This window comes from Symphalangus syndactylus, chromosome 24 (assembly GCF_028878055.3).
Source record: "Symphalangus syndactylus isolate Jambi chromosome 24, NHGRI_mSymSyn1-v2.1_pri, whole genome shotgun sequence".
Classification (NCBI taxonomy): domain Eukaryota; kingdom Metazoa; phylum Chordata; class Mammalia; order Primates; family Hylobatidae; genus Symphalangus; species Symphalangus syndactylus.
This window is the reverse complement of record NC_072446.2, coordinates 62,281,854-62,813,397: the sequence shown is the minus strand read 5'-3', so window position 1 is coordinate 62,813,397 and position 531,544 is coordinate 62,281,854. Positions and strand designations below refer to the sequence as shown.

The following is a 531,544-nucleotide window of genomic DNA, read 5'->3' as shown; positions in this document are numbered from 1 at the left end:
TCACCGCAACTTCTGCCTCCTGAGTTCAAGCGATTCTTGTGCCTCAAGCCTCCCGAGTAGCTGGGATTACAGGCATGTGCCACCATGCCCAGCTAACTCTTGTATTTTTAGGAGAGAGAAGGTTTCACCATGTTGGCCAGGCTGGTCTTGAACTCCTGGCCTCAAGTGATCTGCCTGCCTTGGCCTCCCAAAGCACTGGGATTACAAGCATGAGTCGCCATGCCCGGCTATTTACACCTTACAATGAATTATTTACACCTTGGAAGGTATTGCCCACTCTCAGAATATTTATATTTAAGATCTGTGTCTAATCATGGAATGAGAAGACATTCACATCCGAAGCAATTTTTTGCTACAGATGAACTGTACTAGTAAGAAGAGAATCAATGGGTCCATGTATCAGGCAAATAGATTTGGTTTATAATAATGAGGAAATTTTTTTGCAAAGAGAATTGGCTGGCAATGGAATGCATTGCCTTTGAGGTGGCAAGTATCCTGTCAGGACAGGTATTCAAGCAGAGGCTGGAGATTAGTCACATGAACAGCTCAACTGGATGACCAGGAGAGACAAAAATGTACAGGACAAAACCCTCTGATGTGTTCTGTTAAGGGTAAGCACAAAGTACTATGAAGAAACAGAGGTAGAAATCAGGGAAATATCTGTTGGTTCTAATGAAGGAGTGGGATTTTACAAAGCATAAAAGAGCAAGGGGAAGTGGGTGTATTTGTAATAAGAAAATAGTATGGAGAAAAGCAAGGAAACAGGTAAGTACTTGGTGTTTTCTGAAAACCGGGAGTTTAAGGTGATGAGCAGAGGAACAAGAGTGGCAAGTTATGGAGCCATGTCTAAGGTGTTTTTGTTAAGGATTTAGAGTGAAATCTCAAAAAGAACAGAGAGCTTTCATACTACGGTGAAAATGACTAATGTGAGCCATGCTTTCCATGAGCTATTTGCCTTTTAATATCAGACCTTGCTGACCTAATGAACTGAGAGTTGGAAGGGGGGGTGAACTGGAGGGGAGGGCTCCAGGACTCTGCCTACTGAGAACACCCTGGTCTCCCATGCGTCATCAGATGGTTCCAAACCTCTGGAAATTTGCTGAACTATAATCCACCTCTAATAGGATGAGCTAATTTTCAGTCCCAATGCTTTAGTGGGCCAATGAGTGATCTTCAGAAATTAAGACCTCACTGCCTAGGTTGTCTGATAGGACTAGGAGACTCTTATCTCATTCAACACAGGGCCCCAAGCTGGTGCCAGGGCAACCCCAGGCAGTTCCCTCAGTGGGCAGTAGATCATCTGCTCAAGGGCCAGCTTTGCCTGCAGCAGAGTAAGGAATGAGCAGGGCCACTTCCACAGAAAATTCTGTGGAATCCTAAGGAATGTCTGCAGTCTCATTGCAGTCCTTGTAAATATGACCCCTCAGTAGCTGCTCAAATTTTTCTCTTTGAGTGCACTGCTCTTTTGCCTTCGCCTGGAAAGAGAGCCCTAGTAATTCAGTGGGCATCCTGGGTGCCACATCTGAACACAACAGTGTAAACAGAGATGCCCAAGGCCCTCTAGTGGCTGCACATGGGAAGGGTAAAGGAGAGGCCAGGGCAGCCTATAGCTTTCTCTTCGGACCCAGTTCATGTAACCGCCATGATTATAGTCTTCCAAGCACCTCAGTCTTTATATCTTAGTGGCCAAGAGGGTAGAGTTCTCTGTCTTAACACCGGGGATTAAAGAACAGCTACTATACAAGCCACCATCTTCTAAGCCCACACTTTGTGTCTCTGTGTTAATCATTTTACCACAGGAGACTGGCATTATTACATCCAGTTTATAGATAAGGAAAAGAAGCCCAACAAGGTTAGCTAACTTGCCCAAGGTCAGACCACTTGGTAAATGACAGAGCTCCTTGAAGCCAGCGGTGCCTGATCACCAAAGCCCAGGCTCTTAAACCTAACGCCTGTGCTCTCCTCTCCTCCTAACTCATCCCAAGGTCTGCTGGATCCATTCTTTTCTGTGACTCACTGCCTTTGCTTAGATTGTTCAAAGAGGATCTGGCTTTATCTCTATGTATTTTGCTCAGTTATCTCATAGTCCATAAAAGGATTTTGTGGTTCTATAGCTGAGCCCTTGCTCAGGTTGGGTAAGTCACAAAGCTCAACATTTCTAAAAGATAGCCTGATCCATGGATGAGAACAAAGACGGGTCTGCTTTTCCCACCACACATAAGCCCTGTGCTAACTGCTGCCTGTTAGGTAGAGCTCACGGGCAACATTAACAGGCACGTAACCTTCCTACATGCCCAGGTTCCAGCATTGCCCCTGGCATGCATAGTCAGGCAATGTGCAGAGGGCTTAAGAGTTTGAAGGTTCAGTGGGCCTGGACTCCAATCCTGACTCTCTCACTTGCCTGCTGGGAGTTGTCAGACAAGTTAATACATTGGCATTTAGTCATTTGCCAAATATTTATTGAGCGTATTCATATGCCAGATACCAGGGATACAGCGGTGTACAAATCAAAGTCCCTCCTCTTGGAGGGGAGATAGTGGGTAAGTAAATAAGTGCAGAATCTGAGATTATGGTAAGTGATATAAAGTCAAGTTTTTGATCACACATGTATGATATTACATTATTTAAGTTGATGCTGGTTACTGTAACAAATAATCCTCAAAATCACAGTGGCTTAACCCAAAAAAAACTCTACAGAGTATGTTGCTAGCCAAGTGGCCCACCTCTAAGTGACAACCCAAGGACCCAGACTCCTTCCATCTTGTGGCTCTGCCACCATCAAGGCATGACTCTCTAGGATGCCCTGGGGTCATTTCAATCCCAGTCTGTTCAAAAGGTAGAAAGCAGGGAGAAAACTTGTAAAGTTTTTTGTAGGTTCAGCAGTGAAGTACTGTCCATCACTTCTAGTCACTCTCCTCAGCTCTGCTACATGACACATCCTTCTGCAAGGGAGACTGGGAAATGAAGTCCAGATGAGGGGTCCAGGAAGCAGAGATGGGCTGTATGAGCACCCAGTCAGTCTCTGCCAACTACCCATTCAACAAGACAGGAAAGAAAGGCAGCAGAAGAGGCTCTGGGTGGACCCAAAGTGGGTGGTCAAGGGGAGAGATCCTTCTCACTCCCCCACTGTCTTCCACATTGTACTATAGTGCTAAGCTGGACCCCATTTTCCTTATCTATAAATTGGGGTAAGTCCACCTGTCCAAACTACCTGTTGTCCAGTGCTTTTGCTGTCCCAAGCATCCCCTCAGCACTTTCCATATCTGTTCAAACCAGCCCAACTTTCAAGCAGCAGCTCCCGCATGTCTTTGCCTGATGGCTTTTTCCATCATCATGGAACCCACTGGGCTTGCACAGAAGACTGGAAGTGCTGGGAGTCAACAGACTGAGTGCCTGTCAGTCAACTGTTTGGTGATCTTGGGGGAATCAGTAAACCACTAAGACTGTACTCATTGGTCAATGAATACCCCAACTCCCTCACCCCTCGAGTGGGGCCATTGTGAAGTGTGTTTTATATCAGTCCACGAGCTCCCAGTGGGATTGAGTTCCAGTTGCCTATAGCAGTAACCTACTTGAAAACACACATTTTATTAGCTTCCTTGCCTTCCCCATCTCTCTTCCCCACTTCCCTACTAGTACTCGCTGGAATCTTCTACCAAATAAGCAGCTTGCTCAGCTCCATCTCTCAAGAGTGTGCTTCCAGGGGACCCCAAACCAACACATCACTTCACGCTTAAATACTTATTAAGTGCTATTCAAATATTATTGTTAATATTTGATATTTACTATTTGATAATAATAAAATAGCATTATTTGAATAGCACCTATTTCATTGTGCACATCTGAAGATAGTTTTGCTGTAGGTGATAAATCTACCCAAGAAGAAGAGTCAATCTCATTCTGGCCAGAGACAGGAGCTCTACTAGATTTTAATACCGTTGAGTTGTTGAAAAAAAAAAAAAAAAAAAAAAAAACCCTTAGTTTTTATGATTAGATTCAACAGACAGAAAATTAATCTGCCAAATGCCGCTAACACTTTTAAGTACTTTTCCATAATTTTAGAATTAATTTCCTTGCTGACTACAGACCCGTACTACTCTGAGGACCACACTTGGAGTGGGACTGCTCAAATCAACTGAGCAATAGTGATCAAAACCCCTGTGAGTGTCAATTCCATCCCGACGCACAAAGAGCTTTGAATAAGCTTCCCAGGAAGTGTTGTGGGGCGGGGATTAGGGAGGAGTTCTCTGTTTGTCATTCATTTACAATTTCCAATGGAAAAATGTGTGGATCGTCCCATTATGCCTGCACAATTTCGGACAAATTAAAGGCTTGCCTCAGTAATTACTGGGTGGGTATACACAGAAACATACATCCATGTCTACAGGTCCTGCATACAGTAGTGTAAATTAAGGCAAAAAGTTTACAGCCAGTTGTTTTTCTGAGGCTTAGTATTGGTTTACCGTATAAGATTAGAAGGAGAGGGACATATTCCAGGATCAGAAGGTAAGATTTTTAAGGAACGAATTTATGAAACTAGCAATTCCTTGTTGAATCCCACCAAAAGAACAAAGTTTAAATGCATACGTTTTTTCTTTTTAATCTCTGCATAGAGATTTAAAAAACCAAGCTATAAAGACCAGTGCCTTGCCTGTAATGGCAAAAATAACATCATCCTCAACCATTTTAGTGGCAGGGGAACGAGTGGGGGACTGGATTGAGACACAGCTGCAATAGCAAAGCTGGGTAAGAATTTTATGACTTTGCTAATTTTCTATCTGTTCTGGGAGTAATAAATGTGCCCTTATAGATATTCACGATTGCCCTCAAAATGAAAAAAACCTTTTAAATGGCACAGAAAAGCCTTTCATTCTTGAGGCATGTAATTCATGGATGATTTTCAAAATGTCATGTTTGAATTGGGAAAGTAACATTTCTTGAATTAATCAGCCAATTGCTTCAACAATATGACTCAAAGGATATAAAAATTTCAAGCCTGACTTTTAAAAAAGAAAGAGGAATTTTTTTTCTGTGTCGTTTAGTTTATTTTTCACAAAGGTCATAGCTAAATCAGGTTTATTTGCCATGGAAGAGAACAGTCTAAATGAAGTACACTTTTAGTTCTTTAGTAAAAGGGATTGTTAGCAAATTTTAATAAGCACCGCTTTAAATTTTTACACCATTAGACATGCGGTTTCACTTTGTCTAGTTATACCCTTCTTTATTTCCCTCTCTACCAGATTTTGGTGGTGTTTTTTGTTTGCTTGTTTGTCTGTTTTCACTTTTGGAGAGCTCTACAAATGCAGAAGGAGAAAGGACAAAAAAAAAAAAAAAAAAAGGCAAAGAAAATAAAACAGACTTCCACGACGAAATTCTCCAAGGGGCCTCTAAAGTCACTCACTCCCTGTGTTATCAACATAAGTAAAGGGAGGTCTTTGCAAAGGGAAGACAACAGAGACTTATGCCACTGACTTGACTTTTCCCAAAGAGCCTTCAAAAATCCTCCCTTAGGGCTGCCAGGGCCCAGCAAAGACCAGGAAGAGATTCCTAAAGGTTTGAAGTCTCAGAGCCAAGGGATGGGGACTCTGGTCAAGAAAGAATGAGGTGTTCTGTGCTGGTGGCTGCAGAGGACAGAATTTCTTGTCAAGAACATGTCAGGATCCTCACCTGGGGTTCCTAGAGAGTGGAGCCCAAGGCCACCTGCTCTGTGTTTCAGGAAAAAGACCACATTTGAGTCCCTCTTGAGGGCTCCCTCCTGCTATTACAGGATATTGGAGGGAGAGAGAAAGAACAAAAGCAGTTGATCCAGTGCAAGGAAGATAGAGGCTGGTTCACACTACTCACCAGCAGCAAATGTAGAAAGCTGAAGCTTAACATCAAACTCACTTTCTGTTCCACTCTTCACTATGTCTACATAGCACCGTTGCAGTCACCCTCCCCACAGCTCTCCTCCCACCCACTCGGCTGCACACTTGACCCTCTTATAGCCAATTGGCCATCCTTTGGGCCAGTCTTTTTCAAAAGTACTTTTGGAACTTTTTATGGAAGTAGAACATACATTCAGAAAAGCACACACATATCATAAGTTCACGGCTCAATGAATTTTCACAAAGTGAACACACCCATGTCACCAACATCCATACCAACACCAAGAAACAGAATATAAGGCTCATGAAGGAGCCCTCTGGGGCTACAGAAATGTTCTGTATATTGTGTGGTTTGATTGTCAAAACTCACTGAAGTGTACACTTTTTAAAAACCGAATTTCTTCATATGTAAATTTTACCACAACACAAAATAAATAAGGCAAAACCAGCACTCCCATGCCCCCTGTCCAGTAACAGGCACTCACTCCTCACCAAGAATAATCAGTATCGTGAATTTTACACCAGATTAGTTTTGTCTGATTTTGACCTTCGGGTAAATGGAATCGTACAGCACCTGCTCTGTGAGGTCTGGCATATTTTGCTCAACATTGGATTGTGAAATTCTTCCATATCGCTGCTTGCAGCTAAAGGTCATTCATGCTTATAACATTTCCAGTGTGTGAATATACCACAATTTTATTTAACAGTTCTACCATGGAGGAACATTTGGATTGTTTCTAGATTGGGGCTTTCACAAAGATTGCTGCTATGGACAGTCCAGTGTGTGCTTTTGGGTGTGTATATTCACACGTTTCCATGGGGAGTAGAATTAGAAGGTCATAGGGCATGCACAGCTTTAGTTGATACTGCCCAGTAGTTTTCCAAAGTGGTTGTCCTGGTGGACACTCTGCTTAGGAGTGTTTGAAAGTTCCCTTTCTTTAGCCAATCTCAATTTCACCCCCTTCACTGTCTTTCCTGACTACTCTACTCTGTGATCTCTTAATTATTTACGTTTAAGTCAATACGTGCATACTGAGCCCCATTCACTATGCTGCATGCTGGGGACACAAAAAGGAACAGACAGGAATCCACCATCAATGAATGCATGGCCCCGTGGGGGTGTCTGTAACACAAAGTGAATCTGATGTAATTCAGATGCTTTTAATACAATGTAAATGGTACCATGGGACCAAATGAGGGTGTGATTAATTATGGCAGTAATAACTAGTGAGCCAGAGTTTATACATTATTATTTAGGAAAATAAACCCAGTGATTCCAAGTCTTGGCAAGGTGATGAGGAAACAGAAACTCTTACCATCACCACTTATGGCGTTATGAATTGAAGAGTACTTTGCCTATATCTAGTAAGTTGAAGCTGCCACATAGCTGGATGCATCAGTTTCACTCCTGAGGGCCTGTTTTTGTACTGTCAAAAAGTGGAAACAGTTTAAATTGTCCACCAACAGAGGAACGGACAAATCAACCATGCTAAGTTCATAATAGAGAATACAATCCAGCTGTTAAATGATCTAGACTATTCGTATTGTCAAAAATGTGTCTATACTGTCTGAAAAAGAAAATTGCAGATGTGTGCATGTTAGGTACAGAACATTTGTGTTCCCCCAAAATTTAAATGTTGAAATCCTAACTCCCAAAGTTATGATATTCGGAAGTGCGGCTTATGGGAGGTCATGAGGGTGGAACCCACATGAATGAGATTACATCCTTACAAGAGGGACCCCGAGAGAGTTCTCTTGCCCTCTTTCTACCATGTAAGCACAAAATGAGAGGTCAGCAGTCTAGAAACCAGAAGAGGACTCTCAGCAAAATCTGGACATGCTAGCACCTTGATCTCAGACTTCCAGCCTCCAGATATGTGACAAATACATTTCTGTTGTTTATAGGCCACTCAATCTATGGTAGTTTGTTATATCAGCTTGAACTGACAAAGACAGTATATAAAAGTAGTATAAAATTTTAATAATTTTAAAGCTCACAATGCAAGGCTATATTCTATCTGGACACCAACATATATAATAAAAATACTAAACTATGCATGGGAAGACTAAGCACCAACTTCAAGACAATAGTTACCTCTGAGATGAATGACAGTGAGTGGGTGGAGGAGGGGATACTTTAGAGGTAACATCTTATTTCTTTTAAAAAAAAAAAAAAGCCTAACAGAATAAAGGACAAAACATTTTATGCTCATCTCAAGAGATGAAGAAAGTATTTGACAGAATTGAATATTATTTCATAATAAAAACTCTCAACGAATTAGGTGTAGAAGAAATGCACCTCAACACAATCAAGACCATATAGCACAAGCCCACAGCTAACATCATACTCATCAGTGAAAAGTTCATTAAAGCTTTTAACCATCAGTGAAAAGCTTTTCCTCCAAGATCAGGAACAAGACAAGCATGCTCACTCTTACTGCTTATATTCAGCCCAGTTCTGGAAATCTTAGCCAGAACAAGTAGGCAAGAAAAAGAAATAAAAGGCATCTAAATCAGAAGACAGGAAGTTAATTTATCTCTGTTTGCAGATGGTATTATCTTATATTCAGAAAATCCTAAAGGCTCCACCAAAAAGCTGATAGAATTAATAAACAAATTCAGTAAAGTCGTAGGATACAGAATTAACATACAAAAATCAGCAATGTTTCTATACGCAAAAAACTATCCAAAAAAGAAATCAAGAAAACATTCTCATTTACAACAGCATCAAAAAAACTAAGTATGAATACTTTTAACCAAATGGATGAAAGATCTGTACACTGAAAAGTATAAAACAACAATGAAAGAAATTGAGTTAAAAATAAATACATGAAAGAATACTCTGTGTTTATGGATTGGAAGAATTTATATCATAAAAATGTCCACATTACCCAAAGCAATCTACAAATTCAATGCAATCCCTAACAAAATTCTAATGATATTTTTCATAGAAACAGAAAAAACAGTTCTAAAATTCATATGGAACCACGAAAAATACTAAATAGCCAAAGCAATCTTGAGCAAAAGGAACAAAGCTGGAAGTATAACACTATATGTCAAAATATACTACAAAGGTATAGTAATCAAAACAACATGATACTAACATATAAATCAACGGAGCAGAATAGAGAGCTCCAAAGTAAATCTACAAATTTGTGGTCAACTGATCTTTGACACATTTGCCAAGAACACACAATGGGGAAAGGGTGGTCTCTTCAATAAATGGTGCTGAGAAAACTGGACGTCCACCTGCAGAAGAATGAAATTGGACTCTTATCTCACCCCACATATAATAGTCAACTCAAAATGGATTAAAGACTTAAATATAAGACCTAAAACTGTAAAACTACTGGAAGGAAACAGGAAAAAAACGTATTGACATTGGTCTTGGCAAAGATTTGTCTCCTGCCCAAATATGTAGGCAACAAAAGCAAAAATAGGCAAATGGGTTTGCATCAAAGGAAAAACGTTCTGCACAGCTAAGGAAACAATCAACAGAGTAAAGAGAAAAATTATGGGCTGAGAGAAAATACTTGCAAACCATACATTTGATATGAGGTTAATCCAAAATACATAAAAAACTCAAACAACTTAACAGCAAGAAAACAACTTAATTAAAAAGTGGGCAAACGACCTGAATAGACATTTCTCAAAAGGAGACGTACAAAAGGCCAACGGATATATGTAAAGTTGCTCAATGTCACTAATCAGCAGGAAAATGCAAATTAAAACCACAATGGGATATTACCTCACACCTGTAAGGACGATGTTTATCAAAAAATATAAAGAGGCCAGGCACGGTGGCTCACGCCTGTAATCCCAGCACTTTGGGAGGCTGAGGCGAGTGGATCACCCGAGGTCAGGAGTTTGAGACCAACCTGGCCATCATGGTGAAACCCCATCTCTACTGAAAATACAAAAATTAGCTGGGCATGGTGGCGGGCGCCTGTAATCCCAGCTACTCTGGAGGCTGAGGTGGGAGAATCACTTGAACCCAGGAAGCGGAGGTTGCAGTGAGCCGAGATCATGCCATTGCACTCCAGCGTGGGCAACACGAGTGAAACTCCATCTCAAAAAAATAGATATAGATAGATAGATAGAGATAGATAGATATATAGATAGATATAGATAGATAGAGATAGATAGATATAGATAGATCGATAGATAGATAGATAGATGATAGATAGATAATAAAATATTTGTAAGAATGTGGAAAGGGAGAACCTCTTGTACACTGCTGGTGGGAATGTAAATTGCTACAGCCATTATGGGAAACAGCATGAAAGCACCTCAAAAAATTAAATATAGAACTAACATGTAATCTAGCAATCCCACTCCTGGGTATATATCCAAAGAAAATTAAATCAGTATGTGAAAGAGATATCTGCATCCTCATGTTCATTGCATGATTATACTCAATAGCTGAGATATGAAATCAACACAAGTGTTCATATCCAGATAAACAAGTAAGGAAAATGTGGTATGTACACATTATGAGATGCTAGTCAGCTTTTAAAAAGGAAGAAATTCTTTCATTTGTGAGAACATGGATGAACTTGGAGGACCTTATGTTTAGTGATAGAAGTCAGGCACAGAAAGACAAATTCTGCGTGATCTCACTTATATGTGGAATCTAAAAAAATCAGACTCATACCAGCAGAGAGTAGAATGGTAGTAACCAGGGGCTTGGGAGGGGTAAAGGGGTGTGGAAAGGGGAAATGTTGGTTAAAGTGTACAAAGTTTCAGTTAGGAGAAACAGGTTCTGGAGATTTATTGTACAGCATGATGACTGTAGTTAATAATCTATTACATACTTGAAAATTGCTGAGAGTCTATTTTAAATATTCTCAAAAAAATAGGAATGTGGTGATTGATATGTTAACTAGCTTAATTTAATTTTCCCACAATGTATACACATATCAAAACATCACATTGTACACCATAAATATAGACAATTAATCATTTGTCAATTAAGAATCAATTAACTTTTTTAAAAGAACATATATATACTATCTCAAAGTGTTAATACGAGTTAAATCTGAGTATTGGGTAGTGTACAACTGTTACATTATCTTCTGTATATGTGATATATCTTAAACCAAGTACCAAAAGTAAGCAAAACTAAAAGGGAAAATGCAATTATGCCGTGAGTTTAGATGGGATCATACAAGGTCATGGCACATGTGAGTTCATAGCCGGCATATGTGAGTTCACAGTCGGCGCGTGTGGCCAGTGTATGTGGCCATGATGGGTTGAATGTGGAAATGCTGTGGGTGAGACATCCTTACTCACTCACTCACAGGTAATGAAGCCACTCCTACCAGCCTTGCTGGTTCCTCCAAGAGATGCAGAGAGGCACATCCGGCACACCGCCCCGCGACTTCTCCCTTCCTCTCCCTCATGCGCAGTCTGAGATAAACAGAGCACTAGACTCGCAACCATGTTCTAAATTCAGCATTTACTGGACAGGAGGCCTCAAACAAGTTCCACAGCCCTAATGAGTCGCAGCCTGCTGAATCACACTTTCCACTCTCTCCTGCTCTCCTGCCTCTGGGGCCATGACAGTGGACTGAAGGGAGCCAAGGAGACATAATAAGAAAGCAAACTCTGGGGCCCCTGGCTCCCACCTCCAGCTGAAACACCTACTTTGTGCTACTCTGGGAAATCATCACACTTAGCCATCTTTAAAACTTTTACAGATGAGGACCCTGCAGCTCAGGGAGTGGGCTTGCCGTGATCACAACAGTGGATTGGTATTTAAACCTGGGTATGTCTGACTCCAAATCCATTTCTTCTTTTCCCCATTTTTTATTCAAATGTGGAAATATTATCTTTGATTTCTTTTGTTCCCTCTGCTTCACCTTACCTACACCAAAGGAGCAACTGGGTGGGGTGTGGAGGAAGTAAACTTTGAGCCTCATCTGCACATCTTCCAAATTCTAGCAGGTCCCCCTCTAGCTAAAAGGCATTTCTTCTTTGGGCTAGTCAGTTCTTCTTTGGGCCCCATCCCACCACCTTAACCAATGACTCCGCACCCAGGTCTGCCCACAGATCCCTTCTACAGCCTCCCGCCGAAAACTAATTGCAGATTATTAGAACTTTGGCTTCCATTCCAGTGTGGAAGAAGCCAGAATTTAACACTCCATCCTAACAATTTCCCCCCACACGCACCTGTTAAGTTTAGCCTAAGGCTGCCTCCTGACACATTTTAAGTTCAACCTAAAGGTTTCTCTGTAAATAGTAACGGGTAACCTAACTGGATGTGTAAACAGACTGTAGCTCACTCGTGTGTCAATCACAGAATTTCGGCCAATCACAGGCAGCCAACTATTCAAACCCTGTTCAAATAAGGTAAACATGGAGCCGTAGTCAATCGGGCTGTTTCTGCACCTCACTTGCATTTTCTGTACAACACTTTCCTTTTTCTTCCACCACACAGCAGGGCTGGAGTGTTGCTGGAGTGTCTCTGAGCCTATTCTGGCTCGGGAGGCTGCCTGATTTTGCAAATCATTCTTTGCTCAATTAAACTCTGCTAAATTTAATTTGTCTACATCTCTTCTTTTAACACACCTTACCACATCACTAAAGTCCTATTTTAAACAGCTCCTTTTACCAATATATCATGTTCAGCTATCAAGAAAAAATTATAAGACATAGTAAAAGGCAAAAACTACAGTTTAAAGAAACAGAGCAAGCCAGCAGAGCCAGACTCAGATATGGCAGGGATGCTGGAATTGTCAGACCAGGAATTTAAAACAACTAGGATTAGGGTGCTAAGGGCTCTAACGAATAAAGTTGGCAACATGCAAAAATAGATGGGCAATGTAAGCAAAGAGATAAAAAATTCTAAGAAAGAAACAGAAAATGAGATGCTAAAGATCAAAAACATAACAGAAATGAAGGATGCTTTTGATGGGCTTTTTGGCAGACTGGACTTGACTGAAGAAAGAATCTCTGAACTTGAGGACATCTCAATAGAAACCACCAAAACTGAAAAGCAAAGAGAAAAAAAGACTGAAAGAAACAAAACAGAAGAGTCAAGACATATGAGACAACTATAAAAATTGTAACATACACATAATGGGAATACAAGAAGGAGAAGAAAGAGCAGAAGAAATATTTGAAATAATAATAACAGAATTTCCCTCAAATTAATGGCAAACATAAAACTATAAATCCAGGAAGTTCAGAGAATAATGAGTGGGATAATGCCAAAAAGAAAAACCCCTACACCTAGGCATATGATTTTTAAACTACAGAAAAACAAAGAAAAAAATGCCAAAAGAAGCCAAAGGGAAAAATCACCTTATCTATAAAGGAGCAAAGATAAGAATTACATCCACCTTCTCCTCAGAAACCACATAAGCAATAAAAGAGTGGAGTGAAATATTTAAAGTATTGAGAGAGAGAAAAAAAAAAAACACCTAGATCCTGTACCCAGTAAAATTAGACTTCAAAAGCAAAGGAGAAATAAACGTTTTCTCAGACAAACAAAAATGGATGGAATTTGTTACCAGTAGACGTGCATTGCAAGAAATGCTAAAAGAAATTCTTTAAGAGAAAAGGAAAATGATAACAGTCAGAAACTCAGATCTTCACAAAAAAGGAGGAGAATCAGAAAAGGAATAGTGAAGGTAAAACAACCTCTGGTTTTTTTCTTCTTCTTGATTGATCTAACAGATAACAGTGTGTTCAAAACAATAACAGCAATAATTTATTCAGTTATGCACATATCTATATCTATCTATATATTTATGTATGCATGTATGCTTATGTATAAGTGAAATGAATTCCAGAAATAATACAAGAGATGGAAGAATTAGAATTACTATAAGGTTTTCTTTTTTTTATTATTATTATTATTATTATACTTTAGGTTTTAGGGTACATGTGCACAATGTGCAGGTTTCTTACATATGTATCCATGTGCCATGTTGATTTTCTGCACCCATTAACTCGTCATTTAGCATTAGGTATATCTCCTAATGCTGTCCCTCCCCCCTCCCCCAACCCCACAACAGTCCCTGGAGTGTGATGTTCCCCTTCATGTGTCCATGAGTTCTCATTGTTCAATTCCCACCTATGAGTGAGAACATGCAGTGTTTGGTTTTTTGTCCTTGCGATAGCTTACTGAGAATGATGTTTTCCAGTTTCATCCATGTCCCTACAACGGACATGAACTCATCATTTGTTATGGCTGCATAGTATTCCACGGTGTATATGTGCCACATTTTCTTAATCCAGTCTATCGTTGTTGGACATTTGGGTTGGTTCCAACTCTTTGCTATTGTGAATAGTGCCGCAATAAACATACGTGTGCATGTGTCTTTATAGCAGCATGATTTATAGTCCTTTGGGTATATACCCAGTAATGGGATGACTGGGTCAAATGGTATTTCTAGTTCTAGATCCCTGAGGAATTGCCACACTGACTTCCACAATGGTTGAACTAGTTTACAGTCCCACCAACAGTGTAAAAGTGTTCCTATTTCTCCACATCCTATCCAGCACCTGTTGTTTCCTGATTTTTTAATGATGGCCATTCTAACTGGTGTGAGATGGTATCTCACTGTGGTTTTGATTTGCATTTCTCTGATGGTCAGTGATGATGAGCATTTCTTCATGTGTTTTTTGGCTGCATAAATGTCTTCTTTTGAGAAGTGTCTGTTCATGTCCTTTGCCCACTTTTTGATGGGGTTGTTTGTTTTTTTCTTGTAAATTTGTTTGAGTTCATTGTAGATTCTGGATATTAGCCCTTTGTCAGATGAGTAGGTTGCAAAAATTGTCTCCCATTCTGTAGGTTGCCTGTTCACTCTGATGGTAGTTTCTTTTGCTGTGCAGAAGCTATTTAGTTTAATTAGATCCCATTTGTCAATTTTGGCTTTCCTTGCCATTGCTTTTGGTGTTTTAAACATGAAGTCCTTGCCCATGCCTATGTCCTGAATGGTATTGCCTAGGTTTTCTTCTAGGGTTTTTATGGTCTTAGGTCTAACATTTAAGTCTTTAATCCATCTTGAATTAATTTTTGTATAAGGTGTAAGGAAGGGATCCAGTTGCAGCTTTCTACATATGGCTAGCCAGTTTTCCCAGCACCATTTATTAAATAGGGAATCCTTTCCCCATTTCTTGTTTTTGTCAGGTTTGTCAAAGATCAGATAGTTGTAGATACGTGGCATCATTTCTGAGGGCTCTGTTCTGTTCCATTGATCTATGTCTCTGTTGTGGTACCAGTACCATGCTGTTTTGGTTACTGTAGCCTTGTAGTATAGTTTGAAGTCAGGTAGCGTGATGCCTCCAGCTTTGTTCTTTTGGCTTAGGACTGACTTTGCGATGCGGGCTCTTTTTTGGTTCCATATGAACTTTAAAGTAGTTTTTTCCAATTCTGTGAAGGAAGTCATTAGTAGCTTGATGGGGATGGCATTGAATCTATAAATTACCTTGGGCAGTATGGCCATTTTCATGATATTGATTCTTCCAACCCATGAGCATGGAATGTTCTTCCATTTGTTTGTATCCTCTTTTATTTCATTGAGCAGTGGTTTGTAGTTCTCCTTGAAGAGGTCCTTCACATCCCTTGTAAGTTGGATTCCTAGGTATTTTATTCTCTTTGAAGCAATTGTGAATGGGAGTTCACTCATGATTTGGCTCTCTGTTTGTCTGTTATTGGTGTACAAGAATGCTTGTGATTTTTGTACATTGATTTTGTATCCTGAGACTTTGCTGAAGTTGCTAATCAGCTTAAGGAGATTTTGGGCTGAGACGATGGGGTTTTCTAGATATACAATCATGTCATCTGCAAACAGGGACAATTTGACTTCCTCTTTTCCTAATTGAATACCCTTTATTTCCTTCTCCTGCCTGATTGCTCTGGCCAGAACTTCCAGGACTATGTTGAATAGGAGCGGTGAGAGAGGGCATCCCTGTCTTGTGCCAGTTTTCAGAGGGAATGCTTCCAGTTTTTGCCCATTCAGTATGATATTGGCTGTGGGTTTGTCATAGATAGCTCTTATTATTTTGAGATACGTCCCATCAATACCTAATTTATTGAGAGTTTTTAGCATGAAGGGTTGTTGAATTTTGTCAAAGGCCTTTTCTGCATCTATTGAGATAATCATGTGGTTTTTGTCTTTGGTTCTGTTTATATGCTGGATTACATTTATTGATTTGTGTATGTTGAACCAGCCTTGCATCCCAGGGATGAAGCCCACTTAATCATGGTGGATAAGCTTTTTGATGTGCTGCTGGATTCGGTTTGCCAGTATTTTATTGAGGATTTTTGCATCAATGTTCATCAAGGATATTGGCCTGAAATTCTCTTTTTTGGTTATGTCTCTGCCAGGCTTTGATATCAGGACGATGCTGGCTTCATAAAATGTGTTAGGGAGGATTCCCTCTTTTTCTATTGATTGGAATAGTTTCAGAAGGAATGGTACCAGTTCCTCCTTGTACCTCTGGTAGAATTCGGCTGTGAATCCATCAGGTCCTGGACTCTTTTTGGTTGGTAAGCTATTGATTATTGCCACAATTTGAGGTTTTCACACTACCCATGAAGTGGTACAGTGTTATTTGAAAGTGGACTTGGATTAGTTGTAAATGTACATTGCAAAATCTAGAGCAACTGCTAAAAAAAAGTTTAAAAGGAAGTATAACTAATATGCTAATAAAGGAGAGAAAATAGAATCATATAAAGTGCTCAGTTAAAACCACAAAAGGCAGAAAAAGAGCGGAAGGCAAAAACAGAAACAACAAGGACAACAAATAAAAAACAGTAATAAATATGGTAGGTATTGATCTAACAATATCAATAATCATTCGAACATCAATGACCTAAATATACCGATTGAAAAACAGAGGTTATCAGAGTGGATCAGGAAACAAGACTCAACTATATGTTGTCTACAAGGAATCCACTTTAAATATAAGGCCACATAGAAAGGTAAGTATATGCAGAAAGATGTCATGCCTGCACCAATCAAAGGAAAGTAGCAGTAGCTATCTCAAACAGAGTAGACTTAAGACCAAGGAAAGTTATCAGGGATAAAACGAGTTGTTACATGATGATAAAAGGATCAAGTCTCCAAGAAGACATAACAATCCTTAATATGTATTCGCCTAATAACAGACCATGAAAATACATGAGAAAGAAACTAATAGACCACAAAAAGACATAGATGAATCCATTATCGTAGTTGGGGATTTCAACACCCCAACATCCCTCATAGTTGAACTCAACAACACAATCAACTGGACATAATGGACGTCTATAGCCTACTTCATCCAACAACAGCAGAATACACTTTCTTCTCAAGCTTCTATGAAATATTCACCAGGACAGACCACATACTGGACCATAAAACACACACTAAGAAATTTAAAAGAATAGAAATCATACAATGTCCACTCTTAGACCACAATGGAATTGAACTAGAAAACAATAACAGAAAGATGAAAAATCCCAAAAGCTTACAGATTAAACAACATACTTCTAAATAACACATGGATCAAAGAAAACATCTCAAGACAAACTTTTAAATACTTTGAACTAAATGAAAATGAAAATACAACTTACCAAAATTTGTAGGATGCGGCAGAAGTAGTGCTTAAAGGGAAACTCCGAAAAGGTAAATAAATTCAATAAGCTTCCGCCATGGCCAACTGTGAATAAAAGAGAAAGGGTACAAATTACTAATATCAGAAATGAAAGAGTGGATGTCACTACAGATATCATGGATATTAAAAGGATAATAAAGGAATACCATGAATAACTCTATGCCCACCAACTGATAACCTAAATGAAATGGATCAATCCCTGGAAAAACACAATCTGCCAAAATTCACACAAGAAGGAACAGATAATCTGAGAAAGTCTATATCTATTAAAGAAATTGAACTGATAATTAATAACTTTCCTTCCAAAACAGAAAGCACTAGCCCAGGTAGGTTCAATGTTGAATTATACCAAATATTTGAAAAAGAAATTATTTCAATTCTCTACAATATCTTTTAGAGAATAGAAGTAGAGGGAATTATTACTAACTCATCCTATGAGAGCAGCAGTATCCTATTACCAAAACCAGACAAAGCTATTACAAAAAAAGTACTGACCAATATATCTCATGAATATTAGTGCAAAAATCCTCAACCCAATATTAGCAAATCGAATCCAGTAATGGACAAAAATAATTATGCACCATGACCAAGTGGGATTTATCCCAGATATGCAAAGGAGGCTCAACTTGTGAAAATCATTTAATGTAACATATCAACTGCTAAAAAAGAAAGATCACATGATCATATAAACAGATGCAGAAAAAGCATCTGACAAAATTCAACACCCATTCATTATAAAAAAAAAAAACTCTCAATAAACTAGGAAAAATGGGAACTTCCTCAACTTGATAAAGAAAACCTACAAAACACCCCACAGTTAATACTTAGTGGTGAGGAACTCAAAGCTTTCCCACTAAGATTAGGTGCAAAGAAAAAACATCCCTTCTCACCATTCCTTTTCAACATCATACTACAAGTCCTATCTAATGCAATAAGATGAGAAAAAGAAATAAAAGGCATATAGATTGAGAAGGAAGAAAAGGAAGAAATAAAGCTTTCTTTGCTCATGGATGACATGATTTTCTATGTAAAAAATCCAAAACAATCAACAAAAAATCTGGACTTAATAAGCAATTATAGCAGCATTGCAGGATACAAAGTTAATACACAAATGTTCACTGCTGTATACCACCAATGAACAAGTGGAATTTGAAATTCAAAACACAATACCATTTATATTAACACCTCAAAATTGAAATCCTTAGGTATAAACCTAATAAAATACATACAAGATCCACACCAAAAAAAAAAAAACTACAAATCTCTGATCAAAGAAGATAAAATCAAAGAAGTAAATAAATTGAGAGATATTCCATGTTAGCGAGGCTCAATTTTGTCAAGATGTCAGTTCTTCCCTACTTGATCTATAGATTCAAGGCAGTCTTAATCAAAATCCCAACAAGTTATTTCATAGATATCAATAAATTGGTTCTAAAGTGTATAGGGAGAGATAAAGGACCCAGAATAGCCAACAAAATATTGAAGGAGAAGAACAAAGGTAAACGACTCATACTACCTGACTCTAAGACATAATAAAAAGCTACAGTAATAAAGACAGTGTAGTATTGACAAAAGAATAGGCAAATAGATCAATGGAACAGTCTAGAGAGTCAGAGAATAGACCTACACAAATAGAGTCAGTTGATCTTTGACAAGGGATGAAAGACAACACAATGAAGAAAGGAGTTTCTTTAACAAGTGTTATCGGAAAAAGTGAGAATTCACATGCAAAACAAATGAATCTAGTCACAGACTTTATACCCTTCACAAAAATTAACTCAAAATGAATCATAGACCTAAACGTGAAACACAAGATTATCTAAAAGTACTAGAAGATAACATAGGAGAAAATCTAGATGACCTTGTGTTAGGCAATGACTTTTTAGGTGCAATACCAAAGGCACTATCCATGAAAAAAAAAAGTGTTGGTAAGATGGACTTCATTAAAATTAAATTTTTTTGTTCTGTGAAAGACAGTGTCTGCATGAAAAAACAAGCCAAAGACTGGGAGAAAATATTTTCAAAGGACCTAACAGATAAATATCCAAATATACAGAGAACCCTAAAACTCAACAATAAGAACACAAACATCCTGATTTTTTAAATGTTTCTGAGGACACCTGAAAAAAAAATAAATAAATAAAAATGAGCCAAAAACTCTAACAGACACTTCACCAAAGAAGATATACAGATGGCAAATAAGCATATAAAAAGATATTTCATATCATACGTCATCAGGGAGATGCAAATTAACACGACAACAAGATACCATTAGAATGGCCAAAATCCGAAACACTGACAACATCAGATGCTGGCAAGGATGTGGAGCAACAGGAATTCTTATTCATTGAGAATAGTGAGAATTCAAAATGGCGTGACCACTTTGGAAGACAGTTTGATGTTTTCTTACAAAATTAAACGTATTCTTACCATAGGATCCAACAATTGTGCTGCTTGGTATTTACCCAAAAAACTTGAAAAATTGTGTCCACAAAAAAAAAAAAAAAAAAAAAAAAAAAAAAAAAAACCTGCACACAGGTGTTTATAGCAGCTTTATTCATAATTGACAAAACTGGGAATCAGCCAAGATGTCCTTCAGTAGGTTAAGGGATAAACTATACCTTATTAGCACTGAATAATATTCCATTGTCTGGCTATCCAGTGCTAAGAAGTGCTGGCTATCCAGTACTATTCAGTGCTAATAAGAAATGAGCCGTCAAGCCATGAGAAAATATTTTTGGAAACTCAGTGAAAAAAGTTAAACAAGCCAATCTAAAGAGGCTACCTATAGTATGATTCCAACTACATAGCCTTCTAGAAAAGGCAAAACTATGGAGACAGGAAAAACATCAATGGTTGCCAGGGGTTGAGGAGAGGAAGGGATAAATAGGCAGAGCACAGAACACTTTCAGGACAGTGAAACTATGCTGTGTGTTACTATAATTGTTAATACAGGTCATTATACATTTGTCCAAACTCATATAACTGTACAACAGCAAGAGTGAACCCCAATGAACTCTGGGTGATAATGATGTGTCAATGTAGGTTCATCGGTTGTGACAAATGCATGACTCTAGTGGAAGATGTTGATAGTCAGAGAGAGTATGTCTCTATGGGGGCAGGGGATATTTGGGAAATCTCTGTTCCTTCTGTTCAATTTCGTTATGAAACTAAAACTGCTCTAAAAAAATAGTCTATTTTTTAAGTGACTATTAGGTAGAAAAAAAAAAAAAAAAAACACTAATTGCAGAAAACCAAACAGGGCAAGCCCAACTAGACTACGAGCAACTGCTGGCTCCTGCTGCATGAACTAGACACATATCTGGTCACATGTGCCTGGCAGCCCAGGTATTTCTACTGCTAATCAGAAACTGGAAGTTATTGAAAACAGAGCTCAGAGACACAGGACCCACTGAGTCACTTGCATCTGAGTTTCACACAGGTCAAGGGTTGAGGAATGATCCTGACTTAATCCTAACAGGTAACAGTCACTCGGAGAGTGAGGGAAGAGAGCTAGATAGGATATAGATTAGAGAAAAGAGAGAATGAAAGGAAAAAAAGACAGGCAAAATGGCAGCTCGTAAAAGTATATCCCACATTCTATCTCCTTTATTTGTCAAAACAAACAACAAAAAGGATTGGTTTCCAGAGTTCTAAGGTTGCTATAATGCCTAAAGATACAAGGATTAAGTTTTGGCTACAGGAAAATGTTTGTATCTATTTGAAGATTAACCCCCTCTCCCCTGCACACACATACTCTAGAGAGTGAGAGAGACCCAGGGACATCCAGCCAACCTTCTTGTCCCTGGGCCTGCAGCAGCATCAGGGCGCCTGGTGCGGGGCAGTGGCTGGAGGCTGATTAGAGGAAGGAGGCTCTCTAACCAGCTCAGATCCTGCAGAGATTGTGTGGGCTCTTCTGGAAAACAGGGACGGGGCAGTACCACCAGGATGACACAGAAGGAAGAAAGCACAGGCAGTTCTGAAAACTCCACCGAAGGGTTGGGGGCTGGAGAGTCTGCACTGCTTGCTTTCAGGAAGTGACCCAACACCCCAAAGTCAGAAACTGGGGTACACCAGGTGAAGTTGTAGAGAAAGGGATATCAGGGTCCCCTCCTGTGAGAAGCAACCTATACCTCTGCTGGTTATAAATAGGCAATAACCCTGCTGAGGGGCTCATGGGCCCTGGAAGAGCACGGGATGTTGTCTTTTTCCCTGGAACTAAGACTTGTATTCATGGAATAGGTGGTAGAGTGTGAGTTGAGCAAAAATACTTCCTAAATTCCCAAATGAGTTCAGACCTCATTAGCAGAGTTCTGTGTGATACATTAGCTTTGTGTTAGAGAAGGGATGTTAACCCTAAAAGCATTGACTTCACACTGTGCTTGCCAACCAAAGGACAGAACTTAGAGACAAATGGCAGCAAAGGGCTCAAAGCTGAAAACAAGAGAACCGAACTCTGGTTAATTTAAAGAGAAAAGAAGTATAGGACAGATATTAGGTGGCTTTAGAAAGACCCAAATACATAAAACCATATCAAATATTAAGGGAGGATGCTATGTCAATTAGGATAAGGCTTGACAGAAGGTGAGAGAAAAACAAAGTAACCATGGCTTAAATAAGGTAGAAGCTTATTGCTCTCTCATTAAAAAACAGAAGTTGATAGTCCCGGGTAAGTACAAGATCTGGGTTTCCTCAGTCTCACTGCTCCGTATTTCTCTTGAAGCAATTTCCATTTCATGGTCTAAGATGACTGTCCAAGCTCTAGCCATCACATCGTTATTTCAGCTAGCAAAAAAGGAGGGAGTGGGAAAGGGCTTCCCAGAAGTTAAAGATACCATTTCTCTTTACATCCCATTGACCAGAATGTAGTCATATGGCCACAATTAATTGCATGAAGTGATGGTGGAAATCATCTTTATTGGCAGAGCACAGTGGCTCATGCCTGTAATCCCAGTACTTGGGGAGGCCGAGGCTGGTGGATCAGTTGGGGTCCGGATTTCGAGACCAGCCTGTCCAACATGGTGAAACCCTGTCTCTACTGAAAACACAAAAATTAGCCAGGCATGGTGGTACGTGCCTGTAATCCCAGCTACTCAGGAGGCTGAGGCATGAGAATTGTTTGAACCCAGGAGGAGGTGAAGGTTTCTGTGAGCTGAGATCATGCCCCTACACTGCAGGCTGGGTGACAGAATGAGACCCTGTCTCCAAAACAATAAAAAGAGATCGTCTTTATCTAGAATAGTCATGTGCCCCACATAAAAAAAAAAAAAAAGGATTTTATGACAAATAAAGAAGATGCTGAAAAGAAAATTAGCCGTTTCATTCACAGGGGCCTAAACCACATGAATCCTGATGGCAATTGTCGAAATTCTTACAGCTAGTGGGGTAGACCAGAAACCCTCTGAAGCCTACTGACTTTCTAGGTAAGAGGTGATTGTTGCTTGGATCCAAGGGGAGAAACGCTCTAGGACGTTCCAGAATTCTGGCCCCAGAAGTATCTAAAACCCTCATTAGCACTGCAAGGTAAACATAATCCTTCCTCTGTCTGCCTAGGCCTGGTGCCTTGAAGCCTCAGCCTGAGCGCAGGGACTTGGTGTGTTTTCTTCACCACTTGATCCTCGGCTTCTAGCCCAGGGCCTGGCACACACAGTGAGCTCTCAAAGACATGCTTGTGAAGCTGATGAATGACTGCTGCATTCAACTCCCTCCCATATAAATGCATAACTATTTTTCACATGTATGTAAATATTGAAAAGTAGTGTTGAATTCACATCTTTTCTTTTCATGTGTATTTTACTAGGGAATGTCGAAGTGTGTGTAGAGACGGGAGAGGCAGCAGTCAGATTCTTGGGCTAGACTGCTCAGGTTTGACTCCCTAATTGGCTGCATGCTAGCTATGTGACCTTGAGCAAGGTACTTAACTTCCCCATGCCTTCGTTTCTTCATTGTAAAATATGATCATAATGGTACTGTTGCTCATAGGGTTGCCATGAAGAATTAATGAGTCGACATTTATATTATGGAAATTGTGCATGTGTATCACTTAAAATAGTGATTGGCACAGAGTGTTGAATAAAACAAAATATTAAAAGTACAAGTACCCTTTTGCAAAGTCATTTTTTAATGTCGTAAAGAGATTCTCCTCCTGAACAGAGCTGAAAAGCTGCAACCTAGCCTAGATGACTTCCAATGTGACAGCTTTTTAGGTCCAAGCATTTCTTAAAAGTGCTGTACTCCCAAGAGTGAGTCAGTTCCTCATCTTCAAAGGCCGTTTGTGCTGCATCTCCTGGGTGTCCAGACCTAGCTTAAAGAGATACGGGTTGTTCTAAGAGAAAGGACACACCCCCACCCTCTTTTCTTGGCTAAGGAACCCAGTGCAGGCACTGACTGTATTTCTCTCTCCAACTCTTCCACCTGCCAACTCGCTTGCTTCACAGCATCTCAGCAGCTGACCATATTGCAAACAGATCAGTTTCCTTTGATGCCCTGGACCAGACGAGGTCCATATGAGGTTCTCAAACAAAGCTTTTGCTTTGTCTCTAAACAACTTAAGAAGATTTCAAAGAGGAGGACATGCTCTATTTTCTCAGGCTCCCTTTTCCTGTTCAAACAGAAAGAAAAGCCCAAGACTCAGGGAGGGACCCAGTGATACAGACAGACAGACTTTGAGAAGGAGACAGGACAAGGAATAGCTGCAAAGCTTAGATTACTTCCTAAAGGATGGGGGTGGGAGATGTGATCTTTATCTAATCAGACAGTCTACTCAGGAAGTCCCCGAGATCAAAGCAAGGGGCTTTTTATTTAGCACTGTGTCAACTTGAAAACAGTCCTGGCAAAGCCACAGATCTGGATAAGCTCACACCTCTCCCCACCCCCGCTGCCCTGACCTGTCTCTCAGCATCTGAACTCTCTTAACATTCCATTTAGAATAAAATCCTGCATTAAAAAGAGTCCCTGGGATTACTGTAGGAAGAGACAACATTTGACAGAGCAAGGCAGAAAATGCCACAGTCCTTCCTGACTTCCCAGAACGATTGGGGGCATGCTCTGGGGGAAGACACCACCCAGGCATTGTGTCACAGCATCTTGGAGGAAAAATAGGAACTAAGAGCAATCAGACCACAACATGGAATAGGGAGGGCAAGAGAACAGAGCTACAGTCCCCAAATATTACTTGGTGCAAAGAATAAGAGAGTAGGTAGGGTTAGGGTGGGGTGTGTGCTTGTAGAGCAGGAGAAACACATTGAAGATGTGTTGAAGAAAAGACAGGGGCTTCAGAAGACTCGGGACGGGTCCAAAGGAAGGGAATTCACTTACTGGAAACACAATGACTCAAGTGGAGCAAGGCAAGAAAGTTGGAATCACACTGCAAAGGTAGAAAGAGCTCATCTTCCTGGATAAAAGACTATTGAACCGCGGTTCCCACAAGCCAGTGTGTTACCAAAGAGAAAGAACTCAGCACTATTCCTTTCCCAATGTAACTTATATCCTACCAAATCCAGTATCCACCAAAAAACAGACAAATGCTTCACTATGATACTATTCATATGAAACTATGTTTTCTTGGCCATTTACTTTGTTAGGCAATTTATGGTATCTCATTTAATCTTTATAACTACCATACGACTACAATTCTCATTTGATAAGCTGCATTTATTCCTTTAGACCTGATTTTTCTTTTACATGCCATGGACTACTCCCAGAGTTAATTACTAAAAGAATTTTCTTAAACGAGAGTATTTAGCATTTATCTTGGAAAAAAAGCCTTCTTCTTCAGCCCCAGAATTTTGAAATGAAGGCTTCTTTATGGAAGAATAAACTAACCAATAGAAAATCATTGGTTTATTCTTTCATAAATAAATGGGCCAAAATATTTTTGGTCTCCTCTGACCAAAAAAATTGTTAATAGCCTGAATGATAAGAAATGCATTCTTTCTTGTGAGTCTGAGTTTCTATTTAGTTAGTTGCTTTTAGGGTGTGTGCTTCTCTAAGAAATATTATCTGTCTCCCTTCCTATAAGGACAACAACTTGCAGTGGTGTGAAATTATTATAAGTCAAGAAGTATTTGCAGTAATTGCTTGGTGCCCTATAAAAACACATTGTAACTTTCAGGTAGTATCCCTGGGACCGAGCTGTCAAATCAGCTTTCATAGCCCTCACGAATACTTGTGTACCTGTTTACAACAAGTGGCTGTTTACAAAGCATGTCCCCATGGGTTGTCTCTGACTTTCACAGCCCCACCTCACAGGTAAGGGAACAGAAGATGACAGCAAGGAATCAATTAGCTTAAAAATTCACAGAGAGTTGTAGGGAACAATTGCCTTGCTAGCTGCAAGATATAACTAAATGTGAGGTGTGTTTTTAAAATATGACTTCTAGCTCCAGAACTTGGGCAGCTTAAAAGTGATAGGCAGTACCCAAAGATGCAGAAAAGAGGAGCTTGTCCACATTTTAGGCAGGGGTGTAGAATTTAAATTTACATCCTTGCTTCTCACTGAAAACTAACAGGTCTTAATTGTGATTAGATGAGAGACTTTTGGAAGAAACTAAGTTTCAGTTAGCTTTAATTATGCCTTAATCATGCTCGTCTATTTCAAATATTAAGGAAGCTTGCACTGGAATGGGTAGAAAGGACTAGCAGATGAAAAACAAAATGATGCCTACAAAGTGTCTTCACATTGCCTTCAATTTTCCAGGCATAATCGCCTCTCGAGGTTGGTGTCAAGCCAGGTGTCAGGAACAGCACCTAGCACCACTACAGAAAGCACCTACTAAACAAATTATTAGATGTTATATACATTTGAAGCTGGAAGCACCCTTAGAAATAACCTAGTTTAAGTTTCTTATTTTCTGGATGAGAAAATTTAACCCCAGGAAGGCAAAGAGACTTGCTCATGCAGCTGAAGAAAAATACAAGGATCCCTAGCTTTGATGACCACATTTTAACACCATCTGATCAGAAAATAATTTGTTTCTTTTCTGCTTCTTATCCTGTTAGTGGAGCTATTTCTCTATTGCTATCTCAAAGAAACAAATCAGAATGTTTCTCTTTGTTTTGTAGGTAGTGTTCCAACCAGGGAGCTCCTGGATGCAAGGAACAGAGAGCCACTCAACCTAAGTGACCACAAGAGGGTGCCCACAGGACAGCCCGACAAATGGGGTGACGTGGGGGGATGGCCCTGGAGTGTCTCCCTTCTCACGGGAAACGCATGTGGTATCACAACTGAGACTGTTATCTTTTGTTCCCATCAAGAAGTTAGAGGTCTCAGGTCTCTTCTGAAACGCGAGGTTGCACATCTGTATTGGGGAAGAAAATCTGCAACCGTGCCAACCTCGTGCTTAAGATGTATTTGTTTCGAAGTCTTACATGCTTGCTCTTCTGGTATCTGTCTCCATAATTAAAATGGGAAGAAATATGTCACTTTGATTTCCACACAGGCAGAAGAGAGTTGTGATTAGATGTCATGAGAGGGTCTACAGTTTCTGCTACAGGAAAGGTGATAGGGGGATTATAATATTCACCTTTCCCCAACTTGTTTCCTGGAACAGTTACCTAGTTGTCCCCAGAGACTCGATAATGGGTTTAGACAAAAACCCTGTGTTCCCTTCTGAAGACGAAACTCCTTTCGGAAGAAAGCCAGATCCAGAATAATCAATTAATTCCACCTGTATCAAAACTGTGATATGTGGGTAATATCCATTCATTCCTTCCCTTTGATAAACTAGGTTCATCCATTTGAACCTGATTTTTCTTACATGCCACTAATTACTCCGAGAACTGACTCTTAACAGAAAATTTTTCAAGTAGAGTGTTTGACATACACTTTAAAAGAAAACATTGTTCTTTAATCCCAGCATTTCAAAATGGAGGCTTCCTTATGAATATAGAACACCAATACACACGTCGACCATCAAAAAAGTGGTACCTACAAAGAAGTAGTCCTATCTTACTACCTCTTTATAGTCACATCTTCCACCCAACCCTCCCAACTCCTGGTAACCACTGATCTGTTTTCCATCACTACAGTTTTTGAAATGTCATGTAACGAGAAACATGCAGTGTGTTACCCTTTTGTGAGTGGTTTCTTTGGCTCAGCATAAGGCCTTTGAGATTCATCGAAGTTATCATATGTGTCAGCAGTTTATTCTTTTTTATTGCTGAGTAGCATTCCATGTATGGATGCACCAGAGCTTGTTTATCCACTTGCCTACTAAAGGATATTTAAGTTGTTTGTAAGTTTTGGGAAATTATGAAAATAATTGCTATAAACATTTATGTACAGATTTTTATGTGCACCTAAGATTTCATTTCTCTAGGGTAAATACTTAGGGGTGGGACAGTTGGGTCATGTAGTAAGTATATGTATATATTTGATTTAAGAAACTACCAAATGACGGCCGGGCGCGGTGGCTCACGCCTGTAATCCCAGCACTTTGGGAGGCCGAGGCGGGTGGATCACAAGGTCAAGAGATTGAGACCATCCTGGCTAACACAGTGAAACCCCGTCTCTATTAAAATTACAAAAAATTAGCTGGGCGTAGTGGTGGGCGCCTGTAGTCCCAGCTACTCGGGAGGCTGAGGCAGGAGAATGGCATGAACCCGGGAGGCGGAGCTTGCAGTGAGCCGAGATCGTGCCACTGCACTCCAGCCTGGGCGACAGAGTGAGACTCCATCTCAAAAAAAAAAAAAAAAAAAAAGAAACTACCAAATGATTTTTCAGAGTGGCTGTACCATTTCCATCTCCAGCATCAATATGTGAGTATTCCATACATACACATAGTTGCTGCACATCCTCACCAACACTTAGTATGAATTTTTTTTTTATTTTAGCCATTCTAATAGGTATATAGTGGTATCTCAATATGCTGTTAGTTTGATTTCCTTAGTGTTTCATGATGTTGAGCATTTTTCATGTATTTCTTTGCCTTTCATAAATCCCTTTTGATGGTATGCCCAGTCAGGTCTTTTGTTCATTTTTCAAATTGGGTTGTTTTCACATGATTATCTCAATAAATGAAGAAAAGGCCTTCAATAAAATTCAACACCCCTTCATGTTAAAAACTCTCAATAAACTAGGTATTGCTGAAACATACCTCAAAATAATAAGAGCCGTGTATGGCAAACCCACAGCCAATATCATACTGAATGGGCAAAAGCTGGAAGCATTTCCCTTGAAAATTGGCACAAGACAAGGATGCCCTCTCTCACCACTCCTATTTAACACAGTATTGGAAGTTCTGGCCAGGACAATAAGGAAGAGAAAGAAATAAAGCATATTCGAATAGGAAGAGGGGAAGTCAAATTATCTTTGTTTGCAGATGACATGATCCTATATTTAGAAAACCCCATTATCTCAGCCCAAAAGCTTCTTAAGCTGATAAGAAACTTCAGCAAAGTCTCAGGATAGAAAATCAACGTGCAAAAATCACTAGCATTCCTATATACAAACAACGGGCAACCAGAGAGCCAAATCATGAATGAACTCCCATTGACAATTGCTACAAAAAGAATAAAATACCCAGGAATAGAGCTAATAAGGGAAGTGAACCTCTTCAAGGAGAACTACAAACCACTGCTCAAGAAAATCAGAGAAGACACAATGCAGCAACATTTCATGCATATGGATAGGAAGAATCAATATCATGAAAATGGCCATACTGCCCAAAGTAATTTGTAGATTCAATGCTATTCCCATTAAACTACCATTGACATTCTTCACAAATTAGAAAAGAAACTATTCTAAAATTCGTATGGAACCAAAAAGAGCCTGAATAACAAAGACAATCCTAGGCAAAAAGAACAAAGCTGGAGGCGTCACACTATTTGACTTCAAACTATACTACAAGGTCACGGTAACCAAAACAGCATGGTACTGCTACAAGAACAGACACATAGACCAGTGGAACAGAATAGAGAACTCAGAAATAAGACCACACACCTACAACTATCTGATCTTTGACAAACTTGACAAAAACAAGCAATGGGGAAATGACTCCCTATTTATAAATGGTGCTGGGAGTGCTGGCTAGCCATATGCAGAAAATTGAAACTGGACCGCTTCACTACGCCATATACAAAAATTAACTCAAGATGGATCAAAGACTTAAAGGTAAAACCCAAAACTACAAAAATCCTAGAAGAAAATCTAGTCAATCCCATTCAGGACATAGGCATGGGCATAGATTTCATGATGAAAACGTCAAAAGCAATCGCAACAAAAGCAAAAATTGACAAACAAGATCTAATTAAACTAAAGAGCTTCTGCACAGCAAAAGAAACTATCATTAGAGTGAACACTCAACCTACAGAATGGAAGAAAATTTTTGCAATCTATCCATCTGACAAACGTCTAATATTCAGAGTCTACAAGGAACTTAAACAAATTTACAAGAAAAAAAACCAAACAACCCCATTAAAAAGTGGGCAAAGGACATGAACAGACACTTCTCAACAGAAGACATACATGTGGCCAACAAACATGAAAAAAAGCTCAACATCCCTGATCATTAGAGAAATGCAAATTAAAACCACAACGAGATACCATCTCACGCCCGTCAGAATGGTGATTATTAAAAAGTCAAGAAACAACAGATGCTGGTGAGGTTGCAGAGAAAAAGGAACCCTGTTACACTGTTGGTGGGAGTGTAAATTAGTTCAACCATTGTGGAAGACAGTGTGGTGATTCCTCAAATACGTAGAGGCAGAAATATCATTTGACCAGCAATCCCATTACTGGGCATATACCTGCCAAAATGTAAATCATTTTATTATAAAGACACATGCACACATATGTTCACTGCAGCAGTATTCACAATAGCAAAGACATGGAATCAACCTGAATGCCCATCAATGATAGACTGTATAAAGAAAATGTGGTACATATACACCATGGAATACTATGCTGCTATAAAAAGGAATGAGATCATGTCTTTGCAGGGACATGCATGGAGTGGGAAGCCATTATCCTCAGCAAACTAACACAGGAACAGAAAACCAAACACCATGTGTTCTCACTTATAAGTGGGAGCTGAATGATGAGAACACATGGTCACATTGTGGGGAACAACACACACTGGGACCTGTAGGAGGGTGGGGGGAGGGAGAGCATCAGGACGAATAGCTAATGAATGCTGGGCTTAATACCTGGGTGATGGGATAATATGTGCAGCAAACTACCACGGCAAACATTTACCTATGTAACAAATCTGCACATCCTGCACATGCACCTCTGAACTTAAAAATTGAATTTAAAAAGTTCAAAAAATTAAATAAAACCTAATTTTAAAAAGTAAAATAAAATAAAATTGGGTTGTTTTCTTACTGCTGATTTCTTTCTTCAGCATTTGTAGCCTTTGGCATAAGGATCCTGCATGTTATACTGGATTTGTAACTTAAACATTTCATTTTTTGAAGCTATTATTAATAATTGTGATAGAATGAATTGTGTCCCCGCCACCTCCCCGCCAAAAAAATTTATATGTTGAGATCCTAACTCCCAGTACTTCAGAATGTGACTGTATTTGGAGATAGGGTTTTTAAGGAGCTAAGTTAGGTAAAATGAGGTAATTAGAATGGTGTAAAGCAATATGACTGGTGTAAGAAGAGATTAGGACACAAACATGCACAGAGAAGACCAGGTGAAGACAAAGGGAGAAGACAGCCATCTACAAATCAAAGAAAAAGCCCTTGGAAGAAGTCAACACTACTAAAACGTTGATCTCACCTTTCTAGCTTCCTGAACTGTGAGAAAATAGATTTCTATTGGTCAAGCCACTCAGTCTGTGGCACTTTCTTACAGCCCCAGCAAATAAATACAGTAATATGCTTTTTTTAAATTTCAGTTTCAATTGTTCATTGCTTACAAATACAAACAACTTGTTTTTATGTGTTTACTTTGTATCCTTGCAACCTTGTTAAATTCACTATTAGTCCTAGGAGTTTATTCTTAAAGATTCCTGGGGATTTTCTACATAAACAATCATGTCATCTGCCAAATAGAGACAGTTTTTTTTTCTTCCAATTGACATGTCTTTTATTTCTTATGTTTGCAATTACAAGAGTTAGGACTTCCAGTATAATGGAGAATAAGAGGGATAAGAGTGGACATCCATTTTTCACCATTAAGTATAATTTTAGCTGTGGAGATTTTTGTAAATATCATTCTCAACTTGAGAATATTCATCTTGTTCCTTGTTCGTTGAGAGCTTCTATCATGAATGGATGTTATGTTTGTCAAATTCTTTTTTTTTAATCAAGTCATAGTCTTGCTCTGTCACCCAGACTGGAGTGCAGTGACACAGTCTCGACTCACTGCAACCTCTGCCTCCTAAGTTCAAGCAATTCTCCTGCCTCAGCCTCCCGAGTAGCTGAGATTACAGGTGCCTGCCACCACGCATGGCTTATTTTTGTATTTTTAATGGAGACGGAGTTTCATCATGTTGGCCAGGCTGGTCTCGAACCCCTGACCTCAAGTGATCCACCTGCCTCAGCCTCTCAAAGTGCTGGGATTATAGGCGTGACCCACCATGCCTGGCTGTGTTTGTCAAATTGTTTTTCTGTATCTATTGATGTAGTCATGTGGTTTTCTTCTTTCAGTTGTTAACATGTGGAATTATATTGATTGATTTTTGAATACTGAATCAGTCTTACACTTCCCAGCTAAGCCTCAGTTGATTTTCTACATTGCTATATTTAATTTTCTAATATTATGATGTGGACTTTTGCATCTCTATTTATGAGAGATATTAGTCTGTAGTTTTAATTTCTTGTAGTGGCTTTAATTTTGGTATCAGGAAAATACTGGCCTCATAAAAAATTGGAAAGTGTTGGCTCTTCCTTTATCTCCTAGAGGAGATCATGTAGAAATGTTATTATGTCTTCTTTAAATGTTTAGTAGAATATGTCAGTGAAACTACCTGAGATTGAGATTTCCTTTTGTGGAAGATTTTAAACTAGGGATTCAATGTATTTAATAGTTATAGAACTATTCAGATATCTATTTTATCTTGGGTGAGTTTAGATAGTTTGTGGCTTTTGAGAAATTGCTTTATTTCATCTGGGTTGTAGAATTTATATGCAGCAAGGTGTTCATAGTATTTCTTTTTTATCTTTCTAATGTTTGCAGAGTCTGTATCTTTTATTCCTGACATTAGTAATGTTTGTCTTCTCTCCCTTTTTTCTTTATCAGTCTTGCTAGAGTTCATAAATTTTACTGATCTTTTCAAAGAACCAGCTTTTGGTTTAATGGATTTGCTGTATTGTTTTTGTTTGTTCGTTTCCAACTTTACTAAGTTTTTATTATATCTGCATGATTTTCTTACTTCTGTCTGCTTTCAGTTTGTTTTGCTCTTTTTTTCTTGTTTTAAGGTTGGAGTTTAGATTGAGTTGAGCCCTTTCTTATTTTCTAGTATAAGCATTTAATGCTCTAAATTTCCTTCTAAACACTGCTTTATCTGCACCCCACAATTTCGATATGTTGTATTTTCATTTATGTTTGTTCCCTCTGTTTTCTCAATCCTCTCATTCCACTTTCCTGCCATTTGGAGAGGTTACTAAACATATTTTAGTGTTCTAAGACATTTTATGTAAGTCTCAGACAGACATTCCCAACAAACTATAGATGGTGTCCTCCAGATTTAAGACACAGCTCAAATTAATGAGAAAATTCAGGAGTTTCCTGCTTTAAGAAAAGTTATTACACCAAAAATTTTAAGTGCATTTCCAATAGAATAGAGGTGATTCTTCACATCATCAAAAGATTTATTAAACAATTCTATACTGAAGCACCACTCAGTTCCCCCTTTCTGATAAAAAAAAAAAAAGTCTCAGCTTTGCCTTGGAGAAGGAGAATCACCTCTGTTCCATGCATAATTCCTGTGATTTGTGTTATATAAACTTGTACTTCATTTTTGCTGAAGCTAGTTAGAGGTGTTGCTGTGTGTGTTTTGGAGGTGTTTTTTTGTGGCTTTTTTTTTTTTTTTTTTTTTTTGTCACTTGCATTGAAAGAGTCCTGGTGACTAACACAAATTCCTCTAACAGGAAACTCTACAGTGCTTTTTTAAGTATTTTTTTACTTTACTCCCTTCTTTATTTTCCATGGCACTGGTCAGCAAATTCCACAAAGACAAGAACTGTGACCATCTTGCTCACCATGCAATATTCTGTGACCAATACCTATTTTTGAATAAATGACAGGTCTCTGGTTTTCAGTTGGGATTTGTTTGGGTCAGGATGCAAATGGATTAATTGACCCATTTAATATAATGATGCTGGAGCATGTTTTAATGTTCTGGTCTCATTGAGGAAATGACCATAAGTGGTCTGATCCTCAAGTAATTTCCAATATGACTTCTTTCCTTGGGCCATGGCATGCATTTACTGTGTCCCTGTAGACCACAAAAAGATTTTCCTCTCATGAACAATTTCTGACAATGTTCTTTGTGGTTTTTGGAAATAGAGATTACTGACTTCAAAATTGTATTAACATGAATTTTATCTATTAATATCCGTCATGTGTGTCGGGCCAACTATGTACGTTGTGGAGCCCAGTGCAAAATGAAAATGTGGGGCCCCCGTCAGAAAGCAGGGGGGAAATGCCATTAAAGGTACTGAAATATAAAGCTGTTTTCTCTCTTCCACAGTCTCCCTCTTGACTTGTCATCATGTTTTTTATTTGCTATTTAATGTTGTTCTAAGTAAAGAAAACTTAAATTACAATTTAAGTTCTTAGCATGAATTTTATCATTCATCTTTATATTGTGCAATGCCAGTTTTAAATGCAAATAAAGAGCTTTTAATGTGTGTGAAGAATCACCAAAGTTAAAAACTTTGGATCTATAGCTCATACATGCATATGTATTTAATTCTTACCAGACCAATGAAAATGCTGCACAAAACTAACTTGACTGTTTTTGTTTTACTTATTCATATACTCACCTTCTACCAACATTCCCTAACTGGAGATTAGTGATGAATAAGGAAGGACTGAAGAGAAAAGAAAATATAGATTATCCTGCCTTTTCCATTCTGTGTCATTTTCAGCATATGTGTGGTTGGCTAACATAGGCTATGATAAGGTTTTTTGATCTTTCATGATTCATTCAATGCCATTTTCTTCTTTCTGCATTCAAAGAAAATTCTGGTGTGAATGGAAAGTTTGGCCTTTGAGGCTGTCAGGGCTGTTGCTTGATTTGTATATTGTGGGTATAACATGCTTCGAGTCTTCCTGAACTCCTGTGCATTGCCAGAATTCGGTGCTCATGGGCCATCATAACACTATACGCAAATGTGCAGCAAACAAGAGCAGACACACAAATTCACATTTTGTACACAACGCTTCTGCTTATGTACGTGCTCCGTGGCTACATCAGACTCCACTTACACAACACAACTTAAAAGTATTAACAGCAGAACATCCCACCAAGTGTGGGGCCCTTCTGAGCACGGGCCCTGTGCCACTGCCCATAGATCACATGCCCATGCAGCCAGCCTGGCATGTACGTGGAGAAAGTACCAATAGAGTGATTCTGCACGTTTCATTTGTTTTGTTATGCTACCCACACTTGACTCCCTGGGAAATCTGTGGAATCAAGTGTGACATTTTGAGATCATTAACTACTTGACAGGGGAGGAGAGAGAAATTTAAAGCAAATGTGTCAGAAGTCACACCCGATTAAAGATCAATCCAGAACAAAGATAAAGGCACCTTAGAAATTGCAACATCAGTCAAGAGCAAGATGAGATTTGAGCCCAAATATTTTGGGAACAGGTCAGTTATGTCAAGGAACACAGAGCTGCTCTCTCCAAAGCATATTTAAATAAAAATATTCACATTTTTTCCACCTGCCACACACTCTTTACACTGCCTTCTTTTAAAATGATATAGTTGATGTTTCATACCTAAGTTATGATGTTCAAACTTAAACAGCTTGGTGCCATAATGGGGTTGTTGTTCATGTGAAAAATGATGGCTCATTGTTCTATCCACAAAAAATACATATTATAATGAGTTAAATGTAATATGCCCTTTACACAACATAAAATGTACTTCTTGCTTTGCTTTGATTACTTTTTTATTTTTGAATATTTTAAAATGCATCACACACTTACTTTCCTCCTCAACAGTATCCAATTTAACCTTTCGTTGAAGACTAAAGATTGTCAGGTTAAACAGCAATTATGATACTTCCAACTGGATTCAACATGTATTTACTCAGGGAGCACTCACAGGGGGGCGTTATGCCAAGAGAAATGGCAATGCTACTCAGTGTTTACGATCCCAACTGGAGAGGAAAGGCAGATGCATAATTTCAAAATTCCTGGCAGAACACAGCAAGTTCCATTATATAAATCTAAACAAGTACCATGGGAACACGTAAGGATGGGGGAGGGAGAGTACATCATGGGAATTTGAATGGGTCTTGAAGGATAACCTGTGATGGTAAGAAACGGTGTGCCAAGCTATGGAATTCACGGGTCTGAAGCAGAAATCCATGGGTGTGAAATAGAGCACGGTGTTTGACTAGAACCACAGGTCATATATTTGGCAATATATAGAACAGTGAGAGAGAGTGGAACTAATATCTACAAAGCACAGGGAGCTGTAGAAGGCTTGGTAATGGAAGATGGCACCTGAATTACACTTTAATGCAATAATGCATTTTGAAATGTGTAGGACTGTTTGAAACTGTCTTAGTATAGAAACTGTTGTACTATTTAATGTGTTGTTTTAACTGGTTATTCTGTCACCTGTCTCTTTTGGTCTGCCAACTATCTCTTCTTAATGCCATCAGGGTATATGACTCTAGTAGCATCTACATCTAACTTTCTACTAAAATTATGCTTCTAGTCTACCAAAAGCTTGGATACTAAATTACCAAGATTATTAGTATTATATTTAAATAAGTATACATAGGCTATGAGAAATAGACTGAAATTTACTGTTTTTCTAGACTGCTTACTATTTCACTTAGTGAAAAACAAGGATTTGCCTAAGACTAGAGCACATGGATCTAGTATCCAAAAAAGATTAAAATTTCTAAAGGAAACTTCTGGTTAAAAATAGAATTGACTGTGACTGTTTCTTCTTCCTACCCAAATCTCATTAAAATGAGAGTCAAATAATTTTAAGAAACAAATTCATAGACAAGGTCGAAAAGAATAAGAGACCATTTGTCACAAATGTTTTCAACACATTTTTGGAAGGTGAGAAATGGATGAAAGAATAGTAATTACCTTGGCAGAATAAAGCAAAGGGAAAACCAAATGCTTTCAGACAAGCAAGAACAGAGCAGCTTCACTCTGCAGGAGCTCTAAATTGCTCAGTGCTTACAAGCAGTGAGTATTACAAGAGGAAGGTGAGAGCAAAGCTCACTGTGGAAAAAGACATTTGTTGAAAGTCTACCACAGCGCAGCTGACCCCATCAAGTCTCCTCTCTCACTGTGTGCATCCACACAACTCTTTACCAGCTTCCTGGAAGAAAGTTGAACGTTTATTCTTTGGAGTAAATGTATTTGGGGAGCATGACCAGAGAACAGCATAGATGAAGCAAGGATGAAGTAAAAGTCTACTATGGACCCCCCCATTCCCTTCCCTACACTCCTTCCAGAACTCTCCCCTCACCTATGCACACACACGCACACACAAACACACACCCTGGCAGGAGATTTAGATATCTCTCCAAATAGTACAAAGAAAAGGCCTATAGATAATGACATTTGGAAGTTCTTCAATGAACCAATTATTCACTTCCTGATAACCCTATGATGAAGTTTGGAGAAAAGCCCCATCCTTGATTTTAGAGTATCCAATCATAGTGTCTTACTCTTGAATATAAACATATCACCAGCCATCTGCAGAGTCTCCAACATGAATGAATGAAATCAAAAAGAAAAAAAGAGTAAATATAGGAATTAATAAAAAATATTAAAAATAGTATTCATGTTCTCAGATAAGATATTGCATCATGCTGTTGTGAGTAATGAACACAGAGGAAGAAAAGAGCTCTTGAAAATAAAAAAATATAATTACTGAAATATTTTTAAATGTAATACAAAGTTGACAAGGTTGAAAAAAAGTCCAGAGAGAAGAGGCAAAGAGCAAAAGCAAAAAGAAACTAAGAGAGGAAAACAAATTAGAGGATCAATCCAACCACCACCAAGAGAAGTTGGAGGCAGACAGAACAGGGAGACAAAGAGAGAGGAGAGAAAATTGTCAAAGAAATCATGCAAGAAAATTTTCCCAGAACTGAAAGAATAAATTTCCAAATTGAAAGGGTTCTCTGAGAGTCTAAGACAATAAAAGATGAAAAATTTACACCAAGGTGCACAACTGAGAAATTTCAGAACACGGTTGAAAAGAAGATCTTAAACGCTTCCAGGAAGAAAAAAAAAACAGATTACATAGAAAAGAATACGAATCCAAAAGGCTTTTCAATAACAATAAGATTCCAGGGGGCCCAAAGGAGAATGAGTTTCAACCAGGGCTGCTTCCTGGGTGTGCTACCACTGACGTCACAAAGGGCCCCGCATTCAGAAGGGGGCCTCACACTTGGCTTTAATGGTGTGGCTGCCATTTTGAAATTCTTAATACTTTTATCTTTGTTTTGTAAGTGAAGTCCAATAGCACAGTAGTACATGCCCTAAGCAGTCTTGGCTCATGCCCCGTCCTGCCCCCTGCCTCCTCTTATCTCCCAGGCATGGGTTCTTGGCTACCTCCTCCCCTAACGCCACCCAGAGATCACTGCTGCCCTGTGCCTGCTGTGGAAGAATTGAGGTTGGGCCAGCACATCCTACACACTTAGCTGCAAGTCAGGACTCTGATGCCTATGAAGGTCTACACTCACCCCTCAAGTATGCCACAGACTGAGGCAGTGTAACATTAACTAGCAAATTAGAAACATCATGAAAGGTTGAGAGAGACCATCCTAGAAAGGAAAAAGCTTTTTTCCTGTTCTTTGTAAAAAAGACTTTTAAGTATTTGTTTTGCACTGGGCTCTACAAATTATGCACCCAGCCCTGATGTCAATGTTTTCTGCCTAAAAAGTAAGATTTTTTTTTTTTTTTTGTATCTCAAAAATCTCAACTACGAGTATCACTAAAGATAAAAAGAGCAGGTGCTCCTAACATTGGTTGATGTATAACTACACCAGAATGGTTCCAGTGTGAACCCTGGGCCTCCCGGTTGGGGGATTCCCAGTTTCAGTGAGTCTCTTCTGAGCCACACCCTGTCTACTGGATTCGAATGCTGGCATCAGGCATCCAGCCAGCAATGATTTCTGATGAAATAAAAGTTTCAGATAGAACTAGATGTTTCCAAGGGAATCCATGAGTAGATTTCCAGGTTCGGTGTTTTTGATGTATGAATAGAGGCACCAGAATTCAGAGGGATTCTGGGGTTTTGTAACCTCAAGTTAAAGCAAAACCATCTCAAGTGGGGTTTGAGACCCTGAAAATGGCTTCCAGGAATGAGGAGGATTTCCTTCTCTGGGGAATTTTAAGAGGAATATTCTGGCTCACCTGGAAGGACACAGTTTTGACCAGAGGCAACAAGGTGGGGAGACCCAGACAGACTCTCTAAGCCCCTCCCAGCTTGTGAGTCTCTGATTTTCATTTTCTTAGATGCCAAGGTCATTGCCAGCCATGAGAAGAGCCAAGTCTAGACCTTGCTCTTTGAAGTAAGCACTGCTACTTGCTTCACACAGCTCCTCATTCCCAAAGCATTTTATTCTACCCCGACATCTTCCCCCTCACTGCCACCCCCAAATCTCAGACCTCACTGGATATGGTGACCTGACAACTGCCCTTTACATGGGGATTTGTATGGTAAATTGCCACTAAGAGGCCCCCTGATCCACACCTTCCTCACCAATTTATGCTGTCGTGGCTTTCAGACAGAAACCGGGGAATTCACACGTGGCAGGCTTGGCGGTTCATCAGACAGGTTCTATTAACTTGGTCACCAGGTGGTAACCATATTATTTCACGCTTCTTGGTAACTTTTGTGCAACACAATTACCTTTGACAGTTCTTGAGTGGGACAGCAATTTTCAGCAAATGTTTTCAGTAACCAGAGGCCAGAAGGAAAGGAAATGTGAGTGCTTCAGTTAAGCTTTGAGTGTGGCTCTGACAGCTCTTCAGCACCTCTGTCGTGTTATAAATAGGAATTTGGTGGAAATTTAGTACACATGGAACTTACAAAAGGGAGTTGAGCAAGGCTGATGGCTTCTACTGCATTTAAGAAAGCATTTGTCCTTACGTTACCAGAAAAGGGTCCTGATCCAGACCCCAAGAGAAGGTTCTTGGATCTTGTGCAAAGAAGAATTCGAGGCAAGAAGATAAAGTGAGAGCGAGTTTATTAAGAAAGTAAAGGAATAAAAGAATGGCTACCCTGTAAGCAGAGCAGCCCCGAGGCCTGCAGGTTGGCTATTTTTATAGTTATTTCTTGATTATACATGAAACAAGGGTGGATTATTTGTGAGTTTTCTGAGAAAGAGACAGGCAATTCCTGGAACTCAGGGTTTCTCCCCTTTTTAGACCACATAGGGTAATTTTCTGACCTTGCCATGGCATTTGTAAACTGTCGTGGTGCTGATGGGAGTGTCTTTTAGAATGCTAATGCATTGTAATTAGCATATAATGAGCAGTGAGGAAGACCAGATGTCACTTTCATCGCCATCTTGGTTTTGGTGAGTTTTGGCCAGCTTCTTCACCACATCCTTTTATCAGCAAAGTCTTTATGACCTGTAACTTTTGCCGACCTCCTAGCCCATCCTGTGACTTAGAATGCCTGACCTCCTGGAAATGCAGCCCAGTAAGTCTCAGTCTTATTTTACCAGCCCCTGTTCAAGATGGACTTGCTCTTGTTCAACTGCCTCTGACATACAGGATACTAAGTCCTACCATGATGAAGTTCTTCTGAGCTCCAAAATACAGTAGTTTGCAAGGATTTTCTTTCAGTAGGGTTTCATGCTAAAGACGTTTTGACATCCTTCACACCAATTCCTCATTGCAAAGAATGTGACAATCACTTCTTGGACTTGCTTGAATTTACAGTGTCTTCAGCATTCCTTGAAGATATCCAAGAAAGATGCAGTCCGCCCTCCAAGTATTGATTTCTAATCTCAGGAAAAAAGTAAGCAGTCGTCACAGATGGGCTGTTCCAAATATGGTCTTACAGAGTAAGAATTCGAAATTCAATTGCTTCTCCACACTCCTCACCATCACCAGCATCACCAGTACACCTACACACAAACACACATGCACACACAAATGCACACACCCATGCACACACACATATACATGCAATAGCCACTTTCTAAGCACAAAACAAAATACCTGCAGTCTCTAATCATACATCATAGGAAAGGAAAAGACCCATTTGCCCACCAAATCATCAGGTATTAAAGGGATTAATCACACACAATTGGTAAATCTGCAGAGTTTAGGACTGGCAGAGTTGAACACGAGGTCACATGGCCACAGCTACATCCTGGAGCATATGCTGTGACTTGAATCCCATTGGCCTGGTACACAGCAAAACTTCCCTTTGACACACCCAAGAGAAGAGTCTGGCCTTTGCTCCCATTTCATAAGCAATGTTTTACAGGCAAGCTTTCTTTTGATCTCCAGTGACTAGACACATGATATCATCAGCTCTAAATCAAGCCACATTTTTACCCTCTCCCTGAAATGGTGAGGACAACACCAGCTAATCTGTAACATGTTGCAGATAGCAACATCTCCTGAGACCATCATTTTTCACCTTCTTTATTCGCTTAGCAAACACTTTGTCAATTAAAGCTGGTGATATTTTCCCCAGACTCAAAGAACAGAATTTCGATTATAAACTTTTCCTTCATACCTCATCCTTACCAAAGTTTGACATTTAGCCATTACTGATTTTGAATGAATTTTCTACATGTCTGGGGGCTTTGTTCTTGCCTTATATGTGATTTTTTTTTTGTAGACACCAATAATCCAAAAAGTAATCTGCATAGGATAAGATACAGTAATCTGCATAGGATAAGATACAGAATAACTCAAGTAGACATGGCCTTTCTTCCCCCAAACGAAACAAGTGACAGTGTGTCAACCTTTCATAAGTGTTGAACATTCATCTTCTCCTTGGTTTAGATGATGAGAGGGGGGACGCAAAAGCCAGGGATTATGTATGTAACCAAGTAGTCCCAGCTCATGCTCAATATGAAAACAGTAGGTTGAAGTCTTTTGCTTGATTCCTTTAAAAATATTAATAGCAGTCTGGAGTCCTTTTTTTTCTTATTATAGAAACACAAAGTATGTCTGTTACACAAACATGTCAGGAAGCACAAGCAAGCACAAAGTAAAACAAGAACAAACAACCCATAAATACTCCAATTTTCTCACCTGGCTGTCTCTACTATAGAGTCTGAAAAAGGCCAATACTATCCAGCCTCCTTGCAGCTTAGGTGGGCATATGACACATTTCTAGCTAATGAGACCTCAACAGGGAAAAACAGGAAAAAACACAAAAAAAAACATCTGGGGAGATTCCAGATTCTCCCATCTTCCTTCCTTGATATAAGCTTCAGCTGCTGTCTTGGGACCATGAGACAGTTAGCCAGCCTAGCATGAGGAAGACAGCCAATATGTTAAGGATGACAGAGTGGGCCTGCAGGCATCATTGTAACACGGAACCAATGCCAGCAACCTCCTACCTCCAGATGTTTTATCAAGTAAGACAATCACTGCCTACTTATTTCAACCACTACTGATTGGATTTTCTGTTATATGCAGCATTCTAACTGATACTCCCAATTACCTAATGAAAACTCCATCATACCAGTATACATTATTCAAGTGCTTTTGCTTTTCTTTTTTTTTTGCTTAGATTTACCTTTTGGTTATTTTTTTATTTTTATGGATATATAATAGATGTGCATATCTGTGAGGAGTAGTTGATATTTTGCCACAAGCATATAATGTATAACTATCGAATCAGGGTAATTAGGTTAACCATCACCTTAAATATTTATCATGTTTTAGGGGTTATAAGCCTTCCAATTCCACTCTCTTAGTGATTTTGAAATATACAATAAATTATTGCGAAGCCTTTTGCTTTTGCAGAAGGTCAAATATATGTCTTTTTGCTTAATGTGAAACATTACAAATTTACCATTGAAATCAACTTCAGTAATGATTTTACTCTTATAATGATAATAATACATTATATTCTCATGGCACTTTAGCTTTCATTATTTCATTAATTGAATTCTCATTTTGGAAGTAAGAAAAACGTGGCACAGAGAGATTAAGTTGACCGAGAAGTAGTTGGGGATTAAACTCAAGTATTGTGACTACAAATACTTTCCTCTTTCAGTAATATTATGTGCTGAGTCTTCTTCAGTGAGTTCTAGCAAATATGCAAACCTACAGCTTGGGGAATGAGTAAACAGGAGCTCTCAGTTCTAAAGTCAGCCTAGCTATCAACCACACTGAGGCCAAAATTCATTTCTCAAGCAGGTCACCCAGACTGAGCATAGAGAGTTCTGCTAGAGGTAGGACTTAAATAATCACGTCATCAAATGTCACCGTGGTACCAGAGAATAAGCATGCTAACTTTTCCTAGTCCTCCAGAAAAAGGATACTTTTGTCTTTCCTTTTCCAATTTCTTTTACCCATTTGGGAGAGTATGCCACAAATGTGGTTTTTAAATATATGAACCGATGCTTTTATCCTAATAGGTAAGAACATGGCCTTTAGAATCACACAGAGCTGAATTCACATCTAGCTTCACCGCTTACTAGGCATGACCCTTGGCAAGTTAACTTCTTGGGAGTCAGCCCCCTTTTCCGTAACATGAGGGTAACGTAGTCACAGTATTTCAAGGAAGTTTTGGGGACTAAATGAGAAAACGTGAGCTTGAAAAAGTGGGGCAAATTTCTTAAGTTCTCTGTGGTCTCTTCCAATTCTGTAACTCTGTAATAGGATTCAACTAACATTTCTTGTGGACTTGTAATGTGGCCTTATCTTGTATGATCCTCGGAGTAACCCTATGGAGTTAAACCATCCCAAACCTTAGCAACTTGAAATAACAAACTTTTATCATTTTTCAAAAATTCTGCCGATGAGTTGGTTGGTTCTTCTCATCTAAGCTGGCTTGGCCAGGCTCTCTCATGCATCTGTGATGAAACAGAGGAACAGCTGTTGTCTGGCCGTTCTAGGATGGCCACAATCACACATCTGGTAGTTGGATGGCTATCAGTGCTGCAGGATGACTAGCAAGTGTTCTCCTCCTCCCGCAGGCTAGCCTGGGCTGGTGGTTCACTTCGTGGTCACAAGAGAGTGAGAGAAAGTGTGCAACACCCCTTGAAGCCTAAGTTCAGAACTGATACATGTTCATTTCTGCCACATTTGATTAGTCAAAGCAAGTCCCAGGCCAGCCCAGGTATAGCAGGCAAGGAACTAGACTCCACCCCTTGATGAGAGGAGCTGTAAAGTCACGTGCAAGCCTAGGAAGACTCCGTGGCCATTTTAGCAGTCGATTACGCTACTCAGCCAGTTTTCTGGAGCCACACATGTGGGCTGGCCTTCCCAAGGCTTCTCTGCCCAAAAAGCCGGACAGAGTTTGTTTTTCCAGCAGGGCGCATATTGCAGGCCTGGGTGAGTTGTTTGTTACTGTGTTTGTTTTGACTTTTAGCTATTTCCAGGATGTTTCCTTCATGGAGGAGAACGACTCAGTTCTGTCTGCCATGTGTATTAAGACGAGCTACAAGACAGCATTGCTTTCTTGTAATGCAAGAAATGCAACGCAGTCAGAGACTCTGAAATCTGGTGGGGACAGTGGCGGCAGAGACTGTGACAGCCTCGGGGCACAGGAGGCCACCCTGGTCTTCAGTCTTAGGTGCCTGGAGCTACCCAACAGCCAACGTTGCACAAGGGACAGGCATGACCTGCCAGGTCGCCCAGCTGGGCCAGGGATGACAAAGCACGTTCACCTCACCAGCTAATCAGAGACAATTCCCGCCTGAGGAATGAGCGGAACTCCCAGCCCTCAGATGACATTGGGTTCAAGTTTTCTCTGCTGGCACATTTAGAGATTTCACAAGAGACACAAAAGGTTGCAAAGGGCCTCGGAATGCCTCATTCAATGAAATCACACCCTCCCTTCTGGACTGGGTCAGGAGGGGTCACACACACCCGACAGGGGGCCTCCAGATGGGGGTGTGTAGAGGATGGTTCCTTATCCAGCTCCGGTCACTTCTCACCCCTTCCAAAAACCCACTGTGGGCCAGGACAAGGAGAAACAAGAGATCGTGACTGGCAGAGATATAGGAAGGAATGTCCCCAAAAGAGCAAAAAACTTGCTCTCATGTACTTTGCTGACTGAGCCTCTGGGAACGGAGCCTTCTCCTGAGGAAATACCACAACATGGCTCAGATGCGGAAGGCTCCGAGGAGGGTCCTGGTGAGTGGGGGAAAATGGCCCTTCAGCGGCCTCTCTGACCTCAGGCAGAGCCCTGCTCAGTGGCATTCCTGGGTGAGTGGGCAAAATGAGAAATTCCTCCTACAATTCTCTCTGCCCACAGAAGGTATTAAATGAGGTCCGGCAAGAGGCCAGTATCAGATGAGTCTGGAGGCCAGAAACCTCAGCCAGGCTTACCCAGCACTCAGGAAGAGCAGAGGCTCAGCAGCCCCTGAGGGAGGCACAGCTTGGCTCTTGGAAAATGGCCCTACTGGGCCTCATTCTCCAGGTACTTGGTTTTTGGCTCTAGAGACAATGCTGAGTTCAGTTCTCACCCATGTGAAAGTTTTCAAATCCAAAAGCCAGGGAGACGCCTCACACCATACCCAGAGAGAGGGACAAGGAATAAAACCCACCCACTTCCTTTCTATGCGTTTCTCCCTGCAGGCTGTGGTTCCACCGCTTCCAGGCGGCTGGATGGGGCCGCCCCACTCCCCGCCCCCACTGTGGTTCCTGCTTTCCTCAGTAGGAAGGTGCTTCAGATGCGAAGATGGCCCACCCATGTCCTATGATGTGCAGCATCCCCCTCGGGACTCAGGGAATTGCGCATCCACCTCCTTACAGCATTACACCCCTTTCTTTCACCTGCAATTCCCATTCGCCAAGCATTGGCTGCGGGTCTCCCAGCAGACGGTTGCAGCCTGACTATAGAAAGACATTGGGGATCCCAACAAGTGGAATCTATTCCTGCAGAATCCAGGACTCGGGAGGATTCCCAAGCCTGACTGGGCAGCCCCATTTCCAAGGTCATCACTAGGGCCAGGCAAGCCCCTCCGTGGGTCCTCCCAGCCCACTGGGCTTCTGCGCACTTCCTGTCACTCCCCACTGAGGAATGCTCTCACTGGTAGTCCCTCTGCTTGTGGATGTCCCACCTTCTCCCTTTTCTCAATTGCTCTACCCAGACCAATTCCATCGTTCCTTCATTTTTTTAGAGAGCATTCTCTTTTCTAGTATTTAATTGACTTTTTGATTGTGTGACACCAATAGGACTCTCATCCTGGTATGGGGAGAAGCATGACCTCTAGACGGCCAGGAAGTACCCTTGATCTTGACCTGCAAGCTCTAGAGGACAGTCTTAGGGATGACCTCAAGATTACAGAATATCTATATTCACACACACACACACACACACACACATACACCCTCCTGCCTGGATTGGATTCCCAAGCCCAGGTTTTCCTTCAACACAACATTTAGAATTAGACTTTTCAGATCCTGGTAAAAGCATGCAATTAATTTAAGTAAATAGAGGCAAAGGGGAGGGAGGGTGTCTACATAATGGGATGGAAAGTTGGTAGGGAAGAGGTGGGAGAGAGAATCTTCAATTTCATGGGAAAGAGAGGCTAAAATCAGAGATTCTCAGGAGTTAACAGAAAGATCTGCCTGTGAAGACATCTGTACCAGGAGAGGTTTTCTGGAATGCTTTCTTTATTCTCTCAAAGATCTCCTAGCCTCATTTGATAACATCCTATCTCCTGGGAAGAAAATGTGAGATTAGCCCATGGGGTCAATATGAAGCGTGAGGCAGAAATTCCCTGAAGCCAAGTTCTCCAGCATCCTTTGCCTTCCTCATGTCCCCCAAGGGCTTTGTATTCCCAACGTGCCTTTCCCCTTGCCCACAGTGCTAGCGCCTCTCCATCTGTGTGGGCCGCGTGTTCACTCCACACTGAGCACACTCAGCAGCTGACATGATTCATGGCCACAGCAGGCCCAGAAATTGGTCCCAGTGGTCTCCAAGGTTTCTCTGGCTTGAAGCACATTGAAGGCCCTCAGGCTGCCCAGATTCTGCTGAGCTCAGATCCCTGGTGAGCATGTCCAGTTAAACTGCTCCCTCCCCCACCTCCCCAGCCTCATGCACATTCACTAGGCTGGATGCCTAGAAACAACAACCTGCCTGATTCTACCTCTTAAAACTGCTGTTTATTTTCCTTTAAAAAAAATTGGAAGGACAGTGTAACCACATTGTAGGTAATGAAGAAAACAGAGTTAAAAATCATCATTCTCGGTCCATCTACCCTGACCCAATTGTTTTTACTTCTGTTTAGTCCTGATTTGTATGCATATTGATTTTTAAAAATAGCAGTCATCAGAAGGTGGGGAATTTTGTTGGCTGACTTTTTTCTCCAAGTCAGTTGCATTTTCTGACCTGTAAGGCCTTTGGGTGCTGGAGTTCACCAATGGCTGGCTGGCAGTACCACATCCAAATGCCAGGCCCCTGGAACCAGCTCACAAGGCAATGGAGAAGGGCAAATACTATCGTGCCTCCATCCCTCCTGGAGCCAATCTAAGCATCCTGGACCTCCATGGGGGACTGGGGGCAAATCGAGTTGTCTCCCTGAGTTGAACACCTTTGGGTGTATCCAATGCCATGGCTCCAGCCCTGTTCCCTGGCATGTCTACACTGGGGGAGGGAGGGAAGTCTAGCACACACCTTTTCCCAGCTGAGTGATGCAAGGCTGGTACCCTGTAGAACAGAGCCATCAGTGTCTCTGGAGAATGGCCCCTGGCACTGGAATCAGAGTGAGTGAAACACTAGATGCTTGTTCGCTGAGCCAACCCCATCAGTTCCACTGATTCCCCAAACCTACTGGGTTTTCCTAACTCAGCTTGAGGTTGCAGGGGGGCAGCTGAGGATGGTGAGCAGGACCCAGTGGACTGACCCCGCTGCTGTCCCAGCCTCCTCACATACAGTTGGTCTCTTTGGTGATAACACTCAGCTTCCTCTCAGTAGGTTAAAAAAAGAAAAAAAGAATGAAGAACAGGACTATTTGGCCGACGTACTAGCTAAGAGAAACCTTGGAGGCAGCTGGAGGGCTACTGCCCATTTGACAGGGGCCATGCTTCCAAACACAAATATTAACCTTGGCAATCTGACTGTCTCCTGCTTCATGACTTACACAGTGCTTTTTGGGGTCATGTTTAAGTTGGGAAAGAGAGAGGTGAAGGGAAAAACATACAAAGTCTCCTGGAACAACTGAGCTTTTGATTTCTAGAGAGTGTTTAACTGGTACCAGTGTTCAAAACCCACCCTGGTTAAAGGCCACTACTTTTCTGCTTTTCTTGGACAGAATGGATTGTGTAGATAAATCCAAGTAGCTCCTCCTCCTGGGGTCCTGAGGCTGGAGATAACAAAAAATAAAAATGTCAACACCTGGATTTTTGGTAAAGATGGCAAAAGCACTCAAGTGATGACTAATCCCCATGACTTGTGACTGGGAACCTTGGGAATCAGCTTCACAAAGCAGGAAGGTGTTTTTCTACACCATAGTCTTCCCCAGCTGAGCCCACAGCCAATGAGCCTGCATCTAACCTCATTAGCGAAGCCAAATCCGGAAGATGGCAGAGATTCCGCCCACAGCACTACGCTAGCAGCAGTGCCTATAGGGTGCATCAGTTCAGTGCATCCAGCGATGGAAGGGGAGAGTCCTCCTGACAACCTCAAGGTTGTCAAGGGCAGCAAAACTCAACATTAGTGCTGGAGCCTTTGAAACTGGGGGCTCCAGACCTCAGCAGTCATCAGGGCTTCAGAGAAGCCAGAAAAATATATGGTGCATCTGTTAAGTCATTGTTTAGTGGTTTATGACACAGTTATCTTAGTTCCTCAAGATACCTATAATTTGGGGCCCCTTTCCAGGAGGGAATTTCAATACACCATTTGAACCAATGATTCCACTTTTATTAATTTGCCCTTAGGCAATAATCAGGGCTGCCTGTGCAATCTTAACCACTTAGAAGTTTGAGTGTGTTCATAAGAGTGAAACATGAATTGGCTAAATACATTATGTACTGACAAGCAATATGTAGTCATTTAAAATTATGTCCTAAATAATTTAATGTGAAAAGTGTTGATATGGTAACTGAAAAGGCATTATGAAACAGTATGCATAGCATGATCCTGAAATGACTGCAAAACACGGTGTATAGTACGATGCTGTTTTTGTTTAAAATGCCTATATGTGTTTATACAGTCACAGAAAAGAACTCTGTGAGGGGAGTCCTTCTTTGCTTCCCACATTCCTGCCTCAACTCACAAAACAGGAGCTTCCTCCAACTGTTTGGCTTTTTCAGGTACTACGGGGGAAGTGCCCACCGGGGAGCAGACCCGCCAATTTAGACAGAATGACCTGTTGGTCACATTAACACACGAGTAGATGGGAGTCATTGTGCCTGAAAACCTAAAACAGGAAACTCCTCCTTCCTGTGCTCTCCAACCCACTCCCTGGAGCCCATAGGTCCTTTTCCTGCCCAACCACGTCTCTTCTTTCTGGTTCTAGAGTCTCAGATTGTCTTGGGTAAGTGAAAACACTCACGCTCTCCCTGAGCCCCAGTTGCCTCAATTTGAGCAATTAGCAAAGCTTATTGGCCAGGCGCGGTGACTCACACCTGTAATCCCAGCACTTTGGGAGGCCGAGGCAGGTGGATCACTTGAGGTCAGGAGTTCGAGACCAGCCTGGCCAACAGGGTGAAACCCCGTCTTTACTAAAAATACAAAAGATTAGCTGGGTGTTTTGTGGCACTTGCCTGTAATCCCAGCTACTCGAGAGGCTGAGGCAGGAAAATTGCTTGAATCCGGGAGGCGGAGGTTGTAGTGAGCCAAGATCTTGCCACTGCACTCCAGCCTGGGCGACAGAGCAAGACTTTGTCTCAAAAAAAAAAAACCAAAAAAAAAAAACCCTGATAATTTTTATTCCATTTGCCTCAATTCCTCATAAGTGCCAGTTAGACTCCTGGAGGGGAAAAGAAATGAGTGGTAGAATTCAGTCAACAATTCAGTCACCTGAATTCAGAATGGCATAAGGCAGTGGTTTCAAGAGATATTTGCCCCCCCAGGAGACATTTGGCAATATCTAGAGGCATTTTTTATTGTACCAACAGGATTAGGGATTGAGGAGGGTGTTGTTAACAGCATCTAGTGGGAAAAGACCAGAAAGGCTACAAAATACCCTACAATGCGTCATCCAACCCAAAATGTTGAGGTAATGACAATGTTGGGAAACCCTAGTTTTAAAGATCTACGCCAAAGTGTTAACAGCAGCTTGTCTTCTATTTTCTGTATTTATAATTTTTCTACAATATTTGTACGTTGCTTTACTAAAAAGGAAAACAATAAAAGCTACTTTTACATGTTAAGATAAAGTGGCTATAGCATGTCAAAAGTTCAGATGTGGCCAAATGTTGGTGACTGATGATAAAGAAAATAATAAACCTGGTTCTTACCAACGGCCCTTGGCACTCTTTGGAACCCCCCGTGGAATGAAAATAGTGACTAAGAGGAAGACAGATTGGATTTGATAGAGTCTACTCACAGACATGCATTATTAAAAAAGAAACTTAGCAAGGCAACCCGTGCCTAGAGACCTAGCCTAGTGGATTTCACGTTGGCTGACTTTTTTTCTGTTCACTCAAATGGTATGAATTTTTAGCTGCTGACACCACTGTATGGGTGGTATGGGGCATGCCAGGGAGTATCTAGTTCTGGCTCCATAGGTTTATTATGGCTGGCCAGTCCTAATTAAAAGACTCCCTTTGTCTTGTCTTCAGGACTTCCAGACATGGAACGGGGGCTTTATTTTTGGCTCTGAGCATCTATGCTGCTTCCTGTTATGTTGCCAGATTGACATGTAAGCTAAGGCAGCCCTAGAGGAATATTTCCCTCCCTTTATTCTTATTCCCTAGTACAGTTCTGGACCCACACCCAATCAAGTGTATCATAGAAGAGCCAGCAACTCTGACGTGCAAAACACCCATGTCCTGCCACCCCCAACATGCTGGTATTTTTGACAGTCCTCAATTAGAGCAGTACGGTTAACTTCAGCCTGTCATTTGTGTGGGTTAAGCTGTTTGAAAAATCCTTGAGGGATCAGCCAGTGGTGGGAGGACCATTTTCCTATAAACAAATGATGGAACCTCAATGTCTGGAAGACACTAGCTGTGGTTTGGTTCCTGGGGCCTTTTGAGGGGACAGAAATGTCAGCTTCCTTCTTCCTTGGCTCTCCGGGCTGTCTCACAGTGGGGACTGATGCTCTCCGTTGCAGCATTGGAAGACCCTCAGGAGGCCTCCGGACCACAGAGATGTCTGGTTCCAGTTTCATTTTATCATTGCGAGTGCTAAAGGTGTAACATTTATCCCCAAGTGACTATATAAAAATAACTTCTTCAAGGGAGTTCCTGGGTATGAAGTTAATATAAACACTTCAGAATAGCTAGAAAAGTTTATTTTGATTTTAGAATAATGTTTCACAAGGACTGAGTCACCAAAACCACTCTTCCCATAAGTCCATTTCACTGGGAGAATATTTATACAAAAATCTTTAATATTGGGGGCATGGGAGGGAGAGTGTGCAGATAATCTAAAAGGAGTTTAATTCAGGAAAAAACAAATAAAAAAAGAAGAGGACCAGCATATCCAGTTTTGTTTTACATGATCTGAAATTTTATCTGATCTCTCAGTAGATTGTTACCAAAATCCTGATATTAGAAAGAAGGCTCTATCCATTCACATATAACATGATAGTCTATGTAGAAATTTGCAAGAAATCTACAAAAAAGCACCAGAATTAATACACGAGTTTATCAAGGTCATGAGATACAAGATCAACATTTAAAAATCAATCACGCCTGTAATCCCAGCACTTTGGGAGGCTGAGGCGGGCGGATCACGAGGTCAGGAGATCGAGACCATCCTGGCTAACACGGTGAAACCCCGTCTCTACTAAAAATACAAAAAAATAGCCGGGCGAGGTGGCAGGCGCCTGTAGTCCCAGCTACTCAGGAGACTGAGGCAGGAGAATCGCTTGAACCAGGGAGGTGGAGGTTGCAGTGAGCTGAGATGGCACCACTGCACTCTAGCCTGGGCGACAGAGCAAGACTCCATCTCAAAAAAAAAAAAAAAAAAATCAATCATATGTCTATACATTAGCAATCAACAACTGGAAATCAAAATTTTAAAAAATAATATAGTTTAAAAATTACATAGTCTGGACGTGGTGGCTCACACCTGTAATCCTAGTACTTTCAGAGGCAAAGGCAGGAAGATCTCTTGAGCCCAGGAATTTGAGACCTGACTGGGCAACATAGGGAGACCCTGTCTCTATAAGAAATTTAAACATTAGCCAGGTATGGTGGCATGCATCTATAGTTCCAGCTACTCAGGAGGCAGAGCCCAGGAGGCTGAGGCTGCAGTGAGCTGTAATGGTGCCTCTGCACTTCAACCTGGGTGACAGAGCAAAGTACTGTCTCAAACAAAAACAAAAACAAGACGTAATTATATATACGTTTTAAAATATATGAAGAATCTGTACAATAAAAATTACAAAAGACTAATGAAAGCAAAGAAGATCTAAATAAATGGAGAGACAGACTGCATCCATGGACTGGAAGACTCAACAATATTAAGGTGTTAATTTTCCCACAAGATGATTTAAGGATTTAACTAAATTTCAATCGCCATCCCGGTTAACAATCTTTTGTATACATAGTAACACTGACTCTGACTCTAAAATTTACATGGAAAAGCAAAGAAACTTTAGAGGCAAAAAATGTTGAAAAAAAATAAACTTGAAGAAATCACATTATACAATTTTAAGACTTACTTTAAAGCAATAATAATGAGAACCATCACAGTTTAAAACTTATGCTCTATGAAAAAGAATGAAAGGAAAGCTACAGACTGAGATAAATATTTGCAAATCACATATCTGACAACTTATCCTCATAATATATAAAGAATTTTCAAAAACTTCAATAGTACATAAACAAAAAGACTAACTTTTAGATTTGTATTTATACATATATACTTTTTTAGAGACAGAGTCTCACTCTGTTTGTTACCCACAATGAGTGCAGTGGTGTGATCATAGCTCACTACAGCCTTGAAATGCTAGGTACATGAGATTCTCCTGCCTTGGCCTCCCAAGTAGCTGAGACTATAGGACTATAGGCGCATACCACCATATCCAGCTAATTTTTTTTTTTTTTGTAGAGATGAGGTCTCACTATGTTACCCAGGCTGATCTTGAGCTCCTGGGCTCAAGTAATCCTTGCACCTTGGCCTCCAAAAGTGAAAAAAAAAAAAAAAACCAACTAATTTTTAAATTTTTAAAACGTACATTTTAAAAGAGTTGAACAGGCATCTCTTCAAAGAAGATACAAGGATGGCAAATAAACATACGAAAAGAAGCTAAACATCATTACCTATTAAGGAATAGCAAACTAAGTCCACAATAAGATACCACTAGACACACATTAGAATGGCTTAAAAAAATTGACAACACCAAGTTTTAACAAGCATGCAGAGCTACTGGAACTCGCATGCATTGCCAGTGGGGATGCAAAATAGTATAGCCAGTCTGGAAAACTACTTGGAACTTTCTTAATTAATTAAACATATACTTACCATATGACCCAAAAACCCCATCCCTGGATATTTATCCTAGAGAAATGAAAGCCTATCCTCACACAGACACCTGGTCACGAATGTTTTAGCATCTTTATTAATAAATTTCCGAAACTGGGAAAAACCAACACATCCTTCAGTGAGTGAATTTGGAATACTATTCAGCAATAAAGATGGTCCAAGAAACAAATCAGACAGATCTTAAAGGCATTCGCTGCATAAAAGAAGCCATTCTCAAATAGTTACATATTATATGATTCTATTTATACAACGTTCTTGAAAAGGTAAAACTATAGGAACTTGGGAATAGATTAGTGGTTGCTTGGGGTGAGGAGAGAATTTGCCTCTAAAGGAGTAGCACTGTGGAATTTGGGGGGGCTGTTGGAACTGTCTGTACTATAATTGTGGTGGTGGTGGTGGTTACTTATACCTATACTTGTAGCATACTGTATACACATGAAAATGTCAATTTTGCTCTATACAAATTGAAATTTTTTTTTTTTTTTTTTTTTTTTTTTTTTTTTTTTGAGACGGAGTCTTGCTCTCTCACCCAGGCTGGAGTGCAGTGGCGCAATCTCGGCTCACTGCAAGCTCCGCCTCCCGGGTTCACGCCATTCTCCTGCCTCAGCCTCTCCGAGTAGTTGGGACTACAGGCGCCCGCCACCACGCCCGGCTAATTTTTTGTATTTTTAGTAGAGACAGGGTTTCACCGTGGTCTCGATCTCCTGACCTCATGATCCGCCCGTCTCGGCCTCCCAAAGTGCTGGGATTACAAGCGTGAGCCACCACGCCCAGCTACAAATTGAAATTTTTTCAAATTTAAAAGTAAGCTTTGTGTCACCATAGAACAGTGCTATTTAATAGAACATTTGATGATGGAAATGTTCCATATTTTGTATCCAATTCTGTAGCCACTAGTCTCATATAACTAGTAAGCACTTGAAATCTGGCAAGCATGACAGTAGAACTGAATTTTTCATTTTATTTAATTTTACTGAATTTAACTGTAAGTAGCCACATATAGCTACTAGCTACTGTATTGGGCAGTGCACCCACAGAAGACTGAAATTTCTATACTGTGTTCCAGAGCTTATCCAACTTGTGCTGATGCAGAAAACAGGAATATCTAGAATAATGAGAAATCAAAAATTCATTACACGTATGCTCATTAAGAATGCACTATGGCCGCCCCATCTGGGAAGGGAGGAGGGCCTCTGCCGGGCCGCCCCGTCTGGGAAGTGAGGAGCGCCTCTGCCCGGCTGCCCCGTCTGGGAAGGGAGGAGCACCTCTGCCCGGCCACCCCGTCTGGGATGTAGGGAGTGCCTCTGCCTGGCCACCCCGTCTGGGAGGTCTACCACGGAGGCCAGACGCAATGTGGGGGCTGGACGTGGTGACTCACGCCTGTAGTCCAGCACTCTGGGAGGCCGAGGTGGGTTGATCACTTGAGGCTAGGAGTTTGAGACCAGCCTGGCCAACATGGCAAAACATATGAAAAATACAACAGACAAACCAACCAACCAACCCCGCAACAACAAAACAGGTCTACCCTGGAGTCATACTCTAATTTTTTCTATTTTCCTCCCTTTCTGATCCTTTATCCCACTTTCTTTTTCTTCCTCTTCCTTCTCCTTCTTCTTTGTCAAATAGAGGATTGAGTTATTATCATTGATCCGTACAAAGTCCCTCTCTCATTTATTTTCTTTAATTCCCACCCCCCATTTCTATTCCCCATCTTCCCATGTGCAACCTTCCTAATATGTTTGATATGCATCTTTTTGTTTGTATGTATTTTTAGAAAATGTTTATTGTTTTGTGTGCAAAAAAAATTAATAAAAAAATGAAAATAAAAAACAAAAATAAGCTTCATCCAATACCAAGTTTTACCACAAGTCAAACTGCACTGAAATGTAGACACGTTAAATATTGTATTGAACATGATAATCTCTATGTACCATTGGTTTTTCCTCTTCAGTTATTCTGATGGGTTTTGTGTGTGTGTGTGCATTTGCCCTCCCTTCTCAATTTCCTCTCATGCTAATACCACCTTCCAATGCATTTCTCTCCTCAATAGAACATGGCCTTTAAGCCAGCTCATTATCTCTCCCTCCCCAAAGACTCAACTCATGGGTTACTAGCTCTTAAAGCCTGACCAGTAGCTTCTACTTGCCTGTGTGCATGCAAAAAATATCTGATTTTCAATGTGTACCTAGATGGATTTTATTTGTAGAGTATACTTCTATTAAAGGAGAAAACCAGGCAAAAAAAAAAGAATGCACTAACTTTTAGGCCAGGTGTGGTGGTTCAAGCCTGTAATCTCAGCACTTTGGGAGGCCAAGGCGGGTGGATCACTTGAAGTCAGGAGTTCAACACCAGCCTGGATAACATGGCGAAACCCCATCTTTACAAAAAATACAAAAATTAGCCAGGCGTGGTGGAGCACGCCTGTAATCCTAGATACTTGGGAGGCTGCGGCATAAGAATCGCTTGAACCCCAGAGGCAGAGGTAGCAGTGAGCCGAGAATGCACCACTGAACTCCAGCCTGGGTGACAGAGCATGACTGTCTCAAAAAAAAAAAAAATGCATTAACTTTTAGATTTTATAACAGATGTTGCTTGCAGGTTAAAGTTTTCTGAAATTTGGGCTCAAGTAAATTTATATTCCTTCAGCATATTACATTCAATGAAGTGATGGGCCTGTGTGCTGGAGCAGTCAGAAGACATACCACTAGCCTGTTGTGTTGGGTGGCAGTCGAAGCCAGTCTGTGGCCTTTTTAAATTGTCATAAGTAATTCAAAAGCAAACCGTGGCATGTTGACTAGGTTGGGTCAACCATAACAAGTAACGATGCTGTCTCTCAGACATTGCAGAACCATTGAACCAGTGTTTTAAGATAATACACAAGGAAATACAGGATTCTTTACAATCCAGTCCTGATCACATCTCACCACTCTCTATATCTACAGAGGAATTTGTAATTTCTCCATCATGCACCTCTGTTGTTTGCTTTAGCTGTCAATTCCACATGGAGTTCCTTTTCTACTCTCTTTTAGTGTGATAAAAGATGCCTTCCCTGGGGCGGGCAAGGTAGTTCACATCTGTAATCCCAGTGCCTTGGGAGGCAAGGATGGGAGGATTGCTTGAGGCCAGGAGTTGAAGACCAATCTGAGCAACATAGCAAGATGCTGTCTATACAAAAGAAATTAAAATATTAGCCAGGCACACTGGGCACCTGTAGTCCCAATTACTCAGGAGGCTGAGGCAGGAGGATCTCTTGAGCCCATGAGCTCAAGGCTGCAGTGAGCTATGATGGCAGTACTATACTTCAGCCTAAGTTACATATTAGGTGACAGAGCAAGGTTTTGTCTCAAAAAAAAAAAAAAATGCCTTTCCTATCTCTGTTGTAGTGTTCCCAAACATTTGAGTATCTCCCAGTCATTTGAGTATCTTCATGATCTTGTGCCTTGTCTCCATCCTTCCTATACTATTACTCACCTTCATACTTTTAATTTGGCTCACCTTCATTTACTTAAGTTTGTCTTAAGCAATACTGTCTGTGACATCATGGGTTTCACATGCTAGTTATATTTTTGCTAACACACATTAAGTAAATAAATGTATGTATAAGGAAAGCTATTTAGCAATTCATGCCCTAACATAAACTCACATGCCAGTGTGGGCCACATTCATCAGCTTGGTAATAACTTCCATAGTTAGCTCGAGTATCTACACCTCCAGGAAGTGGGTGATTTGCCCCCTACTGCTGCAGCAATAAGGCATAAGTCCTGTTCAGGGGATTGGAAGACTGTTTGTTGGGTAAATCAACTGCCCAGGCTCTGACATTTGAAAGTCCTCCCACAGAGCATCTGGCCCACTGCCTGATTCTACTGGGAAGCTCCCTTACATATAAAGCTTTCAATCCTATTTTAAGTACTTTATTATAAATAGTAACAGAGAGCCAAAGACCACCAGACATTTGAGGAATGCCTCCCACATAAAAGACAGAAACTAAAATAAAGAAAGAGGAAAAAAAGAAATATGAAAGACACAGAAATCATGTGGGGTTCAGAAGAAAACTTCAAAAAGTCTCACAAAACTTAATATTCTTAGATTTAAATGAGAATGTGTTGCATCTAGGAGACAAGAACAAAGTACTGTCAAAATAATGAATTAGGTAATAAGAAAAAAAACTCATCAGTTTTTAAAAGGATAGCTAATTTTTTTGAAATCAATAGAAAGCTTGGAAAATAAAGTAGATGAAAGCTCCCAGAAAGCAGAACAAATAGACAGCAATTTTTTAAAAGAGTGATAAGATGAGAGTCTTGGAGAAATATTCTAAAAGATTCAAGAGCCAAATAACAGTTATTCCAGAGATGTAGAGAAAAGAAACAGAAGGAAATTATCAAATAAATAACTAAAGAAAAATTCCATGTTGAAGAACATGTCTTGAGATCAAAACAGTCCACCAATTGACCCCCACTCTGAGATGCACTGAAGTAAAGAGAAGATCCTAAACACTACCCCACAGAAAGAGAAATGTCACTTACAAAGGAAATGAGACTTGCATTGCACTAGTCACAGCAACCTGTGCTAGAAGACAATGAAACAATGGAATTTTAACCAGAAATCTACAAACAGACAAAATGCAAATAATCGTGAGGGAAAGAATAAAGACATTTCCAGACACATTCCTAAACTAAAAAATAATTGCCTCTCATGTGATCTTTCTTAGGAAACCATTAAAGAACATAATCCTACGAAAGGAAAAAGTGTGCCAAGAAAAGTGAAGGATGTGGATATCCGGAAATGGAGCTCACAAGGTGATGGTGAAGAAATATTTCAGGATGTCAACGGCACAGCAGCCCTAAAGACTGCATCAAAACAGGATGATGGAGGGGTCTGGCAGGGAGGTCTTCAGAGAAAAAAAAACGGAACAAAAATATTATATGTTTGAGCTTTTGGAAAAGCTGTCAGTGGGCATTGGCAGATCTAATGGATAAAATTAAGGTGAGACTCAAAAACTGCAGCTGAAAAACAACAACAAAATAAAACATGTATGAGAAAGAGAATCACAGTTCCCTACTTGGTTCTAAAGTAAACCATGTCTATCAATCATAATAATATGAAGAGTGACAATTAATTTAGCTCAAAATTGTGATGTTATAATGTTAGGAGAATAGAGGGAAAGGAAAAGGGGAGCAGGCATATGGCGGTATTATGGTCTTAACACAGCAGGAAGTTAGCACATAGGGTCTAAAATGGATAAATCCAGAAAGAATATAAGCAAATAATTTTGAGCAGTAAGACTTGAGCATAGGAAGGGGTAAGGCCCTTGCTACTATGGGGCATTTATTTAATGTTTAAGTTTTATCCACGTGTTATTTAAAAAAAACTTCTAAAATTAGAGAGAGAAATTATGGTTCCTGGGATATAGATCAGAGAGCAAAGATTTAGTTGCTGAGAGGACTCATAAATTGCAGCAAAACCATCATTCTAAAGGCTCCTTTCTGCAACACTACCTCCAGATGATAGGACAATATTACACAAGGGAAGAGAGGGAAAACCGTGCCCAAGCTCCACCCTCTCCTTTGGGAAATTCTTGGCTCAGCTCGCAATACTAAATCTTTGTTCCATGGTGTTTTAGGACTGCACCCTTTGAAGGTGAGATGTTTATTTTCCATGGCTAGAAAGTTTCCTACATCCCTACCCACTATACATGTGACTGAGGAATTGCACAAGCCTCAGCGTGCTTTCTCCAACACTGGTATGTCAAGCCCTGGCTGCAAATTATGTGTAATGTGATGGCAACGGTGCCTTTGGAGTGCTCCATGGACTGGCTTTGTCTTTCATTTCAGCCAGGTGAATGGTTCACCATATAGCTAGGGATCTGATGGTGGGGGAATGACAACTTAATTTAACTGCACTTAACTGCCACTGTGTAATTCTTTCTGCTCTCCCAAGCCCCTAGTCCTGTAATATCTCGGTCAAGGAGATCCCCCAGTTCCAAAGAGTCCTATGGAGATTTCACAGGACTCCTCATATTGGCCAAAAAATAGCTATGTTGAAGTCATGTGCAAACTGTCTTGTAACTCAACCACTGTTGCTTCCTAAATGGTGACAGCTCATTACAGTCATCTGCTATTACACTAAAATGCTGTTGGGATTTCATCTCACTCTTTATTCCCACTCGATATTTGGCAGGAGAGCTAAGGTTTTGTCTAGTAAAGCAACCTTAATTAAAAAATAGAGAAAGGACAAAAAGAGAGAAGCATCACAATTCCATATCTTGATTTGAGGATGTGCAGTTGAGATGTTAATATCTTACATAATAAGAGGTTTTACGGCTTAAATTCAAGAGTTGGGAATGCAGCAGCTGGTATCCCAGTCAAGTCTACAGTTTTCCCAGATTTCACAATGAACAATAGGAGCAATTGTTGTAAAGCACAGTCTCTTCATTCAGCATGGAAATGTCAGAGAAGTAATCTACCTTTCTATACTCAGTTTTAGGGAACTGGGTTTTGGAATTGAGGAGCTGCCTGCAGCCCAGCCTCGTAACTTACCTATCAAAACTAAGCCTAGCTCAACATCAGTTTACTGTTTGTTCCAGAAAATTCTTGCCCAGTAAATAACTTGAATGTTGGCCCCAAGAGCTTCCAGAAAATCTATTTTTTCAAACAGTGAGCTACCAATCAGCCTCCTTTCTCAGGCCAACAGATTGCTCCATGGAGCAGACCTTCTTGCTTATCAAAGCATGAGATGCTCTAGAACACTTAGCTTTTCTGTGTCCTTCAGGCCCAAGCTATTAAATCATGAACTTTGCCCAGATGAAATCCCCACATTGAAAGGCCTGCGTTAAACTACTCAAAACCAGATCTGAAACTCTATCCATATCTGCCCTTGACCTCTTCCTTCCACAATACCACCAAGAGTCTGTCAAGGTGGTGCTCTCCCTCATGGCAGTAAGTAATAAACCCAGCTTGTACTGATCAATGGGGTACTTCTGTGATCTTTTTGTAGAGTTGGCAGTTGACAAACACATGCAGATTTTCACCCTTGTTTGTAGAGTCACAACTGTTAGCTTGGCAGTCTTGCTCTGTTAGCCCCTTTTCCAGTCCTTTCAATTATTTACTCTTTCATTCAAATGTTTATTGAATTCTACTGTGAGCCAAAGGATATAAGAAGCTTGGTTCCTCATTCCATGGAGTAGGGAAGGAAGACACAAATCAACAAATCATATAAATATAGATGATACTAAATTGTGCTAAATGCTATAAAGGAAGAGTGTGGGATGGCAGAAAAATATTTAATAGGCTTACAAAGATCTGCAAAGGATTAGACCATTGGGGCTGAGATAGGAAGAATTAGTAATCTCCAGATAAGTCTCTGAAAAGGAAGAAAGAAGACCTAGTCCAACCCAAAGGAACAACCCCCCCACCCCACTCCAATTAGGCTACAAATTCATTAGCATGCTCTTCAATTCCTTTATCTTCAGGATCAGATAACTATTTTGTTGCTTCTGGCTACTTGTTTTTCACAACAATGAAAAAGAAAGATAAATGTGCTTCAAATAACTGAAGAGAAAAGACAACAAATCCATGTTTTCTCACTGTTAAATTCCCTTTTCTCTGAGATTCTTTAAACCCCTGGTAAGGAGTCATGATGAAAATGGAAGATCAATTACTCTGCAAAAAAGTCTGGAGATTGCTTATAGTCTTATATACACCTAAAATACCAAATAGCCCAGAATTTTCATTCCTAGGTATTTACCCAAGAGAAATGAAAATATATACCCACACAAAGACTTAACACATGAATATCTATAGCCCTGCTATTCTTAATAGCCCCAATATGAAAACAACCCAATGCTCAACAGTAGAATGGATTAACATTCAATGCAACACCATACAGCAAAGAAAATTAATGATCTACTACTACATGCAACAACATGGATGCATCTACAAACACAAGAAAAAAGTCAGACTAGAATGAATACATACTGCATGATTCTGTTTATATGAAATTTTAGAAGAAGCAAAAACATCAGTGGTTGCCTAGAATTAGAAGTAAAGGGAGATTGACTGCAAAGGGTGTGAAATAGCAAGAAATATATATATATTTGTCTCTCCCCCGTTTCTTGCACAGAGCTCCTAAAACCTTTATAACTTCCTGAGAGATAGTGGTAGGGTGCTAAGAGAATCTTTTGTTCTAATATCTGGTCTCTGTACTGGTTCATGAGACAGGGACCCTAATACCCTTGTAGATTGGGGTGATCTAGGGGAATCTTTTGTTCTAATATTTGGTCTTTGACCCCAGATCCTAACATACTGCTCTTTAGATTTTTGTGATCCTGAGTGATAGGAGTAGCTGGCACAGAGCTCCCAAATCTCTCGGAATTTCCTGGGTGATAGAAGCATCTTTTGTTCCAATGAGACAACTCTTTCTGGGCTCCTACAGTGGGGGTGGTCACCAGAAAGACCAAATCTTGATTACAAGCTTGGAACTTTCAGCTCCACCCACACTCTTTGGAGAAGAAAGAGAGACTGGAAATGGAATTAATAATCAATCATGCATACATGATGAAGTCACCATAAAATTCCCCAAACTATGGGGTTCAGAGAGATTCCAGTGGGGTCAATTTATTCATATGCTAGGAGTGTGGTGCACCCTAACTCCACAGGGACAGAAGCTCCTGTGCTCCAAAATCTTTGCCCTGTATATAGCTGTTCATCTGCAGTTTTTATTATACCCTTTATTAATAAACCAATAAACATAAGTAAATTGCTTTCCTGAGTTCTGTGACTCTAGCAAATTAATCAAAACAAAAGAAGGAGTCATGAAAACTCCCAATGTTTTCTGGCCAATTGGTCAGAAGTCTAAGTGACACCCTACTACTGGATTTGCAATTTTCAGTTAGCATTAGAAGTCAGGGTTGGGGAAGGCTTTGTGGAACTGAGACTTCAACCTGTGGGATCTGATCTAGCTCTAGGTAATAGTGTGAGAATTGAGTTAAATTACAGGACACCTAGTTAATGTCCAATGCAGAATTGCTTGTTAGTGGCAGTGCAGGGAGGGGGAACCCCCACATATCTGATGTCGGAAGTGTTGCATTGAGTAGTGTGTGTGAGTGCAAAGAAACAGTTTTGTTTTTTCCTCAGAAACGAGCATTAAAGAATTTTGGGGGTGATGAAAATGTCTCCAGCCCATCAGAATCCATCAGAAAACTACTTACGCAATTTATCAAGAATGCCAATTTCTTCCTATGAGATTTGTATATAATAACTCACAAAAAAGGTTTAATCGCAGATAAGGTTTGGGATATTTTTTCTTCCAAATATACATGCACTAAAAAAAGAGGAATTTAAAAAAAAAATTTTAAACGTTATCTGTTGTGATTATTTCTCAGTGATAGGGTTGTAAAGGAATTTTATTTTCTTCCTTGTCTGCAGATTAACATTTTTCTGGTATACGGATGCCCTGCTTTTGTAGTTCTAATAATAAGAAAGAAAAGTTTTTACCTTTATTTAAATAAAGAATTCCCATTTTGCATTATAAAATGTTTGATGATGAGAAATGAAGTAAGAAGTATGAATGTGCTGGTGTGGGAGCTTGTGGAAGAGAGGACCATGTCATCTCAACTGTCCGGAGCTGAGCAGTGAATTGCGGTCAGGAAGGGAAGGTAAGTCCTTAGGGAAGGAAGGGTATGGAGAGCCAGAGATTAATGGCCCCATGGCCATGGGAGGAGTGGCAGAGGCTGATTAGGTCTTGTCAGTTCTCCCCACATCTTTTGTCCCCATAGTGACCAAAGATAGACGGATAGTCAAGGTCCACCTGATATATAGCAGCCTGCCCTGTGTGCCTGCCCGTAGGCCTAAGATAGCTGGACTGAAGCTAAGTCTACATATCTGACCCCCGAGATGGGTCAACTTGGTATCTCCCCAAGTTGGTATCAACTTGGTCAATAGACACCTGTGTCCATTGAAAGAAAAGAGAACTTGAAGTGACCTGGGGTAGTTTGCTGTTCGTTAGATTGCTGTACCTACTGCATTTCCCAAGACCAAATTAGAATGCCCCTTTCTAAGTAAGTGTATTCCTCGTGTCTTGGCCCTACAGCAGGTATCTGTGCATGTGCACTAGAACTTTCTCCTGCTTGCCACTCTGGCTACAGCCACGAATATGCTCCATTGAACTATTTTTTTTTCTGAGCCAAGTTGAAATGGTTGCATGCCTAAATATTATGAGTGAGCAAGTGAAAAGATGGATTTTGACTGATAATTTTCAGAACAAACAGATCAATTTAACTTGAATAAATATAATTGATGATGGAAAATTCAGTTGGACCAAAGAATATCTTTGTCTCTTATTTTCATATTATGTTTGGCTATAAAGACCTTCCATTGGCTCTATCTGGCCAACAACCTACACGTGATTTCAAATTCAAGTTTCTTATTTTCGTAACTTTTCACATGCAACTTGGATCTTTTATACTTATCTATTTGTTCTTTACTCATTTGATAAATATTTGTTGATCACCTACTCTGTGCCAGGAATTATCCTAGACATTAGGAATTGAGTAATGAATGAGACAGGTTTGGTCTCTAGATTCATGGAGCATATACTCTAATGTAAAAGATGGACAGTGAGCACCAAAAAAAGATAATAATTTGAGAGAGTTGTGAGTATCATAATAAGAAGTGAAACAGGATAACAAAATAGAGAGTAATTGCAATGTACACTGAGTATATTTTAGCTTGATGTGTCATCAAAGGCCTGTCTGAGGTGGTGATAGTTGAGCACAGGCCTGAATGATTGAAAGAAAAGGAGAGCATCAGGACAGGCGGAGGGAGTGACAGGTGTGAAAACTCCAATGCAGGAACAAACTTGGTGTGTTGAGGGGGCCTAGGAAAGGCCGCAGTGGCGAGAGGAGAGTTGACAAAAAAGACAGGGGAGAGGTGGGTTTGAAGAGGCACAGGGCCCCAGGCCATGGAAGATCTTGTAGGGTAGGGTAAGAAGTTTGGGGTTTATTTCGACTGAATGGAAAACCATTGGAAAGTATTAAGTAGGGGAGAGACGTGATGATTTACGTGTCTTACAAAGTCTGGCTGTGGGGAGGAGAATGGCCTGGGGATAGGAAAGGAATGGAGGCAGGGAGTCTAGTTAGAAGGCAGAAGATGAGACAACACAAGATGGTAGCTTGAATTGGAATGGCAGTGGAGGGGATATTGTGAAAGACAGAGATTCAGGATTTGTTTGCAGAGATGAGGAAAAGACGGGATTCAAAGACAGCATTTAGATTTTTTTACCTGAGCAACTGGGCAAGCAAGAACATCAGCTGAAATGGTGAATTCTGGGGAGAGCACAGGTTGTAGACAGAAGGGAAATAGAAGCCTTGGAATATGTTTTGGACATATTTGGAAATGCTTTATTAGGTGTCATTGTAGAGATGTCAAGTAGGTAATCTGGAGTTTGGATGCAGCTCAGGCTGTATATTTGGGAGGCATGATATTTGATAAAGCTGTAAGATTTGATAAGATCATCTGTGAAGAAAAGAGGGCTGAGAACCAAGACCTGAGACCACCAATGTTCAGAGGTCAGGAAGAGAACAGAAACCATCAAAGGATACTGAGAAGGAGAAACCAGGGAGGGATGAGGAAACCCAGAAGAATGAAGTGTCTAAGAACCCAAGTGAAGAAAGCCTATAATTCTAAACCTTCTACTGCTTCCTACTTATTTCTAATTTCTACCTTTTATCTATAAACAATCCTGTAAGCAGTGTTTGCACTATTTCAGCCCAAAAACATACCACACCCAGACCTACTGAAAAGATATTTATTGTGATTAAGTCTTTGGACCATAGCCCAACATCTTCCTAGCCACCTATGTGGTTGATTTTTCTTTCGCCTGCCCAGGGAAAGGTCAGCCAAACACAAGTCCCTGCATAATGTGACACAGGTCTTCTTCATTTCACCCAGCATTGACTTCCCTGTACTAAGAAAATGTGCATTTAATAGATACACTCTCTCCGACAAAAGATGGGATCCAGAGAACATTCTTATAGTTGTATACCAAAAAGCATTTCCCCTTTCCTTGTAGAGTCTACGTTTCTCTTGGTACCAAGAGGGTTTTGCCTTATTTGACTACACACACACACACACACACACACACACTCCACACACTAACTCAGGTCAGGAATTAAAAACTTTGAGCAGCTCAGTAATTGGTTTTAGGAGTGGAAGTACCAAATGCTACCACCATTCAGCTCTTGCTAAGTCTTGGGCATCGTAGCTAATCATTTAGTAACATTGAAAGACTCCTTTTATGGAGGCTTCCCCATCATCAATGAACTCATTTTATATAAATATTTAGCCAGGCAATAAACTGGACAGCCTATATTACTCAACATCAGCCTCAAAAGACCCTCCCGATTTTATATACACAGCATCTTGGTAGAGTAATAGATTTTACACGCATGACATGGTTAGCGGTATATACACCAGGGTAGGTCAAACCCTGTTTGGTTCGCTGCTTTTAACTGTCTTGGGCTTTGTGTGTTTCTTTAATCAGTTGGATGATTTAGATAAACAATATGTATTAGTCTTTGTAAATATAACATGCCTTGAACTTTTTCCAGATATTCATTCCCATTCATCATCATAATAGTTGCTCCCCCTTGGCCATCATTAAGATTAGAAATGTCCTTGAACCATTTAATGATATTCCACAAGACTGGACAGACTTTTCATGCCTTGATGAATTGCGATCACTCAGCTTAGACCAATGAAATTGGATATCCTTTAATGTGCCTCATGACTTTAAGGAATTTAGGGAAAGCAGTGCTGCAGCATCAAAATGGCTTCACAGAATAACCATCCATTTGGGGAAAGATGCATGACTTATGTAAAAATTGATGAATGAGTTAGATCTAATCTAATAGCTAACTGCAATGAGTATTATTTATTTGTTCATGTTGCTAAACATGGTTTTATCTACAAGTGACTATTAGAGCACTCATTAGAATCCTTAATGAAGGTATGAACTGATTTTTTTAAAGCCCAAGTTAGAATGCTGAAGGAAGATTCCTCCAAGTAAATTGACTTTTAACTGTTCACACCACAGATGATGGGAAAAAATGAAAAACTTAAAAACAAGGCTGGGCCAGGATATGTTCCAACTACGCTGGAGCTAAGAAAAACTAGTTGCTTCTATTTTATGGGGTCCTGCGTCTCCAAATGGCCACTGATTGACTCCCAAAGTTCTGCAACACATAAGCAAGCAGACTTGACAATCTGTGCCACAAATATCTTTAATATTTTCACAAATATTTTGATTCCATAGGCTCTGAAACCATTGACATTCCCATGGTGTAGAGCTGCCTATTATATTGGCATATTTAAATCATCTTTAAGTTTCTTCCTAAACCATGGTTTGAGACCACAGGATTAAAAACAGAAACTCCCAGGTGTATAGTAGAGAGCCCTGTGCTTGGAGTCAAAAGATCAGCATTCAAGTCCTGGTGCTATCATAGGCAATTTAATTAAATTACTCACAGAAGCATCAGTTTCTTCCTTTATTCATCAATTATTTACTGAGCATCTATAATTTTCTGGGCAGTATACTTGGGATAGATGAGAGACCAAAAAAGAATACAGGGATTACACTCCACTGTTGGCCTTGTTTAATATAACTTCCTTCCTTCCAGAATTGTTGTATAGGTCAAATGAGACATCAAAAATAAAATCACTTTATAAAGAGCTTTGGGGCAATTTATACACTAACTCCTGGCAGCCATGAGTTGAGGGCTGCTCCAGGGAATGTCACTTCTGTCCTGCCACAGGCAGAGCAGTCTTCTGCATTTTGGAGAGAACTCTGAGGTAGGCACAGATGCAGATAGTGGTGGTTGGAAATTAGCTGATCCACACTGGAAACAGTAGGGACCAGGGGATATGGAAGGGAACTGTCAGTGAATGATGCAGACATGAAAAGATAAACCCATTTTTGTCATTACTCTGCTGGTTAGATGGTGCCTGCCTGTCCCCTTCCTCAACCCCTGTACCCTAATACATACCAGCCACCTGCAGGATGGCTTGCAATACATTAGTAACTCTTCTCATGAATCAGCTGGACCTGAAATACTCTAGACTTGAGTTTTGCACACTGGAGTTTGTAGCTCCTGTGGGTCTACGGATGTAGCCTCCAAAACCATGAATTCAATGACAATACTACAGTTTTTAAAATTTTCATTTTGATGACAAACTAAAATAAATTAATACAGATATACTCAGGGTGACCTTGTAACTAGTCATAATAGGCAATTTCATTTTCTGCATTTGTATTTGAGGTTGTAGTAATGGTGATGCCAAATGAAGATTTCAGGTAGCTGGAAAAGAAAAAAGTGGGAAAACTGAGTGATGATCAATGATGTATGTTTAAGGGCTAGGCGCGATGGCTCAAGCCTGTAATCCCAGCACTTTGGGAGGCTGAGGCAGGTGGATCACTTGAGGTCAGGAGTTCAAGATCAGCCTGGCCAACATGGTGGAACCTCGTCTCTACCAAATATACAAAAATTATCTGGGCGTGGTGGCACATGCCTATAATTCCAGCTACTCAGGAGGCTGAGGCAGAAGAATCGCTTGAACCCAAGAGGTGGAGGTTGCAGTGAGCCAAGATTGCATCATTGCACTCCAGCCCGTACAATAGAGCAAGACCCTGTCTCAAAAATAAATAAATAATGTATGTTTAAATGTATGTTGAACATTTTAAAAGCCTATGTGGGCTTATCTTTATGTTCATGTTCTGAGCACAGATGGTGCATGGGTCACATCTACATATATATCAAACTTGGTTGGCAATAAATGCAGTAGTCAACTCTCAATAATTTTTCATGAAATGGCTGTGTCACAATTTCCCAGGGTGTTTATTAAGTGGATTGGCTGAGAAAAAATAATGGATAGGTAAATAAAACAAATGTATTGTCCAAAAGGAAGTGCAATGCAAATCATAATGTTGACAACTCAGATGATGGCTATCAAGTTTAAAATCAACAGGATCAAGCCAACTAATGAAATATTGTTTCCAAATAAATGCTTCTATAATAAAAGCAGTACTTCTGCTTCTGGAAAGATGAAGTGCAGGTACTTTTCCCTATTCCCTCCATTAAGTGTAGCTAGAACACTGGGCATTATATATAAAACAAATATGAGTAGAGTTGGAAAGGTGGAGAAAAGAAGGTGGACTAATTAGGGACCCTGGGACCTGAGGAATAGTACGGTGGTGCGTTCTGTTTTTATTTTGCCTCATCTATCCCATCAAATACTACTCATACTGAGAACCAGGAGGATTGCAACATGAATGACAAAAGACAATCAACAGATGCCAACACAAAGATAAGAGAATTATTTGACAAGGATTTTAAAGCAGCCATTATAAAAATTCTTCAACAAGCAAGTTTGAACATGCTTGAAACAAACGGAATATATTAAATCTCAGCAAAGAAATATAAGATACAAAGAAAAAACACATGGAAATTATAGAGCTAAAAACACAATAACCCAAATTAAATTATATAATAATTTAAGGTAAAACAATAAAAACAAAACATAATGTAATGTAATTTATTATATCATTATTAACATGAACTTTATTGGTTTGGAATCTTATATTCACTTGGAAATCTACTTAGATGTATAATTGTACAAGAGCTATATACATAAAAAGCTTATACCTTTCTATGTTTGTACATTTTGAAGTGGCATTATTTTAAAATAATTTATGTTAATACTAAGGAAACTGAAAATTTTTTTCTTTTATAAGGGTTTCTCATTAAAACAAACATTTTAAAATGACATTTATAATGTATTATGAGCTAAATTATGTTCCCCCAAAATCCATGTTGATGTCCTAAGCCCTGGGGCCTCAGAATGTGACTTTATTTGAAGATACAGCCTTTACAAAAAAAGTAATTAAGGTAAAATGAGGTCATTAGAGTGGACCCTAATCCATTATGACTGATGTCCTTATAAGAAGAGGAGATTAGGACAGAATTCACCAGTGTAACCATCTAGTACTAGGCTTTCTTCCTGGGAGATTTTTTTATTACTACTTTAATAGGTCTATTTAGATTTTCTATTTCTTTTTAAGTCCGTTTTGGTAGTTGCTGTTTTCTCTAAGAATTTGTCAATTTCATCTAAGTTGTCTGATTAGTTAGTATACAGTTATCCATGCCATTTCCTTTACATTCTTTTCATTTCTGTAAGGTCAAGCAGTATCATCCCCTCTTCTATTTCTGATTTTAGACATTTGAGTCGTCTCTCTTTTTTCTTGGTCGCTCTAGCTAACAGTTTGTCAGTATTATTGATCTTTTTGACAAACCAACTTTTGGATTCATTTTCTCTATTGTTTTTCAATTCGTTATTTCATTAATTCCCTCTCTAATCCTTATTATTTCCTCCTTCTACTTGCTTTGAGCTTAGTTTGCCCTTCTTTCTCCATTGCCTTAAGGTAGAATGTTTGGTTGTTGATATGGGATCTTTCTTCTTTTTTAGCGTAGGCATTTAAACTTCCCTGTAAGCACTGCTTTCACCGCATCCCCTAAGTTTTGGTATGTTGTGTCTTTGTTTTCATTCATCTCAAAATATTTTCTTATTTTCCTCTGCTTTTATCTTAGACCTGTTGGTTATTTAGTAGTGTGCTGTTAAGTTTTCACATGTTCGTGAATTTTTCCAAATCTTTCTGTTACTAATTTTTAATTTTATTCTCTTGTGATCAGAGGATGTATATTGTATGATTTCAATCCTTTTAAATTTATTAAGGCTTGTCATATAGCCTAACATACAGTCTATTCTGGTGAATGTTCCATGTGCACTTGAGAAGAATGTTTATTCTGTTGTTATTGGGTACAGTGTTCTATTGATGTCTATTAGGTCTGCTTTGTGTATACTGTTGTTCAAGTCTTGTATTTCCTTGTTGATCTTATGCCTCATTATTCTATCCAATATTTAAAGTGGAATATTTAAGTCTCTGAATATTACTGTTGAATTGTCTGTTTTTCCCCTCAATCATGTCAGTCATGTATTTTGGGATTCTGCTGTTAGGTGCATATATGTTTATAATATTTATAAATTCTTAATGAATTGATCCTTTCATCATCATATTGTATGCCCTTTTTATCTCTAGTAATGTATTTTGTTTTAAAATCTATTTTGTCTGATATTAGTTTAGCCATTACAACTTCCATGTGATTACTGTTTGCATGATACATCTTCTCTCATCTTTTTACATTCAACTAACATACATTTGAATGTAAAGTGTAACTTCTGTAGAGAGCATATAATTGCATCTTGTTTTTCAGTCTCGTCTGATACCCTCTCAGCTTTTGACTGGATGGCTTAATCCACTCACATCTATGATGGTTAATTTTATGTGTCAACTTGGAGGGTGTTTTAATATGAAATTAGCATTTAAATCAGTGAACACTGAGTAAAGCAGATTGCCCTATTCTGTGGGTGCCTCATTCAATGAATTGACAGCCTGAATGAATAAAAAGACTGGCCTCCCTAAGCAAGAGGGAATTCTCCAGCAGATCACCTTCAGACATCATTGGCACTATCAGCTTTCCTGGGTCTCTGTCTGCTGATCTTCAGACTATAACTGTATCCTGGGTTCTCCTGAGTCTCAAGTCTGCTGGCTCACACTACAGATTTTTATTTGCTAGGTTTTATATTCACTTGAGCCAAATCCTTATTTTATATATATATGTAAAACTTATTTTATAAAACTATATCATGTTATATATGTATACACACATATAATTTTATATATATACATATGTATGTATGCATATGCTACTGCTTTTTTTCTGGAGAACACTAATACAATATCTAATGTTATTATTGATATAGTTAGATTTATATTGCCATTTAATTGTTTTCTATATGTCTCGTGTCTATTTTATTCGTCTATTCCTATTTTACTACTTTATTTTGCATTGTCAGTATCTCTAGTGTAACATTTTAATATCTTTGATGGTATTTTATAACTTAGTTTGTTTTCTCTCAGTGGTTGCTCTAGGGCTTACCATATACATCAGAATTCATCAGAATTTACTTCAGATTTATACTAACTTAATTCCATCAAGAAACAGAAATGTTCCTCCTGTATAGCTCTATTACCCATTCTTCCTTTCTGTGCTATCATTGTCACACCTATTACATCTATAGATGCCACAAGCCTAACAATACATCATTATAATGATTACTTAATGTAATTTTTGTCTATTAAAGAGAGATAACAAAGAAGAGTATTTATTTGTAGCATTCGTTATATGTGCTTTCTTATCATTTCTAGTTCTCTTTATTTGTTCACGTGTGTTCAAGTTATCATCTAGTATCATTTCCTCACTCCAGTACAACTCTGCCTCCACCCATCTCCTTTAAGTGGTTGTCGTCAAGTACATTGCACTTCCATCTATTATAGCCCCAACAATACAGTGATACATGTAGTGTTTTATACACTTGCTTTATAAAATTAATTAAGACAAGAAAGAAAAATATATATACTGTCTTTCATAATTGCAATTATCAGTGCTCTTTATTTTTTCCCTATGGACTCAATTTCCATCTGGGTTTACTTGCTTTCAGCCTAAAAATTTCCTTTGGTATTTATGATAAGGCAGGTCTGATAGCAGCAAATTCTTTCAGTTTTCTTTTTCTGGATATGTCTTGATTTTTTTTTTTTTCATTTTTGAAAGACAGTCTTTTAGGATATAAGATTCTTGGTTGATTGTTGTTGTTTATTTCAGCACTTTGAATGTGTTGCTCCATTGCCTTCCGACAGCCATGATTTCTTATAAAAAGTCAGTTGTTCATTTTATTGGGGTTCCCTTATAAATGACATTTTTCTCTTGCTGCTTTCAAAATTTTCTCATCTTTGAATTTCAGTATTTTTTCTATGATGTGTTAAACAGAAAATAATGGATCTCTCTGTGTTTCCTACTTGAGTTTATTGAGCTTCCTGAGTGTGTTTTCCAGCAAATTTGGGGCGTTTTCAGCTGCTATTTCTTCAAATACTTTTTCTTCTACTTTCTCTTTCTTTTCTTCTTCTAGTACTTCCATTATGCATATTTCAGTTTATTTACAGGTGTTCCACAGTTTCTCGAAGCTCTTTTTTCTTCATTTTATTTTCTCACTGTTCTCCAGATGGTATAACCCCTATCAATCTATCAAATTTGCTTATTCTTTATTCTGCCAGTAAAAAATCTCCTGTTGAACCCCTTTAATAAAGTTTTTTAGTTCAGTTGTACGTCCTGACACCAGAACTACCATTTGGTTCTATTTTTATGTCTATCTCTTTATTGATATTCTATACTTGATGAGATATCGTCTTCATACTGTACTTCTTTAGCATTTAAAAAAATTCTTTTAGCATATTTATAATGGCTACTTTAAAGTCTTTATAAAATCTGACATTTGGTCCCTCTCTGGGGAAGTTTCTGTTGACTGCTTTGTGTGTGTGAGCATCCGTGTGTGTGTGAGAGAAAAACAGAGAGAAATAACAAGTTGCTGTTCCTGTTTCTTTTGCTGTCTCGTAATTTTTATTTTTTTACACTCCGACCAACAGTGTAAAAGCATTCCTAATTCTCCATATTTTCTCCAGCATCTGTTGCTTCCTTTTTAATGATTGCCATTCTAACTGGTGTGAGATGGTATCTCATTGTGGTTTTGATTTGCATTTCTCTAGTAACTAGTGATGATGAGTTTTTCATGTTTGCTGGCTGCATAAATGTCTTCTTTTATGAAGTATCTGTTCATATCCTTTACCCACTTTTTGATGGGTAAAGCTCAAGCATCCCAGGTCGACTTCAGACTGCTGTGCTGGCAGTGAGAATTTCAAGCCAGTGGATCTCAGCTTGCTGGGCTCCGTGGGGGTGGGATCTGCCGAGCCAGACCACTTGGCTCCCTGGCTTCAACCCCCTTTCCAGGGGAGAGAGCGGTTCTGTCTCGCTGGCATTCCAGGCACCACTGGGGTGTGAAAAAAAACTCCTGCAGCTAGTTCGGCGTCTGCCCAAACAGCTGCCCAGTTTTGTGCTTGAAACTCAGGGCCCTGGTGGTGTAGGCACCCAAGGGAATCTCCTGGTCTGTGGGTTGTGAAGACTGTGGGAAAAGCATAGTATCTGGGCCAGAATGCACCATCCCTCACAGCACAGTTCCTCATGGCTACCCTTGGCTAGGGAAGGGAGTTCTCCAACTCTTTGCACTTCCCAGGTGAGGCAATGTGCCACCCCGCTTCTGCTAACCCTCCATGGGCCATGCCCACTGTCTAACCAGTCCCAATGAGATAAGCCAGGTATCTCAGATGGAAATGCAGAAATCACTTGCCTTCTGTGTTGATCTCACTGGGAGCTGCAGACTGGAGCTGTTCCTATTTGGCCATCTTGAGAAATCTGTTAAGGATAGTTTTAAGGTTTATTCTGATGCCACAGGACTCTTAGATTCCTCGTTTTCACTTCTTTCTGGTGAACTAGCTAGCGTATTGTTTAGCTTGTTGTTCTTAGTACCAGGAGCACCCTTATGCTTGCACTTCTCCACACTCTGTTTTAGATAAATTCAGTTTCTTTGGAGAGCGCATCAGTGCTCTTTTCTTATAGTCTGCCTCTCCCTCAGCAAACTCTCTAAGCCATTATTCTGGGTGCTGGGCAGGGCGGTAGCCTCTGGTCTTGTTTGCCCATCCCAGAATGAAATATCTGATTTATACATGATTTGGGGGGCAAGGGTGATTGGGAATTCAGTTTTCTTGGGAAAAGAAACTTCTTTCCTGGGGTAGGGTCTCTGTCAATGAATAAGTGATGGCTATAGGAAAGTAGCCTCCAACCTCTCAGATGCGCACCCCAGGATCCAGCCTCTTCAATTTGGAGGTGGAGGGGATGAGAAATTCCGGCAGCCTGCTCCTCCTGGTGAGATACAGTAGGACTCGGTTGGGAGCTGAAAGGAGAGACAGCCCCAGTCTTCTTGGCCACATGCAACCAGAGTGAATCTTCATTCAGTATGAGCTGGAAGTTTTGGGGCAGGGAGTGGGTCATGGCCCAAATGCCACAAACTACCTGTGTTTAGCCAGTTCCAGTAAATTTTTCTTGAATACATATTCTTAATTTGTTTTATGCTCTTAGAACATTTTCCAAATACTCTGGGAAGTGGGAGTCTGTGGAGCTTCTCGTGCTGTCATCCCAGAAGTAGAACATCCTCAAACTATCTTCTAAAAGTTTGTTTTGGCCAGGCGCGGTGGCTCACACCTGTAATCCTAGCACTTTGGGAGGCCAAGGTGGGAGGATTACTTGAGCCTAGGAGTTCAAGACCAAGCTGGGCAACATGGCAAGACCCTGTCTCTACAAAATATAAAAAATTATCTGGGTGTCGTGGTGTATGCCTGTAGTTCCAGCTAGTTGGGAGGCTGATGTGGGAGGATTGCTTGAGCCTGGGAAGTTGAGGCTGTGGTGAGCCATGATCGTGCCACTGTGCTCCAGCCTGGGCAACAGAGGGAGACCTTGTCTCAAAAATAATAAATAAATGTGTTTTGTCTTTTCTATTTAGATTTACAGTTTACCTGTAATTTATTTCTGTGTATGGAATGAGATGCAATTCACATTGTTTTCACTTGTTTATCTACTTGCTCCAGAAACATTTAAAAATACACTTTCCCTACTGCTTTGCTATGCCGTAATTGTTGAAAATTAAGTGTCCATATATTTGTGGAAAATTAAATGTGAAAGAAAAATAAAGCAAAAAAGGAATGTAAAGTGCTGGAGGGGGTGTGGTTAGGAGGGTGCTCAGTGACGACCTTGCCAAGAGGGTAACATTCCAGCAGAGCTGAAGGAGAGGAGGGAAGAGCAAGCCATGTGAAGCCATCTGGAAAGTGCTTTCCAAGCGGGGGGTACAAGCATGTGCAATGCTTCTGAGATGGGAGGGTGTGTGGGCTGCTCAAAGAACAGCAAGGAGGCCAGAGAAATAGTACGGGGTCAGAGAACAAGAATGAGCAGATCCCAGGGCCTTGTAGGAACTCTGGGACAAGGTGTACTGGAAGGTTTTGATCAGACAGGTGCCATGATCTTACTCCTTTTGGCTGCCAGTGCACAGGTGACTGTCAGGACAAGAGTGGAAGCAGGGAGACCAGTGCAGAACCTATTGTAATAACTCAGGTAAAAGACAATCTGATTGTAGCAGTGGAGGTGGTAAAGAGTGGTTAGATTCAGCCTACACTTTAAAGGAAAGCCAACAGGATTTGTGAATGGATTGGTTGTAGAATCAGAAGGAAAGTAAAAATTCAAGGACGTCAGGTGGTGGCCCTCAATGAATCTAGCCTCTGCTACAAATGCCCTTAGGCTGTCCCTCCCTCTTGAATCTGGGCTGAACCAAGTGATTTAATGTAAGCAATAAATGTGGCAAAAGTGATGCTGGGCCATTATGGACCTAAACCTGTAGAAGGCCTGGAAGTTTCTGCTTTTGTGCTCCTGGGAAGCTTGAGCTGCCGTGTCTTTTTGGCGCATGGTGTGGAAAGAGGCTCTGAGTCTGCATGGAGTAAGAAGGACACTCAGCCATCCAGCATCCCAGCTCGGCCTATCTCCTAGCTCACCTTCCAGCTAAATGCAGCACACTAGTGACTATCAGCAAGAGCAGCTGAAAAACCACTGAGTTACGTTAAGCTCAATTTACAGAATTGTGGGCAAATAAAACAGTTGTTGTTTAAGCCATTAAGGCTTGGGGTGATTTGTTATTCAGCCACAGAACATGAAACACATGACCCCTAGAGTTTTGGCCTGAGTGCGCAGAAGGATGGAGCTACCATTTACCAGACGGGAAAGACTGCTAGTTAACAGGTTTGGGGGAAGAACCTGGGTGGAAAGATTAAAATCTTACTACTTGGACATGGAAAAGAACACGTTTTTCTTAATATATTAGAAGATATCCTCTACCTCTTAAGCATTACTGGATTTTCCAAGGCCAGGAAAGATCATTTTATGAGTAACTCTTTGGATCTCCATCATAATAGCGACAGTAAAGCTTAAAGGAATTGTTTTGCATTTTTTTCTTTTAGGCTTCTGACACTCTGTTGACAAAGAAATCCCCATGGCAATTCAAGGCAAAGAAACTCCCACCCACAAAGTTTTTCTGCATTGCCACTGTGGTTTCAGGGCTTCAGTAACTGCACCATGTAAAGGAGAAACCACTGAACTCACTTTCTCTCCCAGCTTTCCACAACTGGTCATAATGAACCACCTTGGGCTTGGCTGATGGTCTTCTGGAAGCTGAGTGTGCCGCCTTGGAGGGAAGCCCTTGCCAGTTTTAGATTTAATCCTTCCTGTGGCCAAACACTTTAGAGACAGAAGCATGGGGGGAAAAAAGATTGCCTGGTCAACTTGGTCAGCCTGTGAGTTTCTGATCATAGACATCTGGCTAATACCTTGCGGACTTGAACGCAAATTAAGTGCTGGGGAGGGGTGGTGTGTTCCTTAAGAATTCTTAAGGCCCCAGAACAAATATTAATGTGATATTATTAACTTTATGTTTCCAACCTCCCATTCACTCCCCTAATAGCCCACTACATTTACCTACTCATACTTCCTTCCCCTGGTTAATCAGCTTCTGGGAAAGGTTTAGAATATAACTAAACGAAAACAAATTAATCATACACATTAATCATATACACAGGGATTCATTGCTGCTGGGCTCAGCCTTGTCTTGGGCCAGTGCTCCTGGGAGGCGGAGTGGCTTCCACCTCTGTTCCCTCTGAAGGTCACCAGCCACTGCAACCTTAAGGTGAACAGGAAGACTGGGCTTTGCAGCCAGAGGGGACTCGCAGTGTTGAGCGTTTATAGGATTTATGTCAGAACAATGCTGATGTGCCTCAAACATTTAGCTTTAAGAAAAATTTTGGAAGACATTAAGAAAAATTTACCATGAAATTATGTTATGAACAGCCAGACTTGAGAGATGCCCTTTTGGAAATGGGTGTTGTGTGAGGGTCCCACAGCATGCACGTCATGAAAATGTGTTCATGACACAGGACACAGTTCTGGCCTCTTCAAATTTCTTAGAGTCATGAAACGCCTTTAGCTAAAGCTTCTTCCAACTACTGTTAACACAATTCCAGGTCATTTCCTTGAAGGCATCCACCAGACCTTGATGAACTGTCGCTCTTCAGCTTCTGTTTACTTCACCGTATCCTTAAAAGTGTTTGTCTGTCTCCAGCAGTCTGCTGCCTGTTAACACTGACTTAGTTGCAAACTCTTCACAAACTTTTGTGGCATATCCAGCCTTTATCACTCGGAGAATGTTCCTCCGATGTTATGGATGAAAATGGCTGAGCAGGAGCAGATGTCAGGAGGAGAGCCCCAGTGAGGGGCATAAACAGACTGGTGAGTCCACCCTCAGTGGAGGGCCTAAAACCCTAGTGGGCCAAGAATCCATGTGGAGTGGAATGTGTTTCAGTGTGAAGTCCTCCAGAAGCAACCCTGAGATAAGGAGTTGACTCCAAGTAGCTCCTCTGGGAGATGATTTCAGTAAACACAGCTAGGAGAGTCAAGAAGGAACCAGAAAAGGGGAGAAGGCCAACACAAGGTGTACTAAGTCAACTACCAGAGGGGGAAACTGAAGCTTAATTCCTGTGGGAACTCTCTCAAAAACTGCAAAACACATATTCAGTATTATTGCACCCAAGTAGCGAAGGAGCTAGCCAATTTATACACCAACTTCTAGGGAGTGCTGATTCCCTGGCACTTGTGGCCTGCAGCACCCAGAGACAGAACAGCTTTCCATCGTTCTGGAAAAAGCCTGTCGAAGTTGTGTGGGGGATACTGAAACAGTGAGGTCCAAGAGCAATGACCATGGCCCGCTCTAGGATGCCTTCCGGGCTGGCTTTCATCGGCTGAGACCTTACCACAGTGCTTGTCGTATGCACCTGTAGCCTGAAAATATGGATATCAACTATTCTGCTCAGCATTGTCATAGATTTCCCCAAAAGTTTAAGGAACAAATATATGTACTGGGCATCATTAGGCTGAGCCAGCATTGTATGGGAAAGCAGTAAATGAGGGATTGTGTAAACCTATAGGTCTGGTCATCTTTTTGTGATATTATTAAATGAAAACTGCAGGCTATAGAACCCCATTTTGGGAGTTCAATATAGCGCCATTTTTTGTGTTAAAAACACATAGAAAATTCATGCATAAAAAGAGTCTGTAGGGTGTTATTAAGGGTTGCCTCTAGGGAAGTAGGATTATGAGCTAAATTTTTATTTAAAATTTAAATTTTTAAAATTTTCCTTATCTATTTTCTATTTTTTTCCTAATAAGCACAGACTACCTTTGTAATAAAAATGGCCAAGTCAAAAAATAAAAGATCCCACAATTATGAATACAATCTCAAGATTCAAGAATGATGCTCTTTTCTAAATCTTCTCTTCTTCATTCCCTCCCTTCCTTCTTCCCTCCTTCCATCCAGTGTCAAAACAGAGTGACCTCACTTGTCTGCAGGTCACTGGTATGCAATATTACCAATCTCAAATGTGGGAGAAAACTGGAAATTATGCAAAAAAGGCTTTTGAGTAGCCCCGAGAGACGTCCTCATATCCGTAAACCAAAATTCATTCACTCTGCTCACAGACAAGCCCCTCAGACTAGCATCTAGGACTTATTTATAGATACTTTGTAAAAAAATTCTAACAGATATTGATATCCAAATTCAATTTCACATTAATTTTCTGTCTTTCCAACTTCTATTTTAGGTTCAGAGGGTACATGTGCAGGTTTGTTACATGGGTAGAGTGTTGTGGGGGGTTGGTTTAGAGACAATTTTATCACCCAGTTAATCAGCATAGGACCCGATAGGTGGTTTTTCAATTCTTACCCTCCTCTCACCCTCCACTCTCAAGTAGGCCTTGGTATCGACTGTTCCCTTCTTTGTGTCCATGTGAACTCAGTGTTTCGCTCCCACTTATAAGTGAGAACATGCAGTATTTGATTTTCTGCTTAGGATAATGGCCTCCAGATCCATTCATGTTGCCACAGAGGACATGATTTCATTTTTTTTTTTTTTTTTTTTTGAGATGGGGTTTCACTCTTGTCACCTAGGCTGGAGTGCAATGGCATGATCTCGGCTCACTGCAACCTCCGCCTCCCAGGTTCAAGTGATTCTCTTGCCTCAGCCTCCCAATTAGTTGGGATTACAGGCACCCACCACCACACCCAGCTTAATTTTTGTATTTTTTAGTAGAGATGGGGTTTCACCATGTTGGCCAGGCTGGTCTCAAACTCCTGACCTCAGGTGATCCACCCACTTTGGCCTCCCAAATTGCTGGGATTACAGGTGTGAGCCAATGTGCCCAGCTGATTTCATTCTTTTTTATGGCTGCATAGTATTCCATGGTGTATATGTACCACATTTTCTTTATCTAGTTCACTGCTGATGGGCATCTAGGTTGATTCCATGTCTTTGCTATTGTGAATAGTGCTGCAGTGAACATATGCATGCCTGTGTCTTTACAGTAGAATGTCTTGTATTTCTTTAGATATATACCTAGTAATGGGATTATTGGGTTGAACGGTGGTTCCATTTTAAGTTCTTTGAGAAATCTCCAGGCTGCTTTCCACAGTGGCTGACATAATTTACATTGCCACCAGCAGAGTATGTGTTTTCCTTTCTCCACAAGTTCACGTTTAGAAGTGGTAATTAGAAGGTAAGAAAGGGCCTGCCATAGGCAGACATACTGAAGGCAGAGAAAACAGTGGCAGAGCTGACAAGACAGCCCAATCAGCACGGGCGCTCCAGGTGCCTTAAGCAAAATCACATGCTCTTGTCTCCTCACCAAGCCCTGAAGATGCCCCTGTTTCCAAATCCAGAGCTAGGTCACAGTGACCACCTTGAGGAATCCAGACCAGGCTTAATTCTACGCAAGAGAACCAGATATCCAACACTCAGACCTTACAAATAAATCAAATATAGGCACACAGTTAAAAGCACCCATGTTAAAAGTGGGCACCTTAAAATACAGCTTCAGATTCTTGGTGATATAAGCCAGATTAGGGAATGAGGTTATTTTCTCATCTTTTTTCTACTTTTTCTACTTTAGTGTGAAACGAAGTTGATTTTACATCTCTTAGTATTCTCTGGTTCCAGTAGCTGATCTTTAATATCTGATCTGATAAGGAAGGAACTTATATTACCTGTTACATTTTTGCCTCCATGATTCTGAATATCACTATGTCCCCCCGTCTTGGCTTCACAATATTCCTTAAAAAAAAATGTAGAAAATTGGAGAGTAAAGTCTTGACAAACTGTTCTTGGAGAGGCTGTGCTCTTTTACACTGGCCAGTTTTTGAACTCTTAATAAAAGGGGTCCTTAACAAGCTCAAATGTTTCAATATAAATGGAAAAAGAGCAAAAGGAGATGAAAGAAGTGGCATTCCTGGCGAAACTGGTCAGACGATTTTCAGACTCCAAAGTGTCCTGATAGTTTTATGTGATCCAATCCAGTTCCTGAAAAATCTCTGCCAACAGGTAACAGGTCTTCAAAAGCTTTTGAAGCCAAAGGCTCCCCACCAGCCAGCCCATCTCTCACTAAGTTCTCAGCCTCATTAAGAATGAGAAACAGATACCACGGCACCAACCTGTCTATGAGAGCACAGCAAGACAAATGTAATTGCCTGTACCAGGAATACAAATCAGCAACTCTCAATTATTCATATTTACACCCACTCCATTTTGGTTGTCTTTCCTTTATAATTTGGCCATACATTGATGTCAAGTGTATAATTTTATCTGGGATTTATCAGTTACCACCCAGAGCCATGATTACATGGTGCAGGGAACTTCCTCCCCCTGAGCAAGTCTATCTTTAGTATCTTCTTGATAACCACTTCTTACACTAAAAAAAAGAAAAAATCAAAAGGAAAATCTTGGTTTTCTTATGTGGCTCCAGAATCCCTGAATATAACATTTAGAAGTCATTTATCAACTGAAACTATCGAGCTTTTAGCTGCCACTACAATTTTTCAAAGCAAAGTGTTCTTATTCTTTCTCTTTGTTATTTTTATCAAATTGCAAGAGAAATTTTAGGGACTTCCATATTGACCATTCAATCATGTACTAAGTTCAACTTTCATCTTGCCAGTGTCTTCTTTAACTGCGTAAGACTGGCCTTGGAACAATCAGAACAACAGCAAGATGGATAATGGTATGATTTCTGGGAGAACATTTTATAAACAAATAACAGCTCTCTAATCAAGGATTCAAAAGATAATTTATTAGTCTGAGAAGAGGAATCACATACTATACCCAGTAATACGCTTCTTTTATTTTTGCGCCTTTATCTTAAAAATATATTTAAACAAAAACAAAGATAATATTGAATTTCCCCATAAACTTTGCTTTCTTATTTACAGTGTTATATTGTAAATAACATTCCATTATACACAAACTAAGGACTGTGCATTACTGTATGTTCTCTTTACATATTCTTTCATAATATAGTCCATACAGCTCGAAGCTATGCAATATTTAAGCTTAGAAAAGCTTGATGAAATAAGTACAAACTGTATCAATCAGAATATTATTTAAAAAGGTTCTGACATTAATTCTCTGCTAGATTGTTTCACTGAAACCATTCTTTGTTAAAGAAAAATGCCCCATATAAGGGATGAGAACAACAGTTTAAGTTACCACAGGATCCACTTAAACTGGTTAACAAATAAAAACACTTTATTACTTATTACTGTTATTAAATGGAGCACTACCACTGTCACGTCATCCAAACAAGTAGATTTACTCTTCAGTTCTGACATATTACATCAGCGACAGTTGGTACCTCTTTACGAAATAAAAAATGCTTCCTGCAACTTTAGGTTTTACTTGTAAACAGTTAAAGCACACATTTTGTAAAGATGATTTAACCATTCCTAGTCACACAATGAGGAGTTTCTATTTCATCCACGGAGAAGCAAACACACATACTCCACACATACACATATGTGCGCACATACGCTCACACACACACAGTCCCGCTCACCCGCCAAAGGCCCGCGTGTCACTAAGCGCTAACTACAGCAGCACTTGTGTCTCGAGCAGTGCACGAGGTTGCAATAGGAATTATAAAACAAGAAAGATAAAACAACCAACTTCAGTTAAAAACCCCAAAAGCTCAGGTTCTGAAATGCCTCTTAGACGCGCTTCATGCTCAGCCTGAAGGGTCAGTTCACTGGGCTCTCCAGGCGGCACACCCCACCTTCGATTGCCACAGACTGTCCTGCCACTGCACCAGGAGGAAGTCTTGAAATGTGAGTCTGCAGAGAGAGAGACAGGAGAGCATCAGAGGGGTCAGCGGTGTCCCTTGCCACACCCCTACCCATGTCCAAAAAAGGTAGAGGAAACACCAGAGCATTAGGCCTTCACTTTGCTTCTGAGCATCCACAGACTGTACCACTGGTAAACTTTAGTTACTGAAAGATCGTTTGTTCAAATCGCTCAGGAAATATTTACTGAGCATCTGCTACATGCCAAGCACAGCACTCGCAACTTCAGATACGACTTGAGTTACGCAACTTGAGAGGTGACCAAGTTAGCCAAGACCCCTGACCGCACAGAATGTATAGTTTAATTATATTCACAAGAGTAGCAGTTCTAATGCCAGCTCTATTGAGTACAGTCGTTATGTGAAAACTAGTAATTTGTATATGTTTTGTCTTCTAAACAGAGTACCTAAGGATACTTAATTCATGTTTATATCCCAAATTTATTCCTTAAAGAATTTCAGTAGCTTACAAAAACTCAGATAATCCAATAGCCTAAAGTAGGAGAGGAAATGAGAGGAAAAATAAGAGCTTACAAAATAAGGTAAAGACGGAAGTGGAGCCAACGAAGAAATCTAAGCTGAGGAGTTTGGTACTCGTTCCAGAGGCAAGCTGCCCTGTCTCTCAGTTTCCTAGCAGCAGAAATCAGGTAGGTGGTTCATGTAGCATAAAGATCACAGCAAACCCATTGCTTGGATAAGAACAACTGTTCCTAGCACCGAGACCAAGGAGCCATTTCTCCTATAGTCTTTGTAAAGAGGGCACTGTGTTTAGTGGCTGAGTGAAGGCGTCAGCTATACGACAGGGAGTTTTGTAGGGCTGAGTGTTACATCACTCGGAGGCTGGGGCTGGAGGCTCTGGTAGACAGTAAACACTTCACTCTGTTTCATGAGGGGTCAGGATGAGGTCAGCCAAGAATTCCTCTTTTTGGTGATCTGGCTTAATCCAAAGATAGATAAATGTCTGGAATTTCTAAGAAAGAGGGGCTGCATAAACTTCAGGCAATCCTCTCTACTTGTTTCTCTAAACGAGCTTTTCCTAAGTACTGAAACATGGTGAGTCTCATCAGAAGACAAGAAACCTTGGTCTGAAAAAGTGTGATCGAAGATGTGTTTGAAGCTTCCTGTGGAGATCTCAATGGGGCATCAAATCATATAAACAGTGCGAGCTGTTTAAGAAAATGTTTTATATGAGCTTATCTCCAGAGTTCTTTTTGAAAGAAGTGAGCTTAGGTCGGGCGTGGTGGCTCACGCCTGTAATCCCAGCACTTTGGGAGGCTGAGGCGGGTGGATCACGAGGTCAGGAGATCGAGACCATCCTGGCTAACATGGTGAAACCCCGACTCTATTAAAAGTACAAAAAAATTAGCCGGGCATGGTGGCAGGCGCCTGTAGTCCCAGCTACTCAGGAGGCTGAGGCAGGAGAATGGCATGAACCTGGGAGGTGGAGCTTGCAGTGAGCCGAGATCACACCACCGCACTCCAGCCTGAGCAACAGAGTGAGACTCTGTCTCAAAAAAAAAAAAAAAAAAGAAGTGAGCTTGAATTTCTCTTTAGCCTAAAAACAGACCACTTTCTACAACAAACCTGGATGCCGGCATAAAAAATGCAATAAACTGTTTTACACTGAGCAAGTGTCTAAGGACTGTGTAGAGTCTAGAGTATTCTACAAGCAGAAGAACTTAACAAGGTACCTTTACAATATTTAAATAGCAATGCACTTTTATTGGAATTTGGAACTAATGGGAAATAACACTTTAAAAGGATACATGAAAAAGCAGCAGACATCCATTTTGGGTCATCTCCCTCCACTCCTTGCTACATGCCCTGCTCATACATCTCTCTGTGATACCATGTCTCTAATACCCTTCTCTGGCTTTTTCTCAAGGGAAGCCTTGACCAGGCACCCAACTCAACTTAGAAGCTCTTCTTCTAGCTCCTATAGCACCCATATGAGCATTTCTCATCCAGTCTTGGTTTTGAGTCTTTAGGTTTCTGTAACTGAAAGTCGGTTTTGGGCAGAAGCTTGTGTCATATACATCTCAGTTTCCCTGTACCTGACCATGTGTTTCACACAGAAGCATACTACTCTGGAAATGCTGAGTGGGTAAATGACTGAAATAGACCATTCTAGGGCTATGTTTATGTAAACATGCAGAATCTTAAGGCACTCTGCTCCTGCCATTCAAGAGAGAGCCGCATCTTCTCATGCAGTGCTAGCCACATCCCTGGTGAAGGTGAAGGCCAAAGTAAAAGGATTTGGCAGTATCGGGCACTGGTCACCAGGGCTGCCTTCAACTCTGGTAAAGTAGATGTTCTCGCCATCAATGACCCCTCCCTTGACCTCAACTACATAGTCTACATGTTCCCGTATGATTCCACCCATGGCAAATCCCATGGCACCATCAAGGTTGAGAATGGGAAGCTTGTCATCAGTGGAAATCCCATCAGCATCTTTCAGGAGTGAGATCCCACCAAAATCAGATGGGGCCTTGCTGGTGCTGAGTACATTATGGAATCCACCAGTATCTTCACGACCATGGAGAAGGCTGGAGCTCACTTGCAGCATGGAGCCAAAAGGGTCATCATCTCTGCTCCCTCTGCTGAAGTCCCCATATTTATATAGGCATCAACCATGAGAAGTATGACAAAAGCCTCAAGATTGTCAGCAATGCCTCCTGTACCACCAACTGCTTAGCACCCCTGGCCAAAGCCATCTATGACAACTTTGGTATCATGGAAGGATTCATGACCACAGTCCACGCTATCACTGCCACCCAGAAGACTGTGGATGGCCCCTCCGGGAAACTGTGACATGATGGCTGTGTGGCTCTCCAGAACATCATCCCTGTATCTACTGGCACTGCCAAGGCTGTGGGCAAGGTCATCCCCGAGCTGAACAGGAAGCTCACTGGCATGGCTTTCCATGTCCCCATCGCCAACGTGTCAGTTGTGGACCTGACCTACCGTCTGGAGAAACCTGCCAAATATGATGATATCAAGAAGGTGGTGAAGCAGGCGTCAGAGGGCCCCCTCAAGGGCATCCTGGACTACACTGAGCACCAGATTGTCTCCTCCAGCTTTAACAGTGACACCTACTCTTCCATCTTCCATGCTGGGGTTGGCAATGCCCTCAACAACCACCTTGTCAAGCTCATTTCCTGGTGTGACAATGAATTTGGCTACAGCAATATGGTGGTGGACCTCAAGGCCCACATGGCCTCCAAGGAGAAAGACCCCTGGACACCAGCCCCAGCGACAGCATGAAAGGAAGAGAGAGGCCCTCAGCTGCTGGGAGTCCCTGCCCACACTCAGTCCCCTACCACACTGAGAATCTCCCGTCCTCACAATGTCCATGCAGACACCCTCAAGAGGGAGAGGCCTAGGGAGCCCCACCTTGTTGTAGACCATGAATAAAGTCCCCTTCACTCAGCCTAAAAAAAAAAAAAAAAAAAAAAAAAAAAGGAAAAAAGAATTTTAAGTGTTTTAACTGATATGACCAATCTGTTTGGCTGAAAAGTCAATCACTAGTCTGCCATAGTAAAGATTAATTTTAGATTTTTTTGGACGGGCGTGGTGGCTCACGCCTGTAATCCTAGCACTTTGGGAGGCTGAGGCAGGCAGATCCCTTGAGGTCAGGAGTTTGAGACCAGCCTGGCCAACAGGGCGAAATCCCATCTCTACTAAAAATACAAAAAAAATTAGCTGGGTGTGGTGGCGCATGCCTGTAATCCCAGCTACTCGGGAGGCTGAGGCAGGAGAATCGCTTGAACCCAGGAGGCTGAGGTTGCAGTGAGCCAAGATTGTGCCACTGCACTCCAGCACTCCCTCTCAAAAAAAAAAAAGGCCGGGTGCGGTAGCTCACACCTGTAATCCCAGCACTTTGGGAGGCCAAGGCAGGTGGATCACGAGGTCAGGAGTTTGAGACTATCCTGGCTAACACGGTGAAACCCCGTCTCTACTAAAAATACAAAAAAAAATTAGCCAGATATGGTGGCAGGCACCTGTAGTCCCAGCTACTCGGGAGGCTGAGGCTGGAGAATGGTGTGAACCACGGAGGCGGAGCTTGCAGTAAGCCAAGATCGCGCCACTGCATTCCAGCCTGGGCAACAGAGCAAGACTCCATCTCAAAAAAAAAAAAAAAAACTTAGTTTTTTTTTTAAAGTATAGACTAAATTAATTTTCCACCTTCCAATTGATGGCACTGTTAGAATAGAGATGGAGCTTTAGATTCTCAGATGCAAACAGCTCCACACCAATGGGATCCACTGGCCATGTAGTTATAATTTGCTGCTTTCTTGCTAATTCCCTGAGAAGCACAGACAGATTCTTGAGGTTAACACCCCTTGAAAAACTGTCAACTTATAAATTAAACTGACTGTTCAAAGCCAATATTATTAGGGCTGTATCTTTTTATAAAACCAAATACAATGGATTAACAAATTTAGCTCAAAGGTTTTAAAATAAGAAAATTAAGAGAAAAGTAACATAGAAAGTATATAATTACCATCTAATCACAATCTAAGTAGTAGCTGAAATTTCCTATCATTCATACTCAATGTTAAGATCTTCTAAGACCACCTTAGAAACTGCTCTTGCATGGTTTCTGGGAAAACTGCACACGACTTAATTTTAAAAGTTCTCTTCCAGAGATGGATCATTGGAGGCATGAGCAACTTAAACAGCAGTCAAATGGGGGTCCTTGAGTCTTGTACATTTGTTGTATAATGCTGCATTAATAACATTCTGACAAATCCAACACAAGGAGGAACATGAAAAACACTAGGGTAAACTTGTTTGCATGGGCATTTTCCTTCCTGGAAAGCAGGACTCTAGCCTCCTGAGACAAGTGTGTTCAGCTCAATTTTATGTTATCATGTGCTTTTGAAGAAACAGATATCCTTTTTTTCTACCACTTTCCCTTCCCCTGTTAATTCTTACTTTTCAAATTGCTGAGTCATAGAAAACAACTAATTTTTCATGCACTAACAATGTCACATGAACTTTAATATAATCTGGAATACTGTGTGTACTTTATAGAATAAAAATCCATTTAACAACAAGTTAAGCTTCTCTTCTGTATTTATCACTACTTGGGCAATGTAGACATGGTATATGGTACTGTGAGATTGTACTGTGAACTGGGTATTACCTTACATCCTTGCATTGTGAATTCTTGCCTGACATGATAATAGTCACCCTCAGCTTTTTTTTTTTTTTTCTTCTTCTTCTTGAGATGAAGTCTTGCTCTGTCGCCCAGGCTGGAGTGCAGTGGCGTGATCTCGGCTCACTGCAACCTCCGCCCACCAGGTTCAAGAGATTCTCCTGCCTCAGTCTCCTGGGTAGCTGGGACTACAGGTGTGTGCCACCACACCTGGCTAATTTTTTTTTTTTTTTTAAGTAGAGATGGGGTTTCACCATGTTAGCCAGGATGGTCTCGACCTCCTGACCTCATGATCCGCCTGCCTCGGCCTCCCAAAGTGCTGATTACAAGCATGAGCGACTGCACCCAGCCGCCCTCAGCTTTCTTTTAGTGCCACAAACGTGATACGCCTTAAATGACTAAGTCCAGAGACAAAGGCAAGACAAGGGCTGGGGAAGTGTGTCTGGTTGGTTTTTATTGCCTTGTTTCTATTGTGGGCTTTTACATTTTTTTCTCTCTTAATGAGTTGACTCAGGAGACACTGCCACCCACCCCCTATCCTTTTCCCAGAAGTTCCCTACCCATCGCTTTTTAAGAGCTATCTTTCAAAAAGACACAATTTGTGAATAAGTATATTGTAAGCATTCTTTGTGTGCAGCATTAAACCTTGGAATGTAGTTAACTGCTCTAAAAATAGAGTTTGGTCTTCAGATTTCATCCTGAAGGCAGATGTACTCAACTAGCTGACAGTTTCACATGAACCTTCTTAATATAGTCTAGAACGATGTGTATATTTTACAGAATAAAAATCCATTAACTATAGGTGAAAAGATCTGGGTGCCCACTTACTAAGCCTGTGTGATATTGGGCAATGGAAAATGAAGACTGGGTTAGATGGTCTCTAGAGCATCCTTTCAGAGTTTGGACAATCTCTGATGCTGACTTCATTTGGCTTGTATATACATTGTTAATGAATCAAAAAAAAAGTATTTACTTCTATTTTCTCATTGTCTTAAATTAAAAGTATTAAATTGGCCAGAGCAATTTGAAGATACAATTCCCGAGTTCAGCCAACCAATCAGAAATATCAACAGAATGAGAACGGAATGCCATATGTTATTTATCTTACTGTGTGTCGCTCATACCTCATTCTCCACATTGAAAACAAGGATGTCAGATGAAACACAAAGATGACATTCGGGTAAATTTCATTGTTAGCACTGAAACAGGGATATATACAGGGCAAAAAGTTCTATTGTTCTCACATACAAATATCATGTCTAAGGAGCCTTAAAATAAGATTAAAATGCTGTCTGATGAGAACAGCATGTTCTTCCAGCCTCAAGGCCACTTTGGTTCTTACTATCACCAGGCTCACTGACACCACACTTCAGTCAGAGGCAACATCAGACAAGAGTTCCCTCCTATTTTTAGGTTAAAAGCCCAGTGAAGATACTCGCATAAACATGGCAAGCACATGTACCTATTATTTCATCACTCACGTGAAGAATTATCATGAATATTCCCTCTTGCTACAGGTGATAAAAGGGCTCCATTATTTAACAAATATTTATTCTGCAAGTTATTATGGAGGAACAGAAGAATGAAGCACACGGATCTTGCTCTAAGTGCAATTATGTCTTTGCAGGATGCAGAAACTAGTTCTTTGTGAAATCTTAACAATAAGTCCCTATATTTGCATAATGCTTTAGTTTCCATAGCACTTTTGCATCAATGAGATCTCCTCAAAATACCATGTCAGACAGAAAGACATATACTATACCTACTTTTTTCAGATAAAAAAAGAAAAAAACAAATGAGACAGAATGGTAATGTGGTTTGCTTATGGTCAGAGACGAAGTGGAAAAATTGAGATGTGAATGAAAGCCTCTGAACTCCAAATTTAGGACTATCTTTACACCCCCCGAAGACTTACCATGAAGGAGGATTCTAAATCTGGCTCTGTTAAGAGACATGCTTTTAACTGCAGGAGGCTTTAGACAAAGCAGGTTTTCAGGGTGAAACAGAGCTTGCTCAGGAAAGCTACTGGCACAAATCTTACCAACAAATTTCAAGATGATTCTGGGACTCAGAGAAATCGGTTTGAGCCTCAACTCTGCTGCTGATAGATTGGATAGTTTCTGGATCGGGAAATCACTGGCTTTCTGGGTTTCAATGTCTTTGCAGGTATAAGTGAAAAACTTCAACTCAATTATATTCAGAGTTCCTTCTGATTTTCACATTCTACGGAGTTTTACTACTGAGGGTTTCCCTTCAGGTCTGTAAGGGGAGGCTCTGGGTCACCATTTCCTTGGTCAAGACAGCCTAGTTTCCTCTTCATAGGGAACCTGGCCTCACCATCCTGATGATTTGTACTAGGTGAAACCCAAAATTTCATTTATGGTCTTCTGGTTGGTAAGCTGCCAGATAACATGAATCTTACTATAGTTTGAAAATAGCATCTTCTATTTGAAAAGAAATGAAAGGCTAACACTTAAACTATCATTAAGAATGAGGCTACTCTCCATTTGTGTAATGGACAATTTCCTGAGAATCTCAGTTAATCTGTCAGTGAGGAATTTTGGAGGGGAAAAATACAAACCACCAACTTATTTGAAGAAAATTGTCTTTGTCAAAATCTTGTGCTTCCTGATTTACTGATCCGACCCGTGCCCCCAAAGAACTGTTAAGGCACGGAGACCCAGAAAGCAGCATTTCTCAAGCTGACTTCTGCTGGGTCCTGTGAGGTGCTCTCTCTTTAAAAAAAAGCGGGGGGCAGTGCGGGAGCATGGGCAAAAGCTGCAAATGTATTATTGTTCCACCTTGTTCTACCCTTCTTAGAGCTAGACAGACACATGAGCACAGAAAGGTTCAGACATCCTGCATTCAAAAGACCTGTGTGACTCTGTAAAAGTTAGTTCATCCCAAATGTCAAGGAATGCCTTCCTTTAATACTAGCTGTACCTGGAACTACTACAAATAATATGCTAAAACTTTCCTTTTATTTTACTCCAAAACGTAACCTCACTTTCTTTTGCTGATTCTTCCTCATCTCCCCAACGACTAAATGTTGGAGTGTCCAAAGACTCAACAGACCACTTTTCTTCCACTCATTTTAAAGAAAAATGTCTATGAAGTGTTTTGCATATAAAGTGAAGCATCTGGTTGCACTGGAAATTGAGGTAAGAATAATAACTCTATAGATCTACCTCCTCCTCCAGTTGCCACTCCATTTCTTTACTTCCATTTACAGCAAAGTTCTTTGAAAGAGTTCTCTACACCTATTACCTCAAATTCTTTCCTTCCATTTTCTCTTTAAGCCCTCTATAATCAGCTTTTTGCTTTCACCTCTCCACCAAAACCCCTCTTTATCAAAATAAGAAATGACTTCCGATGCCAAATCCAATAGCCTGTCCTCAGATCTAATTTCACAAGGCCCAGCAGCAGCATCTGATAAAGTTGATCACCTGCTTCTTCTTGAAACACCCTTTTCCCTTGTTTTTTAGGACACCATTCTCACCTGGTTCTCCTCTGACCGCTATGATTATAACTTTTCAGTCTCCCTGGCTGCTTCCCCAACTTATAAGTACAAAAGTTCCCCAGGAATCTTTTCTCCTGTCTGTGTTCACGTCCTTGGTGATCTCATCCAAATGCTTTTTAAAAAAATGTTTATATGCTGAGATTCCCTAATCTGTATCTCCATCTTAGTCCTTTCTCCTAAACTCCAGACACACATCCAGCTACCTTTTGGGCTTCCCCATTTGATGCCTAACAGGCATCTTGAAATTAACATGTCCAGAACTGAGTTTCTGCTACTTCCCCTCAAGTCTTTTCCCCCCACTTCACCTTCTTCCTCACCCTAGTAAATGGCAATTCCATTCTTCTGTTTAGGCCAAAATCTTAAGAGTCATCATTGCCTTTTCTATTTCCCTCATATCTTTATCCAACCCATCAGCAAATCCCATTGGCTCTATCTTAAAATACAAGCAGAAGCCAACTACTTCTCACCACCTGTGTGGATAATGCTCTAGTCCAAGTCATTATTATCACTTATCTCTATGGCAACAACCTTCTACTCGGCCTCCCTTTCAGCAGCTGGAGTCACCTCTTAAGATGTAAGTCAGTTCGTATCACTCCACTGCTCATTACTCCCCAATGGCTCCCATTTCAGAGGAAAAGCCCAAATATTGACCATGGATAAAAAAAACTGTGTAATCTATCTGGCCTTCCATTGCCTACTGTGACCCACTAAGACTGGCCTTCTCACTGTCCCTCCAACACACCAGGCACACTCCTACTTGAGAGTGTTTGCACTATTCCCTATGCCTGGAATGTTCTTGCCTTGCTCCCATAAATCCTCCAAGACTTTACTCGAATGACACCTTTGAAGTGAAACCTACCTAACATTGGAATCCCTGTACCTCCTAACCCCTTCCCTAGCTTCACATCTCTTTTTAGCACTTATCACAAACATAGTGTAGGCCTTACTTACCTTGTTCGTTATTTCCCCCACCAGTATGTAAGTCCTCAAGTACAGGGATTCTTGTCTGCTTTGTTCACTACGATGTCCCCAGAAAAGTACCTCAATATAGAAGGCACTCAATGGCATTTAATAAATAATTCATTCAAAAAATGAGATACTCTGTTTTATCAAACTTTTACTCCTAAGTAAACTGAGGTTTTTTTAATAGCTGAAATCTCAAGCCAAGTAATAAGGCTTCCTTCTTAGTCATTATTAGCTACTGTAATAACCCTAACTCTTAACTGTTCAAAATTTTACCATGATATTCACAAAAGCCATCAATGGAAGAAGTCAAAGAATTATTGGGGTTTTAATCTGTTTTAGGAAGCACATTTAAAATAACATTAATTTTCTATTTCAAATGAAGAAAGATCTATTTCCAAGTACTCTGAGCATCTCCTACTAGTGAATTGTTAATATAACCCTCATCCTGAATTAAGTTTCATTTTACCCCTTCAACATTGCAGCAGACAGTGCAGTCCAAACATGTACAGTACAGTGATGACAGCTCAAGAGCATAAAAGCAAACTGTCAGTACCTACCACTTACTGCATCCAGAAGTATTTGAAAGAAATGTAAATAGAGAGAACAGTGCAACCACAGCCAAATGTCTCAATTAGTGATACTAAAATGTTAAGTTTTCACAAATTTTCAGTATTGCTTTACTTACAGAACATAAAAGTCATACATTGTAACTATCACAAACAAATTCTAATCCTTAGGATTAAACAGAACAAGCACTCCAAGATGAAGACTTTTAAAAAAACATAAACTATATTATTTGAATGAATCATACTGGAATGAAAATGTATTCTAGCAGATAGACTTGGCTTAGGGTTCAAAATCTACAACACGGGTTAGTCTCAAATGCCTGTGAAGCAGGTCAGGTGTAGGACTACGGAAGTGAAGCGCCCAGGCTTCACCAAACAGGGCGGCTACCACCTGGCTCAATCACTGCCACATAGGAAATGGGTCCTAGTGTTGTCAAATCATCTGCTCTTATAGGAGAAAACAAACCAGAACTTAAAAATCATATTTTAACATAAAAATTTAAATGTTTAAATCTGTGTAAAATTTTTCCATATAATTTGTATTTTATATGTATTTAATTTTTTTCAAAGCTGTATGATGAATACAGCTTTTGATCTCAAATCTGGAGATTACTGGGAAGAAAGGACAGTGGGAACAAAATGTTGTATCTACACACCATCCTAAGTCAAAGTTCTACCCTAAAGCTCAACATGCAGTCACTCATTAAAGAGCTGTCCACCAAATGCCTACTATGTGTTGGGCCTTGTGTTGTCATTAGTACCTGCACATATAAGATATACCTAGTAGATTCCACATCTGTAACTCACCCATTTAATAAAATAATGTAATAAAAGTTGTTACAGCATAAAATCAATGGGGGATTCTCAATATTTACAATCATAGAAACCAGTATCTTTTCTCAAGTTAGTAAGTCAACATGAAATAACAATGACATGACCAAGATTATAGTTTTTGTCTCGAGATTGAAAAAAAGAAGAGAAAATTCCTTTCATCATTTGGCTACTGCTTCCCAACCAAAAAACAAAAACACCATAGGTAATCATTACTCATTTCCTGTTCATAATAAAGTCAATCATTTTTAAGTACATTTGTCTCATTTACATGTCATGGTTATACGTCCTGTGAGCAAACAGCAGGCATGAGTCTGGCTGGGAAGACACATATTTATCTAAAATGTTGGGTACTAGAAGGTAACAAGGTGATATTCTAAGTTAAGTTCACATTTGTGACTGATAACTACATATGTATGTGGAGATACAGAAATTAATGTGTTCATTACTTTTCATGTTGCTAAAATAAAGTTCATCCACTTCATTTCTACTAATATGGAGGGTCCACAAGTCAAGTAATAGATTAAAATAGACATTTATCTTTGCAAAGATCTTACCCTACACCATGATTAAAATGAGAATAATTTGAATACATATTATTCGCACCTCTGGGAAGACTTATACTCAACAACACAGTAAATTCCCTCTTTGTTTTTCTATTTATTGCTTTGGAGCAATGTTGAATGAATCAATTGGAAGAAATTAATGAAGTAAGACTAATTAGGCAAAAATAAAATTACCAACACTCTTAGAAATTAACTTGAGGCTGAGGAAACTGTTTTTCATACATTCAATCTTCCGCAGTATTTTCCTGTTTGTGTAAATGACTTTCTAAATAGACCCAATGGGATCATCCTGGCAGCCCTAAGAGCATGGAAAAGAAACACAAGTTTCTACATTTCAAATGCTGGGCAAACTTAAAAGGTACAAGTAAAATCAGCGATTAGCCACTTTTCCTGTGGTTTATAAGTGCACTTGCCAAAACTTAGCTGTCTGGGATGTTTTTTTAGTATATAGGTTTATTGGTGGCGCCTTAACTACCATCCCGAGGTAGTTGGCTTCCTGCCAGGGATCAGATGCCTTTAGTTGTTGGATAATACAAGAACTAGATTATCAAACTCAGTTAAAATTTGGTTAAGACTAAGGCCAATTTGTATGTAGGTGTTTCCTGTCAAATCTAAAATATGGTCCAATAAATCTATTTGGCTGGATACATGCATGTAGCCATTGGCTACTATTGTGAAATGGAAGTCTCTTTTAAGGGATTCATGGTCAATACATCCTGCAGGTGTTCCACTGCCCAGTGCTCACTGGAATACAAGAAGATTGCCTGTAATCAAGGTTCACACAAGAGAAATTTAACACAGCTAGTAAGCAATATTCTCCCTTCTTCTTTCAAAAGGAAAATTACTTGGATGGGTGAGCTTAAAAGAAATGCTGAAGGCACGCCTTAGATTTGATTTAAAAACGTAAGTTGTGGCGCTGTCAAAGTGGTAGACCTCTATCAGATAGTTTTTAGAAAGAGCTCCTTTGCCACCATTTTGGCTGGAATTGCAGGGTTCAGGGAGGAGTGTCTTTCCTTGTAGCTTCCAACAATTTTTTTTTCCTGTTCTGGGAACTCTGAATTCACTTGCCAGCTGGCTTATTAACTTATTAACATTAACTTATTAACATTAACTTGCAAGCTAGAGTTGCATTTTGTCAAAATATAATAACCATTACCATTTCCACCAAAGGAGCACGGTGAACATTCAGGTGGCATCACTCTTGTCATAGTCAATATAAATGGCACCTTTGGGAGCATAACTGCAGTATAAATGGGGCCTGTGGAGCTGTGGTGTGATGGTCCTGAGAGATTCCCTGCAACTTCCACCATCACCTCTTCCTCTACTACAACTACTGCTGCCACCAACACCCATCATAACAAATGCAGCATCTATTACATGCACTTCATTTTTATTATTCAACTAATTTTCAGAATTCTATCAAAGCATCAATAGATGAGGAAACCAAGGATCAAAGCTGTAACTTGCCCCAGGTTATAAAGCAGGGACTCCAGGATTGAAATCCAAGTCTGACTAATTCTTAAAGCCCGTGCTGCCAATCATTACATGCCTCTAATTTAAAGACAGTCTTACCTGGGGAATATAGCAAGACCCTGTCTTGACAAGTAATAAAATAAAAATTAGCCAGGTGAGGTGTGCCCCTGTAGTCCTAGTTACTAGGGAGGCTGAGGCTGGAGGATCTCTTGAACTCAGGAATTTGAGGTTACAGTGAGCCATAATTGGGTCACTGCACTCCAGCCTGGATGACAGAGCAAGATCCTATCTCATAAAAAACAAAAACAAAAACAAAAACAAACCCAGATAGTCTAGCTAATACCATTTTTAAGACTTTCAAAAACAGAGGTACGGTTTTACATACAATAAAGTGCATAGACGTTCAGTAAAGGATTTGATGATTTTTAATGATTTGTATCCCCATGAAACCAAATCCTAAGGAGAACATTTTCCACACAGGACATTTCTATTACTGCCCCCAAATTCCCTCATGCCCTTTTCTTGAAGCAATCACTTTCTGATTTCTATCATCATAGCTTAGTTGAGCCAGTTATTAAACCATATAAATAGAATAATTCACTTAGTACTCTTTTGTCTGGCTTTGTTCACTCAACATAACTTTGTGAACAAAGTAAAAGTTATGTAGGAAAATTATTTAGCTTTGTGAGGGTTTACCCTTGGCCCAAGAAGATCTTATTAAAGTTTTATAAACAGGCCAGGTGTGCAGTGGTTCACACTTGTAATCCCAGTGCTTTGCGAGGCTGAGGTGGGAGTATTGCTTGAGGCCAAGAGTTTGAGATTATGCCAGCCTGGGCAACACAGCAAGACCTCATCTCTACAAAACATTTAAAAATTAGCCAGGCCTCGTGGTGTACCTGTAGTCTTAGCTACCTGGGGAGCTGAGGCAAGAGGATCTTTTGAGCCCAGGAGTTTGAAGTTACAGTGAGCTATGATTGTGCCACTGCATTCCAAGTGGGTGATACAGTGAGATCCTGTCTCTAAAGTAAGTAAATAAATAAATAAATTGCATTATTTAGGTAAATAGGATGATTTTATGAGGTTTTCAGACATTAAAGCTGAGAAAAGTTAATAGTCATCACATCAAGATTTACACAATCACATTCAAAATAAAATAATAAAAGAAAAATATCTCAAATAAATTGCAATTTCTAGTCAAACATCTATTTCTGTATCAATTTTGATTTCTTAATTTATCTTTCATTTACATTTTTTTCTGAATCTCTGTTCAGAAATAATCTTTTGGTTACACATAAAAAAATATTTTTAGCACAAATAATCCTTTGTGTTATCACCCTAGTCTTAATACCACAAAGTCACCTGTTTTACCTTGGTTATATTTTTATCTTTAAGAGCAGGATGCACTTATTTAGTCAGTTATACCCCAATAACCTTGTGAATAACAAATTTGAGTATTAAAAACAAATAAGGGTGTTATTATTTCACTAATCCTCACCTAATTTTAGAAAAATCACTTCCCTAAAGCAGCAACTTCGCCTGAAAATTTTTCAGACTGAAAGAAAAGTGAAATTATGAGAAACCTATGACAGTTTACTAGATATTGTGTGCTTTTATTAGTTTAACACTGGTAATACCTGAAGGCCAAGAGTAAATTAATAGGATAACATTTTAAAATGTATACTTAAGTTTAAAGTCTTTTTTTTTTTTTTTTTTTTTTTTTTTTTTTTTTGAGACGGAGTCTCGCTCTGTCGCCCAGGCTAGAGTGCAGTGGCGCAATCTCGGCTCACTGCAAGCTCCGCCTCCCGGGTTCACACCATTCTCCTGCCTCAGCCTCTCCGAGTAGCTGGGACTACAGGCGCCCGCCACCGCGCCCGGCTAATTTTTTGTATTTTTAGTAGAGACGGGGTTTCACCGTGGTCTCGATCTCCTGACCTTGTGATCCGCCCGCCTCGGCCTCCCAAAGTGCTGGGATTACAAGCGTGAGCCACCGCGCCCGGCCAAGTTTAAAGTACGTAAGCAATTAGGTAAGCTTGTGAAGAAGCTGACCAAAATACATACATCAGGAGATACAAGTGTCCATTTAAACTTCCTCTTTCATTTTTTTAAAAGAATATTTTATTAAGGTTGTTGAATGTATAATTTCTCATTTTGGAAATCTTTATTTTAAAGACAATTCTTTCATCCGACGACAAACAGTATCCACACTGCTGGTGATTATTCTGTCCCTCCACATTGAATAAAATTTGGTTTATTTAATTTAATGAATTAATTAATTTATTTTTGAGATGGAGTCTCCCTCTGTTGCCCAGGCTGGAGTGCAGTGGCGCGATCTCGGCTCACTGCAACCTCCACCTCCTGGGTTCAAGCGATTCTCCTGCCTTAACCGCCTGAGCAGCTGGGACTACAGGTGTGTGCCACCATGCCCAGCTAATTTTTTTTTTTTTTTTGTATTTTTAGTAGAGACGGGATTCCACCATGTTAGCCAGGATGGTCTCGATCTCCTGACCTCGTGATCTGCCTGTCTCAGCCTCCCAAAGTGCTAAGATTACAGGCATGAGCCACCACGCCCAGCCAGTTTCCTCCTGAGATACAAATTTCCGTCTATAATTCTGAGACAATATTTAATAATTTCTGCAGTGTTTGGTGGACCCTGCTGCATCAACCAATCTGGCAATTCCCTTCCCTCAAAATGCTGTGAAACTGAAGAGTTGGACGGTATTCCTGCTGATTTCAAAGCTGATACACTGATTTTTAGGGTTGCCTCTTCTGTGGAGGAAAACTGCCTTGATTACAGCAGCTTTACAGTAGGTCTTAAAGTCTGGTACTGTAAGTCCTCTAACTCTGATCTTTTTTAAAGTTGATTTTTGCAGTTGTAGGTCCTTTAAATTCCCACACAAATTATAAAACCAACTTGTCAATTTTTTATTTAAAAATGTCTGCTGGAATTTTTATTGAGATTGCTTTGAATCTATAGCTGAATGTGGAAAGAATGGCTCTCTTACTGTGTTTTCCAATCCATGAATATGGCATGTTTCTCTATTTAGGTTGTCTCTTATTTCCCTCAGCAAGGTTTTATAGTCTTCAGGGAACAGGTCTTGCACATCATTCGTTAGATTCATTTCATGTCCTCTGAGAATAACTATGGTTTTTACTATTTCTTTTCCAAGTTTTATCTTTTATTTGCTTTATTGTACTAGTGGAGCATCCAATAAAATACTGAATAGAAGTGATGAGTGGATGGCCTCTTTGCCTGTTGTCAGTGTTAGAAAGAAAGTGTTCAGTGTTTCACCAATTAGTATGATTTTAGCTGTAGGTTTTTGATAAGATGATGCGCTTAATCACATTGAGGAATTTTCCTTGGATATCTCATATCTTGAAGTGTTTTTTTTTTTTTTTTTTTTTTTTGAGACAGAGTCTCACTCTGTCGCCCAGGGTGGAGTGCAGTCATGCGATCTCTGCTCACTGCAAGCTCCGCCTCCCGGGTTCATGCCATTCTCCTGCCTCAGCCTCCCGAGTAGCTGGGACTACAGGCGCCCGCCACCACGCCTGGCTAATTTTTTGTATTTTTAGTAGAGATGGGGTTTCACCGTGTTAGCCAGGATGGTCTCGATCTCCTGACCTGCTGATCCGCCTACCTCAGCCTCCCAAAGTGCTAGGATTACAGGCATGAGCCACCGCGCCTGGCTATTTTGAGGTTTTTATCATTCACGCAAGTTGAGATGATCATATGGAATCAAGAGGAACATACGGGTTTTCTCCTTTATTTTGGTAACACAGTAAATTATATCAATTAACATTTTTAACAGCTTTACTGAGATATAATTCATATATCATAAAATTCATCCACTTAAATAACTGTTCAATTCAGTAGTTTTTAATATATTTGCAAAATGTGCAATGTTCTAATTCCAGAACATTTTCATCACCTCTAAAAGAAACCCTGTGCCCATTAGCACTCACTCCCCATTCCCTTACCTCTACCACTAATCTACCTTATCTCTATGGAGTTTCCTATTCTGGACATTTCATATAAACAAAATCATACACTATGTGGCCGTTAGTGTCTGGCTTCTTTTACCTAGAATAATGTTTTCAAGGTTCATCCAAGCTACAGTATATATCTGCACTTCATTCCTTTTTACAGCTGAAAATATTCCATTGTATGAATATTTCACATTTTGCTGATCCATTCAGCAGTTGATGGGCATTTGGATTGTTTCCTCTTTTTTTGCTGTTATGAATAATGCTGCTATAAGTATCCATGCACAAGTTTTTATGTGGACATATCTTTTCATTTTCTTGGGTATGTACCTAGAAATGGAACTGCTGGGTCACATGGTAACTCTATGTTTAACTTTTTGAGGAACTGCCAAACTGCTGTCCAAAGAAGCAGCACCATTTTTACATTCCTATCAGCAATATATGAGGGTTCCAATTTCTCCACATCCTCACCAAGACTTGTTATTATTCACAATTTTTATCATAGCCATCTTGTTGGATGTGAAGTGGTATCTATTTGTGGTTGTGATCTGCATTTTGCTGGTGACTACTGATGTTAAGCATCTTTTCCTGTACTTACTGGCTATTTGTATATCTTCTTTAGAAAAATGTCTACTCAGATCTCATGCCCATTTTATGCCTTCTTATTGTTCAGTTGTAAGAGTTCTCTATATGTTCTGGTACAAGCTCCTTACCAATTACATGATTTGCAAATATGTTTTCCTATTTTGTGGGCTTTTTCTACTTTCTTGATGTTATCCTTTGAAGCATAAAAGTTTTAAACTTTTATGATGTCCTATTTATTTTTTCTTTTGTTGCTTGTGCTTTTGGGATCATATCTAAGAAATAACTGCATAATCCAAGGACAGAAAGATTTACTCCTAAGTCCTCCTAAGAAATTTATAGTTTTAGCTCTTAACATTTTGGTTCCTGATACATTTTGAGTTAGTTTTTATATATGGGATAAAGGGTCCAACTTCATTATTTTACATGTGGATATCCTTACGTTCCAGTATAATTTGTTGGCAATGACTGACTTTTGAAATGCTAAGTCAACTGTGCATTCCTTGGAAAAACCTTATTTGGTGTCCACGGGCAGTAATACTGCTGGATTTTTCATTCCAAAGTAATAACTTATTAAGCATCTCTGCATATATATTCGTGACAGCTATTGGTCTGTAGTTTTCCTTCCTTGTAACATCTTTGTCAAATACTGAGGTTACCCTTGTCTCATAAAATGGATTGGAAAACAATTCCTCTGCTTTGTTTTTCTGAAAGAAAGGGCATAAGATTAATGCTATTTCTTCCTGAAATGTCTGATATAAGATACCAGTGACACCATCTGGGCATAAAGTTTACTTTATGAGAATGTTTTGCTTATAGAAATTCAATTTCTTAAATATGTAAGTGATTATTTAAATTTTTTTGTGTTTAGTTTGTTAAGTCGGTTTTCTTCAACAAATTAATAAATTTCATCCAGTTGCTGCCTCTGTCGAATAAAGTTAGCCATTTAATGCCTACAGAATCGGTGATCCTGCATTACTATTTCCTTTTCATTCTTGCTATTGGTAATTTGTGGGTTTCTTTCTTTCTTTCCTAATCATTCTTTCTAAGGTTTTATCAATTTCACTAATTTTTTTTCAAAGAACCGCCTAGCTTTGCTTTTCTCCATTTTAAAATTTCTTTTCTACGTTACTGCTTGCATTCTTATTTTGATTATTTTCCATCTATTCTTCTTAAAGCTTCTTAAGATGATAGCTTAACTTATTTATTTTAAACTTTCTTTTCTACCATAAGTATTTAAGGACATACTTTTCCTTTTAATGTTTTAATCGCATCCTATAAATTCTGATATATTGTTTTAATTATCATTCAGCTGAAAATAATCACCAGTTTCTCTTGGTAAATATTCCTTATGAACTTGAAAATAATAACTTGTTGAATGTAATGTTCTATAAATACCACTTTGGTCAAGTTGGGTCTATTATTCATATCCTTACTAATTTTTATTCAAGTCATTTACTATTGTATGTCTTATTTCATACTGAGAGAAAGAAGGATGTTAAAGTTTCCAACTATGACTATAGATTTGTCTATTACTCCTTTTATTACTCTCAATTTTTGTTTCTTTTACCAGGCACATATACATTTAGAAGTTTTGTACCTTTTTAGTTAAATGGACCACATTTTCAATATGAAATGTCCTGTTTTATCTCATATATCCTAGGTCTGACACTAATATAGCCATACCAGCTTTCATTTTTGAAAATTATTTTATTTCTAATTTTTATCTCATTGAACTTTTTCTATTATTTTTCATCCTTCCTGGGTTTGAAATTATCTTTTAAATGATGTGAATATACTCAATATCAGTTATTTTATGTTTTTATTTTTTTCAACTGACATACTAATCATTTTATTTTATTGACATACTTTACATATGTATGGGATACATGTGATACTTTGTTTCATGCACAGAATGTGTTATGATCAAGTCAGGGTATTTGGGGTATCCATCACCTTGAGTATTTATCATTTCTATACATATTGGGAAAATTTCAAGTTCTATCTTCTAGCTACTGGAAATATATAATACATTGTTGTTAACTATAGTCAACTTACTCTATCAAAAATTAGAACTCATACTTTCTATCTAACTGTACCCATTGACCGACCTCTCTTCATTCCCTCCTCCCACTCACACACCTTCCCAACTCTCTGGTATTTATCATTGTACTCTCTGTCTCTATGAGATCAGCATTTTTGAGCTCTCACATGTAAGTGAGAACATGCTAAATTTGTCTTTCTGTGCCTGCCTTACTTCACTTAACATAATGATCTCCACTTCGATCCATGTTGTTGCAAATGACATGATTTCATTCTTTAATATGCCCAAATAGTATTCCACCGTGTATATAGACTACATTTTCTGGATCCATTCATCTGTTGATATATTTTTAGGTTGATTCTATATACTTGCTATTGGGAGTAGTGCTGCAATAAACATGCAAGTACAGCGCAGGTATCCCTTTGATGTACTGACGTCCTTTTCTTTGGATAAATACCCAGTAGCAGAAAGGCTGGATTGCATGGTAGTCCTATTTTAAGTTTTTTTGAGAAATCTCCAGACTCTTTCCCATAGTGGCTGTATGAATTTATATTTCTACCAACAGTATATGAGCTTCCTTTTTTCTGCATCCTCACCAGGACCTATTTATTATATTTTGTCTTTTTAATAACTGCTATTCCAAGTGGGGTAAGATAGTATCTCACTGTGTTTATGGTTTGCATTTCCCTGATGATTAGTGATGTTGAGCATTTTGTCACATGTCCGTTGGCCATTTGTATGTCTTCTTTTGAGAGATATCTACTCATGTCTTTTGGCTACTTTTTAATGGGATTTTTTTTTTAAACATTGAGTTGTTTGAGTTCCTTGTATATTCTGATTATTAGTCCTCTGTCAGAAGAAAAGTTTGCAAATATTTTCTCCCATTCAACTGGTTGTCTGCTCATTCTGCCAATTGTTTCCTTTCCTGTGAAGCAGGTTTTTAGTTTAGTAAGAGTCCTATTTGTCTCTTTTGGGATTTTTTGTCTGTGCTTTTGAGGTCTTGGCCACAAAAATCTTTGCCTAAACCAATGTCCTGAAGTATTTTCCCTATGTTTTCTTCTAGTAGTTTTATAGTTTGGGGCCTTACATTTAAGATTTTAATCAATCTTGAATGGATTTTTATATATGAAGAGAGTCAGGCATCCAGTTTCATTCTTCTGCATATGAATATCTAACTTTCCCAGCACCATTTATTGAAGAGGGTGTCCCTTCCCCAAAGTATGTTCTTAGAGCCTTTGTGAAAAATCAGTTGGCTATAAAGGTATGGATTTCTGGATTCTCTATTCTGTTCTATTGGTCTACATGCCTGTTTTTATCATAATGTTTTGGTTACTATAGGCTTACAAGGTATTCTGAAGTCAAGTAGTGTGAAGTATTCAGCTTTGTTCTTTTTGCCAAGGATTGCTTCGGCTATTTGGGCTGTTTTGGGGTTCCATATAAATTTTAGGATTGTCTTTTCTATTACTGTGGAAAATATCATTGGTATTTGTTAAATAGGGTTGTTTTAAAGATATTAATTCTTCTGATCCATGAGCATGGGATGTCTTTCCATTTGTCTGTGTCCTCTTCAATTACTTTCATCAGTGTTTTGTAGTTTTCCTAGTAGAGGTCTTTCATCTCCTTGGTTAAATTTATTACTAGGTATTTCTTTTCAACTATTGTAAATGGGGTTGCCTTCTTGATTTCTTTCTCCAGGCAGTTCATTATTGGTGTATAAAAATGCTACTAATTTTTACATGTTGATTTTGTATCCTGGATCAGGAATTTCCCTTAAGCAACGTTTGGGATCTGAGCCCAGGTGAGACTCCAGAGAATTCTCCATTCTTATAGTCCAGGCACCAGCATTCTAACTACGGGAGACTTTTCTTTGTTTATAGGCAAGCCATTAGCTTTCCATGTTGCTAAGGTGTTCATTTTGCTCTTTGTAACCTCCTCCAGATTTCTGTGTCATGGAATATTTCTTCACTCTCTTACCCTAGCACTAGGATTCTGTACAACACTGCCTGGCCTTTGATGAAGGCCCTGTACATGTTGGGAGCAGGAGAGGTTTTTTAAAATCTCTTTTGCTTTAATCCAGCCTTCTGTTGCAACTGTGTTGCACTTGATAAAGAACCACTATGCTTCCGAATTGTCTTGGGGCTCTCTTGCTATGCCTCTAGTCTTTCTTTGGCCACTGCCATGTATTTGGTGAAAATCTTATGCACCTTAATGAATCACTCACAATTCTTTGCTCTGCTCCAAGCTTTGGTGTGTTGCCACTTGATGAAGGCCTCATAAAGAAAAACTGGGGGTGGGTATAAGCTCTCTGTGAATGGAGTGTCTCAGGATTTTAATCTGTCACACCAGCTCACACACGGCCATAAAGAGTTCATTAAAAAATTTGGCTGATTTATCTTTATATACACCTCTATGTTGAGTTTGACTCCTCCTCCTGCTACTCTGCCAGGGAATAAAGCAATTGGAGGTTTTTGTCTCCTAGGAAGCGCTTGCCTCTTTCTGGAATTTAGTTTACTTAGGTTTTTCTCTACATATTAACTTCACTGGATACTTTTTAAAAATGTATGATTCTATAGATTATGCAGCTCATTTACATAGTTGGGAGTAGAAGCAACAGTCTCTTGTAACTTTCTTCATTCTAATTAGAAGTGGAGTTTCTTTTCATTTCTTTTGATAACCCCCTCTTGTGTACATCATGTTTTATATTTAAGTCTCCCTCCTATGGCTTTATGTGAGAGGTAAGTTTTAAGTCTAGCAAAAAGCACTCAGATATCTCATCTCTGCTATCCTTTGTAAATATACATTCACTAAGTTTTTTTTAAAAGTCCTGGAAACCATCTTCATGAAGATAAAACATGTTAGAACATAGTAGATACTACACTGGTATTGCAAAAATCCTACTGAAAATTGAGTGGCAACATATTTGTTTAAGTAATGTGGAATGTTGAATTTGGAATTCTGCAGATTGGAAGCAACAACAAGGACTTAATGGGGTCTAGTCATCTGTATTGAGACAGATAAGGTTTTGCTTGCTCGTTCTTATCATATCATATCATAGGAAAGGCTTAAGGCGAGGTAAGGATTTCTTATTCTCATATTACAGATGAGGCCTCTGGGATCCAGAGGCAGAGTGATCAAACCACAGCTCACAGTGTGCATGGAGTAGGAGGGCAACCCAGGCTCCAACTTCCTGGCACTGCACCCATCCCAATACTTATTTATTTTAACTGCATGGCCCAAAGAACTAGTCAGATGTGCCAAGAATAGAAATCCTGGCATGACCTCATGAGGTTTCGAAGACTTCATGGCATTAAAATAGAAAATGTTAAAAACAAAATGTAAATATCATTGAGTTACCACCCAGTGCCCTGTGCTTTCCCTAGGTGAGGGAAATATGGTATGGGCAACATCTGTCCTGTTTCATTACCATGTGTCAGAGTATTGCACAGAGTTTGTCACACAAGGCAGAGAAGCATCACAAATAAATATTTGTTGAGTAAATTTTTTTAAGAAAAGCTGAGTAATATAACAAAAAACATCCTAAGAGGACAGCGCCTTGATTATGAAAAAGCTTAATCTCTCTTAGATCCCACTGGAAAACAAGGAACTATTATAGAAATATTTTGCAAAATATTTGTAATGGGATGTGTTATCTGAATTTTGGTCATTCTAGTCAGGAATTCAAAATGAGAAAAAGGCAATAATTTGGGGGAATGTAATCATTCATCCAATGCAGACTTGGTTATAAACCAAGGGTGATTTATTTTTTGAACTGCATCATTTCAAGTACAAGCCCCAAAGAACTAATCAAATGTGCCACAAGACCCAAGAGTGACATTTTCAAAATTTTTAATTTGAAAATAATTTATGCAGCCAAAAAAAACATGAAAAAATGCTCATCATCACTGGCCAACAGAGAAATGCAAATCAAAACCACAATGAGATACCATCTCACACCAGTTAGAATGGCCATCATTCAAAAGTCAGGAAACAACAGGTGCTGGAGAGGATGTGGAGAAATAGGAACACTTTTACACTGTTGGTGGGACTGTAAACTAGTTCAACCATTGTGGAAGTCAGTGTGGCGATTCCTCAGGGATCTCGAACTAGAAATACCATTTGACCCAGCCATCCCATTACTGGGTATATACACAAAGGACTATAAATCATGCTGCTATAAAGACACACGCACACGTATGTTTATTGCAGCACTATTCACAATAACAAAGACTTGGAACCAACCCAAATGTCCAACAACGATAGACTGGATTAAGAAAATGTGGCACATATACACCATGGAATACTATGCAGCCATAAAAAATGATGAGTTCACGTCCTTTGTAGGGACATGGATGAAACTGGAAACCATCATTCTCAGTAAACTATCGCAAGGACAAAAAACCAAACACCGCATGTTCTCACTCATAGGTGGGAACTGAACAATGAGAACACATGGATACAGGAGGGGAACATCACACTCCGGGGACTGTTGTGGGGTAGGGGGAGGGGAGGGATAGCATTAGGAGATATATCTAATGCTAAATGAGGAGTTAATGGGTGCAGCACACCAACATGGCACAGGGATACATATGTAACAAACCTGCACATTGTGCACATGTACCCTAAAACTTAAAGTATAATAATAATAAAATTAAATTAAAAAAAAAAGAAAAGAATTTAAGAATTACACAATAGTTCCGGGAAGATCTATACATCCTTTACCAAGGTTCACCTACTGTTAACATTTTGCTCCATGTGCTTTGCAATTTGCTATTGCTCTATCCATCCATTCATCCACATAATATATTTTTCTGACCCACTGAGAAAATATTGTCTATATTATGGCCCTTTACCCCTAGACGCATTCGTGTATATTTCATAAGAATAAAAATATTATACACCACAGTACAGTAATCAACTTCAGTAAGTTTAACAATGATGAAACACTTTTTACTAACCATATTCCAATTCTGTAAATTGACCTAATAATGCATTTATAGCATTTTTCCAATGTAGGATCTGTTCTAGGACCAGTTACTGCATTTCGTTGTCACATCTCTTTAGTATTGTTTCCTCTGGAACATTTCTGCAGCCTCTGTCTTTTATGACATTGACATGATTGAAGAACACGTTTCTTTTTTTCTTTCTTCACAGAATGTTCCTCATTTTAAATGTGTCTGATGTTTCTTCACAGTTAGGTTCAGGTTATACATTTCCAGATGGAATACTACACAAGTGATATTGTATCCTCAAGTTATCATAGCCAGCGGCACATATTGTCCATCTGCCCCTCATTGGTGGTATTAATTCTGATCATATGGTCAAGGTGTTGCCTGGTTTCTCCATTATATAGTTATTATTTTTCCCTACAACTAATAAGAAGTCTGTGGAGAGACACTTAAAGACTATAAAATAGTCTGCTCCTCCTCAAGGAAATTTTTATAACAGTATTTTCACTGTGGTTATAAAAAGTGACCTCTACATAATAAAAGAAACCTAATTTCATGTATTATAGTTGAATAAGTTCCATGCCAGTTTTAACATCTGTTTCTATTACAGTAGACCATGCACACTGGGTGTTTATTAAAAACTCTTCCTTAACTGTCTGCTATCTGGGTAGGATATGGATAATCTGTTTTTAAAATCCAGCTGGTACTGATGCCCTAATTTTGGCTCCTTAAAAATAAATCTTTACCTTATGCTATCAAAACAGTTTAGAAATTAAATGATTTAACTGCAAGAACATTCTTTAAAAAAAGAGACTTGTAAAAGAACCTAGCTCTATTCAAATTATACATGCATTCTGGTTACAATGATATTGATTATTATCCAGCCTTTTCTAAGCAATATGATTTTTAGCTAAGCTTTAATTCAAGGCTTTAACTTGGATTAAACACAGCTAGCTCATATATGTTCAAATGGCCAGGTGGCCTCAGTTTCTGAGTTTGGTAACAAGCAGAAGGAAGACAATTTTTTAAAACAAGGGCACAAGTCTTTTAACTTTTAAAAATAGTTTTTACGTTTTAAATATTTTAAGATGCCTTCTTACTCATTTTGCTACCATGGCTCTCAACATTACGGAGCAACATGTTTAAGAAACCAGTCATGATGCTGAACGGGTATGCCACTAGTTAGTTCAACTATTCTTTTATAGAAAAGTCAGGAAACCAGAGGGAGAGGAAGGTCCAAAGCTTAAACAGAATACAAACATTGTTATAGCCCCTTTTCTCTTTTGAGCTCAGCCTCTCATCTATAACTTCGTCTTACTTGCAATACAAAAAAAATTCTAGCAGTTATAACAAAAGAGATAATTTTTCTTTTTGATCAACAGAATTCCGCAGCCAAATCATTAGTTTTTTGTTTTGGGGGTTTTTTTTGTTTTTTTTTTGTTTTTTTTTCTTGAAAGTATTTGTAGTCACAGGCTCAAAGGAGAAAGGAAGGAAGAGGGATTAACTCTCCTCAAGGAAGGTCAAAAACATAATTTACAAGAGAGGCAAGAGGACCAGCTGTATCTGCTGTGGCCCAATTGATTACCAGCCGGAGAATTTACCAACAATAAGAAAACCATGTCTACCAGACGTCAAGCAATATAACTAGAGGCCAAATATCCTCGGGCTCATAGCAGGACTCTACACTCTTTACTACCTATATTTCACATTAAATAGTAAGGTGTCCTTCATGGGCCACCAGCAAGGATAACAAAACATTTCCACACAAGGGACTTAATAACATAATCATACCCCACGAGACTGGCTTCAGTGCTGAAGTCCACCTCAAACATGCTCTTTTGTTAAAAAGCAATCTCAGTTCTGAATCAGTATTAAGGGGACAGAGAAACTGAAATGGCTGCAAGCTACTCTTATGCAAGGATTCTTGGGGTTTATCAGGCTTGTTTTATGTATGGGAACTGTTTTGTCAATGAGAAGAAATGAATCTGAAAATATGAATAACCATTTTCATCCTTATTCATTAAACCTGTGCTGTTCAATATGGTAGCCACGAGCCACATGTGGCTATTTGGATTTAAATTAAGTAAAGTTTAAAATTCAGCTTCTCAATCAAACTAGCCACATTTAAGTGCTCAATAACCACATGTGGCTAGTAGCTTCCCTGTTGGAAAACAGAGATACAAAATGTTAACATCACACAAAATTCTATTAGACAGTGCTGTTCTACACCCTTAAATCACCTTTAAAACGGGCAATTATATTTCCATTCTATATAAATTATGAAACAAAGCAATCTTTTATGTATTCTCTTAGGAAATAGGTCTACTAACACAACATGAATATTGCACCAGATGAAGGTGAAGCAAAGGGGGAGGGTGGATCTCAGCAATATTTTCACAATATTAAGTCAATCCTTGTCTGAATAAATGTTCTTTACACTACTCACAAAAGTTCTGTGGAGCTACAGGCTGGCTGGATAATATACAAAGGATAGTCAGGATGGGTATTACATGACAAATAAGCAATAAAGTGTTCTTTATTATATTTATCCTTTATGATTCAATCTGTATCAGACAGTTCATATCAGAAGTTTTCCTATTTTATATGTCAAAATGTGCAAAATAAATCATTTCCTTTAAAAACAATGCTGTGCAACTTCACAGCTTTATAACTGAGGTACTTTAATGCCAAGTAAACATCACAGGCCACAGCTGTTTCTAAAAACTTTATGAACAAGAAGAACATGAGGCCAATATAAAATAAAATCCACAAATCATGTTGCTTATTCCCAGGCTCAACCATCATGAGTCCAGGGAAGCTAAGCAACTCCGGAGATAGTATGTTGATGCCTATGTGATTATTGTAACTCACTGAGGGACGAGTGCCACAGGCATGTGGCACATGGACAAAGACCTTTGATTCTGCCCATGAAGACACCATGTCAGGGCATGACAGAACACACTGAAAGGTGAGACAGATAATACTTGCAAGCATGTCAGCCACCTGTGCCATCAAGCATGCAGGATGCTTTCTAGGGTCAAAGCTTGTTTGACTCAGTTTCCTTTATTCCATTCATTTATTCTTGCAGAATCATCCATCTATGTCAGCTCATCAGCTTCATTCCCATTTTCTCTTCCCAAATCCCAGTTTCCTCTTTTCTACTTATTCACAATAGGCAAAATTGTGCCTGTGGGAGAAAGTGGGCAGGCTCTTCCTAATGCTCCCTTGCTGTGTCACCAAAAGCAAAATAGATATGCTGGTTTTCTCTGGAGCTGTTAGCATTGTTAACTGTTCTTATTCAGATGCTTATAAAGACCACAGAGCTACTGCCCAAAAAAAGCTGAAAAAATTCATCCACATCAACTTAGCTGGTTAGAGGTTTATGCGATGGCTACAAGGTTTTCAGGTTATGACCCAGTTTTTTCCCACTTACCTTGGCTTTCCCATCCTGGGCTGACATATATCCGACACACATGCTCTCCGTCGTGTGGCTCCACAGAAATTCCACTGCCGTAAAAGAGAACACAAATAGGCATATTCAGATCACAGATGGAAAATAAATCTTTGCTTTTTAATAGAACAGTTAAAGATAGCTTTATATTTAACACACTCAGTTCCCCACTTTCCATTTGCTCGTTCATAAATGTCAAGATGATTTATCACTAAAACTGTGTAATGCCATTTACTGTGAAATGAAAAATGTATTTCTTTCCTGTCAAAACTTATGATTATTACATGTAAAATAAATGCTCTTCTGTTTGACTCTTGTAACATTAAATGCACACACACACTCATACATACGGTATACAGTGATTTAGTAAATGTAATATTCCATAGTGTGGTTTCTTTTAAAACACATGCGTGCGTGCACACACACACACACACACACACACACCAGGTCTTAATTTCTTTCTTTATTGAGATGGAGTTTCACTCTTGTTGTCCAGGCTGGAGTGCAATGGCACGATCCCAGCTCACTGAAGACTCTGCCTCGCAGGTTCAGGTGATTCTTCTGCCTCAGCCTCCTCAGTAGCTGGGATGACAGGCATGTGCCACTACACCCAGCTAATTTTGTATTTTTAGTAGAGACGGGGTTTCACCATGCTGGCCAGCCTGGTCTCGAACTCCTGACCTCAGGTGATCCACCCGCCTTGGCCTTCCAAAGTGCTGAGATTACAGGCGTGAGCCACCGCACCCAGCCCTTAATTTCTAAATACCATTCTCTACAAAAAAGAACCAGGATTCTTTGGAGAAATGTCCATTCCAGAGCTGGGACACAGAAAATATAAAATGAATCTAGAACATCTTGTTGTACCAGAAAAGTAAGGAAATGCTCAAAGAATAAAGAGGACTTATCCAAAAGACCCAGGGGTCAACTTGAAGGGCTCTTACTGGCAAAAATCTGTGCCTATCAAAATAAATAATGAGAGTAATAAGTTAAAACCACTGAACAAAGTCAGAATCAATGAGCCCATACTGATCCAAACAAATAAATGGGGAAGAAGACAAAGCTCTTCCTTCAGCAGAATGCCAACTAATAAGTATAGAAAAAATAACATTTTTAGAAAATAATGGTTGCTAAAACTAGTAGGTAGAAATTTGAAGAAGGATGGGCTATTTACATAGCTTCAAAGTATCTCTCCAAAAAATTCTTCTAACAGGAAAAACTGTTAGTTCACTGTGGAAACACCTGATGGACTCCAACTTAACTCAATGAACAAAGCTAACACCACCAATTAAGGCACAAATCAGCACCATGTGCCTTTTGATAAGATACCTTGAGACACAACACTTCTGTGGTATTTGGTATTCGTGACAAAAATGCATAACCAGAATTGAATGAGGAAACATCAAACAGACTTGAAATAGCAACACTCTACTAAATAACTGGTTTGAACTCTTCAAAAATGCCAAAGTCAGAAAACACAAAGTTGGGAAACTTCCTGTTTAAAGAAGACATGACAACTGAACACAATGTGTCATTCTGGATTGTACCCTGGACTTGGTGGTGGGGAGAGATGTTATAAAGGACATTATGGAAACAATTGATAAAGTTGGAAAAGGGACTCTGGGTTAGACAGTAGTGTTATATCAATACTAACAGCCATGACTTTGATAACTGTACTGCGATTATTTAGTAGAATGGCCTTGTTCTTAAGAAATACTCACCAAAGTATTAGGAATAAAGGAGCCTGATGTCTCCAATTCACTCTCAAATAGTTCAGGGAAAAAAAATGCACTTATTTGTTTGTGTGTATGTGCATGTACATGTGCATGCTCGTGTGCACATAGAGGGAGGAGGGTGTGAGGATGGGAAACAAATGGAAGGAAAGGAAAACACTGGTTGAATCTGAGAAAAGGAATCATGGTTGTCCCTTGCACTATTCTTGCAACTTTTCTGTATGTATAAAACTATATCTAAATAAAAAGTTACAAAAAGAAAACTGCAAACATCCAGGCATGCCCACAAAGCTCTGTCACATTCCAGTACATAGCATCAAAATTCTGAGTTTTTGAAGGCGTTTTTAAAGTTGTAATGTACTCCAATAAAAATTTCAAAAGTCCCTGATAATAAAACTGCATTGCTCAACACTAAACCCTGTCCTCCAGGCCATCCATCTGTTTATATCTCTAAGCTAGTTAAGCCTGGAGACAAGTGTTTGAGTTGAGACCCAACTGTGTGATCCATGATCTCTGAAGGCTTTGCCAGACAGGTAGGGAAGAAAGAGGCAGTAAGGGTCAAAATGGAGTTCCTCAGATACATGGCTCATTCCCTCATCATTAATTAGTTATCAAACCTGCCAACCTGCTCAACAGACGCTCCACTGAAGAGTGCAGGAAAAGTGTCATGCAATGAAGCAAGTTCTCTTTACCAGATGTTTTTTTTTTGTCCACACACATCTGCTTTAAACTTCAAAAATCTTGACAACCAGAGCAAGGTCTTGGATAGTCTAACTTGCCTAACAGAGGAAAGGCACTCAAGTCTTACTGAAGTGCCCTACAGTAGTGACAATAAATTTTATTCAAATACAAAGTTAAAGCATTTCTAAAATTGCACCTTTTCCTCATGCCCCAAATATTAAGGGGGCAACTGCTCAGGAATTAGCCAAGAAAAATCATAAAAATATAGCCAATATGACCATGAGAGCAAAGAATAAAGACGTTACCCTTTATTTTTAAAATATCATTTTAATCATTTTTAAATGTATTATTCTCCCTATAAATGTAGTCTGCTTTCAAAAAATGGAATAAACATAAAAATTTAGACTTACAAAAGATGATAAATTAGGATACACTGATGAACTTCATTAAATAACTATTTTTATATGAATGGTTTTCAATAAAATTGCTAGATCCAGTGTTTAGGAGTTTTTAAGGAAAATAACTCAATATCTAAAAATTCATTCTTCACTGTTTTCACAAACATTTATCCCATCCCACAGTAAAAGGCAAAGCATCGTACTGACACATTTTTTAATAATGACAATTCAAATCAGTTATCAGTTATTAATTCACGCTAGCTTGAAAATCTCAGAAGAAATTGTCTAGGATTTAAATTATAAAACACTTTTAAGAGAAATTATTTCATTACTTGTAGTACATGCATAATGCAAGTTAATTTAACAAATTATTTCTTAGTGGAAGACTTCAGGGAAGTAGGACAAGGAGGAGCTAACACTTAGAATCTATGATGGGCCAGGCATTGTCTTTCATAGCAGAACTCAGCAAAGCAGAAATGGGGAACCTGAGGCTCAGAGAAGGGAAGCAGTATGGTTTAAGTCATTTTACTAGGCGCACAGACTGGATTTCAAGCTGGACTCTGGGATCACAAAGCCTGTGGTATTTCATTGTTACATCACTCTGAAACCTACTCAGTATAGATAAGGATTTATACTTGTTACACATTAAGAAGACTAAATTCCTTACAAACACCAAAAGACATGAAACATCAAACACAAACAACTCTTAAAACATTTTAAATCTCTCTTAAGGAAAGTTTTTAAACCATAACGAAACCCAGAGACCATAAAAGATGGCCAAGATCAATATATTTGACTAGTTAAAAAATATTTATAGTGTTTTCCTTCTTTTTTTTTTTTTTTTTAAAGACAAGAGTTTTACTCTGTCACCCAGGCTGGAGTGCAGTGGCACAATCTCAGCTCACTACAACCTCCGCCTCCCAGGTTCAAGCGATTCTCGATTCTCCTGCCTGGCTAATTTTTGTATTTTTACGAGAGACGGGGCTTCACCATGTCAGCCAGGCTGGTTTCGAACTCTTGACCTCAGGTGATCAGCCTACCTCAGCTTTTCAAAGTGCTGGGATTACAGGAATGGGTCACCTCGCCTGGCCTGTTTAGAGTGTTTGTTTTTGCCATTTGGAGAAAAATGAAAGTCAAGAGATGAATGACAAATTTGGGGAAATATTTGCAATTCATACCATAAACAAAAGGCTAATTTTCTTAATATTTAAAGATCTCCTACAAATCAATGAGACAAATATCCAAAGAAAATGCAAAAAGGATATGAATAAAAGGGAATATGAATGGCTCTAAAACATATGAAAAGATAATTTACATTACTCATACTAAAAGAAATGCAAATTAAAATCACAAGGTACCATTATCAGGCTTCAGACTATTATCAGACTACCAGGTTTCAGATATCAAAAAGTTTGAAACAACATTGTGATAGCTGGGAGTGGAGAAAAGAGCAGATTCATACAGCAGTGGTGGGAGTATGGCCATCTGGAAGAACATTCTCTTAATCCATGGTAATTATGTTCTGTAATGTTGATGAACACTGAATTAGCCAATAATGAGCCACTACAGGTAGGGAAAATACAGGGCTAAGTTCCTGCAAATCTCTGGTCAAAACATTTTTAACAGCATATCAACAAATAACTTTATTTTATATGTGTTTCTGTTTAATCTTTTTTTTTGACAGAGTCTCGCTCTGTCACCCAGGCTGGAGTGCAGTGGTGCGATCTTGGCTCACTGCAAGCTCTGCCTCCCGGGTTCACATCATTCTCCTGCCTCAGCCTCCCTAGTAGCTGGGACTACAGGGGTCCGCCACCACGCCCGGCTAATTTTTTGTATTTTTAGTAGAGACAGGGTTTCACTGTGTTAGCCAGGATGGTCTCTCATTCTCCTGACCTCGTGATCCGCCCACCTCGGCCTCCCAATGTTTAATCTTTTAAAAATACTTACTTATTTATTTACAAATAATTATATGATGCACAAACACTAGCCAAGAAGGGTTTAACGTTTTCCTGATGCTGGGTAACATGCCCATAAATTCCTTTGGCTTTCTCAGTAAACTATGGCAAGGACAAAAAACCAAACACCGCATGTTCTCACTCATAGGTGGGAATTGAACAATGAGAACTCATGGACACAGGAAGGGGAACATCACACTCCGGGGACTGTTGTGGGGTGGGGGGAGGGGGGAGGGACAGCATTAGGAGATATACCTAATGCTAAATGACGAGTTAATGGGTGCAGGAAATCAACATGGCACATGGATACATATGTAACAAACCTGCACATTGTGCACATGTACCCTAAAACCTAAAGTATAATAATAATAAAAAAAAAAAATTTCTTTGGCTTTCAAGGTACAAAACAATGCTGTCCTCTATGCTTTTTTTATTGGTCATCATTCCATGAATCTACTAATTTAGCTGCTTTTCCATCTTTTCCATTGCTGCATATATAGATGTTACTTAAGCACCTTCTGGAGCAGCCTCACATACACATCAGTGAGTTTCCTCTTCTTTTATCTGGGTGTATCATATTGTTGATTCATTAACAATGAATTCACCACTAATAGCACTGTAATTTCTGCCTAAATGAAGCTTATCCAAAATGCACATTTTTCCCCACGAGACACTACCATCTTCTCGCACTTTGAAACACCAGACAGCACTTCAGCACTACGCTTGGCACAATTTTAAATGGCAAAATCATCATTAAAAAGTGCAAAAATGTGGAAAACATGGCACAAAATAGACCATGAAATGGATACATTCGTAGTACCAGAGCTGAGACAGGAAGGCAGAACATCATCCTGTTCACCTCAGCTGGGAATGTGCACATGAGGTGACTCAGAATGTTTACCACTTCACGCATGTCCACAAGTGACTATGAGAGTGCTGAAATGCTGATTCATGGATTACAAATAAATGTTAGCAAGTAGGCAAATTAACAAATACAGAATCCAGGAATAATGAGGATTGACTGTATATATCAAAATTACACACTCTTTGACCTAGCAATTCTAGATATTTATTCCACAGATACGCCCTTATATATATAAAATAACATATTTATAAGAATCTTCATCAAAGTAGCTTTAATCAGCAAGAAACTGGAAACCAATTAATTGCCTATTGGACATATGTAAAACTATGATACTGTGTACAATGAAATACTATGTAACAATTAAAAACAAACGAGGAAGCTCTACATGGATATGGAACCAACTACACTGTTTTTCAAACTTTTTGATCACAAACCACAATAAAATCCAAAACCAAATCAAAACAAACAACAACAAAAAAAACCCACACGTTGTCATTTACTACACACATCTATTTATAACTAAAATTTCACAAAGTAATAATTGCTCTTCTACTTAACAATGTATTGATCTCTTCTACTGGGTTCTTTATAGTCTACTTATTGCTTTTTAAAAATCCTGCTTGTGATTTACTAAATTGATGTAGAACTCATTAATGTGACATGCTGCGGTTTAAAAAAAAAACACTAATCTACAAGATAGCTTGGCTAAAAAAAAAAAGGTAAGGTGGAGAATAATGTATAGATATGGTGCTGCCATTTTTGTGAAATAAAATAAAAGACGATCATGTATGAACATGCTTGTAAGTCCACAGAGTCTCTCTGGAAGACTATCTTAGGAACTGGTAGCAATGGTTGCTCCTGTAGAGGGAACTAGTTGAGTAAGGAACTTGAGTGAAGGGCAACCTATTTTTCACCACCTTCTGAAACTTCTGAATTTGATTCTGTTTTCATATATTTCCTATTTTTTAATTTTAAGAATCTTGATTACCCTGTTAACCTACAATATATATGAAAAATTTCTTCCCTGTTTAGATGAAGACATTCTGATTTTAGCATATATTTTAATTGTCCCTCATTAGAATGTATTATCATGATGTGAAACTAGTCTAAAACTTCCAATTTGTTTCTTGTCTCACGATTATCTAAAACATAAGCAAATCTTGGGATGGGGCATGAAGAAGCCTCTACTTCCATTTACACCATACACATATACTTAAGGCAAAATCTGCTATGTTCAAAGAGCAATCAAAACAAACAGAACAAAACAAACACACACTGTACCTGACAACTTCCTCAAGCTGCTTTTCCATCACAAATTTTAAAAGGTCAAAATCATTATAAGTTTTTTTTTAAATAAATAGAGACATTTGTGAGTAAGGTTTATCTCACAAAAAAGCTTTCAAAATGTGTTATTAGTTAAGTCCTAATTTATAATTAAAACTCAGCAAAGAGTAGTACAAAGTTTGCTCAAATACGGTTACATGGAAAAATTTAAAATTTCAGTAAAAGAGTAGCATTTACCATCAGTGATATCTGGAAGTCTATAATGTGTCTCCTGATTTTGAGTACTTAATCTGAAATTCTTCCATATACTGAAAATTGAAGTTTATGGTAAGAGTATTAAAAGATAATTCTAATAACACAGCAAACCTGGGAAATGCTACTTCATAGCACTGGAATTTTTCCAGGTGTAATGATTACATGAGGGAGACCATGAACTCCGGCAACATGGGTAAATGAGTGGCCTGAAGTGACACATCTGAGCCTGTGAAAGCACTGGCTATAACGGCCTCGGTGTGGTCAAGCTCAAGCTTATTTCCATCTAGAGAAGCTTCTAGCCTTTCAGTAATGATCATTTTCTCTTGGTAGTGACTAGTAACTGTTTATAACCTCAACTACTGATTGAAAAATGCTTATGTTCTTTAGAAGGCCAAAGCCCAGGGCTTTGTGGGACTTCTAGAAATGCCCAGACCACGAAAAGATTCTCATCAGAAAACATTAACAACACACTAAAATAAGTTCCTGAGTAGGTTTAACATGAGAAACATGGACACAGAGATTTGGCAGAATTCTTCTCCATCAAGTGGCTTCTTAACACATCATGTCATACAAATGCAATGTGAGAAACAGTACACACCATTGATCCTGTTCCAACATTGGAGAATGGCTTAGATAGGGATGCGCTGCACGTGTGCGCTTCATAAATGATGGATTAATTGCATTCTAAGAACCTTCAGGATGTATTTGTACTTAATCTTAGAGGCTAGCCTTTCCAGGAAGTTGTATTTAAGAATTTGGAACAAGTAAATTTATATGCCCAACAGTGGTACTACTTCAGTCTTGGTGGAGCTCTGCTATATAAAGCAGCCTTTAATCCCCAGTGCAAGGCTTTCCCTCCTAGTGGCATTTAAATCACCAGCTTTATGGGTTAAAAGAGCTACAAGCTACCTCTCTCATGATGTTTTCCCTAGGATACTTCTCTTTCAAAATCATCCACATATCATCCTGTTTAAATTAAGTCAGACAAAACCGTTTCCTTACCAGGTTTCAAGTAAGTTTTTTCTATCCAAATGGATTCTTTTTTCTGACCAGAAAGAAGTCATCAGCCACTCTCCTCCTCTTTAAAAATATATATACATATATTGTCCTCCAATTGTTGTTAACAACCCCCAGCTGCACTGGCTCCCACACCCACTTAAAACCTCTCTGCTTGGCTTCACATCCCAGACTTGCTTGCAAGAAAAACAGAACTCCAAAATCAGAACCGTCTTGGGCTAGACAGTTGCCAAGTTAGCTGCCACTCCTGAGCCTTAGGTCAAATGGCATGCCCTGAGACATTTTGCACAGTATTTAAGTTACTCCTTACTGAATAAAGAGAAATTCATTTTTTAAATGGGAAGAATGAGGCGCTGTAAATAGAACAGCCTCCTCTTATCACTGTAGATTTTTGCCCCTGGTTGTTAAGGTCTTTATAACCAGTAGGGGGTTTATCTCTAGAAAAAAAAAAATGCAAAGACGCTTTACTGTCTTGACATGGAATCCTTAGACTCCTATAATGCATGTCCCATTACGGCCGTGAAGAAACTTTGACTTGGCATGCTTCCCTGAAAAACTTTCACCACTTAACTGTCTTGGGAGCAACAGGGATTGAGTTCTATAGAATCCTGGTTACACTAAGCCAAGAAAATAATCATTCCCTCTTTCCAAGGCTTGTTCAGATTTGTTAAAGACTAACCAACAAAGGATGCTGACTGAAAAGAGGAGGATGTGGGTCAAATAGTAACACGAGCCCTGGAGGACACTTCAATTATCTTCCTGTTTTATCCTTTTATTGTATTAGAAGCTGCTGGAAACAGGGCCACTTGGTTGGGACTTGGAAGTTCTCTGGTGAACAGAAAACCATTCAGTAAAACACGTTTTATTAAAACACAATTTTATTCATTCAACCAATATATTTTTAGGATTTATTTCACGGTAAACTCTATTAATCTTTGAGCAGATGAAACTGACTATAAAATTTCCTGAGTGTAGTAAGAATTACATAGTCACTAGAATTCTATTCATAAATTTTTGTATTCTATATTTCAGATGGAAAACTTTGTGAGCCAAAAAATAATAATTCTTGGCAAGATAATCACTAGAACTATACTTCTCTTGATGGAGAAGAAAATTACAGATGAAAATCTATTTCCAATATTCAGAGTATATTAGTGATACAATATATAGAGATATGTTCATGATTTAAAGGAAAGAAAGTCCTGGTATAAACAAAGCGGCAGATTATAGATACTTGCAATCAATATCTTTGTATTATAAAACCAAAACTAATTCTGAAAATATTAATCTCAGAGCACTACTTCATCAGATTAATGCTACTCTTCATTGTTGAAAAGTTTAAATATCATGTCTGCCTCATTCAGCTTGCATCTAAGTTACTTAATGTTCTTCTTTCCATCTGATCCTTAAATAAGAACTAAAATGTGGCTTATCTCTTAAGAGATATCTTCACTATAGTGAAGATGTAACAATTCCAAAACATTGCTGAGGCACTAAAGAAATGAGCTTCCAACCATGACAATGGACTGTCACATAGAACAAAGTTTTAATTCCATTTTTAAGATAAAGTTATTAACATCAGACAAACATCTATAAGTACCTCTTTTCCCACTACCAGCCTAAAAGCTAATTTGCCTTCTCTTTGACAGTTATTTTTATGATCATGTGAGCCCAGCAGAAATGCCTAGTCATGAGTGCTCACTGTGGCGTGTGCCATGTAATGGAAATAAGTGATATTGCTGGTGCCCTGAGAATGAAGCTCCTTTGAAGTACATGTGTTTATATGTGCTCGCCAAATTTTTAATACCAGTAAAACCAAAAGGCGGTTTGGAATTTTAACTAACAGTAAAATAACCTTTTATCTTTTTAATGTTCCAGGAAGCATCAATTCAATTTAACATTTTTTATTTTGAAACCACGGCATACTTTGGTAACAGCAACAAAACAAAGTACTTGATAAAGAACTTTGCCTATTCTGAAAAGAGGGAGGAAAATACTGCATTTGAGTTCTAATTGGCCACAGTTAGATTTGATAGAGCTATGTCTACAATGATAAAATAACTCATTATCCTTTCAGGTAATTATGTGAGAACCTGCGAAAATTTTCATATAATAAATCATATACCATTAATATAAAGTTTAAAATCAAGGAAAACTAAACAATGTATCATTTAGGGATACACAAAAGTGTGAAAAAGCTTTCAGGAAAAGTAGGGGGTAAACACAAAGTAAAGGATGGGGAGAAAGCACAGTAGTAAGATCAGAGAGGCCCACATGGGGGCTTCAAACATATGGGTAATGGGTAATTTCTTAGGCTCAGTGGCAGGTCCACAGGTGTTCCTTTTATTATTGTCCTTTATAACTTACAAATTTATTATGTCCTTCTTTTAAAAATATATGAAACATTTCATAGTAAAAGATGAAAAAAAGGATAAAAGGGTAGCTGGACAAATGGAAGCAGGATCATGTACAAAAGTTAATTATCAGCATTATGAACACATCTGTCGATAGGAAAGAACCTGAAGTTATTCTCTGGGTAAGGTGGGGTTAGCTCAATGGCAAGGTAACAATTACATGTGTGCTCATCACATAATCAGGCTCTGGATGAACTGTGGGCCTCAAATCTGTTTAGGATGAAGAACTCCAATACAAGCTTGGCACAAAGGCCACTGGCTAAACACACAGCCTCTTTTTACCTCTAAGAGCCCATATGGCTCCTATCCTAAATTGCTTAAGATTTTTCTTAAAGACATGGAATCTGTTTTTCACTGATCCCCATATTCACTGCTTCCTACTGACCACTCCCTGGCAGATACCCTTGAACTTCATAGGGTCTACCAGGCTCCCAACAACACATGTTTTGGTACAAGGTGCAAAACAAGAAATTAACCCATATACTAAGATTGGCTGTTTATGCTATATATTTGCATATATTCTAATTACCTGTATCTAATTACAAGTTTAAAATGGTAAAGAACTCATTTTTTCACCAGAAGACTTGATTTGATATGCCTTTGTTTATTCATTTATTAACCATACTATATACGGCAGCCTCAATAAAGCACTTCTGTAGAGGCCTGGAAAGCACATGTAATTGTACTTCAGCAGGTAAAAATATATTGGCTTATTTTTTCTCTAAAAGCAGAGAGAAAATTAATTCTTTTCAGCTGTTTCATTCCAGGGACAAGCATTTGCTTTGCGTTAAATCAGCCATTTGTAGGCTGGGCTTTGTCGGCATCTCATGATCTGGGGGTAGGAGGTGGCCGGATGCGTGTTGCAAACATGTTCACATCCAAATTGTCCCTTTACAAGGCTATTTGCAGAGACTTTCCTCTGTGATCCCTTTAAACTGCCTCAAAATTATCTAGTTCTTGGATGCTCCTCATTATTCAACATTTCCAACCAATATTGTTTGGTTTTTTATGAGCATGAGAATATTTTCTTTTGTATTTCATTTTTCTGGAACAAGAGTCAACTTCTTTAAAGTTTCTGCTAAATCATCAATAAAGAAACTCCATTTGGCACCTAAATCATCCATCCAATAATTATGGGGAGCCTATTAAGTTAAATATGACATAGCTTCTGCCCTCGAATAGTTCACAATCGGGTGGTATGATTCTTAGAAGCAGTGGAATTTTCCGGTGCCTGGAAACATATTTCAAACCTCTATAGCCCCTGTGTGTGTCACTGGAGCTCAAAGACCTATGATTTGTTCCTCTCAAATAACTGAGTTCAGAACAAAGATTAAGAAGTGCTGGCCTACGAGAAGGGACTAGGATGTGTCACAGTCATTGTTAGAAGGAATGTCAATTGCATGGTGCTAACAGAGCACAAGGAAGGAGCAAATTACCTGGGGGAAGGGCTTCCAGAGGATTCCAAGAAGATTCACATTTGATCAGGGTTTTAAAGACTTGTATTGGCCCAGAGCTTAGCACAGCAAGAGCATATGCAAGTTATTGGGGAAAAAAATAACTCTTTGGAAGACCAAGTGATGTGGGGTGGCCAGAGTTGAGACATTGAGAATGAATGAAGGAAGAGAAAAACTAGTTGAACTCCATGAACATAAACAATTATTACAATTATTTGTCATTTTTTTTTAAAAAAAACAGAACTAGCCAGAAATAACACTGAAAGCATATTCTGAGGTCAGATCAGGGGATGCCATTTCCCATCAAGTTAGGTAGCTCCCATTTGTGCTATAGGAAATTCACCAGCAGAGGGTGTGTGTGAGTGTGTGTGTGTGTCTGTCTGTCTGTGTGTGTGCTGCCTGCTGAAAAATTAAAGGTAGAGAGCATTGAAGTAACAGTAACATATACATGTTTGTTTTAGTTTAGCATAGATAGGAAGATTCAACATTTAGCTTAGACATAAACTAATTACATACACTTATGTCACTCTTGGGTTGAACAGTGTCCTTCTGATCTTGGGATTGGTGTGGCTCTCTAGGTCAGGTTTTCATTTTTGCCCTTTCTTCTTTGGGGAAGTCTTCTCTCCAGCCCCTGGTTTGGGACCCATGGCTATGTTCTCTGGGCCAGCTGCAGAATTGTTATATAGAAAGAACTCTGGGAGCAATCATGGAGATGGGACTGAGGGGACAAATAGAGGAAGAAAGGCTGGAGGTGAGGAGGCTAAGGAGGTGAGGGAAACTTGATTACAGACTGGAATGTAAGAGGACACACATCATATTTGTCTAGAGGGTCCCCAAAAAGAGAATCAGGATCTACTGATGAAAACCAAAACCCAACATCTGCCTAAAGATGGCAACAGAGCACCTTAATTTGTCATCACAGCTCATTAGATGAAAGGGCTTAAAAGGTTTATTAGTTATCTACTGCTACGTAATAAATTCTCTCAAAATGTGGTGGTTTAAGACAGCAAACACTTACTATCTCACAGTTTCTGTGGGTCAGAAATTCCATGGTGGCTTCATTGGGTGGTTCTTTTGCAGGGTCTCCAATGAGATTTCAGTCAAGATGTTGCCATAGACTGCTGTCATCTGAAGGCTCACTCAGGTCTCTGAGGCCGTTGGCAGGAAGCCCCGGTTCCTCAGAAGCAGCTGTTGGGAGGAAGTCGCAGTTTTTTGCGAAGTGGGCTTCCCCACAGTGCTGCTTGAGTGTCCTCATGACATGGCAGTTGGTCTCACCCAGAGGGAGTGATTCAACAGAGAGCCCAAGGAGGAAGCCACAATGCCTTTTTGACCTAGTCTCAGAAATCGGACATTGTCACTTCTGCCATAAATTTATTGGTTGGAAGTGAGTCTCTAGTGTTTGGCTCACAGTCAAGGGCAGGGAAATTGAGCTCCACCTCTTGAAGGGAGGAGTATTCAACAAACTATGGAAAAAGTACCGGTAACAAGGTCACACAAGTGGACTTTGAAAGTTCCTTCATACCTGAGGTTCTCCGATTCTATTCATGAATCAGTACACAAAGGGCAAACCTCAAAAGTGTCTGTTACTTGAGTCATATCACCTTGGAAGCAGCCCACTGGAGCTCTGATAACTAAGGTATTTGTCAAGAGGAAAGTCTACGTAACGGCTTCCAGGAAACTCCATCAAGTGGCAGTGAGGTTTGACTGAAACTGCTTGTGTGGTGTAATGAGAACATTATTTACAATTTTGAGAAAAGAAAGTGGACACAGAAAAGGCTACAGTAGGAGATTGTGTGATTCTATTATTCTTGGGACCAAAAAAGTGATTAACAATATACAGCAGTTAAGTATTTTTTTTTTAAATTTTGGAAATTGTTTTATTTGGATGTGTAGAAAAGAAAGACTTCTGAGCTTTCCTGGTTACTAGAAATTACTGAGCATCCAGGAGCCACGAGTTTATAGTTATGCTCTTATGACAGTGAAAAAGCAATAAATGGGAAGTCACGGTCCAAACATGAAGCAAATTAATTTATAGCCTGATTTGGAGCAACTGATAGAAAGGAGAATCCACTTGATCTTGATGACTGAAACCACGGCATACTTTGGTAACAGCAATCTTGAAACCACGGCATACTTTGGTACTTGATAAAGTACCTGATAAAGAACTTTGCCTATTCTGAAAAGAGGGAGGAAAATACTGCATTTGAGTTCTAATTGGCCACAGTAAAACAGTTTGATTTGATAGAGCTATGTCTACAATGATAAAATAACTCATTATCCTTTCAGGTAATTATGTGAGAACCTGCGAAAATTTTCATATAATAAATGCAGGCAGAGGTTTATGACAAACCCTGATCTTTATGGGTCTGATCTTCTGCTTCCAGGGTATGCAGTGAGCACTATTTACACTATAATCTTGATGCTGTTAATGCTGGTTACTGACATTATTTAGAATCAACCCCTGATCAAATTATAGAGACAAGTACAGATATAAGAAGGCAAATGTTAATAATAATAACAACAATGGTATTGTTGACAGAAGTTGAGGTGAGGTAGGAGAGTAAAAGAGGAAGAGAAAAGGAGAAAAGCGAATGCTATAAGGTCTGAATGTTTGTTTCCTCCAAAATCCATGTTGAAACCTATTCCCCAATACGGCAGTATTAAGATGTGGGACCCTGAAGAGGTGATTAGGTCATGAGGACTCTGCCCTCATGAATGGATTAATACCTTCACAGATTAATGGGTTATCATGGGAGTGGAACCGGTGGCTTTATAAGAAGATGAAGAGAGACCTGAGCTAGCACACTTAGCCCCCTCACCATGTGACATCCTGTGCCCCTGTGGGACTCTACAGATAGTCCCCGCCGGCAAGAAGGCCCTCAACACATGCTGCCCCTTGACCTTGGACTTCTGAGCCTCCATAACCGTAAGAAATAAATTAATTTTCTTTACAAATTACTCAGATATTCTGTTAGTTTTAGGTATTCTGTTATAAGCAATAGAAAACAGACTAACAGAAAACAGTGCATGAACTTTCCTTAACTTACATAGTTGAAGTGGTGAGGAATGTTTGATAGACATTAAAGTTAATGCATCAAGAAACAGTGTGTTAAAGTGCAATAAAATTAAACATATTATTTCAAGTTAGAGTAGAATTCCAACAAAAATCAGGAAGGAAGGGAAGTGGGACATGGTGTGAGCTAAGTTTTTAATTTTTTCACAGCAAGGGGTCACAAGTTACTGACTAATCAAGAAATAGATGTGTGAGCACATTCTATAGAGTGAGGGTGTTTCCCGTGAGAATAACCAGAACCAAAGACTGACTCGTGGCTCTGGAAATGGAGTGTAAAAGGTGACTTTCACATCTTTGATTCCTGTCCTTCTATACTGTTTGAATTTACTTTGTTTCCTATCCTTCTATACTGTTTGAATTTGTTTTCTTACCAAATACTTAACATTCATAACTTTTATAGAAAGTTCACATAATTGGTAGCATCTATAAGTTGACATTAGCCTATGTTCGCCAGGTTTTAGTAGATAAGCTTCACAAGCATCAACACCTCCAGTTAACGAACGGCAAGGTTTCACTTATTTCATAAACCAGCACTTCACACTTAATGCTTCCTCTTGAAATAAAGAGTAGGAACCAGTTTATAAATCACTACATTGGTAATAAAAACTATATAACGTGAGCTAAAATACTATGACTTATCCTTAAATATGCATTTCTGTACCACCAAAAATGAAAAGACAACCAAAAAGACATTACAGTTTTCAGGGTTAACACAAATGGGTAAGAGTCCAGGCTCAGCAAAGTACTGTGATACTCCTTTTTAGGAATAATCGATGAAACAATTTTAATGCCCGCCCCGCCCCCCGCAATCCACCGCTGCCCAAACACTAAGGGTTATTCTTCTGAGGTTTTTTGTTTGCTTGTTTTATTATACTTTAAGTTCTGGGATACATGTGCAGAACATGCAGGTTTGTTATATAGGTATACACGTGCCATGGAGGGCTTGCTGCACCCATCAACCTGTCATCTACATTAAGTATTCCTCCTAATGCTATCCATCACCTAGGCCCGCACCCCCTGACAAGCTCTGGTGTGTGATATTCCCCTCTCTGTGTCCATGTGTTCTCACTGTTCAACTCCCAGTTATGAGTGAGAAAATGTGGTGTTTGGTTTTCTGTTCCTGTGTTAAGTTTGCTGAGAATGATGGTTTCCAACTTCATCCATGTCCCTGCAAAGGTTTTATGGAAACCCCATGTCCATCCTCTGCATATGTTTAAAACCAACCAGGTTGGGTTTAACTATCTAACTGGAAGACTATTCAAAGGATTCAACAACGATTAAGATACCAAAGAAGAAAACTAGTATTTGTCTTGGTTTAACAAAACATGACTGTTAAAAAGCACATCTCCTTGGAATAACCTAGGTACTACGTACAGAGGGTAGAAGGAGACACTATGGCAAAAAAAAAAAAAAAAAAAAAAAAAAAAAATACAGCTGGTGGTTAGTGTCCAGGTGGAGAAAAAGGCCTTTTATATAAAGTGTACTTTTTCTCTGAGGAATGAACAAAGAGATTTTATGAAAATGTTTTGGGCTTCTATAGAAAAAATGTTTTTTATACCCATAAAAAACACTCAGTCTTCTATTTTATAAACTATGAAGGGACGTGTACTGTAGCAATTGACAACAATCACACAATATACATCAGGCACCACTCACGCTTTCTGTAAGGAAATTTATAGGACGGGTTAAACTACCACAACCCCCGTGGATGACCTATAGTGTTTGTATTAAAAAAAAAACAAAAAACAAAACAGAAGAATGGACTAATACACTGAGCTATCGCCATACAGTAGAATATAACACAGCAATGAAAATGTACAAACTCCTACAGCATGTAACATTGTTGAGTCTAACAAGCTTGAATGCTGACTGAAGATTAGACACAAGTGATACATATTCCTGATTCTATTTATATAATAAATAAAACCAGGCAGAACTAACCATGGTGTTAGAAGTGAGCATACTGTTTAAGGGGATAGAGACCAGAAGGCATCAAAAGGGAACTTCTGGGGTTGTGGTAAAGTTCTATTTTTTTTTAATCTGGATGCTGGTTACAGGCGGTGGGTTTACTTTGTGATAAATCATCAAGCAGTTGCAGTTATGATTTGTACACTTTTCTAAATGTATGTATGTTTCAGTTAAAAATAGTGCCCCTGCTAATGCATGTGTCACCTTTATGCAGATTTTTTTAATGTGTCCCCTCTGGAGAGATGGATTAGAAAAAGGCAACCCTGTGGTCAGCGGCAGCCCCACAACTCTGTGCCTTCACGGAGGGTGGGCTGAGTTTCATCCCCACTGGTGCTTGGCTAGAAACAAAACCACACATCTGGATGGACATCTGCAAATCTGCAAAAACGCTCATTTGACCCTCCCTCACCACAGCTTTATGAGGAGGCCAGGGCAGACGCCCTTGTTTTACAGATGAGGAAGTAGCATGGAACAGCAAGACCAATGCATGAAGGTGTCATGGCTAACGAGCCACGGAGCCAGGACTGACCTCTAGGCCAGTAGCTCTTCACACGCTTATTCCTTTTGGGGAAGGGGAGCAGGAAGAAGCTTCTCTCTCTATTACTGTGTGCCTTGTTATGGGTCACCTCAAATGCTTTGTGGAATAAGATAAGGCATGAATACAGGGTCCAACGTTCTTAATACTAGACTTTAGTAAAGGTCCTTGGTTCTAAGCTTATTTGAAATATATTCTCTAAGTGTATACTTAAAAATGAACACTCATCTTTTACATGCTTACCTATGGGAAAAGATCAGTAGAACAGGGAAGTTCAGATATCAATAAAGCATGCTGACCCTCCCCCAGTTTAAAATTATTGACTTAAGGGTATAAACATTTTCATTTTTTCTTGGAAAAAAAAATAGAAAGACACACACAATGCATATGTCTCACTTACCTAGAAGTGTCTGCTTATTTTGGGAGGAGTCAGGCTCAGCAGAACATCTGCACGAACGGAGAACAATCACTCCGCCAAGCACGCCATCTTCACTGGCGAGGAAAGGCGAACCTAGACAGAAAGGACTAGTAGTTATTTTTCAGTGAATTTTACTTTTTTAATTTTCAATTTTCATTTGATTATTAGAACAAAAATGTGGCATGAATAAGATCTTGAAAAATGCCCATTTTCAGATAATCACCATTGTTCATACCTCATTATATACTTGATGGCAAAGGCAGGTTTATGCCTGAACAGGGGCCATTTGGCAAAGAAAATGCCACATGCTGTCAAGGAGATGTAAGTGGGGGAGGGATGTGCATTACTGTATTCAGAATGGAATTGGAAACGTCACCAGATTAAAGGACCAAAACACAAATACAAGAAAAAACGCTCAACCACTCCCTTTGATCAACTCTTAGGGATCACTTACCACAGGCTCTCCCTGCTGTCAGGGACACACCACCAAAAGTTTCAGTTTACTACTTTAAATGCAATTTGAAACAATAAGCCACAAACTTTATTATAAACATTTTTAAATGCTTCTGATGGTTCTCACAAATAAGGGTGAAACTGCATTTCTATGATGAGAGTCTGGTGGTTAGAAAGAGTTGGGCCTCCTTGAGATCTCACACACTGAACCATTGTGAACATTGTATTTTAAAACTCCTCATTTTTCTTGCCCAAGGACATCTTCAAACATCTGGCATAGCAAGTGAGCACGTGGAGAATAAATGCAAAATTAACCCAAGAACTATCAAAGAGAGTAGTAAAAAATCAAACCCAACCAAATTGGATTTGGTGGGAGCTTCTGGTTAAACTTACTATATTAAATACATGTATTTTTCTCCCTCCCTCTCCAAATCCTAGTGAACTGATGGGAAAGGAAGAAGAAAGCCATAGCCCAATAAGGGCAGAGAAAGAAGCAGACAAGGAAAAAACTGACCTTTTGGAAAACAGTAAGAAGACAGATAAGTGGTTGCTCACCTAGCAAACCCATGAAAGCTGAAACCTAAGTTTTCATGAGGCAGGAGAAAACTGGAGTGGAGGATACCCACAGGAAACCAAACCAGTTTTACCATAAAATGCAAAAAGTTTCAGAAATTGTAGGCTTCAAGTTCCTCTGAAGGCAGGGGTACAGGGTAGAGATGATAAAAGATGGTAGGTTGACAGTGTCCAAAAGAATCCTCTAGACCAGAGGTTGTCCTGCTAAGAATGCCATTATTTTGTTTTGTTTTTAGTTTTTAAAGGGTTGTTTAAAAAAAAAAAAAAAAAAAAAGGAGGAGGAGTAAGAGAAGGAGGACAACATGGCACAGAGACCGTGATACAGGCTGCAAAGCCCATAATCTTTATTCTCTAGCTCTTTACAGAAAAACTTTGCCAACTCCTGATCTAGAACAGGAGATCAGAACTGCAATTCCTTTCCAAAAAGGAAGTGACTCCTCCCTAACCCTGAAGAAGCCAGGATATTTACTCTCTAGAGAAGGTGAACCAGAGAGTTGAGACTTGGGAGCATCAGGGTTAGCCCGGGCAGGAAAGAGGCTACACACTGAAAACAGGGAGCTGAGGTGTAAGTCTTTATGCTAAACAGTGAAATAACCAGCTCCCAGGATGCAAGAAATCAAGCTGATATCCCCTCCCAGCAACGCAGCCAACTCAAGACTAAAAACCTACTTGAGAGACACCCCCAAGAAAACGTGTCCTTGCCTTAGGGTAAGAGCTTCAAGATGACAAGTATGACTCGTACACAAAAGGTTTTTAGTTGGGCTTGCCGTTTAACTATTAAATAGTTAATACCAAACAGTTGATATTTAACTATTAAAGAGTACAGACAATCTAGGATTATTAGTTGTTTTACTTGGGCCTCTGTTTTAGGAAAGACGGAGACCAAAAGAAACAAAATAGTAGGGCATCATCCTGATACCAAAGCCTGGCAGAGACACAACAAAAAAAGAGAATTTTACACCAATATCCTTGATGAACATTGATGCAAAAATCCTCAATAAAATACTGGCAAACCGAATCCAGCAGCACATCAAAAAGCTTATCCACCATGATCAAGTGGGCTTCATCCCTGGGATGCAAAGCTGGTTCAACTTACGAAAATCAATAAATGTACTCCAGCATATAAACAGAACCAATGACAAAAACCACACGATTATCTCAATAGATGCAGAAAAGGCCTCTGACAAAATACAACAACCCTTCATGCTAAAAACTCTCAATAAATTAGGTATTGATGGGACGTATCTCAAAATAATAAGAGCTATCTATGGCAAACCCACAGCCAATATTATAATGAATGGGCAAAAACTGGAAGCACTCCCTTCGAAAACTGGCACAAGACAGGGATGCCCTCTCTCACCACTCCTATTCAACATAGTGTTGGAAGTTCTGGCCAGGGCAATCAGGCAGGAGAAGGAAATAAAGGGCATTCGATTAGGAAAAGAAGTCGTCAAATTGTCCCTGTTTGCAGATGACATGATTGTATATCTAGAAAACCCCATCATCTCAGCCCAAAATCTCCTTAAGCTGATAGACAACTTCAGCAAAGTCTCAGGATACAAAATCAATGTGCAAAAGTCACAAGCATTCTTATACACCAATAACAGACAACCAGAGAGCCAAATCGTAAGTGAACTCCCATTCACAAATTGCTTCAGAGAGAATAAAATACCTAGGAATCCAACTTACAAGGGACACGAAGGACCTCTTCAAGGAGAACTACAAACCGCTGCTCAATGAAATAAAAGAGGATACAAACAAATGGAAGAACATTCCATGCTCATGGGTTGGAAGAATCAATATCGTGAAAATGGCCATACTGCCCAAGGTAATTTATAGAGTCAATGCCATCCCCACCAAGCTACCAATGACTTTCTTCACAGAATTGGAAAGAACTACTTTAAAGTTCATATGGAATCAAAAAGGAGCCCGCATTGCCAAGTCAATCCTAATTTATAGATTCAATGCCCAAGGTAATTTATAGATTCAATGCCATCCCCATCAAGCTACCAATGACTTTCTTCACAGAATTGGAAAAAACTACTTTGAAGTTCATATGGAACCAAAAAGGAGCCCGCATTGCCAAGTCAATCCTAAGCCAAAAGAACAAAGCTGGAAGCATCACACTACCTGACTTCAAACTATACTACAAAACTACAGTAACCAAAACAGCATGGTACTGGTACCACAACAGAGACACAGACCAATGGAACAGAACAGAGCCCTCAGAAATAATGCCACATATCTACAACCATCTGATCTTTGACAAACCTGACAAAAACAAGCAATGGGGAAAGGATTCCCTATTTAATAAACGGTGCTGGGAAAACTGGCTAGCCATATGTAGAAAGCTGAAACTGGATCCCTTCCTTACACCTTATACAAAAATTAATTCAAGATGGATTAAAGACTTAAATGTTAGACCTAAAACCATAAAAACCCTAGAAGAAAACCTAGGCATTACCATTCAGGACATAGGCGTAGGCAAGGACTTCATGTCTAAAACACCAAAAGCAATGGCAACAAAAGCCAAAATTGACAAATGGGATCTAAGTAAACTAAAGAGCTTCTGCACAGCAAAAGAAACCACCATCAGAGTGAACAGGCAACCTACAGAATGGGAGAAAATTTTTGCAATCTACTCATCTGACAAAGGGCTAATATCCAGAATCTACAATGAACTCAAACAAATTTACAAGAAAAAAACAAACAACCCCATCAAAAAGTGGGCGAAGGATATGAACAGACACTTCTCAAAAGAAGACATTTATGCAGCTAAAAGACACATGAAAAAATGCTCATCATCACTGGCCATCAGAGAAATGCAAATCAAAACCACAATGAGATACCATCTCACATCAGTTAGAATGGCCATCATTAAAAAGTCAGGAAACAACAGGTGCTGGAGGGGATGTGGAGAAATAGGAACACTTTTACACTGTTGGTGGGACTGTAAACTATTTCAACCATTGTGGAAGTCAGTCTGGCGATTCCTCAGGGATCTAGAACTAGAAATAACATTTGACCCAGCAATCCCATTACTGGGTATATACCCAAAGGACTATAAATCATGCTGCTATAAAGACACATGCACACATATGTTTATTGCGGCACTATTCACAATAGCAAAGACTTGGAACCAACCCAAATGTCCAACAATGACAGATTGGATTAAGAAAATGTGGCTCATATACACCATGGAATACTATGCAGCCATAAAAAAGGATGAGTTCATGTCCTTTGTAGGGACATGGATGAAGCTGGAAACCATCATTCTCAGTAAACTATTGCAAGGACAAAAAACCAAACACCGCATGTTCTCACTCATAGGTGGGAATTGAACAATGAGAACACATGGACACAGGAAGGGGAACATCACACACCGGGGCCTGTTGTGGGGTGGGGGGAGAGGGGAGGGATAGCATTAGGAGATATACCTAATGTTAAATGACGAGTTACTGAGTGTAGCACACCAACATGGCACATGTATACATATGTAACTAACCTGCACGTTGTGCACATGTACCCTAAAACTTAAAGTATAACTTAAAAAAAAAAAAAGAAACAAAATAGTAATACAGGGAAAATTTGGGCAGGTGTACTGAGCAGAAGAAAAGTAAAACAAAACAACAACAAAAAAATTAAAAAGACGAAAAATGAGCCAAAAATATAAGAAAATCATAAGGCTACGCCAGAACTATCCAATACGTGAATAACAGGAGTTTTAGAAAGAGAGACTAGAAAAAATAAAAGGAGTAAAATTTCAAAGAAATAATTCAAAAACATTTCCAAGAATTGAAGATGAGTGTTCAAACTGAAAAGGTCCATCAACCTCCCAATACAACTCATGAAAAAGGGGCCCCATGAAGATTTAACACTATGAAAATTAAAATACTAGGGAAGGAGAGAAGGGTCTAAAAACTTTCAAATGGGAAGAAAAGATCACATGGAAAGCAATAGTATTATAGTGGCATCAGATTTCTCAACAACAGCAACACCTGAAGCTAAAAGATGATGCACTATCTTCAAAATGCTGAGGAAAAATTATTTCCAACCTAGAATTCTATATTCAGCCAAAAGGTCAATAAAGTATGAAAGTGGAATAAAGCTCTACAAAGTCTCAAAGAGATTACCTCCCATGCATTCTTTCTCAGAAAGCTACAGGATGAATGTTCCTTGACAGAATGAAGAAGTGAGGTAAATAATGAGGAAGAAAATAAGATCTGGATACAGAGGATCCAAAACAAGAGAAGATAATGGGATTCCAGATGACACAGCTATGCATCAAGCTGAGAGAGCAAACTGTCCAAATTGGAGCATGAAGCCAGAGGAGGCCAGGAAAGGTAGTTCTAAGGGGAGGGAAAAATAAACTGACTGAATACATGTTGGTTTGAAATTACCGAGAGAAAATGTTTCAGATTTTGAGGAAAGTTTGGAGATGAAAGAGTGACTGGTACCAAAAAAATAATAAGACTTGTACAAGAAATGAAATGGAATCACAGTACACTATGTAGTTAGGATGTGAATAGCTAGAGTAAACAAATATAAACTCTCACACTGATAAGCTAAAAAAAAAAAAAAGAGGGAGAAATATAATACATTGAGAGAAGTTTAATTTTCAGAACCACCCTGCCATGAGACATTTTGAGTTTAATTTTCAGAACCACCCTGCCATGAGACATTTTATTATCATTTACAGATGAAGAACCTGAGCTTCAGAGAGGTTCAATGACTTGCTACGCCATGCTATAGTTGAGTAGGAAATATGGCTTCCCGCAGCATCTTCTGAGCCATGACCCTTGCTTCATCTCTAGCAATGCCTCTCAGGTAACACAAAAATCTGTGAATAACCTCAAAATGCAACTGTGTGCTGGAAACCTCCATCTCAGCAGTACTCAAACATTGCACCTCTACAACTGTTCCTTTTACCACCAAATCCAGAAACTTCTCCTGGGCTCCTATAGCTCATCTAAGCTCAAAATCCTTTACCTCTTCCCTCTCCAACAAGTCAACACTTCAAACCATGCCAAATCTGTTAGTTCTCCCTATGACCTCATTTTTGCCTGCCCCCTCCCTTCATTCCCACTGACAAGACCCTCAATGTATTCTCATTGTCCAAGAAACCCTGCAACTAGCTCCAATATGGCCTCGTGCTCTAGTCATTCAAATCTCTAAATTAATTAATTCAATAAAAATGCACTAAGTGCCAGGACTCTTCCAGGCACTGCGGATATAGAAGTGAACAAAGCCCCTGCATACATCTAGTTGAGCAGCTTGGGGGACAAGTATTAAACTCACAAACCAATATGGAAATCCACCCAATAGCAGTAAGTGCTATGAAGAAAATGAACCAGGTAAATGATGGAAAGTGTCACTGGGCTGAGCCTTGTCTGCATCAAAGTGCAAGAAGGCCTCTTTTGGTAAGGAGCTAACCATGAGATAATCTGAGGAAAGACCATTCCAGGCAGATCAATCCGCAAATGCAGAGACTCTGAGGTGAGGGAGGGTCAGGGAAGAGAGGATAGAACATGCTTTCAAGAGAGAGGCAGGTCCAGGTCACAGACAGTGATAACACTTATTTGGACTTGTAAAAGTTACTTAGCTGTGCAGAATGTAGTGGCAAGGCAAGCATAAAAGCAACAAGCCACTAAAGAAGCTGCTGTGGCAGCTCAGTTGAGAGATGACAGTGGCTTGGGTGAGCCTTGTGATAGTGGAAGCTGTCTACCGAAGCTGGGTCTGCAATATATTCTGCTAGTGTTCCACCTTCCTATTACAATATATAGCTGCTAGTGTTCCACCTTCCTATTACATTTAATAAAGAATTTCTGTCCTTTCAATGCATTTCTGTGCATTGCTTTTTTCTTTTTAATTCCTATGTGCCAAATCACCTGAATGCCATTCTCTCTTGGAGGAATTACATATCTATTGAGAAAAATAAATATATTGACACATAGAGACAGTTTGGAGGTCAGGTGAGCGAGAAAATAAAGAACTGGGGAAATGATGAATATTCTCTACTGAAAACACATACATGAACTCCAGAACAAAAGATTATAAATATATTATTTAAATACCAAAGTAGGATAACAATTTATACTTCCTGGAAGATCAAGGACTTTTTCTCTTAAGATGCACTTAAGTCTACAAGATTGTCTCCATCATCCTATAAGATGTATATTAAGTTAACTGCATTCTACCATTTGCTGCTCCTACAAAGATCCCAATGGAATGATGTTCACTACATTCACTTTATAGAAGAGAAACCAAAGGAGACAAAGAAAGAACCTCAGGCATATGGAGGTAAATGAGCCTACAGAAATACAAGGAAGAAGTGGGAGCTGGGCATTAAACCACTGGTCCAGGTCTCTGTCTATAAACCCTGAGGACTACCTGTTCCTGAAGAATCCACCTCCAGCCCAGCTTATGGGTATCATCACTGTGTGCCATTTTCTGGTGATATGCATAATATTAAGGTCTCCAACTTAACTTTTAAAGAGGAGAGGACAGTTGAATTGAAAACAGAGTTAAGTTTGGCCAACTACCATTCTGAAATCCCTTATCTAACAAAATTTAAAAGATAGGAAGAGTCAACTTATTTCAGAACAGAAAATTCCAAACTTCCAAACTATAATCAAAACTATAATCCCATATACATATGGGAGAGATATTCAATCTTTGGATAAATTTACTGACTCTGCCACAACAATTAGCAGTAATAAACCAAACAAAACTGAGAATTCAATGAAAGCCTCAGCTTCTTGATTTAATCAATCATATATGTACCTAATACTGTACTAGAAATGAGACAAGAGATTTCTTTGTTGTTTTTAAAAAGTTTAACACGGGGTCTCTGTCCTCAAGGAAATAATTCAGTTGAGAAGAAAAAACAACATATTTTGAAATTCGTAAAGCAGTCTAAGAAGAATCAGAAGGCATCTTCTTTTTCTGAATATTCCATCCCAGCATTCTATCTGCAAGTGGAGGGACCTGGGATCCCACAAACCCACCATCCAGCAACAATGATGGGTTGAGACAGGTGAACTGCTGACCAAGGGAGCAAGCGGGAATGTCCTACAGAGAACTGAAGACTCAGTGGAGGGGAAGCCAAATGGCCTAGGTTTTTAGCCCTAGTTCCAGCATTCTCCATGATTAACTTTTAGGTAAGAAGAAGTTCTTTGCCTTCAGAATCTACTACCCTGCCAACCCCTAGATGCAGGAGAATGTAGTGAACACCTTCCTCCCCCTGTTTCCAGCTGCTAGACCTCCATCTCCAGGAGTATCACAAAGTAGAAGAGGGCAAAATAAAGCCAGATAGTGGCAGAAGGCAAACTGTCCTTTGTGGGAGCAGGTAGGGTGGTATAGATGCATATTTGCATATTAATACTAAACTAGAAACCATGCATTTGAGAAGTACAACATTCATTCAACAAATATTTCATATTTTATAAAAGTTCACTTCACAATATTTAAGAATCAGTTCTGTACCAACCACTGTGTACATACTGAATAAGGTAAAATTGGTGGTCTCAAGTCATCTATGATATGACAATCAATAAACAATCAATGCTAGAAGGGAAAATCAAACAGGATAAGAGAGACACAGTTGTACGACAGGTATGGAGGGAGACAGTATTTTAATCAGGATGGTCAAGAATGGCCTCTCTGAGAAAGGTAAAATTTAGAGAAAAACTCCAGCAAGTAAGAGAACAAAGAACATAGGTATCAGAGGCTTGAGACAAAAATGCTTCCAGTGTAGTAAAGAAATATATCTCCATAGACAATTTATATAACACAGATACTAGGCCCAATGACCAGGTATGTTCGTCATTTTACATCAAGACAAGGAGGGGCTGGTTGGTATTCAGTTGATTGTTAACAGTTGGTATCCTTAATGGTTGTTAACTATCTTGACTATCCCATGACAAAAAGTAAATTTTCAATAAATTACTCTTCTTCTAAGAAATGTACTATAAAAACCACCCCTGTAGGTTTTAAATAACAATAATAACAAAAAACCCACAAAATAATATAAAATGAAAGTATCTGTCTTACTCGAAGGCCTATTCTATAGATGTAAGTACCATCAAGAGTTCCTCGTAGGCAAAAGCCACACCAAGGCAATTTTCAATACACTATATTCACTGTCACTTAGCCCTAAAAAAACATTCTTCTTATCAATAAAGTCACACAAAAAAAGTTTTTATCAGGAAAAAAGGAGTTCTTTGTATATCCTTTCTGAAATTATCCATATGTAATCTGGGCATTTTTAAAACTTTTCATTCAATAGATCATGTTATATAAACTATTCTCAATCTGACTTTTTAAATTCAACAGTATAACTCAGAGATCCTCCATCTCAGCACACACAAATTTAGCTTAGACTTTTCAACAATGAATATGCTCTTGGACATAGATGTTATCACTTCTTTATTTAGTATCCTATTGATGGACATTTAGATTGTTACCAATTTTGGTTTTTTGCCATTGCAAGTAATGCCACGGTGAACATCTGGACATATTTACCTTTCACACGTGTATGAATGTACCTATAGGACATATTTCTAAACACAGAGTGGATGAATCAATCAGCATACTCATTTATTTGCTACAGATTCCTAAACTTTCCTCTAAAAATATTTACACCCACAAGAAACAGTGTTTGAGAGTACCTATTTTCCCTATGGGGAAATGCCAGCCTTACAAAAACTGGGTATTAGCAAACTTTATGATTATTACTAATCTGATACATGAAAAATAGTAGTATCACACTACTGTCCTGATTTGCATTTATTTATGAATAAGGTAATTACCTATACGTTTACAAGCCGTTTGTGTTTCTTTATCTGTGAGTTGCTTTCACATCTGCGGCATACGCAACTGTTTGCCTACATATTATCCATTCTCCCTATCTTCCTTACAGTAAGGCAATCCCCAATTTTGTTTGGGGCAGAAAAGTGCCTAGCTTCCCAAACTCTTTTGTGGCTGGTTAGCTAAGTGGCAAAGTTTTCTAGCAGAGCTTATTAAAGGGCAGACTTGACTAGCACAAATTTTATTGGCTGCTGCCATCCGCTTCAGACTTTGTGCCTGGAAGTGGAACAGCTATCTTGTTCTCATGAAGAATAAAGCCACCTACTAAAGACAGCCAAACAGAAAGAGGCTAAGCCCCAGATGCACTATGAAGCCTGTGTGCCAGGCTGAAAGGCTGGATTGCTTTCAGATGTTTTATGTGAGAAAATAAAAGCCCTCATTTTGTTAAGCCCTTCTGTCTGGATTTGTCATATCAACATAATCCCAAACTGAAAATTTCCTTCATCCAGATCTTTATTGGGTAGTTGTATTTTTTTCTTACTAATTTGCTATACTCTTTACTTATGAAGGCAGTAAGCCCTTGGCTATTATGTGTTGCAAATATTTTTTCCCAGTTGGTCATATATTTGTTAATTTTGTCTATGATCCTTTTTGTAATACAGAAGTTTTTAATGCTTATGTAATCAAAATATGTAGTCTCTTCTAAGGCTTCTGTGTTGGCAGTTTTACAAGAAAGGTCTTCCCTAATCAAAAATTATGAAAATAACTTATCCATGTTTTCTATTAGTGCTTTTACAATTACAATTTTTAACTTTAGAACTTCAGTTCTTCTGGACTTAATTTTGGTATAAAGACTGCAGTGAAGATCTTGTTGTTGTTTTATATTCCTAAAATGGTCAGCCAATTGCCCAACATAAATTTCTTGAAAAAGGCCTCTTTTATCCATTGACTTGAAATACATTTTTAATCACATAGCAAATTCCCATATGTATTTGCATCTGTACCTAGATTATCCTGTTCCATTGATGAAATTATTCCTATATAAATTTTGAGTGGCTTTATTTTCACAATATTCTTTGCTGCTTTCATATCAGTTTTCCACGTTACCTTAAACATCGGCTTGACAAATATTCTTGCCTTCACTTTAATTAGAATTTTCATATGGTCATAATTTAATTAACTGTGATTTTGCTTTAGGGTCAGAATGTCCTGATAATATTTTCCCAGGAAAGCCTAAAGACAGCGTCAATTATAGCCTTGTCACTCCAAAATTCTGGGATCATGTGTATTCTTACACAAAGAAATGTGGCGTGGTACCCTAAAATAAAATACACAAGTAGACTTGTACATAATTTAAAAGGATCGCTTATGCCTTTGATCAAATAAGTATCTTTGTAGAATGTCTTCTGAAATGTACATAGTAGGAAATGCAATATTTTTTTCATGGTCAGTTCTTACTCTGCTTATCTATTTGCCACAGGCTATAATCACCATCCATAATACTCCAAGAAAATAATTCTCAGCAACCCTCAGCCTACTCCCAAAAAACAGGACAAAAAGAACACAAAACAAACAAACAAAAAAACCCTTAGTTCTAAGAGGGGTTAGATGGCAAGTTGTCTTCGAGTGAGGTAAAAACACCCAGGATTGGCATATTTTTAGGTCAATTAATCATGTGTATATGGAAGAATTCACTGATACAGTGTATAAAACATGTATAGCATTAAAACATTTTTTTTCTGGGTGAATAGTTTGCTCATTAAATTCTAGATTCTATGTGTGCTAACAATCTTATGGTATCTACACCATAGTCCAAAGGCACCAGTGCACCTGAGCAATGCCTTTTGCTTCAGGAGGACTATGCTGGTATCTTTTATGTGGACCTGGTAAACAAAGTTGATATGGCCAAATAATGCAGGTGAGCAACTTGGGGTACATGGGACTGTCTCCACCAATCACTGCCTGAAGACCTTCAAAGGACATCGGACCTTAAAGAACATTATACATTTAGTTGTTGTTGCTCATTGTGTTTCCTTCTCTGAGTTATTTCCTTACATACCCAATTTTACCATGAGAGCAACTATATTCACTTTTACTTTGTATGGTCAGATCCCACTTACTGTGCAGAAGCACATAACATAGAAGCCTTCTAGCACGCTTTTAATTCCTATGTAAAATCAGTTTAATGTAGCTTTGTGTGCTCTCATGAACTTTGTTTTTAAGTAAGTAAATAAATAAATCTATTTTGTTGTGACAACAATGGCTTTGCACAGCTGCTGTGTGGGAAGCTTGACAAAATGGTGATTGCTAATATTCCAGTTTCTATTAAGTTTCTGGATACTTCAATATTTTTCACTTTGATGATTGTACTGAGAGGTTATACAGTTATATAATTATAAATGCATATTGTTATACTTGAACTTACAACTCTAGGTCTAGAAATACTGCAATGTTTACATTGTGAACTTTAAATGAAACTGTCACATATCCCTATATAGTGAATCACTGTATCCTGAACCCTATAATAGGGAGTCACCCATTAGTGCAGGAGGACATTTACATAGAAAGCTATAATTGTACAATGTATCAGTGCAACGATACACAGGGTTTTGCATCTCACTTGAATGTACTTCTCTATATAAAGGCATACCTTGAAGATACTGAAGGTCCATTTCCAAACAACCGCAATAGAGCAAATAACACAATAAACGGCAAATCACAATAAAGTGAGTCATACAAGTTTTTTGGTTTCCCAGTGCATATGAAAGTTATGTTTACACTACTATACTATAATTTACTAACTGTATAACAGTGCTATGTCTAAAAAACGTAAATAACTTAATTTAAAAATATCTTTATTGCAAAAATGCTAATGATTATCCGAGACTTAGATGAGTCATATCATTTTGCTGGTGGGCGGTCTTGCCTCGATGTTGAAGGCTGCTGTTGGATCAGAGTGATGGCTCATGAAGACCGAGGTGGCTGTGACAATTCCTTAAAATAAGACGGCAATGAAGTCTGCCACATCAATTGACTCTTCCTTTCATGAAAGATTTCTTTGTAGCATGCAATGCTGTACTCACCGCAGAACTTTCAAAATTAAAGTCAGTCCTCTCAAACCTTGAAGTTGCTTTATCAAATAATTTATGCAATAGCCTAATTCTTTGTCCTTATTTCAACAATGTTCACAGCTTCTTCACCAGAAGATTTCACCTCAAGAAATCACTTTCTTTGCTCATCCACAGAAGCAACTCCTCATCCGTTAAAGTTTTATCATAAAATTGCAGCAATTCAGTCACATCTTCAGGCACCATTCTAATTCTAGTTTCTTGATATTTCTACCACATCTACAGTGACTTCCTCCAATGAAGTCTTAAACTCCTCAAAGTCATCCATGAGGGTTAGAATATACTTCTTCCAAACTCTTGTGAATGTTATTTTGACCTCTTCCCATGAATCCCAAATGTTCCCAATGGCGTCTAGAAGGTTTTTAATTTACTTGACACAGATTTCAAAAGCAACAAGTCCTGATGGAGAAGGTTTTCTAAAGGTTTTTAATTTACTTGTCCCAGGTTCATCAGAAGAATCACTATCTATGGCAGCTATAGCCTTATAAAATGTATTCCTTAAATAATAAAGAGTTTCAGTATGGATATTATGTTAGCAGGCATGAAAACATTAATCTCCTTGTACATCTCCATCAGAACCCTTGGACGACCAGGTGCATTGTCATAGAGCAAAACTATTTTGAAAGGAATATTTTTTCCTGAGAGGTAGCTCTCAACAGTGGGATTAAAGTATTCAGTAAACTGTGCTGTAAACAGATGTGCTGTCATCTAGACTTTGTTGTCCCATTTATAAGGCACAAGAAGAGTAGATTTAGCATAATTCTTAAGGGCCATAGGATTTTTTGAATGATAAATAAGCACTGGCTTCAACTGAAAATCACCAGCTGCATTAGTCTCTAACAAGAGAGTCAGCATGTTCTCAGAAGCTGAGGCACTGACTTCTCCTGGCCAGCTATGAAAGTCCTAGGTGGCATCATCTTCCAACAGAAGGCCATTTTTGTCTGCCTTCAAAACCTGTTGTTTAGTGTAGTCACCTTCTTCAGGGTTCTTAGCTAGATCTTCTGGATAACTCGTGGCAGCTTCTCCATAAGGAAACCTGTTGTTTAGTGTGGTCACCTTCTTCAGGGTTCTTAGCTAGATCTTCTGGATAACCCGTGGCAGCTTCTCCATAAGGAAACCTGTTGTTTAGTGTGGTCACCTTCTTCAGGGTTCTTAGCTAGATCTTCTGGATAACTCGTGGCAGCTTCTCCATAAGGACTTGTTGCTTCTCCTTGCACTTTTATATTATGGAGGCAGCTTCTTTCCTTACACCTCATGAATGAATCTCTGCTAGATTCTAACTTTTCTTCTGCAGCTTCCTCACCTCTCTCAGCCTTAATAGAATTATAGAGAGTTAGGATCTTGCTCTGGATTGGGATCCTTAACACTGAGTGTTACATCAGATGTTCTATCCCCACACCAAGCTGTTTCATTTCCTTATCATCTGTGTGTTCACTGGAGGAGCACTTTTTAATTTCCTTCAAGAACTTTTCCTTTGCATTCACAACTTGGCTAACTGGTGTAGGAGGCTTATGTTTTGACCCATCTCAGCTTTTGACATGCCTTCCTCACTAACCTTAATCATTTCTAGCTTTTGACTTAAAGTGAGAGATTTGCAACTCTTCAATTCACCTGAACATGCAGAGTCATTAATTGGCCTAATTTCAATATTTTTGTGTCTCAGTGAATAAGGAGGCCAAGGACAGCAAGAGAAACAGGGGAACAATTGGTTAGTGGAGCAATCAGAACATACACATTTATCACACACAGTTAGGTTTACAGTCTTTTATGACCACAGTTTGTGGCACCCCAAAACATTACCATAGTAACATCAAAGATCACTGATGACAGACTATCAGCACTGATACAGTAACAATAAAAAAGCTTGAGATATTGCAAGAATTACCAAAATGTGACATAGAAATACAAAGTGAGCATACACTGTTGGAAAAATGGCGTCAGCAGATTTGTTCAATGCAGAGTTGCCATAGATCTTCAATTTGTTTTGAAAAATGCAGTATCTGCTAAGCATAACAAAATGAGGTATGCCTCTATTCCATTCTTAGTGAACTTGCTGAACATACTAAATACCTGCTCTGTACTCAATGCTCTCCCAGGCAGTGTGATACACAAACATTAAAAACAACAACAACAACAAAAAACATCTTCCTGAAAAACCTACAACTCTGTTGGCCAGACACAATTTACTTATATAAAGCTAGAAAACAGCATATAGTAATAAATTTTAAATTTTTATATATACAAATTCAGATATATACACATATTCCACACATACTATAAATATGTACATGTCTCACTAGAATCTACAGGCAACCAGACTATCTGTTCACCACTGACCACCCAGAACAGTGTCTGACACATAGTAGGTGATCAACAAACACTTCTTAAGTAAATAAATGAGAAGCTATTGAGCTATTGGAATCTGAGAAGGGCATACTCACTGTATTAGGGAAAGGCCTCAGGATGGAGAAAAGAAGGAAAATCTGCCCTTGGATAATGGGTTGAACTTGGTTCAACATCATGGTGCTGAGCAAACACTAGATAATCCGTCACAGCTCTTGACTATTTGGACAATGTGAACCTTGATAAAGGTCACAAAGAAGAGTGCTCAGAATATGGCAGACACTTAGTATCCGCTACATGATCTGGACCTAGAGAAAGGCTGAAGGCTGCGTGACCAGGACATGTGGAAAGATGATGTCCCTAACAGGCAGTGCTGGGAAAAGAGCCAACTGTGTTTAGACATGGAATAGTTTTGTCAAATCAAGGAACTAATGATTAATGAAAGGAGCCAAGAAGAGAAGGGACAGGAACAAAGTCTGGAAGTCCAAGGGACAATAATGTAGAGACCACTGAGATCTATGGAGGAGGAGAAACAACATGAAAAGAAAATCAAATGGACTAAAATGGAAACATCAGAGAGGAATGGCAAGGAACTGATGGTGCAGACAGGGGAACTCACTGAAATGGGAACAGCAGAGGAAGAAACAGACCTGAGGGATCTTGTGGCAAAAGAGAAGAATGGATGAGGGAATTGCTATAAAAGACAGCAACTGGTGGCCAAGACGTTCAAGAGAGTGGTGCTGTCTTCAGGATCTACTTAGCATGTTGATGACACAATGGTCACATTAATCAGGGACTTAACTTTTTAATGAAATTCCAATATGATTTTTAGGTGTTTCAAAAAGTCAAGCAAGCACTGCTAGACCTAGAGTTCTCATGGTGGACGACTCGCATTGTAAACATTCTCTTCCCACTTGGGAATGGCACATACTTACATTGGGATTTAAGAGCCTAAACTGAAAGGGGGGAGATCGTAAAAAGGTGACTCATCACCTAGAAGAGTGCATGGATAGCATCATTAATTTTCCTTCATTTATTCTTTAGCTAGTTATTATGTACTATTCATTACATACTAAACCCTGGATGTAATCTAGATGATGGGATTACATCAGTAAACAACATATCGATGGTCCCAGCTCACAGGAAGGTTACATTCTGATGGCAGAAATGGCCAAGCAAGTAAATACACACATACACATCATTTACAACAGTAATAGTCCCATGGAGGAAACAAACAAGGGGCTGAGAGGAAGGCCGATAGGGCCAAGAGGAACCCACCACTGCATGGTCTTTCAGAGCAGGTGGTATTTCAATTTTGACTAAAAGATGAGGAAGAAGGAAGATTGGAAAAGATGAGGAAGATGAAGGTTGGAAAGAAGGACATTCCAGATGAAGAAAATAGCAAATGCCAAGGTCCTGAGAAGTAAAGAACCTAGGAATCGAGGGGAAAAAAAAAACAAGGAGACCTGTGTCCTGAGCAAGAGAGTGACCTGAGATGATGTTGAGGAGACAGACAGTAATCACACTGGAAACCATGAGGTAGTGTCTGCATGTCATCCTCTTTTCAGTGGAGGGCTATCAAAGGGATAAGACAGTGAATTTATATCTTCAGAAATAAAATCTTTAGAGAATGAATTGAAACATGTTGCTCTGTGGAGAATGACGGGGTGGGGATAGTTGTCAAGAGAAGAGGCAGGAAGACTGCTTAGGAAACGTCTGTGGTAGTTTCAGGAAGAGTTCCTTAGTGAGTCTGGAGAGACCTCCATGTCCCCTGGATGGCCTCCCTTCCCTGTCCCAGGGAGGTATCCTAGCATGGCTGAATGAGCAAACCCTCACCACAGTACTTAGTATATGCCATAGCATATGCTGCTTAGAGTAGAAGTGGGACAAGAAGAAAAGTGACTGAGGACTGAAGCCAGGTGCTCTACCGAAGACAGCATGCGTTACTGCTCCCCATCAGGGGGCCCACATACCACAGCCAAATGTGCGCAAGTGGTTACTAACCTCGACCTGTCATTTCAACCATTTATATGTCCCCTTGTCGTTACATAATATCAAGTGCAGTGCCCTAAGTGCAGTGCCCTAAGTTGTCAGAGAATTCTGGGCATAGCACGCCCATTTCCTGTGACATTCCTTCCCAGGTCTGAGGCTCTGAATTCCTTCCTTGTGTCAGTCCCTGGAGGCCTTGTTTATCCCTGGAAGCCCCCGTCATCCTAATTCAGCAGAGCTCTAAATTGTTAACCTTAGGACACTGGGCAGGATCTACTTTATAGCTTGTCATTTTTTACTAAACAAAGCCCTGAAAATGCCTAGGAAGACTTCACCAGAAGTCTTCACTTTGTGGTGGAATTTTAGCTGCCCTGTTTGATTTAATTGCATATTTTTACATTCTACACTTGTCTAGGAGCCTTGGGCTGTGGAGAATCTTTTACTGTGTCTAATAAGTAAAACGAATATAAGGAACTGCAGGATCAAACAATAAATGCCTTCTTAAAAAAAATAGGGAAAAATGAGAGCCATTAACTTTTAAAGTTTTTAAAAACATTTTTGGAGAGTAAATCTTATCATTTATCACTGACAAAATAGCTAATAAGATAGCAAGCGTAACTGAAAATTATTAACTCCTTTCCTTCATTTGTATTGGTAAAAATATCTCTGCCAGAATTAATACAGGGGGTCTTCAAAAAATTCATAGAAACTGTGCATTATGAAACTATGCATGGATTTCAAAAAATGTATGCACGAAAATAAACTCACACTAACTTGTTATAACATGTCTGAAAGAGATCTAGTTTGAAGCACTAAGAAATATAAGACATCAGTTTGAAAAGAGCCCCTCTCATAGTGACATCAATTCTATTAAAGTTGAAGAAAGAACAGACATCAAACTTATGGTGAAGCTTGGGTGGAAGAATGGTGAAATCACTGATGCTTTATGAAAAGTTCATGGGGACAATGTCCCAAATAAATCAGCAGTTTACAAATGCATTACTCATTCTAAGAAGAGATGAGACAATGTTGAAGATGAAGCCTGCAGCAGCAGACCATCCGCATCAATTTGCAAGGAAAAAGATTTGTCTTGTTCATGCCCTGATTACAGAGGACTGAAAATTAACAGCAGAAACCATAACCAACACCCTGGTCTGCTGCTGTGCATTTCATCTTCAACACTGTCTCATCCCTTCTTAAAACGAGTTATCCATTTGTAAACTGCTGATTTACGTGGGGCATTGCCCCATAAACTTTTCACAAGGCAATAGATATCTCGATTGCTTCAGCTTACACAATACTGACTGAAAAATTTAAGTTTAACAAACTCTCCATTTGCCGGGTGCCAAAACTGTTGCAACCAGATCAGCTGCAGACAAGAGCAGAGCTTTCAATGGGAATTTTAAACAAGCAGGATCAAGATCCTCAAGCACTTCTTCAAAGAACTATAACAGCAGATGAAACATGGCTTTACTAATAGGATCCGGAAGACAAAGCACAATCAAAGCAATGGCTACAAAGAGATGGAAGTAAACCCATCAGAGCAAAAACATACCAGTCAAGAGAAACGGTCATGGCAACAGTTTTTTGGGGATGCTAAAGACATTTTGCTTGCTGACTTTCTGGAGGGCCAAAGAATGATAAATCTGCTTATTATGAGAGTGTTCTGAGACCATCAGCCAAAGCTTTAGCAGAAAAATGCCTGGGAAGACTTCACCAGAGAGTCCTTCTCTACCACAACAACATCCTGCTCACTCCTCTCATCAAACAAGGGCAATTTTGTGAAAGTTTTGATGGAAAATCATTAGCCCTCCACCATATAGTCCTGATTTGGCTCCTTCTTTTTGTTTGCTAACCTAAAGAAAAAAAAAACCTGTAAAGGGTGCCCATTATTCTTCAATTAATGATGTAAAAAAGACTGCATTGACACTGTTTTATACTCAGGACCCTCAGATCTTTCGGAATGGACTAAATGGCTGGTATCACTGCTTACAAAAGTGTCTTTAACTGGCTGAAGCTTATGTTGAGAAATAAAGTCTATATTTTTAATTCCACTTTTCATGAACCTTTTGAAGTCCCTTCACATGACATCAGTGGCATTGAAAGACCAAATTGATTTGTCAGTCACCTTTGTCTTAATTTATAGAGGAGCAAGCACATGACAGCCAAACTTGTCAATCTAAGGAAAAATAAAATAATAAAATAAAATAAAAAGCTTGTAATGAGAAAAGAACTAAATACAAAAGCAAGTACCTACTAGGAAAAAAATGGTCAGAATAACCCACAAGCCAGACTTATCTTTTTGTTCACAACATACAAGAAGGAAAAATGTTTTAAAATGGGATCCTATGAGTTCATGTCCTTTGCAGGGACATGGATGAAGCTGGAAACCATCATTCTCAGCAAACTATCACAAGGACAGAAAACCAAACACCGCAAGTTCTCACTCATAGGTGGGAACTGAACAATGAGATCACTTGGACACAGGGCAGTGAACATCACACACAGGGGCCTGTTGGGAGTGGGGGACTGGGGGAGGGATAGCATTAGGAGAAATACCTAACGTAAATGATGAGTTGATGGGTGCAGCAAACCAACATGGCACATGTATACCTGTGTATCAAACCTGCACGTTATGCACATGTACCCTAGAAATTAAAGGATAATAAAAAAATAAAATGGGATCTTATAAATTATATACATTATTTTAAAACCCAAACATTCAGGTAAATAAAATGTAAAAAGCAGGATGGTATATATACGATAGGATGGCTTTAGGGAAGTCTAAATCAATAAATAATGCTTTATGCTCAAAAACAACTTTTATAGAATTTTTGTAAGAAAGAAATAAAACCACAAAACTTTATTGTAGTATACTTAAAGGATTTAAATTAACCTAAATTTACATGAAGAAAAATATTGTATAGATGTTTTTCTGTATATACACATATAAACTCACAACTTTTTAATGCTTTTTTCTTAATTTTATTTTATTTTTCAACTTTTATTTTAGATTCAGGAAGTATATGATTTCTTGAATAGTCATTAACCATCTGTGATAAGGCTGCAATGTCACTTAAGAATTTTGGGAACTCTACCTACAGAAGAACAAGTTTATCCAAATACACAGAAACACAGACATTCACAATCTAATAGAGCTATGTTAATAAGCTGGAGTAAACACTGAATTATCACACTAATTTTAGTGATTGCACATAAGCAGGGTCTGTTATGGATCTATATCCCAGAAGGGGCTAATAACTAAAGGACAAAAAGACCTTACACCCACAGAATTGCCTGACGGTGTAAAAATCAAGTGAAGCATCACTGTGAAATTCATTTTTTTTTAAATCTAAATTTCAAGAAAGATGTTTTCATTTTAAGTTTTCAATTATTGCATTGTCACCAAAAGAGTACTAAATATAGCCTAGTCAGTGGTGGTACACAAAACCTCAATCTAGTGTGTAAACAAAAAGGTCAACATTAGAAGTAATGGTCAATCTGAAATATTTCAAAACAGCATACTTATTTTAGAGCCATTTTTAACAAGAGCAAGTTCTACACACTCAATTGAGTGAACAGTATTGTTTTGATGGTGAACACCCTAAAGGAAGAAGAGTGTCAGTAATTCAAATTTTTAATTTCCACAGTTTTTGTTGTTGTTTTTGTTTGTTTGTTTGTTTTAGACGGGGTTTCGCTCTTGTTGCCCAGGCTGGAATGCAATGGCACGATCTCGGCTCACTGCAGCCTCTGCCTTCTGGGTTCAAACGATTCTCCTGCCTCAGCCTCCCGAGTAGCTGGGATTACAGGTGCCCGCGACCATGCCCAGCTAATTTTTAGTAGAGAGGGGTTTTACAATGTTGGCCAGGCTGGTCTCAAACTCCTGACCCTCAGGTGATCCACCTGCATCAGCCTCCCAAAGTGCTAGGATTACAGGCATGAGCCACCACTCCCGCCCATAGTTAAGCTTAATTATCAATTTCTGGGGCAAATAAAAAAAAAGAATCATTCACTTTCTTGACCCATCCAGCTGGGCTCCATCCCAGGACTCCTAAGCCCTGTGGTTGTTGCATGTTCATGTTAGTTAAAGCCACAGCTCAGCGAAAAAACAACTGATCTGGGGACAAGCAGGTCAACTTGCCAAAATACAACATTAGTACATGTGGGTTCAGAGCACTCTGCATTTTTCTTTCATATTCTAATTGTGACAAACAATTAGAATATGAAAAGGCTATACAAGGTTTGAAAGAAGGCTATACAAGGTTTGAAATTTTGGCAAATGTAAATGAGGTTGATGGTAACAACATTCATGTCATGCCTGAAGAAGGACAGTGTCTTCTACTAAAACCAGATAGGGATTTTATGTCATGAGACAAGTTTGTGTGGCAGTTCATCTACTGGCCCCTAGAGGCCACTCTCCATCACCTCTCAAAGATTCATGCCCCTGGCTGATATCCATCCTGTCATAATTCCTAGTTGACTTCACGGTGCATGGAGACTATCCTTCCAACTCCACAACTTCTCAATTTTTGATCTCTTACTTTATTTATGTTAGCCACTCACTCCCTTTATTGTCCCCTAGTCCTTGTGATTTCCCAGTAACATCATCTCTTCCGTAAACCTCACTTGTAAGAATCTCACTAACCACCCCTAACTGCACAGTGCATACCTTCTGGTTCCCAGACTCCAACAACCTCCCTCCCAAGTCCTCATTTTGGTCCTAAGTGGCCAAAGTCCATAGTCCATCATTACGATTAATTCCCTGCAGAAACCATCAGCTAAATTGGTCTGCTCTTGCCCCATTATACTCACCTGAAAAAATTCCAACCATAATTAAATCTTACTCCATGCCTGCACCCATAAACCAAACTTTGCTGAAGATAATTACACTACCATGCTGACCATGCCTTCTTTAAATTCATGGTCACTAACTTCAGTCTGGACCCTTAATGCTGCCTGGCAATACATTTCCCAAGTACTGACCTATACTTTCTTGATTTTCCTCAAATTTCCAATATTTCCTCCTCCATGGGAACTCTGCTGCTGTCTTTCCCTGGGAGAGACAGAAGCAGAAAGAACTTTCATAAGCCCCCACCACATCTTGATTCAAGACTTGCCTCCTGTTACTACAGATGAATTGCTCATGCTTCTCCAAGGTCAATAGCGTCACCTGTTGACTAGGTCTACTGCTTCTTGCCTCCTCAAGGACCTTCACCTCTGCCCGAACACACACATCATTAATTTGTCTCTTTCATGAATCATTGTCCTGGATTATTTGCTCTAACTTCTCATCTACAGAAAAACATACACATTTGTCTTCTATATAGACAAGAAAAAAAACGCTTTCCTCTCCAGCTACCACCCCATTATCTTCTTCAAGAAAGGAAAAATTCCTTAAAAGATGTGTCTGTACTATCTCCTATTTATCTCCTCAGTCTCTTCCCTTACCCACTCAAATTGGGATTTGTATCCCCTCCACTCCATCCAAACCTACTGTGAAAGGTCATCTATCACCACCACAGGGTGCTAGTCAGTGATCAGTTCCCCAGTCCTCCTCTTACTGCTCGTCGGAAGAGTTTGACCCGCTGATCGTGCTTTGCTGCTTTCTAGCACTTACTTCACTTGACTTTCAGGACTTCACAAACTCCTGGATTTTCTCCAGGAGGAGCACCAGCCACTCCTCCTCAATCTCATTGCTGGTTCCTCTTTATCTCTTGACCTTACCTTTGGAATGTTCCAGAGCTCTTTGAGGTCTTCTTTTATCTGCATCGATTTTCCTGATCTCATATCATGTATCACTTTAAAGTATCATCTGCACACCACTGATTCTCAAATTTATTTTAGCTCAGGCCTTATCCCTGAACTTGACACTTACATATGCAATTGCCTAATTAACATTTCCACTTGTTCATTTTATAAGCATCTTTTGGAACTGCTGATCTTTCCCCACAAGACTTATTCTTCCTGGAGGCTTTCCTAGATCAGTAAACAGAAACTTCATTTCTCTTCTTTGCCCAGGCCCAAAATTCTTAAGTCATCTTGACTCCTCTCTTTATCTTTCACCCTATATTAATTAATTAGCAAATCCTGTTAGCTTTACCTTCAAAACCTATCCGGAATCCAATCACTTTCCCATCTACCTCCATTACTCTGGTCCAAGCCACTACCATCTCTTAACTGAATTAGCCTAATAGCGTCCTATCTAGTCCGTCAGGTTCTACTCTTGCCTCCCAAAATCTGTTGTCAGCACCCAAGCCAGAATGGCTTCAATAAAACGTAATTCAGGCCATGTTATTTATCTTCTCAAAATTCTTCAAGGCTCCCATCTTATGATGGCTTACAAGGCCTTGCACTGGCCCTTACTACCTCTTCCAGCTCATCCGTAACCATCCTTCCCCTTGCTCACACTGCTCCAGCCACACGGGCCTCCCTGCCATCCCTCAGCCACTCTAGACACATTGCTAACTCCTTTGCACATGCTGTTCCCTCTGTCTGGTACGTTCTTCCCTCCAATGGCCACATGGCTCTCTCCATCACCTTTGGATTTCTGCTCAAATGTCACCATCTAAGGGAAACTTACCCTGACCATGCTCAAAAACTGCAAGCTTCTCTCCTGCATTTTCTATCCACCTTTTGTACTTCATTTTTCTCTGTAGCTTTTATTACTGTATGATAGACTAAGTTTTACCTATTTATTTATTGTCTGCCTGACTTGATAAAATGTAACTTCCATAACAATATAGACTTTGTTTTATTATTCACTGTTGTATTTCTAGTGCCTGGCCTGAAACACAGTGTATGCACGAATCCTTATTGAATAATAAGAAAATGGATGTTTTGGAGCCACCCCAATGGAAGGGCTCTCCAGGATTATCTAGGCCAGGAATTGGCAAGCTTTTTCCATAAAGGGCCAGGCAGTAAAATTTTCAGCTTTGTAGGCCATATGGTCTATGTCACAACTACTCAACTCTGCCATTGTAGCACGAAAGCAGTTATGGACTGTATGTAAACAAGTAAGTGTAGCTATGTTTTAATAAAATTTTGTTTACAAAATCAGTTGATAGGTGGGATTTAACCTGCAGGCCATAGTCTGCCAACCCCCAGTGTAGGTTATTCCACTACATGAGCATTAAAGCCTTAATCACCAACTCTCCCAGAGTTTATTAAACAAAGTTCACAACTTCCAGAGCTAGGAAGAGTCGTCCAGATCAAGGATCATCTAGTCCAACCCCTGTGGCAGACAGCAGATGTTTACACAATATTCATTCTCTCTTTCTTTCCATCGAAAAGAAGCCCCATTTTGTGGAGGAGACAATCACGTGTCCGGCTAAGAAATTGTTTCTCAGTCTCTCTGTAACTAGAGGGGATCATGGGACACAGTTCTAGCCAATAAGACACAAGGAGGCAGGACCATCAGAGACACTGTGGAGCTGGCACATAGGACCTCTGGACATCTTATTATGAGAAAAAAAAATAAATCTCTCTGGTTAATCCATGATATGTGGCTTCCAAAGAGAGGTTTTTAAAGAGTGAAATTAAGTCTTTGATTAAGCCACATAAGTAGCTTTTAAAGAGAGAAATGAATCATTCAAGATTTTAAAAGCCACTGCACTTGTCCATTTCATTATCCTGTAGTCACATGCAGCTATTTAGCATTTGAAATGTGGCTAGTACAACAGAGAAACTGAACTTCTAATTGTATTTAATTTTAGTTAATTTAAATTTAAATAGCCAGATGTTGACTACTGACTGTTATATGGGACAGCATGGCTTTTGACTGTTAAAGAAAAGCAAAGTATAATAAGGCATGGACACTGATTTTGATAGTAGTTTGAAGGGCATGAATCCTATTTTCCTAAGCATGGTAAAAAGGAATAGCTGCCTTTCCCACAGATCTGCCAAGTTCTTGCCCCACACCCAGCAGTGAGCAGTATTTTTTGTTTAAAGATTTTCTAGGCACCACAGGAGATGTTGAGCTTATACATTCCTGTTCTCAAAACTTTAAATTGAATTTCTACATACCAACAATGAACAATCTGAAATGGAAATTAATGCATGCTTGTTCTTAAAACTTTGAACTCGATTTCTATATACTAATAATGAACAAGTTGAAAAGGAAGTTAAGGGGAAAAATCCATTTACAATAGCATTAAAAAGAATAAAATACTTGTAAATAAACTTAACCAAAAGGGCAAAAGACTTGAACACTGAAAACTATAAAATATTTTTAAAAATAAAGATACAAAAAATGGAAAGGCATCTTGTGTTTATGGAGTACAATTAATATTGTTAAGATGTCAATACTACCCAGAATGATCTAAGATTTAATGCCATCTCTGTCAAATTCCCAATGGCAATTTTGGCAGAAATAAAAACACCCATCCAAAAATGTACATGGAATCTCAGGAGACCCCAAATAACCAAAACAATCCTAAAAAAGAACAAAATTGGAGGCTTCACACTTCCTGATTTCAAAACTTAGTATGATGCTACAGTAATCAAAACAGTATAGTAATGGCATAAAGACAGACATATAGATCAATGGAATAGAATAGGGAACACAGAAATAAACACTCATATGTGTTTAATGATTTTTCAAGACGAGTGTCAAGACCATTCGATGGTGAAAGGATAATCTTTCTCAATAATGGTGCTAGGAAAACTGGATATCCACATGCAAAGGAATTAAGTTGGACCCTTGCTTTACAACATATGCAAAAATAAACTTATAATGAATCAAAGATCTAAACGTAAGAGTAAAAACTATAAAACTCCTATAAGAAAACACAGGGGGCAAGCTTCATGACATTGGATTTGGCAATGACTTTTTGTATATGACTCCAAAAGCACAGGCAACAAATATAAAAACAGGCAAATTAGACTACATCAAAATTAAAATTAAAAAGTTATTCTGTGCATCAAAGGACATGATCTATGGAATAACAGAAAATATCTGTAAATCACATATCTAATAAGAGGTTAATATCCAGAATATACAAAGAACTTTTACAACTCAATAACAAATCAAAGAACCAATCAAAAAATGGGCAAAGGACTTCATACGCATCTCTCCAAAGATATACAAATGGCCAATAAGCACATGAAAAGATGCTTAATGTCACTAATTAATAGCAAAAAGCAAACCAAAACCACAAAGAGAACCAACACACACCCATTAGGATGGCTACTATCAAAAAAAGAAAAAACCCAGAAAATAACAAGTGTTGGTGAGGATGTAAAGAAATGGGAAGGCACTGTTGGGAATGTAAAATGTGCAGCTGCTAAGGAAAACAGTATAGCAGTTCCTCAAAAAACCAAAACCAGAATTACCATACAAGCCAGGAATTCCATTTCTGGATATTTACCCAAAAGAACTGAAAGCAAAGTCTCAAAGAGATATTTGTACACCCGTATTAATTGCAGCATTATTCACAATAGCCAAAGGTATTACTCACAACGGCCACAGGCTAAATTGTATCTCCTGCTCCCCAAATGCGTATTTTGAAGTCCTAATCCCCAGTATCTCAGAATATAGCTGTATTGGAGACAGGGTCTTTAAAGGCTTAATTAAGGTTAAATGAGGTCATTAGGATGGGCTCTAATCCAATATGGCTTGTGTCACTACAAGAGGAAATTAGGACACAGAAACTCACAGAGGAAAGACCATGAGAAGACTCTGGGATAAGATGGTCATCTACAAGCCAAGGAGAAAGAGATCTCATTAGAAACCAATCATGCTGACATCTTGAACTTGGACTTCTAGCCTCCTTAACTGTGAGGAAATAAATTTCTGTTGTTTGAGCCACCCAGTCTAGGGTACTTTGTTATGGTAGCCCCAGCACACTAATATAAGGAACAACCCAAATGTCCATTGACAGATGAATGGATAAACAAAATGTGGTACATACATGCAATAAGATATTTAGAAATAAAAAGGAATGAAATTCTGACACATGCTACGACTTGGATGAACCTTAAGGACATTATTCTAAGTGAAATAAGCCAGTTGCAAAAGGTCAAATACTACATGATACCACTTACAAGAGGTACCCAGAGTAGCCAAATTCATTAGGATAAAAAGTAGAATGATAGTTGCCAGGAGCTGCAGGGAGGAGGGAAAGGGGAGTTGTTTAACAGATACAGGGGTTCAGTTTCACAACATGAAAAGAGTCTGAAGATTGGCTGCACAAGAATGTGAACATGCTTAACCCTACAGAACTGTACACTTATGGTTAAAGCAAGGCACGCACAGTGACTCATGCCTGTAATCCCAACACTTGGGAAAGCCAAGACAGGAAGATTGCTTGAGGTCAGGAATTCAAGACCAGCCGGGGCAATATAGAGAGATTCCATCTCTAAAGAATAAATAATAATAATAAATAAAAAAGTAGCCAGGCATGGCTGCTCATGCCCATAGTCCAAGTTACTTGGGAGGCTGGGGTGGGAAGATCGTTTGAGCCCAGGAGGTCAAAGCTGTAGTGAGCCATGATGGTGCCACTGCATTCCAGCCTAGGTGACAAAGCAAGACCCTCTCTCTCTCTCTCAAAAAAAAAAAAAAAAAATGGTTAAAATGGTAAATTTCATGCCATGTGTATTTTACCACAATTTTTTTAAAAAGCAGATGATTAGGAACAAAAACAGTATCATTACAGATCTATCAGAATAGTTAAATAAGAAATAGTGACAAACCTAGCAAAGATGTGGAGAAACTGAATCACTCATACCTTGCTACTGGGAATGTGGTATGTTACAGCGACTCTGGAAAACAACTCTGTGGTACCTTAAATACCCAAAGACCCAGCAAACATACTTTTGGCCATTTATTCTGAAGAAATGAAAACTCATGCGAACACAAAAATCTGTACATTGGTACTCACAGTAATTAATTTATTTATAATATTCAAAATTAATTTATTTATAATACTAAAAAACTAGAAACAACCCAGATGTACTTCAGTGAGTAAAAGGTTCAACAAATTATGGTGTGTCCACACCAGGGAATACCACTCAGTAATAGGAAGAAATGAACTATTAATACACACCAAAACATGGATGAATCTCCAGGGAATTTTGCTGAGTATAAAGAGACAATCCTAAAAGGTCACATACTGAATGATTCCATCTATATAACATTTTTGAAATGACAAAATTATAGAGACAGGAGACTATTGGTTGCCAGGGATTAAAGTCAGGGTGGGTGGGTGAGTGATAGTGAGGTGATGTGGTTATAAAGGGGGAACATGAGGGATTCTTGTGATGATTAAGGGGTTCTGTATCATGACTTGTGGTGAATACATGAACTCACACATGATAAAATTGCATAGAACTAAATACACATACACACACGCACACACACAAACTAAAAGTAAGTAAAGCTGGGGAAAACTGAGTGACACTGGCAAGTTGTATCAATATCATATAGCCTAGTTGTGACATTCTATTATAATTCTGCAAGATATTAACATTAGGAGAAACTGGGTAACTGGTATATAGATTTCTCCATATTATTTCTTCCAACTGCATGTGAATCTACAATTAAGTCAAAATTAAAAGTTTAATAAAAAAAAACCTTCAAATTGGAAACCTGCGCTGAATATTCTTCAGGTTAATATAAAGAAGAAAAATAAGCTAATAAAATATATATTAAAAACGCATAAAAACCTGTGAAATCTTATTTTGAGCAGCTATATCACAAAATAAGACTTGTGCATCTTTATTTTGACTTTGATGACAACAAACATGCAAAGAATCAGTAAACTTCCGTTTTGATCACCTTACAGAAATCCAGTTATGTAAGTCCTCTTTAAAATCAAAAAGCCACTTTTGGCTGGGCACGGTGGCTTATGTCTGTAATCCCAGCACTTTGGGAGGCCAAGGCAGGAAGATCACAAGGTCACGAGTTCAAGACCAGGATGGCCAACACAGTGAAACCCCGTCACTACTAAAAATACATTAGCCAGGTGTGGTGGCATGCGCCTGTAATCTCAGCCACAGGGGAGGCTGAGGCAGAAGAACTGCTTGAACTCTAGAGGTGGAAGTTGCACTGAGCTAAGATGGTACCACTGCACTCCAGCCTGGGTGACAAAGCAAGACTCTATCTTAAATAATAATAATAATAATAATAATGCCACTTCCTTATTCTTCATCAGAGACTGAAATCAGGACATCATACTACTAAAATGTGGACATGACTATCTCATGAGGAACAGCAGTGACAGCTCACATGTGTACAGAATTTTCTCAGTTTTTATAAACCTAATCTCACTGTATCAATAGTAACTTTGTGAGGCAGGCAAAGCAGACTTGTCTGTGCTTTTTTAAGCCACAAAAACGACTTCAAAAGAAAACTAGAAAATGTTCAAGAAACATTAATACTACTTTTTCAAGTCAATTTTCCTATGGCTTTTTAAGGTTTCAAATCATCAGGGAAGCTGAAAAAGTAATACAATGAAGATTTATATACTCTTCACCTAGATTCTCATATTAACATTTTGCTACATTTTGAGTTTTCTCATGGAGATGGAAATTAACACACATACAATACACACACACATACACACACACACACACGACAAATACTTTTTTTTTCCGAGGCACTTGCAAGTAACTGTCAAACATTGTAACCCTTCATCCTAAATGAAGACATCACCTGAACAAGGACATTCTCCTACCTAAACCACAATAATATTATCATGCCTAAGACTACAAACAGTAATTCAAACTACCATCTATTAAAATTTCTTCAACCATCTTTAAAATGTCTTCCTAAAAAAAAAAAAAAAAAAAGCTAATTACTCCCAAATTATTTTGTTTAAAGTGTCATTGTTTCATAATTATTTGACCAAAGGAGCTAATTTTTACCTATAGCACTGGTTGTCAGTCAATTGGTACTTTGGTTGGATTCTTTAAATATTGGCTTCTATATTAATAACATAGTCATTTGTTTTGCATATTTGTCTCTAAATATTACAGAATATAAGAAGTTCTTTGGAACATTGTACATATTTTAAAAGAAAAAAAGAAAAAGAAGGGAAGGAAGACAAACAGGATTATACTTGACCTTTTAAAAAAAGGTGCCCTAAAAACACATACACACGGCCAGGTGCAGTGGCTCATGACTGTAATCCTAGTACTTTGGGAGACCAAGATTGGTGGACCACCTGAGGTCAGGAGTTCGAGACCAGTCTGGCCAACATGGTGAAACTTCATCTCTACTAAAAATACAAAGTTAGCCAGGCATGGTGGTGGGCACCTGTAATCCCAGCTACTCCAGAGGCTGAGGCAGAAGAATCGCTTGAACCCAGGAGGCGGAGGGTTCAGTGAGGCGAGGTTGCACCATTGCATTCCAGCCTGAGTAACAAAAGTAAAACTCCATCTCAAAAACAAACAAAAAAACAAACAAAAAACAAAAAACAAAACCACATACACACATTTACAGCAAACACATTGAAAATTTTCCTAACAAATACAATTACACAATTCCTAATCACAAATTCAAATGAGGCCTGCTACTTGATTTTAAGTGGTTTAAATGACTAGAAATCTTGCTACTTAAAACAAACAAATAAAGATACTCTGAGCTTACCCAATTTGAAACTAAAAATCAACCCAGAAGTGTGGTAAAATACCAGAAAATCACCAATGTCATTATGCCTCAGATAGACTATTTGAGAAGCACGCCACATAAGTTGCCCCCGTTGATGCTAATGAATGGACTGGGTTTTACCACATTCATAAAAGGTTAAGAATAACATTGTTTAATACACTTCATTCTTCTCTCATGAATGTGTGATTTTCACAGGCTCAAAAGTCATAGCTATTTTCAAATATCTGATAGGTTTTAAGAAGTGAGATTATAATGAGGGGAAGCAACTTCACAGCTATAAAAATCATCCTAAATTATGTTATGAGCATTATAATAATTATGGATTTATTTATTCACCTAATCCACCAAATGCAGCTTAGGCCCTATTCAGACTAATTAGTCAATATACTATGCAACTCAACCTTCAGCGTCATATGATTTAATTTCCCTTTGCTTCTTGCAACATTATAATTATGTGCTTTGAGTTTACTGTAAATAATATTAGTGGTTTTCCCCACATGCTCACAAACTAAAGGAACAGACAAAAAGCTTTTTGATCACCTAATAAGTACCCTTAGGAGAAAAAAAATTTGCTAATATGGAAACAAGAATTTTTGGTTTTTTTTGTGTGTGTGTTTTTTTTTTTTGCATGAGATGAAACAAATTCCTTGTATGATTTTAATTACATTCTAATACTTCATAAACATCTTTTAACATAAAACTCAACAAAGTACCAATTGTTAATAGTTCAGCAGCTCCCAGTGATGGGATGGCACCAACCTTTGTAATCAAGTCCATGGTCCCCCAAACTGGCCACTTTTTAAAATCAAATAAATCAGTAGCAAAACAATAGCTCTTTTTAACGTAACGCGAGACTGTTTACAGAGTTTGGGAGTTTGGTTTTTTGTTTTGCCTTTGTTAGTACTATGCTTATTATTTGCTTTCCAACCAAAAAATATTATCAAATTATTTCCAGTGATCAAAATTTAGTGGCTATTTTAAATGGCTTTTTGGTTTGGTTCCCCAAAGGCCTGGGTGAAGAACACATCTGTGGTAGATACAATCATCTCTGCTACTTAAAAAGCTCCAAATGTACAAAATGTATGAAACTTCCAGGCTCTAGAAGGCTTTCTTGCAAACAGGACACCTCAGCCACAGGGAGAAAACCAACTTCCATTTTGAGAGCCCAAAATCCAAGAAGTTATTCTCTTGCTGCCAGCTACCCATTTCCACTGATTCCAGTAAGTCCATCTTACTAGTCTGCTGCTGATCAATACTGTTAGTAATTTAATGCAGTAATAAATTTTTTTCTTTTTCCTATTTGTAAGAAGAAAGGAAGAAGAGAAAAATAATTGAACTTCCCACACACACTGACTCAGTATCATCCCAAGATAAAAATGCATCCACCATGTCAAAGAAGGTAACTTCTGAGTTCTTTGGAAATTGTGATGGTTGTTTCTCAGAATCAACATGTACTGAAAAAATCAAATTTACTGTTAACTCAATATAACATACAGATGAACTATTTATTTTCAAATGACAGTTGTCCAGGTCAATAAATGTCACTTTTTTTTTTTTTTTTTGAGACAGTGTCTTGCTCTGTTGCCCAGGCTAGAATGTAGCAGCATGATCTTGGCTCACTGCAACCTCTGCTTCCTGAGTTCAAGCTGTTCTCCTGCCTCAGCCTCCCGAGTAGCAGGGACTACAGGCACCTGACACCACGCCTGGCTAATTTTTGTATTTTTAGTAGAGACGGGGTTTTCCCATGTTGGCCAGGCTGGTCTCGAACTCCTGACCTCAAATGATCTGCCTGCTTTGTTTTCTAAATGTGATTTTTAATCATCCATTGTATCCAAAGGAAAAAAGTCTCAAATGTCTATTACCTTCAATAATGCCACTGAGTATTATCTCTCTAATCACTCTTCCTATTCTTCAACCTCCTGACATTCCGATACAAGCTTTCTGCCTCTTGTTTTAAATGAATTATTTCTTAAGCCTCAATTTAAAAAGGGGTGGGGGGGCGCTCTGAGAGGTATTTCAGAGCTCACCATGACAACACCCCAGAAAGGGGCAAGCAAAAGGCATTCAATTCTACCATGAGCTTCCTAATGAATATTCTTGAAGGCTCTTATAAAACCACATTCATTTTCTAAGTGACTGATATCCTTACAGAAATTTCCCATCTTTTCTTTTCCCTGTTATTCCCAATCCACCTACTCACTTAAGTACATTCTATACATTTTATAAAACTTCTATACACTTAAAAATGTTCTGGAATTATACATATGTATCTTATATCACAAGGAAAGAAAAATGATTTATTTTGCAGCTTTGTGACCCTCTGTAAGATGTACTCTAGTTAAACAAAAAAGAAGATATAATGCAAGGTATACATTTGTGTACTAACTTGTACACATTTTAGAAGCAAAGTTGATGGATGTCAGTCACCTATTGACAAGATGATTTGGAATCTAAACCATCTAACTTGTCCCTTTCTTCATCATTTCTGATCCTCTCTCTCTCCCAGCTGCTCAGCAGAGTTCTTTTCTTACCCTGCCACTACACAAACTTCAGAGTTGACCTGTACCCTCTTAATGCCTAACCCCAAAAGCTTTTTCTGCATTTTATTTACATCTCTAAATACATTGCAATCCTTTCAGTAATGAAAAAAAAATCCCTTCTATCTCTGGCTTCCAAATCACAAGTGTCCTTTTCTCTTCCCTCATTCTTTCTCTCTTTTCTATCCCCTTCAAAGGATACTCTTTTTCTAGCAATGGGGTTAAAAATGATAGTCAGAATCTCTGCTCTCCTAGAGTTTATGCCCTGCTTAAGGGAGAAAAACAATAATAGCAAGTAAATACAGAATAAATCAAGAAGGGTTAAATAGAAATATAAACCAGAGTAGGAGGGCAGGAAAAGGAGTAAAATTTTAGGTAGGGTGGACAGGAAAAGCTTCTTTGAGAAAATGACATGGAGCAGATCTGGCCTCTCAGCTGAATCCCGCATATGGAAGTACCATAAATCGTGGAAGACAACCCCAAAGTCTCAACTCCCCTCTCAAGGTCTAGTCCCACAGATGGCAACTGACTATCATGTCTACAAATACCTCTATACCAACATGGTCAAAACCAATGCCATTTTCTCTACATGTCCAATGTTTCAAATATGACATTCCTATAATTTCTTATTGGCAGGTAATTCCATGTCCTTCAGAATCTAAACTCCAGCTATATCAATGCCTCTTTCCCCACACCTGTCACTTTCTATCAGCTATAAAGCCCCAGAGATTCTCTTTGAGAGTCTTTAGTACATGACCCTCCTTTCTGTCCAATCTAGTTCTATTTCTCTAATTGCCACTGCCTACAAATTAGTACCTCATCTCCAAGGTCTCCTTCCTCCACAATCCATCCCACATCTTAGAATAAAACTCTTAGAATAAAACTCTATTGCTGAGTATAGGTCCATTCCAAGATGGCCGAACAGGAACGGCTCTGGTCTGCAGCTCCCAGCGTGATGGATGCAAAGACGGGTGATTTCTGCATTTCCAACTGAGGAACCTGGTTCATCTCATTGGGACTACTCAGAAAATGGATGCAGACCACAGAGGGAGAGCCAAAGCAGGATGGGGCATCGCCTCACCCAGGAAGCACAAGGGGTCAGAGGATTTCCCTTTCCTAGCCAAGGGAAGCCATGACAGATGCCATCCCCATCAAGCTACCAATGACTTTCTTCACAGATTTGGAAAAAACTACTTTAAAGTTCATATGGAACCAAAAAAGAGCCTGCGTTGCCAAGACAATCCTAAGCAAAAAGAACAAAACTGTAGACATCACACTACCTGACTTCAAACTATACTACAGTAACCAAAACAGCACGGTACTGGTGCCAAAACAGATATACCAACCAATGGAACAGAACAGGGGACTCAGAAATAACACCACGCATCTACAACCATCTCATCTTTGACAAACCTGACAAAAACAAGAAATGGGGAAAGGATTCCCTATTTAATAAATGGTGCTGGGAAAACTGGCTAGCCTTATGTAGAAAGCTGAAACTGGATCCCCTCTTTACACCTTATACAAAAATTAATTCGAGATGGATTAAAGACTTAAATGTTAGACCTAAAACCATAAAAACCCTAGAAGAAAACCTAGGCAATACCATTCAGGACATAGGCGTGGGCAAAGACTTCATGATTAAAACACCAAAAGCAATCACAACAAAAGCCAAAATTGACAAATGGGATCTAATTAAACTAAAGAGCTTCTGCACAGCAAAAGAAACTATCATCAGAGTGAACAGGCAACCTACAGAATGGGAGAAAATTTTTGCAATCTACCCATCATCTGACAATGCTAATATCTGACAAAGGGCTAATATCCAGAATCTACAAAGAACTTAGAAACAAATTTACAAGAAAAAATCAAACAACCCCATCAAAAAGTGGGCAAAGAATATGAACAGACACTTTTCAAAAGAAGATACTTATGCAGCCAACAGACACATGAAAAAATGCTCATCATCACTGCTCATCAGATAAATACAAATCAAAACCACAATGAGATGCCATCTCACACCAGTTAGAATGGCAATCATTAAAAAGTCAGGAAACAACAGTTGTTGGAGAGGATGTGGAGAAATAGGAACGCTTTTACACTGTTGGTGGGAGTGTAAATTAGTTCAACCATTGTGGAAGACAGTGTGGCGATTCCTTAAGGATCTAAGAACTAGAAAGACCATTTGACCCAGCAATCCCATTACTGGATATATAAACCAAAGGATTATATATCATGCTACAATAAAGACACATGTATGTTTACTGCAGCACTATTCACAATAGCAAAGACTTGGAACCAACCCAAATGTCCATCAATGATAGACTGGATTAAGAAAATGTGGCACATATACACCATGGAATACTATGCAGCCATAAAAAAGGATGAGTTCATGCCCTTTGTAGCGACATGGATGAAGCTGGAAACCATCATTCTCAGCAAACTATCGCAAGGACAAAAAACCAAACACGGCATGTTCTCACTCATAGGTGGGAATTGAACAATGAGAACACATGGACACAGGAAGGGGAACATCACACACCGGGGCCTGTAGTGGGGTGGGGGGATGGGGGAGGGATAGCATTAGGAGAATCACCTCATGTAAATGATGAGTTAATGGGTGCAGCACACCAACATGGCACATGTATACATATTTAACAAACCTGCACATTGTGCACATGTACCCTAGAACTTAAAGTATAATAATAATAATATATCTTAAAAAAACTCTATTGCCAAAAGCCTTATGTGGCTGTCCACTATATTAAGAACAATTGCTTGCTTGTTTGTTTTTCCACTTGTAGTTATACCATTCTCTTGACTATATTCTGTCTACCTGTTAAATTAGACAACTTGCTGATCATACAACAAACCCCAAGATTTTCCCTCCTGAAGACACTTCATTCACGACTCTTTCCTTAATCTACCAGATATGACACCTTCCTCTGCTTCTTTTGAACTCTTCAGCCCTTTCCTACTTCACCACATTAAGAGTTTAACTATGGGCCAGGCGTGGTGGCTCACGACTGTAATCCCAGCACTTTGGGAGGTAAAAGCAGGAGGATTACTGGAGCCCAGGAGTTCAAGATCAGCCTGAGCAACATAGTGAGACCCTGTCTCCACAGAAAAATTAAAAATTCAGCTGGATGTGGTGGTAAGTGCCTGTAGTCCTAGCTATTTAGGAGGCTAAGGCGCAAGGACGGCTAGAGCCCAGGGGGGTTGTAAGTTACAGGGAGCTATGATCGTGCTACTGCACTCCAGCCTGCATGACAGAGGGAGACCCAGTCTTGAAAAGAAATAAAAATGAAAAAGGAGTTCAACTGTTAAGGTTTTGATATTTTTATTTCAATAGTTTCGAGGTTTGGAATGGTTTTGGGTTTCAATGGTTTTGAGTTACATGAATACATTCTTTAAGTGGTTATTTCTGATATTTTAGTAAACCTGTCACCTAAGCGGTATATACTGTGCCCAATATGTAGTCTTTTATCCCTCACTCCCCTTCCAACCTTCTCCTATGAGTCCTCAAAGTCCATTATATCACTCTTATGCCTTTGTGTCCTCACAGCTTAACTCCCACTTATAAGTGAGAACATACGATATTTGGTTTTCTATTCTTGAGTGACTTCACTTAGAATAATGGCCTCCAGCCCCATCCAAGTTTCTGTAAAAGACATTATTTCATTCCTTTTTATGGTTAAGTGGTATTCCATGGTGTGTATATACCATATTTTCTTTATCCACTCATTAGTCAGTGGGTACTAAGGTTGGTTCCATATGTTTGCAATGATAAATTGTGCTCCTATAAACTTATATGTGCATGTGTCTTTTTCTTATAATGACTTCTTTTCCTTTGGGTAGCTACTCAGTAGTGGGACTGCTGGATCAAATGGTAGATCTATTTTCAGATCTTTAAGGAATCTTCACACTGTTTTCCATAATGACTGCACAAATTTACATTTCCACCAGCAGCGTAAAAGTGTTCTCTTTACATTACATCCATGCCAACATGTATTGTTTTTTGACTTTTAAATTATGGTCATTCTTGCAGGCATAAGGTGGTATCTCACTGTGGTTTTAATTTGCATTTCTCTAATGATTAGTGATATTGAGCATTTTTTTCATGTTTGTTGGCAGTATATCTTCTTTGGAGAAATGTCTATTCATGTTCTTGGTCTACTTTTTGATAGGATTATTTTTTTCTTGATTTGTTTGAAAAAGAATATATGTAACACATAATTTGTCAAACACATAAATAGAACAAACATCTATTAATCCACTAAACAACTTGGAAAAGTAAACCCTAACAACATTGTTGAGACTTCCCAAATCCTCCCTTCCAGAGAAAACTACTACCCTGAATTACTTCTTAATAACTTCTTTCTCTCCTTTCTAGTTTTAATATATATGTATGTATAATTAATGTTTGATTTTGCTAAGATATCTTAATGGTGGCATACTGACTGCATTCCTTTGCAAACTGCATTTTCTAACTTAAGTATCATGATTTAAGGTTCATTCATGCTGATGGGTACAGTTGTAAGGCATCCATTTTTACTACCATATGGTATTCTGTTGGTGGACATTACAGTTCTTTCCATCATTTAAAATAAGTGCTATAGACATTCTTGTGCATGTCATCTGGTACATATATAGAAACACAGGACCAGAGTTTCTGGGTTGTGGGCAGGCACATGTTCCACTTTTCATGAAAATTGAAATGAATGAATATTTTTCCAAAATGATTGTCCCTATTTAAAAACATCAATATTTAAAACACACTTATTTCATATTTTCTATCTAGTAATTCTAATATCTAAAGTCTTTGGTAGTCTGGGCATGGTGGCTCATGCCTGTAATCCCAGCACTTTGGGAGGCCGAGGTTGGGGGATCACCTGAGGTCAGGAGTTTGAAACCAGCCTGGCCAACATGGTGAAACCCTATCTCTACCAAAAATATAAAAAATTAGCTGGGCATGGTGGCGGACGCTTGTAAAACCAGCTACTTGGGAGGCTGAGGCAGGAGAATCACTTGAACCCTGGAGGCAGCAATTGCAGTGTGCCGAGATCATGCCATTGCACTCCAGCCTGGGTGACAGAGCAAGACTTCGTCTCAAAAAAACAAAACAAAACAAAAAAAACCATCTTGACTAACACAGTGAAACCCTGTCTCTACTAAAAATACAAAAAATTAGCTGGGCATGGTGGCGGACACTTGTAATCCCAGCTACTTGGGAGGCTGAGGGAGGAGAATCACTTGAACCTGGGAGGCAGAGACTGCAGTGTGCCGAGATCACGCCACTGTACTCCAGCCTGGGCAACAAGAGTGAAACTCCATCTCAAATAAATAAGTAAACACACAAATAAATAAATAAAGTCTTTGGTAGTCTGGTTAAAGTTTCTGTTGACCTACATGCTGTCTCTCATGGTAACTCTCTTTTACGTGTTTTACTTTATTTTAGCCTTCTATTTTGGATTCATATATGAGATTTCTTTGAGATCTGAGCTGACAGTGTATTCCTTCAGAAAGGATCTTCACTTATTTCTCCCAAACTCCTGGGAGTTTCATACATCTAGGACTACCTTACACAAAAATTTTCATCCATTCACTTGAAAGTGTGATTTTTGCCTTTTTTAATATTTTGTCTAGCATTTTTAGATTATTTGTAGTCGGAAGATTCCAGGATCTCCATTTCACAAAATTGCCCAGAATGCAAGTTCCTATATTTCCTGAACTTTAGTACAGTGTTTATTCACCTTATATTTTATTTACTGTGCATTTGTTTTTTTCTCTTCCCCTGGAATGCAAGGTTTTTTGATAGCAAGGCTGTTTTATTTATCTGTGAATCTCTCATAGTAACCAGCAAAGTATCTTGTACATGCATAGCTGTCAATGAATAATTGTTAAATAAAAAGATAAATAAAATTCTGAAAATATAAAGCCTAGAGCCCAAGAATTAGTGGCAAATAATGCCCAAAGAGGGATGCTTAATTTATATTTTCCTTATTTTGCAGTTTGAACATGTGAGTATAACCAGCTAAATATCACAGCATTTATAACAGTGAAGGAGAAACATCTTTGATTTTTCTAATAGACAAAAAAGAATATATTTTCTTAGGAGTCCCTCAAGCTCCAGATAGCTACAAAGAAAAAAGATTTTAGTGTTTGAAAAAGAGATATATGCTTATCAAATATGAGGCAAAGTCTTATAAAAACACAATGCCCTGGAAAAGAGAACATTATATTTTTTAAATATTCTAAATTATTAAGAAATTCATGAAATGATGATCTCAGAGGCTAAAAGTGTAATTACAGTGTACTTTTGTTCTTCCTATGAGAGCTAATGTTCACATAAAAGAAAATATGAATTGAATATAACTTCTCTATTTGGCAGAAAAGCATAAGAGGGGACTCCATCTCAATTGTCGACAGCACTCTACAATTGACAGTGAACCTCTAATGTCAATGACAGTGTAAGAACATCTCCCCAAAAGAATGAAGTGAAATATAGAGCAAAAATCACTTTTTAAAATCGTAATACTATATTCCACGTGTAATTTTCCAACAATAGTCACAAAGACTGTAGGTTTATAAGACTAGTAGCTTAGTTCAGAAATTCAAAGAAAAAAAAAAGAAGTTATTTTCACAGATAACATTTTATCAATCATTATATTTAGTAATAAACAGAAACCAGCTAAAAAAAAATGTACTGTGATATTAGTCATTAAGTAGTGAGCAGGAATCTATAATGCTGCCCCATAGTTCACATACCACACATGCAGCCAAGGTTTGCATCAAAAAGAATAATTCACAAAACCAAGTTGGTTTAAAAATAACCATGAAGAGGAAAAGTCACATCTGAATCATTGAAAGAGGTTGTATATGTGTATATGTGTGTAATCTTTTAGAAAGAACAACTAAAAAGGAAACTACTTATTTCTTCCCCCACTTAACTAAGCATTCAGTCTATAATCGGCTGGTTAGCATGAAGTATTATTAAGGCACTATTTTTACAGTACCCATTTTTATGAGTTTTGTATGTTACATGAAGAGTGGTTTTTAAAGAAATGTGCAGACTGGTTATTCTCTTTTATGCTTCCAATATTAAGTCAAACCAAAGCCCTGATCTTGGCATAAGGTAATGCAAGTGGAAACAAAAACATTTCAATCTCTGAAATGCCTTTCAATTTTCCTCCATTCGGTCTATCACATTAAAGTCTTGTTTATCAAAAATAGATTTTAACAAACCCTACATTTAAGATGGTGGCAGAGTTTGTTTCAAATTGCAGTAAGAGAAAAAAATATTTTAGTAAGTTACTGGCTACTTTAGAAAAAATACATAAAGACAAATTATTAGACCCATAAGTAATAATGGTTGAGCCTAGTTATAATGATTTAAAATTCAGAGTCTGGAACCGCAATTATTTTTGCACCAACCTAATAGGTGTCCACTCAAGGAAAATCATTATACAAAAAACTGCACTCATATGTTTACCACAGCACTATTCACAATAGCAAAGATATGGAATCAACTGAAGTGTCCATCAACAGATGACTAAAGAAAATATGATACACACACACACACACACACACACATACACACACAAATACTATTCAGCCACAAAAAAAGAATGAAATCATGTCTTCTGAAGCAACATGGATGGAGCTGCAGGCCATTATCTTAACTGAAATAACTCACAAACAGGAAGTCAAATACCAAATATTCTCACTTATAGATGGGAGCTAAATAATGTGTACACATGGACTTAGAGTCTACAATAGTAGACAATGGAGACTCAAAAGGGTGGGAGAGTCAGGGAATGAGGGATGAGAAATTACGTAATGGGTACAATGTACATTATTCAGGTGATGGTTACACTGAAAGCCCAGACTTCACCACTACACAATACATCCATGTAGCAAAACTGCACTTGAACCCCTTAAATTTTTACCAAAAAAAAGTGAACTTAGGTTAATTGTAAATGTATATTCCAAACTCTAGAGCAACCAACAAAAAAAAATAACTGATATGCTAAAAAAGAGAGAGGAAATGAAATCATATAAAATGTTTAGTTAAAAGAATATAGAGAAGTCAGCATTTATATGCAGTAAAATGATAGACAAAAATTACAGACAAATCTCTTTCAGTAGAGGAATGAATAAATTATGGAACCATGAAATATTTGGCTATAAAACTATATATACCGATATATTAAGAGCATTAAGCTATGTTAAGTGGAAAGCATATTGCAAAACAATACATTAAAAATCTCTTCTATATAATTGTTTAAAATGATGGAAGAAAGAAAGAAAAGGGAGGATGGCAGGAAAGGAGTGAGGGAAAGCCATAAGTATACATACCAATCTGTTAGCAGTGGTTCTTTCTGGCAGGAGAAATGAGACTCAGAATGAATGAAAAGGGGTTACTGAACTTAATTATCATATACAATTTTTCTATATATGCATTGTAATGAGAATCGCTAGATATATTATTTATACAAATCTTAAAAAAAAAAAAAAGGAAGCAAAAAGGGAAGAATATTATGGTTTCCACAAAACCAAGAAAGTGGTTGCTAGCTTACCTCCATCATTGGCTGAAAGGATTTCAACCAAATCATTTCAAATAGAAACTTGAGATACACCATTAATAGTTTTAATTTATAATTTCATTTAATGTCTAATTTGATTTACAACTTTTTTTTTTTTTTTTGAGACAGAGTTTTTGCTCTGTTGTCCAGGCTAGAGTGCAGTGGCACAATATTGGCTCACTGCAATCTCCGCCTCTCAGGTTCAAGCGATTCTCCTGCCTCAGCTTCCCAAGTTCAAGAGATTCTCCTGCCTTAGCCTCCCAAGTAGCTGGGATTACAGGCGCTGGCCACCATGCCCAGCTAATATTTGTATTTTTAGTAGAGACAAGGTTTCACCATGTTGGCCAGGCTGATCTCAAACTCCTTGACCTCACGTGATCCACCTGCCTCAGCCTCCCAAAGTGCTAGGATTATAGGCCACGGCACTCAGCCTACAACTATTCTTCATATAAGTAGTTTAGTTCGGCTTGTGAACTAAACTAAGGATGAAATACAATTTTGGAGCTGGAAGGAATTTTAGGAACCATCCGTATTTGCCCGCTCCTTTTACATATGAGGAAATTAAGAATAAAGAGATTTGTCCTAAAACAGACAACTAATTACACCACCAGTGTGTTAAAAGAGAAAAAAACTCAACCTCCTTGCTTCTAGTCTAGTCCTCTGGTAAATTCAATTTCTTTCCTTCCATTTACCTTGTAAATATCATCTGTGCTTCCTAAGTAGTTCCTGAAAATTTTCCTTTTTCAATCCCATTTCCAAATTATCTGTCTGAAAAGAACTTCACATTTATATGCTGAATCCAGAAGACACGACATAGAGCTTAGCATGGCAAAAGCATTTAGAAACTGCCTCTTATCTAACATTTTTGCTTTTATTCTTAATAAAACTGCTGAAGCAGCTTGTTTAACCAATGAGATGGACACAAAGTTGAGAGTGAAACAACTTGTCTTGACTCCCAGAACATTGTTCTTCTGTATTTCATATCACTTTACATTTTTTATTTTTTAAATAAAAGGCAGTGTTTTCTTGCACAACAAACACCCCCTGGCTAACAAGATGACTTTGGAAAGTCACTGAACTCTTGCAAACTAAGTTTCAGCTATTAAAGGAACAGGGTCAATTAGGTGAGCTCAGACATTTCTCGCTCCTTTCCACGAGTCTGGAATTTCTAAGATGGGGCTCAATATGTATTAGGTAATGGATCCCAGTGGCAAGATGAAATACTGCAGGTCAACTCCGCGAACAGTTTTATAGAGTTATACAAAGCAACAGAAAAGAGCAGAGTTCAGGAACTCCTTAGCATAAACCCAAACAAAGGGAAGTAGAACTAGCTAATCTGTAGTTTTAGACTCAGTAAAGTACTTGGGATCATTCTCAACAACCATAAAGTTACCATGTGCCATAATTACACATCTACCACAGTTTCTAGAAAGTGAATTTTTTTTTAATTTTTAATTTTTGTGGGTACATAGTAGGTATATATATTTATGAGGTACATGAAATGTTTTGATACAGGAATGCAATGTGAAATAATCACACCATCAACCATAGGGTATCCATCCCCTCAAGCATTTGTCCTTTGTGTTTCAGATGATCCAATTACACTCTTTTAGTTATTTTAAAATGTATAATTAAATTATTATTGGCTATGGTCACCTTGTTGTGCCATCAAATAGTAGGTCTTATTCATTCTTTCTTGTTTTTTTTTTTACCTGTTAGGCATCCCCACCTCCCGCCAAGTCCTCCACTACCTTCCATGAGTTCAATTGTTTTGATTTTTAGATCCTACAAATAAATAAGTGAGAACATGTTTGTCTTTCTGTGCCTGGCTTATTTCACTTAACATAATGATCTCCCCCAGTTCCATCCACGTTGTTGCAAATGACAAGATCTCATTCTTTTTTATGTCTGCATAGTACTCCATTGTGTGTATGTGCTGCATTTTCTTTATTCCTTCATCTGCTGGACACTTAGGTTGCTTCCAAATCTTGGCTATTGTGAACGCTGCTGCAACAAACATGGGAGTGCAAATATCTCTTCAATATACTGCTTCCCTTCTTTTGGGGATATATATAGCAGTGGGATTGCTGGATCACGTGGTGGCTCTATTTTTAGTTTTTTGAGGAACCACCAAACTGTTCTCCATAGTGGTTGTACTAATTTGCATTCCCACCAACAGTGTTCCAGCATTCTCTTTTCTCTGCATCTTCACCAGAGTTTGTTATTGCCTGTCTTTTGGATATAAGGCATTTTAACTGGGGTGAGATAACATCTCATTGTAGTTTTGATTTGCATTTCTCTGATGAGCAATAATTTGAGCACTTTTTCATATGCCTGTTTGCAATTAACATCTCATTGTAGTTTTGATTTGCATTTCTCTGATGAGCAATAATGTTGAGCACTTTTTCATATGCCTGTTTGCAATTTTTATGTCTTCATTTGAGAAAAGTCTATTCAAATCTTTTGCCCATTTTTTGATCAGATTAAGTAGATTTTTTTCCTGTAGGGTTGTTTGGGCTCCTTATATATTCTGGTTATTAATCCCTTGTCAGATGGATAGTTTGCAAATATCTTCTCCCATTCTTCGGGTTGTCTCTTCACTTTGTTGTTTCCTTTGCTATGGAGAAGCTTTTTAACTTGATATAATCTCTTCTGTCCATTTTTGCTTTGGTTGCCTGCGCTTGCAGGGTATTAGTCAAGAAATTTTGCCCAGACCAATGTCCTAGAGATTTTCTCCAATGTTTTCGTGTAGTAGTTTCATAGATTGGGGTCTTAGATTTAAGTCTTCAGTCCGTTTTGATTTGATTTTTGTATATGGTGAGAGACAGGAGTCTAGTTTCATTCTTATGCATATGGATATCCAGTTTTCCCAGCACCATTTGTTGAAGAGAGGTTTCCAGAGTGTATGTTCTTGACAACTTTGTGGAACATGAGTTCATTGTAGGTGTGTGGATTTGTTTCTGGGTTCTATACTCTGTTCCACTGGTCTATGTGACTGTTTTTATGCCAGTTCCATGCCATTTTGGTTACTATAATAGAATCTGAAGTTATATAATGTGATTCCTCCATTTTTGTTCTTTTTGCTTAGGATAGCTTTGGCTATTCCAGATCTTCTGCGAGTCCACATAAATTTTAGGGTTGTTTTTTCTATTTCAGAAGAATGTCATTTGTATTTTGATAGGGATTGCATTGAATCTTTAGACTGCTTTGGGTGGTATGGACATTTTAACAATATTGATTCTTCCAATCCATAAACATGAAGTATTTTTCCATTTTTTGGTGTCCTCTTCAATTTCGTTTCATCAGTGTTTTATAGTTTTAGTTATAGAGATTTGTCTACGTAGTGAACTTTTGATGAACATCTAATTTTCTACTCTTACTATTCCTTCTCATTAACATTCTGAGAATGCATCTAATAACTCATAACAATTATGTAAATCACATATGCTATTAAGCCGATGAATTTGGTTTTCTTTTAAAACAGCATTCAACAACAGTAATTGTTAAAACAAAATAACAATAAAACGTAAGTGTGATTCTAATACATTTGAGGAAATAGTACATGAATATAATCAACCTTTTTCTGAAAAATCACTAGAGAGAGACCTTAAATGCCTATTCATGACTCATCTCTCAGCTCACATTTTGCCACTGGTCAATTCTTATTAACATATTAACATATGGTTACGTATTCATTCTACTATATGAGAGCCTTGTCAGTGTCTTACAGCTTAGGGATTAGCTTAGTTATATGGAAAATTTCATGTGGTACTATCTACTGTGGTGGAATTTCTTTTCACAATCAGTATTAACTGTGGGTCTTTCCCTCTGCTAGACCCTAGAGGTAGCTCTAGAAATACAAATGGAGTGCCTGACTCATAGTGCTTATAGCAGTGAAATAATCTGTATTTAGAAGATGTAATCTTCTTAATGTTATACTTACTGATAAACTTGTTTTGCATAGTCTCCAACAGGGCTTGGTGAGCATCTTCAGCTTGTAAAGCATGTGAACATTCTCTAGCCAGTATAGTGCGCACAAGATGCTCTCCACATCCTAGAAATCCAAACAAACCAACAGTTGAGGAAAAGCAGCACTGAACACCCTGCTTATTTCAATAGCATTAGAACACCCTTATGCATCATTTAAGAGAGTAGTTAGCTGGGAAAATAATTCAGTGAGGGATGAAATGACTTCCATGAGCAATCTGGTAATTTTAGTAAAGAGATTCAGCAGAAACTAAACACAAAGTTTATCAATCAAAAGCAAACCAATACCAATTAATATGATACATAGTTCTCTGTTTAACTATTATGTGTTGACTGGTGTTAGGCACTAACAAAAAAAATCCCCCTAAAAAATATTATGTGTAATTGTTAAACCACATTGGTACTTTTCAATATACACTCATTGCCACAAATACTATCAGCTCATAAAAGTGTGAATTTTTCAGGACACAGGCATGGGCAAAGACTTCATGTCTAAAACACCAAAAGCAATGGCAACAGAAGCCAAAATTGACAAATGGAATCTAATTAAACTAAAGAGCTTCTGCACAGCAAAAGAAACTACCATCAGAGTGAACAGGCAACCTACAGAATGGGAGAAAATCTTTGCAACCTACTCATCTGACAAAGGGCTAATATCCAGAATCTACAATGAACTCAAACAAATTTACAAGAAAAAAACAACCCCATCAAAAAGCGGGCAAAGGATATGCAAGGACACTTCTCAAAAGAAGACATTTATACAGCCAACAAACATGAAAAAATGCTTACCATCACTGGTCATCAGAGAAATGCAAATCAAAACCACAATGAGATACTATCTCACACCAGTTAGAAATGCGATCATTAAAAAGTCAGGAAACAACAGATGCTGGAGAGGATGTGGAGAAATAGGAACACTTGTACACTGTTGGTGGGAGTGGAAATTAGTTCAACCATTATGGAAGATAGTCTGGTGATTCCTCAAGGATCTAGAACTGATCCTTGACCCAGCAATCCCATTACTAGGTATATATTCCACGGATTATAAATCATGCTACTATAAAGATACATGCACCCGTATGTTTATTGCAGCACTCTTCACAATAGCAAAGACTTGGAACCAACCCAAATGTCCATCAATGACAGACTGGATAAAGAAAATGTGGCACATAGGCCGGGCACAGTGGCTCACGTCTGTAATACCAACACTTTGGGAGGCTGAGGTGGGTGGATGCACCTGAGGTCAGGAGTTTGAGACCAGCCTGGCCAACATGGTGAAACCCCATCCCTACTAAAAAATACAAAAATTAGCCAGGCGTAGTGGCAGGCGCCTTCATCTCAGCTACTTGGGAGGGAGAGGCAAGAGAATCATTTGAACCAGGTAGGCGGAGTTTGCAGTGAGCCGAGATGGAGCCATTGCACTCAGGCCTGGGGGACAAGAACAAGACTTCTCAAAAAAAAAGAAAATGTGGCACATATACACCATGGAATACTATGCAGCCATAAAAAAGGATGAGTTCATGTCCTTTGCAGGGACGTGGATGAAGCTGGAAACCATCATTCTCAGCAAACTAACACAGGAACAGAAAACTAAGCACTGCATGTTCTCACTCGTAAGTGGGAGTTGAACAATGAGAACACATGGACACAGGGAGGGGAACATCACACACCAGGGCCAGTCAGGAGGTGGGGGGCAAAGGGAGGGATAGCATTAGGAGAAATACCTAATGTAGGTGACAGGTTGATGGGTGGAGCAAACCACCATGGTACATGTATACCTATGTAACAAAACTGCACGTTCTGCACATGTACCCCAAAACTTAAAGTATAATTAAAAATAATAAAATAATAAAATAAAAGAACAGGAGCCATTAGGACCTTCAAGGAAAAAAATGCCCTCTTCAACCAGAAACAAATGTGCTGAATAGGTAAAACACTGCCTTTGACTATTACATTAGTCATAGTAGACTAGAAATATGTCCTATTATAAATAGTCAATTAGAAATAAGATTACATTGGAAGTGGATGTTTTAAGAAAATTATTCAACAAGACTGGAAAATGAGAGGAAAGAAAAAGAATCAATAGAAGAATGGAAATTCTGGAGTAGTTGTTCACCTATTCAGTAAAAAAAAATAAAGGCCTTCTAAAAGAGAAAAAAAAGTATGAATTTTTTTTAGAAATTGCCAGGTATTTGCCAGAAATGGCTTCCCTGTATTTTTGGTAAAGTGTAAATGCAAACATCCTTCCAGATCTAAATATCTCTTTGTGAATGAATACCTACACTTCAAGGAAGATCTAGATACATAATTCAATATGTAACTTTGTGGCATTCCCTATTCAGTAAATTTTTGCAATATTGTTTTTATAATCGGGAAAAAGATGACAATAAAGCTAACATAAAGAAACCACGTTGGACACTTACTATGCACAACCATTGTGCTTCGCTCATGAAACGCCATAAAGTTCAATTCCCTTTATGCACATACTTGATGTTGAACAGTGAAATGTTACACTTTAGGACAATAATAACTGCTAGGATATTGGCATATTATAAACTAAATGAACGTTCAGAAGGTTATATACACATGCCTGAAGTCAAAAAGCTAAACCACAAGAAGTTAACATTACATCAAAAATACACAATGTATGTCAGAAAGACTTTGCTCTGTTGTTATACAGGAATATACATACAGAGCTTTCCAATGATTGATCTTCTTACCAAGAAACTTTTAAAATTATGACTTATATTCTCTGACATTGATCATCTTTAACAAAGAGCCATGAAACCAAAGCTTATTTTCCTGTAGGTTCCAATCAAAGAAAGTTTGACTTCTGTGCTTTTACCTATAAAATTCCAAGGTTTCTTAGAATATGCTGCCATAGAGCTAAAGTGTGATTCAAAGGCAAACAGTTCCACTCTTTATTCACCAATATTAGAAATAAGACTTTCACTATACCCTCTTTTTGTCCTTACTTTTCCAAGTAAGAGTATGTGTATGTTCTCAAATCTTAACAGAAAACATGGCCTTTTCTTCCTTCCTTCCTTTTCTTTCTTTCTTTCTCTCTCTCTTTCCTTCCTTTCTCTCTTTCTCTCTCTCTTTCGTTCGTTCGTTCCTTCTTTTCCCTCTGTGGCCCGGGCTGCAATCTACTCGGCTCGCTGCTGCCCCGCACCGCGGACTGCCTGGGACTGCCGGCGTGCGCCACCACCGCTGCCTGCTTTTTCTCCTTTGGCTGCAGGCGCGGTTTCGCCATGTTGGCCACGCTGGTCTCCAGCTCTTGACGCCGAGTGCTCTGCCCGCCTCGGCCTCCCGAGGTGCTGGGACTGCAGACGGAGTCTCGCTCACTCGGTGCTCGGTGTTGCCCGGGCTGGAGTGCGGTGGTGTGGTCTTGGCTCGCGGCAGCCTCCGCCTCCCAGCCGCCTGCCTTGGCCTACCAGGGTGCTGGGATTGCAGCCCCTGCCCAGCCACCGCCCCGTCTGGGAGGTGGGGAGCGTCTCTGCTCGGCCGCCCCTCTGCCCGGCCTCCCCATCTGGGAAGTGAGGAGCGCCTCTGCCCGGCCACCCATCGTCTGGGAGGTGAGGAGCGCCTCTGCCCGGCCACCCATCGTCTGGGAAGTGAGGAGCGCCTCTGCCCGGCCACCCATCGTCTGGGAAGTGAGGAGCGCCTCTGCCCGGCCGCCCCGTCTGGGAAGAAGTTAGGAGCGCCTCTGCCCCGCCGCCCCGTCTGGGAAGAAGTGAGGAGCGTCTCTGCCCGGCCGCCCCGTCTGGGAAGAAATGAGCAACGAGTCTACCCGGTCGCCCCGTCTGGGAAGTGAGGAGCGCCTCTGCCCGGCCGCCCCGTCTGGGAAGAAATGAGGAGCACCTCTGCCCGGCCGCCCCGTCTGGGAAGAAGTGAGGAGCGTCTCTGCCTGGCCGCCCCGTCTGGGAAGTGAGGAGCGCCTCTGCCCGGCCGCCCCGTCTGGGATGTGGGGAGCGCCTCTGCCCGACCGCCCCGTCTGGGAGGTCTACCACGGAGGCCAGAAGCAATGTGGGGGCTGGACGTGGTGGCTCACGCCTGTGGTCCCGGCACTCTGGGGGGCCAAGGCGGGTTGATCACTTCAGGCTAGGAGTTCAAGACCAGTCTGGCCAACATGGCGAAATATATGAAAAATACAACAGACAAACCAACCAACCAACTCAGTGACAACAAAACAGGTCTACCCTGGAGTCATACTCTAATTTTTTCTATTTTCCTCCCTTTCTGATCCTTTATCCCACTTTCTTTTTCTTCCTCTTCTTTCTCCTTCTTCTTTGTCAAATAGAGGATTTATTATCACTGATCCATATAAAGTCCCTCTCTCATTTATTTTAATTCCCACCCCCCATTTCTATTCCCCAACTTCCCATGTGCAACCTTCCTAATATGTTTGATACGCATCTTTTTGTTTGTATTTTTAGAAAATGTTTTTGTGTGCAAAAAAAATTAATAAAAAAAAAAACATGGATTATAAAAGACCTGACAAGATGCCTAGAAGTAAAAAATACCAAGTTCTAAAAAAAGAAAAATTTTAGCATCAATAAGTATGACAAATGAATGGATTAAAACACATAATAAATTCATAACTTATGTTTTTAAAAGCACTGATCATCTTTGGAGGATGCTATGAAACCAACTCACTATTCTGAAAACTGATAAAACAAGCAAGCATGTTTCTGTCCTTCCAATAGGAACTATATACCAGTGTAACCAATTTATGAAGGAATATTTTCTCTATAGAAGTATCCTAGATAATAAATGAAAAAGAAATTAATAGAATTGGAATATAACCATTTGTAACCCACAATGTAATAACTGATAGAGGCAATCATCAGTGGCTGCTAATACCACAGAAAGATACCAGACAGTATGTATCTCTTGACAAAATCATACCTAGTCTTGTCCACTGCCCAAAAAAAAAAAAAAACTATACTTGAATCTGCTTAGGCCTCTAAATTCAGTTATCAATTTCCAGAATTAAAAAACATCTGCAAAAAGACCTACAGTTGCATCATACTTAATGATGAAACGCTGAATTGTTTCTCCCTAGGATCAGAAACAGGGCAATGATGTCTGCTTTCATCACTTCTCTTCAACAATGTACTGGAGATTACAGCCATTGTAATAAGGCAAGGGGAAAAAAGGCATAAAGAACAGAAAGGAAGAAGTAAAACTGCCTCTATTCACAGATGATATAATTTTCTATGTAGAAAATCCCAAAGGATCTACAAAACAACTATTAGAGGTATCTCTCCATATTCTTCCTGTCTGGTTAGTCTAGGACAAACGCTGGCAGAAGATACCTGCCTGGTACTTACCAGTCCTCAAAATATGGACCTGACCTTCATTTCTTTCCTCATTCATTCATTTGCCAGGCTGTTTTTGAGTCCCTACTCTGTGGTAGGCCCAGAGTACACAGCAGCTGGCAGGGGTGCTACTACATATTGTCAGACCTCCCCAAAAGTGTCAGGCCCCTGCTTGATGACTCAGGATTCACTTAACTGTCATTCTGGCCAGTCCAGATGTCAATGCCCTGATTATGTATTCTACACACCAACCTAAAGGATTCATATAAAAACTCTGGATTCAGCAGGAATCCTGGACATTCCCACGGCCCTAGGAGTGCCAGTCTCTATGGCCAGGTCATCTCACATTAATCTTAACCCTTACTCCAGCCCCAGCTTACTCTTTCCCAGTATGTTTCCTGTTGCTGAGAATTCAGCATGTCCCATGCTCAAAGATAATACATGTCTTCTACTTGTGGGTATCCCTAAACTTTCAAAACCCACAATGAAGATGAACTCCCAATAAAAAATTCCAACCCCCAACTTTAACACACATATACACACAACCAAAAGGAAGAATGAGCAACAGCAAAAAACGAAAAAGTTATTTCAAGAAGTGAAAATAATTGGACAGTGGTTGAAAACAAATTTGTAAAAGGCCAAATAGTAAATATCTTAGGTTTTGAATGCTACATGTAATTTCTTTCTATCAAATCTTCTTAATTTTTTTTGCAACAAGTCTTAAAAACTAAAAAACCATTCTTCGCTTATGAGCTATATAAAAACAGGCCATGAACCAGATTTGGCCCACAGGTCATTGTTTGCCTATGCCTGAAATAGAGCAAACTGTAGTATAATAAGAAAAAGAAACGGAGCCTAGAATGATAGAGAAAGAAAATGAGGAGTTAAGAGTCCCAAAGTGTAAATTGATAACGTCCAATGCATTAATAGGCATTCTGAAAGAGAGAAAAGAAAGAAGAAAGCACTAATATTTGTATAAGGAATAAGAATTTTCTAGAATTTAAGTTATTAAACTGAAGATCCACACAGAGTTCCAAAAAAGAGGAATAAAAATAGAAATCCATCCTTAATTGTATCAGTTTGAAGCTCTGGACCAAAGACAACAAGAAAACATTAAAAACTAACCAAAAAGAAAAGGGAAAAAATTCACCTATAAAAAAATCCAAAAAATTTTTAAATTAAACTGATAACTAAATATCTCCAAGCAACAAAAGAAGCCACAAGACTAACATCTTAAAGATGCTATGGCAAAAAAACAAGCAAACAGAAAAAAACACTGCCAACCTGGAATCAGTTAAACTACCATTCTAGAGTGAGAGTGAAGACAGACTGTTTCAGACATGTAACGACAAATTCATTTCTCAGAGATTTTAACTCCCAGCTCACTTTTACTCTGCCCAACACTACTCCTTGTCGTCATTCTTGCTGAATTTAATATTTATCTAGATGATTCTCCCAATGTCTTGGCTTTTGGTATTCTGATATCCTCTCCTCCAGTTATCCGCACTACCTGATAAACTCACACCCATCTTCAGCAGTAACGTGAACTCCTCAGTCATATCAACTGGAATCATCTCACTCCTATCTTTCCAGCTCCCTCCCTTGGGCACTCCAGCTCCAACATTCCCTCCATCTCACCAAAAACTGCCATCCATTAATTCAGCTGCCTTTTAACTATTCCTCACCCCACTCAGGTCCTCACCTCTATTCTTAACTAAAATTCCATGCTTCATCAACTTACATCCATCCCCTTACTCCCAAAAACCTCCCTGTTTCTCTCATTTCATCAAACGTGTCTGGCAAAAGCCCACCCTGGAGTAACTATAGAATAGCTATACTGGGCTGCAAAAACAACGCCCAAATCTCAGTGACTTAAAATATAATTCTCTCTAATGTTATAGGTCATACCTGGATCACCTGAAGATCTGCTTCACACTCTCACTCAAACCTAGGTGAAAGAAACAAACCTAGGCAGATGGAGACTCCATCATCTGTAAATGCACTACCTGAATCACATACCTCCCCTCCACAAGAACGAGGCCACCCTGCTGTTCCAGAAGGCTGTTTTACCACCTTAGCCTGAAAGTGACAAATATCATTACCATTGCAGTCTCTGGGCAGAAAGAGCAACATGTTCTTAGGCAACTACAAGGGGCCTGTGAAATATAGGGGAATATACGGATCTTCGGAGAGCATTAAGTTGAATGTCTCTGCCATATCTGACTAACTCCAACTTCCCATGCCTGCACTTGCATAGCTAAGCCTGAGGCACAGCAGCATGACTGAGGGGTGACATGCATGAGCATCAAGGCCCATCCATGGCCACTGAGTGGGATAAATTAAAAAAAAAAAAAAAGAAAGAAAAGAAAAAAGAAAGAAAACACCATCTGCTGAGGATGGCAGGAGGGAAAGGACAGACCTGAAAACCAAAGGGTACTGCTAGGTAGCCTGACTAGACCCAGTCTCTTCCCAGGCATCTGTTACATGAGGTTTTTAAATTTAAGTTTAACTTGCTGCTTTAGCAACTGCAATTCAGTTCTCTTTTTAAAGGCTACATCCATTCCTATCATAAATAATATAAAATTACCATTTAACCATTTTTAAAGTATGCAATTCAGTGGCATTAAGTACATTCACACTGTTGTACAACCATCAGCACCATCTAGCTCCAGAACTTTTTCATATTCCCAAATGGAAACTCCATGTATGTATATACCATATGTTCTTTATTCATTCATCTGTCAATGAATATATGGGACCAAATGCATTCTTAATCTATATACGTGGCTCTTTGCTGGTGATTGAAAATGGCTCAGAAAACTTTACACTGAAAGAAGACAACTTCTAGCTACTTTTTCCAATTCAAACATGCAACTCTGTGTTGATTCAAATATAATTTCTGATAAGCTCATATACATATATTTATCAGATGCCATTAGCAGCGATACACGAAAAAGATCATTTGATCTGAGAATATTTATTTTAACTGACTTTTTTAGGGGGAAAACCCAGGATATAGTTAATTGCTTCCAACTACAGAATTTCTTTTTAGTTAATTTGAATAAAAAAAAAGAATCCTTTGATTAAATACTTTATATTGTCTGAAAAATGGAGTCCTGCATATTTTAAAACCACCTTTTATCCATCTAAAGAATGACCACTTCCCTCAATCATGTGACACCACTTCAGTGAAGCCACCTTTAAATCATGTTTTTGGATTTGTCTGGAATCCAGAAAAAGTTAGCAAAACCCCAACGAAACTAGAAGAGTTAATTAATAAAGTATCTTTATTTTCTTGTCATCTAAATCCTTCCAACAATGCCATTATTTCTCTAGTGGATACGTTAGCTTACATTACAAAAAGCTTCTGTATCTTTACCCATAGGAGAAATCTGAGATTTCTGTGTCAAGAAGCAGGGTCTTTTTTAAGAACAGGACAGCCTGCACATTTTATTTACTCTATTCATTCATTCTCATTTTCTCTCCTCCTTCCCTCCCTCACCGTCCCACCCTCTTACACACACACCCCTACCTTAAGGCCTATAGGGTAAGGGTTAATATCTGTTCTGCAGTCAGACTCACGTTTGAATCCAGCAGGCTGACTTTGGGTTATTTAGGGCTCAGTTTCCATAGCTGTAAAATGGGGAATGGGATACCAACTACCTCACAGCGTTGTTTTGAGGACAAAATGAGAAAAATCACATAAAGCATTTAGCATGGAGTTGACCATAGAGTAAGCACTTAATTAATACTACTATGAGGAAAATAACCGTCTTAAGAAAAATTTTCTACTACTTTCCTGCCTCTCATCCTATTCTCTGTATGTTCCTTCTATTAAAGTGATTCCCAGCTAGCTTGACAATCATCACTGAGAAAGCCTAAAATAGAATTTAAAAGTTTATCCTTTGCCTTGTAATTCTAAATGAAGGCTACTGCTTCAAATCAAGCTAAGCCACATAGGGTAAAAACAACCACCTAGGTAAACCTACCATTATCAAAACAAAACAAATAGTATGATAAAGATTTCTCTTAGTCTGGAAGGAAACATTTTAACTGTGGTTATCTAGAGACTGTGGATCATGCTTGACTTTTCTTATTTATTCCTTTTATTTTCCCCAGTATCTAAAATAAATACCTATTTTTTTCTCCAACAGGTTTATTGCCCGACTTAAGATTACACTCCTGCATTCATGATACTTTCTCTTAAGGCAAGTTAGTAAAGGGGAAAGCAAAGTTTCCCATGATGGGATTTGGCCCCATTCACTTCACTTCCCTGTATCTTGAGTACATGAGTTGATCAGAGTGAACATGAACAGACGTCATGGGTGTTTTATGTTGCCTGACCTTCATCACACATTTATAATTTTTTTTAACTTCGGCTCTAGTGATAGATGCAGCCTTCAAAACAAGATAATTAAATATAGGGATTGTGACAGCCCAACAAAATCATATTTTCAAATTAAGTTTTAGTTCCAAAAGGTAAAAGTAACAAACTAAAAAGCTTTTGCAATAAGAATAGAGAAACATCAAAATTTACCAACTCTTGGCTAAAATATATCTTCATCGCATTTCTAGGTTATTTTCAATCTTTTTTGTCTTCATCTAGTGTAGCAGTAGCAGCAGGGGTGGGATGAGCCCCATTATTACAAAATGAAAATTAAAAGACCTTTATGTGTCCAGTTATTAATGTAGAGTTCTAATGGTTGAGGACAATAATATAATTGCTCCACAGGACCTCAAAATAAGATTAGGATTTTAAAATACAACTCACAGTCTCACAGATCTTTCTTATCTGTACAGACTTTTTGTCTTCCAAACCACTCCCACCTCAATCCTAATACAAAGAGCCCCAGAGGGGGAAAAATGAAGTTGCATTCATAGGAGAGACACAACCCACATTCCTAGGCAGCCTCCTACAAAAGCACAGGCTTGACAGCAACAAAAGCTCACATTCAGTACCCCTGGCACACCATACGTCTCCAAGGATTACTGATGATTTTGAAGTGTTTATGTCATCTTATAAATGCTGCCATTCACTGTCACTGTGGCTAGTGGGCATCTGAAAAATCTTTCAACACATCCCCTCTTAGAAGTCCACAGGGACAGATAAGTAATAAGAAAGGGCCTTTCCAAATTTAAAAGGAAACATTTGGTACTTCAGTTTCCAGTATTGCAACATCTCTTTTTCGACAAAGGAATTTATTACATAGTACATCACCTTTTCCCTGTCAAAGGATTTACTGCCAATTTTGGAGTTGGGTTACTTCTGGTTTTCAAGCCTATCTCGTGAAATTAAAGAAAGGCTACCTTAAAAGTGATAGGACACACATGATTTCAGTCTTCACAGGGTCCCCATGGTTATCAAACCTGCAACCTATTATATACAAGGGGAAAACATAAGGAGCTTCATAAAGAGATGGAATAAGTGGTGAAGATGTCTAATCCAGTCACATCTTAAGGTTATAGCTCACCAAAACATATTTAGCGTTTCCCAAATATTCAGAGTTCTCTGTAATCCATAACTTGTCTCATACTTTGGATATTTATTGTAATGTATCAAAAACAACTCAGGCTTTTCAATTTTTTCTGTGATAAATAATAACCAAAAGAAAAACCAATTTTATAATTATCTCCTAGAGATATCATCTCTTACAAAGTAGGGTGTGATTGATATATGCGTTAGCATTTCATAATTATTTTTAATATAGAGAAATATTATCACAGTTATGATTAAACACAGATATCTAGAGCACGGTGCTAGACATATAGTACATATACTAAGTGCTTTATACATATATTAGTTTTTATCACTATTGCCAATTTTATTGAGAGGATATAACCAAATCACACACTCATACAAAAAATCCCAACTGTCTAAATAAGTAGCTCCATAAATAGGAAAGGTTCCAGTTTTATGAATGCAAATACTTTCATAGATTAAAACCTTTTTGAAAAAAACTAAAACCAAAAAAACAAACAAAAAAACCTTCAACAAACATCAGTAGTGAAAACCCTTCATCCAATCTACCATGCCAGAGGAAGTGTGTAATTGACAAAGCTTCAGCCACTCTCCTTTCCTTGCTCTTCTGGGTGTGTCTGTGAGGGTGCTGCCAGAAGAGACTGACATTTGAGTCAGTGGATTAGGAGAGGAAGACCCACCCTCAATATGGGTAGGTGCTATCCAATTGGCTGCCAGCACAGCAAAAACAAAGCGGGTGGAAGAAGGTGGGATAACTTTGTTTGCTGGGTCTTCCGGCTTTTCCCTTTCCTATACTGGATGCTTCCTCCTGCTCCTCCTGCCCTTGGACATCATACTCCAGGTTCTTCAGCCTTTGGATTCCTGCACTTACACCATTGGTTTGCTGGGGGCTCTTGGGCCTTTGGCCACAGACTGAAGGCTGCACTGTCAGCTTCCCTGGTTTTGAGGCTTTCGGACTCAGACTGAGCCACTACTGGATTCTTTCTTCCCCAGCTTGCAGATGGTCTATTGTGGGATTTCACCTTGTAATCATGTGAGCCAGTTCTCCCTAATAAACTCCCTTTCATATACATAAATATCCTATACGTTCTGTCCCTCTGGAGAACCCTGACTAATACACATCTCAATGTAGAAATTTACCCAATATTCATTTTGAGTGTTAATACAGATGATAAAGCAGAACCTTGCTTTCTGTCCTAAATTATTTAAATTTAGTTACCTAAATTATAACACTCTAATTAGAGCATCAGGGACAAATGAACCCAGGGAAGGAGGAAAAAAAATCAGAGGCAACCATCACCAGTAAAAGTGGTATTCTTATCCATGGTGGTGCCCCTAAGATTGTATCACTATATTGTATTTATCTGAGAAACAGAGTATATGTATAAGCATTAGACTTATCCACACCTGAGAACTTCATTAGGAAAGTAGCCATAAAAGAAGCAACACTGTTTGTAATGTTCAGTTGATGCTCTTGCCAATCTTCTATCCGGATTCCTGTTCCATCAGAGAGAAGGATCACATATGAGGAGAACCAGCTCTGGCTGTAGAACCTGAAATGAGTCACTTACGACATCTATGCTTCAGCTTCCTCATTGGAAAAACTAAATGGCTTAGCTTTAATAGTTTTATATCCCTCACAAGACAAAATATTTACAACTGAATGTAGTTTTAGAACTTTAATAACTTGCTGGTTAAAATTTAGTTAAGAGGCTTGCAATAGGCTGTTGACTTGAGAAAACCCTTTTTAAAAGCTGTTAATTAATGAAAAAATATACTTAAATTAAATTCAACTATAGAAAACTTAATTTTTTTTAGGGAGAAAGGGTCACTGACTCACTGATTCCCTATTAAACAATGTATATCTGGGGCTTTAGAATTATCTTGCAAGAAAAGTACTATCATCTCCCCATCTGACAAACAAGAGAAGCGATTTGGAAGAACTAAGATTCTAAGATCAAGTACTGTGACTCCTAGTAACATGCTCATTCCATAACAGTCACTGCAGAAACCAGGCTAATATCATCACATGAATAAAGGAGATATAAACAAAGAAAATCCAAAGCCCCAAAAATCTGAGAACATGGACAAGATCATAGTAATAATTACCTGCAAATAAGAAGCACAACAGGTTCTGATACTAACACTTAGGACTGTAGATAGCCCCCAGTTTTAACCAGAAAGTCCTATAAATAGTAAGTCACCAAGCACATTCCAACAAAATAAAATTAAAGATTTTATTTTGCCTCTAAGCCATGGTGTGCATGGTGTGCATTTCATGAGCCAAAAAAAAAAAAAAACCAAAGCCAAAATGCAGTTATAAACATCTACAAATATGTAGATGTCATGTAAAATATTTCACTATACATATTGATTATATATGTGGTATAAAGCCCACAAACAGAAAGAACATAAGCAAGACAGTTATACTACACCATAAATCTAACCTATAACTACCGAGCCAGCCATATATATTAAATATTTAATTAATAATTTTCTCAATGACTTAAAACTTAGAAGTAATTTATTGGGGTCATTTTGATCTCTTTAAAAGCTGAAAAGGAAGTTTGAGCCGATGTTATTTCTCAATAAATTCCTCTGTACAAAGGAGAGGCAATATAAATCATTTCATCAGCTTTAAAGCTGTACCCAAAGTTTAAAAACAACATTCAGTATTTAGAGGCCAAATAAAGTACCGCAGAAAAAAGTCTTAAATCTGCTCACCAGTCATTGCTTATCCCTTTCTCTATTCAATACAGTATCAAGGGAAGTTTTGAGGGTAGGGAAAGACACACTGTTCTGAAGGAGGAAGGATAAAATGGTATTCATATTTTATTCTCTACATCTGGGTAGAATTTAAGGAATATCAATACAGAAATTGTCCAAAAGCTGTCTTATCACCAACTAGAAAAATTATCAGATGAAAGAAGCAGATAAAAGAAGAAAGGGGCAAAAGACAGGAAGGCCACCTCAAATGAGTTAGGTAACAAAAGACAAATAGACAATAGAAAATCTGGGACTCTTCAAGATTTTCATTTGACACTATTACTAAGAAATAATACCAGGAAAAGAAAGAACTACATCAACTTGTATTACTTGTTAAATTTATTTATTTAATTTATTTTAGCCAGCAAGTTAATTTAGCTTTATTCAAAATTACCTAAGATTGTGCTTCCTAATCTCTCTCAGGTCATGAGAAAAAGATATATCTTGGACTAAAATTTTTCATATAGTCTCAGGAAATTCACAGAGTGCTCCATAAAAACCCACGTGTAGATTCCATAGGGTCTACAAATCCCAAATTAAGAAACCACATGGCTATAATTTTATTTAAAAATCTATAAGCATATGGTTTGAAACCTGTAGGCTATGTTTCAATTTGATTTTGATTTTTTTTTTTTCCTTGAAACAGAGTATTGCTCTGTCGCCCAGGCTGGAGTGCCCTGGTGCAATCTCAGCTCACTGCAACCTCTGCCTCCTGGGTTCAAGCCATTCTCCTGCCTCAGCCTCCTGAGTAGCTGGGATTACAGGTGCCTGCCACCACACCTGGTTAATTTTTGTATTTTTTAGTAGAGACAGGGTTTTGCCATGTTGGCCAGGCTGGTCTCAAACTCCTGACCTCAGGTGATCCACCCGCCTTGGCCTCCCAAAGTGCTGGGATTACAGGAGTGAGCCACCACACCCGTTCTGATTTTGATTCTTGATACTGCTGCTGGACCCATGAACTACAGTGACACTATCATTGCCTAGAGGCTAACATGAAAATTGCAGTAAAAATTTGGAAACTAGATTATTATGTAAAAATCACATTTCCTATTTAAAAAAAAAAGGAGGAGGATCATTGGAGAAATGACTGGTTCTGGGTCCCTGGGGCTCATGAAAGATGTATTCAAGAGGAGTCTGAGGCATCCTGTTCTACCCAAAAACAAGGAAATTACCAAAGATAGTAAAGTCAAAGATCACAAAACCAACATAAAGGGGCTCCAGTGCCAAAAGATGGACAATTTTACCAGCTAAAGTAATGCTTCTAAATCCTCTAATATGTCTCACAAGCCTCCAAAACAGATCCCTGAAATTTCCACTTCTAGTTAGGATGAAGAAACTTCCAAGAGTCCATCACTCCCACTGTAATAACAATAGCAAGCCAGATAAGCTACAAAGCCATGGTTTTTTTTTTTTTTTTTTACAAAAACGCACAAATATCTCAATAAACATAATTCCCAAAAGAGATAAGCCTTTCCTATGAGAAAACAGAGCCATGGTCTCTTTTATTCCTAAGGAAGCAGTGGAAAAAGAATCAATGCTGTAGATGAGGATAAGAAATTAGTTGAACTTTAATAAACTTCAAATGACTACATGTGAGCTACCATGATGAACCAGAATCAGAAGAAACCCCATTCACTAAACAAGGCTGAATCCATTCATCAATTCTTTCCTACAGGTCTTCACTAATAGTTCCAAAAGTGTGGGGCAGAGGAGGAGAGCTGAAAGATATCCACACCCTGAGGTGCACAAGTTCTTTGGCAAGTGAAAAACAGCAGCATTCTGAAGTCTGGGGACACAACAAGAGAACTGAAGGAGAAGACCCAACCTGGATGCAGAGAGCCATCACTTACTACAAGGCAGCAGCCACCAAGCAATGGGAAAAGTAAAAAAGAGCTGAAAGAAATCCTTCAGAAGCACACTGGATCTTCCCTAAGAGCACTGTAACTGTCCACCAAAGCGTGAGACCAGAGTGGTAAGACAAAGGAAGATCTCATAGGTGGGTGAAAGTAAAAATATCCCCAGTGACCCAATAAGCTGAAAGCTAGGCTGTAAAAGACAGAAGGCAAGAGAAAGAGAGAAATTCCCCCATGATTCCTAAAGCTGACAGCCGGTCTATAAATAGATAAATAGATAAAGAGATATCTGGAGTTTTGCTGGTGCACAGATCCCAGCCTTTGCTACCATCAAAATATCCTAAGCCAGCATATGGAAACAAAAAAGAGCCCAAAGAGCCAGGGCAATCCTAAGCAAAAAGAAGAAAGCTGGAGGCATCACACTATCTGACTTCAAATTATACTACAAGGCTACAATAACCAAAACAGCATGGTACTGGTACAAAAACAGACACATAGACCAGTGGAACAGAATAGAAAACTCAGAAATAAAGCCATACACCTACAACCATCTGACCTTCAACAAAGCTGACAAAAATTAGCAATGAGGAAAGGACTCCATATTTAATAAATGGTGCTGGGATAACTGGTTAGCCATACACAGAAGAATGAAATTGGACCCCTACCTTTCACCATATACAAAAATTAACTCAAGGTGGATCTCAAACTATAAAAATCCTAGAAGAAAACCTAGGAAATACCATCCTGGACATCAGCCTTGGCAAAGAATATATAACTAAGACCTCAAAAGCAACTGCAATAAAAACAAAAATTGACAAGTGGGATCCAATTAAACTAAAGTGCTTTTTCACAGCAAAAGAACCCATCAACAGAGTAGACAGACAATCCACACAGTGGGAGAAAATATTTGCAAACTATGTTTCTGACAAATGTCTAATACCCTGAATCTATAAGGAACTTAATAAACTAAAAACAAATAATCCCATTAAAAAGTAGGCAAAGGACATGAACAAACACTTTTCTTTTTCTTTTCTTTGTGTGGGTGCGTGCGTGTGTGTGTGTGTGTGTGTGTGTGTGTTAGAGTCTCGTTTTGTCACACAGGCTGGAGAGCAGTGGTGCAATGTTAGTTCACTGCAGCCTCTGCCTCCCAGGTTCAAGTGATTCTAGTGCCTCAGCCTCCCCAGTAGCTGGTACTACAGGCACCCACCACCACGCCCAGCTAATTTTTGTATTTTTAATAGAGATAGGGTTTCACCATGTTGGCCAAGCTGGTCTTGAACTCATGACCTCAAGTGATCCACCCGCCTCGGCCTCTCAAAGTGCTAGGATTACAGGCGTGGGCCACCATGCCCAGCCTGAACAAACACTTTTCAAAAGAAGACATAAAAATGGCCAACAAACATACCAAAAAAAAAAGTTCAACATCACTATTGATCAGAGAAATGCAAATCAAATTCACAATGAGATACCATCTCACACCAGTTAGAATGGCTATTATAAAAAAGGCAAAAAAAAAAAAAAATAGGTGTTGGCAAAGCTGTGGAGAAAAGAGAACACTTATACACCGTTGGTGGGAATATAAATTAGTTCAACCACTGTGGAAAGCAGTTTGGAGATTTCTTCTCAAAGAACTAAAAACAAAACTACCATATGACCCAGCAATCCCATTACCAAGTATATACCCAAAGGAAAATAAAGTGTCCTACAAAAAAGGCACATGCACTCATATGTTCATCACAGGACTATTCACAATAGCAGACATGGAATCAGCCGAGGTGCCTATTAATGGCGGATTAAAGAAAATGTGGTATATATACGCCCTGGAAAATACATAGATATAAAAAAGAACGAAAATATGTCCTTTGCAGCAACATAAATGTAGGTGGAAGTCATCATCCTAAGCAAACTAACACAAAAACAGAAAACCAAATACCACATGTTCACACCTATAAATGGGAGCCAAACATTGGGTACATATGGTCATAAATATGAAAACAATAAACACCAGGGACTACTACAGGGGAGATTAATGGAGGAGTGCAAGGGTTGAAAAATTACCTATTGGGTACTATGCTCACTACCTGGGTGATGGGATCAGTGTCACACAATATACTCATGTAACAAACCTGCACATATACCCCCCGAATCTAAAATAAAAGCTGAAATCTCTTTAAAAAAAAAAAAAAGGTGACACAAGGCAAAGCTGTTACTTCACCCAGTTTTTGAATTTTGTTGAACAGACTGTGATACTTGGAGCATCTGCAGCCACCTTATGACCATAAAGGGGCAAGCCTGAGTACCAAAGTCAAGAGTTGAGGATGGTGGAACAGAAAGATGGAAAGGAATGGAGTCTTTGATGCTGAATAAACCAACCACCAACCACCGAAGCACCTTTCTTTAGAATTTATCCTGTGAAATAATAATGCTTGTTATTTAAGCCAAAAAAATGTAGTATATATAAACCATGGAATACTATGCAGCCATAAAAATTAATAAAAATCACACCTTTTACAGCAACATGGATGGAGCTCAAGGCCATTATCCTAAATGAAATAACTCAAAAACAGAAAATCAAATACTATATGTTCTCTCTCCTAAATGAGAGCTATACAATAAGTACACATGAACATACAGAAGGAAATAATAGACACTGAGGATTTCACATGAGTGGAGGGTGAAAGGAGGATGAGGGTTAAAAAATTACCTACTGGGGTACAGTGTTCACAATTTGAGTGATGGATACACTAGAAGCCCAAACCTCACTATTATGTGACATATCCATGTAACAAACCTGCACACACACACCCTGGACCTATAAAAACAAAAACACATATATAAATGTTTTATATGTATAAAGGGCTGAAATGTTTTATATGTATAAAACATTTATATATGTTTATATGTATAAAGCATCTATGTGTGTGTGTGTGTGTGTGTGTGTGTGTGTATACACTCAATTTGTCATACTAGATGTGTGGAATAAGAAAGAGTGTACCCTTTTTTAGAGGCAAATATCTTCTGCAGTCTCTTCTGTTTTCAAATATAATGTTTAGTATACAATCAATAATTATAAGACATATGAAAAAGTAAGAAATAATGTGACTGGGAAACAAGAGAAGGAACAGGCAACAGAAGTAGACTACCAATAGCCCAGATGTTGGAATTATCAGATAAGGTTTTTAAATGAAAAATAATTTATGTAAGTGAAAAATATTCATAAAAGATGGGAAACTCCAACATAGAAAACCTATTAAAATAAATCAAAAAGAAATACACAAAATGAAAAAGTATCACGAGTGAAAATGCATTCAGTGGGCTCTAGAGCAAGCAAAAGACAGCAAACAAAAGGATCATTGAACTTGATATAGTCATGAGAAATTATCCAAACTGAAATACAAAGAGGAAAAGAATGAATAAATAGGAATGTGGTACCCAATGTCTGTAGAACAATATCGAATGCATGTAACAGCAGCCCTAGAAGTAAAAGAGAGAACACGCCAGAATACCTGAAAATATAATAGCTAAGAGTTTTCCATACCTAACAACCCAATAGCCTCAGAAAACTCCAAAATGGATAATGCAAATACTATCACATTTAAGGATACCATAGTAAAACTGCTGGAAAGCAAATATGAAATATTAAAAACACATGGGAAAAAAAAGATACATTACATACAAAGAGACCACTACAGATACTTCTCACCAGAAACAATGGATGCAAAAGATAGTAGGATGACATTTTTTAATTATTACAAGAAAAAAGCCAACACAGAATTCTCTATGCAGAGAAAACATCCTTAAAAAGCAAAGGGGAAGTAAAGACATTTCTGATAGACAAAGCTGGGAAGACTCATCATCAGGAAACATGAAATATAAAAATACTAAAGGGCATTTGTTTAGGTTAAGGAAAACAATACCAGAGAGAACCCTGAGCTCTTTCTTTAAAAAGAAAGCACCAGAAAGTGGAATTCATTCAGTAAGTTTAAAAGTAAGTTTAAAAGTATATATATTTAATGTGTGTAAGTACATGTGTAAATTTTTTAAAAGACAACTGAATATCTAACACAATAATATATTTTAGAATTTATAACATAATATGCCAAGAGCTCAAAGAATGGGAAAGAAATAATGAACTTAACTTTTTAAGTTTCTTGCATTGTCATAAAGTAATATTATCCTAAGTGGACCATGGTAAATTAATGGTGTATATTATAATTCCCTACGGCAACTACAGAAAACATAAAACATAGAATAATAGCAAAATATTTATGGAGAAGAAAAGAACAATAAAACGAAAGAATAGAAAACAAAAAGCAACATGGAATATTTAGCCCAATTACATCAATACTTACATTAAACATAAATGGACTAAATACTCCATATAAAAGGCACAGGTTATCAATCTAGAATAATCTTTTTATTAATAAATGGGAGCCCCAACTGTTGTTTGTTTATAAGAAATATACTTTACTACACAGACAAAATAGGCTAAAAGTAAAACAGATAAGAAAATATAGCAGACAAGTACTAAGGATAAGAACGTTGCTCTGACTATATTAATATTAAACAAAGTTACATAAAAACAAAGCAAATTATCCAAATATAAAGAGAATATTTTGGCCGGGCGCGGTGGCTCACGCTTGTAATCCCAGCACTTTGGGAGGCCGAGGCAGGCGGATCACAAGGTCAGGGGATCGAGACCACGGTGAAACCCCGTCTCTACTAAAAATACAAAAAAAAAATTAGCCGGGCGTGGTGGCGGGCGCCTGTAGTCCCAGCTACTTGGAGAGGCTGAGGCAGGAGAATGGCATGAACCTGGGAGGCGGAGCTTGCACTGAGCGGAGATTGCGCCACTGCACTCCAGCCTGGGCGACAGAGCGAGACTCCGTCTCAAAAAAATAAATAAATAAATAAATAGAGAATATTTTATGATAAAAGTGTCAATTATGAGTGTCAATTAGTAGAAGACATAACAATCTAAATGTGTGTACACTTAGTAACAAAGCATCTAAATAATGGGAAAAATATAATGGATGTAATAGATTAAAATATGTCAAATACATAAAAATCATAAATTAGCAATTTTACAAATGAGCAAATAAATAAATAGGAAATTTTTTAATACATAAAATGAAACCTAATTGGATGTCTTAGGAGATTATCTGTGCATCATCTCTTTATTTTGAAAACTAGTATATTAAAAAAAGATGTGAACATCTTTTCTGCCTTTACTTTATGAACTATTCCTCTGGGTAGCCAAATAGATGATAAGCAAAAGGTCATCTTTTTAGAAGAATTACAGTTAATAAATGCAGGAGAATGTATAAAACTCTGGCCTATAGTCACACAATGGAGTATTAAACAACAACTAAAATAAATGCACTAGAGTGACATGGCAACTATATGGACAATTATAAAAGTATATTTAGTAAAAGAAGTAAAACACAGAGGACTATACAACATATGATACCATAAACCTATAGGTCAATAAAAACCATAAAACTAACAATATATTATTTGGGGATGCATACATATATGATTAAACATTCTGTTTAAAGCAAGGGAATGATACACAAATTTCAAAATAGTGGTTACCTATGGAGAAGAATTTGTGACGAGGTAGGAGAGGGTGCAACAGTATTATTAATCAGAGAATTTGTGACAAGGTAGGAGAGGCTGCAACAGTGTTATTAATCAGAGTGACATAAGCAAGATGGTGGAACAGAAGTTTTCTATCATCAATCCCCTACAGGAGCATCAATTTGACCACTACCTACAAAGGAAAATACATCTGTGGGAGTCCAGAGTCCAACAGAGAAGTTTTAGCACACAGTTGGAGCACAAGATCCAGAATAAATGCATTGAAGAGGCTAAGAAGAGGATGGGTAAGAGGGATGACCCTCATCGCCCCTCCCCCAAGGTGGCACAGCTCAGTGCCAAAAGAGATACCCTCACCCACAACTTCTCTCACAATGGAAAGTGAGAGTGCAGTGAGTAAGCTCCTGGGTACCCCAGCTGTGCAGGATGCTGTCCAGGAAGCCCACTTCTTTCTTGCCCCACCCAAAATACTGAAGTGACTGGCATAATTAAGTAGTTGAGGAGGTTAGGAGAAGGAAGGGGAGGGGGGCCGTGATGCTACTAACCACTCCATGACTCCTTCAGAAAGCCTGCACACAAGCCACGTGGGATGGCTTGCCTGTGTAATACCCCTAAACAGCCCCACGGGCACCCCAAATTCTCTACTCACAACACCTTCCCCCAGGCCAAATCCCCAAGCATGACACCATGGATGGCAAACAGAAGTGTCTTGTGCAGATAGCCAGCTCAACTCTGCAGGATTGAGAAAAGGCATAAAATATTAAGAATACCTCCCCAAAACAAAAGGGAATAAAAGATATGGAATAGGCATTAAAAAAAAAGGTTTAAGAGGGTCTCAGAATCCCTAGCTGGGCTGACTGGTGAAGATGCTTCTCTCTTGAAACTAGTCAGTAGAGACTGGAGGACATAACTGCTTCAGCTGCAAAGCCAGTAATGCAACATGTCAAAGAACAAAAAGTTGAGGAAACACGACACTATCAAAGAAACATAATAATATCCCATTAATTGATAAAAAAATGGAGATCTACAAATTGTCTGAAAAAGAATTCAAAATAATTGTTTTTGGGAAGCTCAGCAAGCTACAAAAAATATATAGACAACACAATAAAATCAGAAAAACATACATGAACAAAATAAGAAATTTAATAAAAAGATTAAAATCATGCAAAATAATCACAGATTCTGAAAAATACAATCAATGAAATGAAAAAATTTAATAGAGAACATTAACAGCAGACTTGATAAAGAATCAATTTGATAAAGACTTGAAAGAATCTGTGAACTAAAAGACAGGTCATTTAAAAATATTCCATCAGAGGAGAAAAAAGAATGAAAAGAAATAAAGCCTACAGGATTTATGGAGTACCATCTAGCATTATGGAAGTTCAAACAGGAGAAGAGGAAGAGAAAGAAAGACACATAGCTTTTTTTTTTTTAAGAGCTAAAAACTACTCAAATCTGGGGAGAGTTATAGGCATCCAAACAGCTTCCACCGAAAACATACTTCATCAAGATACATTATTATCAAATCATCAAAAACCAAACACAAAGGGAGAAAATTTTAAAGCAGCAAGAGAGGCTCATCACATACAAGAAAATTCCCAAAGGTATCAACGGATTTCTCAATAGAAACCTTGCAGGCCAGGAAAGAGTAGGATAATGTATTTGAAGTGCCAGAATTAAAAACAAAAACAAACAAACAAAATCCTGCCAACCAAGAATATTTTACCTGGCAAAGCTGTCCTTCAGAAAAGGAAAAATAAAGGCTTTCCCAGAAAAGCAAACTTGAAGGAGCTCACCACCATTAAACTTGTTTTACAAGAAATGCTAAAGGGCGTTCCACTAGCTGAAATGAAAGGATGCTATTTAGTAACACGAAAACATATCAAGGTATGAAACTCGTTGGTGAAGGAAAGGACATAGTCAAGTTTAGAATACTTTAATACTGAATTGAGGGTATATAAAAGACATAACTCTAGTATAATGGTTAAAAGACAAAAATATTTAAAAATACCTGTAGCTACTATAATTTGTTAACACAACATAAAAAGATGTAAATTGTGGTATCAAAAACATAAAATGGATAGGGAGATAAAACTGTAGAGTTTTTATATCTAATCAAAGTTAGTTGTTACCTTAAAATAGATTTTCATAACTGTAAGATTTTTATGTATGTTTCATAGTAACTACAAAGCAAAAGAGCACAACGTTACAGAAAATCATCAAATCACAAAGACAGCAAGAAAAGAACAAAGGATCTACAAAACACCCAGAAAATAACAAAACGGCAATAGTACATCCCTACTATCAATAATTACATTGAATATAAATATATTAAATTCTACAATAAAAAGGCAAACAGTGGCATACAGACCCAACTATATGCTATATACACTCACTAAAGCTTTAAGGACACACATAGATTAAAAATCAAGGAATGAAAAAAGATATAAATGAAAACCAAAAGACAGCAGGGGGAGCTATATTTATTATAAGACAAAATAGACTTCAAGTCAAAAAGTGTAACAACAGATAGAGCAGGTCATTATAGAATGATAAAGTCATTAATTCACCAAAAGGATGTAACAATTGTAAATACACACATACCCATTGTCAGAATACCTAAACAAATATTAACAGATCTGAAGAGGACAGATAGCAATAAAATAACAGTAGAGAACTTCAATATCCCACTTTCAACAATGGATAGATTATGCAAATAGAAGATTAATGAGGAAACATTAAATTTGAACTATATGTTAGATCTAATGGACCTAACAGACATACACAACATTCCACCCAACATCAGCCAAATATACAGATAGCCAGCTCAACTTTGCAGGATTTTCTCAAGTGCACACAGGATACTTTCCAGGATGTGCTAGGCCACAAAAAAACTCTTAACAAATTTAAGAACATTGAAATCATACCAAGTTTTTCCCAACCACAACAGAATTAAATAGAAACAGGAGGAAAACTAGAAAATTTGCAAATATATGGAAATTAAATAACACACTCTGAAAGAAACAATGGGTCAAGGAAGAAATTAAAAGGGAAATTTTAAAATAACTGAGACAAACAAAAATGGAAACACAACATAACAAAATGCATGGGTGCAGAAAAAGCAGTTCTAAAACAGAAGTTAACAGCAATATACACCTACATGAAAACAGAGAGACCTTAAACAAACAACCTAATTTTATACTTCAATAAACTAGAAAAGGAAAAACAAATGAAGGCCAAAGTTAGCAGAAGGAAGGAAATAACAAAGATCAGAGCAGAAATAAATAAAATCAAGACTAGATAACCAATAAAAAAGATCAACAAAACTAAGAGCTGTTTTTAGAAAAGAGAAACAAAATTGACAAACCTCTAGCTAGACTAAGAATAAAAGAAAAAAGACTACAATAAAATCATAAATGAAAAAAGACACATTACAACTGATACCACAGAAATCCAAAAGATTACAAGACACTACCATGAACAATCACATGCCAACAAATTAGATAACCTAGTAGAAATGTGTAAATTCCTAGAAACATACAATCTACCAACATTGAATCATGAAGAAAAAGAAAATCTTAACAGACCAATAAGAAGTAAGGAAATTGAATCAGTAATCAAGAATCTCTCATCCAAGAAAAGCCCAGAACCTGGTAGCTTTGCTACTGAGTTCTACCAAACATTTAAAGAACTAATAACAATCCTTCTCAACTCTTTCAAAAAATCAAGTAAGAGGGAATATTTCCAAACTCATTTTACAAGAGCAACATTGCCTTCATACCAAAGCTAGGCAAAGGCATTGTAAGAAAAGAAAATTACTGCCCAATATCCCTGATGACACAGATGCAAAAATTCTCAATAAAATACTAGCAAACTGAATTCAATAGCACATTAAAATGTTCATTCACCATGACCAAGTGAGATTTGTCTCCAGAATTGAAGGATGGCTCCCATATGCAAATTTATAAATGGGATACACCACATTAATAGAATGAAGGACAAAAACCATATGATCATCTCAAGAGAGACAGAAGAAGCACTTGAGAAAATTCAACATGCTTTCATAATTAAAAAAAGAAACTCTCAACAAATTAGGTACAGAATGCACCTCAACACAATAAAGACCTCAACTTCAAGGGTCAAAAGTTGAAAGCTTTTCCTCTAACATCAGGAACAAGATAAGGATACCCACTCTCATCACTTCTTTTCAACACAGTACTGTAAGTCTTAGCCAGAGAAATTAGGCCAAAAAAAAAAAAAAGAGAATTTTGGTACATTGTGTTTCCATTTTTGTTTGCCTAAACAAAAAGGCATCCAAATCAGAAAGGGAGAAGTAAAACTGTTACTATTGGCAGATGACAAAATCTTATATATAGAAAACTGTAAATACTTCATCAAAAAATTATTAAACAAATTCCATACAATTGCAGGACACAAAATCAACATAAAAAAATCAGTTGCATTTCTATATACTAACAATAAAATATCCAAAAAGATATTAAGAAAATAATCCCATTTATAATAGCATCAAAAAGAATAAAATATTCAGATATAAATATAACTAAGGAGATAAAAGACCTGTACACTCAAAACTATAAAACATTGGGCTGGGAACAGTGGCTCATTCCTATAATCCCAGCATTTTGGGAGGCCAAAGCATGAGGATTGCTTGAGTCCAGGAGTTCGAGACCAGCCTGGCAACATAGCAAGACCTCATCTCTACAAAAAATAAAAAAAATATAAGGGCATGGTGGCACGTGTCTGTAGTCCCACCTATTCAGGAGGCTGAGGTGGGAGGGTCACTTGAGCCCAGGAGGTGATTCCAATGAGCCATGATTCTGCAAAGTACTCCAGCCGGGGTGACACAGTGAGACCCTGTCTCAAAAGAAAAAATAAAATAAAATAAAAGCTATAAAATAATGATGAAGAAACTGAAGAAAAAAATAAGTGCAGATACCTGTGTTCTGTGTTCATGGACTGAAAGAATACTGTCAAAACGTCCATGCTACCCAAAGTGATCCACAGATTGAATGTAATCCTTATCAAAATTTCAATGATGTTTTTCACAGAAATAGAAAGAACAATCCTAAAATTCATATAGAATCACAAAACACCCTAATTAGCTAATGCAGTCTTGTGCAAGAAAAACAAGAGTGGAAGCATCATGTGTCCTAACTTCAAATTATATTACAAAGCTATAGTAACCAAAATAGTGTGGCACTGGCATAAAAACAGAAACACAGATCAATGGAACAGAATAGAAAGCCTAGAAATAAACCCACACATATGCAGTCAACTAATCTTTGACAAAGGCAATAAAACACACAATGGAGAAGGGATGTTCTCTTCAAAAATCGGGTTGAAAAAACTGAACATCTACATGCAAAAAATAAAATTGGATCCTTATACCATACACAAAAACCAACTCAAAATAGATTAAAGATTTAAACATAATACCTAGACTCCTGGAAGAGTAAAACTAAAGGAGTAAAACTTCTAGAAGAAAACATAGGGAACAAGCTCCATGACAAAGGCGTTGGAAATGATTTTTTGTTTTATATGACAACAAAAGCAAAAATAAGCAAGCAGGACTACATCAAACTGAAAGGTTTCTGCACAGCAAAGGAGACAATTAACAAAAATGAAAGCAATCCATTGAATGGGAAAAAATATTTGCAAACAAAATATGAGTTGAGCATACCTAACCCAAAAATCTAAAAGCTGAAATGCTCCAAAATTTGAAACTTTTTGAGTGCCAACATGATACTCAAAGGAAATGCTCATTGGGGCATTTCAGATTTCCAATTTTCAGATTACGGATGCTCAACTGGTATGTATTCTGCAATTATTCCAAAATCTGAAAAACTCCAAAATTCAAAAAACTTCTAGTCCTCAGCATTTCAGACAAAGGACACTCAATCTGTAGCCAATAAGAGATTAAAATCCAAAATATATAAGGACCTCATTAGCAAAACAAACAAACAAACAAAAAAACTTTATTTTTTATAATGGACAAAGGACATGAATAGGACATTCTCCCAAAGAAGATACACAAATAGCCAATAGGTAGTTATATGAAAAGTTGTTCAACATCACTATCAGGGAAGTGCAAATCAAAACCACAATGAGGTATTCCCTCACACCTCTTAGGATGGCTACTACCAAAACATCAAAAAATAGTAAGTGTTGACAAGCATGTGGAGAAAAGGGAACCCTTGTACACTGTTGGTGGAATTATAAATTAGTGTAGCCATTCTGGAAAACAACATGGAGGTTCCTCAAAAAGTTAAAAACAGAACTACCATATAATCAAACAATCCCACTTCTGGTTGTATATGCAAAGGATATGAAATCAGTACCTCAAACAGACAATTGCACTCCCATGTTCACTGCAGCATTATTCACAATAGCCAAGATATGGAAACTACCTAAGTGTCTATCAATGAATGAATGAATGAAGAAAGTGTGTGTGTGTGTGTGTGTGTGTGTGTGTGATTTAGCCTTTAAAACCAAGAAAATCCTGTCACTTGTGACAACATGGATGAACTTACAGGATATCAGGCTAACTGAAATAAGCCAAACAAAAAAAGACAACTACTGCATCATCTCACTTATATATAAAAATCTAAAGTTAAGCTTATGGAAACAGAGAAGAGTGGTTACCAGGGTGAGGAAATGAGGAGATAGTGTCACAGGGTACGAACTTACAGTTGTAAGATGAATAAATTCTGGAGGATTAATATATTAGCATTGTGACTACAGTTAATAATAATGTATTGTAGAATTGAACTTTGCTAAGAGAGTAGATCTTTATTCTCACCACACCAAAAAAGGTAATCATATGAGTTGATGGATTATGTTAATTAGTTTGATTGTGGCAATCATCTCACGTTTTTCCATTTGTTTGTGTCATCTCTGATTTCTTTAAGCAGTGTTTTGTCATTCTTTGTTTTTTGTTTGTTTGTTTTTCTTGAGAAGGAGTCTCACTTTGTCACCCAGGCTGGAGTGTAATGGCGTAATCTCGGCTAACCGCAACTTCCACCTTCCTGGGTTCAAGCGATTCTCCTGCCTCAGCCTCCTGAGTAGCTGAGACTACAGGCGCGCGCCATCACACTCAGCTAATTTTTGTATTTTTTAGTAGAGACAGGGTTTCACCATATTGGACAGGCTGGTCTCGAACTCCTGACCTTGTGATCCACCCACCTTGGCCTCCCAAAGTGCTGGGATTACAGGCGTGAGCCACCACGCCTGGCCTTGTAATTCTTGTAGAGATCTTTCACCTTCCTGGTCAAAAAACTACCTACTGGGTACTATGCTTATTACCTGGATGATGAAATAATCTGTACACCAAACCCCTGCAATTTACCTATATAACAAACCTGTACGTGTACCCCTGAACCTAAAATGAAAGTTAATAAATAAAGATTATATTGGTTACTTACGCAAATCACCTTCCTTCTTTTCTAGACTTAAAAAAAAAAATAGAATGAGGCTAAATGAGCACATATTGAACTGTATTATGCTAATGAAACAGCATTATACTATGTCATATTAGGACAATTACAACACTTATTGAACAGAAAGAGTTTATTAATTTCCACACTAATTTTGCAAATGATACTTGAAAGGAAAACAAATTCAAACACAACTAGGAATCTTGCCCCAGAACCAAGAAGCAAAGCAGAACATAAACAATATGAAAAAGGCCAGATTCCATTTCTTCTACTCAATTTAAGTGAAATGAAGATATAAACAAACTTTGTGGTGGCATTTTTTTATCTACTATATTTGATTTTTCAAAACAAAAACATCCATTTTCTATGGCCAGCTCTCTGTTAGCCAAAAATAAAAGATGCAGGCTTTGGTAAGAACAGATTTAAATGAAAATTACATGATTTTTTTAACTCTCTAAATACCTAATCTATAACTTTTCTAGTAAAAATAAAAATAGCTAATTAAATTTAAATTTAGCCTTTCTTCTTCCTTCTCACATTATTCCACCTTCGTTGAGTGAAGACATATTATATTCCTCGGGCATTCAGACACTGTTTGACCTCTCTGAACTACAGATTTATTTGAAAATGAGAATCATTATGTAAAAAGTACTCAGCACAGTACCTGACCATGGCACATGCTCAACAAATGCTAACGACTGTTATCATCCTTATTATTATCTTTTTTAGTTTTTGGTTCATCCTTATTCCTGATCACAAAATGATGGCAAGTGTCAAGTTTAGTAGGATACCGGTGGCTACCACCTACACATCTACTCCCTTCTCCTTTCCAGAATGAAATTTGATTTCCTTCTGCTTTCCACCCACCCACAGTCATGTACATAACCCATAGGCATGTCCTGTACCCATCACTGGTTCCTGGGTAATCCCATTTTCCTCTGTCAGTGATTGATCTAGAAATAAACATATGACATTAGCCAATCAACAAAACATTGACTGAGAAGTCTGCTGGGGAGCTTCTAAAGAAAGTGTTCCTCATTCCTAGGGAAAAAAAACTAAAGATTGTTTTTTAAAATTCCTCTGGAGATCTTTTTGTGATGAGTTTTCTGGCAATGCAGTAGCCACTGGGCTATCAGCCCAAGAAAGAAGCCAACAATGATGGCAACGGAGCAAGCAAGAGAAGTGGAGAACCAGGTCCTTGATGTCGTCAGTGCAGCCTGTGAACCAATTAACCCTGGAGTCTTCCTACCTCTGAACTTCCTCTTACATAAAATCATGTATTTTCTTATTATTGAAGCCAGTTTGTATTGTAATTTCCGTTAACTGCAACCCAAAGCACCCTGATCACTACAATAAGGCAAAAGGGTAATAGATTTTATCAAAACTACACCAATCCAAACTTAAACTACCCTTCACTTCATAAAACAAAGCCTCTACCATGAATACCTGAAGTTGTTTTTATTATTATTATTATTATTATTATTATACTTTAAGTTCTAGGGTGCATGTGCACAATGTGCACGTTTGTTACATATGTATCCGTGTGCCATGTTGGTGTGCTACACCCAGTAACTCGTCATTTAACATTACGTATATCTCCTAATGCTGTCCCTCCCCCATCCCCCCACCCCACAACAGGCCCCAGTGTGTGATGTTCCCCTTCCTGTGTCCAAGTGTTCTCATTGTTCAATTCTCACCTATGAGTGAGAACATGAGGTGTTTGGTTTTTTGTCCTTGCGATAGTTTGCTGAGAATGATGGTTTCCAGCTTCATCCATGTCCCTACAAAGGACATGAACCCATCCTTTTTTATGGCTGCATAGTATTCCATGGTGTATATGTGCCACACTTTCTTAATCCAGTCTATCATTGAGGGACACTTGGGTTGGTTCCAAGTCTTTGCAATTGCAAATAGTGCCGCAATATACATACATGTGCATGTGTCTTTATAGCAGCATGATTTATAATCCTTTGGGTATATACCCAGTAATGGGATTGCTGGGTCAAATGGTATTTCTAGTTCTAGATCCTTGAGGAATCGCCACACTGTCTTCCACAATGGTTGAACTAGTTTACAGTCCCACCAACAGTGTAAAAGTGTTCCTATTTCTCCACATCCTCTCCAGCACCTGTTGTTTCCTGACTTCTTAATGATGGCCATTCTAACTGGTGTGAGATGGTATCTCATTGTGGTTTTGATTTGCATTTCTCTGATGAGCAGTGATGATGAGCATTTTTTCACATGTCTGTTGGCTGCATAAATGTCTTCTTTTGAGAAGTGTCTGTTCATCTTCTTTGCCCACTTTTTGATGGGGTTGTTTTTTTTTTCTTGTATATTTGTTTGAGTTCTTTGTAGATTCTGGATATTAGCCCTTTGTCAGACGAGTAGATGGCAAAAATTTTCTCCCACTCTGTAGGTTGCCTGTTCACTCTGATGATAGTTTCTTTTGCTGTGCAGAAGCTCTTTAGTTTAATTAGATCCCATTTGTCTATTTTGGCTTTTGTTGCCATTGCTTTTGGTGTTTTAGTCATGAAGTCTTTGCCCATGCCTATGTCCTGAATGGTATTGCCTAGGTTTTCTTCTAGGGTTTTTATGGTTTTAGGTCTAACATTTAAGTCTTTAATCCATCTTGAATTAATTTTTGTATAAGGTGTAAGGAAGGGATCCAGTTTCAGCTTTCTACATATGGCTACATTCAGTTTTCCCAGCACCATTTATTAAATAGGAAATCCTTTCCCCATTGCTTGTTTTTGTCAGGTTTGTCAAAGATCAGATGGTTGTAGATGTGTGGTATTATTTCTGAGGGCTCTGTTCTGTTCCATTGGTCTATACTCTGTTTTGGTACCAGTACCATGCTGTCTTGGTTACTGTAGCCTTGTAGTATAGTTTGAAGTCAGGTAGTGAGATGCCTCCAGCTTTGTTCTTTTGGCTTAGGATTGTCTTGGCAATGTGGGCTCTTTTTTGCTTCCATATGAACTTTAAAGTAGCAAACAGGAACACTAGTTCCAGTTTACCAATGCGGAACAAGTCGGTCGTTTTGCCAATCAGAATCTGACAGTGCTTCAAAAAAGTAATGGGTTCCTGAATTCAATTCAACTGATGTTTACTGAGTACCTACTATATCTTGAAGCCAATAGTCTCATCCTCAAGGAGCTCCTAGGCTTTGTGGAGAAGAATAACCATACGAGTAGTGTAAGTTCCACATCATGGCACCACTGACCTTGGAGGGAGTAAATCTTTGAAGTTGGGCATGGGAAGAAACAAAAGAGGGAGGGAGGGAGGGAGGGAGAGAGACAGAAGGCAGAGCAAGAAGTGTGGAGAGAGAGAGGGAGAATGGCTGCAGAAAAGAGAAGATATTTAAGCTCATCTCAGGCTTCACCACATGGATAAGGAGGGAAGGGATTCTAAACAAGAGCAAAAAGAGAAACATGCACTCCTCAAGAAATTGTGCTAAGTTGTTTATATTGCAATTACAGCAGAAAGAAAAAATAAAGTGAATGACAGTAGCTAGGACTTTCTATTAAATAATAAGAGTTGCCCAGACTTGTAGATGAATAAGACAAACCTGTGCAATTCCCGTAGTGAGTTGCTGAAAACTGTCTATGAACTTCATGGCACAGGTAGGGTTTAACTTGCAAAGGTGGTTCTGAGGAAAGTCCAGGACTACATTGCTTATGTTTATTCCAGATACAAATGTTATAATTCTGATATGAAAAGCTACAAAGAAAGACCTGCTACTAAGATGAAGAATAAAATCAAAACAGGTAAGATGAGTCAGACAAAGGAAGGTATGTAAAACAAAGATAAAAAATCTTTAACTTGAGAATATTTTATTTCTATATCCCACAAAATTTACTTTTGCATGAGAAGGAAAGCATAACAGGTAGAGCAGAGGCAAATCTAAATTTTAAGGACAAGAAAGAACTCAGGTGAAACAAACGTGCAGCAAATCTTCAAATCCTTATTATCCTCTGACATGAATTTTACTAGCTATCTTAGCTACACTGCAGTAAATACTCGTTTATATTTCTGAGAACACATTACTACATCATCTCAGCAGATTTCAATTGGGAGCCTATTAATTATTCTACCATCAATATTAGTAAACTGATAATTATGATAGATTACAACATATACAATTTACTAGGAAATTTTGAAGAACCAGTAAAACATTCTAGGGCTGGGATAGAGAGAGAGAAATGGAGAAACAAGAACTCCTCAGCACTATTAAACACAGCCATAACAGAGTCCCAACTAACAGGAAATTCAATGGTGCAAAGTGAGAACATCCATGATAATTAGCATAGCTGTGTGTTTCTCCTCCATAAGGAAAGGTGTCCCAATCCTGGGATGGATGGGCACAATCCTTCCAATCTGCTCCCTCCGTTAGGATTCAAGCTGAAGTCTGATTCCAAAGCCCATAAATCCCTCACCTCAATGTGCCCCTAAGTGTACTTGTTCTTCATTTCAATGTAGGTACAGGCAGACCTAAAATACCATTGTAGAATTTTAGTTGAAGTCTCTATTTCTTCAATATCCAACTCAGATTTTTTTAAACAACTATTCATGTTTTCTACTAGTCAGTATTTATTTCAATTCTTTTTCATCAAAGCTAAACGAAAAACACAACATACAAATAAGTGTACTTTTCATGATATGAACAAAACATCCTGAAAATAAAAATGTAAGGTACCTTTAATCATGGCATTTTATACTGTGGGCTGAATCATGCTGCAATTCACTAATGAGAACCATGACATATATTCAATAACAAGTTAATAAAAATGCAAACTGTTTCTACATTTTACATTTACATGTTCCCACTTTTTCTCCATGATTCATCAATAAATCTTTTTGCCCAAATTAACCAGCCATCGTGAACACAGATAGTTAAAATAAATACATTTGATTCAGCACTATGCCTTTCTAACCCCTCTATCAGCACCTTTTCAAGTTAGCAGTTTGTTGTACTCACTTCTGTTTGCAGCAAGAACCTTGGCTAACATACAGGAATTGGTATATTCCATAAGACTCTGAAAACATAAGCATCACTTCTTCCAACACAATAAGGCTGTCTTGGTAGTCTCCATCCATGCTAGCCCAAATGGTCAGTTGTTAAACTATTCATTAATGCTCACAGGGATACCCAAGAGTCAAGAATATACACCAGATCATCTTAGCTTTAGATGCACCAAAACACAATGAGGAAAGCAACTGGTAATTTGTATGTGATGGGTGTTGCACGGCACCACTTTGCCCATCAAAGTGTTGTCTTGCTGCTTAAACTACTGTCTCTGGACCAGCAGCACTGGCATTATCTGGGAGCTTGGGAAAATGCAGAATCCCAGGACTCATCCCAGACCCACTGGATCATAGCCTGCCTTTTAACAAGATCCCCAAGGTGATTCATACACTTAAAAAAAAAAAACAAAAAAAAAAACTTGAGAATACACCATTCAGATTATTATCCCAAAGAATGCTGAGAAACAGGAGCCCAAACTAAAGTTTGTGTTTAAAGGTCAATATACCTTATACTGACAATGTCCAGGGAAATCTTAAGAAGAATTAAATATCTACATGTCAAGCATCTGAAAGCAAAAGCCCGGAATTCCCTGGGCATCAATTTTTTCATGACAGCTTGCCAGTATCAGACATACTAAGTACCTTCAAAAAGTGATGAGTTATACCATGTACAACTTTCATAGCAACAAATTATCAATTTACAAAACTCAAAGTCAACATATTGTACCTCACAGTCATTTAAGCTGGCATGACTTTAAAGTACACACAAATATGAAGCAACCCATTGGAACTATTTGATTTATGTTAAACAGCACTATGGAATTTAAACATTCGTATGCTCAACCAAACCCTATTCCTAGCCAGTCAGCTCACTGATCAGTTTACAGATATCCTTCCAACATATACTGCTCAGCTAAATTTAATATATTTTTTAAAATAAATCTTATTTCAAGTAAATTTCCTGAGTTGAAAAGAACTACAACAAAATAATACCAAAAACAGCCCTGTGCCATAAAAGGCACTAGTTGTATTTAGTGAATTCTGCCTCTCACAAGAACTTTCTACAGAGGGAACCAAGGCGGCAAACCCATGAAGGCCTTGAGTCCAGCAAGGGCCACAAAGCAGCATGTCACAAAGAAATTGTTTTTCTCCTCTTTTTGATGAGTTATGCTTTCAAGTCAGGAAATTAGAAACAGGTGTGCCAGAGGGCACACACATCCTCGCTCCACACTGAAAAACACGCGTTTCCAATTTTCAAACATGAAAGAGACTCCTGTTGAATGAAAGAAGAAATGAAAATCCAGCCCTGTTTCTGTGAACCATATGAAGGGAGCTTAGAAAGTCTTTGACAAGTTGCTCAACTTACCCCCTCTCCAACTGACAGCAGGTAGTACTCCACAATAGGAAGGAAAAGGCATTCTTTCAAGTGAGAACAATCAAAGGGAGAACTACACCAAGGATCACAGGATTGGCATTTTAACTCATCACTTGATCTTACGCCTCTGTTTTTTTTTTTTGTTTGTTTGTTTTTTTTTTTTTTTTTTTACCATTTCTTCACCTTGTGTTTTAAAATTAGAAGTCTGCTCTTTCACAAAACAACAACAAAGCAATGCAAAGTAAGGTATCTAGCAAAAAAAATCTGAGAAATTAAAACATCAAAAGTGCATCTTGGGGATTACTTTATCCATGATATCCCACATCTACAATCTCTTTCAGAGAAAGACTTACCTTCCCTCCATGATGTCCTCAGCTCTTCTTGAGGATAGGGGCTGAAGACATTTCAGTGAGTATAGGAGGGTGATGGGTAGTGTTAAGATTAAAAACACTGGTTTTGTTGAGATTTGGGGAGAGAAAGGTGGCAAGAAGGGAGATGTACTAACGGCTGCAACAACAGTCAAGCCATCAGGTACACTGAGGTACCTGCAAGTGATCCTTTGGGGAGCACCACAGTGCACATTCCCTAGGTGAATGGATGCAGCAGAGCCTCATTCGGTGCTAATAAGCCTTTTGCTATAGCTAATATGTCAACATATTTCTACATTGGCAAGAAGGTTTCCCATATTACCAAGGCCCCAGGTTTCATGTCTTTTGAGGACAAGGACTATGTTTTTAATTCTCTCTTATCATAACCAGGCTAGAATATAGAATAAGAGCCTCTAAAACAGCTGCTGCTTTATTGCATGAGGCCAATTACAAGTCATCTTGCTGAGGAGCAAAATACCTGAACTCATGATGCATGGAAAGATATCCTTCATATCCTTTAAAATTACGTTTGGAAGAATAATAATATATAAAAATGTTCATTACAAAATATTAAATGAACAAAGCTCAATACAAGCTAAGCAGTATTTCCACTTTTGTTTAATGGCAAAAATCCACCGAAAATATTAATAGTGACTACCACAGAATGGCAAAAATTATCAGTTTCATTTTCCAAATTCTATCAACGAGCATGCATTATTTCACAATCAGGAAAAAAATCTACTCATTTAAAATCTCTAAGATACATGTAACATGTCGCACTGAATGAAAGGAAGAAATCCACTCATTTAAAATCTCTAAGATATATCAATTGCTGTCACATTGAACTGGTTTCTTAGAAAATGATCTGGCATAATTCAGAATTCCACATAATTTTGTACCATCAGTGACTTTACTTATATAAAAAGCAAGAAGCAATATATTAAAAGTTAATCAGATATGAAGTGACCTAATTAGAGTATGCAATAAACTCAGAATAGAATTCCCACCCCAGATAATTACTTCAGTTCTTAGAAATGTGCTGGTAGTTTATATACCCTGTTATCTGTAAATGAATATTATTTTTCCCACCCCCAACAACCAAACAGTCCAAAGAGTTAAGTGCTTTTAAGATGATAATGTTTACAAACGTTAGGGTTTTATCTAGACTCACATCTAGAAGTTATAATTCACAAAAAGATTTCCCATGGCATTATTCCTAACCCCACATATTATGTCTCAAATTATTTCAGCTCCAGTGGCAGCTCCTCAGCATTCTAAGAATCCTGTTGAGCGTGACAAAAATTATGAAGGTTTATTCTTTCATAAGGACAAGAAACTTCTGAGAAGCCAGTGTCAGCCTGCTCAACAAGGCAGATTAAGGAATCAAAGTGGACTAAAGAGTCTAGATGTCACCAGCAGGACCAAGAGCAATGTATTTAACTCCTTGACTAGTTTTGCCTCTCAGTGTCTGGATCATTGCTCATCATGCCAAAACATTCTCAGAGAAGAAAGAGCTATCTTCATGTATCTTCTAAAAGTATGATCATCTCCCTACTCAAGAGTCCCCCTTTCATACAAAAGAAAATTTCTAAACACCACCACCTAAGTCCCCAAATTAAGCCCCAAACACCTCAGACTCTATCATCTTCTTGAGGCATCCATCCTCTGCTCTTATCAAGAATATACCACTCTTAGCCCCTCATTTGCCTTCCTCTCAGCCTTCACTCATCTGGGCTTCACTGGCTCACCCCACCAAAATGTATTTGTTTGTCATTCATATTCATTCATACTCATTCAGCAGTTGTAGGTAATAAGCAACATTCACACATCAATGAACAAAGCTGATGAAAATCCCAACCCCTAAGGAGTTTAGAACAGGGTAGAAAATAAAAAGAAAATAGCCAAGAACTAAAAATAGAACTACCATTTGACCCAGCAATCCCATTACTGGGTATGTACTCAAAGGAAAATAAACTGTTCTACCAAAAAGACAAGGCACTCACATGTTCATCATAGTATTATTCACTATAGCAAAGACCTGGAATAAACCTAGATACCCATCAGTGGTGAATTAATAAATAAAATGTGGTATATATACACCATAGAATACTAAGCAGCCACAGAAAAGAACAAAAAAAATATCCTCTGCAGCAACATGGATGTAGCTGGAGGCCATTATCCTAAGCAAATTAATGCAGAACCAGAAAACCAAATACCCCATGTTCTCACTTATATGTGGCAGCTGCACATTGGGTACACATGGACATAAAGATGGGAACAATAGATAATGAGGACTACTAGAGTGCAGAGGCAAGAAGAGGCACAAGGGTTGAAAAACTATCTATTGGGTACCACACTCACGACCTGGGTGATGGGATCAATCATACCACAACCTCAGTATCACGCGATATACTCATGTAACAAACTGCATATGTACCCACGAATCTACAGTAAAAGTTGAAATTAAAAGAAACAAAAAGAAATAAAGGACAACTCAAATTAGAAAATAAAACCGATCCAGCAGCACATCAAAAAGCTTATCCACCATGATCAAGTGGGCTTCATCCCTGGGATGCAAGGCTGGTTCAACATACGCAAATCAATAAACGTAATCCAGCATATAAACAGAACCAAAGACAAAAACCACATGATTATCCCAATAGATGCAGAAAAGGCCTTTGACAAAATTCAACAACCTTCATGCTAAAAACTCTCAATAAATTACGTATTGATGGGACATATCTCAAAATAATAAGACCTATCTATGACAAACCCACGGCCAATATCATACCGAATGGGCAAAAACCGGAAGCATTCTCTTTGAAAACTGGCACAAGACAGGGATGCCCTCTCTCACCACTCCTATTCAACATAGTGCTGGAAGTTCTGGCCAGGGCAATCAGGCAGGAAAAGGAAATAAAGGGCATTCAATTAGGAAAAGAGGAAGTCAAATTGTCCCTGTTTGCAGATGACATGATTGTATATCTAGAAAACCCCATTGTCTCAGCCCAAAATCTCCTTAAGCTGATAGACAATGTCAGCAAAGTCTCAGGATACAAAATCAATGTGCAAAAATCACAAGCATTCCTATACACCAATAACAGACAAACAGAGAGCCAAATCATGAGTGAACTCTCATTCACAATTGCTTCAAAGAGAATAAAATACTTAGGAATCCAACTTACAAGGTACGTGAAGGACCTCTTCAAGGAGAACTACAAACCACTGCTCAATGAAATAAAAGAGGATACAAACAAATGGAAGAACATTCCATGCTCATGGGTTGGAAGAATCAATATCGTGAAAATGGCCATACTGCCCAAGGTAATTTATAGATTCAATGCCATCCCTATCAAGCTACCAATGACTTTCTTCACAGAATTGGAAAAAACTACTTTAAAGTTCGTATGGAACCAAAAAAGAGCCCTCATCGCCAATTCAATCCTAAGCCAAAAGAACAAAGCTGGAGGCATCATGCTACCTGACTTCAAACTATACTACAAGGCTACAGTAACCAAAACAGCATGGTACTGGTACCAAAACAGAGATATAGACCAATGGAAGAGAACAGAGCCCTCAGAAATAATGCCACATATCTACAACCATCTGATCTTTGACAAACCTGACAAAAACAAGAAATGGGGAAAGGATTCCCTATTTAATAAACGGTGCTGGGAAAACTGGCTAGCCATATGTAGAAAGCTGAAACTGGATCCCTTCCTTACACCTTATACAAAAATTAATTCAAGATGGATTAAAGACTTAAATGTTAGACCTAAAACCATAAAAACCCTAGAAGAAAACCTAGGCATTACCATTCAGGACATAGGCATGGGCAAGGACTTCATGACTAAAACACCAAAAGCAATGGCAACAAAAGCCAAAATTGACAAATGGGATCTAATTAAACTAAAGAGCTTCTGCACAGCAAAAGAAACTATCATCAGAGTGAACAGGCAACCTACAGAACGGGAGAAAATTTTTGCCATCTACTCATCTGACAAAGTGCTAATATCCAGAATCTACAATGAACTCAAACAAATTTACAAGGAAAAAACAACCCCATCAAAAAGTGGGCAAAGAAGATGAACAGACACATCTCAAAAGAAGATATTTATGCAGCCAAAACACACATGAAAAAATGCTCATCATCACTGGCCATCAGAGAAATGCAAATCAAAACCACAATGAGATACCATCTCACACCAGTTAGAATGGCCATCATTAACAAGTCAGGAAACAACAGGTGCTGGAGAGGATGTGGAGAAATAGTAACACTTTTACACTGTTGGTGGGACTGTAAAGTAGTTCAACCATTGTGGAAGTCAGTGTGGAGATTCCTCAGGGATCTAGAACTAGAAATACCATTTGACCCAGCCATCCCATTACTGGGTATATACCCAAAGGATTATAAATCATGCTGCTATAAAGACACATGCACACGTATGTTTCCTGCAGCACTATTCACAATAGCAAAGACTTGGAACCAACCCAAATGTCCATCAATGATAGACTGGATTAAGAAAATGTGGCACATATACACCATGGAATACTATGCAGCCATAAAAAAGGACGAGTTCATGTCCTTTGTAGGGACATGGATGAAGCTGGAAACCATCATTCTCAGCAAACTATCACAAGGACAAGAAAAACAAACATATGTTCTCACTCATAGGTGGGAATTGAACAATGAGAACACATGGACACAGGAAGCGGAACATCACACACCGGGGCCTGTTGTGGGGTTGGGGGAGGGCGGGGGGATAGCATTAGGAGATACACCTAATGTTAAATGACGAGTTAATGGGTGCAGCACACCAACATGGCATATGTATACACATATGTAACTAACCTGCACGTTGTGCACATGATGTACCCTAAAACTTAAAGTATAATAATAAAATAAAATAAAACCAATTTTTTAAAAAGAAAATTGTGTAAAGATATAAAATATTAGATGATGGTACTTGCTATGGGAAAAAATAAAACATGAAAGGGAGACAGCAAATGTTGGCTGAAGGAAGAACTCCATGTTTATATAGGATGGCTGGGGAAGAGCTCATCAAGGTGACTCATTTGAATAAAGGCCTGATGAGGTGAGGGTGGGGGCTTGAGACACTGAGGGTGGAGGAGAAGCCGCAGCTTGACAAAGGCCCTAAGGCAGGAGTGTGCATGGCCTGTGTGAAGTACTGCAAGGGAGCCAACGTAGCTGGAATTGTGTGAGCAAGGGAAGAAAAGCAAGAGCTTCTGAGGGGAAGCTGGGAAGTATCTCCAACAAGGCCTTATAGGCCTTTCTTTAGGACTTTGGCTTTCCCATTTATTAAGATGGGAAGTCGCTTAACAGTTCAAAATAGAAGTATATCATTTGAGTTCGGTTTGAACACCAACTCCAGGGTTGAGAAACAGATAAAGGGGGAAAGGGGCAAAAAGCAAGAGACCAGCTAGGAGACTAGCAATGATCCAGATTAGAGGTGATGGCACCATAGAACTGTTGGTGGCCATTAATGTGCTGAGAAGTGGTCAGCTTTTAAATATATTCAGAGAGGAGGGTAGACAAAGTTTGCTGGTGAATTGGATGTGAGTGAGATAGAAAAGAGGGTCAAGGATGAACCCAAAATTTTGACTTGAGCCACTGGAATTGACACTTACTGTGGGGAAAATATTTCAAGAGAACACATTTAGGGTTAGGCAAGAGCTCATATTTGGACATGCTAAATAGGTGTCTGTTATATATACAAGTGGAGATTTTAACAAGTGCTTGAATTATAACTCATTTATGGAGAGAGGCCCAGGTTGGAGATCAAATTGTAGGAATCATCAGCACATAGATGGTACTTAGCCATCAGACTGGATGAGACATGAAGGGAGCAGGTATACACAGAAAGAGAGAAGAGGTTCAAGGACTAAGCACTGAGGCACTCCAACACTAAGAGGTCAAAGAGATGAGGAATATTAACAACGGAGACTAAGAAGGAGCAGCCAGTGAGGTGGCAGGACAAACAGGGGAGTGTGGTCCCTGGAAGTCTATTAAGGACAGTATTTACAGGAGGAGCAAGTTATTTGAGCAACCATGTCAAATGCTGCTTATAGGACTAAAGGATAATCACATGACTTTAGAGGTAATTGTTAATCTTGACAAGAACAGATTGGTGGAGTGGTAGAGGAGAAGCCCTGACTGAAGTAGAATAAAAGTGAGTGAGAGGAGAGAACTAAGAAAAATAATAAACCTTGAGTATAAAAAATTCCTTGAGGTTTCACATTGAAGGGTTGCTAAGAAACGGGGAGAGAGCTGGAAGGAAGACTGGAACTCTAGGTGATTTGCACTGAGTACTCAGCAGAATAGGGCTTGTATTCACCAAGAGTGCCTGTGACACACAGAGTACAAGAATGACTGCTGCTAAATAGAAGCTGAAGCATGGATTCCTACCTGCCTTCCACATACCCTTAAAGAGCAATGACCACATGGCATTTGTAAATATCTCAGCAGTAGTCTCCCATTGGCTCCTGCTGTCACATAACTCCCCTCTCACAGAGAAGGCTGTCTCGTGCCCTCCTGACAAAGGTCTCTGGGCATGAGTTTTCTAACACAGTCCCATAGACAATCTCCCACAGAGGGGCAGAGGAAGACCTCTCGTTGTTCATTAAGTTGAGAAATCAAAAAGGAATGGCATATTCTTCTAGCCCTTGAGGAAGAAACCAATCACTAGCTGAGAAATATTGAGGCATGAGGCTGTTCTCAATTTTGGTATGTTTTAAATCCCGTCTACCTTTGAAGCTACTCGTGGCAAGTGCTGACCACAACCCTCTCGGCCCTCACATTTCTAGAAATGCCCAGAGCCAAGACCTTGTAAAGCAAAGAACTGAGAAAATCAGAAATCCTTTGGCCTCACAGCAGAAACAAGGGAGTACGTCTTTCTTCATGCCAGAATACTTTAAGGAGGGGAAATGAAGCCTACATCTTCTGATCTTAGTCAATTGCCATCAGTACCCCTGTACTCACTGTTTCCAGCACTTTTTGAGGCCATGGTAGGAGGATCACTTGAGCCCAGGAGTTCAAGACCAGCCCGGGCAACACAGCAAGATCCTATCTCTACAAAAAAATTAAAAATTAGCCAGGTGTGATGGTGTGCACCTGTAGTCCTACCTACTTGGGAGGCTGAGGCAGGAGGATCACTTGAGCCCAGGAGTCCAAGGTTGCAATGAGCCATGATCATACCACTGCATTCACTCCAGCCTAGGCGACAGAGTGAGACTTTGTCTTTTTTTTTTTTTTTAAAGGAAAGAAAAAAGAACTGTATAGACAAGTAACAGAAAAGCAATGTTAAGGTAAACCAAAGCATAAACTTAACCTCTTGCTTTTTTCCCCTCCTTCTGATCTTCTAATCTTCAATCTTCTCTTCCTTTCCACAGCCAGAGACAGATCCCAGATATTTCTAACATTATGCATTTGCTGTGTTACTGAAAAATTATGTGTGAATTCAAATGTGGCAAATTGAATCATATTTTAAAATCCTATTTAAAGAAAGTCCATGGTGAATAATCTGTTTGCAAAAGTAAGCATTCTTCTCAAAGAGAGAGGACCCACACATACATTTCTTAATTTTTATTTGAATACTGGGCACTTACCCTCTACAAGGCTGTTTGCCAGGCACTCAGGAGACACAAATATACCCACAGCCCTCCTTCTCTCAAGAGTTTATCTTACTGCCTCAAGACAGTCTGAAACAAATTATTAATTTTCTAGAAAAAGGTGAGAATAAGAAAAGCTTTTACTATAATTTATCAATTCTAAAATATACTTTTTTCACATTTTTAAACTTCTGGATTCAGGAGGTGTGTTATAACTGATGCATCCTCCCATGTCATCCTCCAGGCTGCAGTAGTGACAGAGCTGCCACTGCCTCTAGATGCAAGCGGTTCGCATGTGTTGACCCCTCAGTTATGTGCCGTGTTGGAACTACATGTGTTGAGTTAAACTGTTGTTTAAAATGTGTTCAGAAGGATTATGGTGTGATATAGAATTCAAATTAAAAATAACTGTACACATAGAAAGGTATGGAAATGGCAATGAGGCATGACTTTGCTATCAGTGAAGCAAATACTTCTCACTCGTGGGACATCCCTAATTCTATATTTTCCTGTAAAGCAATCACCATGCATTAAGTGATGAGAAGGCAATGTGTTCTACTTTAATTGACAGTCTTTTGTTTCCTTAGTGGTATAAAAATAATGGTGTATCTGATAAAGGATGATGACTTAGATTCTATGAAATACAGTAAGTATTGAGCCCCTACTCTGGGACAAGAAATGCACTAAAAGCTTTGTATATGTCAACTTACTTACCCCTTGCAGTAATGGTAGATATTATTCTGGTTTTACAAATAACCCCTTGCCCAGGCTCCACAGCTAGTGGGTCTGGAAGAGTCTGGACAGGAACCCATGTGCCTGCTCTACTCTATCCCTAGCTAGGCAAATTCCTATGATGCCAGAACATTAGTCAGAGTTTGAAAGGTCAGCTCCTGCTACTCCACCCCCTCTCCCCAAGCCCTTACTCATTTCTCCTCACCGAGTGATGAGAACAAGATGCTAGAGTTTATCCCTCAGGCTAATGACCAAATCACCCATCTGGCCTTGGGAAAGCCCTATCCTAACCATAACTAACTATCTTTTCTCCACCTTTCAATTATCACCTTCTAAGATATATAATCCTAAAATGCAGGCCAGGTCTGTGGATTTTCTGCAGCAGCCTAAGGCACAAGTCTTCTTTATTTTGGCCAAACAGTTGCAAAATTCAGTGCTCCACCTTTCTTCTGACTTGATCACCCAACTCGGCCATGTGAGTCCAACGGACAAGAGGGACTGGAGATTTACTCTATCATCCCCAGGTTCTGTGGGCTGATGATGGTTAGTCTTTCGGCTTGGGAAGAGTATAACATGACAAGCTGGATATCTAAGTTAAAAAGCTACACTGGATGTCATGAACTGGAAAGCTAAAGGTATCTTTAGTCATATGAAACTATCTTCAACTGACACAGGATAGGCAAAGGAGGAAATATTCAAAAGGAATGGAGAAAAACCTCAATTTTACAATTTTAACTTTACCTACCCATTCCTTGCATTCTACTTAATAGAATCAAATCCATGGAGTATGTTCTTATTCCAACTTGCACATCACCAATTTTAAAATAAGGGTAGGGGAGTGGTGGACAATCTCCTTGGACTTGGAAATCTCTTTTCCAAATTGACACAATCAGGCAGGCTCTCAAGATTTCAGTTTAGAATAGAATCCAATTCTCCTAACATCTAGATATGAAAGCAATGTCTAAACAACAACCTATCTCACTGAACAACATATTGACCACAAAGAAAACTCTTATAATACATGATTCCAACTGCTATTTCTTTGAGAAAATCAAAATGAAACTATGGATTAGTCTTTGGTCTGTTCAAATACTACAATTTTCCATAGACACAGGGCCATACTAAATTATGTTCACAGCCTAATTTGTAAACATTATGCATCAAGGTTTTCATGTGCCACCAATATTAAATTAAAATTTAAAATTAACTCATATTATTACATTATCCTCATTTCTTCAAAAATGACTAAAAACAATTTTTTGACAATTATAGTAGTATGGATTCGATTTAACATTAATTCATCTTTAGACTTCTCCTGATAGCCAATGGCTCAAAACCATGTTTTTCCACTGATGCAAGAAATGGAGCTAGGTCAGGAGGCTGCTAAGATAGGCAGGCATGGGAAGATGAGTCTAAAGAACAGAGTCGGGGACATGGATGAAACTGGAAAACATCATTCTCAGTAAACTATCGCAAGGACAAAAAACCAAACACCGCATGTTCTCACTCATAGGTGGGAATTGAACAATGAGAACTCATGGACACAGGAAGGGGAACATCACACTCCGGGGACTGTTGTGGGGTGGGGGGAGGGGGGAGGGACAGCATTAGGAGATACACCTAATGCTAAATGACGAGTTAATGGGTGCAGGAAATCAACATGGCACATGGATACATATGTAACAAAACTGCACATTGTGCACATGTACCCTAAAACCCTAAAGTATAATAAAAAAAAAAAGAAAAAAAAAAAAAAAGAAACAAGGAAGAAGAAAGGAATAAGAGAAGGAAAAAAAAAAATAAATAAAAAAAATAAATAAATAAATTACTAGCAAAAAAAAAAAAAAAAAATAGCTTTCAGTATGGTTACAAAAATAAGACTATTTCGTTATAAAAAACTGAGAACACACAAATAAAAATTGTAAACACTCATTTAGAAATAAAAAAAATAAAAAAAAAAAAAAAAAAAAAAAAAGAACAGAGTCAGGAAAGAAGAAACAGAAAGAAACAACAAATATGAGAATGGTGCCAAGATTTCAAGTCTGAGCAACGGATAGGAGAATAAGAGCAATGAAAGAGATAGAGGACACAGGAGAAAGGCGGCACAGGGTGGGGATGAAGATTGAAATGTTCTGTTGAACCTGATGAGTCTGATATGTATACATAGCGCCCATAGGAACATGTCCATCAGGAGGTCAGAAAGGACTCACATGCACCTCAAAAGTCCAAAGTAGATACAGACATGGAAGCCAATCCCGAGAGAGAACAGCAGAAATCATGAGAACAGCAGAAATAACAAGAAATCAGCAGGAGAAAGCACAGAATTCACCAAAGGCCCGACCCTGGGGCTGTGGGCAATGGGAGGACAGAGGAATAAGAATCTGTGAAGAAGGCCAAGATGGAACAGGTCAGAGGGGCAGACAAACCAAGAGGGTTCCAGGATCTATGCTACATGCAAAAGGAAGCCACCTGCATCAGAGATCGCAGAAGGAGCAGGCAGAACGCAGCAGAAGAGGGCTACTGGACTGGGTGCTTTGTTAGTGTGGTGGGGCAGAAACCAATGTGATAAGAAATTGGAGAGAGAAAAGTAGGAAAGGAAGCCATATTTGTCCACTCTCCCTATAAAGCCTGAGGCTGTTGGAGAGAAAGGGATAGGACTGTAACTGGAGGGATAACATGAAAAAGGAATGAATCAATATTATTCTGTCAACCAGAGTTATCATCACATAATGAGAAAAGGCTTCACGTACATCTGGCACAGGCATGATTAAAGTATGGAAATAGACAACAACCATTCTGCCTATTAAAACTCTCCATGTCCACCATTCCTCATCTCCTGCACACACGCATGTGCACACACACACACACGCACGCACACACACACACTTTGTACTAAATGATAATGCCTTTACAATATACATATAAAAAGAGGACCTGTATCACATTAAAAGTGTCGTTCAAGAATTGAATGTCATAAACTATATATGTGGAAATGTACCTTACAAGTTTTATGTCAACATTTTACTCAAGAGATTATCTGTTAATTTTTGAAGTGACCTGCTACTTTTATGTCTTTTGTTATCTAAACTTGGCAGCATCATGGGTCATCAGAAAAAATATATATCTATAAAAATATAATTAACCATAATTAACTCCAGAGTTGTATTGAAAATGTTAGTGGGTCGGATGCAGTGGCTTACGCCTGTAATCCCAGCACTTTGGGAGGCCGAGAAGGGCAGATCACGTGAGGCCAAGAGTTTAAGACCAGCCTGGCCAATATGGCAAAACTCTGTCTCTACTAAAAATACAAAAAATCAGCCAGGCGTGGTGGTGCACGCCTGTAATCCCAGCTACTCGGAAGGCTGAAGTATGAAAATCACTTTAACCCGGGAGGCAGAAGTTGCAGTGAGCCAAGATTGCACCACTGCTCCAGCATGGGGACAGAGTGAGACTCTGACTCAAAAAAAAAAAAAAAAAAGAAAAAGAAAAAGAAAATGTTAGCAAAGTATTTACACTGATACTAAACAACTCTTAAAACCTCACAAATACTGAAGATCTTTCCCACATCCATACACTGTCATAGCACATGCTCTATGTTTACCTACAAATATTGCTTTTAATCATTTAATGATTGACAAGGTTGAAGATATGAGAAATGGTTATGAAAGCAGCAAATACCTGAGGTACTCACAGCTGTGGAGTAGGGGTTATGAGCTCCAGTATTTTCAGCCCAGCAGCCACATCCATAAAGAGCAGCCTGGGGAAAAAAGAACATAGATATAATATTTCAGAAATATCATATGTAATTATTAGTTTTCAATAGAAATTATACCCATCTAATAAAGCCTGGTTTAATAATGATATAAAACAACTAGGTGATAATACTAGATGTTATATAAGACCTACCCATGATGCTTTTAATACTATCACAACTATGTTTTCAGATATTCCATTAATCTTAAAACTTTCAGAAAATAGCAAAAGCAAGTTTCTTAGTGTCATCAGCAGTAATTTTTTCCTTCCCCGAAAAACTTCTCCCTTTTCTAATTTGTCAGCTAGTTGTTCTTCTGGCCCCTTAAAACCAATGTGATTGGCTTAAAATAGTTTTCAAACCAGATGTGTGTCAGATTACTTGGGGAGCTTGCTGATAAGAACGCTGATTCCTGGAAATTCTGACTTAGTGTCTGGGGCAGACCTGGGAATCAGTACTGTTAACCAGGGCCATGGGGTGCTGGGATGCAGCTGGTCCTCCTGCCATGCTCCAGAAAACCCTGCTTCAGGAGGGCCTTTTCCATGTCTGTGTTGACGTGGCACAAGAGGAAGTGCAAATAGTTCTGTACCAAAGGGCCCAATATACGCTCACCACTGTGCTAGATTCAGCCAGATGAAAAGAAAGGAGGCAAAAAGGCCTATTCAAGCTCATCACTTTGTTAGGTGGTGGAGCAGATTTACACATCCGAAACCATCAGGAACACAATAAGCTACTACGGTTTTATAAAAGATTATGACAATCATTCCTATTTTGTTTTTAATAACGCTACTTCTCTTCAATATCCACAATGACTTTTCTGACTTTGGGAGGCAAATCACAACTAATAACTTTTCCACTCCATAGTAAGAAGTAGAGATTAAAATTTAAAAAAAACCTAGCTAGCTAGCTATCATAGAAAAATACAAGGAGGCATGCTCAAGAGTTCATTACTAAATGGTTGATAAGAATGAGAAACTTGAAACAACCTAAATGTCAATCAGTGAGGAAATGGCTAAATAAACTTTGGCGTGGCATTATGTGGAATTCATTGCAAAGGTTAAAATAAAAGAATTAAGCTTTTTAAAAAGTCTTTAAGAACAAATACAGAAAGATCTCCCAAACATATTGTTGAACTGAAAAAAACAGCAAGCTACAATACATTCAGTATTCCCTGCCACTGATGGAGTAAAAAGATGCTCCCGTAAAGCAGTACTGATATTCTCTAGGAGTTCATTCTGAGGACTGGGGAATAGGCTAAGACTGGGGATGGGGACCAGACTTCAGCTTTCTATGATATTCTGTTATTTTTTACAAGGATCTTAGAAATCATTAGCTCCAATATTCTACCAAGAGCAGGAATCTCCATGAAAAACCCAGGCACTTCTGACACTGAGAACCTCACTGCCTCATGTGGGAACACATTCCATTTACGGACACTTTCCATTGGTAGCAAATATCTGCTGTATCATAATTTCCAACCACTAGTCCTGGCTCTGCTATTCTGGAAGTACTGTAACCTCCCCCAGAAAGTCCTCCAATTTTTTAAAAACAGCTATTCTAGTTCTCTTTTCTAACCCAAAGAAACCCAAATTTGTGAGCTGTTCCCCAAGACTCTGCGATGCACAAACCCACCACTCTCTCATAATTACCCTCCTAGAGAAATAAGTCAGTGTCCAGGATAACCAGAGACGAAGTCTCCCGTGTTCATGTGACCCATAGTTGCTATCTCCAGATGTTACTGACAATATCCCTCTTAAAAGTAGAAGCAAGAACTGAGCGGGATACTCTCAATATGGTAGACAGTGGGAAATCTGTTTACTGTTTCTGACAACACCATGCTTCTAAAATACATGCTGGCTCAGGGTCAGTGTGGCAACTGAAAGCCCTTCAGAAGTGATTTAGAATATGAATTTATAAATAAACTGGCAGACTTGTGGGATAACTATTCAACTGGTACTCCCTGAAGCAAGTGCTGGGTCAGCCAAAGTCTCAGAGAACACAAGAAATCAATGGAAGGACCCATTCTTCCTTCATTGGAAACTATCAGCTTTTACACTCCCCACAATTAACATGACCAGGAGCCTGCACTCAAAAAACAGTAAATAAGGTCCCAAGGACACCTCTTAGAAAGCCAGGGGAGGTCATCTTTATAGAAAAGAACATTTACATGTACCCTTTGTTCCTTCCCTTTAAGAAAATTCCCTTTATGATACCCTTCCTTAGTTTCAAGACCTAAAATTGTCTTCCTTCTTAACCTTCTGAAATTCACTGGGCTGAGACAGTGATAGGTAAGATAAAAGAATTAGAGGTTGTCCATCTCTTATCCACTTCTTTGGATAAAATATGGCAACCTTAAGCAAGCCTTTAAAAACAAATTTTTTAAATCTTACTTCTGTTTGGTAGTAAAACTGTATTAAAATTTTATTAAAGCTATTATCATGCAGTAAAACTAGGTCATATAAATGATACTATTATTAATCTTCTCTGGGTCATAGTTTCCTCTTCTATACAATAAGGATAATGAAAATATCTACCTCATATTGTTGTCACAGGATCACGTGAATTAACGTACTCGCTGAAAATAGCAAGTGCTTAATTAACAGTAGCTATAGCTGTTATTACTAGGGGCTATAATATGTAATTTAAATACATTTTGACATTGAATCTTCTACAAGTTTGTAAGGTAGCTGGCTATCCCCATTTTACAGAGGTGAAAAGTGGAGCTGAAAGATGTTAAGTAACTTGTTCAAAGTAAGGGGCATGGTAAGTGGGGAGGTGGGATTAGAATAGAGGTTTATCTAGATCAGAAGTCCACACTTAACCAGTAAACTCAACCGCCTATTTGTGTGGGGGTGGGGTGGGGTGAGGTTTAGGAGGACAAGTGAAATATAATAATTCCTTTCTCATGTCCAAACTGTAAATTCAAATTATTACAGTAAGCTAAAGAAGCAAATTAAGTTCTAATTCAAATTGCCATTTCTTATCTTTTTTTTTTTCTTTTTTTTGAGACAGAATCTTGCTCTGTCTCCCAGGCTAGAGTGCAGTGGCATGTTTGGCTCACTGCAGCCTCAGCCTCCCAGGTTCAAGCAATTCTCCTGCCTCAGCCTCCCCAAGTAGCTGGGATTACAGGTGTCAGCCAACATGCTCAGATAATTTTTGTTCTGTTTTGTTTTGTTTTGACACAGAGTCTCACTCTCACCCACGCTGGAGTGCAGTAGTGAGATCTCAGCTCACTGCAACCTCTGCCTCCCAGGTTCAAGCGATTCTCTTGCCTCAGCACCCCCCCAACTAGCTGGGATTACAGGCTTATAACACCACGCCCAGCTATTTTTTGTATTTTTAGTAGAGACAGGTGTCACCATGTTGGCCAGGCTGGTCTTGAACTCCTGACTTCAAGTGATCTACCTGCACTGGCCTCCCAAAGTGCTGGGAATTACAGGCGTGAGCCACTGCACCTGGCCTAATTTTTGTATTGTTAGTAGAGATCGTGTGAGCCAAAGTGCTGGGATTACAGAAAACAGTGAGAAAGTCACGGGGACTATAATGCATTGAAGGTGAGTCTGCTGGCTTTTCTCTCACCTTCTCTACTTCTCTATGGGGTTTCACCATGTTGGCCCGGCTGGTCTTGAACTCCTGACCTCAACTGATCTGCCCACCTTGGCCTTCCAAAGTGCTGGGATTACAGGAGTGAGCCACTGTGCCCGGCCTCAAATTACCATTCACCATCTGCACTGCTATCACATATCTAGAGCATGGTAATATGCTAAAATTTTTAAGTAGTTAATTGTGCATTTAAAATACATTAAAAGTATCTAGCTTCAGCACACTTTAAAAAATAATTAGCCTTTGATATAACTTGCTTTTGTATTTTGTTTCATTTGGGCTTGTCAAATAGAACTGTTCTTTACCTCTCATCTGATACTTACATAGTTTCAAGTTTATTACATCTCCTCTATCCAAGCATTATAATCCAATTAAGCAACTGCATTTTCGTATAAGCCCTTTTACTCCATTCTTCCACACTCTTTCCTGATTTTCTGACTCTCAGAAGCTGTGTATTCACAAACTAGCCAAGTGTGGCAAACCAACACATAAATTTTACAGAAGTATTTCTTTTGCTCAGGACAGTTCTAAGTGCAGGGGCAGAATAGCTTCGAGATCGTTAGACATAATATCCTGCTAACATAGTCCAGAACTATCCTTAGTTCTCTTGTTGCTATTTTGCTAACCAAAACAAACAGAAAACAGTGAGAAAGTCATGGGGACTATAACGCATCAAAGGTGACTCTGCTGGCTTTTCTCTCACCGTCTCTACTAGCGTATCCAAATCTGATATGCCAAGCTTGATTTTCCTGTTGCAAACTTGACAAATACACAGGACTTTACAATGTAGAAAAATACCATGACCAGACAAAGGCTTTTACAATGAGTTCAAAGCATTGTACATATGTTGAGTAATCATTCCCTATACGGCCCCTTGCACACTAGGCAGAGTAGCACAAAACTAGTTATTCTTCCCTTCCCCTTTTTCCTAGTCTAGGAATGTAAGCAGCTTAGAGCAGATCAAGCAACACCACTTTGGGGTGTGCAGCGATATTCTCCATGAATTGGATCTCTCTGCTTCAAATAGTCACTAACCATCATGAAAAAAGTAACTGTGACACTGACTCTTCTTCAAATGTGACAAAGTACACAAAGCATAACAAGACACATTCCATCTATAAGATGCCACCCAAATACTGAGTTTAAATGAACCCTTGCAACTACTCCGTGAGAGTATCCAATTCATTTGTTCACTCAACAAATATTTATTAAGCCCACAAGTAATGTGCCAAAATTGATTTATCCTCAGAAAGCTTCCTAGATCAAATGGATTGTTAAATTTCATTCTCAGTATAAAACTAAAGATGAGAGATGGGGGGAAGGGGCAAAGTGAAGAGGATGTGCAAGTGAACTGGGGACAAGAAAATTTTACATAAATTAGACCATCTCCATTTCTAGATTTTTTAAGTGGTATCATGTGTTGGTGACCTGAAATACTGGTTGTTTCCTAAAATGGCTGAAATGCTGGATCAGAGGAGGGACGTAAAGGGCCAAATGTCACAATACATGGAACAGAGGAAATAAAAAATGTAACTCTAAAATCATTTCTCCAACCAAAAAGCAAGCAGTATAGTCAAGTATAGCTTGTTCCTAAAGAGAGTGACATTTACAGAGAGAAAATGGAAACTGGCACACATTTACTAAATGTCTACTAAATACCCAGGCCCAGTGCCCAGCCTGCTGAAAGCAGCAAAACTAGGATCAATGATTGTAAAGATGAGAAACAAACCAATTACTATGAGACAGGTTTTCTTAAAAAGAATTTTAAAAAGGTATTTGGTTGATGATTTATACTACATGTTAAAAAACAATGATATTCATTTTTTTCTAAAGAAAAAATGTTCCCACTGGTTAAAAAATTGTGAGCTAAAGCTTCCATGCTTTACTTTGAAAGGCTAGTTTAAAAAACCCATAATTACTTACCTGCCCAACTCTCCCCGGATGTTTCAAGGCCAAGCCTCCACTGGAGACAGCAGCAGCAACATTCCCTTCGTGGTCCACAACCACAGCGCCTACCGTGTCCAAAGTGCCTGAGTCATTTTCCTGCAGAGCAAAAGTGGCACAAGTATTCACTAGGCATGGCGTGGGACAATCTGATATGACTACATAGCACTTTTCCATACAATCATGACAGAACAAAATCTAAACTAATTCCTAAGTGGAACATTGAGCAATCTCCTAAAATTACCTATTATCAAGTTGCCATTTAAATCCTATTTAAGTCAAAATGTATTTTCTACCGAGAAATCCCAAACAAAAGGTATCCTGTTGCTTTTCTCTAATAATAAGGCTATAGTGTCTTTTTAATGGAGGAAATGTCACAATTTAATGTAAATTACAGTATACAGCAGTATCTCTTCATTCTCAAGAATTAAGTTCATGTTTGAGAATGTGTAGAGGAAAACATCTGTGGCATAAATGAGCTAATAATAAATACTCTTGTTAGTATTTAAGTATTATATACAAACATCTAATAGAAATACATTCCACACAATAAATTAAGAAAATGGCATTTTCAATCTTAAAGTATACCACACTATCATTTTTCTCTTAGAGTTCCTTGTTTGTGAGAAACTTTATGGCAAGCTCCCTTCTCTCCTATAACAGTAACATGCTTGCCAATTGTATGGCAGAAAAGTGTATGTTCTTGGAAGGTATCTTTGTGTTTTGATATTTTGTCCCAGGTCCCACATGTTTAAGGCACATAGTGACATTTAGTGACTGTAAGCAGCTGTCTCCTACCTCCAAAGTTTCTGGGTCACCTGTGCAAGAGAGACAAACACTATACTACTGGATAGAAACGATGATTAAGGGAGGCAAGAAAAAAATTCATGGAAACAGAAGTCTCATATATTAAAAAGGGGGGTTAAGGTAGGTTTTTAGGTTAATAGTAGTCATGGTAGTGTTCTTACGCTAGGGCATTGGTTTTCAAACCTTGCCCCACAACCCTAGACCCCACCCTTACCCCCACCACCAGTACGCATGTAAGAGCCAGGCCCAACGCAGGTTTCAACATGAACAGCTCCCCATCCTGTGTGATTTATTGCTCACATTACTGAGCAGGACTTGGTTGGTACTGAGAGATCCCTAAGAAGCAAAACCACACACTAAAGCAATCACCAGAAAAGTCAATGAGCTCCCGGGCCCATCTCCGAAGTTCAGCAACATTGAAGAGTTTCTAAATAGTGGAAGCAGAATTCAAACAAGAGATTTTTCCCTAAAGCAAACTGGAAAAATCAGAAGTAGAGTGTGCCACAACAAAATTTTACATTAAGTCTGTTAGGAAAAGGTACTTACATCTAGAATTTATATTTCTTGCTCTAAATTCTAACTTCCCTTAAATATACTGATATACTATGACAGTACTTAGTTTGATAGGAAATGTTGAACTGGCTAAAATGAATGCTATATTCCTAATCCCTCTTTTAACCACAGCTGGGGAAAGTCTAGCCAATGGATCCACATGGTCATATCTCAGAATGACATAGTTCTGCTCAAGGCATGTGCCCTTCAAGAATACTTCCTAGCCTGAATTCCCTGAGGAAAGGTTTGATCCACTCCATATCACACTGAATGCAACAGACACTCAGGACATATTTATTTTTTAATTAGGATGCAGGATGTCTGTATCCCTGGTGTTACAAAACATGCCCAATAGTGAGTAACGTGCAATGCCATCCCAATGTCAGGGCCAGTTTTCTACCTCCGTTTAGCAAGATTTGACTTCATGCAAATCCAGATGCTGCCGCTATCTTTGGGAAGACTTAACAATAACCAGACTTGCTCATTCAGGTTGGACAACGCAAAGTCTATGTTCTCTGGTAGGTAAGATTAAGAACAGCAGTACAGAAATGCATTAAAACATTTTATTCCAGAAAAGATGGATAATCTTAAAAGAGAAACATACTTTTAAGAGGAACATTTGTTTTATAATGCTAATAAATAATTTCTAAATCTTTACATCCTTGCAATCTCAGGTAGAGAGGTGTTAGTTCCCCAGATGCCAAGTTTGATGCCTCCTTTAGGAAGGCTTCTCAAATTTCAATGTGCACACAAATCATCAGGAGAATTTGTTTAAATGCAGATTCTGATGGAGCAATCTGGGAACTATCCAAGACTGTACATCTAACAATATTCCACATTATGCTGATGGTCTAACAGCATCCCACCACAGGTGATCATTATCCACCAAATACCTGCCCCGTTCATTCTGAAGCAAACTATTTATAGGCACAAATCTGCTGAAGGAGAAACTTAAACTACCTAAGGCTAACATTATGCCAGTATAAAAGATTTAAGTTCTATCTTGATCAACTGTCAACTGACAGCATATCACCACTATTATACTACATGGATTTGGTATGTATATTTTAAAATACTGATCTTACACTTTGAATAGCAAACAAATCTCATACAAATAAACAAACTGTAAAATAACTTTCCTCAACAATAACAATAGAAAAGTCAAGAAAGGGTATTCTTTTAAGATTATTTTTGGAAATATTGAGTTCTTATTGAGAGACATATCCCAGTACTTTTTGCCCTTATTCTTTGTTATAAAATTCTGGAAATTTTTACACACTTTTTTCCCTAGCCCAAGTAAGGCATAATGTAAAGTGACTGTCTTCATCAGTCCTACCAGATAAGGATGATTGCTTCTGGTAAATAATCAAATTGTGACTTTCATCCTATTTCACTGTCTAACTTTTGAGGGGGGGTTATGTCTCTTTTTTACATGTTAGTTATTTTAATTAATAAAGATTATATATATTTATGGTATATAGCATGATGTTTTGATATAGGCATAGATTGTAGAATGGCAGAAATCAAGCTAATTAACATATACATTACCTCACATAATCATTTATTTCTGGCGAGAATGCTTACAATCTACTCTCTTAAGGGTATTTTTCATTAGCTCTTTTTTATAAACTGCAACTGCTGATACTACCCATGCATTCTGTAAAACAGAATTTTATAGAGCGGATAAGTAATGTATATACAATGCTATGCATTATCTGTAAAGCAATTTTCCTAGCATTTCAATCAGGATATTGTGAACCATGAGAACTGTTATGCCTAACCAAACTCCTGTAGAAAGATACAAAAACTGATGTCAGTATAACTGGATTATACATACATGGATTTACTGTAACTTGGTTTTCAAAAATGAAAAATCATGCAAATAATAAAGAATCCTGTTCCAAATTAAGCTAAATATTCCTAAGAGCCTGTAACACCTAAAAAAAAATCAGAATTACTTCATAAATATTCAAGAATTAGTTCATAGGCTTCACATACTGCAAAGCAAATTTAAGGATGATGAAGTAATATTTAAGCATTTTTATGAAGTGCAGATAAATTAGGTGAAAGACAAACATTGGTATTTTGGCCATAATAATTTCACAGAGCTCGTTTGTACAGGAATGAAATCTTAGAAAGGTTAAAAAACATACAATGACTCTTACTATATAGAGCTACTATTACACTCTTACACTCTATAAATACTTAAAAATATATGCACTACACGGATACACATATACCTATTGTCCTTGACTAAAACATGCTATTTGTATTACTTTTTTGATAAAACTGTAACTAAAAAGCAACTGTATAAAACTATAGTCCTCTTCAAAATAAGCATGTATATAAAGTTAGCATAGAGGTTACATGTGTTAAAGAAAACACTGAAATAAAACTTTCTTGAAGTAACCAATAAATAAGCAGTCCCTGTTTTCTCTGCTCCAAATTAGAGATGGTTATTATACAGTTATTATGAGAATTAAAGTAACACATGTAAACTACTTTAAAATGAATAAATCCCTTAATACAAAGTTAAGGCACTTCCCACCAGAAAATTAAGCTTCTAATCTGCACTCTCTGAAATCTGCCAAGAGACACCATCTACCAGTCTTTTTTTTTTTTTTTTTTTTTTTTTTTGAGACAGAATTTTGCTCTTGTTGCCCAGGCTGGAGTGCAATGGCATGATCTTGGCTCACGGCAACCTCCACCTCCTAGGTTCGAGCGATTCTCCTGCCTCAGCTTCCCGAGTAGGGGGATTACAGGCACCCACCACCACACCCAGCTAATTTTTTTGTATTTTTAGTATAGACAGAGTTTCACTATGTTAGCCAGGCTGGTCTTGAACTCCTGACCTCAGGCTATCCACCTGCCTTGGCCTCCCAAAGTGCTGGGATTACAGGCGTGAGCCACCAGGCCCAGCCCCATCTACCAGTCTTTTATCTTATTAACTCAGTCTTTCTTCTGTCCAGAATTACTCAAATATCAAGTAGCTAAAATATAAGAATAAATCTTAAATGTATAAGTGCATTCTAAAATAGGTCTATTATGGTATTATCTTAATATAATGATAAAGACAGAAATGCATTCTTTGAAAACATACCAAGCCCTCCTCATATACCTCTGTCAGGTTTGAGAGCAGCATTATAACTGGCATGAGCTTCCACTTGAGAAATGCAGATGACTTATACCCTAACATGACAGTACAACAATGCCATCATAAAGCTTTCACATCTCTGAGTATCCTAAACATAGAGAGATGGCTCCAGCTACAGGACATCTAGACCTAGCTCTGTATCTCTCATAAATCAGCCATCCAACAGCAGGGCCACTGTGGGCTACGGTTTATCAACTATATGTAAACAAAGTATAATTTAGCTAGGCCAGGCTGGGTGGCTCACGCCTGTAATCCCAGCACTTTGGGACGCCAAGGTGGGTGGATCTCCTGAGGTCAGGAGTTCAAGACTAGCCTGGCCAACATGGTGAAACCCTGTCTCTACTACAAATACAAAAAAAAAAAAAAAATAGCTGGGCATGGTGGTGTGCACCTGTAGTCCCAGCTACTCAGAGGCTGGGATGGGAGAATCACTTGAACCCAGGAGGTGGAGGTTGCAGTGAGCCGAGATCACGCCACTGCACTCCAGCCTGGGTGACACAGTGAGACTCTGTCTCAAAAATAATAATAATTTAGCTCGAATTATCTATTCTCACCTATGTGGACTGCATGAAACCAGCAAAAATCTGAACATAGGAACACTCAATGATATTATCTTCCCTCTTTAGAAAATCATCTTCTGATGCCCAATACTATTAATGATGTTTCTTATAAACTATAGTCAACACGTCTATTCTTAATCTTTTATTTTCTTTAATAGGTATGAATTAAATGGCTTTGCAACACTATACAAATTGGTACCAAATATACTTATAGAGCAAGAGGAAAAAAATATATACCCCATAAAAATCTTCAACAGAGTGGTCAACATAGCAGACCCTGTCTCTACAAAAAATAAAAAAACCAGCCAGGCATGGTGGCACACACCTGTAGTCTGTGCTACTCAGGAGGCTGAGGCTGGAAGATCCCCTGTGCCCAGGAATGCAAGGCTACAGTGAGCAATCGTCACACCATGCACTCCAGCAAGGGAAACAGAGTAAGACACTATCTCTAAACAAGCAAAAAAAACAATAAAATCTTTATACTATTTATTTCCTAAATCACTTGACAAAAATTAACAGAAGCATTTTCAGGTTAAAATAAAAATAAAGTGTTTGAACCATGCTTTTAAGGGGATTTAACATATCTGGGTTAGAGCAATTAAATTCATACTATAAAAAAGATTACTTAAAAATTCCAAACCCTCAAAGATAGCAAAGGATGATGTTTTCTAACTGGTAGAATTCCTACACAATGTTCTGGGGTTTGCAACATTAAAGGTGGAAAAGGCAACAGTTTTCATCTTAGTTTTTAAGATACTCTTTTAAATAATGAACTGCAAGCTTTTCTCTTTAAAATGGAACAGCTTGAAGGGCCTCAGAGTGCATGTTGAATGAGTGTGTGTAACTGATGGTAGAGATCACACGAACATACTCATGGCTTAAATTATCACAGCTAAACAGTAAATACCATCACAAAAGTAGTTTTATGCAGCTTTAAATCATTTCTATTCTCACTCATATGCAGTTTAATTAATATCATTTAACTTATACCCATAGCGAACCACTGGTTAAAGATTGAGAACCTAGGATATACTGAACTTGAAATAAAAATTACAGCAAGTTCCTTAAGATGACATTAAGTAGGTCGTTAAACTGCATTCATCCTATCAAAATACTTACAGAACACATCTCAAGGACTTCAAATATTAAATATCGGGGGGTGGAGCCAAGATGGCCGAATAGGAACAGCTCCGGTCTACAGCTCCCAGTGTGAGCGACGCAGAAGACAGGTGATTTCTGCATTTCGATCTGAGGTACCGGGTTCATCTCACTAGGGCGTGACAGACAGTAGGCGCAGGACAGCAGGTGCAGCGCACCGTGTGCAACCCGAAGCAGGGCGAGGCATTGCCTCACTGGGGAAGCGCAAGGGGTCAGGGAGTTCCCTTTCCAAGTCAAAGAAAGGGGTGACAGATGGCACCTGGAAAATCAGGTCACTCCCACCCTAATACTGCGCTTTTCCGACGGGCTTAAAAAATGGCACACCAGGAGATTATATCCCGCATCTGGCTCAGAGGGTCCTACACCCACGGAGTCTCAGTGATCGCTAGCACAGCAGTCTCAGATTAAACTGCAAGGCAGCAGCGAGGCTGGGGGAGGCGCACCCGCCATTGCCCAGGCTTGATTAGGTAAACAAAGCAGCCAGGAAGCTTGAACTGGGTGGAGCCCACCACAGCTCAAGGAGGCCTGCCGGCCTCTGTAGGCTCCACCTCTGGGGGCAGGGCACAGACAAATAAAAAGACAGCAGTAACCTCTACATACTTAAACGTCCCTGTCTGACAGCTTTGAAGAGAGTAGTGGTTCTCCCAGCACGCAGCTGGAGATCTAAAAACGGACAGACTGCCTCCTAAAGTGGGTCCCTGACTGCCGAGCAGCCTAACTGGCAGGCACCCCCCAGTAGGGACAGACTGACACCTCACTCAGCCGGGTACTCCTCTGAGACAAAACTTCCAGAGGAACAATCAGGCAGCAGCATTTGCAGTTCACGAAAATCCGGTGTTCTGCAGCCACCACTGCTGACACCCAGCCAAACAGGGTCTGGAGTAGACCTCTAGCAAACTCCAACAGAACTGCAGCTGAGGGTCCTGTCTGTTAGAAGGAAAACTAACAAACAGAAAGGACATCCACACCAAAAACCCATCTGTACATCACCATCATCAAAGACCAAAAGTAGATAAAACCACAAAGATGGGGAGAAAACAGAGCAGAAAAACTGGAAACTCTAAAAAGCAGAGCGCCTCTCCTCCTCCAAAGGAAAGCAGTTCCTCACCAGCAACAGAACAAAGCTGGATGGAGAATGACTTTGACGAGTTGAGAGAAGAAGGCTTCAGACGATCAAACTACTCCGAGCTACAGGAGGAAATTCAAGCGAAAGACAAAGAAGTTAAAAACTTTGAAAAAGAATTAGACGACTGTGTAACTAGAATAACAAATACAGAGAAGTGCTTAAAGGAGCTGATGGAGCTGAAAGCCAAGGCTTGAGAACTACGCGAAGAATGCAGAAGCCTCAGGAGCCGATGCGATCAACTGGAAGAAAGGGTATCAGTGATGGAAGATGAAATGAATGAAATGAAGCGAGAAGGGAAGTCTAGAGAAAAAAGAATAAAAAGAAACGAACAAAGCCTCCAAGAAATATGGGACTATGTGAAAAGACCAAATCTACGTCTGATTGGTGTACCTGAAAGTGACAGGGAGAATGGAACCAAGTTGGAAAGCACTCTGCAGGATATTACCCAGGAGAACTTCCCCAATCTAGCAAGGCAGGCCAACATTCAGATTCAGGAAATACAGAGAATGCCACAAAGATACTCCTCAAGAAGAGCAACTCCAAGACACATAATTGTCAGATTCAACCAAAGTTGAAATGAAGGAAAAAACATTGAGAGCAGCCAGACAGAAAGATCGGGTTACCCACAAAGGGAAGCCCATCAGACTAACAGCGGATCTCTCGGCAGAAACTCTACAAGCCAGAAGAGAGTAGGGGCCAATACTCAACATACTTAAAGAATTTTCAACCGAGAATTTCATATCCAGCCAAACTAAGCTTCACAAGCGAAGGAGAAATAAAATACTTTACAGATAAGCAAATGCTGAGAGATTTTGTCACCACCAGGCCTGCCCTAAAAGAGCTCCTGAAGGAAGCACTAAACATGGAAAGGAACAACCGATACCAGCCACTGCAAAATCATGCCAAATTGTAAAGACCATTGAGGCTAGGAAGAAACTGCATCAACTAACAAGCAAAATAACCAGCTAACATCATAATGACAGGATCAAATTCACACATAACAATATTAACTTTAAATGTAAATGGGCTAAATGCTCCAACTAAAAGACACAGACTGGCAAACTGGATAAAGAGTCAAGACCCATCAGTGTGCTGTATTCAGGAAACCCATCTCATATGCAGAGACACACAAAGACTCAAAATAAAAGGATGGAGGAAGATCTACCAAGCAAATGGAAAAAAAAAAAAGGCAGGGGTTGCAATTCTAGTCTCTGATAAAACAGACTTTAAACCAACAAAGATCAAAAGAGACAAAGAAGGCCATTACATAATGGTAAAGGGATCAATTCAACAAGAAGAGCTAACTATCCTAAATATATATGCACCCAATACTGGAGCACCCAGATTCATAAAGCAAGTCCTGAGTGACCTACAAAGAGACTTAGACTCCCACACAATAATAATGGGAGACTTTAACATCCCACTGTCAACATTAGACAGATCAATGAGACAGAAAGTTAACAAGGATACCCAGGAATTGAACTCAGCTCTGCACAAAGTGGACCTAATAGACATCTACAGAACTCTGCACCCCAGATCAACAGAATATACATTTTTTTCAGCACCACACCACACCTATTCCAAAATTGACCACATAGTTGGAAGTAAAGCTCTCCTCAGCAAATGGAAAAGAACAGAAATTATAACAAACTATCTCTCAGACCACAGTGCAATCAAACTAGAACTCAGGATTAAGAAACTCACTCAAAACCACTCAACTACATGGAAACTGAACAACCTGCTCCTGAATGACTGCTGGGTACATAACGAAATGAAGGCAGAAATAAAAATGTTCTTTGAAACCAACGAGAACAAAGACACAACATACCAGAATCTCTGGGACACATTCAAAGCAGTGTGTAGAGGGAAATTTATAGCACTAAATGCCCACAGGAGAAAGCAGGAAAGACCCAAAATTGACACCTTAACATCACAATTAAAAGAACTAGAAAAGCAAGAGCAAACACATTCAAAAGCTAGCAGAAGGCAAGAAATAACTAAAATCAGAGCAGAACTGAAGGAAATAGAGACACAAAAAACCCTTCAAAAAATTAACGAATCCAGGAGCTGGTTTTTTGAAAGATCAACAAAATTGATAGACCCCTAGCAAGACTAATAAAGAAGAAAAGAGAAAAGAATCAAATAGATGCAATAAAAAATGATAAAGGGGATATCACCACCAATCCCACAGAAATACAAACTACCATCTGAGAATACTACAAACACCTCTAAGCAAATAAACTAGAAAATCTAGAAGAAATGGATAAATTCCTTGACACGTATACCCTCTCAAGACTAAACCAGGAAGAAGTTGAATCTCTGAATAGACCAGTAACAGACTCCGAAATTGTGGCAATAATCAATAGCTTACCAACCAAAAAGAGTCCAGGACCAGATGGATTCATAGCCGAATTCTACCAGAGGTACAAGGAGGAACTGATACCATTCCTTCTGAAACTATTCCAATCAATAGAAAAAGAGGGAATCCTCCCTAACTCATTTTATGAGGCCAGCATCATCCTGATACCAAAGCCGGGCAGAGACACAACCAAAAAAGAGAATTTTAGACCAATATCCTTGATGAACATTGATGCAAAAATCCTCAATAAAATACTGGCAAACCAAATCCAGCAGTGTATCAAAAAGCTTATCCACCATGATCAAGTGGGCTTCATCCCTGGGATGCAAGACTGGTTCAACATATGCAAATCAATAAATGTAATCCAGCATATAAACAGAACCAAAGACAAAAACCACATGATTATCTCAATAGATGCAGAAAAGGCCTTTGACAAAATTCAACGACCTTCATGCTAAAAACTCTCAATAAATTAGGTATTGAAGGGACGTATCTCAAAATAATAAGAGCTATCTATGACGAACCCACAGCCAATATCATACTGAAAGGGCAAAAACTGGAAGCATTCCCTTTGAAAACTGGCATAATACAGGGATGCCCTCTCCCACCACTCCTATTCAACATAGTGTTGGAAGTTCTGGCCAGGGCAATTAGGCAGGAGAAGGAAATAAAGGGTATTCAATTAGGAAAAGAGGAAGTCAAATTGTCCCTGTTTGCAGATGACATGATTGTATACCTAGAAAACCCCATTGTCTCAGCCCAAAATCTCCTTAAGCTGATAAGCAACTTCAGCAAAGTCTCAGGATACAAAATCAATGTATAAAAATTACAAGCATTCTTATACACCAATAACAGACCAACAGAGAGCCAAATCATGAGTGAACTATCATTCACAATTGCTTCAAAGAGAATAAAATACTTAGGAATCCAACTTACAAGGGATGTGAAGGACCTCTTCAAGGAGAACTACAAACCACTGCTCAATGAAATAAAAGAGGATACAAACAAATGGAAGAACATTCCATGCTCACGGGTTGGAAGAATCAGTATCGTGAAAATGGCCATACTGCCCAAGGTAATTTACAGATTCAATGCCATCCCCATCAAGCTACCAATGACTTTCTTCACAGAATTGGAAAAAACTACTTTAAAGTTCATATGGAACCAAAAAAGAGCCCGCATCGCCAAGTCCATCCTAAGCCAAAAGAACAAAGCTGGAGACATCACGCTACCTGACTTCAAACTATACTACAAGGCTACAGTAACCAAAACAGCATGGTACTAGTACCACAACAGAGACATAGATCAATGGAAGAGAACAGAGCCCTCAGAAATAATGCCGCATATCTACAACTATCTGATCTTTGACACACCTGACAAAAACAAGCAATGGGGAAAGGATTCCCTATTTAATAAATGGTGCTGGGAAAACTGGCTAGCCATATTTAGAATGCTGAAACTGGATCCCTTCCTTACACCTTACACAAAAATTAATTCAAGATGGATTAAAGACTTAAATGTTAGACCTAAAACCATAAAAACCCTAGAAGAAAACCTAGGCAATACCATTCAGGACATAGGCATGGGTAAGGACTTCATGTCTAAAATACCAAAAGCAATGGCAACAAAAGCCAAAATTGACAAATGGGATCTAATTATACTAAAGAGCTTCTGCACAGCAAAAGAAACTACCATCGGAGTGAACAGGCAACCTACAGAATGGGAGAAAATTTTCGCAACCTACTCATCTGACAAAGGGCTAATATCCAGAATCTACAATGAACTCAAACAAATTTACAAGAAAAAAACAAACAACCCCATCAAAAAGTGGGCAAAGGACATGAACAGACACTTCTCAAAAGAAGACATTTATGCAGCCAAAACACACATGAAAAAATGCTCATCATCACTGGCCATCAGAGAAATGCAAATCAAAACCACAGTGAGATACCATCTCACACCAGTTAGAATGGCCATCATTAAAAAGTCAGGAAACAACAGGTGCTGGAGAGGATGTGGAGAAATAGGAACACTTTTACACTGTTGGTGGGACTGTAAACTAGTTCAACCATTGTGGAAGTCACTGTGGCGATTCCTCAGGGATCTAGAACTAGAAATCCCATTTGACCCAGCCATCCCATTACTGGGTATATACCCAAAGGATTATAAATCATGCTGCTATAAAGATACATGCACACGTATGTTTACTGCAGCACTATTCACAATAGTAAAGACTTGGAACCAACCCAAATGTCCAACAACGATAGACTGGATTAAGAAAATGTGGCACATATACACCATGGAATACTATGCAGCCATAAAAAAGGATGAGTTCATGTCCCTTGTAGGGACATGGATGAAACTGGAAATCATCATTCTCAGTAAACTATCGCAAGGACAAAAAACCAAACACCGCATGTTCTCACTCATAGGTGGGAATTGAACAATGAGAACACATGGACACAGGAAGGGGAACATTACACTCTGGGGATTGTTGTGGGGTTGGGGGTGGGGGGAGGGATAGCATTAGGAGATACACCTAATGCTAATTAACGAGTTAATAGGTGCAGCACACCAACATGGCACATGGATACATATGTAACAAACCTGCACACGTGATCCAAACTCAGCTTATCTAAAGCAGTTTTCTATTACCTCACATTTCTATTTCATATTTAGATCTTCCCTAATGTACCATTTTGCACATCACTCTTAAATGAGTTTGTTCCCAAAAGCACATCCTTTAACAACTGCCATGAAATATTTGGCTGGTCCCCATAATAACCAAACCGAAATCCACACCCATTTCTCATAATATGGGAGTAATCCTTATTTCTGGAAGTTTTGCGTGCCCTTTAGTCTATTGTTCAAAACAAACTTCTAAGACTAAAACCATCGAACATTAAGCCTCTCACTTTATCTGTAAAAAAATTATATTTCTTGATATTCGTCCCATATTCCTATATTCAGTGTTTCCTTTTTGAAAAAATTCTTTACTGCCCTCCCATCCTATGAGGTCATTTGGTACTGGCTCACACTTTTCTCATTTTTTACTAATTCAGTTCTGTTTTACTCCAAACTTTCCTGATTTCCTGAAAGTGAGAACAAGCAATGCCCATACTACACTTTAGATCTAACTTTGTTTTTCCCACTGGAGAGCTGGTCATCCTTCACTGTAATCAGTCACCACTCTCTCAGAAATATATTCAAGAGAGAAGAAGAGAACCAAGATTATTTCGTAGTTTTACTTCATAGAGGCATGTGTACCACATAGTATTAATACTTAAAAGACAAAAACAACTCAACATGCTACTAACATGCTGACTAATAGGATATGAATTCATTACTGGGCAGATTTAAAAATACAAAGCTAGACAAGCTAAGACCTTGCTAATTATTAATAAATAGCAAGGAAATCTCCTTTATAAATGCAAGCAACCTTTTCCAATTTAGTTGTCCAATTTGGCTCTTTCCAAAAACACCTGGCTATGGTCTGGACCTCTAGTCTTTCTTTCATTTTAGGGCACATATTTATCTTCTCTGGATAAAATTACACTTTCCCTTTTAAATAGGAGAGCTCTGCCAGCCTTTAAACTGAGTCTTAAAGCAGTGGGGAATAACAGATAAAGGACTGGAAGGTAACATGGACAATCTGGATTCTATTCCTGTCAATGAAACACCGTAACAATTGGGATGGGCCACTTAACTTGGATTTAAATTCAACCCTTTCCAGACTGTAGAACCATATTTAACACTGACTTAATACAGTAATAAGTTACTTTACTTAACATGAGATTTTTTAAGTACAGCATATCTACGCATATCACCAAATGGCCATATAATTATGAATATACCCACAAAAATAGAAACTGTTATTCAAAATCACAAATACATAACAATTAAAGATAAGCATATTGAAAAGCAAAAAGAAAGAAATAGTACCTATATACTCTTTATCCTTTTGTTCCTCAATAGATCTTATTAGAAAGTAAAGATAAAGAATTGAGTAGGAAAGGAGTTAAGTATATTCTAGGATATAAAATATAACCTAAATTATGATAGTGCCATATCCTAGAAAATCGAATGTCATTCAAGTTAATCTCAGTCATGTTTTCAGAGACTCTAAATACCCAAAGCCTGTGTTTAGTTCAAATAGCCACAAGGATGGGCCATTCATACATATTTCAAAATATCCCCCTCATTTGATCAGAAGTACGATTATACAAATAAAAGTAGCATGACATCCGGGGGGACTCTAGCTATGGTCATAATTCCTCTATGGCCTATTTTACTTTGCTAAATTCTGCAGAGAGTTTAACTTTATCAACTGACATTCCCCCACCAGGAATTACAAGCTGCCAAAACCAGCGTTTGGTTTGACTAGCAAAGTGTAGTTTGGTGTTACACATTTTTTTTTAAATACCTTACAACGGAACACGCATGGCCAGTCAGCCCCACTCTCTTCTACTTGTCTACCTCTCTAGACCTGTCTCACACATTTAGGCTGCCTACCTGCCTGGCACCCTTGGCATCTGAGTTTGAAACCACTGTCCTGCAGAAAACCTGCGGTGCAACCAAACTCATCCATTTGCAGGCCTCTGAACCCAGGACTTTTATCTTTCTTTCTACCCAGACATATAAGTCTGACCCTTTATCCAACATCCAGCTTAAATTCCTCCAATTCCATTAAGGCTGCCATGTGAAACTTAGCAGAGCTTAGAGTGATTTCTCCATCCAGTTAATTCCTGTGGCTCTCACTGACGATTTTGTTCTTCTAACACATACCAAATGGCATGATTTCTTTTTATTGTTTAATTCCTTCGGATCAAATACATAATGGGCAGGGACTAGGTGCCATATCCTCTATTCATTCTCTAAGATCTATTTAAAAGCCTGTACATAAATAGTATTCAATAAATGTTTGTTGGTGATAACGTTGAGGCCATAGGTTAAAAAAAAAAAAGGACTGGAAAAGAAAAATTAAAGACTGCAAGAAGGCATGACTTCTGGTGGAAAAAAACACCAATCAAAGCCCATGCACTTCTCCAAATGACTAGCTGGTAGTTCCTCAAGCTACACAAACTGATGAAGCAGTGAAAATAGAGTACTGCCTGTTTCTTGGGCTAATAATCCAAAAAGGATATTTTACAAACCTCAACACTTCTTCACAGAAAAGACGACAATGCTTACAAAATAAAAATGCTCTTAGCACAGCCAAAAAAAGGCACAATCACAAGCTTCATAAACTCGCCTGAGCTCACGAGGTAATCCTTATTTCCATTCTGTAAGTCCCCTAGCCCCCCTGGAAAATCACACATCCAAAATAAACATGTGCTACCAAATGGATAGGAATTCTTGCTGTGATGAGGCTCCATTCTTTTTCTTGGCGGTGTGGGGAAGACATGGTCTAGAAGTTCATTTGTAAACAGGCAGTTTTACCTGCGTTAACAGGAAAGGCACTTGGTCAAGTTTCTCTAGATGAGCACGCCCCCTTGTGGGCACTTCCTGACTCACCTCTTTGGAATGGCCAGTGGAGATTGTGGGCTGTTTCAAGCTATTATTTTTCAACATTCCATTTCCCTCCCTTACTTACATATTATCTTACATCTCTATAATGTTGAGTGAGCATAATAATATTATTTGGCAATACTTCAGATAACCTATCCCTTTTCTTTATTTCCCCAAATACAAGCTTATTGTTAAAACAAGCATAGTTTTTAGACTAATGCATGTTTGAAGCCCTTAAATAATAGATTTTAAACCTACTGAAAGACTGCAAAATTTAATATTAAGAGGAAATACCATTATATGGGTTTTCTCTTTCAAAATTAATATTCAAATCATCAGCTGTAGATGCTTAAATTAGTAATGTCAACTGAGTAAAGGCACTATTTCTAGGGACTGTGATAAGGATAAAGTAACAAAATGCTCATGCTTTTATGGACACACACAAACAAAATAACCAAATACACCAACCTCAAAATGGCAAATGTGTAAAGCAGATAATTCAATTCAATTAACATTTGTTAAGTACCTATCATCTGTGCCAACTAGAAGAAAGAAATTTGATCTGCATGGTATTGGAGCTAGCTCATAAAGGAAGAGTTGAATTAGAATTTTCAGGAAGCAAAGTAGCTAATATTCCATTATGAATTATTGCTTATCCCATTAAGGGAAGGAATATGAACAAAAACTTAGATTTGAGAACTCTCAGCAAATAAAACTGAAAAGAGAAATATATTTGGTGAGAAAAAAGGATAATTCCAGAAGGAAGATAATGGAAAAGTAGCTTGTAGCTAGGTTTCAAGAGGGTTTATAAAATTCAGCTTAAAAGTTTGGGTTTTAACCCACAGAGAGTAAAGATTCTATTAAAGTTTCTTCCAGGAGAGAGACAAAACCAATGCAGGTGTTTTTAAGGAAATGTATCTTCCCAAAGCACACAGAATTAAAACGGAATGGAGCAGGACTAGAGGCAAAGAAGCCAGGCATGAAGATACTGCAACAGTCCAGCCACTGAGGGTGAAAAGACAAAGGCTTACTGCTAGTAAATCTACTAAAAAGAAACAAGAAAAAAAAAAAAGTAGTGCATGTATTCATTAAATGTTTATTGAGCATTTATTATATGTCAAGCTGAGAAACCATGGTAAATAAGACATACAATAACTGTCCTCCTGGAACCTCATTCTACTGGAAGATAAAGACATCAAATAACCACACTAATAAGGACAGAGAGACAATTGGAGTAGAACAATAGCTTAAAGAGAGAGAAGAAGGAAGGAGACAGGCAACATTCCCTGGATCTGGAATCACAGGTGTGAAGACCTTGGCACAGGAAGAATCTTGACAATGTGACCCAGAGTGACATGGCTAAAGATTGGAAAGACAGCCAGCCATGTCTGCTCCCATAGGGTCCTGGGGGCTCTGGTGGGGAGCCTATACTTTATTCTTAAGAGCAGCTGGAAGTGAATTAAGGGTTCAAGCAAGAGCATGACAAAATCAAACTGTACTTTTAGAAAACTCCAAGAATGCTGGGCAGAGAAATGACTGAAAGGGCAAGGCAGTTGTGGGCAGATAGGCAGGAAGCTAGTGCAATCATCCAGGAGAGTGAGTGGAGCATGATTCTAAACATGCTGAGTTAGACTGTGATGGGTCAAACAAGTGAAAATGTGTAACAGGCAGGAGAAAACAGGCAACTGGAACAGGTTGGGACATAAAAAAGGAAATGGAAAAATACATAGAGATTCATCCATTCAAACAAACCTTCATTAAATAGCTGCTAATGTGTCAGGTGCTCTGCTGGGCAGGGGAACATAAAGAGCAAGGAGCCTGACTTGAGAGAATTGGCTGCCTGGTGAAGGCTTGACTGTGAACAATGAAAGTGACCCTGAGGCAAACCCTGGAAGCAAAGAGGAAGAGCTGCAACTCCAAGAAGGGAGTTCTAGACTACCTGGAGGAAAGCTAAATGAGTGATGCTGGGCATGAAGTCATTAACTGAATTCAATCATATGATCCCAGTTCATCTAAAATGTTCCATGTTTGTTTAAGCAATGGGTGCTTTTCTAAGCCCACTGTGACATATTAGGAAGAACAAGCAATGATCTCAAATACCGGCCCAATAGCTTACCCATTCCTGCAGATTATGATTCGGTATGTTTAGAGCAGAGCCTAAGAATCTGCAGTTTTAAAAGTCCCCAGATGAATCTAATGATCAGCCAGGTTTAGGATCCACTAGAATAAAGAATTCCTTAATAAGAGAATCAAGGAAGTTTGGACATACTCCATGTTGACAATGAATATGTAATAAGAGTATTACCAAGCTAAAAAAGACCATGGTAATTACCTAGTTCAACGAGACTTTACTGCTGAGGAAACTAAAGTCTAGAGAGGTTCCATGTTTGCCCCAAGTCTCTGGACTGGCTTATGGTAGACCTAGACACAACTCTTAACCCTTTATACACCGTCTCTCACCTTACCCTATTCCCTCCACTCCTCAAGTAATTCCAGCCTCAAGTCTTGCATTTCAAATAGTTCCTGGGACCTGACTATGCATTTAAAATATTCTAAGCTGATTAGAGAAGAGACAGCTGAACCAAGCCTTTAAAAAGTTACAGATAGTTTTCCATCAACCTAATTAAGCACTGGTTCTTTCTTGTCTTGTGATCTTAAAATACCCTTGTAATGGGTGTGTGTGTGTGTGTGTGTGTATGGGTGTGTGTGTGTGTACACACACATTTGGTTTTTTTAATGCACTCATTTATTCTGCTGTCTTATTAGCTATACATGTGTCAGCATCACCATGTCTATGATAGGGCAAATCAGGTCACTGGTGTATGGTGATATCATATGATATCACATGGAGAGATATTTAAACTTGGAATCTGATGTTCTTAACACCAGCATCTAAGCCAATTCCCAGATATGAAGGCTTCTATCTGTAGTCCCAGTGAGATTCCATTCACTGGAGATATTTCCTATTAGGAAAGCTACAAGGTGGTGACTTGATATTATACACAAGATCAGCTGGGACTATTCCAATGATAACGTTAAGAAATGTTCCTTTTTTCCCTCTCCATTGATTCCGTTAAATACTAGATATTTTAAGTCTCTACAGAGCTATTAAATACTCAAAATTTAGGAAGAATTTACAAGGCTGACAATATCTGATGTCAACTTATAACAAATATTCTGACAAATCACAGGTTACTTCCATTACAAAATAAAAACAGTAGTTAAGATTTCTTAACATTGCCTTCTTGCCTCAATTTCATCTTACTTATAACAACATAGATTTAAGGTATAGCTTGGTGTGGATTTAAGGAAGACTGGGAAGAAACTCAATCTACTAGGTATTGAATCTTTATATGCTAAGTTAGAAGCTTTTCCTAAATCAGGAATACACACACACACACACACACACACACACACACTGCAATTGTCCAGTCATCAAAGGTCGAAAGTTTTAGACTCAAATATTGATGATTGGCATAAAGTACTATAAGCCATAAACATTTAGAAAATCCTCATTAAGTTATACTGAAAACAAATGCCAATCATCAGGCTTTATAACCTAAATAAATGTATGGGATGGGGGTGATCCAATAAGACATTAATTAAGTTACTGACCTATCTAATGATTTACATGTAAAATCCGTAGGCTCATCCAGTAATCAAGATAGTCTTATGTGAGGCAAATGTAATTTTCGTATACTACCTACAACTAAAAAATAATAATTTCAAATACAAGACAATCATTTCACAGAATGAGTTTTCGGTTTTATTTTTAAAAAATACATGAAGTGTATCTCTTTATGTAAAAGATAAGTCAAAGAAGTTTCCTACTTCAGTTTACTCATATATTCATAAACTAATCAACTTCTTGAGCAATATGACAAAACTCCAGACCATGCAAAGTCAATTTCTAGAGAAGACTAATTACTCCTTTCCCTGCACTCTTAATACTCTAAGAGTCCCTTCCAGTCATATCCAGGGCTGGCTGTTTGAAACTTATATTTATGGAATCTAGATTATGCCATGCATTCACTCAGTTTGTTTTTCTAATGTGAGGGTCTCCTCTTCTGGCAAGCACAGACAAGTACAAATGGAACGATCTGAGGAAAACATGTTGTTTTTTGTGCATCTATTTTCTTTGATCTTAGCCTACCTCTCACCCAAAAACTACAATGATTTAGTATGATACAGTTAAGCGTTTACATAATAATTTCAAGATGGTGGATAAAAGGGAAAAATGTTACCCACAATATACTTCAAAAGAATAGAATATATTTATATGAAGGGTACAAAGCAAGGCCCAACATTTCCTTTCTGAAACATGTGGCCAATTTGATGTCCCTATGTGGTGGCTAAAGAACACAAAATTAAAAGTTGTAGCATCTCTTTAGAGTGGTTTTGAACATACAACATTGTATGAAAGCACCAAAAGCATTGCAAAATTATCTGAACTTCTTTATTAAAAATCAAAGAATGAAAGATATTCATTCACACAATGGAAAATGTCTGATTAACTTTCATTTCACTATCCCATGTAAGTACTGTTTTACCTAAACACCAATGAAATTAATTAAAACCTTAAATTACTTTGTAAAAGTCATGGGAGGAGGCAAATAATTATGTACATTCAACTGTAAAATCTGTTATTAAAGAAAAAGAGATGGAAACTATTTCAACAATATGCTTGTGAAAAATGAAGAGAAAGGAAAAAAAAGGCTTGAAACATCAAAAATGTTGAGATCAAACAATACCCCCAACCTCTTTTAATACTCTAAGAGTCCCTTCCAGTCATATCCAGGGCTGGCTGTTTGAAACTGATATTTATGAAATCTAGATTATGCCATGCATTCAGTCAGTTTGTTTTCCCAATATGAGGGTCTCCTCTTTTAGCAAGTAACTCTCAGTCATGTAGCAACCCAGTCAGTTCTGTAGCATAAGCCAAGTACAGCAATTGGCCAATGAGTTAATGAGTTAAACACTTCATTCCAAAAGTAAGGTTTCCTCTTCCAAATAGGATAAAGATTAGTAAACAATACAACTAACTACTTTTTTGTGTGTCAAAACAAAGCAAACAATACATTTAAAACAGGTAATCACTTCATCACATACACCACACGAACTTACTGATAAGTATTCCAACAATGAGAGGCCATGGCAATTTTCTAAGGGGAGATCCAGATGTCCATTTGCAGAAATTATGGAAGATACAGGAACATGCTGAACTGTACTGTGTGTATACAATGAGCAAAACTCAGATTGAAGGAAACATCACAGGACAAACAGTCCAGGTTATTTGACAGAAAAATAGTCCTTGCTTTGCCTAATAAATATAAATTTCAATTACCAGAGTTTATTTAAATCACAACAGTCCCTCGACAACATGGTTCAAATTTCAGTTACCATGGTATATTAACTCTGAGTAACTGCATGAAATATAAACTCCCCCGCCACCTCCTTGGTTCACAAACCACTGCAAACATCAGTGATGCACATCATGATCAGTGACCAATCATGACATTCTTTGAAAGTCTGTCAGTGATGTGTCACTGTGCATAGACAGCAGGTGGAAACGTTGCCTCTTTGTCTCTAAGTGATGAATTTGCAGAACAAAGTGAAGGAAAAACAAAAACAAAAACAAAAAAAGTGATAATGCTGGAAATGAAATTCAAATGAAAGATAAATGAAGCTATACGAGAAATAAGTGACCACGGGCATGTCTGACACTGCTGCCATTAAGGCTCTAGATATACAGACAGAGGAACTTAGTAAAGAGGATCTTATCAAGGAGTGGAGTTGGGACAAAAAGGATGAAGATGTCCCAGAGGAAGTGACATTGGCAAAAATTTCACACTAAAGGAAGACTGGCAGCTATGTGGTGACACTGAAAGAGCAAAGGGTAGAATGTTGAAAGCTGATCCAAAATTAGAAAGGAGTATGAAAATTCACCAACACATAGAAAAGATGTTCGTGTGATATCATAAGTTACATGCTGAGGAGGCAAGCACTGTTCAAATTACAAATTTTTATCCTAAATAAAACACTGTTAATGCTTCTAAATGCTTTAGTGTACTAAGTAAATATTGGTTTTACTTTTTTCTGTTTCCATACACATTTATAACCAACAGTGAAAGAGTTTTCTGGGTTTTTCTTTCTGTTTTTCTTTTTTCCTCTTTTTGAGACAGAGTCTCACTCTGTTGCCCAGACTGGAGTGCAGTAGCATGATCATGGCTCACTGTAACCTCAAACTCCTGAGCTCAAGCTATCCTCCCACCTCAGCATCCTGAGTAATGGGGACTACAGGTGCATGCCACCATGCCCAGCTAGTTTTTCTTTTGTATTTACATATAGAGAGACAGGGTCTTGCTATGTTATCCAGGCTGGTCTCAAAACTCCTAGCCTCAAGTGATCCTCTTGCCTCAGCCTCCCAAAGCACTGGGATGACAGCTGTGAGCCACTGTTCTCCACCAAGAGTTTTTAACGCTTTGACAAAAATATTTAAAGGTCATGGAACAAGCTAAATGTACGCCATTAAGATCACTCTGCATGGTTTCACCTTCCGTGGTCACTTTCTGGTCCAGCCCTACCATGCAAAGTACGGACTGTCTGTATACCATAAAAATAAGAGATAAAAGAAAAATCCAGAAGAGACAGGTCTACCCAGAGAGTGAAGTAGAACAGAACTTAAGGACTACTATTTTTATTTCACAATATAACACTATATTATAGTATTTTTATTTCACAATATAATACTATATTTTTATATATATATATATATATATATATATATATATATATATATAATACTATAGGTAAATAGTCATCTTTTCCTTCCCCATCATGTCTTCCCTCTAAATAACAAAAAAAATAAGCAAGGATGAAACAAAGATGCCAATTACCAAGAATGGATAATTACTAGGAATTTATGTTCCTCATTTTAAAGTATTTTATCTTAAAATCTATACATCCTAAAAGCAGAGATAAAATATGTTTTATTCAATTTATGTATAGACTAGCTATTTAGCTCAATATTACTTTGTATTAACAAGGGATGTGTTAATTATGGGGAAGGAGATTATAAAAACCTATCTCCATTAATGCTATATACTGTAAATGACCTACCAAATAGCCACTACCATTGACAATAAAACTGCTATTTTGTTTGGGAAGACAATGTGTCTATCCTCAAGCCATGAACTATGAGATGGTAATTATGACAACTCACCCAATTTCCTAGGCTCCTTTGCAGCTGGAAATAGCCATGTGACTGAATTGTACCCTTTCTCAACTACTAAGGAGAAGTTTATTGAGGGGGATTCCAGAAACATTTTGTATCCCAGATAAAAAAGGAACATACATCTGGCACTTCTCCCTCTTTGCCATCCTGCCTTACTCTCACCTTGAATGCAGATGTGACATCTAAAATTTCAGGAGCCATATCACATCCATGAGGCAAAAGGTATAAGAAAAAGGCCCAAGAGAATACCAGATATGTTAGCCCTAGCATCGTCAGAAACCTAAACTAATGCCAGCAACCAACCACCTCCAAACTTATTACTATGTGGCTAAGGGCCAGAGAACAAGGGGACAAATACGCATTTCTTAAACCACAGTCAGGTTTTCCACTGTTTGCAGCCAAAAGCATTCCATGGATTAATAATTCTTATTTTAAACTAATCAAATGTAAGTATAAATGGTCAAAGACTAAAGAAAACAGGAGCGCTCTAATTTATAGAGGTAGAATACCAAGCAGAATAAATTCTTCTGGCTTTAATTTGTATTTCTACTTGTACTGTGATAATGTTTGTATAATTGATTACTTTAAAAGAAAAAAAATCAATGCAATAAAAAAAATTCTAAATTTATCTAGTTTTTTTTCACACTTTAAATTACAGGCATAACTTGGAAATATTGCAGGTTTGGTTCCAGACCACCACAATAGAGCAAATATTACAATAAAGTGAGTCAAACAAATATTTTGGTTTCCGAGTGCACATAAAAGTTATGTTTACACTTTACTGTAGTCTATTAAGTGTAAAATAGCATTATGTTTAAAAAAATGTGCATACCTTAACTTTAAAATAATGTATTGCTAAAAAGTGTTACTCATCTGACCCTTTAGCAAGCAAGTCATCACCTTGTGGCTGGTGGAGGGCCTTGACCCAATGTTGATGGCTGCTGACTAATCAGGGTGGCAGTTGCTCATACATGAGATGGCTGTGGCAACTTCTTACAACAAACTAATAATGAAGTTTATCACATCGAACGACCCTTCCTTTCACCAAAGATTTCTCGGTAGTACATGATGTTACTTGACAGCATTTTACCCACAGAACTTCTTTCAAAACTGGATTCAACTCTCAAACCCTGCTGTTGCTTTATTAATAAGCTTACCTAATATTTTAAATCCTGGCTGGGCACAGTGGCTCATGCCTGTAATCCCAGCACTTTAGGAGACCAAGGTGGGTGGATCACCTGAGGTCAGGAGTTCCAGATCAGCCTGGCCAACATGATGAAACCCCATCTCTACTAAAATTACAAAAATTAGCCAGGCGTGGTGGCGGGTGCCTGTAGTCTCAGCTGCTCAGGAGGCTGAGGCAGGAGAATCGCTTGAACCTGTGAGGCGGAAGTTGCAGTGAGCCAAGATCGTGCCACTGCACTCCAGCCTGAGCAACAGAGCAAGACTCTCTCTAAAAAAAAAAAAAAAAAAAATTCTAAATCGTTTCTCATTTCAACAATACTTTCAGCATCTTCATCAAGAGTAGATTCTATCTCAATAAATCACTTTATTTATCCACAAGAAGCAACTCTTCACCTGTAAAGTTCTATCATGAGATTGTAGCAATTCAAGCCACATCTTCAGGCCCTACTTCTAATTCTAGTTCTCTTGCTATTTCCACCACATCCACAGCGACTTCCTCCACTGAAGTCCTGAATCCCTCAAAGTCATCCATGAGGCTTGGAATCCATTTCTTCCAAACGCCTATGAATGTTGACATTTTGACTTTCTCCCATGAATCACGAATATACATAATGGCATCTAGAATAGTGAGTCCTTTCCAGAAGGTTTTCAATTTACCTTGCCTAGATCCATCAGAGGAATCACTATCTATGGCAGCCTTAGCCTTACAAAATGTCTTTCTTAAGTAATAAAGACTTGAAAATCGAAATTACCCCTTGATTCACAGCAAGCATAATGAGGATCTTGGTGGCATATAATTCAAATGAAAGGAACAGAGGCAGATGGTACACCAAAAGGTATTCTATTAGCTTTGGGTATTTAAGATGCCATTGGCGTCAAGTAATAGGTTTTATGGTGAAAATGGAAAGCATTGGTCAATCTGAGCCCATTAAGTTGGAGATGGGTTAAGAAAGTTACTGATTTCCACTGCCTACTTCTACCACCAGAAAGCCCTATTTCCCCAGCTCTACTCTTTTAGTAAATGGAAATATCCAACTGCTCAGCTAAAACCCTTAAATCCTCTGCTCAGCTAAAACCCTTAATTCCTCTCTCTTTCTTGCCAATAACTATTGGCATCAATATTGTCTTTCTAGAAATCCTCAAAATATTTTCTGGATATATTCACTTATCGTCATCTCCATCCCTATCACCCACAGTCCAAAGTGCCATAATCTCCAAACTGTAATGACTTTGTAACTAGTCTCCCAACTTCTATTCTTACCTCCCCCTTGGACTGATTATTCAGTAGTAGCCCATGGAGAACTTTGCAAAATGTGAATGAGAAAGCACTGTTTCCCTACTTTAAACTCTTCAATGGCTAGCCATTATTCTTGAATAAAATTCAAGAATAAAATAAATAAAATTCTTGAATAAAATTCAAACTCCTTGCCATGATCTACCAGGTCCTAAAGGAGCTAGCCCATACCAACTTCTCCAGCTTCATCTCATACATTCACCCCTTGCTCACTGATTTGGGCACACTGACTCTCTCTCTCCATTCCTGTAATACGCCAAACTCCCACAGGGCCTCTGCACATGCAGCTCATTCTGCCTGGAACACTCTTCCACTGAGTCTTCATAAAAGGCACTCATTTTTTAGATGTCACCTCAAATGTTATCTCCTCATAGGGGTCTCCGTTGATCATTCTATTTAATAAAGGCTTCATTCAGACTCTCACATCCAAGTTACTCTACATCACGTCATTTTGTTCTTCTTTTTTTCCTTCATAACAGTTACCAGAATAACTATCTTAATTATATGCTAATATGTCTCTTTCTGCTAAAATGTAAGGTGGCATTAGAGCATGAGCTTCCTCCATCTTGTTCACCATTATTTTCTTACTGCCCAGTTCAGTACCATTTCCTGAATGGAAAACTGAACTACTTGAATAATTCCGGCTGAAGATACTCTCTATGAGATGCAGTGAAACTTCTATACATACAAATCCTAACCTGATCTCCACAAAAAGAACGGTATGAGAATTTCACAGCAGCTTTATTTGTAATAGTAAAAAAAACTGGAAAAAAAATCAAATGTCCATCAACAGGAAAACGGATAAACAAATTAATGTGTACTTATATTAGGAAATATTAAACAGTAATAAAAAAGAATAAATCAGTGATACAACGTCTAATAAAAGCTTTTTGTGAAAGAAGCCAAACAGAAAAGAGTACATTCTGTATGATTCCATTTATATAACGTTCAGAGCAAGAAAAAGCATTTACTATAATAAAAATCAGAACAGTGGCTGCCTATAAGTTGGAGACTAACTGGAAAGCAGCATGAAAGAACTGGAAGTATTCTATATCTTGATAGGTGTGTGGTTTACATGGGCATATATGTTTATAAAAACTGATTAAATCATTTACTCTACGCAAATTTTATTACAATGTTTTTGTTTTTGTTTCTGTTTTGAGACGGGGTCTCACTCCATCACCCAGGCTACAGCACAGTGACATGATGACGGCTCACTGCAGCCTTGACACCCCAGACTCGGGTGATTCTCCTGCCTCAGCCTCCTGAGTAGCTGGGAGTACAGGTGTGCACCACCACATCCAGCTACATTTTTGTACAGATGGGGTTTTCCTTGTTGCCCATGATGGTCTCAACTCCTGGGCTCTAGTAATCCACCCACCTCGGCCTCCCAAAGTACTGTGATTACAGGCATCAGCCACTGCACCTGGCCTATCATGAATTTTTAAAAAGGCAAAAAAGTCCTAAATTCATTCACCCACACATCACATCCGATGCAGAAACCCAAGAAATAGGCTATCCACCATCATATCAAGATCTACTTATTAATTTGTTCATCTGCCTTCTAAATTCTTACTCTTTGCGGGCAGAAAATTAAAAAGGTTTGTACCAAACTGATTGTCTCGTGGCAACACACCAAGAAAATATCTATCACTACAAAGGATGATGTATTATGCATTTATACAGAGGTAAACCATATAAAACTATGACGCAAAAGACAAAACAGTATATAAGCCATTACAGAAGAACTAAACAATAAAGAATATTGATGAATGCTAAGGTACATCACATGACCATGTGACCTGGGACACCCATCATGAGCTGTATGCTAAGAAATCCCTAAGCCACAGGCTGAGCAAGAATGTTGTAGTTTTCAACTTCTTTCTATCCCTAAACATCTGAATACAATATGTATATTTTCTTATACTTACACTCTACTCCCTAAACAGTCATGTTAAGAATCACTATCTGGAGCTGTAAGAACCAAAACAGTAGCCACAAGCCAAATGTAGCTATTCAGAAATCAAAATGAGGCAAGGACAAATGGAAAGCTGAATTTTTAATTTTATAAAATTTTAATTAATTTCTGATATATTAAACTATTAGAAAGATTTAAGTATACCTGTAATAACTTGGTATGTAAATTTGCTATTTCACAGTAAATTTTTATGAAATATAAATACAGATCAAATATATCTAATAAAAATTTAGTGTTATAATTGAGATGTGGAAAATTCAAACTGGTTCTGAAGACTTAATACTAAAAATGATAATGTAAAATAGCTCATTAATATTTTTTCCCTGATCATATTTCAAAGTTATATTTTAGATCCACTGGTTTAAATAAAATATATTAAAATTAATTTCCCTTGTTTCTTTCTACTTTCTTTTTCTCTTTTATGAGCCTAATATTATGAACACATTTTTTAATGTAGCTACTAAAAAACTTTAAAGTACATATGTGACACACATTCTATTTCTACTGAATTGTACTGTCCTAAAGCTTGTATCTAAATGCAGAAGATATATCATTATGATACATTAATTTGAATATTTCAAACACCACCTGACCTTTTCACTTGATTGTCTTCTTTTCTTTAGTTGAATAAAATCTGTTTCCACCCTTTCTGCCAGCTCTAGTTTCCTCTTGTTTCTTTTAAATGCAGCTAAACTGAATCCTATAAAATAAAAATAAAAAACATTAAATATAACATTTAAGAAATATTAGGGCAATAGGTCAAATGAGATATCTGAAGAGCCTTCCCAGAAGAAAATCCTTCAGTATGTTACATTAAGGGTTTAAAAAGTCTTTTCAGTGTATACAGGGATTGCAGGAGAATAAGAGAAATAAACTAAGATTTTAAAATTAAGAAAAAGGTCAAACCCAAAGAAACAAAGGAGTCCTGAAGGTAGACACTACTCTCAGGGCATCTGTTGATGCAAGCCTCCTCCAACTGTGGTTTTAAAGCTCTCTGCGCAAAGGAGGTAAGAGCTGAAACTTGGGCACAATGCAGTATGAGAAAACACACTGGAGATTATCCACAAAGAAAGGAGAAAGTCTCAATGGTTGATATGCCCAGTGAACGGGAGAATGAGAAAAAAGCCACCAGGGACCAAAAAACAATAAAAAGTAAATAAAACATTTTTTAGTTGGACATTTGGGTTGGTTCCAACTCTTTGCTATTGGGAATAGTGCCGCAATAAACATACGTGTGCATGTGTCTTTATAGCAGCATGATTTATAGTCCTTTGGGTATATACCCAGTAATGGGATGGCTGGGTCAAATGGGATTTCTAGTTCTAGATCCCTGAGGAATTGCCACACTGACTTCCACAATGGTTGAACTGGTTTACAGTCCCACCAACAGTGTAAAAGTGTTCCTATTTCTCCACATCCTCTCCAGCACCTGTTGTTTCCTGACTTTTTAATGATGGCCATTCTAACTGGTGTGAGATGGTATCTCACTGTGGTTTTGATTTGCATTTCTCTGATGGCCAGTGATGATGAGCATTTTTTCATGTGTTTTTTGGCTGCATAAATGTCTTCTTTTGAGAAGTGTCTGTTCATGTCCTTTGCCCACTTTTTGATGGGGTTGTTTTTTTCTTGTAAATTTGTTTGAGTTCATTGTAGATTCTGGATATTAGCCCTTTGGAAACTGAAAAACATCATTCTCAGTAAACTATCACAAGGACAAAAAACCAAACACCGCATGTTCTCACTCATAGGTGGGAATTGAACAATGAGAACTCATGGACACAGCAAGGGGAACATCACACTCCAGGGACTGTTGTGGGGTGGGGGGAGGGGGGAGGGACAGCATTAGGAGATATACCTAATGCTAAATGATGAGTTAATGGGTGCAGCCAAACAACATGGCACATTGATACAGATGTAACAAACCTGCACATTGTGCACATGTACCCTAAAACCTAAAGTATAATAATAAAAAAATTAAAAAAATTAAAAAATAAAAAATAAAACATTTTTTAAACCAGAAAACTTGCAAATCTCAGCTTTGGTTCTAGATGTAAAGAGGAAACATCTCCCTAGAAATTTCATGACTAATGAGGGCATTTAGATAGGCCTTGAGTAGAATTCTTATTACCTGTGAGACCCCAGGGTAAAAAAGTGATCAACAGTGCTTCAAAGGGCCTCCAAACACAAATGCAAATACTCCCCGGAAAAACAAACTGGCCTTAACTTACCCAGACCTCAAAGAACTCCCATGTTTCAATCAACATGTGCTCATAGTTTTAAAAGGAAAATTCATAAAACACATAAGAGATAAACTACCAAGAATAAAAGCCAGCCAAATATCAGAAAGCATAACCTGACCTGCAAAAATTTCAGATACTTGAATAATCAGATACAGAATATAACACACGTTTATGTTCAGAGAAAGAAAAGAAAGATATCAAAAATAGGATTAAGCAGCAAGATGATAAACTGACCAGGCTGAATTGAAGAACAAATAGAGCTTCAATCCATAAATAAATAATCAAAATTTTAAAACTTGATATACAAATTTTAACAGCCAATTAGATCCAGCTGATAAGAGAAATTACAAACTGGAACATAACACTGACGAAGTTACTGAAATTTTCTGATAATGGCAGACTAAGTTATTCAGAGTAATTATCCACAGAATATTCCTAAAAGTGTTGGGTAAAATATTTAAAATACCACCTTAAAAGCATTCAAAACCTTACAAGTACTAAGCTAAATTCTTGGGTAAACTGAGGACTAAAGGTATTATTGCACTGTGAACATTTGCCAACACGAGCACACTTGCCTTTGACTAAATGGCATCAAGGAGAGGGATATGTCAAGCCCAGAGCCCATTAAGAGTAGAGAGTTTTATAGGAGACATTCCCCACAATAAACTGGGAATTTAAAGGGCTAATTCTCTTAGAGTAATGCTAATCCATAACTAAGTCCATTAATCCCTCTATCTCAAAAGCAAATGCATGCAGGCAATATTGTCCTGGATTATAGCAGAGCATGAGACCAAGAGAAGGTGGGGGGAGAAAACAGGGAAAAGGTAGAGAAAAAGAAAGAACAAAGTATTCGAAAGAGGTGGGGAAAGAAAACTATCTTTGAGAAACTTTTGGTCTCATGGGGCCCTTGCATAGATTTACAAATATACACACTGTACAGTCCCAGAAGGAAAAGAAAGAGAGAAAGCGAAGATGGTTAACTTGAAGAAATAATAGCTGAAAACTTGCCAAATTTGATGAAAGATATGAACACCCAAGATATAAACACCCAAGAAGCTCAAGGAACTCCAAGTAGGAAAACTGAGAGATCCATACCAAGGCACATTATAATCAAATTGTCAAAGGCCAAAGACAAAGAGAGAATCTTGAAAAGCAGATTATCACCTACTAGGGATCCTCAATAAAATTATAAGCAGATTTCTCATCAGAAACTTTGGAAGCCAGAAACAGTGGGTTGATATATTCAAAGTGCTGAAACAACAAAAGCATCAACCAAGAACCCTGGATGTGGCCAAACGGTCCTTCAAATATGAGGGGCAAATTAAAATACTCTCAAGTAAACAAAAACTGAGATAGTTCATTTTTGCTGGACCTACCCTGCAAGAAATGCTGAAGGAAATCCTTCCGGTTAAAATGAAAGAACCTTAGGCAGAACTCAAACCTGTAAATAAATAATGATCTCTGATAAAGATAAATACATGGACAACTATAAAAGCTAGTCTTATTGTAATTTTGGTTTCTAACTATGTTTTTTGTTTTCCACGTGATTTTATTTTATTTATTTATTTATTTTATTTATTTTTTTTTTTTTGAGACAGAGTCTGGCTCTGTCCCCCAGGCTGGAGTGCAGTGGCACCATCTCGGCTCATGGCAAGCTCCACCTCCCAGGTTCACGCCATTCTCCTGCCTCAGCCTCCCGAGTAGCTGGGACTACAGGCGCCTGCCACCACGCTCTGCTAATTTTTTTGTATTTTTAGTAGAGACAGGGTTTCACTATGTTGGCCAGGATGGTCTCGGACTCCTGACCTCGTGATCTGCCCACCTCGGCCTCCCAAAGTGCTAGGATTACAGGCTTAAGCCACCGCGCCAGACCCTTATTTATTTATTTTTGAGACAGAGTCTCGCTCTGCCACCCAAGCTGGCGTGCAGTGGCACAATCTGGGCTCACTACAACCCCTGCCTCCCAGGTTCAAGCGATTCACTTGCCTCGGCCTCCCAAGTAGCAGGGATTACAGGCATGTGCCACCACACCTGGCTAATTTTTTGTATTTTTAGTGGAGACGGGGTTTCACCATGTTGGCCAGACTCGTCTCAAACTCCTGAGCTCAGGTGATTCACCTGCATCAGCCTCCCAAAGTGCTGGAATTACAGGCATGAGCCACCATGCCTAGCTTATTTTCTACATGATTTAAGAAATTAAAGCATTAAAACACTATCAGTCTGTTTTGAGACAGACAATGGGAAAAGATACAATTTTGCAAAAGAGGGTTGAGATAGAGCTGTATAAGAACAGAATTTTTATTTGTTATTGAAGTTAAGCTGGTCTAAATTCAAATTAGAGTGTTATAATTTTAGAATGTTAAATGTAATCCCCATCGTAACCACAAAAAAAATAGCAAGACAATATACACAAAAGAAAATGAAAAGAGAATACAATAAACCAAATAGATCTAAAAGATAGAAACAGAACACTCTATTCAACAACAGAATTCACATTCTTCTCAAGTTCACTTGGGATATTTTTCCAAAATGTCCCATTTGTGTGTGAGCACAAATCAAATCTCAATAGATTGTAAAAGATAGGTATTGTACAATGTATCTTCTCCAACTACAATAGGATGGAGTTAGAAATCAAGGTAGAAGAAAACTGCAAAATGCACAAATTGTGAAAACTAAAATACAGAAAGAAATCACAAAGGAATTAGAAAATCCTTGGATGAGAAGAAAAATTAATACACTGAAACTTACGAAGTGCATCAAAAGCCTCATGAAGGGAAAATTTTATGGCTATAAACACATTAAAAAAGATGGAAGATTTCAAACAACAACCTAGCTTTAAAACTTAAGGAACTAGTAAAAGAAGAATTAAACCCAAAGCTAGCAGAACAAAGGAAATAAAGATCAGAGTGGAGATAAATAAAATAGATAATACCAAAAAAATAGAGAAAAACAAATAAAACCAAAAGTTCGTTCATGGAAAACATCAACAAAATTTAAGATCTTTAGCTAGATTAACTAAGAAAACAAAAGACAAATTACTATAATCAGAAATCAAAGTGGGGACATTACTACTAATTCTTCAAAAATAAAAAGTATTATAGGCCAGGCACAGTGGCTCATGCCTGTAATCCCAGCACTTTGGGAAACCAATGTGGGTGAATCACTTGAATACAGGAGTTCAAGACCAGCCTGGGCAACATGGTGAAACCCTGTCTCTATAAAAAATACAAAAATTAGCCAAGCATGGTGGCATGGATCGTCTTAGTCTGGGAAGTCAAGGTTGCAGTGAGCCATGTTTGCGCCACTACACTCCAGCCTGGTCAAGAGCAAGACCTTGCTTCAAAAAAAAAAAAAAAATTATATCTCTATATACATATATATGTGTGTGTGTGTGTGTGTGTTGTGTATGTGTATACGTGTGTATGTATGTGTGTGTATATATACACCTATGTATTAAAGCATTAAAACACTATCAGTCTGTTTTGAGACAGACAATGGGAAAAGATACAATTTTGCAAAAGAGGGTTGAGATAGAGCTGTATCACATGTGTATGTGTATACACATATATACACACACACATAGGTGTATATACACATATATACACACAAATAGGTGTATATACACATATATACACACACATACATGCACACGTATACACATACACAACACACACACACATATATATGTATATAGAGATATAATTTTTTTTGAGACAAGGTATATATGCATATATATGTACACACACATATAAATAGAGTTCTATGAAAAATTGTGTACCCAAATATTGAATGACCTAAATGAAATTAACGAAGTCCAATAACACAAAACCTACAAGACTGCATCATGAAGAAATAGAAAATTTAAATTAACCCATAACTAGTAAGGAGATTGAATCAATGATCCAAACTCTCCTGGCGAAAAAAAAATTCCCAGACTTCATGACTTCACTGGAGCATTCTACCAAACATTTAAACAATACCAAAAACATTAACAAAGAGGAAACACTTCCAAAGTCATTCTATGAGGCCAGCATTATCCTAATACCAAAACCATACAAAGACACCATAAGAAAGCTATCAACCAATACCCCTTATGAACGTTGATGCAAAATTCCTCAACAAAATACTGCCAAACCAAATGCAGCAGCATATTAAAAGGATAATACACTATGACAAAGTGCAGTTTATTCCTAAGAAGCAAAGGTCGTTCAACATATGAAAATCGGCCGGGCACGGTGGCTCAAGCCTGTAATCCCAGCACTTTGGGAGGCCGAGGCGGGTGGATCATGAGGTCAGGAGATCGAGACCATCCTGGCTAACACGGTGAAACCCCGTCTCTACTAAAAAAAAAATACAAAAAAATTAGCCGGGCGTGTTGGCAGGCGCCTGTGATCCCACCTACTCGGGAGGCTGAGGCAGGAGAATGGCGTGAACCCAGGAGGTGGAGGTTGCGGTGAGCCAAGATCGCACCACCGCACTCCAGCCTGGGGGACAGAGAAAGACTCCGTCTCAAAAAAAAAAAAACAAAAAACAAAAAACATATGAAAATCAATGTTACACACCAACATTAACAGGATGAAGGGAAAAAGCCATATGATCTTTTTTTTTTTTTTTACAGAGACAGGGCCTCACTATGTTGCCCAGGCTGGTCTTGAACTTCTGGCCTCAAGTGATCCTCCCGCCTCAGCCTCCCAAAGTGCTGGGATTATAGGCATGAGCCACCCCACCCAGCATGATCATAAATTGATGCACAAATACTCATGTTACAAAATTAAAAATTCTTTCATAGTAAAAACACCAAACTAGAAATAGAAAGAAACTACATAAAAAGGCAAAATGTGAAAAGCCCACAGCTAACATCATATCTATGGTGAAAGACTGAAAGCTTTTCCCCTAAAATCAGAAACATGACAAGGATATGTACTTTCACCACTTCTAGTACTAGAAGTCCAAACCTAATATTAGAAGTACTAGAACTAGAAGTCCTAGAAGTACTGGAAGTCCTAGCCAAGGCAATTAGGTAAGGAAAAGAGGTAAAAGGCATTCAAACTGGAAAGGAGGAAATAAAATTATGACTTGATCTTATACTTGGAACATCCTAAAGATCTCCAACCCGCCCCGTGACACAAACACACAAACCCACCAGAACTAATAAATTCAGCAAAGTTGTAGGATACAAAATCAACACTCAAAAATCAGTTGCATTTCTATAAATTAACAATGAACAATTTAAAAAGAAATTAAGAAAGCAATCCCATTTACAATAGCATCGAAAAGTATAAAATGCTTAGAAAAAAACTAAAATCAAGGAGGCAAAAGACTTGTATGCTGAAAACTACAAAACATTGCTGAAAGAAATTAAAGACGTTAATAATGAAAAGACACCCATGTTCATGAATTGGAAGCTTTAATATTGTTAAGATGTCAGTACTACTTAAAGCAATCTACAGATTCAGTGTAATCCCTAACAAAATCCCAATAGTGTTTTGTTGTTTTTTTTTAAGAAATAGAAATATCAATCCTACAATTCATATACAATCTAAAGGGACACTAAATAATCAAAACAATCTTGGAAACAAAAAAACAGTAGGAAGTCTCACTTCCTAATTTCAAAACTTACTGCAAAGCTACAGCAATCAAAACAGTATGGAGGCCGGGCGTGTTGGCTCACACCTGTAATCCCAGCACTTTGGAGGCCAAAGCAGGTGAATCATTTGAAGTCAGGAGTTCAAAACCAGCCTGGCCAACATGGTGAAACCTCATCTCTACTAAAAATACAAAAAAAAATTAGCCAGGTGTAGTGGTGGGCACCTGTAATCCCAGCTACACAGGAGGCTGTGGCAAGAGAATTGTTTGAGCCCGGGAAGCAGAGGTTGCAGTGAGCAGAGGATCGCACCGTTGCACTCCAGCCTGGGCAACAGAGTAAGACTCCACCTCAAAAAAAAAAAAAAAAAAAACCCAATATGGAAATGGCATAAAGGCCATTACACGGAAAAATACAATACATTAAAGAGTTCAGAAATAAACTCTCACATGTATGGTCAATGATTTGACGAGGGTACTAGCACCATTCAATAGGGAAACAACAGTCTTCAACAAACTGTGTTTGAAAGATTAGATAACCACATGCAAAAGAATGTAGTTAGACCCCCACTTTATACCATATACAAAAATTAATTCAAAATGGATCAAAGACCTAAGTGTAAGAGCTAAAACTATAAATCTCTTAGAAAACAACATAGCGGAAAGGTTGGACGTAACACCAAAACACAGACAATAAAAGAAAAAAATTAGATGAAAATTTAAAAGACACAATGGAGTGAAAGACATAAAGGAGTGAAAAGGCAACTCGTGGAATGGGATAAGATATTTGCAAGTCATATCTGATAAGTGTTAATATCCAGAACACATGAAGAATTCCTATATCTCAACAAGAAAAACCCTGATTGAAAAACAGGCAAAGGACTAGGATATATATTTCTCTAAGAAAGATATAAAAATGGCCAATAAGCACATGAAAAGACATTTTAACAGCATAATCATTATGGAAATGCAAATCAAAATCACAATGAAATACCAACTCACAGCCATTAGGATGCCAACTATTTTTTAAAAAGTAAAGGAAAGAACAAGTATTGGTAAGGGTATGGAGAAACTGGAACCCTGGTGCACTGTTGATAGAACATGAAATGGTGCAGCCACTATGGAAAACAGACAATATGGTGGCTTCTCAAAAAATAAAAATAGAATAACCCATGTGATCCAGCAATTCCATTTCGGGGTACCCAAAAAAAATGGACAGCAGGGACTCAAACAGATATTTGTATAGCCATGTTCACAGTAGCATTATGCATGACAGCCAAAAGGTAGTGTAACCCATGTATTCATCAGCGGATGAGTAGATAAACAAAATGTGGTATATACATACAATGAAATATTATTCGGCCTTAAAAAGAAATTCTGACACATGCTACAACATGGATGAACCTTGAAGAAGTCATGCTAAGTGAAATAAGCCAATTACAAAAGGACAAGTACACAGAATTCATAGAGACAAAAATGAACTAGCCAGGGACTAAATGGAAGGGACATGGGGAGTTACTGTTTAATGGGTACAGTTTTGGTGTTACGAGATGAAGAGGGTTCTATGTAGTGTTAGTTCCGTAACAATAAGGAAATATTTAAAGCTACTGAACTATACCATTAAAAATATTTAAGATAGTAAATTTTATGTTATGTGTATTTTACCATAATTTTAAAAAGAACTACAAAAAAAGTACAAGAATGTTTACAGAAGCTTTATTCATAATAGCCAAAAATTGGAAACAACCCAGACATAAATGGGTAAATGGCTAAACAGTGGTAGTACCTCCATACCATGAATACTCAGGAATGAAAATAAAACAAGCTATTGATAAACACAACCTGGATGTTATCTCCAGAGAGTTATAGTGAGGAGGGGAAAAAAAAAGCAAATACCCAAAGGTTACAGCCTATATGATACTATTTATATTACATTCTTGAAATGACAAAATTATACAAATGTAAAATATATTAGTGGCTATCAGGGGTTAAGGTGGGAAAGAAGATAGCATCACTGATTATTAGAGAACTGCAAATCAAAACCACAATGAGATACTATCTCACACCAGTCAGAATGGCTATTATTAAAAAGTCAAAAGATAACAGATACTGGTGAGGTTTTGGGGAAAAAGTGCTTATACACTGCTGGTGGAAGTGTAAATTAGTTCAGCCATTGTGGAAAGCAGTGTGGTAATTCATCAAAGAGCTAAAAACAGAACTACCATTTGACCTAGCAACCCCATTACTGAGTATATACCCAAAGGAATACAAGTTGTTCTGTCATAAAGACACAGGCATGCATCTGTTCACTGCAGCACTATTCACAACAGCAAAAACATGGAATCAACCTAAATGCTCATCAATGGTAGACCGAATAAAGAAAATATGGTACATATATACCATGGAATACTATGCAGCCATAAAAAAGAGTGAGATCGTGTCTTTAGCAGGAGCATGGATGGAGATGGAGGCCATTAACCTTAGCAAACTAACACAGGAACAAAAAACCAAATACCGCATGTTCTCACTTATAAGTGGGAGCCAAATGATGGAAACACATGGACACACAGAGAGGAACAAAAGACAGTGGAGCCTAACTGAGGGTGAAGGGTGGGAGAGGGGAAGAGGATCAGGAAAAGTAACTAAAGGGTACTTAGCTTAATACCTGGGTGACCAAATAGTCCATACAACAAACCCCTGTGACATGAGTTTACCTATATAACAAACCTGTACATGTGCCCCTAAAATTAAAAGTGTTTAAAAAATAGGTATTAGGAAAATAAAATACAGAAAATGTGAAGGAAGAAATTATCCCAAAATTTTCTTTTAATTTCTCCAAATCTGAAGCTATAAATGTCCAGACTTAATGTGCAAAATGAGCACTCAACATAAAGAATTTAAAAAAAAATGCCCCAAGATGCTTCATTGTGATCATCAAAACATGGGAATTAAGAGCTTCCTTCCAAAGAGAAAAAATACACCACAATATTTGTGAGTCTTGCATAATAATAGCAAGACTGGAAACCAGACAGTAACAGAACAATTTCTTCAAAAACCTAAGGGAAACTGATTTTCAGTCTCGTATGTACTGAATAAGGAATAAAACAAGGAAGAAAAACACATGAGATCCAGGAAACAGAGAACCTGATACTGGAGAGAGGCGAAGGAGATCACAAGGTGAAGCAAGGCACAGTCCAGGATGGCAGCCACACAGCAGGCCTAGTAAGACTCGAGACTGGAAGGGGCCGGGTGGCCTGTCTCCAAGGGAAAAAAAGGGAACTGACAGATGACCTAATTCGTTTGCCTGATATAAGGACTGTAAAATAAGTTCCACTGGAAAGACTGTAAGACATAATTAGTGACAGGGATCATGGGAATTTAAAACTCTCATATTCCAGCCCTACTGCTACACACACATTTCTCTTCCCTCTAGCCTCCCTATATTACAACTTTCAGCACTACATGAATATTCATTCTAATTTTTTTTTAGACACAAGGTCTCGCTCTGTCACACAAACTGGAATACAGTGGTGCAATCATAGCCCACCGCAGCCTCAAACTCCTAAGCTCAAAGGATTCTCCTGCCTCAACCTCCCAAGTAGCTGAGAGTATAGGAGTGCACGACCACACCTGGCTAATTATACCCTATTTAACTAACTTGGTTTCCTTGGAGTTAATCCTCACTTTTTCATTTGATTATTTAAATTATATTCACAGATTTCAGTGATAAAAATAAAATTTTTATTTAAAAAATAGTGTATGTTTTTAATATTTCTTTCTCATTTTATGCAAATATTTTTAAATAGACATATACACAAACATATACATATTTATAACTTCATTTTTCACTTTTTTTAAAGTCATTAGATTTAATCATTATCAGAGATTAGTCTTCACAACAATTTCTAGTTACTTCATAACATTTTATTGTAAGAATATATGATCATTTATTTACTCATATTCCTCTGTGTTGGGTATAAGATGTTTTTCAAAATTTTGTATATTCTTAATAATGCTCACTTGAGCACCCTTCTATATAAATTTTTGTCTATCTCCAGTGACAGTTTCCTAGAAGCAGAACAAGGCTTTTAACGCTTTTTATCTGCACTACTTAGTTGTCCTCTAAAATCTCTGCCAATTTATATTTATACTTACAATGTAAGTGCAAACACTTACCAGGAGTAATATGTTTTAAATCTTTCAAAAGTTAAAAGGGAACAAATTTAACATGTACTCATTTTAATTTGAATTTGCCTGTCAGTTACGTTATATTATCTACTTAGGACTTTTGATCATTTTTATATTAGGCGATTACTTGTATTTGTGCTGTTTTTAATTTGGTAAATTTCTTCACAGATTAAGGATATTTATCCCTTTGTCATATTTGTGATAACTGTTTTTCAGTTTAACTCTTATGTAGTCACACCTTTGTTTTTCCTTCCCTTGCATTTGTATCTAAAAAGTCCTTCCCTCAGCTCAAGGACTGTTAAATATTGACCTATATTTTCTTCTCCTTCTCTCTCTCCATGTCTCTCTCTCATTGAAGGGTGGTATTATTGTTTTATTAGTAGTAATTATTTTAAGCAATCTCTAAAAGGGATCTTTTAGTAATACTTTTATAAAAGCATAAAGAAGCAGTGAGAAGACCTCAGGAATACAAAAGTGGTTTAAAATGAAATAACTTTCTATGTATCTTTTAACTACAAATCTTTCAACATATAAGTATTCTTCCATAAATATCTGTACTACATGGGTCATAACAGAAGCAATATTATACTTTTAGGTATATATGCTCATATAGCTTAATTTTTTTTAAGTTTTTACTCACTTGTGGTCATGATGTTAGGAGGGCAAGAGGGTATTCCATGATCTACTGCCCATCTGTAGGCTCCTTCTCCAACTAAAAAGCTAACAACAGAAAAATTATTTTTAAAATTCACAGTGTCATCTTCTCCTACATATGCAATAAATATAGGTAATATGGTAAGGCAGTTGAGAAAAAGTCTTGCATATGGACATAATTCCAGATTTACCTCAAAGTAATAAGATGACTGCATGCTAAAAAGTTCCTGAAAATTTCTCCCCAAATTAGAAATTTTACAATTGGAATGTTACAATACCATTTGCAATAACTAGTAAAACTTGGCAAACTCAACATAATAAGATGTAAAAATAGTTGACTTCTCAGTAGAAAACATTAAGATTTATCTTGGACCAACAGGGTTCTCAGTTAATGTCACAAGATTGGTTACTCAAATTAACAGTTTACAATTAAGTGAATGCCTTCAGAGTTGGCATTATTACCTAGTAGAATATCTGGATCCATCCAAAATTAGTGGGTACATCTAGAGATGCCCAAATATGTATGCTTACATTTCTAAGCCTTGATGCAATGAAAATACATACATAACCTTCAGAATCACTTTTACTGTGGTAAGTAAAGTACTATGGTATGTCCCAAAAGTAACTTTTAAGTCCTAAATAGCAAGTTTTAACATAATGAAGTGGATAAAAGGATACTGCTAACTAAATATAAAAGACTTGCTTTCAAAGATTTCAAATAGCTAGGATAATTACCCCATTCCCTAAGTAATTTGACTAAGCAAATAGTAATAACAAGCAGTTACCATAATAATTAATCACTCCATCTTCTTCCATAGCCAACTTCTTAAAGATCTCAGCCAGCTAGTAATGGATTCCTTGAACTTGTGCCTACTTGCTAGTTTTCCACTCCCTATTTTTTTGTTTCTGTTATTTTAATCATTCCAACATTAAAAACTCGAAGTAATACATATTACAGTCTTAAGATTTGACTGCTAATAAGACCAGTGACAGACTGGCAAAACAAAATCTAAGTAGACCCTCAGAAACATATCCAAATGGCTCCAATGGGAAACCAAATGGTTAACCTCAATAACTGCTTTCTAATATACACAAAGATGGGGATGGAGGGACTATTTTAAATAGAGAGGAGAGAAGGCCAATGAAAATAAACAACTTTACCTCTTCAAAATTCTACTTTAGAAAAAAAATTCTAAAGCATTCTAAGAATAGAAAAGTTTTTCCTATTCTTGTACGAAATGAAATCCACTCCAAAGAAAAGCTGTCACATAAAGTTCAAATGTTAAGATGACTGAAATAGGAGCTTGGATGCAAATTTGAACTGTCCTGATGGCATTTTTAGCATTTCCTTCTTCTAGGAAAAAAACAACTGATAAAAGAAATAATGTAAAAGAGAAGCTGAAGTAGTAAACTACATGACCAAGACAAAAGTTTGGAGTTGAATCTAATATTCTCAGCACTCCCATTGGTCATTTTGGGTTCAATTCCAGTATCTGGAATCAGTGAGGGGCATTTTACAAAATATTCTTAGCTTTATTTTATATATTTTTTAATCATTCAAAGGTTTGATTCTAAGTAAAATCAATTTGCTATTGTCAACTATTTAAGTTTTTAAATACTTCGGGCACTGTAAAATATTCATAGGAAGGCAAATAGTTGAATGTCATCTTATGGATAAGCATACTAACTATCTACCTTTTCCTTAACATAAAAAAGTACTGTATAGTAGGTCATCATCACACAAAATATCATATAATTGTTTTTGAAATCATTTTAGCAGAAGCTTTTACTAAAAACTATACTGACATGTCAAAAAAAATCACATTTCTAAACATAAAATGCAGCACCGATTCAAATTTCTCTCAAGCATTCTTCTGATTCTCCGAGGAGGAAACTTTTAGAAAAGGTTCACGCCAATCTACTTCAAAGTCCCACTGACTCTACCTTTATAACACATATCTGGAATCTGACCACTTCTCACCACCTCCACTGCTACCACCTTGGTCTGAGCCACCATGATCTGATACCTACAATGTTGCAGTGGCCTCACTATTTTTATGCTCGCCTTGCCCTGTACTCCCTGACCCTAGTCAATTCTCAATACACCAGCCACTAAAATCCTTGTAAAATACAAGTCAGGTAATGGCACTCCTCTTTCAAAATCCTGTAAAACCTCTTGTGAGGACCAGTGTAAAAACTAGAGTCTTTTTAAAACTCTACAAGCTCCCATGGAATCTGACCCTCCCCGCTCCTCAATTCCTCTCCTATTCTTCTTACCTCCTTGTGTACTCTACTCAAAGTCTTGTAAAGCCACAAACATACCAAGGAGGCGCCAGCCTCAGGGTCTTCACCCTGAGAGCTCCCCCTGTCTGGCTCTTTCCCTATTTCCCAAATGGGAAACTCCTTCACATGCTCAAATATCCCTCCTTCATGAGGCCTCCTTAAAAATGCATCCCACTACCCTGCACTCCTCTACCCAGTACTCACAATCTCCTTATCCTGCTCCTTTTACCTTTTTCCACCTTCTAACATATTATATAATTGATAATTTACACACTGTATCTGTTAGTTTATTTCTGTGTAAATTCCTTAAAAGCTTTGAGCTTCATAAGGGTGGAGATCTTTGTTTCTTTATCAACATATCTCAAGCATTTAGAACAGTGCCTGAAGCATACTAAATATTAAATAAAAATTGTCAAGATATTAAACAAAATAATAGAGTGTCAAACTTCCCTAGATTAAAGGACAGCATTTTCCTTGTGTTATACCCATCTTCGTTTACATTAAAGCAGATCTAAATGGTTATAAAACAAAAAGCAACACTCTATTGAAACCACCACGGAGGTGAGGTAATTAAAACTCTCGGCTGGACGCAGTGGCTCACACCTGTAATCCCAACACTTTGGGAGGCCGAGGCAAGTGGATCACTTGAGGTCAGGAGTTTGAGAGAAGCCTGGCCAACATGGTGAAACCCTGTCTTTACCAAAACTATAAAAAAAATTTGCCAGGTGTGGTGGCATGCACCTGTAATCCCAGCTACTTGGGAGGCTGAGGCAGGAGAACCGCTTGAACTCGGGAGGTGGAGGTTGCAGTGAGCCAAGATCGTGCCACTGCACTCCAGTCTAGGCGACAGAGTGAGACTCCATCTCAAAAAAAAAAAAAAACTCTCAAGAACTGAGCTGCAAGTGCTGACAGAGAAAACACCCTGAAACGGACTATCTGGGCAAATACGGTGATAGGAATTACAATCTCATGGATGTACTCATGTGAATTACAATCTCGTGGTTGTTCTCATGGATGGGAACCTCCCATTTTCAAAGAACCATGACTATAATCAGTCTAAGATGTGTAATTTAGTGGTTCAGAAAGCGCTCAAGGATCTTCAGGAACCCCGATAATCAAAATACATTGTTTTCAAAGAGAAAGATATGGGAGAACATAACTAATTCTCTGGACTCAAGAACTGATTTCCATTTTATCTATGACTTCTTTGCTCATCATAAATACAAAAAACTGAAGAAAGATAACTTCGGTTATTGATTATTTAAAGCTTATCAACACACAAAATGCAAATAAAGAAAAATTTGCTGTATTTGGAAATAACATATAACAACCAAATTTATAACTGTTCTCTTTTGCACTCTGTTTTAATTTTTTTATTATCGAAATGTTCTAACATATACCACTGTGTTCCCCCAAAATTCATAGTTTGAAACCTCACCCCCAAGGTATTGGGATGGCATTAGGAGGTGGGGCCTTTGGGGAGGTGATTAGGTCATGAGGGTGAAGCCCTCTTGAATGGGATGAGCCCTCTTGAATGACCCCTTTAATGGGACACTGAATCCCCCAGCTCCTTGATCTTGCACTTCCCAGCCTTCAGGACTGTGAGAAACTTGTATTGTTTACAAGCTAACTAGTTTATGGTATTAAGGTGTTTTGTTACAGTAGAAACTCTCTAGAGTTCACTGTCTAAATGTAATATAGTTTTAAAAAATTGCCTGAGTACCCTAAATCAACATAACCAAATTTATCATGTTTTTACTTTTAGCTTATTTACATGTGAGCCAAATATTTCTAGTCATCTAATTTCTATTATAATTTAGAAAGTGAACTTCCAGGTATGTGAGAGATTTTTCACTTCTGGACAAGAGGGAGTAACAGGGAATAAAGTTACCCTCTTATTTGACGCAGTGAAAAAAACGAAAGACGAAATATAGAAAATAACAGTTTTCAGACGTAAGACATTAGGCAACATAGGACAGTAATCCTTGAGAGAAAGGAAAACAAGGTAAACCTCGTGACTGCCTTACTGCAATCACAGGGTTCACCTTCATTACTGCCTAGACAGTTTCTAAACCACAGCACAGCAGCTCCAGCAGTATCTCTGAGTTGAAGTGACATAGTTGGGCATCCAGAGAGGCCACGTAGCCAGAGTTCACAAGACCAGAGAGGAGAAAGCTGCATATAGAGAGTACGTAGCCAGAGTTCACAAGACCAGAGAGAAGAAAGCTGCATATAGAGAGTACGCTAGAGATCTGCAGAGAGCAGCCCTCTAAGCTTCAGCTAAGTAGAGATCAGTGAATGTGTAAGAAGAAATTACCCAAAGCATTGGAACAAATGAAAATTTAAAAAAAAAAAAAAAAAAGAAGAAGAAACAAAGTCCCCAAGTTCAGACAGCCAGGAACAACAGCTCCTGCTCCCACCAGCCAAAGTAAAAGCCTCATTCTAGGTGCATCTGTTACAATACTTTGAAAGATTCTACCTCAATAGCAAGGCAAAATTAGCTCAAGGCCAAATGCTTCTCGTCTCATTTAAGTTTAAAGTGAGACTGAAAGGCTCAAGCTGTTTTTAAGTAACTTAGCCACATCCTAGAATAAAATGTAAGAATAGTTTTTAAAAACAAAAATACACAGCACCCAAAAAGGTAAAACTCACAATGTCTGAAACCTAATAAAAATTACCAAGCATGCAAAATACGAAGAAAGGTAACCTATTATGAGGTGAAAAATCATTCAATTGAAAACAATCCATAAATAACAAAGATGATAGAATTAGCAAAGATATTTAAATAGTTGTTATAACACTATTCATATGTTCATGAAGCTAGAGGAAAGTTTAACCATGTTAAGTAGATATATGGAAGACATTTTTTTAAAGACGCAAATCAAACTTGTAGAGATAAAAATAACAATAAACAAAGAAATAAAACACAAGCTGAATGGGATTAGCAGGTAATTAGACAATAAGTGATCAGACAGAAAAATAATTAGTAAACTTGAAGACAGCAATGGAAACTATTCAAAATGAAACAAAGAGAGAAAAAACAATGAAAAAAGTAAACAAATCATGAGTGATCTGTAAACTACTACAAGAGGCTGAAATTATGTGTAATCAGAATTCTGAATAGAAGAGACAGGGATTCAGAAAAAAGTATCTGAAGAGATAATGAGGAATTTTTTTCCGAAAGTTGATGAAATATATATCCCCACACATCCAAAAAGCAAAAGGAACCCAAACCAAAGTTATTACAAGAAAACTACAAACCAGTATCACTCATAAACATAGATGTAAAAATTCTTTACCAAATATTAACAAACTGAAGCCAACAATATATAAAAAGGATAATACATTATGACCAAGTAGAATTTATCCCAGGAATGCAAGTGCTGCTTTATCAGTCAAAAATCAACCAATCACTAAATTAGCTAACTAAATTTTTTAAATTATAAGATCATCTCAATAGATGCAGAAAAGCAATTTGACAAAGTACAATACCTATTCCTACTAAAGTTCTCAGCACACTAAGTGATATGGTTTGGCTGTGTCCCAACCCAAATCTCATATTGAATTGTAGCTCCCACAATACCCATGTGTCATGGGAGGGACCCAGTGGGATATAACTGAATCATGGGAGCAGGTTTTTCCCATGCTGTTCTTGTGAGTAAATCTCATGAGCTTTGACAGTTTTATAAAGGGCAGCTCCTCTGCACACGTTCTGTTGCCTGCCATCATGTAACATAAGATGTACTTTTGCTCCTCCTTCGCCTTTTGCCAGGATTGTGAGGCTTCGCCAGCCATGTCGAACTATGAGTCCATTAAACCTCTTTTTTTTAATAAATTACCCAGTCCTGGGTATCTGTTCATAGCAGTATAAAAATGAGGTAATACATTAGGAAAAGAAGGGAACTTTCTCAACATGATCAAGAGCATCTGTGATTAACCTACAGCAATCATGATACTTAATGGTGAAAGACCAAATGCTTCTTCCCTAAGATCACAAACAAGGGAATGATGTCCACTCTCACACTTCTCTACTGTATATTGCATTAGAGGTTCCAGCCAATGCAATAAAGCATGAAAAAAATTAGTTAAAAGAATTTGGGTTAGAAATAGAAATAAAACTATATTCATTCCCAGGTGACATAATATTTATGTAAAAAATCTTGTCTGGGCACAGTGGCTCACGTCTGTAATCCCAGCACCGTGGGAGGCTGAGGTGGGCAGATCACCTGTGGTCAGGTGTTCGAGATCAGGCTGGCCAACATGGCGAAACCCCTCCTCTACTAAAAATACAAAAATTAGCAGGGCATGGTGGTGCATGCCTGTAATCCTAGCTACTCAGGAGGCTGAGGCAGGAGAATCGCTTGAACCTAGGAGGCAGAGACTGCAGCGAGCCGAGATCATGCCATTGCACTCCAGCCTGGGCAACAGAGCAAGATTCCGAGACAGAAGAGGAGAGGGGAGGGGAGGGGAGGGGAGGGGAGGGGAGGGGAGAGGAGAGGAAGAGAAAGGGAGAGAGAGAGGGAGAAAGAAAAAAAGAAAAGAAAGGAGAGAGAGAGAGAGAGAAAGAAAGAGAGAGAGAGAGAGAGAGAGAGAGACAGACAGAAAGAAAGAAAGAAAGAAAGAAAGAAAGAAAGAAAGAAAGAAAGAAAGAAAGAAAGAAAGGGAGAGAGAAAGAAAGGAGAGAAAGGAGAGAAAGTCTTATGGAATCTATAAAAATGGGACTAAAACAAATAGATTTACCAAATTCCCATGATAGAATGTCAATATGTTAAAATCAATCACATTTCTACATACTGACAATGAACAGTTGGAAATTAACATGCTTAATTTCCATTTACCACAGCATCAAAAAAAAATGAAGTACGAGGTATAAATATAATAAAAGCTATGCAAGATCTATACACTGGAAACTATAAAACCATTGAGAGGGTTTAAAAATCTTAATAAATGCATATATTAGAATCACAATCAAAATTCTGGCAGGCTATTTACAGAAATGGAAAAACAAATTCTAAAATTCATATGAAAATGTTAAATATCTAAAATATCAGAACACTCAAACATAAAGTTGAAAACTATGTTTGTAAGAAAACCAGCTAGTTCCAGACAAGTGTAGCATTATTATATAATTTTAATAAAGAGGTAGCTATCACTTTCTCCCATATGTTTTCTTTGTAAAATATTAAAATATTGCATATGTCCCCTTTGACAATTGCCTCATCTTACTCCTTCTTCCCCTGAGGTAATCACAGTGGGTTTAGTAACCTACTTTACAAGTCTTTTTTGTACATCTATGCACATATTTATGTAGCCAAAGAAAATTAGAGTATATGCTGTAATAATATGAAAGAATACACGGCAATGAGAAAATCAGGGTTTTTGTTACCTAGGGGTAGGGCAGAGATGGGGGTCAGGGTGAGCATGGGGGACAGTAGAAGGAACAAGGAGTACATGTTAAATCTCTTCCCTTTTAACTTTGGAAAGAATTTTTAGATGTTGTATCACTCCTGGTAAGTGTCTCATTGAATGACCGTAAGACATCGTAGGTAGAAATGTAAATTGGCAGAGTTTAGTCTAGGCAGCTCCAAATCTTTCAGTGGTGTTTTATTTCCTATCCTAGATGGCACAAAACAGGTATGCATCATAGTTTTTTGTAACGTTTTTAAGAAAACAGAAGTTAAAATGAACACATCATCAGAAACTTGATTTATTTACTCTACAATGTGAGACCTATTTCTGTGCACTGAATTGTGTCCACCCAAAAATTCATTTGTTGAAGCCCTAGCCCTCAATGTGATAATATTTGGAGATGGGGCTTCTGGGAAATAATCAGAGTTGGATAAAATGAGGGTAGGGCCCTCATGATATTATTAGTGTCTTTATAAGGAAGAAATGTTTCTCTCAACAACCCCTTCCCTACACCCCTATCTCTAGTGTAAGGACACAGTGAGAAGGCAAGCCAGAAAAGGAACCCTCACCAGAAACCAAACAAGCTGGAACCTAGATCTTGGACCTCTTAACTTCCAGAACTGTGAGGAAGACTTTTCTACTGTTTGAGCCACTGAATTTAAGGTATTTTGTTAAGGCAGCCCAAGTAAACTAATTCTAACAGTAAGCCATGTTACTATACACACGTTTCTCTCCTTTTTTCTAATGCCACAGGGTATCTAATAACATAACTAGAAAACAGTCTATTTAGCCATTGATGGATATTTAGGTAGCTTACATTTTTATAGTCTAGAAGCAACAATGCTATAGCCTTCATGTGCTGTACAAGCCTTCTTATGAAGGCATTTTGTCTCAGGATAGAAATGCTGGAGCATACAGCGTGCATTTTCAATTTGTACTTAATAAATAATACCAAAATGTCTCTCAACTGGCTGTTTACATTTCCATCAACAGCAGAAGAACCTATTTTTCTGCACCCTGAATAATACTGTACATTGTTGGTTTTTGTTAATTTTGCTACTTGAAAACGGTGAAAATATCATCTTTTTTTTTTTTTTTACTAACAATTCCTTGATTAATATTATTGGGCACCTTTTAATGTATTTATATCTCATTAATATTTTCTTTCCCATAAATTGCCTATTTGTATCCTTTACTGATTTTTAAAATTTGGGTTGTCCTTTTCTTATTGATATTTTATAGTTCATAAACACTCTGGATAATCTTTTGTTTGCTACATATCCCGCACATAATTTTTCTCAGTTCCAAAGGGCATAGTCTTTTAATTCTGATCATAGTATCTTCACTTGTATAATAGGTACACATCTTCACTTGTCGTATGTTTCAATACTTAGCTTTATTTTTTAACTTAATAAATTTTTTGCTGCCTCATAGTCATAAGAATACTCTCCCATATTTTTTCCTAATATTTTTATACTACACTTTTTTACTTATGGGTTTGGGCTTTTTCTTAGTGATATGACATCCGAATTTAATGTTCTTGCACTAGGTAGTCAATTGCCCCAACACAATTTATTTAATACACCATTCTTTTTCCCCACAATGATTTGAGATGACACTGTTATCATAGACCAAATTCCCTCATGCACTGAGTCAGCTTCTAGACTTGCAGTTCTTGCTGATCTTTTTATCCATATCTATATCAACCTGTGTTAATTACTATAGTATTATATAAAAGTATCATGCTATCCATTAAGTACGTCCAACTCTTTCATCTGTTTTACAGCTGTCTTGACTACTCTTGTACACTTGTTCCTCCATATAAATTTGAGAATCTGCTTGGTAAACGCCATGAGGAGTGGGGGCAATGGGATTATGGTAGATTTGTAGGTGAACTTCAAAATACTTTTTACATGGTTTATGCTATTTTTCTTGCCAACCAAACAACTACATCTTTTTCTCCCTACTGGGTACATGTCTTCTAAATTGTTTAGTTCATGTTAATTAGGTTTTATACACAATAGGAAATATTGGGTGAAAGAACACAGTCATGTTTAAATGCACATTACAGAGAATATAAATCCAGAGACAATGTCTTTGCACTTATTGCTCCCTTAAAAAGGTATGGATAGAAGGACTCCACATGCACCTACTGAACAAACACTTAGTAAATTATGGATTGGTAATCTCATGCCAGCTAAACAAAATAGCATGGGTTTAATATAAATCATTAGAAAAGCACGTGTAAGTTTTTTTTTTTTTGTTTTGTTTTTTTTTTGAGATGGAGTCTCGCTCTGTCGCCCAGGCTGGAGTGAAGTGGTGCGATCTCGGCTCACTGAAAGCTCCGCCTCCTGGGTTCACACCATTCTCCTGCCTCAGCCTCTAGGAGTAGCTGGGACTACAGGTGCCCGCCACCATGCCCGGCTAATTTTTTGTACTTTTAGTAGAGACGAGGTTTCACCGTGGTCTCGATCTCCTGATCTCATGATCCGCCCACCTCGGCCTCCCAAAGTGCTGGGGTTACAAGGGTGAGCCACCACGCCTGGCTTTTCTCACTTTCAGAGTTATCAGGAAACTTACTGAAATCAATCCAACACATAGTAGAAAGGATCTCAATAAATCAGATTTGCTTTCCCTTACCACTGCTTTATCAAAAACATGTAATATTAAAAATTAATATTTGAGATTTTTTTCATAATTGACTCTCTAGTGCCATAATTAAACTGGGACATATATAATTAAAATTTGAAATCTATCTGGGTAAAGGATTTAAGATTTTTCTAAACTATATTAATTTATTTTCTGTGACTTCAAAACACAGTAGAATCAAAGTGATTCCTACAGCACTGTCACCACAACTTTGAATACAGAACATTAATGTAACCTCCACAACCAGGCATGCTGAGCATAGACTAAGTGTGACAAGGTATTAAAGCATAAGTTTTAATATTATTAGGCATGCTAACAGCATGGTGGCTATGTTTTGCAAACACAGAATTACTTATAAAACTATTTAAGGGTAAACTACAATGTCGGGGATTTGCTTTAAAATACTGTAGGGGCCAGGCACAGTGGCTCATGCCTATAATGCCAGCTCTCTAGGAGGCCAAGGCAGGAGGATTGCTTGAGTCCAGGAGTTTGAGATGAGCCTGGGCAGCATAGCAAGACCCCATCTCAACAAAAAATAAAAATAATGTCCAAGAACGGTGGCACATGCATATAGTCCCAGCTACTCAGGAGGCTGAGGCAGGAGGATCTCTTGAGCCCAGGAGGTCAAGGCTGCAGTGAGCCATGACTATGCCACTGCACTCCAGCCTGGGTGACAGAGTGAGACCCTGTCTCAAAAATAAAATAAAACAAAATAAAAATAAAAACAAAAAACCCTATAGGAAAAAAACTGAGATGCATGAAACAGATGAAGAACAGAACACTGGTAATTACTGAAGCTGTATCATAGGTTCATAAGGGCTATTTACTATATTCCATGTACTTTTATTCTAAGAACTTCTCAAAATTAAAAATTACTTTAGACTCTGGACTAAAATGTCAAAGTTTTTTTTAAGTTTCATAATAAAATGAGCCCAACTGAACACTGATCCCCTTTCTGCTTTAATCCATAATATTCTTTTCCATCCAAAACTTTATCAGCTGTACAAAATGTTCCAAGATCACGGAACAAAGTTTGTCTTCTTCTCAAAGGCATGCTACCTGGTATGTAACCAACAGCATCAGCCTTCTGTGGATAAAAATGCACTAAAGACAGGGAAAGTCGGGAAGAACAAAGTGGTTACCAGGGAGGAATTCTGCCAGCCGAGAGCTTGCCCTTCTGCCCTTCACATAAGAGTCTGTTGGCAACTGAGACTGGGTTCTTGATTCCTATAAAAAAAATTGGCAAAAAAGATGTCAGAAATGTCTTCCAGTTTCCCACTCAGTTTTGCAGTTGTTTCAATAAAACAACTTGAATATATCTTGGAAATTCTTTTTCGATATATCAAGTAATACTAATGAAACCCCTTAATAACCATGAGCAATAAGAGTTAAATCAAAAAATGTATGAAAACCTAGAAAAAAAGAACGAATATAAAATACATATTCTCATGTTTTGTCATGTGCTATAGAAGCAAAGGCTGAATTGAAATACTACATATTTAAATTAGGTTCCTTTTTAATAGATTTCAGAATAGAGTTTTTAAAATGAACTGAAAATGTGATACTAGCTTACTATCAAAACTATATACATGCTCCAGGCATTTAATGACCACAAAACCATAAATTCCTTTTAAAGAATAAACATGATTATAAACAGCTTCAAATTGACCTTGGAGAGAAAAATTAACGGGGGAAAAATAAGCCAAAAATTTTAAATGTCACCTACAAAAGAGACAGAACGGGGAAACGTCCTTCAAATTGGGTAATGGTGGGAGAAGAGGCCAACTGTGTAAAAGATTGTAACCTAAAATGTGGTTCAGATTCCTTCCAAGAGGCTAACCAGTATGTACAAGTGAGGTAATAGTGCGTATCCGGGAGAACTGACAGGATAGTTTGAGTGTGATAAACATTGTCAGGATGACAACGACAAAGACAATGACAGTGATGACGACAATGATGATGATGGTGGAAGGCAATGAAAGTAACTATTTCCTAATGTGCTCCAGGCCCAGTGCCAAATTCTTAAATCTATCAGATGAGTTAGCTGATCCTTCAATTCTGTCATATAACCACACTTATTAATCCTATCTGATTAACGAGAAAACATTTATACACAGGGTTAAGTTGCCTGCCCATGATCACAGCGCTGAGTTTTAACATGGAGGCAGCTAACATCGGAGACCATACCCTTCATCACTAATATATTCCTGCCTTTCAGGAAATTATTAATACAAACAAATCATCAGTGGGATATATAAAGAGACTACAAAAATTTAAATTAAGGCCAACAGATTGACTCCAAGCAAAACCAATTGTAGAAATGTAGCTCAATACCAAATCTTCCACAAAAAAAGTATGAAATAACAAAAAAAAAAAAAAAAAAAAAGAAAAGCCCAAATCTGATCTCTTTACTCGTTCTTAAAACAATATAGTTCTGGATGTGATGACTCAATATTGTAAAGACATTTCTCTTTTCCAAGTTAACTTATAAGTCCAAATCTTTAATCCAACTTATAAATCCAATTTATAACTTTATATTGTTTATAAATTAACAATTTATGTTATAAATTGGATTTATAAGTTATAAGTTATTAATTCATAAGTTATAACCTATAAGTTAATAACTTATAAGTTATAATTTATAAGTTATAAGTTATAACCTATAAGTTATAATTTATAAGTTATAAGTTATAACCTATAAGTTATAATTTATGTTATAACTTATACATTTATAACATTTATAACACAACTCATAAATCCAATTTAACACTTATAAATCCAATTCTCCATCAAAACTTCAAAAGGATTTCCATGATACATGAGAAGCTGACTATTAATCAGGAAAATAAAACTTTGAAAAAGAAAAATGAAGAGTTATTTACCCTGCAAGATATGTTTTTTATTTGAAGCTATTCTAATTAAAAAACAGTGGTTTGAGTACAAAATAAACAAATGTCAATGAAATAGAATAAAGCTAAAGTTCAGAAACAAACACTTTTGAATTTAGGTGTTTAATATTTCAAATCAGTAGGAAAAGGATAAACTACATATAAGAGGGAGAAAGAACACAGAGGTAAAAGCCTAGGAGTCAGACTACTTTGTAACTGTTCCAGTTAATCAGTTCATTGCTTCTCAGCTACAAATTCACCCTTTGTTGCCTGATGTGTGAAATGGATATGGGCCAAGTATGTTTCCTTTGCCAGCTAGCACAATAGGTAAGCTTTGTCAGTAGAGGATACCAAAGAAACACTGTAGGAGGAAAGTGTATCTTGCTCTCCAGGCTTCACTTCTGGCCAATGTGGTACTCTCCTGTGCTAAGCGCCCACAGGGAGCAGCTTTCTCCAGCATTTGAACACCAGGTTTTCTCCAGCTCCTGATTTGTGCCACAGCAGCATAGCTGAGAGCTCCAGAAAGAATGAGACCATACTCCAGTTCAGGTCACTGATCCCCACACCCACTCCTCAGCCCCATAGGCACACACAGCAAGTGTTCCACGGGGTGCCTGCATAGTGAGCCAAAGCCCAATCTTTATCCTGCCCAAAGGAGGTTTAATTCTCACAGCATCTTGACCTCTGTGTGCCCACCTACCAGCCTGAGCTTGCCTCTGCCTCACAGGATTGATCCTACTCACACAATGACTGTAGACCAGCTATGGCCTGGGTAACCCAGCAACTTCTCTGCCATACAGTGAATGATAGCCACGCCTTCTTCAATGAAGTCTAAACCTAATTCCAAACGTGTTCTTCTTTGGGTATTCTCTCTCTGCCCTAGGATACATTTTTGAGTTCTCTTGCCATGTTCATAGCGTTACTCTTCAATCACTGCTTAATAACTCTTTATATTAAACTTCTATTTAACCTATGGTATGGTTTCTGTCTTCTAGTTTTACCCAGACTAATACAATGTCCTTGGACAAACTACTAAATCTCTCTTGTGTCTCAGTTTCCTCATCTGTAAAGCACAGACCTCATGAGAGTATTGTGAGAATTAAATGATTTAAAAGCATAGACCTCATAATGGTATTACATAGGATAAAAGCATAGGCCTCATAAGGGTATTGTGAGAACTAAATGATTTAAAATATGTAAACCACTGGGCTGGAGACGCGGTGGCTCACGCCTGTAATCTCAGCACTTTAGGAGGCTGGTGGGTGGATCACCTGAGGTCAGGAGTTCAAGACCAGCTTAGCCGGCATGGTGAAACCCATCTCTACTAAAAATATAAAAATTAGCCAGGCGTGGTGGCACACGCCTGTTATCCCAGTTACTCAGGAGGCTGAGGCAGGAGAATCATTTGAACCCAGGAGGCAGAGGTTGCAGTGAGCCAAGATCGCACCACTGCACTCCAACCTCAGCCAAGAGAGCGAGACTCCATCTCAAAAATAAATAAATAAATATGTAAACCACTGTAGAACAATGCCTACAGTATTACTGTCATTTAATAAACTGTACTTATTGTTATTCAATTAACTATGTAGGAACAATTTGCAGTCATTTCAGAAAAAAATTCATTCAAGAGGTAAATGAAAAATAAACTATACATATGTTAGAAGAAAATACAAGTAAATTGTGCTTATAAATTATGAGAGACTTTAAGAAACACAAAATACAAAAGCCACAAAAGAGAAAGTAGTAAGTTTCACAAACAAAAATGTTTAATACCAATATGATTAAGGACATTACAGAGTTAAAAGGCAAGCCACACAAGAGGTATGCACAGGTAGTACAAAGAGAAATGCTAATGGCCTTCAAACACACGAAATTTTATTAAATACCAATAAAACTTCATAATAAGAGAAATTAAAATTAAAACTAATTGAACCACCCTTTCCTAACTACCTCAAAAAAGAAAGGATATAAAAGATCAGAACAAATAAATAACCAAATTGACCTAAGTGACACACACAGAGCACTGTACTCAACAACTCCAGAATACATATTCTTTTGAAGTTCACATGGAAATTTACCAAAACACACCATAATCTGGGCCATACAGCAAGTCTCTAAAAGCTTCAAGGGATTGGTATCATACATAGTATATTCTCTGGCCACAGTGGAATTAAACTAGAAATCAATAAAGAAAGCTAACTAAAATGTCTTCAGGCAAATAAATTTGACAACTCATAAGAAATAGACAAATTCCTAGAAAAACGCACATGAAAAATATAATCATATAAATGTGAAAAATATTGAATCCTACTTTTTAAAACTTCCCACAAAGAAAACCCCATTAATTTGAAATAATTTATGAATTCCTTCAAACAATTAAAAAGAAATTATTCCAATCACATACAAACCTTTTCAAAGAATGGGAAAAAAAAAAGTTCCCAACTCATTTTTTTTTTTATTATACTTTAGGTTTTAGGGTACATGTGCACAATGTGCAGGTTTGTTACATATGTATCCATGTGCCATGTTGTTTTGCTGCACCCATTAACTCATCATTTAGCATTAGGTATATCTCCTAATGCTGTCCCTCCCCCCTCCCCCAACCCCACAACAGTCCCCGGAGTGTGATGGTCCCCTTCCTGTGTCCATGAGTTCTCATTGTTCAATTCCCACCTATGAGTGAGAACATGCGGTGTTTGGTTTTTTGTCCTTGCGATAGTTTACTGAGAATGATGTTTTCCAGTTTCATCCATGTCCCTACAAAGGACATGAACTCATCCTTTTTTATGGCTGCATAGTATTCCATGGTGTATATGTGCCACATTTTCTTAATCCAGTCTATCGTTGTTGGACATTTGGGTTGGTTCCAAGTCTTTGCTATTGTGAATAGTGCCGCAATAAACATACGTGTGCATGTGTCTTTATAGCAGCATGATTTATAGTCCTTTGGGTATATACCCAGTAATGGGATGGCTGGGTCAAATGGGATTTCTAGTTCTAGATCCTTGAGGAATCGCCACACTGACTTCCACAATGGTTGAACTGGTTTACAGTCCCACCAACAGTGTAAAAGTGTTCCTATTTCTCCACATCCTCTCCAGCACCTGTTGTTTCCTGACTTTTTAATGATGGCCATTCTAACTGGTGTGAGATGGTATCTCACTGTGGTTTTGATTTGCATTTCTCTGACGGCCAGTGATGATGAGCATTTTTTCATGTGTTTTGGCTGCATAAATGTCTTCTTTGGAGAAGTGTCTGTTCATGTCCTTCGCCCACTTTTTGATGGGGTTGTTTTTTTCTTGTAAATTTGTTTGAGTTCATTGTAGATTCTGGATATTAGCCCTTTGTCAGATGAGTAGGTTGCAAAAATTTTCTCCCATTTTGTAGGTTGCCTGTTCACTCTGATGGTAGTTTCTTTTGCTGTGCAGAAGCTCTTTAGTTTAATGAGATCCCATTTGTCAATTTTGGCTTTTGTTGCCATTGCTTTTGCTGTTTTAGACATGAAGACCTTGCCCACGCCTATGTCCTGAATGGTATTGCCTAGGTTTTTTGTAGGATTTTAATGGTTTTAGGTCTAACATTTAAGTCTTTAATCCATCTTGAATTAATTTTTGTGTAAGGTGTAAGGAAGGGATCCAGTTTCAGCATTCTACATATGGCTAGCCAGTTTTCCCAGCACCATTTATTAAATAGGGAATCCTTTCCCCATTGCTTGTTTTTGTCAGGTTTGTCAAAGATCACATAGTTGTAGATATGCAGCATCATTTCTGAGGACTCTGTTCTGTTCCATTGATCTATGTCTCTGTTGTGGTACCAGTACCATGCTGTTTTGGTTACTGTAGCCTTGTAGTACAGTTTGAAGTCAGGTAGCGTGATGCCTCCAGCGTTGTTCTTTTGGCTTAGGATGGACTTGGCGATGCGGGCTCTTTTGTGGTTCCATATGAACTTTAAAGTAGCTTTTTCCAATTCTGTGAAGAAAGTCATTGGTAGCTTGATGGGGATGGCATTGAATCTATAAGTTACCTTGGGCAGTATGGCCATTTTCACGATATTGATTCTTCCAACCCATGGGCATGGAATGTTCTTCCATTTGTTTGTATCCTCTTTTATTTCATTGAGCAGTGGTTTGTAGTTCTCCTTGAAGAGGTCCTTCACATCCCTTGTAAGTTGGATTCCTAGGTATTTTATTCTCTTTGAAGCAATTGTGAATGGGAGTTCACTCATGATTTGGCTCTCTGTTTGTCTGTTATTGGTGTACAAGAATGCTTGTGATTTTTGTACATTGATTTTGTATCCTGAGACTTTGCTGAAGTTGCTAATCAGCTTAAGCAGATTTTAGGCTGAGACGATGGGGTTTTCTAGATATACAAAGCAGCCATAACAGGGTACAGAAACAAATTATCACACAGTCACCTAATTTCCCAACACAATTCTGTGAGGAAAAGACTTCCTTTCAATAGAGGGCAATGGACCATTTGGATATCCATATGAGGAAAAAATAAATGTTGACCCCTGTGTTACATATACAAAAATTAATCTGAGCTTGATAAGACAGCTAAATGTGAAGGATAAAAACAATAAAATTACAGAAAGAAAAGAATGAAGATTATCTTCATAACTTTGAACAGGCAAAAACTTCTTAAAATACAAAGAGTTAATCACAAAAGAAAAGGTTGCTAACTTAAGCTTCATTAAAATCAGAAACTTCTGTTCATCAAAAAACACCATTAAGAGACTGCAAAGGCAAACCATAGACTGGGAGAAGATATCCATAATACATGTATCTTACAAAGGATTTGTATGTAAAATATTTAAAATACTCCAACAAATCAATAAAAGATATAATCAAATAAGAATCTGCAAAAGATGCAAATATGCACTTCTCAATAAGGCTATCTAAATGGTCAATAAGCATATGAAAAGGCTCTTATAAGTCACTAGGGACACTCAAATTGAATACCACTACACACATAAGTCACTAGGGACACTCAGTAATACCACTACACACATATCAAAATGGCTGAATTTTAAAAACGATAACAATACCAAAAATTGGCAAAGATGCAGAGTAACTGAAAAGCTCCTACACTGCTAGTGGGAGTATAAATTGCAACAATTACTTTTGAAAACCGGCAGTATCTATTAAAACAAAATATGTATGCACATGTACCTAAACAAGTACATATGTGGCCAGGTATGGTGGCTCATGCCTATAATCCCAGCACTTTGGGAGGCTGAGGCCGGCAGATCACTTGAGGTCAGGAGTTCAAGACCAGCCTGGCCAACATGGTGAAACCCTGTTTCTACTAAAAATACAAAAATTAGCCACGCATTGCGGTGGGTGCCTGTAATCCCAGCTACTTAGGCTGAGGCAGAAGAATCAATTGAACCCGGGAGGCAGAGGTTGCAGTGAGCCGAGATCACGCCACTGCACTCCAGGCTGGGTAACAGAGTGAGACTCCATCTCAAAAAAAAAAAAAAAAAAAAAAAAACAGAAGTACATATGTCTACCAAAAGACATGTAAGATAATATTCACTGAAGCTTTACTCAACAAAGTAAAAAGCAAGAAATTTCATATGCCCATTAAGAGGAGAGTAAATACAGAAGTTATGGTATATTCATTCAATGAAATACTACTAAGCAGTAAAAAATAAAATACTACTGACACAAAACATGGATCCATCTCACAGGCATAACATTAAGCCAAAGAAAACAGACACAGAAGTGTCTGATTCCACCCATGTAAATTTTAGGAACAGGCAAATTAATCTATGGTACCCAAAGTTAGCATGGGGGAAAGAGAGCACAAGAAGTATGGACCAAGGAGAAGCATAAAGGGCCCTTCCAGGATTATGAAAATGTTCTACATTTTGACATGGAAATGTTTAATGTCTTGATCTAGGTGGTGGCTTATATGGCGTCTACATCTAAAAATTCATGAAGCGGTACACATAAAATACATACTTCATGTACATTTTGCTTTAATAAATGAATTATAAAACATGAGACATATCTTTATGTACTGATGTGGAAAAAATCTCCAAAAGATCATATTTAAATCTAAAAAGTTTATAATAATTAACACATTTATTTTTTAAGAAAACAAATACAGGCACAAAATAAAACTGTGTTTCTATTACATAAAAATATAGATAAAAGCACTGGATTTTTACTGGTTAAACCCCATGGGGAAAGGAAATGAGAAAGAAAAGATTTGGAGGATCAAAGGTAAATTTTATTTATATTACCTGAAATTTTTTACAACAAAAAATATAGTGTGTATTTCAAATTGTAAAATTAATATTCTAAATCAAGTCTTAAATGTCTTTAATCTCTTCAAGGGATACAGGAGAATGATCAAATTCAAACCAAAAACTATTTATAACTAAGACTGTATGTTTTAAATTCAATAAAAAAAGAATATTTGTTTTAAACACTATTCCAAGCAGAAATGGTGAAAATGACTGTAATCATCTTTAGAAGGCATGAAATGGTCACGTGCATGATTTTCCAAAGATAGTAGGTCATAATGCCCACATACCACTCAGTGCTCCAACTGCTCCAAAAGTTAAGGATTTTCCATCCATTATGCTGGCATCACACTCAATTTCACCTAACAGATTTAGATTAGATCCCATTCCTGCATTTGTAAAAGGAGAATCCTAAAAAACAAAAACAAAAATTAAAATATCATTAGTCTTAAAAAAGTATTAATGCCAATCCTTTATGAAATTTTCTAAAAACTAGAAGGTGAGAGAATACTTCCCAACACATCGTATGATGCCAATACCATCCTGATGTTAAAACATGACAAAGATAGCAGCAGCAAAGTACAGATCAATATACTTTGTAAATATTGACCAAAAAAATCATCAAAGAAATACCAGCAAAACAAATCCAGCAAAATATAAAAGGGACTGTATATCACAAACAAGAGGAAAGTAAGATTGGTTTAATATCTGAAAATCAATGTAATGCCCTGTATTAATAAAATACAGGGGAAAAAACATGATTGTATCAAAAAAAGAAACACAGAAAAAAGGCATCTGACAAAATCCAACACCCTTTCATGAGAAAAACAGAAAACTAGATAAGGGAACTTCTTAACTTGACAAAGGGGATCAATGAAAAGGCCAGGCCAGGCGCAGTGGCTCACACCTGTAATCCCAACACTTTGGGAGGCCGAGGTGGGAGTATCACTTGAGCCTAGCTGTTCAAGACCACTCTGGGCAACACAGTGAGACACCATCTGTACAAAAAAATTTAAAACTTAGCCAGGCGTGGTGGTATGCATCTGTGGTGCCAGCTGCTCGGGAGGCTGAGGTTGGAGATCACTGAAGCCTAGGAGATTGAGGCTCCACCAAACCATAATTACACCAAAAAATAAAGTCCAGAGTTAACATTATAATTAATGGTGAAAGACTGGATGCCTTCCCCTAAGATCAGGAACAAGACAAGGATATCCACTCTCAGTACCTATTCGCCAATATACTGCACAATCTAACCAGACAATTAGACAAAGAGAAAAAGAAAGGAAGGAAGGAAGGAAGGAAGGAAGGAAGGAAGGAAGGAAGGAAGGAAGGAAGGGTCGGTCAGTCTAGATTGGAAAGGAAGAAGTGAAATTGTCTGTTTCAAGATAACATGACCCTGTATGTAGAAAATCCTAAAGACTCCACTAAAAAAAAATTAGAATTAATAAGTTTAGGAAGGTTGCAGGATATGAGATTAATATGCAAAAATCAATTGGATTTTTATATATTAGCAATAAACAATCTGAAAATGAAATCAAGAAAATCTCACAATAACATCAAAAACAAAGAAACAAATACATTTTTAAAATAAGTATAAGACTTCTATGCTAAAAACCGTAAAACACATTGAAAAAATTTCTAATTCAATACCTAAATAGGTGGAAAAGCATTCTATGTACGTGGACCAGAAGGCTTAATGTTGTTACAATGGCAATACTCCCCAAATCAATCTAATTCAAATTAATCCTTTATCAAATCCTAGCTACTTTTTTTGGCAGAAACTGACAGGCTGATCCTAAAATTCATATGGAAATGCAAGAGACCCAGAATAACCAAAACAATCTTGAAAAGAACAGAACTGAAGGACTCATACTTCTAGGTTTTATAACTTACTACAAAACTACAGTAATCAAGACAGTGTAATATAGACATATAGCTAAGGATAGATATATAAATTGATATAATAGAATTGAGAATCCAGAAATAATACACCCTTATACTTATAATCAATTCAACAACGTTGCGACAACAATTCAATAAAGAAGGTATAGTCTTTCGTGGGTTTTTTTTTTTTTTTTTTTTGAGATGGAGTCTTGCTCTGTTGCGTAGGCTGGAGTGCAGTGGCATGATCTCGGCTCACTGCAAGCTCCGCCTCCTGGGTTCATGCCATTCTCCTGCCTCAGCCTCTTGAGTAGGTGGGACTACAGGCACCCACTACCATGCCCGGCTAATTTTTTGTATTTTTAGTAGAGACACGGTTTTCACCGTGTTAGCCAGGATGGTCTCGATCTCCTGACCTCGTGATCCACCTGCCTGAGCCTCCCAAAGTGCTGGGATTACAGGCATGAGCTACCACGCCTGGCCAGAAGGTATAGTCTTTTCAACAAATGGTACTGGGACAATTAGATATCCATATGTAAGAAAATGAAGTTGGACCCCTATCTCACACCATGTATAAAAATTAACTCAAAGTGGACCAAAGGCCTATATGTAAGAGCTAAAACTACCTAACTCTTCAAAGAAAACATAATAACAAATGTTCATAACCTTGGATAACAAAATAGTTTCAGATTTGACACCAAAAATACAAACAACCAAAGAAAAAACTAGGTAAATAGGACTTCATCAAAATTTAAAACTTTTATTTCAAAGGACACCATAAAGAAAATAGGGGAAAAAAAACACAAAATGGAAGAAAAAATTGCAAGCCATGTATCTAATAAGGGATTTATATCCAGCATATATATAAAAAAAATTCTACAACTCTAAAACAAAAAAGATGACACAATTTAAAAGTGGGAAAAGAATATGAATTAACATTTCTCCAAATAAAGATATATAAATCAACAGTAAGCACATGAAAAGATATTCATGCAATTCCACTGCAGCCTGGGCAACAAAGTGAGACCCTGTCTCTAAAAAATAAACAGATAAAAATCAATTCTAAAAATAGAAAAATGTGGCCAGGCATGGTGGCTCACACCTGTAATCCCAGCACTTTGGGAGGCCGAGGCAGGCAGATCACTTGAGGCCAGGAGTTTGAAACAAGCCTGGCCAACATGGTGAGATGCTGTCTCTACTAACAATACAAAAATTAGCCGGGCATGGTGGTGGGCATCTGTAATCGCAGCTACTCAGGAGGCTGAGGCACAAGAATCGCTCGAACCCAGGAGGCAGAGGTTGTAGTGAGCCAAGATCTTGCACCACTGCACTCCAGCCTGGGTGACACAGTGAGACTCTGTCTCAAAAAAAGAAAATGTTCAACATCTTTTGTCATCAGGAAAAGGCAATCAAAACCCACAACAAAATACTACTACAAACCCACAAGGATGGCTATAATCATACAGATAACAACACATGTTGGGAAGGATGTACGGACATGCAAGTAAGCAGAATAATATGGCCCACAACCAGAAGAAATATCAAATAATAACAAATGCAGAAATGACAACAATGACAGAATTAGTGAACAATTTCAACGTTAGCTAACAATGTTAAACTCGATCATATAAACATACTCTATATGTTCAGGTAGGTATATGAAAGCATTAGCAAAAGAAGGAAAGAAAAAACAACTGTAAAAATTTTTGACCAGGCACAGCAGCTCACACCTGTAATCCCAGCACTTTGGGAGGCCAAGGTGGGAGGATTACAAGGTCAGGCGTTCGAGACTAGCCTGGCCAACATGGTGAAACCCCGTCTCTACTAAAAATACAAAAATTAGCTGGGCATGGTGGTGCTCACCTGTAATCCCAGCTACTCAGGAGGCTGAGGCAGGAGAATCACTTGAACCCGGGAGGTGGAGGTTGCAGTGAGCTGAGATCATGCCACTGCACTCCACCCTGGGTGACAGAGCGACACACTGTCTCAAAAAACAAACAAAAAAAAAAAAATTAAAATTTTTAGAGATGAAATAGACAATAATTTAAGGTAAAGGCACTTTGAAAATGGTTAACAGTAAATTTGGCACTGCAGAAGAAAACAGCAATAAACGTAACGATATAGCAATAGAAATTATCGAAATAAATGACAAAGTGAAAAAAATACTAAGAAAAGGAAAAAGAAGAAAAAGAAAAGTAGGAGGAAAAGAAATAAAAAAACAGTACCGGAGAAGAATGGGAAATATCGAATAATCCAACATGCATGTAACTGGAGTCCCAAATAAAAGTAGAAAAATGGATGAACAATAAAAATTAGGACTAGCCAAAAATTATCCAAACTTAATAAACACTATAAACATACAAATCCAAGAAGCTCAACAATCCCTAAATAAACGAAATATGAATAAAAATACAACAGAGTACATCATAATCAAAATGCTGAAAACCAGTAATAAAATCTTAAGAGCAACAAGAGCAAAAAGACACAAGTGAAAATGAACAAAAATATTAAAGCAGATTTCTGGTCAGAAACAATGCAAGACAGAAGACAATGGAGTAATCTCTTTAAAGAACTAAGAGAGGAAACAAACTAAAAACTGAGAAAACTACAAAATCTTCATTATATAAAGGCAAAATAAAGACTTCTTCAGACACACAAAAATTGGGATAATTTTTCACCAGCAAACCTACACTATAAGTAATGTTAAAGGATATTCTACAAGCCAAACAAAAAAGACACCACATGTAAATCTGGGATATGCAAAAGAATGAAAGTGATTAATACTCTAAGTAAGTGGGAAGATATAAAGAACTTTTATCTCATTTTCAAAGTGTTTCAAATGATAATTGTTTAAAGCAAAAATACTAACAATGTATCACGGGGTTTATAACATATACAGGTGCAAACTATAGGGCACAAGTAGCACAAAGATTGTGAGGAATGAATGGAAGTGTATTGTTACAAGCTTCTGACATTATACATGAAGGCCTATAGTATTAATATAATTTGAAAGCAGACTATGATAATCCAAAAGTGTATTTTGCAAATGGTAGCGCAACTACTAAAAAAATAAAAGAAGTATAGCTAATAGGACAAAAGTGGAGAAAAACATGGTTCATCTTTTTTAAATCCTCAAAAGATAGCATAAGAAGAAGAAATAAGAACAAAGTAGAGATGAAAAGAATAGAAAATAAGATGATCGCTTTATATGCAGCCATATCAACAATTACATTAAATTCAGCTGGGCATGGTGGCTCACACCTGTAATCCCAGCACTATGGGAGGCCGAGGGTGGGGGGGATCACAAGGTCAGGAGTTCAAGAACAGCCTGGCCAACATGGTGAAATCCTGTCTCTACTAAAAATAAAAAAATTAGCTGGGCATGGTGGCGGGCACCTGTAATCCCAGCTACTCGGGAGGCTGAGGCAGGAGAATCACCTGAAACCAGAAGGCAGAGGTTACAGTGAGCCAAGATAGTGCCACTGTACTCCAGCTTGGTCAATGAAAGCGAAACTCTGTCTCAAAAAAAAAAAAAAAAATTTATATTCAAATTGTCTAAGCACTTGAATTAGAGGCTCACTGTCAGAAAACTTTACAAGAAATTGTACTTAATTATAAAAGCATAGATAGCTAAAAGTAAAAGCATATTAGAAGATATTACCAAAAATATATCAAAACATTCCTTCTCTCATTGCTCATATTAGTGATGTCTGCCTCTTCTTTTACATTTCTAATCAGTCTGGCTTATGTTTTTTTTTTTTTTTTTTTTTTTTGAGAGGGAGTCTCGCTCTGTCGCCCAGGCTGGAGTGCAGTGGCGTAATCTTGGCTCACTGTAAGCTCCGCCTCCAGGGTTCACGCCATTCTCCTGCCTCAGCCTCTCCGAGTAGCTGGGACTACAGGCGCCCGCCACCATGCCCGGCTAATTTTTTTTGTATTTTTAGTAGAGACAGGGTTTCACCGTGGTCTCGATCTCCTGACCTCGTGATTCGCCCGCCTCGGCCTCCCAAAGTGCTGGGATTACAAGCGTGAGCCACCGCGCCCAGCCCAGTCTGGCTTATGTTGATAAATTTTATTAATCTTTTAAAGAACTAACTTAATTATTGGTTTGGTTGACTTTCTGTTTTCGATTTCATTGATTTCTACTTTCATCTTTATAATTTTCTCTTCTTTTTGCATACTTTGGTTATGACATGCTTCTCTTTTTCTAGTTTCTTAAAATGATAGGTTAAATTACTGATTTGAGGTCTTCCTTCTTTTCTAATAAGCACTGAATGCTACAAATTTCTTCAGAATGAGGAACATCATCCCTCTTGGAAATACATGCAAAAATCCTTAACAAAATATTAACAAATCTAATTCAGCAATATATAAAAAGAACAACACATTACAGCCAAGTGAAATACATCCCAATAATACAAGACTAGTCCAACATTAGAAAATCAATTAACAGACTAGGAAAAATCACATGATCATATCAATACTTGCTGCAAAAACATCCTAAAAATAATTCAGTATCCATTCATGATGTTAAAAATTCTCAGAAATCTAGGAATAGAAGAGAATTTCCTTAACTTAATTAACTTAAAAATGATAATACATCATAACCAAGTAGCATTTATTCCAGAAATGCAAGGCTGATTAAACAGTTAAAAAAAAAAATTGCCTTCCATTCCATGATGGCCAAATAGGAACAGCTCAGGTCTGCAGCTCCCAACGCCACCGATGCAGAAGACAAGTGATTTCTGCATTTCCAATTGAGGTACCTGGTTCATCTCACTGGGACTGGTTGGACAGTGGGTGGAAGCCACAGAGGGTGAGCCAAAGCAGGGTGGGGCGTCACCTCACCCAGGAAGCACCAGGGGTCGGAGGATTTCCCTTTCCTACTGAAGGGAAGCCATGACAGACTGTACCTGGAAAAACAGGACACTCCTGACAAAATACTGTGCTTTTCCCATGGTGTTAGCAGCCAGCAGACCAGGAAATTCTCTCCCATGCCAGGCTCGGCAGGTCCCACACCCACAGAGCCTTGCTCACTACTAGCGCAGCAGTCTGAGATCAACCTGCGAGGCTGCAGCCTGGTGCAGGGAGGGGCGTCCACCATTGCTGAGACTTGAATACGGAAACGAAGTGGCTGGGAAGCTCGAACTGGGCAGAGCCCACCGCAGCTCAGCAAGGCCTACTGCCTCTATAGACTCCACCTCTGTGGGGAGGGCATAGCTGAACAAAAGGCAGCAGAAACTTCTGCAGACTTAAACGTCCCTGTCTGATAGCTCTAAAGACAGTGGTGGTTCTCCCAGCATCGCATTTCAGCTCTGAGAACGGACAGACTGCCTCCTCAAGTGGGTCTCTGAGCCCTGTGTAGCCTAACTGGGAGACACCTCCTAGTAGGGGCTGACAGACACCTCATACAGGCGGATGCCCCTCTGAGACATAGCTTCCAGAGAAAGGATCAGGTAGCAATATTTGCCATTCTGCAGTATTTGCTGTTCTGCAGCCTCTGCTGGTGATACCCAGGCAAACAGGGTCTGGAGTGGACCTCTAGCAAATTCCAACAGACCTGCAGCTGAGGGATATGACTGTTAGAAGGAAAACTAACAAACAGAAAGAAATAGCATCAACATCAACAAAAAGGACATCCACACCAAAACCCTATCTGTAGGTCACCAACATCAAAGACCAAAGGTAGATAAAACCACAAAGATGAGGAGAAACCAGAGTAGAAAAACTTCAGTTATTCTAAAAACCAGGGCACCTCTTCTCTAAAGGATCACAGCCCTTCGCCAGCAATGGAACAAAGCTGGACGGAGAATGACTTTGAGGAGCTGACAGAAGTAGGCTTCAGAAGGTCGGGAATAACAAACTTCTCCGAGCTAAAGGAGCATGTTCTAACACATTGCAAGAAGCTAAAAACCTTGAAAAAAGCTTAGACAAATGGCTAATTAGAATAAACAGTGTAGAAAAGACCTTAAATGACCTGATGGAGCCGAAAACCATGGCATGAGAACTTCATGACACATGCACAAGCTTCAATAGCTAATTCGAACAAGTGGAAAAAAGGATATCAGTGATTGAAGATCCAATTAATGAAATAAAGTGAGAAGATAAGAATAGAGAAAAAAAGAGTAAAAAGAAACAAACAAAGCCTTCAAGAAATATGGGACTATGTGAAAAGATCAAATCTACATCTGATTGGTATACCCCAAAGTGACAGGGAGAATGGAACCAACTTGGAAAACACTCTTCAGGATATTATCCAGGAGAACTTCCCCAACCTCGCAAGGCAGGCCAACATTCAAATCCAGGAAATACAGAGAACACCACCAAGATACTCCTCGAGAAGAGCAACTCCAAGACACATAACTGTCAGATTCACCAAGGTTGAAATGGAGGAAAAAATGTGAAGGGCAGCCAGAAAGAAATGTCGGGTTACCCACAAAGAGAAGCCCATCAGACTAACAGCTGATCTCTTGGCAGAAACCCTACAAGCCAGAAGAGAGTGGGGGCCAATATTCAACATTCTTAAAGAAAAGAATTTTCAACCCAGAATTTCATATCCAGCCAAACTAAGCTTCCTAAGAGGAGAAATAAAATCCTTTAAAACAAGCAAATGCTGAGATTTTGTCACCACCAGGCCTGCCTTACAAGAACTCCTGAAGGAAGCACTAAACATGGAAAGGAACAACCGGTATCAGCCACTGCAAAAATATGCCAAATTGTAAAGACCATCCATGCTATGAAGAAACTATATCAATTAATGGCAAAATAACCAGCTAACATCATAGTGACAAGATCAAATTCACACATCACAATATTAACCTTAAATGTAAATGAGCTAAATGCCCCAACTAAAAGACACAGACTGGCAAATTGGATAAAGAGTCAAGACCCATCAGTGTGCTGTATTCAGGAAACCCAACTCACGTGCAGAGACACACATTGGCTCAAAATAAAGGGGTGGGGGAAGATCTAACAAGCAAATGCAAAGCAAAAAAAAAAGCAGGGGTTGCAATCCTAGTCTCTGATAAAACAGACTTTAAACCAACAAAGATCAAAAGAGACAAAAAAGGCCACTACATAATGGTAAAGGGATCAATTCAACAAAAAGAGCTAACTATCCTAAATATATATGCACCAAATACAGGGACACCCAGATTCATAAAGGAAGTCCTGAGAGACCTAATAAGAGATTTAGACTCCCACACAATAATAATGGGAGACTTTAACATCCCACTGTCAATACTAGACAGATCAATGAGAGAAAGGTTAACAAGGATATCCAGGACTTGAACTCAGCTCTGCACCAAGCAGACCTAATAGACACCTACAGAAGTCTCCCCCACAAATCAACAGAATATACATTCTTCCCAGCACCACATCGAACTTACTCTAAAATTGACCACATAATTGGAAGTAAAGCACTCCTCAGCAAATGTAAAAGAACAGAAATCACAACAAACTGTCTCTCAGACCACAGTGCAATCAAATTAGAACTCTGGATTAAGAAACTCACTCAAAACCACACAACTGCCAAGTGCAGTCACTCACGCCTGTAATCCCAGCGTTTTGGGAGGCTGAGGAGGGCAGATCACCTGAGGTTGGGAGTTCGAGACCAGACTGACCAACATGGAGAAACCCCGTCTCTACTAAAAATACAAAAAAATTAGCCAGGCATGGTGGCACATGCCTGTAATCTCAGCTACTCGGGGAGCTGAGGCAGGAGAACTGCTTGAACCCAGGAGGCAGAGGTTGCAGTGAGCCAAGATCACACCATTGCACTCCAGCCTGGGAAACAAGAGTGAAACTCGGTAAAAAAAAAAAAAAAAAAAAAAAACACCGCACAACTACATGGAAATTGAACAACCTGCTCCTGAATGACTACTGGGTACATAACGAAATGAAAGCAGAAATAAAAATGTTCTTTGAAACCAATGAGAACAAAGACACAACATACCAGAATCTCTGGGACACATTTAAACCAGTGTGTAGAGGGAAATTTATAGCACTAGATGCCCACAAGAGAAAACAGGAAAGATCTAAAATCAACACCCAAATATCACAATTAAAAGAACTAGAGAAGCAAGAGCAAACACATTCAAAAGCTAGCAGAAGGCAAGAAATAACTAAGATTAGAGCAGAATTGAAGGAGACAGAGACACAAAAAACCCTTCAAAAAATCAATGAATCCAGGAGCTGGTTTTTTGAAAAGATCAACAAAATAGACTGCTAGCAACACTAATAAAGAAGAAAAGAGAGAAGAATCAAATAGACGCAATAAAAAATGATAAAGGGGATATCACCACCGATCCCACAGAAATACAAACTACCATCAGAGAATACGATAAACAACTCTATGCAAATAAATTAGAAAATCTAGAAGAAATGGATAAATTCCTGGACACACACACCCTCCCAAGACTAAACCAGGAAGAAGCTGAATCTCTGAATAGACCAATAAGAGGCTCTGAAATTGAGGCAATAATTAATAGCCTACCAACCAAAAAAAGTCCAAGACAGACGGATTCACAGCCAAATTCTACCAGAGGTACAAAGAGGAGCTGGTACCATTCCTTCTGAAACTATTCCAATCAATAGAAAAACAGAGAATCCTCCCTAACTCATTTTATGAGGCCAGCATCATCCTTATACCAAAGCCTGGCAGAGACACAACAGAAAAAGAGGATTTTAGACCAATATCCTTGTTGAACATCGATGCAAAAATCCTCAACAAAATACTGGCAAACCAAATCCAGCAGCACATCAAAAAGCTTATCCATCACAATCAAGTTGGCTTCATCCCTGGGATGCAAGGCTGGTTCAACATACGCAAATCAATAAACATAATTCATCACATAAATAGAACCAACAACAAAAACCATATGATTATCTCAACAGATGCAGAAAAGGCCTTCGGCAAAATTCAACAGCCTTCATGCTAAAAACTTTCAATAAACGAGGTACTGATGGAACGCATCTCAAAATAATAAGAGTTATCTAAGACAAACCCACAGCCAATATCATACTGGATAGGCAATAGCTGGAAGCATTCCCTTTGAAAACTGGCACAAGACAAGGATGTCCTCTCTCACCACTCCTATTCAACATAGTGTTGGAAATTCTGGCCAGGGCAATCAGGCAAGAGAAAGAAATAAAGGGTATTCAATTAGGAAAAGAGGAAGTCAAATTGTCCCTGTTTGCAGATGACATGATTGTATATTTAGAAAACCCCATCGTCTCAGCCCAAAATCTCCTTATGCTGATAAGCAACTTCAGCAAAGTCTCAGGATACAAAATCAATGTGCAAAAATCACAAGCATTCCTATACACCAATTACAGACAAACAGAGAGCCAAATCATGAGTGAACTCCCATTCACAGTTGCTACAAAGAGAATAAAATTCCTAGGAATCCAACTTACAAGGGATGTGAAGGACCTCTTCAAGGAGAACTACAAACCACTGCTCAATGAAATAAAAGAGGACACAAACAAATGGAAGAACAGTCCATGCGCATGGATAGGAAGAATCAATGTCATGAAAATGGCCATACTGCCCAAGGTAATTTATAGATTCAATGCCATCTCCACCAAGCTACCAATGACTTTCTTTACAGAATTGGAAAAAACTACTTTAAAGTTCATATGGAACCAAAAAAGATGCCACATTGCCAAGACAATCCTAAGCCAAAAGAACAAAGCTGGAGGCATCACGCTACCTGACTTCAAACTATACTACAAGGCTACAGTAACCAAAACAGCATAGTACTGGTACCAAAACAGATATATAGACCAATGGAACAGAACAGAGGCCTCATAAACAGCACTACACATCTACAACCATCTGATCTTTGACACACCTGACAAAAACAAGAAATGGGGAAAGGATTCCCTATTTAATAAATGGTGCTGGGAAAACTGGCTAGCCACATGTAGAAAGCTGAAACTGGATCCCTTCCTTACACCTTACACAAAAATTAATTCAAGATGGATTAAAGACTTACATGTTAGACCTAAAACCATAAAAACCCTAGAAGAAAACCTAGGCAATACCATTCAGGACACAGGCATGGGCAAGGACTTCATGACTAAAACACCAAAAGCAATGGCAACAAAAGCCAAAATAGACAAATGGGATCTAATTAAATTAAAGAGCTTCTGCATGGCAAAAGAAACTACCATCAGAGTGAACAGGCCACCTACAGAATGGGAGAAAATTTTTGCAACCTACTCATCTGACAAAGGGCTAATACCCAGAATCTACAAAGAACTTAAACAAATTTACAAGAAAAAAACAACCCCATCAAAAAGTAGGCAAAGGATATGAACAGACACTTCTCAATAGAAGACATTTATGCAGCCAACAGACACATGAAAAAATGCTCATCATCACTGCTCATCAGAGAAATGAAAATCAAAACCACAATGAGATACCATCTCACACCAGTTAGAACAGCGATCATTAAAAAGTCAGGAAACAACAGATGCTGGAGAGGATGTGGAGAAATAAGAACACTTTTACACTGTTGGTCGGAGTGTAAATTAGTTCAACCATTGTGGAAGACAATGTGGCGATTCCTCAAGGATCTGGAACTAGAAAGACCATTTGACCCAGCAATTCCATTACTGGGTATATGCCCAAAAGATTATAAATAATGCTACTATAAAGACACATGCACACATACGTTTATTTCAGCACTATTCACAATAGCAAAGACTTGGAACCAACCCAAACATCCATCAATGATAGACTGGATTAAGAAAATGTGGCATACATACACCATAGAATTCTATGCAGCCATAAAAAAGGATGAGTTCATGTCCTTTGCAGGGACGTGGAGGAAGCTGGAAACCATCATTCTCAGCAAACTATCACAAGGACAGAAAACCAAACACCACATGTTCTCACTCATAGGTGGGAACTGAACAATGAAAACACTTGGACACAGGGCAGAGAACATCACACACCAGGGCCTGTCGAGTGGTGGGGCGGGGGGGGGGGGAGGGATAGCATTAGGAGAAATACCTAATGTAAATGACGAGTTGATGGGTGCAGCAAACCAACATGGCATATGTATAGCTATGTAACAAACCTGCACGCTGTGCACATGTACCCTAGAACTTAAAATATAATTAAAAAAAAAAAATCAATGTAATTCACCATATTAAGAGAAAAAGGAAAAAACCATATGATCATCTCAGTAGATACAGATAAAGAGGCTAACTAAATCCAACATCCATTCATGATTATAAAAAAAAAAAGAGATCCTGGAAAACAAGGAATAGAAGGGAATTTTCTCAACCTTCTCAACCACATAAAAACTGATTTATGAAAAACAAAGTTATTCCTATATTTGTCTATATTTTAAAAACAAGCTAAGTGAACCACTGAGTTAGTAAGCTCGTAGGATACAAGATCAATATATAAACAAAAACTTTTTCTATATAGTAGTAACAAACTATTGGAAATTAAGTGTTTTTAATACCAATTATCATAGCATCAAAACATGAAATACTTGGGAATAAACATAATATATACAAGATCTGTACACTGGAAACCACAAAATAATCTTGAGAGATATTTTTTAAATCCAATAAATGGAAAGAAATCCTATGTTCATGAATTGGAAAATTCAATATTATTAAATTGATCAACAGGTTCAACACAATCCCAACATAAATTCCAGCAGTCTTTCTCTTCTTGTAAAGATTGACTAATCGGTTGTAAAATACTTATGTAAATGCAAAGAAACTAGAATAGCAAAGAAATCTCTGGAAAAGAAATTTAGGGACTCACATTGCCTGATTTCAAGATTTCAAGAATGTGGTATTAACATAAATTTAGATATATAGATAAAAGAGATGGAATAGAGTCCAGAAATAGACACACAGAGAAATGGTCAATTTTTGCCAAAGGTGGCAAGGCAATTCAATGGAGAAAGAATAATATTTTCAAGGAACTGTACTAGAAAAATATACAAAGGAAATAAAAGATATTTACCTCACACAAGAATTCAGGAAAAATTGTTTTTGAAAAGGACCATACACCTACATGTAGGGGTTAAAACTATAAACACTGTAAAAGAAAAAACAGGATAAAGTATTGTGACCTTACATTAGGCAAGGATTTCTTACACAGAAAAACATAAATTATACAAGAAAAAATAATTGAATTTTATCAATTACTTTACTGTTCAAAAGCAATTAAGCAAGCCATTATACATATACATATGTGTATGTATATGCACACATACATACATACATAGATTAGTACGAAAACATGTATTTCCTTGCTCTGTCAGCTGAGAGGCCCTATAAACAATGATACTCCAACGAGCACATCTAGCACCCAAGCTTTGGATTCAAATACTATTCTCCAATAAGGTAACCAGTTTTCCTTGGAGAAATGGCTGATTCTAGGACTGAGGCAAGAAATGTACAAGGTAAGCCTGGCCGGGTGTGGTGGCTCACGCCTGTAATCCCAACACTCTGGGAGACCCAGGCAGGAGAATCACGAGCTCAGGAGTTCGAGACCAGCCTGAGCAACATAGCAAAACTCCATCTCTAAAAAAAAAAATACAAAAATTGGCCAGGTGTTATGGCAGGCACCTGTAGTCCCAGCTATTGAGAGGCTGAAGTGGGAGGATGGCTTGAGCCTGGGAGGCTGCGGTTGCAGTGAGCTGTGATCATGCCACTGCACTCCACCAGCCTGGGCAACACAGTGAGACAGCAACTGTCTCAAAAAAAAAAAAAAAAAAAGAGCCTGGAGCATCTTATACTACCAGGAAGGAAGTGTTCAAAAATAAAAAAAAGAACTCACAATGATGGGGATATATCAAAGGGCCACAAGGGCCAACTGAAAGAGCTCCCAATGGCCAAAGCAGAAACAATTTGAGCAACAAAATAAATAAAGCAGTATTAGACTACAACTAAAAGGATAAAATATAAATATCCGTGAGTACATACTGATATAAATTCATTACTGAATGAATAAATACATAAATAAATAGGAAGAAAAAGAAAATTTTTGCAAAAGAATTCCAAAAATATTAGCTACTCCATGCTCAAGAAGGTAAAGCATAACTCCCCACCCCTTAAGTGTGAGGTACGTATACTGACTTCCTTCTGAAGAATACAGTATATGTGTAGAGGGAAAAAAGAATACCTTTACAGTGGAAAAACCCAGCAAACGCTACATTGTGTAAGGCATGTGATAGAAGTCAACATCAACAGCGATAAGTCATGGTCATAATATGTACCCTTGATATCGTATGAGAATGACGATTTATCTCTAAGGTCTGCCACCTAAAAACCCATAACCCCATTCTTTTTTTTTTTTTTTTTTTTTTTGAGACAGAGTCCTGCTCACTCACCCAGGCTGGAGTGCAGTGGCTCGATCTCCGCTCACTGCAAGCTCCGCCTCCTGGGTTCGCACCATTCTCCTGCCTCAGCCTCAGCCTCAGCCTCCCGAGTAGCTGGGACTAGAGGCACCCGCTACCATGCCCCGTTAATTTTTTTGTATTTTTTTAGTAGAGACGGGGTTTCACTGTGTTAGCCAGGATGGTCATGATCTCATGATCTCCTGACCTTGTGATCTGCCCTCCTTGGCCTCCCAAAGTGCTGGGATTACAGGTGTGAGCCACCGCACCCGGCCACCCATAACCCCATTCTAATCATGACAAAAACATCATACAAATCTCAATGGAGGGACACTCCACAAAACACTGGACTAGTACTCCTCAAAAACGTTATGGTCACAAAAAACAAGGAAAGTCTGAGAAACTGTCACAGCCAAGAGGAACCTAGAAACATGACAACTAAAAATGTAATGTGGTATCCTGGATGGAATCCTGGAAGAGAAAAAAGACATGAGGCAAAAACTAAGAAAATGTGAATGAAGTATGGATGTCAGTTAATAATGTATCAATATAGGTTAATTATGGCAAATGTACCCGCTAATTAAGATGCTAATTAGGGAAATTGGATATTAGCATATGAGAATTCTCTAAATCAATGGTTCCCAACCTTTTTGGCACCACTGGGACCAGTTTCACGGAAGACAATTTTTCCATGGATGGGATGGGGAATGGTTTTAGAAAGAAGCTGTTCCACCTCAGATCATCAGGTACTAGATTCTCATAAGGAGCAGAGCTCAGGCAGTAATGCTCACTTGCCCACCATTCCCCTCCTACTGTGCGGCCCAGTTCCTAACAGGCCACAGACCGATACCAGTCTGAGGCCCTAGGGTTACAGACCCCTGCTCTAAAATATCATCACAATTGTTTTGTAAATCTTTAAACTGTTCTAAAATAAGTTTATTAAAGAAAAATGGGGCCAGGCATGGTGGCTCATGTCTGTAATCCCAGCACTTTGGGAGGCCGAGGCAGGTGGATCACCTGAGGTCACGAGTTCAAGACCAGCCTGGTCAACACGGTAAAACTCCGTCTCTACCAAAAATACAAAAAACAACTGGGCATGGTGGCGCGCATCTGTAATCTCAGCTACTCTGGAGGCTGAAGCTAGAGAATCACTTGAACCCGGAGGGTGGAGGTTGCAGTGAGCTGAGATCACGCCACTGCACTCTAGCCTGGGAGATAAAGTAAGACTCCATCTCAAGAAAAAAAGAAAAAAGAAAAATGGGCCAGGCACGGTGACTCACACCTGTAATCCTAACACTCTGGGAAGCTGAGGTGGGCAGACAGCTTGAATCCGGCAGTTCAAGACCAGCCTGAGAAAAATGGTGAAACTCAGTCTCTACAAAAAAAAAATACAAAAATTTGCCAAGCATGGTGGTACACGCATGTAGTCCCAGCTACCCTGGAGGCTGAGGTGGGAGGATCGATTGAGCCTAGGAGGTGGGGGCTGCAGTGAGCCATGATCATGCCACCACTCTCCAGCTTGGGAAACACAACAAGATCCTGTCTCAAAAAAATAAAAATAAATAAGTTTATTAAAGAAAAATCAAACCACGGTCTGGGAGGAAAATTTTATAAAACATATTATCTCTTAAAGGACTTCTATTCAAAATTTATTTTTAAAAATCCATACATAACACAGTAAGACAATCCAAAGTTTTTAAGGGGCAAACAGTTTTATATTGATTGCAAATAACACATGAAAACATGCTTAGCATCATTAGCCATAAAATGTCTTTTATTGACCAAACTCTATTCAAATTCCCCTGAACTATTTTTCAACTGGGCTAGACTTTTAGACTTCCATGTTTATCTCTGCACTGTTGAATTTTAATAAGAATCTTGCTAAATCAGTCTAACAAGATACTCCCACCCTTGATATCTGGTCACCCTCGATATTTAATCAGATTCCTCATTCTCCACCATCCCCCCAAGTGACATCTGATCATTGTGGTCTGTCTCCAGCAAGAATTCTGTTAGGTCGATTTAGCTAGAATCTCCCCTTACCTGTGATGTTTCCTCTCAGTAATTTTCCATCCACTCACTCCTACCCAGTTTTTTAGCTATAAATTGTCACTTGTCCATGCTGTATTCAGAGTTGAACCCAATCTCTCTCCCTCACTGCAAAATCCCATAGCAGTTGATATGGTCTGGATGTTTTGTCTCCTTGAAATCTTGTATTGAAATGTGACCACCAATGTTGGAAGTGGGCCTAGTAGGAGGTATCTGGGTCATGGGGGCGGATACTTCATAGAATGGCTTGGTGCTATTCTCACAGTAATTAGTAAGTTTTCACTGTATGAGTCCATGTGAGATCTGGTTGTTTAAAAGAGCCTGCCACCTCTTCCCTCACTTTCTTGCTCCCTCTCTCACCATGTGATATACCAACTCCTCCTTTGTCTCCTACCATTATTTTAAACTTCCTGAGGTCTCACCAGAAGCTGAGCTGATGCTGGTGTCATGCTTGTACAGCCTGCAGAGCCAAGAGCCAAATAAACCTCTTTTCTTTATAAATTATCCAGCCTCAGGTATTCCTTTATAGCAATGCGAAAGCAACTAATACAGCAGTGGTTCCTACAGCTATCACAATAGTTCCTCCCTTGAATAAAGACTGCCTTACCACCTTTCACACGGGTCATAAATAATTTTTTCATTAACAGTAGTCATTAGGGAAATGCAAATTAAAACCACCAGATACCATTATATAACCACTAAAATGACTAAAATTTAAAAGATTGACTAAACTAAGTATTGGCAAAACTGCAGATTTGTGGAAATCTGAATGAATTATATGCGTTGCTAGTGAGAACACAAATGGCAAACTGTTTAGCAGTTTTCTTTAAAGTTAAGCATACACTCACCACAGACTCAGCAATTCTATTCCTAAGTATTTTATCTGTGAGAAATGAAAGCATATGTTCACATAAATTCACATAAAGTCTACATAAAAACATATATATATATATATATTACACCCAACAATATGGGTGAATCTCAAAAGCATTACATGAGTTAAAGAAGCCAGTCACAAAAGATCACAAGTTGTATAATTCTATTTAGAATAAAATCTAGAAAAGACTGAACTATAGTGACAAAAAGCAGATAATGGTTGCCAGGGGCCACTGAGGGAGAGGATTCACTGTGGATAGGTATGAGGGAAATTTGAGAGTAACGGAAATGTTAAATATCATGATTGTACTGGTGGTTACACAATTGTATATATTTGTAAAAACTCATCAAATTGTACACTTTACATTGATCAATTCTGTAGCATGTAAATTATACTCCAATAAAGCTGACAAAAAAGTAGTATACCTATTACTTGACATAAACTAATCAGCCTATATACTAACTTGCCCCTTATAAATAATAAGATCACTTTTGGAGGCTGAGACAGGAGGATCACTCAAGGTCAGCAGTTTGAGACCAGCCTGGGCACCACAGTGGGACCCTATCTCTCCAAAATTTTTTTTTAAATAGCTGGGCATGGTGGTGCATGCCTATAGTCCCAGCTACTCGGGAGGGAGATCAGGGGACTGCTTGAGCTCAGGAGCTCTAAGCTGCAGTAAGCTATGACTGCACCACTGCACTCCAGCCTAGGCAACAGAGCAAGACCTTTCTCTAAAAAAAAATAATAATACGGATCACCTGACGTCTGGAGTTCGAGACCAGCCTGACCAACATGGAGAAACCCCGTCTCTACTAAAAATACAAAATTAGCCGGGCTTGGTGGCGCATGCCTGTAATCCCAGCTACTCCAGAGGCTGAGGCAGGAGAATGGCTTGAACCCAGGAGGCGGAGGTTGCTGTGAGCCGAGATTGCGCCATTGCACTCCAGCCTGGGCAACAAGAGCGAAACTCTGTCTCAAAAAAAAAAAATAATAATAATAATAATAATAATAACAATAATAAATATAAATAATTTAAAATAATATACATAAACTTTTTAAGTGGTCATCTGATCTTCTGATGTAACTCCTCTTGCATAATTAATAATCATGTCAAGTAGCCAGTGATCCTTTTAAAATCTGTCAGACTCTGTCACTCCTCTGTTCATAGACCTACAATGGTTTTCTAGCACACTTAGATAAAATCCAAAGTCCTAATTTTCAACATTTACAAGGCCCTACATGATCTGACCCTTCCCTCCCTCTTCCAACTTACTCCCCACATTCTTCTCTCTTACCACACTCCAGCCCACAGTGCGATTCTCTGAGCATACCAAGAACGCCCCTACCTCAGGACTGTTGCATCTATTATTCATTCATTCCTTTGAGATGCTGAGCTTGGTGAGAGATTCTAGTGAAAGACGAGGGCCCATAAATATAGACTGCATGTGTGTGCGTGTGTGTGTGTAAAGATGCATTACATGTATGTATAAATACCTGAGATCCCATGGTGATTAGTATTATAAAGAAGAATGAAGTGGAATATGAAGGGACAGTGGGTACTTTTCTCTCTGAATAAGAACTCCCTTCCCCAACATCTTCACATGGCTTTCTCCCCCATTTCATTCATGTCTCTGTTCAAAAGCCAGCTTTATCAGAGAGTGCTCCCCTTACTGACTCATCTAGAATAGGATTTCCCCAGCCATTCCCAACCATTCTCTTATCTCTATTTTATTTTTCTTTATGGCACTTTCCGCTACCTGACAGTATACATAATTTTTATCTACCTCTCCAAATAGAATTTAAGACCCTTAAATATAAGAATTTGTCTTTTTAGGCTGGATGCGGTGGCTCACACCTGTAATCCCAGCACTTTGGGAGGCTAAGGTGGGCAGATCACGAGGTCAGGAGATCAAGACCATCCTGGCTAACACAGTGAAACTCCATATCTACTAAAAATACAAAAAATTAGCTGGACGTGGTAGTGGGCGCCTGTAGTCCCAGCTACTTTGGAGGCTGAGGCAGAAGAATGGCGTGAACCCAGAAGGCGAAGCTTGCAGTGAGCCGAGATCACGCCACTGCATTCCAGCCTGGGCGACAGAGCGAGACTCTGTCTCAAAAAAAAAAAAAAAAAAAAGAATTTGTCTTTATAGGTGCTATATCCCAATATGTAAGGCAATGCCTGGGACATGGCAGGTAGGTAATCAGTAAGTATTTGCAGAATGAATGAATAGCAGTTCATTGTAACTAGATATAAACAGAGTAATTATTGTGAGCTATAACCCCTTAAGCAAGCTGATGCTTATTCATTCTTACAGGTTGCTCCTACAGAGAAATGTCAGGAAAATGTAGTGGAATGTTAAGAATCTAATCTTTTCATGATCAAAACAAGAGAAATTAAACGAACTTAGGCAACAGTATTTTCTGTTTCTAAAAAATGGAATTCTAAAAGCAAAATATATTTTAAGCTTATTCATAACTTTTCAAGGAGACACGGCTTTAAAAAGTGAGATGCCCTTTGACTAACCAACACAGCAAAGAGAGGGCAGAAAGGCCAAGAGGCAAGTCAGGAGCTACTCTCCCACCATGACATGGAAATCCTTTCCTATTAACGAAATTTTGGAACCCCAAGCCAAGGCAAAGATCTGCAAAGTATTACTCTTTCACTATAAACCACAACTTGTATTACCCATTTAATGTCCTTTGCTGAAGGCATAAAATAAGAACTGTTTGCAAGACTCCAGGGTATACTGTATCTCTGAGAATCTATTATGAGACCTCTATTAACAGCTCTTACAGATGCAAACAATTTAGTTTTCAAATACTGTACAAAAACTAGACTGGCACATTATAAAATCATTTTTATATAAAATGATTTATGTTTGTCCAATTTCCAATCTTCCTTTAAGGAGAAGTCAGACATTAACAGGAAATTACTAATATGTTAGTACTCACACTCTGTCACTCAAGTGCAAATTCAACAAACACATCATTAGATACATGAAATAAAGTAGAATATATAACTCTTGTTGAAAATTGAATGTCCTATCAAAATCATTTTAATTGAGTTTGTGACCAGCCCGGCCAACACGATGAAATGCCATTTTCACTAAAAATACAAAAATTAGCCAGGCGTGGTGGTGGGTGCCTGTAATCTCAGCTACTCAGAAGGCTGAAGCAGGAGAATCACTTGAACCTTGAACCTGGGAGGCAAAGGCTTTAGTGAGCCAAGACTGCACCACTGCACACTCCAGCTGGGCGACAGAGCAAGACTCTGTCTCAAAAAAAAAAAAAAATCATTTTAATTACTAACTTCATTGATAAGCAGGTACCTTTAACCTTCTAAAGCTGAGAAAGGTGGGGAAAAAGCTTTTTAAATGAACTTTCTTGCATCTTTTTAAAAGAGTTACAAAAACAGGATATGTACTCCATGTCATTATACTCTTTTTCAAACTAACACTAGTAAAACTTGTACGGTATGCCTATCTTAGCTAGCACTATTCTAAGAATTACTAATTTTCTGGTATCCCAACATCAGTTTTCATTTACAGGATGAATGGAAGCCAATGAAACTGTATTACTGACTGAAAAAATCATTTGGGGATTTTGTTTTTGTTTAGCAGCCAATTAAGCTCAAATTTGCAAGAATTGGATGGTTAAAAGATTTCCAATTTAGAGTCCTCTGTGGTAGTATAGGTTAAGAGTCATTAATTCAACAAATATTTATTGGGCACCACTGTACCAGGCAAATCTTTTCTGTAAAGGGCAAGATACATTAACTAGTTCAGGCTTTGTGGGCCACATAGACAATGCTATAACTACTGAGCTCTGCCACTGTAGCACAAAAGCAGCAACAGAAAATACACAAATGAATAAGCATGGCTGTGTTCCAATAAAACTTCATTTATGGATACTGAGATATGAATTTCATCTATTTCTCTGGTGTCATGAAATATTATTCTTCTTTTGATTTTGTTTCAACCATTTTAAAAAGTGAAAATCATTCTTAGTTTGCAGGCCATTCAAAACCAGGCATCTGGCCAGATTTGGCTTTCAGGGCATAGTTGGCCAATCCTTGATCTAAACCACAGGGATATAGCAGTGAACGAAACAGAAAAACATTCTTACCTACATGGAGCCTCAATTCTAGCTAAGGGAGACAAACAATAAGAAATTAAGTACATTAGATAACATGTCAGATAGCAGTAAACACAAGAGTGAAAAAACAAAACAGGTAAGCAATAGGAGTACTGGGGATGGTCAGAGGGCTTTTATTAAAAAGAAGACTATAGCAGTAGTTACAATTTATTTTTCATTTTTTTGGACATAATTTCAGACTTATAGAAAAGTACAACAGTCTAGTATCTAGACTATATAAAGAGCTCCAAATTTCAATAACAACCCAAAAAAATCAATTTGAAAATGGGCAGAAAACTTGAACAGACTCAAATAAACATTTCTACCAAAAAGATACCCAAATTGCTACAGGCACATTAATATATTCAACATCATGGTCATCAGCGAAATGAAAACCAAAACTACAAAGATTTTATTTCACATCCATAAGGACAGTTACGATGACAAAAACAGAAAATAATAAGTGCTGAAAAAGATGTAGAAAAATTATAACTTCACATATTGCTGCTGGAAATGCAAAAAGGGTTCATTCAGTTGCCATGGAAAAAGGTTCAACAAAAAGTTAAATACAGGCCAAGCGCAGTGGCTCACACCTGTAATCCTAGCACTTTGGGAGGCCAATGCGGGCAGATCACTTGAGGTCAGGAGTTCGAAACCAGCCTGGCCAACATGGTGAAACCCCATCTCTACTATTTTTAAAAATTAGCCGGGCATGGTGGTGGGCGCCTATAATCCCAGCTACTCAGGAGGCTGAGGCAGGAGAATTGCTTGAACCTGGCAGGCGGAGGTTGCAGTGAGCCGAAATGGCACCATTGCTCCAGCCTGGGCAACAAGCGCGAAACTCTGTCTCAAAAAAGAAAAAAAAAAAAAGTTAAATATAGAATTAATTACCACATGACCTAGCAATTTCACTTCTAGGTATATACCCAAAAAAACTGAAAAAAGTTACTCAAATACCTATACAAGAGTATTCACAGCAACACTATGCACAATAGCCAAAAGGTAGAAACAACCCAAATGTTCATCAATGGATGAATGGATCTGGAATGAAACAAATTGTGATAGATACATGAATAATGTTGAATACCGCTCCTCCAAAAAATGAAATACTGATACATGCTACACTGTGAACAAACTTCAAAAACATCATTCTAAGTGAAAAAAGCCAGACAGCGAAGGCCACATAAATGGCATGATTCCATTGATATAAAATATCCAGAATAGGTAAATCCAAGGACAGAAAGAAGATGGGTGGTCCACAAGCAGGAAAGGATAAAAGAATGAAGAGCAACTGCTTGATGAGTATGAGGTTTCCTTTGGGGAGATAAAAATGTTTGGAACTGAAAGTGGTAGTTGCACAACACTGTGAGCATTTTAATGCCGTGGGATTATGCATTTTAAAATGCTTCATTTTGTATTCTAAGAATTTCACTTCAATTTAAAAAGGCAGACACAAAAAAATACATAATATATGATTCCATTTACATGAAGTTCTAGAACAGGCAAGACTAACATATGGCAATAGGGGTCAGGACCGGTGTTACCCTGAGGTGACTGAAGGGGGCACAAGGGGCCTTCTGGAGGGCAGAAATGTTCCGTTTGTTGATCTGGGTGCTAGTGACACAGGGCCATGTTCACTCTGAAAAAAATTCATGAAGCTGTCCCTTGAAAATAAATGTGTATAGTTTTCCATATGTATACTATAAACACAAGAAAGTTTTGAAACTATAAATTTTCAAAATAAGATTGCAAATTTTTAAAAAACTGTTACCATTGTGAATTAAAGGGTCCAAAGGATCTCTCAGTATTATTTCTTATGCCTGCATGTATCCACAATTAACTTACAAAGTTTTTTTTTTAAGAGTCAAAGAATTAAAATTCTAGACTCCCATCCCCAAAGATTCTGGTCCAGGTCATGAATCGAAAGCTAGGGAATCATCATTTTTTAAAATAAGCTACCTCCAACAATTCTAATCCAGCCCTCACCTTGAGAAACTCCAATGTAAATGAACTCCATCAGCTGCTTAACTTCATATTCTCCATGAACCACATCTTGAGGGGGCTTGTAAAGGCATCTATTGCAACAGCATAGAGGATATTGGGAGTAAAAAAGCTACAAATGATCCATGAGAGGCTACAAAAGCTAACCACTCTGGGGCTAGGATTCAACCCTGGAAAAAAAATTAGATGGACTGGAGAAAAGTTAATAAAATGGGAGACAGTCAATGGTAAATAGACATAGAAACCTTTCTGGGCAATCATCATAAAGACAGCCATAAATATTATCCACAAAACAGTGATTTTTCTTATGTTTTCCATTAAGATGTAATGCAATCAAGATAAGATAAATGACGTTGGAAGCTAAATATCCTTTAGGAAGTTATGAGGACAAAGTGTGAAAATCAGTGCAGTATGCTTGGACTTACGGTACGTTCCTTCATCACAAACAGTAAAAACGATATTTCACTCCTGGGACTAGAAGTAAATAAACAATTTGGTTCAACCTTATTTGGGTCACAGAGGTTTTTGATCTGCTTTAGCTTCAGGTCAAAATTTTTAGAGTGATATACTTTGGTATTAGTTCAAATTGTTTCAATAAGGAATTTTTTTGAAAAGTCTAGTTTGATTTGAAGTTCATTTTCAAAATAAAAATATTTAAGTCCAATTCCTATTCTGAAAAATTAAATCAAAGCTCATTCTGGCTTTACTATTAGTTTGGTAGAAATCCCTTTTACAACAATTCGCAACCTCTAGACCATTAAATTAATGACCATTAAACCATACATATTCATTTCCCTGGCCCTTGCAACAAGACAAAAGTTGGCATCTCTGTCCAAGACTTATTTCCAGCTATACCTTAAAATGAAGTACAGTGCTACACAAGCCCCTACACTCAAAAGAACCAGCTGCCACTTAGCTCTGGCAGATTGTAGCCCTGGGAGAATTCATGCTCCATGTGGCCAGATCTCATTTTTGCCAAGATGATATAGAAGTCCAGATGCTTATATTAGTCTCCTCATTTTTACATGTTGACAACAAATTTCAGTTTTTAAAAGCTAGTCTATGGGCCAATCAACACGCATCTGTGAAATGTCTCTTTTGCAATCTCTGGCCTACATCACTTTGTAAGATTAAGAAGGTCTCAAGCTTCTCCAGATGCAAAATCTAAGCTTGCGTAAATCTTCAGTTTTCCATACAATACAGGTTTCAGGCAAAACAGCTCTTTGACACAAATGATAGTCCTAACAACAAATTTTATTATCATGCTTAAATATTTAAAATATTGAATTACCTCTTGCTACTTAAAGAAACAATATGGAAGTAACCTGTACTGCAGTCTACCAAGTGTCAACTCACCTTTACTAAAAAGAGTCAGATTAGTGGTCAGAAATGCTGCATATCTTCCGATTATAACAAATAAAATTTGTAATACCTTTTTCCTTCTCCAAAATGAGTCAGATGAGCTTTCTACTCAGAGTCCACAGGAAGTCATGGTATTTTTCTCAAATACCAGAAAACTAATAAAATATCACGGTATTTTTCTCAAATATCATTAGCATAGACAACTTCGTCTACAACTTTACCCAGTGGTAAACTGCCTATCAAGATAAAACATGATATTCTTTCTAGAACTAGTAATTTGTAGCAAACACACATACACACACACACAAACACACACACACACACACACACACATATCCCCACACACAGAAGCGCATGGGAAGTGGGGCTATAATGTTCAGGTAACATGCAAAAATGGCAAAGATATAATCAGGTAAAATAATTATAGGATAATGAGAATCTGTCTATAAATTAGATAATCAGCCCCCACATAGGCAAAAGTTGACTCTTCCATTCCCACTATGAACGTTAACGACTTCAAGATCAAGAAAGTAGGCACATGACATAAAATAAGTATTAAATTTTGAAGAAATCCTGGCATTCAGATGGACAGGGTTTACGGAAGAAAAATTCTCTGGTAAACATAGAAACAGTAACAAGATAACCAACTCAGATATCTGTTCAAGTACCCTGCCCAAGAAATTAAAATTACTAAACCCAGGACTTGCCCCTCCATCTTCTCTCCCAGCGTGCCCATTCACCATTTCTCTGCACTTATTTTAGGATATAGAGGATGAGTTTGAAGGATGTAAATCTATCAATTATACTGCACTTTGTTCAGTTCTGGAAAAAATGCTCAATGAAAAGAAGGTAAAACTATGGCAAAACTTTTTTATTAGTAATAAATTTAACTGTGTTAACCTTGTTTTCCATGACAAAATAATCAGAGAATATGGACAACAATAGAGATCTGCAACATAGAAGCCACAAGAGGATTAATAATTCCTTCTAAGTTTTGGTGCAAGATTGATCAAAAAAGCAGAATTTTCGTAACTGGAGCTAATCACATTATTTGTTATCATGGGACGACAGAAAGCAAGGTCAGAAAGAAGCTAGACTTATCATCCAATTTAATATCCAGTTTGCAAGTAGTTGCTAACTACAGCTTAAAATATTTCCAGGGAAGTTATATATCCAGGTGAATATGAACATGTTGTGCCAAAAACACAAAAAACATGCAGTTCCCATATAGCAGAGGGTGATTTGCCATTATAAACACTCTTAAGTTAATGCTTGTATAGGAAAATTAGTAGATATTTGCAAATTCATTTTCAGGTCACTGAAAATTAAAGCCAGAAAGCCTATTTTCACCCATGTATTGAAAAAAGGCACATGAGATTATGTCTGTAGTGATGCTGCCTGTTCTTAGACTTATTCTCAGTCACATATGAACATTTTGACCCAAATACTGGCCAATTATAAACAATTATGACATGTGTTACTGAGCTATATATTATTATGTTTGAGGCTGTAGCCAATTAATATTACATTTATAAAGAGTAAAAAGTTCAAGAATTAATGAACTTTAACCAATAAGTTTCAGCAGAGTTAGCCACAAAACACTTTAATTAGGCCCAAATGAAGTATCTTTCATTCATTAATACAGAACCACAGGGCATACTTGGAAACCAGAGGCTCAATTATCTTAAAAAAGTTCCTAAGGAAACAAAAAACTTTCCATTTTTGTTCTGTAAACTGCTCCTAAACGACAAGGTATTTTTTCTTTTTTGGCATTCTCTTTTCTCCCTATCTCAGGACATATTTACAGATGCACTGGCTGCTTTACAGATATGCTAAAAGTTCTTGCTGCAGTTGATCAAAGTTGGAATGTCTGAGGAAATTACTCAACTTAGATAGCCTGGAATTATATCTAGCCAAATAGTTAGAGCACTCTACTTTCAACATGTGTTAAAGTAATATTTTAGCTACCCTGGATGTAAGTTGAGAGATCATTTGTTTGCATCACATTCTGTGAACACTTGAGTCAAACAGAGTATGTTGAATACCAGGTTTTAGTATCTGTGACAGTTCATTTTTTTAACTATTCGATTTACAAAAGACAACATACTTCATTAAAAAAAAAAACCCCTCACACAACAACATATGTAGTAGAAACTAAGGCTTTTTATGATCTTCTTAAAGTGCCCAAGCTTTTCTGGAACTGTCAGAAAAAATTGAACCAATGTTAATATTTGTTCATTAGAGCATTTGTTAATCTGACATAAAATATTCTGTCCAAAAATGGAAACTTTACTTTTTCTTGCACTGCCCACTATGAGCTCAAGATATTTTTATTATTTAAAATATTTTCACAAAAAGACACTGCACATCTGCACTCACCTCCTTTCTATTACTAATCTGCCTAATTTACAAGGACACATACAACATAATTAAGCAGAAAAATGACATCACAACAGTTTTCACATTTTTTAATTGAAAGCCATATAATTACAGTACAGTTAGTTACTTGTCAAAAACATAACACAAATCTCTAAAACAAAATATTGGCTTCAATAAACTTTCACATCTGAAATAGTTTTAAACTTTGTTTTAGTTGGACTCTTTATGATATCGAGGAAGAAGTCAGTTAGCACACACAGTACCTGAAATTGTCCTTTCCACATGAGCTAAAACAGAAAAGACAAATGTACCTGTTTCTCCAGTACTACCAAATTTGGCAGCCACTTATACTTCCCTTCAACCTAAATAATTATACCTTTTAACCATATTGACAATAATATGGAAACATCACTCAAGAAGAACCTAACAGACCATGGAATTATAATAATTTAAACCATCCTTTTATCAAATGACATGGTCAGAACTAGAGAGGAAAGAGGGATACTAGTAACTTTTAAGTTCTCTACTAAGCTTTTTTTAATAAAAAGACTTCCAACCCACTAGAAAATGTTGCTTACATTTGCACATACTCCAGAAAAGGGAAACATACATAAATTCCCCACTCTGAATGTGTTATAGTGTTGATGTCCTGTGTTACAGTACATGCATGTCATGAACTGTCAGGAAATGTGTACACCATGCAGGAGGCTGGACCCTGAGTGAGAATGACTGCCAGTAAAAACTACCTGGCAATGGGAATGGCCAAAGAACTTTTGTCAACTGGTATGTCTAAGATTCAACTTTAAGGTGATTTCTATAGTGAGGTACAATCCTTCATTATTCTAACACTTAGGTAATGAACACATGAAAGAGAAAGAGGAGAGCAAGATTTAGAATCTTGATGAGAATCTGGTTTTTTTTTTCTTTTTTTGAGACAGAGTCTTGCTCAGTCACCCAGGCTGGAATGTGGTGGCGCGATCTCGGCTCACTGAAGCTCCACCTCCCAGGTTCACGCCATTCTCCTGCCTCAGCCTCCCGAGTAGCTGGGACCACAGGCACCGGCCACTATACCCGGCTAATTTTTTTTTTTTTTTTTTTTTTTTGAGACGGAGTCTCGCTCTGTCGCCCAGGCTGGAGTGCAGTGGCGCAATCTCGGCTCACTGCAAGCTTCGCCTCCCGACACCCGGCTAATTTTTTGTATTTTTAGTAGAGACGGGGTTTCACCGTGTTAGCCAGGATGGTCTCGATCTCCTGACCTCGTCATCCGCCCGTCTCGGCCTCCCAAAGTGCTGGGATTACAGGTGTGAGCAACCGTGCCAGGCTGAGAATCTTAAAAATTATGTAACTTAAGTTTCTTCCTCATTCTTTTCCAGATTCTGAATAAAGGGGTGGGTTTGAGAGATGGAAAAAAACTTAAAATAAAAAGGTAGTCTTTGAAACTAAACACCATCATACCAGCCTGTGATTTTCCAAACATAGAAAAATCTTATTAGCCTACATCCTTCATTACCAAGAGCAAAACAAACAAAAACAGTAGATGTTAAGGTATAAACCTGATGCTGCAAATGATACAGATCCAAACAAACACAAATACACACACACACACACAATGATTCAAAAATCACAACACTATAAACCCTAGGACCAATGAATCTAATTAAATCCCTTTTGTGTAATACCCCTATTAATATAGGACTAGAAGACATTTTACACTCAAAAATCCAAAAGTCTAAAATTGCTTCCACATAGTCAAAAAGACAGGATTTCCACTAACTCTACCACACTACCATATGTGGCTTTAGGTAGCTCAAAACTGAATTCCAAAATGAAGTATATTTTTGAGAGTAACAACTCCCAGAGAAAAACAAGGGCATACATATAGAGCTCCATGCTCCTCAGGAACTGCTAGGTCTGATCTTGGACCCTCTCTTCTACTACATTCAGCCAGGATGAATGTATCTGATGAGATCCACATACCTCATCAAGAAATGGCTGGAAAAAGCTAAAATCGTTTTTCATGTTCCCATTACTACAAAGTAAAAGCATGACAAGCTCTATACTTAAGTGTTTTGACTTGGTCAAAAGCTAACACCGGGTTTGCTACCATGTAAAATTAATCTAGAATGTAATCATTGATTCTGCTTTCTTTTTATTCTTTTTTTTTTTTAAAAAAAAAAGGTGGTTGGGGAAGAAATCACTGCTTTTCCATTAAGCAGGTACTTTGTGCTAGAGAGCATGTGTCATTTCTAGGGTCTCAGAAAAAGAACAGATGTATCTATGTATAAACACAAACAGTAAGTTACAAGTTGCCCCTTAGTACTAAAGGCAAGAATCAGCATCGGTACTCAAAAAAGTGTTTTAAAAAGAGTGTAACTTACTTTTACTGTCCCAGGCTAAATGGGCTCTGTCTGGTGCTTCTTTGTCTGCACATGGCCACCCACAGCCTGTCTTCTAATTAAATCAATGCTCTAGCAGCAGAACAAGCAAACAAGTTGCCTCCCATCTGCGTACAGCTCTTCAGGACACATTTCCCTTGTTCAGAAGGTGGAAATTCTTGGGAGAGGTGATTTTCTCTGCCTCTTCACAAGAAGAACATGGATACTTGGCTGGATGCAACTCCATGAAGTGTAACTGTGTGTGTACACCTCAAAAAATAAAACAAAAAATGCAGAGAAACATAAAGACTCCATAAACAGCTGGAATACACAGAAATACTGAAGCACCACTGGGAATACTGCTAAACAGACAGGCAAAATAGGGTGTTTCAAATAATCAAAAATACCAAGTTAAGGAAAAAAAAGGAAAAAAGAGCACCTAAGGTCAAAACTCAAATTTCATGCAATGAAAACATTCTAAGTACTACAAAAGAAAAAAGGTAAATCTTCTACTTCACATACATAGAAACACATCCCACTCCCCTTACAGAGAATAAAAGATATTATCAATGGAAGCAAAAAATGAGATTTTCAAGGGTGGTAGGTCTAAAATTAGACTCACCAGCCACATTATAGTTAATGAGCACTTAAGTAAATGTGAGCTAATAAATGCATCAAGCTGTCTTTCCAGTGTGGTCAGCTCTACTGGGGGGCAGGGGGTGCTGGGGAAAGAGCAAGGGACTACTCTGCTTATGAAAATATAATTTCTACAAAAATAAAAATGTACAGGAAACTGGAGATGCTTGTTTATTTAAATAATTTTAAACTTCCCAAATAACAGAAATGACCTTAAAGCAGATGCCCCTCCTTTTTTAGCAGTAAAAACCAAATGACTGAAGTAGGGTAGGGAGCAGGGTGTGGTTAAGCATCTGCTCACAAGAAAACTTGTTTTAAGTGTGGTGAGGGAAAAGGGAAATGTATCAACCCTTCCCAATGTCCCCTTCCATCCTAGGTATGCCCATATGCCATCAGGAAGCCACACCATCTCCATGACCACTAGGCATTTCAAGGACTGGCAGGCCTTAGAAGTTTCTTCTATCCCCCTGAGGCACACAGACAATTCCAGCCAGAAGTATAAAGCCCAGGGAAGAGAATATGGCCTATTCCTGTAGCTGCACAAGAGGCCTGGGCTGGGGTCCACTCACAATTAACTACTCAAGTGTGACCAACATTCCCATTCTGGAGATCCCTGCCTTAAAGAAATGCAGACCTGGCTGGGCACGGTGGCTCACACTTGTAATCCCAGCACTTTGGGAGGCCGAGGCGGGTGGATCGCTTGAGGCCAGGAGTTCAAGACCAGCCTGGGCAACATGGCAAAACCCCGTCTCTACTAAAAACACAAAAAAATTAGCCAGGTGTGGTGGCGCACACCTGTAGTCCCAACTACTCGGGAGGCTGAGGCATGAGAATCATTTGAACCTGGGAGGTGGAGATTGCAGTGAGCCAAGATCATACCACTGCACTCCAGCCTAGGTGACAGAGCAAGAATCTGTATGAACAACAAAAAAAATGTAGAGATACAGACAAATGTATAACAGTATTATATATAATAATATAAATATATAATGAAAATACCTACTTTCTTTCTCTTACATACCAAAATATCAGTCATCTGAACAAGTTATTCTTTTTTTTTTTTTTTTTTTTTTTTGAGACGGAGTCTTGCTCTGTAGCCCAGGCTGGAGTGCAGTGGCGCAGTCTCGGCTCACTGCAACCTCTGCCTCCTGGGTCCTGGTTCAAGCAATTCTCCTGCCTCAGCCTCCCAACTAGCTGGGATTACAGGAACGAGCCACCATGCCCAGCTAATTTTTATATTTTTATTAGAGACGGGGTTTCACCATATTGGCCAGGCTGGTCTTGAACTCCTGACCTCATGATGCGTCCACTTCGGCCTCCCAAAGTGCTGGGATTACAGGCGTGAGCCACCGTGCCCAGCCCCTATCACTATTCTTAATACACAGTATTCTACCTACCAAAATAATCAGTTTTCAGAATGAATTAACCAAAATTTCTCAAAGGTTACAACAAGATCTTCAAAACCTCTGCCAAATTCATCCGTTTTCTCACAAAAGATTATAAATTACCTTCCAAAAGTCTGTCATTCATATTTCACCTATTATTACTCATTAGACTTTTTTAAATCAGGTCTTCGTACTTTTTAAGAAAAATACCAATGTGCAAAAGGAGCTTCAGGCAGTATTTTATAAATAGTTCACTTTCTATCAGAATCCATGAAACACTTTCTACTTTAGAAACAATCCTAAGAAAATGGTAGCATCATGACTCACCCAGTTCTATATCCAATTTTCTCAAAAAAGAAATTCACATCAGAAGTTATACCATGTGAAATATGCAAAATTATGGTCTGCAATCTTAAATCCACTGTCACTACTTGATCCAAAACTATTTCAAAGGCAGCCAAAAAAGCAACTGTCATCCAAATGTATAGTCCCAAATATGAAGACCAAATTCTTTCACAATATTAATCTTCTCTGCTGTGAGTGAAACCAGAGTTGTACCATCCAGTGAACAGAATTCACTTTCTCATCAGTTATTAAGATAATCTCAAAAAAGCTATATAAAACAACAGGAATCAATCAATTTACCAATAAATCATTAAAATATGATCTATAAACTGACCTTTCCATTTCCTTCCCTACATTTTGAAGATAAACAAAATATACTTTGGAGTAATATCGTTTGCATTTCCACACTGCAGAAAACCTCTCATACAGAAGCAGCCACCCTCCCTCCCAAAACTCTAAAGGAAGAAGGTGGTCAATTTAATAGATAGGAACTTTTGCACCCGCCCCTCCTTTACTTAAATGAAGAAAACACCTCATTCTGGTGTCCAGAAGTGACAGTCTTAAGATGACATCACTTGTCTGCAGTGGTGGTAAAGAAAAATAAAACCACATAAAATTATCAGTCTCTAAGAAAAGCTAAAAAATGATATGTCTGCATAATTCCCTTCAGTGTGTGTGTGTATATGTGTGTCTGTGGTATTTACATACACACACACACACACACACACACACATACACATATGTCTTTTGCCTTGTCTCTTCCTCTTCCCCTGCATGTTGTTAAGAACAGTGTACTTTTCACTATTTGGGAAAATACAAATTATCACATTTTTTAAATATACGGCCAGATACTCTTTCTAGGCAATAAAGACTATTAAAACATTTCAGTCATTTCAATCCACAATTAGTATTTAAGGAATTCACATCAATTTCAATATCTGCCTAAGTAATAATATAACGGGCAAGTTTTTAAAATATGTTTATGTATTGTTTCCTTAAGCTCAGTGGCAAGAACATCATTTTTTAAATCAAAAAGTATATCCCAAAGTCTAAACAGAAAAGAACAATGACTGTTTGCATCTGTTCAATAATCCAGACATGACTTAACTGAATAGACTGACCAAAACTAAAGATAAGTGTTTATTCTCAAATTAAATATAACGCATTATTAATAAGGCTCTCCAGAATTTTTCTCAGCACTTTTCAGTATTCTGAAAGGACTCAATACTGCTACTTATATTTCTCTAAGTACAGCAAATATTAGAATCCAATCTTCTTACATCTTTCCATTGACCCAAGCTATTACAATACTTCCCCAACTGAACTCCATCTGAAAACCTATCCTGTTTTAAGGTGATGAATCACAATTATTCAAGGTGAGAGAAACTGCAGGCGGCAGTATAAGCATGATTTCCAACATAATTCTTAAGATTTAGGAAAATTATTCCAGTTAGTGTAAGCTTAACCTTAAACTATTAACATATATTTCAATCAAAGAGTCCATAGAAAAGTTAATTGTTAAAGATAATTAACTGAAATTCTTCCACAAATTTAATAATTAAAAGTTGAGGCCAGGCACGGTGGCTCACGCCTGTAATCACAGCACTTTGGGAGGCCAAGGTGGGTGGATCACCTGAGTTCAGGAGTTCAAGACCACCCTGGTCAACATGGTGAAACCCCCCATCTCTACTTAAAAAAAACAAAAAAATACAAAAATTAGCCAGGTGTGGTGGTGCATGCCTGTAGTCCCAGCTACACGGGAGGCTGAGGCACAAGAATCACTTCAGCCTGTGAGGCAGAGGTTGCAATGAGCCAAGATCGCACCACTGCACTCCAGCTTGGGCTACAGAGTGAGAATCCATCTCAAAAATATATACATAAAAAAAAATAGAATAACTAAAAGTTGAGATGTGGGATGCACTAAAGTCACTTGGGGAAGAATTCTATGCTACCATTATCCTTATGACTTATTCCAATCAAAAATAATAGAACAAGAAATTTCCTTTAAATTCATATCCACACTCTTAAAAAAACACAAGTTATCCGAAACTGTAAGTCCACTTACTCAGGAGAAACTCATTATTTCAAAATGTATTTTTATCATTTTTAAGTATAAATAAGTAAACCCCTTAAAAGTAGGATTCAACACTAGGGGAAAATAGAATGAAATATTAAACATGATATATAAGCATGACTTAGGAAAATTAAAGTTATTCTAAGATGAAAAGAGAAACTTAATTTTATTCAGTTTTGCATTCATAGTTGCCATTCTAGTATATTCTCCAGATACTCATTAACCTTCTTTCCCAGACCTACAGTGACTCCATGCAAGTAATTTTCAACTAACAATTGAATTAGTTAAGTTAGATGAAGCCCTCTTTGTGTGTCTGTTTTGAGTAAAGGTAACATTTGGTGGTAAATACATCTATCTTCTTTCTTATGTCGTTTTTCTCCTCTTATCCTCAACATATAATTAACCTTTCTTTGATGCTGTAAAACTTGTCATTAATAGTTACCATAAACATTCATCTCATACATACCATTTCCAAAGCACCTCATAACTGTAATAATTGCTAACAATTATGGGGTGCTTACTACGTACCACACACTGTTCTAAGAGACTGTCATGTATTAGTCATATACTAACTCAGTTAATCTTCACAACTCTATGAAGTGGGATTTATTATCCTCATAAATAGGGAAACTCAGTCAAGGACAGACTGTGCCACACCCACGGACACATGGCTAATGACTGGTACAGCTGGTATGAAATGTATCAGTCATATTAGGAGGGCATTACACATCCCCATGTCAGATTCAATAGAACTAGGTGCCCACCATATACTTTCACCTTCCTTGACCACATTAGGACCAATCTGAGAAATTAAAATCTACAAAGCATGATCAAAAGCTCAGGTCCACAATTAAGCATGAGAATATACAGAAAGTTCAGGTCCACAATTAAGCATGAGAATATACAGAAAACATGGCTAGGACTTTTGGTAAACACCTGGGCAATTTTCACAAGGAAAGGCATGAAAGGGTACGTGCCTTGGTATGAGAGCCTAAATACAAGGGCCACAATCCAGTCAACCTGGAAATGTCAACTTTAACTATCATCTCCTCCCTCAAACTTATCATTGTTTTTGTTATCATGTCTTCCTTGATTCCCTAAGTAGTATTCTCAACCAGAAAAATATTTTTCACAATAATCCTCTCAATTGATTGACACAAATCTATCTTCTCCAAGTTTGAGCAGCAAGTCAATCTTCTGAAGACCTCAATATCCCCTGCACAAATTCATCAAGGTTCCAAATCAAGAAAACTGAGAGAACCTCACTCTAGAGTATAAAAAATTATGGCAAACGTGAGAGCCTCCCCACTCAATTATTCGATGTCCACAGTAAACTGGGGACAAACCTAACCATAACACTGGGACAAGGCACACTTCACAGCACACAATTTCAGGGTATATATCTAACTGTTAGGTTCATGAAGAATCTTCCCCTTCTACTTTAGGCACTTCTAGACAGTTGGAATTTTTCTTTTATTTTTAAACAACAGAACATACAACACTTTTTGGGGGTTAACTTCAAGGATTTTCCTACTGAAAATGGGAAACTTAAGTATCCAATCATTAACTTTTGTATTCATGAATCTCACAAAAAAAAAAAAAACAACAAGAAAAGAAAGGAATTTAACCAACTTTTATGTTACTCAGAAAAGTCACCAATGAAAATGACGATATCATAGGCTTCTTCATAACTTTGCTAATATTGGTGGGAAACACTGGTCATATAATTTATGGTTGACTAACTCAACAGTTTCATGTTATTTAAGAACAATAAAGATAAACTCACAAATATTTTAAATAAAACAGAGAAAAGAAATACCTCAAGTTCCACCAGTGCTGCAGTGACTGCGTCAGTTGCAAGAGCACCGGCCTGCAGCTTTTCAATTGCCTATGAAACCAAGGGGAGAGATTATTCATTGCAAAATCACAACTTCTCAAACTTTCCAAAAGCTTAAAGAAGTATGGGAGACACTTAGATTAATAAAAATTGACCACTAGTTCCATTCCATACTTTAAGACATAAACTACTCAGATTAAAAACAAGCAAGAGTTTATATTCAGGTTAATTGGTAATATGGCTCACTTAATATTATTCAAATTAAAACAATAAAATCTAGTTATTAAATGAAAAGTACAAGGAATTTAGTAAGCTTCATTCATTGTAAGGCAATTCAAAATAGCCACAGAAATTGTATGACCCAGTTTGGTTCAAATATCCTGACAATTCATATCTTATATAGATAACTAAATCTCAAACTAATCATTTCTCCTCCCACTGTTAATACTCTCCATACCTAAAAAGAAGTGACTCTCAGTCACAGGGGCATGCCAGAATCTGAGGATAAAAGCACACATTTGACAAAAACATTTTGGATACCATAAGGTAAATTCTAAATCAAGATGTATCATATTATTTTGTAATATAAACTACACAGAGTAAAGATCTATAAAATCACCTGGCCTTGAGCATAAATTAGGAGAGGAAAAGAGAGAAGGAAAAGTCATTTACAAATGAATTAATAACATTCCAATTTAGTCAACAAAGAGAAAGCTCAAAAACTAAGAACTGTATTCCTAATTAAACTTTTAAAAAGTTTATTCATTGTAAATATTAAAGAGGCTAAGTATACAATTCAAATGTATTAGATTTCTAGGACTATATATATAAAATTTATTTTCAGATGATAGAAAAATTTCACACTTTGAAAAATAAGAAAAAATATAAAATAGCTTAGAGAACTTTTAGCTTTATTATTATAAATTTCAAAAGAACAAAATCCCTGTAACAAAATATTCTTATTTATAGGACTTTGTTCACAAGAAAAAGCTTGAATCTCTGATAGAGTATAATTTTCTTTTTAATGTTATGTAAATATCAATGAAAAGGGCAGAGAGAGAGAGACGCATATTTACTTGATATACAATATTCAACTAGATTCTATTTGCATAAAAAGTAATAGAAGGTTTGCCTACAAGACTAGTAAGAATCAAAATAAAAACAAACATTTCTTCTGAGTCCATTCCTGTCCCCACATTAAATATTCAACAATTTAGTAAAATCTCAAAAACCAATGGGAAAAAAGCACAACTGAGTACAAGGGCAAAGCTGAACTCTGGAATGACAATGAACTTGCTATGATAGAACTACATGATGAAAAACAGAATGAAAAAGTATAGGATAATCTCTCTTAAAAAAGCACCCATTTTAATTTTTTTATTTATTTTTTTCCCTTCATGGAAAAAACACATTGACTGCCTTTAAGCTGTTTTCTCTATCCTGTCTACAGAAGTTCAACACCATTGCAAAGATTAAAAGAGCTATGACTGTGTGCCCACAATTACAAAAACACAAACTTTAATCTGGGAAAGTGGGGAAAGAACTAAGCATCATCTGGAGAAAAACACGAAACAACACAAAACGATTCCCTACAAAAACAAGCAAAATAATTTTGTAGTCCAAACCGGAAGACTGTCCTAGAAATGAAACTTTTAAATGTTTAATTTCAAGGTAAAACTGCTTTATGTTCAAAACTGAAATGCACAGATCATACACATTGTGTTCATACCTTCTGACAAGCTCGTTTGCATACATGTTTATACTCCTTGGCTTTGGATTCAGAATGATAACCTGCACCTATAGTAGAAAATAAAATCCAGTTGTTAATTATTAAAATACCAAGAGACCTTGCTTATGTTATATAAATACTCCATATAAACTGATGCTGTCCTAATAAAAAACAAAACTATTGCCCTAACTGTATGGAGTTTTATGACTTCTTACTCCAATGTAAGGCTTTTTAATACCATGCCTTATCTCTGTTTTCAAAAGCTCTTTTCCTGCCAAAAGCCCTAAAAATAGCTCATGTCCCCAAAGAGGCTTCACCAAGGTCACCTCCCCTCTTCTTTTCAAGAACCTCTTTCCAAAATCAGGAGTTCTTTTGATCTGGAGCTAATAACCCAGAAGGTGTCAGGGACAGGGTCCCTCCAGGTTCCTCTCTGCTGACTGTCAGAAAGCCCCTGCCATTTGGGAAGTTACTGTTTCAAATCCAGAATTCATAAGAGTAATTCAGAAAGCTGGATCGCTTCTGAATAACATTTGAAGTTGAGGTGTCTTACATCTCACATGTCCACAACCACCACAAATTGCACCATTCCTAACCAAACACTTCACATCCTCTCACCCACTAGAATGTAGCTCAGGGTGTCTCTGAAAGCTAAGTGACGGCACACTCATGACTCTCTATTAGAATTCCTGGTGGTCTCTGTGTTTTAATCAAACACCCAAGAACTTTCTCAACAGAATGGCTCTGAATAAAATGGTTCCCTACAAGGATACATAACTTGCTTAGTTAGGGACTTAAGAACAATCTAAACAAGAAGGAAACAAAGACAAGAGTCCTTAAACTCTCTTAATTAGGGCTCTCTCTAATCAAAGTTCCTTAACAGAGCACTGAACCACCTATCCGTACCCACCCCTAAAGCCCCATAGGGGTCCAATGTATGGAAGGTTAAGAACTACACCTCTAGGCCAAACGCAGTGGTTCATGCCTGTAATCCCAGGACTTTGGGAGGCCGAGGCGGGAGGATCACTTGAGGCCAGGTGTTTCAGACCAGCCTGGCCAACATGGAGAAACCCTATCTCTCCTAAAAACACAAAAAAAAGTAGCCAGGCATGGTGGCACAGGCCTGTAATCCCAGCTACTCGGGGCTGAGGCACAGGAATCGCTTGAACCTGGGAGGCAGAGGTTACAGTGAACCAAGATCATGCCACTGCACTCCAGCCTGGGCAACAGAGCAAGACTTTGACTCAAAAAAACAAACAAACAAAAAAACACGTTTTCCATTTTAAAAAAGACAAAAACAAAAAAGCTACATCTCTAGGCCTTAGGATTCCTACAGGTCTGCAGACTCTGACACAAACCTAACCCACCTTTCCTCAAGGTAGAGAAAGCACTCACCCACGAAACTGTCGTATGAGGAGCCAGGAAAGCAGAGATGCCCAAGCCACCAGAATCCACAATATATCCAAATCCTAAACCTGTTTCTCAAGAGAACTCTGAACATTCACAGAGCCTGTGCCAATATTTAACAGGCCTCTCTTTATGGTTCTCTAAGAATAGGTGATCTCAAGTTGGCTGTCTTGGATCTCAGAGGCCCCAATCTTTCAGCAGCATTTCCTAAAGCATGGGATACTATTCCAAAGAAATGACTTCTGTGTAACAGACAAGGGCATTTAATAGCCTTAATGTGTAAATCCTTTTGAAATAATAAAAGTCTCAGCAGAGGCCCCATATATCTTTAATTCCTGGTTAACACTTGCTAATTTCCCTGTTTAACAATGGAAAGGCAGGCTCAGGATCCAAGCCACTGACAAATAGGATCTAGTTAAAATTCAATTACAGTGTTTTGTTTGCACTGTGTTTAAAGTCATTTTCTCTTTATGGCAAGTGATACTGCTATTTCATTTAAGTAACCATAAATTTCATCTTTCAAATGTTAAGATTAAAAAGTGTTTAGTTGTTTGAATATTAGATAAAACAGTATAGGCAGTGGGAAAAATCAAGAATCTACTACATGAATCACAAAAGTTTGGGCAAGTCTACTCTAGTGCTATAAAAAACTGCTCTACACTGGATGAGGATATGAATTTTTGACCCTTAAATGTGCATGATACACACTTCTGCATAATCAATCACTCTAATAATTTAGAAGTGAGGGTCACCCTTAATTCACACAATATCCTATCATAACTCAGAGTTCCTACTCTTCTTGCTGGCCCCCAGCACCAACCTTTACCTGAGAGTATGAAAGTAAATAATTCAAAGTTAAAACTGTTGAACCAGCTGGGCACGGTGGCTCATGCCTGTAATCCCAACACTTTGGGAGGCCGAGGCGGGTGGATCACCTGAGGTCAGGAGTTTGAGACCAGCCTGGCCAACATGGTGAAACCCTATTTCTACTAAACATACAAAAATTAGCCGGGCATGGTGGCATGTGCCTGTAATCCCAGCTATTCAGGAGTCTGAGGCAGGAGAATTGTGAAGCTTGCAGTGAGCCAAGATCACACCATTGCAGCCTGGGCAACAAGAGCAAAACTTAGTCTCAAAAAAAAAAAAAAAAAAAAAAAAAAAAAAAAAGTTGAGCCATTAAATCATTCTGAGCCTTGAAAGGAATGTGGCTATGCAGCCTGAGTCACACAACATGCAGCTGCAACTTTTGCCTTTTTCCTGTAAATAATTAGGAAGACCAAACAACACCAGAGATAAGACCCTCTCAGATCACTGCCCCTTCTCACAAAGTAAAAAGTAATCTTCCTTAGGATGTAGCAATCTATAACCAATCAAATTGCTGTAACTTATGCACTGGTCTCCTACAGAAAATGCTATTATCCTGCTAAAATTTTTCTATCTCTACTTATATAAATGAAAACTTAACTTCTCCACTTTGGAACACTGACTCCATTTGTTTGGAGTCAGTGTTTCCCAGGTGGACATCCTCAAGCTTTGTGCATGAATAAGCTCTACATTTAATCATAGCTTCTGAATTCCATTATTCAAGGTTGGTAGAGCCATTATTATCATCTAGTCTGTGTCTAAGACAGGAGGGACAGGGTTGTAATAGTTATAGAAAGTAAGGCTTTCCAACTAATTGAAGCTTTATGTTATTGCTTGTTACAACATTCAGACCTTTCTTTTACACTTTCCAAACCCTCACTTTGAATACGGTAACTCACTGGTATCATGGAAGATCATGGAAGATGTACCATCAACATAGTGTAGTGGAGAGAACACAGACTAGGAGTCTGAAGGCAGAAGCTCTAGTCCCAGGTCTACTTTTAACTGGGTTATTCCTGTAAATTTACCTCACCTCCTTGTAAAAGCACCTGTGAGAAAATGGGATTAAACCTGGTTTCTGGTTTTTTGGATTTTTTTAGATACTCTGGATTAGATTCACATAAGGCTTCTCGGGTTGTCCAGTCTAGATATGGCCAAACGTTAATGGCGAGGCAGGACACCAGTCTCACAAGAAGAAACAGTTCTATTCCTCATTCCATATCAAAGTTAATCCTGCTGTCATCTTGCTCGACTACCCAGGCAAAGTTAAAAGGAAACCCAGACATTCTTTCTCTCTTCACGGAGGTCATGGAAAGTAGACTCTGAATGCAAGAAAATAAAAATGGCCAAAGGAAAAAGAGCCTGCTGAGGAAACCTGGGCAGAGCAGCACTGCTCTGCAACCCAAGACCTTTCAAAGATGGGAGGCCCAGGGGATGAACTCCACTGTGTCTGTCCTCATGGTCCTCTGAAGTAGAAAGATCACAGGCTGGCATAGCGTCAAATGCACTAGACTGAGACATAAGAGCCTATTTAGGTGTTTCTTACACTGGCTCTAGCACCAACCAGCAGTGTGGCTGAAGTCACTTAAGTCACTTAATCTCTCTGGCCTTAAGGTTCCTCACTGAAAATATTAAGAGGGTGTGCCGGGTGCGGTGGCCTGTAATCCCAGCACTTTGGGAGGCCAAGGCAGGTGGATCACCGGAGGTCAGGAGTTCGAGACCAGCCTGGCCAATATGGTGAAACCCCCGTCTCTACTAAAAATACAAAAATCAGCCAGACATGATGGTGGACGTCTGTAATCCCAGCTACTCAAGAGGCTGAGGCAGGTGAATTGCTTGAACTTGGGAGGTGGAGGCTGCAGTGAGCCAAGATCACACACACCATTGCACTCCAGCCTGGGCAACAAGAGTAAAACTCCGTCTCAAAAAAAAAAAAAAAAAAGAAGGTGAACTAGCTCAAAGATTGTGTAATAATTATGCCCTAAGATATCCACAGTCTAACATGGGAATCAATACAATTTTTTCAGCAATATTTTATTTTATTTTATTGAGATGGAGTCTCGCTTTGTCGCCCAGGCTGGAGCGCGGTGGCACGATGTCGGCTCACTGCAACCTCCGCCTCCTGGGTTCAAGCAATCCTCCTGCCTCAGCCTCCCACAGCAACATTATTTTTAAAAAACATAAACCAGAGTTCAGAAACTACTTTGTCTGGTTTTAATACTACCTAACCTAAATACATCTATTACATAGAGTTAAAGTAAATAATAGGTTAGGGAAGTGAAAACCTAGGAAGAGCTGCCATTCTAAGATCTTCTAACTGGGGAGTAAAGAGGTCCTCACTATATCAAAGTCAAACAATCACTTTGGTTCCAATTCCTCTCTGGCAGTTTTGCCTCCTCCAAGTGTGAAATGTGATTCTCAGTGTATTTCAAGGCAGAAAAAGAAAAATCGACATTATTGGCATCTTCAAAGCCATCCACAAAGCTTACCTGCATGCACCAACACAAAGCCTCCTCGTTTCTCTTTATAGGACTGCTTTGTTTCCAACTCTTTGGCTGTTATTTTACCAGCCGAAACCTGAGATGATCTGGAAGGCAGCCCTTCTCCAGAACTCATCCCCTTCTCCATGGTCATTCTCCAAGATTACCATCTTCTATTGAGAAAGGGGCATACTTCCATCCAAAAGTAATTGCAGGAGAGGAATTACCCTAGAGGAAAACAGGCAAAGATGGTGTACATTTCTTTCCACCAACACATAAGTTACCTAAACAATTCATAAAAAGATAATGTTCAAAAATCCTATTTTTAAGTTATGTAATTGAGCAATACAAAAAAGGTATCAAAGCTATTTATTAAAATTATTTTTCCTTATTCCCATTGAAGTTGGATAAAATTATTTAATTGGGTAATATAAAAAGGTTAGAATTTAAATCTCTCTGTCCACTGATAGTACCTGCTTGGGGCCGGGTGCAGTGGCTCACACCTGTAATCCCAGCACTTTGGGAGGCCGAGGCGGGTGGATCACCTGAGGTCAGGAGTTCGAGACCAGCCTGACCAACATGGTGAAATCTCATCTGTACTAAAAATACAAAAAATTAGCTGGTGTGGTGGCACACGCCTGTAATCCCAGCTACGCAGGAGGCTGAGGCAGAAGAATCGCTTGAACTCAGGAGGCAGAAGTTGCAGTGAGCCGAGATCGCACCACTACACTCCAGCCTGGGTGACAAAGTAAGCTCTGTCTCGAAAAAAAAAAAAAAAAAAAAAAGGAGTCTCAAAAAAAAAAAGAAAAGAAAAGAAACATAAAGAAGTTACTTAGCTGCCTATTCCAAAATTAAAAAAAGCAGGTTACTCAGAACACAGTCTGCATCCCAGTGTTTATCACCAGCCCACAAGAGAGTATTATTTTATTCATATGTTAGTTGCTTTATAAGCACATTTTCAATAATCAATATGTGTAGTTTTCACAATTCTTTTCTAGTTCCTCGTGTTATTTTTTAAAATAATTTTATCTGCTAAATCAAGCAAATATTTGAGCTTTTAAGTTTCAAATTTGTTGGAGTGTTTGGTTTTTGGTGGTATTTGGGGAGTTTTTTTATTTGTATTTTACAGAAGTATTGACCCACAATGGATTGAAAATTTTTGAAAGCTGGTCTTTTATAACAGGGATAGTCTGAGAAGCACTGTTATGTGGCATTTTTAAATTCCCTTAATTCTTGGTTTAAGAGTCTATTTAATTTTTATTATATAACATTTTATTTATAAGACAAATCGTTTAAAATCAATTATATATACACACCATTGCATTCAAATATTCATACAGATTCACAAATGCAGGAAAAAATTTTTATTACAAAAGTGCTGATTTTTAATTAAGTAACAGTAAATTTAAATGCCTGGTTTTGTTTTTGTTTTGTGGTGGTATGTTTTGTCTTCCCAACCACGTTTTTCTTCCAAAGACTTCACAAGAATCTGCCTCAATTACCTTTATTTTCTTTTGGTTATTTCTCACAATATTTCTCTGAAATAGGCTATCATTTAGCCATGTATGACTTGACAAAGTGGATTTAGTGGTTCATCTGTCAGCCTATAATGCCATCATGTCTGTATCATGCCATGATATTTGGCCCAGCCATGAAATGAGCTTGGGACCATTAGTCTAGAAGCATAAACATAGACTGAAAACTCAGGCTTTGGAAAATTACGAGCTTCAACTAAAATGAAAACACATCTAAGCAGTATGGACTATGAAACCTCAAGCAACTTTGAATCACTGTCATCTGAGATATTTTTTCATAAATAAGAAATTATAATATTTATATTTTGTAAGAAAATACTGGCCAGGCGCGGTGGCTCGCACCTGTAATCCAGCACTTTGGGAGGCCAAGGCGGGTGGATCACAAGGTCAGGAGTTCAAGACCAGCCTGGCCAACATGGTGAAACCCTGTCTCTATTAATTAGCCAGGCATGGTGGCAGATGCCTGTAATCCCAGCTACTCGGGAGGCTGAGGCAGAGAATTCCTTGAACCCAGGAGGTGGAGGTTGCCTTGAGCTGCAATCACGCCACTGCACTCCAGCCTGAGGGATGGAGCAAGACTTCATCTCAAAAGAAAAAAAAAGTATAGATTTCCCTATTTTTTGGTCAGGCACAGTGGCTCACGCCTCTAATCCCAGCACTTTGGGAGGCCGAGGCAGGCGCATCAAAAGGTCAGGAGTTCAAGACCAGCCTGGCCAACATGGTAAAACCCTGTCTCCACTAAAAATACAAAAATTAGCTGGGCATGGTGGCACGTTCCTGTAATCCCAGCTAGTCGGGAGGCTGAGGCAGAATTGCTTGAACTGGGACCCGGGAGGCAGAGGTTGCAGTGAGCAGAGATCACGCCACTGCACTCCGACCTGGGCTACAGAGCAAGACTCTGTCTCAAAAAAAAAAAGAAAAGAAAATACAAACATAATTATAACATCAACATTTTATATGGTTTGATGTAACAGGCATCTTAATATATATGAGAGATTTTAAAGCATTGCTTCTCAACATTGTCTAAAAAGAAAATGTGGAAGGTGATTAATACTCCATTTCTTGAGCAATCTACTCTCCCTCAGAGACTATCTGAAATATAGTTATTTAGCAAACCATATAATCTCAACAAACCCCTCCAAAAATCCTGGCCCTAAAGTTCCACTGGACTGGGAAAGGAACTCAACTAAATTAACTATCAATATACGAATCTATCCTCCAACTCCCAATGGTTACTGAAATACTCAGAAATGAAGCAACTTCTACTCCAACATCAGTTTTTGTTTAACTCAGAACTCATTAAAGGTCTGACATCTAATAAAGAGTGCCAACAAAAGACAAAAACAAAAAAAGGACAAATAGACAAATCTCAGTTTGCAGAAAAATTACATAATAGCTTAACCAGACAAAAAATTATAAATCTCACTCAAAAGAAAGATGCAAAATAAAACTACACTTAAATACCATTTTTAACTTAGATTAGCAAATATCAAAAAATAACATATTTTGAGAGTACAGAAAAACTAGAGCTAAGTTGCTAGTGGCAGTATAAATTGGTACGACTCAACAAAAGCAATTTAGCAACATCAATCAAAATTAAGATATAGACCCAAAAACGTCTCGATGGAAGTGGTTAAAAATAAAAGCAGCCATTGGAAACAATGAGAAAACTTGATAAACAAATATGTAACAATCTCAAACATATTTGCTAAGTAAAAAAGGAATGGAAATAACTAATTTTTTAAGGTATGGTACAGAAGTATTTGCAGTACCATATGCAAAGTATAAATCTGGATGGATAAGCAAAAAAGTCATACAATACTGATTACCAAAGGAGATTTGGATAACTAATAACAAAAGATGGGACAGAAATTTCACTGTTCACTCCCTTGAACCTTTCAAATTTGAACCATTTGAAAGATTTACAAAAAAAATTTTTATTAATTTATTCATTTACGGGAACACTAGGTAATGAGCTAAGCCAAAGAACCAAAATAGGGCAAGGATGTTTCTCTGAGTATTGAACTTCTGGGATGCATAAGCTACAGGGAATCCAAATTGGAGAGGAGGGAAATCATAGTATTTGATCTTTACAATTAAGATGAGGGAGAAAAGGCCTGGCGCGGTGGCTCACGCCTGTAATCCCAGCACTTTGGGAGGCCAAGGCGGGTGGATCACGAGGTCAGGAGATCGAGACCACGGTGAAACCTCGTCTCTACTAAAAACACAAAAAATTAGCTGGGCGCGGTGGCAGGCGCCTGTAGTCCCAGCTACTCCGGAGGCTGAGGCAGGAGAATGGCGTGAACCCGGGAGGCGGAGCTTGCAGTGAGCCGAGATCGCGCCACTGCACTCCAGCCTGGGTGACAGGGCGAGACTCTGTCCCAAAAAAAAAAAAAAAAAAAAAAGATGAGGGAGAAAAATGAAAAATAAATCATGAATGTAGCTTATCATCAAATATCTGTGATGTTTTTATCATATTTGTAATCACTGTTACAAATCATTATGTGAAACTGGTTAAGTGTACTTAAATCAATACATAGATCCACAGGAAAAATGTCTAATACTTCAGCTAACCTTTGAGGTAACACTCAACACAGAAGATTTCCAATGAAAGGAGAAACATAGGCACATAACAGGTTTAGACCAAAAAAAAAAAAAAAAAAACTTCTATCGATCATTTTAATAATGGCTTTATTTCTGAATAAAATGTTTGAACACAGACATTTTGCAATTTCCTCGTAGTAATGATATTAAAATTCATCATGATTATTTCTAAATAACATTGGCAACTTGTCTATCCTCTGCAACTGTTGCTCAAAAAGTTAGAGTTACGCTATGACCCAAGAATTCCATTTCTAGGTACATACCCAAGAGAACTAAAAACATATGCTACACAAAAACTTATACATGGATATTCATAGCAATATTATTCACAGCACCCAAAAACAACCCAAAGGTCCATCAACTGATGATGGATAAACAAAATGTGGTATAGTCACACAATGGAACATTATTCAACCATAAAAAGGAATGCAGTGCTGACACATACTATGTCATTAAAGAATACTGAAACAATGAAAAAAACAGACACAAATGGCCACATATTGTATGATTCCATTTATATGAAATGTCCAGAATAAGCAAATCTAAAGAGACAGACGGTAGATCTGTGATTGCTTAGAGCTGGAGGGATGGAAGGTAGGGTGATGGAGAGGGACTGCTAATGGGAGCGCTTTCTTTTTGTGCTGATAAAAATGTTCTAGGACCAGATGTGGTGTGTCATGCCTATAATCCTAGCACTTTGGGAGGTCAAGGCAGGTGGATCACCTGAGGTCAGGAGTTTGAGACAAGCCTGGCCAACATGGCGAAATCCCGTCTCTACTAAAAATACAAAAATTAGCTGGGTGCGGTGGTGAGCGCCTGTAATCCCAGCTACTCGGGAGGTTGAGACAGGAGAATCGCTTGAACCTGGAAGGCAAAGGTTGCAGTGAGTCAAGATTGCGCCACTGCACCTCAGCCTGGGCAAAAGAGGGAAACTCCATCCACAAAAAAAAAAAAAAAAAAAAAAAAAAAAAGCCTGGGCGCAGTGGCTTACACCTGTAATCCCAGCACTTTGGGAGGCCGAAGCAGGCCAATCACCTGAGGTCGGGAGTTCGAGACCAGCCTGACCAACAAGAAGAAACCCCATCTCTACTAAAAATACAAAAATAGCTGGGTGTGGTGGCGCATGCCTGTAATCCCAGCTACTCAGGAGGCTGAGGCAGGAGAATCACTTGAACCCAGGAGGCTGAGGTTGCAGTGAGCAGAGACCGCGCCATTGCACTCCAGCCTGGGCAACAAGAGCGAAACTCCATCTCAAAAAAAGAAAAAAAAATAAGTTCTAAAATTGAATTTGGTAATGGTTGCACAACTCTGTTAATACACTAAATACCACTGAATTGTACACTTTGAATGGGTAAATTGATACATTGGGTACATTTTAAATGGGTAAACTGATCTTACTAAGCTGTTCAAAAAAAAAAGAAAAAAAGTCTTGCTTCCCATAAACTGTATCTTTCCCAAGTTACTTAACCCAATGGCCTTTTCTTAATCTTCTGCTTACAACCTTTGATTTTCTTGATCACCTGCTTTCCTTGGCAACACACAAATCTACTATCCTAGTTCTTCATAACCCACCTCTGACCCCAATTGCAAATGTTTCCTTCAGCAATTTCTTTTTTTTTTTTTTGAGACACAGTCTCACTCTGTTGCCTAGGATGGAGTGCAGTGGCGCAACCTCAACTCACTGCAACCTCTGCCTCCCGGGTTCAAGCAATTCTCCTGCCTCAGCCTCCTGAGTGGCCAGGACTAAAGGCACGCACCCCCACGCCTGGCTAATTTTTGTATTTTTAGTAGAGACAGGAATTCACTATGTTGGCCAAGCTGGTCTCGAACTCCTGACCTCAGGTGATCCACCCACCTCAGCCTCCCAGAGTGCTGAGATTACAGGAGTGAGCCACCACTCCCGGCCAACCTTCAGCAACTTCGTCTACTGCCAACCTTTCAAAACTATCCTCTCAGCAAATCAGATGATTCCTAACTTTATCTTCTGTCTTAACTACAGCCACAAGTTTTATGGATAGCTCAGTCTAGGTCCACCTCACCCTTGGCCTAACCAAAACACGCTCATCGTTCCCCAAAATCTACTTCTTTCCATATTACTCCTTTTTCTCACTACCCCCTTCTATCTCACCTTAAAGTCATTTTGGGTTGCTCTCAACTTTCCAAATCCCACAGATCTCTCCCTAAAGCATTTAACTTTCTTTTGCTCAACTCCTGTTCGGCTCATATACCTCTCTTGGCATGTTACAAAAGACATGTTAACTTTTCTCACCAAATACAGGTTATTATAAAACAACCATCTAAAAAAGGCTGCCAAAAGCAAGCTCATAAAGGTTAACTCCAATCCAAACAAATACCAGGCCAAAAGACATGATAAGGAAATACATGAAAGAGGACATTTAAACTAGGTATCCAATATTAAAGAAAGAATATTCAAAAAACTACAAACAAAAATGAAATTTTCCTTACTAGCACTGTACTGGAACCATAAACTGCTATAACCATTTTGAAAAAGAATTTGTATCAAGAGCCTCAAAATGTATAATTTTGTGTATATATACTATCTTTCCAGAGATACTCTATGTAGAAACAAGTCTACACAGACACAAATTACCACAGATGCCTCTAAGGAGAACTAGCCGACTGAGGGGCAAGGATGAAAGGGAAACTTAATCTTCTCCTAATAGCCTCTTATATTTGAATTTTTTTTTTTTTACTTGGTACTATTTACCAAAAAGAGACGATTTAAGTTGGCCATCTCTGAGATCAAGATGAGTTTACATTAATTTGATTATCAAGGCCAGGAGAGAAACGCAGACTATAACGTTTTTTCTGCAGGGACTTTCATGGCACTAATTTAAGGTATAAATCTTGCCTCATCTCTCTAAAAGATTGTTTTATTTTCCTACTGTATGTGATGACATTGTTTTTTTTTTTTCTTTACACCACTTTGAAAACTACCACATATCCTGTTGCTGTGGTGTTAAAGTTTTTCACCGTGGGTTTGCTTATTCTTTAAGAAGCAGTTGAAAAAGGAAGTAAGTCATGGAATTCATCCATCTTACAGCAAAGGGCTTTGACAGAAATCCAGCCCTTAAGCTATTACAACTCATGAATAAATAACTGTGTTGTTGCTTTTTTTTTTTTTTTTTTTTGGAGACAGAGTCTCACTCTGTCACCCAGGCTGGAGTGCAGTGGCATGATCTCAACTCACTGCAATCTCTGCCTCCCAGGTTCAAGCGATTCTTGTGTCTCAGCCTCCCGAGTAGCTGGAAGTACGGGCGCACGCCACGATGGCCGGCTAATTTTTTTGTGTGTGTGTGTGTGTTTTTAGTAGAGATGGGGTTTCACTACGTTGGTTAGGCTGGTCTTGAACTCCTGACCTCAAATGATCCACCTGCCTGGGCCTCCCAAAGTGCTGGGATTACAGGCGTGAGCCACCACAACTGGCCTTGTGTTGTTGCTTTTAACATCATGATATTGAAGGTTTAATGCCTCATTAAATGAACTCCAGGACATACTTAAATTAATCTTTGAACCAGTAATTCCACTTCTAAGAAAACTTTCTACCAAAATAACTAAATAGAGAAAAGGTTTTATGCCTTTTATACCATGTTTAACACAGGATAATTTAGAATAACAAAAATCTGGGAACAACCTAAATGTCCAATACAGAAAAACAGTTAAGAAAACAATAACCTACACTTTTATGATCAACTGATTTTCAACAAGGGTATTGAAATGGTTTCCACCATTCAATGGAGGAAAGGACAGTCCTTTCATCAAATGATGCTAGAACTGGATATCCACACGCAATAGAATGAAACTGAACTCCTACCTCACATCATACAGAAAAATTAACTCTAAATATCCTCCCTATTGCACTTGACAAGTCTTTGAAAAAAAATTCTAAGTAGATCAAAGACCTAAATGTAAGAGCTAAAACTATAAAACTCTTAGAAAGAAACACAGGGGTAAATATTTATGACCTTGGGTCTGGCAATGGTTTCTTGGATATGACATAGAAGCACAAGCAAGCAAAGAAAAAAAAACAGATAAATCAGATTGTACTAAAATTTTAAACTTTTTTTTTTTTTTTTTGGAGACAGAGTCTCACTCTGTTGCCCAGGCTAGAGTGCAGCAGCCTGATCTCAGTTCACTGCAACCTCTGCCTCCCAGGTTCAAGCAATTCTCATGCCTCAGCCTCCTAAGTAGCTGGGATTAAAGGCACCTGCCACCACGCCCAGCTAATTTTTGTATTTTTAGTAGAGACAGGTGTTTCACCATGTTGGCCAGGCAGGTCTCAAACTCCTGACCTCAAGTGATTCACCTGCCTTGGCCTCTCAAAGTGCCAGGATTACAGATGTGAGCCATCAAACAAAAATTTTAAACTTCTGTTCCTCAAAGGACACCATTCAAGACAGTAAAAGGACAACCCATAAAATGGGAGAAAATGCAAGAAAATATTGCAAATCATGTATTTGGAAAGGGACTTACATTTAGAATATAGAAAGAACTCATACAACTTTAACATAAGACAATTCAATTTAAAAATGGGCAAAGGAATTAAATGGACATTTCTCCAAAGATATACAAAGGGTCAATAAGCACATTAAAAGATGCTCAACATTATTAGCCATCAGGGAAATGCAAATCAACACTACAATGAGCTACCACTTTATAAGTACTAAGACTGCTATAACCAAAAAGAAAGATAAGTGCTCCCAAGGATATGAAGAAATCAGAACCCTTATAACCTGCTGGTGGGAATGTCAAATGGTGCAGTTTGGAAAACATTTGGCACTTACTCAAAAAGTTAAACATAGAGTTACCATATGCCCACCAATTCCACTTCTAGGTATATACCCAAGAGAACTGAAAGCATATGTCCATACAAAAACTTGTACACAGATGTTTACAGCAGAATTATTCAAAATAGCCAAAAAGTAGAAACAACCTAAATGTCCATCGACTGATGATGGTTAAGCAAAATGTAGTATATTCACACAATAGAACATTACCCACCCATAAAACAGAATGAAATACTGATACACAGACATTGACGAACCTTGAAAACATACTAACTGAAAGACACCAGACAAGTTAGGCCATATATTCTATGATTCCATTTACATGAAATGCCAGTATAGGAAAATCCATAGACACAGAAAGCAGATTAGTGGTTACAAGGCCTGGGAGAGAAAGCGGAGAATCTAATGGGGAGAGACTGTCATGGGTATAGGATTTCTTTTGGGGGTGATGAAAATGTTCTGAAAGTAGATAGTGGTGATGGGTGTACAACTTTGCGATATGAGAAAAAGCACTGAAATTTACAATTCAAAAGAATAAATTTTATGGTGTATGAATACCTTAATAAGACTTTCTCAAGAGGAAAAAAGACAATCTATCCGTGCAATGAATACAATGTATGTAACTATGCCTCTTAGTTATAACCGTATTTTACACGCATACATTACGATCACAAATAGGTTAATATGAATAAAATGTTTGAAAAAGGATCAAAATGCTGGGTTGGCAGAACTATAGGTGATCTCTTCAAAACTATTTCTGCATTTTCCAGATGTTCCTTGGTAAGCACTGCTTTTTGTAAATGGTAGGGAAAAGTTTTATTTACAACAAAAAAGATAAATGATTAAACTCCTAAGAATATAAGTAAAAATTCCTTCGCTAATAAAGAATAATAATAATTCAGCAATCTAATGGCCCCTAAAACACCTTTCCTTCCCCTCCCCTACAGAAGCCAGGAAAGTTGAACTCTCTCCTTCCGGAAACATGATACCCTCGATTTCCAGAACACCTCCGGCTCCTGCTTTTCCCCTCTCCTCTCCAGCTGCTCCATCTTCTCGGTCCTTTCCTCCTCCTCCTCCTCCTAAGTAGTAAATGCTAACGACCCGCAGGACTCTCATCAGGCCTCTATTACTAAGTAAGGGGCTGCCTTACCCCCAACCCGCCACCGAGGACAAGGCGCACATTCTCGGCTCTCTGCGAACCTCGGACTCTGAGACATCTCCAGCCTGAGACTGCAAAGTGGGTGAAGAACTGCGAGAACTCCCCACATACAGACAGTCCTTCCCCGGTGGCCACGAGGACGCCAACCCGGAGATGAGGATGGGAAGGGGGACGACGGGGCCGCCTAGAGCGACCAAGACTAGGGAACTACGGACATCCTGGCCCCCTCCTCTAGCCCTGCCCGGGGCAAGGGGTGTCCTGCGCGCCGCCCCCTCTCGGACCCGGAGAGGACGTCCCAGCTAGCGTACGGGGCCCACACGCAGAGGCGGCAGCGGCGCGGACAGCGTGGGAAAAAGGGACACTCACCCGCTTCAGCCCCGAGCCTTCACTGCACCGGAAGTAGTCACCAGCCCGTTGCCAGGGTGAGGAAGCGGGGGTGACACCAAGTCTCCCCATTGGTCATTCCGGGTACCACGTGGCCGGAAGCAGCCTCACACAAGCGGCTCTGACTCCTCCCTCCGCTTCGGAGCTGCTCACCTGGCCTCAGAGGTGCAGCGCTAACTCCACCTGGGGCTTCGTTCTGAGCTGCGCATGCGCTGTTGCCTATCTCTGCCCACCCCGCCCCTGAATAAGCCCGCAGGATGTGATTGTATCTGAGTGGTTGATTGATTAATACTGTGATAAGAAATGAAATTAAACTGACCATCATTTATGTAGGTGTCGCATAAGAGCTTACTTTCTTTCAATCCTTACAGCACTCTTATACGGTAGGGAAAACTAAGGTTCTGTCTGCATTGCTTGTAGGAGTTGGGGCACGAGCCTTGCCCAGAGGGAAGGAGAGTGTAGGCGGTCTTTTATCGGCTAGGATGTAATACCAAAACCCAGTCATGGGTTTTGATGACCCATGACTGATGGATTTCCCTTATACTTCAACCAAAACATCACGTCGAACTGAATGTAAAGGCAGAAATGAGAATCTAACTGGCTTCTTTAAGCCAGATATAGAGGAATTTACACTAATGCAAAAGATAACACTTTTCTTACCACATTTTTTTGTTTTTGGAAAATATTTATTCTTCATTAAAATGTGTTAATTATATTAACACATAATGCTTTATGATTGTTATTTTAAATAACTTTTTAACATTTCAGTTTTTTTTTTTTTTTTTTTTTGGAGATGGAGTTTCACTCTGTCAACCAGGCTGGAGTGCAATGGCACGATCTCGGCTCGCTGCAACCTCTGCCTCCCAGGCTAAAGCAATTCTCCTGCCTCAGACTCCTGAGTAGCTGGGATTACAGGGGCCCGCTACACACCTGACTAATTTTTTGTATTTTTAGTAGAGATGGGTTTTCACCATGTTGGCCATGCTGGTCTGGAACTCCTGACCTCAGGTGATCCGACTGCCTTGGCCTCTCAAAGTTCTGGGATTACTGGTGTGAGCCACTGCACCCAGCCACACTTCAGCTTTGTATTCAATTTTTAATATAGTAAATATTAATAGATGTAACCCACAGAAACAAAAGCTTTGGAGTGTTCTCTACTATTTTGAGGAGTATAAAGGTATGCTGAAACCACAAAGTTCGAGAACCACTGATACCATTATCATAAATATAACCTATGTGGTTTTATTATGTAACTTGGGGCTTTTTTTCTTTCTCTTCTACCACTGGCTTCTTAAGGAGGGGCAAGGGGAAGAAGTTTATTACATAGCAAGAATAACAGTTTATTACATAGCAATAGTAACTGAAACCGATTTTGTTACCTAGAAGTACGATGGATATTATAACAAAACATAACATAATAACATCATAAAAGTAAAACGTGTGGCATTGGCTTTGGAACTAGGTAAAGCAGCAAGAGCAGGAAGGGAACAAAAGTATTAACAAGACTCTAAAAGGACTTGAGGAAGCTGCCAATGAGGGCTTAAAGGGAGCTAAGGAAGATGTTATTGGAAGCTGGAGAAAATGGGGCCCTTGTTATATAGTGCCAGAAAGTTTGGCCCAGGCATTAGGGAGCAGACACAAACCATCCCCATTGTGCCCTTTCTGAATTCCTCACCTGCAGAATCCATCAGCATAATAAAATAGTTGTTCTTTTGCACCTTTAAAGTGGATTTTTACACAGCAATATTAACTGGAACCAGCAGGAATAAAAGAAAGATGTTAAAGTTTTAAAAAGACATAGACATGCTCCCTTCCATTTCTTAGGCAATATTCTTCCCGGAATTTAACTACATTATAATAATCATCTCCCAGTGCTGCTCTGTACACTTTTGTCTTGGATATCATACCCAGATGCCACACAGGCCATCCTCTGGTAGGTGAATACTGCTCAAGTAAAAGCAACAAAATTCTTCGGACCCTTTTTTTTATTATTATTATTATTGAGACAGTCTCACTCTGCTGCCCAGGCTAGAATGCAGTGGTGCAATCTCAGCTCACTGCAACCTCTGCCTCCCCGGTTCAAGTGATTCTCCTGCCTCAGCCTCCCCAGTGGCTGGGATTACAGGTGCTTGTGACCACGCCCGGCTAATTTTTGTCTTTTTAGTAAAGATGGGGTTTTGTCATGCTGGCCAGGCTGGTCTCGAGCTCCTGACCTTAGGTAATCCACCCATCTCGGCCTCCCAAAGTGCTGGGATTACAGGCATGAGCCACCGCGCCCGGCCCAGACCCAAGTTTTAACATTTTTAACCTGCACTGGGTACAGTAAAAATGAGATCCTTTGAAATATTAATAATGAACAGTTGTAATATCTATTTGATTCACCCAACCTGTTAAATATGAAAGGAAAGTCTATAGTAGTAAATCTCCTTCAGAAAAAATCTGGTTGCCTCCCTCTTCCTGTTTCCACCTCTCCCAAACCCGGAAGAGCAGCAAGCTGAGGAATTACTTCCTTTATCTCAAATAATCATGTCTGCTGCATCTTGATCTTTGTACTCTTAAGTAAGCCCCCTCTGTCCTGGTTCCCTGGGTGTCTCCTTTTGTTTTGTATTCCTGGAAAACACTGTTGCTTTAACACGTGTGTTAGAAATGTAACATAACAATAGTGATAGTTTGCAATTGTTGTGAGACAAGTTAACACCAATTCACCTGCTTAAGACAACACAAATGTAATATTTCTGTTTCTGTGGATCAGGTGTCCAGGTCTCTGCTCAGATCTCAGAGGCTGAAATCAAAGTGTCAGTCAGAGTTGCCAACTCATCAGATGCCCAGAGCGATTCTCCAAGCTCATTCAGGTGATTGGCAGAATTCAAATCCTTGCAGCTGTAGAGCTGGCCGCTTTTGTCTTCTTCAAGGTCAGAAGGAGCAGTCCTCTGTGACTTTTCCACCTTGAAAGGACTCAACTGATTAGGTCAGGTCCCCCAGGGTAATCTCTCCTTTGATGAACACAGAGTCAGTGATTAGTCGTCAAGTTTCAGGAAGGATGGCCATCATATTCTCAGCTTCCATTCACACTCCAGGGGAGAGGATCATACAGGGTCTGTGCACCAGGGGTAGAAATCTTGCAGGCCGTCTTAGAATTTTGCCTACCACGTGGAAAAAAGAAAGTTTCAATTATAGACGGACTGCAACAACCCTTCAAGCAGTCCTATGGTAGACAGCAGTTGTTTCGCCTGCCCGGCATGAATTCCTTCTTATTTCTTCTAACAGCACCCCACTTCACTTCCAGTGACTGCCCTTCACCACTTGTACCCAGCGTAAGTGGGACTGTCCATCAGGATGCTCCATGGGATGATCAATTGACCCATGCTAAGCTAAAGCCGCTTCTTGTCTGGAATTTGAAAATTGACAGCAATAATGCAAAGAGTAAAAGCAGTTGTTATTCAACCAAGGTTACAGAGTTCCCTGTTACTGCTCCAGAGCTTGTATTTTTCCAAAACCTGCTTCCTTAGTTTTTCTTTCAATTGTCTTAGGTACTCCCTATCCTTCCAACAAATTCCTTTTTTCTTCTTTAATTTATAAAATTTTGAGCAAGACAAACAATCCAGAGATTACTTGACTCCCATGTCAAGCCCTGATGACAACACATTGTCTTCGGAGCCCTGACAAAGACTGGTAAGATGAAAGGTGGCCTACCTGCCATCTCTGGTTTCATCCTTGTTGTCTGTCAATTATCTGGCCAGCTATGTTATCATTCCCCATTCATAAGGCAATATAAATGTTCTTCCTGCACAACAAACTGTCTGACCAGTTTGTGATTTAACACCTTTCTCTGCAACCTCTTAGCTTTTTTATTGTAACATGTAAAGAGTGTCCCCCCATTCTCATAAGCTTGTTATAAACATTAAATACAATTTGCTGAACCAGAACCAGTGTCAGCTTCTCAATCACTTTTTCCTAACCACCTTGTTTTAAATTGCAATCACACTCCCCTGCCTGTTCTTCCTGTTTTATCTCTATCAGTAGCACACACCCCAACTAATCCTCTAAAATTTTCCCCATTCTTTTAGTTTATTAATCATCTCTCCTGTAAAGTCAGTTCCATAAAGATGGGGCTATCTTTATTTATTTATTTATTTTTTTTTTTTTTTAATTATACTTTAGGGTTTTAGGGTACATGTGCACAATGTGCAGGTTTGTTACATATGTATCCATGTGCCATGTTGATTTCCTGCACCCATTAACTCGTCATTTAGCATTAGGTGTATCTCCTAATGCTGTCCCTCCCCCCTCCCCCCACCCCACAACAGTCCCCGGAGTGTGATGTTCCCCTTCCTGTGTCCATGAGTTCTCATTGTTCAATTCCCACCTGTGAGTGAGAACATGCGGTGTTTGGTTTTTTGTCCTTGCGATAGTTTACTGAGAATGATGTTTTCCAGTTTCATCCATGTCCCTACAAAGGACACGAACTCATCATTTTTTATGGCTGCATTTTTTTTTTTTTTTTTTGAGACAGTGTCTTGTTGTAGCACCCAGGCTGGAGTGTAGTGATGCTACCATGGCTCACTGCAGCCTCAAACTCCTGGGATCAAGCCATCCTCCTGCCTAAGTCTCCCAAGTAGCTGGGACTACAGGTGTGAGCAATTGCACCCAGCTAGAACAGAGATTTAAAAAGAAAAAAAAAACCATTTTATTGATGTTAAACATAAATACAGAAAAGTACAGCTTGATGATTCTTCATATAGTAAACACAGTGTGTAACCACTCCTCAGATCAAGTGAAAAAAATCATGACCTCGCCCCAGGGTAATCCTGACATCTAACATCACACATCCATTTTCTCTATATTTAAACATTATCTGAATGGAATTTTACAGTATGAAAATTCTTTTATGTGTATTAATGTCACACGTTGAGATTAGTCCACGTTGGATGTTTATTCTCCTTGCCATGTGGTATTTCACTGAGATAATTTATCCATTATATTGTGTTTTCTTTCCAGATTTTAGGTTCAGGGATACATGTACAGGTTTGTTACAGGGGTAAATTGTGTGCTGCAGGAGTTTGGTGTACAGATTATTTTGTCACTCAAGTAATAAGCATAGTACTTGATAGGTAGTTTTTTGATCCTCAGTCTCCTCCCGCTATGGATCGTCAAGTAGGTCCAGGTGTCTATTGTCGCCTGCATTGTGTCCATGTGTACTCAATGATTAGCTCCCACTTACAAATGACAAACTGGGATGTGTGGTTTTCTCCTCCTGCGTTAGTTTGCTTAGGATAATGGCCTCCAGCTTCATCCATGTTGCTGTAAAAGACATGGTCTCATTCTCTTTTATGGCTGCTTGGTATTCCATAGCGTATAAGTACCACATTTTCTTTATCCAGTCCATCGTTGATGGGCATCTAGGTTGACTGCATGTCTTTGCCATTGTGAATAGTGCTGCAATGAACATATGCATGTGTGTCTTTATGGTAGAACAATTTATATTCCTTTAGGCATATACCAGTAAGGGGATTGCTGGGTTAAATGGTAGTTCTGTTTTAAGTTCTTTGAGAAATCTCCAGACTGCCTTCCACAGTGGCTGAACTAATTTACATTCCCACCAGCAGGGTATAGGCATTCCCTTTTCCCCACAACTTCGTCAGCATCGATTGTCTTTTGACGTTTTAGTAACAGCCATTCTGACTGGTATGATGTGATATCTCATTGCGGTTTTGATTTGCATTCCTCTAATGATTAATGATGTTGAGCATTTTTTCATAAGCTTGTTGGATACATTTGTCTTCTTTTGAGAATTGTTTGCTCATGTTCTTTACCCATTTTTTAATGGAATTTTTTTGTTTTGGCTTGTTAATTTGTTTAATTTCCTTACAGATTCTGGATTAGACCTATGTCAGATGCATAGTTTGCAAATATTTTCTCCCATTCTGTAGGTTGTCAGTTTACTCTGTTGATAGTTTATTTTGCTGTGCAGAGGCTCTTTAGCTTAATTAGGTCCCACTTATCTATTCTTGTTTTCATTGCAATTGCTTTCGAAGTCTTCATCATAAAATCTTTGCTAAAGCCTATGTCCAAAATCATATTTTCTAGGTTTTTCTCTAGAGTTTTTATAGTTTTGGGTTTTACATTTAAGTCTTTAATCCATCTTGAGTTGATTTTTGTATATGGTAAAAGGAAGTGGTCCAGTTTCAATCTTCTGCATATGGCTAAACAGTTATCCCAGCACCATTTATTGAATAGGGAGTCATTTCTTCATTGCTTGTTTTTGCCAGCTTTGTTGAAGTTCAGATAGTTGCAGGTGTGAGGCATTATTTCTGGACTCTCTATTCTGTTTCATTGGTCTGTGTGTCTGTTTTGTACCAGTACCATACTGGTTTGATTACTGTAGGCTTATAGTATACTTTCAAGTCAGGTAGTGTCATGCCTTCAGCTTTGTTCTTTTTGCTTAGGATTGCTTTCACTATTTGGGTTATTTTGGAGTCTCATATGAATTTTAGAGTAGTTTTTTTCTAATTCCATGAAAAATGTAATGGTAGTTTGATAGGAGTAGCATCAGCATTAAATCTATAAATTGCCTTGGGCACTATGGCCGTTTTAACAATATTGATCCTTCCTATCCATAAGCATGGAATGTTTTGTTTGTGTTAGCTCTGATTTCTTTCAGCTGTGTTTTGTAATCCTCATTGTAGAGATCATTCACCTCCCTGGTTAAGTGTATTCCTAGGTATTTCATTCTTTTGTGGCTATTGTAAATGGGATTGCACTCTGCATTTGGCTCTCAGCTTGGACATTATTGGTATGTAGAAATGCTACTAATTTTTGTATGTTGATTTTATATCCTTAAACTTTGCTGGCCATGGTTCACACCTGTAATCCCAGCACTTTGGGAGGCCAAGGCGGGTGGATCACTTGAGGTCAAGAGTTCAAGACCAGCCTGACTAAAATGGTGAAGCCCCGTCTCTACTAAAAAAAAAATACAAAATTAGTCAGGTGTGGTGGCGCATGCCTGTAATCTCAGCTACTTGGAAGGCTGAGGCAGGAGAATTGCTTGAACCAGGGAGGTGGAGGTTGCACTGAGCCAAGATCGCGCCATTGCACTCCAGCCTGGACAACAAGAGCAAAACTCTCTCTCTAAAAAAAAAAAAAAAAAAAAGACAATAAAACAACAACAAAAAAAACTTTGCTGAAGTGTTTTTTCATATCATATATAGAATCTCTTGGGTCAAGACTATGTGGTTTTCTAGGTACAGAATCATATCATCCGCAAAGAGAGATAGTGTGACTTCCTCTCTTTCTATTTAGATGTCCTTTATTTCTTTCTCTTGCCTGGTTGTTCTGGCTAGGACTTCTAGTATAATACTATGTTGAATAGGAGTGGTGAGAGTGGGCATCTTTGTCTTGTTCTGGTTCTCAAGGGGAATGCTTCTAGCTTTTATCCATTCAGTATGATGTTGGCTATGGGTTTGTCAGAGATGTCTCTTATTATTATTATTATCATTATTATTATTATTATTTTGAGATGGAGTCTCGCCCTGTTGCCCAGGCTGGAGTGCAGTGCGATCTTGCCTCACTGCAACCCCCACCTCCTCGGTTCAAGTGATTCTCCTGCCTCAGCCTCCCGAGTAGCTGGGATTACAGGAGCACACCACCACACCCAGCTAATTTTTGTATTTTAGTAGAGATGGGGTTTCACCATTTTGGCCAGGCTGGTCTTGAACTCCTGACCTCAAATGATCCTCCTGCCTTGGCCTCCCAAAGTTCTGGGATTACAGGCGTGAGCCACCACACCCAGCCAAGACCACCTTTTGATGGGCAGAGTAGCACATGCCTGTAGGGAGGGAAGGAATTGATGGTGGCATTGTTGGAGACAAATTGCCACACGCAATAAGGGTTCAATGGTGGCATGCCCCCAACATCCCCTTTGGTTACTAAAGCAAGAAAAAAACTGAATTTATTAAAAGGATGGGAGTAGCTCACAAAATCAAAAAGAAGACTCTCAGAAAAGATAGGAACTAAAGAAGTTCTAGCTAGCAAGTACTAATGGACATGTTTTCGAGGTACAGCCACAAGATAAATCAACTTTATGTGTTTCTCGTACTTTTGTCTTCCTGCTCAAATTCCAAGCTAAAAAAATTTTATCACATAATTGAATCAGTGTTTGCACCTTGTCCAAGAGAGGACAAGATCCTTGAACTCATACTCCCTCTAAAACTGCATAAAATGGGAGAAGGAAATCAATAAACTATTTCCAAGATGAGAAACATGGAAGCCAGGCTGCAGAACAACAATGCTCATTGTCCAGGATGCCTTGGGTATAACTTTACCTAAAATAAGAGGTCCAGCAAGGGTTTCTCCAACTCCATATATATCCTTTAAAAAAAAAAACCTGGGCTGAGCATGGTGGCTCACGCCTGTAATCCCAGCACTTTGGGAAGCCAAGGCAGGTGGATCACGAGGTCAGGAGATAGAGACCATCCTGGCTAACATGGATGCCTCTATTAAAAATAGAGGCTAACCCTGCCTCTATTAAAAATACAAAAAATTAGCTGGGCATAGTGGCACGCACCTGTAGTGCTAGCTACTTGAGAGGCTGAGGCAGAAGAATCGCTTCAACCCAGGAGGTGGAGGTTGCAATGAGCCAAGACCGCACCACTGCATTCCAGCCCAAGTGACAGAGCAAGACCGTGTCAAAAAAAAGAAAAAAGAAAAACTGCCTCTATGCTATGTTATCTATGTCTGTGAATTCAACAAAGTTTCACCAAACTTAAAAATGTATTATTTGTTTGGAATTATTAATCATTGTTATTTTATATAGTTTAGAACTAACAACATTTCTCCATCCTTTATGATCTTGGTGAAGAAGAGTATACCTGATAGTACTTGGGGAAAAAATGTATTTAGCTTCTATTTCACTGTTTCTCTCAAGTGTGAGGATAACATTGAAGGGATGTAATTTGTATACTAAACTAACTTTTTATTTTTTTAATGTATTTTATTTGTAGAGATGGGGGAGGTCTCACTGTATTGTCCAGGCTGGTCTTAAACTCCTGGGCTCCAGTGATACTCTCACCTTGGCCTCCCAAACTGCTGAAATTACAGGCATGAGCCACCACACCCAGCCCTAAACTAACTTTTGAAAAACATTTTATGAATTTTTTTTTTTTTTTTGAGACAGAGTCTCTCTCTGTCTCCCAGGTTGGAGTGCAGTGGCGTGATCTCGGCTCACTGCAACCTTCATCTGCCGGGTTCAAGCAATTCTGCCTCAGCTGCCTGAGTAGGTGGGATTACAGGCATGTGCCGCCATACCTGGCTAATTTTCATATTTTTAGTAGAGATGGGGTTTTGCCATGTTAGCCAGTCTGGTCTCGAACTCCTGACCTCAGGTGATCCGCCCGCCTCAGCCTCCCAAGTGCTGGGATTACAGGCATGAGCCACTGCACACGGCCCATTATGGAAAATTTTTAAAATCTGTTCAAATAAGACAACAATGGGGCGGGTGCGGTGGCTCACGCCTGTAATCCCAGCACTTTGGGAGGCTGATGTGGGTGGATCACCTGAGGTCAGGAGTTCGAGACCAGCCTAGCCAACCTGGTGAAACCCCATCTCTGCTAAAAATACAAAAATTAGCTGGGCCTGTTGGTGGGTGCCTGTAATCCCAGCTACTTGGGAGACTGAGGCAGGAGAATCACTCGAACCCGGGATGCGGAGGGTGCAGTGAGCCGAGATCACGCCATTGCACTCCAGCCTGGACATCAAGAGCGAAACTCCGTCTCAAAAAGAAATAAAAAATAAATAACACAACAACGAAGTTTACAGCATCGATTCACTCTTCCTTCCTTTTGAATGAAATCCCATGTTCCAGTCACCAATTAGTCTGTAGTTTATCTGAGTTTATTCTGGCTGCTCACACTTTGTTAGCAGATGATTCTCGTGCCCAGATTGCAGCTACTTGGCTACCTCTAGTCTCAGCCCTGGCAAGCAGCTCCGGCCTGCACCATCAGCTTCCCTATCCTTCTGCTTTCTGTCCCAGAGCCAGCTCCAACGCCCAAGCATAACCTGGGGGCACATGGAAGTGAGCGCCTACCAAGGGGGGTGTTCACCCTCAACCAAAGAGGGGATTTAAATGCTCCAGCCTTAAGCCCTTCAGGCCAATTCTGAGAGGCAAACTGTAAACTTCTCGGAGTTCTTGGGATACTGAGTCTTGCAGCAAAGGATGAAGTGTCCTGACATTGGCTTTTCCTTCCTTTCTGCCTTACTCTTCATAGCCTCTCACTTTGCTGTCTGCAATCACCTGCCAAAAAACTCCCTGCACCTACACTCCTGTCTAGGGATTTGTATTCACGGGAACCCAAATTTAGACAGGCTCCTTTATCCAGTCATATCTTTTGGTTACTGGCAACATCTAACATTGATTTATATAAAGCTCATTTTGCAGACATAACTCAAGATGTTTTTTCAAGAAGTTGGCTGATGTAATTAACTGCTGTAGAGAACAGCATTATGTAGGAGCAGCATTATTTTGCTCTTCCTCTTTTTTGAGACAGAGTTTCGCTCTGTTGCCCAGGCTGGAGTGCAGTAGCACAATCTCAGCTCACTGCAACCTCCACCTCCCAGGTTCTAGTGATCCTCTTCCTTCAGCCTCCCAAGTAGCTGGGACTATCAGCGTGCACCACCATGCCCAGATAATTTTTGTAATTTGCCATGTTGGCCAGGCTGGTCTCAAACTCCTGACCTCAGGTGATCCGCCCTCCTTGGCCTCCCAATATTTTACCTTTCTACAGAAATTGAGTAGCACTCTCTTCAATATTCTTGCTTAGTTAAAAGGGAGGGAGGGAGGGAGTGAGGGAAAGAGAGAGGGAGGAAGGAAGGAAAGAAGAAAGGAAAGAGGAGAGGGAAACGAATAAGCTCTTCTTTCTGACAGTTTTTACTACAGAATTTAAGTGTGCTTTTGGAGCTGAACACAAAAAACTTCACCCACCCAATCTGAGTTCCGAGCTTTACCTCTAAATCTTGTACTAGAGCCATCTAACCCGTGGGTACTCTTAGGATGTGTTAGCAAGTGAATTGGCTGTCAGCACTTTGAGACCTGGGAACACACCCAGGCCCCCAGGGAAGCCGGACCCAGAGGTCAGAGGACAGCACTATTGTAGCCCAGTGTCTCTAATGGGAAACAGATGCTCCCAGCTGTCGCCTGCCATCAGCCTGCTCACTGAATGTTTTCAGCCCTGGCTCCTTCTGGACCAATCCAGCTGTATAAACACATTTTATCCGCAAGCCTGGTTGTGGGGGCAGCCAACCTATCTGTCTTCTTTTCTATTAGGAGAGCCTGACTGTGCTGAATCCAAGGTTTAACTCATTAGAATAACAGTTAAACAACCAAGGTTTAACTCATTAGAATAACAATTAAACAAAGGTAGGATTTTTTTTTTCATTTTTCTTTGTAAAGCTTCTATTTTCTTTTTGCTAACGGGTGATATTAGCTGATGGTTAATCTATTGAAAGTTAGGGGCAAAGGAAATCTGTTTGAAATGAGAATTTTTTTTGTTTTTTGATGGAGTCTCACTCTGTCACCCAGGCTGGAGTGCAGTGTCATGATCTCAGCTCACTGCAACCTCTGCCTCTCAGGTTCAAGCAATCATCTTGCCTCAGCCTCCACAGTAGCTGGGATTACAGGCGCATGCCACCATGACTAGCTGAGTTTTGTATTTTTGGTAGAAACAGGATTTCACCATGTTGGCCAGGCTGGTCTTGAATTCCTGACCTCAAGTGATCCGTCTGCCTCGGCCTCCAAAAGTGCTAGGATTACAGGTGTGAGCCACCGCTCTTGGCCTGATATGAGATTGCTTTAAAGAGAGATGCAGACGTATGGGAGATCGGGATGCCTGACTTGTAGAAGTAATCACATGTCCTTAGGAGTATCACTTAGCCTCTTTGGGCTTCATTTTCCTTTTTCAGTAAAACGAAGGCATTAGACTTAACTGATCACTAAAGAACTTTCTCATTATTAACATTTTAAATAATTTGTCATTTTATGGCTTCTATACATTCTTTCATTTAACACATATTTTCTGAGCATCCGTTATGTACACAGCAGTCTTATTGGCACTTGTAAAACATTAACAGTAGAAGATTCCTTAGAGAGCCCAGGCCACAGGGCATCTGTTTCCTTGTCTCTCTCCAGCAACTCTTCCCTTTTGCTCCCAATAACAACAGTCACTTGGACCATGGTAATTTATCTGCATCTCCATTTTATGTGGCTTTGCTGGGTCTGCCAGTCACAGTGACATTGCAGCCCAGCCCAGGTATGAGCATGTGATCCAGGCCTTGCTAATGACATACCATGCCCTGGGCCATGTAAGTCTGGGCTCATGACTGATGCCAGTCCAATCCAAGTTCTGCCCTGAAATTTTCAACAATCATCTTTGGAGAGAAGATGCTCTTTTACATGTAGGGTTACTAAATAGGAAAGAGTGGCCGTTCCCTTTTTCTTTTGCATGGAGAAAGTTCGTCTAAAGTTGAAAAAAACTGAGGCCAACACATGAAGAGAAGGAGAGCCAGAGATGGGGAGAAATTTCAAATGGCCTCATTTGAAGCCCTTTCCCGCCCAGCTATGTTCACTAATCTCTCACTCCCTCTTCCTCTCTTTATCTCTCTCTCTCTCAGACAGTTTTGATCTCAAACTTTTGGCCTCAAGCGATCCTCTCATCCCGGCCTCTCAAAGTGCTGTGATTACAGGTGTCAGCCACTGTGCCCACCGCACGTGGCCACTCTCAGATAGTTTGAGATGGCTTTATGTCACTTTCAACCAAAAGACTCCTGACAAATACATAGTCAAACCCCCTTTTTTTTTTTTTTTTTTTTTTTTTAGTATAAGGAAACTGATTCTCGCAGTGTTTGGAATTTTTTCAAGCTTCCATGGTGAGTGAGTAGTAGAGGCGGTACACAATCATAGATCTCCTGACTTCCAAACCAGTTCTTTCATTTTCATGTTTCTTCCATCTTTGAATGATGAACATTTTCAAACATGCTGAAAATCTGAAAATAAAGAAAAGCAGGCCGAGTGTGGTGGCTCACGCCTGTAATCCCAGCACTTTCGGAAGCTGAGGTGGGTGGATCACCTGAGGTCAGGAGTTCAAGACCAGCCTGGCCAACACGGCGAAACCCAGTCTCTGTGAAAAATACAAAATTAGCCAGGCGTGGTGGTGGGTGCCTGTAATCCCAGCTACTTGGGAGGTTGAGGCAGGAGGATCACTTGAACCTGGGAGGGATGGGTTGCAGTAAACTGAGATTGCGCCACCGTAATCCAGCCTAGGCGACAGAGCAAAACTCCGTCTCAAAAATATTAATAATAATAATAATTGCAAAAACATGTGGCATATTTAACAACCAGTCACTGCAGTTTTTAGGTGAATTGAATCCTTACATATGTTATCAAACTGAAATGGGGTCTGCTTGCCTGGCACGGTAAGGCCAAACATCGGCATTGAGGTTTGCAGTCGGAGAAAGGAGGGTGTTTATTTGCAGGGCACCAAGCAAGTAGAATCTAGGCAGCTCGTGCTTAAGACCCAATCTCCTCGATGGTTTGTAAGTAAGGGTTTTTAAAGGCAGAGGTAAATTTCAGGAAAGCAGAAGTTACAGGCAAAATCATAAATCAATACATGGAGGTTGCATATTGGTTTGGCCTATAAAGGGCAGGATATCTTGAAGTGGGAGCTTCTAGGTCACAGGTAGATTCGAAGATTTTCTGATTTGCAGTTGATTAAGGAAGAGAAGCATTGTTTAAAAATTTGGAGTCAGCAGGCTGGCACAGTGGCTCATGCCTATAATCCCAGCGCTTTGGAAGCCTGGGGTGGGCGGATGACCTGAGGTCAGGAGTTCGAGACCAGCCTGATCAACCCATCTCTACTAAAAATACAAAATTAGCCAGGCGTGGTGGCAGGTGCCTGTAATCCCAGCTACTCGGAAGGCTGGGGCAGGAGAATCACTTGAACCCAGGAGGTGGAGGTTGCAGTGAGCCCAGATCACACCATTGCCCTCCAGCCTAGGCAACAAAAGCAAAACTCCGTCTCAAAAAAAAAAAAAAAATTTGGAGTCAGCAGAAAAAGAATGCCAGCCCCAGCCTGTGGATGTGACCTTCTGCAGGTACCTCAGGAATAAATTTAGAACAAAAAACAGCAGTCAGAATTCAGCTCTCAGTTCTCCCTTTTCTGAGGTCTTCGGGTCAGTGGGTCCATTTGATGGGGGGTCTGGATTTCTGAAAAACAACTCAGGGACATAAGTTGTTACCTTTAGGCCGGGTGTGGTGGCTCTTGCCTGTAATCCCAGCACTTCGGGAGGCTGAGCTGGGCGGATCACCTGAGGTCAGGAGTTTGTGACCAGCTTGGCCAACATGGTGAAACCCCATCTCTACTAAAAATACAAGAAATTAGTTTGACGTGGTGGCACGTGCCTGTAGTCACAGCTACTCGGGAGGCTGAGGCAGGAGAAGATGTTACCTTTAATTTATATAGGAAACCAAATATCCTGTGATTCTACCTTCCTTGGCTATTGTTTTAAGCTACTGTTACTTCTTGCTTATCTATTTGCTTATTTACTTCTCAGGGCTAGCCAGGTGCCTGGAATTTTCCTTGAAGGAACTTAAGATTTTCCTTTCTTTCCATGCTTGAGAGGGATCCCACAGACTCCTAGGAGGGGGTTCTGCTCCGTTTGCACCTCTCCTGGCCAAGTGATATCTCAGTAATGCTGCCAGTCACTCTCTAGATAAACAGCTCTAAGAGTAGTTTGGAGACACAGAAGCTGCGTAAGCCTGCAGAAAAAAGCTGGTCCTAAACTGAAACAGGCTGGGCTTTCACAAATTTTGCTTGTCCAAAAAACAGGCTCAAATTACATCCCAAACAACTCATGGCTTTTTATAGGGCTCTTTTAACACTTTAGCCAAATAATTGCTAGTTTATTTTGTGTAAATGGTTTAAATATATGTTTTAGCATTAAAATGATCCAAAACCAACACTTTGCATTGCTTTCAAGTGCCTTTTTAACCTGCCCTCAGTGGAAACCAGATTAACTTAATATTTTATAAGAAAAATGTCCTAATCTTCCCATTCTGCCCTCAGTGGTTCCAAAATCATGAGAAAATGGGCATCTTCAGTTTCTTCTATTTTCTGTAACTTTTCTTTAATTATTGAGATATTTATTCAGAAATGAACCAGGGAACATATGCTTCAAATTTTATTTTTATGGTTTTTTTTCACTATGCCATGAATAATGTCCAAAACATCAATATTAAACCAAATTAAACCATAACTGACAAGGGGACATTTGAATCTAATAGGTGGTCAACTGCATTTTTTCTGATCCAATTCTACAAATGTAGTAGAATTTGGACTAGAAAAATCCAAAATATTCTTAGAAACAACAAAATGGAAATTTTTAAAAGGAGAAATTCTATATAACATGGTCATTTAAAGCCAGATTTTCCACTGGAAAAATTTCCTGGGAGCAAAGCCATATTTATTAAAGACAAATGTACCTCAAGTACAGGAATATCTTTCTTTCAGGATTCTCAAAATGTAAATGTTTACACATACAAATAGTGACACATTGTACTTTACAGCAATATTTCTACAACTGTGGAGCTGGAAGAAACTATGATAAACTCTGTGGATCCTCTTGGGTGCCTTTTACCATTTCTGTGCCCTGCCCTTAGCTTCTATGTTTTTGCTTTTAACAGCCAGCATCTGTGACTCTTCAAAGCCATCCCTTGGACTGTTGGAGCCACTCTGCCCACTTTGAGGAGAGCTACAAGTGCCTAGGAGTTCACATCCACCCAGGATGTCCTTCGGCCAACAAATGACTGGTGGTGACATATAGATGCCCAGCCCCCTTCCCTCACCTCAGAGGGTACAAACTCTGAGGTGTAATTTAGACTCTAGAGCATCCCTATGGGATGAAGCAGAGACTGGGGCTCTGTCTGAAATTTCTCCCTTGCTTAGCTTCTTTCTATTCCCTGTCCTATCTCCTTCATTCCCTTATCTGTTCCCCCCAAAAGTCCTTCCTTAACATATTGCTTGCACACAACTCCTCATCTCAGAGTCTGCTTCCAAAGAACTCCATGTAAGACCTGAGATGAAGTTTACCTGCTCCAATCCTTTCATTTCACCAATGCTTAGCCCAATCTATCTGTCAAGAACATGTACCATGTTCTGGGCATGGTTTAAGCATGGAGAAGTGCCAATCTCTAGGAAAGTGGAAATGACAGTCTTTTGACCCAGGCTCACATTATCTTCTGTCAGGGCCAGTTTGAGAGTTCAGGGAAAGGTGTAACCAGTCTCAAGTACGTGAATTTCCTCATGCATTCAGCATTCATTCAGGCATTATCTACTAACAACACTCATGGAAGATGGGAAAGAGAGAAACCTAATAAAGATTAATTGGAAAATTATGTAAATCATCTACTCCAACCTGAAGTAGGCCAGTAGAAAAATATCCAAAGATTTACCTGAGTCCAACAGCATTCACTCAGAAAGTATTAAACATTATTATTTGATTCTCAATATCACTTTCTTCTTTTTTCTATTATTTATCTCTAAGGTTTACAAATATAAAATATAAAACATGACCAGAAATTGCTGGTAGAAAGTGGTTTTTTTTTGGCCCCAAGAGATTCTAAACACTCATATGGGAGGTTTCCAGTAAAAGCACCTCTATTCCCACTTTACTTTTTTTTTTTTTTTTTTTTTTGAGGCACACTCTGTCACCAGGCTGGAGTGCAGTGGTGTGATCTTGGCTCACTGCAACCTCTGCCTCCTGGGTACAAGTGATTCTCGTGCCTCAGCCTCCTGAGTAGCTGGGACTACAGGCATGCGCCAACACAACTGGCTAATTTTTGTATTATTAGCAGAGGTGGGGTTTCACCATGTTGGCCAGGTTGGTCTCGAACACTTGACCTCAAGTGATCCACCCAGCTTGGCCTCCCAAAGTGCTGGGATTACAGGCGTGAGCCACCACGCCTGGCCTCCCACTCTACTTTTTAATCATTTATCCAGTAAATATTTACAGGGTGTGAGCTTTGAATACTGCCTACCTTCTAATCAGCCACGTTATATTTTTTGCACAGTCCAGGCTGGTCCTAGTTTTCCTAGAACTTATTTCTAAACAAACAAACAAAAACAAATAAACAAAAAACAAAATAAATAAATAAGTAATGGTTACAATTCAGATACTATCTGTAGTAGGCAGCATAATAATCCCCCTGAAATACCTATGTCCTAATCCACAGAATCTGTGAGCATGTAATTTCACATGGCAAAAGGACATTGAAGTTGCAGATGGAATTAAGGTTACTAATCAGATGACCTTAAATAGAGAGATTATCCTAGATTACATAGATGGGCGCAATGCAATCAGAAGTGTCCTTAAATGTGGAAGAGGGAATCAGGAGTATCAGTGTCGGAGTAATAGGATGTGAGAAAGGCTTAAGTGGCCACTGCTAACTTTGAAAATGGGAGAGGACCATGAGCCAAGGAGTGAAGACAGCCTCTAGAAGTTGGAAAAGAAAATGGATTCTCCCTTAGAGCCTCCAGAAAGGAACACAGCCCTGCCAACAACTTGGTTTTAGCCCAGTAATACTAATTGTATATCACGGAATTGGAAAATAATAAATTTGTGTGTGGGTTTTTTTGTCTTGTTTTGTTTTTTTGAGACGGCGTCTTGCTCTGTCACCCAGGCTGGAGTGCAATGGCATGATCTCGGCTCACTGCAACCTCCGCCTCCCGGGTTCAAGCGATTCTCCCACCTCAGCCTCCCCAGTAGCTGAGATTACAGGCGCCTGCCACAATGCCAGCTAATTTCTGTATCTTTAGTAGAGATGGGGTTTTACCACGTTGGCCAGGCTGGTCTTGAACTCCCGACCTCAAATGATCTGCCCGCCTCGCCCTCCCAAAGTGCTGGGATTACGGGCCTGAGCCACCACACCTGGCCAAATTTGTGTTGTTTTAAGCCACTAATTTTGTGATAATTTGTTACAGCAACAATAGGAAATTGATATGCCATCTGCTTTGCAGATTCATTGCTGCATCTGAAGAAACTACAAAAACTTTGCATGTGTCACAGGCATAATTCATATGTCAATCACTCAATTTTGACTTCCCTACCTGTCTTTGAAATGCCCTGCTATTCTTTATGGCTGTGACCAGGGTCTTCTATATTTGAGCTCTACTGCAATCACGGGTCAAGTGCCATTCCTTTCTTCTGGCCTCAGTACAAAACTAACACCAACAATAATAAATATTTTCCAGCTTAGAAGTGGTAATTCCCCTTGCAGTTTACACTTTGTGGTATCCAGCTTCCTTTTCTGCTTCCCCTTCCATTTTTACAGTCTGTTTCATTTGAGACTTTGGAGATATGATGTTCAGTGATGACAGCAATAAAAAATGAAATACAGATGGGTTTATGACAAGAGGAAATTTACCAACTTCTCTGGACAACATATATTAAGATCAAAGACACAGAGTGATGGCATCAGTATCACCAAGGCCCCAAATAATTCCATATGCATTACTTATACCCTAATGTATTCCTTTATTCATTCGATTGAACATTTACAAGTATTGATTGAGTGCTGACCCCATGCCAGAAACTGCTGTAGTTACGATTATGAGGATTCACCCATGACAAAGATCTCTGCCCTTGTGAAATTTATATTCTGCTGTGGGGAAGTAGGCAATAAACTAGATAGACAAATAATAAAATAGGTTGATGATGTGAAGTGCAATGAGATAAAAGAGCAGGATAAGCAGGATTAAGTAGGGGTGCTGCCATTTACATCAGGTGGACAAGGTAAGCCTCACTTTAAAAAGTGTATTTGAGGCTGAGCATGGTGGCTCATGCCTGTAATCTCAGCACTTTGGGAGGCTGAGGCAGGTGGATCACCTGAGGTCAGGAGTTCGAAACCGGCCTGGCCAACATGGCGAAACTCCGTCTCTAAAAAAATACAAAAATCAGCCAGGCGTGGTGGCACGTGTCTGTAATCCCAGCTACTCCAGAGGCTGAGGCAGAAGAATCGCTTGAACCCAGGAGGTGGAGACTGCAGTGAGCCAAGATCTCGCCACTGCACTCCAGCCTGGGTGACAGAGCAAGACCCTATGTAAAAAAAAAAAAAAAAAAAAAAAAAAAAGAAGTGAATAAATAAAAATAAAAAGTGATATTTGAGAAAATACTTGAAGAAATTGAAAGAATCATTTCAGACAGAGGAGCAACCAGTTCAATGGCTGTGAGTGAAGAGCAAGCCTGGAGGGTTGGAGAAGTAGCAAGGTCAGTAGCTAGAGCAGGAGCAAGGGGAAGAGAGTTAGGCAATGAAGTAGAAAAGCAATTGACGGGAAGCCTCTGACTTTGAATCTAGATGAAAAATAGGGAGTGGCCAGGCACGGTGGCTCACACCTGTAATCCTAGCACTTCGGGAGGCTGAGGCGGGTAGATGAGGTCAGGAGTTTGAGACCAGCCTGGGCAACATGGGGAAACCCTGTCTCTACTAAAAATACACAAAATTAGCTGGGCGTGGTGGCGGGCACCTGTAATCCCAGCTACTCGGGGAGCTGTGGCAGAAGACTTGCTTGAAGCTGGAAGGCGGAGGTTGGAGTGAGCTGAAATCCTGCCACTGCACTCCAACCTGGTGACAAAAAAAGACTCTGCCTCAAAAAAAAAAAAAAAAAAGAAAAGAAGAAGAAAGAAAATAAAAGAAAAATAGAGAGCCATCGTATGTGACATGACCTCATTATGTTTTAAATGGATTGTCTGGCCAGGCGTGGTGGCTCATGCCTGTAATCCCAGCACTTTGGGAGGCCAAGGCAGGTGGATCACCCGAGATCAAGAGTTTGAGAGCTTGGCCAACATGGCAAAACCCTGTCTCTATTAAAAATACACACACAAAAAAATAGCCAGGCATGGTGGTGCACACCTGTAATCCCAGCTACTCAGGAAGCTGAGGCAGGAGAATTGCTTGAACCTGGGGGGTGGAGGTTGCAGTGAGCCAAGATTTGTGCCACTGCACTCTAGTCTGAGTGGCAGAGCGAGACTCTGTCTCTAAATAAATAAATAAGCAGATTATCCTAGTTGCTAAGAATCTACTGTAGAGAAGCAATAGAGAGAGCAGGGGCACCATGCATTAAGCAATTTCAGTAATCTAGCTGAGAGATGATGGCTGGAGCTAGGGGGCAGCAGGGGTGAGAAGCGATCAGATTCTGGTTATATTTTGAAGGTAGAGCCAAGATGATTTCCTGTTAGACTGGACATGAACTATGTCAGAAATAAAAGGACAAAAGATGACTCCAAGCTCTTTAGCCTTAGCAACTAGGATGGCGTGTTCAGTCATTGAAATAGGAAAACAATAAGGAGAAGATTATTTGTGGAGTAGGGGGAGATCAGGTCAAGTTGGGACGTGTTAATTCCGATACATCTAACAGATATCCAAGTGGAGATATCAACCAGGCAGTGGAATATATGAGTCTAGAATTCAGGAGACATTTCTGGATTGGAAGTATATTTTTTAGAATCACAAACATATAGCTTATATTTAAAGTCACGAGAATAAAATTGAGATCACCTAAGGGAATGGGTGCAGACATAGAGAAGTGGCCAAAATCTCAGTAAGAGATCAAGGAGATGGGAAGAACCTACAAAGAAGGTTGAAAAAGATGAGTCAGGCAGGGTGCAGTGGCTCACGCTTGTAATCCCAGCACTTTGGGAGGCTGAGGTGAGTAGATCACTTGAGGTCAAGAGTTTGAGACCAGCCTAGCCAGCAGGGCAAAACCCCATCTCTACTGAAAATACAGAAATCAGCTGGGCATGGTGGCACACACCTGTAGTCCCAGCTACTTGTGAGGCTGAGGCAGGAGAACGGCTTGAGCCCAGGAGGTGGAGGTTGCAGTGAGCCGAGATCACGCCACTGCACTCCAGCCTGGGCAACAGAGAGAATCTCAGTCTCAAAAAAAAAAAGAAAAGAAAAAGAGGATGTAGGAGGAAAACCAGTAGAGTGTGAAGACCTGAAACCCAAGTGAGGAAGTGCTCCCAGGAAGAGAAAGTGATCAACTAAGAAGCAGACTGAGGTTTGTCCACATTGAGGATTTAGTGGCATTGGAGTCATTGGTTAACCTTGATTGGAGCACTTTCTTGGAGTTCTGATGGCAATGCCTAATTTGAGAAAAGGAGACTGGGGGGAAAAACATAGACAGATCTTTTGAGGAATTTTGTTTAGCCACACTAAAGAGAAGCAAAGATTGAAGCTACAGCAAGAGAAGTGAAGTCAAGAGAGTGTTTCTTTTACAATAAGAAAAATAATAGCATGAATAAATGTGCTGACAGGAATGATCAAAAGGAGAAGGAGAAATTGATATCGGTGCAGAGGGAAGAACTGTTGAAGATGTTCTTGAACAGGCTGTAGGAGACGGTACAGAGCAGTGGTTCCTAAGCTTCAGGGTGAGTCGGAACGCCCTAGAGAGCCTGTAAACACACAAATTGCAGGGCCCCCACCCCCAGAGTTTCTGATTCAGTCCATCTGGAGTGGAACCTAAGAACTTACATTTCTTTCTTTTTTTTTTTTTGGAACAGAGTCGCCCAGGCTGGAGCACAGTGGCACGATCTCAGCTCACTGCAACCTGCGCCTCCCAGGTTCAAGCAATTCTCCTGTCTCAGCCACCCGAGTAGCTGGGATTACAGGTGCACATCGCCACGCCTGGCTAATTTTTGTATTTTTAGTAGAGACAGGGTTTCACCATACTGGTTAAGCTGGTCTCAAACTCCTGACCTCAGGTAATCCACCCACCTTGGCCTCCCAAAGTGCTGGGATTACAGGCATGAACCACCCCACCCAGCTGAACTTGCATTTCTAGTAAGTTCCCAGGTAATGCTGATGCTACTGGTTTAGGGAACATATTTAGGAACCGCTAATGTGTTCCATTTAGGAACACATTAGGAACCTATATTTACCAATATAGGGAAGGAGGTTGTTGGCTTTATTTTATTTTTTTGAGACAGTCTTGCTGTGTCCCCCAGGCTGGAGTGCAGTGGTGTGATCTCTGCTCACTGCAACTTCTGCCTCTGAGGTTCAAGCAATTCTCCTGCCTCAGCCTCCTGAGTAGCTGGGATTACAGGTGCACACCACCACACCCGGCTAATTTTTTGTATTTTGAGTAGAGATGGGGTTTTACCGTGTTAGCCAGGATGGTCTTGATCTCCTGACCTCGTGATCCACCTGCCTCGGCCTCCCAAAGTGCTGGGATTACAGGCGTGAGCCACCGCACCCAGCCGGTCGTTGGCTTTAAATAGGTGTCTGGGCTGGGCATGGTGGCTCATGCCTGTAATCCCAGCACTTTGGAAGCCTGAGGAGGGTGGATCACTTGAGGCCAGGAGTTCAAAACCAGCCTGGCCAACATAGCAAAACCCCATCTCTATTAAAAATATAAAAAATTAGCTGGATGTGGTGGCACATGCCTGTATTCCTAGCTACTCGAGAGGCTGAGGCATGAAAATCGATGGAACCCTGGAGGAGGAGGTTGCAGTGAGCCGAGATTGCTCCACCACACTCCAACCTGGGCTACAGAGTGAGACTCTGTCTCAAAAGAAATGAAAATAAAAGTAAATAGGAGTCTGTTAATTTGTAATAACAGATTCATCCATTAAAGTAGTTATACATGAGGGTTTACTTTGGAAAGATGCAGTCGGGAAGACAAAGACAGCTAACACAGCCAGTCTGTGTCTTAGGACATGTGATTCACCGAGAGCCTAGCAGTGCTTCCGATGAGAAGTCACTCAGGACAGGTCTAAGTTTCCAGGCACATTACCCTCACCTCCTACTAGCTGGGCCATTTTTCTGATGTACAGCCAAGTAGAAACTCTTGGATCACCGAAGTACTCCCTTTACATGACTAGAACGCCTCAGCAGCCTCTCCTGGCTGAAGCTCAGCAGCATTCTTGGAGTCCCAGGTGCTCTTTGCAATGCGTGTTCCATAACATTGCAAAAGAGCCTAACTCAACGTGATTGCGTTATTTTGCTCGCCAGCATTTGGAGTCGTGATCAGCTGAGGGCTGAGCCAAAAACCCCAAGAAGCCTGAGCCTGCATTTTTTTTGTTGTTGCTCTTACTGCAATGTTCATCTCTTGCCAGAAACAGCCACTAGCAATCAATCTTTCCATAAGGTTTTTCTTTTTTCCGCCATCGTTGAGGAGATAGGGGATAGCAATACATTCTGAATATTCAGAATGTAATAGCAACAACAACTTCCCTCTGTGTAGCTGTTTAAAGTTTTAAAACATTTTCCCGGCCGGGCACAGTGGCTCACACCTGTAATCCCAGCACTTTGGGAGGCCAAGGCCGGTGGATCACCTGAAATCAGGAGTTCAAGACCAGCCTGGCCAACATGGTGAAACCCCACGTCTACTAAAAATACAAAAATTAGCCAGGCATGGTGGCACATGCCTGTAATCCCAGCTACTCAGGAGGCTGAGGCAGGAGAATTGCTTGAACCCAGGAGGTGGAGGTTGCAGTGAGCCCAGATCATGGCATTGTACTCCAGCCTGGATAACAAGAGTGAAACTCCATCTCCAAAAAACAAAACAACAAAACAAACAAACAAAAAACATTTTCCCCTTCAATTTATTGCATCCACTTTGTACATGAGGAAACTGAGGCTCAGAAAGGGAAAGGGACTTATGACCCTTCAACTGGTGGAACCAGGACTCCTGGTCTTTGGATGCCAAGTTTCAAATCCTGTCCAAATTCCAAATTCATTTTGTCATATGCTGGTGAGAACAGCTCTTCCAAGCCCCTCTGACTTGGCACATGGCAGAAACAACAATGGCAAATGGCATGAAGTCACCCATTGCCCCTCTTTGGAATATCTTGCATACCTTATCTGTGTTAGCTTGTGCCCCTTGTCTCTCCACCCTGATTAATAATGGTTTGTTGATTGATTGAGCTGGTTTTCTATATGTCATACATTTGAGGAGGTGAATAGGTGGGCATGGTTTTTATGCCTTTTTTTTTTTAAGTAGACTTTATTTTGTAGAAAAATTTTAGGTTTACAGAATATTGGAAATTTCAAATTCATCAGAAAGTAGAGTTCCCACATACCCCTTCTCCCTCTGCACAGAGTAGTCTCTATTATTTACATCTTATGTCTATGTGGTACAATTGGTGAACCAACATTGATACCTATTATTATTACTATTATTATTATTATTGAGACAGAGTCTTGCTCTGTGCCCCAGGCTGGAGTGCAGTGGCATTAATCTTGGCTCACTGCAACCTCCGCCTCCCAGGTTCAAGAGATTCTCATGCCTCAGCCTCCCGAGTAACTGGGATTACAGGCATGCACAACTGCGCCCGGCTAGTTTTTGTATTTTTAGTAGAGATGGGGCTTCACCACGTTGGTCAAGCTGGTCTCGAACTCCTGACCTCAAGTGATCTGCCTGCCTCGACCTCCCAAAGTGCTGGGATTACAGGAATGAGCCACCGCGCCTGGCCAATACCTATTATTAACTAAAATCTACAGTTTACATCAGGATTCACTCTTTGTATTATAATTCTATGGCTTTTGACATGTATAATGTATAATGACATGTATCCATCATTACAGTATCATACAGAGTATTTTTCACTGATCTAAACATCTTCTGTGCTTCAGCTATTTGTCACTCCCTCCTGTCCCCTACCCCCGACCCCCAAGGTCCTAGCAACCATTGATCTTTTTACTGTCTCCATAATTTTGTATTTTTCAGAATGCTATATAGTTAGAATCATACAGTATGCAGACTTTTCTGTTCAGATTGGCTTCTTTCACATAGTAATATGCATATGTTTTCTCTGTCTTTTCATGGCTTGATAACTAGATTGCTAGAGTAGAGTGGCATGATCTCGGCTCACTGCGCCTCCACCTCCTGGATTCAAGCGATTCTCCTGCCTCAGCTACGAGAGTATCTGGGATCATAGGTGTGCTCCACCACACCAGGCTAATTTTTGTATTTTTAGTAGAGATGGGGTTTCACCATGTTGCCCATGCTGTGTCGAGCTCCTGAGCTCAAGCGATCTGCCTTCCTCAGCCTCCCAAAGTGCTGAGATTACACTCGTTAGCCACAGCACCCGGCCTCATTTCTTTTTATTGCTGACTACTATTCCATTGTATGTATGTGCCACAATTTGTTTATCCATTTGCCTATTGAAGGACATCTTGGTTGCTTCCAAGTTTAGGCAATTATTAATAAAATTTCTGTTAATAACTGTGTGCAGGTTTTTGTGTGGATATAGTTTGCATCTAATTTGAGTAGACAAAGAAGAGTGTGATTGCTGGATCCTAGGGTCAGATTATGTTTAATTTTGTAAGAAACTGCCAGCAAAGAAGGAGAATTCGTTTTACTCCACATCCTTGTGGCATTTAGTGTGTCAGTGTTTTGAATTTTAGCGATTCTAATAGGCATATAGTGGTATTTTATTTCATTTTATTTTATTTTGTTTTGTTTTGTTTTTTGAAACAGAGTCTCACTCTGTCACCCAGGCTGGAGTGCAATGGCACAATCTCGGCTCACTGCAACCTCTGCCTCCTGAGTTCAAGCAATTCTCGTGCCTCAGCCTCCCGAGTAGCTGGGACTACAGGCACATGCTACCTCATCCAGATAATTTTTTGTACTTTTAGTAGAGACGGGGTTTGGCCGTGTTGCCCAGGCTGGTCTGGAACTCCTGGCCTCAAGCAATCCATCTGCCTCAGGCTCCCAAAGTGCTAGGATTGCAGGTATGAGCCACTGCGCCCAGACTGTTTTATTTTTATGTATTATTATTATTAATACTATTCTTTTTGAGATAGTGTGTCACTGTGTTGCCCAGGCTGGAATGCAGTGGTGAAATCTTGGCTCACTGCAGCCTGACATCCCAGGCTCAAGCGATCCTCCCACCTCAGCCTCCAAAGTAGCTGGGACTACAGGTGCACACCATCACACCCAGCTCCCTTTATATTTTTGATGTTTATTTCACTAACTCTCAAGTCCTACAAATCATCAAATGTTCTCTCCCATAATATCTTTTCAGAGCCAGTTTTTATTTTGGCTAAGCTGAATTTAGTTCATAAGATATAGATCAGTGATTTTCACCCTTCATAATATGAAAGTTTATCAATTCTGAAATAATCTAGTTAGAGTAGAAAGGGTCTTAGTCACAAAAGACACTGTTATTACCTCCAATCTGCCAGAGAAAGACTCCAGACTTTTTCTTTCTTCCTTTTCTTTTCTTTCTTGTTTCTTTTTGGGTTTGTTGTTATGGATCCTCTAGCCTCAGCCTGCCAAGTAGCTGGGACTGCAGACACACGCCACTGTGCCCGGCTAATTTTTAAAAAATTTTTGTAGATGCAGGGACTCCCTATATTGCCCAGGCTGGTCTTGAACTAGCTTCAAGCCCTCCTCTCACCTTGACCCATCAAAGTGTTGGACTTACAGGCATGAGCCATTGTGCTTGGTATCTTGTTTCTCTCTCTCTCTCTCTCTCTCTGTCTCTCTCTTTCTCTCTCTCTGTAACTATTGTCTCAAGGCAAAAAAAAAAAAAAATGAAGGCATACCAGATTTCTTATGTTAAAAGACCTTGTCCCTTCTAGAAAGATATGCTAATGTAGATCTAAAGAAGAAAGATTTTTCCAAAATGATGGATCTAATTAACACTATTTCTTTCTTTGTTTTTTTTTTAAGACAGAGTTTTGCTCCTGTTGCCCAGGCTGGAGTGCAATGGCATGATCTCGGCTCACTGCAACCTCTGCCTCCCAGGTTCAAGTGATTCTCCTGCCTCAGCCTCCCAAGTAAGCTGGGATTTCAGGCACCGGCCAGCATGCCTGGCTAATCTTTGCATTTTTAGTAGAGACGGGGTTTCACCATGTTGGCCAGGCTGGTCTCGAACTCCTAACTTCAGATGATCCACCAGCCTCGGCCTCCCAAAGTGCTGGGATTACAGGTGTGAGGCACTGCACCCGGCCAACACTCTTTCTTGATGTAAGTTGGTATCATCTCATAGAAATGATGAATCATTTTCAGGGAGAAAAAAAGCTCCCTTGGCTCTAGAGATTTTTAGAGCCTTCAAAATAAATGTAAGAGGCTTCTATGTTCATTTCAGATGAGCTGTTTGTACCAGTCAGGGCTCTTGATTGCAAACAACAGAAATGGATTGTGTTTAACTGAACCGGAAAAGAAATTAGTTGGCTGCTCACAGAATCGATGAGATGGCTGGAAAATGGGCCACAGCCAACGAAGGCTAGACTTGCAAAATTGTGATAAAAATCTTACCCCAGGAAGAGTCTGGTTATGCTGTCATTCCCACTGGATACTTCTTGCTACCACCAAATAAATGAATTCTAATTGTCCCCTCATGTCTGTATCACTTGCTCCAGATTCAAGGTTTTGGGGGAAGACAGCACCTGATTGGCTGAATCAGATCACATGACTCGTATTGCTATTGGGAAGGGGAATGGTCTGAGAGGACTTCCTCCCACCAAAATTTACACAATGGTAAATTTTAGAGGTAAAACTAAAAAACGTATTCATTGCTGGGAATATAAAGACAAGAGGCCAGCTATTGTTGAAATAATGCTGTATAACACAATAAATACATAAACAGATTTCAGTGGCTTGTAATAACACTTATTTTCCTCAATCATAGGTCTTCAGGCTGGCTGGGGAAGTTCTGCTTCAGGTTGTGAGTTGACTGGGCTTGGCTCCAGATGGAAGATCCATTTTACAACTGCTCCAAATGTCTTTCATTCTAGAAAAAGCAGCTACTAAGGGCACACTTATGAAGACGGCAAAAGCAAAAGAGGCCACGCCAAACCACGCAAGCACATTTACAACCTCTGCTCATATATCTAATGACATTCCATTGTTTAAAGTGAATGACATGGCCAAGTTCAAAGACAAATGAGATAAGGTATACATTCTGTCTATTCTACTGGTTACTTTGGATTCAATTGCTCTTATTTTTGTAGTTCCCTAAAGTGGAAGCTTGGATGACTAATTCAAGATCCTTCTTTTCAAATATATTCATTTAATGATATAAATTTCCCTCCAATTACTGCCTTCACTGCATCCTGAAAACTTTCATAAGTTGTATTTTTGGCCAAGCGTGGTGGCTCACGAGTGTAATCCTAGCACTTTGGGAGGCCGAGGCGGGTGGATCACCTGAGGTCAGGAGTTCGAGACCAGCCTGATCAACGTGGATAAACCCCAGCTCTACTAAAAATACAAAAATTAGCTGGACATGGTGGCAGGTGCCTGTAATCCCAGTTACTCGGGAGGCTGAGGCAGGAGAATCGCTTGAACCCAGGAGGCGGAGGTTGCAGTGAGGTGAGATTGTGCCACTGCACTCCAGCCTGGGTGACTCCATCTCAAAAGAAAAAAAAAAGTTGGGAAAAGCAGGCTGGGGTGGAGCCAAGATGGCCGAATAGGAACAGCTCCGGTCTACAGCTCCCAGCCTGAGCGACACAGAAGACGGGTGATTTCTGCATTTCTGTTTGAGGTACCGGTTTCATCTCACTAGGGGGTGCCAAACAGTGGGTGCAGGACAGTTGGTGAAGCGCACTGTGCGTGAGCCAAAGCAGGGCGAGGCACTGCCTCACTCGGGAAGCGCAAGGGGTCAGGGAGTTCCCTTTCCTAGTCAAAGAAAGGGGTAACAGACGGCACCTGGAATATCGGGTCAGTCCCACCCTAATACTGCGCTTTTCCAACAGGCCTGGAAAACGGCACACTAGGAAATTGTGTCCCGCACCTGGCTCAGAGGGTCCTATGCCCACAGAGTCTCGCTGATTGCTAGCACAGCAGTCTGAGATCAAACTGCAAGGCCTCAGCGAGGCTGGGGGAGGGGCGCCCGCCATTGCCCAGGCTTGCTTAAGTAAACAAAGCAGCCGGAAACTCGAACTGGGTGGAGCCCCCCACAGCTCAAGGAGGCCTGCCTGCCTCTGTAGGCTCCACCTCTGGGGGCAAGGCACAGACAAACAAAAATTCAGCAGGAATCTCTGCAGACTTAAATGTCCCTGTCTGACTGACAGCTTTGAAGAGAGTAGTGGTTCTCCCAGCACGCAGCTGGAGATCTGAGAACGGACAGACTGCCTCCTAAAGTGGGTCCCTCATCCCCGAGCAGCCTAACTGGGAGGCACCCCCAAGTAGGGACAGAATGACACCTCACTCAGCCGGGTACTCCTCTGAGACAAAACTTCCAGAGGAACTATCAGACAGCTGAATTTGTGGTCTCACAAAAATCCACTGTTCTGCAGCCACCGCTGCTGACACTCAGCCAAACAGGGTCTGGAGTGGACCTCTAGTAAACTCCAACAGACCTGCAGCTGAGGGTCCTGTCTGGTAGAAGGAAAAGTAACAAACAGAAAGGACATCCACACCAAAAACCCATCTGTACATCACCATCATCAAAGACCAAAAGTAGATAAAACCACAAAGATGGGGAAAAAACAGAGCAGAAAAACTGGAAACTCTAAAAAGCAGAGCACCTCTCCTACTCCAAAGGAATGCAATTCCTCACCAGCAATGGAACAAAGCTGGATGGAGGATGACTTTGACGAGTTGAGAGAAGAAGGCTTCAGACGATCAAATTATTCCAAGCTACGGGAGGAAATTCAAAACAATAGCAAAAAAGTTAAAAACTTTGAAAAAAAATTAGACGAATGGATAACTAGAATAACCAATGGAGAGAAGGGCATAAAGGAGCTGATGGAGCTGAAAGGCAAGTATCGAGAACTACGCAAAGATTGCAGAAGCCTCGGTAGCAGATGCGATCAACTGGAAGAAAGGGTATCACTGATGGAAGAGGAAATGAATGAAATGAAGAGAGAAGGGAAGTTTAGAGAAAAAAGAATAAAAAGAAATGAACAAAGCCTCCAAGAAATTTGGGACTATGTGAAAAGACCAAACTTACGTCTGATTGGTGTACCTGAAAATGACGGGGAGAATGGAACCAAGTTGGAAAACACTCTGCAAGATATTATCCAGGAGAACTTCCCCAATCTAGCAAGGCAGGCCAACATTCAGATTCAGGAAATACAGAGAACGCCACAAAGATACTCTTCGAGAAGAGCAACTCCAAGACACATAATTGTCAGATTCACCAAAGTTGAAATGAAGGAAAAAATGTTAAGGGCAGCCAGAGAGAAAGGTTGGGTTACCCACAAAGGGAAGCCCATCAGACTAACAGCGGATCTCTCGGCAGAAACTCTACAAGCCAGAAGAGAGTGGGGGCCGATATTCAGCATTCTTAAAGAAAAGAATTTTCAACCCAGAATTTCATATCCAGCCAAACTAAGCTTCATAAGTGAAGGAGAAATAAAATACTTTACAGACAAGCAAATGCTGAGTGATTTTGTCACCACCAGGCCTGCCCTAAAAGAGCTCCTGAAGGAAGCACTAAACATGGAAAGGAACAACCGGTAACAGCCCCTGCAAAAACATGCCAAATTGTAAAGACCATCGAGGCTAGGAAGAAACTGCATCAACTAACGAGCAAAGTAACCAACTAACATCATAATGACAGGATCAGATTCACACATAACAATATTAACTTTAAATGTAAATGGGCTAAATGCTCCAATTAAAAGACACAGACTGGCAAACTGGATAAGGAGTCAGGACCCATCAGTGTGGTGTATTCAGGAAACCCATCTCACGTGCAGAGACACACATAGACTCAAAATAAAGGGATGGAGGAAGATCTATCAAGCAAATGGAAAACAAAAAAAGGCAGGGGTTGCAATCCTGGTCTCTGATAAAACAGACTTTAAACCAACAAAGATCAAAAGAGACAAAGAAGGCCATTACATAATGGTAAAGGGATCAATTCAACAAGAAGAGATAACTATCCTAAATATATATGCACCCAACACAGGAGCACCCAGATTCATAAAGCAAGTCCTCAGTGACCTACAAAGGGACTTAAACTCCCACACAATAATAATGGGAGATTTTAACACCCCACTGTCAACATTAGACAGATCAACGAGACAGAAAGTTAACAAGGATATCCAGGAATTGAACTCAGCTCTGCACAAAGTGGACCTAATAGACATCTACAGAACTCTCCACCCCAAATCAACAGAATATACATTTTTTTCAGCACCACACCACACCTATTCCGAAATTGACCATATAGTTGGAAGTAAAGCTCTCCTCAGCAAATGGAAAAGAACAGAAATTATAACAAACTGTCTCTCAGACCACAGTGCAATCAAACTAGGACTCAGGATTAAGAAGCTCACTCAAAACCGCTCAACTACATGGTAACTGAACAACCTGCTCCTGAATAACTATTGGGTACATAATGAAATGGCAGAAATAAAGATGTTCTTTGAAACCAACAAGAACAAAGACACAACATACCAGAATCTCTGGGACACATTCAAAGCAGTGTGTAGAGGGAAATTTATAGCACTAAATGCCCACAAGAGAAAGCAGGAAAGATCCAAAATTGACACCCTAACATCACAATTAAAAGAACTAGAAAAGCAAGAGCAAACACATTCAAAAGCTAGCAGAAGGCAAGAAATAACTAAAATCAGAGCAGAACTGAAGGAAATAGAGACACAAAAAACCCTTCAAAAAATTAATGAATCCAGGAGCTGGTTTTTCGAAAAGATCAACAAAATTGATAGACCACTAGCAAGACTAATAAAGAAGGAAAGAGAGAAGAATCAAATAGATGCAATAAAAAATGAAAAAGGGGATATGACCACTGATCCCACAGAAATACAATCTACCATCAGAGAATACTACAAACACCTCTATGCAAATAAACTAGAAAATCTAGAAGAAATGGATAAATTCCTCGACAAATACACCCTCCCAAGACTAAACCAGGAAGAAGTTGAATCTCTGAATAGACCAATAACAGGTTCTGAAATTGTGGCAATAATCAATAGCTTACCAACCAAAAAGAGTCCAGGACCTGATGGATTCACAGCTGAATTCTACCAGAGGTACAAGGAGGAACTGGTACCATTCCTTCTGAAACTATTCCAATCGATAGAAAAAGAGGGAATCCTCCCTAACACATTTTATGAAGCCAGCATCGTCCTGATACCAAAGCCTGGCAGAGACATAACCAAAAGAGAGAATTTCAGACCAATATCCTTGATGAACATTGATGCAAAAATCCTCAATAAAATACTGGCAAACCGAATCCAGCAGCACATCAAAAAGCTTATCCACCATGATCAAGTGGGCTTCATCCCTGGGATGCAAGGCTGGTTCAACATACGCAAATCAATAAATGTAATTCAGCGTATAAACAGAACCAAAGACAAAAACCACATGATTATCTCAATAGATGCAGAAAAGGCCTTTGACAAACTTCAACAACCTTTCATGCTAAAAACTCTCAGTAAATTAGGTATTGATGGGACGTATCTCAAAATAATAAGAGCTATCTATGACAAACTCACAGCCAATATCATACTGAATGGGCAAAAACTGGAAGCATTCCCTTTGAAAACTGGCACAAGACAGGGATGCCCTCTCTCACCACTCCTATTCAACATAGTGCTGGAAGATCTGGCCAGAGCAATCAGGCAGGAGAAGGAAATAAAGGGTATTCAATTAGGAAAAGAGGAAGTCAAATTGTCCCTGTTTGCAGATGACATGATTGTATATCTAGAAAATCCCATTGTCTCAGCCCAAAATCTCCTTAAGCTGATTAGCAACTTCAGCAAAGTCTCAGGATACAAAATCAACGTACAAAAATCACAAGCATTCTTGTACACCAATCACAGACAAACAGAGAGCCAAATCATGAGTGAACTCCCATTCACAATTGCTTCAAAGAGAATAAAATACCTAGGAATCCAACTTACAAGGGATGTGAAGGACCTCTTCAAGGAGAACTACAAACCACTGCTCAATGAAATAAAAGAGGATACAAACAAATGGAAGAACATTCCATGCTCATAGGTTGGAAGAATCAATATCGTGAAAATGGCCATGTTGCGTAAGGTAATTTATAGATTCAATGCCATCCCCATCAAGCTACCAATGACTTTCTTCACAGAATTGGAAAAAACTACTTTAAAGTTCATATGGAACCAAAAAAGAGCCCGCATCGCCAAGTCAATCCTAAGCCAAAAGAACAAAGCTGGAGGCATCACGCTACCTGACTTCAAACTATACTACAAGCCTACAGTAACCAAAACAGCATGGTACTGGTACCACAACAGAGACATAGATCAATGGAGCAGAACAGAGTCCTCAGAAATGATGCCGCATATCTACAACTATCTGATCTTTGACAAACCTGACAAAAACAAGCAATGGGGAAGGGATTCCCTATTTAATAAATGGTGCTGGGAAAACTGGCTAGCCATATGTAGAAAGCTGAAACTGGATCCCTTCCTTACACCTTATACAAAAATTAATTCAAGATGGATTAAAGACTTAAATGTTAGACCTAAAACCATTAAAATCCTACAAGAAAACCTAGGCAATACCATTCAGGACATAGGCGTGGGCAAGGACTTCATGTCTAAAACACCAAAAGCAATGGCAACGAAAGCCAAAATTGACAAATGAGATCCAATTAAACTAAAGAGCTTCTGCACAGGAAAAGAAACTACCATCAGAGTGAACAGGCAACCTACAGAATGGGAGAAAATTTTTGCAACCTACTCATCTGACAAAGGGCTAATATCCAGAATCTACAATGAACTCAAACAAATTTACAAGAAAAAAACAAACAACCCCATCAAAAAGTGGGCGAAGGGCATGAACAGACACTTCTCAAAAGAAGACATTTATGCAGCCAAAAAACACATGAAAAAATGCTCATCATCACTGGCCATCAGAGAAATGCAAATCAAAACCACAGTGAGATACCATCTCACACCAGTTAGAATGGCCATCATTCAAAAGTCAGGAAACAACAGGTGCTGGAGAGGATGTGGAGAAATAGGAACACTTTTACACTGTTGGTGGGACTGTAAACTAGTTCAACCATTGTGGAAGTCAGTGTGGCGATTCCTCAGGGATCTAGAACTAGAAATCCCATTTGACCCAGCCATCCCATTACTGGGTATATACCCAAAGGACTATAAATCATGCTGCTATAAAGACACATGCACACGTATGTTTATTGCGGCACTATTCACAATAGCAAAGAATTGGAACCAACCCAAATGTCCAACAACGATAGACTGGATTAAGAAAATGTGGCACATATACACCATGGAATACTATGCAGCCATAAAAAATGATGAGTTCATATCCTTTGTAGGGACGTGGATGAAACTGGAAAACATCATTCTCAGTAAACTATCGCAAGGAGAAAAAACCAAACACCGCATGTTCTCACTCATAGGTGGGAATTGAACAATGAGAACTCATGGACACAGGAAGGGGAACATCACACTCCGGGGACTGTTGTGGGGTGAGGGGAGGGGGAGGGACAGCATTAGGAGATATACCTAATGCTAAATGATGAGTTAATGGGTGCAGCAAAACAACATGGCACATGGATACATATGTAACAAACCTGCACGTTGTGCACATGTACCCTAAAACCTAAAGTATAATAATAAAAAAAAAAGAAAAAAAAAGAAAAAAAAAAGAATAAAAAAAGTTGTATTTTCATGTATTTCAAAATATTTAAAAATTTCTCTTGAGGATTCCTCTTTGACCTAAAAGTGTGTTGTTAAATCTTCAAGTGTTCTTTTATTTTCCTGCGTTTTTTTTCTTTTTTCCTTTTTTTTTTTTTTTTTTTTTTTTTTTTTTGAGACAGAGTCTTGTTCTGTTGCCCAGGCTGGAGTGCAGTGGCATGATCTCAGCTCACTGCAACCTCTGCCTCCCAGGTTCAAGAGATTCTCCTGCCTCAGCCTCCCAAGTAGCTGAGACTACAGGTGCATGCCACCACGCCCGACTAATTTTTGTATTTTTAGTAGAGATGGTGTTTCACCATGTTGGCCAGGCTGCTCTCAAACTCCTGACCTCAAGTGATCCACTCACCTCGGCCTCCCAAAGTGCTAGGATTACAGGCGTGAGCTGCCGTGCCTGAACTTTCCTGTTTTTTCAAGTGTTTTTTATATTTTTATGTTTCTGTGTTTTCTTTTAATTTCTGTTTTAATTCCATTGTGGTTTGAGAATAAACATTGCATAATTTATTTTTTTTTACATTTTTTAATGTAAGTTTTATGGCCCAGAATGTGGTTTATCTTGGTGAATACTCCATTTTAACCTGTAAAAGAATATGTAATCTACAATTGTTGGATAAATTAACCTATAGAAGTCAACTATATCCAGTACATTGATGGTGCTGTTCAGTTCAACTATGTCCTTATTGATTTTCTGCCTGTTGAATCTGTTTATTTATGATGGAGGGGTGTTGAAGCCTCCAACTGTAATAGTGGATTCATCTGTTTCCTTGCTGTTCTATCAGTTTTTGCCTCACATATTTTGATGCTCTGTTATTAGGTTTATACACATTAAGGACTGGTTTGTCTTCTTGGCGTATTCACCTTTTATCATTGTGTAATACCCCTCTTTATCTTTGATAACTTTCCTTGCTCTGAAATCTGCTCTGTCTGAAATTAATATAGTTATTCCCACTTTTTTTTTTTTTTTTAGACGGAGTCTCGCTCTGTTACCAGGCTGGAGTGCAGTGGCACAGTCTTGGCTCACTGCAACCCCCGCCTCCCAGGTTCAAGCAATTTTCCTGCCTCAGCCTCCCAAGTAGCTGGGACTACAGGTGTGTGGCCACCATGCCCAGCCAATTTTTGTAATTTTAGTAGAGCAAGGTTTCACCATGTTGGCTTCCATCTCTTGACCTCGTGATCCACCCACCTCAGCCTCCTAAAGTGCTGGGAACATAGGCGTGAGCCACCGCGCCCAGCCTAAACAGCTTATTTTAATATTTCTTGCAAGGCAGAGCTTGTAGCAACAAGTTCCCTCAATTTTTGTTTTTCTAAGACACTCTATTTCTCCTTCAGTTTTGAAGGATAATTTCAGAGTACAGAATTCTAGGTTGGTGTTTCTTTTCTCAATACTTTAAATGTTTTATTCTACTCTTCTGGTTTGTATGGTTTCTTAGAAGTCAGATGTAATTCTTATCTTTGCTGCTTTGTAGGTAAAATATGTTTTTTCCTCTGGCATCTTTCAAGATTTTTCCTGTATATTTGACTTTCTAAAGTTTGAATATGATATTCCTCGGTATAGGGGTTTTCTTGGTTGTTGTTTTCTTTTTCTTTGTTTTTTTGGGGGGGAGAATGGGAGGGGCCTTTATCCTGCTAGGTATTCTCTGAGATCCCTCGATCTGTGGTTTGGTGTCTGACATAAGTTTAGGAAAATTCTCAGTGATTATTGCTTCAAATATTGTATCTTTTCCTTTTTCTTTTTTCTTCTTCTGGTATTCCCATTACATGTATATTGCATCACTTGTAGTAGCCCCACAGTTCTCAGATATTCTGTTCTGTGTTTGTTTGTTTGTTTGTTTTCCAGTCTTTTTTTATGTTTGCTTTTTAGTTTTGGAGGTTTCTACTGAGATATTCTCAATGTTACAGATTATTATCTCAGCCACGTCCAGTCTACTAATGAGCTCATCAAAGGTATTCTTCATTTCTGTTTTAGTGCTTTCGATATCTAGAAGTTCTTTTCAAGAGTTTGGGGTTTCGCTCTTGTTGCCCAAGCTGGAGTGCAATGGAACGATCTCTCAGCTCACTGCAACCTCTGTCTCCTGGGTTCAGGCGATTCTCCTGCCTCAGCCTCCTGAGTAGCTAGGATTACAGGCATGTGCTACCACACCCAGTTAATTTTTTATATTTTTAGTAGAAATGGGGTTTCACCATGTTAGCCAGGCTGGTCTCGAACTCCTGACCTCAGATGATCCACCCACCTCAGCCTCCCAAAGTGCTGGGATTACAGGCGTGAGCCACCTCGTGCAGTCTAGAAGTTCTTTTTTATTCTTTCTTAGAATTTTCATCTTTCTGCTTACATTATCCATCTGTTCTTGTATGTTGTCTACTTCTTCCATTAGAGCCCTTAGCATATTCATCATAGTGTTTTAACAATTCCCAGTCTGATAATTCTAAAATTCTGCCATATCAGATTCTGGTTCTGATATTCAGTCTCTTCAAACTGTGTTTTTGTTTTTTAGTTTGTCTTGTAATTTTTTGTTGAAAGGTAAATATGATGCACAGGTTAAGAGGAACCGCAATAAATGGACCTTTGCTAATGTGATGAGTTGTTGGTGGAGGGGAAGCTCTATATCCTTTGATTAGGTCTCAGTCTTGTGGTGAGCCTGTGCCCCAGACTGTGAACTTCGACAGTGCTTCTCAGGACCCCTCCACCCTTAGGTGGGACAGGATGGCTGGAGCTGGCCGAAGCTGGGTATTTCCCCTGTCTCAGGTAGATTAGGCTCTGATGAAGCCCCAGAAGGTTGACCTCTAATAAAATCATTTCTCTTGAGAGCAGGCCTGTTTAGAAAGAACAGAATTCTCTGGTGTATTTTAAAATGGTTTCTATTCTCCTCCTCCTGCCAGAAGCACAAGGGGTTTTTTCTCTAAGATTCGCTGTGAGGACCTCGTAGAGACTCAGGAGGTAAAAGTCACAAAATCATGGGTCCCCCGCCCCCTCACAAAACTGTGAGTCCCCCACCCTGTTAAACTCCAGGGGACCCTGGAATCTCAGAGTTGTCCACACTGAGCCTCCAGCAATTCATCAATCAGTTCAGATTTTCCCATCCTAGTACTGGTGCCAGCTAAGTTTTCTGCCCCTGTAAGTTGTGATTCTCCATATCTCTGTATCTCTTCAGTTCTGGGAGCAGCTGTTTGCCCTGTGACCTCACTTTTCTGATATATCTATGAAGAGTTGTTGATTTTTCATTATGTTCAGCTTTTTACTTCCTGTTGGGACAGAGTGGTGACTTCTAAGATCCTAACATGTCATACCTGAAAGCAGAAGTTCCTGCCTATGTTTTGCTGAGAGGCATTGGAAAGTTATTTGGCAAAAAATTCTATTATAAACAGTGAAGAATCAGAAACAATAATCCAATCAGCCCCAGACCCTCCAGGGTATAAAAGAAGGACCAATGGGTGGAACCAGGATGGAAATCAGCATTGGCTCACAGGAGAATGATAAAATGATAATGATTTTTTGTGGTTATACCAAACTCTGGATGGGACCTGAAGCTGGAGTTGGAGGATCTACAAAGCCTCAAGGGAAGGAAGACTTTTAATGCTTATTGTCTGCTGTCTCTCTCCTTCCTTCTTTCCTTCCTTCTTTCCTTCTTTCCTTCCTTCCTTTCTTCCTTCCTTCCTTTCTTCCTTCCTTCTCCTCCTCTTCCTCCTCCTCCTCCTTCTTCTTTCTTTCTTCTTTTCTTTTCTTTCTTTTCCCAACATCTTATTCCTTAGAATCATACAAAATGAAACTCTACAGATGGGATCAAAGAAGGCTGAAGATGACAAAGAAAAAAGGGAGATAACAAAAGGAATAGAAGAGGAAATTTTAGGGAATTTGTTGTTAGAAGGTAGAAAAAGGTAATCAGAAATAATGCTATGGAAGATAGGATGCCTCGATTCTGATTAAGAAATTCAAGGTTTTATGGACAGAACTTTAACTCTTCTCCCCCAGTGTCCTGAGAGTGACATCCCCTCCACCCCAGGCAATGCCTCTTTCTGGGGCAGGAAATTCTCCAAACAAGTTTCCAGATTAAGAGTTTTGATTGAGCTCACTTCCCAGAATTTTGTCCTGGCCGCTTTTTCCAATTACAGAATATGAATCAGCTAATGATTCTGAAAAATAAAACTTTGGATACTTCTTTGTATTTGGAGAAAGAAATAAATATACTGTGCAGTGCTCTTCTGCTACATTCCAGAATAATCTTCATATTAACTCAATGGGGAAGCAATTGGATTTCCTCTGAGAGGAGAACAAATCTCCCACATTGCAAAAAAAAAAAAAAAAAACAGTCAATAAATTCCAGGAACAGGAGCTACTACAAATGTTCCCATTTTTTGAAGAGAATTTGTTCTGACCTCACTTCTAAGGGACTTGGTGTATGTGTATTGAGCTTGTTTTCCATTTGCTAATTAAAAGTACCTTGTCAGCAGTATTTATTACTATTATTATTGGTGAATGAATCATCCTCTTTTTCCACCAAATCTACTTTCCAGACTCACCCATTCTAAATGCTGGCTTACAACTCACTCATGGCTGCCAAAACAACCCACTCAGATGAGTCTCCTCAGCATTTCTCTGCCAAATCCTTTTCCTCTCTAATCTGAGACTAAAAGTCTTATTTGAACAATTGCCTGCTCTTAAAAAATTTTCTGGATGGACATATGTCTTACTCCCATACCAAAACATTTTTTGCATTCTTCCAAGACCAAGTTAGATCTCCTTAATAAGGCATGAAAAATATAGATTTGCCTTCAGCTTAGTGTCTTCCAGGGCAGACCTGTGAATTCTGAGTCTTGCTAATGAATGGATTGCCAGATAAATCTTAGAGACCCACATTCTCTCTGTATTTGTAAGATATCATAGCAGTGGAAATTCTAATCAATGCATTAACAAAGGGCCGCTCTAACCCTGTACTTTATTTTTCAATTGAATTTCCAACTCTCAAAAAAATCACAAAAATAGTACCAAGATGCTCGTACATCCTTCACCAAGCTCCCCCAAAGTTAACAACTTACGTAGCCAGTTAATCAGTTACCAAAATCAGAAAATTAACATCAATTGATTCATTACTATTACCTAAGTGATAAACTTTATTCCAATTTCGCTAGTTGTCCTGCTAATCTCCCTATTCTGGTCCCAAATCCCATTGAAGATCACATGTCGCATTCAGTTTTTATGTCTCTTTAGACTGCTTTAATTTAGGGCTGTTACTCAATCCTTCATTTTTCACGACCTTGGCACTTCTAAAAGTCAGTTATTTCGGGCCAGTTATTTTGTAGACTATCTTTCAGTTTGAGATATCTCTTCTTAGAAAATGACCTCTCACACACCTCTGACCAGATTTCTGGAAGGGTATTGAGGTTCTACACTTGTAAGCAAATGTATGCTCAGGGGAAAAATAGTGAAATTATGCCAAATAAATACTTAATTCTTCTACAGTTTAGGAACGTACTGAAAAATGAGGCCTCATGCAACTGATCTTTTGAGGCCTATATGAGTCTGAAATGTATATGAGTCTGAAATGTATATGAGTTTGAAATGCCTTTTCAAAGCAATCAAGTAGTGTGCAATCAATTACAAAAAAAAAAAAAAAAAAAAAACCCCAGAAAAATGAACTCAAATGGCTTAAGCCACAAAGAAGATTTATTGGCATACATAACTGAGAAATCTGGCGGTAAGTTGAACTTCAGGCAAATGTTGACCCAGGTCCCCCTGAGTCTTTCAACCTTAACTTTACCTGCCACAGTGTTGGCTTCACCTCAGGGATGGCTCTCTATATGGTCACAAGGTGGTTATCAATAAAACTGGGGCAACATGCCCTCTCATCCACATCCAGAACATCATAACCCAGTCACTAGGGCCCCCAGATGAAATGCACTAATTGCCTTAAACCACCTGCTATCCTGAGCCAAGAATAGAACCACTGTCACCCAAATCACATATGGGGTGCTGCTAGGAAGAGAAAAGGAGAAATGGATGCTATATTGATATGGTTTGACTGTGTCCCCACTCAAATCTCATCTTGAATTCCCACATGTTATGAGAGGGACCCGGTGGGAGGTAATTAAATCATGGGGGTGGGTCTTTCCCATGTTGTTCTCATGATAGTGAGTAAGTCTTATGAGATCTAATGGTTTTGTTTTTTGTTTTTTGTTTTTTTTTTTGAGATGGAGTCTCACTCTGTGAGACTGGAGTGCAGTAGTTTGATCTTGGCTCACTGCAAGCTCTGCCTCCTGGGTTCACATCTTTCTCCTGCCTTAGCCTCCTGAGTAGCTGGGACTACAGGCACCCACCACCACGCCCAGCTAATTTTTTGTATTTTTAGTAGAGACGGGCTTTCACCATGTTAGCCAGGATGGTCTCGATCTCCTGACCTGGTGATCCACCTGCCTCGGCCTCCCAAAGTGCTGGGATTACAGGTGTGAGCCACTGTGCCCGGCCGACATCTAATGGTTTTAAAAAAGGGAGTTTCCCTGCACAAGCTCTCTCCTCTTGTCTGCTGCCATGTGAGATACGTCTTTCACCTTCCACCATGATTGTGAGGCCTCCCCAGCCATGTGGAACTATAAGTCCGTTAAACCTTTCTCTTTTGTAAATTGCCCAGTCTCAAGTATGTCTTTATCAGCAGCATGAAAATGGACTAATACATAGGTAGACAATTAACTATGTCTCCACGGGCTGGAATCCTTAGTGGTAGAATTGCAGACAAGTGTACATACAGGGCAGGAGATTCTGTGCCCATTGTTCCAATGGATGCTCAATACTAAGATGGACTCAGCAGGAAGGTCAGAAATAACACAGTCTGGAAGAAATTAGGCATGAAAACTGGGAGAAGGTGGTCTGTATTGCTTTAGTATAACACTGTCTTTGGTGGGCATTTAGACCTATGCACTCACAAGTGTGTTCTGTGCAACATCGAATAATGATAGGCACCATTTGAAATATGGGTCTTCAAGCAGACAAGTTTGAGAAATGTTACCTCCCATCAAACATATCTGTGCCTCAGGCCACATCTCCTCAGCCCATAGTTTTACTCCAGCCATTGCTATGGCAACCAGCCATGGGCAGGTACCTCATCTCAGCCACACCATGTTCCTCTTGTTTTCTGCCTCAGGGCTTCTTTGTCACTGCAGGCTGGGATGCCTTCAGGAGTCTGTTGAGTGCTTCTGATGCATGCACAATCCTGGGCATGTGAAAGAGGTAACATCTAAGGGGAAAGCTTTGATAAATGTGGGATAGAGCCAATGAACAATTTCTCAGCTGGGTGTGGTGGCTCACGCTTGTAACCCCAGCACTTTGGGAGGCCAATGTAGGCAAATCACCTGAGGTCAGGAGTTTGAGACCAGCCTGACCAACATGGCAGAACCCCATCTCTACTAAAAATACAAAACATTAGCCAGGTGTGGTGGCGGGCACCTGTAATCCCAGCTACTCAGGAGGCTGAGGCAGGAGAATTGCTTGAACCTGGGAGGTGGAGGTTACAGTGAGCTGAGACCGCACCACTGCACTCCAGCCTGGGCGACAAGAGCAAAACTCCATCTCGGAAAAAAAAAAAAAGAAAAAGAAAAGAGAGAGAGAGAGAAAGACAGAAGGAAGGAAGGAAGGAAGGAAGGAAGGAAGGAAGGAAGGAAGGAAGGAAGGAAGGAAGGAAGGAAAAGAAAGAAAATTTCTCTCAGGTAGAACTTCTGAGGTGCATCCTACACAGCTCCTCCATGGAGCACTATCCATGTAGAGCCCTACAGTGGTTATCGACTCAAAAGCACACCCTTGGATTGGCTTTTTTTTTTTCTTTCTCTTTTCTGCTCTTCCTGCTCCTCAGGATCACTTTAAAAACAAAACATCCAGGCACAGTGGCTCATGCCTATAATTCCAGCACTTTGGGAGGCTGAGGTGGGCAGATGACCTGAGGTCAGGAGTTGGAGACCAGCCTGGTCCAACTTGGTGAAGCCCTGTCTCTACTAAAAATACAAAAATTAGCTGGGTGTGGTGGCACACGCCTGTAATCCCAGCTACTAGGGAGGCTGAGGCAGGATAATTGCTCGAACCTGGGAGGTGGAGATTGCAGTGAGCCAAGATTGTGCCACTGGACTCCAGCCTGGGTGACAGAATAAGACTCCGTCTTTAAATAAATAAATAAATAAATAAATACATACATACATACATACATACGGAGCCAGGCATGGTGGCTCACACCTGTAATCCTAGCACTTTGAGAGATCAAGGCACGTGGATCACTTGAGTCCAGGAATTTGAGACCAGCCTGGGCAACATGGTGAAACCCTGTCTCTACCAAAATACAAAAATTAGCCCGGTGTGGTGGTGCATGCCTATAGTCCTAGCTACTTGTGAGGCTGAGGTGGAAGGATCACTCGAGCCCAGGAGGCAGAGATTGCAGCAAAATGAGATCTTGCTGCTGAACTCCAGCCTGGGTGACAATCAGACCCTATCTCAAAAAAAAACAAAAACAAAAACCAGGTCAGGCCATATCTGTAATCCCAGCACTTTAGGAGGCCAAAGTGGGAGAACTTGAGCACAGGAGTTTGAGACCAGCCTGGGCAACATAGTAAGACACTATCTAAAGAATTAGAGAATGAGCTGGGTGTGGTGGCATGTTCCTGCAGTCCCAGCTACTTGGGGGTGTGGGCTGAGGTGGGAGGATCTCTTGAGCCAGGGAGGTCGAGGCTGCAGTGAGCTGTGATTGTGCCACTGCACTCCAGCGTGGGTGGCAGAGCAAGACCCTGTCTCCAAACAAAACTACTTGCATACAAACACTTGTCTCGGGCTGTACTTTCTAGAGTAACCTAGATTAAGACTCCAGATGAAACAATTAGTTATTCTAGTGCAGACTTCTCTAAGTCCCTATTGTTTAATGGACAGCAGTGATACTCTAAAATTGTTTATAGTATATAGTATTCTCTAAATTTTTGACATTGCAATACTTTTTCTTTCATGAACATTTTGTGATGCCAGTGTTCTGTAGACACATTTTGGGCAAGATTGGCCTGGACTGAACACCCTGGGTCTCACATGATGTGATTGTAGCAGCTGTCTCCAAGAATGAACCCTAATGAGCCATTCCTGGTAGCCATGGCTACCATTCCCCATTCTCACATTAAATCTCGGCTGGCCTGGGACTTGTGTCAGCCAATGGAATGAAAATAAATAACACTGCAGGCCCGGCCTTTAAGACAACTGGCAATTCCCACTTTCTCCTTCTGGGAATACTTACCTTTGGGAGCCTTGGGTTACCACTTAAGAAATCTGGCTGCTCTGTGCCGGGCATGGTGGCTCACGCCTGTAATCCTAGCACTTTGGGAGGCTGAGGCAGTTGGATCACGAGGTTGGGAGTTTGAGACCAGCCTGAGCAACTTGGAGAAACCCGTCTCTACTAAAAATACAAAATTAACCGGGCATGGTGGCACATGCCAGTAATCCCAGCTACTCAGGAGGCTGAGGCAGGAGAATCACTTGAACCCGGGAGGTGGAGGTTGCGGTGATCCAATATCGTGCCATTGCACTATAGCCTGGGTAATAAGAGTGAAACTCCATCTCAAAAAAAAAAAAGAAAAGAAAGAAAGAAATCTGGATCCTAGAAGACAGGCCCTGAGACAACAGAGAGGGAAAGAGATGCAGCTTCTCAGCATCCCAAGCTGAATTTCCAGATGGCTCTGGTCTTAGCCACATCTCACTGTAAACCAAGCCAGACCAGAGGAACTGTCCAGCTAAGGCTACTCAACATATAGAAACTTAAGTATAATAACACGTTTATTGTTTTAAGCCACTAAGTTTTGTGGTGGTTTGTAATATATTGCAGTAGATAACAGAAACAGTGGTAGAATAGAGCTTGGAACTGTCTGCTTTTGAGCTCTCAATATGGAGTCCTAAAACAGGGAATTGGGTACAAATGCTTCAGCCTTTGATTTTTTGCTTGGATGATTTCCTGCTTCTCTTAGTGTCACCTATTAATCTATTTCGTGGGATTTTCTTTCTATTAAAATTTTACTACAAAAACATGAGTCTCCCTCTTAGCTACTGCCGAAGGGAGATGAAATCTGCTTTGAGATTCAGATCTTTCCACCTATTTTTCATGGTTTCTGGCCTCCCAGTGTTCTCTCCAAACTTCTGGTAGCAGTTCTTTGAGGAATCAACCATTTCTGCTTTTAGTGAATGTGCCCAGTCCACCCTGGCTCAATTGGGGAATTTTGGGCACACAGGTCTGGCCAATCAGAGCTTCCCTTTCCCGAGCCACAGTGATTAGAGATGGCAATGATCCAAGATAACCAAGCTATATCAGACTCTGCTTTAATGACTGAAAAATAAACATTTTATCTTCCACTGGAATTGGGGTATGAATAGCTAAGCAACAAAACACACATAATCTTCATATACATTGAGCCGACACAGCCCACACTGTAGATTAAAGCTAGACCTCTCTTAAAAGCCAGAGGTGTATATTCAATGGTTTGCTTGACATCTCCATTTACATGTCAAATAGGTGCTACAACTTACTGTGTCCAAAAAGCAACTCCTGGTATTCACACATCCCAAATATGCTTTTCCAATAGTCTTTTCGATCCCATAAATGGCTCCCCCATTGACCGGAACTATGGAGTTATCCTTGATTCTTCTCATTTCACATCCAATCCATCAGAAAACTGCTTCTGCTTTCCCCTCAAAGAACATCCAAATCCAATTATTTTTCATTGCCTCCACTATCCTGTTACAATCCTTCATTTTTTCTTGCATAGATTATTCCATTAGTACATATTATTTATCTGTTTATTTATGCCCTCTCCTATCACTAGTATATAAGTTCTATGAATATTCCCAGGAATGTAAGAATGTAAATTCCATGGATTTTGTTAATGCAGCTATGTGTTTAGTCACTGTTTTAAACACAATGCTTTGTTCACTGTACCTCTGGTGCCTCTAACAATGATTAACACATATAAGATGTTCAATAAAGACTTGTTAATTCAATTAATAAAAATACACAGAAGAGAGGGGTTAGATCATAGAGAGAGACAAAGTACTATTGTCATAGTTTGAGCTCCTTGATCCAACGGAACCTAAAGACCTATGCTGGGCTTTATGATTGCATGAGCCAATACACTCTCATTTTTTATTGGGCCAGTTTTGAGTTGGATTTCTAGGAAAAACTTGCAGCTGGAAGAACCCTGATACACTAAATGTCCTTGAACTTATTTCTCAAGCAATAAAACGGTAGAACTTTTACTATCTTCTCAGCCTACCTCAATAGATCTGTTAACATTTGTGAGGCTCAAATGAGTAACTATATATGGAAGCACATTGCTGACTTGAACATAATTCTGCTAATGTGTGAGCTATTGTTACTCACAACTATGTAAATAATAAGATCTTATCATTGAAAGGAAAATTAGACTAGGAAACTGAAATCTTACAAGTTATCAAAAAAATTACTTTGCCTGCCAAAGTGGTACTCTAAACAACCATGAAAGCCCGTTCAGGTTTTCCAGGGATAGAAAACAGCACAGCTCCACCGAGTAGACTTAAAGGGATGACAGAGAACCAGGAATACAGCTGCTTGACAAGTTTTAAAAGAGAAGAAGGTAATGGTGGTAGTGCGTGTTTTACAGAGGGCTGGTGGTGGGGGGTAGGGGTGGGGGTGGGGGAGACTTAAAGACAACCATGCCCAGACCTCTTCCTTTTACAGAAGAGGCCTAGAAATTGTCAGTTCCTTGTTCAAGATCCCAGAGCCACTTTAGTGGCAGGTTTGGGATCAGAAACCCAAGTCTCCTGGCTTCCAATCCCATACTCTTTCCCGTATACCACGAATATACAGTTTCACTCTTTTGATTTTTTTTCTTTGTTTTTTCTTCCTCTAAATTTTTGGAGATAAATTTTAGCTTTGGAGATAAAATTTGAAGTCTCCTCCATTTCAATATTTGACCTATGGAACAATTCGTAGACAGAGGATGGAAAGAGAGAGGAAAAGTCTTAGTCCAGTATTGCAAAGTTTTCTTGCCCAAGAAAATCTCAATAGTTCAAGCTGTTGGCTGCCATCTATGCTTCAAAGGCCTTAAACTCTTTCTTCCAAAGTATTTTGGCTTTGAGATCTTTAAATTGTGTTGGTCTTTAATTAGTTCCTAAAGGCCTTTTTATAAACACTGAACAACAAAAGAAGAAGAGGGGCCGGGCACGGTGGCTCACGCCTGGAATCCCAGCACTTTGGGAGGCCAAGGCGGGCGGATCACGAAGTCAGGAGATCGAGACCATCCTAGCTAACACGGTGAAACCCTGTCTCTACTAAAAATACAAAAAAAACATTATCCAGGCGTGGCAGTTGGCGCCTGTAGTCCCAGCTACTGGGGAGGCTGAGGCAGGAGAATGGCGTGAACCCGGGAGGCGGAGCTTGCAGTGAGCTGAGATCGCGCCACTGCACTCCAGCTTGGGCGACAGAGCGAGACTCCGTCTCAAAAAAAGAAAAAGAAGAGGAGGAAAATCAACTTTCAATGCAAAAGGGAAAAACATCTACACAACAGTGTGAAATGTGAGGACTGCATCACTGGGGGCGGGGGGCAGTTGAGTGAAGAGAGGAGGTCAGAGGAACGTGTGAAGATCTGGGGTCCACTCTTCATGGAGCTGTTTCCAGGATAAGGATCTGCCCTTGGGAAAATTGTAAAAGGGGTGCACAGGCTTTGATGCCCCAGCCTCTGCCTTCTGTGACCTTTCCATAGCCACCATCACCACCTTGCTCTATATGTTCTCACTTCTGGCTCCCAATCTCTTCATTCCTTTTGAAACAGCAAAGAGATTGGCCAAGTTGGCAGCTGTATGCAGATCTGAAGCTCAGAAGAGATACCTGAGTCATTCACGTATTGAGGATCACTGCAGCTACAGGGAGCTATTTCATTCAGGGTCACCCATTTCTGAAGCAGCCCATATCCAGTGACTTAGATGCTGGAGTACAAAAGCGCAACATCTCAGCGGGACTGGGGACAACGCTGAAGGCCCATTCTGGCTTCTGAGCTTCTCATACACTGGCTGACTCTGTGATTAGCCCTGCATTGCTGTCTATCCTTGCTCCTTTCCCCTCCTCTCCTCAGGCATTGAATTCAAGCCCACTCCCCAATAAACATCTTGCACACTAAACTCCATCTCAGTGTCTGCTTCTCAGGGAACCCAGCCTATGGAATGCGCTCCTTCATCTCACTCTTGTTTCTTTCTTTTTTTTTTTTTTTTTGAGACAGAGTCTCATTCTGTCACCAGGCTGGAGTGCAGTGGTGCAACCTCGGCTCACTGCAACCTCCACCTCCTGGGTTCAAGCGATTCTCCTGCCTCAGCCTCCTGAATAGCTGGGACTACAGGTGTGTGCCACCACGCCCACCTAATTTTTGTATTTTTAGTAGAGACAGGGTTTCACCACGTTGGCCAGGATGGTCTCGATCTCTTGACCTCGTGATCCGCCTACTCGGCCTCCCAAAGTCCTGGGATTACAGGCGTGAGCCACTCTTGTTTCATCTACACTCCTGGGTTTCCTATTTCCTAATGGCCTGATGGCACCTCCACCCACTTTCCCCAGAACTAACTTGATAACCTGTTCTTTTCAGGGTTTTCCAGAATCTGCCATGCCAGCCATTTTGTTGGACTCATCACCAGGAAACACACTCCAATTACCTGCTGAATTCTACTAGCAGAGGTTCTATCTTTTGGATCATGACATTTGAACCTTGGGATGGGGCAAGAACCAGATCCTCTGTCTGAGCTGGATGAACAGAAAGAATGTATGTTGGTAGCATACTGAAATAGCCATTGGGTCCCCTGGAATGAGGTCATCACAATCCAAGACAGAAGATATGGTGCAGCACCTGTATGTGTGCACAGGCATTGCTTGAAATTCTGTGACTGAGCCTTTGAACTGCTGAATCATTGCTGAAATACCAGAGAGGGCACTGTATAGTTAGGTGCATGGATGAAACTTAGATGGGAAAGAAGATATGTAGTTTTTTTTCAAAACTGACTGCTTTTTGCACGGATTCATTCAAGTTTTCAATTTTGTCATCGCTTCTCTACTTGTAAATAGATATATGCTCACATTATTTTATTATTATTTATTTTCTTACTAATGTTTAATTATTTTAAATTAATTTATAATTTGTCCACAGACAACTCACTTTCTCCGTTGAGTTTTATTTTTTTACAGATAGGGTCTCACTCTGTTGTCCAGGCTGGAATGCAGTGGCACAGTCATAGCTCACTGCTACCTCAAACTGCTGGCCTCAAGAGATCCTCCCGCCTCAGACTCCTGAGCAGCAAAGTAGCAAGGTATGCACTACTATGCCTGGCTAATTCTTTGTATTTTGTTGTAGAGACAGGGTCTTTTTATATTGTCTCGAACTTCTGGCTTCAAGCAATTGTCCCACCTTGTCCTCCCAAAGAGCTGGGATTACAGGAATAAATAGTTATATTTACGTATTTATTATTATTATTATTGAGACGGAGTCTCACTGTGTCACCAGGCTGGAGTGCAGTGGCGCGATCTCAGCCCACTGCAACCTCTATCTCCCGGGTTCAAGTGATTCTTCTGCCTCAGCCTCCCGAGTAGCTGGGATTACAGGCATCTGCCACCACACCCAACTAATTTTGTATCCTTAGTAAAGACAGGATTTCATCATGTTGGCCAGGCTGGTCTCGAACTCTTGACCTCAGGTGATCCACCAGCCTCAGTCCCCCAAAGTGCTGGGATTACAGGCATGAGCCACCACGCCCGGCTAACGAGTTATTTTTATAAAGTGTCCTGTCAACTACTTCTTTGGTTTGGTTTTCGGGAAGTAGATATTTGTTGATTTAATATATAAAAGTATTCAGAAGAGAGTGGTTAGACTATGGTGCTAATATCATGGTTTGAATTCCTGAATCCCACCTAACTTGAAGAACTATGCTATGATTTGAATGCCCCCTTCAAGCATCATGTTGAAATTTAATTGCCGGCTGGGTACGGTGGCTCACACCTGTAATCCCAGTGCTTTGGGAGGCCGAGGTGGGTGGATCACCTGAGGTCAGGAGTTTGTGATCAGCCTGGCCAAAATGGTGAAACCCCGCCTCTACTAACAATATAAAAATTAGCTGGGCATGGTGGCAGGTGCCTGTAATCCCAGCTACTTGGGAGGCTGAGGCAGGAGAATTGCTTGAACCCGGGAGGCAGAGGTTGCAGTAAGCCAAGACTGCGCCATTGCACTCCAGTCTGGGCAACAAGAGCGAAACCCTGTCTCAAAAAAAAAAAAAAAAAAAAAAAAAGGAAAGAAAGAAAGAAATTTAACTGCCAACGCGATGGTATTGGGAGGTGAGGTTTTTGGTTTTGTTTTTGAAACAGAGTCTCGCTCTGTTGCCCAGGCTGGAGTGCAATGGCATGATCTCAGCTCACTGCAACCTCCGCCTCCCAGGTTCAAGCAATTCTCTTGCCTCGGCCTCTGGAGGTGAACTTTTTAAGAGGTAATTGGGTTATGAGGGCTCCACCCTCATGAATGGACTAATGTCATTATTGTGTGAGTGGGTTAGTTTTCATGGGAGTGGGCTCCTGATAAAAGGATAAATTCAACCTGATTTCTCTCTGTCTCATTCTCACCCTCTCCTGCCCTTCAGCCCTCCACCATGGATGTGGCCCTCACCAGATGCCATCAGCATCCTTCGGACTTTCCAGCCTCCAAAACTTAAGTCGAATAATCTTCTATTGTGTCTAAATTACCTGGCTTCAGGCATTCTGTTATAGCAACACAAAACAGACTAAGACAACCTATCCCTGAGCTTTTTAGTTACATGTGCCAATATGTTCTCTTTTGCTTGTGCCAGTTTGAGTTGGATTTTAAATAAAAGAACTTGCACGTGGCGTTGGGAAAGTCACTAAATGTTTCTAAACTTGTTTCTCAAGCAGCAAAATGGTAAAACTATAAACCCAGCCTACCTCCTATGTAGCAGACACAAACATACTCCCCTGAGCATTTCTATCACAGTGTAGGCTCACCTAAATTTCAGCAACCAACTTCTCAAATCTCTTCGGCTGAAGACTTCTTGGCTACACCAGATTCTGCTTCACTCTACTGGCAGTCAGACAAGCTCCTGAGCAGCCCTCAAATAATGTTACATCAATAGCCCAGCTTCCTTAGCCCTCAGGTGTGATCACTTCAAAGTGGTTGTTCTGTGCTCTCTGCCAGAACATCCTAGCAGGATTAAGCCCTAGTTGCCCACAGTGGTAACCTGCCTATCAACAAACACATCCTTTGTTGCCTTTCTTCTCTTCCCTGACACACTCCCCTACTCCTTTACTGGTGCTTCCTGGAATCTCATTGTAAACAGACTACTGCCACTCAGATTCCTATCTCAGGGTCTGCTTCTAAGGGAGCAAAACTAAAGAAAGTTACACCTTTCCAATGCTTGGTAAACACAAATCTCTGTGTGATTTGCCTGTGATCAGGACATGGCTGAGTTGTCACTGGTAGAAGTGGTTTAAACTCAAGTCATCAATGCACATTTACAAGCATGAAAGCTGTGATGGCTAGTCTCATGATGAATTAATATTGTTAAGCTCTTCATTTTATTCCATACACAATCGTGTTGCTTTAAAAATAACTCTTCAATGGATTCTGTAGATAGATGAATAAAGCACCTGTAAACATAATCTTGCCTTAAAACAGCTGAAAGTATGTGCACCTTTATAGAATCAATTGCATAAACAGCACTGGTATGAATGAAGCTGGAATATATTTCCACACAATGATTGAGAGCTCCACAGAACATGTTGCAATGGTGGAAAAGTATTTTCTATGGGTTAGAAAGGCGCCTGCACATGGAAGGATGAGAAATGAGATGACTCATAAGGAGCCAACTCTCAAGTCTTAAAACCAACTTCATCCAACACCAGACTTTGTGTGGCAACCACAGCCCCAAAACAAAGAGGAAACACCTTATGTTCCCAGTGTGGGAGGACTGCTGGGCCCCACTGGTCTTATCGGTGACACCTGCACTCCCAGCTGGGGAGAATTACTGGTAATGTCATCTTCAAAAGCATAGCACAGCAAACACAGCACAAAGAAGCACCAGAAATGTGGGCTGAAGGGGTTGGTGGGTTGATTAGCTGACCAGTGTGTTCAGGGAGCTGGACGAGAGCGATCATGTCCTCTGTTTCCCGTGCTGGTGGCCACAGCTCTCATCTTAGCAACAACCCATCACTGGCAAGGTGGTTTGAGAACTTCCTCTTTTGTCCCATCTTCTCACCCTTCCCCCATTCTGCTGCTCTTCCCCCAAACCACACATTTAGGGTTCACTTGACACGGCAGTGGCTTGTTATAATTTCTTACTCCATTCATGCTGCTAAAAAAAAATGCCTGAGACTGGATAATTTATAAAGAACAGAAATGTATTTCTCACAATTCTGGAAGCTGGGAAGTCCAAGATCAAGGCTTGGCATCTGGTCTGGTGAGAATCTTCCTATTGCGTCCTCACGTGGCAGAAGGCTGAAGGGCAAGCTCGCCGAGCACTCTGTGAAGCCCCTTCTGTAAGGGCCTTAACACTGTTCATGAGGAAGGAACTCCCATTGCCTAATTACCTCTGAAAGCCCCACCTTTAATACCATCACATTGGTAACACCTGAATTTTGGAGGTGACACATTAAGACCATAGCATGATTTATATTTTGCATGCCCCTCCCTCTCAATTCCCACCATTATTCAAAGAATTAAAGAATACCAGAGGTGCAGCCTCCTCAAAAATAAAATAATAATATGAATATGTATATAAACATACACACATACTAGATAGGTGTATATATATATATATATATATGGAGAGAAAGAGAAAGAGAGAGAAAAAAAGAAAGAAGAAGAGAGACAGAGAGAGAAAGAAGGAAAGAGACACACAGAGAGAAAGAGACAGAGAAAGAGAGAGACAGAAAGAAAGAGAGACAGAGAGGAAGAAAGAGAGAGACAAAGAAAGAAAGAAGAAAGAGACAGAGAGAAAGAAGGAAAGAGACACAGAGAGAAAAAGAGACAGAGATAAAGAGAGAAAGAGAGATGGAGAGAAAGAGACAGAGACAGAGAGAGAGACAAAGAAAGAAAGAGAAAGAGAAAAAGAGAGAGAGAGAAAGGAAGGAAGGAAGGAGAAGAAAGAAAGAAAGAGAAAGAAAAGAAAGAGAAAGAGAAAGAAAAAAGAGAAGGAAGGAAGGAAGGAGATGTGGTGAAATTTTAACAGCTGGGGATTATGGATGAAGGGCATATGGAAGTTTTTTAGACCATTCTTGCAACCTTAATGGAAGTCTGAAATGTTATTTCAAAATTAAAAGTAAAGAAATAAACTAATTATTAGAACACTGGTATAATTATGTATAATTATGATCACAGTATGATCGTAGTATTTTTTAACTATTAAAAAATCTATGTGGCTTATGCCTGTAATCTCAGCACTTTTGGATCACTTGAGGTCAATTTAAGGAGTTCGAGACCAGCCTGGCCAACATGGTGAAACTCTGTCTCTACAAAAGATACAAAAAATTAGCTGGGCATGGTGGCACACGCCTGTAATCCCAGCTATTTGGGAGGCTGAGGCAAGAGAATCACTTGAACCTGGAAGATGGAGTTTGCAGTGAGCCGAGATTGTTCCACCACACTCCAGCCTGTGCAGCAGAGCAAGACTCTGTCTCAAAAAAAAAAAAAAAAAAAGCTTTCCTTTCCTTTTCATTTTTGTCAAGGTGAGATTTACATGAAATTAACCATTTTTAAAGTGAATAATTCAGTTCCATGTAACACGTTCACAATGTTGTATAAGCACCATTTCTACCTAATTCCAAAACATTTTCATCATCTCAAAAGGAAACCCCATGCCAAGTGTTCCAGTTATCCTCATCCCCTCCTCACAGCCTTTACACATCTGTTTTCTGTCTCTATGACTTTGCCTGTTCTGGATATTTCATATAAATGGAATCATTCAGTATTTGTCCTTTTGTGTCTAGCTTATTTCACTTGGCATGTTTTCAAGGTTCATCCATGCTATAACATGTATCAGTACTTCATTTATTCTTATGGCTGAATAATATTCCTTTTTTTTTTTTAGAGATAGAGTCTTGTTCTATCTCCCAGGCTGGAGTGCAGTGGCTCGATCTCAGCTGACTGCAACCTCCGCCTCCCAGGTTCAAGCGATTCTCCTGCCTCAGCCTCCCGAGTAGCTGGGATTACAGGCACCCACCATCACGCCTGGCTAATTTTTGTATTTTTAGTAGAGACGGGTTTCACCATGTTGGCCAGGCTGGTCTCAAACTCCTGACCTCAGATGATCCACTCGCCTCAGCCTCCCAGAGTGCTGGGATTACAGGCATAAGCCACTGCGCCTGGCCTTTTTTTTTTTTTTTTTTCTTGAGACAGAGTCTTGCTCTGTCACCCAGCTCTGGAGTGCAGTGACGCGATCTCAGCTCACTGCAACCTCTGCATTCCGGGTTCAAGTGATTCTCCTGCCTCATCCTTCCAAGTAGCTGGGATTATAGGCATGTGCTACCACACCCAGCTAATTTTTGTATTTTTAGTAGAGATGGCGTTTTGCCATATTGGCCAGGCTGGTCTTGAACTCCTGACCTCAGTTAATCCGTCGCCTCGGCCTCCCAAAGTGCTGGGATTATAAGCATGAACCATCGCTCCTGGCCCAGATAATATTCCATTTTATGGATATACCACAATTCATTTATCCATTCATCTGTTGATGTATCTATGGCTGTTTCCACCTTCTAGCTATTGTGAATAGTGCTGCCGTTAACATGTATTAGAACACATGAAAACTTGATGTTTGTTAGTGTCTATTTATGACTTAAAATATAAGTCCCCTCTGAAAATCTATGAATAATATGAAGCTTAGATTTCTCAGATGTGTAAGTTCCTTTTTGTAGTTAAGCTAGTTTAGATTGGGTTTCTGTCAACTTGAAAGAATCCTGACTACCACAAAATTGTTAAATATCTTTCAAAATGCCGTCTTTAGGATCTACGGAAAAAATTTGCTCATTAACAATAATTTTTTGAAACAAGACCAAGTAAAATTTTCTGAAGTTCAAAGCTCTCCTGTCCCCAAGGAAACTTGAAATGAATAAGAATCTGAAACATTTCTGAAATAGAAGAATGAGCTCAGCTAAGCACAGAACATTCCTGAACAGTGTCTGCCACCGCAACAGGATAATCATAACACAGGGTCTTGAACCAGAAGTGTTTTTGTGTGTGCCAGATTTAAAGAAATTCACAGTGCTTTAACTGTGAAAGAATTCTAATTTTAAAAACCAAACCTTTCCTAAATCAACGGGTAATCATTTTTTGCAACCCGTCTGAACAGAAGTCGGAAAACACAAGCACTGTTCTTTACTTCGTTCACCGCCTGCTTCCTGCCATCCATATTTCATCTCTTGTGGTCATAGGAATTTTAGCATTTTCTTTTCGAAAGGCTTCTAGGAATTGCCTTTGGTTTACTTGGTGAAATCTTGCACTGCATACGTTTCTTCAAAAGCACATTCTTTCTTCCCATTTTTGTTGAAGAAAAACCAAGTAATGAGAGAATGTATCTGCAATATTCAAAAAAACAACCTAAAAAAAATTCTATCACCTTCAGTTCATTTTGATCTGAGGATTCTTGACTCACCTGGTTAATCAGGATCCAGTTTAATCTGAGATCTATCCTGCTTCCCACTATGTAACTGCTGTGGTGGATTGGCAATGGAGTTTGTATTTCCTTCTGCTTCTCAAATCTCTTCACTCTCTTAATTTTCCCTCCAGGATACCGTGGATTGGACCAATCAAATTCTTGCTTCTAGAAATGTCAGACTGGTGCAACACATTCTAATTCAATGTGATGTTCACTTAAATTGAGGTGAATTTAGGAACTTTCAGTCATTTGGGGGAACTATGTTTGGCTATATGGTCAGTGAACATGGTCTTAAAAGTAAAAGGAGAGGGGAAAGGAGAGGAGGGGACAAAGAAGAGAGAGACAGGAAGAGGGGCAGAAGAGAAGGGGAGAGAGAGATGAAGAGAAAGAGAGAGAGAGAAATAAGGAGAGAAGGAGAACAGGAAGAGAGAAAGAAAAATACTTTTTTGGTTTATGTCAGGGGTCCGCCACCCCTGGGCCATGGATTGGTACCAGTCCCTGGCCTGTTAGGAACCAGGCCGCACAGCAGGGGGTGAGCAAGGGTGAGTGAGCCTTACCACCTGAGCTCTGCCTCTGTCAGATCAGCGGCAGCATTGGCTTCTCATAGGAGCCTGAAACCTACTGTGAACTGTGCCTGCAGGGGATCTAGGTTGCACGCCCCTTATAAGAATCTAATGCCTGATGATCAGAGGTGAAGCAGTTTCATCCTGAAACTATGCCCCAAGCCCCATTCAGTGAAAGAAATTGTCTTCCATGAAACCAGTTCCTGGTGCCAGAAAGATTGAGGACCGCTGGCTTATATGACTAAAGAGACAGAGGAATCTCATTTCAGGTGAAACTTGATCAAGTGGATCAAAGATATCCCCAAGGACCTGATGTTTTTGCATCTCTTCATTATGCTAAGGTCAAGATGGTTGCCACAAGCCCTCAGAGATGTATGCTAGCTTTCTATTATCTAGGAGGAAAGAGATACAGAATTCCCACTGAAGTTCCATGAGTCACCCTGATTGGACTGACGTAGGTCATATGCCTGTCTCTGCATCAATCACTATGGCCAGTGGGGGTGGGGGATGGGATGGATTATGATGACTGGATGGATCTAGGTCATATGTTTCATCCCTAGAGTTAGATCTAGAGTCAGCATCCCCAGATGCACACAGATTTCCAAAAAGAAACCTAGAACTATTGGTAAGGGAAGGGTATGCTGGAAAGAAAATCAGTAAATGTACATCATGTTGATCTTCCAGTTTGGCCAGATGACTCCATATCTTTATAATTCCTCCTTTTAATCTATATTAGTTTGAGTTGTCTTCTTGTACTTATAGCCTAAGAGTGTTCACTAAGACCTCACACTAGAATAATGAAAAGAGAAAAAACAGCAGTGGCCTAAGTTTCAGGGGAGAGGTTGAACACAGTGAAGTTTTATCACATGGACACTTAGCTCATATAAGAGGACAATAACAGTGTAAATTACTTGGGTGGCTCTGCCCCCCATCTGAGATGGCAGGTGTGGATGGCTCTTCCCTTAACCAGCTTGGTTCTGCCTTTTCTCCCATGGTATGAGCATCTTACCAACTGTAACATGATGCTAGTATACATTTCATAAAAGAGGGCCCTACACCAGCTTTAACTGGTACTCAACAAAAGGAACAGAAATGGCTGGAGAAATAACTGGCCAAGCAGTACTTACTAAATATGTTACTCTCCAAAGTGGAATGTTTCTGAAAGACTCTAAAGGTAATTTTCCTAAAGGACTTTCAAGGAATATTTTTCTAAAAGACATTTTGTTTTTCTTTCTTTTTTAAAATATTCCCACAGCAATAGAATATTTTTCTTAAACAATTTTGAGGGAAGTGTTGCTGATTTATAAGATTAGACTCTACCACACCTAGAAAGATAACTACCATCCACTGAAGCTAAGAAAACTGATCAGTGGAAGAAATGGAATATCACTGTGTCTATGAACATAATAAATCTGAGGGTTTGGCCCCATATTGGCCAACTATTAAAATGGGTCTCCGCACATCATTAAAACTTAATAAATATTGAAAAATGAATATGTTGATTCTGGCCAAATGGCAATGCTTGATGAGATAACCTGGACCCAGCATGCTTAAATTCTGTTTTGGGGCATTTCACAGTGATTTGGTGGACAGAGAGAGGTGGTGTTACTTTTAATACAATTTCTGCTATGAATTATTTGTATGATTTGGGGAAAATTACATAATTTCTCCAAGTTTCAAGTTTCCCCACTGGTGAAATGAGAATAAAAATGCTTACCCTACTTGTTTTCCAGAGTTATTAAAAATTGGTGGCCTATACTCTCTTAAGCAGCTGCTTGATGTCTTTTAGGGCCGCATGAATGGTATACAGAAGGAAAAATATTCAGATGGAAAACAATGCCAGTGCCTCCAGAGACATTCAGTGAACAGTTTATCCCGTCTAATGTACCCTTGGTTGTTAAAATAGAATCAAGCACAACAATACAACCCATCAGGAAGCATAGTTTCTCCATTGCACCCTGGAAATCCTAATGGAGACGGTTTTCTACTACTGTGTGTTGCTAACTCCCAGCTTATGATCTTTGACTCAAAAAGCTCTGGAGAGGAACAAATTATGAAAAATAGTCTCTGCTGTCCAGAACAAAGCCTAATGCTAAGTCAAACAAAGAAAGAAACACTGGGAGCCAGCCACCCAGATCTAAGCTTTCCAAGCAGAGGAAGTAATTTAGTGGCAACTGCTTCCAGGGAATCTGGATGTTGTGATGTACAGTGAAGCAGAAAGAGGTTTATGTTGTTCCAGGCAAAGCTCAGTTCTGAGATTATAGAAACTGTCTTTTTGGTCAAGTTGCTTTATGATTTAAAAATAAAAAAGACTTCTCTTTTCTGCATACGCCTAAATCTAAATCCTGCCTTCAGGTAGCCACGTGTCTCTTTCAGGAGTCCAATAAGGCTTAGGAAGCTACTAATAACAACCTGTCCTTTGCCCTGTAAAGGCGTTGCTTTCCTCATTTTCTGTCATTCCAAGGGATATATGGATATATGTGTATGTGTACCTAGTGACCCAGCAAATCCTGTCTTAGTATGTACCCACCAGAAATGGTTGTCTGTGTCCACCATAGGCACTTCAAAAGTGTTCATAGCAGTACTGTATGAAATTGCTCCAAAGTGGAAACGGGTAGGAATTTAACTCTTCAGCTTTATTTACTATTCTTTTAGCATATGAATAGGAAAGTAGATGTGTTGGACAGAACCCACTGAAGTTAACTGAAAATTCACTTGCATGGAAACCTTTATCTGTTCCTAGAATGACTTACACAATTTTCTTGTGAAGATGTAGTGTTTTCAATAAACTCACATCTCATGTCATGGGCAAAATTACCAGGAAAGTTGTTAAGAACTAATACCATTTGATTGTCTCCGAAAATATCGAATATGGGCTGAGCACGGTGGCTCATGCCTGTAATCCCAGCATTTTGGGAGGCAGAGGCAGGCAGATCATGAGGTTAGGAGCTTGAGACCAGCCTGGCCAACACAGTGAAAACCTGTCTCTACTAAAAATACAAAAATAAGCTGGGCATGGTGGCGGGCGCCTGTAATCCCAGCTAGTCAGGAGGCTGAGGCAGGAGAATAGCCTGAACCTGGGAGTTGGAGGTTGCAGTGAGCCAAGATTGCGCCACTGCACTCCAGCCTGGGTGACAGAGCTAGACTCCGTCTCAAATACAAACAAACAAACAAAAGAAACAACAAAAAACAGTGAATCTCTCACTCTCTACACACACACACACACACACACACACACACACCCCTTATTGGTTCTCTTTCTCTGGAGAACCCTGACTAACACAAGGGATGTGGGTGATGCACCATGGTATCCACTAAGGCTGATGCTATAGTTTGGATGCCTGTTCCCTCCAAATCTCATGTTGAAATATGATCCCAAAGTTCAAGGTGGGGCTTGGTGGGAGGTGTTAGGGTCATGGGGGTGGATCCCTCATGAATGGCTTGGTGCTGTCCTTGCAGTAATGAATGAGTTCTCACTCTATTAGTCCGCCTGAGCTGGTTGTTTGAAAGAGCCCGGCGGCACCTCTGCTTCTCCCTCTTCCCCTGTCTCTCACCATGTGATGTGTAGCTCTTTGCCCTCCGCCATGACTGGAAGCTTCTTAAGCCCCTAACCAGATGCAGACGCTGGCACCACACTTCTTGGGTACAGCCTTTGTGTGCGCAGTGACAGCAAAGACCTCAGCTGAGGCATCTCGGAAATTGTCCCAACTTGAAGCAAGGCGGAATAGCCTTTGTACCTCACAACCCCCTGGTAGGGGGAGGATGGCCTGATCTTGGACATGGAAGCTCCCTTCAGCAGGAGGGCAGTGACCGGAGAGAGACTCAGAACCATAAGCCAAATAAACCTCTTTTCTTTGTAAATTACCCAGCCTAAGGTGTTCCTCTGTAGCAACACTTATGGACTAACACAGTTATCGAGGTGGGAAGAAAGAACACACACAATGTGTTATCTTCTTGCATAACTTTTAAATATTTAGATGTACAGCATGTGGGTCTCCACTTGCCCTCTTGCCCCATCCAGAGGTTGCTGGAACCAGCTCACAGTGGCTCTCCGGAGCTGATTGTATCCATTTCTTCTCAGTTCCCAGTTTGGTGACATCAGGTTGGTAGCTCGGATCTGCATGCTGTGGGTATTTACACCAAAGAAATCAGCAAACACTACAAATTAGGGCTATTTTTCCCCCAGGGAGCTGGCTGCTAAATGTTTACCTACACAGTCTGCCTGGGTTCCATAAATGGTAGCAGCAAGCCTGCCCCACACACCAGCAATTCCATGAGGAAGTCCCTGTTCCATGGCGCCATCTCTCCTGAGCTCCCACAACTCCATTTCCTCCCCCACAACCCTTTAGCTATAGGGAGGTGACAGCTCCCCACCGCCACTTCTCTTTGAGTCTGTTCCCCACTCTTCCTTGTTCAATTGGTAGGTAGTCCCTCCGCTACAGCCTCTTTCTTTGAACTGAGATGAATTCTGTTTCCTGCTGGGCCTTCACTGGTAAGAAAGGCAGATTGGTTCGTTATTCTGTGCTTCAGCCTACAATGCAACGGCCATCCCCTCCCCTCTTCCAGCTTCTAGCTTCAGGATCAGCAGCCGACAAGTTTGTTTGATTTTTCACCTTCCCTCCTTTCTACCCTGTCCATTTGTCCCTCCTTGCCAAACATGCAGAAGAAGAGGCTTAGAGTCTCTGCTGTGGCTTCAGTTCTGCTACAGATTTCTTTTTTCTTTTTTGGAGATGGAGTTTTCCTATGTGTTGCCCAGGATGGAGTGCAGTGGCATGATCTCAGCTCACTGCAACCTCCACTTCCCGGGTTCAAGCAATTCTCCTGCCTCAGCCTCCCGAGTAGCTGGGATTACAGGCATGCGCCACCATGCCCAGCTAATTTTATATTTTTAATACAGACAGGGTGTCACCATGTTGGTCAGGCTGGTCTTGAATTCCTGACCTCAGATGATCCACCCACCTCGCCTCGGCCTCCCAAAGTGCTAGGAATACAGGCATGAGCCACTGCGCCCAGCCAGTCCTGCTACAAACTTTCAGTCACACTCCAGAAAGACATCACCACAGCCCATTGTTTTGTTCTTCTGTTACCCTGGATACTTAATATATGTGGCAGTGTTGCTTATTGAGGTTATTTTTGGAAGCCCCAAATATATAAAAGAGAGGGGAAAGGCAACTGTCACAATTAACTGGAAACAATACATTTAATTTGAGAAATCAAGAGTTACAGCAATCACGTGGGGCTGAGGGGCTCTGCTTATCTTATCTCTTTCCATTATTTTGCAAATCTGAACCTCTCGTGGTTTCAACATGCAATCTTATATCCCTGCATGTCTGACTTACACTTTCAGTAATCACTCCGAATAATGAGCCTGGACTTAGAACAGGGGCAGGGATTGCTGCAGGCCCTGGCACACCATGCAGACCATTGCCCTGCCTTCTTGCCACACAATAGCTCTGGAGTTTGGTATTTTTTTCAAGTTGTCTCATCTTTCCCAAGTCCCTCTAGTCACACTGCCTCCCTGAGTTGTCATAGACACAACGTAGCTTTGGTGAGGTTAATCAAGAACAAAAAAGAACATCTCTGTCTTCTTTTTCATTTGGCTTTGCTAACCACCAATGCTTTTTTTGCTTCTCTGAAAAAAAGAAAGAAAAGAAATCTGTGGCTATTGGGTTGGTCTGCTTAATCCCTCTGCCTTGCCTTCTCTTTCTTCTGGAAAAAGACCTAATCTTCCCTTCCCACATCTAGTCAGTGAGCAGTAGGGACCAAGAAAGTTGGGTAGTTGGAACCACCTGGCCCAAGCTAGACCAATCACAATTTCTATCCATATGCCACTTGAGTTGAGTTGCCAAATCAGTTGTTTCTGAGACATCTAGGAGTGGCATCATTGGGGGAAGGTTTTCAAGGTACTTCTGACTGAGATTCCTCAGGGCACCTGGGTCCTGTCATTTGGCAGACTGTTTAGCGTTTCATTTGAATGCACGAGCTATGCATCATTCCACCAATAAATCTCTTATTTACTTGCAAGCCATGAAATGAGGCCCGGAAATGAGACCCAGCTTTGCCCAAAGGTGAGATGGAGAGAGTCAGCATAATCTGAAGATAGGATAAAACGAGGAGAGCCTCTCTCTCAAGGCAGTCAAAGTGGAAAGATAGAAGGTCTCAGAACAGCCAATCACAGCAAGTCTTTGCAAGGCCTTCCAGGCATGGCAATCTGTCTTCTGAGCCTCCAAATCTCACCAGCGAGATTATGGACACCAAGGAGCTAGTGAACTCTACCTGTGACACGCTTCCAAAATACTCATCTCTATGTATGGTGGAGGCCTTGGCCATTATGTAGTCTATATTACTAGCTCCTAGATCTAAAATGTAAATGAAGTTTCCCTTTTTCTTATTCTGCACCATTCAACCATACTAACTTAGGACCTTAAATGAGTTTGGTCAACATTTTTACATTTGAATTCACATAAAATTATCTTCAAAGGAATGACCATGCGCCCAGTGAAGGGTAACTCCAGTAAAAAACTTGCCAACCTTATGTCAAAATGAAATGAGTTGTTGGGGAAGGGAAGGCATTGAGAATATTTTCTGAAGTGTAATAGTAATAATAAGATTAAATATTTCATTCAATCCTTAAAAAACTGCTCTAGGACATAGGTACTGATAGTATCACCAAATTAAAGTTGGAAAATCAGGTCTAAAAGAGCTAAACCACTGGCTCCAAATCACTTATTACTAGTAAATGGCAGAGTTGGGATTCAAAACCAGGTTGACTGACTCCAAATTCTATACAGTTAACCATTATGTTAGTTCCTACATGCCAGTCACTGTGGGGACACCATTATTTGTCTTGCATCTTAAAGTGTACTGCTAGCATGGTCAAAGTCATATTTTTCAAACCTTTGGATACTGTACTGCAATGGCTTGGCACTGGAGAACATATCCCAGGGTCTGCCTACCATAGTATAATATAGCCCTTCTCTGAGTCACAAGCAAAGTCATCTCAAAAGGAGGGTAAATCTGATGTGATAGTGGCAGATATCTCACAAGCAGATCATCATAAAAAATTCATATAAACAATCATAACAAATAATAGATCATTTTTAACGTTGAGTTCTCAGAGAAGAGAACTTCTTCCTTGTAGATATGCATAAAAGGCCAGCATGAGGAAACTGAGCCCAGATGGAGAATGAGGTGTCTGTGTCAGATAGAATGGGCTAGGTTATGCTGCAGAAACAAATACTTCCAGTGTCAATGGCTTAAAACAAGGTTTATCTTTTTACTTACACTATGTGAACAATATCAGTTGGGTGTTCATTTAGCTACCTTGGGAGTGACCTTGGAAAAGAGGGAGAGAATGTAGTGAGGAAGAGAATGTAGTGAATTCTATATTGGTTCTTAGCATTTCTATGTGGAAGTGATGTACTTTCTTGTACCTGCACTTATTTCATTGATCAAAGAAAGCACGTGGCCACATGTAACTTTCAGTGTATGGGAACATTGACTTCCACGTTCCCAAAAGATGGAGGAGCTGAAACAGATCGACCAAGACTAATGACTACCTTGCTGGCTTGTCAAAGAGACTTCATTGTGATGAAGGTACTCAAGTACCCACTTCCTTTCCCTCGTGTGCCTTCCCTCTGAGAGTGAAGAAAACATACTGAAATGCCAAAGACTGCCTGAAAAACTTCCACATTGATGATAAATTGAGGGAAAGGGACACTTCAGAACATATTTGGATCTTTCCATCTTGAAAGGGAAATTTCTTTTGTAGTTTTAAGTGGCCACACTTGATTATATCAGATAATTTAAAAATATTTCATTGATGATGAAACATGGCAAGTGAAGATTATGATTTCTTGAAGTTTCCTTTAAAAGCTGAGAGGAGGAAAGTACCCGCTATGTAGCATTGTCCAACACTCCCAGGGAGATGAGAAGGGAACCCTCAGAGAAAATGTAAGGGGGTGGGGGTGACAGAGGAAAGCATAACCTATGGATGCCCAAGTGCTATGAATTAAGGAAGAAACCTTTATGGCTTTCCCATTTCTGTAATGTTCTAAATGTTCCATTGTCAATGTTAACAGTCAAGGTTAGTTCTTGTCCAGGGCAGAGAATATGATAAAATGTCATCGTCAATCATTGGAGTGGGATTTTCACCAGATCAGCAGAGGCAATCAGTGTGACCACAGCCTGGAGTTCCACACCGGACACTTCTTTCTAGCTGGTCTTGGATTCTCATTGCATTTCATGTATCTAATCCCCCACCCTCCCACACTTCCCCAAAAAGGAAAAGAGAGAATTAACAAAATTAATAAATACTGATCAGTTACCAAAAAAAAAAAAAATCCGGTAGTATAAAACCAGTGAACCATGATATAATTTCTTGTTAGTGCAGCAGACATCTATTGGAGCATTTTTCCCAATCTCTCTGTTTTAGAAACTATTCAGAGAACTGCTTCCTGATTCCTACTGATCACAGCTAATGGGGTGAGCAGCAGATATAAGCTGGGCCTAAACTTTGCCCAATCACATTGTCTCTCCACAAATTTAGGGCTTAGAATATTTAAAAAATAATTTTAATGCTTTAAAATTTTGAAAAAAATCTCAACCTTTCAGAAAAGTTTCAAGACAGTACAAATATATTTGATTGTTTTTTCTTTTCTCCTTTTTTTTCTTTTTTTCTTCTTTCTTTTTTTTTTTTTTTTTTTTCGAGACAAGGTCTTACTCTGTTGCCCAGACTGGAGTACAGTATAGTGGTGTGATCATGGGTCACTGCAGCCTCCATCTCCTGGGCTCAAGCCATCCTCCTACCTCAGCCTTCTTAGTAGTTGGAACTACAGGGGCAAGCAACCATGCCCAACTAAAAAAAAAAATTTATTGTAGAAATGGGGTCTGACTATGTTGCCCAGGCTGGTCTCAAACTCCTGGGTTCAAACGGTCCTCCTATCTCAGCCTCCCAAAATGCACCCAGACAAATATATCTATTTATTTCTAAACGATATGAGAGTAAGCTACCAACACAATGACCCAACACTCTTGGGGAGGTTAGTGCTTTTTATTTCCTTCAGAAAAAGACATTCTCCTATACAGTCAAAATGCAGTCTGCAAAATCAGGAAATTAATACGAATACATCACTACCAGTTAATCCTCAGGCCCCATTTAAGTTCTACCACTGTCCCAATAATATCCTTTATAGTAAAAGAGTCCAGTTCACAATCATTCATTACATGTCTCTTCATTAGGGCTTAGACAACTTAAAGAATTTTGAAAGTTAGTGTTACACAGCAAAACAAAGCCATATAAACAGATATTCAGGGAAAAGTAAGTCTTCCCTCCTGTGTGACGCCCAGAGGCAATCCCTCTTACCAGTGTCTCATGCATGCTTCTAGACCATTGACCATCTACCATACACAAGCACAGTTGTGTACATTATCGAAGACGGATGTCCAAGCCTCACTTAGTTCAGGGAAAAATAAAATCAGATCTAGGAGTTCTTCCTTTAAGAATGTTGAATATTTATTAAGAACTTTATTGTTTGCCATTAAGACAAAAGTTAAAGAGTTTCCATGTGAATATATTCACCCAAATTTGTAATACAAATTCAGTATTCACTTGGAGAAGATAAAAATTATTCTATTGTCATACATTTGACATTTTACTTCCCTTTTTTTTTTTTTTTTTTTGAGATGGAGTCTCGTGCTGTCACCCAGGCTGGAGTGCAGTGGCGTGATCTCGGCTCACTGCAACCTCCGCCTCCCGGGTTCACGCCATTCTCCTGCCTCAGCCTCTCCGAGTAGCTGGGACTACAGGCGCCCGCCACCACGCCCGGCTAATTTTTTTTGTATTTTTAGTAGAGACGGGGTTTCACCGTGGTCTCGATCTCCTGACCTCGTGATCCGCCCGCCTCGGCCTCCCAAAGTGCTGGGATTACAAGCGTGAGCCACCGCGCCCGGCCTACTTCTCTATTTATAGACATTAAGGATCCTTTGTCATTTAGTTGTTTCAAATGCTTGGAACATCTTCCAGATTATTACCTAAGTTATAAAATAGTAGTGTGAAAGTTGTTTTTAAAATTGTGTTAGTTGATATATAATATTCACAAGTAAACTTACTAAGCAGTTCTTAATGTTGCATTATGTATAGTAATGTAAGTTTATTTATAAAATAATATGTTTTTATCTTAATGACATCAGTGTGAAAAATTCAAACTTTATTCCTGGATCTTAAATATAAGGCACAAACTCTTTATTTATTTATTTATTTTTGAGACAAGGTCTTGCTGTCACCCAGGCTGGAGTGCAGTGGTGCAAACATGACTCACTGCAGCCTTGACCTCCTGGGCTCAAGTGATTCTCCCACCTCAGCCTTTCAAGTAGCTGGGACCACAGGTGTGCACCACCATGCCCAGCTAATTTTTAATTTTGTAGAGATGGAGTCTTGCCATGTTGCCCAGGGTGGTCTCAACTCTTGGGCTCAAGAAATCCTCCTGTCTCAGCCTCCCAAAGTGCTGGGATTACAGACAAGAGCCACCACATCCAGCTATTTCTTTAATAACATAGAAAATGGACCTATAACTTAAAATATGAAATTCTGATATGGTCATCTTATTCCACTTGCCCAACGGGCTAAGGAGAGAGATGCATTGGCAGCAATATTAGCAAATATGAATATGAATACAGGAAACAGAGATGACGGGAGGAGCATTTCTGAGGACATTCTGGTTTCGGCTCCCAGTCCCTTCCTGAGCACTGATTGCTTTCTTGCCTTTGGATTCTATGCTATAAGACTCTACAGTATCCTAATAAATATCCACGCTCATGTCTTTTTACATTTTGCTTAAGCTAGTTTGAGTTGGTTTCTGTTACGTGCAACATTCCTAAGAATATGATTAGGGAAGTGGAGGGTCACTTGAGCCCAAAGAAATCTGAAGAAACACAATTCCCATATGGTTTTGTTGTTTTTCTTTTTTTGAGATGGAGTCTCGCTCACTCTGTTGCCCAGGCCGGAGTGCAGTGGCGTGATCTCGGCTCACGGCAACCTCCACCTCCCAGGTTCAAGCAATTCTCCTGCCTCATCCTCCCTGAGTAGCTGGGATTACAGGCATGCGCCACCACCATACCCGGCTAATCTTTGTATTTTTAGTAGAGACGGAGTTTCACCATTTTGGCCAGGCTGGTCTGGAACTCCTGACCTCAGGTGATCCGCCCTCCTTGGCCTCCCAAAGTGCTGGGAGTACAGGCGTGAGCCACCATGCCTGGCCCCACATGGTTTCTGATGCCCCTTGAGCTCTCCAGAACTGAAAGATTATGACAGACCTACAAGTCTAAATTACGGATCCAAACGGAGGAAAATACGTAAATCAAGTAACTGTTTTCAGAGTTTTTGTTCAGTTGAAAAATGAGCTGTTGTCAGAGTTAACCTGTTCCATCTTTTAGAGTTGTTCCACTTTAACTCTTAGTTTAAGTTTAATCATTTTTCCAAAAAAATTTTTAAAAATCCATTTTATTGACCATTTCCTGTCCTGCTCATCAGATGAACTTTTTGAAGTATGATTGAGTACACTATTTCTTACTAATTCAAGAGAAAAGACACTGCTAATTAATTTCAGATTTTAGTAAAAAGACATTTCAAAAACGTAACACTGTCACATTGGGGATAAAATTTCAACATGAGTTTTGGTGGGGACAAATCAAACCATAGCACTGCTCAAGACAAAAAGCATGTGTAGTGATGAAGGATAATGACTCAATTTTAATTTTTAAAAATTCATGAAAACAGCTCATAACCCCAAGGCAGGAATTTCTTACAACTTGCCCCAACACAATATAATTTGTTAGCCTATTTGCTTTGGCACTGTGAGATAGCATGGAGTTTTCATCTCCACATTTTGGCCAAATTTGGGTAATGTAGAACCCACACTTAAGGTTGGGCACAGACTCTCACTCACACATTTTCATTTCCCCGTGCCTGATTCTGGTTTGCTCTTGGCAACTACTCCTTCATAAACTCTTAGAGGAAGGTGATCATGTGAACCCAGAGATGCTGAAAATAGTTTGTAACTCTTGTGCCAGTAGTGCTTATAGAACAAAGGGTCCCAATTGCCTTCTAAGGGGGTTTGTCTCACTTCTCTTGACTCATGTCCACATCCAGAAAGCTGGGAACCTTACAGTATTGAGCATTCTATTCCAGGAATGTCAAGTTGCAAGCACTCTGACTACAATGCAATATAAAGAGTTTCTTTAAGAATATGGAGAAATGATCTGCAATGGTCTCAAAATAAGGCAAGATAACCCACAAAGATGATAGCCAAAGGCCACCATATTTGTCTTAGTATTCAGTAGGATATAGATAGAACAGCAAGTAACAGAGACCTGAGAAAACAAGGGCTTAAACAAGACAGGATTTAATTTTTCTATCATATAGAACTTTTGGAAAAGTCCATGGATGAAATGGTGGGCATGTTCTACAAAATCCTCTGTAATCTTGGCTTCTTCTAGCTTACCATCCACTGTTCCTAGTTAATAGAGTGTGGCTTTTGTCTTCAGGACCTAAGATGGCTGCTAAAACTCTAGCTTTTACATTTGCATTCCAGGCAGTAGAGTAAAAAGACTGAAGAAGGCAAGAGGCAAAATTAACTAGTCTGATGACTTCAAAGGAAGATCCCCAGAAGCTGTCATTTGCCTCTACACCAGGATACAAAGAAGAATGAGTAAAATAATCTTTATTATGGAAAGCCCTAAACTCAACTAACAGGCTCTATTACTGTGGAAGACAGAGAGAACAAATATTTGGGAACAACCATTGTTCTCACTTACTATCACTTCAAGTTCCTTGGAGAGCGTGCATAACCTTTCTGGTGGTTGACCTGCTCAGTGATCCTATGTACTATGGCCAAACTGCTGGTAGAGAGAGCTTTCTCTGCTGATCCAGGGTGTTCTGTTTGCAAAGAATAAAGTTTTACTCAGGTAATCTCAAATAATAGGACATTTACTATAATGTAATACACTTTATAAAGGTGGAGGGTAGATGTTCATCAAATGGCCAATGAAGCAGATCTCATTTTTCCAATATGACTACAAAACATTTCCAGAAATCCATTTCAGAACTTTGCCACTCCCCCATTAAGGGGTGTATTTCCTCACCTGGGAAGATTTTTTTGATTGCTGTGACTGATAAAGTATGAATGGCAGAAGTGACACTCTGTGTCTACTGAGGCAAGGTCATAAAAAGTAATAGTTTTAGCCGGGTGCAGTGGCTCACGCCTGTAACCCCAGCACTTTGGGAGGCCGAGGCAGGCAGATCACCTGAGGTCAGGAGTTCGAGACCAGCCTGGCCAACATGGCGAAACTCTGTGTCTACTAAAAATACAAAAATTAGCCAGGCCATGGTTGTGGGTGCCTGTAATCCCAGCTACTCGGCAGGTTGAGGCACAAGAATTGCTTGAACCTGGGAGGCGGAGGTTGCAGTGAGCAGAGGTCATGCCATTGCACTCTAGCCTGGACAACAAGAGTGAAACTCCGTCTCAAAAAAAAAAAAAAAAGTAATAGTTTTCATCACCTTTGGAACTAAGCCACTATGCTCCCAGCTGACAGCCAGCACTAACTTGTAACACATGTGAAGGAGCCATCTTGGAAGCAAATCCTCCAGCCTTCAGGATAGCCACCTCAGCTGATGCCGTTTGGGGAACAGGTGAGCCTTCCCCTATAGCCCTTTGCAAATCAAAGATTCTTGAGAAAATCTATTATTGTGGTTGTTTTAAGCTGTGAAGTTTTGGGGCTATAAAAATGAATAACAAGAACTGTCAGAAATCAAGGAAACATCCACGATCAGGAAGCACAATATAGCTGGGCCTTAATGTGTACTGGAATATACATTGAGGAACAGGAGGGTCTTTCAGGATCTAATATGGGTCAGGTGACCAGGTTATCTTTGCACACTTGGATATCAGTCAAGATCCAATTAGTAGACAGAAACAGTAACTTGAACAAGGTAAGTTTAAATAATTATTCATTGTAATAGGATTAGAGTAACAGAGAATTGACAACAAAGGAATAACTGGGGTTTGGGGAGAGAACTCTAAAGAATATAGGAATCGTGGATATAGGGAACATCCACTATACCTAGTACTGAGAGCATTCAAATGAGAGGCAAACCTGGAAAAGCCTCTTCATCCCTGTGGGCTGAGGTCTGAACTTCACTGGTGACCCTGGACTGTGAGAAGTTACTGTGGTGCCACACTGGTAGGACTTGCTGGGAATCTGGCTTCCGGAGAGCAGGAGAGAAACCTTCCACAGGAGCTGGACACAGAAAACCAACAGAGAAAAGTGAATAAAACCAAAAGCTGGTTCTCCAAAAAGATCAAGAAAATTAATAAACCTCTATTTAGAATGACAAAAAACAAATGGCAAAGACAATAATTATCATATATTATAAATTTAAAAAGAGATAACACCAGACCCTTCAGACATTAAAATGATAATTAGGAAATACTACCAAAACACCCGTTAGGTCAAAGTGAGGAGCGCCTCTGCCTGGCCGCCCACCGTCTGGGAAGTGAGGAGCGCCTCTGCCCGGCCGCCTACCGTCTGGGAAGTGAGGAGCGCCTCTGTCTGGCCACTGTGCAACCCTCCAAGTGTGAAGTGACAGCCTTGTGTGTGATCTTTCTCCCCTCCCCAAGTTCGCATTTTCAACATTAAAGTTTACTTTTTAATAATAATAAAAAACCCGTTATGCCTATAAATTCAACAACTTGAATGACATGGACTAATTCCTTGGCATACACAAACTATCAAAATTCACTCAAGAAGAATAGATAACCTGAATAGTCCTATATAACTAAATAAATTGAATTTTTAGTTGAAAACTTTCCTATGAGAAAAACTGGCTTCATTTAGAGATGCTTTTAGTCAGGTGTGGTGGCTCATGCCTGTAATTTCAGCACTTTGGGAGGCCAAGACAGGCAGATCACTTGAGGCCAAGAGTTCGAGAACAACCTGGCCAACATGGTGAAATCCCATCACTACTAAAAATACAAAAATTAGCTGGGCGTGGTGGCAGGTGCCTATAATCCCAGCTACTCAGGAGGCTGAGGCAAGAGAATAGCTTGAACCCGGGAGGTGGAGGTTGCAGTGAGCCAAGATCGTGCCACTGTACTCCGGCCTGGGTGACAGAACAAGACTCTGTCTCAAAAAAAAAAAAAAAAAAAGAAAGTGTTTAGCTAGGCTAGCTAGATAGTTTTATCGACAAATTCTACTAAACACTTAAGGAAAAAATAACACCAATTCAATACAGTGTTTTCCGGAAAATACAAGGGGAAAGACTACTGACTTCATTTTATGAATTAGATTTGCCCTGATATCAAAACCAGACAAAAACATTGCAAGAAAACTGTTGACCAGTAACCTTCATGAATACTGTTTCAAAAATCCATAACATTATATTATCAAATTCAAATAATAATATATTAAAAAGACAATACATCACAACAAATGAAGTTTATCCCAGGAATACAAAGCTGACTAAAGATTTCAAAATCAATAAATGTAATTCACCATATTAACAGGCTAAAGAAGAAAAATCGCACATGAAGACAACAGATGCTGAAAAAGCATTTGAAAAAAATGCAACATTTTTTCATGATTAAAAATTTGCAGAAAACTAGGCAAGGAAAGAAACTTTCTTTATCTGATTAAGAGCATCTCCAGGTAATATTATACTTACTGGTGAAAAACTGAATGAATGCTTCCCTCCTAAAATAGGGAGCAAGATCACTTCTCAGCCTTTTGGCTAAAATCAAGTGAAGATGGGGAGCAAGATATTATCTGCTCTCACCACCTCTATTCAGCATTATACTGGAAGTTCTAGCAGTTGTACTAAGGCGTGAAAAATAAATAAAAGGTATGGAAATACAGAAGGATGAAATTAAAATATCTCTCCTCATAGATGACATGGTTATCTTTGGAGAAGAATCTTTAAAAATCTACAGTAATCTCCTAGAATTAATAAATGGGTTTAGCAAGCTTGTGGGATACAAGGTCAATATACCAAAATTAATTGTTTTTCTATATTCTAATAATAAACAATTTGAAATTTAAAAGTATCACTTACAATACTACAGAAAATACTGCAACACTTAGGTACAAATTTTAAAAAATATCTGCAGGGTTTGTATACGAAAAACCAGAATACGCTGGTGAAAGAAACCAAAGGCTATAGAAGATATATACCATGTTCATGGTTTGGAAAGATTCAGTATTATTCAGATGTCAATTCCCCGCAAGTTGATTTATAGATTCAATGCCCTTCTAAAACAAAATCTCAGCAGGCTTTTTTGTAGGTATGAAGAAGCTGATTTTTAAACGGCTTTATACAGAAAGGCAAAGAAACTAGAACAGCCAACACAATTTTGAGAAAGAACAAAGTTGAAAGACTTACTATAAAGCTACAGTAGTGAAGATAGTGTGGTGTTGGAAAGAGAATAGACAAATAGATGAATAAAACAGACTGGAGAATCTGGAAATAGACCCAAACAAAAAAAGGACCAGTTTATTTTTATTTTTTATTTTTAGTGACAGGGTCTCACTGTGTCACCCAGGATGGAGTGCAATGGTGTGATAGCTTACCTCAAACTCATGGGCTCCAGCAATCTCCCTGCTAAGCTTCCTGAGTAGCCCACCACAACCGGCTAATTTCTTAACTATTTTAAGAGAATAAACTAGGTATTGATGAAATGTATCTCAAAATAATAAGAGCTGTTTATGACAAACCCACAGCCAGTATCATACTGAATGGGCAAAAGCTGGAAGCATTCCCTTTGAAAACCGGCACAAGACAAGGATGCCCTCTCTCACCACTCCTATTCAACATAGTGTTGGAAGTTCTGGCCAGGGCAATCAGGCAAGGGAAAAAAATAAAGGGTATTCAATTAGGAAAAGAGGAAGTCAAATTGTCCCTGTTTGCAGATGACATGATTGTATATTTAGAAAACCCCACTGTCTCAGCCCAAAATCTCCTTACGCTGATAAGCAACTTCAGCAAAGTCTCAAGATACAAAATCAATGTGCAAAAATCATAAGCGTTCCTATACACGAATAACAGACAGAGAGCCAAATCATGAGTGAATTCCCATTCACAATTGCTTCAAAGAGAATAAAATACCTAGGAATCCAACTTACGAGGGATGTGAAGGCCCTCTTGAAGGAGAACTAGAAACCACTGCTCAACGAAATAAAAGAGGACACGAACAAATGGAAGAACACTCCATGCTCATGGATAGGAAGAATCAATATCGTGAAAATGGCCATACTGCCCAAGGTAATTTATAGATTCAATGCTATCCCCATCAAGCTACCAATGACTTTCTTCACAGAATTGGAAAAAACTACTTTAAAGCTCATATGGAACCAAAAAAGAGCCCACATTGCCAAGGCAATCCTAAGCAAAAAGAACAAAGCTGGAGGCATCACACTACCTGACTTCAAACTATACTACAAGGCTACAGTAACCAAAACAGCATAGTACTGGTACCAAAACAGATATATAGACCAATGGAACAGAACAGAGGCCTCGGAAATAACACCACACATCTACAACCATCTGATCTTTAACAAACCTGATAAAAACAAGCAATGGGGAAAGGATTCCCTATTTAATAAATGGTGTTGGGAAAACTGGCTAGCCATATGTAGAAAGCTGAAACCGGATCCCTTCCTTATACCTTATACAAAAATTAATTTAAGATGGATTAAAGACTAAAATGTAAGAACTAAAACCATAAACCCTAGAAGAAAACCTAGGCAATACCATTCAGGACACAGGCATGGGCGAAGACTTCATAACTAAAACACCAAAAGCAATGGCAACAAAAGCCAAAATAGACAAATGGGATCTAATTAAACTAAAGAGCTTCTGCATGGCAAAAGAAACTACCATCAGAGTGAACAGGCAACCTACAGAATGGGAGAAAATTTTTGCAATCTACCCATCTGACAAAGGGCTAATATCCAGCATCTACAAAGAACTTAAACAAATTTATAAGAAAAAAACAAACAGCCCCATCAAAAAGTGGGCAAAGGATATGAACAGATACTTTTCAAAAGAAGACATTTATGCAGCCAACAGACACATGAAAAAATGTTCATCACTGCTCATCAGAGAAATGCAAATCAAAACCACAATGAGGTACCATCTCATGCCAGTTAGAATGGCAATCCTTAAAAAGTCAGGAAACAACAGATGCTGGAGAGGATGTGGAGAAATAGGAATGCTTTTACACTGTTGGTGGGAGTGTAAATTAGTTCAACCATTGTGGAAGACAATGTGGCGATTCCTCAAGGATCTAGAACTAGAAAGACCATTTGACCCAGTGATCCCATTACTGGGTGTATACTCAAAGGATTATAAATCATGCTGCTATAAAGACACATGCACACATATGTTTATTGTGGCACTATTCACAATAGCAAAGGCTTGGAACCAACCCAAATGTCCATCAATGATAGACTGGATTAAGAAAATGTGGCACATATATACCATGGGATACTATGCAGCCATAAAAAAGGATGAATTCATGTTCTTTGCAGGGACATGGATGAAGCTGAAAACCATCATTCTCAGCAAACTATCACAAGGACAGAAAACCAAACACCGCATGTTCTCACTCATAGGTGGGAATTGAACAATGAAAACACTTGGACACAGGGCAGAGAACATCACACACCAGGGCCTGTCCGGCGGTGGCGGGCTGGGGGAGGGATAGCATTAGGAGAAATACCTAATGTAAATGACAAGTTGATGGGTGCAGCAAACCAACATGGCACATGTATACCTACGTAACAAACATGCACGTTGTGCACATGTACCCTAGAACTTAAAGTATAATTATAAAAAAAAAAAAAAGAGAGATGGGATCTCATTATGTTGCTCAGGTTGGTCTCAAACTTCTGGCCTCAAGTGATTGTCTACCCCAGCTTCCCAAAATGCTAAAATTACAGGCGTGAGCCACTGTGCCTGGCAGGATTTTTTAATCAAAAGTTTTATTTTGAGATAATGGTAGATGTCCATGCAGTTGTAAGAAATAATACAGATTCTGTGTTTCATTTACCCAGTTTCCCTCAATGGTAGTATTTTGAAAAACAGTAGTACAATGTCACAAATAGGACAATGACATTGAAAAAAATCATCTGACCTTACTCAGGTTTCATGTTTCACTTTTATTCACCTGTATGTATGTGTTCATATTCAGTTCTATACAATTTTATCCCATGTGCAAGTGCATATAGCCATCACCACACTTAGGACACAGAACATTTCCAGCACCATAAGGATCCTTCATGTTGCCCTTTTGTAACCACACTCACTGCCTTCCACGCCCCTCCTTTTTCTATTCCCTGGTAGCCACTAATTTCTTTTCCATTTCTACAAGTTTGTCACTTCAATAATATTATATATAAGTGGAATGTTATAGTATATAATCCTTTGGAATTGGCTTTTATTCACTCAGCATAATTCTCTGGGTATGTATCCAAGTTGTTGCATGAATCAAGAGTTCAGTCTTTTTATTGCTGAGTAAGGAGTATTCTGTGGTGTGGATGAATCATAGTTAAACCATTCACTCATTGAAGGACATCTCGGTTCTTTTGAGTTTTTAGCTTTTTCAAATAAAGCTGCTATGAATATTCATGTACAAGTTTTTGCATGAATATAAATTCCAACTTTTCTGGGATAAATGTTCAAGAGCGCAATTGCCACATTGCATGGTTATCGCAAGTTTAGTTTTATGAGAAATGGTCAAATTGTTTTCCAGAATGGCTGCAATATTTTATATGTTGTTAGTATACAGAAATGTAATTGATTTTGGTATGATCTTTTATCCTGTGACTTTGCTGAACCCACAAATTCGTTTGAGGCTTTTTGTAGATTGTCTGTGATTTTCTTTTTTCTTTTTTTTTTTTTGAGATGGAGTTTTGCTCTTGTTGTCCAGGCTGGAGTCCAATGGCATGATCTTGGTTCACTGCAACCTCTGCCTCAAGTGATTCTCCTGCCTCAGCCTCCCGAGTAGCTGGGATTACAGGCACCTGCCATCATGCCCTGCTAATTTTTGTATTTTTAGTAGAGATGGAGTTTCGCCGTGTTGTCCAGTCTGGTCTCGAACTTCTGACCCCAGGTGATCCACCCGCCTCGGCCTCCCAAAGTGCTGGCATTACAGGCATGAGCCACTGTGCCCAGCAATTCCTTGTGATTTTCTACTTAGATAACTATGTCATCTGCAAGTATGGAGAGTTCCACCTCTTCATTTTCTATTGTATGGTTTTAATTTTTTTTGCTCTATTGCAGTGGGTAGAACTTCCACTATTGTGTTGAATAAGAGTAAACACCTTTGCTTTTATCTTAGAAGAAAAGCATTTAGTCTTTCACTAGGAAGTATGTATGATGTTAGATGCAGGTGTTTTGTAGATATTATTTACCAAGTTGAGGCAGTTCCCCTCTATTCCTAACTTGCTGAAGACATTTATTTATTTATTTATTTATTTAGAGACGAAGTCGCACTCTATCGCCCAGGCTGGAGTGCGGCGGCATGACCTCAGCTCACTACAACCTCCACTTCCTGGGTTCAAGTGATTCTTCTGCCTCAGCTTCCCGAGTAGCTGTGATTACAGGCACATGCCACCATGCCTAGCTAATTTTTGTATTTTAGTAGAGATGAGGTTTCACCATGCTGGCCAGGTTGGTCTCACAGGGTTCACCATTTTGACCAGGCTGGTCTTGAACTCCTGACCTCAGGTGATCCACCCACCTCAGCCTCCCAAAGTGCTGAGATTATGGGTGTGAGCCACCGTGTCCGGCCTGAAAAGTTTTTATCATTAATAGATGTTAGATTTTGTCAAATACCTTTCTCATCAATTGATATGATCATATGTTTTTTCCTTAAGTCTGTTGATATGGCACACATCGATTGATTTTGAATGCTGAGCCAGCTTTGCATACCTGGAATAAATCTTGCTTTGTCCTGTTGTGTATTTCTTCGCATACATTGTTGTATTTGATTTGCTAATACTTTTTTGAGAATTTGTATGTCTAAGTTCATGAGACAGATTGACTCTCTAGAATCAATCGCATTTCTATATACTAACAATGAACATCATCCTGTAGTTTTCTTTATTTATACTGTCTTGTTTTGCTGTCAAGGATATACTTGTCACATAAAGTAAGTTGAGAGGTGTTCATTCTTCGTTTTCTCAAAGAGACTGTGTGAAATTTGTGTTATTCTCACATAGTTGTTAAAATTCCCCAGTGAAGCCATTTGGACTTGGTAGTCTCTTTTTTGGGAGTTTAATTAATTAACTAAATTAATTTCTTGAATGACTATAGGACTATTGGGGTTATGGATTTTATGTGGTTGAGTTTTGGTAATTGACCAATTCATTTTTGATAAAAGTACTCAGGCAATTCAGTGGAGAAAGAACAAACTTTCTAATAAGCAATGCTGAAATAAATGAACAGTTATATGCAAAAAAAAGAGTATCAAGCAAACCCTAACACCTTATACAGAAATTACTTTAAAATGTAAAATGGATCTAAATGTAAAACGTAAAATTCTAAGATTTTTAGAAGAAAATATAGGAAAAGTCTTTGTAACCTTGGTTTTGTAAGAAAGTTCTTAGATAGGACACCAAGGCAGTCCATGAAAGAAAAAATTAATAAATTGGACTTCATAAAAATAAAACATTTTTGCTCTGTGAATGACACTGTTAAAAGAATGAAAAGACACAGGCCATAGAAAAGGATAAAATATTAGCTAATCACATACATGACAAAGGACTTGTATATAACATATATAAACAACTCTGAAAACAATAACAACTCAATTTTAAAAAAAGGGAGCAGAAGACATGAACAGACACTTCACCAAAGAAGATATACAGTTGGTAAATATGCACATGAAAAGATGCCCAACATCGTTAGTCATTAGCAAAATGCAAATTAAAACTACAATGAGATACAGGTAAATGCTCATTAGAATGGCAAATAAAACAAAAACCCAGTAGCCCAAAATGAGAAGACGTGGAGCAACTGGAACTCATATACAGGAATGTAAAACAGTTCAACCACTTTGGTAAGTAAACTTGCAGTTTACTATAAAGCTAAATATAAACTTACCAAATGACCTAGCTGGAAAACCTATGTTTCACACAACAACCTATACATTAATTACAGCTTTGTAATTGCCAAAAACTGCAAACAACTTTGTGTTATTTAGACCAATAGATGGTAAATCATTTTTCTACAGAAGAGGAAACCTAAGTAATGCGTTGATGGTTTTAGTAATAACAATTTGTTCATGCCTCCCTGTATGTATACCCCTCTGCATTGTGACTTTGCCACTTGTTGGTTTAGGGCTTGGCCATGTGATTTTCTTTGCCAATGGGACAATAGCAAATGTGATACTGTTGGAGGCTTGAAAATGTTTGTGCATTGGGACTTACTCTTTCTTGCAGCTGGGAACCCTCTGTCACATGTGAGGCCTGGACTAGCCTACTAGATGAGAGATCCTCTAGCCACCCTAGAACCATCTGAGTCCTCAGACATGCAGAGTCTCATCAAGCCCCAGCTGAGCTGGATCTTAACTGCCCAGCCAAACTATAGATTCATAAGAAGGAATAAATGCCATTTTAGGCCACTAGATTTTGGGTGGTTTGTTAAACAGTAAGAGCTAAGAGATATAGTTGATATTAAATTAATTTGTCTCCAATCTGGTGGACCCAAAAGCAAATTCTTTGGGCCTCCCTTCTTTGCCTCTAAGCAAAGTAAAAAAGTGGTTCTCCATCTTTGCTGAACATTGGAATTATCTAGGGAGCTTTAAAAAATAATAACGTCTGGGCTAGGCACGGTGGTTCACGCCTGTAATTCCAGCACTTTGGGAGGTCAAGGTGGGTGGATCACTTGAGATCAGGAGTTCGAGACCAGCCTGGCCAACATGGTGAAACCCCCGTCTCCACTAAAAATACAAAAATTAGCTGGTCATGGTGGCACGTGCCTATAATCCCAGCTACTCAGGAGGCTGAGGCAGAATCCCTTGAACCTGGGAGGCAGAAGTTGCAGTGAGCCGAGACCGCACCATTGCACTCAGCACTCCAGCCTGGACAACACAGTGAAACTGTCGCCAAAAAAAAAAAAAGATGTCTGGATATTACTGCTATATATATGATTTAATAGGTATGAGGTGCAGCCTGGCCACTAGGGTTTTGACATACCAAGTGATTCTAATCAACAGAAAAGGCAAAGATGTTACCTATCTAATATTGGCCTGCTTGGTAACGAACATGGAACCAATGCAGTCTCCACTCTCCTGCTCGTGTCTCTAGCATACCTCTCTCAGAGAATATGTAGTGACAATATTGTGTATCAAGCTGATCTCCAACATTTGCTGCTGGTGAAGCAAATCAGAGCTTCACCAGTATTAAGTTACTTACGACTTTTTCTAGATGGTGCTACAGGATTGACCTACTCTCCATGGTCCCAACAGCAATAAAAACTCCAGCAAAGTGTGACCTTAAGACCCACCAAAATTACCCTAATTTGTTTGCTGAATTATGATAGTGGCTACTTTTTAATCCTAAATTTCACTGCCTGCAATAACTTGAGAACCCTAAAGTTACTGGTGTAGAATATTTAACAGCTGATAATGCTGTTCTCATTTTTTTTCCTACCTAAAAAATATCAACTATTTGACAAAAGGAGACAGGGCTCTGTATGACTTATGTACTCAATTTTTTTGTTATAATTATTTGCTTGACTAGTAAAATGAGATTTTACAATTAAATGCAGTGACTTAACAGGCTCAAAAACAGAAAAACCAAACCCAATGTCTCAGGTTCACAGAAACCTTAAAATCAGACTCCGATTTTGATTTTTGTGCAATTACTACATTATGATTAAACAGTTTAAAGGGAACAAAACTTTTCCCCTGCAGAGAATGAAATATGAAACATAAATCTGTTTATAGACCATACTCATAAACATATTAAGATTCATGACCTTTCAGTGGTAATATGGGGAGTTCACAGATGTATCTAAAGAAATAATGTTTTATTTGGCTGAATAATCCAACAATCAGTGCTTTATGATAAAATCAATTCCCTGTTTGGATACTGTGCATTTTTCTGCTATAATAAGCAATTTAAATATCCTTTTTTTCTTCCCTTTAGAGATATTTATACTCCCTCATTATTTTGATATCACTCTGAGTTTTCCATCATTTTAGTCTTTAAAATATATGCTACATTGGTGACTTTTTTTTTTTTAAATAGAGACAGGGTCTTGCTCTGTCACCCAGGCTGGAATGCAGTGGTACAATCACAGCTTACTGTAAACTCAAACTCCTGGGCTCAAATGATCTTCCCATCTCAGCCTCCTGAGTAGCAAGGACCACAGGTATCACAGGTATGCATCACCACACTTGGCTTGTTATACACATGTGCACACACACACACACACGTGTGTGTATATATATATATATTTTGAGACAGGGTCTCCTGTCACCCAGGCTGGAGTGCAGTGGTGCAATCTCGGCTCACTGTAACCTCTGCCTCCCAAGTTCAAGTGATTCTCCTGCTTCAGCCTCCTGAGTAGCTGGGACTACAGGCATGCACCACCATGCCCAGCTAATTTTTTGTAGTTTTGGTAGAGATGGGGGACTCACTGTGTTGGCCAGGCTGGTCTTGAACTCCTGACCTCAAATGATGTGCCTGCCTCAGCCTCCCAAAGTGGGGGGATTACAGGCGTAGGCTACCACGCCCAGCCTATGGTCTTACTATATTGCCCAGGTTGGTCTCAAAACTCCTGGCCTCAAGCAATTCTCCTGCCTCAGCCTCCCAAAGTGCTGGGATTACAGGTGAGAGCCACCTTGCCTGGTCAGTAGGTTTGAACTTTAATACCCCAAATGTCAGGTTTACTATTAACCACAAACCTGGTCAAATTCCTGTTGTCTTTCAGAAGTTACCATTTTTATAATTTGCTCCAAGTTACAATTTTGGTCTTATTTACATTTACTTATACAGCATATCTAATTTGACTGTCAATTGTTTATAATATTTAGACCAGATGAGATCCAAGAGTGTTAAGGCCTTAAAGATGTGTTTTCATTTTAAGAAGAATTAAGGTATCCTTAAACTCTACAGCAGCATATCCATCCTTCTCAACTATTCCAAAAATTTGAAGGACAGACAGAAGAATTTTCTGTTGCTACCAAACAGAAAAAGTACTGATCTCATGAATATTTCAAATGCAATTTACGAGCAATGCAACTCTAGAACTGCCTTTAAATGGAGTTGTCCTCTTAAAAAGTTAAAATCGGTTTTCAGATATTTTTCCAGAGAGTACTTTGAGATGCATAAAATGGAATAAATCAGTGCTATACAAAATAATGAAAATATTTTACACTTTTATTTACAAATTAATTTCATAAACTATACTTAACATGACTAAACAAGAAACAGTTCTTGACTTCCATCCTTTATGGCTAGAAAATTATTTTAATAGTTATTTAAACATGCCTCCTGCTTCCAGAGAAATTAATGTATTAAATGTATATATTTTTCAAATTATCCCTAACATTTACACAAACTTGAGTAGATACTGCTCTATTTTTACACAGCATTGTAAACAGCCTTTTAAAAAGCTAGAGCAACTTTCCACTAGTTAGAACTGAACATTGTAAAATATAAAAATTTTATAAACCCTATAATTCAGGTAATTTAATTATGACTAATCTGTAGGAATATACAATACAAATTTGTCAATCATTCACAATTAAGTACAATTATTTATGGAGAAAAATTTTACTATGTCCAGAAAAAGATTTTATTCATATTCTTGAAAGATAGCTTTGTTCCCAATAAATATTCCCTCCTACTATTTCTGTACATTTTAGGAAAAGATGTATTCAATTCAAAAATAAGTAATATCCAGTTACTTGACTTTTTGCTTTTTTCTTGCTTGAAACTGCTCTGTTTTGGTTTTTATAGATTTAATCAACATTGACAAAGCAGGATCAATGGACTTCCTTTGTGATTCCTTTTCAGTCTCACTCTCTGTTTTCTTTATTGCCTGAGTAAGTTCTTGTTCTTTCCGTTCTCTTTGCCGGGCCTTCTCCTCAAGGATTTTTTCCATAGCTTTTGTTTTCTTGAAATTGGGATCTGAGGGGTCCAAATTGAACAAGTGGGAAGTGTACATTGCCTGAAACCGTGCATCGTTAACATTTACCTGCAAATCCAAAAAAAAATTAATAAATTAATTAAACAAAATTACTAAAGCAAAAGGCCAGAAATGGGGCCAAATTTAGAAAGTTGGTGAGTTGATTATATAAAATACAAACCTGAGTGTTTGTACTGATTCATTAGGAAACTGTTTTTCCATAGCTCTTTATGGCCTACCTTTGGACCACAGCTTGTGGGGCACCCTGTTCTTATCACGCAAGGACAATGTATTTCAAAGGGAATTATAGTGGGCCATACATATATATACTATGGCCGGTAACTACAACGACCACTTAGACAAAATGACTGTAGCAGTGGTTTGTGAGGCAGGGCTTTCCCATACTTACAGCACAAAATCAATTTCTCACCAGCATAAATAAGCCAATCAGAACATCTGCTGGAGGCCCTGAACTCTGAGTACATTTTAAGAAATTTTAATCTTGGTGCCAAAAATAAGGAACTATTGAAGGTGATCCATGGATCAAAAGATTTAAAGACCACTATGGCAAAGAATCCATCTGAGATCAAGGTCTGGTCAGACACAAGCCCCAAATTTATCTTCTTTCTATAAAAACTTGTGGTTCCATGTTTAAGAGTGTACCCTTAACTGCAGTCAGCCTTTGAGGGTTGCCACGCAGATGGGTAACCAGCAGAAAGGGAAACACAGGAAACACAAGTCCACCTGGAGATGGATTGTAGCTTTACTTAGTTATCACGAGGCCAAGAGACTCGATACCCAGAAAAAGGGAAAAAATCCCATAAAAAATACTTTTATGCATGATTATTAATATATGAAGGCAGAATGACTACAAATCATTCTTTGCTTTTCATAAGGAAACTAACTCAATAAAAACCTCACTGGAATGGGAGCATATGTGAAACTGACTCAAATAACAGAAGCTACAGAGTAGCCCCCAAATCCTTCTATATGCTACTTAGAAGCGATCTGTATGCTACCCTCCATTGTTTGAACAAATTTAAAATTTCCCAAATTTCCCCCATCTTACTCAGGGTCAGTTCTTCCACATTAACGGTTGGAAGTCATTAAGCAGTTTCTAATAGCTGTTTGTAGATTTTTGGTAGAGGGCTCAAACTCATGCTTAGGGGACTCTGCAGCCACTAGGAATATGTACTCAACAAAAAGAGGAAGGAGTAATGGAAACAAAAAACACAGCAACTGAAAAAACATGGCTTACTGCGCTGGGCACTGCACACAGTGAGAGTGTGACCCGCTGTGACATGAACCTGCTATTCAAGCATACCTTTGCTGGTCTGAGGATCACTACATGTGATTCTAACATTAAAAACTACACATTTTTGGTACAATATGGCTACCAAAATACAAGTCAACTATTTCACCTGGTGCTCAACCAAAGAAACAATGATTTCATCCACCCTGGGATGAACTGGCTGTGCTGGCTTAAAAGACAGTAGCTTTGGCTCCACCATCAGTCTTTCCGAAGACATTTTCTTTTTTTCTTTTTTTTTTTTGAGACAGGGTCTTGTTCTGTTGCCCAGGCTGGAGTGCAGTACCACAGTCATGGCTCACTGCAGGCTCAACCTCCTGGGCTCAAGCAATCCTCCCACCTCAGCCTCCTGAGTAGCTGGAACTACAGGTGTGCGCCACTATACCTGGCTTTTTTTTTTTTTTTTTTTGAGACAGAGTCTCACTCTGTCACCCGGGCTGGAGTGCAGTGGCACGATCTCTGCTCACTGCAAGCTCTGCCTCCTGGGTTCATGCCATTCTCCTGCCTCAGCCTCCCGAGTAGCTGGGACTACAGGCACCTGCCACCACACCTGGCTAATTTTTTGTATTTTTAGTAGAGACAGGGTTTCACCATGTTAGCCAGGATGGTCTTGATCTCCTGACCTCATGATCTGCCCCCATCAGCCTCCCAAAGTGCTGCGATTATAGGCGTAAGCCACTACACCCAGCTGGCTAATTTTATTTTTCCTAGAGATGAGGGTCCCACTATGTTGCCCAGGCTGGTCTCCAACTCCTGGACTCAAGTGATCCTCATGCCTTGGCCTCCAAAAGTGTTGGGATTATAGGCGTGAGCCACTGCACCTGGCCCCTAAGACATTTTCAAGGGTAACTTTGACTATGCTCAATTTCTATCTGCAGAGCTGACTTTAGATTCAATTCCAGCTTTAAGAGGCTAATGCCTGGTGTCCATGGTTACCTCAAAGTCATCCTCTATTAATTCCTTCTTTTTCATGAGCTGCTTTTTCTTCTTTTTGCTCAGATTCTGGTGCTCCACAATCTTGTTGTAATTGAAGTGTTTCTTACTGTCCTCGTCCTCATCCATCATAAGCAAAGCCATTTCAGCCTGTAGAGAGCAAAAAAAAGTTCAAATGTACAACAGTCCTTTTTTTTTCACCCCCAAAAAGGAGTATAGGGCAGAAGATATCCCTTCTAGAAAGGAAGACTCAATCACTAAAACTCTGGGGTACCACCTGTCGTCTGTAAACTGACTGTGGATTACCAAAACAAAGAGATCTTTGTATAGCAATAATGCAGAATCTCTGGAAGCAACATTACTGAGAGCAGGAGAGGTAAAACCTTGTAGTTAAAAACCAGGCCCCATTTCACTTAGTGTGATTCATTAGTAGGCTGCAGGAACAAGAGTCCCCAACTACCCTCAAATAAAAAGTTCTCATTTTCACTTTATTCTTTTTGCGCAATGACACTAAATCTAGCAAATGTTTATTTTGTGATGCAAATTATACTTTCTAAATGTGTAACTTTTAACAAGTAGGTTTTTTTTTTTGCTTTTTTTTGGCCTTTACTATTTCAATACTGATACATTTCTATGAAGGTAGGACCTTAGTATCTGCTTCTGAAATCTAGTAAATGTCTTTTTACACTAAATGGATATTTTCTACCAACCATGGGATTAAACAGGAACCCTCAAGAATCAAGTAAACAACCATGTACACTAGTAAAAATACACAGTATGCTCTTGACCTTTGTGGATCTTCCTATATTACCACTTTAGACTGCCTTAATTTCCTTTCGTCACTGGCACTTGTAGCTGGCTTTTCAGAGACATTTTCCATAAAAATTGATTTTCTTTGTTGCTATTTAGATAACTTTATGTGGCCAGTCAGGCACACTTCTGGAGAGTGACATGAACATCAGCCCTAGGGGCACTGCTGCCTTCAATTCCTGCCTCAGCAAGAGCACATATGACTCTGTGCCAAAATTACATGTGACTCTGGACATAGGGGTCACTGAAGCATAAGGTTCACTGCATTTCCAAGAATGTAACTTTGTACATTAAATATACGTATTCACAATACGAAAAACAGAAATTTGCATTTGACAAACCATAACCACAAACTCTGTATTCCAGGACAGATTCAGATTGAATTAAAAGTTATGGCAATATTATTTTGAGGTTTTAAGGGTATTTTCTGCCTCAGGTATAGTAAGTGTTTTTAAAAGTGAGATAATTTCCTCTTAATTTCTAAAAGAAAATAAATACCCTTGAGTTTGAGGTAAGTTTTAACTTTGTACGATTTGGAGAACTTATGTTTGGTAAAAAAAAACACCGTATTTAGAAACTACACTGCTAAAATATTTAATTATGCCTCTTACAATTTAGTTATAAATGCCACTGCTAAAATAAGTTGTTTTTTAAAATTAGCGACATGTACAACTTCATTTAAATTGCACCTATGAATTATCCACTAAGCATGTAACAATAATCGTATTTTACCTTTTGTCTTTCTATTTCAGTTTCTTCTTCTGGAGATGTGCCATCTTTTGCAGATTTTACCGATTTTTTATTTATACCTGGCACAACAAACCAACATAAGAGGGGTAAAAATTACAGAACTATCAGCAACATTCTGTTTATACTAGGAACAAAAATATAAGATATCTAGGAATAATCTTAACAATAAATGTGTCAAAACTAAAAGAAAAGACATGTTACTGAAAGAAGACCGTGGGTATATGAATGGAATAAATACAATGCTTCTACACGGAGTGACTGCATGTTATAAAGGAAGAATTTCTTTCAAAGTAATGTATAATTTACATTACCAATTAAAAAAGAAAAACCATAGATCATTTTAACAGATGCAGAATAAGCATGTCAATAAACATAAGAATATTAACATTCAACATCCATTCATAATAAAAGTAATATATACATTTAATGAAATTCTAAATAAAAATTCCATTCAAGGAAATCTTTACAAAGATTACATAGATTCCATGTACTAGTGATATAGTGTATTAACATGTACTGAAAAGTGAAAATAACCAAAAAATTACTACACAACATAATAAAAATGATGAAACAGTATATAATAAAATATAACATCATCAGTAGAAACAGAAAAGATTGTTTAATAACTGCTGTTGAGCAATTTGTTTCATTCTGCAAAAAAAATCAAATTAAAGCCTTATCTCATAATACATAAGAAAATAAAACACAGGTGAATTTAAGAGTTAAACATCAAACAAAATAAAACAAAGAACCCCTATGAGAAAATACAAGGGAACAGCTACTGTATCTTAAATAGAAGAAATATTTTCTTAGCATAAGAATACTGGAAGAGACAAAGAAAAAACCCCCAAGTGATTTGAATATATAAACTTAACACTATATATCAAACTCTCATCTGCAAAATGAAAAAACTTACCTTTATAATAATAATTTGACAGTCACTACCTGTAAATATAAGTTTTAAAAAACGCTTTCTCCTTCTCTAAGAAAAATCTGATCTTTAGTGAACTTTCTAGCTCTATTACCAGGCAATACCACCAGGTAAAGTGGTTCCTGACTGGAAAATAACATGTATTGGGGTCTCTAAATGCTTATAACTTTGGGCTTCCTTGATACCATGACTCCTGTAACTGGTAAAACAGGGATCTGGAAGCTATGTCTAGGTGCTGTTAAAAAGCTCTCAGTTCCTATTTGGAACACGTGACTTCTCGCCCAGGGAGACTACTGCACACTGTGTCTCCTTTCCTTGCACCCAAGCTGTACTGCTGAGTGAACTGCCATGGAGACTCGATGAAGAGAAACACCCAACACTGCCCTGCTGTGTTTCCTGGCCTGACTACCCATGAGAGCCTTTTGTTTGACCGCCTAGAGAGCCTAAGAAAATCCCCCGCTGGGCACTGTACCACCCTCAGCAAGTCATCTTTAGAACAATATGAAATCCTATGCCCCTAGATGTGATATAATATGAAAGGTACAGCATTGCCTATGAAGTATGCTTGCCAAAACCATTCAACAGGAATCTAATGGAACCACTCGTCTAACATCCAGTTTATGGAAAATATAGTGGACCGAGTGGCAAGGAACAGATACATCTAGAATATAAGACATTCCAAAAGATCACTAGCCTGGGTTCTTGAAAGGCAAATGTTATGGGAGGGGGAAGTGTATATGGTATCTTCTAGACTATAGTGAACTAAAAAGACTACTACTAAATATGTCTATTATATAGTAACATCTTGTATAAATATATTTTTATGACATACCATAAAAGTATATGCATACAAAAGCAAAATGGCAAAATGTTAACAACTGCCAAACACAGGTGCTGTTCACTGTATTATTCTCTCAATTTTTCTCAATGTATAAATTTTCATAATTAAAAACAAGAAATGGCTGGGCGCAGTGGCTCACACCTGTAATCCCAGCACTTTGGGAGGCCGAGGTGGGTGGATCACCTGAGGTCAGGAGTTTGAGACCAGCATGGCCAACATGGTGAAACTCTGTCTCTATTAATAACACAAAAAAATTAGCCAAGCGTGGTGGCCAGCGCCTGTAGTCCCAGCTACTAGGGAGGCTGAGGTGGGAGAATTGCTTGAATCTGGGAGGCAGAGGTTGCAGTGAGCAGAGATTGTGCCACCGCACTCCAGCCTGGGCAAAAGAGCGAGACTCCGTCTCGATAAAAAAAAAAAAAAAAGAAATGACTGCTTCTATTGTAATACTAATATCTTTCACTTATAAAGATTTCATGTAAATGAAAATATTAACACAGAGCAAAGAGAATTCACAGACAAAACCAAATGGTCAATAAACAAGGAAATTATTTCACCTATCTCACAAATGTTAACTGAGCACTTATTATGTTGCGATCACAGCTCCAGGTGCTGGTGATACAAGCCGTGAACAAGAGGTTAAAATCTTCTCTCATGTAGTATACCTTCAAGTTGGGAAAGACAGAGGCAAAGCAGGACAGAAGGGTTGGAGACTGAATGAGGGGGCTGGTTTTGTTAGGGTAGTTAAGGAAGGCCTCTTCAAGAAGGTGACACACAAACAATGACCTGGATGAAGTGAGGTGGTGATATGTGAGAACACCTGAAGAAGGGTGTGGCAGGAGAAGGGAATAGTCGAGATGGTTGAAGAATTGCAGCTAATGGGGTAACAGGATAAGGAAAACCTAAAGTCAAAAGAGGCTTTAGAAACTCCTCTGTGTGTATTAAGTCCCTGCGAATACTCTTGCACACCTGTCCAGTAGACATGGCCAGCCAAGAGAACATGCCAGCATAAAAGTGCTGCCAGGCTCACCTATCAGTGCTACCAAGCCATTTGTTTTGCACTTCCAAGAAGAAATATTTATTGTATGCAGCCCTTCTCCCTAGAGAAAATGCTCCTCATCACTGGTCCTATCTGAAATTTTTTTCAGGGAATAATATACGAATCTTAAGAGTATAATCTTTCTCTGTCTTAATGTATGTGTATGTCCTTACACATATAAATATCAAGGTTCCACTTGCTTAGGGTATGAACCCCCATTCCCTAAGTTTACCACTGCTCCTATGCTCTCAAGCCAAGACATATGCAAAATATTATTCTGTAGCAGGAAGAAAATTAGACAGTATATAATTAATACTTAAAGCAGATAAAGATCTTCACATACAGCTGTGGAAAATAATTTCAAAAAGCCCACAATAAACTATTTCAGATTTTATAACAACCTGGTGAAGAGTCTTAAAAATAAACTTGAAAGGAGGACTGTAATAGGGAGAAAGAAAAAAAAATCCCCAAGATAGGGCCAAACATGATATCCAGTTTTAGCGTGAAGAAAATTTCTTTGCTAACAAAGAATTTACTATGATGTTAGACTGAATTTAGTCAAAAGAAATAATGCATATAGATCATTTCTGCACTGTTAATAAGACCAAATATTAAGAGGTCACATCTATTTTTTTTTAAAAAACATTTTTTCCTCCCTGGAAAAGTTTCAGACTTAAGTTAGATGAACAGTACTAGGGAAATGAAAGTTTGTGTTCTAAAATATTGTCTTTATTTTTCAGTCAATCTTCTGTCAAGTAAGGAACCACATCTCTAGCTGGGTGTGGCAGCTCACACCTATAGTCCCAGCACTTTGGAAGGCTGAAGGAGGAAGATTGCTTGAAGCCAGGAGTTTGAGACCAGCCTGAGCAACAAAGCAAGACGCCAGCTCCACATTTTTTTTTTTTTTTTTAATTAGCCAGGCATGGTGGTGTATGCCTGTAGTCCCAGCTACTTGGGAGGCTGAGGCAAGAGGATGACTTGAACCCAGGAGAGTTCGAGGCTGCAGTGAGCCATAATAGCACCACTGTGCACTCCACCCTGGGTGACAGAGCAAAATGCTGTCAAAAAAAAAAAAAAAAAAAAAAGAAACTACATCTCCTGGGACTGCTGCAAAAAATACATATGGATTGATTCTATTAAGTCAATACTAACAGAGACTCCAAGTCAGATATTAGAGTTTTACAGTTAAATAAATCTAACCAATCCTCACTGAGGCTAGAATCCTTTTAGGCAAAAAATGTAACAGAATACATCCATGGAAAAAGATAGTGTGTAAAAATAAAACTCATCTGTAAAGGAAATTTCATTTCCCATTACTTATAATGTCAGAGACTTGTTCTCATAATAAACTTCCTCCAGAGGGTTTAGTTGAGCAATTCACGTGAGAGCAGCTAAGAAAGTTCACTGGAGGGCAGATGGATGTGGTCTCAGTACTGACCAGATGGGAGTGGTAAGCGCCCCAGTGATTTACTCTTTTGTAGCAAGTTCCTGCATCACTTGCCCATGATCAGATGCAGTCTGTTAAGGATAATCTCCCTCTAGGGTTAATCTCCCTCTAGGCTACCACATTCTGGCGCTGCTTTACAATGTTACTTATAAAATTACAAAAAATACTAGGGGAGGGATAGCATTAGGAGAAATACCTAATGTAGATGATGGGTTGATGGTTGCAGCAAACCACCATGGCACATGTATACCTATGTAACAAATCTGCACGTTCTGCACATGTACCCCAGAACTTAAAGAATAATAATGAAAAGAAAGAAAAAGCTTTTGTAAAATAAAATAAAAAAATAAATAAATAAATAAAAATAAAGGGAAGCCCACTAGGACTCAGATTCTACCAGCTACCACTGGAAAATTAGCAGATTTTTCTAATATTTTATTTCATTTTCATCTCATTAATGTGCTCATCCTAGATGTATATTTTAAAAACTCTCATTTGACACCAAGTTTGCAATTTAGAAGGAAATCAAAGAAAAAATTATAAAAGATCTCTAACATTCACCCTGGCACCTAATCTGAGCCAAACGCCAGGTCTGGCATCAATGAACTCATTTCCTCCACATTTTGAAGGCACATAAGTTTAGCTCTATGGGTTTGCCTAGAGCAAAAATGTTATAAATGTACCCAAGTCATCTGGTTTACAATGTTTTTGTCCTGTTTAACTACAGAACTTGAACTATATACTCAAACACTACTGTGCCAAATTCATTATATCTTAAATATTTTTGAAAAGCAAGGTCTATATCCTTAGATAATGACTATATTTTACTTCCAAGGTACTAAAATCCAAAATTATTTTGACAAACTAATAATGAAGGCAACACTGTAGTAATAAATTAATATACCAATGTAGGTCATCTGAGTTATTTTATTTCTACATTTTAAAAATTACAAACTGGCTGGGCGCAGTGGCTCACGCCTGTAATCCCAGCATTTTTGGGAGGCCGAGGCGTGCAGATCACCTGAAGTCAGGAGTTCAAGACCAGCCTGGCCAACAGGGTGAAACCCTGTCTCTACTAAAAATACAAAAATTAGCCGGGCACAGTAGCACACGCCTGTAGTCCCAGCTACTTGGGAGGCTGAGGCAGGAGAATCGCTCAAACCCAGGAGGCAGAGGCTGTGGTGAGCAGAGATTGCGCCACTGCACTCCAGCCTGGGTGACGCAGTGAGACTCCGTTGCAAAAAATAAAATAAAATAAAATAAAATAAAATAAAAAATAAAAATTACAAACTGGTAAATTTTGAACCAAAGTCCAACTCTCTTTAGGAGTACCTACTATAGATCCTTATATCTGGAAGCACACAAAAAACTTCCAACTTCTTCCTGACTCCCTATGGGAATCCATTTCCCTAAGGTTATAAGCATGCTTCCACCTATCCTTAAAACTATCCTCCTGGATCATGAGTACAAAATGTTAACATTCAGTATATTCTTCTTTATATCTTCTGGATACTGTTAAGCACAAATTTAGTTTTTGCTGGGGAGGAAAAGGTTCAGAATTGAGTAAAAACTTCTCATTAAATCCATCCATTTGAGCATATACATGATATATATCTAACACATATTTAAAAATACCAGTTATACCATAGGTAGTCAGATTAAAATGTAAAGTATGGGAAAACTGTATCATTCTCATACATTTAAATATTTTGTAACATGCTGAAAGTCATATGGGAGGACGGGGTGATTCTGACACTCAATAATTGTTGACTGAATAACCACGTACATGAATGGGGGCACACAGCTTTGTAACGTGCCTTTGAAAAGCCATGTCTAGCATGATTTAAAAGGGACGTGCTCCTTTTGTGGCTCAGCTGGTTCTCTCTTTCTCTGCCTAGGCCTCCCATACCGCTGCTCTTGCCGCATGTTCTATGGTTTTGTATCTGGCCTGGCCTTCAAATTTATACACCCCATCTTTCTCCATTTTCAGCCATCCAGACTGAACATTCTCCTTAAAATTGACAATTAATTTAATCAACCGCCTTAGGCAGTAACCTCCTGCACCCGGCCCTCCAATGACCTGTTTCTATGTCCCTACCCTATCTGCTCATGCAGATTATCTGTGCTTCTGCAAGTGAATGAACAAACAGTATAAATCCATAAACCAATCAGGTAAATCCCTCATCTTCCTGCCACCAAATATACAAATTTATCTGCATTTGTATTTACTTTTATTTCCCCCATTTTCTGTATCTTAGTAACTTCTTTTCTGTTGGAATAATCCCAAGGGAAAGAAAACATGCCCTAAAAGCTCATTATCTTTAAAAAAAATACCTTCTCCTTACCTACATTCAGGTACTGCTCCACGTCTTTGCTCCTCTTCACAGTGAAACTTCGGAAAAAAGATCTACATTCTTGGTCTCTACTTCCTCACCTTTCACCTCAAACTTTAACCCACACTAATCTACTGAAACCTCTACCACCTCACCAAGTGTCTGTGAGCCACTACATTAATACTGTTCCTCCTATTTCCCAGCCGCTCCTTCTCGGCTTCTTAAGCTTTTCCCATCCTTTCAAGTAGCACTTCCTCTAGTATGACAGATTAACAGTGCCTCATGCAGACTTCACCTGACCTTAGGGCCCATCCTGCATCCTCTTCTCTTATCACTGCTCTCTACTCCCACTGCCATGGTTTGAAGTACTATTTATATGCTACTGATCCTTAAGTCTAAATCTCTCTGCTCACCTCTCAGACTTATATCTCAATATCAACCAAACATCTCCATTTGTATATCTAATTGACATCTCAAAGTGATTATGCCACAAATGGACCTATTTACTTTGCTTCCCACTCAAACTTATTGTTTCCACATTTCTTCCTAACTCAGTAAATGGAAGAATATTCTTCCATAGCCTCAAACCAAAAACAGAAGTTATGCTAAATTTCTTCCTGATTTAGCAAGTATACTTCCAAAGTATATCTAGAGTTCCATTCTCTTCTCCATTCAATTCCACGAGTGGCAAGCCAGATAAACAACCATTATCTTTTGTCTAGAGCTCGGCAAAAGTCTGGTCTTCCAGCCCTCACCAGTCCTCAAACTGTTCTCTTTACAGGCAACAGAGTAATATGTTAATCTATACCAGACTATGTCTCATCTTTACTTAAAGACTGTTCGGGCTTTCCACTACCAGTAAAGTAAAATCTAAATTTGTTGTCAGGACAACAAAGCCCTACAGGGGTAGTTTCCACTGAGTCTCCAGCCTGTCCTCATACCAATTCCCTCCCCGACAATGCTCCAGCCACACTGATGTCTGCCACACTGATGTCTTTCGATTCTTACCACCACACAGTGCATTCTCACCTTGGAGTCTTTCTACCCACTCTCCCCTCATTTGCAATGCTCTTCCCCCAGCTCTTCATCCCTGACTCCTCATTCCACAGGTCTCAGCTCTAATGTCATCATCTCAGAGAAGCCTTCTTTGCCTACCCAATGTAAACTCCCATATCTCCCACTTCTACCCAGTTATATCTTATATTTCTTTCCTTTAAAACATTTACCATACCCTCATACTATTTATCTGTCTAACATGTCTTTCTTCAAACCAGACTCCATGAGGGATGCAATCCTGTTTGTATTATTACCACTATATCTCTAGCCTAGCAGAGAGCTCAGCACCTGGTAGGCAATCAAAACAGTTATTATAGAATGAATAAACAAACATGGCAAGACACTGGCTTTTTGTCCTAAATTTTATGTAAAAAATTCTGGCCTTGCAGTTTTGCTTTTTCAAAACAAAACAAAACCCACCGCAAAACACACACACAAAAACAGAAAAGCCCAGATAGAAACAATTACCCTCTGGGAACATTCTGAAATCAAAAGTAAATTAAAAGCAAGCAAATTTTATCTATACCTTTTTTCTTTGGAACTTCTGATAACTTTAGAGAAAGCTTACTCTCAATTTAAATGTGTTGATTCCAAAAAACTGGCTACCCCAAGCCATCAAACCATTTAACTTATTCTTTGAATCCTATTCTGAGTTCTGCAATTTGACCAGACTTCACATGCCAAAGGAAACATTTTGGATGGAGAACAAGGAAACTATAATGCTTAGCATTTCTCCATTATAAAGTTGGTTTCCTGAAACCAGAGGATAAGGCTAAAATCCATCATCTTCTAGAAATGACCACTCAGGTATGATGAAAAGCAGAATATGCTAAGTTTCCACGTCTCTGTCCAATTCCCAAGAATCTCACATTCTATAATAGACTTTATTTATCTTAATCTCCTTCTCATCAATAAAATGTCAGTACTAAAAAGCTGTAACAATCAGGAAGTAATTTTGAGCAATTCTGACTTTCCTGTTAAGAACTATTCTGGCCCACTGGTCACAAGGGAAAAAAAAACAGGGAAACTTCATAAAATCCTTCTCTTTACAATGCCAGCTTGGAGTTGCTCCAGGAGCAAGCCTTTTGGGGTTCTTGTGTGTGGTATAATGATCGGGGAAGGCAAAATGCATGAGAACACATGGTAAGTCCTTACAGTGATTTCTGTACCGACTTACCAAGTATGACTCGAACCTTACCAAACACATTTACACATACGCATTTCCTCCACATAAGGGAGGAAAGAAAGAATGAGTAGTGCATATGAGGTGGAAACAAGGCTCCCTGGATATAGGAAATCAGATACCAGATAATTTAGGGATTCAAGGAAAAAGAAGAGTAAGGAAAGCTGGCTTTTTAGCTATAATTAAGCATAATGAGTACAAAAGGGATAAAATGAAACATAGATGCTTTTGTATATTTCAGCAGAAAAAGCTTTTATATGAAATTTCATGCATAAATTTTAAAAAATTATACATATATCAACATGCACATAAAAACAATTCGTTTCATACTTTTAATTCTTGATAGACTTTGCTGAGAGGGACCTAGAATGGATACACTATTAAAAATCAGTGAAAGCACACAAGAAAATATTTATTCCTCTTTCTATTTCCTCTCATTCTTTTATAGAGTCGATTTGACTGGCACTAAGGATATTTCCCAGAAAGGAATCCCCAGTAAACTATTAACCACATTATCAAAAGCCTCCTATATTAAAATTACCCCAAGGGACAAGCTGACCCTTCCCAATCAGATTAATGACTGTATGCCACAGGACAGACTTGCTTATGTCACTAAGGGAGCTACACAAATACTAGCAAATTTAAAAGAATAATTAGTTTATATTGCTTCCACGTACCTCACCTTTTTCTTTAGATTCCAATTGAAAACTACAGATATGAGCTGGCTTACCTATTTGTTTAACTTCTTCAGCAAAGTATGGGTCATTCAAATCAACATCAGAGGGAAGTTCCTCTTCACTGGCCTCTTCAGCAAGAGCCTTAAAAGTTGAATATAAAAATACAAAATTTCATTATTATAAGAATTATAATAAATGTATACCAAGAAAAACTGTATGCATTTCTTTTAAACCAAGTAGTTCAATCTAAAAGTAAATCAGTGGTCAAGCGTGGTGGCTCAAGCCTGTAATCCCAGCACTTTGGGAGGCCAAGGTGGGTGGATCACGAGGTCAGGAGTTCGAGACCAGCCTCGCCAACACAGTGAAACCCCATCTCTTCTAAAAATACAAAAAAATTCGCCGGGCATGGTGGTGCACGCCTGTAGTCCCAGCTGCTCAGGAGGCTGAGGCAGGAGAATCACTTGAACCCAGGAGGAAGAGGTTGTAGTGAGCCGAGATCGTGCCACTGCACTCCAGCCTGAGCAACAGAGTGAGACTCCATCTCAAAAAAAATAATAATTAAAAGAAAAAAAAAGTAAATGGACCAGTTTATAAAACGACTCCCACCTAAATTATTCTGTTTGTTCAACAAATAATTATAGAGGCTGGATGCAGTGACTCATGTCTGTAATCCCAGCGCTTTGAGAAGCTGAGGTGAGCAGATCACTTGAGATCAGGAGTTTGAGACCAGCCTGGCCAACAGGGTGAAACCCTGTCTCTACTAAAAATACAAAAGTTAGCCAGGCATGGTGGCGGGCACCTCTAACCCCGGCTACTTGGCAGGGGAGGCAGGAGAATCGCTTGAACCCAGGAGACGGAGGTTGCAGTGAGCCAAGATGGCGCAACTGCACTCCAGCCTGGCAACAGAGCGAGACTCCATCTCAAAACAAACAAACAAACAAACAAAAAAATATAGAATACTTAATAAATGCAGGAAACCATGTAGGCCTTTTGGGAGAAATGGAAGTTATCAGATACATGGTTTCTGTCCTCAAAAATTTTACCATCTATTAAAGGAAATCAGACACATAAACATATAAATAGACAAATACATAAATAAAAATAATTCAAGATAGGAAGGGTTAGGAGAGACAAAGTGTTGCAGACATTTGAAGGAGAAGATCTGAAGGAGAAGAATACTTTTAGATGGGTGATCAGTGATGGGAGGTGGCCTTTTCTCTCATAAAATTGAAAAATGACAGTGACTGAATACATTGTGAATTATCTCTTAAATTATTAGTTACAACAATTTGTTGGTTAAAGAAAATAATTTTTATTATGAAAATCTAAAACACACATAAAAGTAGGACAATGTAATGAAGCCTCTGTTCTCATCACCCAATTTTAACAATTATCTTGTTTTATCTATAAGCCACCCCTAAAAACTGTCAGGCTATTTTTAAGTAAGTCTGCTGGTTAAATTTTTCCTAATCTAATTTGAACAGACTTTTTACTAAATTAGCAAATTTAAATAAGGCAATCAAATCTACACAATAAATAGAACACATGTGAACTAAGATCAGGCTAACCAGACTGAATTTATCTCTAGGAATCTAAAACATCTGAAGTCATTTAAACAAAAATATTTAGAATGCCATTACTGTTAAACATCCTGCATGCAAAAAGAATCACTAAAGTCCTAAACAATATTTATGTTGACATTAACGTCCTTTTAAGAACAAGTGCTTCTGGATTTTTTTTTTTTTTTGAGACAGAGTTTCGCTCTTGTCACCCAGGCTGGAGTGTAGTGGCGTGACCTCAGCTCACTGCAACCTCTGACTCCCAGGTTCAAGCAATTCTCCTGCCTCAGCCTCCCAAGTAGCTGGGATTACAGGCGCCTGCCACCATACCCGGCTAATTTTTTGTATTTTTAGTAGAGATGGGGTTTCACCATGTTGGGCAAGCTGGTCTTGAACTCCTGACCTTAGGTGATCCGCCTGTCTCAGCCTCCCAAAGTGCTGGGATTACAGGCGTGAGCCAACACACCCGGCCAAGAACAAGTGCTTCTTTTTTTTTTTTTTTTTTTTTTTTTTGAGATGGAGTCGCGCTCTGTTGCCCAGGCTGGAGTGCAATGGCACGATCTCAGCTCACTGCAAGCTCCACCTCCTGGGTTCACGCCATTCTCCTGCCTCAGCCTCCCAAGTAGCTGGGACCACAGGTGCCCACCACCACGCCCAGCTAATTTTTTTGTATTTTTAGTACAGACAGGGTTTCACCGTGTTAGCCAGGATGGTCTCCTGAAATCATGATCCGCCCGCCTCGGCCTCCCAAAGTGCTGGGTTTACAAGCATGACCCACCGCACCCAGCCAGAACAAGTGCTTCTAAGAATTTTTTTTTTTTTTTTACCAAACTATTATATGGATTCAGCAGTAACATGCTTTTAACGAAGAATATTTGCTATGTATCTACTCATTTCTTTAACTGCTTTATAGATCTAAACAACAGCTAGATCAAAATACTAGATAATAGGCATATAACAGGTATTCATTTCTTCAGTAATCATTTTTCAGTATAAAAATTGAAACCACTGAGGAATAAAGGGGCAAAAATATTTTTAACTTGAAGAAAATTCTTGAAACTCTTCTATATACAAAGAACCTGTGGAGTCGGAAAGGATCTGTTGGAGTCAAGTCTGGTACTGAGTATTGCAGGGTCTAGAACACCCTGGACACTCAACAATGTATTTTGAATGCTGCTGACGAGTCCAGACTTAGCCCAAATGAATGGAAAAAGTAGAAGCACAAACTCGAAGCTCCCAGCAAATGAAAATCAAACAGAATAGCTGCTACAATTCTCAGAATGACTACTTTATTGACCCCATGAGGGCCCACTTGAGACATCTCCAATAAACTGATAGCTTAACACTTGTGGAGTTATTTCATTTAGAAGATATTTTACTCAGTTTGGGAGGCCGAGGCGGGCGGATCACGAGGTCAGGAGATCGAGACTATCCTGGCTAACACGGTGAAATCCCGCCTCTACTAAAAATACAACAAAATTAGCCAGGCGTGGTGGCGGGCGCCTGTAGTCCCAGCTACTCGGGAGGCTGAGGCAGGAGAATGGCTTGAACCCGGGAGGTGGAGCTTGCAGTGAGCCGAGATCAGGCCACTGGACTCCAGCCTGGGTGACAGAGCAAGACTCTGTCTCAAAAAAAAAAAAAAAAAATTTTTACTGCCTACTGAGTTTGAAAAGTTCTAGGGAAGAAGAGAGTTAGTTAGCACATCAATGGGAGCAGGGCTCTTACCCCACGTGGTGTTACATGTATATTATTTTCATACATGGTTCCTGGCTCGTAAGTTCCTTAGCCCTTGCTATAGTCTTTTGTGTTCGGTCTTAAGGGCAGGACTGTACTCTTCCCTCACCTTTCTGATTGTGCATCTTAAGGCCTTCCCCAGAGAGGGTCCTGCCCTGTACTTGTGGGGAAGGAATGCTGGCATCATGAAGCTTCCATAAAAACCCGAGAAACGAGTTCACAGAGCTTCTGGATAGCTGGACACATGGAGGTTCCTGGAGGGTGAAGCGCCCAGGGAGGCATGGAAGCTCCACACCCCTTCCCCCATACCTTACCCTATTTCCTCTGTATCCTTTGTAATATCCTTTATGATAAACCAGAAAATGTGTGTAAATGTTTCCCTAAGGTCTGTGGCCACTCAAGCAAATTAACCGAACCTAAACAGGGGGTCGTGGGAACCCCAACTTGAGGCCAGTCAGTCAGAAGTTCTGGATGTCCAGACTTCAGACTAGTGTCTGAAAGGGTGGAGGCAGTCTTGGGGACTGAGCCCCCAATCTATGGGATCTGACACTATCTCCAGGTAGTGTTGGAATTGGAGGTCACGCAGCTGGTGTCCACTGGTGAGTGTGTGGAGAAAACTCCCTACCCATTTGGTCACAGAAGTCTCCTTCTGTGTTGACAGTTGTAGTGTGAGAGCAGAGGAAGAACACAGTCTGAAAGACTTTTTCCTAAAACACCCAATTTCTCCATTTTACTATCCATTTCCACAAACGCTGACTACAACAGAAGTATAAAAATTACTCCACTGCGTCATTCAGCTTTGCATCTCTCTACCCTTACAGCACTAAAAGTCAAAGCTGTACCAAAAGCATTATAAGAACACACAGTATAGAAACAGTATAGTGGGGAACAGAAGAAAGAACACTGGTCTGAGTAACTGTGGATTCTGGTCTCAGCTTGGCCACTGGTATGCTATGTAACCTCAGACTAATCAGCTAATTTTTTTTTACAACTATAAAACAGGGCTGGACTAGAATTAATAATTTTAAGATTCCCCAAGTTGCAAAATTTTGTCATTATCAGTAATAACGCTCTAAGGCACACCACTGCCAGAATGCTGCATTTCAGTGACAAGAGCACTTTTAGTGGCAAAAACCTAAGTGATCTGTACTATTACTGAGGACTCTGGAAAACTCTGGAAAAGATGTTATTCCCTGAACAACATGAGCCAAATCATACTGTCCACAGAAACCATATTAACACAGAGGAAATACTCTATTTATTTATTTATTTTTTGAGACAGAGTCTTGCCCTGTCGCCCAGGCTGGAGTGCAGTGGCGCAATCTTGACTCACTGTAACCTCCGCCTCCTGGGTTCAAGTGATTCTCCTGCTTCAGCCTCCCAAGTAGCTGGGATTACAGATACTTGCCACCATGCCGAGCTAATTTTTGCATTTTTAGTAGAGACAGGGTTTTGCCATGTTGGCCAAGCTGGTCTTGAACTCCTGACCTCAGGTGATCCACCTGCCTTGGCCTCCCAAAGTGCAGGGATTACAGGCATGAGCCACCGCACCCGGCCAGGAAATACTCTTGATAAAGGAATTTAATGACAATAAGGTGATAGATGAGCCATAAGATAATACTGCAAGGTGAAAATGCAGGTTGAGAGATGGAAAGTATGGCATAATTTCACTCATGTTAAAAACCTCTATGTGCATATATCCTCAAGGAAAAAAGTCTGTATGTACCTCTTTTGCTCAGAAACACAGAACAGAATCATACTGCTTAAATCTAGATATTAACTATGTGTTTTACATAGGTGGCATGTAAATGTAAAATGTCAGAATGCAGCAGTTGAAGTGGCTCTGGACTGTGACCAGGCTTTGTACACCATTATGTGGCCATGCTGAAAATACTTAACTTTCTACATTCTCACTTTCCTCTTTCTTAAAATTGGGATGATAGCAAGGCCTACTTCAATGAGTGGTTACATTTTGAGATAATGGATTCCAAGCACCTGGTACCATCTGATACATGGTTTGTATTCAACAAACATTTGGTCATAATTACCACTGATACCTTCTGTTTCCTTTTCAGTCTTTTTTTCTCTTTCTTCTTCTCTAAAAATTGTTCCCAAGGGGTCAGTTTATCCTTTCCTTCCAATTTGTTTTTGACCATCTCTTCTGCACTTTCTTTAAGACCTGAGGAAAAATCCAAATAGTTTAGCTTAAAATGTCTTATTGTCTGGCAATCACTTAAACATATAATTTATAAAGACAAATATAATTTTTGCATATTTAATATAGTAACAAAGATAACATGCAATGGTAAATATCTGTAATACCCCAATATCATACAGTGACATAGGACCAACTTCTATAAAAGTTATTTCCTAATAACAAACAACAATAACCTAACCAAACAAAATCAAAATAAACCAACAAACAAACCTAGCAACTTGATACATGGTCAAGCCACTAAAGAAAAATACTGTATTAAGGCTTGGACTTCATTTCTCTAAACTTTTTTGTGTTGAGATGCTAAGAAAACTTCTGAACTAATTCTTCTCAGGATACTAATTAATTTTTGTAGCAAAAGACAAGTGGCTTTTCTTGTCTTTAATTATCCCCACTTGCTTCTGTCATCCAAGTGAAAGCCTATGTTCTCTGCGAACTACAGGGTTTGAACAAAAATTGTTTAATAAGGAATCCCTGTTGAAATATCCCATGAGCAAAGGATTCTCAATCTTTTCTCAAGCATTCTGTGAGGCCACATAGAAAAGATCAGAAGGACCACCAAGTTCAGATTCCATTTCATCATATGGTTTAGCTCTTTCAATGCTGCTATTTGCTCTTATATTTCATCTCAAAAGGTCTTTCTTCCTATAGTCTGCTATTCCCGATTCACGTTTCTAGGTATCTTATGCAATATCTAGAGGGGGTAACAAGGTAGGAGAAAAAGCCCTAAGGCTGATCTATCCGTTTACAGAGACCCTCATTATTGCCAAAGTAAAGGAAATGTAAATACTGTGCTGTCCCCTTTGATAATAAAGATGCTTTTTATTTTGTAGTAGTGGTTAGAGGACATAGTTGGGTGGATCTTTAAATATTTAGATGACACAAAATTCATTAAAAAAAATGAGACATCAATCCAGATCATCTTCTCAGATATATTCTAAATTCTAAGAAAGTAGAAACAATACTAAATACAATTCTCTTTTGTTGATGAGTATATACAGACTGAGAACATTTAGCAATTTGTCTAAGAACATGGAGGTAGGAAGCTGCACAGCTAAATTTTGAATTCCTGGTCATCCTCTCTACTATTATCAGATACATCTAAAATGCTAGTTTGACCTACAGAATAAAGAAATATATGGCCCAAGAATAAAATCTAAAACTTTGGGCCTCTGGTTCCTTATCTGCAAAATGAATGGTTTAGATCAGAAGTATGCAACCCTTTCCTCCCACGTGCACTGATTTTCCCCCCTCAAAACATTTGGTAAAAGTAAAAATATATAAAACAATAAAAACAGTGCTTTTGGGCCTTGAGCTTCAAAGAACAGTTTGAAACAGCTGAAACAGATCTGTAAGACCTTCCTTGGTTTTTAACCCAAGACTTAATCTTCAAATATCTATAGCTTAGAAAAGTATTAATGTTAACCTATATGCACACCCAAGGTAACACAGATTTGTTTTTATGACATACTGCTGTTAGGATCTCTAACTTACAGGATGCCAAATCAGAACACAATTCTCAATTCAAAAATGTTTCTTATGAGAAAAACATAATTCGCTTTAGTAAACAGTTTTCAGGAGAAATGTGTAATATAAAACCATATTTAGATCTCTGATTCAACAGATAAACAGCACCTAAGAAATGTAAACTGCGATGTTCATTTGAGAGAAAGCAGCAAATTCTGATAAAACAAGTTGATTTCAAAGAACAAAATAATTTATGTATTCTGCCTGTAGGTCAGCACACAATCAGTTCAGTCTAAAATTTTACATGTAGTGTTGTATTATTACATGATGTTTAAATAATACTCTTTGAAGTATTCTACTATAATTTCCTCATGCATTAAGATTTTATTACTTCAAAATACTGAACTAATATAGAAATTTTTTCACCAAAAAAGTTATTTTCTGATTTTGATCCAAGCTCTACTTCCAAATCACCACGATGCTAAGGAGGGTTCTATGTTGTTGTCTCTTAGGTGACTAGAGGACTGGGTTGATGTGTCTCAACCTTTTTTGGAGGCATGGACAGCATGAGATTTTGATAAAAGTTATGGACGCTAACACTGTACTGGAAAAACTTGCGTACAATGTTCAGGAGGTTTATGACTATCCAAAGATCATCTCTGTGTGATGATCCAAGAGCTTAAGGTAAAGAACATTTATAGGAGCTGAAGAGGTCTAGCCTGGGGGAAGATGAAAGTCCATTCCTGTAACTTTGAAGCTTACCAGCATTGACATTTGTAGGTTCTACATCAGGTTTTCTCAATTTCAGTATTATTGTTATTTTGGACCAGATAATTCTTTGTTGTGATGGGCTAACCTGTGCACTGGAAGTTATTTAGCAATATCTCTGGTTATCCACTAGATGCTAGTAACCCCATGCGTAATAATCAAAAATGTCTCCAGACTTTGCCAAATATCCTCTTGGGGGGCAAAATTACCTCTAGTTAAGAATCACTGTTCTAGACAGTCATTAAAAATCATTTCTAAAAAAAAGGGCTATGTCAATATTTGAACCACATAAGTGATGGTATTTTATTTGGTGCTTGATTATATAATGTCTTCCTAATTTATAAGTTCCATCTGAGCAGTCCTTTCTTCTAACTAGACCAAAAGCAGCTTAAAGTCACCTTCTTTGGTATTTCATAATATTTATCATAGTGCCAGACACATAGTAAATACTTAATAAACACTTAATTGATCTGTCTTCAAGGAGAGATTCTTATTTCAAGCCAAATGTTTGATCTTTCATGTTTGGAACATATTCTCTCTAACAGAAAATGAATCAAAACTTTAGGATCGAAATAAATGGCCTTGATCCTCAAGTGGTTCATGTGGTTAAAAACAAAAAAGAAAAGGACCTATAACTCTAAAATAATTCATGAAATGTTTATTCTTAGGAAATAATATTTTTCTGGTACTTTGTTTACAACAATAAAGAAACAGTATCTTCAGTTTAATACAGTCTGTAATTTTTTTTTGCCTGGCTCTCACTTAATACACCCAAATAGTAGCATAAGAAACACATTGCAATGAATTCACACGCCACCATGATAACTTAAAAAATGCTTTGTTCTTGTTGTCATCATGAGGTCATTTAAATCTCTTGCCACAGATCACAGCTGTTTATGTTCTAAGTTCTTAAAAATATGCCCATCCCAGAAGCCTCTTGGCATAAGTACAAGAACATTCTTCAGAGACAGTTTTAGCCTCTGAGAGCAGCCACTATGTGACTGAAAAACAACTTCATTGTAACTGTTTTTAGTTTTGCAGAAATTTGTTTAAAAAATTTTAAGTGCATATCCAAGGACTTCTGAATTAGTTAAAAATAACATCAATAATCCTACAAATAAGCGGCAAAAACCTCTTTCAGAGCCAACCACCAACATAGATGACTCAATTGTGACAATAATAATTTAAGCACAATCCATTCAGAATTATTCTGGCAGTTTGCATACATATAAAAATATTTTTAAATATCCTTGCAAAACGCACAAAAATAAGAGTACACATTCCGCCTACCTTATTCATTTGAAATATCTGAAGTCTTCAAAGGGCAGGAGATGAACAACTTAAAATAACTCCACTAGGTACTATAATCGGCTTTGGTCATAAAAACAAAATGTACATTTAAACATTTCTGATATAGGCTGAAACTAGCACTCTTTATTTAAACCTGACTGTGTAACACTCAATTCCAAAAGTAGCTTTTAAAATCTAACCAGCCACCACCACTGCTACCAAAACTTCAAATTTGGAATCCACTCTGAGTATAAGACTTTTTTTTTTAGACAGAGTCTTGCTCTGTCACCCAGGTTGGAGTGTAATGGTGCAATCTCGGCTCACTGCAACCTCCGCCTCCCAGATTCAAGCGATTTTCCTGCCTCAGCCTCCCTAGTAGCTAGGATTACAGGCACACGCCACCACACCCGGCTAATTTTTTTTGTATTTTTAGTAGAGACAGGGTTCGCCATGTTGGCCAGGCTGGTCTTGAACTCCTGACCTCAGGTGATCCGCCCACCTCGGCTTCCCAAAGTGCTGGGTTTACAAGCATGAGCCACCACGCTTGGCCGAACCGAGTATAAGGCTTTTTAGAGGAAAACCACTGGCCATGCCCTGAGGAACAGTGTCATCAAAGACACTCCTTCAAACTCTCCACCCCAATGGTGCAAGGAGAAGGAAGGACACATTCATTCACATAACAAGGGTCACAGGATATTTGGTCCAGATAAGTAAACGGGATCTTTGCCAGGGCCATTTTTTCCTCCCTGGTAAAGTAGGGTGACTATGTGCATAGGATATCCTTCAAGCATATTGGATAAGCTAAGTGATCACTTTCAAATAAGAAATATGAAGATTTAAAGTGTTTTGAACTTGGTTCAGGATCTTACAATTTCTTGTATGAACTTCTGTAAATCCCTCTCTCCTTAACTTTTTTTTTTTTTTTTTGGAGACAGGGTCTTGCTCTGTTGCCCAGGCTGGAGTGCAGTAGTGCAATCACAGCTCACTGCAGCCTAGATCTCCCAGGCTTGAGCAATCATCCCACCTCAGCCTCCTGAGTAGTGGGACCACAGGTGTGCATCACCATACCCAGCTAATTTATTCTACTTTTTGTAGAGATGTAAGTCTCACTATGTTGCCCAGGCTAGTCTTGAACTCCTGGGCTCAAATGATCCTCCTGCTTCAGCCTCCCAAAGTGCTGGGATTACAGCCATGAGCCACCGTGCCCAGCCTCTCCTAAACTCTTACAGTACCATGGTCTTTTATTCTCTAGCATGTGTCACAGTTGGAATTATATATTCATTTGTGGAATTGTAAAAATTATTATTAATGGGTATCTCTCTTAATAGGTTGCAAGCTCCATGAGGGCAAAGGTCATAGCCTGTTTTTCTCTTGCTGGTAACTCTAGCGGCCAGTGAAAGGTGTGACATATAGCACACACTTTATAAATGTCTGCTGAATAAAAGAGCAAATAAAAGAAAAAAATGAGTCAAATTTGTTCCCAAACTTACAGACTAGGAACAACAATGCATAAAATTAAAAAGTAAAATAACAACTAGCCTTGTGAATAATAGTAAATAGCAAAAATGACCAATCAGGCAGAGCCAACAAATACTCTTTGGGTGCACTTAACACTATGAGAATAGTGTTATACAGAAACAACACAGTCATAAGGATAATAAGGATGAGGGTACAGGAAGCTGCTTAGATACGCAATTGCTTCTTATATAGCCCTCAATTCTGTATCTTCCAAAACATTCAGTGAAGCATCCATAGAAAATATGCCCAAAGTATGCGATCAATGAGCACATGATTTTTTGTTGCTGATTGTCTAAAAGCTATTTAACTGGGTAGAAATTGCTTTACATTTGTCTTGAATTTGAGCTTATCATACTCTTCTTCCAAATCGCCTTTTACTCTCCCTTGAAATGATGTCTTCCATTTACAATCATATTCAGTTTACTGTAAATCAAGCTGCCCCTGCTTCTTAGAATCAAATATTCTTAAAAGCTAACTTCAAATACAAAACAACATTTGGGCCTCATTAGGGAGCTATTGTTTCCTGTATTTGCCTGTACTTTATTTGTATGTTTTCTTTGTCTTTCAAGTAGTTTGTAATCACAATGTACACAATATCAAACTATCCTAGTACTGACAAACTAAAATTCTGGCCAAGTCTGGTGAAGTCATTCTGCTAATTAGTTTATGGCAAAGAAGACTGAAGAACTACTTGTTCTATTGTTATTTTTATAAATGTTTATGGACAAGGTCGAAAATAAATGGAAACTTTTAAATGTAAGGAAACAAAAGCAATTTCTTGGAATCCAGTCACAGTAAGAAAGTTCAAACAAAAAAAAAAAAAAGAAAGCTCAAACAGAAATATCAAACTAGATTAGAAGCAAGGAGTTTTCCTTGGGGACAAACACTGATCTGCTATGGTCTTATATGGATCTTTGGTTGTAATGGGTTGCTGGCCAAGAAGCCAGGACACAGAGTTTGAAGCCTGATCACGGTGGGAGGTCCCAGCAGAGACCACTACATTAAGCCCAAGATGCTTAAGGGTGCTCTCAGTGGGTGATGTCCCTTTCCCCATAAATCAGAGAGAACACATGCCTGTTTGGGCTTTGGTTATGGGCAGAAAGAGGGAAGTAAAAATACATTTTTCCCCCATAGATTTATAACCACAAACCCCTGGGTTTGTGGCTGGAATTCACACTACTTGTGTGGCCCAAAATAATCCAATCCAAAAACTCAGCTTCGATTGGCGTTGGATTGGAAGTGCCCTTAGGAATCTGGCAAATATGTTTTAAAAGAAGTACTTTTGACACAGGCTTCTGCAATTCCCTTAGGTAAAGAAAGATTCAAGAACAATGAGATCACAATCAAACTTCACAAACTATAAGAACCATAAAGACTATGAATATTGGAATTATCAGATACAGAATATAAATCAGCACTTTAAAAAAACAAAATAAGAAATTAAAAGATCAGACTAACAAAAGGATAAGACTAGAAAAAAAAACAGCACACTAGACAGAGGTAAAGAAAGAATTAACGAACTGAAAAACAAAAGTGAAGAAATTACCCAGCATGTTGTAGAGATTCAAAGGGATGGAAAATATGAGTTATCAGGTTGAGAGTTAGAATGTACTACACATATTAAACAGGATTTCCAGAAGGAGAAAACAGAGAAGATTGGGAAAATGTAATACTCTAAGAGAAAATGGTGGAAAAGTTTTCAGAACTAACAAAAGATGATAATCTTCAGGATTTTGGGTATTTAATTCCAGGCAAGATTAAAGCTAACAAGCAAAAAATGATCTACATCAGAGTGCAACTCTAGAACACCTAAAATATGTTAAAAGCCAGGTACCCAAGACAACACTGTAGAGCAAGACCACATCTCTCCTGACAGGATTCAAAAGTGGGCCCTGAGGGATTAAAACACTTGTTCTTTAGTCACACTGGCTTCCTGACTTGCACAGGAGTCTAGAGGAAGTCTTGTGAGCTTACAGTAAAATTGCCCCTTCCCAGAAAGAGGCTAAGAGGGGGACTGGCTTGGTGCATCCAAGGTAATAGCCAATACCCTTCCCTCCCTAATCCTCAATATTCACAGCCTCACTATCACAATCTGCCCCCAGGAATCATCCCACCAGGAATAATCTATTTATGCCTTTTCTCCCTATTCATTTTGGTCACTGCAAAAAGCCCCTAATCATCTTGTCCCCCTAATATCCCATGTTCTCATCCCCAGAAGGTGACAATACATCAATTCTTCTGCCCCATTCCCTGCCAACTCTCTATCACTAAATTCTGTGGAATTCACAGTACATCATCAGCAGAATCTCATTACATCTCTGAACATTTTCTTTATCTTGTTCTAACTGAAACCTGGCTCTCCACCAAGGATACCGCATACTACAGTCCTTTCAATTGTTGCTGTTGGTTTGCATTTTAGTTCATTTTCTTCACAGAATCCCCATACAAACTGGCCTACAGGTGGGCTAGATGTGGTGGTCGTTAATGTTCTTCATCCAGTTTTCTGAAGTGTGGTACTGGTCTAGGGATAGGCAGACCAACTAACCAGTAAAACACAGAGCCAAGCAACAAACCCACAGTTCTGAAACTCTGGTACATGAGAGGTGACATGTCAGATTACTAGAGGAAAGGACAGATTATTCAACAAATGGAACAAGATAAAAAAGATTTTCTATATGGCACAAGATAAAATCAGGTCCCTACCTCATATTAAAAAAAACAACTCAAGGACTTAAATGTCCCAAACCTTACATCTTTTAGTAAAAAATCAAAGGGAACATTCTTCTCAGCTGGACAAAAAAGAGTTTCTTAGATAAAACAAAATATTAACTATAAAAGATAAATCTGACAATATTAAAATCAAGTATTCTTGTTCATTAGATGACAGAAGAAAGTGGGAGAAGAGAGGAATTACAAATTAGAAGATATTTGCTGTCTTATACAAGACAAAGGATCAGTATCAGAAGTAAATAAAGAGCTGCTAAAAGCCAACAGGAAAAGCATGAACAGTACAACAGAAAAATGGCCAAAAAACATCTATTAGTATTTCATGGAGAAGGAAACACATGTTCAATCTCATTGGTGACAAGAGAAATGCAAATCAAGTACTGCTGGTGGAAATGTCAAGTAATATCATCACCCTTATAAAGTTCAACATTCACGGTCAGGCGTGGTGACTCATGCCTATAATACCAGCACTTTGGGAGGCCAATGCAGGTGGATTACCTGAGGTCAGGAGTTCGAGACCAGTGTGGCCAATGTGGCGAAACCCTGTCTCTACTAAAAATACAAAAAATTAGCCGGGTGTGGTGGTGGACGCCTGTAATCCCAGCTACTTGGGAGTTCGAGACCAGTCTGGCCACCATGGCGAAACCCTGTCTCTACTAAAAACACAAAAAAACTAGCCGGGTGTGGTGGTGAGTGACTGTAATCCCAGCTACTTGGGAGGCTGAGGCAGAAGAATTGCTTGAACCTGGGAGATGGACGTTGCAGTGCTGAGATCACGCCATTGCACTCCAGCCTGGGCAACAGAGCGAGACTCTGTCTCAAAAAGGAAAAAAAAAAAAAAGTTCAACATTCATATACCTTATGACTCAGCAATTATACTCCTAACACAAATGCCCAGAAAAACTTAAACCTGTACTAGCGGAAATGCATAGAAATGTTCCTAATGGCATGATTCATCATAGTAACACCTAAGAACAACAAAATGTGACAGGAGTATGAATATATAAACTATAGTATAGAAGTTAAGTGGATGACCTACAGCTACACAAAATAAATCTTAGCAATATAACGTTAAGTGAAAAAAAAATCAGTCCCAAAATGATTTAAAAGTATCCCAAACACATCCACACTTCCTCCCACATTAACAAAGTTAACAACTTTAATATCACAGATATGTGCAAATATCACCACAATTTTAGAACATTTTCATCTCTTCAAAAAGAAACCCTGTTCCCGCCCTCCCTCCTGTGGCAACCACTAGCCTACTTTCTGTCTCTACAGATTTCCCTGTTCTGGATACTTTGGATAAAATATGTGGTCTTTTTGACCGCCTTCTTTCACTTAGCATAGTATTTTCAAGGTTCATCTATGTTGTAGCATGTATCAGCACTTCATTCCTTTTTATGTACCCATTATCTCTTAAGAATATTTATAAGTTATATAAAACTATATACAATGTTCCAAAGAAGACATACAAATGGCCAACAGGTATATGAAAAGGTGCTCAACATCACGAGTATCAGAGATGCAAATCAAAACAATGATGAGGTATTACCTCACACTTGCTAGGATGGGTATTATAAAAAAGACGAGATAACAAATGCTGGTGAGGGTGTGTACACGGCTGGTGGGATTATAAATTGGTACAGCTATTATGGAAAACAGCATGGAGGTTCCTCAAAAACTTAAAAACAGAACTACCATAAGATCCAGCAATCCCACTTCTGGGTATATATCCAAAGGAAATGAAATCAGTATCTTGAAGAGACATCTGAACCCCTATGTTCATTGCAGCATTATTCGCAATAACCAAGATAGGGAAACAACCTAAGTGTCCATCAACAGATGAATTAATAAAGAAATAGTGGTACATATATACAACGGAATATTATTCAGCCACAGAAAAGAAAATCCTGCCATTTGTGACAACACAGATGATCCTAGAGAACATATTATGTTTGGTGAAGCCAGACACAGAAAGATAAATACCTAGTAGAGTTCACTTATATGTGGAATCTAAAAAAGTCAAACTCAGAAGCAGAGAGTAAAACAGTGGTTGCCAACGGCTTTAGGGCAGGGAAAATAGGGAGATGTTGGTCAAAAAATAGGAATGTTCAGTTACAAGATGAATAAGTTCTGGGATCTAGCATACAGAATGGGTGGTGATGGATGTGTTAATATCACCTAGTAATCATTACACAATGAATATGTATATTAAATCATCACACTGTATAGCTTAAATATATTCAATCTTTGTCAATTAAATATTTTTTTAAAAACTATATACAATGGAAAGTAAATGAATAAATACTGAAATCTGGATAATGGTTTCCTCAAGTACAGAGTGGCAGAGGAGGATCAAACAGGTAAATATAAGTCATTGCAAGGTTCTAGCTTTCGTAGTGGGTGGTGGGTTCACTTATTCATTATAACAAGCAAACCAGTCGATAAAAAGAGGCCCATGCCGGACCACTGATGAGAGACTGTCTTAATCTACAGATTATGATTACTCCAATTATGTACATCAGAGATACTTAAAAATAAAGAGGTTAAGTTTAATGAATTTGACCATATCACACTTCTGTTCTTCAAAAGACACTATAAAGAAAGTAAAATCACAAACCAGGAAGAGACACCTGCAAAACATATTACTGATAAAAGACTAGCCCAGAATATATGAAGAACTCCTAGGAATCAGAATCAGTAAGACAAAGAATACATGAATAGACATTCTACATACGAGGAAAAACAAACTGTTCCTCCTCATTAGTAACCAGGGAAATGCCTAAGTATTTCTTTAAAAACTGAAGTCAGGTCACATCATCTCCATTTCCCATCTTACACAGGGTGAAAGCTAAAGTCCATCCAGAGATGTAGAAAACCCTTTGTGATTTGGCTGCCTCTCTGGCCTCATCTTCTGCTTCCCATACCCTGGCTAACTGTGTTCCAGCCACACTGGCCTCCTTATTATTCTTGGACATATCAGTAATGTTTCCCCCTCAGGGTGTTTGCATTTGTTGTTTCCTCTCCCTGAAATGCTCTTTCCTAGGATAAGACATGGTGACTACTGTCATTTCTATTAGGTCTTTGTTGAAGTGTCACTGTAGCAGTGACGCCTTCCCTGACTATCCAATTTAAATTGCTACTCATTCCCAACCATAAACTTCCTATTCCCCATGTAGGCTTTAGGCTTTTGTTTCCACAAGCTTTAATCACCACCTGAAATAGCATATATTTTGCCTATTTGTTAACTAACTTCTCTCCCTCCCCAGGCCACACACAATAGAATGCAGAGCCCATTGAAGGCCTGGACCTTTGTCTATTCTGTTCAATACTCTATGACAAGAACAGAGTCTGGTATACAGTAGGAACTCTCAATATCTGGGAATACACATACTAAAACCATGAGACACCATTACTTATGTACTCAAATGGCAAAAATGAAAAAGCCTGATAATATCAGTTAAAGGTAACGATAAAGAGCTATGGGAACTCATACTACTGGTGAGAGTATAAGATGGCACAAGCATTTGGGAAAACACATGACCTAGTAGAGGTAATTATGAGCCTGTTACAACCAAGAAATTCTACATATATCCAAGAAATTCCATGCATATCTTCGTGATACATCCAAGAATATTCACAAAGGCACTGTTTCATAACAGAAATAAAGTATAATCACGAGCAATAGAACAGATACATTGTGATATAGTTATACAATGGAATTATCTGTAGCCATGAAAATGAATGAACCATATACACATATATGGATATGGCTAACTCTCAAAAATAGAATGTTTAATTTTATTTTTTACCTTTTAGAGATGGAGTCTCGCTCTGTGGCCCAGGCTGGAGCGTAACGATGCGATTTTGGCTCACTGCAACCTTCCCTTCCCGGGTTCAAGCAGTTCTCCTGCCTCAGCCTTCCAAGTAGCTGGGATTATAGGCACCTGCCACCACATCCAGCTAACTTGTATTTTTTTAGTAAAGACGGAGTTTCACCATGTTGGCCAGGATGGTCTCAAACTCCTGACCTCAGGAGATCTGCCCACCTCAGTCTCCCAAAGTGCTGGGATTACAGGCATGAGCCACCATGCCTGGCCCAGAATGTTTACTTTTTAAAAAGGCAAATGACAAGAATACACAGAGGATGCTTTTATAAAGTTCAAAACTAACAAAACTACAAAATAGACTATTAGGAATAGATGTATCTGTGGTAAAACTATATAGAAAAGAAAAAGAATGATTAATACATAACTGGGAAGTCACACAGAGGACTGCAGACACTGGTAATGTCTGTGGCTATATGTGTTCATTTTATTTTTATTATTTGACACAGAGTCTCGCTCTGTCACCCAGACTGGAATGTAGTAGCATGTGATCTCAGATCACTGCAACCTCCACCTCCTGGGCTCAAGAGATTCTCATGCCTCAGCCACCTGAGTAGCTGGGATTATAGGTGTATGCCACCATGCCTGGCTAACTTCTGTAATTTTATTAGAGATGGGGTTTCACCATATTGGCCAGGCTGGTCTTGAACTCTTGGCCTCAAGAGATCTGCCTGTCTTGGCCTCCCAAAGTGTTGGGATTACAGTTGTGAGCCACCACGCCCAGCCCATTTTATTTTTCTTTAAACTGTAAATACACACTTTAATATATAAATATATACATATATAGTATTTCTTTAATCTATGACTTTTTCCCCACAATGAAGTATAAACATTTTTTAAAAGACAGTAAAAGAATGTCTACCCTTTGACAACTGTGTGCTAAACAGCTTTCACCTGCCTCTTTGTCAGTTAATCCCCAACAAAATGATAACTTAAACCTAAATTTTCTGACTTTGAGGCCTCTATGCTCTTTCTGTAATCACAACAAACTGTTAATGCTATCCCAAATTTCATTATAAGCAGGCCCTATAGACTGTATTTGAAAAATCCACCTGTAAACTGGTGGCTTGACATTCAAGGGTACCTAATCGTTTTCTTCCCTGGAAGAGTTTCCTGTCCACAGAAGCTATGAATATAGAAGGATATACTGAGGCTGGGGTACAACCTAAACAGCATTTCTAAGTCAATTTCAAACACTTGTTTGTTATAAAAAAAAAAAAGAAATGATAAACACTTCAACTTCCCTAGCATTCCAATATTTAAAAACATTTATAACAGTTAGTCACAACTAAATTCAAACTTGATTTTTCTTCTTGCAATCTAAATATTTTCTTCCATATTTATTAGGGTGAGTTTATATAAGTTAACCATAATTCCTCTACTTTTAAAAAGACTTTCCAAATAACTACTAAGAAAGCAATACCTTCCCAACCATTTTCCTACACGGTAGACACAATGACAATGTTTGTACAGCATGATAGAGAAAACGGAGGAAGCAACCAGAGAAGAAAACAGCCTAGGGGCTCTGGTGGGCCTAAGGATGAAAGGGATCAAGACTGTGGCTAATTTGTCATCCACTGGTGGTACGCTGGTTGGGAATCCTTGAAACGGAGTAATCCTTTAAGGTTTACTCTTTCCACTTTTGTATTTGTAATTAACTGGCCACTTCATTGGCAGAGTCCTTTACACATTATTTGAAAGAGTATACCAGAGAAAAATGAGTTGTATATTAAAAAAAAAAAAAAAGAGGGCTGGGCATGGTGGCTTATGCCTGTAATCCCAGCATTTTGAGGGGCTGAGGCAGGCGGATCACAAGGTCAAGAGAAAGAGACCACCCTGGCCAACATGGTGAAACCCCATCTCTACTAAAAATACAAAAATTAGCTGGGCGTGGTGGTGCGCGCCTGTAGTCCCAGCTACTCGTGAGGCAGAGGCAGAGCCAGAGGCAGGAGAATTGCTTGAATCCGGGAGGTGGAGGTTGCAGTGAGCCGAGATGGCACCACTGCACTGCAGCCTGCCGACAGAGCGACACTCGGTCTCGGAAAAAAAAAAAAAAAAAGAGAAAGAAAATATAGAATGAGGGTAATAGAGAATCAAAATAATATTAACACTTAGGACTTCAATAGTCACATGTCAGCTAATGATGGAACACTTTCTGAGAAATATGTTAGGCATTTTTATTGTTGTGCAAACATTAAAACAGAGTATACTTACATAAACCTAGATGGTGTATAGCTTACCACACACCTAGGCTAATGTTAAGACCTTTTTATCATTGTGTGAACATCATAATAGAGTATACTTACACAAACCTAGATGTTATAGCTTATTACACACCTAGGTTATATGGTATGACCTATTGCTCCTAGGCTACAAACCTGTACAGCATGTTACTATACTGAATGCTGTAGGCAACTGTAACACAATAGTAGTATTTGTGTATGTAAACATAGAAAAGGCAATGTGTTGTGCAAAAACATTATGACAGCGCTAGTTGATAAGAACTTTTCAGCTGCACTATAACTCTTATGGGACCACTGTTGTGTATGCAGTCCACTGTTGACTGAAATGTCGTTATACAGGGTATGACTGCATTTTCCATAGCTTGTCTTATAAAGCTCTATTTCTATTCTTGTCAGTTCTCTGATGACAGAATCTACTAAAAATCTGTGACAGTTCTTCTGTCTCCTAGTTTTGTGATCTTAAGCAAGTCTATGCCTCAGTTTTTCTCTTCTGCAAATGGGGTACTAACCACCTTGAAGAACTTAATGTAGTATTGTGTGTGAAGCATCTAGAATAGTTCCTGATACAGCACTGGCATCCAATAAGTGCAAACTTCCCCTTCCTCCCTCAAAGGATATATAGATATAGATCTATATATATATATATATATATTTTTTTTGAGATGGAGTCTTGCTCTGTTCCCCAGGCTGGAGTGCAGTGGCGCGATCTTGGCTCACTGCAACCTCTGCTCCGAGGTTCACGCCATTCTCCTGCCTCAGCCTCCTGAGTAGCTGGGACTACAGGCGCCCGCCACTAGGCCCGGCTAATTTTTTTTGTATTTTTAGTAGAGATAGGGTTTCACCGTGTTAGCCAGGATGGTCTCGATCTCCTGACCTCGTGATCCACCCACCTCGGCCTCCCAAAGTGCTGGGATTACAGGCGTGAGCCACCGTGCCCAGCCCCTCATAGGATATTTTAAAATATAATTCTTCTGGATCAAAATTATGCATCTAAGAATTAAATTTTTAAAATTCCCTTGTTTACAGCAATGGGATCCTAAAATAAAATATATTTTATGACGCTCTAAGCTGACAACGCTTAGGAAAAGTTTGGTTAAGTCCTACAGAGACAGACTTCCAATTATTATTATTTTTTTTGAGATGGTGTCTTGCTCTGTTGCCCAGGTTGGAGTGCAACGGCATGATCTCAGCTCACTGCAACCTCCACCTCCTGGGTTCAACCGATTCTCCCACCTCAGTCCCCGAGTAGCTTGGATTACAGGCACCTGCCATCATGCCTGGATAATTTTTTTTTTTTTTTTTGTATTTTTGTAGCAACAGGGTTTCACCATGTTGTGATCCACCCACCTTGGCCTCCCAAAGCGCTGGGATTACAGGCGTGGGCCACTGCACCTGGCCCAGACTTCCAATTATTAGGAAAGCATGTACCTTCAAAGTGTATGCTTCAATTTACTACTAAAGCACATCATTCCAAATACCAACGGGAACTCAGTGGTTACTTATCATTGGGCATACACAGACTTCCAATTATTAGGAAAGCATATACCTTCAAAGTGTATGCTTCAATTTACTACTAAAGCACGTCATTCCAAATACCAGTGGGAACTCAGTGGTTACCTATCTTTGGGCATACACAGGGTCAGGTTTTCAAGGTCATGCTAAATAATTTTACAGATAAAAGTTTTCCACACCACTGAATGGGTAGATTGAGAAAGGATATATCTTTTTTAAATTTTTTTGAGATGGAGTCTTGCTCTGTCACCCAGGCTGGAGTATAGTGGCATGATCTCGGCTCACTGCAACCTCCACTTGCCGGGTTCAAGAGATTCTCCTGCCTCAGCCTCCCAAGTAGCTCGGACTACAGGCACAAGCCACCATGCCTGGCTAATTTTTTTTATTTTTAGTAGAGACGGGGTTTCACCATGTTGGCCAGTCTGGTCTCTAACTTCTGACCTCAGGTGATCTGCCCACCTTGTCCTCCCAAAGTGCTGGGATTACAGGCATGAGCCACCATGCCCGGCCAGGTATATCTTTTGATAGGTCATTTGATGACAGCTATCCCACCACGCACCCTCAGTAAAGATTAAATTGAGCGAGCAAAGTACCCTCTCACTCCCACACAAAACCAGCAGATTCAGTTTGCCCAGCCACCAGTTCAAGCCATAGGAGGTTTTACTGGCTTCACCACAGACCTCAATTCTGAAAATTACCATTGCATAGTGCATACAGCGAGCAACTGTCTACAACAGTCTAACTGAAAAGACACTGACAAAGGCTGCAAATCTTTCAGAGGACAGAAAATGGCAATATGGTCCCAGAGTGAGATTAAATTTTGTATCAAACCAAAGATCTACAGAGAAGTACTTATGCCCTATCCAGGCTGGGCCCAGTGGCTCTCACGCCTGTAATCCCAGCACTTTGGAAGGCCGAGGTGGGTGGATCACCTGAGGTCAGGAGTTCAAGACCAGCCTGGCTAACATGGTGAAACCCCATCTCTACAAAAAATATAAAAATTAGTTGGGTGTGGTGGCGTGTGCCTGTAGTCCCAGCTACTTGGGAGGCTGAGGCAGGAGAATTGCTTGAACGCGGGAGGCAGAGGTTGCAGTGAGCCAAGATAGCCCCACTGCACTCCAGCCTGGGCGAAAGAGCAAGACTCCCTCTCCAAAGAAAGAAACAAACAAACAAAAAAGTAAAGTACTTACACTCTATCCTTTACTTGGCTCCAAAATCTGAACCTATGGTAGGGATTAGATTTTATTTTGTGTATAATTTAATCAGTATTTCTGAGCTTTCAAAAGTTAAACAATAAAAAGTTCTCCAGTTGGCACAACAAATTAATACAATCCTTTCAAAAAGCAGGGCATGGTGGCTCATGCCTGTAATTCCAGTGCTTTGGGAGGCCAAGGAGGGAGGACAGCTTGAGGCCAGGATTTTGAAGCCAGCCTGAGCAATGTAGTAAGAGCCTGGCTCTACAAAAAATAAAAAATGAACTAGGTAGACATGGTGGCACACACCTGTGGCCCTAGATGCCTGGGAGGCTGAGGCAAGAGGATCGCTTGAGCCCATGAATGAGTCATGACTGAACCACTGCATTTCAGCCTGGGCAACAGAACAAGACCTTGTCTCTTAAAAAGATAAATAAATAAATAAATAAATAAATAAATAACACGAGAAGAGACACGAAGATGCTATACTAAAAAATGTATCTGCGAGAAAATGTAATAAAAGGTTATTATGTTATCCATTTAGCAAAACTTTATGAAGAACCTACAGCATAACATCAGGGCCCAACTTTCCAATTTTGCAATAATGAAACTGTTGAAAGCAAGTAGTATGACTGAGTTCTGTCAAAATAACACACGGAACATGTGCAACAAAAAGTGACAGCTTACTAGCCAGGCTGTTAGAATACAGATAGAATAATGAAGGATAACCACAAATAGAATAGCGAAAGTTTTGCTTTCCAGACCAAAGAATTCACAACTTCAAACAAATCAGCATAGCTGTGGGCTATGGGAAAACAATACATGTGACAAGTTTTCTTTTCTTGAGCTCACTTGGGGCAGATTGCAAGTTTAAGGCATAGTTATAAAAAGAAAAAAAAGGTATTAACAGTATGGTCTAGAAACAGTGGCTACACATGCAAACAGCGGGAAGGACTGTATTAACAGAATCATCCTAGATCTTTGCAACCAGAGGATCTTGCTGATTTACATATTCTAAATGGAATCCTGTGGGGGGATGTGGGGGGGAACCAGGTCAATTAACCTGAAACTTCATAAGGCATTGCAATTTTAGCACTTTCTGAAACTACTAGTATAAAAATATCCTTGCTTTTTGTGTTAAATCTTTTTAAAAAGCTTTTTGGAAAGTCTCTTTTTAAAAATTAAACTGGCTGGGCGCGGTGGCTCACCACCCCTGTAATCCCAGAACTTTGGGAGGCTGAGGTGGGTAGATCACTAGGTCAAGAGATCAAGACCATCCCGGCCAACCAACATGGTGAAACCCCATCTCTACAAAAAATACAAAAATTAGCTGGGCGTAGTGGCCCACGCCTGTAGTCCCAGCTACTCAGGAGGCTGAGGCAGGAGAACCACTTGAACCCAGGAGGCGGAGGTTGCAGTGAGCCAAGATAGCGCCACTGCACTCCAGCCCGGGTAACAGAAGAAGGTCTCAAAATAAGTAAATAAAATAAAATAAAATAATAAATTAAATAAAAAATAACAATAGATCATTATTATTAAGAGAGAAAACAGTCTATCGAATAATTCAAGAAGCACTGAGAAAATTACCAGCAATCATATGGAGGAAATGTATTAGCATCATTTTTAGATAACTCTAAGTGCTTCTCATTTTTATTACACATTTCAAACATGACTCCAATCTTTTTTGCACAGTATGAAGTTATAGCTTATTACCTTACAAACTCCTCATAGTCAACCTGTTAACTGGATGATTCAAGGAAGGAGCTCACGCTTAGGTTTTAAAATTCTAGCCACTTACCAGCTGTGTGACTTCATACAAGTTACAAGAGTGCACTGTGACCTGGTTTCCTCCCCACCACCAAAATCTGAGGCAAACTACAAATTCTTTTAGCTTATTTTTAAGTTCAGGTTTTCCATTTAATGCCTTCTTCTATACTCGATTCAAAATTTTAAACATCTGGTTATTTTAAAAGTTCTGACCAAAAAAATTTTTGTGAATATATTTCAAATAATGAGTACATTGGCAATAAATGAAAATGGAGCCAAAACTAAAAAGTGAACAGGTTTTGAGACATCTAAAAATTAAAATGCTTGAAATTGGGCTGCCTAACAAAATGAATGCCCAACTAATTCAAAAACATTTTTACCTCTAAATAAAAAGAATGAATAATACAATGGCCACATATGCATGTCACTGATGTCTCTGTTTAAGCTACTCAGTGGAACAACTGAACAGAGAAATGGAGATAAAATGTGGCAGGGGAGGACGAAGGATAAAGAACAGGTACCAGAATAAAAATGAAACTACAACTGTGAAGAGTAGAGGAGGAAAAAGCAGAACAAAGAGCTACATCCCTACTCCATGCCCAAGGAATAGAAGTCAAAAAGAGACTCCTCTTGCTGTATGAGACAGTAAGAGAAGTCCTTACCAGCGTGAGACAGTAAGAGGCACCTCTAGTTTTCTGGTTTCCATGCCTCCTTCCCAAGAGTAAGTATTCTAGAACTCTGTGTGCTCCTGACAAGATACCCCAATGACATTCACATCCCTACCACTATTTAAGCTTTAAGACGATCAAAACTAATCTCAAAATCCCTTTATTCATATTTAAATCTGCCACCACATGAAGTTTACAATTTCCAAATCATTCCTTCTCCCAAAACAATGCTCAACATCCTCAATGACTAAAGCCGTTCTACTCACTAGTCCGTTTCAGTCAGTCATTAGTCATTAACAAAAGCCCCCTTACCCATTTATCGAGTTTCGCTAAAACTTAGCTCTCTTCTGAGGACACTGCTTCCCCTCTATCTCTTTTAGCAGGTGAATTTTTCTCTCCTACTGTCCCTGCGACTCACTGCCAATTCCCATCCACTGGCTGGCCCTCCTCCCCAGTGCCTCCACTCTGAATATCATATTTTCAGGCTATACTAGATAGACTACACTCTTCCTTATTGTAGATATCTTTTTTGTAAGCAAATTCTTCCAGAACCTGATGTAGATATCTAATGACTGCAGTTGCTCTTCTAATTTTAGCTCACTGCCACTCTTTCCAATACTCCTGTCATAATTCTTGGTGACTTCAGTATCCACACAGATGATCCTCTGAACATACCTTTGGCCTCACAGTTCACTGACCTCCTCTCCTATGGTTCTACACTCTACCCCATCTCAGAAATTCACTGCCAGGATTGTAAACAGGTTATGTGATTACCCAAAGTTGCAATCCCACCACAATCTTACTTTCCAAGCATCCTACTCTTCCACCACCAGCTCCAATCTTTTCATTTTAACCCATTTATGCCTGAGGTTGCAATTTTTTGAATTTTTGCAATCAAACTTTGAGCAGTAGGATATAAGTAACTTCCACATGCTTAGCATTCCAATAATGGACCACTAGGCATAAGTTAATCTCTCTAGTAGTCTGAGACTAACAATTCCCTTGGTGTGAAAGTAGCATCGTGCTTATAATGGAAGCATGTCTTAGTTTTTGGAAGTTACATTTTGAAGTGCTTTTTTTTTTAAGTGTCATAGTGCCTGCAACTTTCTATCAAATATTTTAGAAAAAGAATTGCCTGTACTTACTGTCTCTAATTCCTCTCTTCCCATTCTTCCTTCAAACCATACTACTTTCATCCCCCATCATCCCACAAAAACCATTCAATATCACCAGTGAGCTTCACACTGCTAAATCCAATGGTCATTCTCAGCCTGCATTTTATTGACCCATATTCTCACTGAAATGCCTTCTTTATTGGCAGGATGAATGCTCCGCAATTCTGAATTTCCTCCTGCTTCTCTGATAGCCTCTCCAGCTGCTCGGAATGGTCCAGGCTCATGTCCTCTACCTCTAGATGTTAGAGTGCTCCAAGGATCAGCTTTTGAACCTTTCTTTTTTTACCTATATTCACTACCTTGTTGTTCTTTATTCACTTTCAGAGATTTATACAGTGAAGATTCTCTAATTTATATCTCCACCAGCCTTGTACTCTTAACTGTATAACCAACTGATTCCTTGGCATGTCTATTTAGGTATCAATGGGCATCTTGAACTTAATGTATGAAAAAAAAGAATTCCTGATGCTCCCTTGCAAACATGTTCCATCCACAAGCTTCACTATCTGAAAATTACTCCAACAGCCATTTGATTGATCTCCCCAATTCGGTCCTTGCCCCCCACTTTAATCTACTTACCTACAGCAGCAAGAGTGATCCTGTTAAATATAAAAGTCAGATTTGACTGCTCCTGAGCTCAAAACTCTCCAGTGGTTTCTCATCTCAGTCACAGAAATTCACGTCTTTATAATGGCCTACGAGGTCTTCATGTCTGGTCCCAAACTACCTCTCTGATCTGAGTTACTTCTCTCCCCCACTGTAGTCACACTGTTCTCCTTGGATTCCTCAAACACAAGAGACAAAGTATAGCTTCAAGGACACTCCTATGCTACTTTCTCTGCTCACACAGTCTTCCTGGGCCAGGCTCACTCCCTGACCTCTACTTTCTTTAGTTCCTGGTCAAATATGTTTCTTATATATCTGTCGCCTGTTTGGTCTCTCCTTCACCAGATTATAAGATCTGTGAGTTCAGGGATTTTTATGTTTTGTTCACACAGTGTATAGAATAATTCCTGGCACAGAGTAGGTATTCAGTAAGTATTTGATGGAGTAAGGAAGAGAAGCTGGGGTTCTGTAGAATGCTGAGTAGAAAAAAGACCAGCTATCCATTTCACTAGTATCTATTAAGCCAGAGATAGCTAAGAAAAACAGGACTTTTATCATAATCAAAATTTTAAGATTATAAACAAAGAAACATGCCATTATTTATTTCTGGATGGAATTTCATATATATTGTTTATATTCAGCTCGCATTATCTACAAAAAATATTATGTAGATTAACTGGACTATTAATACAGGGGAAGTTATATAAAGAGATAAAACTGATTACACTTCATTTATACGTGCATTACAAATTCCTCAACGAGGTACATCTCTTGATGAAGGCCCAAGTGGCTAATTATATGCATCACCTTATCTACTCCTTAGTAAGTTGGCAGGATACCTTTAGCAATGCATTGAGATAGGAAATACAACTTTACATACATCAAAATAATTAAGTATAACTTTCTTTAAAAATTTTATAATTCAACATTTTTACTTATTTATAATACTAATTAATAAAATTGTATTATTACATTTCCATAGGAACTAAAATACTGATAGAAAGAGTAGCTCATTCCAGTTGTTATACCCACGAACCTGTTATCAGTTCCCTTAATACCCTTAAGAAATTAAACTCCTCATGTTACTAAACTGTATAACGCAATGTAAAAACGTAGAAAGTTTAAATAGTCTAAACTAGAATTTCTTTTGAAAAATCAAACCAAACCATAACAAATGTTAGTGATTAAGAGTACTTGTTTTCCTGAAGAGGTTAATATTTTAGAGATTCAAGCCACAGAACCAATGAATGATATGGTATAATCTCATACTGACCCTCTGTGGTTTACTGAAGCATAACATCAAAAAAGTCCTGAGGTTCAGGGTAACTGTTACTGAAAACACACATTTCTTAAGACATAAATTCACTGAAACACACACGTCATGAAAGTACTTTGTAGTTTATAACATTTGTAAGTATCTCTAAATAAGAAAGTGGTATTATTAGTTCCAATTTCCATATGAATAAACTTATGTACAGAAAGATTGCTCAATGATCTTATATGTATAGCACACAGAAAAACCCTTTACACTTGCATGTGCATGCGTGCATATACATAAGGATTCACAGATAACAATACCCCATTAGGGGCCTTCAAAATATTACAGTTTAAGACCTTTGAAACTCATTATACATTAAAATGTCAATTTTCCCCTATTCCATTAAAAGTAAAAAAAAATACCCAATGTTGACGATAATTCTGTGAAACTGACACTCTTACTGATTGTTGAAGGTATTATAAGCTGGTACAACACTTTCAGAAAGCAATTTGGCAATAACTTCAAGACACAAAAAGTATTCATGCCCTTTCTTAGTAATTCTATTTCTGGGAAACTATCCTATGAAAATAATTCAAAATATGGAAAAAGCTATAGGTTATTTATAACATCCCAGATACTTGGCATCTGGGATTTAACATTTGAGGTTTTGACACTGGTAGTTTTAACAGCTTGTGAGAGAACCACAGGTTGATCTACAGCACATGTAAAGTTGCTGTGTGAGCAAGGAAGTCACGTAACTAACCAGTGAGTTAAGCCTGAATGCTAGCATCAGCTTCTCATTGTGGCCTGGTTGTTCTCTACTAGTCCTGACATGCTTAGAAACATTTCTAGGCTGGGAGAGATGAACAACATACCTCTGTTTTAAAAGTTTTTAAAATTAAAGGCCCTAAAAAGGCAAGCCAGTAACTTGGCTGCTGATAAAAATAAAGAGATTTAAGAAAAGCTTGTTATTTGTGGGTTTGAGATCTGCCCTATTATTTTTTTCAATGTTATAAGTCCACTGTAGTGAAAGACTAGAAATCTTGATTGAATATTCAACAACAGAAAAATGGTAAATTAAACTGTAATCTTCTTAACCAGTGGTTGAATTAGGATAGTGGAATTACAGATGATAATCTTTCATTTTACATTTTCACTTCATAAGGTCAACATTACCCTAATACCAAAAACCAATACGAGGAATGAAAACTACAGATCATATTCCTCTTTGCCACAAGTACAAATATTTTTAATAAAATATTACTAAATTAAGCTGGGAATATATAAAAAGATAAGGTACCATGACCAAGGTGGGGTTTATCCCAGGAAACATAAGCAATGCTTAAAACTTCCAGTTACAGATAACAGGTGTAAATACCACTTTTAGGTATTTGCCCTACATTACTATGTTTTGTTTGTTTGTTTGTTTGAGACAGGGTGTCATTCTGTAGCCTAGGCTGGAGTGCAGTGGCATGATCACAGCTAACTGCAGCCTCAACCTCCTTGAGCTCAGGTGATCCTACTACCTCAGCCTCCCCAGTAGCTGGGACTACAGGCGTGCGCCACCACGCCCAGCTAATTTTTGTATTTTTTTGTAGAGATGGAACAGTTTTACCATGCTACTCGGGCTGGTCTCGAACATCTGAGGCTCAAGTAATCCACCCACCTTGGCCTCCAAAAGTGCTGGATTACAGGCGTGAGCCCCTGTGCCTGGTTTCATAATTATGTTAGTAAAGACACAATCTAGATGTGGTCCACTTAGTGTGGGAACCTGTATCATGTATCTGTACCTTATAACTGGCATTATATATTTCTGAAATATTTGCTATAAAACACCTCAATCCAGTTTATTTTAGATCTGCTTTCTCAGACAACTGAACACCTCAATTTAAAAATGTTCATATTAAAATATATGCAATAAGCTCATTCTAAGATTAGAATTAAACTACAATATATTCAACTTAAAAGACAGAATTCAACATTTCTTAGAATCATAAAGTCAAGGGACTCAAGCAAAATATTTCTTAACAGACATCTCTGAGTAGCATGATTATGTAGCCTTATTGTGGAGATTTACTGACACAGAGAGCTCAACCCCTTAAAGCAGCCTTCAGTTCTTTTGTGAGACAATTCTAATAATATAGAGAATTCCTCTTTATATTATTACATTAAAATCTACCTTCCTTCAACTTTTATCCACTGGCAGTAGTGCTAACCTGTGAGGTAATAAAAGGATTAAGTCTTCATTTACATATTCTGCAAGTATTTAAAAATAGCTGTTAAAATCACTTTTTAGACTTTTCCTCTCCAGGCCAAATCAATTGAGTTCTCCCAACCACCTGTCATATGATACACCAGTAAACTTCATTCGTTCTTACCACCACTTTCTGCAAAAGCCAAACATTTAAAACAAATGGGTTGCAACACAGCAGTTCATTCCTGCAGGAATATGCAGCAGACCATCCTAGCAAATTTACTACAATAGTCAGTGTCCATCCTAGCAAATTTACTACAATAGCCAGTCAATCCTCAAAAATCAAAATACCCTAATTTTCTCCCAAATAAAAACCCATGCAAACAAATGTTTTATTCCCAATACAAAAGCACGCTACTTATAAAAATGGAATTGGTAACAGAACACTTTTAAGTTTTAAGCAATGGTATTCCTACAACTGGTTAGTACTCTTTCTCCTAGAGACTAATATAGGCTGAAGAACTGAACCCTTATCCAAAAATACATCTGGTTTTAAAAGTTATACACATATATAATATAAACAGCAGTGATCTATAAAAACAGTATTGGCTGCAGAAGTCCATGCTGATTCGCCCAACACTGTTGAAAAAAATGTGTACAGTAGTCCCCCATTATCTGAGGAGGATACATTCCAGGACCCACAGTGAATGTCTGAAATTGTGGATAGTACTGAACCCTATAGATAGTATGTTTTTTCCTATACATCTATAGCTATGATAAAGTTTAACTTATAAATTAGGCACAGTAAGAGATTAACAACACCAACAATAAAATAGAACAATTGTAATATTGTAATAAAAGTTAAATGAATATAATCTCTCTTCCTCTTTCTCTTTCAAAGTATCTTATTGTACTATACTGGGTAACAAACTGCAGAAAGTGAAACCATGAAAAAGGGGCAACTGCTGTTTACTACAGAATGATCCCATTTATCCCAGCTTTTATCTTTGTTTAGCATTGACATGGTTTTAATTAGTTTTGTACTAGTATTATTTTACTCTACTATGCTATATTTCTTTGACTATTCGCAGCAAGATTGAAGATGGAAGACTATGTAATACATATTTTGTGTTAGTGAAACCTCATGAATTAAGGACTAGTGGGGGTTATGGAAGAAAAGGTCACTTAAGAATTAAATGTATTCAAAAGAAGTGTAATAACTTTAGAACACATGGTGCCTGGATTCAAGTTTCTATATCTTGAGAATACAGGCTCAAACCTAGGAAAGGCTACTCTGATAAATGGACAGGAATAATTTATAGTTAGTAAATCAAAGAAACCAATTAAGAATAAGCTGGTAAGAGCCTAAAATGCTAGTCATTAAGTTAGTTAAATGGTGTATGCAAATACGATGTTAAGGTCCTCACCAAGACATTTCCGGTTCCTTCATATTTAAAATGTACTCAACATACTGAAATTCGAAAAAGAGAAAACATTTAGTATCTAATTCTTACCTGGAACCCATTTAATTTCCATTTCCATATCATTTTCTTTGCCTTTCTTTTCCTTTTCTTGAATAACCTGCAAGAGCTGCCTGTATTTAGCAATTTGTTCTTCATCGTCCTTCTGACTTTTCTTTGTTTTCCCATCTTCTTCTACATTGACTCCATCATCACCTAATGAAAAAAAAATTCCCTTAATACACAGAGACGATCCATTTCTAACTGTGTTCAGATCTTATGGTCACTCTCTTTTAAAGGACCACAGGATATCAAAATCGGACTTAAATTTCTGAATATTAAATGAAAGACTTAGGGTCTCATGTAGGATAAAAATCAGTTGCAATATAAATTTGCACTGTCATAGCAGTATGCTTGGGAATGCCCCTTTTTATTAAAATTTATACCGGATAATAATTCTGCAGTCACATAACATCTTTGGGCTTCTCTTTCCTATAAGCTGCAAGATAATGAAGATGGCATTTTATCCCTCTTTATGTCCTCCACTATCCAGCACAGTGGCTTTAAAATGTTATGCTGAATAAATGTAGGCTGAATATTGTTGGGATGAATTCGGTTTGCAGCTATTCAGATTGAAGAGAAGAGATAAAGGCAGTTGTTTATAATCCACACCTAAGAATACTGAAACCTTTCCATTTTTGAGCAAGCATGCTTACTCCAATGATCTCATTAATATATTAAGAATAAAAATGAATTAGGAGTTACTTCAATTAACTTCACTGTGTGGAAAAACACTCACATCTGCATTTCCTAGTTCTACAAAAATAATTAAAATACAGAGAAACAGTATAAAATTCACAGGCAACAAATACCCAAGAAAACTAATACACCAAAAAGTTTGTTCTACATTTCCACTGCAAGTCTCCAAATCAGAAACAAAGCAGAAACCTGGGTTTTAATGCAAAACACACAGACTAATTGAATTGGCTGTCTCAAGTAAAGGAAACTCTACTAGCAGGATAATGAAGTCCCTCTCCTCTATAACCTATGGCTAACTGCTCACCAAAAATGTCTGACATTATTAAGCATTTAGCTGGGAAACAACCGTGTTAACAGATTGTCCTTGCATCTTTTTTAATTTTTAAAATTCATTTTGTTCTTGTATCTTTTTTAATTTTTAAAATTCATTTATTTTTTCTTTTTTCAGCAAGTTAATATAATCAATGTCCTTATATCTTAAAAAGGTGATATGGAAAAAAACTGGTTAAGTAAATATTGCTATATGTATATATTTTTTTCTTAAAATAAATAAAAAATGGTCCAGGACATTCTTTCCATCCTATCACACTTTTATTTTCATTCAAACAGCTGAAATTCATTTTTTTTCTGTTTGTGCTTTGTGCCACAATAATAATGTTGGATGGAATTCTGTCATGTATCCCGTAATTCAATGGATAAAACATCAGGAACACATTAACAAATGGCAAAGTATTTCTTTCTATTAAAAGCTTACTTCTGAAAACATAATTAGAAGCAAGCTCCTTCCAGGTTGAAATTTTAGTGGTAAGTCTCTGATGGCTTAGTTTAAACTGATTTTTTCCAGTACTGAAATTTTACAATCTGAAGCTCTAAAATGTGGGATAAGTCATGTAGCTCTGTTTTTTCCCAATTCAAGGACACTAGTTTGTGAAAGCCTTAATACTATATAAGGAGTGAAAAAATAATAATTCTAACAGTAAGCCACCCTGCTATGCTCTCTTATAAACAATAACCAGACATATTCAGTAGCTTTAAGGCATTCAAATATGCTGATGTATCTATGAGAGGTACTAAATTACAGATTATAGTAAATTTGTAATCAATTAAAATGCAGAAGAAAAATATACGCTTTAAAAAAACTTGGTGTATCTCAAACAAAAAATCATTATTTATTATCTTTTTTTTTTTTTTTTTGAGAGAGTCTCGCTCTGTTGCCCAGGATGGAGTGCAGTGGCGCTATCTCGGCTCACTGCGAGCTCTGCCTCCCAGGTTCATGCCATTCTCCTGCCTCAGCCTCCCGAGTAGCTGGGACTACAGGCGCCTGCCACCACACCCGGGTAATTTTTTTGTATTTTTAGTAGAGACGGGGTTTCACCATGTTAGCCAGGATGGTCTCGATCTCCTGACCTCATGATCCACCTGCCTCGGCCTCCCAAAGTGCTGGGATTACAGGCGTGAGCTGCCGTGCCTGGCCTATTTATTAAAGTTTTAAGAAATAAAAATATAAGATACAAGGTACATCATTTCAGTCTTTCCAACCATAAGCCTAGTATTATTAGATCCTCATTTCACAGCTATGGAAGAAAGATATAGGGGGTTTAGTAAACCTAACCTATGTACGGTGAAGTTAGGATTTGAAACTAGCAGAGCCCAAGCTCTTAACAAGAATGTATTAACAAATTAATGCTTATTTATTTACAATATTAGCTGCCCTAATGTCAAAAATGTCATTTTAAAATTTAGTTTGGTTCTCCCAAAACAGAAATCTATTTGAACAACTTGTATCCAATCTTCACAAGTGTAGATAAAAAGTTATCTTTTTTCCTTTATCTTACAGCTGATAGTGAAGAAACACTATCCAGAATTTTCAGAAAAGTTCTAAATGCCCATAAAGGCATACAAATAAAAAAGAAATACTGATAAATCATTATGTCTTTCTCCACATCTGTGAGGGGAAAAGACATAGATAGAGGAAAATTGAAAAGAGGACTCAGCTGTTCTGTGAACAATAAAAAATAAAATGGTCATCCTGTTATTTGGAATGCCAAAAAAATTAACAAGCATCAGCCACTAAGGCCTTTAAAAAACTGTGAGGCCCTTTGCGCCCAACTTAACTCCCATTGCAAATACACATTTTCAAAGAGTATTAAATACTTAAGCAATTATGTGGTTGTATTAATATGAGATGTCTGAACAAAGAAACCAGAATGATTAAACATGATTTTCCATACTGTTAAAGAGTAGTATTTTATGAAAAGCTTAGAAAAATGAAGCAGCGTCTTCAGGAGTCTAAAAGAAACAATCATAGGCCAATCATGGGATCTTGGAAACTCAAGGTTTAATGGCACTATGGTCACACTAAAGAAGCATTTTAGGATTTAATTAATTTGACATTTAGGCTATAAAAATAATACATATACAAAAAGAAAAAAGCTATGAAAAATGTTAAGCCACAAATTAAAGAATATTCATTCTTGCTAATTTAAAATACTTTTATCTATGTTTAACAATTATGGGTTCTTCACTTTCTGTCAGCATTAAATTTCTTACTCATAATTTTTCATGTTTGGCAATTCTTCTATTAGATAAGAAGAATGAAGATGTGAAGGTATTAGGCAGATAGTCAACCAAAAGTTGACATGAAATTACAACCCGGCAACCAGTTTCCAAACAGAGACAGATCAAATACAGGGAAAAAGGGTTTTGGGGCTTTATTTCTACAAAGTGAGCTATTTTAAGCAAAGAGCATATACATTTAAAAGTACAGTTGATTCTTGAACAACATGGAGGTTAGAGGCACCAACCCCAGGCACAGTCGAAAATCCACATGTATCTTGATTCTCCCAAAACTTAACTAATAGTCTACTGTGCAGTGGAAGCCTTACAAATAATACAGTCAGTTAACAAATATTTTGTATGTTATATGTATTATACACTGTATTCTCATAATAAACTAGAGAAAATAAAACGTTACTAAGAAAATCGTAAGGAAGATAAATGTATTTCCTACGCATTATGTGGAAGTGGATCATTGTAAAGGTCTTCATCCTCACTGTCATCATCACACTGGGTAGGCTGAGGAGGAGCAGGAAGAGGGGTTGGCCTTATAGTTTCAGGGGTGGCAAACGCAGAAGAAAACCCATGTATAAGTGAACCCACACAGTTCAAACCCGTGTTGTTCAAGAGTCAACTGTACACCATTAATCATTTCAAACATTTAAAAAAAAAAACAAAAAAAAGGCCAGGCACAGAGGCTCACGCCTGTAATCCCAGCACTTTGGGAAGCTGAGGCAGGTGGATCACTTGAGGTCAGGAGTTCGAGACCAGCCTGGCCAACATGGTGAAACCCCATCTCTACTAAAAACACAAAAATTACCTGGGCATGGGGGTGGGCACCTGCAGTCCCAGCTACTTGGGAGGCTGAGCCATGAGAATCGCTTGAACCCAGGAGGAAGACGTTACAGTGAGCCCAGATTGTACCACTACACTCCAGCCTGGGTGACAGAGCAGTACTCCACCTCAAAAAACAAAAACAACTTGAATAAAGATAAAGATAATTTGAGAACTTCTTAACAGCAAGCTAGGTACTTCAGACTAACCCTTTCACTGAAGACATTAAGTTGGAATTAAGTTGGATTAAGTATTATTTTATAAAGCTTCAAAGAGGTTAAGAAAAGAAAGAAAAGTTTCAAAGAACTGTCAAGTTAGAGAAGACTTACTATGTCAAAAACAAGGGAATATTAGACAGATGACTCCAGGGTAAAGACCTGTTTTGCTCTGAGATCATTTCCTGTTTCCTGATCCAGAGAACAAAGAGCTATGAAAGTCAACTGTGGTTTTAGCAGCCTTTCAGGACCAAGAAGACAAAAGTTAAATGCCAAACAAAAGAGGGAATTTCAATTAGTACCCTGACATTAAGCAGCCACCCAGAGGGATATACTCCCAGGGAAATGGTCAATCTGAAGTAAACCAGCCCTCATGCAGACTTTAATCATCTGCAGAAGCCAGGGAACCTAAGCCTTAACATTTGGAGAAATGTGGTTCTAAACCAACCAAAGTAAATTAAAGTTTTCTCTGATCAAAGATACCCTAACTTCAAATATCAAAGTAACACACAAAATTAACTAGGCACACAAATAAACAAGAGAAAAATACCTTGTAAAATAAGACACCAACCTGAAAATACATGAAATATTAAAACAGAGACTATGAGTAAAAAATATAAAAAGTGGTATTTCTGACTTGAGAAATAGCCAAATACAACCTCCATAAGTAAAAAATATAATAACCAAGATTAAGAACCGAATGGAGAGGTCTATCAGCATATTTAACACTGCTGAAAAGACAGTTAGTGATCTGGAAAATAGGTCAGAAGAAAATATCCAGAACACAGTACAGAGACAACAGATTAAAAATTTAAGAGTAAAGATAGGCAAGATATAATGAAGAGATCTAACATGTATTTAGTTGATGTCCTAAAAGGATAAATAAACAACATCTGAAAACATAATGGCTAAGAATATTCCAAAACTGATGAAAGATAGCACTCCACAAATAAATGGAACCCAACAACAAACCTCAAGCTCCACAAACAAAAAGAAATCTACTCTTATACTTATCATAGTAAAATGCAGAAAGACAAAGAGAAAGGGAAAACTCTGAAAGCAGTCAAAGGAATAATTATAGAAACAGAGAGTCTACTTTTTAACTAGTTGAAAAAATGGAATGCAAAAATATTTAATCAATCTAAATGATGCTCTTATTTTAAAAAAGGCAAATGAGGGGGTTGCCTAAAAGATTGTTTTACTGGTTTACTAAGAAACTGTGCAACCATGTGCATTAGGACAAGTCTAGAAGGCCATATTTGGTTAGGTCAGGGTTTTAAACAAAGTGTTTATAGTTAAAGAAATTCAGGCAAAGAAAATTTTTTTCAGAAAAATCAATCACTATCTACAGGTATATATAATACTGTGCATGTGAGCATATTTGCAGACAGAATTTGGCTTTCCCTGTAAAGCTACTGCCAAAGACCTATGTCCATTAATGGTCACTGAAAGATTAACAATACCTTGTAGCTCCTCTTCTGTCTCCTCTTCATCTTCACTAGAGGAAGCTAAGTAGGCTTGAAAATCCATGTCCAAAAGCTCTTCCTTTTTAAACTTCCTGTTGAGCATTGTAATTCTTTCATGATCAGTCTCATCCCAAGTGATTTCCACCTTTCACCAACAAATAAGAAAAAATAACACACGAAAATGGAAATGTCAACTCAAACTTGTTAAAGAATATATACTATTAACCTGGATGTTTAACAGTAAGTTAAAAAGTTAAGACACATTAAAACAAATACATGAATGATATGATTAATAAATAGTATCCTATTTGTGAAAATGGAACCATTTCTATTAACTTGTACCTCCTCCCAATTCTCTGCTATCTACAGGATACTCCATTACTGACAGTAAAAATTAACCAGTGTATAAATTAATCATGGCGAAAAAAAACTAAGAAAATGTACTGGTAAAAGAGTTAACATCATGGGCCAGGCATGGTGGCTCACACTTGTAATCCCAACACTTTGGGAGGCCAAGGCGGGTGGATCACCTGAGGTCAGGAGTTCAAGACCAGCCTGGCCAACATGGCGAAACCCCATCTCTACACGAAAAATTAGCCAGGCGTGGTAGCAGGTGCCTGTAACCCCAGCTACTTGGGAGGCTGAGGCAGGAGAATCAGGAGGCCTGTAATCTCAGCTACTCAGGAGGCAGAGGTTGCAGTGAGCTGAGATCATGCCATTGCACTCCAGCCTGGGCAACAAGAGCAAAACTCTATCTCAAAAAAAAAAAAAAAAAAAAAAAGGTTAACATTATGAATCAGTGAAAACATGTTTTTTCACCTGGAATTCTAAGATTTCAGGAGATCTGCAAACTATATAAAATCTGTTGCTAAAACAACACGATCTCAGTGGAGTCCATTTTAAAAAAAGATTAAGAACCACTGATGAGAAAAGCATCTATTAGTTGGAAGTAGTTTAAACCTCCATGATACATGAATTCATCTATGACATGACTGATGCAGTGATGACTGGCTCCTGTCCTGCACATAGCCCCTATTCTCATATAAGGCCCTGCCAGATATTTTATCTTCATCATAGGGTAGATCCCACATCCATTTTAAGAGATCCTTAAAATCTCTGCCACCTGTCTCAGAAATTCCAGCTAGTCAGAGGATTCAGAAATGATCCCTATTCTGACAATTAAGCCTGAGCTGATAACCACCAAACCACTGTTGGAACTAGGACAGATGTTGATGATACAGCCGGGACTCAGGAACTCTACACTGGCTGGCTGGACAGGCTGGCCCTGATCATTATGTTGGTCCTGAAAATAACATGACTTTAATTTCATGTGACTGAATTTTTTAGACTTTGCTTACTATGTAATGGTAGAGTTTTACTACATTGAGTAACTAAGCAATGCCATACAGTGCCCACCACGGCATAGCAGGTGACAGACAGATACAGCTACTCTCTCTGCTACCAGTCCCTCCTCAGAGAAGCACGGTGATTTATCACACAGGAAAAGCAGAGGGAAGCTATTGTGGCTATTGCAGAGTACAGCTGTGGACAGAAAGGTTATTGGGAGAAAGAAAAGGGAGAAGGGAGGCCAAGGCGGGTGGATCACCAGAGGTCGGGAGTTCAAGATTGGCCTAACATGGTGAAACCCCGTCTGTACTAAATATACAAAATTAGCTGGGCATGGTGGTGTGCCCCTGTAATCCCAGCTACTCGGGAGGCTGAGACAGGAGAATCACTTGAACCTGGGAGGCAGAGGTTGCAGTGAGCCAGGATTGCACCACCGTACTCCAGCCTAGGCAACAGAGTGAGACTTGGTCTCCAAAAAAAGAAAAAACAAAAGAAAAGAGAGAAGGAGCCAGGCGCAGTGGCTCACATCTATAATTCCAGCACTTTGGGAGGCAGAAGGGGGGCGGATCACCTGAGCTCAGGAGTTCAAGACCAGCCTGGCCAACATGGTGAAACCCAATCTCTACTAAAAATACAAAAATTAGCCGGGTGTAGTGGCACACACCTGTAATCCCAGCTACCAGGGAGGCTGTGGCAGAAGAATCACTTGAATCCAGGAGGCAGAGGTTGCAGTGTGCAGAGATAGCGCCACTGCACTCCAGCCTGGGCGACAGAGCAAGACTCTGTCTCAAAAAAAAAAAAAAAAAAAAGAAAAGAAAAGGGAGAAGGTAGTCACCTAAGTAATAAACTATTTCAATAGACAAAAACCTTTTGGCTATTTGTTATTAAGCATTAATGTGACATCTATTATACCTTAATTATTCCATATCAATTCTTTTTACAGTTTTGAATCATCTGCAGAAAAAGGTACTCCTATTTTAAATTTTCACTAGTTTTGTTTAACTGCGCTGGGAGGTAATTTATTATCCACTTCCCCTTATTCCCTAGGATATTAATAACTGATGTATTAGAGCGTATAGGAAAGACAGAAGAGTGTACAGGAAAGACAGAAAAGAAAAAAGAAACATCAGCAGGTAACTGACACAGGCTTAAATGCGTAACAAGAATCTGAAAATAGGTTCACAGATGTGGTAGAGGCAGACACGCTTGTGTCTCATTTCTATCTGTACCCATGCATTAAAATTTTGAATACTTTGAGGCTGGGAGCAGTGGCTCACGACACCTGTAATCCCAGCACTTTGGGAAGCCAAGGCGGCCTCACTTGAGGTCAGGAGTTCAAGACCAGCCTGGTCAACATGGCGAAACACTGTCCCTAGTAAAACCACAAAAATTAGCCAGGTGTAGTGGTACACACCTGTAATCCCAGCTACTTGGGCAGCTGAGGCACGAGAATCGCTTCAACCTGTGAGGCAGAGGTTACAGTGAGTCGAGGTCATACCACTGCACTCCAGCCTGGGTGAGAAAGCGAGACTCTCTCTCAAGAAAAAATAGTAATAAAAAAATTAATACTTTCCATTTTTAAAGATGCTATAATATACAAAATCTCTTCATAAAGCAATAGAGTCCAGCTACATATTTTTTAAAGTTAAGAAATACCGTTGATGTTCCCATTGCAGCAGATGTGAAATATTTTGGTTTATATGCTGTTAAATTCACTTCTGAGGCTACATCCTTAGGCTCATCATCAAAAGTAATATCATCTGGTATAAACCTAAGAAGTAAAGAAAAAAAATTTATTTAAACATACGCTGCAGTGATAAACAACCACAGTTTAGATTCTCATCTAATTAGTTGTTTATACATACATACATATAACTTTCTAAAAGACACACGTTTAAGAGAATGTTAGACATAACCTTTGTATATTTCTGAATGAATTCATCTTTGTATAAATTTCTGAAATTCAAAAGCTGTAACTCTATAATTCCACTAAATTTAAAAGAATGCTGTATAGATAGAAATCCTGCATTAGGAGTCAGTTAATGAGTCAGGTGCAAGCACATGTGGGTCCCTCACATTTCAAAAAGATCCAGACTTCTGATAGTGCAGTCATTGACTACATGTTTTTGTTGTTGTTTTTAGAGAGAGGGTCTTGCTCCATCACCCAGGTTGGAGGGCCATGGCATAATCATGGCTCACTGAAGTCTCAACGGCCTGGGCTCAAGCAATCCTCTACAGGTGTGCGCCAACATGCCCGGCTAATTTTTACTTTTAAATTTTTTTGTAGAGGCCAGGCGCGGTGGCTCACGCCAGTAATCCCAGCATTTTGGGAGGCCGAGGCAGGCGGATCACGAGGTCAGGAGATCGAGACCATCCTGGCTAACACAGTGAAACCCCATCTCTACTAAAAATACAAAAAAAATTAGCCAGGCGTGGTGGCGGGTGCCTGTAGTCCCAGCTCCTCGGGAGGCTGAGGCAGGAGAATGGTGTGAACCCGGGAGGCGGAGCTTGCAGTGAGCCGAGATGGCGCCACTGCACTCCAGCCTGGGCAACAGAGAGAGATTCCGTCTCAAAAAAAAAAAAAAAAAAAAAAAAAAAATTTTTTTTGTAGAGACAGGGTCTCACTATGTTGCCCAGGCTGGTCTTGAACTCCTGGGTTCAAGCGATCTTCCTGCCTAGGGCTCCCAAAGTGCTGGGATTATAGGCATGAGCTACTATGCCCAGCTGGCTATATTGTATTTTGAAGATCAAATGTAATTATTTATGGGTAAGCATTGTGAATACAAAGTATCATATACATGAGGTGTCACTGAAAACAAGGGAAAGCTTAAGGTTGATTCTTATAATTTCCTAATTGTACATTTAGCCATTTACATTTAGAGCAGTGTTGTCTAACAGAACTCTCTGTGACAAGGGCAATGTTTTATATATGCTCTGTCCAAAATGTAACCATTAATTATTTGAAACATGACTATGCAACTGAATTTTAAATTTTATTTAACTAAAATAACCAAATATGACTTAGTGGCTACTATACTGGATAGCACGGATCTAGAGATAACAATCTGTTTTCCAATTCCTCCGCCCCTTCCTCCATGCATTTTTAAAAGTTAACTTCATCTGGTTCCTAGCTCTAAAAAGCAGTTGCAAGGAAATATTATTGTGTAAGGTACACCATCTTAAAAACAGAGCCAATATGTCTGAAAGGACAAAGATGTGGAGATGATTCATACATAATACTTTAGCATTTTCTTTTTTGTTTTCTTTCTTAGGAGTGATGTTCCATGGGATAGAGTCAACCCAAAAGCAAAAAAAACATTTTAGAATATAAAACAGAGATCACTACCAGTTCAAATATTTTACTTCCTATAATCATGTTGTACTAAAAGATTAAATTGGTAATACATACACTGGATTACCTTAGATCTATGAAAGAACAACTACTTTCAAATTCCAGGCCATCACAATCCTCATAAATTTTACTAGCTGTTTCCGGAGAATCACAGTCTACTACTGCATAATAGTACTTCAGTCGTTTGAATTGATAATCTCTCAATTTTTCTCTAGACGTCCTAAAGTGGGAAAAACTTATTAAGCATACTTATACAGAAACACAAAAATTTCCCTTTAAAAAATAAATGTAATTCTTTCAAGAAAAACATATTACAAGCTGGCCTTCATACCAAGCCATCTTTCCTTCATGACTTTGCCTTCATAAACATTAAATACTTAAGCTCAACTTATTATTCTCACAAGGTACAGATATTTGGATTGGAATTTGGTATCTAGGAAAGGAGAGTGTGGGAATTACATGTGCTTATCTATAATTTAACTCACAGAATAGTTACTTTGCTATCACATACTGCCTTCTCAAGTAAAACCAATAAAGATAATTCTATTATAAAATATGCTAGAAAAGCATTAGCTAAAAGACATTTCTTATCTTGCAAAATGTTTGCTTAAGAGTCTGTAAGTTTGATTTTGCTTAACTACAATACATTCTTTTTTTTTTTTTTTTTTAGGTTCCACACAAAGCATTGCTACAACACATTCTTTGAAGGTCTTCATCTGCTCTCTCCTGTCACTAATCTATTTAACCCTCATTTTTATTAAGTGCAAATATAGCTCCACCTAGTGGCTTAAAAACTATCTTAAATTATTTTCTATATTGTACCATGATGATAAAAAAAGTTTTATCATTCTTTCACTTTTCTATTTGATTCTCAAATAAGAAAAAATTATATAATTTGAAAGCAAACAGAGCTTCAATGATGTCTCAAAAAAAAGCAAAATATACTAATTCAGAGCATTAGAGGCTGAAAGAATTCAAAAGAACTCCAAATCAGTTTAATCATGAAATGTTTTTCAAAAACTGCAATAATTACTTTCATGAATACAGAAATAGAAATATACACAAACAAAAATCTTCTTGGAATAATGTACCACTTTTAACAGACTTTAAATCTGTTTTGCAACCTGTTTTAACCATGAATGGCACAAGTATAAACTTTGGTGTTAACTATTAAGGTGACCAGAATTCTGAACTAATGACATGAATTTATGAGGTTTAGTTTTATGTTCTACAGTGATTTAATACCAGTCTTTTTCTGGGGCATCTTCAGGAATACTTAATAGCTCTACTGGTCCTTGAACTTGCTCTTCCTTCATCCTCTCCTTTCCAAATTCTGAAGGATATATCTAAACAGAAAAAAATAGGATCAATGTAATTTGTACATTCCTTTACACAAATATCTAGACCTGTCGAAGTCAGGAACTCTAAAAGTCACAACTTGACTCAATGAAAACAGCAACGGTGATTCACTTCCAAATTCACTATAGGAAGCTAGAGCATCTTGAGAAATTTTATTTAAAAATAGATCACTTTGGCTAGAGACTAATAGATATGAGGCTTGGAAACAAAAATAGAGTATCTCCTCCACATACCACCTGGGACAAGATGGTTCCGAGACCCAAATGAAAAATCAAAAGCAAAACAAGATGCTAAGCTCAAGGAAATCTGAGTATAAACACACACATGAAAAATGACTGAATTAGTTTACATGAAATACAGAAAAATAAACATATAATGAAAATCAATTTTGTAATAACCAACTTATCTCTGTCACACCATTTATCCAGTGCTTTCTTTTAAAGAAATAGAACAGAACTGACGACAACCTTATATAGATTAGGTATAGTCTCGATATAAGAAAAAGGATTCACTCTCACCAGGTGTGGTATTTTCTAAAATCTTGCCTACTTTAAGAGTCAAGAAATAATTGTATTAATGACATTGTTTTGATACTACTAGGCTTAATATACATTTGTTAATGAATACATGCTTTTTTAAACTGTCTGAAATACGCAATTTATCAACAAGATGATCCAAGCTTTTCTTACTAACTTGAATTGTATATATATATACACAATAGGTTTAATATGTAAGTTTATAATATATATGTAGTCACGTCTTTTGATTCTTTTTTTTCCTCTTTTCTAAGTCTAGAAGTTCTTACTATTGCCTAAAACACAGGTTTTTCAAATTGTTTCTTTGGCTTGACTTTTATTTTTTTTTCCTTTGCTTCATTTAGAGTTTCACTGGAGCTATTAGGAGGTGAAGATCTGAACCAAGTTCTCTATCCAATGACTTGTTCATTTGTCCAAATATTCAAGCAGCCTATTTTGATCTAAGTTATCATATGAACTCTTTCTATCTATTCTATTCTACCAATTTGTCCCATTTTTACCCAAACCTGTCAACCCCCATAGCATCATGAAATGTTTAGATATCGTAACTTGTAGGGTGAGTTTTTACACTTGATCTTAGCCAAAAGGCTGAGAAGCGACAGGGTGAGTTTTTATATTAGCATGATTTCTCAAAAGTTTATTAGCTACTCTTAATTTGTTTATTCTTTTAGATGATTATTGGTATCCTTTTTCTTAACTTTGACTTGAACTGGGATTTTGATCAAAATTACCCTAGAACAGTAGACACAACATCTTTAAATATTTAAACAGAATAATACAGGTTGAGTATCCCAAATCCCAAATCCAAAATGCTCCAAAATTTCAAACTTTTTGACTGTCAACATGAGGTTCAAAGGAAATGCTCATCGGAGCATTTCAGATTTTGGAATTGCGATGCTCAACCAGTAAGTATATATAATGCAATTTTATTTCAAAATCTGAAATTCTAAACACTTCTGATCCCAAGCATTTTGGATAAGGGAGGCTCAATCTCTAATAATGATTGAGGGCAGGGCTATTGCAGGCACTGCACTAAATACTTAGTTCAAGCTCCTTTATACTTACTCCTTACAATCACCAATACTATTGTTATATCCATTTGGATACATTGGAAAGATGTAAACATATTTGAGAGATTAAGTGTCCAGGATCACATAACACTTACGAGAATCAAGATTTGAACCCAGGTCTGTAATAATGCAAAGCCTGGATTCTTAATCATTAGGTTGGCTTGAAATATGGTGTTCTCAAATTTCTGTAAGTTTTTCAAATTTATCAAGTGTTACAGTTTACTTCACATAGGTCATTTGTGTTTATTAAGGTAATTTCCAAGGACTTTATGTGGTTTTGTTTCTAGTATAATTAGATTTTTTTTTTCCTTAATTGGCCAGTGTTAGCAATAAGGAATGCAATTTATTGTTAAAAACACTTCTTATACCCTGTCCCTTTACTGAGCTTTTATTTCTTTGGGTTTTTAATGTGTAAACAATCATATAACCTATCAATAATAATAATTTCACCCCTTCCTTTCTAACATTTATACCTGCTACAAAGTTTCACACTCAATTGTATTGGACAACTTCCACAGTATTTTCCTAAAAAGGAAAACTATGGCCAAAAAAAAAAATCAGATTTAACTTAAAATGCCTAGAAATATTTATTTCAAAATGAAATCAATTCTTACCTTGACGGAAAATATTACACCTCCTTTGGGTTTAAATGAATTGAACAGAGCCAGCAAATCTTTTGCCTTTAATCTATCCCAGTCCATGTTACAAACTGCTAATCGACGTGTAATCTGAGAAATGAGAATAATTAAATAGTACATAATCCATATCATTCTCAATACTTGAAAAATAAAGATTCTAAAAATGTAATGCCTTCTGTCCCCTATGCTCTGAAATTAACAGTACGGTAGTTATCTAAGCGTAATTTAGTATATAAAAGAGAACTTCAAATGAGCCAAACAATAGTAAAACTGTAACAGGTAAGTACTTTCTCTTACTTGGTCTTAATTCTTAAATCAGAACATGATCATGAGCTGATTTTTTAACTACCAAGTTTGTTAAGCTATTTTGCCATGCATGCATGAGTAAGGAAGTTGAGTATGTTACCCTGCAACATTTCTATGGGGTGCCGTACAAACAGAAATACAAACTACTAGCTAAAACAAGTATTAAAAATTTCAAGCAACTTTTAATTATTTATGTAGAGCCTCTTCCTTATCTGCTTGGACGTCTTCTAGTTCATATAATTATATTCCATATCAAATTTTAATCAGAATAATCAAGAATACTATTACCGATAAGCTTTTCCCACTTAATGACATCAATTCTACCACCCATAAAAGCTGCTTGTACTGTGTTTTTCACAAATAATCTTGTTTATTCAAAAGGTTACCTCATCAGCACGAGGAGCATCTTTATCTAATTCTCTCCAAGCATGCTCAAAACCAGATTCTTCTGGAAACAAATCTGCCATATCATCTTCATCTTCAGAACTAGTTTCTATATTTCCTTTACCCCTTGCAAGATCAGGGCCACTGTCACTTTCATCATCATCCTCACTATCCTCATCTTCATCCTCCTCTTCATCTTCATCCCCATCTTCATCATCACTTCCATCATCATCATCACCTGAAGCTCTACCAACACCTGTAATTTCATTTTCAGATTCCTCACCACTTCTTATTTCACTAATGCTTTCTGAATCTTCCTCCAGAGCATCTTTGTCAAGCATTTCACCATCTGTTGAGTTTTCATAACCATCACTGTCTCTTGTCATTATGGGTGGAACCACTGCAAAATGTTAAAGGGGAAAGAAATTAAGAAAAGATATATGCTGAATTAAACTGAATCCAAATTATCTTGACATCAACTCCAATAAAAATATAATTTCTATGAAACACAGTAAAGGCAAATATAAATTCAGTAAATGCTTAGTCAATTTTTATGATAGAAATCCTAACCATAACTTCTATGTAACAGAGTAAAGGAAAATACACTTAACCAGGTTATTTAATGGAAATCCTAACACATGCTCACATCATGCAAGTAGATCCAGACATTCATTCAATACTTAACAGTGTGCCTGCTATGTGCTAAGTGCTCAGTATACAACAGTTGGCAAAAGAGAAGCAAACAGTGCTCTCAATGAAACTTCTAGCTGAGTGAAAAGAATACATGGATATCAAATAAAATCAATATACAGGAAAAGTTAAAATCACAACTAAGATATCCAAGAAAGAATGTTTTCTAAGGGGATTTAATGGGGTCCCTAAGTGAGTGATAACTGAGCTGTTACTTGAAGGATGAACAGCAGTTAAATAGTCAAAGTTAGACTAATACATGGAAATTTGTTTGAAACAGCAAGGAAGACACCTGTAAAAATCTGCCAATAGGAAAAAGCCAACAATCATGTCCAGATCACAGATAGCACGGAATTAAGTAACAAATGGAAATGAAGAGTTAAGTAGAGGCCAAGCTATCTAAAAACCATATAGAGAACTTGGACTTTTTCATAAAAGCAATGGGAAGACACTGCTGTTTTCAAAAAAGAGGATGTCATCTTCTTTTGGATACTGTCATCCTCAGACTTGCATATGGAGGAGATCACCTTGACTATACTGTAGAAAACTGACCGGGGAAAGTAAAGAACAGATGTGAATATAGTAAAGGTAGTACAGTACAAAAAGCAAGAAATGAAGGTAGCACTAAGTTGGGTGGCAGTATGTATGCAGAGAAGTACATGCATTTCAGAGTCAGTCAGGAAGTGAAACCAATAATAATTACCGACTGGAGATTTGACATGGGGACTAGGAGTTTTGGAAGTGTCAAAGATGAGTCATAGCTTCTTAGCTTTCAGAGCCAGTTAGCTAAGAAGACGGACAGATGAAAAGGGAACATTGGAAATGAACTAGTTTGTTTGGTGGAGGGAAATCATGAGTTCAGTTTTGAATATGTTGAATACGAAGTGCCACTCAGTCATCTAAAAGAAAGTATCAATAATAAGAGTGTACAGCTCAGAGAAGTCTGAGTTGGAGATCAGTGACTCATTCATATGTAGTTGACAACAGAAGCTGTGATGTGGATGAGATCACCTATAAAGACAGAGAAATAATATTTATAATTTTTCTGCCAGGTCTTGAACTTTGTAATCAACTGTCATGATTAGCAATACACCAAGATTAAAAGACTGTTTTTGCTTAAGATGGAAATTCTAGTCCTCACAACTCTGAAAGGGCTCATTTCCTACTTCTAAAGCAATCACAAGCTTCTATCTATTGGGTGTGTAGATATATCTTACATGTTTTATTCATCTTTAAGTTGGAGCTTATGTTTCTGCTTACAGGCTCTACGTTTGGAAAATTAAAAGCAAATTTAGAAGTTTAAGATTTAGAATGAAATTGGAACTAATTTTCTCTTGGTCCTATAATCTTATAATAGTCATTCACTGACCAAATACTTACTATCTACTACATACAAAGAATTGAGCTAGGATAAGGGAAAAGAGAGAAGATTTGTAACATGATCTCATGCTCTTGATGGATTCATAAATAAAAGGTAACCGTTTACTGATTTATAAATCTATGTTCTCAATCACCATACAGTGAGAAACATCTAAATTTGCCTGCAGAGAGGTATTTATAAAAAGGCTTCACAAAGATACAACTTGACCTGAGACTAACTGAATGAAAAGGCATCTTGTTAGAAGGAAAAGCAGGAAATGGGCTTTTATGTTACCACCACAACTAGGCAGGGATTAATAAAAATAACTAGCCAATAGAAGTGGAAAGCGCCAAAATGAAAGCACTGTCACAGGTTCTATATATGAGATCCGAAAAACACAACATCGAAAGTTACTATGAGGTAGGCAGAATTTACTTTTAAGCAACAAGCTTAGAAATAACATCTTACAGACCCAGTCTATCTAGTATTGCAATATTTCTCAAGTGTCAGTCATTATACCATTTTCATGATTTTTGAATATCATTGATTTTTATTAAATTGAATTTTTAAAAAGTTAGTTTTGCTCTAAACAATATTCCTAAAGTCACAGAAGTGACAGGGTAATTACATTGTTTTCTAAGATGTTGACATAGTAAATAACTATTAATATTTTAGAAGTTTGAGTATCATCAAAAATCTTCTCACGTATGACAATGGTATACATACCACACTTCGGGTTATATAATAATAAAGTGTTGCGTAAGAGACTTAAAGAGGTCTTCTATTTTAATGTTTTTAACAATATCAACGGCATTCAGAGTATTTATTCATTCAATAAGTATCTGCAGCTGAGCACAGCTGCTCACGCCTGTAATCCCATCACGTTAGGAGGCCAAGATGGGAGGATCTTGAGCCCAGGAGTTTGAGACAAGCCTGGGCACAATGGCAAAACTCTGTCTCTACAAAAATACAAAAATTAGCCAGGCATGGTGAGGTGCACCTGTGGTCCCAGTGACTTGGAAGGCTGAGGTGGGAGAATCACCTGAGCCCAGGAAGTTGAGGCTGCAGTGAGCTGTGATTGCACCACTGCACTCCAGCCTGGGCAGCAGAGCAAGACCTTGTCTCCAAAAATAAAAATAAAAAAAAAAAAAACCCCAAAAAGTATCTGCTTAGAGCCCACAATGTACACAACCTTGTGCAAGATAATGTGGGGTTACACAAATATAAATGTCTCTATTCCTAGACAACATTGCTCTAGCAGTGACTGTAAACATTACTACTTATCCAGCTACTTCAAAAAAAAAAAAAAAAAACCTGCTTTACCATTTTCCCCCAATTATAAACATAATGAATGATCATTACAAAGCAAATGAATGACCATTACAAACCAAAAAAAGTTAGGAAAATATGGTTAATAAATAAAACAAAGGTGACTAGTATAGTAATAAATAAAACAAAGGTGACTAGTATAGTAATAAATAAAACAAAGGTGACTAGTAGTAACTTTTCATTCAAAGATAACTCGTTATTTTAGTATACAACCATATCCCTAAATTTGTTTTCTCTAATTTGAACACTAATTTTTCTTAAATAACTGGTCATATCATTATTTTGTAACCTATTTTTAAAACTTCATAGATCATAGATGTTTGCATATATTTAATTAATCTCTTAATGATTTGTTACCATTTTATTTTAATTTCTATTTCTATTTTTATTTTTTGAGACAGGGTCTTGCTCCGTTGCCCAGGCTGGAGTGCAGTGGCACGATCTTGGCTCACTGCAACCTCTACCTCCTGGGTTCAAGTGATTCTCGTGCCTCAGCCTCCCAAGTAGGTGCGATTACAGTAGTGCACCACTATGCCCAGCTATTTTTGTATTTTTGGTAGAGACCGGGTTTTGCCATGTTGGCTAGGCTGGTCTCAAACTCCTGACCTCAAGTAATCCACCCGCCTCGGATTGCTTATAATCCACTCCCAAAGTGCTGGGATTATAAAGGTGAGCCACTGTGCCCAGCCAGTTACCACTTTATTTTAAAAATAATGCTGCAATGCACATTCTTTGCACACATCCAATTATTTATGTAAAATAGATTTTGATGAGTGCAAGTGCTGGGCATGAACATTTTATAATGACAAATATCACACTGCAAGTCCTCACATCACCTTTACTTCACAGCACTTAAAAAGTCCCTTGCACACAGTAATTGCTGTAATAACTGATGAACGGATAATGAACAGAAGATTATATATGGAGCCACATAATCCTTATTTATGAATAATGCCTTTCCTAGACTATGGAACCAACAAAATTACTGCAAATAACGTAGGGTGGTAGAAGGAGTCAGAAGACTTGAGTTGCAGTTCCAGGTCTGCATGTCCTTACATAAGTCACTTTAATCTTGTTCGCTGATACAGTCTTATTGCTCAAAGTAACTAAGAAAATTAAATGAGAAAAGATATGTAAAAAGAGTCTGTAAAATCAATCTAAAGGATTATACAGCTATGTTATATTAATTCAGTGCCCCAAATGAAGTGGATGCTAGACTAACTTACCTCACTAATTCAGCATCAAATCAACTTTGCTGCTGGTCCCATTCCAATCCTATTCTTCAATTTTAGTAACCGGATACCTATCCTTTCTTCCTACACCTCAAGAGGTCTGTTGCCTGGTTCCACTATAAATGTAAAATGGGATACCACCACTGACTCCCTAGTCCCTGCTATCCAGAATTCACTCCACTGCCTGATACTTTCTAACTTCCCAGTGTGATCTCTGCCTATCAAGACCTCTTGGCCTATCAAGACCTCTCGGCCTATCAAGACCCCTCCTTGGATCCTGTAATCACAGGTCTGGCTCATTTGAACTACCACTGGTTTTCAGTTACATCTTTAACTATCAGCAACATCAGCACTCAAATTGCTTGCTGCTGGAGGTGACACAAAATTTTAATAAGTTTAGTAAACACGTAACACAAATTAGAGCCAGCTGTCTCTCACCTGGTTCCAAACAATCATTTCTAGCTGCTACTCATTTTGGCCCTTCAAGACCTTATTATCTAATCAAATGGGACTACTGACCTCTTCTGAACATGCCCAATCACATCTTTGCTCAAAAAGTTCTTTCCACGTAGAACACTCCGGTCCTCAAACTTAAATTTTTCCACACCCCAAAGTAGTGCATCCCCTGTGAATTTTTCTGATTACCACATCTTCAGTGACTTCTTCCTCCAGATTTCCATGGCTTTCTGCTAAACATCTTTTATGGCACTTACTATTATTCTATTTTGTATTATGGTTCTGACTTCTACTTTAGATCTACATTGTCCAATATGGTAGCCAGTAGTCACATGTGGTAACTGAGCACTTGAAATGCGTTTTGCCTAACTTGACATTAATGTATGAAATGTAATGAAAATAGTATTAGTATGAAATTAGTAGAAAATGGAATGTAAAATATACATTGACTTTTATATTGATTACATATTGAAATAATTTTGATATATTGGGTTACATAAAATATATTATTTAAAATAATTTTACCTGTTTCATCTTTTTAATGTGGTTACTAGAAAATCCAAAATTATGTATTTCTACTGGACAATGTTGCTTTAAACAGGGGCCACTGCACAAAGTTTAGCAGGCTGTTATCTGCACAGGGGTATTTATAAAAGGACAAGAAGGGCTAAAATCAAGGCCATCCTACACTCACCAAGCCATGCACTCTGGAGGGGGCTGTGTCTGCTCAGGGGCAAAAAATCTGTTGCTTCAAAGGCACCATCTCTTCACCAAAGTGTGACCCCTGGGAGCTCTGTGTGTCCAGAGAGCATGGCTTTTTCTAATTTGCATAAAGGCATCATATAAGCTAGTGACAGCCCTGAGATGGGTGACGATGCCTTACTCATATTCTGTCTGCCACATACTAGTGGCAAAGCAGCTGAACAAATTAATGAATGAGTACTCAACTGTATTTACCCTCTTATTTTATTTTTGAGACGGAGTCCTACTTACCCTATTTTACTTCTGAGACAGAGTCTCGCTCTGTCAGCCAGTCTGGAGTGCAGTGCTGCAATCTCAGCTTATTGCAACCTCCGCCTCCCAGGTTCAAGCAATTCTCCTGCCTCAGCCTCCCGAATAGCTGGGACTACAGGTGTGCGCCACCATGCCTGGCTATTTTTTGCATTTTTAGTAGAGATGGGGTTTCACCATGTTGGCCAGGCTGGTCTTGAACTCCTGACCTCAAGTGGTCTGCCTGCCTTGGCCTGCCAAAGTGCTGGGATTACAGGTGTGAGCCATCGTGCCCGGCCTACTTACCCTCTTTAGACACATCTCTTCTTATCATGTGATGACATATAACACTTTATCTGGTTAGAGAATATAGTTCTCACTAGGGCTCACCACTAATCAAAATCACTGTTTAACTTCAAGATTCAAATTTTCATGTCTGTCTTCTAGCGCCACATCAAAAATTAATAACCACTGCATATTTCTTTTATAGCTTTGTATTTCCAGATAAGCATTTGACCATTCGATAATACTACGAAAATATTAATGTGTTTACATTTTTTAAAGATCAGTATAAAAATAATGTAACACCCAAGAATCTCTAATTTTTTCCAACCTACCTGATTGCATTTTTCTTCTTGTCTTAGAATACTTGATCCTGGGAGATTTCACAATTTCAGAGGTGCCTGAGTCTAATGTCCTTCGTTTTTCTTCAAGAGAAGAGTCTGTAGTATGTTGAACAATGTTTTTTTTCTCTTTCTTACTTTTTCTTGTAAATTCTTTGCTATCCTTCTTCGGACTTACGTTTGAATCTGTCTTAAATTTACATGAGGTTTTCATTTTTTTAATTCCTACAGAATTATCTAAATCAGTTTTATTTTCAGAACCCTTGTGATTAGCCTTCTTGGTTTCTTTCTTTTTCTCAACTAGATTTTTTGAATCGATTTCTTTTTTAGTCTGGGTTATTTTCTTCTTTGTTTTCTTTTGACTCAATGCTTTACTATCTTCATCAGAGAGATCGGAATCAGAATCTGAAAGGTCGTAAAAACGTTTCAAATCCTCAGTAGTGCTATGGCTAATGGGGCGCCCTCTTTTATCCACGGCATAGTTCAACTTGAACTTCTTGTCATGAAACATGGCTCGAAATCTCTTGTCAATTTTGACTTTTCGATCCTTTTCTGGCATTTCCCAAAATCTCGGGTCCTTTGCAACCCGTCTAAACCGCTGGTCGCTCATTATTTCTTGTTTGGATGACATTTTTAATTCTTAATCTTACCAAATGCTTGAAGAAAACAAATACTGAAAAATAAAACAAATGTTTTAATGGTAATAATGGTTAGTACTATAATTAAATGTTTTAAAACACATTAATTCACAATATATTCTAAGGTATATGTACATAAAATAGAGGTAACAAGTCTAATTTCATCTCTCCAACTTATTCTGGGTCACATGCAAAAAAGCAGAAACATACCAAAATATCCGCTTTCCATTACAGATCATTTAGAGAAATAAACTTAAGGTAGACAAAGCAGAATCCCAGGGCTTTATGGAGGGGAACAAATGTTTATTCGTCCATTGTTCTCACTTAGAATTTCCATTTGTATACCAGTATGTGTTACTAATTGAAAGCAAACGTAGTTAAGATTCCCTAGGCCGAGTGCGGTGGCTAACCAGCACTTTCGGAGGCCAAGGCGGGTGGATCACTTGAGCCCAGGAGTTCAGGACCAGCCTGGGTAACATGGTGAAACCCCACAAGAAATACAAAAATGAGCCCGGCATGGTGGCGCCTGCAGTCCCAGCTACTCTGGAGGCTGAGGCAAGAGGATCACTTCCCCGGGAGGTCTTGGCTAGAATGAGCCTAACGGCACTACAGCACACCAGCTGGGGCAACAGAGTGAGACCCTGTCTACCAAAAAAAGTAAGTAAGAAAGATTCCCTAGCCTCCGTTGGCCTCATTTGTTTCTTCACATTCTGGTCTCATTATCCTTACTTCTTATCTCCGGCTATTGCCAACAAACAGCCTTTAGTTCTGTAAGACTAGCATCCTAACTAAACAGACCAAACTCAACTCAGGTTTAGCTAACAAAGTTTCCTCTTTAAATCCGATCATCCTTCAAAAGTAATAAGTTTAAAAATAAATAAAAAGTAAATTTGAGTCTCCAGGTAAAGTCTCACACCAGTTAATAAATATCACTTCTTTCTATAATATCTTATTCTACAAGTGAAGGCCCAAATGAGCTCATCCCCCCAAAACATACTAGAACATATACATATGTGTGTATAAATTAATACTGTTCCCTTGTGAAAAGTCTCTAATGGTTTAGCATCTCTGGATGGGAATTTTGCAAAGAGCCAAAAGTCGTTGATTATTAAGCGCGAAAAAAAATGATTAAAAGGGCAGTATTTCTTATTTATAAATCAAGTCCTTTTAATTATACTAACCAGGAAAAAATGAAAGCTATCGCTGGTGCATTTACACATTTTTCGATGTATTACAGCACTTAACTCTCCGAGCAATCTTACGAGGTAGGTACCACCTCAACCAGGAGAAGTAATGCATGTATTGCAAATGTTTAGAACAAAAGCACTCGTTATATGTCAGATAATCCGAGAGAAGGGAAGGCGACCGGACCTCACTTCCGACACGCGCCCGCATCCCCGCAGCCCACTCTCCCCTTCTGGCCGCTCTCTAATTCGGAGAACACAGGGCTGGCCCCTGAACTAGGGTCTCCTTGCCACCTCCCGTACCGCAGGGGGGCAGCTAACAGACTGATTCGAGAAGCGACTCTGAAACGGATCGATGAAGTCTGAAGAATGAGGCCGAAAAAGGCTCAGGAGGAAGGCGCAAAACCCCTCGCAGATCCGAAAGAGATCCTGTTAGAGACTAGTTCTTTCCCGCGCCACACACACACGACCTTGAGCCCTTCAACTCGAGCTCTTCAACTCCAGCCCATACCCACTCACCGTCCGGAGTCCTTCCCAAGCCTCACGTGGGGCTCACACCCACAATCCTGCGCGTGACGCTCCGCCGTAATGGCAAGCGAACTAGGCCAAACTACTTGCACGTTCCCTTTGCGAAGATCTTTGTCACAAAAGCCGCGCTGGCCCATGCGCACAAAAAGTCACAAAAGCCGCGCTGGCGCATGCGCACAAAAAGCGCCGGCAACTGGGGTCGCAGCTGGAGATGCAGCGGCCGGCAGGGCTCTGGCGCTTATGTCCGCGACCTTGGGCGGCGAGGGTCCCAGCGGAGAATCTTGGCCGTAGGGAAGTCACCTCTGGTGTCTCTCCTCGCGGCAGCACCTCGCCCAGAACCCTGAATATCTTCGACCGGGATTTGAAAAGGAAACAGAAGAACTGGGCGGCCCGGCAGCCCGAGCCGACGAAGTTTGACTACCTGAAGGAGGAGGTGGGCCCGCGGGGCGGCTGGGCGGGCGACGCGGAGGCTTGTTTTCCTCTCCGCTAGTTCCAGCTAGGCCCCGAGCTCACCCCACCTCGCCGTCTGACCTTGATCAGCAGCCCTGCCTCTCTCGGCCTCTACTGTAATCACGCAAGGCCTAGCCTCACATATTTGTAACATGCTTTCATTCATTCATGCATTCATTTCGGCAACGTCCTTGAGGCCGAAAGGACCTTATAGAGGCCTCCAGTGAAGCTCCAGAGAGGGAGAGATTGGAAGAGAAGGTCAGGAGGGCCCAAATCATCAGGGCCTTGCAGGATAGGGACTTGGGGTTTTCTTCTGTATCTGCACTGTCCAGCCAGTATGGTAACTGCCGGCCACACGTGGCTGTTGAACACTTGAAAGGTGACTAGTCCAATTGAGATGTGTTGTAAAATACACACGAGTATAGTGACTTAGTATAAAAAAAGGATGTAAAATAGCTCATTAAGAGCTTTTATATTGATTACATGTTGCAGTGATTATTTTTGATATATTGGGTCACAAGAAATATATTAAATATAAATTTAAACTTTTCAATTAAAATTTCTCTCGTTTTTACTTTTTTTCTTATGTGGCTACTAGAAAATTTGAAATTACGTATGTGGCTCTCATGATTTTTGGTCAGCACTGCTCTAGGGGAATGTGAAGCTCTTGTTTTAATCAGTGGAGTGATCTGATTTATGTTTTAGGAAGATCAAATTAAGATTTCTGATTTGTCTTGGCTCGTTTGAGAAACCTTTCTCCCTGCCCAGGTGAGCCAGAAACTGAGAGTTTCTGCTTTCAGGACACGCATTCCCAAGTTAAGGCCTCAGTAAATTTTTATTCAGGAGTGGAACAAAATTGGAGTCAAGTATAATGCAACAAACAGTCATTGAACTCATAGCTTGAGCAGAGCTCTGTGCAAGTACAGGTCTGATCGGATGATTGACAGGGTGTCTGTTTCTCAGGAAGTCTTAGAGAGGCTGGCAATGTGTATTATGGGACGTTTACTACCAATAAATTTTTTGTATCCCATTTTAAGGCATGGTGCACGTACTACACTGCTGATGTCGTGTACTTCGAAGATGTGCGCTCATAGCCCTTTCCCTCCAAAGAAAGCACCTGGACTACAACTTGATTGAGGCCTCACCAATTTGTGGGACTAGAACAAATAAGATAAAGTATATGAGAGCTCTTTTTATAATAGACATAGGGTGTTCATATTAGGAATGACGTACAAAGTGGACTCCTGGGGAAAAACATCTACGCTCCCTTCTCCCTTGCCCTTCTCTCAAAAAGCAAGTACATCTGTGTTTGGAACTTTTAAGTCCTAATAGCAACTCTGGGGTGTTTATGAGGGAATGAGTGGAATGTGGGGAATACTAGACTCCCACATCTTTATTGCTACCAGATGAAGCTAGGCCAGCAAAAGGTAGTGCTTACCTTATGACTCTTAAATTGGGATGGGATTGGGGCAGGGGAGGTGCACTTTCCTCAGATTTGGCTTTTTCTAACTTGCGAATGTCAGTCAGAAAAGTTGTTTATTTATGAGTTCCACAAAATAAATTTGTTAGTCATCAAATAATAGAGTTTTTCTTAAGTGACAACTTACATACTCATCTACAATAAACCTCAACTAATTTTTCACTTTATATACCTCATGCTAATATCCATGGACAATAATGTGCCCGTTGTGTTCCCTTTGCTTTTCATCCTTGTGATCTTATGTCACATGGAATGTAAAAGCCACATATATGTGTGTGTGTGTGTGTGTGTGCATATATACATGTACATTTTTAAGAACATTTAGTCTTGATTTCATGAAATTCACTTCTGAAATAAATTGCCTCAATTTTGTTTCCTGGTGATTTGAGAAGAAAGTTCCTGTGGTGAAATTGAAAAGGGGATAAAGGGAAGTACTTATTTTAAAACATAAGTAATCTGTGGATTGTTGAATACTGGAAAAAGAGTGTTACTTCTCCATTAACCTACGCCTCGTGTAATCTTTCAGGTTGGAAGTCGGATCGCAGACCGTGTATATGACATACCCAGGTAAGTGGTGGTGATCATAATACGATACCATCAACTTTTGAGTGGAAATTCAGGAGATTAAATGCTGAGAATTTGCTATCTGAAATGGCAGAACCTGGAAGAATTTACTCGGACTGGTGATTTAAATCACTCTAAGTCTCCTTTTTCTTGTCTGGAGAGCAAATGTTTTCTTCATTGTTGCCTGGAAAAAGAAAAGAATGTGTGGAAGCACAACTCCTATCTATCTCCAAGCCTGAATCCACTTGATTTGGCCAAAAGCAAGTAGTAGAAAGATTGCTCCAAAAATGGAGATACTTAACAACATGCGAATTTTTAACATCCAAAGCCTCTGTACCTAACTGTGCCATATTGCCTGTGTTCATCATCATGATATAGGGCATTAGGTAAATAAGGTTATCTACCACCAGGGATTCTCCAGCTATCTACTATAATTTTGACAAAGCTTTTTAAAAACAAATTGCAAAGTGGCTCTTTTTGTTCCTGTTTTTCAGGAAGAACGTTCTTAGTAGATAAAATTTTAAGTTTTCTTGTTATAGGTTTGTTTTTTTTTAAACCTATGGCCTACAATTAGATGTCTGTACCAATGTAGCATAACATAGCATATTTAGAGGAGACAGCATGGCGTGGAGGATAATAGTTCCAGCTCAGGATTCAGACTGACTGAATTCAAGTGTTGACTGCCCCTTATTAGTTGAGGTACTTGGTTTGACTTACTTAGCTTCAGACACTTAGCACAGTACTTTGAACCTGGTACGTTTTCAGTAAAAGTTTTACTATTATTTAAGTTCTTATTTTTTAGTTTAACATTAATACTTAATGGTATTTCACATGATGATTTCTAAGTATTCCACTGCTTCAACAAGTCTGAGAAATAGGGATAATTATTGATAAGTATGTCAGTTATTTTCAAGTTAATTTACGTTAGCTTCTTTGCATTCTTTATCTGGATGTATTATTGAGTTAAAATATCCTCATTAAATCTCTTCTTCGAGTCCACATCATGGAGCCACCTAGTGGAAAGCTGGCTCATCACGAGGTCCTGTGAATAGCTAGCAGACAGACTTGCCTTGTACTGTAGGCTCTGGTATATAGAGTTTGTAAGGTGAGGCCGAAAAGGCAGATGATGTAACCTTCTGGAAGTTGTGTTTACTGAAATGATTTTACTTAAGAAAAAAAATTCTTAATTTATAGACTGTATTATGGACAGAGCATAACCTCTGTGTCTTTTTTTTTTAGAAATTTCCCCCTTGCTTTGGATCTTGGTTGTGGAAGAGGTTACATTGCACAGTATTTGAATAAGGTATATTTATTCAATGACTTAATTTACTTTGAAAAGTAACATTGGCTAATTTTAAAGAAAGACTTTCCTAATCAGTTTAGCTTGCAACATATTTAGATTTTAATTATATCAGAATTGTTAATTTGTTTTTTTTTTTAAGTGGTAGAATCAATGGTGGTTTTCTCCCGTCTTTAGAATTTTTTTCTTAAAGGGTTTTTCTCTGAATCCATTATATATTATGTTTCTACCGATAATTTATTTGAATCTATAGAAGATATATTTCTCTTTGTTCCCACTTTGTTCACGTTTTTTATAATTACCATAAAAATCAGATTGGCATTCATACAGAAAATGTGACTAACTTTTAGCTAGAAAAATATTAATTTTATCAGTTGACTAGAAATCTTTCTGTATCATTAAATATAAGTAGTTTTATTAATGCTTATAACATTGTATTTTGCACTTTATAATTCAGACCATAAAGACGTTAATTTATTCTTTTAGCTCCTATGTATACAATATTTTGCTGGACACAAAGATGAAAGTGGAATTTCTTTTTTTTTCTGAGATGGAGTCTCACTCTGTTGCCCAGGCTGGAGTACAGTGGCATGATCTCGGCTCACTGCAACCTCTGCCTCCCAGGTTCAAACGATTCTCCTGCCTCAGCCTCCCAAGTAGCTGAGATTACAGGGGTGCACCACTACGCCCGGCTAATTTTTGTATTTTTGGTAGAGATGGGGTTTCACCATGTTGGCAGGGCCAGTCTTGAACTCCTGCCCTCAGGTGATCCACCTGCCTTGGCCTCCCAAAGTGCTGGGATGACAGGCGTGAGCTACTGCGCCCGGCCATAAAGTGGAATTTCTTTTTTTTCTTTTTTTTTTTTTTTTGAGACAGTCTCGCTCTGTTGTTCAGGCTGGAGTGCAGTGGCACAGTCTCGGCTCACTGCAAGCTCTGCCTCCCAGGTTCACACCATTCTCCTGCCTCAGCTTCCCGAGTAGCTGGGACTACAGGTGCCCACCACCATGCCTGGCTAATTTTTTGTATTTTTATTTTAGTAGAGACGGGGTTTCACCATGTTAGCCAGGATAGTCTCCATCTCCTGACCTTGTGATATGCCTGCCTCCCAAAGTGCTGGGATTACAGGCGTGAGCCACCGTGCCCAGCCTCATAAAGTAGAATTTCTACATAAAATCTGCTTAGATAAAAACATAGACTTCTTCTAGGGTGAGGAAGGGAGTGGTGAGGCTCCTAAAACACTATTATTGGCAATAGTAAATGCCATAGAAATGGTGCAGTCATTAAAGTGCAACAGGAATTAAGGGAAAGGAAAAAATCAGTAGGAGTTCATGTGGTCAAGGCTTCTCAAGGGGCACAGAATCTGACCTGGGATTTGAAAGAATTTGAGTTGGTGGTTCCTAGCATTGGAAATCAGGGCATGGCAGGAGGAAAGGCACAGAGATAGAATGCTGTAGGGTGTGATATAGTGATGTTTAAGGAAGATTAATCTGGGGATGGCATTCGAGAAAGATTGAGGAAGAGAAAGGAGAGAGAAACACATTAGAAGGCTGTGTTAAAGGCATTGCAGGCATGAGAAATAAAGTCCTGCCACTCATGCAGAGCCAGCACATATAAATGATGGGATGTATGAGAGAGACCTGGAAGCATCAACAGAACTTGATGACTGATCACATATGGTAGGCAGAGCAAATCTATTCTTTTAGTTACTCAGGCCAAAAAACATTTTTATTGATTCCTCTTATATCCTTCTCTCCCACATCTAATCCGTTAGCAGCTTTTATTTGCATTTCAAAATACAACCAAACTCTTACCTCTTCTTGCCACCTTCCCCATCACCATGCTGTTCAGCTACCATCACCTCTCGCCTAGATTATTGCAGTAGCCTCCTATTGGTCTCCCTGCTTCTACCTTTGTCCCTGACAGTCTGTTGTCATGGCAAAGTAATCCTCGTAAAACACAAATCAAATCATTGTCAGTCCTCTGCTCAGAACTGTTAGTTTGTCATCTAATTTAGTAGTAATCCAGAGCCCTAATCTGTAAGACCCTCAGGATTCTGGTTTTTTATCATGTCTCTGATCCCATCTTCTTCCTTTCACTCCCAACTTTTCTGCAACCCTGGCCTCCTTGCAGTCTCTCAGACAGGCCAGAGCATTGCTCTGTGCTCTTCCCCAAGATATCTGTGTGTCTTACTTGCTCACCTGTCAGATCTTTACTCAGCTGATCTCATCAAAGATTCCTCCCGTGACTGCTTTAGAAAATAGTGCCTCTGCTCTCTGCTGACTAGTTGCTTTATTTGCTTCCATAGCACTTACGAGCTCCTGATGTACGTTTATTTGGTGTCTTTCTTCTCTTACTGGATTTGCTCATTTTTGATCACTACTAAATCCTAGTACCTAAATCACAATGAAGATGTATTAAATGACTATTGCAAGATAACTTTAGAGTTAAAGTTATGCCTTTTGTGACTGGAAAATTCAGGGGATGTGATGTGGCCAGGAGCACGGGGTCATTCCTGTTTTAGATATGCTGAGTTTGAGATGGCAATGGAATATGTTAGTATAAATAGCTGGCAGGTAGTTGGAAATGTGGAACTGGAATTCGGGTATTGAGGTTAAGAGCATTCACTTGAAGTCAGGGCTTCAAACTTCAGCTCTGACACTGTCTGTGTATACTCGGACCTTGGGCCAATCAATTGCTCCAGACCTCAGTTTCTATAAAATATGATCAATAATACCCATCTCAAAAGGTTGGTGAGAGGATTAAGTGAGGCAAAGTAAATCTGTCAAAGGAGGCTATAGTTCTTACTTGGAAGTCCCTTTCAGAAGTGACAACTGAAGCCATAGAAATAGGTAAACTCTCTGAGGCAAGCATATAGAAAAGAACCTTCTGCAATTGTACTTAGGGTTGGGAGAAAGAGGAAGAGCCAATAAAGATGCCAGGAATAGTAAGATGGAAAGTGTCTTAGTAAGGTATCTTTTGATTGTTGAAAGCAAAAATGCACTGAAGCCAGTTTAAACACAGAGACATTTGTTACAGAGAGGCTCTTATGTAACTCAGGGATCCAGAAATAGAGCCAGGCCTCATAAGAGTTGAGAACTTTGAAACACCATAACAACATTCCTCCTGTTCGCATGCACTCTGGTATTACATGAATGCTGTCTGGTTGCCTTCATTCTTTTTACTCCCTGTAGTCTATCTGTAGTAGTGTTCATCAGTGTGTGTGACCCCATATGAATACGCTACAGCCAATGGTGAGCTGAAGCTAGCTTAGGCCAGCCTGTGAGAGCCAATCATTAGCATCTCTTCCCAACCTCTATTCTGTGACATCATATTGATAGCTTGACATCAGCCCTGGTGGGAATATTTATACCATGGAAGTTGGCAAATGCTACAAAGCAGTCCCTGACCAAGAGCCAGCATACCACTGCCTATACCCTGAAGTCTAAATGTTCTTCCAACTCCAGGGACCTCTGCCATTATCTCGAAGTCTCTTAGTTCAAATTTTCAAGTGGGAGACAGGGATAGATAATCCTGTCGATCTAATTCTTCACCCCTCACAGGAGTATGCTGGAGCTGGCTCATGAGAGCCATTGAGCACATCTCTTCCCAGCTCTATGTTTAGCAACATCATGTTGGTAGCATGAAATCTTTCCAAGTTTCGGGCAGGGAAGTGGGTGTGGGTAAAGTAATAAAGGATTGGCTTCTATAATAGAGGAGGGCAGCCAGAGTAGAAGGTTCTGAAGAAGCTTCTAGTAGGCCGTTGACAATGCTGTGCTTCAAAGAGGTCAGGTGAAGCAGGACTGAGAGCAGTGAGCACAGACTGCAGATAGTGTTAGCAGAGCAGTAAAAGCGAAGAGATACCCAGAATGGGGAGAAAGAATCTAGGAAGAAGTAGAGTTGTGGATTATAAACCAAACAATCAGAAGGTACCTAGAGGGAGGAGATTTTTTGTAATTGGAAAGCGTGTGCTTGTTGTAAGGTGAAGGAAGGAGACACAGAAGACAGAGACTAAAGATTGATAGAGATGGAGATGGAGAGAGCAGGATCCTGGAGAAAAGAGGGCTGAGGGGGAAAGAAAGTGTTTTTCTGGTGCAGAAATAGCACAGTCTCCTTTCCTTTTGGAAGGGAGAGAGGGTAGGTGAAACAGGGAAAATGGAACCACTTAAACCTCACCCCTAATCCTCTGTATCTGTAAGTCTTTCTTTACTCTGTAAACTCTTTGGATGAACAATTAAAAGGCGGGAAACTCATTGCAGGTCCTTTGTGGCACAGGAGTGGGGAAATTAGCTCTTAGCATGTTATGCCATGGAAAAGTTAACACGGAAGCCCTCACCCAGGGTAGTAAATTTAGAATGTTGAATACGAATACTCATGTTCTCTATTTTATTACATATGGTTAAATATAGCAAAGGATATGTGTTATTAAAAGTATTTGTGTACCATACTGGTTTTATGCAGAAAAATACCTTTACAAAGCTGAAAATTAAAATGTAATTAACACCTTTACCTTTAGAAATGTCAGCGATTGTTTGTGGCTGGATTTGTTTGTTTCAGCTTTAGTTATTCCATTGCAGGAAACTATTGGAAAGTTTTTCCAAGCCGACATTGCAGAAAATGCTTTGGTAGGTAGCTTTTTAATACTGTCGGTTTCTAATCTCGTGATGTGTGTTCTCGTATTTTATTTCTTTATTTTTATTTCCTTCAAACTAGCTTTCTTTTCTGACACATGAAAAGGAACTAATACAGGAAATATCAAGGACAAAGGAAAAATCATCCCTAGTCCTACTGTTCAGAGGCAACCATTGGTGGCACTTGGTCTCCACATTTGCAGACATATAACTGTCCCCACCCCCCAAACACACAACTGTATATGAACATTACTATGCTAATATTCCATGTTATCTACAGCACATCATTTTTTTGTCAGTGAATTTATACATATATGTGTCATATATCATCTTTTTAAAGTGAATTTATACATGTGTGTGTCATATATCATCTTTTTAAATGGCTACATGGTATTCTAATATATGAATACTCCATAGTTTATTTAGCTAAACTTTCTATTGAAGGGCAGTTACATTTCTAGTTTCTCAATAACCACTGCAGTGAAAATCCTTATGTGAAGCCACATTGTATGTTTGATTTATTTTTTCCCTGGGTATAAATTCCTGGTAGCAGAATTTATGGATTCATTTTGATGTTCATTTAAAAATTTTTTGACGTACATCTTCAGACTGCCTTTAGAAAGACTGAACAATGACAAAGGTACTTTTTACTACTTTGCTTTGGCAACACTGGGCCAGCCTTTTCATCTGGGTCGGTCTGACAGCTGCTGATATCTTTTGACTATTGGTATTTCTTGTGAATTTTGTAAATAATTTTGTGACATGCCTGCACCTTGTCCTCTTTAGCTATCATGTGTTTTTATTCTAGGTGATTTGTAAGAGCTTGGTTTTTAGGGATATTAATCCTTCATTGTATATGTTGTAAATATTTTCCTCAGTTGTTTACATTGTTTATTGATTTGTATTAATAGAAGTTTTTAATTAGTTTATCATCAAATATATCAGTCTTTTCCTTTACAGTTTCTGGCTTTTGAGTTATGTTTACCTAGGCTTTTTCATCTAAGGGTAAAATATCCAGTCCACCCGTATTTTCATCTAGTACTTTGGTTGTTTCACTAAAACTTTCAGCCTTCTTTTTTTTTTTTTTTTTTTTTTCCTGAGACAGTCTTGCTCTGTTGTCCAGGCTGGAGTGCAGTGGTGTGATCTCAGCTCACTGCAACCTCTGCCTCCCGGGTTCAAGCAATTCTCCTGCCTCAGCCTCCCGAGTAGCTGAGATTACAGGTGCGTGCCACCACGTCCAGCTAATTTTTGTATTTTTAGTAGAGACGTGGTTTCACCATGTTGGCCAGGCTGGTGTCGAACTCTTGACTTTCAGTGACCTGCCCACCTTGGCATCCCAAAGTGCTGGGATTATAGGCATGAGCCACCACGCCCAGCCAAACTTCTAGCTTTCTGAGATTTGTTTTGGTGTGAGGTTGGTATCCTGTTTATGTTGTTTCCACTAGTTAGCCATTTTTTCTGGCTGATGTTAAGTCATTTAAGAAATGCTTTTTGGGTGCCTTCTCTGTGTCACCTTTGGGAAGGAGGGTAGAAACTGCCAAGTAAATATAACATTGACTTCAATTTAACAAACAGTGATTGTGTTAGTAATTGAGATTCTACATAAATGTAATTTTGATCTTTTGTTTTCTTACCATTAGAAAAATTCCTTAGAAACAGAAATACCTACTGTCAGCGTTTTAGCTGATGAAGAATTCCTTCCCTTCAGAGAAAATACATTTGACCTGGTGGTTAGCAGTTTAAGGTTGGTAATCCACTTTTTAAAAACCGTATGTTATAAATAGATCATTCATGCCATAAAGTTTTGCTATGAGGCCAGGAGCAGTGGCTCACGCCTGTAATCCTAGCACTTTGGGAGGCCAAGGCGGGCGAGTCACTTGAGGTCAGGAGTTTGAAACCAGCCTTGCCAACATGTTGAAACCCCATCTCTGCTAAAAATACAAAAAAGGTAGCTGGGCGTGGTGGCATGCGCCCGTAATCCCAGCTACTTGGGAGGCTGAGGCAGGAGAATTGCTTGAACCCGGGAGGTGGAGGTGAGCCGAGATTGTGCCACCACACTCCAGCCTGGGTGACTGAGCAAGACTCTGTCTCAAAAAAGAAAAAAAAAGGTGTTTTGCTATGACAAGGTAAAGCATATAGATAATGGAATACATTCTTAATAACTTTTTTAAAAACCACAAACCAGTTATCTTGGTTTATAAATAATGAGATTTCTCTAGTAAAGAAATATTCTGTGCTCTCTGGTAGAGATAATATGATATAGTGCCTCAACTTCTTCTTTTTTTTTTCTTTCAATTTTCCACAATTTCCTAAAGTTCATCTGTGATAGAAGGTTTTTCTCCCCAATACATCTTAATATTTTGGAATTGCTCTTGTTGGGAGCAGGAGTTTGAAAGAGCATATTGGCTCATATATTCAAATGTTAGAGCAATTCCAAAATAATAAGTTACATTGGGGAGAAAACCCTTCTATCACAGATGAGTTTAGCAAGTTGTGGAAAGTTGGGGGAAAAAAAAAGTTGAGGCACTATATCATATTATCTCCACCAGAGAGCATAGAATATACTCTTTCAAACTCCTGCTCCCAACAATCATAAACTCATTCTGGCAAATGTAGGACAGCTAGTTTTCCTTTAGCCTTAATTCTTCTGTCCAGGTACGGTGGCTCACGCCAGTAATCCCAACACTTTGGGAGGCTGCAGTAAGAGGATTGCTTGAACCCAGGAGTTTGAGACCAGCCTGGGCAACATAGTGAAATGCCATCTCTACAAAAAATTAAAAAATTAGCTGGGCAAGGTGGCACACGCCTGTAGTCCCAGCCACTTGGGAGGCTGAGGCGGGAGGATCACTTGAGCCTGGGAAGTTGAGGCTGCAGTGAGCCGTGATCATGCCACGGCACTCTAACGTGGGTGACAGAGCAAGACCCTGTCTCAAAATAATAATAATTCTGCACCAGAATGTAGTTCTCAAGATTACTCTTTTCCCTTTATGTTTTCTACTATCTTCCTTCACATATGTTGCACAAACATGTATTGCAAGTATATATCAAATAGGTTATGGGATACAAGACACTGAGCCAGATTTTTGGGTGAATACAAAAATGAATTAGGGATCCTGTCCTCAAATAACGCATCTTTGTGGTATCTTATTTCTCCTGTCTTATAGTCAAATAGATTTTCTTTCAGAAGTTCAACAGGCTCTCCACGTCCAGTTCAACTCTTTTGATAGCTGTTTTTAGGGTGACGAGTCATCAAGGTGTGCCCAGGACTTTGCCACTTTTGGCCTGAAAGTCTTATGTTCTGGGAAAGCTGGTCACCCTTGATGTTTTCTTTCGTGAGTGTGTAATTCCTTCCCTGGTTTTTTAGATGTGCTGAACAAAGTTAGAAAACTACTCACATTCTGTCATGAAATGAAAAATACGCAGAGCCTTGGTCTATAAAGAACCCTGGGCAGGGAGTCAGAACCTGAGTTTTTATGTTAGCTCATCTGCTTGCTATTTGCAGGTGACTAATTCTGTTGCTTTCTGTTTTCCCATAAGTATGATAGAGTTTATCATATGAGCTCCTTAGTTTTTAAAGTATCTAATGCTTGTTGAAAAGCATTAGGAAAGATAAGTATGAGCTTAACACAGTATGGTTTGAAATGGACATTCAATTCTGTCCTGGAACTCAGCATAAGGGGAGGCAGTTCTACCAAAAAAGTGTGACCATACTCTAAGGAGACTGAGAATATGACTTTCGCTGTCATGCATGACTACACTCTAGGTGAGAGTAGAGTCAAAAGAAAATTCAAGGGCCGGGCGTGATGGCTCACGCCTGTAATCCCAGCACTTTGGGAGGCTGAGGCAGGCAGATCACTTGAGGCCAGGAGTTCAAGACCAACCTGGGCTATGTGGTGAAATCCTGTCTTTACTAAAAATACAAAAATTAGCCGGGTGTCATGGCACATGCCTGTAATTCCACCTGCTCGAGAGGCTGAGGCATGAGAATTGCTTGAACTTGGGAGGCAGAGGTTGCGGTGAGCCAAGATCGCGCCACTGCACTCCAGCCTAGGCAACAGCAAGACTCTGTCTCAAAAAAAGAAAAATTTGAGAGATTAAGTTTCAGTGTATACAGCTCTGGTTTTTGTTTTTATCACCTTAAAAAAATGGATGTACCACATACCTACTAGAATGGCCAAAATCCAGGACACTGACAACACTAAATGCTGGCAAGGATGTGGAGTTCATTACTGGTGGGAATGCAAAATGGTACAGGCACTTTGCAAGACAGTTTGGTTGTTTCCTACAAAAGTAAACATACTCTTACCGTATGATCCAGCGATTGCATGCTCCTTGGTGTTTACCCAAAGGAGATGGAAACTTACATCCACGCAAAAACCTGCACACAAATGTTTATAGTAGCTTTATTCATAATTGCCAAAATTTGGAAGCAGCCAAGATGTCCTTCAGTAGGTGAATGGATAAACTTTATTATATCCAAACAACAGAATATTATTCAGCACTGAAAAGAAACTGTCAAGCCATTAAAATATATGGAGGAAACTTAAGTGTGTATTACTGAATGACAGAAGCTAATCTGAAAAGGCTACATAGTGTATAATTCCAACTGTGACAATCTGGAAAAAGCAAACTCTGGAGACAGTGAAAAAGATTGGTGATTGCCAGGGGTTGTGCGGGGGAAGGATGAATAGGTGGAGCACAGAGGATTTTTAGGGCAGTAAAGCTACTCTATGATACTATTATAATATTGGCTATATGACATTATACATTTGTCCAAACCCTTAGAATATACAACACCAAGAGTGAACCTTAATGTAAACTATGGACTTGGGGGATAATCACGTATCAGTATAGGTTCATCAGTTGTAACAAATGTACACTCTGGAGATATTGATAATGGGAGAGGCTGTGCATGTGTGGGAATAGGAGTATGTAAAAAAAATCTCTGGGTTTTCCTCTTAATTTTGCTGTAAACCTAAAACTGCTCCAAAAAATAATTAAAAATAAAGTCTTAAAAATTGATTTTTTAAAAAATGGGATATTATTGGAAAACTCACAGAATCAAACTTTTGATGAGTTATACTGTTTGCCTTGAAAAAATTTAGATCTGCAGATAATTTTTTTTCTAAGAAAGTCTGACTTAGAATAATACTATATTTCTGTAGCTTAATTGATTTAACCGATGGGCTTCTTTGAGCATTTTTACTACTATTTGCGAATAAGGTCTCAGAATAGCACAGTTTAGATAAAATGCCTAAGTAGGAATGACTTTTACATGATTCAGTAATGAATAATTAGAAAATAATCCTATCAGATTCTTTCAGTTAAGCAAAGTGATATATTGACATGGAGAATTTTCTGCTGTGACACAAGGACGGTTTTCCCCTAGGAATATTTATAATTTTAAAACCTGCATGAAAACAATCAGTGGATTTGGATATGCAGTTTTAAACTTCAAAATTAACACCTTTTTATGGGTTATCATTAACCTGGTGATAATTTTACTAATTAATTGTGCCAATTAAGCTAAAACAAATCTGTATTTTCATATTTTAGTTTGCATTGGGTGAATGACCTTCCTAGAGCACTTGAGCAGGTAAGAAAACTTATGTTCATTCAACTATCTTGTGTTATTTTCTTTATTGTTAGAAACCTACAGATGTTTCTGTTTTCACAGACTATTTACTTATAGGTCTGACAGTTAGGAAAGGACTCGGTGAAATCTGGTGCCATTTGGCATATTAGTAGTACATTGGGCAACTCTCCTTCCCCTGAGAATTTAGGAAATCTAATTGTAGAGATAAGTTTTAAATATTTATGAAAAGCTTAGGAACTGTGCAAAATAATATTGAAATCATAAAGACATTCTCTATGTAGATTTCTTCTTACCCTTAGTTGCCTATAAACTTTTTGCGAGTAGGAACCTACCTATTTCTATTTGTATTTTCTCCATGCCTTATACTCAGAGAGTGCTAGGTAAATTTTTATCGATTGACGCTTATCAATAGACAGGTGAGAGGCAGGTAAAAAGTATGTGTTCAAAGGAGAGAACAAGATCCCTGTGGCTTGACGTGGCCTAGAAAAGCTTCAAGAGGAAAGTACTTGAGCAAGGCCTTAGAGGGTAGATAAAGTTTGGATTGGGAAGGCATTCTAAGAAGGCAGAATCATAGGATAGGTGGAGAGGCACAAGAGCCTCATCAGCATTAAGGAACAAAAAGGAAACCCGTTTCGGGGACTAGTATAGTGCTGGGAAGTGAGGTGTGATGTATTGGGACAGTATTTAGGAGGATTTGAGTGTCAGGTTGAGGAATTTGGAGTTTATGCAATTCAGAGCCACTGGAGCACTTTGAAGAGGAAAATGACATCATTACTAAGCTGGTGGGCAAAATAATAATGGCCATATCTGAACACGTATGATTTTCTGGTTTCCATTTACTATGCTCTGTTTTATATTTGTGTTAAATAGCTCTGCGAGATATATTTATTTTGCTCATTAGAAACTGATGCCTGGGCTGAGCGTGGTGGCTCATGCCTGTAATCCCAGTTCTTTGGGAGGCCAAGGTGGTTGGATCACCTGAGGTTAGGAGTTCGAGACCAGCCTGGCCAACATGGTGAAACCCCACCTCTACTAAAAATACGAAAATTAGCCAGGCGTGGTGGCAGGTGCTTGTAATCCCAGCTACTTGGGAGGCTGAGGCAGGAGATTCTCTTGAACACGGGAGGCGGAGGTTGCAGTGAGCTGAGATCACGCCATTGTACTCCAGCCTAGGCGACAGAGTGAGACTCTGTCTCAAAAAAAAAAAAAAAAAGAAACTGATGCCTGGAGCAGTTGGTTAAATTGAAGGTAGACTGTTTAAGTGGTCCAAGAATGAGATAAACTAAACCTAGGTGGTAATGGTAGGAGTTAAAAGGAAGAGTATTTAGGACTCTACAAAGAAAGAATCAACAGTTTGGTGACTGATTAGATCTGAAGATCAAAGGGAGGAGGCAAAGCTCACTTTCAAGTTTTTGAGTCTGGATTAGTAAAAGTAGGAGAAAGAATGTTAACGATCAGATAAAGGGAATAGAAAATGGCAATAGAAATATGGCAGTTGGAAAGGGGAACTGATTTGATAGATAGATGTTTTCCTTGTAGGGGTTGGAGGGAGCAGGTTGCTGAGAGACAAATGTCCAGGGAATAGGCAGTTGAAGATGACTTCAGACTTCTGAGAAGATGGCCAAGCTGAAGTCAGAGATTGGAAAGTGGTCATTGTGAAATCATGGAAGTTGATAAGCCGTCTGAGGGAAAGGGGAGGCTGCAGAATTCTGAGGACTAAGTCTTAGGTATTTGGTTTAGTAGAGTTTAATGACAAGAGGAGGAAGCAACACTAAAGGTGAAGAAGGGAAGGAACCAAGCTTTTACAAATTATTTACTTAATACTGCTTTTAATTGCTTCATGATATATTAGATATAAATTTAAGACAGTACTTTTATTAGAAGAGCCTACTCTGATTTGGATTCTGGTTTACTTCAGAATCTACCTTTTCCTGTAATGGTCCTCATTGCTGAGAATAGTCAATCTCACTAGTTACAGCTTGTAGTCTGAGAGTGAGCAAAATCTGTGATTCTGGAATTCTCTCTGGCCATTATTTTCCTTAAGTTACTAATTAGAAATTGGTTTTGTTTTAAAGCTGGAAAATAAATTGATTACTTCTCTTTAAAGAAAACTAATATGTTACTAGGTTAATGCTGTAAATCATAATGATTTCTCTGTAGCTTTTTCTGCATAATAAGGCACCCCAACTTGATGGCTTAAAACAACAACTATGTAGCCCAGGATTTTATGGGTTGGCAGTTGGGGCTAGATTTGGTTAGGAAATCTGGGTCTGGCTTGGCTCATCCATGTGTCTGATCAGCTGCCAGATCGTCTGGGAGCTAGCTGGTTTGGAGGGCCTCGGTGCACACAGCTGGCTGATCTCTGCTCTACATCTCTCCTCCTCCACTAGGCTAGTTCAGGCTTGTTCACACATCGTGGCTGGGCTGGGCTCCAAGAGAGCAGGTGGAAGCATGCAACACATTTGAGACCCAGACGTGGAACTGGCACACTGTCACTTCCACTGCATTCTTTTGGCCAAAGCGAGTCACAAGGCCAGCCAAGATTCAAGGGGAGGGGAAATAGACTCCCTATCTTGATGAAAGTTGTTAGAAAACGACATTTCAGAGGTTTGTGATTTTTGCAGCCTACCCCAATTAAATTTTTTTTTCTCTTTCAGCATTTTTCTGATTATAAAACTAAGTTGTATACCTATTTGAAAACTTGAAAACATACAACATATTTTTATAGGCATTAATATTAGTGAATGTATAGTTATCTTTCCAAGTATATTGTGCATCATGATTTTCTGACAGTTGGTTGCATTAGATGTTATTTGTTAAATTATGTGATTATTAATTTGGCAGAATAAGAATGGTTGTCATAAAATGTTAATTTAGACACTATATATTTATTTTTTAACATTTATATATGTAAAAATTTGAATCATTTTGTTTTCTTGTGTTTGTTACAGATTCATTATATTTTAAAACCAGATGGAGTGTTTATTGGTGCAATGTTTGGAGGCGACACACTCTATGAACTTCGGTGTTCCTTACAGTTAGCGGAAACGGAAAGGGAAGGAGGATTTTCTCCACACATTTCTCCTTTCACTGCTGTCAATGACCTGGGACATCTGCTTGGGAGAGCTGGCTTTAATACTCTGACTGTGGTAACTATCAAGTTTGATTAACCCATTACTTACACAGTTCAAGAAAGAACTTCTTTTCATTTTAAAGATAGAAAACTGTATGTGTTCATGGTTTCATGGCACTCTTTCTCTCCCCTTTTTTTTCTTTTTTTTTAAGGGAAAAGCTCTGATTGACAATGTTTAGTTTGTATAACACATCTTAATTGACACAAGGTAGAAATGTATAATTTTTTACTGTTTGTTACCTAAAAAAGTAGCTCAAAAAATGTATCATAGTTAACAAGACAAATTTCTAAACATACAACTCCGTTAGAATCTTCAAATCCAGTATTAGGTATAAAAAGGGCCTTAGAGTATTCCAGACGATAGGAAGAAAAGGGGATAAGTAGGGGAACATGTAATATTACCACCAGTAACTATCCCCAAACAGTGCCATATGAAGCAGAAATGACAGAATGTGTGTTCTCGAGGCCTAGGGTGAGATCAAGGCTAAAGAAGGTAGGACAGGGTGCTTTACTCCATTAGGGCGAGAGAAATCTCGAAAGAAGACCCGTAGGCAGTCAGTGAGTAATAAGCATGAAGTCAGCATGGTACAGTGACGGGGTAGGACAGTAGGACTTTGTTCTCCAACAGGAGTAACTTGGATCCTTACCCTATTTCTTTACTAGATAGGGAAATTTGAGTAACTTACCTTTTTGAGCATTTATTTCTTTTAAAAATGCAAATGTGTGGCTGGGTGCGGTGGCTCACGCCTGTAATCCCAGCACTTTGGGAAGCCAAGGCAAGTGGATCATCTGAGATCAGGCGTTTGAAACCAACTTGGCCAACATAGTGAAACCCCATCTCTATTAAAAATACAAAAAATCAGCGAATCGTGGTGGTGCATGCCTGTAATCCCAGCTACTCAGGAGGCTGAGGCAGGAGAATTGCTTGAACCCGGGAGGCAGAGGTTGCAGTGAGCTGAGATCCCACCATTGCACTCCATCCTGGACAACAAGAGTGAAACTCCCATCTCAAAAAAAAAAAAAAAAAAAAGCAAATGTTACTCACCTCAGGTGGCTATTAGTATTTAAAGAGATAAAGGGTGTGAAGTACCAGGACCATGGTAGATGCTCAGCTTACATTAGCTCCTGCCTTCCTCTTTCCCCATCACTCTACTCCTAGCGTTTTGCTAGAACTAGGCTTCCAAGAGACAGCCATCTGGAGAGAATGATTGCCCTCTTCTTCCTCCCTCCACTAACAATTTTTCTAAAGGATGTCATTACTGTCTTCAGAGATCAGTCCAGTAGACTTATTATGAATTTCCAAACCCCTCAGGCCTAATCTAAACATCCCTAAACCTGATTAGTGGAAATAGGAATTTCTTGATGAAGAAAGCATCTCGCTACATAATTAGAGATGATAAGCTTAAACACTAAAATAGCTGTTTGGCATGATTTTGTGTGAATATATTCATGAAATCAACTGACCAAAAATAGATTGTGTCATATCCTTCCTTGTTTTGATAGAAGCAAGGGGCATGGGCAAGCAGGGCCCCTGATGTTGGAAAGGAGCCTCCAGGGAGGGAAGAATTAACAGGCTGGAGGACTAAGCTGGGAACTGAAGAGAACCCCGAAGGCTTCACACCTGTGACTAGTGTTGACCTTTTGTTAACTTTTAAATGGCCTGAGTCCATAGAAACTGCATTCTGAGAGGTTGCACGGCTAGAAAGCGGAAAACTGCTTCACATGAGTGCTCTACTTTGTAATGAAAATAAACACTATTAATACAGGCAATTATACACTGAAGGATCATTGTATTTATATTTGTAATTGTATAAGTAACACCAATATATTTTGGTTGTAACTATTAAGCTATACAGATAAAGCAAAAGTCTATTATTCCCCCTTAATCCTAAAAATGCTTAGCTCTCTCTTGAGAGTAAGAGTTCTCAAAATTTTGGTCTCAGGACCCCACTACGCGCTGAAAAATTATTAAGAAACTTTTAGAGGGCTTTTGTATAGTGAATTAACATCTGTCAGTATTCACTATATTAGACATTAAAACTGAATTTGTTTTAGTATTCATTTAAAGCTAACAATAATATACCTATTACTTGTTAACATAAATGACCCTTTTTAATAAAAAATAACTATATTTTCTTTTCATTTTTTTTTTTTTTGGAGACAGTTTCACTCTGCCACCCATGGCACGATCTTGGCCCACCACAACCTCTGCCTCCCAGGTTCAAGTGATGCCCGTGCCTCAGCCTCCCGAGCAGCTGGGATTACAGGCACATGCCACCAAGCCCCATTAATTTTTGTATTTTTATTAGAGATGGGGTTTCACCATGTTGGCCAGTCTGGTCTCAAACTCTTGACCTCAAGTGAGCCACCCACCTCAGCCTCCCAAAGTGCTGGGATTACAGGCGTGAGCCGCTGCACCTGGCCATATTTTCTAAAACAAAAATAATTGAAAGGGAAGAATGACATTGCTTCACATTTTTGCCAGTTAATGTGCATCTTAGTAACAGAGCTAGATTCTCATGTCTGTTTCTGCATTCAAGTCTCTCGCTATACCATGTGTCATGCCACGTCGCCTCTAAAATAATCCATTGTAGAATAAGAGGTAAAAAGCCAAATAGTATCTTAGTATTATTATGAAAATAATTTTGGCTTTGTGGACCCCCAAAAAGTCCTAGGGACCCCAGGACTCTCCAAACCACAGCTGGAGAACTACTGTCCTAGAGGTAGCTACTATTATCAGTTTAGTGTGTAACCTTCCAGACTTTTTTTTTTTTTAACAATAACTACTTTACTATATGTAGTCATATGTATTCATACATCTCTGAAACTTTTTTTATTAACAGTATATGTATTTCTAATATACTGTTAATAGTTTTCTAAATTGGTATGGATATATTTGCACTCCTTCTTAATTTCTATATATTATTTCCTAGTATGAATGTACCCCAGTTTTACTTAACTATTTACCTGTGAATGACCTTTAGGTTTGTTCTGATTTTTTGCCAATAGTAGCAATGCTGCAGTGAATATCCTTCTATACAAATTCATTTATGTATTCAGTCTTGCAACAAACATTTACTGAGTACCTTCTATGTGTCCGGCACTATACTAGGTACTTCAAATATAGCAGTGAACAAAACAGAAATCCCTGCGTGGTGTTTTTGGGTTTATAGCAGGCCTGTTGGTAAACTTTAGACAGTTCAATAACACTGGGATGTTGTACACAAAACTGGTGGTGGTGGTGTTCATAAATGGAAGAAAGTACCCATGGTTTTCATCAGATCTTGAGAGAGCTAATATAACTAAAAATAGATTAGGAACCAGTGATTTAAAGCCTTTTCGATAATATGTATTTTACTTATAATATGGAAAAAATTTCCTTTACAGTCTACCCTCTTGAGAATCGTCTCCTATATTGCTGTGTCACCAACCTATTATTGAGATGAAAAAAGAATCTCTGGGAATGTAAAGCCTCTAAAAAGTATAGGAGGTGTAGGGCTGGGATGGTGTGGAGACATGTGGTGCACATTTTCATGAGGTGATGTTAAAAAATTTATATGAGGTCATACAGGTTAGTCAGCAATATTATAGGACTCAAAAGTTATTGCCCACTAGGAAAAAAAATGGGATTTCTGCTAATCACCAGAAGAAAGTTAAATTATGTGAACTACACATGGTTTTCTGTGGTTATAAAGAATGAGTTTTAGAAAGATTTCTACTAAAAATGTTTAACCTGATGTTAAAATGTTTAAAAGCCTACATTTCTATTAATTGGGAAATATAATTCAGAATACTATCCATATTCTCTAAAAATGAGCCTAATGACTCACACTTTAATATAATATAAAAATATTGGTGTAGAATCTAGTTTATACAGTTAGAGAGTTGCTGATTTAATAAGAAAGTTATAAGAATGTCTTCTTGAATCATTACATTTATCCTGTGAGGCATGTATACAGTTTTGTTTCTGAAGTGCTGTGTTAATATTGTGTCCTGGCCAGGCACAGTTGTTCACTCCCATAATCTCAGCACTTTGGGAGGCCTAGGTCGGAGAATCACTTCAGCCTGGGATTTCAAGACCAGCCTGGGCAACATAGGGAGACCCCATCTCTACAAAAAAAAATTTTTTAATTAGCTGGGCCTGCCTGTAGTCCCAGCTACTTGGGAGGCTGAGGTGGAAGGATTGAGCCTGGGACGTTGAGGCTGCAGTGAACCATGATCTCACCACTGCACTCCAGCCTGTGTGACAGAGCAGGATCCTGTCTCCAAAAAAACAATAACAATATGTGTTCTAATTCATTTTCTAAAAATTCCCATCCAAAAAAGCTTTTGTATAATCAGCTATACAGGTTTATGTTGCATACATTAGATATATTACTTTTACGCTACAATGGATTTTTATTTTTAAAGTGAAATCGAGTCAAATTAGTATCATATAGTTGTATTTAGATCTTAATGTTGTATTTTCATCTTAATGAATTATTTTCAGAGAATGAGCATTCTAAGTAAAGCTGATTTCCTTTTTAGAATTGAACTACCAGACTGGTACTTTAAGAGAATGGTGCAAGGCCTGGCACGGTGGCTCACGCCTCTAATCCTAACACTTTGGGAGGCCAAGGCAGGCAGATCACGAGGTCAGGAGATCGAGACCATCTTGACTAACACAGTGAAACCCCATCTCTACTGAAAATACAAAAAAATTAGCTAGGCATGGTGGCACGTGCCTGTAGTCCCAGCTACTTGGGAGGCTGAGGCAGTAGAATAGCTTGAACCTGGGAGGCGGAGGTTGCAGTGAGCCGAGATCGCACCACTGCACTCCAGCTTGGGCGCTGGGTGGCAAAATCAGACTCCGTCTCAAAAATAAAAAATAAAAAAATGGTGCAGATATGGTCCCCTTTTAATTTAAATAAGGCCTTCAACAAAGCTGTTGTGGCATTCTTTTGATTGAGGTGGAGATAGTGCTTTTAGTTGGTTTCACTGAAGAATTGTTTTCAAAGGATATTGCTTAATGGCTAGATAACAGCCTGGAAAGAATTTTGTTTTTAATCTTAGGATCTCCTCTTAAAAATAGCTTGTTAATATGGAAAAGTATATGGATGATGAATGTTCGTGGCCTCACTACCTAGAGGTCTCATTAAAAAGCATACACAACCTGATACACGTGTATGTTTTTTCTTTTTTTTTTTTTTTTTTTTTTTTTGAGACAGAGTCTCGCTCTGTCGCCCAGGCTGGAGTGCAGTGGCGCAATCTCTGCTCACGGCAAGCTCCGCCTCCCGGGTTTCCGCCATTCTCCTGCCTCAGCCTCTCCGAGTAGCTGGGACTACAGGCGCCCGCCACCACGCCCAGCTAATTTTTTTTTTTTTTGTATTTTTAGTAGAGACGGGGTTTCACTGTGGTCTCGATCTCCTGACCTCGTGATCCGCCCGCCTCGGCCTCCCAAAGTGCTGGGATTACAAGCGTGAGCCACCGCGCCCGGCCATGTTTTTTCAAAAGAAGAATAATGTATATATAGAGAGAATGATACAGTGGGGTGTAAAGTGAAACGAAGTCTCCTCCTCCTGATTTCTCCCTCTGTTGCCCAGGCTAGAGTGCAGTGGCGAGATCTCTGCTTACTGCAACCTCTGCCTCCCAGGTTCAAGGGATTCTCATGCCTCTGCCTCCGAAATAGCTAGGACCAGAGGCATGTGCCATCACACCCAGCTATTTTTTTTTTTTTTTTTTTTTTCTTTTTTTTGAGATGGAGTCTCATTCTTTTGCCCAGGTTGGAGTGCCGTGTCGTGATCTCGGCTAACTGCATCTCTGCCTCCTGAGTTCAAGCGATTATGCTGCCTCAGGTTCCCGAGTAGCTGGGACTGCAGGCGCCAACCACCACACCTGGCTAATTTTTTGTATTTTTAGTAGAGATGGCGTTTCACCATGTTAGCCAGAATGGTCTCGATCTCCTGACCTCATGATCTGCCTGCCTCGGCCTCCCAAAGTGCTGGGATTATAGGCATGAGCCATCGTGCCTGTCCCTCCTCCTAACTTCTCAAACCCTGGTCCCTTTCCCCAAAGATTTGTTAGCTGTGTCTTAGACATTGTTTCAGTTCCATTTTTTTTCATAGACCCATAGAATACACTTATGTCATTTAAACTTACTTATATAATATTAAATGCACTCTTGCTTTTTTTTTCCAGTCAATAACATATCTTGGAGATTTTTTTCCTAGACATGTATCTACCTTATTTTTTGAGAACTGTACAGTATTTTATAGAATACATATTCTTTAATTTGTTTAACCAGTCCTCTATTAATGATATTTAGATTTATTTTAGGCTAGTTTCCAGCCAGGTGCCATGGCCCACGCTTGGAATCCCAGCACTTTGGGAGGTTGAGGCTGGTGGATCACGAGGTCAGGAGATCGAGACCAGCCTGGCTAACACAGTGAAAGCCCGTCTCTACTAAAAATACAAAAAAAAATTAGCTGGGTGTGGTGGCGGGCGCCTGTAATCCCAGCTACTCGGGAGGCTGAGGCACAAGAATCGCTTGAGCCCAGGACACGGAGGCTGCAGTGAGCGAAGAGTACGCCACTGCACTCCAGCCTGGACAACACAGCAAGAATCCATCTAAAAAAAAAAAAAATGATTTCTTTTAGGCTAGTTTCCAATAAGAACAAACCCCTACTTTTAGTGCCTAACACAATAAAATTTTATCACATCACAGCTGCATGCTGGTGGGATAGCCCATCTCCGTCTTGTAGCTGTGCCATCTGGCCCTGTGTTCTATAAGATCACCACAGCAAAAGAGATGGCCTGGAAAAGGCTCTAACTCTTAACTGTCTTGCCCCTCCTTTCTTTGGGCAAAAGAAATATGTGTTTGAGATTGGGAAGTGTCAAGGAGCACCTGGATGTTTGGAGAGCATCAGTGGTCTCTGCCACTGTACCAGCAGTAAAGTCCTGTATCAGGCTTCAAAAAGAAGAGGAAGTCATTACCCAATTGTTCATTTGAGAAACAAACTCCACATGTATCAGCAATGTGCTCATTTCCTAAACAAGCCTATTGGCTGCATTACTAGATGTAGAATGAAATATTTTGATTCTTGGTGCCCCATTTTAAGAAAGATTGATATTGACACTGTCCAGGGACATGTAGTCAGAACATGTAAGGATCTACAGATTTTTGTGTCCTGAATGTTTTCAAAGACTTGGAGGAGAGGGCGATGGTTTGTAGGGTACAGAATACTCTTATTCTGTGTGGTTCCCAAGGAGAGAACTAGAACCAATGATGGAGTTTTAGGATGATTTCTGTCACAATGGAGGATATTTAATCAGCAATTAGAGACTTTCATAAATCAAACATAAGCCAGATGACATCTGTGAAGAATATTGTAAATATTTTTTGCTTAGCATGGGAGATTGGTCTGGGTAATCTCTGCGGCCTCTTTTTAAATCTGGAATTTTGTATCATGAATGTCAAATGAATATTTCTTTTTCTTTTTAAATAGGACACTGATGAAATTCAAGTTAACTATCCTGGAATGTTTGAATTGATGGAAGATTTACAAGGTAAGGCACTTTAAAGAATTTTTAGACTCCATTGGGAAAGGTAGGCCAAAAAAAAAGAATTTTTAGACTCCATTTGAGAGAAACATTTTGAGAGCCAGCTCTTTGGCAGGCACTGGGCAAAGCACTAGGGATCCATTGTTGAGGAGAAAGCAGACTGTCTTCATGGAGCTTCTGATATAAAATGGAGGAGGCAGGCACCAGGCAGCTGTCACAGAGATAAGTGTTAAATTAGAATTATGGTCAGTGCTATGAAGTAGAGGCATATAGTGCTACGGCTGTTTGTAAAAAGATGGCGGGACTTTCTTTTGAAGAGTGCACTTGAGGATGATGGAACACATTGGTGACTTCCTTCAGCCACACTTGGCAGCTGAGATACAGGCTCAAGAAGGAAGGTAGTTGGGTTGGTTTAGAAGTAGAGTTTTGTCAGGAGGAAGTGTCCCAGTCTGGGAGACTCAAAAAGAAGTCTTATCTGAGGAAGTAGCAATTGAGCTGTGCTCTAGAAAAAATGGAGATGAATTAACTGGGTAGACAGAGTAGGCAAGTGAATCTGAGGCAAGGAGAACAGCATATGCAAAGGCCCTCCTGTGAGAATGAACATAGCAAGACCTGAAAGAAGAGCATTTTGGCTGGTGTTCAGGGAGTAAGAAGGAGAGAGTTAAGTGATGAACTTGGTGGGTCAACGTGAGTCACAGATCAAATGCAGAAGTACTTTATAGGCCTTGTTAAAATTGTTTGCCCTTATCTTAAAATGCCCCTTGAGGCATCTTAGAGAGGTAACAGTATCAGACTTGGATTTTGAAAAGAGTAGATTGGCAGATAAACTAGTCACGAGATTAATTTCAGTAAAGCTTGCTGAGAGGTGATGGTAGTTTGTACTAAGGTGGTGGCAATGGAGATGAAGAGAAGCAGATTCATCCCAGAGATGTTTAGGAGGTAAATTTTGCAGTTCCTGCTGGTGGATTGGCTGTGGGCAGATGAAGGAGAAAGACATTTGAAGCTTAATTGTTGAGTTTCTAGCTCACATAGAGAGATGGTGTCCTTCATTGATAGAGGAAACAATAGAAGAATACCAGGTGTGGGTAGGTACAGCCCTTGAGTTTACATTTGGATACATTGGGTTTGAAGTGGTTTTGAAATACCTAAGAGGTTATGTCAAGTAGGCAGTTGAGTATGTGGGTAGGTAGCTCAGAGGAAGCTACTGGCTTGGTTACAAAGTTGGGAGTCAGTTGTGAATAGGTGGCCTTCAAAGCATTTGCCTAGGATGAGAACATGGAGTGAGCAGACAAAGTGGCTTGGTACTGAGGCTTTAGCAGGTGGGTAGACGACGTCTGAGCCTACAAGGAGACTGAGAAGGAGTAGCCAGCAAGGTGTTGCGGAAAAACACCAGAAAAGTGTAGAATTGCCTGAACCAAAGGAAAGAAAGAATGTTTCAAAACAAAGGGAGCACTTAGCAGCATTAAAAGCAAACGATGAACTGAAAAGGAAGTCCACTAGATTTAGGAACAAGAAGGTTATTGGTGACCCCGGTGAGAGCTCTTTTGTTGGAGTGAGGAGAGTAGAAGAGGAGTAGGTTGAGGAGTAAGTGGAAAGTGAGGAACTGGAGATAGCAGATAATGTGCTGTTCTTTCAAGAAATCTGGTGGTGAAGAAGAGGTGAAGGATGGAAAGGTTACAGGTGTCAGAAGAGAAGAGAGGAATAGAAGTTGAGATGAGGTTTTTTTTTTTTTCTAAGACTTGAATTTATTTAATTGCTGACTAAAAGAATCTAAGTGCTTTCCTAGAAGAGATGACTCTAGAAGAGAGAGAAAAGATAATTGATGATGACAGGTGTCTGAGAAGGTGGGAAGGGTGCAATACAAAGGCCAGTGGAGGGGTTGACCTTGGTAAGGGGAGAGGCAAAGTTATAGCAGGAAGGGAGAAGAGGTAGCACCAAAGGATGTAGGTGTTTATGTTTGAAAACAAGAAGTTCCCATCTTGTGGGTCTATTTTTTTTTATCAAACTGGAAGCAATATATGCTAAGAATGAAAGGGTCAGAGTTTTGAGAAGTGAATGGAACCATTTGAAATAGTCATTATAGGGAATGAGAAGGTGAACTGACCATCAACAGGAGGTGGCAACTCAGGACCAGGCACAAAAATCGGATAGTTGAATTAGTTTGGGTTGGGGGTTTGCTAGTTAAAAATGACAAAAAGACAAAGGTAAAAGATAATTCTAGGAGTATAATTGAAATAATAGGTTAAAGAATCTTAGCTGGAAGAAAAGGGAAGTGGGAACAAGAAAGAGTGAGCTGATAAATTGGGAGGAAGAAGAGGAGCTGTGCACAGGTGATTCCAATGCGGTCAGGGAATGGTCATGGTTGAAGTTCCTGAACACACTGGAGGGACAGGAGGGTATGGTCAGAAAATGAGATGTTTGTTGATTTTGGAAGTAAAGCAGTTACAAGTGATAACGGTCTGGGACGTGTCTCAGATATCAAGGCAGAGGTGGTGTGATGGAGTGGTTGATTAGAGATGAGATTTTAAAATATTAACTTGCTGATTATTAACATGAAGTTACCCAGGATGGTGGCAGTACTGGGAGTGTAGAGGAAAACTGAGCCAAGTGCCAAACCTTTCAGTGAATGAGGGGAGTGACTAGCCTGATGTCAGACAGCAAGCAGGAGTTAGGAGGAGATTACAGCCTTCTGGTGTGGGGCCTCAGCAGGGTGAAGGTGTTTAATAGGGTAGGGAAGTAATGGCCTGGAAGAGGCTTTAAGGAGTAAGAAGGACACAGACCAAACTCTGAGAGAGGTTAGATATGCAAAAATAAACTTGAAAGGGATGCTGGAGAAGCAATTTCCTCAAAAGAGAGCTTCAACTTGCCTCCTTTGTGGGAATTTGTGAGGTGGTTCTTTTATATATATATAGACTAACATCAAAACTAGTTTCGATGAATGGGGGAAGCTAGAGGGGTTAGAGGTATGTTCTGTGAATCTAGAACTACACTTACCTAGGCGAGCCTTCATCTGGATCCTGAAAAATTGTAAGATGATTTAAAGAAAGAGGATTGTACAAATAAGTATCTAGTCTTTACTTACAGATTTATAATCTTGTGAGCATTGTTGTACTTGCTTCCTTAAGTTACGAGTGAGAAAAATTAGGGCCGAAGAGAACAGTTGCCTGTCAAGTGGCAGAATTAGCTGCCAAATTCATGCTTCTTGGCTCTGCCCTGGCACTGTCTGAACTGACCCTGTTCCTTCTTGTGTTGCCCATCTGTAACAAGGTTCATTTGACCTATCGTGCAGCCTCCTCTGAGTCTGGAGCTTCTGTCACTCTGCAAACGGAAAGATGCATAGCTGAAATCTTACCGTTGTCGTCAGTTTTCATTCATTAATAGAGGGATTGGCAGCCTATAGCATACATGGCCAAGATGACAGAGGATCAGTAATAAGTCACACTTACCCCTTCCCCAGCACTACCCCAAGGACTTAACCTGATGTAATCAAGGAGCCACTTTATCCAAAGGCTTGAGAGATGATGGTGGGCTGATGATTTATCACCTGGGCTCTAATGATAAAAATATTATTCAAATACAGCATTTATTTTTGTTCTGCTGTAGAATCTGTGTTCATGATTCATTTCAAGAAAGAAAAGAGAAAAATACTAGAAATTAGACCTATCCGTTGGAAAAGGTTACTTCCCACTGATTTCAACATATGAACAGCACTTAACTCTGTGCTTAGTACAATTCTCTGATGTTTTTCTAATACCCTAATTTTACCGGTGAGCAAATTGAGGCATCGAGAAGTTAAGTGTCTTGTCCATGGTCACACTGAATCTGTAGTTACAATTTGAATTCAGAGTCCTATACTGCGTATTTGATATGTATGTGGTTCTTTAAATTCAGGTTAACATGTATATTCAGCGAAATGTATTAATCTTAAAGGTACAGCTGCTTGTATTTTAACCACCATCCTGAACAAAATATTGAACATTTTCAGTCTCCCAGAAGGTAGCCTTGTGCTCCTTCCAAATTGATAACCCCCTCTTTTCCTAAAGGTTTCTTGTTTGTTTGTTTTTCAGATGGAGTCTCACTCTGTCGCCTAGGCTAGAGTGCAGTGGCACGATCTTGGCTCACTGCAACCTCTGCCTCCTGGGTTCAAGTAATTCTCCTGCTTCAGCCTCCCAAGTAGCTGGGATTACAGGCATGTGCCGCCACTCCTGGCTAATGTTTGTATTTTTAGTAGAGACAGGGTTTCACCATGTTGGCCAGGCTGGTCTCAAACTCCTGACCTCAGGTGATCCACCCACCTTGGCCTCCCAAAGTGCTGGGATTACAGGTGTGAGTCTCCTAAAGGTTTTAAATAGACCATATATTTTCAGAACTATGGCCTAATACTTTCAGATGCTTTCCTAGTGCTTCTTTTTCTTAACTGTAGCCTGTTACAGAAATCAGATGTCTTATTTTTTGATACATCTTATCATTAGGAATATTCAGAGGAATTATTTACACTTATAAAATGATATTTAACAAAATAGATGTAATCATTGACAGGTTGGTTTTATATACCTTCACTTAGCGTTTATTGAGCATCTACCCATGTGCCAACCACTGAGCCAATGGTGGAAATACATAGTTCCTGATCTCAGGGAGCTTATATTGTACTAGAGAAGAAGAACACAAAGATAGAGACAGACTCATACATTCAACTGTAAAATGAAATCATTTATAATAAAGTACAAGGAGAAACATAGGAGGAAAAGGCCCTAAATCTGCTTAGGGGGTCAGGAATGCTTTTGCAAAAGAGGCAGCACCTAAACGAAAATGAGTTTGCCCGGAGAATGAAAGGTGGGTTGAGGTTTAGGGGAGCTAACATTGCATCCACATGGAGGTAAAATAGGATGTGCTCATCTTTCACTCTCCTGATTAAGGAATGGTACCATAATCCAGTATTCCTTGAGTATGTAGAACGGGGAGATGATGGGAAATGAATAGGATCAGAGGCTTCTAGATTTTTTTCAGGTTAGCATTGTAATGTCTTGGAAGAATTTTACATAGAGGAGAGAAAATGAGATAGATTTGTGTGTGTTAGAAAGCTCACCTTCCAGCATTGTTTATGAGGCATAGTTTATGAGGAAGGGAAGACTAGAGCTAACATGGTTAATCTGTTTGTTTGTTTTTTTTTAATGTATGAGGAAACCCAGGCAGAAGTTAAGTAACTTGTCCCAGATGATGTAATTAGTGAGTGGTAGAGCCAGGATTTAAACCTAGTCGAACAGCCTGATTTGTATGCTGAAATCTTAGCCATTCTGCCTTGGAAAAAGTCAGAGGCAGATGAGATGGGAAGAAGCATAGTCAGGGGATGATGGAGGCAGGGAGACCGTGGGAGACTTTCAGGTGTGCTACTCTGCTGACTAGAAGATCATGTTACTTCCAAATTTGTTTCTGGTATTTTACATTTGTGGTATATTTTTTTTCTTAATGGTTGTGTTGTGTCTCATTTAAGCTGCTATTATTAATTCACAGAAAAAAAGTCCAGAATGTTGACCTGATTTTACAAAACAAGCTGCATATCAGCTGATGAATGCATGAGAAATTTTCAAGGCTTTCACAGTGGTCTTAAGGTAAGTTCAGTTATTTTTTTAAACAATACTCAGTATTGTTTTTAGTAAACCGTAATAAATTAGGTTTATTTTTGATAAGCACTTGAACTTCACCTTATAAACACTGTGAGAGTCTTAAACAGTTAACCTACTAGCCAGATTTTTCTGTTATCTCAAAGCCCAGGGCGAGTCGGAAGTCCCAAAGTTTCAGTTTTTCCCAGGTGGTCTTCAGCAGAGGTCCCCCATCATGCATTAGGAGGTGTTACTCTTTTGTAGATGGCAAAACTGGAATTTGATAGAGGTTGAATGACTTTGCCACAGGTTATATAAGAGTTAAAACTGGGAGTGTGATCCCAAAGTCCAGATTCTTTCCACCACCCTCACACTGCTTCCGCAAGAAGGGAGTTTCAGTGTGGCAGTGTGAGTGGCTTGTGAGGGAAGGTTGGAGTGCTGCGCAGTTACCCCCTGTGCTCTGCAGTAGTGCTCTTGAATTTCTGTATGGCTGATGTAGGTCAGACCTTCAGAGAGTGTTATGCTTACTAATCTTAATTAGTATATCCTAATACTGATTGTTTAGAAGGCATTTTAGAATTTCTAGTGCATCACATGTTTATGTCTAAAAAATTAAATCTCTTTTCTACTGGTGTTGTCCATAACTAATGCATAATTAAGCCATAGCAGCGAGAAGTTGAGCAGAAATGAAAGCACCATACCTGACCAACAGACTCCTCCAATATGAGACCCAGTTTACCTCTGGTCACATGATATGGTTAAAATGTGAGCACTAGAAGCCATTACAGAGCATCTAGTCTGGTCACTTTAAAGACCACAGATGATTGGCCCAAGGTCATCCAGCTGCTTCATGACACTAAGAATATGATCCACCTTTTTCTTGATGGTAATTAACCTACTAGTTTGTGTCTGTCAATCTTCATGAATTGGGGCTGTTACACTTACAGGATTTTAGTAGCAGAGATTCATTATTTTAGAGAATAGTAGAAATCTTTTGAGATTAAAGAGAAGAAAAAGGTTTAGGTGCAGCTCATTTGTTGATTGTTTCTAATAAGACCGTTGAAAATGTGGTAGATTATTACTTTTAAACTGTGAAAGAATACTGACATTGGTAAGTTTATTCATTTCTTGATTTGTGAAAGTAGAAAAAACTAAGAAACTAACATTTGATCATGTAGTAAAGTTTAATCTAGAGAATACATATGAAGGATTTTTATTTCTGAAATTCTTTTAATTTTGCAGACTGGCTTAAAATGTGCTCAAAGTAAATTTAAGTATTTGTATAAAGAAAAATCAAATATACAACATTAATCTTAAATGAACAATAGAATAATGCTTAACTTAGCTTTTCACCATCAACTTGAAGGAAGGAAGTCTAAAAATTTTAAAACATTAAGAGAAGTGCCTCTAAAAGGATGCACATAATTCTTTCCTAATGTGTGATTAGTAAAAATAAGTAAAATATTTTAAATCTGAGAACACATAGTAGCTTTGGTACTATCTAATGAGTTTCAAAGCCATCTTCCAAGTTTCACAGTCATACTTGCATTATGGCTTAGGAGTGAGGCATTGTTGCACTGACCTGTCCTCCTCCAAAGAGCGGCTAAAAGCATGAGATGTGATATCCTTGGTAAAGTTCTTGCCAACTGCTGACAACTCACCTGGGGTGGCAGTCACCTGGCTTTTGCCCAGCGGGCTTACTTTAGACCATTGCTGGCAGGTAAAGCATTGTGGAGCTGCCTCCTGAAATTTCACTTGCCTGTCTTAATATTCAAAAAGTTTCAAGTGGTTTCGCTTTAGAGTCACTGAGAAACCTAGTTATAATCTGAAAGTGAAATGAGATTTAGGTTTACATGACCCTTAGAGAATGAGGACAGGTACACTGTTAGATGAGATGGGATTAAGTCTGTGGTATTGAGCTGTTCAAGGTGTTTGCTGTATTATCTCAAACTACCTGTAGTGTATTTGTAGGTATGGGTGAGAGTAACTGTTCTTGGAATAGAAAAGCCCTGCTGCATCGAGACACAATGCTGGCAGCTGCGGCGGTGTACAGAGGTAAGGGGCAACCACTCTTTCACCCGCCTCACCAAGGCACTTGTGCTGTATCATGTTGATTCCCTTCACATGGCCAATGCATTTTCCATTCCCAGTAAGGCTCCCTCAGACTTCTTGTCCTTCCTCTCAAAACACAGATCCTGTAGCTTTTTCCAGACAGCCTTTACTATTTCCTTACCCTCAGTATTAAGAATTTTTCATGTAAGGTGTTCTCAGAATCTTACAAGTATCCTTGTACCCACTTCTTTTTGAAGAACATGACCTTTATTGAGCAGAAATTTTTTCCTACTTGCATTTTTTCAGACTTTAACCGTTATTGTCTTTTTAGAAATGTACAGAAATGAAGATGGTTCAGTACCCGCCACATATCAGATCTATTACATGATAGGATGGAAATATCATGAGTCACAGGTAACGTTACTATGATGGATCACTTTTCTTAGTGGGTTCGTGTTCAGATTATTGTTTATTAACTTGGGGGAAGGGGTAATGTAAGACAGCATTAAGGGCTTTAATTGGGTCTGTGTATTATCTATCTATTTCTAATATCTTTAATCTTTATTATTTTCAGGCAAGACCAGCTGAAAGAGGTTCCGCAACTGTGTCATTTGGAGAGCTAGGAAAAATAAACAACCTTATGCCACAGGGGAAAAAATCACAATAAATATTTATTCAATGTTAATGTTGTCCAGAATTTTCATCAGAAATGGATAGCTTTCACATGTAAAATTATTATATTTTGAAGCAAGAAGCACTCTAAGCTATTTACTACTAGACTTTTCATATAATTAGGAAAACCTAATATCACATCTATAGTAACCATTTCAGTTTCATATTGTTTCTGTTTTCATAAGGATACTGCTGAGTGTCTTTGTAGATTCAGCCTAAAAGCAAAGAAAATATTTCCCTAAAATATTTGCAAATAATGTTTACATATGTAAATGCCTGGGAAAATATTACTCATGCTGACCTTTTGTACCTTTTTTCTCCTGCTTTGATCTTTTGTTACTTCTGTGAGAGGACCACAGCCATGGAGATGAGAGGAGGAACAAGTTTGTCGGTTCTTTAGAGTTCTGGCTCATTTAGATTGAAGACACAGACTTTTTGTAATTACTATTGTAAGGTACTTAAGCCAGAATTGTATTTGTCGTTCTGTTTTCTTTGCCTTGAAGAGGAACAGATGAATATGCACCTTCTCCAGAGTTATGTGGTTTTAGAATTTAGAAGAGCATGTATCTTTATTAAATCCCTCCTCAACTCTTTTTTTTAAAGCATCTGAATTTAACCTTATTTCTTTTTTATCTGCATGGTGTGGGTGGGACCACCATGGTTTTACACCCCACCCTACCTTAGGGAAGAAGAAAACATTTTAAAGAATAACAGAATCACATGTAACAGTCTCTGTGCAGTCATGAGTTTATTGTTAGGCTTTCCTTTGTAATTTCAGGGCTTAAGCACTATTATCCTAATCCAAGTTCACAGTCCTGTTGTTGTCGAGGAGGGTTCAAAATCATTTGGAAATAATCAAGCTCAGACAGCTTAGGATAGGTGAGAAAAACGTAGAGGAAGCAGAGAGAAGGCTGAGAAGCAAGCAGGAGTGAGCGCTAAGTGTGTTGTTTCCAGTTAGCTGTTTGCTGTCTTTTCCATTTAACCTGGGCACTGCCCCAGCCTCATCTTCAGCCTTCAGTGATCTGTAATAGCATTTCCTTCTGTCTACTCTCAGTCTCTCTTCCGCCTTCCTTCCCTCCCTTACTGTATTAGCAGCAAGCTCTCCATGGGTTGGAGCTGTGTGTTAGCCTGTACACAGCACATGGTGCTTTACACATAGTAGATATTCAGTTACATTTTGAACTGATTATATAACAAACTTGCCCTTTGAAAAACTAAATTATAGTTAAAAACCAAGATTTGTAGGAGAAAAAGAAATTATTGTTCCCTTCAGTTGGAAAAATCATCGATATTTGAAACTGGGATACACTTGGTACCTTTTTTGTTTTAACACAAAGTAAACCTGTGAAGTAGAATTTGGCATTTTATTTTTTGGGTTTGTTCTTTTTTTTTGGCTTAATTTTCAGAACTTGAAGAGAGAGAACAACAACAAAAAACAAACTGTGCTAGTCAGTTGCAATGGCGCATGCCTATAGTCCCAGCTACTTGGGAGGCTGAGGCAGGCAGGAGTTCAAGGCTGCAGTGAGCTGTCTGTGCCACGGCACTCCAACCTGGGCAAAAGAGGAGACCTCATCTTAAGAAAAATCCACCAAAAACCCTGTGTTTTAAAGTGCAAACTGATGATAGAGGAATGGGTAAATTCCAGGGGTCTGTATTTCCAAAAGGACATGTGTTTTTGTGCACTAATACTTGTTTTTGAAGAACACATCTCAAAGTGTTAAGTGGCCGTTGCTGAGGAAGGGGACCGAGGAACTGGGTGTGTCTGTGTCATTCTGTTTGAATGTCTGTCAGGGGTATAGAAACTAGGAGGGAGACTTGTACTTTTCAGTTTTTAAACTTCCTGTAAAATTTGAATTTTCCAAGCAGGAATATTACTTTTGCTTATTTAATGTCAACGGAATTATATGTGGATGGTGGGGTGGAGCTAAGGATTACTGTACCCTGGCTATCCCAAAAAAAGCTCCATTTGTTTAAAAAAATAAGTAAATAAAACACAGCTAATTGAGGACCCTTATTGTTTAATGTGAGTGATTGTAGTGAAAACACTTAGTGTGTATAACAGTAATGAAATTATTTTTGTAGTTAAATCTGCTGGAAGTGTGCTATTAAGCTTTTATTGTTTGGAGCCCTCAGGAAACTGATTTTTCTGAATAACCACATTTTCCAAATGATTAAGAGCTCATCCTTTTAAGCAATGAAACTTTTTAAAAGTCTTTTTCAAAAATTTTTCATAAATGTTACGTTCTTACGTGGTATATGATAATCATCTTTTTTGTTGGGTTTTTTTTTTTTTTTTTTTTTTTTTGAGACAGAGTCTCGCTCTGTCTCCAGGCTAGAGTACAGTGTGGCGCAATCTTGGCTCACTGCAACCTCCGCTTCCTGGGTTCAAGCAATTCTCCCTGCCTCAGCTTCCCGAGTAGCTGGGACTACAGGCATGTGCCACCACGCTGGCTAATTTTTGTATTTTTACAAAATTACAAAAAGACGGGGTTTCACCATGTTGGCCAGGATGCTCTCGATCTCTTGACCTCGTGATCCACCCACCTCGGCTTCCCAAAGTGTTGAGATTACAGGCATGAGCCACCATGCCTAGCCAATAACCATTTCTTGATAACCCCACAGATATTATAAACTCAAGTTGTCTATACTGCATGTTCCCAGACTGGCCCCAAGAATGCTGTGGTTGGTTTTGTGTCTTTTCCAGCACTTGTCTTATTTGCTGTCAGTTGTCAATCTCAACACCTTGAACAAAATGAACTTTCTTGAGTCATTTCTTCTCTGTTTAGCTATAAGATTAGAATTCATACTGAAAGATTTCTAGGACTTGTGTATTACGGTAGGAAAGAGGAACTAGGTTCTAGGAGAAAGACTGCTTTGGAATAAAATGCATGAACTTTATTGGTTCCTTTAACAGAGCTTCGTTGAGTTTCATGTGCCAGGCATCCAACTATTCTCTGCTTTTATAGTTGTCAGTCTGACAGGGCTCTAGTATGTGCACACTGTGACACCTGTTGGCTGCCAGGAGACTGTTTGGCTTATTTCCTGGTTCTTAGCAATATTCCAGGTTGTTGGCGTGAAGAATTCCAAAGGTGGCAGTAAATATGAAAATGTATATCTATAAAAGAGTTTTTGCTTTATAGGAAGAACTTGTAGGATTTATTGAGATGTAAGCTACCTATATACATCAAATATGTGATATGATTGTAAAAAATTAGAGAAGTGTGTAAGTCATGAAGTACCTATGAGGGAAGTTTATGTATTTTTTCAAACTCTTTTAGTACCATTTTCATCCACTAGGTGGAAGCAATTACAGTATGACCTGCATTAAAGACGTGTACAGTTTTTTGGCCGAGTGCAGTGGCTCACACCTGTGATCTCAACACTTTGGGAAGCTGAGGCAGAAGGATTGCCTGAGCCCAGGAGTTTGAGACCAGCTTGGGCAACGTGATGAAACCCTGTCTACAAATTAAAAAAAAAAATTAGCCAGGCATGGTGGCACAAGCCTGTGGTCCCAGCTACTCAGAAGGCTGAGGTGGGAGTATTGCTCGAGCCCAGGAGGTCAAGGCTGCAGCAAGCAAGCTGTTGCACCACTGCACTCCAGCCTGGGCAACAGCAAGACCCTCGTCTCAAAAAAGAAAAAAAAAAAGTACAATTTTTATATTGATTATGTATTCCTTAAGTAGGAGTGGAATTAAAGTTTTACTATGGATTGGCTTCTGTGAAGGAAAGAAGTGAATATTAGTAGATATTTGGAAAAAAGAAAGATAGTTGATGCAGTGATTATTCTGTTCCTTTGTAAGTTAACCATTAGCCTCTCTTGCTTAAGAAATATTTTGAGCTTTTTGGGGGAGGGGTTGTGGTTAATGATGTGAAATTAATCTTCAGGAAATTTATCATAAGCAGACTTGCCTTTTCAGATATTGGTATATTTTAATTCTCTACCTGAATACATGACAGATACTTTACCATGCTGGTTTAAAAAACATTAATTTGAAAATATTAGAAGGTGGGGTGAACACTGGTAAGTTACTGTTAACAAATAAGAAAATAATGCTTTGCCATCTGTGGTGGTTTTAAAATCTATCCACAAATTTTTGATATGCTTCTCTTTAAGACAGGACACTTCAATCCCCTCTAAGTACAGGCTGAGTTTAGTGATTCCCTTCCAACAAATAAATGGTGTGTCACTTCTGAGACTAGGTAATAAAAGGCATTGCATCCTCCTTACTCTCTCTTGGATCAGTCACTCTAGGGAAAGCCAGCAGCCATACTGTAAGGCCACTCAACTCCATGGAGAAGACCTAGAAGTGAGGAGCAGAGGCCTCCAGCCAAAAGCCATGTGAGGGAGACATCTTGGATGCAATTCTCCAGGCCCAAACTTCAGATGACTGTGGTCCCAGCCAATGCATTGACCACAACCTCATGAGAGACCCTGAGCCAGAACCACCTAGCTAAGCCGCTCTCAAATATCTTATCTACAGAAACAGATGATAAATGTTTGTGGTTTAAGCAACTGTGTTTTAGAGTAATTTGTTACACAGCAATAGATAACTGATACATGATACACTGTCTTCAGGAGGTGTATTAGGGTGAGCAAGGTATTCTGAGTTGTTGTTTTCAGTATAAAACAGCCCCCTTATTTATAATTAGGTAAAATTAACATAAACTATTACTTTTGTTCTCAGAGAACACCAGACCTGAAATGCTCTTGCCTGGAGGTTTGATTCCATGATATCTTGAAATAGAACTAACTTCCCAAGTTAACTTTAGTAGGCCTCAAATTTTCTTTCCTGGGAATATTAGGATAAATTTTTTGGAAGCCTCAATGGGCTAATTTCCAAATGAAATCAGAGAATTTGGGAAGACTGTGAGAATTCAGTGAGCTACACAACTGCACACAGGTTCTTCAGCCAGTTCCCTTCTGCCCTGGCTGTTGAGTTGCGACAGCTCATTAGGATGGACTGTTGACACTGCATACTTGTTACCAGGCTCACAAATGAGTACAAGGATGTGGAAATAACAAGGACTCTCTAAAGCCTGACTTGATCCTACATTGTTAGTCACTGCTAAAACCAGGCAAAAGTAAATTGCCTGCACTTTGAAAGTGGCGATTGTAACCCAGCCAGTGTCTAGACTCTTCATTCAGGAATCACACGTGCGGCCAGGATGCCCGTTGCTAGTTCTGTCAGAACAGGTCTGGTGGTAGAATATCAGGAGCACTTACCAGGTGTACTGTTTTTGTGCTCAGAGTGTGCTCAGATTGTGAGTGGGAGATTGCGAAGAGGAGAATTCCAAAGAAAGACTTGCCAGTCTGCGATAAAAAACTATGGAAGTCAAAGGTCAGGGACTGGGAGTCAGGTGGTCTGGGTTTAGTGCTGGTCCTGTTTGTTCCTAATGCTGGGGCAGACTCCATCTCTCTGACCTCAAGATCTTCATCTGTAAAATTACAGGTTTGCTAATTGGCGAGTCTCAAAGGAGGCTACCAGCCTGCCTTTCACGTTCCTGAAGAGCTTTTTAAACAACACTTCCACCTTTCTCTCCTTGGTTGAGAGTCACAGCCACAGGGAGCTCATGTCAGAGGTGGGAAATGGTTGCGAGCCATTGGACAGGATGATCTCAGAGGAGCTTTTCAGCCTGACCCCAGAACCTGGGTCCCAAGGCAAAGTAGACAGGAAGCCCTCCCATCTTTACAGTTTCTCAGACTCTCTGTTGACCTTTCGGGACTTATTTTCCCTTCAAAGTAAACTTTGACTTCACCTGAGGATAAGATTTAAGAAGGAAGCACAGCATTATTTACTTTGGGTCCCTTAATCTTTAAAAAGTGAGTCAGCCTGCTGGGGTTTTTTGGGTTTTTTTGTTTTTGTTTTTACTCCTGGGCTTAAGCTCCCAAGGAGCTGGGCTTACAGGCATGTGCCACGATTCCCAGCTCAATAATGCATTTTGTTGTTGTTTGAGACAGAGTCTTGCTCTCTCGCCCAGGCTGGAGTGCGGTGGTGCCATCTCAGCTCACTGCAACCTCTTCAAGTGATTCTCCTGCCTCAGCCTCCCAAGTAGCTGGGATTACAGGCCTGCATCACCACGCCTGGCTAATTTTTATATTTTTAGTAGAGATGGTTTCACCACATTGGCCAGGCTGGTTTCAAATTCCTGACCTCAGGTGATCTGCCCGCCTTGGCCTCCCAAAGTGCTGGGATTACAGGCGTGAGCCACTGTGCCTCGCCAAAGAATGCATTTTCATTTTAAGTTTCTGGGTCACAAAGGAGGGCCCCAGACCCTTATATGTCCAGCATGGATAGCCTTCGATATTTTCCATGGAAGATGACATTTTCTCACAGGCACCAAGCATTCAGCATTTGAGAAGTGTCCCTTAGTTTTGCACAAAGTTCCCAGTTACTTGTCTAGGTGACAAGTCCTGGCTGCAGAACAGGAAATGCTCAGGCTCCAGGTGGCAGCACTCTGGAGGACCAAGTGAAGAAATAGGAAAGTACTGCAGTCTAACCCAGTCAGGCTGTGCATGTGATTTCCTGAGGAGCCAGCTGCACACTCATGGTTCTCCACAAAGGAGGCTTCTTTTAACCTGCACACAGTGGTTACGGATTGGTAAAGCCCTCTTGAAGGCTCCCTTACTATGCTCTCACCAGGCAGTGTCCTAAGCCTTAGATATCCATTCTCAATTCAAATTTCATCCTCAGTTCCCTATGAGATATTAGTACTATTGTCCCCATTTGTTTTTTTTTTGGTTTTTTTATTTTTTTTGTTTTTTTTTTTTTTTGCAGTCAAGAGATCTTTATTGGAGGAGTCCGAGGGAGAGCCGAAGCGGAAGAAGAAAAAGAGCGAGGGCGCTGCAGCCTCCGTCTTTTATGCCTAGGGACGTTGCGTGGGGGTCGCTGGTTGGCTGAGGGGCTGGGTCTAGGCTGAGGCGGGAAGGCGTGACCTCTGATTGGCTCCTTTTGGCGGGCCTGTGTTGGGGAGGAAGAAGAACCTGGAACCAGCGCCATTAGGGTGCTCCTGTTACCTAACATTCTTCCCTTTTTTGTTTTTTAAGAAGTGGGGAGGTGGGCGTCGCTGTTCGTCTGGCTACTTCCTGCTGAACGGGGGCGTCGTGGGGAACGGATATTGGAGGACCGTAGGGGCAGAGCAACAGCAGGAGGCCAAAGAAGACGGCGCTGAAGGTGAACACTTACCGGGATGTGAAGTCTAAAATGTCCCTTGTAAGTAGAGGTCATCTATGGACGCGAGCCATCCGTATGGCAGGGAAGGATCTGCTATGAGCCACATATCTTCTTGGAGGGCCTGGAGGAAATCTAAGAAATTACAGGTCCTGGAGTCGGAGGCCATAGATACGGGAGTCCTGGTAGTCTTCCTCGGTTGCTAGGAGTTGGTAGTGCCTAATGAGAGGCTAGTTAAACGTCTGGTTAGATAAGGAGGAGATACGTTGTTGTATGAACTTTATTAGGCAGGGGAGGAGAATACACAAGGCCGCTATGCCTAAGAGGGGTCCGAGAAATGGTAGGACCCAAGCTAAAAGAGGCATTTTTAGAGTGTCCCAGGAGAAGGAACGAGAATCTGAGATGCGTTGTCTG

At 38.9% G+C, this 531,544-nt stretch overlaps 3 protein-coding genes, 1 long non-coding RNA gene and 1 pseudogene across 25 annotated transcripts; 2 read left to right on the top strand and 3 right to left on the bottom strand.

The window, feature by feature from the left end:
* Positions 1-81,637: 81,637 nt before the first annotated feature.
* TASP1 (taspase 1) lies at positions 81,638-340,650 on the bottom strand. 8 transcript variants are annotated; one of them, XM_055265078.2, is made up of 14 exons: positions 340,458-340,650; positions 329,995-330,213; positions 325,238-325,305; positions 323,491-323,559; positions 287,094-287,214; positions 278,806-278,890; positions 267,309-267,388; positions 255,251-255,357; positions 227,722-227,841; positions 222,123-222,201; positions 174,801-174,911; positions 128,818-128,928; positions 110,771-110,844; positions 81,638-82,693 (listed from the first exon to the last, which is right to left on the bottom strand). In XM_055265078.2, exons 2-14 carry the CDS (start codon positions 330,137-330,139, stop codon positions 82,601-82,603), a joined length of 1,263 nt encoding a protein of 420 aa, XP_055121053.1. In that variant the 5' UTR covers positions 330,140-330,213; positions 340,458-340,650; the 3' UTR covers positions 81,638-82,600. The 8 variants fall into 8 exon arrangements, 7 of the variants coding, with proteins under 7 accessions (XP_055121053.1, XP_063490056.1, XP_055121058.1 ...); XM_063633986.1 differs by having other exon boundaries at positions 340,083-340,464; XR_008654458.2 differs by lacking the exon at positions 81,638-82,693 and having other exon boundaries at positions 222,136-222,201; positions 340,458-340,504.
* LOC129474896 (glyceraldehyde-3-phosphate dehydrogenase-like) lies at positions 82,758-85,965 on the top strand (annotated as a pseudogene).
* Positions 340,651-341,686: 1,036 nt separating the features above from the next.
* On the bottom strand, positions 341,687-392,701 carry LOC134735902 (uncharacterized). The gene is made up of 2 exons (XR_010119490.1): positions 392,552-392,701; positions 341,687-343,618 (listed from the first exon to the last, which is right to left on the bottom strand). It is a non-coding gene; the product is annotated as an uncharacterized lncRNA (long non-coding RNA).
* A 16,043-nt stretch (positions 392,702-408,744) lies between these two features.
* Positions 408,745-491,142, bottom strand: ESF1 (ESF1 nucleolar pre-rRNA processing protein homolog). 11 transcript variants are annotated; one of them, XM_063633980.1, is made up of 15 exons: positions 490,939-491,024; positions 488,592-489,270; positions 481,920-482,317; positions 481,204-481,317; positions 478,870-478,970; positions 477,692-477,844; positions 475,929-476,043; positions 472,923-473,070; positions 467,150-467,311; positions 441,193-441,323; positions 435,905-435,992; positions 426,330-426,406; positions 424,791-424,937; positions 410,506-410,649; positions 408,745-409,288 (listed from the first exon to the last, which is right to left on the bottom strand). In XM_063633980.1, the coding sequence occupies exons 2-15, from the start codon at positions 489,226-489,228 to the stop codon at positions 409,238-409,240; spliced, it is 2,466 nt and encodes an 821-aa protein (XP_063490050.1). In that variant the 5' UTR covers positions 489,229-489,270; positions 490,939-491,024; the 3' UTR covers positions 408,745-409,237. The 11 variants fall into 11 exon arrangements, with proteins under 11 accessions (XP_063490050.1, XP_063490052.1, XP_063490051.1 ...); XM_063633982.1 differs by lacking the exon at positions 408,745-409,288 and adding an exon at positions 410,093-410,128; XM_063633981.1 differs by lacking the exon at positions 408,745-409,288 and having other exon boundaries at positions 410,345-410,649; positions 441,202-441,323.
* Positions 491,017-523,974, top strand: NDUFAF5 (NADH:ubiquinone oxidoreductase complex assembly factor 5). Of its 5 annotated transcripts, none has more exons than XM_055265653.2 (11): positions 491,017-491,380; positions 493,404-493,444; positions 494,681-494,744; positions 499,316-499,363; positions 501,010-501,113; positions 504,926-504,965; positions 507,917-508,114; positions 515,583-515,643; positions 523,209-523,292; positions 523,621-523,703; positions 523,864-523,974. In XM_055265653.2, exons 1-11 carry the CDS (start codon positions 491,159-491,161, stop codon positions 523,954-523,956), a joined length of 1,038 nt encoding a protein of 345 aa, XP_055121628.1. In that variant the 5' UTR covers positions 491,017-491,158; the 3' UTR covers positions 523,957-523,974. The 5 variants fall into 5 exon arrangements, 3 of the variants coding, with proteins under 3 accessions (XP_055121628.1, XP_063490057.1, XP_063490058.1); XR_008654528.2 differs by lacking the exon at positions 523,864-523,974 and adding an exon at positions 521,149-521,246 and having other exon boundaries at positions 491,121-491,380; positions 523,621-523,641; XR_008654527.2 differs by lacking the exons at positions 523,621-523,703; positions 523,864-523,974 and adding an exon at positions 521,149-521,246 and having other exon boundaries at positions 491,121-491,380; positions 523,198-523,292.
* The last annotated feature ends 7,570 nt before the right edge of the window (positions 523,975-531,544 follow it).

Coding starts and splice junctions, on each gene's coding strand:
- TASP1 (XM_055265078.2), bottom strand. CDS start 330,139: ATGACCATGGAGAAGGGGATGAGTTCTGGAGAAGGGCTGCCTTCCAGA. Junction 325,306..329,994: donor CTTTGTGTTGGTGCATGCAG/GTAAGCTTTGTG, acceptor TTTCTACTATAG/GTGCAGGTTATCATTCTGAA. Junction 110,845..128,817: donor AAATAAGCAGACACTTCTAG/GTAAGTGAGACA, acceptor CTTTTACGGCAG/TGGAATTTCTGTGGAGCCAC.
- ESF1 (XM_063633976.1), bottom strand. CDS start 489,228: ATGTCATCCAAACAAGAAATAATGAGCGACCAGCGGTTTAGACGGGTT. Junction 476,044..477,691: donor TGTTCTTTCATAGATCTAAG/GTAATCCAGTGT, acceptor TTTACTTCTTAG/GTTTATACCAGATGATATTA. Junction 473,071..475,928: donor CTGCAATGGGAACATCAACG/GTATTTCTTAAC, acceptor TGTTGGTGAAAG/GTGGAAATCACTTGGGATGA.
- NDUFAF5 (XM_055265653.2), top strand. CDS start 491,159: ATGCAGCGGCCGGCAGGGCTCTGGCGCTTATGTCCGCGACCTTGGGCG. Junction 494,745..499,315: donor TTGCACAGTATTTGAATAAG/GTATATTTATTC, acceptor ATTCCATTGCAG/GAAACTATTGGAAAGTTTTT. Junction 508,115..515,582: donor GCTTTAATACTCTGACTGTG/GTAACTATCAAG, acceptor CTTTTTAAATAG/GACACTGATGAAATTCAAGT.